Genomic DNA, 576,716 nt, shown 5'->3' on the forward strand with positions numbered 1-576,716 from the left:
TTAGGTTATACTACATTTTTAAAAAGGTGGTTTCTCAGGTCCATTAGTCACAAGAATGGTGATTCTAAGTTTCATGAATATTTAAATCTGATTTGTGCTAAGTCGGTTTATTTAGCTGATGCAAGTTGTATGTTCCATTCAAAGGTAGACAAGAAAGGCCCAGAACAAGGAGTCAGAAAATTGGGTGTACCTGTTAGTGCCCATTGCTGCCTGACTATGTTCTGTCCTTGTATAAGCCTCTTAGGTTTTGTGACATTAGTTTCTTCATCTCTGTAATAGAGAATTTGTAACATAATCTCTATGGTCTTCCATTGCTAAAAATCTGTGATTCCATATTACGTCATTTGGCTAGAATGCATATTCTCTTTCAATGTCTACTGCTTGTCTGCCTCACAATCAACTCGATAGAATAGAAACAGGTTTTAGTTAAGTAACATAGGACAGTCCATGAGGATTGACCCCTAGTAGGCATAAGAATTGGCTTTTAAAAGGTGGCTCCAGAGGTTACTTGTCCCAGGGCATCCCTTCAGGAATGGTAGGTGTCCCTGCCTCATGGCCCTTAAAACTCCATCAGAAATAGATTATGTAAGTTCTGATTTTCTGAGTAATTACTATAATGAAAGTTGGTTTTAGCTATCTATTTCAAAGTAACAAGAGTATTTGGCTGAAAACTCTCTTCAATGCTGACAAATTACATTCAAATCAAACATTAGCTAAAATGATTTTTTCTATGCTATGCTACCCTGAGCAGTGGCCATTTCTAGTAGCAATTTCATTCCCTTTCAAAATATTGATGTCAAGTAAATATGTAGGTTTTAAAGTAACTGTGATAAAACTGTTTAAATATCTTACTGTTTTCTAATATATATATATATATATATATATATATATATATATATATATATATACTATTTACACACATACATATACACTGAGTGGCCAGATTATTATGATCTCTAAATGTATAATAATTTGGCCACTCAGTGTGTGTGTGTGTGTGTGTGTGTGTGTGTGTGTGTGTGTGTGTATAGCTTATGTATTGTTCAATTTCAAAATCTATTTTGATTTATTTACTTAAGTAGAAATGGGGAGTCTCATGCAAATAGGGATTTGTATTGTTCTCAGACAAACTAAAAAGATGTATTTACATTTCAGACAATAGTAACCACCCTACAATCTCAGTAGGTGTAACACAAAGTTTTGTATCTCACTCATGTCCTATTCTGATGTGGGTCAGGCAGCTGTCTCCCAGGTATAAACTGGGGACCCGGGTTCTGCTCTATGAAACAAGTGGGAAGGAGAAAACAGAGAAATGTAGACAGATTGTTATAGTCAGGCTAGGAAGTGGCTAGGAAGTAGCTTCTGCCCACATCCCGTTGGTCAGGATCTGGTCACATGGCATCACAATATAAGAGGTTGGATAATGTAGCATTTTGTGTGCTAGAGAGGAGAAAATGATATGGGATTTGGTAAAAACACAGAATTAAGTCTGCTACAATTCTTAACTCAAATTTAGCATTATATTCCTTGACAATAACTTTCAAAATGAAAAAGAAATATATATTTTTCATGAGCCACAAAGGCAAACAAAAGAATTAAAACTGTCTAAAAATGTGGCAAGAATGCTGTAAGAATATTTGTTCAGTGACAATGAAAATTTCTGTAAGTGAACTTGAAGTAAACAGAACTGGCTCCTGAAATTCATCAGATGGCACTGACATTGATTCTTCTTTGGGTGTACTGCTTTTTAAAAAGGACAGGCTTCAGACTAGGGAATAGTTCAGAGTTGGTTCCTTTTAAATATATTTTCAAGGAAAAACAGATGGAGAAGGAACGGATCTATAATAATAAAAGCATAATATGCAAATCAACTGAACTACAGAACAGCAGAACAACCGTCAGGATGACCTTCCAGATGACCACGCTATGATACCCACTGGCGCCAGCCCAGTCAAGGTGGGTGTGATGCGATTGGTTGGGGGCCTGGCCATTGCCCCATGATCGCCCTGCAGAGGGAGGCCCAGGGCGCCGGCCAGCGGGTGGGCAGGGCGATCCATAGAGGAGCCCCAGCCGGGTGGGTGGGGCTTACCTCTTTGGGGCTATTGATCATGGGGCTCCTGAACTGTGAGAGGGCACAGGCCAGGCTGAAGAACACCCCCCACCCCCAAGTGCATGAATTTCGTGCACTGGGCCTCTAGTATATTATAAATACTTAACTTACCAACCAATTACAATTGTAAATCTTATTTGGGTTTTGATTCAAACACACTATAAAAAATGTGACATTTATGATAAAATTAGAAGTTCTATACTAAATGGATATTTGATGACATTAAATAATTATTATTAATTTTAGATGTAATAATGATATTATGATTATTTCTTTTTAATAATCTTTCTTATATTTTAGAGACACATACTGAAATATTTAAAAACAAAATTATGTGATGACTAGGATTTTCTTCAAAATAAGAAGGGATGGCTAGAATTTTCTTCAAAATAAGCAAGTGGCTGGTGTAGGAATGAAACCAGACTAACCATGAATTGGTAATATTTGAAGCTGAGATATGGGTATAAGTACATGAATATTTAAAAGTGGTCAAAATGTACAAACTCCAAGTACAGGATAAATAATCACTAGAGGTGTAATGTACAACACAATGACTATGGCTAACACTGCTGTAGGATATGAAAGTTGTTAAGGGAGTAAATCCTAAGAGTCAGAAAGTATCACAAGGAAAACACATCTTTTTTATTTTATTTTTTTTTGCTTTTTATTATATCTATATGAGATGATGGATGCTAACTAAACTTAGTGTGGTAATCATTGCACAATACATGTAAATTGAACCATTATGCTGTACACATTAGATTTACATAGTGATGTCTGCCAATTATATCTCAAAACTAAAGAAATATATATTTGTTTTAGTCTACTTTGTTTATGTTTTCTATTTCCCACAAAAGAAAACTAAAACAAGTCCAACACACATAACATTTCATTATCAGAGGATTATTATTTTTTTACTATTGATTCATTGCCTGCTTATTTTTACATCTATATTTCTCTTTCTGATTACTTTGATTTTTTTAAAAAGTGTTTCAATCTTTCATGTCAACTGTAGTGCTTATCTTTAATAATTTTGGTAGAGAACAAAGATGTTGTTTCAAAATGAATGCATGTAGCAGATCAACACAGAAGTTGTACCACATTGAAGTTACCCAATGTAAAGAATCAGTGACGTCCCAAGAATCCTAGAGTGTGAAAGGAATATGTTCATTGATTGCCAGGATAGAATCAGTAGAAGTGGCCAATTAAAGAATCATTCCTTCTCTCCCCACTTCCTGAACGACTCCTTTGAATTTTCATGATTGCTTAAAAAAAAAGTTAAGTTCCCTAATTACTAAGGGTTATTTTCTCGAAAGAGGACTGAACTATTTTGCTTAGCAAAGTTAAGAGGACCTCTGTACCAAAAACAAAAACAAACAAACAGAAAACCCCAAACAAAAACCTTTTATTCCTGACCTGGCAAATTGTGTCAATTCAATTATAATCAGAAATATTTTTCTTGAGAATTTCTTGCTCCTGGTCCTGAAGCTCTTGATATTTAGCCATTGACGTTTACTAAGGACATTTTCAGTGCAGGATTCAGTGACATATTCCAGAGTAAGCTCTGAGATCCCAGTTAGGACCAACTATTGATTTCCTAAAAAAGTCAGTCTTTGCTTTTTTGTTGTTGATGTTGTGTGATTTCATTCTTTAGCACTCCTTATCAAAGGAATAAAGCTTTATTTATTTTTTGACACTTTGGGTGGAGAAAGAAGATTTATAAAGTTACAGTTCATAGTTTAAATCAGACCAAATGCTACCTATTTTCCTTTCCAAGCTGAATTTCTCTTTCTCTCTCTTAAGTTTGATCTGGTTCCTAAAGGGTGGCACCTAATCATTGTAATGTATTTCAGGCCCTTTAATTGAACCTCAAACTATACTGTGAATGTGAGGAAAACTATTTTGAAGACATATTAGTATAGAGACATACTAGTCTTAGTATGTCTTGTCAATATTATGTGATCATTTCCAATTGGATTTCTCTTGTGTCTTCAATATGTTTTTTGTTTGTTTCTCAAAGAAGAAAAATCTCCATGACCTGGTCATTCTGTCTAGTTCAGGCGTTTCTTAAATGACCTCTAATGTGTTATACTTATTCTATGTCTTGTAAATTTGGAAGATGCCCTTGTGAACTGATAACTATGGAGTTTCACTTAGAAAATAATGCCAGTATTAATTCAAGGAACTTGGAAGAAACCAATTGGCTTCCTCAAATCAACAATTCAGATTTGCAGGTGGTGTTCAGAGAATTCTTAATAATGAACACTTAGCAATATCAATTTAGAAAACTCCTAATATCAGTGTGAACAAATCTTATTGGCTCCCTAGATAGGTAAGTCAAACTAAATTTGGCAACTGCTCAAACAACAGTAGGAATAGGGGTTATTCCAGATACCTGCTAGACTTTTCAGAGCCTTTGGCCAATAAATCAGATAAAAAAGTATCTATTGAGTTTTCACTTTTCAAATAAATACATAAAACAAAAAGACATAGTTCTGGCCCTGAAGAACTATTACTATATAGCATATAAAAATTGCAAAATCATATGATATCGTGCCTGGATTCTTATGTGTTAAAAGAGTATTTAGAGATATACTTTGGAAGAGTTAACAATAATGGGTGATGAGGAAAGTAGTGGAGTAAATATTGTGATGGATGAGAGCATCTTTAAAAACTTTGCAAGCAAAACCTAGATGGCTATGTGATTAAGACCATAAGACCATAGTCATCACTTTTTTTCTGTATGACAAAGGGGTCAGTTTCTCCTGAAGGACATCTCCATCTTGAAGGTGGATGATCTGAGCCAGTGAGAAACGGAAAGATTCCTGTCTGTCCTTATGGGGCTCACTCTCCCTGCTGGTTCCAGTTGGTCCCATTCCTTTCCATTTTCCTTTCTGACTGCCTGCTCTGCTGACTTCAAGCTGCAGCATCAGAACTTTGGGAAATGGTCTCCCATTGAATGTTTCACCAGCACCCATAGTTGCCCCAGGTTAATTATTTAAAACAAATTCTTTGTTATGCATATTGGCTTATTATATCCTAGTAACTGACTTCTTTGCTTAAACTCTGACTCATTCAATCTTCAGCTCTCTCTTCTAAAACTCTGCATTCACTTTTCACCTGGCATTGTCTCAAGACTTTGGACACCGGGAGGCTAAGCATTGATTTCCTTGCTCAGTCCCTCAGTTAAAAGAATTAACTGAGCAGTTGTCATGTGACAGTCACTCTGCCAGACACAGGGATACAACGATGAATCTTTAAGGAGTTCTAGTGAGGAAGACAGAATCATAAAGAGAAATACTTACCATGAAACTGCTAACACTTGAGTTTTATACCTCTTCACCTGAAAGAGCCTATTCCAAAGCTGTAGTAATTGCTATATCTCCTTTTGATCCCTCCTTCTTATGATTTGTTAGACAGGATGGTAAAAATCTTCACTTTAGCCTGATTATTTCCCTCTACTCAGGTAAAACCCTATTATGCACCCAACCCGATGTCCTCAGATTCTGGAGATTTCAGGTCTAGCTGATACAAATAGATATTACTCCTGGTCCATTGTGAGTACCAGAGACTATAATCTCTCATTTGGGGGTAATTTTTCCTAGCATTGGGTAGTTGTGTTTTTTGTTTTTTTTTTTACATGCATGTGCATATCAGCTGGATCATTAATGTGGGTCCTCTACGGGTCCCAGATTTCTCTCTCTTTGCAGACCTTTCCTGTCACTCTCTTCTGTAAACTGTGGTGTCTTTGGCCTCCCAGCTCCTTCTTTTCAATTCAAAGAGTCCACCTGGCTCCACTTCAGCTCCCCATTTCTGACCTGCGGCTTGGAAAGTCTCACAGGGCAGTAAGCTAGGGCAACTTTAGAGCTTATGTCAGAGATAACCATCCTTCGTTGCCTGTTAGCCTGTGTCTTGAAAACCATTGTTTTATTTATATTGCCCTTTTTAAAATTGTTTTAGGTAAATCCTGACCTTGCCACTCGATCTTCGAAAGAAGAAGAAGTTCCGCCAAGTATCAAATGTTGGATTAATAAATTTGTATTCCATTTTTTAAAAGTCCCCCTCCATCCTAATATAGCAGCATCTATTCCCACAACCCCCCAAAGAAAACCCCCTGAATGTTACTAAGCCAGTAGACTATAATCTACATTCTAAGTGCAATAATGGGTGCATATTTTGTTGGCACCTCACAGGGTTGTTGTTGAAAAGCTTCCTAGAGAAGGTGATGCTCAAGTTGTTTCTAAAGAGTAAATAAGAGCAAAATGGATGAAGGAAAGAGAGGAGGAGGCAGATGGGAAAGCTAAAGAGAACCTAATACTGCCTTCCATTGGCTTACTTTCTAAGAGGCAAACAGACTTCCTTAAGAACCAACTTTGCCATCGACTCTTCTTCAAGTCACAAAAAGACATTGATTTTGCCTCCATTAGCCTTGCCTGTCTACAGGCTTGAACCCAAAGTACCACCTGGGCCCATTATTGTCAGGTAGCACTACCTGTTGGCTCCATCAGGCTGCTGCTTCGCAAGGACTTTGCACATTTTCCCTTGGCTCAGAGTTGGAAGCTCTGAAACAAAATGAGTTCCCTTTTACTACTCCTTACTCAGTCTGTTATAACTGTACTATAGCTGTAACAGATTTTATCCTTCCTCTTAACAGATGAATTTTCTTTTTTTTTTCTTTTTTTTTTTTTTTTTGCTTTTCTGATGTTGGATTATGTGATGGTTGCTGTGTGCTTACTCCTTTTATAGAAGCAGGAACAGAAGGGAGTAGGGTGCCGAGTTGTAGGAAAGAAGCCCCTGTGAGTGTATCATCACCTGTCCTCCCCCCATGCTGCCCATTTGTTAATGCTCTGGGCCTCCTGGTATGTAAGGCTCTGGGGGAAATGTAGCCACATGATGCTCAGCCTTACAACTTCAGGAAAAAAAATCCCAGGGAATCACAGGGTAATAATAGATCTTGTTATTCTTTAACATTTAATAAAGCCTGTAGTGATAGATGCTGAACATGAGCTGGTGTAGTATCTGCTTTTTTGAAAAGCTGAAACTCAAAAGATAGACGAGGGAAGGCAAATCCTATAGATGGACAAAGGGCTGAAGAAAGTAGGGAGGAAGCAGAATAGAGACAGATGGCCAACTCCACGGATCTTTTCCTTTTTTCCTCCAAGATTACCCTTCTGGGTAAGGATCCCAGGACATTCTGAAAGAGATTTTTTTTCTTTTCTTTATTCTATTTGCTTGTTTGTATTTAATCAAGATTTGCTGTAAACAGTAAAGCCAAGTTTCTCTTAATCACGCTTGCCATTAGCGGGGTTAAATACAAAACTCCTACTCACAATTACAACTATATTTTGATGAAAAACCTTCTCAGCCCACTTCATTTTCCATTTTCCCCCATTGGTTTTCTAATATAGGACTGGAGAGTGCTAATAGAGTGTTTTTGAACTTAGAGTTCCTTGTGGCTTTCTAAGTAAAAAAAAAAAAAAAACAACAACACACACACACAAAAAAAATGGTCCTACTTACTGCCATATCACCACTAATCAGGGCTTATGTGTGACTGGAAAATTAGAACCTTCACACGTGGCAGGCAGGAGACCTAGAGGCATAGTCTCAGAAAGAAAACATCTAAACACTGATGTGATTACCAAGGACAGAATATTCCCCTGTACCCATGTAGCTCTGGAAGTCATCCAAGTTATTAATAGCTATGGTGACAGGACTGTACATTATATTGTTTCCTCATCGACGAGAACGGAATGTTAGGCTGTGAGGATTGTGACATGGAAACTATGTGGGTTGGCTCTGGTGTGTTTTATTTTCTCCTTTTGAGGGCTTTCTGTCCTTTGTGCTTTTTAACCACTGCTTGTGGGCAAACATCTTCATGGATGATGAACAAGAAATGACCTCATGGAAATAGTCTGGTGGTGACCCACAATGGATTTAAAATAAATAAATACATTGATCACCCTCCAAGGTATACAGAGGGCTGTGAAGTGACTTAGTTCCCCTCATGCTGGTTCGATTCACTTAAGAGAATGAATCTGTACTTCTTTACTATGAATCAGTGGGCTAAATGCCTGTGCCATCCTAGGCTGGCCTCAGATTTCCCTCAGATCTAAAAAGGGCGTTTTTGTTGCTACTGAGACTGGGATTAACTAAAGAAAAAAAAGAGGGGGGGGCACAGATCTGGACAGTCCCAGACCCCACTCTGCTCCTCAGGCAAAAGCCAGATTCTGGCACGGAAGCACAGTTAGCACCCTGGGCAGGGTAAAATGAAGAGAATAATATAAACCACCAAAGGTGACGTTAAAAATATTCTGTGATGGTATAAAATCATTCATTTCTTCATAAGGTGTGAATGCATTTATTCAATTGTTTACTCAAAGGGACTTTTCCTATTGCATTTAGCATACAAAATTTAAGTATTTTTGCAGACATTTTACAAGGCTCTTTACATTAAGCTGTCTCATCAGTCTTCATTTGTCTCTGATTCTTCCAAGTTTTGACTAGTGTATGGCAAAGTAGGAAGGCACCCATCTTATTCCTCCATGTTTTAGAATTAGTTCATTATGATCTCCAAACAACTTGTTTTTATAATGGTGAGAGTTGATGCTTTAAGCGTTATTGCTGCCTTCTTTTACTCAACAGTCCAGATTGTTATATTATTATACTAGTAGCCCGTTTGCATGAAGATTCGTGCAATAGACCTTCATTCACCTGGCTTCCTGCACCAGTTTTCTGCCAGCACCAGGGACCCAGGCCTTGGCTGTGGCCACCGCCTTCTCCCTTCTTTCAGGGTCAGGGCTTGGCCCTGGTCGGTGGCCTTGGGCTCAGCGGCACCCAACATCCCTGCTAAGGATTGAAGGAGCCAATCCCCAGTGGTTTCCTGCGATCCGTGCAGGCTCCCCGCTGGTGCCCAATGTCCCTGCAACGGTTTCCTGGTGGGCGTGGTCGGTGGGCGTGGCTTGGTTGGTGGGTGTGGCTTGGGCGTAGCGAAGGTGCGGTCAATTTGCATATTTGTCTATTATAAGGTAAGATACTCAATACCAGGAGCTCTGGATTTTTGTTTGTTTGTTTGTTTGTTTGTTTGTAATCCCTGGATCACAGTAGGCTTGCCATTTAGTAAGTACTCCAAGAATATCAAAGAGCTAAGGTATTCCCTTTAGAATTACTACTTAGTAATTTATTTGCTTTTGTTTGTTTTGTGTTTTCCCCCCCCCCCTCTCAGAAAAACCTGGGAAATGATTATTACAGACAAAAACAAAACAAAACAACTCCCCTACACACCCACATACACATATAAACCCCACACAATAAATTAATTTGAATTCTGTCTAATTTAATTTCTCTTTTAAGCCCTGGCCAGTTCAGCTCACTTGGTTGAACATTTGTCCTGAGCACCAAAAGGTCACTGGTTCAATTCCTAGTCAGGGCACATACCCAGGTTGAGGGTTAGATCACTGGTCTCAGTGGGAGAGGCAGCCAACTGATTTTTATTTTTTCTCTTTTCCTCTCCCTTCCTCTCTCTCTAAAATCAATAAAAACATTAAAAAATAATTTCTGTTTTAATAATAATCCATAGATTTTAAAATATTCAATAAGATAGCAGTTTGGGGGCTTTTCAATTGTTTTGATTTTAGGATCCTCCTAGATTTTATGAAGACTCAAACACTAATTCTTTAAATATTCACTTTGTAGTTTGACACAATTTTTAGATTTTAACGTATCCTTTAGCACTATCAGAATTGTGGCCCCATCATGAAAGAGGTGTGCATTTCAGAACCTTTGTATTTCCTTCTGAGTTCCCCACTTGGTCATATTAGATGCTCTTTTCAATTTAATCATCTTTTAAAGCTTACGGGAAGTTTTTAAATGATACCATTTTGACTTTGATAAGCTCTGGCAGTCTGAATTCCTTGTGTTTCTTAGTCTTTTTCCTTGAGCTTGCCCAAGGCAAGGTCTAACAATGTAAAATCATTAGGGGAAGGCTTTATTTCCAATTTTCAATCATTTTTATTTTCACCATTCAAAAAGGAAGGCCATGTCTTGGGGATAAGTGTCAGTGCACACTTTGAAGATGATGGGATCATGTTTCTAACACAGTTAATTCTTGAAGTCACTTTTCTGTTTTGTTTTGTTTTTTCAATTTATGTATATGTTCTTAAAAATTAACTATGTTACCTTGAATGAGTTTCGTTCTTCTCTCTGATTAGACATGCCTTCTCTTTTGACTTCTACCATCACTGTTATATTTTCTGATTGGGACAAAATAACCTTTTGGCTATTCTAATTCAATTTTTCAAAACTGTCAATTTTCTTGTTAGGATAAAATAATTACATTTTAGAACTATTGTTTAGGAATTTACTGTACATCTTCTTACCTCCCTGTCCGCAGCTCCTGCAAAAGAAACAGTGCAGCTCATAACATGAAAACACACACACACACACACACACACACACACACACACACATACGCACACACACACACGGCATGTGAGCTTGAGCTTGCACAGGCATGTAACTACCAAGCCAGGACTAGAGCCTAGATTTCTATAGTTCCAGTCCAGTGCTCCTTATGAATGAAGGCGTATCAGACTCCTCCACTCTGCACATTATAGTGACTGGCCTATTACTTTTATTTTTCCTCTGAGAAAATAGAATAACAAATAGGACACATTTATTCTTTCTCTTTCTTTACCTCAGGCTGTCTGAAATCATCTTAAAAAAGCAAAAGTTATGTATTCTTTTGCCATTTAAAGATCCACAGATAAGTAACAAAGCAGTAACCCTAGAAAAAAATAGTGATAAGAGATGTTCACACAATTCACAAACTACTGTCACATGTAGCATCTCATTTAATACTCACTTTATGTACAGTACATGTGAATATCATTCAGCATATTAAGGATGATGACAGTTGAATTTTTCATGTTCAAACACACATGAGAAGGCAATATATTCTGACACCAACTTCTATATCAGCTAACTGGACTTCTTTCTTATTTTCCCTTTTCTTCTTTACTTTCATTCCTCATCTTTAATGCATTTTGAATTTCACCATCTTTTCATATATGAATACAATCTATTCACTTTTAGTGTGATTTCGTATGTGTCTGGAAACATTCTGGTGTTTTTAATTTGTGCTGGTAATCTATCATGCTTCTTAGTTGTTTGTTGATGTTTTATTTCCTGCCTCTGTTATTAGTTGGGTTCGTTTTCTTTTTTAGGTTTAAATTTTCCCTCTATTTGTTAGAAATGTAAGCAGTCTATATTTTTTCTAGTATTTCTCTTATAATTTTAATATGAAGAGCCCCGCAGGTGGTCCATGGGAGCCCTTTCTAGTCAGCTTCTGTTTTGTGTTTACATGTAACTTCCTTGCATCCTGATCCCTCAAGTCTCCAGACTCACCTCATAGTTTCTCCGCCATATAGGTGAAATCTGCCATTTAGAAACGTAAATCTGTGTGCTAGATGTACTCACTGCTAGTAAGGTTTATTATTTCTAGGCCTTTTCAGTGGATAGGGCTGGGATTTTTAAAAATGTTTTAGTCTCTAACTTCCAAATCAAACCAGAAACTACAGAACTTTTTCTCACCTTTCCTTACTCTATATTTGGATCTCTCTTCTCCTATAGTTTTTCAATATTAGCATGTTAACTCATTTGATCAATCTTACCATAAAAATAAAATATTTCAGAATTATTTTAAAAATACTATGTTATAAATGGTTACTAGCTAAAGACCAATATTTTTGAAGTTCCTTTTGCTTTTGGACTCTAGTACAGATGTACAGTTAAAATCTCGTTCAAAAGTTACCTGAATTAATTCCTTTATTGTACACTAGAGGCCTGGTGCATGAAATTCATGCACAGGGGCAGGGCGGGGGGTTGTCCCCTCAGCCCAGCCTGCACATTCTCCAATCCAGGAACCCACAGGGGATATCCGACTCCCCAGGGATCGGGCCTAAACCAGCATTTGGACATCCCTCTCACAATCTGGGACTGCTGGCTCCTAACTGCTTACCTGCCTACTTGCCTGATCGCTTCTAACTGCCCCCCTGCCAGCCTGGTCACCCCCAACAGCCCCCCTGCTGGCCTGGTTGCCCCCAACTTCCCCCCCTGCGGGCCTGGTCACCCCACGCAGCCTGCTGTTCAGTTGTTTGGTGGTCCCTCACTAACCCCCCTGCCATCCTGGTCACCCCATGCAGCCTGTTGTTTAGTTGTTTGGTCATCCCTCACTAACCCCCCTGCTGGCCTGGTCACCCCAGACAGCCTGCTGTTTGATTGCCCGTCTGATTGTTTTGGTCATGATGGCCCCTGACTTTTTATATATTAGGATGTTTGATTAGTGTTTAAATATGCATCTTGGTTCAATTGAATCTGTTTACATTTAATTTTAGAGTTTAATTTTTATTATTTGGATTAAATTTTACATTTTTAATATGTAAAGAATTTAGATGTGTCAAAATTATATAAAAACGATACTCAGAGATTATTCCCAGTTTTACCTAGTCAAGCCCATTTCCACCAATCCCCTATAATATTTTATTAGGTTTGAATTTAACATATTCATGTTTCTTTTTTTCTGGCATAAAATATAGCATACCACATGTGTTTTGCAGTTTGCTTTTTTCCATTAAACAGTAAATCGTTGTAATCACTTCATATCAGTTTGTAGAGCACTTTCTCATTCCTTTTAAAAACAAATGCATTTTATTAACTTTTTAATAAGTTTTGAATGTTTACAAATTGGATAGGTGAGAAATTGTACTCTTTTCCATTCTTAAACAGTAGTAAGAACAGCATGCTACTTCTTGGAGTGACCAGTTTTCTCTCTTCTCAGTGGATTTAACATTTCATGAGTCTTAGGTATACCTCTGGATAATTTTTGTTCTTTATCTAATTCAGTCACAATATGACTACATCTGCTTCCCAGCTAAAATAGATAAGGTATTCTTGAAGACAAAAGCTTCCTGATCTCCTGACTATGAGATAAAAATGACAAGCCCCAATCTTTTGTTTTCTAATTCTGTGATCTCTAACTTAGATGAAAACAACCAAGCATAATCCATAGCCATTGTATCATTCATTCCATGCTTATCTATGACAGCAACTGTGTAGCCCACCACAGCCTTTTCTTCATTTGGGAACTTTATTTTCCATAATTTCAGAAATAATTCCAGTATCTCCTTCATCAATGGATGCCATACACTACCAGTGTCCTATCCTTTAATGTTAGGAGAATCTATGCTGCCTTCAAATCTAACCAGGTCAGATAACACATTTCAGATTCTTGTTTCCCTGAGAGTGTTGTCTGTAGCTAGCTCTGGTACCAATTACTGTGCTGAAGAAAGCTCAGGTGAAGAAAAATCCAACTCTAGCTAGTTTCCCCCAGATTTTTCACAGCATAGTAAGTGGATTACAGAATCTTTGGGGCAGCTAAAGAATAGTCTCTAGATTGAGCATTGAAGCTTTCTGTACTCCAAAGCTGGGCTGCCAAGGAAGATGCTGAATTTGAGAAAATCAGGAAGGTGTTTACCAAATCAGACACTTGCCAAGTTGGCAAGCTGTTCCTCAAATTTTACTGACTACATACGTAGGTCAACGTAGTTCAGATTGCTCCAATGACTGTTTCTTTGGGCATAATTTCTTTCTCTTGTTGAAGTTACTTATCTTTTTCTCCAAAATTTTGTGACTCATGATTTTGCCTTGATCCTTTACCCTGAGGCAGTTAGGTGTTCTGCTTTATTTGTTTGTGTTACCACCTTAGAGAAGGGTGAAATAAGCAGATGTGGTTTCCATTTGAGACAATTTTCATAGGGAGCTGGGAGGGCTGAATGTACTATGTGGCAATGTTCCTTCTTGACTAGTCTGAGTGGCCCCAGAATTCCTGATATGTGGGCACCATCATTCACTCTAAACGAGCCTTCACATGCATTGATCCAATCCATTCTGCTTGGCTGAATTCATCCATTACCAAGTAGTAGGGAGTTGCATTCTATGGGCCAAAGGTGATTCTAGAGTCTGAGGAATACCAAGATCTCTTAAACTCTCACAGTTAGTAAGAATGGTAGAAATTATAATACCTTGACAGGTGCTATGCTTGAAGTATATGCAGAGGGCTTTGAGCACTAGAAAGGCAGAAGCATTGAGAAGAGTACAGTACATCTAAATTTCTTTCCCACTTCCTGAGATTGTGTCATTCTAAATGGCAATGTACTCTTCTAACTTTATACCTGGCAATCTATATTTCAAAATAAATAGTATTTTAAAAAGAGTTTCATCGCTTTTTTAATTAAGTTTTTCTTCAGATTTTCCTAATACCCTGCACTTCGCCTTCATAGCACTTGACAACATTGCTTTTTAAATAGTTATATGTGGAGTTAGTTGTCTAACTTCTTTTCTCTCCACTAAATTATAACTTCCTAGAAACAGGAATTGTGTCTGTTGGAACAAAACCACATATTCAATGCCAAATATGCAGAGGAAGAGCTTTGGAAATATGGGCCAAGTAGACTATGGTCATTTGTATGAAGAATAATACAATAATTAAAAGTAATAATACAAGAATCAACTCTGTGCTTCACACACTTACAACAGCCTAGCTTTGCCCCACCCTGAGTGTGCTTATTTTGAGTGAGTGAACTTGTTTTAGGTGTTTCACACATAAAACCAAAGCATCTTCACAGAGAAAATTTCACTGGGCTTCTCTGTGAATTTGGCACCAAAATATAAGTTATATTTCCCAGTTGAAAAGTGAAAGAGGAAGGCATCAATTAACTCAATCTTATTCTCATGCTCATGACTCATCCAAAATGAGAGGACAATTATACCTCTTTTCCACTGCTCCCTCTTCGCCCTACTCACCTGGCTGAAGTGGGAAACAGGAATCTGAGCCCTTTGTTAGCTCTACCAACTCCAAGCAGGTGTATGGACCACCACACAGAAGAGGGGAGGGGACCACTACTTAACACACATGGCTGTCAGTGCCCAGTACTTCTCATCAAATGAGTTATGCACTTCAGAGTTTTGAGGGAGCAAAATTTTTTGGGCCTGTGCTCTTGTAAGGCTGTTAAGAAGATAGGAAGTAAAGAGGTCATAGGTAAAGGTAAAATTAAAATAATAATAATAATAATGGAAATAAGAAAGTATTCAAGAAGTAAACATTGGTCTGATATTTTGAAGGGTGGTTTTAAATGTTGAAATACTTGTCACAGTGATTTATTTCCTAGTGGTATCCTTCTCAAGGTAAAAGATTCAAATCAATTCAGTGTTAGTTATAACTTAAAAACTCATAAACAAATTTTAGACAGAACCTTTGAAGCAGGAATAGTTACAAATGAAAATATCAGTATGACTTGAAACTAGCATAAAGCAATTTAAATTGAAATACTGAGGTTTTGCTAATAACCAGAAACTAGTGACATATAAGTTATATCTGTAAAAATTATAAACTATAGGAGTGTCACAACCCCAACACTCAAACCAAAAGTACAAGCACAGGGAGACAGAAAACAATATAGAAATTCTCCTGAGAAAAACAAGCAACTTTGAATGTGTTTTTTTCCATTATTGACCCTCTTTGAAGCCAGACTTAAAGTGTATATAGAGAGAAATGAAAAGGTTGGGTGGATATTTTTCCCTAAAAAGACATTTGGAATTTAGAATTGGGTGATTCGCCCTGGTCAGTTGGTTGGAGCGTCATCCCTTATACCAAAAGGTTGCAGGTTTGATTCCCAGTCAGGGCACATACCCAGGTTGCAGGTTCGATCCCTGGTCAGGATGTTTGCAGGAGGCAGCCTATGAATGTCTCTCTTCCTCCCTCACCCTTTCTCCCTCTCTATAAAAGTCAATGGAAACATGTCCTTGGATGAGGAATTAAGAAAAAATAAAAAAGAAAGAGTTGGGTGCCTCCTGTGAGAGTAGAGAAAGTGAGAGTTAAGGGTTTCCTGGTCTAATGTAGATTATAACTCTGAGCACTCAGTTTTTACCCCTGGGAAACCTGTTGGTGACAGCATTGTCAAGTGAGTATAGAAGATGGTTTGAAACATGTGAGTCATGGTTTCTTTAGTTTCAGAATGATAAAAATGCAGAAACCCTTTGAGGGGAGTGGGGAGATATATACTGCAATTAAGAGCAGACTCCTATAGGTGATATAATTAGAATAAGGCTTGGCTGAGTTACTGGGGACTTGTGGAACATTTAAGGATATATGTTGTAATTTTACATGTATTTGTTACAGGATTTTATATTGCAACTCTTTCTGCCTCAGTTTCTACTAACACCCCAGAATGACAGTGACTGGGACAGTACAGTGAATGTTAGACCCTCTTTGTAACATATACAGACTTTTCAAAGGGAAGGAAGGAAAACTTGTTTCCTGTCTCTTGGGTCCCTCAGCAAGATTAAAGATAGGAAAACGGGTCAGAGAGAGAATCAGGAAAGATTCATGAAAGATTTCTTTGGCCACACATGAAATCCCATCTTTAGGGAGGGTTGTGGGATGTGTGCTAGTTTTCAGTGTTGAGTTTAGTGGGAGGGGCTTCTTGAAGACTCCCAAGAGCATGGGGAAATGATTTTATGCAGCGGAGAGACTCAGAGAGCCAGTACCTTGCGCAGACCTAATGGGACTCAGAATCTTGGTGTGATAACCCTGGAGAAACCTTCAAAACTGGAGTTTGCTGCCTTTAGAGGTGGGGCCAAAGAGTGTTCCTGCATTGAGTTCAGCAGCCCCTGCTGGAGCCAGTGCTATATGGAGGTGCTCCCAACACCCGACGTGGGCCACATGGAAGGAGCCAGCATGGGCATGTCCAGAGCAGTGCTGCTCAAATTCTCACATTAGCTGCTAGTCTTGGTAAAATGCAGACTCTGATTCAGCAGGTCTGGGAATGGGGCTCCCAGGTGATGTCACTGATGCTGGTCACTAGACCATACTTTAAGGGGCCAAGAGCACTGTCTTATGGGGTATCCTACAGAGATTAGGGAGATGTTGGGTGAAGAGAGGCATTCCTCCTGTTCATGTCCATGGGCTCCAGTGAGATCACCAGCAGCAGTGGGAGTAGAGATGCATCCATCTGCCCAGGCCTTGGTGAGAGAAAAGACCTGCAGGGAATCCCCAAAGAATTCTACATCTCCCATGAGAGAAAGGCAGATTTGCTCCATTCCCAGGCCCAGAGGGGGAGCCACCAGGCAAGTGAGAACTCTCCCATCTCTCCTCTCTTCCCCAGTCCATCCTCCTTCCATGAACTTCTGGGGCTAGCAAGGAAGACTTATCTTTGGACATTGGGAGAAAGGTGGACAGGTGGTTTATGGACATAGGGAGGGTCCACATATATGGTTGGTGGAAGGTGAGTGGCCTAGGCAACTTCTATTGCAGAAAAAATATATAAAGTAGATTATAGATATTTATACTATGAGTTCCTCACCTCACATAGTGTAACAGACACTAGTTAGTTGTTTGCCAAATTCCCTTCTCTCCTGATCATAGAGTAGGGCCATTTTCCAGGCTTGTCTTCCAGTTGAGTCAATTTCACATCTGCGTTCTGGCCAATAGGATGTGAGCAGAAGTGACATGAGCCACTTGCAGGCAGGTCATGACTCCCCCATGTTCCACTCTCTTTGTTCCAATCCCTTTCTACTGGCTAAATGAGAAGTCCGTTGGAGACCAAGAGGAGGTTGGAGACATGAGATGGAAGAACCCTTGGTGTCTGGATAACTGTTTGGGGTCAACATGTGTAGGACTATAACTTAAGGGAGCAAATGCAAATACAGATCCATTGTGTTAAGCCATAGATTCTGTAGTTTGTAAAGCAGCCTACCTGAGTAATAAACATAGGTAGAGGTGGACACTTAAGAGAAATCATTTGTCAGAGTAAAACTGGGAAATACAGCAACTTGTAACTTTTTTTAAAATATATTTTATTGATTTTTTACAGAGAGGAAGGGAGAGGGATAGAGAGTTAGAAACATCGATGGGAGAGAAACATCGATCAGCTGCCTCCTGCACACCTCCTACTGGGGATGTGCCCACAACCAAGGTACATGCCCTTCACTGGAATCGAACCTGGGACCTTTCAGTCTGCAGGCCGACGCTCTATCCACTGAGCCAAACCAGTTAAGGCACACTTGTAACTTTCATCAGTTGTTTTTTCTTCGAGTCAGTGTGGGCAAACTTTGACTTCTGAATGCTCTGGGAACCAAGTATTCCACCTTTGTAGGTTTTGCCTTTTCATCTGGGGCTAGTAATCATAATGAGATAATGTCATCTCAAATTATCTACTTCCCTACCCTAGACAACCTTTCCTGGTGGAGACCATTGCTATGTGAATTTCTCTTCTTTTAGGGAACTTTCCTTGCTTTTTTAAAAATATGGAATGTTATCCTTTTATAACAGCTTTTAAGCCCAGGGGAATAACAACAGTCTTCTAATTGCAAAATTTAATGAAGAACTATTTCCCCTATAATGTACATGTATGCACAATCTATCTAAATAGAAAAGCATCCAAAAAGTTACTGTTGTAATTTTAAAAATATTTTATTTAACAATGTCGATGAACAATAATAGGGACTCTGTTAGGTGGACCTACTCTTTCTGTTGTAACACAAGGACCAGTTTCATTGAATTATGTTTAATAGATCCCCAAAAATAAGCTCAGTAAGAAAACCTCTCTTCAGAATGTGACAGAATTTATACACTTTTCAACCAATTGTTTTAGATCACGGACCTCTAGCTCCTTTGTTTGCTGAAATATTAAGAGATCAAAACCTCAGATTGAATTTGGTTTTATTCCACTTTTCTTTAAAGCTTTGATCTCCCCCTTGGAATTTATCAATAGTTTCATTCTCTTTCATTTTCTTTAGACTTTAGAAACTAAGTGGTGACATCAGGAAAATGTCATCTGGGTAAGCTCACAGCCTTCCTTTGAAGCAGCACATGTTCCCTGGGGCTATAGGAAAAGGCAAGCTAGCAGATATACCAGAATGTCTGTGGATAACTCTATTCAAAGGATAAAAGAGACACACATTCGATGCATTCCTCTTATAAAACAACAATTGAAATGAATGCATAGATTTTTTTTCACCTTTAATATTTTCTCATGAGAAGACATCAAGATTTTCTTCTGCCATTGTAACATGTTAAACTAAATAAAGCCTGTATTATAGTGTGTTGATGTCAAAGGAAACACAAATGATATTTTAGGTATAGACTTTTTTTAATCTGAAAAGTGATCTGAGAAATTAGAACAAGTGATAGAGATATATTATAGGCATTTAATAAGACTGACCCTTTGAAAAAGTCATCTTTAAAGTTTTACAAAGCACCCTGGATTTTAGAGAAACTTACTGAAACCATCATAATGGAACATCCCAGGGGTCTGCAGTACTTAGGTAAAGTAAAAAACTACAAAGGTAATTCTTTCCCCTTTGTAACTCAGCATGCTACAACCCTTTGCTATATGGGTATCTTTGTAACTCACATGAGTAGAACATTATAGTAGAACTTCTTTGTTAAAGTCATTGTTTATGAAAAAGATGTAAAGGAAGTAGTATGGAGGTAGAGAATATAGTTTCAATTTTTTGAAAATAGTGCTGTTTGGGGGGAAATATGAGCATTATAGAGAATTTACCATTGCACAATAAATAGAAATATAATTGCTTTCCTCTTCATTACATGAATTTTTATGTTCAGCTAAAAACAATTTGAAAAATGTAATAAAATTACACGAAACTTTTACTTGGAACACAGTTGGTTTTCCCCCCATCCCAGTTAATTTAGGAATGTTTTTGTGGAAAATTTTCTGATGAAAATTAAAATAAATCCTATTAATTTCTAACTAAAGATACACATATAAAAGTTAGAAAATAAATTAGCCATGCAGAGTAATAACCAGTAGATGAAATGTATCCAATTTTCAAATGTTATTATATAATAACCTCATGACCTTTATTGTGGTATGAGTTGAGTTTGATGTCTGGCTGGAAATTGGCAGCACTAGAATTTTGACAGAAATGTATCCATCCTTTTAAACTATGGAATTCAAAATACATTTTTTGTCTAAGTTGTTTAATGCTCATATGTGAAGTTCACTTGCAAATCTAAGATTTTAATTGGTTGTTGCTTTTATCAGGTAGATTTATGTAAGCATAATTCTACTAAAGTAGATACCACTATTAAGAAAAGTAATGATATATTTTTCCACCCTAGAAAATACATTTTAAATCATTTTAATCCACTACAAACATTTTGATAGTTTTTAGAGTCCCCTCATAAAGCATGTTTTTAAAAAAAGCAATTGGGCAGTGTTTGAACATAGGGTAATAATTCATACTAATTATGTTGCTAAACATAAGGTCTTAGGCCTAATAATATATCATAATTCATACCATATGGTCTAATAGTAATTAAAATACATTAAATATATAGCAAATATACATAATTGTCAAAATCTTGCTTATGTGGAATAACATCCAGTGCTTTATTATTCATAATAGTACCTTTGTTTGTTTTCTTGACAATGTTTTAATCATTAAAGAACGATTCTGAGTGTACCTTTAATACACACACAGACTTGGATTTTATGTCATACTATCAAGGCTATTAATGCTTTTGAGTCTTTGCTGATTTTTCTGTCATGTATGTAGAATGGGTACAATCAGATAGTTATAAAGTATTGATTACCACATACTGAAGTCTTACTCCACTGTGGAGAAAACAAACACCTAAACACAAAGACATTACTGACTTAGGAGATCGTGATTTAGAAAATTTTCAAGGGGTTTGCCCTTTAGCTCTATAAGGTCAACAAATGTTAGAGGAGGCAAGTGATTACAGGACAGATTAAATACTTACTATTTCATGATGCTCATGGTACCTCTAGTAAGCGTTTGTCAGGTTCAGCTTATGATGATACAAGCCCCAAACTGTGATCATGTCAATATGAATAGCAAGTGTCCTTTGGATCCTCAGTGCTTGGGACTCCTTACTTCATGTAAGCTTTACCTACAATAGTCTGCCATCAGTTTCACACAATGTTGTAGCCCCCCAAAGTCATTTAAATTTGAAGTTTTTAAAGATATCCTATATAATAGAGAGGTGATATGCAAATTGACCATCACTCCAACACATAAGATAACTGCCCCCATGTAGTCAAAGGTGGCTGCCACATGTGGACACAAGATGGCGACCACAAGATGGCCGGCAGGGGAGGGCAGTTGTGGGCGATCAGGCGAGCAGGGGAAGGCAGTTGGGTACAACCAGGCCTGCAAGGGAAGGCAGTTGGGGGGACCAGGCCTGCAGGGGAGGGCAATTGGGGGGAACCAGGTCTGTAGGGGAGGGCAGTTAGGGGTGACTGAGCCTGCAGAGGAGGGCAGTTGGGGGCGATCAGGCCTGCAGGGAAGGACAGTTGTGCGGGGAACCCAGGCCTGCAGGGGAGGGCAGTTGGGGGGGACCAGGCCAGCAGAGGAGAGAAGTTAGGGGCAACCAGGCCAGGAGAGGAGGGCAGTTAAGGGTGACTGGGCCAGCAGGGGAGGGTAGTTGGGGGGGGGGGGACCAGGCCTGCAGGAGAAGGCAGTTGGGAGCAACTAGGTCTCTAGGGGAGGGCAGTTAGGGGGGACCAGGCCTGCAGGGGAGGGCACTTGGGGGGGACCAGGCCTTCAGGGAAGGGCAGTTAGGGGTGACCAGGCCAGCAGGGGAGGACAGTTAGGGTGACCAGGCTGGCAGGGGAGGGCAGTTAGGGGTGACCAGGCCTGCAGGGGAGGGTAGTTAAGGGTGACTGGGCCAGTAGGGGAGGGCAGTTGGGGGTGACCAAGCCTGCAGGGGAGGACAGTTAGGGGCGATCAGGCTGGCAGGGGAGGGCAGTTAAGGGTGCCTGGGCCAGCAGAGGAGGGCAATTGGGGGCGACCAGGCTGGCAAGGGAGGGAAGTTAGGGGTGACTGGGCCAGCAGGGGATGGCAGTTGGGTGGGACCAGGCCTGCAGTGGAGGACAGTTGGGTGGGACCAGGCCTACAGGGGAGGGCAGTTAGGGGTTACCAGGCTGGCAGGGGAAGGTAGTTAAGGGTGACTGGGCCAACAGGGGAGGGCAGTTGGGGGAGACCAGGCCTGCAGGGGAGGGCAGTTGGGTGGGACCAGGCCTTCAGGGGAGGGCAGTTACGGTGACCAGGCTGGCAGGGGAGGGTAGTTAGGGGCAATCAGGCTGGCAGGGGAGGGGAGTTAGGGGCGACCAGGCTGGCAGGGGAGGGCAGTTAAGGGTGACTGGGCCAGGAGGGGAGGGCAGTTTGGGGGGGGACCAGGCCTGCAGGGAAGGGCAGTTGGGCGGGACCAGGCCTTCAGGGGAGGGCAGTTACGGTGACCAGGCTGGCAGGGGAGGGTAGTTAGGGGCAACTAGGCTGGCAAGGAAGTTAGGTGTGACCAGGCCTGCAGGGGAGGGCAGTTGTGGGCAACTAGGCCAGCAGGAGAGGGCAGTTAGGGGTGACCAGGCTGGCAAGGGAGGGCAGTTAAGGGTGACTGGGCCAGCAGGGGAGGGCAGTTGGGGGCGACCAGGCCTGCAGGCGAGGACAGTTAGGGGCAACCAGGCCGGTAGGGGAGCAGTCAGGCATCGATCAAGCTGGCAGGGGAGTGGTTAGGGTATGATCAGGCTGGGAGGCAGAAGCAGTTAGGGGCAATCAGGCAGGCAGCGAGCAGTTTGGAGCCAGCAGTCCTGGATTGTAAGAGGGATGCCCGACTGCCTGTTTAGGACATCGGACAGTCGGACATCCCTCGAGGGGTCCCAGATTTTGTGCACCGGGCCTCTAGTATTTCAATATAATCAGTAGAAAACTCAAAATGTCATGGACTTTGGAACCAGAATGATGAGGGTTTACATTCTGACAGCCTACTCCGAGCTCTGAGCTTCAATTTCAGGATGATGATTCACTGGTGATAATAATGACCATAGAGTCATATGTCAGTATTAGAAATAATATGTGCAAAGCACTCAGAACAGTCACGGCAAGTGCTCAGTGCACATTTGAAACAAGTTTTCACAAGGTGTAATGCCCGAGTTCACTGTTCATTCTGTTCTAATATACTGTGAGTATTGGGAGGGGCATCCAATTCAAATTTGAATTCAACCAAGTCTATTAGGTGCCTACCATGTGCAGTGCATGGCCAAGAAAGCTGTGTATATTAAGAAAAGCTGGCTTCTTCTGTTGCTTAGTGGCCGAGGTTAGGAAGTCAGATGTCAGGGAAATAGAGGAGGAAGAGGCAGGGTGTGGGGCTTGGTTGTTGGCTGGAGGTTGGGAGAATGCCTCCCTGTGATTGTTGAATGGTACAGTAGTTTGCCAGTTAGCCATGTATTAACTATGTCTTTTATTTTACTGTATTCTGATCCTTTGACATCTGGGCCTTGCTCATCATGGAGGTATTGTCCCTCCCGGGGCTAACCAAATCCTGGAGGGAGTCAACAACTCCAACCAACCCAGAGCCCACACCTCTTATTGACCTGTCCCACTCCAGGCCGCACCCCTGCCTAGGACCAGGTACCAAATAGCCAGATTCAGTCTCTGCACCCCAGGGTTTGCTGAAATTATTCAAAGTCCTCCACTTCATGTTTGCATACTCTGCCTCCCACATTCCTCCCCATGAAACCACAAAAAAAGCTTCAAGAGTGAGAGTTCCCTCACTCCCTCTGCCTCCTGACCAATCCCTGTGGGATTGGTATTAACAAACTGTCATCTCCTGACCTGTTTGTCTATTATTACTCCTAAACAATGAACATGTTATTTCTAAAACAGACATATGCCTGCATAATAATTCTATCTATATACTCATAAAGCTTTATGTGGAAAAAAAAACAACTCCTAGAGCCTGAAGCTTGCAAAAATGTTGTGAGAAAAACATCAGAAGGGAGCTAGATTAATGAGATTACTTAATTGCCCCTACGGCTCTGATCAGGAATCAGAAGCATTCCTTGTGAAAGATAACAAGAAGATAACAACAACAGCAAATAAATAAAACCACAGAAGAACAAAGTTGTACCGTTTTATTGGCACAGTAACTTTTCAAAGGCTGGTATGAAGAGAGAGTCCGAGTAGCCAGACATGATGGTCTGATGCCACCTCTCGGAACTCCTCGACAGCCCCCAGAAGCACATCAACAAACAGGCAGTTGCAGTACAGGAGGGCTGAGGATATACAGCAGGTGAGCCATGCAGAGGCGCTCGGAGAGGACAATTGACTTGTGATGCAGCATTGCTGCTGGAACCAGTAAATCTCAGCGTGCTGACTTGCACTGTGCAGACCTTTAAATGGGTATGACCCTTTCATCCCAACAGCTATGAATGTGAAGCCATATCTGCAGACTGACAAAAAAATTTCCTGTAACCTACGCTGAAGTCAGGAGATGAGATTTAACTGAAGAGCTCACAATCCACATATCCAGAAATACAGGGCACAGGAAGGAACTGCCTCCTAATCAATGAATGAAATATAAAACATGGGACTTGGTCCATATAGATATGCAGGGCAAAGCTAACACAACAGCAGAGTTCCCAGATTCTTAGATACTTTAGGTAAAAAAATGGTATGCAAAAGAAAAAAAAATCTAGAAATAATCTTAAAAAATCTGTATTTTGAAGAAAGGGAGCACCACCAATTACATTAAGATATAAAACACAGTAAGAAACATGTAAATAATTTTCAGGTTTGTAATTCTGATAAAACAAACACCTACAAAGAAATAAAAACACATGTCTGGTAGAGTATTTTGTATTAAAACGACTGGAGTACAAGAAACATGTGGTCAGACTATATAGGAACAAGTGTATAGTGTGCATGGATCCCTCCTCTCCTCCACCCCTCTTTCCTCTCTCACCTCATCCATACCTTTTTATGGCCTTTCACTTGCTACATGGAGGTAGCATGGCCCTATCACCATGGAGCCTGGAAATCAGAGTGTATCCCCATGGAATGGGTAAGAAAACACACACACACATACACACACACACACACACACACACACACACACACACACACGGAATCTCAGGTATTTAACTTCTGTGTCCTGTGCTTTTCTGTGTAAATGCGTGGAGAGAGCACCCAGCATGTATCAGAGGCAGCCTTCTGTGTATGCCGCCTGGAATCACTGGGCAGTTTTATGCTGTGGGTTGGATCACATCACATGGTAGTGTCCCAGAACTGGGAAGGCAGCTTGCTACAGGGGGCCCCTGCAGGCTTCTTCAGGAGCGTGGGCTTCTTGCATGGAGGTGGGGGCGGTGCTCTGGGCTCAGAGTGTTGCAGAATCTGCTGCCAGTCTTCTCCTTCCTCGCAGAGCTTTCGCCTCCAGTCCAGGAGTTCCTGCAGGGCCACACTTTCATTCTCTGAGAGCCTCAGCTGATGGATTACCTGTGGGGAAAATAGGGGGGAAGAGTAACACCAAATATATATTGAGAATGAGCGAGATGTATAATAGCAACACCTGGTTGCCACGGGACTGGACCAGGGTCTAAAGAGGCATCATTCATTCCCTATAAAACCCCCAGCACTCAGCAAATGACATCCAACTGGGTTGGCTGTGAGCTGCTTAATTAAGAAGAGTGGGGGGAAAAAATCAGTGGAACACTTAGGATAGGTGCACTGGTTAACATGTGATATCCTTCCGGTGGTAGAAGAAAAACTTAACTGTCTGTTTGCCCTCTATTATTACATACACTAGAGGCTCGGGGCACGACATTTGTGCACTGGGGGGTGGGGGGGGTGTCCCTCAGCCCTGTCTGCACCCTCTCACAGTCCAGAACACCTCAGGGGATGTCCGCCTGCTGGCTTAGACCTGCTCCCCACCGTCAGGTGGACATCCCCCATTAGATGGACACCTCCCAAAGGGTTCTTAGCACTGCCGTGGAGGTGGGAGAGGCTTCTGCCACCGTTGCGCTCGCCAGCCATTAGCCTTGCTTCTGGCTGAGTGGTGCTCCCCCCGTAGGAGAGCAGTGACCACCAGCATCCTGCATTGAGCATCTGCCCTGTGGTGGTCAGTGTGCGTCGTAGTGACCAGTTGTACCGCCTTTCGGTTGATTTGCATATTAGCCTTTTATTATATAGGACTAGAGGCCCAGTGCACAAAATTCGTGCACTGGGAGGGTGTCCCTCAACCCAGACTGTACCCACCCACTCCATTCTGGGACCCCTGTGGGATTGGGCCTAAACTGGCAGTCAGACATCCCTCTCACAATCCGGGACTGCTGGCTCCTAACCACTCGCCTGCCTGATTGCCCCTAACTGCTTCTGCCTGCCAGCCTGATCACCCCCTAACCACTCCACTGCCGGGTCTGATTAATACCTAACTGCTCCCCTGAAAGCCCCATCACCCCCAACTGCCCTCCCCTGCTAGCCTGGTCGCCCCCAACTGCCCTCCCCTGCCGGCCTGATGGCCCTCAACTGCCCTCCCCTGCAGGCCTGGTTCCCCCTGCAACTGCCCTCTCCTGCCAGCCTGATCTCACCCCCAACTGTCCTTCCCTGCCAGCTTGATCGCCCCTAACTGCCTCTGCCTGCCTGATCACCCTCAACTGCCCTCCTCTACCGGCCAATTGGTTCTGATTGGTCGATTTCTACTCCAGTCAGCATCAAAAGCTCCGCCTCCTAGGCAGCCATTGGATCCTCACAGTTGACCCAATTTGGTTCTGATTGGTCAGTTTCTATGCCTGTCAACATCAAAAGCTCCACCTCCTAGGCAGCCATTGGATCATCACAGTTGACCTAATTTGGTTCTGATTGGTCAGTTTCTATGCCAGTCAGCATCAAAAGCTCCACCTCCTAGGCAGCCATTGGTTCCTCACACTTCACCCAGATTTGGTTCTGATTGGTCAATTTCTATGCCAGTCAGCATCTCTGGGCCTATCAACAGGGCCTGATCAGAAGGGCAGTGCTGATCAGCAGCCCCAGTGGAGGCCTGGAAAGAAATGGAGGTGCGGCTGCTGGCCAGGCCCAGAGAGAAAGCGAGAGGGAAGTGCTGATCAACAGCTGCTACAGAGGCTATAGATCAGACCCTGCTTCTCTCTTCAGGCCTCTCTGGGCTTGATTCACAGCCCCTTCAGCAGTCAGTGCTGGGTTACCATGCCATGCTGGGTCACCACGGCAACCCAGGGCTGACTGCAGAACTGACTTCTGATTGGTCAAAGCCTCCGGTCGTGACAGACCCAGGGTTTTTATATATTAGGATTCTTATAACACCTTGTACTTTCTCTTCATTTAACATATTACAATTATAACTGTCTGATGTTCTTGGATTTCTCCAGGTTCACCTCATTCTAGAATCCACTCAGTCTATGCACAGTTATTAGTATCTTTTAAGGTAATGTGACACCTCATACTCAAGAGGGCCCATTCATGGTCTATGTTAAGAGAGGATGACACTAATGTAGAAACTGGTTCCAAGAGTTAGGTGTGGCGAGGGACAGCCACTAAAATATCAAACGAGCTCAGTGGAGGCATGTAGTTGTGCTTGAGAACATCTGCAACCCCACTGGTGCGTCATGCAGGTGCTATTTTGTGGCAGTGAATCCAAGCTGTGATTTAAACTACCTGCTGTGTGCTCTCTCAGACCTTGAGATCACAGAGATGGAAATTTTAGGGGCCTTTGCAGAAGAGCATCAAAATGTGCAATTGTGTCAGCTATTTCCTCTCGTTTTATTCGGGCATCTGAAGAGAGACACCCTGGAGGCGGAGCTTGCCCCTGAGCTGGGTCACTTCAGGACAACCGCACTACATGGATTGCCACGGGCTCCCCCTTCTGCCAGCAGCCAGTAATCCGTAACAGCTAGATATTGCAGAAACTGTTTTTTGGTTTTTGTTTTTTATGTTTGTTTTGTTTTTCCTATCAATTCTAAAGTGAGTATGCTGGTTTAAAAGAATGAGATTCTAGTCATAAACAATACATGTGAATGGGAACATTGGGAGCATTAAGAGGAAATGAGATGGCTCATCCCACCTCCAACTGGCTACTTTGTGCCAGTGCCACTTCCATCCTCTTCATCAAGACAAAAGAGAATACAACAAAGCAGGACACAGGTGGTTTTCTCCCCTGTGACAGCAGGCACTTAAAAGAAGCACAGGCAGTCCTTGTTCCAGCACAATTCTAAAACCAACTCCTCTGCCTGGCCACCCGAGCCTATTGTTTGCCCAGGAAGAAGATTTTAAAGCCCAGAATCAAGTTGATGGGCAGAACATTGAGACACGGTGTTAAAACACAGAAACCAAGAGGTCAAACCCATATCTAGTGTGCATAACTAGATTTCAGGAGCTGGTTTTTAGCAAAAGGAGTTCCCCCAAATTGACTTTAAAAACAACCAGAAAACTAAAAACAACAACAACAAAAAACCTCCTAAGTGTGGAAGACAAGACTGTGATTGTCCAGGTCCTGAAGCACCCTCCAGGCATCAATTGAAAGTGAGCTGCTGAAGCAGCATGCCCCACTTTAAAGGGTACTTTTCTCTAGCGTCCAAGACTGCACCAGAATGACGGGGAAAGAAGACATTCTCCTGCTGGGAAGACTCTCATGAAAGCCAGATTGCCTCTGCTGTCAGGGAAGTGATCCAAGGAAGGGGGGCAGAGGGTGTGCATAAAAACCATTTACTTAATAACACCTTAAAGTGCTAAATATGTGCCAGGTAGTCTTCTAAGCACCTTATAAGTGGTAACTCATGCAGTCCTCCTAAAGACTCTACAAAGCATTTTGTGATGAAGAAATTGAGGCACAGAGTGGTTAAGTAATTTTTCCAAAGTCACTTGGAAAATTATGGGACCAGGCAGGCTGGCTCCAGAATCTGCCTTCTTAATTATTACTCTACAGTGATTGTCACTTACTTAACAACTGTTATCCAGCATGCTAAAGACCAGAGTCTCTATATCACCTTCCTCTTCTTGTCTTTTTCTAAATGGCATTTGAGTAAAATCTGTATGTTTCCTCCATTAATGTATTCTAGTGCCTCTCTTTTTCCATTAGTGTATTCTGTGCTGATTACATTTAGCTTCAGTCTCATTCACTGTATGAATAATGAATATACTGTATATATATATATATACTAGAGGCCCGGTGCATGAAATTCGTGCACGGAGGGGGGTTGTCCCTCAGCCCAGCCTGTACCCTCTCCAATATGGGACCCCTCAAGGGATGTCTGACTGCCCGGTGGGATCGGGCCTAAACGGGCAGTCGGACATCCCTCTCACAATCCAGGACTGCTGGCTCCCAACTGCTTGCCTGCCTGCCTTCCTGATTGCCCCTAACCGCTTCTGCCTGCCAGCCTGATCACCCCCTAACCACTCTGCTGCCAGCCTGTTTGCCCCCAACTTCCCTCCTCTGCTGGCCTGGTCACCCCTAACTGCCCTCTCCTGCAGGGTTGATCACCTCCACTGCCCTCCCTTGCAGGCTTGGTCCCTCTCAACTGCCCTCCCTTGCAGGCCGGGTGCCTCCCAACTGCCCTCTCCTGCTGGCCATCTTGTGGTGGCCATCTTGTGTCCACATGGGGGCAGGATCTTTGACCACATGGGGGCAGCTATATTGTGTGTTGCAGTGATGATCAATCTGCATAGTACTCTTTTATTAGATAGTATAGAGGCCTGGTACAGGGGTGGGGGCCAGCTGGTTTGCCCTGAAGGGTGTCCCGGATCAGGTGGGGGTTCCCTTGGGGTGTGGGGCAGCCTGAGTGAGGGGCCTGTGGTGGTTTGCAGGCCAGCCACGCCCCCTGGCAACCCAAGCGGAGGCCCTGGTATCTGGAATTTATTTTCCTTCTACAATTGAAACTTTGTAGCCTGGAGCAGAGCCAAGCCTGGGGCTCCCTCCGAGGCCGGCAGCCATTTGTGTTGGGGTTATAATTGAAACTTTGTTGCCTTAAGCGGGTGGGCCCGGCCAGGGTGTGCTGAAAGCGTTGCTTCCCCTGTTGCCGCCGGCAACCCTGGCCTGCTCTCTCAAGCTCCATTCTGCCCCCATTTTTTTGAATTTGTTTACCTTCTATAATTAAAACTTTGTAACTTGAGTGGAGGCTTAGGCCTGGCAAGGGCAGGTGGAAAGCTTGGCTTCCTCTGTTACCTAGGAAACCTTGCTCTCTGTGGCTGTAGCCATCTTGGTTTGGGTTAATTTGCATACTCGCTCTGATTGGATGGTGGGTGTGGCTTGTGGGCGTGGCTTGTGGTGTGCCGGAGGTATGGTCAATTTGCATATTTGTCTATTATTAGATAGGATTTGTTTATTCAGACTTGATCACTTTAATATATATATACTGAGTGGCCAGATTATTATGACCTCTGAACGCATAATAATCTGGCCACTCAGTGAGTGTATGTGTGTGTATGTGTGTGTATTTGTGTGTGTGTGTGTGTGTGTGTGTGTGTGTGTGTGTGTGTGTATATCCCGGTGCATGAATTTGTGGGTCCAGCCAGCCTGGCCAGGGGGAGGGGACATGGGCGGTTGGCCGGCCTGCCTGCTGGTTGAACTCCTGGTGGAGGGGATAATTTGCATATTAGCCTTTTATTATATAGGATATACACTGAGTGGCAAGATTATTATGTGTTCAGAGATCATAATAATCTGGCCACTCAGTGTATATATATATATATATATATATATATATATATATATATATTCCTTGGCACACTTTCCTTATATAACAGCCATATCTGAAAAATGTTATTACTGGATTAATTTTATGAGAGAATATTTAATTGATGGAAGGGTACCTATACCATCTCAGTTTATTATTTTCCCCAAATTTCCTTGAAAACCATTTTTTTTTAAGTAATAGAACTTCATATTGATCTATAGTATTAAGAAAAAAACAAGGAACTTCTTCTTCTGCATAGAATATTGTATGTCATGGTAGGTTTTCACCCCCATTGTAAAATGATAAAAAAGAAATGAATTACAAAAATTATGTTTTTAAAATATCACAAAGCTCTCACAAAAGTGAGAACTAGAGAAACCACAGTTCTTGATAGAGAGAATCTTTCTGAGTAAACAATTACTAGCTTCTTTTTTGTTTCTTTCAGGGACATTTGCCAATTATGTTCTTCTGAGGTCTAGAGAGTCCATTATAAAAGAAAGAGAATATATATAATATTTTGCAGGTGCATGGAACTAGAGAGACAAATTAAAACTTGAGAATCCTCAAATGCATGGGCATTTTCTCAAAGGGTCATTTGTTAAGTTCTTCAAATGTATGAGAAAGTGGTGCCTTGGGCCAAAAGCTTATAAGAAGTAGAGTTGCCTAAATTGGTTTGGCTCAGTGGATAGAGCATTGGCCTGCGGACTGGAAGGTCCCAGGTTCGATTCCGGTCAAGGGCATGTACCTTGGTTGCGGGCACATCCCCAGGAGGGGTTGTGCAAGAGGCAGCTGATAGATGTTTCTCTATCATCGATGTTTCTAACTCTCTATCCCTCTCTCTTCCTCTCTGTAAAAAATCAATTAAAATATATATTTAAAAAAAAAGAAGTAGAGTGAAATGTCTTACAATGATAGAAATGCTTTCAGAAGCAGAAATTTAACAGGGAGATGATAGCCTCAAGCGCCTGACTAGTCGCATCTTAATGACTTTCGGGCTTTAAGACTGAGTAAGGCACATGGTTGGAGACTTGGGCTCTCAAATACAGAGCTAGAGCTACTGTAATGTTTCAGTGCTAAGGAACCTGTTAAGTTCTCTGTTTAAGCACAGGAAGGTGCAAGCTGAGGATCAGAGAAGAACCAGAGGTAGAATGGTTCTCCAACATAACTAAATTTGTGATTGGATTGATGTGATCACCGTTGCCTTTTCTTCCTAACAAAGGATGGTGATAAACTTTTGTGTAGAAAACATCTATGGAATCTATAATTTATTTACACACAATGCTTACCATGCAATCAGAAATTACTATACATGTGAAGAGATAAGGAAATTTACCAAAATTCAAAAGATAAAACAGATTCACAAATGATCCAGATTTAGAGTTAGCAGGTAAAGACTAAAATGCCTATGATTAAATATTTAAGAGAACTGAGGGAAAAAGGCAAATGTAAGGAATAGCAGAATGAACATAAGCATAAAAGCGTATCTGAAGTAGATGAGATACAAAGAATGTGGCCAAGCTATTGTCAGAGATATTTCTAAAGCTTGTTAATAGCATCAATGCACATTTTTAATCAGCTCAGTAAACCAAACAAAAGATGAACACACACAGCATCACCAACAATAAGAAAATACAAAGCATATTATATTAAAAATGCCTAAGACCAAAGACAAAAGAAGGAGTAAACTTTAAAAATCCAGATTAAAAGACACATTATTTTCAAAGAAATGACAATGAGAGTGAAAGCTGATTGCTAAATACTAGTAGTAACATTGGACAACAGAAAACAACAAATCAGAGGTTAAAGTACTAAAAGGAAGTAATTCAACCTAAAATTCTGCTCTCAAAAACGAAAATGAAATAAAAAATGTTTTGGAGAAACAAAGATGAGGTAACTTGGCAACAACAGTCTTATGCATGTGTGTGTTGTTTTGAAGGTAAGAAAAATGATACCACATGGGAAAAAATGGAAATTTTAGAGAGAAGGAAGAACAGTGGGATTAAATGCATGGGTGAATATAAATTATAAGTTTTCAAGGTCTTATGGACTTAAAATTATATGTAAAACAAGAATGGATGCCACCAATAACTACAAAAGCCAGGAGGGGTTACATGGAGTAGAGGCTCTAAAGTTCTAGCAGTATTAGGAAAATGGTACAAGTAATAAAATCTGTTAAAATGCAATAAGTAAGGTGCATGTTTTATTCTCTGGTGAAACTACAACAAGAATAGTAAGAACATATAATAAATAAATATTCAATTAATCTAAAAGAAAGCAAGGAAGGTACAAAAAGAATAAAAAATGGAATCAACTCCTAACAAAACAGAAAAGCATAAAAACTAGACAAACAGAATCTAGATCTCCACCCAGTAGTTGGCATTGCTCTTCTGTGGCCTGATGGCATGTGCTGGCTTTATCTTCATACTACTGTGAACATACAACTGTCCTCATACCAAGCAAGCACAAAATATACCCATTTTATATTACTACTCAATCCTAGACTCTTGCCAGTAGGTTTGCATAGTGACCAAAAACATGTACTAGGTGTGACCCTCTATGAACAACTTCACGATAGGAACAGATTTGCAGATTGAGTCACTCCATAGAGGCTACCCCAATCTGCTGAGCGTGACTGCTGATCTGAACTAGGCTTGGTGGGAGAGATTGTGACATACAATGTTCCAAGTCCCCTGAGTCATTGCTTCACTAAAATAAAAGAAATGCTCTCTAACCTTTCAAAGCTTCTCAGTATTTATTTTAAAAATCTGAATTCCCAAGTATATTATAAAAGGTGAAACTTGTACACACACACCATGAGAAAGCACTTTCTTAACGAAGATATTGATGTCTTGAATAATGTAGTGAGCACAGAAGAATGCCATCTTTGAGTCAATGACAGAGAGCTCTCTAGGCTTCCCTGAGAAACACAAATTTGACTGATGTTTGCAATAATCAAGTAGTGCTCAGAATAAACCCTTTTATTGAGAGAGCCCATGGAACTTTATTTTCTATTATGGAGATTAATAGGTATTGAGTAAAATTTAATAGGTATATAAAGATAGTTGCCAGAATGGCATAAAAGAGATGCTAAAATATTAACATTATTGATCTTCAATTACAAAAACAAAATAGAATCTTCATAGATTATTTTTAAATGAAAGTTAAAATTCTATGTAAGAACATCTGATAGGTCATTACTATCAACACTGAAGTTCAGAGGGCATTTTGAAATCATGATCTATGAGACAACAGACAGAAGATCAGAAGATGAGGACAGTGTCCTTTGACTAAAGGTGTTTAATCTTCCTTGGTTAGATTCACTAAATTTATTAGATTGTGAGGTATAAGAATGATAGTTGTCACAGTTAAGAGCTTTCATATTTTAAAATATCAAATATAGCTATGAATATTACCTAAGTGGTGGTCAAGTAATATATAAGCAACAAAAAGTATTTATAATATTATTCAGCACTGTAAAACATCTAAATCGTGTTTCTCCATTCTTTAAATTTCACAACCTGTTGCTAATAACAAACACCCTCACAGCCTCCCTTACTATTATTTGATATTTCATAAAAATGTTATCATTGAAAAGGCAATAATGATTTTTAACAATAATTTTAGTATTGATATTGAAAAGGAAGCACTTACTTTCTGAAAGAGAAGAAATAACTCTGGGGTTAGGGATGCTGCCGGCAATGTGGGCTCAGAATCAGCTGGCTTCCCTCAGGTCTCATTTATGTGGATTTGTTTGTAGGATAAGGATACCGTATTGGTGTATTTTAACTTAAATCTTGTTTTCCACTGTTTTAAAAGATACATTTCCACCACATTTATTTATTTTCTGGCATGTTTTATATAATAGTGTTTGTACACAAAACCACCTTTCAGAACCAGAAGGCAAGTGTTATAACTAAGAAATAAAGTGTTCCACACATCTGAACCTTTGGGTATGAGATGCCCTGCTATTAAAGGAACTTTTTCTTTTTATTGATTAAGGTATTACATATGTGTCCTTATCTCCCTATTGCCCCCCAACCCTCCCACTCATGCCCTCACCCCCCTGGTGTCTGTGTCCATTGGTTAGGCTTATATGCATGCATACAAGTCCTTTGGTTGATCTCTCCCCCTTACCCTCCCCTCCCCTACCTTCCCTCTGAGGTTTGACGGTCTGAAAGATGCTTCTCTAAAGGCAACTCACACAAGTGTCTTAATGTGCTGCCCATGGCATAGAGATGGAGAAAAAAAAAGGGAGTGTTTTGTTTTTTGTTTTTAACTTTTCTTATTTTTCTTTATATCATTTACCTGGGAAAGCAAACACTATGGTCGAAGGTCTGTAGAGACTTCATAGAGGTGGCAACTTTTTTTTTTTTAATTTCAGAGAGAGAGAGAGAGAGAGAGAGAGAGAGAGAGAGAGAGAGAGAGATGCTCTGACTGGAAATCGAACCCACCACCTTTGGTGCATGGGACGACGTACCAACCAACAGAGCCACACCAACGAGGGCAGATAGGTGATAACTTTTGAACTAAATTTTGAAAAATGAGATGGTCAATCAGATGGAAATGGGCGGAAACAGGCAGGGAGAGGTATTTCTACAAGACTTGATATAGACATTGGACTTCATTCTTTAACAGGAAATTACAATCCTATGAAGATGTTGAGGCTGGTTGAACAGAGACAGTATATTTGACAACCTGGACTTCTGAGTCAGAGGACCTGGACTGGAATCCTAAATTTGCCACCTAATAGTTGTGTAACCTTGCAGAAGTCTATCAGCTTCCACATCTGTAAATTGGGATCACAATAATAATAATCTACCTCAAAAGGACAAAAGGAAGAGTAATTGTTACATGAGCTACTTAAAAGTGACAGCTCTATAAAATGTGGGCTATTATGACTTTGTCATTGTTAGCTATTTGACTTGAAAAAATCTCTAAACATTCTGAATTACAGTTATCCTAATGACTCAATCAGACACTATTAAATGTAACCACCTCTCACAATTTAGGTTTCTATGTAAATATAACATAGTCTCGCCCAGCTGGTGCGGTTCAGTGGTTGAGTGTTGACTCCATCAACCAGGAGATTGTGGTTTGATTCCCAGTCAGGGTACATGCCTGGGTTGTGGGCTCGATCCCTAGTAGGGGGCTAGCAGGAGGCAGCATATCAATGATTCTCTCTCATCATTGATATTTCTATCCCTCTCCCTTCCTCTCTCTGAAATCAATAAAACATATTTAATAAATAAATATAACATATTTATATTGACATGTTATTAACATGAAGCTCTCAAAACACTGAGCAATACATTGGATTTATAACATAACTATGATTTATATTTGATTTTAAACTAAAGAAAGTTATTCAGGAAAAAAATAATGAAAGGTCTAGAGGTTTTTGAATTTTAGGAGAAAAGTTAAAAGGGTATACACAGATTTTAGTGAATAATTTAAGTAACTTAATTTTTTTTGAAATTTGGGTTTGATATATATTTTTAGGGGTCCTTAAGTTCTTGGAACAATCTAAGATTTTTGCATTTTGATTTTAATAATATTTTTTAAAAATTATGTAATTGTACTTTAAATCATTTGAATTCCTATTTTTTAAGCTGGCAGTCAGTGAGATTTAATTTTCTGAATTGCTATTTTATTTACAAGCAGATTGACACAAGTAATATTATTTGCATTCTTGCAGGTTAAGAAGAAAAAGTGATATATTTAATATGCAAGTAAGCATTCTTTTCCAAGAAAAAGCTAAATGATCTGACAGTGTAGGTTGCACATCAATTCAAATAGAAAAAAAAGGTGACAGAGACTTGGGTAAAACCAACTGCACAAGATGGTAAAAGTGTCCCGAAGTTCATGGAAACCGTGTCAGTATCATTTTCATATTTCAACAGTAATTTCACATCAGCTAAACAGAATCATACGTAACATAAAATGTAGAAAATTTTATTTTTTTTGCTTTTGTAGGTTTCTGTTCTACTGAATTTTTAAATTTGCCTTGGTTTTTACAGCTCTAATGAGAGCTAAAAGAATAAAGAGATTTTATGTAACATCTTAATTAACATTACAATAAAGTAATTTAAGAAATGTTAAGAATCAAGGACAATCTTTTTTAATTAAAAAGGATCATATATATTATCAAAGTGAGAAAAATGCTAATCAATGTGAGCAGAATTCCCTGTGAGTAGAATTAGTTACTATTTGATAAGACTATGGGTGTCCTAGAGTCCAAAATGAGTAAATCAATCTCTACCCAGCACAATGCATCCAGTTCACTTACATGGAGGGTTTAAAAGGAATTAACGTGTGAATGCCTGAATACTAGTACATGTGTGAGAGAAGGAACAGATGTTACCACAATACAGGCATACCTCATTTTATTGCCCACCCCTGATACTGTGTCTTTTACAAATTGAATGTTTGTAGCAATCCTTCATCAAGAGGACAATTTTTCTATAGCCTCAAATTATGGTAAGTACTTTTCAGCAATAAAGTATTTTTGAACTAAGGTATGTACATTGTTTTTTAGACATAAAGTAATCATACTCTTAATAGACTACAGAATACTATAAACATAACTTATAAGCATTGGGAAACCAAAAAATTTGTATAACTTGCTTTATTGCCATATTTTAATGATTACTGTACTTGCTTTGTTGTGATAATCTAAAAACAAACCCACAATATCTCTGAGGTATGCCTCTATATTAGACTTGTGGTTTCATTTTTTTAAACTTAGGAGCAATGGGACACCTCACCTCCATCAAGACCAAGGAAGGGGAAGGAAGAGAGTGCCTTGACGTAACACCAGACTGACCTTGGACAAATCTCATATTTGAGGTAAAGTTTATATCTCGCCTTTCAAACAATATAAAGCCCTAGGAACTTACTAAAAAGGCTCTGCAGCTCTGAAATCCCATAGGGTGTGTGTATGTGGGTGTGATCCAGACTTGCCTTAGATGGGTTTGAATGACTAATAAGTGGGATCACTGAAGGGAGTGGAGCAGCTACCATGGACTTCATGGTGGCCAAAGAATGCCATGCCTTAAGCAATCAAATAAGCTTATTGTATGCTATGGTGTGAATGTTTAAATCCCCCAAATTCACATGTTGGAATCCTAAAGTCTAATGTGATGATATTTGGAACTGAGGCTTCTTAGAGGTGATTAGGTCATGAGGGTGTAGCACTCATGAGTAGGATTAGTGCCCTTATAAAAGAGATTGCACAGAGCCCCCTTGTCCCTTCTGCCACCTGAGGACAGAGTAATAACTCTGCTACCTGTAAGATAGCCTTTCCCTGGCCATGCTGGCTCTCTGATCTCAGACTTCCAGCCTCCAGAACTGTGAGGAATACATTTCTATGGCCTACAAGCCACCCAGTCTGAGGTGTTTTGTTATAGCAACCCAAAAGGACTAAGGCATCTTATGCCCCAAAATTATTATTTTTGGATAGCATGGGTAAAAAATGGTACTATTCTATAACAGGCACAAAACCCAGGCTTCTAGAAAATGGCACAGGCTGTCAACTTAAAAGTCTTTGAAAATAAAATATTTTGATAGAGAATTTAATAATATATTATACATTGCTCTGTGATTTTTATTTTTAATTTGACATTTGAAAGAGATCTGAAAGCTGCAGGGTTTGTTATTCAGTATGAGAAAGCACCGAGTCACAGTTTACAGGGAGCTGGGACATCCTGACATCTCAAAGAAATTGACAAAGGGACCCACTCCACAGAGGCCAGAGAGTATTATTCATGCCACCCCCATGTGGGCTGCATGTAAGGGGGGGTCATATAATGAATATTAGTGTTTAATTTACACCCCATTAGTTTACACCACCTGAAATGGGGCTTTTGTTGTAGCTGTAACTGCACATTTTCCTTTCTATTCTTTTTTTTAAAAATATATTTTATTGATTTTTTTTACAGAGAGGAAGAGAGAGGGATAGAGAGTTAGAAACATCGATCAACTGCCTCTTGCACACCCCCTACTGGGGATGTGCCCGCAACCAAGCTACATGCCCTTGACCGGAATCGAACCTGGGACCCTTGAGTCCGCAGGCCGACGCTCTATCCACTGAGCCAAACCGGTTTCGGCATTCCTTTCTATTCTTAAGGATGGATTACAAAAGGGAGCTAAACCATCGAACTTCAATAAATAGGTATGCCTCTTAACACCCCATTACAAGCTCCCAGCACATGTGAACAGATACAGAAATGATCTGGGTCCAAAGTCACTTCGCTATGGGCTAGAATACTCATCCTCAAATAAAATCCCTGACTTTCAGCAGGTTTTTAACAAGAATATTCTTTCATTGAAACAGTAATCCTTAGAAATAGTGCTACTTAATGCACTGATGATTACTACCTCAACAACTCAGTAAGGGGGTTAAAACAATGCTTTTATTTTGTTATTGAGAAAATCTTGTTGATTTAATATTTAGCAGTTCAAGATGTGAACGTAGTTTCCATTTTTCCACCTAGATTTGTGAAGTATTTGTGTCTTCTAATGTCCAGGAGATATCAATTAGATATGAAGAGTTTGGTAAAGAGTTTGGTAAAAACTGAGTTCATGCAAATTTTATATCTAAGGTGGGACATTTATAATGACTTCACTTACTTCCAGAGGTTAAAAATCACTAAATCTCTCACAACCTAGAAGAACACACAATATAATTTGAAGGCGTAATGAAGTTTATTACTTATACATGTATTTACTAAAGGTATTCTATTGTCATTAATAGAGTTTTATGAGATGAACTAATTAAAAAGGAGATATAAATTTTCTTCACTTCCTGTGGATATGCATTTCTATGAATAATATTAATAAATGAAAATTAATAACTTGCTGCTGATTTTACCTTAAGTCTTTCCCTTCTAGGACAAAAATAGCCTTTGTTAAATAATTCATATGTAAAATCATGTTGCTGTTCATTTGTCACAGAATTGATTTTTCTATTGACTATTCACCCAGAGGTGAAAAGAGGCATTTACTGACATTTATGGAAATTAAAAGAAGGAAGCGTCTTGACTGAATTGTGAATATTAGTGTTTCAAATGCAAATCCCATTTCCACTTCATGCTAACAAGATGTTGGAAGAAAAATGTTAAAAAACGAAACTCGAAAATCACAGTTTGTAAAACTAAAGTTTATCCAAGTACATCCTAAAATGTGGCATAAAATAAAATGTGATTCAAAAAAGTCTTTGATTAAATGGTTGTATATTTCTTTACTTCTAAAAAAAAAAAAAAAAAACAAGAAAAAAATTGAAAGTGAAAATGATACCGTTATAATTAATTAGTTATTAATAACAGGAAACGAGCAAAGGGAAGGCCAACACCAGCAGAGGGAACCACATAGGTAAGATAGACGCATGCCCAGTTGGGGTGACATAAGGAAGATACTTGCCTATCAATCAAACCTAGGGACAGAAATGGTTGGCCAGATGGGCGTGAAGATTTGAGATACAGAATCCCCTGGACAAAGGAGCTCGCTCTCTTGTGCTTTGGGTACTCTTGGGACTCTTATTTCATGGGGCACACTCTCCTGATTCTCTTGCATTTACCCAAATGGCCCACAGCCATGTGGACCTTACAAGCAATGGACTAACAGACTGCAGCAGGGAAATACAAGCTAAACTAGCTTAATGCTGAACTGGACCCAGCTCCAACATGGAAAGGAAACTCTGGACACTGGCTCTGGTTTGAGCTCTACTGAAACCCCAGCTACCCTTCTATGACTGGACTAAGGGAAATGGGACTTTGGAAAACCAGGATTGTAATTCCACAGAATTAAAGCTTTTTACCATATTTCATCCTCCCATGGGGGCTTCCAGAAATGCTTATTCCGGTGCCCTAAGAAACTCACTCCCACTAGCTACAAGGGGAGATGAAGCATGTTTCCCTCCGGTAACAAAAACAGCATCTCTGGTTTAGGTGAAAAATAGTTGACCCTTCCAAATTTAGAAATAGGCATTTATACAGCAGCCCAATTAAGTTCATTCTCGCTCTTTTGTTTCCTAAGGGTTGAACAAAGGGGGAAAATATCCCGTAAAAGGAGTGTCATAAATTCCACTGGGAACAAGAGTAGCTATATCTGAACAACCAGCAGTGAGGGTGGGAAGACAATATTTTAATTTTTTACCTTATCTGTACACTTTGATTTATTTTAAAAATTAACTGCTGTTCTTTACTATTTTAAGACATAATATTACATTGGAACAGATTTAGTATAATTTAAATGGACATTTATTTGCATTTTGCAGCTGATTTTAAGTTCATAGCTGTGAATAAAAATGGACTCTGATGAGTGAATGCATGTTTCTATTAATGGAAAGTTATAAAATAGAAATTTAAAATTGTACTGCACATCATGTGATACAATTAATTTGTGACATTTTAGGATATGGATTTTGTATGAGCTCTGGTTGTCTACCTCAGTTCATTTAAAAAACATGGCAGTATAAGTGACTAGTAGATTATAGAAAATATTTATAACATATATTTAGAGTATGCTTATAGTAATGACATATTATAGTAATGGGGTTCAAATCGAGGAACTATATGGAAAAATATAAATCTATTATATTGGAAACAGAAAGTATGAGTATTGTAATTCCTTTGAAAATATTTTTCTTGGGATGTAGGACTCACTTAAAATACCAGAATGTATTATTGAGGAAAATTAATCTACTAAATTATATCTCTCCAAAGAATAAATCTGTTGATATAATTTGCTTATTCAAAAATCTTCAATACTGTTGCCTTACACTAGTCTAAACAATCAAATCCACACACCTTAGCATGTTACATAAAGTCCTATATTTCTGCCCACAATAATTATCCTAGCTTCATCATCATCCATTCTCACATAAACTCTATGTGTCAGTCTAATCCGTTGTACCCAGAACATATCTATAATTATATTTATCTTCTCTACCATGGTTTCAGTCCAGATGCCTAAACATAGAATTCTCTGAAGTTTCCAAGGCCCAGCTCTAAAAGTCATTTCATGATATTGTTTTGTATTTTGAATCATTTTCACATGTTATTATTCTAATAGATTTTTATAACCATGTGAAATAAGCAGGTTAATTTTTATTAAACATTTCATAGACACTTAAATTCATCTTTTTAAAAAAATGTTTTTTTATTTTTTGTAGATATTTCTGATGCTTTTTGTTCATATTTGTTGTATACATAGCCTTTTTCGGCAGTAAATCATGTTTTATTATTTGAATCATATATATATATATATATATATATATATATATATATATATATATATATACACATATATTTTATTTATTGTTTAAAGTATTACAAATAGTAGTAAATATGTCTCCTTTTTTTCGCCATTTACCTTCCCTCAGCCTCCCTTACTGATTTCAGAGAGAGGATGGTAGAGGGAGAGAGAGACAGAAACATCAATGATGAGAGAGAATCATCAATCGGCAGTCTCCTACATGTCCCCTACTAGGAATTGAGCCCGCAACCTGGGCATGTGTCCTGACCTGGAATCAAACTGTGACCTCTGGTTCATAGGTACTCATTTCAAGACAATATGGTCAATAAATTGTTATTGGGAATTTTTTCTGGATTAAAAGGATGAGTAGGACACAAAAAGAAGAAAGGACATTTGGGTTGAATGGTACAAGGAATGGTGCTCATACTTTTGTTGATGTCTGCATTTACAATTACAAAATACACTAGACAGAGAAAAGCACCCTGAAGTGTGGGTGGGACTTGAGAGTTGGCTTTGAACTAGCAATGGAGCTCTGAGTAAGTCTTTCCCCTACTTGTTTGATTAGCCAATATCTTAATTTGTATTGTTTTGTAGCAGTTTACCTGTTAAGTTATTAATTTCTTAAGGTATTTTTCTGGAAACAACCACAATCTGTATGTTATGCTAGTAATTATAATTAAATAAAAATGAAGACAACCATTTTATGAAATTGGGTATTAAAAAAACTATTAACCCATTCCAAGTAGATTAAAAAATAGCTATTATTAAGAAAGGGGCATAGTTTAGCAACTTCACTGGCCATGGAATTTATTGCATGGTGGAAAGCATCTTCTCTGTCATCAGCCTTTAATCTTTCTCCAAAATTTAGTTACCAGTTAGTCACCCACTCAAGAACTGGAGGTAAGAGAGGCAATTCTTTATAATTATTAAATGCACCAAAAAGTTACTAAAATATTAAAATATTTCTTGGGGCACCCAACTTGTTATAGGGGACTAACTTTGTCCCTGAGGAAAACTATGTCCATTGATTCTGAGAAATGTCTGAGAGACCTGTTATTAAGAGTTATAAGCTTTGCTCTGGTCAGTGTGCTCAGTGGTAGAGTGTCAGCCTGTGCACCAAAGGGTCATGGATTCGATTCCCAGTCAAGAAACATACTTGGGTTGTGGGTTCATTCCCTGTCCCAAGTCAGGGGGTCCTGTGAGAGGCAACCAGTTGATTGGTCCTGTGAGAGGCAACCAGTTGATTGTGTCTTTCTCATAGATGTTTCTCCCTGTCTCTCTCTTTCCCTCCCTCCCTTCCACACTCTCTGAAAAAGCAATGGGGAAAAATAATCCTCAGGTGAGGATTAACAAAAGAAAAAAAAAAGAGTTAACTTGGTGGGAACACCATTGATCATTGTATTTTGTGTAAAATTGTGTGATAAGCAATATTACAATAATTCTATCATCAGAAGATATAAACATGTATTGTTATTGAAGGAATAAAGTTTGCTAGTAATGGAGGCTAGGCTTAGTTGAGTAAATAATAATGCTCAGCAGCAACATGTAAAATATTAAGCCAAATAAATGATGAAGGGTGATGGTTACTCAAGATGGTATAATAGGCAGACCACAAATCCCAGTGGCTGACACAAAAGAAATATATTACTTGCAGTAAGGCCAAAATGATTATTTCTGGTTATTAGTGTACTTTGCATCTTCTTGGGCCTTGGAGTATTCTGTACCCAGATTTTGGATGGGAAGGGACATGGAAAAGTCATAGCAAAGGGAGGTTTGTATGGGTCAAGCTACAAAGTGGCTAACATCACTATGGCTTCCATTCCATTGGCTAGATCTCAGTCACCTGACTATTCTTAACCACAAGGGAGGCTGGGAAATATAGTCTAACTATAAGACAGTCATGGTTACAGATACATATGCTAGACAAAATAGGAAAGAAAAACAGAATTCAGGAAGGATTAGGAAGGAAAAGAGAATATTTTGCCAAAGTAAGCAACATATGAAAGCAAATATATTAACTCAAAACTTTGTTCTAAAAATAGATAATAAAAAATCACCTGCAAACATATAAAATTAATTTAAATCCACTTGGGCTTCAAATTCTATACTTTAAATGTCATTGACTTTTATCACACTGGTTTGCAATGTCACAGTTTATCTTTTTCAGAATCTATTCTGAAACACAAAATGACAGTTTCAAATAATATCATAATCATAGAAATCAGGGAAGAATCAGGTCTACAAGGTCTACTAAAGTAAAAAGTAAATTCTTTAACCAACATTAGCTGATTTTGTTTCAGCACAATGGAACAAGATACTATATTTAAGAAGTCAGGAAATTGGGATCCAGTTGTCTGTCTTCCATTTTTGTTATCTTGAGCAATAATACAGCTAATTGTCTCATGTTTTCCACTTACAGAAAAGGCAAATACTTACCCCTTACTTATACTCTAAGCAGACTAAAGTTTCCAAAAATGGTAAATGATTTTGAAGAAAGATAATACAATCTATAATAATAAAAGCATAATATGCTAATTAGACTGGACATCCTTCTGTCCTTCCGTCCTTCCGGATGAAGCTGGGGCTGCAAGGGAAGCCTGGGTCCCATATACAGTCGGAAGGAAGCTTGGGTCCCAGGTGCCAGAGGGAAGCTGGTGCTAGCAGCAGGGGTGGGGCGGGGGGAGAAAGCCTACTCTTGCACGAATTTCATGCATTGGGCCACTAGTATATTCATAATTGATATTTTATATTTAGCCTGTTGCTGATTTTATATTTAGCCTATTGCTGTAGTTTATAACTTAAAAGTACCCCTTTTCTAGAATTAACATTTTAAATTAATGGTAATTTCAACTTCCCTTCATTTAAACATTTAAATTAATGGTAATTTCAACTTCCCTTCACTGGCCATCTTGCAATTCAGATATGCTTCTGTCTCGGGCCTTTGCTGTTTTTCTACTTGAAATGATCTTCCCACATATTAACTCCTTCCTTGAATTCCTTACTTAATTTTTGCTCAATGAGGCTTTTGTTCACAACCTGACTTAAAATTACAACCCAACCCAATCTTCCTCCATACCACCCTTGTCACACCTACTTTTGCTTATCCTGTTTTGCTTTTTAAAAAATAATTTAACAGTAGTCACTTCATTATCCATGGTGGATACATTCCAAGATCTCTAGTGGGTGCCTAAAACTGCAGGTAGTACTGAACCATACACATATATACTTTTCCGTGTTTTTTTTTTGTTTTTTTTTGTTAATCCTCACCCGAGGCTATTTTTTCCATTGATTTTTCAGAGGGAGTGAAAGGTAGGGGGAGAGACAGAAAGAAAGGAACATGGATATGAGAAAAACACATCAACTGGTTGTCTCCCGCACTCGCCCTGACCAGGGCCAGAGATTGAGCCGAGGTACATGCCCTTGACCAGAACCGAGCCCATAACCCTTCAGTCTGAATTTTGATGCTCTAACCATTTAGCCAAACTGACTCAGCCCATACATACGTTTAATAACATTTGATTTATAAACTATGTACAGTAAAATATTAATAATTAACAGTGCGAATAAAATAGAATTATTATAACAATATCTATAATAATCTATAATAATAAAAGGGTAATATCCTTATTAGACCGGATGTCTTCTAGATGTCCTTCCTGATGGAGCCAGGGCTGGAGGGAAACCAGCCAAGTCCTGGGTGCCTGCGGGCAGCCCGAGGGAAGCCAGCTTGGGTCCCGGGTGCCTGAGGGCAGCGAGAGAAGGGAAGCAGCCCGGGTCCCAGGTGCCAGAGGGAAGCTGGTGCTGGTAGCCGGGGGAAGGAAGGCCTATTCTTGCACAAATTGCATTGGGCTTCTAGTACTATAATAAAAGTAATGTGAATGTGGTCTCTCTCTCCTCTCTCTCAAAGTACCTTATTGCACTGTACTCATCCACCTTCTTGTGATGATATGAAATGCCTACATGATGAGATGTTTTGAGGTGAATAATATAGGCATTGTGATGTAGTGTTAGGCTACTATTGACCTTTTGATAATATACACTGAGTGGCCAGATTATTATGATCTCTGAACGCAGTGCATGAATTCGTGCATGGGTGGGGTCTGGCCAGCCTGGCCAGGGGGAGGGGACATGGGCGGTTGGCCGGCCTGCCTGCTGGTGGAGGGGACAATTTGCATATTAGCCTTTTACTATATAGGATATACACTGAGTGGCCAGATTATTATGCATTCAGAGATCATAATAATCTGGCAACTCATTGTATAACTCTATGGTTTCTTCTTGCCTGGCACAAGTAGATCCTCAATAAGTATTGGTTAAATGACTGAATAAATGAACCTCCAAAAATCAATTTTATGTAATCCACTTTCTTAGAATTCAAAATATGTATATTATATACTTTATATTGTTTTATGCACTATGCATAAATCCATATATATCCTATATAATAAAAGGCTAATATGCAAATTGACTGAATGGCAAAAATGACCCATTGCTATAATGCGTACTGACCACCAGGGTGCAGGTGCTCAATGCAGGAGCTGCCCCCCTGGTGATCAGGGCACTCCCACAGGGGCGCCGCTGCTCAGCCAGAAGACAGGCTCATGGCTGGTGAGTGCAGTGGTGGTGGCAGTAGCCTCTCCCGCCTCTGTGGCAATGCTAAGGATGTCTGAACCAATGTACAGGGGCAGCTACCTATGTTGTTGGAAGGGGTGCTCAAGAAAGGCCAGGAGCTGCCCTAAGCTGGCAGTCAGACATCCCCTGAGGGCTCCCAGACTGCGAGAGGGTGCAGGCCGGGCCGAAGGATTCCTCCCCTCCCCACCCCCGAGTGCACAAATTTCATGCAGCGGGCCTCTAGTATGTATATAAACAGAGTTATATGTATTAAAACCGTGTATGTCATTCTTTATGAGCAATATAAGAGATCTTTCAAAGTCAGTCATTTTTATTGTGACTCTCACATTACATGCCAACTTTAGAACCTAATTACCATATAAAATGTGACATTAATATCCTCTAATCAATGAGGCAACTGCCTGTGATCCTATTAACCAAGTCTACTGGTACATTTTTAACATGGGCGTGAATTATAGTATTTGATGAATTCAAGAATATTCTATCAGTCTGCTTTCTGTTAATCCTCCTGAGGCTGCTACTGGTTGATAATTACATAGAGCTGGCAATTTATGAAGGACACTGGGACATTGTGTTTGGAATAAAGAAATGATTAAGATGCATTCAATGTGTACTCTCTATGTTCAGAAGTCTATCAGGGCCTACATACATGGTTATAATACAACAAAATAAGTTGTATAAAAGAGATTTGTATTATAGAGTCACAGGAACCAATTTACAGAGGCAGCTATCTATGTTGTTGGAAGGGGTGCTCAAGAAAGGGCATCAAGAGGAAAGTAATGTTAAAGAAGCATCTGGAAGGCCAATGATAAATGTGGAGAACAGTCCATTTCTGACAATGTACTCAGAAGTAGGAGGAAGTCAGCAGCATGGTCCTATGTTGTATAAAGTGTGGAAAATTGTTATCAGCATAGAAAAATGTGAAATTAAATTATTAATTTTTGCTATTATCAAAAATGAATGCCAAGTAGCTTAAAGTTCTAACTATTAAAAAAACCTAATCTTTAAAAATATATATAGAAATACATATTTATAGCAGCAGGGTAAGAGAGTTTTTTTCCTTTTTCATAAGAAAGATATTCTTGAATAGAACAAGAAAAGCACAACCCATAAAGATAAAGACCAATTGATTTGACATAGTAACATTATAAATTTATGTGTGGTAAATATATAAGCGTGGCCAAGATGAAGCAATCTCACTACAGCCTATTTCCCTCACTGATTATAACTAAAAGTTTAGAAAAATCAATGTGAGGATTCAGAAAAGTAAACAAGAACAAGTGAATTGTGGAGGTAATAAAAACTTAGAGACTTAAAGCAGAATAAAGACATATTCTAATGAAGATAATTTCTTGACCTGCTACAAATAAATGCTAAAGGAGGTTCTTCAGGATGAAGTGAATGATAGTCAAAGGGGACTTAAAACTCCAGGAATGAAGAAGAGCCATAGAAATGGTAAGCCATGGGTAACAAAAAGATTATTTTTCTCCACTAAAGTTGTCTAAAATATGCATGACTGTTGAGAGCAAAGTTTTAACATTGCCTGGGAGAATATATTCAATGTATGTAGATGTAATATATGTGACAACTATAAAGTATAGAGATATACTATATGTGACAACTATAGAGTAAAAGTCAATAATACAGGTTAAATGGAACAAAATACATTTAATAAGAGTTTAGTGATTGCAGCACCACAGACTCAAGCACATGTGGTTTGGATGTACATACTTTAGCAGAAGTCAATGGTAAACCATTGCTTCATTTTCTTCTCTTATTCTGTTTATTTTCTGCTTTACTTCGAATACCCTATAATGAGGGAGTCCAAAATGAAATATGAGATCATGATGAAAGATGAGACTCCCAGGTCAGACAGCACTCAAACAGTTACCAGGGAAGAGCAGAGAACAAGTATGAATAGCATGTTTACCAATGATGCAACTAGACCTAAGCCAGAAGGACATTTAGCGCCTGATGTGCATGAAGGCAAAAGGAAAGGGTGATGCTGCACAACACATACAATCAGAACGTGGAACACAAGAAGCATGAACCAAGTACACTGAAAATGCAAGGCAAGAAATGGGGCATCTAACAATTGCAATGCTTGGTGGTAGCAATGGACTGAAGTACGACATTTCCCAGTCAGGCAACTATAAAGTCTTCTATTCTGGAATGACAAACTCAGATGAAACAGAATCATTTTAATGCTGAGGAAAGATGTAGCACAGGCAGTTAGGGGGTATAGCATAAGGTCTGACTGAATAATATCAAGCAGACTTCTAGAAAAACCTGTTAACATACCTATCATTCAAGTCTGCTCCAAGTACAGAGGCCGAAGAAGACAAAATTGAAAGCTTTCACACAAGTATCCAAGAAGAAATTGATTGTACACCTAAACAAGATATGCTGATAATTATAGGTGACTGGAATGCAAAAGTAAGAAGTAAAGCAGAATCAAATGTCAATGGAAAATTTGGACTATGAATCAGGGATGAAGCAGGGGATTGTCCATCTTCAAACAACCAGATGACTATATACATGGGCATCTCCAAAAAGCCACTACAGAAATCAAATAGACTATATGATTGGAAGCAGGAGATGGAGAAGCTGTATTCTCTCTGCCAAAACAAGACCAGGAGCAGATGGTGGTATTGACCATGAATTGTTAATATCAAACATGAGAGTGAAGCTGAAGAAGAGCATCACCAAAATAATTATAGTGCCAAAATATAATGTAGATAACATACCTAATGGATTTAAAGTCCACATAAAAACAGATTTGCACTGTTAAACTTAAGTGACCAAAACTAGAAGAACTGTGGACTGAAACTAGAAAGGGAAGAATGCAAAAAGACAACATCAAAAGTAAAAAGGAAAGAACAAATCAATATGGATGACAGAAGAAACACTGAATATTGTCAATGGCAGGTGAGAGGCAAAAGTAAATGGTAGTTCAAGTAGGGTTTTGCTCCTGAATACAATTTTTCAATGACTGTCATGGATAGATAAAAAAGAACAATACAACAAAAACAACCAAGAGATCCCTACCAGAAGATTCAGGAAAATAATAGGGAAATTCAACCTGGAATAGGAATGCTAAATGAAGGAAGCACATTATTTAGTGAGGAGAAAATAAAGGAAAAGTGGAAAGAGAATACTGAAGGTTTATACAGAAGAGACAAAAGGATGACAGACACCTTTGATAATCACTAGAGGAAGAACCTGCAATTCTAGAAAGTGAAGGGAAAGTGGTCCCGAAAGTGTTGGAAAGAAATAAATCACCAGTGGCCAATGGGATACCAATATATTTATTTCATGCCACAGAGACTGAGTCTTTCAAAATTCTAACAAGATTATGTCAACAAATATGGAAACAAAACAATGGGCTACAGGCTGGATGCATTTCATTTACATCTCAGTTTTTAAGAAAGGAGATGTCAAGGAGTGCAGTAACTATAACACCAGTTCTAATATCCCACACAAATAAAGAGGATGTTTAAGCTGGATTCTAATTGTGAATATTCACTGGATACTAGCGTGCTCCAAAGAATTTCAGAAGGTTGGTCTACTTTTCATAGACTACAGTAAAGCCTTTGACTTCATGAATCATGAAAAGCTTGGGTTGCTCTGAAAGAAATGGGCGTGCCTCAGTACTGCACTGTCCTGATGCATGGGCAGGAAGCCACTGTTAGGACAGGATACGAAAAGACTGAATGGTTTCCCATAGGCAAAGGTATCAGACAAAGATGCATTTTATCTCCCTATTTTTTCAATCTGTATGCAGAGTATAGCATTTCAAAAAATACTAGACTCAAGGGAAAAAGTGAGAATTGGTAGAAGAAATATCAATAACTTAAGATATGCAGATGACACCATCTTATTAGCAGAAAGTAGCAATGATTTGAAATGACTTCTGATGAATGTAAAAAAAAAAGTGTGAAAGCAGGACTCTATTTGAACATCACAAAGATAAAAAATATCATGACTATAAAAGAAATACACATCTTTAACATAGACAATGATACTGAAATTGTTAAAGATTTTGCTTACCTTGGTTCAGTCATCAATTCAAATGGTGACTGCAGCCAAAAAAATCAAGAAAAGACTGAGACTTGGAAGAATGGCAATGGAAGAATTGGGAAAGATCTCCAAGAGTAAAGATGTGTCATTGGAGACCAAGGCTAAGGTCATTCACACTCTCATGTTGCCAATTGCTATGTATGGATGTGAAAGTTGGACAGTGGAGAAAGCTGATAGGGAAAAAAAAAAAAGATTCATTTGAATATGGTGTTGGAGGAGAGCTCTAGTGAAACCCTGGACCACCAGAAAGATAAGCAAGTGGGTCCTAGAGAAAATTAAGCCTGAGACATCACTGGAGGCAAAAATGACAAGCTTTAAAAGTGTAATGGAGAGTTATACACTACGTTCAGGATGTGATTCAACTCTGTGTGGCAGGCAGGGATGAGATCAGGACCTGGATATATATTTCTCTAAAATATGGTGCCAAAACAAATATGGTAAAATGATAAGATGTATTCAAGTTGGGTGTTTTACTAGTCACTGTTATTTTTTCCTAAGTTTATAATCTGTATAATAAAAGCCCAGCAACCGTTATCGTGGAATGACCAGAATGACCAGTTGCTATGACATGCACTGACCATCAGGGGACAGACGCTCAACACAGGAGCTCCCCCGCGGTGGTCAGTGTGCTCCCACAGCAGGAGCGCCTCTTAACCAGAAGCCAGGCTCACGGCTGGCAAGTGCAGGGGTGGTGGTGGGAGCCTCTCCTGCCTTAGCGGCAGTGCTAAGGAGTGACTAGCCAAGAGGTAAGGAGCAAGCAGGAGGGCAGTAAGGAGTGAGCAGGCGGGCGTTTAGGAGCGAGGGGTCCCGGATTGTGAGAGGGCGCAGGCCAGGCTGAGCCCCCCCCCAAAACCCCAGCACGAATTTTGTGCACCGGGCCTCTAGTATTCCATAACAAAGTATTTTTGAAAATTGCATATATGACATATATACTTTAGCAAAATCCCAGATAAATGTTGGGTCCTGCTGATTCAATATAATCTCCTACACATTTAGGAAGTATCTTTCTATTAGAGTCAGAATTGATGTTCAGAATATTGACCTTGAAAAAAAAAGGAATCCTACCTAATAATAGACAAATATGCAAATTGACCGTACATTCGCTATGCCCGCGATTGGCCAGGAGGCACGGGGGGGCGGGACTCAGGGTGGCTGGGGTGGCCAATTGGGCCGGCAGGACGCTGAGCTCGCGTCGCCAGCGGCGGCTTGAGCTCAGCATCTGTGCCATGGCTGTGCTGCGGCACAGAAGGGGCCTCTGGGGCAGCGAGCTCATGTCCCACTGAGGACCATCAAAAGCGGGGGAGCTGGGTGCCTGTCCACTCAGGCACCAGGCCTTTCAGAAGCCTCCGCCGCACTGGAGGCTTCTGAAAGGCCTGGTGCATCAGCGATCAAAAGCAAAAGCATGGGAGCTGGGTGCCTGTCCGCTCAGGCACCAGGCCTTTCAGAAGCCTTCGCCGTGCCGGAGGCTTCTGAAAGGCCTTGTGCACCAGCGGACAGATACCCAGCTCCCCCATGATCGAAAGCGAAAGCGTGTAGGGGACCCTACACTTGCATGATTCAATCATGCACTGGGCCTCTAGTATTATAATAGTGGCAAACCCTTTTTCAGCATTTATTATATTGCATGCAGCATGCTTGACATGTTACATATATTCTCTCTAATAAATCTGAAAAATAATTACTACTTTCTATACTCACATGTTAAATAACAGAATGGGATTCATACCTAGGTCTTTTGTTCCTTTTATTTAAAAAATTTAACTGAATTAATATTGAAATTCTTAAGTTAACCAGAATTTATGCTTAATCACATTTTCTCAGTTGCATTGTTACTTGCTCCCTTATGCAATAGTGTTGGCTAATTGCAGATTTCTCATCTGGAAGGTAAGCATGCAGAGATTTCAAAGATCTTTCCTCTTCTTAAAACATATCACAATTCTCATTTTTCATTTTTTTAATATTTCTTAAAATTGAGTTATCTTCATTGATAATAGTCAGTGTCTTCACTAAGAAAACTATGCACTTGAATACATTTAAGACATATGTATGGTGTGACTTTTATGAAGGAAAAATGCAAAATATAGGATTTGGTTTTGTTGTCCTTTTTTCTTCTAACTTTTATATGTCTATACAGGATATGTCCTTTTTCTGTTGAAAAGCTGCCATTTATCTCATACCATCAAATTAATTTCACTGCTTTCATCTCTTGCACATAATATGGAAGTCATGAGTGGTGCATACTGATTCCTAGGATCTTCAGCTGTGTGAAAGAGCATCTATGCTAGATCTTCATGTGTTTGTAGCTTCTGAATGAAATACATGTATATTTCCTTTGAAATGGTTATCTATTTTTTTCCTACCATAGCTTTAGAGCTATCCCTTAAGGATTAAACTAAATGTCTAGATTTAGTTATTTTATGTAACACATTTTCTTTTCCATGCCACAGTATATTTCAAAGCAGGTCTATGTCACAAATAAAATGAACATAGAAAAAAGACACTGGGTTTATTTAGTACCCTGCATCTGTTCATTTTGTTAATATGTGACATTACAAAAAGGTTTCTTTGATCGTTCAGTAAAACAAACCACATAATTTGTTTCTTGATGTGGATCAATGGCATATTGATTATGTTATGGCATTCATTGGCAGCTGTTTCTGGAGTGGGTGAGATATATACTAAGCTCTCAGGTGCTGCATTGCCACTATTTTAACAGACACCATCAATGCTTTCTTACAATGAACATTTGAATCTGACAGATATTAATAAAAATGTTTATGCTCTTTAAAAAAACAAAAATATATAAAAAAGGCTTGGCAAGAAATATGATAAATACCCATAGTGAAAATCAAAGATCATAAACCACACAATATTACTGTGGAGAGCAGACAGCTGAGAGGAATAAAATGGCATGCAGTGAAAGTTGGTAAAGTTAAAATGAGAATGTAAATACAAATAAACTGTGCTCAAACAGAAAAAGAAAACATCTCATTTTTCAATGTCAAGTGTGGACCCCTAACCAGATGTGCAACCAGCAATTTTACGCCAAGGGCAAGCACTAAACATTTATTTTATCCAACCCTGTCTGGCACCCTCCTGTCTTCAGGACACCCCTCCTGTGCTGCTCATGCTTTTGCGCTATTTATAATCCATGGGCTTCCTGTGTCAAGTTACCTGGCCTTTTGCGTCAGCAGAGGATTGCAATCACAGCAAAAAATGCTAAGAAGTCATTCGGGGTTGGAGGATGTTCTCAGTATTTCACTCACTGCTGAGTCTCCGGCCACTGAGTTATTTCTAAGGGCTTGCATCATGCCAAATGGCACCAAACTTTTTTAAAAGTGATTTTACATCTCATAAAATGTCAGGTAGGTAAATATCATATTATTTTTACGAACATTGGTTGCTTCATTCTAAAACCAATGTGAAGTGGCTTCTATAACCTATGAAATTCTAAATTTGATACTGGATGTGCCACAAAGCCCACCTCCAGGGCTAGTATGTGGAATTCCATGACATCACACATGCATTGCTGGTTTTATTCATGCTGAGTGCTTTGGAAGGTCATGAGTGTTTTATCTCAGTTCACAGCATGGACCTACCAACCTATATAAGGAGCATAAATGAACTCAGCCACATTCACGAGACAGCTAATGTCTCAGTTTGCACTATTTTCAAATATTTTAAGTAAAATTAATTTTTACTACTTTTATGTAAATCCATGATATTTTGCTAAATAATAAAATTAATAAAAATCATGATGAAAATGAATATCAACTATATTTTTAATATTTAGTACCATGAGGAAAGAGTATCAAATTAGTGTCCGTTAACATTCTTATTTGCAAGCAATGAAAACTAACTCTAAACATCTTAACAGTTAAAAGTTATATTGGAAGGGAAAAGAATGACATGAAGTTAGAAAGATCTCACAAATTGGACAAAGCTGGATGCAGTGGCTGGCAGTAGACATACATTGACCAACATCTGCTGCCACTGGAGGGAGCCGCCACTGCCAGATGTGACCCCCATGGCGACATCTATTCTGTCCTTTCCATTTTATGTCTCTCACTCCATAATCCATGGTTAATAGAGGGACTGAGCCCTTCTCACATGTATTTGTCTAGCTGTCAAAGGAGAGAGAAAAAGGGAGTCTCCCCCTTAACATTTCACTGTGGTACGTGAGAAACTTATGACTGGCAGCTAAAAATAACAAATCATCAATGTCTACTACAGCTGCTTAGATTTTGTCTTGAGCCAAACATTCTTCAAATTTTATGAAAAAGTTGAATTACTCCTGCATTCCTTTAGTAGGTTATAGTAAGTTCATTTTCAGAAACAGGACTTATGATGCTGACATCCATTCAAACTGTAGACTCTGAATCTTCCCTATAATCTTGGGCAAATTACTAACTCTATTTCCTGCTTTCTTTATCTACAATAACGCCCATATGTTTTATCTTCCTTAAAAATATTTTGTTAAAATCACTGATGATGCTAATTAAAATATAGACATCCTTAAAGAGGAAAGGATCAATATTTTAGTCAACATTTAATTTTGCTGCTATATGTCTAATCAGTCCAGCTGACTTTATAGAATTTCTATATAATTGCATTCGGAGAAAATCTAAAATGTAATATGCCTGTATGTGTCCATATTTCCTCTATAAATGTGACACAAGAGGCATTGATGCTGAAAGACGTGTGGCCATTAAATGCATAGTTTCATATAACTTGTGTAGCTTTTCAACAGTGAGGAATGTGTCCTACCATGAAAATACCCATACTTTTACATGGAATAAAATGACCCTGGTTTTCCATTTCCTTGAGGAAAAAAAAAAAGCGTTATGAGATAACTGGAGGCTGACATATTTGCATTTGAAAACAAGCCTCCATTGAAAACTAGGAATGGGAAATTATTCCTGGTGACCTTTCCCATCTCTCTTTGCTTCTTGGCCAAGTCCATAAAGATCAGAGGAAAAGTTACAGAGATGCCTATGTTAAGAACCTTCTTTTAATATTAACCTTTCCTCTATGCACCACATTGTAGTGGGAGTCCTGGGAAGGGTGACATTGTGCTCTCATGAACAGGAGTCGACCCTGTAATAAAAATCAAACCAGTGTTCACAACAAGCAGGGCCCTCTGTGAATTACCTTAGATAAAGCATCTGTAACGCTTACAAGGTAAAGCAAGTGCTTTCTAAGGAACAGAGGGGAGATTAGAACAATCTAGTATTGCAACCAATTAGCATTTTCTTTCAATTTCAGTGTAAATGATTTGAGCAGATTACCTCCTGTGAGATTTATTTTTAAGATTAAAAATATTGATTTTTCACACTACCTCATCAGTGTTATTTAGAAAAGTCTCATCTGATAATAAGGCCATGCCTACATTATGCCAAATATTCAGATGCAAGTTGATCATTAGCTGGATAGTTGATTTCATGAAAACATCTGAATACTTGACTGAGATTTTCAAAGAATTTTACACAGATATTTGCAATAATAAAAGGTGTAACAGTAACTTCATCTGAAATAAGAATTCTGTTGTTACACATTGAATATGTTGATAAAAAAAGGTCTGATATATTGTTGTTTGTATATCTCTTTGAATGCCAAGTGGTATCTTTTTGAAGATAATTACTGAAAACAGTATTTTAAAATTCAACATAGCAAAACACCAAACTATATGATATAAATCCTTCTTCTTTCTGAAAACACTAGTGGTTATTTTTTTTCTTGAAGTGATAATCTTGATTTTGGTAAACTTTCTAAGGCCAAGCACATTAAGCATATATGGGAAATCACTGAAACACAGTGTTGTACACTGCCACCTCATTTTGATTTTACTGAGCTCTGATCACACATCATATTTTCATTTAATTTGGATTACATGGAATCTGGAAGAAGTAACTGAGATATTATGGCATGTCACAAATCACAGGTGCTTCATGTATTTTATTTCCATGTGTTGTCACTTAAAGTACCCTTTTTTCAGCTGAGGTCAAATGTGGAAAACTTATTCACATAATTCAGTACATTTAATATCATCTTCCCCTGACAGTCATTTTAAAATACCATAACATAAAATATATCTACAGTATTCCATTTTAAATCCATTTATTAATTCTTATTTATATGGGACACATTATTATTTTTCAAACCCGCAGAAAATTGAAGTCAACTGAGATAGAGGAGACAGAAGAATGTTGAGCTGGAGAAACTTAGGATGGAGATGGGAGTAGCTCCCCTCTATAGTCCAGTAAAAATATGTTCCTGGTCATACTTAATTAATTTCTTGTCATAACTTAATTGTTATCATGGCATCTATGAATAGCTGGGGTCATTACCTGAGTGGTGTGACTCTCTCTATGTCTCTGAAACGTTGAGGTCGCTGTCCCACTCACAGACAACCTGGAGAATCCCTCTTCTTCAGGTAAACCTATGGAAGTCAACACAAAGTAGTTAAGTTGTGTGTCCTTTCTCTGAATAAAATGAGTTGTGTACTTACTGTAGTAAACTAAAATTGTTATATTTTATAGATTGAAATAATCATCAGTTAAATACTAATTGAATAATAAAATTGTTATAAGAAAATATGGAAAAGCAAAGTGTTGCTGCATTTCCATTTAATACAAGAAAACATACACCAGCAAAAGAGATAAAATGATAATGAAGAAATATGTTATCATAACACAAAAGTGAGCAAAATTCAGCAAAGAAGTATTGGAGGGGAGAAGGGAAACCTTTCTATAAACTGAAAAGTGTTTGATGGGGGAAAGAGGAATATATGGACAATGGAAAGTAGGTGAGTTCCTTGAGTTGATACAGGAAACATAGTTTGTATTTCATTTGTGGGGTAGCAGGGATGCAAAGAAGGGATTAGAAGACATATAAGACACAACCAAGTATCAGATGAATTCTATAGATGGTAGTTTATTTTACATACAAATGGAGGGAAGAGATTGAGTGAAATTCTATAAGAAAAAGGTCAGGGTAGCTGCCCATCCATAACAGACCAAATTGTAACCACCTATATAGAATGAAGGGTGGATTTGAGAAAATTAACACCCTCCCTCCAAGTACTATAGAAGTACCTATGCGGCACTAAAGAATTTTATTAATTATACCTTATTACAGAAGCATAACTGCTGACATTTTGGGCGATATAATTCTCTGCTGTGGTGTTGTCCTGTGCATCATGGGATTTTAGCAGCATCCCTGTTTCTACCTAAATGCCAGTAGTACCTCCCAGTATGACAACCAAAAATGTCCCCAGAAATTGCCAAACATCCCCTGGGAAGCAAACTCATCCCTGGCTGAGAACCATCCTGAAAGGGGGATCAATATAATCACAAGTGACTTATTAATGAAAATGAATAGATTAAAAAAATAACTACCCAATGGAATGAGTTCAACCCAAAGAACTTCAAATTCTGAAGTGATTGCTGAAAATCATGATTCATCAGTATGGTGTAATGGATTAAACATATACATGATTCCTACACTGAAATCATGATTCATCAGTATGGTGTAATGGATTAAACATATACATGATTCCTACATTAAAATCATTAGAAAATCAAGGCATACTTTTTCCAATTTCAGCAGAGAGTTAGTTGCTCAGGAAAGTCCACAAAATCCTATCATCACATAGCAAAGCTTCCCAATTGATCTTTCTGTTATGTATACAAATACTCTGAATGCACAGGTTAGCTTTGTTGAGACTCAGCAGACTAGGGCCAACACCTGAAAACTGACACACCTATGGATGGGGGGTCATGTGCTGGAGACTGGGTCCCACCATATGTAATAGCAATGTCTTCAGTTGACTAGGGAAATACTAGAGACCATGGTAGCAGGTGTGGGAAAACAGTGTTAGAGTGATCTGAAATCTAAATAGGGGGAAGGGAGCATGGAAATCTAAGTTAGGGCATGAGTCGAAATTTCAGGCAACTAGATCAGCAGACAATTGGAAATATGCCCAGGGAGCAGGGCACATCAAAGGATTTGGGACTCATATGAAGGAGGGTGTCAAAGGTGAGGGCACAAAGGGCAGATTGACAAGCAAGACAGATGTCTACTGAGAGAACATGGTTCACTCGATGTCTTACTGAAACCAGGAATCTAAGTCAGAAAATTTTAACCCGTTTTTCAAAACTAAATTATAAGTTAGAAGTTTACTCTATGAATCGAAGCAGAAACTGTTTATTGAGGATATACACTCAGAGCCAAACCCATAGCATAATGTTTTATATAGTATCAATTAAATCAAGCTAAGAAATATTTATGACTAGAGGCCCAGTGCACGAAATTCATGCAGGGGGGTGGGGGTCCCTCAGCCTAGCCTGCACCCTCTCCAATCTGGGACCCCTCAAGATTCGACTGCCCATTTACAGGGATGGGGCCATAAGGGTGTGGGTCCCCACTGGGGTAACTGGCCAGCCGGGGTGAGGGCTGATGGCTGTTTGCAGGTTGGCCAAGCCCCCCAGCAGGGACCCTCACCCCATGGGGGTGTGGCCAACCTGAGTAAGGGATTTTTTTTCTTTTTTTCAGTGCCTCCTTGAGCAGAGGCCAGGGCCCGCTGAGGCAGGTATCTGGGATTTATTTATCTTCTATAATTGAAACTTTGTAGCCTTGAACAGAGGCCAGGGCCCACCAGGGCGGGTGGGAAGCTTGACTTCCTCCATCACTGGGGGCAACCCAAGTCTCCTGCTCACTCCAGCTCCATGGCGGCCACCATCTTAGTTGGGTTAATTTGCATACTCGCTCCTGATTGGCTGGTGGGTGTAGCGGAGCGATGGTTAATTTGAATGTTTCTCTTTTATTAGTGTAGATAAGCCTCTGAATAAGGCACTGGAAAATACAATGAAGAATAAAGAAACACCTCTACTCTTGAAGAGCTCAAATTTAACAGGAAAGACCCTAAGCCAGGCTACATAACAGAATGACTTAAGAGTTAAGTAAGAGTACAGGTAACTCTGAGCAGAATCTTGGGGAAAGCAGGGATTAATTCTAACTAAAGGGATTAGAGGAAACATGGTGGTGGAGATACCAAAAGATCTGGCCTTCTAGGATGAGAAGGATTTTGAATGGTGGATAGGGTTGAGCAAAACAAGTGAGATAAAGCAATAAAATATGAGAAGACTGATCCACATCTGGGGGAGTGGTCTGTAAGAACTGCATATAATATTGAATGTCAACTGTAATAAAAAAAATAAGAAAGCATGCATGAGAGTATGGCCAGAAGAGGAACCTGGAGGATGTGTTGGAAGGAAGAGCAGGTCAGATATTAAAGTTACATAACATTTCACAGAAATTTGATAGTATTTTATCAGTAAAGGGTAGAACTGCAGATTTATCAGAGGGGATGTGACACCATTTTACCTAGGTGTTAAGTTAAAAGGCATTTCTTACCTGTTGACTAAAGAAATCCTTGACCTCAGAACCTGTGGCAGTTAACAGGACAGGGACAATGGTTTCAGTTTGAGCAAGGTGCATATGTGGGAACAAAGAGCCAGGTGATGACACAGGGTGAGTGAGGGAGAAGGGAGGATGAATGGTCTCCTCCTGATAAAGGAGGAGTGAGGAGGGTATAAGGAATGAGTAGTGTGGAGTAGAGGAAATCCTTGACACTTGTAACACATAGAAACTCATGGCTAATATACTAAGCGAGTGTGAACTATAAAAAGTAAAGTAATAGTTGGGAAGTATTGAGGTGTAAAGGAGGTCAGAGGGCAGGACTTTTTCTTTTAAACCAACATAATATTTTATGTTGCTGCAATATTGAAAGTAGTACTTCTTTAAGGCAAATTATCCAAAAGATGATACCAAAGGCACAAACAATGAAGGAAAAAAAAAAGGATGAATGCTTTCATTTAAACATTAACAATAAATGTGTTAAAATATAAAATAAATGCAAATTAAAAAGAACAATACAATATAGAACATTCAAATACACTAAATAAAAGGCTTGATTTTTCTTAAAGCATCCTACAAGTCAAAATAAATGTCCTATCCTCAGATTTTAAAATAAAGAATTTTAAAATTTGATGTAAAGCATCTGTATAGAAAATTTAAGTGAATATACATGACCACTAAATAATAAACATGTTCATTTTCATTAAGTATGCAAAGAAATGCATATAAGACTACAGTAACTTTACCCATTTTACATATCAAGATAGCAAATATTTCAAACCTTTTTATTACATAATATTCACAAACCTGTAAAAGGGAGGAGAATATGTAGTGAAATTCCATTTATTCATCACCATGCTTTGGAATTTTCATTATTTTAATCTTGTTTCATCTACTCATTATCTTTTTAGAAAATATTTCCAGAAATTTAAAAATTTTCCAAAATCATTTCATATGTAAATTCTTGAGCATGTGTCCCTAACTGATAAGGATAGTTAGTTGTTTTTTTTTTGTGTGTGTGTGTTTTATTCTGACATTGCGAGGATTCCTCATGCAGCTAAGAACACAGTATGCATAGGCTCCAGAAAAGCCCCAAAGTCTTGGGGGTAGCAAATTCAACTGTGTGTTCCCACAGGGCTGCGATGTCAGTGTTGGGTGGGCGGGGGTGGGCATTTAAGGTTAACCTGGAGCCACCTATTTGTTGACTTCCATTGCTAGGTAGGTTTCCACCCCAGAAAGATTGCTCGCACACATTTAAGAACTTGCTCTAGTTGTCTCACAGCCACAACCTTTTCCCCAGCCCAGGCTCTCAGATGATAATTTTTCAGTTTAAACAGTGCTATGCCCCTTCTTCAACATATTTTTTCTATAGCAGCAACAGTGTGCCTCAAAGTGCTAAGCATGTCTGTTCAATATGAAACCTTCACTTTAAAAAGCCACACATGCCTGGCCGGCATGGCTCAGTGGTTGAGCATTGACCTATGAACCAGGTCACGGCTCAATTTTTGGTCAGGGCACATGCCTAGGTTGTGGCTTGACTCCAGTGTGGGGGCATGCAGGTGGCAGGCAATCAGCGATTCTCTCTCACATTTGATGTTTCTATCTCTCCCTCTCCCTTCCTCTCTGAAATCAATCAATAATGAAAAATCAATAAAAAGCCACACTTGTCCAAAATATAGAAGAGCTAAGGTCTTCTGAAACTCTACTCATCCTATTTACCTGCCCTCGAAATATCCAGCTCTTCTGTTCCAAAAAAGCATGCTCAGGCTTGGGGGAAGGCATTCCCCACACACTGATGTGAACCTTATAATAGATACCAACACTCCACAAAATGCACTGCCCTTCACTGGAGCTTGGCAGAGGGGCAGTTAGGAAGTCATCAGCCTCGTTCCAGGGTCCAGGCAGGGGATGGGGATCGGTTCTCTCTCACCTCCTGTAGTGAGTGCTGCTCAGAGCTTTGTAGGATGCTCAGGGGGAATGTCTTTTAGGACGTTTTTATCAGTTATGATGTGGATTCAGACTGGGACAGACTGTAAAGGGTGGTTGTGACACTGCATTTTATATGCTCTACCAGTTAGAATCTTCTAGTCAAATTCCCTGTCATTCCACAGGGAATTTGACTAGATTGTTTAGTCAACAGGAATAGGATTTAGATTCTCTGTTTATGTCTTTCCTGATCTATGACTTCATTCCTTCCTTGATTTCTATGAAATTAGACATCTGTGCTCTCCTATCTCTTCAACCACCTATTCTGTACCTTCATGTTTGCCCTTCTCAAGGTATATTTCTCAAAGTTTGGCACTCTGCGTGGCTTTGTGGTTAGATACTCTTTTTTTTTTCTCATTTCTCTTTATACTTTTTCCTCAGAGGCTATCAACCATCCCCATTTCTCAAGCTTCCTTCAAAATTTGCCTTTCCTATCTTTCCATCCTCACCTAAACTCTAAAACTATAATCATTGTTTCCATAAGAATTATCTATAGCCAGAAGTCCTTCTTATCTTTTGAACTCCAAATCCTACCCACAGAATTAGTGTCCTCTTAGAATTTCCTTTTTTTTCTGTTAAAGAGTCCACTATTCTCTATCTTTAGTCAAGTTCTTGTAGTGATCCTTCACTCCTTTTTATTTTATCTTATACCAATACCTTCTCTAAAACTCTTGCTGGGTGTACACAGCCTGCAAAGGCTCAAGTGGAAGAACACAAAATTGGTACTCTCCGCTTAAAGTTCTTGTTCCATTGTTTACTCTGAATAATACAATCAGGTAAATTTCTCCAAAATAGCAGACAGTGCCCCCGCCAAACAAGAACAACCCTTTCAGAGTCACTCTTCAATGCCCTATACATTCTTAACACCTTTCCCCCCTGTCTTATTGTCTTACCTATTATACATTCTTAACACCGTTTTCCCCTGTCTTATTGACTTACCTATTCTATCAAAACAACCCATTCTCATCCCGGCCAAAAGACATGGTGTGGTAAATGTTCTTCAATGAAAAGTGTTCCCTTCTTTCTAGTTTGAATACTATTTATTTTGAAAATCCCAGCCTTTACCATGAAATGCCCTTAATTATCCCAGCCCATAACAATCTCCTCTTCTATGTGGAGGCGATAGAAAACCATTATTTACATATTCATTTGACACTTGTCACTGGCTGCCCTATTTTGTGATCTCTCTTGATATGTAATGTCAACCTTTTATGTATTTTCTTCATTTTACATATGTGCTCACAAAGAGCACATCTCGAGTTGCTTAGAATTCCTATCACTCCCCATGCATAGCAAAATGCTTGCATGCAATGGGTGGTTATAAATGCTTTGATTGACTGATGTGCGTCTGTCTTTCACTAGGCTTCCTCCTGACATTCTGCCCTTTATATTAGTTTGAATCCTCCAACCTAGGGATCAAACAACCTTCCCTTGAACTCCATCTACATATCCTGACTCCCATTCATCCCAGAGGCTCCAAACAGCGATATCTGTCATTGCCCTACATACCAGTATAAGCCATGAAAATGATATGCCTTTGTACACATGAGTGTATGTGGGTCTATGTGTAAATAAATCATAAGTCAAAGATTCTAGCAGTATAGCCTTTATGTTCTTGAAAAAATTAATTCCTGCTTTGCACTGACTTTATTTCATACATACATTTTTTACCTTTCTTGGGTAAATTCTCAGGGGTCTTCTAGCTCTAAAATATCTAAGTTTTTATGATAGCCATGTATAGGTAATATTTACTGGGCACTAACTTTGTGCTAGTCTCATCATACTAAGTACTCATAACAATCATATGAGGCAATCCTTTGGTTATGCCCAGTTTTCAAATGAGAAAAGTACGAACTGGAGAGGTTAAATAATTTTCTCATGGTCACAGGGTTAGTAAGCATCAGAACCGGGGTCCAGGCAAAGAGGAAGAATGCAACACTGCTAAGAAACTAAAGTTGGCCATACCAATTTCGTGTTCTTCCACTTGACCCTTTGCAGACTTTGTACACACACCCAGCAAGGTAGTGAGAGTGTATTGGCAGGAGGCAAGAAATAGGGAGTGAAGGTTGACCCAAGAACATAAAACCAATGATGGGCAAAGAGTATACTCCTTAACAGGAAAAAGGAAACTAAGCTTCAGCATTTCAATCCAGCCTTTTTCAACTCTGACTTCCCAACCACAGTGGAGGAAATTTAATTAAATAAAATCCAAATTAGAAATTATTTTATATGACTTCAAAAGATTTTTAACTAAATGCCCGAGGAGCTTGCTTTCTTCGCAAAGCTACCTTCTGTTGCCCAAAATAGATAACTGCACAATATTCCAGATTGTCAAGTGAAGGCTTGCTTCCGCTGGCAGTTAGCCTTTGAGTCAGACAACAGTAAGAGTTCCAAAGAATCTATAAATTCCCATAAACAAAATGATGTTGTAAAAAATGTATATATGAACATATTTCAGAGGCTCCAACCAGAGGCTCTTTTGTCTTTGGTCTGGATCTATCTTGAGGCATAGCTAATGAAAGCCACACTTGATGTTCCTAGTCAGTGTGATTTACTGCTACAGAGGCGCTAAATTCAATATGGTGCTGGAATCTATGCAAAGAATGTAGAGCCCCCGGTCCTGCAAATAGTCTAGTCCAGGCCTTCGCTATGGAAAGCCCTTTATCACCACAGATAATTTTTGTTGTGCACTGAGGATGAGCATAGTACAAATGAAAAGCTGTAATCTTCACAGAATGATAAATGTAAAAATCAAAGATGCTAACTGTATTCTTTAATTGCCATTTTTCCTGATGTCCAGCCATAAAATGTATATTCATTGAGCAGCAAGAAAGAAAATCATACTGAGCATAAAATGTCTTAGATGGGATTTTTTTTATTTCTGTGTTTCCCCACAAAAAACAGACATCTTTATATTCATAATATTTTGTTTGATATAACTAAAATGTTCTAACACTAAAAACTGCTCTCTAATATAATGATAAATAACCACAAGTCCAGGGAATAATTAAGTATACAAAAAAGATCTAAGTCTGTGTTCACATCAGTAAAAGGATGGCAATTAAAGTAAGTGATAGCTATAATTACCCACACATAACTATATTTCAGCAAATGAACAAACAGATAATTATTTCTGGGAAGCAGAGGTAGCATGCAGATACTGGCATTCAAGAGAGAAATCGTTTCCTAGAAAAAATAACACCACTTCTGATTCAATTAGGACTTCAAGTTATTTTAAACATTTATTTCCATCTTGTGCCTTTATTTAGAAAGCACATTGACTGTACGTTGTGAATTATGAATCAGTACTAATAGCCACTTTAAGGACTATAATGATCTTGAATATATCATGTGTTGCACATGTGTAATATCTGTTTAATTTTTATCCTACCAACGAGGAGACATTTTCTGAATCTGCCCCCTGCAAGGTACTTACTGGTTCATATGTAATATGCAACATTGTTTTAGTTGATAACTGCTTACTGAGTGGCTAAATATCCAGGGCCACTCAGTGCCAGGGATTTTAATAATCATAGGAAGGCTTTAGGAACCCAGAAGTTCATGGTATTCACAAAGAAGATCAAGTTAAACATATCAAGTGGCCTTGAAAAATTAAAATTCCATTTGAAATAATTTTTCTTTTTCTATGTATAACTGTATAGTCAAGTGGTTTTCTGGCTTTATTTTAAAATCTTAACCCTATAAGCATTAAGGAACAACATATGGGTCTGGGTTCCGGGGTTTGAAAGAATACTATGTTGAGGTTAAGAAGCCTGATATTCCTGGAGACATAATTTTATATTATTAATTTCAAGGAATGTATTCTACAAAAATTTCCATTTTGGTATAGAGCAGTTTTTGTTTATTCCATTGGCCTTTGGTTTTATTTTGATTTTTAGAGTAAGAATCACAGGGTTGGTTTTGTTGTTGCTGTTTTTGTATTTAAGTTTTCTAGTACCATTTCTGAAACCATAGCTTTTACATTTCAATCAAAACACGAACAAATTAAATATTTTGGTGAAATAAAGTTTTCATTTTTTTTCTTTCTTTATGGTAGGATACTCATCATCTAAGGTGAGTTAGGGAGAATGTTATGAAGTGAAACTTTGGCAAAAGTAATGAGTATACGATCATCTTTCTAAAATACTAGAGGCCCGGTGCACGAAATTCAATTGGGATTGTCCCTCAGCCCAGCCTGTACCCTCTCCAATATGGGACCCCTTGAGGGATGTCCAACTGCCCGTTTACGGCAGTCGGACATCCCTCTCACAATCCAGGACTGCTGGCTCCCAACTACTTGCCTGCCTGCCTTCCTGATTGCCCCTAACCGCTTCTGCCTTCCAGCCTATCACCCCCTAACCACTCTGCTGCCAGCCTGTTTGCCCCCAACTTCCCTCCTCTGCCGGCCTGGTCACCCCTAACTGCCCTCTCCTGCAGGGTTGATCACCTCCAACTGCCCTCCCTTGCAGGCTTGGTCCCTCTCAACTGCCCTCCCTTGCAGGCCTGGTCCTTCTCAACAGCCCTCCCTTGCAGGCCGGGTGCCTCCCAACTGCCCTCTCCTGCTGGCCATCTTGTGGTGGCCATCTTGTGTCCACATGGGGGCAGGATCTTTGACCACATGGGGGCAGCTATATTGTGTGTTGCAGTGATGATCAATCTGCATATTACTCTTTTATTAGATAGGATAGAGGCCTGGTACAGGGGTGGGGGCCAGCTGGTTTGCCCTGAAGGGCGTCCCGGATCAGGTGGGGGTTCCCTTGGGGTGTGAGGCGGCCTGAGCGAGGGGCCTGTGGTGGTTTGCAGGCCGGCCATGCCCCCTGGCAACCCAAGCGGAGGCCCTGGTATCTGGAATTTATTTTCCTTCTACAATTGAAACTTTGTAGCCTGGAGCAGAGCCAAGCCTGGGGCTCCCTCCGAGGCCGGCAGCCATTTGTGTTGGGGTTATAATTGAAACTTTGTTGCCTTAAGTGGGTGGGCACGGCCAGGGTGTGCGGAAAGCTTTGCTTCCCCTGTTGCTGGCGGCAACCCTGGCCTGCTCTCTCAAGCTCCATTTTGCCGCCATTTGTTTGAATTTGTTTACCTTCTATAATTGAAACTTTGTAGCTTGAGTGGAGGCTTAGGCCTGGCAAGAGCAGGCAGAAAGCTTGGCTTCCTCTGTTACCTAGGAAACCTTGCTCTCTGTGGCTGTAGCCATCTTGGTTTGGGTTAATTTGCATACTCGCTCTGATTGGATGGTGGGTGTGGCTTGTGGGCGTGGCTTGCGGGTGTGTCAGAGGTATGGTCAATTTGCATATTTGTCTATTATTAGATAGGATTTGTTTATTCAGACTTGATCACTCTAATATATTTTAAATTTCTCTTTTTTGTTTAATGGCTAGTCTTAAAATACCATAAGATTGCAAGTAAACTGATATTACTTGCCTTCTTACTAGATATATACAACTTTTGTGAAATATTCTATCACATACTTGATGTCTACTGCTGTTACTCATATTCCATTTTTATTATTTTAAGAAATTTAATTTGAATATAAGTGCATACCATGTATTTGTTATACTTACTGCCTCACAAAAGGTTATCATCAGATATTTCAGAAAGTAATTTATTAAAGGATTATATCTCAATATTTCTATCTAGACACACACATAAATCTGAGCATTATACATTAACATAAAATGTTTTACCAAATGTCTATTTTAATCAAGCTGGAGTAATACATCATAAACACTCAGTGTTATTTTAAGGAAAGAAAATTGGGGGATAATTTTAATATATAACAAAAAAGGCTTGGTTATTGTAAATCATAATAATCCCATATGATGGAATGCTATGCATCCAGTACCATTAATGGGTAGCTGTAAACAATTCAGATCTATATTTGTTGACATGGAGATAAATTACATGATATTCTTAAGGGGAAAGCAGATTATTAAAATTATATGTACAGTATAACTCAAACTTTATAAAAACAAAATAAAATATATTATATAGAAATGCATATATGTTCATTTGAAAAAATAAAATTTGACACAGTGAAATACTAGACATATTCCCAAATGTTACTCAAATATTTAAAGTATTTTTGGTAATAGAACTGATGGTAGTTTTTTTTGTTTACTAGAGGCCCGGGGCACGAAATTCGTGCACGGGGTGGGGGGGAGGTGTCCCTCAGCCCAGCCTGCACCCTCTCCAATCTGTGACCCCTTGAGGGATGTCCGACTGCCCAGTGGGATTGGTCCTAAACGGGCAGTTGGACATCCCTTTCACAATCCAGGACTGCTGGCTCCCAACTGCTCACCTGCCTCTGCCTGATTGCTCCTAACCACTTCTGCCTGCCAGCCTGATCACCCCTTAACCACTCCACTGCCAGCCTGATCGACGCCTACCTGCACCTAACCCCTGGCCGGCCCGATGGCCCCTAACTGCCCTCTCCTGCCGGCCTGGTCACCCCTAACTGCCTTCCCTGTTGGCCTGATCATCCACAACTGCCCTCCCCTGCAGGCCTGGTCCCCCCCCAACTGCTCTCCCTTGCAGGCCTGTCCCCCTATCCCCCCAACTGCCCTTCCCTGCAGTCCTGTTCCCCCCCAACTGCCCTCCCCTGCTGACCTGGTCTCCCTCAACTGCCCTCCCTTGCAGGCCTAATCCCCTTCAACTGGCCTCCCCTGCAGACGTGGTCCCCCCCCAACTGCCTTCCCCTACAGTCCTGGGTCCCCCCCAACTTTCCTCCACTGCAGGCCTGGTCCCCCCTCCAACTGCCCTCCACTGTAGGCCTGGTCCCCCCCCCCCAACTGTCCTTCCCTGCAGGCCTGGTTCCCCCAACTGCTCTCCCCTACAGGCCTGGTACCCCCCAACTGCCCTCATCTGGAGGGCCTGGTCCTCTCCTATTCTCTCTCTCCCCCAATACTTTGAAATTGTGGAACTTTAACTACCACATAAGTCAAGAAATAGATGCATTGTCAGCTATCTGGAATCCCCCATCATTCTCTCGCCAAATCACTGTAGGCTCTTTTCTTCTGCATATGAAATGAATCACTGTCCTGACTTTGTGGTTACCTCTTAGCTCCTCATCCTTGCCTGTTGGTTCTCTAATTCTACAGGGTGCCTAGTGGGTACCACATTGTGGTTTTAATTTACATTTCTCTAATTACTAGTGATGCTTGACTCTATTAAAATGTTTATTTAAGTGCTTATTCATATATCCAATTCAATTTTCTATTCAGTTATCTTTTTTTTAATTTAAGTAAACTCTGAATATATAATTATTTTTCCATTAAAGTTAGCATTCTTTTGTGTTCTGTTTAAGGAATCCTTCTTTCTTTTCCCACCTCTGAGGTAAAAACAATATTTTTCTGTATTTTTTCTATACATTTTATTTTATATTTGACATTTAGCTCTATACACCACCAGGAATTGCTTTGTGTGAACAGCGTAGATTAGGAGTCCTTTCATTTATTCCTCATGTGGAGAGTAGTTGATTATGCTCCCCTCTATGTCCTTCAATGCCATGTTTGTCATAAACTAAGTGGCTATTTGCAAAAGCTAGAAGAGTTTTTGGTCCTCCCCCCGCCCCCCCCCCCCCCCCCCCCCCCCCGTCCCTCCGCTTTAACCTTTCTTAATCCTAGTCTCAGAAAGAGTTTGTGTAACACCGGCATTATTTCATCTTTAGAATTTGGGGAGAATTTACCAGAAAAGCTATTTGGTCCCAGAGGTTTTTTTTGTGTAAAAAACTATTCAGAAAAGTATTCAATTACAAATTAATGTAATATTTACATTATTATTCAGCTTTCCTATTTCTTTCATTTTTTTACCACCTTACAAGTTATATCTGAAAATATTCTGAAATAAGGCAATAAGCAGAAAATGTCTGAAATCATCTGATACACTTATTTTCAATTTAGAAGCACAGTGAGAGCATCAGGGATGCACCAACCAACTTTCCTGTGACATTCAAGCAAGACCACAGTTAGGAGACCAGGCATATTCCAAGTCTCCTCTGCAACCTGGCTTATCCTCAGCTGAAGGCCAACAAGTGCCAAGTAGCTTTCCTATTACTTTTCTCCATATTTGTTAGTTGTATTTTTCTTTTTTGAGAGTATATATCTGTTCATCTAAATTTACAAATTGTTTTGGCATACATATGTTTACCATTTACTCTTCTTATTTTTTTAATTTTTGCAAGATCTGTGATAGATCCCCATTGTAATCCCTAGCATTGGCTATTGAGTCCACTTTATTTCCTCTATTGCCCTTGTAAGAGAATTATCATTTTATTCATTTTTCAAATAAAATTTTTTCAAAGAACCAACTTTCAGCTTTATTGCTTGTTTTATATTTCAATAATTTATCTCCTTATCTTTATTACATCTTTCCTTTCTTTTCTTTTTTTAAAGAGAGTAAAAGGGAGGGAGGAGGAAAGGAGAGAGGGGGGAGGGAGGGAAGGAGGGAGGAAGAGAGAGAGGGGGAGGGAGGGAGGGAGAGGGGGAGAGAGAGAGAGAGAGAGAGAGAGAAACATTGATGTGAGAGGGACAAATCGATTGGTTGCCTCCCACAAGGCCCAGACTGTTGCCAGGGATCAAGCCTGCAACTCTAGTATGTGCCCTAGACCAGAATCAAACCTGAGACCCTTCAGTCCACAGGCTGATGCTCTATCGACTGAGCCAAATGAGTTAGGGCTCCTTCCATTTTCTTGATGTTTAATTTTTGTTTCTAACTTGTTGACACTTTTAACACTGATTTTCAGTCTTTGTTCTTTTGCTATAATATACATAAAGCTATAAATTTCCTTTGATTAAGAGGTTAGCAGCACCCCACAAATTCTGTTATATTTTTATTGTCATTAGTTAAAACTGTGTGTGTGTAACAGAGATGTAATTTTTATTTTTAAAATAGATGACAATTGTTTTAAAATATGTACATGGTGAATCTTTTCATTTTCTATTTATTTACATTAAATTGTTCATTATACTTATGTTTTACATATTCTTTAGAAATCTTAGGCTATAAAATATCTTAATCAATTTATTTTTAATGTGAACTTATACAAGATGAGAGTCTTTTAAAGTTGCATGTGATTCAATTATGTCTAACTGTTTTTATATATGCTTTCTTATCTACCATCTAAGACCTTTCTATTTGTATAACCTTTCAGATATTTCTATTTTACTCCACCCTCCCCTCCCTTCTTTGGCCATCCTTTTGTTAATTGACTTTTTATTATTATATTTTACTCTTTCTATTAGTTTGGGAATTATGTACCCCACTATTATTCTTTCAGTGGTTACCTTTGAAATTATAACCTGTTAGCTGGATTTAGAATATTAAATATTGTATTTTACCCTCTCCTGACCTCACTGACTTTTAAAAATTGTTCTGTATTCCTCTTTGAATCTCTGAACATTTTTAGTCTGACCATGTTTAATTCTTCAGTTTTTATTTATTTTTTTACAAATATTCTAACTCCCCTTCATTCTTAGGAGTTTTTTTATTGCTTAAAAATTCTGGATTGGCAGTTATTTTATTTGACATGTTAAATATGTTCTTTCATTGTCTTTGGACTTTAATTGTTACTTCTTTGAGTATTTTGTCTTTTCGACTGCTGGCTGCTTTTAAGACTCAGGCTTGGTCTTTATTTTACCACCAATATACCTAGGAGCATTTTTCTTTTTATTTATTCTATTCAGGTTTTGCATATTTTCTTTTCTATTTGTACCAAAATCACATTTCCAAAGAGAAAGAGTCACCCTTATTAGATGCACACATCTATGGATTTATGGGAACATATGCATTCCTGTTTGTCAATAGCACCATATACTCCTCTATCATTCACTGTGGTCTGAATGTCTGTATCCCCCCATGTTGAAATCCTACTCCCCAAGGTGATGGTAGGTGGAGGTGGGGCCTCTGGAAGGACACTAGGTCATGAGGGCAGAGCGCTCATGAATGGGATTAGCACCCTAATGAAAGGGTCCCCAGAGAGCTCCCAGGCCCCTCTGCCATGGGAGGACATAGAAGTGGGCAGTTAGCAGTCTGCAACCTGGAAGAGAGCCCTCCCCAGAACCCGACTACACTGGCACCCTGATCTGGGACTTGTAGCCTCCAGAAATGTGAGCAATGCATTTCTGCTGTTTACTAGCCACCCAGTCTTTGGCATTTTGTCACAGCAGCCAGAACTGACTAAGACAGCAGTCCGTCCTCTGCTCCCTGTGCTATATCCAGCCTCTAGCAACCACTCATATGTTTTCTGTCTGATAGTGTTGCCTTTTCCAAAATGTCATATAAATGGAATTAGAGTTATAGTCTTCAGATTCTAACATTTTTTCACTTAGTGCCATGTGTTTGAGATTCATGCATTTGGTGACGTATAATATAGTTCATGGTTTTTTATTGCAGAGTTTTTCCTTGTGCTGCCGGTCAGCCTGAAAAATGGCCCCACATGGGTCTGCCTCTAGGCACTCACACCTCATATAGTCGCCTCCCATCTAGTGGACTGAATATATAACTTCCTTCTAACAAACAGAACATGGCAGAAGTGCTCATAGTCCCACCCAAGAATAGGCTGTGTAAAGATGGTGGCTTCCCTCACGAGTATTCTTTCTAGCCATTGTGGATTGCTTGCTCTGGGGGAAGCCAGTTGCCCTGCTGTGAGGCCACCCTTTGGAGAAGCCCTTGTAAGTAAGGATCTTCTGAGGCCTTCCAGGGCCCATGTGAGTAACCTTGAAAATGGACCATCTATCAACCAAGCATCAAGATGGCTACTAGTATAGTTCTGGCTGAGAGCTGATAGCTATCTCACAAGGGACTTTGTACCAAAGGCAATCAGCTCAGCCACATCCAGATTCCTGACCCCAAAAAACTGGACAATAATAGCTGTTTGTTTTAGTATTTAGCCTCCAAGTTTGGGGAAGGGGGTGGATTTTTACACAGCATTAGGTAGCTAATATATCTAGTTACCAGTTGAAGAAAACTTTATTTCCAGGGTTAGAGATTATGAATTCAGGCACCACAAGCATTTGCATACAGGTGTTTGTGTGGACACTGTTTTCATTCCTGTTGGGTAAATTCCCAGGAGTGGGATTGGTGGGTCATACAGAAAGTGTATGATATACTTCCTAGGGAATTGCCAACTCAAGTCTGTGTCTTGATGCTTTCAGCAGGATTGGAAATTCTCTAACATTTCTCACCAAATCTTTTCTCTTGCCCATGTACCTTCTCTTCTTTCCCTGGGATTCCAAAAGTCCTCCTCTCTGACTGTATCCTTTAGGCCTCTAAACCATTTTCTGGAATTTCCATTCTCCTCCTTTGCTTCTTTGTGTCTCATTCTGGATATTTTCTGAGTTATCTTTCACTGCCCCAGGTTTTTATTTTTAAATGACTGTGTCTAATTAACTTTAAACTCATCCTCCATTATACTTAATTTTATGACTGTATTTTTTAATTTCAGAATTTGCATTTGACATGTTTTTATCGTTTCCCATTTCTGCTGAAATTCTCAATCTTTTATTTCCTCAGGCATAGTAAACATACTTATTTTAAAGAATGTGCATTTGAAGTCTTATCTTTTGAGCAGCCATGGATATACTGCGGTTGACTGCTATTTTTGCTTAGTATATTTTTCAGCTTATTTTGTGCCTGGTACTTTTTGACTATGTATTGTATTGAAGTATAGGATGCTATAATGGGGATATATATATATATATATATATATATATATATATATATAATATTTTTCTCTCAGGTACTTGTGGGTCATATCAGTCCTTGAGGTTGGATTGAGATGATTCATAGGTGATGTGGTTCCTGATTCTGATTCAAATGATCCTTAGGATGGACACTTCAAGGCCCCACCCCATGGCCTTGGCAAACCCCAGACTCAGTCTGGCCCCTCGATCCCAGGAGGCAGTCAGAAGCACAGCCCAGTCTTCTCTGCACGAGGTGAGTGCCCCGAACATCCCTTGGAGAAAAGTCTAGACAATATGGGGTTCTTTGCTTGACTTTCATTGCATTTCATACTCATTTTTCATTCCTTTCCAGTGTTTCACTGCCTTAGTTTTCTAGTGCAATGGATCAAATTAAACAAATTTAAGAAGTTCTGTCACACTTTTTGGATATTCTCAGAAATGAGTTGTTCTAAATCTTTCCATAAGCCATTATTAGAAGCCCTGGGGCTCTTTTATGTGTGAGATAAATAAGTTTTGTTTAAGCTACTATTAGGAAACCTTTGGATACATACAGTCAAGCCAATTTCCAAATGATACATTAAGATAATCCATTTAAACACTTAAAGCCAGTTTCGTGTTTACCATGCCTTCAATATTATTTTCCCTTCACGCTTTTTAGGTATGAGAAGAAAAAGAGTGTTTTAACTCCTTCTGCTCAGCATAAGTCTCATTTTATACTGGTTCTCATAGATCAGATACTCCAAAAATATTTCTGAAAAGTCATCTAATACTGAAAACAATTTTAGTTCTTTGATTTAACCTAAAATGTGTTGTCAATAGCCCCACAGAGACGTTTTATGGTTTATATTCTATTTTCCTTTTTTTTATTGTTGTTAATCTTCACCCGAGGGTATTTTTTCCATTGATTTTTAGAGAGTGGGGGGTGGAGGGGGAGAGAGAGAAACATCAATGTAAGAGAGACACATGGATTAGTTGCCTCTGACACTCACCCCTATGGGGGCCAGGGATCCAACCTGCAACCTAGGTACATGCCCTTGACGGGGAATCAAACCCTTAACTATTTGGTCCATGGACAAATGCTCTAACCACTGAGCATGCTATTTTCCAGTTTTTAAGCCTACTTCATTTTTATGTTTTAAATCCGTTCTTCAATTTAAAATTTGTAGCTGATACAATTTAAAATTTATCTATTTAGTACTGAGTTTGAGACGTGCTTACCATTTGAGACGGAATTGCCATTTTCAGTAGTGATAGCACTAGAGAGTGAATTAGATAACTGAATCCCATGGTTATTTGCATTTCTATCTTGAGTCTCTGATGCAATCTCTGATGTACCAGGATCATCTTTGCTGGTCAGGTTCATGTTAGTTTCAAAACCTAAAATAAATTTTAGAAATGATTATTCTTTTCTGTTAAAGTAGACTAAATTTGTTGAATAAAATATTGAAATGGAATAACGAACTTATCAAATCATTAATTACATTTAAAATGATAACTCAGTAACAATATTTATTCAAATTTATGGCCTACAAAATATTTTTCAAATTTTGCCAAAGCATTGTTAAACATAATGGCCTATACTATATTTAACAAGCATTGTTAAACTAAGTGGTGAAAATAAATTTGATAATTTGTTATTTTCAAACATATCTATAAGGAATTTTTGATGTCATACGTCACTTACTGTTATAGTGCTGACCATTTGAGAAGTCTATTTTCTAAAAGCATGGCAATAATTATGTCTCTGAATTCAGTTTCTGAATTATTAAACTGAGCAGAGCTGAAGCAATCTTACAGCTTTGGAGTAAAATAAGAAATATATTTTCAATATAACTGTGAAAAGTGTTATTATCCATAGGAATATCAAACTTCAAAACCTTACCTCTTTATTCTATACCGTAACAAAATTACATACATGTTATTGTATGTCCCAAATGGAATGCTCTCAGATATGCAAACATAGAAATCATTGTCCAATTTAGGCTAAAGAGCCCAATAAAGATTTTTTTAAAAACTATGTATTAATAATAAAGTAAAATATAACAAACACTAAGGTTTGGAACAATGTCTAACTGAGGTGGATGTTTACATAAGGATAGTATCATCCTTAGGCAGGGTCCCCGAGCGAGAATGTACAAATCAAGCACATTTGTCATCGTGGTGTCAGACTGGCTCCCCCCCAACCCATCCCCAAAGTCAGGCTCCCCTCCCAGATTGGCCAGGTGCATGAGGGATTGGCTCTTGCTTCCCCAGGGACCTCAAAATAGCTCCAACTTACTTGGAGATTTTTGCTTGACATCAAGGCTATCCATGCTCTTTCTGTTCTTGTCTGTTGGTACACAGTAGTTTCTGGCTGTCTATAGTTAGGCCAGTCTGAAGTTTTAGGCTAACAAATTACTCAAAGGCATAATTTGCTTTTTATACTTTACATGGGGAAAAGAGTTTATCAGCCATGATTCCCATAAACAGGACCTCAACAGGCAGAGAGGCTATCCCTGTATTGCTGAAAGGCGAATTAAGGTCACCCACAGTCATGCAGGTGGAAAGAGGGAGAATAGAACTTTAATCTATGTATTATAACAATTGTTCAGTTTTGTTTTTCACTAGAAGACAAATTAGGCTATGTCTTTCTATGTCATTTCATTGAATTGCTGTTTAAATACCAAGGAAGGAAATAGGGAAAGTAAGGAGGGATATAAGAGGGAGGGAGAAAGGAAGGGAAAGAAGAAGGAAGGAAGCAAGCCAGGCAGCCCTCTACAGCTTAGCTCAATCCTTTCTTACTCTTCCTCCTGGATATTCTCTCCCCTTGCCTCTGAGGCTCACACTCAATAGCACTACAGATGGCCATGTTCCCAGCTGCTCTATATTGACTCACATTTCAGTGCTTTGGTCTATGCAACCCCTCTGCCTGGAATGTGCTCTCCATTCAACAACCCTGCCTCTTCCTTACTCTCCAGTGAGGATCTTGTTCAGATCACCCCCAGTGCAGTGGCCACTCATTTACCAGTAAATAATGTGCAGCACAAGAAGGAATCGGGCTGCCTAACCAGAAAGATGTGCTAAGGTTTAGAGTAGAAAATGCTAGACAGTTAGAATGAAGGCAAAATGAACAGGTTTTTGAAAATCAAGCAGAAGCATTTATATTTCAGTGATCCAGGGAACCATTGCAACTCCTGACTCATACTTAAAGAGGCCTTGGTCAAGCCAATGTGCATAAGAACAATGATGCCTTTGAGGTTGGGTGATCTTAGCTCTTGACAATGAGCAATCACCAAGAAAGCTGTAACTGAAAGAATATCTATTCAATTTGGTCAACTCTATTTTGTCATTGTTCCTTTTTAGTTTTTGGAAAGTTAGTAAGTCAAGTTTTATTTTAAAGTCGTTTCAAGATATAGACATTCACCAACTTTCATTTCTCTTTAAGACTAATTTTTTTTTTCATTCCTTAATTCTGTTGTTTATTGAGTGTCTACTATGTGCCCAACACCCTCCCTCCAAGTGCTGGAGATACAATAATGAATATCATAGGCAGCTTGGAGCTTACTGGCCAGTTTGGCAACAGACAAACAAGCAAAGAAACAGCAGATAATTAAAAGTGGTGAAATCCCAGCTGGATAGAAAACTTAATGGGAAGTGGGGGTAGGCAGCCAACATTTTCAGAAAGCATGGATCAAGAAAACATACCTAGGAAGTGGCAGTGAGGATCAGAGAAAAAGGAGGGAAACAAGCAACTGTGTTGATAGACAACCTTCCCCATGTCTGAAGGTCTCAAACACGAGAGCTCACCTTTTCCAAGGAACCAGGTCCTAATGAGTTGGGCACGTGGAAGCAAAGGGTAGATAAGAAAGGAGGACAGGCATATCACTCAGCGCTGGGGAGGCCACGGCAGGCAGGCAGAGTTTAGCTTTTGTTCTCAGTGCAGTGGGAGGTTACAACAAAAAGGTATGAAGTAGGGAGAACCACCCTGGGTAAATGGGGACAGTCTTCTTATGTCTGGTGCTACAAGACTCAATCCTCTGAGACACTGTGTCTCGGCATGAATATTTGATGCAAGCTTTCCTCATAACTGATTTCTATCTCATTAACAACCGATATATTTAAATTATAGTCAAAACCTCCACTTTTGCTAGTAAAACTTAAAAAAACCTTTTCACATTTCAGATCAGCATGTGAAATTGTAGCCAATAAAAGTCCTTATTTTTACTTTTTTTTATATTTTGTTACTCCTCACCCGAAGGTATTTTTCCATTGACTTTTTTAGAGAGAGTGGAAGGGAGGGGGAGAGACAGAGAGAGAAACATCGATGTGAGAGAGACACATCGATTGATTGCCTCATGCCCTCAAGGTATGTGCCCTTAACAGGAATCGAACCCTGGACCCTTCAGTTCTTAGGCTAAGCTGCATCCATTGAGCCAAACCAGCTAAGGTGCCAATAAATGTTTTTAAATTGGTCACAATAAACTGTGACCCTTACATTATCTACTAAGGTTTTCTTTCTATGTTTATATTAAAAGCATATGTCTACTCAAGGGTAGCTCTGGATTGGAATAAGGGGATGTCTTTCTTAATGTAAGCTAAGAATTAATGGCCAGCCTAATGATTATTATTCACATTGCTTTTACAATAATTACCATCTCCTGAGTGTTTATTATGCTCTAATCCCTGCTAGATGTGATACTTGACTTAGCTCTTGTTTTCCTAACAGTTCTGAAGAGCTGCCACTATCATGCCTATTTTCAAGATGAGGTCATTGAGGCTTATGGAGGTTAATCTACATGCAAACATTTCACAATTAGTTAGGGTTGCAGATGAATTCAGACTAAGGCATGAAGGGCTCCACCATCCACCCACACTCATTCCTGTGCCTGACCCCTTGTGTAAAGTCTTCCCTCCTTATTTCATTTGCTGGTGTAAAAGGATAAGGTAGCTTCCTTTCTGTGGCTTTATCACCCATCCTCAGTGGTAAGGAACTCAGATCTGAAAAGTTGTACTTTAACCACTGAACTAGAGTTGCCACATCAATATATGTATCCCCACTCTGGGGTTATTCTTACTTATTAATTTTAACTGGAGGATTCTTAGCATAGTAAATTCTTAGCATAGTAAATTCTGCGTCAGCCTTAGCTCACAAACACCCTACTCCACGTTAGATTCAAATACATAAAAGCATCTGTGCCCAAACTTGTTAATATCTCGATTCAGTCACAATGTGGATCAAATGCAGAAATTCTCAATAATTTGATTTTGTTGTAAAGTGTCAGTTTAGAGCATGAATGGTTGCGATGTTCCTTGTCAAAAGCACGCCCATTACCCTGTACTTAAGCACTGAAGAAATTATAACAATAACAAATCAAGAGGACATGGGCATTAAATCTGAAAAAGCCTTAGTTATAAAAGTGCATACACAAGATGCATATTTTATGGAGACTTTCCAAAGGAATAATACAGAGCAAACAAAGTCATCAAGTTTGTTCATGCCTCCAAGCAGTGGCCTTCAGGGTTTTGAGGGAGAAGAAAAGTCGGTCACACCAAAAGGAAATATTTGAGATTCTCAAGGAATCTAAGCAAACAAGTAGAGAAGTGAGAACTGTAAGATCCTGTATAACGATTTAAGGTATGTCTGAGTCATTTCTCCATCTCTACATCTTGTGAAATCAGTGGTTTGTGTCACTCAGGGCATCCTTCGGTCAGGTACGTTGTAACATTGGTTGATTCAAATACCCACGCTGGTTTCTTTTAGCCTATAAACAGGATTTCTCGGTGGCCCCTGCCTGATGTTGAAATTACTTTGGGATTGACTCAAAGATAAAGTCTTGGCCTTACATTAGGATATGGCTATTAAATACAAGCAAGCAAAGAAGGCACATTTTAAGTTGAATTTTAATCTAGTGAGAGAGTTGGAGCAAATCTCTAAATGCGAATACAAAAAAAAAAATCAGTTGTCCTGTTTTAGTTTTTATAGAACTAAAATATCCTGCTTGGGTGGGTGTGATCCTTTGAAACTGTGGTTTTCTATAGGAGGTGATATTGCCACCCCACCCTTCCCTACCCTCCCACCTCTGAGCAACATTTGGAAATGTCCGGTTATCACCCTGGGGTAGAGGGATGCTACTGGCATCTAGTGGGTAGACAACAGAGATGCTACAAAACACCCTACAATGTACAGAACAGCCCCCTCCCCCACGATGAAGAATTATCTGGCCCAGAATGTCAACAGTGCTGAGGCTGAGAAAGCCTATTATAAAACCTAAGTTAGATCATGTCATTTCCCCACTCCAGTCTCTCCACTGGTTGCTCATTTTCTGTGGATTAAGATCCAAAGGCTTCCTGAGGCTGAGAGACCCTCCATACCTTGATTCCCTGCTCCCAACTACATGTCATCCCTGTATCACTCACTCAGCTTTGTCTTCTCCCAGACGGTGCATGGTGCATGGGGACTCTGCTCACACCTCCCCTAGCAGAAAGGCCTTCCAGACCCCCTTCTAGAAAACAGCACCCCACTCCCTGCCCCAGGTCAATTTCTGTTCCTACTCCCTGCTTTTGTTTTTCTAGAGAGTCCTCACTGTGGGACACATTAAATTTCAATTGTTTATTTGTTTTCTGTCTCCTCCCGGTGGAATGTTGGCACCATGAGCTCAAATGCAATGTCACTGCCTAGAACAGTGCCTGCCCACAGCCTGTGTGCAACAAATATTTTTGAAAGAAAGAGGGAACGAAAAGAATGAATAAATTATTACAACAACACTGCTATAGAAATTTCCTTTTCTGAAAGGAATTACACTTTTTGTAACTAAAATAATTGACAAGTTTACTACCCGAAAAATTCATGTGAACAACTGTGGAGAAATCATGTATCACAGTAATAATTTTGCCTCATTCACATGAGATTATTGGGAACATATGAAAGGATTTCCATTGTTAATAATATGCTTTTGATTCCTAATCTCTACTTATTTAAAATTACATGGTAAGGGAAATATTCCATTGTGTGAGGTGAGATTTCTCTACTTATTCAAAGGGCGAGAGCTGCTTTCTTTCTACCTCAGAGTGTTAACATGTGGAAGAAAAGACATACAGATAGAAATACTCTGGTCCATAATGTGAGGATTCACGTCTTCAGTATTCCCAATTCCCACTGATAAACATTTCATTACTGTCCTACCAATATGCAAGATCCATACATATGGAGGTTTGTAAAATCTTACTTTACATGACTTTACAATCTTTAATGTTAGAAAATTACAATCAATACAGTAAATGTTGCCTCTGGAATCTTGCTGCATGGCGATAGGCAGTGGCGGGTTGACCAGGAGTCTAGTGAGTGGAAGTTCCAGACCTCACCCCGACTAGCAAAAGCCACTTCCAAAGCCCAAGAGGGAGTGGGTAATGCGTGCACATTTAACATTTGTACATGTGACAGCTTTTTTTCTGACAAAATTTCTATAGTAATGTAATTGCAATAATTTGTTTATGATTCACAGTTTTTCTCTCTCTTTCAACAAATACAGGGTGTCCCCAAAATGTATAATACACACTCTGAATAATTAATTCCAATATTTCTTTCTTTTCAGATTTAACCCATTGGAATCATTATTCAAAGTGTGTATATATATTTTTTGTGGGCACCCTACATTTATTGAGCATCTGCTATGTATAGTCACTGTTCTAGGCACTGACTGAACAATGAGTAATTTTGCTTTGATTTATTTTCTCATTTGATTTATTTATATTTTTATTTTCTCATTTTAAATAAATGTCCACTTTAATTCCTAAGTTTTTGTCATTTTTTATTATTTTTCTTAAAGAAGTCCCTCCTCCTTTCAATTGCATAACCTTAAATATCTGGAAAAATAAACAGAACCTGTCCCAGGTATAAGGTCTAAGCACTCATTGGGAGAAGAATGAATGAAATCACTGAATAAGGCTACAAGGCAACATAGCCTCTGGCTCTCATTGATACCATGATCCATTGCTTTATGCATTTCCTCAGGGCAATGTCCAAATGGGAAAGGCCCAACTCCTCACCAGTCACAGAACTATTTTTTTAAGTTTACCCTGATATGAAAGGTGTGCAAAAGTTCATGTAAGGGCATGTGTGTAGGAGAGGAAACAGCGGTAGGATTTTCTTGGGGGAGAAGAGAGGTAAGATGAAGGCTAAGGAGAGGAACTTCTGCAGAATGACTGCAAAGATTCTCCAGGGGAGGGGAGACCCTCCATACTAGGGAGAGAAGTTTCCTTGCACAAGTTGGGGCCAGCGAGTGATACATGAGGACAGTGAGCGACTGAGTGAAGTACTCACTCCACATCAATAGCAAGTACTCACTCCACATCAAAGGGCTTAGTGGCTAGTCCATCTCTAGGAAACAGATGTCCTTGAGCCGGTGGCCGCTCTGGGCGACATGTGAGAGCGGAACACAGAAAAGAGGAGTGATGAGCCATGAGCCAACCACATTCTTTCTCCAAACTGGGAGATTTCTCCATGAATTCCACAAGTACTTATTAAGTCCTATACAGTCCAAGTTTTAAGCTAAGATTGAACTGCATGCTTCTAGAAATGTATATCTGCAAAACAAAACAAAAACGATCCTTCAAATGCATACATCTAGAGGGGCGATAAGACACAATAATGACAGGAATTTATGGTCCAAACTAATGAGTGCAAGAAGAGGCACCAGTGACGACTGTACATCTCTCTTGAGGATTTAGGGAAGAATTATTCAGAATAATCATCGCAGGATTGTGTCCTACTCAGCTGAGTTAACAGTTGTTGTTGTTGTTGTTGTTGTTGTTGTTGTTGTGTGTGTGTGTTAAAGCCTTTGGCACATAATATGCCAACATGTGTGGGAGGGACATCCGGGGTGCATTCTAATGGGTGGCCTTTTCTCAGGTTTCTGGGTGGTGACTCAACTTAAAGCTGATTGCCTTCATGCCGCCTGCTATGCAAACGCTAAGGCAGCAGAAGACCAGGGGCTGAACCAAAAACTATGCAAAATGTCCCAGGAATCCATGGTGGGAGGGGATGCAATAGGCAGGTGAGCCTTTGGGGCCTGGGCAGGAGGAGAAACCACTGGGTTTTGAAGCAGGGACAGCATGTAGAGAGGAGCAGGAAGGGGAGTAAAAAGTGTAAAGCTAGCCAGGACGGAGCATGCCCAGAAGAGAGAGGCCGGCTCTGCCACAGCTCTGCCCTGAGAAGGGGTTGTTTATGTGGTATCCCAGGAGTGACCTCCAGGCAGTATTTAGAGTAAGGGTGTGGCATGAAAAAGACTATTTAAAAATGTTACTAATCTAGCAAAATAGCTGGATTAGCCTCCAGGAGAGATTAGAAACTGAAAAGCAGCGAGAATTTAGACTAGGGCATAGGACAGGGGAGGCAGGGAGGGGCCAAGTTAAAGACCCTTTTGAGTTGAGGGACGGGGAGTAAGTCAGGACCAGTCAGGTGCCAGGAGATGAGGATGAGTTTGGAGCTGCTGACTTTGAAATCACAGGGGTTAGACTTTGTGGCAGTTATTTGAACAAGAGCAGATATTAGGACAGAAAAGAAAATGTCTCGGACAGACTTAGCAATCTCCCAGCAGGGAGGCTTTCTTCCAGGAAAAGTGACGTTCCTATGAGTAAGGAGGCAGAAGGTGACACATAAGTGATAGTGGATACAAACAGGCAGGTGCAGGCATGAGGCGGGGGTGTGTGGGGCGGCTGGGGGAGGGGCAGAAGCGAAGGGCTTTGCACGGCAGGCAGAGGGAGGCTGACAGTACCAAATGCCACAGAAAGGTCAAGGAGAAGGAGGAAGGGATGAGCAATTGAGTGCTTCTTTAAGAAGAATGCTTAAAAACATTTCTCTTAGTTACCTTAACTCGAGATAACTTTAGAGTGTATTTTGGAAACATATAAGCTAGGATCCAGGTTTCAGTCGTGCAGGAGAAAAACAAACTATAGCTGTTTGACTGATTTCAAGTACTGAGAGGGCCACGCAAGGCATAAAAAATGTGAAAATACATTTTAAACTCATTACTCATGCTGGCTATAATTCACCCTGCAAGTCTATAGGAAAATTCCTCTTCAGAAAGGCTATTGCACGGGGGGAATGTGCTTGTTTTTTCCTATTTGGCAATAAGGAAAAGTACAAGCGCTGAGAGAGGTGGCTGGCATGGCCCTGCTACTTCTCAAGTTCTCATTTCTAAAATGTGGGCGTCACAGCTAGACTGTGCTTACCGGTAGACATAAATGGTGTGCAATTAAATTTGGGTAAGATCCCTTAGACCCCAAATCGGCATCTAATTTATGTTAGGCCAAATCTAGTTTGTGATACAATGAACAAACAATGCACTTTAAATCTCTGATTTTTTCTAGATCCCGATATTATTGTTGGGGAAGAAATACAGATAAGGAATATCAATATCACTCCTAAGCCCTACCCCGTACCCTAGCATTCTGCTATAGCAAAATGAATTAAACCTTTTCTTATACAGGAAGGTATAACCCAAACATCTGGCATATTGCCCTAGAGAAAGACAAAGGTCAAGTGTAAGGATCCACATAGGCACAGGGCTGATCCTAACGTCAAATAAGAAGCGATTTCACGTGCCGGGTTGTGTAACGAGATACACGATGCGAGGAAGGGCTGCATCGTTAAAGGGGAGATGCCTACGCTTCTGAAAGGTGCACCCTGATTTGTGCACAGCACAAATGTAATTGACCGGGTGAATCCACCGCTATCATCCCTTTGCCAAGAGTTGCAGAAATGTATCCACGGAGGGCCTCGGTGTCTGAGAGCAATGCAGAGCTGGCAACGGAACGCGAGGTTCCCATGCATTTACTCCTGTGACACAGCAGCTTTCCACAGTGGTTATATTTCAATGTTGTATTTTTTTCTGTTTCTTAACTAATCAGTTCCTGTGACACTGCGGCCGGCCGTTGGAAAGGGCAGAGGAAAGAGAATTGCTCTACGTGCTGCTAACCTTAAAAGGCTAGAGCTGGTCCCCAGCATTCCTCCCTACACTTTTAGTAAGTCCTCATGAAATCTCCACTCTTTAGCTGATCAAACCCCCGCCGCCCGCCCTGAACTTGTGTCTTAAACATTCTTCCGTGACAGAGAGTGCCACAAACACTTGCTCTGGCTTAAGTAGGGTAGGATGGAAATGCTTCCCTGTCCCCCTCCTCTTAGCTCCTGCCACCCACGTCCCTGCCAAGTCTCAGGAGAGGCAAGAAAACACCAACTGAAGCAGGAAATAGAGTGATATCTTCAACAACATATGCGCTGAGCAGGGGAAGAAGGTATTGATAGTAAAGCTAAAAAATGACTGTCAGTATAAATAAGGGTTTCAGGACCCAAAAATGCATAGAAAATTATGCTGTGCCAATATTCTTTTAAATTCAACTAACCAGATCCTTTTGTGCCTGTCTATCCTGTTCCTGCCATAATGGAAAAACACCACAGCATATCAATTCTTTTCTTTTCCCTGTACTTGGGTAGCTTGCCTTTCCTATAATTAGCTGAATATGTAACACCTAAACAACAAGCTGGCCTGGCCTGGGGATCCATTCCTCACGTATAATTTCATAGGTCATGCGGTTATTTATATTCCTGTTATTTTTACGTTTCCTAAATGCCAGGGTAACGTAAATCTAGGAGTCCTGGGACGCAACTCCTGCAGGGCAGCGCTGTTGGTCTCAGCAGCATTTGCTTTAGGTAGACGGTTCCCCTCTACTTTCTCCAGAAAGCAAAGGTGAAGAAAAGAATATACCTGCTCTTTTATTGGGAGCAGTCAGTATGTGAGACACCTGCATGGTGTCACACGGATGGTAAGCTAGTGACACCTGTCATCTGAAAATACCAACACGGGGCAGCCCCATAACACTTCTGACCAGTTCACACATCCTTTCTTAGGTATGCCAAAGGTGCTCCCTTTAGAAGAAAAAGTATGTATTTCTTTTCATGAGAATTGCATTGACTCTATTTTGTCTCTTGGTATTTCACCACTTCTATGAATGGAGCCCCTCTTGGGTTTTTAACAGATTAATTGCTTTAAGAATAACGACTGGAATCCTTTTAAAAATATATCATCTACAGTTGCTCCACATCAGGGACATTAGCTGCTACTCCAGTTGTAGCATGCCGTTCTAGTGCCTTCTGGCCATCCTCTATCTCCACCACATAAACCTCAGCACAGCTAGAGTTTGGGCTGAATCACTTCTGTGTCATACAAGACTGTAAAGCTCCAATTGTTAGCATGACTTTCACAGATACAGTTGCAGCAGGTCAGAGAGAACCAGTAAAATCAGCAAAAGTTAAAAAACAAAAAGCAGTGGTGTACGTTGAGTCTTTCCAAAATCCTTGCTCAGAACGAATTACAAAATGTACCCACCCAAAAGATTTAATAACCAAAGGGCACAGGCCAGGACCCAGCAGAACAGGTGGAAGCCATATACCCTACACCTCTCGCCTTGTCAACATTTAACTGAGAAGACACTGGGCAGGCCTGGGGCCAGGACACCCAAGGTGATGGAGTGGGTGATGGGAACCTTCTTGCAGGGCTCAGGAGAGCAGGCAATTCTAACTGGCATCAAGATATTTCAATATTTTAACAACAGTGTAGTGGCAACCCTGCACCTCTGTAGAACAACCCTGCCTGCCCGCATTGGCTGACTACCAGCCAGCAGCTCTGAGGCCTTACATAACGAATTAAAAATATCTATGAAGGCTTAAATTCTTGTCAAAATTCTCCTCAAGCCACCTGCACTGTTTCTTTGATAGCTCCTGTGAGAGTGCCCTTTACTAGAGGTAGACTGGTTGGCGTGACTAAATCTTTGTGCCTCCAGATCACACGCACATGTGACTGAATGGCCCTTGAGCTATTGCAGTGACATATCACAGAGCCGATGTCAGTTACTCAGAAAGGCTGAACAGCTGGGACACTGTAGGAAGGGCTAACCCTGTGTCTCAAATGGATTCTCATTTCACCGCAGGAAGCAACCACCAAATGGCCAGGCAAGCGTTGGGGCTCCCCTTCTCATGGGTCCCACGGCTAATCATTTCTCATTCATCAGTGCTAAAGTAAATCCTTCCCACAGACCCTGGTGTAGTTATTCCAAAACAGACCTTGATTATGTCATCATGCCCTTGAGTGAATCATCGTGCAGGCTGGACCACACACTGGCCTACAGCATGAGGGAGGGGGCCTCCTGTCCTGGTGTTTTCTCTCCTGTTGCTTTAGTCTCATTTCCCTCCATCCCTCCATATAAATCCTACCTTCCAGACCAGTGTTTCAAAGAACATATTTATGGGGTGGAAAATCAATTCAGATGGTCACCATAAGCATTTGAAAATGAAAGAGAGTAGAAAGAATTGAATAACAGTGCAGCCTTTCCCAAGCATTAAGGGTAAGTAGCCTTTTGTGAATCCCAAATAATATCTTCACGTAAGAACTATTTCTCGCTGCCTGGATACATTGGGTTTCTCTTGCCTCCCTGCTGTGAGCTGCTTATGAGCAGACCCCACACTTTATTTTTAAAATCCAACAGCTTAGTATCACGCCAGGCACAAAATAGATCCTCAGTGCATTTTTTTAAAATAAATGAGTAAATAAATAAAGCTTGTTCTTCTTATTTAATGATTTTTCCAAAACTCTGAAAATGTGAGGAAAATACAACCAGTAATACAAAATATTCTTGCCGGTTTAACCATTTTGCCTGAAGTTAATCTCTGAGTTTTTAAGCCCTGAAAAAAAACACACACAAAAAAAAACCCTGCATGTCTTAGGGCTGTGTCATAGATTGATTTTATTATCTTAAAAGTGGAACATTTTTTCTAAAATCATTACAGTGGGTTCTTAGGATGTTTTCAATCCCCACAGCAATGGAAGTGCTCTCTGATGAGCAACTGGACCATATCACTGGGTTTCCTAATGATCCTCAGATTAAAAAGACATTTTTATGATCCCTCATCACCATACATAAAGCACAGCGCCTCTGTCCCGTGTCACTATCCCAGCCTCTGTAAACTACACTCGATTTCAAGTCTGAGTAAGTGAATGAAAGAGACCCCCCCCCACCCACCCACCACATAGCTGCAACTACTTTAGTGAATTTAATGCTAACAATTACAGCTTTAGTGTCTCCTACGACACGTAAGTGATTCAGTTAAAATCTCTAGTTGTGCTGTTTATGTGGTGGAGATGGGGGATGACCAGAAAGCATGAGAACAGCATGTTACAACTACAGCACAAGCGGATGTCCCTGAAATGGAGCAACGTACATTACAGCTTTCTTAAGGACTGCAGTAGTTATTCTTAAAGCAAGTGATCTATTAAAAATCCAAGAGGGACTCTATTATTAGCTATATATGAAAATGGTTAAATACCAAGAGACAAAATAGGACAAACAAAATCCTCATGAAAATAAAAAAACAATAAATATTATTTTCTCTATGGGATCTGCTGCTGGGTATTAGTTCTTTAACTAAGAAAGAATGAGTGAATGGGTGGGAGTGGTATGGGGGCTACCCTCCTTTAAATTAGTCATTTGTTCTCCTCTATGTCCCCTCCATCTTTCTATTAAAGCCAGTCTTGACCCAGCCAGTTGGTAGTCTCAGTTGAGAACTAGAATTAAGCAAATATAACTCCAACCAATGAGTGTGACTTTAGGAATAATTTAACAGGTGAGAGCTTTGGGTTTTTGTTGTTGTTGTTGTTGTTTTGATGATAGGAGATACCTGCACAGTGATAGTTTTCACCCATTTTTTTGCTCCAGTCTTCTCTCTTTCACTTACTTCTTCGTGGATCATCCATCTCTCCACATCAAAGCATAATAGTAAAACAAAAAATCCAAATCAGGGCAATTTGCCTGGGAAATACCCTGATGTACCCATTGGGTATATGCCACTTCTTTCTTTCTTTACAATGGACATTTCTTTTGGAAGAGTATGTTTGACCCTGAACCAGAGTTTTGGGTGTGAAGAAACTCTTTTATTGTTTGTTTTTTTCAGGGACTTTAGGTAATGCATAACTTGTCAGGTGTCCTGGTACAGTGACTGTTCCACTGTACATCTGTGTGCTCTCGGATCCAGCTTCTGCCTGCCATTGCTGGAGCTCTGCCTATTATAGAATCTAGTCATCTTTGTGGGAAGCAAAGTGAATGAGATTGTTGTTTATTATCTTATTACAATTAACATGCACTCTTAAGCTGCAACTCCCAGTAATTGAAAAGGTACAGTGCCTAAGTACAAATATTGAAGATTTCCAGGAGAAACCAGAAAAAGAAAGAAGTGAAAACCAGAGTAGAAAAAGACGCGAGAAGCTTCACATACAGCGATGCTAGGTGACTGTTGTTGACTCATGGAATGGGTAAAGTAATAATGAATATAGCTAGCTCTCCAGTGGTGCGAAATTTTTCTAGGCTAATCTGAGGATTAATCATCAAAATGATTCAAGGCGCCATAAAGCACCTAAACACCAGTAGGTAATTAAGAAATAGGTTTTTCTTTTTCAGTCCCCTTAAGGAGAGAGAGAACATGGCACCAATCCAGTGGATCTTTAGGAAAACATTCCACACACCATGTCGCTTCTAAGCATTTCTGTACAAAAGGAAGAAAACCCCAGGATATTGTATTATGTGGCAATAATGAGATGCAGATAGTCAGGAAGGTCTTTATTAACTTGCTTAAGGAGAGCTGCTGAGTGGCTGAGAGGATAAAGCATTGGGCTTCTCTTTGGAGCCCCAGTGGGAGTTTAATTCACAATCCGGGATAGAGACCCACACTACACAATAGCTGCTTGCTTTAATGGGTTGGTAGTATGAAAAATATTTACTGGTTATGAAAGATAATCCATTTTTGAAAAGACTGTCTCTTTATTTCAGAATGCCAGGTATAATAGATTCTTCTCCCGCTGACAATGCAGTGTAGAACATCCCAGTTGAGATGGCTTCTTTGCCGCATTTGGCTCATCTCAAAAATGATGAACTATTTATGCAAGATACATATCTCTGGTATGACTGGCATGCTAGAGACTGCAGTTTCACAGCCAATAATGCTAAGGTAATTTCCCAAGATAATTCATACTCTTCGAAGGGTAACTTTTTGATTAGGCTGATCTAAATATTTAATTGTCACATCTCTGCTTGGTTTTGCTCCTGGGTTTCAAAGGATAATAAAGCAGCATGGCCTAGTGGAAGTGCCATGGTCATGAGAAGGGCCTGACACTATTTTTTTATTCAGCCATGTTTCTCCCTTATGCCATTATCTATATCTCTGTGTCCATATTCACATACTTTAAAAAATAACAAATTTCTGCCTTAATTTTCTGAAAGTTGCTGTAGAGACAGGAGACCAGGGTTTTTTGGAATGTATGCCTTTCTCCTGTTGAAAATCACTGCTGACCATAGGTGTGGTTCTTAGCATGGTCCCTGGTACAAGGTGAGGGATCACCACACCTTTCCTTTCTGGCTGGTCCTGAATGTGATGCCCTGCAAATATGATGGAGGCTTACATCATGCAGTTAAATGCTTCCTTAAGGAAAGATGAGTACTTTGCAAGTGAATACAACTACAGTGTGTGCTTATCAGTAATTAGCCACTCAGTTTCCTGGCAAAACTTTATAAAGGCCAAAAAAAAACAATGGTTTTGAATGGGAGGAATTATGCTGGCCCAAACTGTGTGCTGTGGGTCCCTGGCATTAGAAAGGACACTTTGTGAGATGGGTGAGTAGAAAGAGTTTTGTAAAGAACTGAGGACAGAGAAGGAAAAGGTGGAGAAGCACAAAAGAAATATCCTCTTAGCTAAAAACTATGCATGCATGTCCCTCAGGAACATTTACAACAGAGGAAAAAATAGTTTTATCCCATATCTTTTCATGGTAATGACTTTATGTTTGACTTCAGAAGGGAATTACTTTCTGAGACTTGATATCATTTGAAAAAAAAATTAATCGTGCTTGAAGAATGAGAATGACATAACACAAAGAATCCAGGGTTTGGGAGAAAGGAGACATGGTTGATTCCTGACTCTGAGACTCATTAATTTCTGTGATTATGGGAAAATCACTTAATCCCTTAAAGTCTCAGATTGCTCATTAGTAAAAAGGGTTCACCTGCTTCACTTGCCTGACAGAGAGGGGAGGATTGGGGGAGGAAAGAGATGTCAATATGATTCACCAACAGAAAAGAGTCACTTACAAATACTAGCTATTAATATTATGAACACACTACCATTAATAAATGTTCCATAGCATTTCTGAGTATATATGAGGTCACACGCTCATACCTAGAATTACCACTATCATTTTGGTTCATTTTCCTCCTCTGGCCTTTTGCACTCTTTATAGCAGAGATCCTATAAGTTAATACTGAATTCCCATGTGAGGAAGAGAAACAAACGGAGATAATCCAGGGTTTCGTCATGGAGCTCCCAGGCAGAAAGCTTATCTTGCTCTGATTCCATGCAAGGCAAGTAATGCCTTCTCTTCTCTCTCTTTTTCCCTCAACATTCACAGCTGTATCCTAAAAGGACCATGTACACTGAATCTGCATGTCTTATTGGTTCTTCTGGCTGCCATGTCTATTCTACTTCTGCACTTGGAAAACTCCATCCACTTGTTATTATTCATTGCTCTTCCTGATTACCTGTCTGCTCAGCCAGACTTTCCTAGACTCTCACGGGCCAGTAAGGATACCATGTGTACACATTTGATGGGGTTCAGGGGCCACTTGGGGCTCAAATCTGGACCCACTAACAGTTTATGACCTCTGAACTAAAGCCTCTCTCCTCCATTAGAATTTCACTCATTGACAAGCATGTCTGTCTCCTATACTGTCTGTGACAGCCAGATTTCTTTCTTGGTTTTTTGGATTCCCAGGAACAGGCCCTGTGTTTACATTAAACGAAGGCTTATTGGATGACTATAGGGAATTAGCTCTACAAGTTAATGCAAGTCCCATTTACAGGCCCCTGGTTGCACAATTTCTCTGTGTGAATTCCTGGGTATTTATAGGGAGAAGGTGCTGTAAATTATGAGAAAATTGTTACAAACGTTCAAAACATTCACAAACATTCAAAATCAAAAACTCATTTTAGAAACATCCAATTAATATGCTCTGAACATAAGTAAATTTGGCTAATGATCACTTTATTAAAATTGAAAGCTTACTTCTAAGTGGAGATGAATGAAACATTTGGGGAGTTAGAACCACTGTATAGCTGCAAGTTCCAAATGTAGATACTCTCTGTTACTGCACAGGGATCAAGAACTTGGTGAAAATACTCTTTTCTCACACACAGATATATTCTCCTTACGTCAAAGGCCAGGTTCATTAACATGGCAGGAAAAGAAACTTTAGCAGGCTAATCGTTGCCCAATTCACTTAGTGATAAATGGGGAACTTGCTTCTCTGGGGATATTAAGCTTGTCTTCCCAAAGGACTTACTCATTTGGAAAATGAGGGGAATTTAGCGTTGATTCAAAATGGTTCCAGAATGCAGAGGAATGCCTTACTTTCACAGGAAGGAGACTTTATGTGAGGCAGGAATGCAGACAGCAACACATCAGTAAACTATGTGCTTGTTCTGTCCACGCCCTTTATAATTTTCATGAAGCCTCGGGCCACCACCCCTTACAAATAAATCACCATGGAGAGAAAGCTTGCAGGGAGTGAGAAAGATTAACAGCTCTGCACAGCATATAGTGCTAAGAGAGCCTCTGTATAAGCAAGAAGCCTACGGGATGTCAAGCTCTGCATCCCATTAAGGAATGGCCAGATTTGCATAAAGGCAGACGAGTTTCTTATTCTGCAATCTCATTAGAATGTGTCAGCGATTCAATGAAGACAGTGCAGAAAGTTCTGTCTCAAGCACAGGAGCAGAGAATGGCAATTTACAAACACTTTCCACGAACAAGTCATAGATTACGGCCAGTAATTCCTTGATATTTCAGTGAGTTTTAAGCATTTTTCTTCTTGTTCCTTAACAATGAATAAGTAACGGTACTTAATTTTTCAGAGAAGCATCTAAACCTCAGAGAATGCTAATTTAAGATGCAATTGTGTGTCTTTGGGAACGTTGATCTTCCATACATAAGTCTGTTTAGATGCAATACTTAGAACTCTACACTTTTTGGATGGTGAGAGAAGGGGTAGTCTGCACCAGCTGCCCATGTCTGGGTTTGTGTCTCAAAGCCTATGTGGAACATTTGGCAGGGCAGTGTTGTTTTTGGGGAAAGCTAACCCCCGAGAATTATTTTGTTTCTGTCATGAAAAAGTGATGGCATGGCTTCTAGGGGCAGGCTTCTGTCGTGAGCAGCAGCATCATGTGCTTTTTTGTTATTGTTTGTTTGTTTGATTTTGTTTTGTTTTTTTACTAGAACGAAGCACAGGTTCTGTGGAAGGGGTGCCAGTTTATAGACTGGGAAGGAGTGAGAGAAAGGGTAACGAATTAACTTAGCCCTGGTTGAGTATGAGATGTGTGTGGGCCATTAAAGTGAAGATGAACAGAGGAAGGTAAACAGGTGATCCAGAGTTTGGGGCAGGGCTAGAGATGTGGGTTTGGGCATCGTTAGGGTAACTATGAAGTTAGGGGAATGGCTGAGATATGAAATGCTCACCAAAGATCTCTCTGTACTAAAGTAACTTAATAATAAATCTTTGTTTTTTTTTTAAAGAACTTATATAATAAAATATTTATAAGTATTTATTAATAAATTGATTTGACATTGGGATGTACTTCAAAAGAATCCAATAGTGGAGGAGGGAACTGGGAAGAGAAGAGATAAAATAGGGTTGGCCATGGACAAAATTCATTAATCTATTCTCTCTACTTTCGTAAATGTTGAAATTTTCCACTGAGCCAACTTTAAAAAGAATTCCTTGTTAAACAAATGACCCTGCAGAATGAAAATAACATATTGTAAAAAAAAAAAACAAAAAAAAAAAACTGCTTATATAATACTCTGACTTAAAACCTCCATTCTTATTCAAAATGTTTATGCAATAAAATATTTGGAAATTAACAGTAATTTCCACTTATCTTAAGTAATTCCTAAGTAAAAATGCCAAAAGGGCTAAATCTATCAAATATATTTATATGTCAAATTGCTGTTTTTTAACCAAGTTTTTTACTAAGTGTTTAATAACCAGCTACTATATGCAAAGAAACATTACACGTTATTTTTGTTGACATCACTTTAACTACCTATCTATATCTTACAAACTAAGGATGCACAGTATCAGAAAGCAATGAGACAATTAAAAAATACATATATTCTGTGATTCAGATTTTTCCTTAATTCAGCCTGGCTCTCCTCCACTTCTCCAGATTCCTGAGGTGTGCTGCATTTTTGTCAATGTTCTATCATCTTGATCGTTTTCAATGAGTGGAGAATAACATGTTTCTTTTATTTCATGTTCTAGATACATGCAACTAGACGATGTAATGCCATTTGGAGCAATAGAGCACCCTAGTGGCCTAAGCAAGACAATGAATCTTCCCTTGCACTTGAATCAGCTCTCACAATATTTGAAACTAGGCAACTAGAAATAATTAGCATGATAATATTAGCCATATTACATATGGAAAACATTTTGTGAATATATGGAATAATTGTATCTAGAAAGACATAGATAATTAAACATTTAGTCATTCTTAATTTTAAGGGCCAAGTGGCTCCCATATGGTATTCCAAAATTGTATATGTACACCCATGAGCCGTAAAGTACATGTTTGGCATATTTGAGTTTGTGGAACAGTTGTCTTCATCTAAATTGGATGACTCTTAACTTACTGCACCTTAGGTGAGCAAATATGAATTTTAAAACCTTATTCTTGGTGTGTTTTTTTTCCCCTCTACAGTCCAGTCCTAGGCACCCTTGTGTATGTAGCTAAGAGAATTCTGTCCACCGGGGACAGAATTATTGTGTCCAAGTCATTCTGTGTCTTTTATGAGCAGGGTGACTTTGAGGAAGTAAATTAATCTCTCTGTGACTTAATTTTTCCATCTGTACAATGGAGATAATAGCAGCAGGTATCTTTAGTCTTGTGAGAATGAAACAGGTTATTAAAACAATGCCTGGGGCATAGTGAGCACTGCAGCTCCTTGCTGCTCACATATTTCCTCTCAGGCTGCAGTCACATCTATCATCTGCACAGCCACATTTTGTCTATAGGTGCATTCTGGACTCTTAGATGTAGTGTGATTCTCTATGGCTCAAATGGAATATTTAAGTGTCTATAGAAAATGAACTGTTTTAAGGAACATAATATTTATGAATCATTACATTCAAGTTTATGGCGTACTGATGAAGCAGAATTACACACCAAAGGACCTCATCTCTTATACACAACTCATTGTATTTTATGTTTTAACTGGAAATACCTATAGCAGGATAATAATGAGCAGTTCAATTTCCTCAAGGTCACTTTCCAAAGACGTGAGGAGATTTTGAACCATTCTTCAAAATTTGCACACACAAAAAAAGGTGTCCCCATATCACAGCTGTATAAGAAATGAGCTGTAATTAATTTAGGTGCCTTGAGGGTGAATTAGCCACCCACTGGGTGATTTGGTAAGAAAGCTATTTCAGATGAAAATAAGAACATCTTTAAATATAAAGCAGGTAAAGTAGAAGATTTAAAACCTTAAAGGGAAGAAGTCCCAAGACTACAGTAAGTCATTAATAACAGCCATTCAATTCATTCAGAAGAGAATGGATTACTGACTTAAGGATCCAATTATGTAAACCTTAATAATCATATATGCAGCTCCAGTGATTAGCTCCAGCATTAAGACTTTTTTTTTCATCTACATCTTATCTTTACCCCCCTTTACATTCTTAAAAACAACAACAACAACAACAACACACACACACACACACACAAAAAAAAAAAAAGCAAACACAAAAAACTTGTAAACTTATTTCTCACATCAGAGCCCATCAAGAATCACACAGTTCTCAACTGTATAGTTGTAACTCCCGTGATCTGATGTGTGAGGATGACCCAGTCTCACATTGCTAAGTTTTCTGTTATTATAGCTACTATGCTGGGACAGGAGTTGCTAATTTATATATTTATGAGAATGTCCTAAGTGGCTCAAAGGAATCTTTTCAAATTAAAAAGTGTTTTGTAAAAGCCCACAGTAGAAAAATAGATGTTTTATAATTTTAGAGTTGAACTAACAATGTTGTACCTGAGGTTTTAATGTGTGTTCTCAAATACTGGTTAGTGGCCACCATAGGAAAGTACAATCAGCAAATTCATGCACCATGCCCAGAGGCCTCACTGTAATTCTCACAAGGCTCTAAATCCTATACATAGGGTTTTCCAAGTGATGAGGCCTATCTAGAAATGCATTAACTTCACTTCCTTAAATAGAGCCAAGAAGAATTCACCCAAGCCCCATCTATAGTAAAATGAGGTTTATGAGGTTTTAATAAACTTTTAGTTCTAAAAGCAAATGCTAATTTTTTCATTTAATGCTTTACTCATAGATTCCATTTTGTCCCTGGAATGAAACATATGACTTGTGAAATTCAAACATTCTCCTATTTACAAGGACAATTTCATTTATTAATGGCCTATAATTAAGAACAAATTGTTAGCTAAACAAACAATTAGCTTGTCTGAAGAATAAATAGGAAGTAGGTTATTCATTCATTTGCTAAGTGTTCTTAGCCTTGACCTACTTTTCACTTATTCAGACTGCTTTCTCAATTTTCTAGAGCTTTTGTAACTAATGTAATTTTCCTAATTAAATAATGTAAGCTAACATTTATGTATTTTCTCTAGGGGAAAGAGCAGGCTAATGTATACATAAAATGTTATAACGTAAGTCAAAATTTTACTTCCAATTCTACCACATGATCCTAAGGAAGGTATTTAGCCTCTTCACCTAGAAGTTTTCCATTTCTATAAAGTGAGGATGTTAATAGTTGCCATCTACCTCAGGTTAACAGCATCATAACTCAAGGGACCTGCTACAATTTCTTTAAAGAAAAGATGCTGTAGCCCAGCTGGCATGGCTCAGTGGTTGAGCATGTACCTATGAACCAAGAGGTCATGGTTCATTCCTGGTCAGGGCACAGCCGAGGTTGTAGGCTGAATCCCCATTGTGGGGCGTGCAGGAGGAGGCCAATCAACAATTCTCTCTCATCATTGATGTTTCTATCTCTCACCCTCTCTTTTCCTCTCTGAAATCAATAAAAATATATTTTGAAAAAAAGAAAAGATGCTGTATATTTATGCAATTTTCCCCCAAAATATGGAACATTGGGAAATATTTTGGATTTCTATTAAAGTCTTACAATTATTTTTTTTGAAAGATGACTAGATTCTTCCCCTGGCCCCTAACAAGAGCTTAGTTTTATTTTGAATCTTAAAAAAGTATAGGATAGAGAAGTTTAAATATTTCCACATTTTATATCTGGGATTTAAAAAAATTATCTTTATTGTTGAAAGAATTATAGATGTCCCCTTTTTTTCCCCCCATTGACCTTCTCTACCTTACTCCCACCCCACCCCCAGACCTTCACCACACTATTGTCTGTATCCATGGGTTTACGCATATATGTATGTAAGTTCCTTGGTTAATGCCACCCCCCCTCCCCGCTCCCCTTATATAATCTGCCAAAATGAAACCTTTGGCACATAAAGGCAACTTCATCTGAATGAAGTAGCATGTCATTACTTACAATTGGCTTTTTCTGTTGTTGTTAGTTACATTTTGCTTTTATGAACACTATATATATATATATATATATATATATATATATATATATATCTCCTATATAATAAAAGCCTAATATGCAAATCAACCGAATGGTGAAATGACCAGTCGCTATGACACGCACTGACCACCAGGGGCAGACGCTCAACGCCAGTCAGTGTGTTCCCACAGGGGTAGCACCGCTCATCCAGAAGCCAGGTTCACGGCTGGTGAGCACAGCAGCTGTGGCAAGAGCCTCTCCTACCTCTGCTGCAGGTGGGTGGTAAGGAGCGAGGGGTCCCAGACTGTGAGAGCCCTAGACTGTGAGAGGGTGTAGGCCGGGCTGAGGGACCCCCCCACCAGTGCACGAATCTCGTGCACCGGGCCTCTAGTATGTATATATATATATATATATATATATATATATATATATATATATACACACACACATATATACCATCCTACCTAATAAAAGAGTAATATGCAAATTAACCATCACTCCACTACACCCACAAGCCACGCCCACCAGCCACGCCCACCAGGAAACCATCCGCTGGAGGCTTTTCCGGCCTTGGGCACCAGCGGGGAGCCTGCGATGGATCGCAGGCAACTGGGGGTCCGCTCCTGTGAGGGGGTCTGCTCCTGTGGTGGATTGCAGGGAGCTGGGGTCCCCTGCCCAGGCCTAAAGCTTTGGCCAGAGGCTTTAGGCTTGGGTAGGGCACAGCCGGTGATTGGTGTGAACTATAGAGGAAACACCTTTTCTGACTGCACATTGGCTAAGCTTCCTGTATGCCACTGGTAATATTCTTAGTAACTTGGGTAATCCAAAAAGCTGATCTAGGGTTTTTCCACCACACTTTTGGAGAAAAAAATTAAGGTCCGCTGCTGGAGAGCTAAGAAATGTCATATCCTGCCCTAGCCAGTTTGACTCAGTGGATAGAGCCTCGGCCTGCCCACAGCAGGGTCTGGGTTGATTCTGATCAAGGGCATGTACCTAGGTTGCAGGCTCCTCCCTGGCCGGGGCCCAGATCAGGGCTCATGCAGGAGGCAACCAATCAAAGTGTTCCTCTCACTTTGATGTTTCTCTCAGTCTTTCCCTTTCTCTTTCACATTCTCTAAAAGTCAATAGAAATATATCCTTAGGTGAGGATAAAAGAAAGAAAGAAAGAAAGAAAGAAAGAAAGAAAGAAAGAAATGCATATCCTATGAAAGACACATCTTGAAAATGCCTAAAGAAAGTTGTCATTTTTTCTTGGTGAAGGGACTGGAGTCATGTTGATGAAAACACCTTGGTGGCTGTGGTGACTGGCAGTGGCTGCAGCAGCAGGGTGATGGGGCTGGTGCCTTCCCCTGACCAGCCTAGTTGCCTCCCACAAAGGGAGGCCAGACTTGGGCCTAAGCCATCAGTAGGACATCCCCTGAGGGCTCCCAGTATGTGAGAGGGGGCAGGTTGGGCTGAGGGACCCCCCACCCTCAGTGCACGAATTTCATGCACCGGGCCCCTAGTGTATATATATACACCATTCAGGCTGCCACATCATGGCACTGAGCACACTTGAGTGGACTGTCAGTGCAAACCAAGCCTTAGGCTGAGAAGACACAGATTTAGTAGGACTGAGTTAAATGTTACTCAGGTGGAATATGAGCAGAAGAAAGTCATTCATATGAAACAATATAAATGTGAGCAATATCACATGTAAGATAGTAACTGAATAGGTAATCATCCCAGAAACCAGGAGTGGAAGTGAGACAGACAGCAAGACAGAAGGCCAGACAGGAGTCAATACTGAAATGTAAATCAAATGGGAATAGACAATGTAGAATGCTACAAAAATACCAATTCCATGGTCTAAAGAAGTATTGTTAGAGGGGGAAAATAATCAGTAGCTAAAATTGAACCTTGCTCTAACACATATCAACTCATAAGAATTTACTGAATCCAGTTTTAATGCTATGTATTTTTATATCATGAGCCTTCATCTGAAAAATGGAAATATTCATACTTGCCTATTTGGCCATATTGGTTGCATAAAATTTCTCTCTGAATGACTTCCACAATCACCTCAAGCATTATTTAAATTAGGTATATATGTATATGTGTATACCTGTACATCTACATCCCCCAACACCCATCTGTCCGTCCATCCATCCATCCATCCATCCATCCATATCCATCATCCATCTCAATGAGCATACCTTCAGGCTCCCTGATTTTTCTTCCCGCTGCAGACTTCCGCAGTACGCTCCTTCCAGAGTTAAAGAGGCTGGTTAGCTCGTCCAGGGGGCTGCTGAGAGGCCTGGAGTTCGGCGGGCTGTAGGGGACTGGAGAGGAGGCGTTGGAGTTGGCCTTCTTATGGTCCACTCTAGCTGCTGCCTTCCCGGGGGAATGAGGAGCCTTGGAGAAGGAGCTGCACGGGCCCGCTGCGGGAGCAGAGTTTGGCTTTTGCTGCCCTTTGGGCAGATCTGGGTTTGCGGCTGCCTTTGCGGTGTGCACCGGGCCCGCCTCGGGTGGGAAGGTGAAGTGGCGGTGGGCAGCAGCAGGCGGTGCAGGAGGCGGCGGTGGCGTGGGGGGCGGAGAGACTTTGTGAGACCCGTTAAACACAGGGAGGCCAGGGGACGAGGGCCTGTCACCATCCCCCTTTTGGCTTTTGGAATACTGTGGCGACAGAGGACTGGAGCCTTCCGACTGCACAGGGTACTTGAGGTTGGTTTCCAGGACTGGCAGCTTTTTCACCTCTAGGGGCGTCAAAGGCGATTCATCCGAGGCTGGGGAGCAGGTGACAGGGGTTGGGGGGAACACCAGGAGTGGGGGCCGGTGAGGGAGCAGGTTGGGGAAGGGGGCTGGGATGTCGCAAGTGTCTTTGCAGGGCCCTGGTGTCTGGCAGCTGGCGGCTCTGTCCTCCAAGGTGATGGGGCTCGGACGCTCACACAGTAACGGGAGGGACACTGGCGCCCAGGCGCCCGCCACCTGGCTGCCCCCGTCCTCTGGGGGCGCGAAGTACTTCATCTCTTCATACACCGCTTCCCCCTGGTCGGGGCTGCCCGCATGGCCCACCATCTCGATGTAGACGGGCTCCAGCTCGGGCTCTGTCTCGGTCTCAGAGTGCGCGGGGGGCGCAGGAGGCGCGGGGACCCCCAGGATGGCCCCCAGGGCGCACTGTGGGCCCCCGGCTCTGTTCCGCGTGCCTGGGACCCCCACCGCCCCGGGCCTGGCGCCCGAGATCTCCTCCGAGGAGCCGCTGAGCTTGGTGTGGGGACTCCGCTTTGGCTTCCGAGGAGGAATCTTCTTCATGGTGCTGTAGTCATCGCTGTGCGGTCTGGGCCGGGTGAGAACTGAAGGCGGATAAACAGACACGGGAGGTGTTAGCAAGACTTCAGGGCCAAACCGGCACAGGACTGGGGCTGGCGGGGCCTGTCCTTGCCCACGGGGCTCCTGCAAGTCCCCAAGGATCAAGACAAAGGCCTGCATCTCCCCTTCCGCCAACCCTCTCCCCCCCCACCCCCACCCCCATGATCCTAGCTCAGCCAACACTTCTCAAGACTGCCACTAGAAAGGGAGTTTTGATCTCAGAGCTGCAGGATAACTTCCATCACGAAGGAAGACCTTAGGTGCACCATAAGGGGTCCAGGGATTATCAGCCACGTGCAAACCGTAAGTGCCCAGGGATATGGCCAGCAGCAGGGGAACACACTTCAGAGCAGCTGCTGGAACCTACCCACACCTGTATTTTTAGGGTCTGATAAAGGTGTGACATGAGAACAGGCTGAACTGGTCCCCGAGACTTTAGAGATGAGAAAATGGAAAGCTAGGGAGAACAAGCAAATGAGCTAGTCCGTGGCAAATGGATGCTTTTTGTAGGAAATGAGTAAGCTTGATTATTTCAAGGGTATGAAATGAACAAAACAAAACGCCTACATGCATGAAGAGATTATTATTTCGTTAAAGAACTTTGTTATTAAAATGATGCCAAGGGTGAATTGTATAAATAATCAGCATATTTGAATCCTTAACAGAAACACATATTTAACAGGAAAAGTAAGACTAAGATCTTCTAGCCGTGGCTAGGAAGCTCAGTTGGTTAGAGCAGTCATCACCGATACACCAAGGTTTCGGGCTGATCCTTGGTCAGGGCACATACAGGAATCAATCAATGAAAGGAAAAACAAATGGATGTTTCTTCCTCTCTCTCTCCTTTCCCCTCTTTTTCTCTCATATCAATTATATGTAATTAATTATATATAAAACTATGAACTTCTAAAGTGGAAATTTCTGAAGTTGAAAAAAAGGGAAATATTTAAAAAAACAAATCAGCATAATATTAGTAACAACTAATTTTAAAAGAGGCAGAAAAACTATTTAGAAATTATTTTAAAACATTTATTGAAATTTAAGTTTTAAAAATCCCAAGATTTATTTTATAATATAGTTTATTATAAATTATAATAGATATTTATTAAATAAACAAAATTTCTCTGAAACTGAGATGTTAATTTTAGGAAATTACATTAAGTCTTACTGAAATATCAAAACTCAAAAATCTTAAACTATGTCACTAATTTGGCACTTTACTGTGAGAATTATTGATAAAAACATATCTAACTTTTCTGAGTTCTTGAGTTATTTAAGACAGATTTTCTCTTACTATGACAACACATATGACATCAGTAAATGTCCCCAGGTTGGAGGATATAATAAAGTTAAATGGATTATATTAAAGGCTTTTTTATGGCTGAGTAGTATTCCATTGTATAAATGTACCAGAGCTTTTTATCCACTCATCTACTGATGGACATTTGGGCTGCTTTAAAATCTTGGCTATTGTAAATAACACTGCAATGAACATAAGGTACATATATTCTTTCAAATTAGTGTTTCAGGTTTCTTTGGATATATTTCCAGAAGTGGAATCGCTGGGTCATAAGGCAGTTCCAATTTTAATTTCTTGAGTTAACTCCATACTACTTTCCACAGTGGCTGAACCAATCTGCATTCCCACCAACAGTTCACCAGAGTTCTCTTTTCTCCAAATCCTCACCAATGCTTCCTGTTTGTTGATTTACTGACAATAGCCATTCTGACAGATATGAGGTGATATCTCATTGTGGTTTTAATTTTTATTTATTTGATGAACATCTTTTTATGTCTATTGGCCATCTGTATGTCCTCTTTGGAGAAGTGTCTATTCAGGTTCTTTGCCCATTTTTAAATTAGATTTTTTTTTTCGTGTTGACTTTTATAAGGTTTTAGTAAATTTTGGGTATTAACCCCTAGGGAAAGCAGTATGGAGTTACTTCAAAAAGTTAAAAATGAAACTGCCTTATGATCCAGCGCTTCCACTTCTGGGAATTTATCCAAAGAAACCCGAAACACTAATTCAAAAGAACATATGTACCTCTAAGTTCATTGAAGTGTTATTTACAATAGCCAAGATTTGGAAGCAGCCCAAGTGCCCATCAGTAGATGAGTGGATAAAAAAAGCTGTGATACATTTTTAAAAAAATACTACTTGGCCATAAAAATGAGGGAAATCTTCTTTCTGCAACAGCATGGATGGACCTGAAAGGTATTATGCTAAGTGACATAAGACAGCTAGAGAAAGACAAGTACAGTATGATTTCACCTATATGTGGAATCTAATAAACTAACAAACAAAATAGAAACAGACTCATAGAATCAGATAATAGACTGCTAGCTGTCAGAGGGGAGGGAAGTTTGGGGCCTGGGTGGAAAAGCTGAAGGGATTAAGCAAAAACCAACAATAACAACCCAAAACAATAACCTAATAGACACAGAAAACAGTATGGTGATTACCAGCAGGAAAGGGAGTTGTGGGGAGGTAGAATGCGTAAAGGAGGATAAGTAATGATGAAAGAAGACTTGACTTGGGGTGGTGAACACTAAATACGATGTACAGATGATGTTATAGAATTGTACACCCAAAACCTATATAATTTTATTATCCAATGTCACCCTAATAAATTCAACAAAAAAGGTTAAAAAAGGCAAAATCCCATAATTAAAAAATATATATATTTAAAGGTTTCCAGTCAAATCTGGATTCAAATCTCAGCAGGACCATTCATTCATGCAGTTGTTCGTTGAGTCATACATTTGACTAGTATTTACTGAAACACATTAGTGATTACAGAGGAAATTTTCCCTACCTTCCTCTGTCCTAGTGGAAGGTGTCAGACAATAAAAAATAAGTTAAACAAATGAATAAATTCTTTAGCATGTTAGAACATGACATATGCTATGAAAATGAAAAACAACAGGCCATGAAAGGGGTCACAGAATTGTGTGTGTTGGGGGGAGGATACCAATGGTGCAAATGATAATATTAAAAGAGGTTTCAGGCAAAGCTCTCTAAGCTTCAGTATAGTCATGCATAAAATGATCAGTAATTATCTCAGAGGCATAAAATAGATATTGTATGTAAAGTGTTTGCTCATATTTTGGCACACTGGAAACATGAAACAAACGGGAGACATCCAAATGAGAATGGAAAAGAACAAAGCTAATTTTCTAACTCAATGGACATCTTTGTGAGCCAGTATTATACACAGTTCCCAAAAGCAGCCAACTTTTAAGAGCAGAGAAGGCCCAAAATGCACAATTCTGTAATGAATAAGCATTATTCTGAAGGCTTCCACCCTACTTAAACATAAGCTTCTCCTAGAAAGTTAAGGAACCAAACAAAATGTTAGCATTGCTATTAGAGAGTTGTTCTGAAGATTTAAATAAGTTAAAGGATTTGTGGCAGGTTGTATTTTCCAAAGCTGGCTTCAACAATATTTTCAGTCCCACATGCTCTTCAGAACCCTGAAACTGGGAGGGCCTCTGTGATTGCCCTTGACAAATAAAATATGGGGAACGGGCTGCTGCCTGCTTTCTGGCTGGATCACAGGTAGTATGGTTCTGCTTGGCTCTTGCTGTCTGGAACACGTTATCTTGATGGCCCCGATCTCTATGTGAGGAGACTGTTGACCCATGCTCTACAGAACAGGTAGAGAGACCACATGGAGGTGAGAGTGATGAGGAAGGCTCCATTTGCTTCAGCTCTCAGCTATCTGTGTTTCCTCAGCCCAGACACCAAAAATCTAATAATTGAGGCTTTGGAGGATTCCAGCCCCCAAACTCTCACTACTGCTGTGAGAGATCCTGTGTAATCACTGGTTGGCTGAGCCCAGACAACTACTAGAACTGTAAGAGAGAAAAAAGGCTACAAATGTTAAAGTCACTAAATTTTGGAGTGCTTTGTTACACAGCAGTAGGCAACTAACACAGATATTGGTACCTGAAAGTGGAGTGCTACTATAAAGTTTTAAAAGGGTGGCAGTAGCTTTGGGAAGTTCTTGAAGACAATGTGAGCAGAAGCGTGTTGATCCTAAGAAAGATCTTAAAAGGAGGTGAGGAAGATGCTGGAAGCTGGAGGAAACATGAGCCTTCTTGTGCCATTGTGGAAAGTTTAGCAACACTGTCGCCTGCAGTAATATGGAAAGTGAAAAACGCCCTTAGGGAACTGAATGATGTAGCTAAGGAGGTTTTCAGGTAGGGTGTAAAATCTGCCTCCTGGATTCTTCTAGCTGCCTATAGTAAAATGTGAGAGTAAAGAGATAAGCTAAGAAAGACCTATTAACTAACTGTAAAGGATCCTGGACTTCCTATGTTTGAAAATTAATGTATCTCACTGCCAGGCTGTCCTGATGGCAAATAATTCTCAAGTTAAGAAATGACTTTCAAGCAGAGATGAAATCTGGGGCATTTTCAGGAAAACGTGATCTAAAGATGGAGCCAAGACCATGGCTATGAAACCCTTTATTAAGACGTCAGGAAGATTTAAGGTGATGCTTCATGGATCTGTTCAAAGGAGCAAAACCACAGGACTTCTAAGAATCGTAAGTGTATTGCAGCACAGAAGTCTTGCAGAGAGCCCAAAAGTAAAGAAGATAATTATCTGAGAGACTTGTGGATGTGGCTTTTGAATAATGCAGTAGATTATAAATTCACAGGAAACTCACCAAGCTTTTAAAGGAATTGGATCATCTTGCATTGAAAGGAGAAGACTTAATACAGAATGAGGAGGCTCTGGTGCCTCAACATTTTATAAGCAGAAAGCAGGCTGAGAAAACTACCAGCCCTAAACATGTCACATCTTGTGGATTAGGAATTACAATTTATAGGTGAGCCAGGAGTCCAAAGCATAGACCTATGACCCATGGAAAATCATTTCTAGGCACGAGGACAAAACCCTAATCAGGGCACAGGCATTGTTCAGAACTGTTCACTCATGGTATTGTTCAGAACTGTTCGGTGAAAAAGCCTGCTGTGTGCCTCCCATCTTTCCCCTTACTAAACAGGAACATCCTGGACCTGTCCCTCCAGTGCATGTTAGCTGTGTGGAGAATAGGTCACCGGTCTTCAGATACATAGGTTCAATACTGGAGGAGGTATCCACCTAAAGAGCCTTACTGGAGCAGCCAGGATACTTGAATCTGATTTAGATGATGAGATCTGGGCATTGCACCTGAGCTTGGTGTGCTGATGGGATGAGGCTTTGGGACAATTTGCGGGGGGGAAGGAAAGTGCATCTTATATGTGAAAAGGATGTGAACTGTTTTTTGTCCCGAGGGTGGATAAGGCAATTTGTGTTTTCCAAAAAATTGGCCACAATACATAGTGTTTCCAGTCCTATGAAGAGCTGGAATCTCTTTCTCCTCCCTAAGCCTGCATGTGCCTGCGGGACTGCCTGACGCATGACTGTGGTGGAGGTGATGCTGCATGACTCCCAAGGCTGGCTCACAGCAGGTGCTCTCTTTCCTGGAGCATGTGCCTTTGAATAATTGATTCTCCAGGAAGTCCAGCTACCCTGAGCTGCCATGCTGCACAAACCACGTGGAGAGACCACCTAGAGATACAGGGCCCTAGCAGCCCTAGGCCCCCAGACAGCTGAGGTACCAGACGTGTGAGGTCCCAGCTTTCAGAGGATTCCAGCCAGCATGTGCAGCTTTATGAAGGACCTCAAGTAAGAGCCACCCAGATGAGCCTAGTTTACACACCCAGAACCTGAGAGATAGTACTAAAATAACCCTGCTTGATTTAAATCACCATGTTTTGGATGAGTAGTTAAGCAATAATAGATAACTGATATGATATTCTCTCAAGGTTTTCTCGAGATGCAGAGAAAAGCTTTCTTTTTAAAATTAAAGTATTAGAAATAAAGTCATGGCCTCTAGGCTATGACTGCCTTGGGTAAGTGACGTGTGACAGGCTACACCACTGCACCCTGACTCAGTGTCCTCATCTATAGATGGGTCACAATGATATCCCATTCCAATGAGTAGTTTTAAAGATTGAAGATACTTAGCATAATGCCCAGCACATTATAAATACTAAGTAAGTGCTGGCTGTTGTCATCATTATCTTATTACTACAGAACCAGAAATTAATCATGAATGATAGAACAGGGTTTCTTTGAGTATGATCAGGGGTTCAGCGATATCAAGTCACCTGAGGTGCTTTATTGAGGATGTAGATAGCACAATTCCTGTCATATTCCATAATCACTAAGTTATAATCCGTGGGGGTGGGGACTTGAAAGCTTAGTACTTCACAAATTAAAATTAGAACACCAAGGTTACAGAATTAAAGAATAATTTGGTTTATGGCCATTTCTTTGTGTGTGTGTTTGTGTGTGTGTGTGTGTGTGTGTGTGTGTGTGTGTGTGTGTGTGTCCACCCAAGAGCGTACTAATAGCTCATTTGCAAATACGAATTTGAGGGCCATTAAAAATGGGTTTACATTAAGAGTTTTCTTAACAGTATGTTTTAGCCCTAAGATTTGTGAGTAAAATGTCAATATCAGGTAGACATTTCATAGTCATAGATCATCTTTAGGGCAAGTCTTACTGTTCAAACAGTAACTTAATGGTTAAGCCCCACATTCTCAAGCTGTCTCACCATTTCATACACTTGACTCTTATCTGAGTGACTGGGCAATGATCTTGGGACTTGTGTCATTTTAAGTTTTGTTAAGAGATAAAAATGTTCTTGTACAAAATACTTTCCCTTTGGCTCTGTTGTTAAGGCATGTTGGGTGACTTAAAACACCATTTGCTCCAGGACACAGGCTATTTGGCCCCATTCTCATTGAGAACAAGATACCTACATAATTAATCTATGAGAAAAAAGGAATGAGGGGCTTGAAAAAAGGAATGAGAAAACATGTGTATCTCATGTGTATGTATCAATTGTATTCCAATTATTCCAGTGTGATTTTGCCTAGTTTCAGAGAAAACTTAGTGCCTAGCACAGGACACCAAGGATGCCTAAATAAATGCCTGGTGGCCCTCTGCATACATGAGTGAAAGTGATATCAACTTACAACCAGCTACCCATTGGACAAAAAGAGCTCCTACTGAGCTGATATACTCCAACCTTGTTACATCACTTTGTGTGTGTGTGTGTGTGTGTGTGTGTGTGTGTGTGTGTGTAGTCCTTGTTCTCATCCCATCTTTACCCATTCTACAGGCATAATGCCACTTAAATGTCCTTCCAGATCCTTCCTCATTTCCCAGCCAGGATTAGCCCCATTTGCTCTGTCCCATACCATCCTGTTCTCTTTGCTATTACTCTGCTTATCTCATAATTTGTTTACCCATTTATCATCCCCACTGGCCTCTTCAGGGAAGAGCCAAACTCATGAAATGCACTTAGTTAATACGTGTTGAATGTGAAAATGCATCATAAATTGTAAAACATGCAGTCATGTTCTCATGTTATGTCCAGTAATGCATTCTCGGGACAGTGTTCACAGAAGACCTAATTTCTGTCAAATTTTGGGTAATAGAAAAAAAAATTATAAAGGGGCATCTGCTAAAAAATATGTTGACAAACCAAATCCAACAAATCTCCAGGGGACATTTTGAACCTTGCCAAATTGTGCTCATTTTGATTTATTGATAGAAAGCTAATTCTGCTTTAATGAAAGCAGCACAAAGAAATATATTTCTATAACATTCAATAAATGTATTCGTTCAGTTAAGTATTTATTGAGTGCCTACCATGTGGCAAGTGCTGTCTAGAATAAAGATATAAATAAGACAGTCAAAAAGAAAAGAAACAGAACATTATTTCCAAATGAAGCCCCACAGCTGAACCACTCTTGTATCTATCTATATATTATAAATAGCATTTTGTTGAGAATGGAGCTGTATGGCCATGAAAAAAAAATGATTCCTCAATGTATAATTTATAAGGAATGGACTGCTGGAATCTGCAGGGAAGGTGGCTGTGGAGGTCAGGCCACAGAGAGTAAGACGATGGAGGCTACAGTTGCCCAAGAAAAATCCTTTCTTTTACCATTTCATCATCTAGTCATCACTGTGTTTGGGAGAAAGCATGGACTTTGGATTTAGAGAATCAACTCTTCTCTCCAGAAAGTAATGGAACTGGGAGCCCCCTAGCAAAGAGAAAGTGAAGCCAGGCCCTAGTCTCCTTTTCTTAGTCACTGTTTGCAAAGCCCAACCCCAGACTTTTTAAAAACAGTACTTTCAAATAGTTGGCTCTAGCTTGTTAATAGTTTGCAAACAAGCATTAAAATTTACTGGCCCATAAAAGGGTTTCAAGATTCTCAGGTACAAAGGTAGTAAGAAAAGGAAAAAAAGCAATGAGCCCTCTCGCCTGCCCCTCTTTATGGCCACTTGTTATTGCATAAAATCCTATAGGAAAGTCATGTGTTAATAAGATCAAGACTGGTCACAAAGATTAAGACTTTAATGTAACTAATTATTGGTTTCTCTAAGACTTTTCATTCTCCAATCAGATCTCCATTCATTCTAGAACATTCTGAATTGATTAGCAGCTTTATTTTTAAAAGAAAAGAACTTGAACTTATTTTTAAGAGGCCCTCAGAAATGGCTCAGATAATGAACTGACTGACCTCAATCCTGGTCCCTGTTCCTATGAAACCAGGGTTCATAGAGAATTTTAAGTAGTGATCAGATTTTCTTCTTAACTTTTGCAGAAGAAGGATAAATTTGTGATATCTTACTAGGTGCAAAAAACTCAGTACAGCAGGTACTCAAAGAAAGGCATTCCATACAGCATGGTTTTGATAGTTGATGAGATGCCACAGAAACCTAATTCTTGTTTTATATCCATTAGCCTATTGTAAAACTGGTTTCATTATACCTCCTTTTGCTTAACGTCACAGAACTATGGGCGGCATTAAGTGAGGCCTGACTGTACTGCCCCTGTGGTAAAGACATGTAACTCTTAGAATCAGTGCTCTCTGAGAACTTTGTGTGATGATGGGAAATTCCATACCAGTGGAGACTATGAGGAATGACTGAATAACTGAATTTTAAATTGTATTAACTTTCATTACTTTAAATGTAAATAGCCACAGTTATTAGTGGCTACTGTATAGGGTACTTTGAGCTACTGTCACAATGGCATAAATGGGACCAGAGCCACTGCTGATGGCCGGTTTGTTACTAAGAGTGTCACCACCTTTGTGATTATGGATTAGAAGTCCATGAGTCCATGGCCTGAGGGACGAAGCCCCTCTAATGGCCCCTGACTCCTAATGCTACAAAACTAGCACACCAGCTTGACCCCAACATGCAGGTTAATTGTAACAAAACAAAACAAAACAAAACATTTTTATTGATTTCAGAGAGGAAGGGAGAGGCAGAGAGAGATAGGACATCAATGATGGAAGAGAATCATTGATCAGCTACCTCCTGCATGTCCCACACTGGGGATTGAGCCCACAACCAGGGCATGTGCCCTGACCAAAATCAAACCATGACCTCCTGGTTCATAGGCAGAAGCTCAATCGCTGGCCGGGTGCAGGTTATTTTTTTTTCTAATATATATTTAGAGCATATTCTAAAATGTGGGAATTCATCTGCAGCCATAGGAGATATGGGGATGATGGTAAAGTCAGCAGGACTAGGAATCATAAATTGTGAAAATGAATAAGTATCATAGATAGGAAAAAAGGAACTTATTTATGGAGTAGCCCTTTTACACGCCTCCAGTATGTGAGTTTACTGCGGTGTGACCTATGGGGAGACACCTACCAGCACCTTACTCATATGTCAGCTGAAATGAATTTATAATTAAATTTTACATAAAAATCTTGTGAGTCTAATGAATCACATCATGTATTTCATACTGCAAATCCCGAGAGACTTGTGATTCCCTACAGTAGTAAGGAGTTTCAGAATTTTACAATTGTGGATTTTCTTCATTCATCTTTTATATATATATATATATATATATATATATATATATATATATCCCATGATTTTTGAATAATTGTTCTTAATTGACAATTTTTTTTTTGCTGATCATATGAGGGACCTCAACTTTATCCCCTCTCTCTCTCTCTCCATATGGAGAGAGAGAGGATAAAGTTGAGGTCCCTCATATGAGCAGCAAAAAAAAAAATTGTCAATTTTTTTTCACAACTTTCACAACTGTGTGACTACTTGGCCCTTGGTTACTCTAAAATCTCACCTTCAGGGCAATCGGTCTCCTAATATGCACACAAAGAGAAAGCATTTTTAGACTTTACCTGCTATTCTGAGACCTAATTATTCAAATTTATAGAGCTTGTTTGCAGTATTCAAGTTTGTAGGGGGCTTTATATTATACTAGAGACCTGGTGCATGATATTCATGCATGGTGTGTGTGTGTGTGTGTGTGTGTGTGTGTGTTCCTCAGCCCAGCCTGTACCCTCTCCAACCTGGGACATCCCTCTCACAATCCAGGACTGCTGGCTCCCAACTGCTCGCCTGCCTGCCTGCCTGATTGCCCCGAACAGCTTCTGCCTGCCAGCCTGATCATCTCCTAACCACTCCCCTGCCAGCCTGATTGACACCTAACTGCTCCCCTGCTGGCCCGATTGCCCCTACCTGCCCTCCTCTGCCGGCCTGGTCACCCCTAACTGCCCTCCCCTGCAGGCCTGGTCCCCCGCAACTGCCCTCCCTTACAGGACTGATCACTCCCAACTGCTCTCCCCTGCCGGCCCGATTGCCCTTAACTGCCCTCCCCTGCCAGCCTGGTCACCCCTAACTGCCCTCCCCTGCAGGCCTGGTCACCCCTAACTGCCCTCCCCTGCTGGCCTGGTACCCCCAACGGCCCTCCCCTGCAGGCCTGGTTCCCCCCAGCTGCCCTTCCCTGTAGGCCTGGTCACTCCTAACTGCTCTCCTCTGCAGGCCTGGGTGCCCCCAACTGCCCTTCCCTGCAAGCCCAAGTCCCCCCCAACTGCCCTCCCCTGCAGGTCCAGGTCCCCCCCCCAACTGTCCTTCCCCGCAGGCCTGGTCCCCCCCAACTGTCCTCCCCTGCAGGCCTGGTCTTTCCCAAATGCCCTCCCTTGCAGGCCAGGTCCCTCCCAACTGACCTCCCCTGCTGGCCTGATTGCCCACAACTGCTGTCCCCTGATGGCCATCTGTGGCAGCCATCTTGTGTCTACATGGGGCAGCCATCTTTGACCACATGGGGGTGGCCATCTTGTGTGTTGGAGTGATGGTCAATTTGCATATTACTTCTTTATTATATAGATACACTGTAACTTTCAACCTTGTTTGTATTTTTTTTTTCAATTTCTGATGCTATTTTGAGTCTTTGCATCTCCATCTCATTAGTCTTAGACTGTTAAATACTATTCTTCCTATTTCAATATGCCAAAAAAATTTTCTTCATATTTCAATCACACCTTTTTGAAATCTTTACCATGAGTCCAATACAGAGGCCTCAAAGTAATAATGGTGGAAATGTGAGTTAGTCTACTTTCTCAGAGAGTGGCTTCATGATTTCTTGAGAGGGTAAGCCTCCTCTAGCTTGTGTGCATTGGGAGCATACCTTATTTTCAGGGAGGTCCTGTGTTCACATCTAAACCTGCTTGAAGACTCTCTTCCAGGGGATTTCCCTAAGGTCATTTTCACTTTCTGTTGTCCTTATTGCCATGACACTAAAGATACATACTTGGCTTCTTCTCCCAAAAGTTATAAATTTCACCTAAATCTCCATCTAAGTATTATTGCAGCATGACTCATACATATGACAGCAACATTTTTTAAACAAAAAATTCTTCTATAAATCTATTCTTTCTTAAAGCAACCAACACAAGGCATGTTGGAAGATAACTAGTGTGTACTCATTGCTCCAGGCTCCTGGCCCATGGATTTTCCATTGGCTCCTTGGAGTCAGCCTTCTTTTTCCAAAGATGAGCTTATGGTTTCCCTGTGCTTTTTTTAGTTCATTTATTTATGGAAGGTATTGTGTTCCATCTTATGTTCAGATAATATTTTTCTAATGAAACCTGCACAGCCATTTTATGTAGAATTTTGACTACCCTCAAACATATCTATCACCTCTTACCATATTTATTTTTCTCTGCAGCAACATCTTCTAAGATACTCAATGGATTTGCTAGTTTATTATGTTTACCATTTGTCTTCCTCTACTAGAATGAAAAATCCATGGGGAAAAGTGGTTTTGTTTCATTGACAGTCTAGAATAGGATCTAACTTTTAGTAGGTGATAAATAAAATCTGTGAAATTAACAAATTCTTCAAAGAAGCGCTTTCTCTAATTTTCCCAATTCTAAAAATTAATAATTAAGCAATAAGTGACATGAACTCATCTATGAGATACCTGACTGTGAATGAAGTGTGACTTTTCCCATTTTGTATAAATATATAAATAATTCTAGAACACTAATGCAGAGACTTTTATTATCTAGTTCCAAAAGTTTCACTAACTGAATCCTGCCATATCGTGACTCTCCTCTGTGTGAATTATTTCACTTACTGCATAATAAAGCAAGCTCAATTTTTAGTTGGACTGTGATAATAGGGAATCCTGATACATTTTTTTAGGCTAAAATTAGTAAAAATGCACATGGACTGGCGACCAATGTTCTAAATAGCTCTAATTTGAGGCTCAGCTCCTCATTTATGTGGAAGTGGGAATGGGAGTTAAGGAAATGATATATAAGTAGCTTTTTCCTAAGAGGCTTAGAGATTTGAATACAGACTATTTATATTTAATGATTAAAGAGCCGCTGGCAAGCAAACAATTGGATTTATTCCTATTAAAAATATATTAGGGTAACAATACTGCCATGGGGCTCTCAAAAACCGGAAGTCAGTGCATCAATAACCCAACAAGCCGGTTTCCTCCTTCCCTGTGGCTAACCTTCAGTCGATGATTCCTTGGCTGTGGCCCACAGGCAGGCACTCACAGCCTCATAGGAGGCGCTCAGCCGCGTGGCAGGGTCCCTCTTTGGCTTGGGCGGAGGCTGTTTCCGTGGTGATGGGAGGCCACTGCTGTCATCCAGGCTGAACACCGAGTGCAGAGAAGGAGACCGGGTGGAGGAGCCAGCCAGGGACTGCATCAGGCTGTCCACAGCCATGGGGACTGGGACGGAGCTGCAGTGGAAATGCCTGGGTCCACTCCTGTCTTCAGTTCTTGAGGGGAACAAAACACAAACAGCACCCGGAGAGGCCCAGATGCATTATATTCAGTGGTTAACAATGAACCTGCTCAACCAGACATAATCAAGGCTTTTTGGTGAACAGCCTTCCCTGCCGAGGCTGAAGGATGCCTGTGCAGCACTCTGGTAACCCACACACCCAGAGAAAGCTGCCCCATCCTTCCAGCCCCTGCTTGATGATAAATGAGCACCTTGGAGATTCATCATTATCACTGAAAAAACAAAAGCAAAAAACAAAACAAAATAAACTCACACAAATGCAACACTTCTTAAGGAGTGCTACATTTTCTACCAGGCATTCACTGAATGAATTTTTCACACTCGGATTATTAAGCAAATAAAAAAAAAAAAACCAGAATTTTAATCTGAATGATCATTTCTGGAGAACCCATCTTAATAGAGAGTTACTGATGCATCAAATGCTGGGAATTCATCACCACTTCCCCTTGCAAAACAACATATACTTAAAACTATCAACGATTTACATTTTTTTCTCGCTTTTCTCCTAACCAATTAAACCTCGTTGGCAATTATTTAATTATATGCAGAATTATTATTTTCTTCTGTTACCCCCCTGGTTGTCCAATGCCAAGTAAACTGCAGGTATTCAACAACAACAACAACAACAAAATAGACAAATACTTCTTCACTTAATTTTATATCAAGCAAATGAACACATAATCAAATTGAGAAATTGGGGTGGCTGTTTAGCTCCAGCAGAGAAAATAACAAACATTATTCTGGAAGTCATATAAAATTAATAGTTATCTGGTTTTAAAAAAATTCCTTCTGGCTTCATATGTCAATATAATCATGTAGCACCAAGATGCCAATGCATCCATTTTACAAGGAGTCTCTGAGCATTTGTTTTAATAATTATATATTTGCATGGCAGCACACCAACAGGGCTGGGATCCACCGCAAAGCAGAGCCAGAGGCCCGTGTAGAAAACGAACTAGCTGAAGATAAAAGCATGGTGCTCAGTGGGTGATTTGTTTTCCTTGTAATGTTTAATTATAGTTTTCCATACAAAGGGATTTTTTTTTCAGTTTTTAATCACTGAGATATTTTAAGCTAACTAATGAGAGGCACATCACCATTTCCACCTTAGTAAAAAAATCATTTGACATAGGTAGTCAAGGCAAAGGGGAGTCATTTCTTAGTGAGGAAAAGAACTAGGTATTACCAAGTTCCTATGAAAAAACAAGCATCTCCTTGACAGTGAATTAGGATCCAAGGGACCCACGCGCCTGCCCTCCCAGGGTGGGGTTCTATGAACCACAGGGTCCTGATCTTTCATGGAGAGGCACGAGTGATAAAGTGGAGAAGGATCAGGTGGTCCCCACATTTCTATTTCAGCCTCCAAAGTGAACTTTAAAATAAGAGTCTCTCCCCAAAGCGTTCCTTATTGGCAAAGAAAATGAGACAGTTTACTAAGGAAAATATCTATACAACCATTTATTGGTTTCACTACTTTTGTTTTGAGAGCGGCTTCTCCATTTTTTTGTTTGTTGTTAGATTTCCAGAAGTTTCTCTGAGTGAAACTTTGATATAAATGGCATTTGTATAAAGATGTGGAGAAGCCAGCTAAGACAGAAATATCAGATGCCTTAAAACTTTGTGCTTGTAAGGGAAGAGACTGATGCAAGCATTGTAAGTGAAGCAATAATTACTCCGTTGGACTAAACTCACACATGTAGCGTTTATTTCATTAAAAGGAGGCAGAGGAAAAGCATCCTATTGGTTTTTATGAGGTTTCAAATAAAGGATGGGGGCATATTTGCCAGTTCCCGTAATTACTGTCATATTTGATTGAACTTTGCATTAAGGGCTATCAGAACTTTCTTGATTCCACTGAATCAATTACATAGATAATTAAAGTTGCACATTGTCTGCCTTTACCTTTTGGTTCCTTCCTCTTGCTTGCCTCTGGCCTCCAACTTCTCTTTGTGGTAAGTAGCACTCATTTCATTCCTGAGCCGGTCATTCTCACGGGCAATGTCCGAAGCATTCTGAATGACCAGGGCATCATAGGTCTTCAGCCCCATGTCCTCTGTAATCTGCAGGAAGCTGTTGATGGATGTGACCTCTTGCTGTCTGATGCTTCTTTTCTGAAGCAAGTGCTGGCGTGCCAGAAATCCTCTTATAACTTCCCCATAAAAGAACGCAATCAGGGGTCAGGGAGAGAAGCAACAGCGGAAAAACCCAGACCCACACAAACAAAAGTCACAGTACATTTATGTCTGAGCAAGTACAAAATAAGATATTTAATTCAAAATAAAATGTACTAAAACATTCTAATCTTGCATTAAAAAATATCTAAATTCAGTCATGATAATGCTAGAGACACAAATCCTTAAACTGAATGAGGTCATGCAAGTAATATTATAATAAGGCTCCCACACTTTTTCTTTTGTTTGTTTGAGAGGCTAGACATTGATAGACTGGACTAAAGTCAATGAAAAAGAACAAGGTCCAAACCCCAGAGAATTTTGAGGTTTGACTCTAACTGGACCATTTTGAGACATACTGATTATCTTCATTACATCAGATTATAACAGAAATGATGAGGCTCCTGGAATCAATCTTTGAAAACATCATGCACATATCGTTAATAGGACTGTGATTTAACTCCCAGAAAAACGAACACTGCACTTAAGACTCTAAGAAGATATCGCATAGAAATATAGGACACCCTTCCTGCTCTCTGGGGAAGCAAAAGAGGTAGAAAAATGTGTAAGAATTGGGGGAAACAAGTGAGTGAATACATTTTGAAATGGCTAATTTCAGCACACATGTAAGACTTGAAATAAAAACAATGAGCACAATTTAAAGGTACTTCCATGTGTTTGGAACACCATTTGATCACTCACTTCCCCAATTCAATGATAATTAATACTCCATTATCTCCATTCTGTAGACAAAGAAAGAGAAGGTTAGTGAGGCCTTATTACAGTGAGTAAACCTTATTATAAGCAACTAGAGGCCTGGTGCACGGATCCATGCACTGGTGAGGGGTGTTGTCTGGGGGGATTGGCCTGCTGTGGGAGCGTAGCTCATCCAGGTCAGCCCAGCAATGCTCTCACTGTGGGAGCATGCTGACCACCCGGGGGCAGCTCCTGTGTTAAGCGTCTGCCCCCTCGTGGTCAGTGTGCATCATAGCAAATGGTTGACAGGTCTTTCTAGTCATTCCACCATTTGGTTGCTGGGCTTTTATATATACATAGATGGTTGCTGAGCTTTTATATATATAGATATGTTCATAGCCTCCTTCAGCTTAAGGATTTTTGCCTTTAGTATTTCCTGAATTTAGATTTCCCTTTTTAATACGAGATTAGAATATGTCAGTAAATGTTTATTCTGGGATAAATGTATCTTCCTCCAAGCAAACACAACCAATGAATAGAAGAGCCAGGATTCTAGTCTCTGGTTATGAGGCCACGCTCATTCCCTTAGCATCCAACCACTCAGACATCACGTGATCTGTCACACTGCAGAGAGCAGGTCACCAACAGGGAAGCCAAGGTAGCATGCTTGCAATCAGTGTGAAGAAGAACTTTGTATAACACCGAGCACAGGGTATAAATGGATCAGGTTGCATCCTGAGAAAGGGACTCTGCTTCCAGTCTCTGAGCAAGTTCATGAGAGCAAGATGGCCCTCCCTGCCTGTGGATGCTGTGGACAGATGCAGGGGGGGTGATTACTATTGGGTCCTTTTGACTCTGGGATGCCATCCCTTCCAATTCTAAGTTTCTAAGATTAGAAGGAAATGTTCAGATTTTAAGAAGGTCTATACTTTCAGGGAAAACCAATGAGTGTAGCAACATCACTTTATTCTCGTCTGTAGGGGAGGAAAAAAAAAAAGCTGTGAAACACTGAGTGCTTTAAAATAGTCCGTGGCTACCGAAGAACAGTGTGTGGGTTATCTCTGACATCCACTTGATGCCTTTCCTTGATTACAAGGTGGAAAGCTGCACACAACTTTCCACAATTATGACTTCAGAGGCAAGCACTCTGCAGGCAGCTAAAATGCTTAAGGCTTTTATTCCGATGGCAATACTAAATGTTTAGTTACTTTGGAATGCAGTGGTATTGAATTAACTGTAAACAGTCATGCTGCACTAATCTAAAGGGGGGGAAAATTAAACAGTAAAAGGTACAACCAGATTTGTAGAAAGAGAAAATGCAGAATAAGTATTAACCATGTGAAGGGCACACTGGGAGAGAGAAGCAGAATTCAAATTGTCCCATTCACTTGCTAATTCTATTACATTAAACCCACACACACACACACACACACACACACACACACACACACACCAATAAAAACAAAAAAAACGGAGACATTGACTTTTGGAAGGATCAAGCTGTTTAATCTCTTGTAGTAAAGGGAATATTAATGTGGATATGCCAGACTTCTTGTGACCGCTGAAGTCAGCAGAGCTATTCCCTGGATTCATCTTGACCCTGGTATCGATGGTCCCATATTTGGAGAACTCCATTTTCTCACATTTCGTACTAGCACGTTTTCAAATTCTTTAAAAATGTTATACCAGTTGCTAAAAATTGGTATATTTAACCAGGGACAACTAATAAAAATGAATTTGCTCCAATATATATGGATACTTATGCTCTTCCTGACAATTTTAAAAGACTGCTTTTATGACATTTATAGTATTCGGATTTTAAGTTTCATCCAGGACAAAGTAAACGTATATAGTCAGAGAGAAACTTCTGTTAGGAATAATTTGAGATTAAAATAATTTAATTTAAGATTAAGAGTAACAGCTTTCTTTCCCCCTAACATTTACAAAGAAAAAAATGAGAACTCTTAAAAAACTGGAAATGACACCATATCATATAAATTTTGAGTAAATTTCATAGTAGCAAAAAGTACTGAAGGAACTATTCCAAGAGATATAAAAAGAAAAATCAATAACTAATGCTTTGCATTTAAGAGCCTATAATTTAAAAAATGCTTTTATATCCTTTATTTCATTTATGCCATAGGAAGTTATGGTTTTCATCTTGATGCCATTTTGTAGGCCATTCTCAATTTTTTATCTTTAGAGGTGTAGAGATAACTAGAGTTCTGCTCATTTCTTTTATTTCAGGTCAGCAGGGCACAGCAACTTATCTTTGTAACAGAATAGAAGGGAAATTTCTAGTGGGCACCCCTGATGGAAGACAGAGGACACATTCTTCTAATTATATTTAAGGAACATTTCCAGGAGAATTTGATACTTCGTTCTATGTACATATAACATGAGATTAAATGGGGCTCTCAGTTAACTCCATAGCGCGGTGATTACAACACTGGTCTTGTAAATTGGATTCTTCCCATTCTAATCACAGCTGAGGCTGGAACTGTAGCTTCTGATTCAGGGGGTCTGGGGTGGGGCCTGAGACACTACATTTCTAAGCATCCCAGGTGGTGGCGAGGCTGCAGATGCTCAGGTCACAGGGTGGTTTGTGAGGGCTGGCCACACAAACAGGGACTGCCAAGGTGGGTCCAAAACAGACCTGTGACCCCAGCCTCTCTCTACACTGATGAAGGATAAAATTAAGGAGGCCAGGTGATCATCACCCACAGAGAAGCCACAGTTGCCGAGAGTTGAGGGTGGGTCCTTCCCCTAACCCGAGGCTTCCCCCACTGCCTCCGACCAGGTAAAGAGCAAGCTGCTGAAAGTGGCTTCTGAGGACCACCCAGAGAACTTGCTATGTGACTGGAGTTTGGAGGACATGGTGGAGCGTGAGTCCTGAGAAGACGGATGCTGCATCAGTGGCTGCTGCCAGGCCCTGAATGCAGGGTGGCTCTGCGGGGAGAAGCTACACCTGTCAGGGTCCCAGGGTGTGGTTCTCCAACACCAGACATGGTTTCCAAGACAGAGATGTCTGCTTGCAGTCATTTAAAGAGACTTCTTAGACAGCATAGAGGCCTGGGCAGAGAATGCCCATGGGGTACCCAGGGGCTGAGGGGGGGGGGGATTATAAGTGACTGTCCAAAGGAGAGGTCTTGTCAGTTCCCAGGTGGGTAGTACAGATAAGTGCTGAAATGTGGCCACATATCCAAATCGCCGTTGAACACCTGATCACCCACCAGAGGAACCCCAGGCCAGGTCACACTGCAGATGTCAGACAGAAGAGCTACTCTGTCCCCTCACTCTCCCTCCCCTTCATCAGCTCTGGAGGGTCACAGGTGCGCATGAGCCTAAGTAGGCAGGAGTGAGAAGCATGCCCACTGCCCACCTGTGGGGCCTGAGAGGTCCAAGATGAACATTTTTACTTAGAATGATGTGCTGAATTTTAAGCGTTATTTGGATTGAACTTGTTCATTCTGAATGAGACGGTTTGAGGAACCAGAATGTAGCAGTACTTTTTATCATCAGAAAATGATAAGACATTGGAGATTTCATGAGGGGCGTGCCTGGATGAAACCAGGGGTTTCAAACAACAGAGCCCTGAACAGAATGAAACTGATTTCTGCATCCTATGAATTGTCTTTGCTAGTTTTGAACAGCTTCAAATATACCAGAGAGCTCATTACAACCAGTTCCACCAAAAACTAGCATCTGGATTAATTTTTTCCCTTTTCCCTTTCTTTGAAAATTATATTTATAATGCATAATTAAATTATTGAGAAAATTAAAAATCTATTAAGTATGTATGTTTTATGTGAGGCATAGTTATTATTTTTAATATGTAGCCATTTTGATGGTTGCTTGGGTTTTGATAGGAAAAGAAATTCTAAAGGAACTCTCTCAAAGTTAAAATGAAAAAAAAAATGCTATCTGCTATCAAAGATAATGCTCCAGTTATCATCACTGCTTCACAAAGGAAAAATAAAGTCAAGGATTTTCCCATGCATATGCAGAATCACATAAAATATGATCTAGCCAATCAACTGACTGAACTGGCTGGGAATCTGGCTCCTTGGCTGTATCTAAGTACCACCGTGGGTTCAAAGGTACACGCTTCTTGTCAAGATCAATAAGCATGAATAACGCTTCTTCCAAACCATGGTTTAGATAAAAATCTGCTACAAAATATCAGATGAAATGACTACCAAATAAAGCATGAGCAGTGTAGTGTCTGTGTACACTGATTCAGAGACAGGTAAAGAGCAAACTAAGCCACAGTGCTGCCTTAACCCCCGAAAAGTGTCCATAAGTAGCATCTTAGTGTGGAAGGAGCAGTTCACCCTAATGTAGATCCCACTGATATTTAAACTTCTGTTCCACAACTCACAAAAGTTCATATATGTTAGTGTGTACTGTTACCTTTTTGACAGATGATAATTTTTCTCTGCAGCTGTAGGCACAAATCGTTGAGCTGGTTGGCATGGCAGTATTTTAGAAACACTTTTCGGATTCCCATCTAAAATGTAAATAGCAGGGAAACATTTAATAGCATGGAGATGCCAAAATGATGATGAGAAAACCATCAGGCAAGAGATTTTTCTAGAAAACAATTAGAATAAACAAAGCTAACAAATTTAATGCCGGTACATCTTCCTCATTATTTTTTAACACTATTAAAACCTAATCCCAATCCGCCAAATTTTGTTCTAATAAGTAACTTTATTGTGTGTACACATTGTCACCAATGTTTGCAAATGCCTACACACTACAGTTGTGGTAGTTGCGCCAGGTAGTGCAAAATACTAACGGGCGTTGACTCTTTTTTTTTATTGTTGACACTATTACAGTTGTCCCTCATCTCTCCCACCTTTGCCTACCTCCACCCAGCCCGCCGCCACCACTCCCCTGGCTTCACCACTCTGTTGTCTGTTCATGGGCTATGCATATGTGTTCTCTGGCTACTCTCTGCACCCTTTATCCAGTCCTCTTTATCAGAAGATAAAGCCATCCCCATGCATGAATTTTCACACTCCAGAGCCAGACCCCTAACTTTCCTTTGTGATCCTTTTCTTTTCTCAACCCAGGGCAGGGTGGTTACGTTTACAAAAAAGGAAAACAAACAAATAAAAAGACCCAAACAAAACATACAAAGTCACACAAAATTGTATCATGTCAATTAATTTTTCTACTAAACTGTATATTATTATATACTAGAGGCCCGATGCCTGAAATTTGTGCAAGAGTAGGCCTTCCTTCCCCTGGCTGCCGGCACCGGTTTCCCTCTGGCACCCAGCACCCAACTTCCCTCTGGCACCCGGGACCGGGCTTCCCTCGCAGCCCCGGCTTCATCTGGAAGGTCTTCCAGAAGGACATCTGGCCTAATTAGCATATTATGCTTTTATTATTACAGATTCAATGTATATAGCCGCAATTATAGAACTGCAACATCAAAGTAAAAAGACTCAACAAAGTCAAGTGTGAGCAATAATATTCTAGTCATCTGCATAAGCAGAAGTTTACATTGAGCTTTCTTCTCTAGAATTTTAAAATTTCATCACGTCCCCAAATTTGTTTCCATAAAAAAGGTTAGTGGTATGCGAGCTAGTCCAATCATGCTGCTATTGATGAAAGCAGCTACCAAAGAGAATTCTTAAAAACACACAACAATAAGCCATGCTGAGCATTTAAAAAATAATTTTCCTGTGTGTTGTGCTCATTTTCTAAGAATTCATGGAACTGAATGCCCTTTACAATGTGAGTGTTCACAGTTTCTCAGGGGAAGCAGGCTTAAATAATTGCAGAAAAGCCTGGTAAATACAGACACGAAGTGCTGTGGAAGCTCGGAGGTGATATTCTGTTAGATAAAGAAGAAATACTGCATAGGCAAACCTTGTAATATGTTCATAATCATATTCTCAGCACTTGAGACAAACACTGTTAAAATAAGAGGAAGACTAACATGGGTGCTCCCAAGCATGACCTGGGGACATTAAATGATAACACCGCACAGCCTGTGTCATACATCACAATGACACCCGGGGCTTGCATGTATATACACACCATTAGGTACTGGAAAGGTTTATAGGTCAGACTTGTCTTCAGAGTACGTGGCCAGAGGCAGTTTATGAACCTTTTCATATGGAAACGGAGTTTACTTCAAACATATTTTGTCACTTCTCATCTTTCCTTCTAACTCTCCTCTTAGACATGTTGTCTTAATGAAACACACATTTACACGGAATTGGACCAGAATCTTACACTATGGTAGTCAGGCTAGTTAGTTAGATCAACAGAGAATGTTCTCAGCTACTGTTCTGTTTCAGAGGCCTCTGGCTGACTAGATGTTCTTCTTCATTTAGTTTTTTTTTTTTTTTTTTTTTTTTTTAGTTGGTTGATATTTGAGACATAGGTGGGTGGCTACAGAGAATTGTTACTTCTTTCCCCCATTGTATTGCCATTCTCTCTCCCTGGTTATTTTCCATAATTCAGTCTTTTTCCCCCTTCCCGACTATTGACTTCTTTTGGCAGTGAACAGGAAGAACAGTTGGTACTGTCTGTGAGCACTGTGGAACAAATCTGTGAGACAGGCATTGGGAAGGAGGGAGCATGTCATCTTTCTGTTCATCCCTGATGTGGCATGTTACTCACTGTGGGGAAACTACATCCCAAAGGCAACATTCATGCAAACCTGAGTTCCAAAATGAAACTCTAAGAGAGTGATAGCCAGCAAGACCCCACAATTGGTGGAATCAATAATAATTAGGGGAACTAACAAATGGAAATAACACAAGGGGAAGAGACATATAGGATGCAACCAGGAAAAGTAGATTCTAGTCCCATCTCCATACTTAAAAGGAGACCCTGGGCAGGAAGAGAGTTAGACGACTAAGATCTCTTACAGTGACATTTCTAACAGCCATTCAAAAAACCAACTTCGTTTATCTTGAGAATTCTGCTAGATTTTAGAGTTACAAAGGAGGTCCCTCTCCTCAAGGAGTTCAAATGGAAAATCTGCAGTAAGCAAATCTAGCAAGAATACATGCTCAGTGTGATAAGAGTTATTTTCAAAGACCCTCAGAGAGAAAGAGGTGATCAAGGTGGAATCAAGTAGGATTCACTGAGAAGCATGTTATCTAAGCCATTTAGCATTGAAGGATATGTAGGAATTTTCCAGGGTGGCTAGGCATGGTGGGAAAAGATGAATGTGGGGCAGAAAAACTAGCATATGAAAGGCAAGAAGCAGAAAATGACAAACCAGCTTGGGGGTACAGATGTGTGAAGAGTGATGAGAGAAGAGATTACAGATGTAGCTAGTGGCCAAATCGTGAAGAGTATTACAGGAAAACAGGGACATTCTCCTATGAGCAATGTGGCTAAAGTGAACAAATTAAAGGGGATCAGACCTAACTTTTATAAAAATAATTTTTGAATCTCTATTTGAAATCTATAAAGTTCTTACCTTTTCAGGAGAATGGATTGTTGGGCTTGGCTTTGGGAAATAGTTTGCTGGCAAAGTGAGATAATATAATGCAATCACAACAGTTTGGGTTTGGAAGATTATACAACTGTTGCTTATCTGGTGGCCAGTCCCTCTTTATCCTTTATAACTGAAGCCAAACCCCACCTTCATTAGTAGATTTCTTATACTCATTTATTTGCTTCCAGTAGGGCTTTTATGACTTTCATTTGTGTTCCCAGAGCACCATCTGAATGATCCTTTTTCTCTTATTGTATGCATTGCATATTTATCATTATCTATATAATCACATCTCTCAAAAATATGAAGATATATTCTTGATATTACAAGTGGTAGGGATGTGAGGAGGGTGGGTTTGAATTAGACAGAGAAGATGAGGAACTGTGAAGTCCTGGTGTAAGATGAGTCTATAGATGGATGATAATGTCTTCAAGGATGAAAATAAGGTATGATGGGCGATGGGAATAGAAGCCAGACCCAGAAGTCATTCAGCAATCTGGGAATACGTCATGGACATCAGTCAGCAATAGAATCAATTGTGGTGGAAATAAAAGAAAAAAGAAATGGAGTGAAAATGGTTCATAAGTGGTGTCAACATAAGAAAGTTTGGACAGCAATGATTCAGCTGATCCTTCTCTACTGAAACAAAGGAAGTGAGAAAAAGTGAAATCATAAGATATTGTCAGAAAATATCCAGTTTTCAGGATAAAGTAGATTTTTTTTTCCAGTATATATTAGCGATTCCATGGAATCTGATAGTGGATACTTCAGAAGTAGTCTGAGTGTTTCATAGGGCTGATCTGTTAGGCCAGACTTGGAGTTCTTGATGGGAGCCATGGATGGGGATAATAGCAAGGGAGGAGGGGAGTGGGTGTGTGAGAGCACAGGGCATGTGCGAGGGAAAGTGGTATGTTAGACAGACAGGCACATGTAATGTTGGGAATCAAAGGCCAGCTCTCAAAGCTCCTGGTGGATTTTGGTGAAGCTATGCCCATAAAAATTCTCCCTGCCAAGGTAAAACCAAGGGCTTTGAAAGTAAGGAGAGCTTCTAGGCATCTGGGAAAGAAATAAATCTGAATCCACATTTAAAGTATCCTGTTTGACACAGCTAAAGACTTCATGGAAATGGCTAGGTATTGTGCTGCCATCACATTCAGGAAATTTTAGAAAGTTCTTCATTCACCTACTTGAATGAAGTAGGTGAATGAAGATGGACTGATCCACTATTTCATATCCATTCATTCATTCACATTTTTATCATATATAATTTATTTGTGGATTGGCAAGATACGAAGATGCTCATTAAAAATGTTACCATTTGTTTGACAGTTTCTGGTCTTTTGGGGTTGTCATATTTGCAGCAAATGTTTCATCTCTTCTAAAAGATTAAAATTAGCCCTTCATCAGTATTTTGGATTTCTTCATCAGAAGCTATTCTGAATAATGCATTTTAGTCCTTCAGTCTTCTGGTATCACTGATAGTAAGGATTCGTGAGGCATAAATCTAGAAACTTTATCAGAAAAACTCATAGAAGATCACATTCATTTTAGGAGAAATGTGTTGGTCATTTTAATTTTTCTATGGAATAAATTCACATAGAGTTACTTTGTAATCAGTGCCTTAGTGTGCTGTCTCACATCCAACAAATTAGGATTCATCCGAATGAGAACAAATGTTCAGATCACCTACATTCTTGATTCAGTTGCATTCTCTTATAAAAACATATTTCTCCCTCACACCATAGAAAAGGAGGGAATGAAACGTTCTCCTACTGAGCCCTCTCCCTGTGCACTCCCTAGATGCAGAGTGTTCTGATCTGAGATTAAAATGTTCATGTCATTCTCACTCCTATAAAAGTAAGCCATCTGTGAATTATAGTCATTGCTATTTTTATTAGAAAACCATTAGGATTTTTTTTGAAGTGACAGATTTTAAAAGATTATACAAAATTATCATTGATGACTCCGAAAGCTTCAATTACTGCTACAGTCTTCGGGGATTTTTTTTAGAGGTGCAGGCTGTGGGAGCACAGACACCTGCTGGAATGGCGGTTGCGATGGCATGTGGGTGGTCTGGAGGTTGTACTAGAGAGAGATATTAAAGAAACCTGTAAAGGCCCTCTCCTCCCTCTTCCTCTGCCCTCCTCCTCCTCCTCCTCCTCCTCCTCCTCCTCCTCCTCCTCCTCCTCCTCCTCCTCCTCCTCTTCCTCCTCCTGATTGCTGCTTCCAATCACAGTTACAAGGAGTAGTGCTTGCCCTCCCATGGAGGGTTGGAGGGACCCACACTTCTTGTTTCCATGGAAACCTCAGGACACCCCCACTACACAGGAGATGCACATTACTGGCTTCCCTTTTTAGGGGTGTCCCCATTTGACCACTCCTCACTGTATGGGAGATGACGAACAAAACTAACTTCAGAGTGGTCCTCCTAAACATCATTATATTACTTTTGTGCTTAAAATTACTTAATTGCAAGTCATAGTTTTCAAGATAATGTTCAAAATCTTTAGAAATGTTTATTAGACTTTCTATAGTATAGTTCTTTTTCAGGGCATTCTTGATTATCTATTCTTAAACTATATCATATTGCTTGCTGTTCCAAAATGGGAACTTATTTTTCTCCCCTGGCTTAACATATTCTGTTGTTTTTTTTTCCACATAATATCTTTATCTAAATCATCTACTTTTAAAAAAATATTTTAAATTTATTTTTAGAGAGAGAGAGAGAAAGGGAGAAGAAGAGCAAGAGAGAAACATCAATGTGAGATTGAAACATCCATCAACAATCCCCCTGACAGAGGATTGAGCCCACAACTAGGGCATGAGCCCTGACCAGGAATTGAACCTGCAACCACTGACCCACACCAGCCAGGGCTAAATCATCTACTGAATAAGCTCCAATTCATCATTTAAATCACAGATGGTTTGGTGAACCCTCAGTTTAGCATTTACCATATAATAATGAATTCATTAAAATAGCATATCTATATCATTAATGTATCTTGTATATGTATCTATAATATCACTGATTTCCTGATTTTGTCATTATTTGTATACCTACCTGATTATTCAACTTGACTATGAAATACTTTGGTGGGCTAGGATAATGTTGAAGAAATATAAAGATCATAAGTTATATGTATTAAGGTGAAGGAAATGAAAGTAAATGGAATAAAATGGAGAAAGAACTTCAAAGACCGATTTTAATAGATACTAGGTATACTATGAACTCAGTTATTTACAAAAATTCATTTAAAATGATGAAATCTTAAAATTAAACCTGTTTGAACTACTTTAATTCATTCATTTTCTAAAAATTCATCTAATGTTGTTCAAGAAATAAAGACTTTTGGTATAAAACTATTGCAAACCAAAATCTAGAATGCACCCCATCCTGTAATTCTTTACCTGCTCTTCAATTCCCCTTGCACACTGCCTCCAATTTATTAATCTTCCAGAAATAGTCAATGATTCCATATTGCCTGTAAACTAAAATGCATACTTCTGGAATTAGCATTCAAAGCTCTCCATAATATGGCCTTTATTAATCTCGGAAGGACTAACACTTTTTATTCCTCTAAAAAGAGATGCTACTTACTGTTATTTTAACTTCCCACATATTACTGAGGGCAGAAAATCAATGTGAAACTTCTGTAGACACTATCAAGGGGCTATAGCATTCATATGCACAAAGTTCTTATTGAATGATGTTACTATTGTTCTCAGTGTTATCCTAGGAATATCACTTCATATCTATGTCTATAATATTGGGATGTTTTTATTAATAATTACCATAGATTTTATTTTAATGAGATATCATCTATTGTCAATGCTTATTTTTTTTTGCTGTAAAAATGCTTAATTTCCATTGTTCCTGATAAAAGATTAATCTTTAAAAATTTCAATCTTTATTGCTCTAAAAACATTAGCATTATCCTAATAAATACTTCCCATTTAAAAATAAGATATATAATATATTTGCATTAAAAGTAGTCATCTTCTTTCAATATGATATTAGCATTAAAAAAAAAAAAGCCCTGGTAACTCCTAAAGTGCCTTACCATGTAAATCTGTTCCCAGTTTTTAAATAGCTTTATTGATGAGATGTGAACAATATACTGTTTCTTTTATGTGGTTTGCTGTCTCCATCACTCTCCCATCAGACTTGTTTTTTGTTTTGTTTTTTCTGCTGATCTGAGAATGTCACTGTGCTCCTTTAAAATACTGTTGTTTCTACTTTTACCATGGAAAGCTCTTTCTGTACTTATTATGTAATATCTTCCAAATAGAACCAGCCCCCCAAACCCCAATATTTCCACATACAAGCTATGAAAATTCTTTCATTCATTCCTGCTTATAATTTTTTAAAATTTTTCATTCACTGATTTTTAGAGACAGCTAGCCAGACAGAGACAAACATCCATTGGTTGTTCCAGCTATCCGTGCATTCACTGCTTGCTTCCTGTATGTCCTCTGACCAAGGATCGAACCCACAATCCTGTCACCTTGTTGCATTGGGAAAATGCTCCAACCAACTGAGCCAGCAGGTCAGGGCTCATTCCTGGTTCATATCATTTTCGCATAGCTCTCAGCTACACTGCATCTTTTATCTTTCCTGAGTTTCCTTGTCTCACATTTATCCATCCATTCAACCTATCATGTGTCTGTCTTATCCATCTATTCATTCTTCATTCATCCATCATCCATACATAAATCACACATTTGCCATGGGCATTCCTGATGCCAGGCCCTGGGCCAGGCTCTGGGACCACAAGGACACGCAGAATACCTCCTACGCTCTTAAGAAGTTCAGTAAAGCAACCATTTAACTAAAATTCACCTTCTCCAGGCTGAATTCACATAGTTCCCCCATTTGCTTCTTTCCTTCATTAAGTTTCTAAGGATAACAATTATTTTGTATGTGTATAATTTATAATTAATATTTTCATATTTTGTATTTTCATGGTAACTTTGAAAAATTATGAAATAAAAATATTCTAATTTTCAGCCAGGCTCTGAATATACTTTTAAATATCCTCAAAGGATACATTTATACTAAAATACAAGTTCTCTTCTATATAAATAGACTATTCTTGAAGTTTAACTTCAACATAGAAAAGATAATTATAGCCATGCACATCTAATAGAGTACTGTATCTTCTATTTGAAGAAGGTGGTTTGGCTCGAATTACATATAATTACAGGTTAAGAAAAATTAATTACTCTCACCCAGAATAGTATGACCCATACAGCAAGCAGTGATGAATAAAAACTACTATTTTAAGCTTACTAGTGAATTGCTCACTATATGATCCTATATATTATTTCATTATGAAAATCACATCGATAAGGTCAAGAGCGCTTTAAAAAAATCTTTTCCCCCACATAACACATTGTAAAAAGTAATCCCAAGCCATACCCAAACAAGAGTGATTAGCTTCAAAATCAAGAGGAAAGTGTATTGGATAAGTTAACGTATTCACTTAAGGAGCTCCTTTAGTTTGTCTTAACAAAATGGCCTCCATAATTACCTGCCCCATGGAATGTGTATGTGATAAATGATTAATAGCAACATAAGCATAATCACAGCCCACTGTACTCACTGGGGCATGTGTAGGCACCTAGGTCGGGAGCCCTTCCACCACCAGCAACTGCCAAGTCACTGCCACCCATGTATTTTGATGTTTGCTTTACTTCTAAAAACATGAATATTCACAGCATTTGATCCTAGGCATCTGATCTTATGTTGTTCATCCTTAAGAGTATTTTCAGATATTAAAATATACTTGCATAACTTTCCTAATTTTCCACATACCCATTCTGTGGTATGTTCCTGTTTGCTTTGAGACTCATCTACATCTATTTTTGTGAATTATCTTCTGCTTTCAACTCCTAAAAGGCCAGGTCTCTTCCATTATTTAGAGCTCCACATATTGTGTGCAGCAAATTCACACTTGTTAATAAGATCTTGAGCATATTCCTGACATGTATCAATATTTTAGTTTTAAAGAAGATTCCACTCTTCGAGTCAACACAATTTAATAGGCCTACTTATTGAAGGCCCCTGGGAAGATATCTCTTGACCTTTCTTTGACTCACCTACGCTGTTTGTCCTGTTGACCATCACTCTATCTTGACTGGGCCACTATATTAGCTTAACTGGTTTTCCAGCTCTATTCCTGCTCTCCAACAATACATTTTTTTCATATTTAAAACATAAGTCAGATCATGTTACCACCCTCTTTAAAGCTTATTAATGGCTTCACATTGAACTTGAAATAGAATCTTGTAGTTTGACTACATAAGCTCTGGCCCTTGCTTGCCTCTAAACATCCATTCTTAACACGGTAATTCTGCCCTCAGAAGGTGAAACTGCTTCCTGCTGGGGAAAATATATCTTTACCTATTATAAGGTTTGTGGCATACAATAGGTGCCTAATAAAGGCTTGTTGGAGGACTAAATAAACCTGGAATTGAGGAAAATGAGATAGATATATAAGAAATAAAATTGGATTAGGTATAGCCAAAACCATTTTTTTTTAGTAGTTAAGAGACTCATATTGATGAGGAGGATTGATTATTGAGGGGACACAAACCTTTGTAATAGCTAAGTTTTCCCCCACCCAGTATTAAATTCCTTAGTAATTCTCTCAATTTTTCTCCATAGTGGGGCAATAATGAATAAAATACAGATGGAGACCACTGCTATACAGCACGGTATCTCTTCTTATTACCCAGTTCTCAGTGCTCCAGCCATTCTGCTCCCATCAGTTCTCTCAGGCTGCCTTCATCTTGGGGTCTTGGCACACTCTGGTCCTGCCCCCAGACTCACTTTCTGCCCTGTCCTGTGGCTGAATCCTTATCCTTCAGATATCAGCCTACCTACGTTCCTCTTGGAGATGCCATTTCAGCCATACATAAGCTTTGGCAACTTTAATTTGCTGTCAGTGTCCTTATTGGTTCCCTTACAGCATGGATCCTAACCTGTAATTATTTATTAGTTTACTATTCATGGTCCCACCCCCACCCCACTAGACTGTAAGCCCTGTGGAAAAGGGATACACGATTCCTTCTTAATATTGCCTGTGGAACTTCAGGGACATAAATGGTACTCAATAAATGCTGTTGTCTCAAGCAACCATTCAACCTGGAGTTAGAGAAAATCAGATTGATTTGTTGGATTAAGAACAGGCTTGGCCAATTTTTACTTAGAGATTGTTAAGTGCCTCTGTGTAATGAAGCTGAGAGAAAAAATATAAAATTACTTCAAAGTAGAAACTATGATACATGGCAACAAGGCTTGATTATGGATACTTGTATTTCCAAGAGAAAATGTGATAATAAGTAGGCGGTTTGTTCGTTCATTCATTCAATATTGGTTGAGTGCCTACTCTGTGCCAGACCCTGAAAGGGATGTACTAGTCTCACACACACACACACACACACACACATGATGTAACAATATATAAGAAAAAAGAGACATAATATTTGTCCACAAAAAGTTCATAGTGAAAATGGAGACACTAACCAAGAATCAAACAACTATAATATTACTTTAAAAAACTGAGTCAATACACAAAAAACATTAGGAGTAGTTATCTCTAGATAGATCAATTCAATTACGAATGGTCTGTATTTTCTTCTTTAATTTTCCCTATTTTCCAAGTTGCTTATCAAGAATGAATGCTGCTTTTATAATGAAGTGTGTTCATATGTGTGTGTGAGTAATTGTTTAGTACAAGAGAAAAAATAAATAAATATATGTGCATTTATATAGTGATTCCCAGTTACAATGCACATGGTACCAAGAGATACTTTTAGATCCTTAGTCTATTATTTGCAACATTAATAATTCCAGAGAAAGAGAAGGAATATGAGAAAGAATCATTTTATAGGCTATTTTCTAGCTTGTACTTATAGTTGATTTATGAAGTGCTCTTTGAGTAATAAAACAAAGCTTATAAACCATTAATTTATTGTACTAATAAGAGTCAAGGGCCCTAACACAATTGTCTTATCTTAGAATATGTAAAATAAAAGTGGAGAGTGCTTAAAACTTTAACAGTTTCTTGCTCTTACTTTTATTAGCTTTTCTCTACTGTACTATTTTAGATTAATGAAATAATAAATCTTTCATCCAACTGATTTTATTTAATGGTATGGGAAAATGTTAATCTTGCAATTCTCAGTACTATAAGAATGAATCCTTCAAAGACCATATATTTTTACAGAGACACAATGAAATTTAGGCTATTCCTTGAAAATTACATTAGAAGATGATGATAAATTAATTATTATAATTTTTGTTAGTGGATAAATACAAATAGAAAAAAAATAGATTTCACAAAAATTGGGGGTTTTCCTTTTGTGAGCACCCTTTGTTATTTCTTTCAGTCTCAGCATTCTCTCTCTCTCTCTCTCTCTCTCTCTCTCTCTCTCTCTCTTTTTCTCTCTCTCTCTCTCTCCCACTTTCTCTCTCTCTCTGACTCAGACACACACACATATACACATAGAAACATGAACATGAGGCCCAACTGGCATGGCTCAGTGGTTGAGCATTGACCTATGAACCAGGAGGCCACGGTTTGATTCCTGGTCAGGGCACATGCCCAGGTTGTAGGCTCGATCCCAGTAGAGGGCACGCAAGAGGCAGCCAATCAATCATTCTATCTTATCATTGATGCTTCTATCTCTTCCTCTCCCTTCCTCTCTGAAATCAATAAAAATATATTTGGGGGGAAAAAAGAAGCATACACATGAAAATATATTACATGGATAGTTGAGGTGAAGTTGAAGTTTTAATTTAATTTCTTACTTCCTGTGTGTATAATCTTGAACGAGTTACCGAAAGTCTTTCTTTATCTGACTCCTCACTGTTAAAATGCTAGAGGACATGTAAAATCTCTCTAAGGTTATAACCTAAATTTCTCCTTCCATAATTTCCTGTAGCATCTAGTTCAAAGGTACCACACAGAACACTCTTCTTTGTCCACAAGGTTTCCCCCCACTCCAGAGTTTTAGAATCTGGGTTAAAAGACAGTGAAACGGATGGCTGCGAGGGCTCTCCTAAACAGGGGCCAGCCTGCTCCCCAATCCTGACTTCCCCTGAGCTCTGTGAGTGACTGTGCTCGGAAGCGGCACCCCTGGCATCGCGTGAACTGCCTCTGACAGATTTGTTTCTCCATTCGTCATGCCTCCAGATGGCTCTAAAATGAATATAGCATTCAAATAACAACACAGAAGAAATCATCCTATAACCAGTTGATTCATATAAAACGTGTGAAAATCCGATTATACCATTTATTTTTCCACTTAGAATTAGTTTCAAAAGTTTTCACTTTACATAAATGACATAACATGGCAAAACAAGCATGTTCCACATGGCCCTGCGTGCCTGCCAGTCACTTTTCTAGGGCTTGAAGAAATCAGGGCGGGGAGTGTTTGATCAAATGTACATAGATCTGGAGGCATTATTTTCAAAGTTACCTTAAAGTAGGACTGAACTAAAAATGTATACATTGCGATAAATAAAATACCTGAATAACTTAAACAAATAGTAGAAGGTTAATAACTAATGGTTTAATTTAACTCGTTTTCAAACTGTGACTTAATTCAAACTATTTCAATTTGCACCCCACAAATGAAGAAATCCACAGGTTCTTTGTTTCATAGAGAAAAATATATCTGGTGAGACATAAAACAATACTGGAAATTAGTCCTGTAGAGTCTACTCAAATCATTACAAGAATCTTCCATTCCTTTTTGAACAAATGAAATTCTGCCTTGGGATAAGGATAAAGCTCTGACTTGTCCACCATATTTTAAAAATATGTCATTTCATCATAAATGTGAATAAGAAACCACCACCAAAGAGGACTCTTTCCAGCCACCCCACACTCTGATTTTCCTTCAACTTTTCTTCAAAAGAAAACAACCTCATGTTAAAGCAGTGATGTCAAGTATATTAAGGGAATAGTGACATCAGTGACTTTGCCAAAAGGTTACCAGTTCAAATCATATAAAAGAATGCTGAGGATTCCTTTGAGAAGTAAGAGCTAGTGGTGCAAAATATATAAATGGTTAATTATTACTAGTATTTGAAAGCAAAAGTGTTTTAAAGCAAAACACAATCAGTGTGATCTATAGATTTTTTTCAGAAATGCTTAAAAGAATTAATTTGACCCTATACAATATCCTTCTTAAATTTTTATTTATGTAGCAGTTACAAGATTTTAAAATCCGTTTTGGTTGCAGAAGTAATGCATGAATACATGTATTTACTAAACACGAATATAAGCCCAACTTCCATTTAACTATCATCTCAACATGATTCCTTAGATATTGCCTTTGTTTGGTTTTTGTTATGAATTATTCTGGGTTTTAAAAAGTCCTATATGTCTCTGTATCCATATGAAATCTATTATATTATTTAGTAGGCTTTTGTTGCCAAAGACTCATTTACTGGCCCAGAATACATGCACACATATCTACTGAGCACCTTTCTCTGTGCCCTGTGCTGGAGATATAGAAGTAAATCGACATACTAAAAATCCTTTCTGGTGGAGCTTACATACTAGTGCAGGAGAGACAATCAACAATTTTGTAGAACACGTGCCTACAGCATAAGAATAAAGCAGAGAAGAAGGAGCTAAAAGGAGGTGGAGAGACATGATGATTTATAAGATGGTATTGAAAGATGGCTCAGTGGATAGAGCGCTGTTCTGCAGACTGAAGGGTCCCGGGATTTGATTGTTTCTCTCTCTCTCTCTCTCTCTCTCTCTCTCTCTCTCTCTCTGAAATCAATAAATACATATTTTTAAAAAGGTGGTAGTGAGCAAAGCCTGGCATATTGCAAACTGGGTGGATTTACCAAAATTGTTTAATAAGACCGTTCTTAAACTATCTGTGCTCAAGTAGTGATTTAGAACCAAAATTACCCTGACTCGCCTGTCAACCAGCACCACCCATGAATCCTCTCTCAACCCTAGAATTTCCTGGGGGTGGCAGGGTAGCATCGGTAGCATCTAGGTCTCAGCTCTCAGGAATAGACTTGATAGTAAACACTGTATAAAGTCAATCACTTCTTCCCTCAATTCCAGTTCTTCTCCATCTTCTTTTTCTTTTTCTTTTTCTTTTTCTTTTTCTTTTTCTTTTCCTTTTCTTTCTTTCTTTCTTTCTTTCTTTCTTTCTTTCTTTCTTTCTTTCTTTCTTTCTTTCTTTCTTTCTCTTTCTTTCTTTCTTTCTTTCTTTCTTTCTTTCTTTCTTTCTTTCTTTCTTTCTTTCTCTCTCTCTCTCTCTCTCTCTCTCTTTCTTTCTTTCTTTCTTTCTTTCTTTCTTTCTTTCTTTCTTTCTTTCTTTCTTTCTTTCTTTCTTTCTTTCTTTCTTTCTTTCCCCTTTCTCCTTTTCTTTCCAAGATGCAGTTAGAAACTAAAGTCCAAAAGCGCCATGCTAGGGAAGGGTCATTTGGCTGACAGTTTGGGTAAAAAAGATTCTGATCAGAATTGGCCAGCAATGGGAAGCAGCCAACTTTTTTTCCCTTCATCTACTGGATAAATTATAAACATTAAACACACACACACACACACACACACACACACACACACACACACACACAACTACAAGAAGCAATCTGCTCCAGCTGATAAAGGAATATGTAAGTGCCTTTGATCAAAGCTTCAGCTGGGATGCCTGGGCTATGTCTTTCAAGTTCTGTAACCTGAATAAAAGGACGTTGGACGGCTACATTAAAAGATATAGATCGAGTTAAATGCAGTGGAAAGAACAGAGCATGGCAAGACCTGGATACCGGTGTCAGCAAAGGGGCCTTTCCGCTGAAACTAAATATTAACTGCACCTAATATTTTGATCAGTACACTGATTTCCAAGACTCTATTTCCTCATATTTAAAATGAGGTCATTACTGTTCACCCGACCTACTTTCTTTTTTCTACATAGAGATGCTCTTCGGCTTAAGTCAAATAAAGCAAAAAACCCTGAATAGTTGGTTTTTGGAGAAAACACACACACATTCTGTAGAAGAGAGAAATCATTTTTTATAAAATATTAAAAAGCCCCACTACCTCCCTCGCATATTGACTCCCAAGCCACAACTATGTAAAGAATAAATAGCACACACGAAGAAGTAAACAAACCCAACAACACTGAAGGGAAGGATGGAGACATGTCCTCATCTGAAGCAAGGGCATGCTGGGGTTCTGTTACAACAGTGTGAGAACTATGGACTTAGAATCCTATATTGATGACTCAGAGGCTTTACTGAACAAGGTCTGATTAATGTCAAGGAGAAATGGAGAAATCTCATAAGATCTTCAAGACCCAATAGAGCAACAATACAAGAATCATACTTTTAGTAAAGATAATTTAATTTCTAGCTAATACTCTATACAGGTTCACACAGCAAAAGGTCACTCTGATCTCCTCTATCTTCTGGCATTGTTTTTAAAATTACGGAAAAGAATAATTTAAGTTATGCTAACCATTCAGAGCCAATGATTAACACTGCCTGTTTCACAGAAACACACACTGTAACTCTCAGCAATTTGGGAATCATGCTACACATACAGTTAACCATCCGTTAGGATCTCACTGTTGGTCCTGTTTATCCTTGTCCATTAACCACTCAGAAGAGAGTCATAGTAAGAAATGCAACTACTGATACATTTCAAACAAATGTTTTGGTTTTCAAACTGAGGAATCTGACTTACCAGGTCAAAAATGAATGATTTTTTAAAAAATCCTTTTGCTCTCTGACTAGCAGAAAAGTGACATATGAGTAAGCTTTATTTCTGTGAAGTCAATGATTTGTCCTCTATGATAAAGCAACCGAAAGGTTACATTTTGCAGAAGCTGAAGAAAGCAGTCTCATCAACTATTTAATATGTAACACAGAAGCAAACATGATCAATGAATGAATAAATTTCTTTTTTTTATGTTTGTTCTGTATTTTTAGGCTCCCTTGAGGAGGTAAGGAGTGAGGGGAAATGGAATAGTGCAATGAAATGTGAGCTTTTTCCAATTTTTTGTTTTGATGAACTTTTCCTAAGTTCAGGTATGTGTTTCAATTTATTATTGCCCTCAGCAGCAATTGTAAGTATCCTAGCACATGAAGACATGGCTGCCAGTTTGTCCCCCAGTCCCCTTGCACACTCTGACCCCATACACTACACAGGTGTATCAGAGAACTGATGGCTAGTCAGGTATTGTGGTCACTGCCAGTCACTTTCTTAGTGGAAGAATTATTTCAGACTCCCTCACCTTTTTCCTACAACTCAACCTTCTTTCTCAACATTATTACTTTTTAATTATTCTTATCCATGAGTATTATTTAAAGGAAAAGACCCACAAGAATATCTTAGAGTTACTTATTCATGAACCACTACTATCTAAAACTTACTTAAAAATTCCAGCGATGATTCAGTTGAAAAGACTTAAGTTAACCTACAAGCTTGATATGCAGTTCTATCTGTGGCCCCCACATCTTATGACTCTGTTGTGACTAGCTCACATCATTCTGTGTTAGTAATGCCTCCTTCCTTTTTTATGCAATCTTTAGGCACGATGTGCATCCATGATTACTACAGACTGTGTAAGCCTCCTCCTTCAGACTGTTATTTAAAGTTCAACTCCATCATTAGTAGAAAAAAAAGAGGAAAAAGATGGTAAAGAAAAAGACTGGGTGGCACAGATAATTAAATCGTTACTCATCAGTGCTAAAATTCCATGTTCTTAGTTCTTCATCATAGAAGAATGGGTGTGTTGATGTCAAGCCAGTAGTCTCTACCCGTTGGCCTAGACTGAACCACTCTCAGACACACTCAGCAATTCTGAACCCTCTGTTCATGTCATTTCTGAAGTGAAGATCTTGTTTGGGGCCTCAGCGATTATCATGTATTTTCACTGATGAAAGCTCTCTCTATCATTTTTTAAATGAGATTTATATCTGCTTTCCACTAATGGTTATGTTTTGCCAAAACTATTAGCCACCATGCCCTTTGCTGCCTAAGCACTTAGAGTTGTTTTATAGCTAGAAATGCCCAATAATTCCTGGTGCCTTGGCCTTGATTCTGTTTCCCATTATTGCTCCAATATTACCTTCTTGTCTTGACTCCTAAGTTTCAAACAACCTCTTCCTTATCCTAGTAAGGTAGCATATTGACCTTGTTTAAGGTATTAAAAAAAACCCACACTGTGCCTCGTTGTTTCTGGGGAGTATTTCTGTGTTTTTCTGTTTCATGCTAATTCCTCCCTCTGCAAGTCCAGCTATTCCTCCCATGGGCCCCTGGCCTCTGCCAACGAAAAGGATCACAGGACATAATTAAATGTTTCCAATTATGAAGATTTTGCCATGAAATGAGGTTGAAGGAACAGTGGCATTTTCAGTGTGTGGTAGGTGAGAAACAGAGCAAAGGAGCCTAAACAAGACTCGAGCTGGGGAAGTCTGGGTCTGAAGAACACTTGTGAGATACCAGCCAGGAGCCAACGAAATCACTGCTCTGTCCTCACAGTTTGCTTTTTCTGGCTTCTGCTTCCTTTCAGATGCTTCAAAAAAGCCTTCCTGACGATATTTAAATCGGCAATGTGGACAAACCGAGCGGGCCGACAGGAACGTCTTGTCAGTCCCGCACAGGAGCCTGTGGCTTCCCTCGTGTGTGTGCTGCACGCTGCTGAAACCAGGAAGTCAGAAAGACCGATGCGTTTCCAGGGAATACACGCGGCGTCTCGCCTTGCCAAACACATCAAAGCGATTTGTTTTTGCCAGAGAGACTCCGGTGGCTCCCCGCAATGACTCAGCTCACTTATTTAAAATCCTAAACTGGTATGTTAGGAGCTTGTAGGTCACTAACCTGCCAGCCTTGTAATTTACACTGCTGGAGAACAAGTCGACATTTCTCCTCAGCAGACAGCTTCTTCTTCTCGCCGGGGAGTGTCTCCACCAAGGCCTTATACCTGGGAAAAGCAGCAGGGACATGAAAGTGGTGACTGGATTCATCAAGCCAGTGATTATGAGCAACAGAACTGTCTTTGTTACCCTGTTTCTTAACCTCCCCGTCCCGGGTTTTACTTTATTCCATGTGTCCCCATAGACTCCATTCATTGTGCCTTTAAGGCAACGGTGAAATAACACATCTTTTACATGGAAAATGATGTTTTAAATGAATCAAATATATTGTTCAATCCTTTAATATATGTTTAACACGGAGTGATACAAACCATGTAACAAAGAAAAAGAAGAGAATCTGTTAGTTTTTGCTTAAATATTTAGAATGATCTTAAAAAATAAAGCTTTTAAGAAACACCAGCATACTTTATTCCCATTTGAGAGTGCATCTTGACATACTTAGAATCTATAATAAAGGAATATCAAAGCATCCAGAATTATTATTGAGAAGCAGAGCAGCTTTCTTCCCACGTATTACATATTGGAGTATTTGAAATCTTCCAGCAAGACATTGTATTATGTCCTGGAAGTTTCTTTACATTATTATCTTTCATTCCCTAGCTGAAATGCATGTCAATATAATAGTTTTCTATGGATTTATATAAAAAAGATATTACTTTCAAAATTACATCATCAATATAAAATTTTTTTGCACTTAAGGTATGGAACCCGACATATAAGTAAAACTGCATTAGAAGGAGGAGGAGGAGGAAGAGGACGAGGAGGAGGAGGAGGAGGAGGAGGAGGAGGAGGAGGAGGAGGAGGAGGAGGAAGAGGAGAAGAAGAAGGAGGAGGAGGAGGACCAGTAAGAAGGGGAAGAGGAAAGAAAAGGAGGGGGGAGAGTAGGAGGGAGAGGAGGAGAAAGAGGAGGAAGGGGAAGAGGAGGAAGAGGGAGAGGGAAGAAGGAAGAAGGGGAGGAGGAGGATGGACAGAAGAAACAAGGAAAGATCTGTATAATTGCATCAACTTCTACTTTGTGTTTATGGTTCTCATAAACACACAGGGACTGTGTGTGGGACTGCTAAAGGAACTCAGTGCTAAAAGGTAAATCACCTACTTTTCTGTTATTTTGTTTAGAATATCTTAGCATTTCATCTAAAGCTTGCTGCAGCAAATTTGGATTATTTTAAAATGAGTGTTTTAGTTTCCTCAAGGCAACTAAGGAAGGAAGTACATTGCCTACACATCTCTACTTACCCCCTTCCCCCGAGCCAGCACTGAGACCAGTGGCCATGTACCACTGACAGCCACAGCGGATTTACTTGCATTTCTTTATTTCTGCAAGTGCTGTAGAGAAATGAGGTCCCAGCATGCGAGCCAGTGCTGTAATAACTAGGGATCTGGCCTATAACACAGGCTGCGAAAATATACCTATTTGACTTTTTCAGTAGCAGACGTTTATTTCCTTTCTTACATCCTAAGCATCGTCACCGAAAACTCAGTACAGATGCTCCTCTACTTATGATGAGGTTATGTTCCAATAAACCGATTGTAAATTAAAAATATCTGAAGTTGAAATTCATTTAATACAAGTAACCTAGGGAACATCATGGCTTAGCCTAGCCTGCCTTAAACGTGCTCAGAAAGCTTACATTAGCCTACAGTTGGGCAAAATCATCTCACACAATGAATACATTGTAGAGCGTTAATGGTTTGTACTCGCAATCACGTGGCTGACTGGGAGCTGAGGCTCACTGCCACATTCCTGCATCAGGAGAGAGTCTAGGGCATACTGATAGCCTGGAAAAAGATCAAAACTCAACATCTGAAGTGTGATTTCTATTGAATGGAAATAGTGTGGCTCCATCATAAAATCAATACATTTTAGGTCAAAGCATCGTAAGTCAGTGACTGTCTCTCTATTATTTTTCCTGGATTGAGAATTGTCATAGTCTTCCTAATCTTGACTCAGATAAAATTAATACATCAACATTAGCAATACCCTTCCTTTTCGTGTATAGATTTTTGCTCATGTGTCAAATTCGGGGTACCGAAGGGAGTAAAAATAGCAAGTAACAGAGACTGAACATGAAATTACAGTGCCAGAGGCAAGGGTATAAAAATCCTGCTCATCCTTTTGATCACACTGAGTGGACTGAGATGATCTATGGATGACAGAAGCATTCCGTGGATTTTTTTTTTTAAATAATAGGCAAGAATGTGATTTCCTACTCAGCAGGTGCTGAAGTTGGTAGCTATATTTTTTTACTGGCCATATTATGATTGCTGCAGAAGAGAATAGTATGCGTGTGTGTGTGTGTGTGTGTATGTGTGTGTGTGTGTGTGTGTGTGTGTAGGGTTGGGATGTGAGAGTAAAGTGTGCAGAGGGCAGTGGGATGGATGATTTTGGCAAACATGGATTTTATTTCACAATGTTTGGTTCAAGGATGACAAACAATATAATTGTACCATGTGTTAGAATAGGAAAGAAACTGGGTTGGGGAATCTAAACACAGCTTCCACTTCCAACTCTGAAGCAAATTTGCTATGAGGCCCTTGTCAAGCCACTTAGCAAGTACTTCTCTCCTTTCTTACTGCATGTGTGTTTCTCGGGATACAACACAGATACTTGACTGTACCATTTAATTCCTATCGGTCTCCAATGTGTGTGGGCTTCGCTAGGGCAGGGGTCATCTTTGTACCTTCCATGGGGTCTGCTCCATTGCTTTTGTATGAAGGAGGCACACATAAATGATGCTAGGAAATTGGGCTGGGAATTTGGGGGATGAGAAGTAACATTTCTTGGGCACTGAAGGAGTACAAGGGGCTTTTCATATGTTACTCCACACGCTCCTCATCACTATAGGAGGTCTGCATGATAATCTTCTTCTGATAGTGAGGAAGCTGATGATCACTTACATTAAGTCAGTTGCTCTAGTTCACACAGATAGGTATGGGTTGAATTGTTCCCCCCACCACCACCCCAAGACAGGGGAATGTGACCTAATTTAAAATTTGATTTTTTGCAGATGTAATCAAGGTAAGATGCGGTCATTAAGGGGTGGGCCCTTATCCAATATGACTATCCTATCTAATAAAGAGATAATATGCAAATTGATGGTCATTTCAACACACAAGATGGACACCCCCATGTGATCAAAGATGGTTGCCCCCATGTGGACACAAGATGGTCGCCACAAGATGGCCAGCAGGGGAGGGCAGTTGTGGGCGATCAGGCCAGCAGGGGAGGGCAGTTGGGAGGGACCAGGCCAGAAAAGGAGGGCAGTTGGGGGTGACCAGGCCTGCAGGAGAGGGCAGTTAGGGGCAATCAGGCCAGCAGGGGAGGGCAGTTAGGGGCAATCAGGCTGGCAGGGGAGAGGTTAGGCATCGATCAGGTTGGCAGGGGAGTGGTTAGGGGTGATCAGGCTGGCAGGCAGAAGCAGGTAGGGCAATCAGGCAGGCAGGCAGGCAGGCAGGCAAGCGGTTGGGAGCCAGCAGTCCTGGATTGTGAGAGGGATGTCTGACTGCCCATTTAGGCCCGATCCGGATCAGGCCTAAACAGGCGGTCGGACATCCCTCCAGGGGTCCCAGATTGGAGAGGGTACAGGCTGGGCTGAGGGACACATACCGTCCCCCCCCCCCTTCGTTCATGAATTTCGTGCACCGGGACTCTAGTGTACTTATAAAAAGAGGAAAATGACAAGTGATGACAGAGGCAGAGGTTGGATATGAGCTGCAAGGCAAGAACACCAAGGATTTTAGGCCACCACCAGAAGCTAAAAGAGGAAAGGGGGGATTCTACACAGAGCCTCAGAGGGGCATGTGGCCTGCTGACACATTTGTTTTGGACTTCCAGCCTTTAGAACTATGAGAGAATACATTTCTATTCTTTTAAGTTACCTAGTTTGTGGCACTTTGTTAAGGCAGCCTGAGGACATTTATACAGATGATAAAAATAACTGATCTTGGATTTGAACCCAGGGCAATCTAATGCCAGAGGCAATCTCTCCATCACCATTGCTACAGTCTAGGCAGAAACGAACAAGCCCCCAGTGCTAAATGGTTCTAGTATAGAAAAGGAGCATGAAAAACAACAAATATAAAACCCAATAGTAATCATCAGGACATGGGACATGCAGAAACAATTTGTTGCTCTTTGACCTTTGGGTGACTGGACCTCTTCAATAAGAGTCAACCAGAACTTATAATGAAATACAGACCAATTCAAGCTCAGGAAAATCATTGCATCTCTACCATTTAGCCAGAGCTACATAATGAAATGAAATCAGTCAAATTATCTTTTTATTCTCCTATAATTGTTTCATTCTGGAACTTTGTTAATTATCACCAAGAATTGAATTGACACAATTCAAGTATCTGAATACAATATTAACAAGTCAGAAAAAAATTCTTATCCTTGGTGCCTTTTTTCTCATTTTATATTGTTCTTTTGACACCTAAAATGGTATAATTCTGACATTTCAACTGAAAAGACAAAAACGTCATCTTAGACAGGGTAAGGCACTCTATTTTACTGTAATTAAAATCACCTCGTCTTTTGGAATGTGAGTGTCATCTGTAGGTGGTGTCCCTGGTCTAATGCTGTGCTAAACATAACCTCACAGAAATTCCATCTGAGGCCAAATGGTAATAATGAGCCTGGAGCACTATATGGTTCTGAGCACAGGTGTGGTCACAGGTAGGACTTCTCAGCTCTCACTCCCCATGCGCTCCAAGCCTCTTTTGTTCAAGATAAAAACACCACAATCCACTGAAGAACTCTGTGTTCAGGCTGACATCTGCCCTGTGTCCAAGATAAATCAACCGACGGTAAGAAATAAATGCTACCTCTTCCAGCAAACCCATTCTTGTTTCATCCTCTCTTGGGATGAGGGAAATGATTGGGATCTAGTTCTATGTCCAGAATCGGGGTCCTGTGGCTCATTGGGGCTCATTTAATCAATCAACTAATATCGACTGAGCACAAAATATGTACTGGGAATGCATCTGGTAACAGAACAGATGACAATCCTTACATTCCCTGGTAGAGATAGAGCAGATAGAAATGTAAAGGGAAAGAGTGTCAGACACAGTGAGAGAGAAGAAGACTAAAGCAGGAAAAGTTTCATTGAGAGCAAATATTTGAGGGATGAGAAGCAAGCGGTGGCGCTCTCTGGGGAATAGCCAGGTCCAGAAGTCCTGAGTGGGGTAGTGCCTGCCTGTTTGGGGAAGGAGGAATACCAAGGAGGTGGCGGGAACAGAGCAGGTGAGAAGGGGGAGGAGAAGGATTCACAAAGGTAACCACATGGGGAAAGATTCGGATCATGCCCCTGATTCTAAGGACTTTGGCTTTGACTCTGAGCTGGGATTTGAGCAGACAAGTCATATCACTTGACATTAAAAGAATCACTGAAGCTGCTCGGCTGAGAGCGGGTGGCAGTGGAGCAAGTGGAGAGCCAGGGAGACCATGTGGAGGCTTTCCCGCAGCCTAGGATGGGAGCAATGGAAGTAGTGGAAACTGGTTGGACTTGAACTCTATCCATATTTGGAGGCAGACCCAATAGGATTTCCTGATGGAAAGAGTATCAGGAGTATGATGACATTAAAATAATAACAGGCATCACATCGGATACCTTATGAAATTATAAGAAAGGACCACATCATAGGACATACTTATTTTGAGGTCGCTAAGAGGGATAGATTGCAGTTGAAGCAGAGAAAAGCTAACAACAATGGAGAACTATAAAGCAGAACCTAAGAAAAGGAACTAATATTTCTCATTTCAGAAGTCATCTTTCTTTTTTAGTTTTAAGAAGACATCCTATCCATCGCAGGCCTAGAGACAAAAAAAAAAAAGTTTATGCAGTAACCATAGAAGTCAGGTAAAATCTGGTAGTGACTCAACTCACTACTTTAAAAATCTACAATAGTAGAAGTATCTCCTTAGAAAAATACCAAGCATTTATATCAAGCTAATACTTCAAAAACAAAACTGGGATGCAGTTTCTTAGAAAGAGTTTCTGTTTCCTGAGTATTAGCTCATCTCTTCATTCACAAAGAAAATTCTACTGTGAAGATTTAAGTCCTGGAACCTCTTACATTTTAATTCTATTCAAGAATATTTATTGAGCACCTATTATTACAAGCAAGAATCTCTGCCACTGCCCTAACCAGTTCGGCTCAGTGGATAGAGTGTCGGCCTGTGGACTGAAAAGTCCTAGGTTTGATTTCAGTCAAGGGCATGTGCCTTGGTTGCGGGCACATCCCCAGTAGGGAGTGTGAGGCAGCTGATCAATGTTTCTCTCTCATCGATGTTTCTAACTCTCTATCCCTCTCCCTTCCTCTCTGTAAAAAGTCAATAAACTATATTTTTTTAAAAAGAATCTCCGCCATGAAATGTGGAGGTTACCAAGATGTGTTATAATTTCACTGCGTATACTCAAATATACAGCATGACATTTTAATCAAAATTATATCTCAGAAAAGATGTGGTTTTCTTACGTCAAGACCTTTTTTATTATGGAAATATTTTAGTTCCTTCAAATAATGTTTGGGGCGGACCATTAACCTCCTCCTCCCTCAGGATGGACTGGATAATCCACAGAAAGAGGACAGGACATCGCAGGAGCTCTATATTGGAGGGCTGATAGGGAAAATCAGCCCATCAGGGAAGAGCAAGGAGGAACGGGACTGGACAGGAAAGCAAGACTGGGACTGGTAGCGAAAGGAAAGCAGAGTTTGGAACGCAGTCATCAGTGCTAAGTGTTGCAGAGAGCTTAAAGTGTGTCCATGCTGAGAAGGGGCTGCTGGATTTGGACTGGGGAATCCATATAATGCCAGAGACACAGAAGAAAGCAGGTTCCTACAGCATAAAGACACTAACAGATGGTGGAGACGCACACGTGGTGGGCAGCTCCGGTGGGTCACCACACAAATAAAAGTAAAGGTCAACAGCTTAAGGGTGAAGTAGAATTAATTAGTGTGTGCGTGTGTGTGTGTGTGTGTGTGTGTGTGTGTGTGTGTGTGTGTGTGTTGATATGTTGTTTTTCAGGGGCTAGGAAGAACTGACAATGCTTATAGGCAACATTTGTAGAAACTTACAAGTTCTACCTTTGCTTCATGATTATTTTTGTATATTTTCATTTTACTCCAGATTATTTTTCATTAATTTTAGCTCTTATGGGATAAGGATGCAGTTTCTTCCATAACCATTGCATTGATTATTTCACACAGGGCTCTGTGGGGTTTCTCTACCCGACATGCTCATCACAGATGTAACAATCTGACTATGTTGAAATAGAGACGCATTTCCCTGGCTCTACGAACTTGCCTGCGTTGTCCATTTCACTCCTCCTATTCCTACGCTCATAGTAAACACAGTGCAGGTGCGCACGGGTGATTTCCTAGCTATTTGGGGCTAATTTGCAGCATTCAGAGTGCTGAGTGGTGGATTGAGCATGGCAGCTGCCTAGCAACGTACTGACATCCATCATGAAAATAGAGGTATGAAGAGAAAGGAGCACAAGTGGGCTTGAGAGAGAAATAAGACCTATTTCAACATGCAAGGGAGGCAGCATAAGAAGAAGAAATGAGACACAAAGAGAGAGGACTTGCAGAAGTGCTTGTCAAGGAAAGAGGAGCAATTTTTCCTTCTTTTAAAGAAAAGAATTGAAAACACATAAATAAAGTTGTCAAAAATTATCTAATTTACACAAAAATCTGTGTTCTCAGAGTGTGCACAGTCTTTCTCTTCTTCCCACGACTCTTAGGGTTTTAAAACCCCCTATATGATTTCAGGTTTTGTCCAGGCTTGGGTCCCTGGACTTCCTGTCTTGTAGTGGGGGTCAGCTCACTATTATAAAATCTAGCACGGCTCAGCATACCATATGAAGCCTTTATCCTGTGTACCTGCCCATCCTTCCACCCCATCTTCTACCACTTTCCCAGTGGTCCTCTGCACCAAGTGAATCAAACCATTTCAGAACTTGCCACATTTCTTTGCATCTGTTGTGCCCTCTGCCTGCAGCTCATCAGCCTGATTCACTTCCCAGTGTAGCTAACTAGCTCCATTCTTTAGTACCCATGACCTCTTGGTTTCTATTTACAGGACTGTCAGACAGGGGACAGTAGCTGTGTTTTGCAATAGCTTTTGCACCTCCTGAATTGTTCAGGCCTGAAATGTGCTCTAGAGTTTATTTTTATATCCATTGGGACCAACATTAAGCTTATCAGTGCTCATTAGGATCTATATATAACTCTTCTAAGGGAAAAAGAAGTCTACATTATGACTATGACAATCTCGGACCTATTGCTTATGGCACTGATTAAGACTGATTTCATGCCCCACTTGTGTGGTTCAGTTGGTTGATCGTTGACCTATGAACCAAGAGGCCACAGTTCGATTTCTGGTCAGGGCACATGCCCGGGATTCAGGCTCCATCCTAAGTAAGGGCATGCAAGAGACAGCTGATCAATGATTCTCACCATTGATGCTTTCCTTTTTCCCTCTCCTTTCCTTTCTGAAATCAATAAAATATATTTAGAAAAACTAAATAAAAACAGAAAAGAAAAGATGGATTTCCCCTCTCTTTCCATATTATTGTGAATAGGCTGCTGTTATCTTTAGAAACATGGATATGCCATTCAAAGACAGTGGCACTTCACATTCCCATGTTCTTCCTGGCTCAAGAGCTCCCAGTAATGGAATCCTTGGGAAGAGTAGGGAGAGCACTGCAGAGAAGCTTTCCCACTGACATTACCCTGCAGTCCATGCTGGTTCTGTTGGGGGCTGGGCAACTGACAAGTTAGGACACCCCTATCCTTTATCTGAAAATCCCAGGAGGACCTCTCAGCTCTCACTCTGTGTGGGTTCTACTAGTAACTAGCCAAGATGTATGCATGAAGGTGGTGGGTGTGAATAACCACAACCCAAGTTCGTCCACTTCCATCAAAGCCACTTCCTTGAAAACATCTCCTTTCAAAGCCCATGGCAGCGCATAAACCCAGAGATGCAGCCTTAAGCCTATGGTATTCATTCATTCATTCATTCATTCATTCATATACTTCATGTAATTAAGCCAGGGGGTTCTCCTCCCAGGCAATATGGGAGTTAAATAATGAAAAAGAATGCCACATTTTACCTCAGCTCCTGGGATTAGCCAGTACCACTCTCCAGACAAGACCAACAACAACAAAAAATATATTCAGAGCATCTGCTAAGAATTTACATAACAATGCTCTCAAGTTCTCTTATTTAAAGCATGTTCCACCATTTCATTTTAATTGTGCAATGTAACAATGTTCTATTTATTCAATAAATGGATGAAAGTGAGCACTACATTCGTAACGTCCCAGTGTGAAATATGTGCTAGGCTTCATTTCCTGAGCAGCCTTTGCAGCATGAAATGTTTATTTCAGCCAGGTTTGTTCTTGTTTTTAATACAGCCCTAGGATGTTTTTCTAAACAGGAACCCCATCCGTGCATGCAAAACACTCCAGAGCCATCTACCATCAGGGACATTTAAAACTGTGCCCTCTTGGGCAACCAAATATGTGATAGAGCTGAAATAATGGTTGCAAACGAAGGAACCAACCCTGGTGCTTTCTGATCTCTTTATACACGCCCAGGAGGATGCTGAGTACAATCGGTGCTTTTGTCCTGCACATTTTGCAGAATTTACTGGTAGAGCCATAGCCGGTATTTATCAGGTACAAGAACAGCTTGTTTAGTTACACTGAAAAGAACAGATGTTCATTTGTTGTTGAAATCTAAATAAGAGATCTCCAGAAGCTATATGGTTTAAGAAAAATTATCCTATTCCTAAAGCTATTTGCTCCTTAACCAAAGATTCACCAGGGTCAGTCTGACCTCCTGTCTTTCTGAATATGGGCAGGAAACCAAGGCAGGGCAATCTGTTTGTTAGAGATATTTGTTATTCAAGTATTTTCTCTTCCTCCTAAACAGAGAAGGCAACTCTTCTCTTTGGAAATGGCTAAAAAGTTTTATGACGATTGGTGGATAATGCAGTCATTTTATTAATACAACCAGTTTATGCCTATTTCAGATATAGAAATGAGTTACTTAGTACCACATGAATCTGTTGTTCAGAATATCACCGTCATTACAGTTGGTTATCCAATCATGAAGAAGAATGAGGTATGATCTCCAAAGAAACAGTCTGGCACTGAAACGAGGTCAGACTATTTCAACAGAAATGAACGTTTCTTTTGTTTTTTGGTGTTTTTTGTTGGTGGTGGTGGTTTTTTTTTTTTAATATATTTTATTGATTTTTACAGAGAGGAAGGGAAAGGGATAGAGAGCTAGAAACATCGATGAGAGAGAAACGTTGATCAGCTGCCTCCTGCACACCCCCACTGGGGATGTGCCCACAAACAAGGTATATGCCCTTAACCGGAATCAAACCCGGGACCCCTCAGTCCACAGACCGACGCTCTATCCACTGAGCCAAACCAGTTAGGGCTGAACATTTCTTTTATGCAATTACTTTTGAAGGTGTGTGACAATGGTTGAATCAAGACTTAGGGTTTGCTATCTGAACCTAATCATGATTATTCATTTTGGAAATTATTCACTTTTTAAAAACCACTTTATTGAGGTATGGTTGACAAACAGAAAGCTATACCTGTTTAATGTATTCCACTGGATGACGTTGGACATAAATACACATCTGTAAATGCATCACCACAATCAATGCCATAAACATAGCTATCACCTCAAAAAGTTTCCTCTCGTGCTCTTTAGTTTATTTAGCACAATTTTAAGATTACAATATGGTATTATTAACTCTAGGCACTGTATTGTAGGCTAGATCTCTAGGACTTAGCATGAACTAGAACACTAGAGGATTTGATAATATGAAAAATGCTCTGTCTATTAACATACCACACACCTTCAACACAGCACACACTTAAATGTTCTGGTTCCTATCATTTCTCTATATATAAAAGCTAAATAACTGGAACACTGGAATGAACAAAATGACTGGAACGACTGGTTGCTTTGAGGCACATTGCAGCCCCAATCAGCTCCCCCTAACCCCAATCGGGGGTGGGGCCAGCCAACCAACCTCCCATGTCTCTTCCCTCTCCACCCCCTGCCAGCCCAGCCCCAATCAAGCCCAAACAGGGTGGGCCAGCTGGACTCCACTCATGCATGAATTCGAGCACCAGGCCTCTAGTTTTTTTTATAATTATCCATTAAGATTAACACATGTATAACACTTTGTTTGATACAGGAAGTAGTGGACACCCAAATTGTCTTATATTTGGGTGACCTCTGTATAGAATGCTGGACATTTTCCAAAGGACCCTTAGGAATCACTAACTCTATGGTCATGGATTGCTTTTGACTAAGCTATTTGCAGCTCTATAGGGATAAAACTTAAGCTGTAGAAAACTGGTAACAATGGAAATGATTCCTGTCCACAGCAACACAAATTACCTTTGTCTGGGCAGCATAAAATAAATTTTGTCAGTAGAGAATACAAATCTCTGTAAATCAAATTTTCATTTGAACTGTTTTACTACTCATTTCCTCTTTACATACTAGAAAAGAGCTGAATAAAATCTTTGTTATATAGTCAACACATACTTGTATGACCATCATGCTTTGATCTTTTTTTAAAAATTATACTTAATCACAATATAGTATGATAACTGAGAATGAGCCAGGATGGGTTAGCATTCTAGTAACAACCAAATCCAAGTTGCTTCTTTATTCCAATATACTCTCCAAACTCTGCAATCCAGTTTCTACTTTTGTGCACACCATCGTAACATCATATGTCACGATAGTTAATGATTTATATGTCAAACCCAACAACTTTATTGCAGGGATTTTTCCTCCTTTTCTGTTTCGCATAATTTGATCTTCTCCATAGCACATGAAACCACTGAGCATTCCTCCTTGAATTAGCCATCGCCCTGGCTTCCCTCCTATTCTTTATGTTACCCTGTCACCTGTCTCACAATGTCTTTATAAACATAATTTCCTCCATCCTTCTACTGAATGTGTGTGCTTTTCCAGCCTTTACTTCTTGGCTCTCTCGGAATGTTTCCTTTGAGCAACCTTAAACACACTTAAAGCTATAACTATCATTTATAAGTTAATGATTTAAAAATTTTTTGTATGTAAAACACAATAATCACTTTCCTGAACTTCATGCCAATTTGCTGAATTGCCTCCTGGAGAGCACAATTTGGATCTCCCAAGCACACCTCAAGGTCAACACATTCTATTCCCCACCTCACACACACTCTCCCATTTTGTCCTACTCCCTGGGATCTACCATTTACCAACTGCCTACCTGGAAACTGTGGAGTCTGTCAAAAATTGGTTCATCAACATGTTTTGTTCATTTTACATCATAACATCTTTAAAGTTTATGTCCTTTTCTTCATCTTAATCCAGTTATCTCCATGAAGCCTCAACCACATCAATTAGTGTAATCAATAGTCTTCTAAATACACCTGTGTAGTCAATTTTTCACACTGTTTTGCTCAAAACGGACTCATCATCTCCAGTACACATTTCTAGCTTTTCATGGTCTAGCAGATTTTTCATGCTACTTTGTCTTTTCTCGGTTAAACACCTCCCACCCATTAAGATCACGCACTCCTGCCATGTTGAAATTTACTGAACTCACCACTCTCCCTCATAGTTGTGCTTCGGTGGACAACCATTCTTTGACTTCCTTTTGGCTAACTCTAAATGTCTTCAAGCCTCAGTTCAATGTCATCTACTCCAGGAAACCTTACGAGCTCCTTCCCTGGAAACATACACTGTTCTAGACATTGCCTGCATCCACTTCTCATCACTCCATGTTATCATTTTCTGCTGCTCTTAGTTTCTGAGGCAGAGAATATTCTATGCATTCCATATTTTTAACCCTAAAGTACCCTGAAGTATCTGGAGTTTTGAAAAGAAAACATTCAACAGCTCTTGTTGGGTGAATAGATAAAGAAAGGAAGGGAAGAAAGGAGAAATGAGAGGACGTGGGAAAAAAACACACAAAAATTTAAGGTTTATTTAAATATTATTTTATATAATAATATAATTCAGTCTAATATTTACATATAAGTATATTTATTTAGAAAGCAAAAGTAATGGAATAATATTATTTAGTATTGTTTTAATAACTCAGCAATATGGTTTTGCTGGTGATATCTATCACTTTATACAACATATAAAAACTAATGATCATATCATCACATAGCATAGTAGCTGTCAAGAAAAAGCATACAATTTCATAGCCATTAATTTCTTATTTTTATTTCTAAGTTATATTTTTGTCTCACTGGCACTGTCTCTGACGCCAAAGTCATTGTTGGGTTTCTCACAGATCCTTTCCATAGCAGGGAAGAGGTATTGGCTGTGCTAGAAGCATCAGTCCCAAGTGAAGGGAGCAGAGGTGGTCACCAGGAGGAACTGGCAGTGCTGTCTTTTCTTCCCCAGGGCACTCTGCCCTGCCAATTGTTACCTAATAGCACTTCTCATTCATTTGGGTTGTTTAAAAATGGTTAAAGTACCCATTTTTATTCATCTGTGTCTTTTACCCTTTCAGATTGGATGATATTAAAAGAAGGCTGTGGTCGATTTATTTAAAACCATTTTAAACCATCTAAAAACAGGCCAGCTGAGTGGATCAGCTTCAGTGAAAGTAACAAAATGAATAAACTTTAAACCTACATGTATATGTAATGCATAATATATGTGTTGCTATAGAAAGATGTATCCTGCATAGGACCACAGATCTGTGTTATGAAGGGAGAAAGAGATGCAGCCTATGACTTCCCAACAGTTTCATCCCCAGGCATTCTGCCTCTTTTACAGACTGTTGCAAATATTTGGTCTAATGATGGTGCCCTTAAAATCCCTCTCCTACTGTCATAATTGCCACCCACTAAATGTGATATCTGTACAACACTCTGGAGGTTTACAAGGAACCTTATATAACATCTATGCGGGGAGTGTCTTGCTCACACTATTCTTGAAAATGTTTCTGGCCAGCATTACGTGGTGACTTTCCATATAGTATTCTTTGGAGGCCATGGCATTCGTGACCCTTGATTTTTTTCTCTTCTTGTTTGTCTTCTTCTCATATCTCTCAAAGGTTCTTGACCATCCTTCATGCTTCCTTCTACAAATTTTCCTTTTACCCACCACCCTCAGTGGATCATTCCCTAACTCAGAAATATGGTAGACACTTTGTATCCTCATTTCTGGTTCCCTCTACTATAAAAACTCCTTTTTTTTGCCAGTTTCCACAGGATTTATATTTTCTTGGCTTTTCTGACACTATACTCAGTGGTTTTCATCTACAACTCTGGTTTTAAATACTAGCCACCATCTAGCAACATTTCAATATATATTTTCTGCCAGACTTTTCTCACACTCAGTAGCTTATCAGCCTTCTTACCTCAGTATATCATAGATACATGAATCCATCACATCCAAAACTGAACTCATTCTCTTCTCTTTGACACCTGCTTCTCCTCCACTAGGATTTCTCAGTTAAGGGCACGTAACACTGACCTAAGACACCATGCTGAAACCCAAGCTAGATTTCTAAAAGTCATCTCTAATTTTCACTGAAGTCCTTGTTTATAAATACTAAATGATGCAATTTTCATATCCAAATTATATATTTTTTAACATCTGTTCTTTCACTCCATTCAATTTTCCAGTTTTCACTTTAGCTGCTACAAGTAGTGCTTCACCAGGGGTGATTTTGCCCACTTAGGGGGCATTTGGCAATGTCTGGGGACATTTGGCAATGTCTGGAGACATTTTTGGTTATCAAGATGAGAGAGGTGGAGTGCTCCTGGAATCTTGTGGGTAGAATCAGGGTATGCTGCTACAATGCACTGGTCAGCCAAGCATGACAAAGAATTATTTGGCCCCAAATGTGAAGTGTCGAGGTTGAGAAACTCTGTGCTAGATCCATCTCAGGGGTCAGCAAGCTTTTTTTTTTTTTTTTTAATTATAAAGAGCCAGATAGTGTTTTAGGCTTCGTGGGCCATATGGTCTAGGTCACAACTACTCCACTTATCCTTTATAACACAAAATGGGGCATAGACAATATGCAAACAAATGGGTGTGCTGTGTGTCAATGAAACGTTATCCTATATAATAAAAGGCTAATATGCAAATAGACTGACCAATGGAATGATGGGTCTCTATGACGCGCACCGACCACCAGGGGGCAGGTGCTCAACACAGGAGCTGTTCCCTGGTGGTCAGTGCGCTCCCACAGAGGGAGCACTGCTCAGCCAGAAGCTGGGCTCTTGGCTGGTGAGCCCAGAAGCAGTGGCAGGAGCCCCTCCCACCTCCACGGTAGGGCTAAGGATATCCAACTGACAGCTTAGGCCCAGCCAAAGCCGTCAGTTGGACATCCCCTGTGGACTCCCAGATCTTGAGAGGGCGCAGGCCAGGCTGAAGGATTCCCCCGAGTGCACAAATTTTGTGTACCAGGCCTCTAGTTTAATATACTAAGCCTGCTGCTGATTGGACTGGGCCCAGGGGTCATAGTTTGCTGATTGCTGATCTAGCATAAAGGAAAATAAGGCCATATTATTACACTGTTTTATATGTTTAATGCCTATTAGCTATAGGATACATTCCAAGTTTTGTACCCCAAAATACACAGGTCTTGTCTTTCTCTCTGCTCCATTCTCCTTGCTTGTTCTTACATTACTGCAGTGAGAATGTCTTTCCCTGCACACCGTTTCATGCTTCTCACCACCTTCCCTTTATGTATATTACCTTTAACTAACCTCACCCTTACTCCCATTTTAAGACTGGGATATCTTCCATCACCTCCTTCAATGATCTTAATTCTCATCATCTTTCAAGACCCCTTTAAGGATTCCTTCTGAGCACTTCCATCTAGCAGATAACTAGCTACTTCTAGGATCTGCTGACACCGTGCAGAACTATCTTATGTATCTATTCCTCCCACTTAACTGGAAGATACTTCAGACTTGGGCAAGACTTATTCATCTTTGTATCTTCAGCACTTTGAATGGCACTTTGAATGGCCTTGGGTGGTTAGTAGGAACTGAATATTAATTCCAATGAATAACTTTTATAGAGCTATCTTTGAGCTTTCAAGCTTTTAGGTCTCTAGAAAAATGGGTAAGATTTAGCACAAGAAATAATGTTTAAAGGAAAGAGAAGTCCAGGCATAATATAACATTTTACTTTGTTAGATTTTATTTACGATTGCTAGTTTTTTTTAATTTTAAACATTTCAATGAATGTTGCTAAGAAAGTATATTTTCAGCTTCATTTAAAGATTTTATATATCTAATCAAAGGAATAAATATCTTATGAGAATCCTGAGGAGAGAATGTACAAGACTCATATACAGAGCTTCTACCTTTCAAGGCCTGTCTTATCCAGGTTTTCTGTTTCTTTGTAAAAGATAATTGCTGGTAATATATATATATATATATATATATATATATATATATATATATATATGTATATAAAATCAATGAAATGGAATGGCAATAGTACATAGTAAAGGACAAATATATTTGCTTAAATTTTAATGTTTGAGCCTTATTTCTGACCTGATAAATCTCTAATAAGAGGTTACAACAATATTTGCAGATAATGATTTTTGTAAAGATTTCTGAGATAATATTTGATAAATGTAAGTAAAAGGTACTTTTTAAAAAACATATCCTTGTATCCTTATCACTCATTAAATTTCAAATACCTTAAGAAAATTTTTATGTCTCAGGGTTCCCCCGATTTAAAACACTGGCAGAGCATCAATAAAAGAATGGATGAGATCCTGCTAACTCTTAAAATTCTGTGAGCAAAGCAGGTTGTACTTTTTTCTTGAGCCAAAGCGTGTGTGTGTGTGTGTGTGTGTGTGTGTGTGTGTGTGTGTGTGTGTATGTGTGAAGAGGGGGCTGGGGTGGGGTGGGTGGGGGGCAAAAAGTTTATAAGTCTGTTCAGAACTCTGGACATAAATATGCATTTCTGACCATTTTGGTCATAGAATTTTTCAACCCATAAATTCTACAAAAACAGATCCAGAGACAGAGAAGCATCGATCAGACCATCAAACCTCAGAGGGAAGGTAGGGGAGGGTGGGAGTAAGGGGGAGAGATCAACCAAAGGACTTGTATGCATGCATATAAGCCTAACCAATGGACACAGACAACAGGGGGGTGAGTGGGGGGGTGGTTGGGGGGCAATGGGGCAATAAGGACACATATGTAATACCTTAATCAATAAAGAAAAAGAAAAAAAAGAATACGAATGAAAGGTATCATCTTCCTGAACAATTTCTAACATGCCTAATTTTAGCTTAATTAAAATCCCATGCACACTCAAATATAGTATTCGCCTCCACTTCCTATCCCAAACTCTTGTCTGGCATCATCATTTTATAAAATACCAGCTGCTCTATGTTACTTTTTATACAGAGATACTAGTCTGTTTAGGAAAAGTTGGTGTACATAATGTGCATAATCAAACAAAGAAGTGTACCATTTCAAAACTATCAAAATTATCTTTAAAAATGCAGGATTTCAACCCATACCATCATTTTAGGAAGTTCTCTGTTGTGATAATAAATTATAGGTACTCACGGAAACAATTTAACAGATAAAGTACCCATCTTGTAGGAAACCAATATAACAAGTAAGTTCACAGATTTCTGCTTCCAGTCAAAATGGGGATAACATTTACTAGTTTTATCCTCCGTCCACAAATAACTTAATACTGGACAACATATGAGAAGAAATGGACACCAGCCAATGAAGATCAGTGATCCCTGAGGGAGAGGAAATAAATGAGTCAAGACCTAAGCCTGGTCAGCTTACTTCAAAGGGGGAGGATGTAGGCTATGGCCCAAAGAGGGGGTCCTGAGTGAAGCCTGGGGATCTCCTGAGTAAATGGCACTGGGAGTTCACAGAGCAGACTCAGAGGAGAGTTACACTGAGAGAATACTGCAGAGGTCTTCAGAGCTTCCCCCTCAAGTCTCCAGCAGAATACTGATCAGCACATGCATGCGAATAAACTACCTGTGTCCCAGAAAAGTACCACTCAAATGGATGAGAGTGAACCAATCCCATCACAAAGACAGGAAGGAAGTTTGGCTGTTCTCATCAGCCAGAGTGAAAAATTCCATGGGACACAGGATAGAGAGAACCCAATTATTTTGCATCAGGAGTATGAAATGAAAATGATTATATATATATATATATCACATAGACCCAGACAACAGTGTAGTGATAGCCAGAGAGAAAGGGGGGAGGAGGGTAAGTGGAGGTGAACAAAGTGGGGGAAATGGCGTTGGACAGAGACTTTGCTTGGGATGATGGACACACGACTCAGTAGGCAGATGATGTTTTATTGACTTGTACACTTGAAACCTGTATGGTTTTGCAAACAAATGTCACTCCAGTAAATTAAATAAAGAAGAAAAATATGACAGCTTAAAATACCTTACTTCATAAAATATCTTTAAAACATTAACAAAATAAAAATAAAAGTGACACTATAGAACACCAAGAATCTTAATGTAAACTCTGTACTTTGGGTGTTGATGTGTAAATGCAGGTTCATCAGTGGTGACAAATGTACCACCCTATGGGAGATGTTGTTCACGGAGGAGGCTGTGTATATGTGAGGGCAGGGTGTATGTGGGAACTCTCTTTAACTTCAGATCAATTTTGCTGTGAACTTAAAAGTGCTCTGAAAATAGTCCCATTAAAATAGATTAATGAAACAGAAAAAAATAAAGGTAAATATAAGTGTAAAATCCACACCTGCAGAGCTTGGAGGTGAGCCCTGGTTCCATAGCTCCTCCGAATTCTCTGTCCCACTAGAAGTCCCTCATTCCCTGGGTCTCCCTTTCCTGTGTTCCAGCCTGAAGTCTGGAGCTTCATTAGCCCTGTTGACTGTGGACCTCTGTGACTACATCTGCACCTGGGCAAGCTGCCTTCTGACAGGAAAGTGAAAAGTTCAATACGGTTTACCCCATCCTCTGGGGCAGTGGTCGGCAAACTCATTAGTCAACAGAGCCAAATATCAACAGTACAACGATTGAAATTTCTTTTGAGAGCCAAATTTTTTAAACTTAAACTTCTTCTAACACCACTTCTTCAAAATAGACTCGCCCAGGCCGTGGTATTTTGTGGAAGAGCCACACTCAATGGGCCAAAGAGCCGCATGTGGCTCGCGAGCCGCAGTTTGCCGACCACGGCTCTGGGGGACCACTATTGTTCTTAATGGAGAGGAAGAGTCCCCTCTATCAGATTACCAGGTGCCTATGAGCCTTCTGCCACAGGACTGCTTGGGATGAGACAGGAGATAACGAAGGAAATAAAATACAGTGCATTTCTGCAGGCTTGAGATTTATGAGTTTCATGCCCTGCCCCTTGAGCATGCAATAGAAGACTTCTAGAACTATTTGTTTGCACCAATACCCACCTCTGGGTTTAGAACTGTTTGGCTTCCAGGCCAGGGTGCACTGAAAAAAAATGGTAAACTCACCACAGCCTGATGGTGCTATTTTAACAAAGAAAATTTACATTAAATGCTTATATTAGGGGAAAATAGGTTTCATATCTCTAACCTAAAGTTCCATGTTAATACTGGAAAAGGGATAGCTAAATAAACCTAAAGCATGCAGAAGGAAAGAAGTAATAAAGATAGGAGTGGTTTCAATCAAATTGATTTGAACAATCCGTTACTCCATTACTCCAGGCTCCATTTATAACAGAAAAAACTTAAAATATTTATATGTAAACTTAACAGGATATGTTCAAAATCTGTAAGAGGGACATTTTTTAAGTTCCTGAAATGCAAATATGTATACTTGAGCAAACTGCTGAATACAATATGTTCTTGGGCAGAATAATTCAACATTGTAAAAATGTCAATCTCCATAAGTTAAAGCAATAAAACAATAGAGATAATAAAAATCAAAAGCTGGTTCTTTCTCTGAAAAAATAAAATTGACAAAATTTTGGCAAGACTGGTAAGGAAAAAAATAAATAAGACGCAATTATCATTATCAGGAACAAAAGAGAAAAATAGAGGATATTATCACAGACCCTACAGATATTAAAAGGTTAATAATGGAATGCTACAAACAACTCTACATTGATAACTTTGTCACCTTAGATGAAACAGCAATTTCTCAAAAAACACAAATTACTAAAATCCAACCAAGATGAAATAGACAACATGAATATCCCAAGAACTATTAAAGAAATTGGATTTATACTTAAAATCTCTTCAAGTAAGAAATCTGCATATCCAAATGGTGTCACGAGCAAATTCTACCAAACAATTAAAGAAGAATTAATACTAATTCCACACAGTTTTTTCTACAAACTAGAAGGCAGGACACAGTTTTGGGGAAAATATTTGCCAATTAAATATCTAATACACATGTGTCTTCAAAATCTATAAAGAACTCTAAAAACAACAACTCAGTGAAAACATAGGCAATATATTAGAACAGAAAATTCACCAAAGCAGACATATGAATAGCAAATAAGCTCACAGAAAGATACTCAATATCATTAGGCATTAGAATGATGCAAAGTAAAATCACAGTGAGATATTAGTGCACATCCATTGGAATGTCAAAAATGAAAAAAGTCTGATTAAACCAAGTGTTGGAGATGGTGTAACTAGAACTCTCATACCTTCTTGGTGGAAATGCAAATTAATACAATCATTTTGGGAAACAGTTGGGCAATTTTTTAGAAAGTTAAACATACCTTAACCATATGCCTCAGTCACTTCACTCTTATATTTATATCCCCACTCAGAAAATAAACCACGTCCACAAAAAGACCTGTACAAAATGTTCATAATGATTCTACTTATAATAACCAAAAACTGAGAACAACCAACATCAAGAGGTGAGTAAACCTACAACAGCAATAATACTCAATAAACTATTGATACAATTTACTAGTATATGGGTCATGTCAAAATTACTACATTGAGTGAACGAAGCCAGACAGAAATGAGTCTACTTTATGATTCCATTTGTAGAATATTTTAGAAAATGAAAGTAACATATAGCAAACAAAAGTGTGTCAATGCTTGTTTGGGGATAAGAAGTAGAGATGGGTAAGAGGATAGATATTACAAAAGGGCACAAGGAATCTTTTGAGGGTAATTGTTATGGACACCATCTTTATTTGTGGAATGGTTTTTAGGATGCAGGTTTATGTTACAACTTGCCATCTCCCAAAACCAAAAACAGGTGCAGTTTATGCATGCCAATTATATTTTATTAAAACTGTTAAAATTTTAGAAATAAATTTACATTAATAAAAAATCCAGAGGTACTTAAGAAAAAAAAATATGTCCTGTATGATTGTAATAGAAATCAAAATTCTTGCTCCTTCTGATGTTTAGTTTGCCTGTTAAGTTAACACCAGAGCAGTAACTCCTCTTGGTGGAAAATAAGCTAGGAAGATGGAATCAGATGAATTAAATTTGAGACTTTGATAGGAATCATATGTAGTTCACATAACTATGAGAAAGTAAGAGCATATAGTGCATGTTTTAACAGCATCTGGCCAACAGCAAAAACTAATAAATATTGGTATTTGATGTATTGTATTTTTAAAATAAATTTATTAAGGTAACTATGATTAATAAGATTACATAGATTTCAAGTGTACATTTCTATAATACATCATCTGTATATTACATCGTGTGCCCATCATCTAAAGTCAAATCTTCTGACACCATGTATTTGACCTTCTTTACCCTTTACAACCTCCGGCCCCTTTCCCTCAGGTGACCACCATACTTTTTAATGTTACAGTTATGAATATTTACTAGATAAGAATTATTCTCAACAGGTTATACTGAAGGGTAGAAAAAAACAACATCTGTTATTTAGTCAATGTGTTTGTAGCCTTTTCAGTGAAATTTGATTAGACTACAAAATTAGGTCAGTTAGTGTCCTAAGGTTTGATTCACATCTGAAGTGGCCACATTCCTATATATGCCTGCAGTTATATTGGTTAGAAGTATTATAGAAATATGTATCTGTATCTGAAAATATGTAATTCTATATTTTTCCAGGCAGAAGTAGATACCCTTTGTCTCTCAATAATAGAACAGAGATTAAAATGCACATGAAATAAAATAATTTTGTTCTTAGTATTTTTGAGTAATTTGAGTGCAGATTACCAAATTCTGAATCCATATTGTTATATAAAAATAATTCATTCTTTTATCCAATACTCAACATTTAGCAATCATAATATAAAAAAGAAAATGAAAACATATCTTATAAAAATAATAAGTTTGAATATCATAGTCTTAAACGAATTACAAAAGTATTCAATTAGATAATGTAGCTAACAATTGTAGTAGATAATCCATAAATTTTTGTAGAAGAAAGAAAGGAAAGAAAATGAGAGTAAAAGAAGGAAGGAAAGGGAAGAGAAGAGAAGGGGGATCCATGAAATTGTGATCCAGGAAATGTCATGGCATCCTTGACTAGTAATCATATCTGTCAATCTCAACATTTGTTGTTTATCTAAAATTTAAATTTAACTGGGTATCTTATTTTTTATCTGGCATCTTATGTCTTATCTGGCAACCTTACCTACTACCCAGGCCCCAACCCATCCACCCATATTTAATTTTTGCCTTGTTTTTCCTTTTTAAATCTTTACTGTTGAAAGTATTACATAGATCCTCCTCTTTTCCCCAAAAACCTCTTCCAGCCCACTCCCTTCCTCCATGCCCCCCATCCGCAGGCCCTCACTAGCCACCCATATTAAAAACAAAACAAACAAACAAACAAAAAACACAAAACTTATTGAGTCTTCTGAGCTGCCATATTTGAGATGTACTGATTATTCTGAAGAATGCTTTTGTGTGTGCGTGTGTGTGTGTGTGTGTGTGTGTGTGTGTGTGTGTGTGTGTGTTTTAAAGAACACAGATTTTATGAACGTTAGCAGAGACATGGAGAAAGTTAATTCTCTGGAAAATGCCCAGTGATAATATAAATTCTTATTCATTCTTTTAAGGACAACAATATAATTATTGTGTACCAATCTTTCCCCAGCCCCTCTGTTAGGTGCTGGAAGCATAATCTAAAATAGGAGACTGGTATATATTACTAAGGTTACATCTAGATAAGATTGTGAGAAGATATTAGGGCAAGGTTTTCAACCTTTTTCATCTCATGGCACATATAAACTAATTACTAAAATTCTGTGGCATACCAAAAATATTTTTGGCCAATCTGACCAAAAAATGGGTATAATTTTGATTCATTCACACTGGATGGCTATTGTGTTGACAGCTGTCATTTTTTTTTTTTTCATTTAACAATCTAAGGGAAAAGAGGTCAATGCCCTGACTAAATAGTAAGGTATTGCATGTTTTAAAAATTCTTTCAGCACACCTGTTGAAAATTGCTATATTAAGGTATAGTGGGAAGAGCAAATTCTTCACCCTGATAAAGGTATTTTCTATACCAATAATAAAAAGCTGGAATGAGAAAAAGATGCCTTTATCATTGCATTTTTAAGATACATTATGGCATGGCATGTAGTAATTAACTATTCTCAGTGAACATGCACCATGGGTGTAGTTACAAAGAGGATACAAGCTGTATTGTGAAGCTACTGAACATGTGAAATATGAAACATGACTAGAACACAGAACCTTCTGTGAAATGAGATTTTCCATCAATTTTCCATAAATAAGGGCACTGGGCTAGGTAAGTGTTGGGGAAATACAGTATATGTTCTATTATCCGAATACATAGACTTATTTGTAGCAATGACCAAAGCACAATACCAAGAATTTAAGACAACATATAAAATATCTAACCAAAAAAAAAAAAAATCTAACCAAACGGTACTCAGCTATATAACTAAATTGTGGGAAGATGATTATGGCATTGATGTTGGTCTTGACAATGGGGCGTACTTGGCACAGAAAATGGATTAGCCTGTATCTATTCCTTCTCCAAATATACCTTTCACTGGGAATGAACCAGTAGATTTTTAAAATATCCCATGTAATGACTCCTTTTAAAAATTGCTTCCTGATCCTCTCTAATAAAATGGTAATATGCAAATTAACCATCACTCCGCTACATAAGCCACGGCCACCAGCCAAGCCATGCCCACCAGCCAATCAGGGCAAGTATGCAAATTAACCCCATCCAAGATGGCTACAGCCGCAGAGCAAGGTTTCTCAGGTAACAGAGCAAGCCAAGCTTTCCATAGCCGTTGCAGGCCTAAGCCTCCACTCAAGCTACAAAGTTTCAATTATATAAGGGAAACAAATTCAAACAAATGGCAGCAGAATGGAGTTTGACAGAGCAGGCCAGGGTTGCCGGCGGCAACAGGGGAAGCAAAGCTTTCCGCACACCCTGGCAAGGCTCACCCGCTAAGGCAACAAAGTTTCAATTTTAGAAGGTGAATTAACTGTCACAGAAATGGCTGCCGCCCCGGAGGGAGCAGCAGGCTTGGCTCCGCTCCAGGCTACAAAGTTTCAATTGTAGAAGGAAAATAAATTCCAGATACCAGGGCCTCCTCTTGGGTCGCCAGGGGGCGTGGCCGGCCTGCAAACCACCACAGGCCCCTCGCTCAGGCCGCCCCACGCCCCAAGGGAACCCCACCCTGATCCGGGACACCCTTCAGGGCAAACCAGCTGATCCCCACCCCTGTACAAGGCCTCTATCCTATCTAATAAAAGAGTAATATACAGATTGACCATCACTCCAACACACAAGATGGCTGCCCCCATGTGGTCAAAGATGGCTGCCCCCATGTGGACACAAGATGGCCACCACAAGATGGCCAGCAGGAGAGGGCAGTTGGGAGGCACCCGGCCTGCAAGGGAGGGCAGTTGAGAGGGATCAGGCTTGCAAGGGAGGACAGTTGGAGGTGATCAACCCTGCAGGAGAGGGCAGTTAGGGGTGACCAGGCTGGCAGAGGAGGGAAGTTGGGGGCAAACAGGCTGGCAGGGAAGCAGTTAAGCATCAACCAGGCTGGCAGCGGAGTGGTTAGGGGGTGATCAGGCTGGCAGGCAGAAGCGGTTAGGGGCAATCAGGAAGGCAGGCAGGCAAGCAGTTGGGAGCCAGCAGTCCTGGATTGTGAGAGGGATGTCCGACTGCCCGTTTAATGGGCAGTCGGACATCCCTCCAGGAGTCCCAGATTGAAGAGGGTACAGGCTGAGGGACAACCCCCCGCCGTGCACGAATTTTGTGCACCGGGCTTCTAGTAATTCTATAAAAGTCAACCTTGAATTGGTGTAGGTCATCTCTAATGGAAAAGATGTAGCTACAACTTTCTTGTTGTACCATCTTGTTAAATAATCATTGCTTTACTAAATGCAATTATAAATAATTACTTCCATTTCTTAGCTTTGTAGAGGCCTAATAGACACTCCTTCAAAAAATGAAGGGCTTGCTTTTGATAAATGCCATATTTGGTATTCTAGTTCTTGCATGGGACTATGATTTTTAGGGTTATGATGATCAGAGCTAGAAAAATGTCACATTGCCCCTATCTCTAACCATCTGGTTAGTTGTTGAGATTGCTCACGTCATTCCTATTAAAGTATTTTTCTCTTGAGTTCCTCACTAAGTGCACTGATAATTTTCAGGTCACTCTGCATGATTCATCCTTCTGCAAATTTCAATGTTCTGAATACATTAGAAGTTCCTTTCTAATATGCTATTCCATTTTTGATAGCTGTGGAAAAATTAGTGGATATCCTTTGCAGAAGTTTGTTGGAATGTTTTTGTCATAAATTGAGAGATATTTGTCAGAATATTAATTTAAATTTTAACAATATGTTGTCATAATATTTCTAAAACTATGAATTTTAAAACTTTATTTATTTTTAGAGAGAGAGAAAGAGAGGGGGAGAGAGAGAAAGAGAAATATCGATGTGAAAAAGAAAAAGAAACACTGGTTGCCTCTTGCATGCCCCCTAATGGGGATGAGTCCACAACCTGGGCAGATGCCCTGATTGGGAATGGAACTGATAACCTTTTGGTGCATGTGATGACACTCAACCAACTGAGCCACACTGGCCAGGCAAAAACTATAGATTAAATATATATATATATATATATATTAGGGGCCCAGTGCACCAATCTGTGCACCTAGAAAGGAACTGTAAGCCGTGAGGCTGCAGTGGGCACAGAGGCAGGTCTTGGCCCATGCCCCGCACATGCGCCTGGCAACTCCTGCCACGGCCTCTGGTCCCCTGTCTGCCTGCAGCCCAACTCCCACCACCACCGCTCCCATGTGCTGACGGTGCCGGCCCCACTCACACCCACACGCAGCAGGAAGCGATTGGGGCTGGCACCAGCAGCAGGTATGAGCAGGGCCCACACCGTCAGAGAGTGTGAGCAGCAGTTGTTGCCCCAATCGCCCCTCAGGAGCAGGGGGATGTGGAGAAGCCCTGAGGGGCAATCAGGGCCAGTACCTGACCAAGGCTCCGGCGTTGGCTGCAGGTGCGACTGGATCCAGCGCTGGCAGTGGGTGTGAGCAGCAACTACAGTGCTGGCAGCGGGTTCAAGCGGGGCCATCACAGGCAGCAGGTGTGAGAGGTGGCTGCTGGCCCCAATCACCCCTCAGGAGCAGGGGGAGGTGGAGAAGCCCCAAGGGGAGATCAGGACGGGCAGTCGCCACTCACACCCACTGACAGTGCCGAGCGATCGGGGCCAGCGCAGGACACCAGCAGCGGGTGTGAGCAGCGGCTCTGGTGCAGGCAGCGGGTGTGAGCGGCGGCTCTGGTGCAGGCAGTGGGTGCGAGCGGGGCTGGCGCCAGCAGTAGATATAGAAGCCAGCAGCAGGTGCGAGCACCCAGCAGGACCGCAGCATGCAGGAGCAAAGAATTTTCAGTAACGACCAGAGGATTGCCCTGATGACAGTGACTGGTGTCCCACCTTGGTCTGGTGCCCCCAATCAACTGCTCTGCTGATGCCCGCCATGTTCCGCGCTCACCCCCTAGTGTTCAGTGCACACCATAGCGACCGGTTGTTCAGTTGTCCCCCATTCAGTCTATTTGCATATTAGGGTTATATACTATAATATATATATATATATATATATATATATATATATATATATACACACACACACACACACACACACATACACACACACACATATATATATACATCTATATACTTATATATGTATACATATAGAATATAACATATATATATATATATGTATGTATGTGTATATATATATATATATACTAGAGGCCCAGTGCATGAAATTCATGCACGGAGGGGAGGTGACCCTCAGCCCAGCCTGCACCCTCTCCAATCTGGGACTCCTCGAGGGATGTCCGACTGCCCGTTTAGGCCTGGGATCGGGCCTAAACGGGCATTCAGACATCCCTCTCACAATCCAGGACTGCTGGCTCCCAACCGCTCACCTGCCTGCCTTCCTGATTGCCCCTAACCGCTTCTGCCTGCCAGCCTGATCACCCCGTAACCAATCTGCTGCCAGCCTGATTGATGCCTAACTGCTCCCCTGCCAGCCTGTTTGCCCCCAACTTCCCTCCTCTGCTGGCCTGGTCACCCCTAACTGCCCTCCCCTGCAGAGTTGATTGCCTCCAACTGCTCTCCCTTCCCTGCCTGGTCCCTCTCAACTGCCCTCCCTTGCAGGCCTGGTCCCTCTCAACTGCCCTCCCTTGCAGGCCTGGTGCCTCCCAACTGCCCTCCCCTACTGGCCATCTTGTGGTGGCCATCTTGTATCCACATGGGGGCAGGATCTTTGACCACATGGGGGCAGCCATATTGTGTGTTAGAGTGATGGTCAATCTGCATATTACTCTTTTATTAGCTAGGATTAGATAGGATAGAGGCCTGGTGCACGGGTGGGGGCCAGCTGGTTTGCCCTGAAGGGTGTCCCGGATCAGGGTGGGGGTTCCCTTGGGGCGTGGGGCGGCCTGATCGAGGGGCCTGTGGTGGTTTGCATGCCAGCCACACCCCCTGGCGACCCAAGAGGAGGCCCTGGTATCTGAAATTTTTTTACCTTCTACGATTGAAACTTTGTAGCCTGGAGCGGAACCAAGCCTCCTGCTCGCTCCGTGGCCAGCAGCCCTTTCTTTTGGGGTTTGTGCACCTTCTATAATTGAAACTTTGTAGCCTTAAGCAGAGGCCTGGGCTGGCCAGGGTGTGCGGAAAGCTTTGCTTCTTCCATTGCTGAGGGAAACCCTTGCCTCCTGCTCTTTCCAGCTCTGTAGCTGCTGCCATTTTTGTTTAGATTTGTTTACCTTCTATAATTGAAACTTTGTAGCCTTGAGTGGAGGCTTAGGCTGGCAAGGGCAGGCGGAAAGCTTGGCTTCATCTGTTGCCAGGGAAAACCAAGCCTCCCTCCAGCTCTCTGTGGCTGTAGCCATCTTGGTTGGGTTTACTTGCATATTTGCTCCTGATTGGCTGGTGGGCATGGCTTGTGGTTGTAGCGGAGTTGGGGTCAATTTACATATTACTCTTTTATTAGGTAGGGTGTGTGTATATATATTAAAACAAATTACTTTTATCCCAAAATTGAATTCTGTTCAACATAGGCATCTTTATTTTATATAATAGGAATATTTACTTATTTAATTGCTGCAAAAGTTTTTTAAGTTTAAGTAACAAGGTCTTATGATGATACAGTTGTCATAGAGTAATGAAGTACATTGTGACAATACTAGTTAAAAATAGTTTCTACCCTAAACATAGATCATTAATACAGTGTCTATTGTGATTTGATGTTCTTATTGCTAAAAATATTTCTACTGCATAAACTGATCCTACACTTTTGCAATATCAAAGAGGGTGCTTTTAGTTGAAGCATTTCAAATAACAAATAAATAAATATCAAGTAATGCCACTTTTTAATCAATATAGGAGTACTAATATATGCATTGTTGTACAATTCTTATATGGCTAGAAATTTCAGAGAATGACTCACAGTGTTTTTGGGGAAGTGAGATAATATTTTAATCTGTGACAAAGCCAAGACTGGGATCTTTATCTCACACTAAAGTTTAAATGGCCAAAAATAAGTAAAATCTAAATGGTTACCCTAAAATGGAAATATTTAGGTATAATAAAACCAGAAATGTTAAGTTGGTTAGATACTGAAAATTATTTTGACCAGCTAATGAGTTTTGCATAGGATATCAATGAATGCTATATCCTGGACACATAATTTAGAGCTCAACTATAAAACTATACAGAAAACTAAGACATTATTCTTTCATGTCTTAGTTTATTCACCAAATACTTGTAGGTCATCTATTATGGGCATACAGAAGTTATTCCTTAACAGAGTTTAGAGTCTACCAGGAATGACAAATATTAAAAATCCTGGTAATGAAATGTGATGAGATTCACAAAAAAAGATATGCAGGGTAAAGATCGTTGGGGTAACCAATGTCCTGGTTTGCCAGAGATGGTCCCAGTTTATACCAGTATTCCTGTCTAAATTATTAATAATGCCCCATGTCACTATAAAACATGCCCTGGTTTGGTCAATATACTCTATGATCACCCTTGTCTTTAACAACATAAACTATTAGATTAAAGACTAATCATGCTCATAATGTGCTGCTCTAGAGACTAGGAATATAGTCTTAAATTTAGTGTGTATGAAGTTAATGCCTGAATAACTTTAGGTCTCCTATTAACTCATTGGACTCTCAATGTGAAGATGATGGGACCCTTTGCACTGAGTTAATACAGCATGTGAGGCCTGAATTAGCCATATCCATTAAGATGACTATGATGGACTCAATGCCCACCCCCCCATTTGTATGTTAAAACCTTAATCCCCAATGTGACTGCATTTGGAAATAGAGCCCTTATAAGGAGGTACTTAAGGTTAAATTAGATCTGGTGGGGGGACCTAATTCAATAAGACTACTATACTTTTATTTATTTTTTCTTTATTGTTTTCATCATCATTCATTCCCCCTATACCCTCTTTCACCTTCCGCTTCTCCTTCCCCCTGCACTTAACACACTGCTGTCTGTGTTCATGAGTTCTTCCTCTCTTGAGCTATCTACCTGCTCTCTATCTATGAGTCTCTCTCTATTTTAGTTATTAGTTCAGTTTGTTCATTAGATTCCACATATGAGCAAAATCATATGGTACGTGTCTTTCTCTGACTGGCTTATTTCACTTAGCATAATGTTTTTCAGGTTCATCCATGCTTTCGCAAAGGGTAAGATTTTCTTCCTGTCTATGGCCAAGTAGTATTCCATTGTGTAAATGTACCATAGCTGTTCTATCCAAGGACTAATGTACTTTTAGAAGAGACACCAGAGAGTCCTTTCTCTTTCTCTTTCTCTCTGATTCTTGCTCTCCCTCTCTCTGAATACATGCACCAAGAAAAGGTTATGGGAGCACGTACTAAGAACATGGCCACCTGCAACTCAAGGGAAGAGTTCTCAGCAGACATCCTAATGGCATCCTAATCTTGGACTTCAAGTATCCAGAGCTGTGAGAAAAGAAATGTCTGCTGTTTAAGCCCCCCAAGTGTATGGCATTTTATTATTGTGGGCAAAACAGACAGAGATGATAGCTCAAACTGTTATACCGAAGGGTTCAGCTCAACCAAGATGTCGGGAACCTCTTTAGCTAAGACAGAACCAAGTAAGAAAATGAAAAGGATGATTCAGGGGTAATAATTTAACTTATGCATAAGGAATTTTGTACATTTAACTCAAAAAGATAAGATAATCAGATCTGGGATTTGAATTCTTTTGAAATCAAATATCTCTGGACTTTAATTTACAATACACATTAATCTTTGAACTTTCATTTCTCACTGGGAACTTAATAATGGAAGATTTATAGTCAAATTTGGGGAATATCTAGGCAACAGCAATTTTTATTTGCATTGCTTATTTGCTTTATTTTAGTATTTTCATTTATTATGGTTGTGAATACCTAGTAGAATACCTAGTAGATTCTGTTAGACAGTAATTCAGAACAGGAAACGGGAAATAGAATGCATTCACAACTTTAAATACAGAGTGGATTTGAGATCAATTAAAGTAATTCATTGTTGCCACACTTCAGAATCTTTGGGCGCAACATCTGTATTGTTTATCAATAGTCAGAGGAATATATACAAACAGTGAGGAGCTCATGCGGGTGAGAGGAAGAATGATTTGAAAGACTAGACACACCCCTCAGGGATATAACCACATCCCTAGTTATGTATAGACTTATCAAATGAGTCCAATGGTTCCAGAACAACACAGAGCCAAGGAAACTCCCTCTTCTTTTCTGACGTTTCGTTAGAGATGAAGGTAGAGAGACACTCTGGGCAACTCTTACACTTTATAAGGGAAAGTGAAGTGACAGACTTGTCTCATTGGTAATTTTGGTGAAAAGAACTCCAGAGCATTCTCATCTGCTTGGGAACAACCTGCTTGCAAAGAAACTGTTTCCCTCAGGTTCTCAAAGCTTCAATCAAGCTTTACCTGAACAGCATCCATCATGGGAAGGTCTGCAACTGTGGAGATTGTCCCCTAATTCTGGGGTTCTAGTATCAGGCACTTCTGACTCTTATATCAAGCCATATCCTTCAACCCACACTTTATGAGCAAGAAAGGTGGTGTTTTGATCTGTCCTCTGCCTTATTTTTTGTCTTCTCATTTTGGTCAAAATTGGATGAGTAATAGGTGATATTGATTAGGTCTCTTCAAAGATCCCCATGATGCCCTAAGGTTCTTTGTATTCTCCTAAATTATTAAGATCATTCAGATATAATGAAAGAAAACTACCACATACTAATAGTCACATTAAACAACATAATTGTTTTATGAAAAGAAGTGAATGATTTACAAGCAACTTAAATGTAATTATTTAAAACTAGTTTGATCCTGAAAGCAAGGTCATTTTGTGGTATGTTTTGTATGATGAAACTTATAATTAAAAAACATTGAGATACATCACTGGAGAAAAGTGAAGAAGCCCAGGTAAATCAAATGATAAATAAGATTCAGGATTCTGGGATTGAATTTTTTAATTTACTCTTAAAATTGTATTAAAATGAAATGCAACTGATACAATATTGAATTCATGCTGAAAATAGCTTCTTGTCTATTTTCCTGGGATAGTAATAATCACCCTGATTTCATTTCTTTAGCAATGAATGTTTACCCACATGGAATTATATATTAATTTTAAGCCATTTAAACTGATCACTTTGGGATATTGTTTCTAAGGTTGTCAGAAAGTTACTAAAAGCTTTTTTGTTTTCATTTGTTACATTATTTTAAATAAAAATGTGCAGTACTCCAATTTTAAGGATCACCTTTCTTACTATTCTTTGAACTAATTTTTCAGATGTCATGACTAATTCATCCACATTCCATCATCCAGCTGCATGTCACCATTGAATTTACAAGATGGCTGAGAGTATGGGAATAACTTGTGGCCCATGAAACTCCCACAATTAACTGGATTTTTTTTATAGCAAACAGCAAAGATAATCAAGAGTAAAGGACCCACCACTAAATTTTCTAAATCTCTAGGGATTTCTTTTCCCATTGATGTCATACTGCTGCTTTGGCATTCCTGTCCTATTGGCTTTGGATGATACTGATAATCAAGAACAAAGAGATAATGTTGGGCCAGTATGGCTCAATGGTTGAGCATCTCCCATGAACCAAGAGGTCACGAGTTCAATGCCCGGTCAGGACACATGCCCAGGTTTCTGGTTCAGTCCCCAGTAGGGAATGTGCATGAGGCAGCTGATCGATATTTCTCTCTCTAATTCAGCAAAATTACCCTGAAGAAAATGGACCCTTTGCCAATTAAAGCCTTTAGAATACTTAGTAGCTCCTAAACTTATTAATTCACATTTCTATTAAAGCTATAATGGTAGTAACTGGCATCACTTCCATGTAACAAGACTGAAGGGTCCCGGGTTCGATTCCAGTCAAGGGCAGGAACCTGGGTTGCAGGATCCTGGGCATGTGGGAGGCAACCAATCTATGTGTCTCTCTCACATCCGTGTTTCTCTCTGCCTAACCCACTCTGTTCCACTCTCTCTAAAAATCAATATCCTTGAGTGATGATTTTAAAAAAAAAAAAGGACTAAATGAGATAACATTTATGAAGAGTTCAGAGAAGTACCCAGTGCCTAGTTGGTACTGATACATGTTATTTAAGGCAAATTCAAATAAAAGCTCTAGCATTTATTAATTACATAATAACTAATATCTTTATGATGAGAGCAGTTCCTTCCAAAGGTTATTATGAGGAATAGAATAATAAGTATAAGGTTTAGTTTTAGAGTTTGACCCACAGTGGGTACATAATGATGCTCAATGATGATGCCCGTATTGCTATTTCTGGTTTTAGTGCTTTTCCAAGTTATAATGACATTTTTACTCAGAAAAATCCTATATAATAAAGAGGTAATATGAAAATTGACCATCACTCCAACACACAAGATGGCTGCTCCCATGTGGACTAAAGATGGCCACCACAAGATGGCCAGCAGGGGAGGGCAGTTGGGGGCAACCAGCAAGCAGGCCTGTAGGGGAGGGCAGTTGGGGGCAACCAGCAAGCAGGTCTGTAGGGGAGGGCAGCTGGGGAGAACCAGGCCTGCAGGGGAGGGCAGTTGAGGGCGACCAGGCCTGTAGGGGAGGACAGTTAGGGATGATCAGGCCAGCAGAGGAAGGCAGTTAGGGGCAATCGGGCTGGCAGGGGAGCAGTTAGGTGTCAATCAGGCTAGCAGGGAGTGGTTAGGGGGTGATCAGGTTGGCAGACAGAAGCGGTTAGGGGCAATCAGGCAGGCAGGCAGGCGAGCAGTTGGGAGCCAGCAGACCTGGATTGTGAAAGGGATGTCCGACTGCCTATATAGGCCTGATCTCGGGCAGTCAGACATCTCTCGAGGGGTCCCAGATTGGAGAGGGTGGAGACTAGGCTGAGGGACACCCCCCCCACACACACCGGCCTCTAGTGCTTGTATAAAATAAGAGTGAACAAATAAATAATGCAGAAGTAAATGATGAATGAATAAATGCTGTTATGAGAGATCATATAGCTCATTAGATTAGAAATAAGGACCTAATTTCATTATGAAACTACAAAGGAAGCATAAAATCACCTCTCATTATTTGTCCTTTTTCTATGGAATTTGTTTTCCTGACTCTATCAGAAAGGGGGTGAAAGAGACTAGATAAGGGGTTAGCTGCTCTGGGATTAAGACTGCCCACCTTCTGATTACGTCAATGTTTACTGGAACACTAGCTTACCCATTAATTTATACACTGTATATGGCTGCTTTCTGCCACAAGGCAGAGTTGAGTAGTTGCTTCAAAATCTTACAGCTTAAAAGCCTAGGATAATTACTATGTGGCCCTTTGTGGAAAATAGTTTGCAGTTCCCAGAGTAGATGATGAGGGGATTTATGATTCATAATCTACTGATCAGTGTGACAAATTCTCTATAAAGGTATACTTCATTATGTTTAAGTTGAAATGGCTTCTGGAATCTATTACTTATACCTCTCACCTATTTTATATTCCATTAAAAAGTAGTAAGTCTTTTTTTCCTAAATGTCATTAAAACCTTAGACAATCATCCAATCCTGCAGAAGGGTTTTAACAGAAAGTTAGATTTGGCAAAATTATCCTGAAGAAAATGTATCCTTTGCCAATTAAAGCCTTTAGAATATTTTAATAGTTCCTGATCTTATTAATTCACATTTCCATTAAAGCTGTAGTGGTAGTAACTGGCATCACTTCCATGGAACCAGAAAAACTTGTGGAAGATTCCAACCCCTATCTGTGACTGATGATTCTGCTTCACTGGGCAGCCGCTGCCCATTAGTTTAATCCAATAAGCTGAAGTGTGCCCTCTTTCATCCGTCTCCCCACACCCAATTTAATCACAGCTGTGTTCTTTCACAGCTTGACCTTTCAGCAACAACTGTGTCATTTAAACAAGCTACATGATTCAGACTATTTCTTACAGGGATCTTATCCAGTAACAATCTCAAAACACAGATCATGCACCCTCACCGTGCCAAGCATAATAGCAACCTTGTGTTGCTTTCACTGGGCAAGTCCTTCTGTCTTTTCCAAATAAGTTCACCTCATTAAAGGGTCAACTTCTCCCTGTAATGATGTTGTCCTACTCCCTGCTGCCAACCATAAACAAGCCCGTAGATGAATGATGGACATGACCCCTAGAAGCTTGCCACCCAGTAGAGGATGACCATTTGGAGTGTTAGCACCCTGAGAAGAGTAGAGATACATATGACTCATTGAAAAGCTATGTTAATTTTAATGTCACAAGAATATGGACTACTAAAGAGAGCTTTGGAAAAGAATGGCATGGCACCACATAAGGGACAAGGTGCCATACCTTTAAGAACTTCTCAAAACCATTTCTTCAGCATTCACCCATGATTCTTTCCCACGATTCTATAATTTGGAAAAAATGATGGTATTATATTATACAATACATCAAATTCACATACTAGTACACTTTCTGGTGAGATGCGAAAATAATATCATTTATATGTATAGGCATGGCTGTGGAGGACTTTTTATTGTTCCCTATTACTTGCATGCTCTTCCTTTAAGAAGATGTGGCAGCTTGTCTCAAAGTTGGACACTGTCAATTGCTTCCTTACCACTGGAAGGATTTGGGCTCGTCTGCAACTGCTTTGACCAATAGAGCACAGAGCCAGTGATGTTGTACTAGTCCCATGCCCAGGTTTTAAGAGGGCTGCAAGTTTCTATTCTTGCCCTTTAGAACTGATAGCCACAAGGTAAGAAGTCCAGGACATTCTGGTGGAGAGAGAGGCCACACAGAGGAACACTAAGACACCAGACACATTAGGGTAGAAGCCACCTTGTACATCCAGCCCCACTGAGCCCTTCAGCTAACATCAAACTCTTCTGCTATATACCTGCAACTGTCAGGAAGACCACAGACAAGAACTGCCCACTAAGTCCAGTTAACCCATAGAACTTGGAGAAACAGTAGATTGCTATTGCATGCCACTAAATTTTGGGATAGTCTGCCATACAGCAACAGACAAGTGAGCCAGGAATTACACTTTCCCACTCTTTGTTATAAGTTTCATGGTACCTCCTGATACTTTTCCTCCCTAATGATGCTACTAACCTTGGCCAAGTGACTGCCATTAACCAATGGGAAATAGGGAGTATCATATGCCATATCAGAACTTGGATCACTTTTATTATCTCATTACTATTAACTAGAGGCCCGGTGCATGAAAATTCATGCACTGGAGAGAGGGGGGTCCCTCAGCCCGGCCTGCCCCCTCTCACAGTCTGGGAACCCTCAGGAGTGGGAGGCGGGATGCAACCCGGCAATCAGGGGAAGGCGACACCCCCATCACACCTCTGCTGCTGCCACTGCCGGCAGTGCAATCCTCGGCCAGCCCTGGTTACTTGAGCCTTGGGAGGCCTTGGGAAGCTGGGCAGCCACCATCTTAGGCTTGCCTGCACCTCGGGCTGGCCCTGGGCGGCTGGGGGGCTGAGGGGACTGGGGGACTCCGGAACGGGCCCAGCCTTGCCACGCGCCTGCCACCTCAGCGGGGCTGAGGAGACTGGGTGCCGCCATCTTGTGGCTATGGGCGCTGCCATCTTTGAGGGTGTGACATCAATTAGCATATTCCCTCCTTATTGGCTGTGGGCGCCACCATCTTTGCAATGGTGTGAGGGTCAATTAGCATATCCCCTCTTTATCAGATAGGATTACCTCCTTATGGCCCCATCTCCTAATATAGTCACTTTGGGGATTAGAGCTTCAACATATGAATGGGGAGAGGGAGAACACAATTCAGTGCAAGCAATATGTAATTTTACGTATCATGATTAATATATAATAATTCAGTTCTGTTGCTCCTTTTCTTCTTCCTCATATATCCAAACTTTTGAAGTTTACTGCCACAAGAGACAGGATCTTATATCTTTATCATTCCCCTAGGAAGCTTCTGACACTATCAGGAAAAAATTCAACAAGCATACTTCTATACTTAATCAAAACAGGATCCTCTCAACTAAAACAATTCTCCACTTTCAATTAGGAAGACTCAGAATGATGAACAGTAATTAAAGCCCAGATACCAGGGAGCACATTTGTAATACAATCATGTGCATTTACAGATTCTACTGGAATGTCCATTGTCCACATTTATTATCATGTTGGATATCAGAAACAATAAATGCTGTGCACATAAGTAGGTGTTTCTTCAAAACTGGACATCTTTTTTATATTTTTCCATTTTTTGTAACCACATTCCTTTTTGTATACTAAACAAAGTCATTTGTTTTGACAGGATTTTATTCTCTAGCAGTTAAGACAAGATGCTATGAATAGAAAATAAATATTTTACATAAAAAAAATACATTCTGTTGTCTGATAGTTTGGCAACCAAAATTTTCTATTAAATTGCACCTCTGGGCTTTTTATATATAATGATGCTTGATCGCCTGGGGGGATTTCAAAGTTCTGATGCGTTTTCTGAATAATAAATCATGTTATTTCCTGATGTGACAGGATGTGGATTGTGTTTTATTCAAGTTCTATGGAAACATATTTTCTTTATTTATTGGCATTTTTGTGATAATATTCCAGAGTGGCATCCTTCATTTAAGATAAATGATGACAACTTTCAATTGAAATAAATTAATAATGCAATTTCTATTGATATGTCATTGCAAATAAAGATAATAATTAGATATCACATTGCCTTTTAAATAAGGGGCTGTCTAAAGAAATACAAAGATTTCCAAAAAATATCATTTCCCATCCCCACTACTCTTTTAAACAAATAAGTACAGCTATGGTCTCTGTTATGCAGAAACAGTACTTCAAATTGAACAACCATTAATCTTCAAGGTCAGGTTCATTCTGAAAACATTGATTAAACACCAAAAATGCACAGGAATTGTGATTGAATAAGAGATGGTCCCTGCTTAGAATCATAGTATAGCAAGAAAAGCATGTATATAAAATATTGAACTTAATTTTAAAAGACACTCATTGAAAATGCTATTTAATAAAATAAATTTTCATAGAGTGTATATGTAAAAATAGATTAAAAAAATAAAATAAAGATAAAACTAATTTTCTAATCATTATGATATATAATATTGTACTCCCCCCCGCACCCCTCCCCACAACACACAGCCATTTTCTCTACCCTTTTCTCAGAGAATAAGGCAATTCAAATAACTGCTTGCTGGAATAGTAGTCAAGAGAAATAAGCCATTCAGAGAAAGACAAATACCACATAATCTCACTGATCTGTGGAATCTAATGAACAAAAGAAACTGAGGAACAAAATAGAATCAGAGGCATGAATACATGGAACAGACTGACAGGTGTCAGAGGGGAGGAGGGACTGGATGAAAGAATGTGAAGAGATTAGCCAAAGAATATATATGTATAGCCCTTGGATACAGACAATAGTGTGGTCATGGCCATGGGTGTGTGTGTGGGGGGGGGGGGGTAAAGGGGCTGGATGGAGGTGGGCAAACGTGGGGGGAAGTAGGGGACATCTATAATAGTGTCAATAGTAAAAACAAAATAAAAAAGGTTTGTACAGCTAACAAAGGTTATACTAGAGAAACACTAAGGGGGCCTTTAATGCAAACCTTTGATTCCATGATTCTAGGACACTTTAACAAAGTAAAGAAACAGAAAAAATGCATTAAATATACTTTTAAAAAATTTCACAGAGTTAGATTAATCCTATTTTATATCCAATATAGAAATCCATCAACAGTGTTTCTCAAACTCCAAGTGGATACAGATCACTAGGGAATCTTGAAAAATTTGCAGATATCAATTAATAATTTAATAAATTATTGAGATTTTGCAGTCTCAAAAAGTTCACTTTGATTATCAAGGCATTCACATACTTTCAGCTCTCAGCTGGGAAAAAAAACAACACACACACACACACACACACACACACAGAAACAGAACAAAGACATAGCCCCAGATGACTAGGTAGTCTAGGCCAGTGGTTCTCAAAGGTTGTTCACATATCAGCAATGTCAGTATCACCATTAGAAATAAGAATTTCACAGCCTCACCTAGGCCTACTGCGTGGGAAACTTGGGGGTGCTGCCCTGGAATCTGTTTTAACAAGCCTAGAGTGATTCTCATGGACAATAATGTTGGGGAACAGCTGTTCTCAGCAATGTTTGGGAAAGGAGTTACTATTTCTGCCCAAACTCCAATTTACCAAGACCTGTGACCCTCTGATATCATATGCTACTAGCAGGTCATACACCTTATCCCTCACCACAAGACAAACCAGGGGGTCCTTGGTTTTACTCTGTATTGATTGCCATGTGGAAGGACTGGGGTGAATTTGGAAATCTATTACTTTAAACTTGTTTGGGGGGAGATTTTTAAACTCATTAATCCAAAGACTACTTGTACTTAAACAAGTGGGAAGGATTACTTTGAATGCCCAAACTATTATGTGTGGGAAATACATTGCAGTTCTTCCCTATAAATAGGAGACAGTGTGTCTATTTACTTGTTGATAAGCATCTTTAAAGTTTTAACCCACAGATATTTTGTCAATCTGAAATATAAGTCTGCAGGTTAAACATATTCATTCCCCAAATAATTTATCATGACATGTGGCCAATTTTATCTTTTCTTCTGCAGATATTCTATCAGTTTTTTTAAAAAGGATAGCTGAAGAAAACTCCTATGATTTTTATCTGCTTCTCTGTGTCTTTGTGAAATTTACCAAAACACACAATGAAGAAATGCTATTCTTTCTTCTGAAAAAACAAGTGTTAAAGAAATTGAACATAGGGTTTTAGTCAAAAATATTATGCCCTTTGTTCTGAGCTAAATATTTCCAACTTATTGATTTAAGTTTAGCAGCTTCTCCAGACTAGTGACTCAAATTGAACTTCTGGTCAACAAAATTCTCAAAATATCTTTTCTTAAATGAATGGCTTATCAAAAATATTTTTCCATACTCTATTGTACAGTTAGTTTACAACCTTAAATGCTAGATTTTATTCTTATATCATTATTACTATTTTATATCAAAACTATTTTAAAATTTTTATATCGGATTAACAAATACTTTCTGGTTTTCATTTTGTCTGCCCCCCTTTTATTGATTCCTTAAAGGCAGACATTTTCATCTGTTTTAATAAAGCTTTATCTTCAAAAATAGGTGACGATCTGAATTTAGCCCATGAATGTTTTATCGGCCCCCAATCTAAAAAATGTTTTGTTCATAGATATATAAAAAAGAAAATAATCACATATATATGTTCTTCCTTCAAATAATAACCTTTATGTAAACATTACAGGCGACAATTTTGTAAATCTTTAAATCCAAGGAACTCCACAATCTTAAGAGAACATAAAATGATTTCCAAGGTATCAAAGTTTAGCAACTTTTTACATTAGCTTTATTGGTGTGTTTCCTTGTTTCCCAGAGCATTTTGTTTCTTCTGGATAGGAGAAAATGAATAATAAAAGAAACACCATAATAAAGAAAAAGATCAGAAGACCTCATTGCAATATAGTCAGTATGCTCCACTGAACAGCGAGCACAATGTTTCAAGAACAAAATTTACCTTGACAGGCAATCTGAGAAGGACAGGCGAACAGGGTATCCGTATCGGATGATCTTCACCATCGCCAGGACCCCAATATATTGTAGCTGAGCAGACACGTAAAAATTATCAAAGGTATCTGGCAGCTTTGAGTTATTGGGCTTGATGCAATGAATAAAGTGTGGAGTGCACTTCTGAAGTTTTCCAATAATATCCGTTAGAGATTTCTAAGGAGAGAAGTAAAACCAAACTGATTCTTCAAAGATGACAAAATATAAAGCAGTTTTTAAATAAAAATCTTTATCTTCAATCAGGACTTTAAAAGTTATGCCTTCACTCATTGTGTTTGTTTGTGTGTGTGTGTGTATGTGTGTGTGTGTATGTGTGTGTGTGGGAAGGTACTCAAGTGGTCAAAAATGGGGGAGGGGAATTCTATGTAAACCCTCCACAGTTGATATGATCAAAATTTAGGTTTTAGAATCAGAAAATGTCACTAACCCTGAGTTGTGATGCAATGGTGACTGGACCTCCTCGTTCCAGTCTTTGAAGAAATGTAGAAGTTCCTTTCTTTTTCAATAACTATAAAGAAAACAAAAAGAAAGGGTGAGCAAATTTAGTTTACCATTTAGAAGAAAAAAATTAACTCTCATCCATGTAAATTCTCTTACAGGCAGAAATAGATTTAAAACAGACTATAAAAATCAGTATCAAATGATTTTCTATAATGCTACCATATGTTGGGGAAATGGGAAACTACATGTAAAATAACCACCATTACTACCAACCCTTCAAGTATAGTGGCTGTACGTAGCCTGCACCCACTTTAATTTGAAATTAAATATAGATCCAGACTCACTTGTTAGTAGAGCAGTGATGGGCAACCTTTTGAGCTTGGTGTGTCAAACTTCGCCAAAAAACAGCATAACTAGGGTAGTGTGTCACTTTGAGGAAAAAACATTATTTCGCAAATGTTTCATCCTCAGGAGCAGCAAATGTTTCATCCTCGGCAAGCGGCCGCCTCAGCGGCCACGTGTCATCAGAAATGGCTTCACGTGTCAGTGCTGACACGCATGCCATAGGTTCGCCATCACTGTAGTAGAGTAAACTCACCCTGGTATTTTTACTAGTTGTATTACTAACTGTCCACATTTATCATGAAATGTCGCTGACTCTAGGGCAAAATAATACTATTTATGTTACAAAGATTTGATGTTTTAACAACCATTGGTTTGTTTCCTTAAGATTGACTATGATTTGTTTTTCACCCTTTTTTTTTTTCCTTACCCTTCCTTTTCTTCTTTTTAAACTACAAAACATTTGCCTGGCTGTGAAAAAGAACAATAGACTATTTTCTTTGATATGTAATTATATACACCTCTTAAAAGAAAAAAAATCATGTGTAGCAAAGATTAAATCATAATGGAGATTTTAAAAAAGTCAGTTAAAATGAAGCCAGGGGGAATGAAGAAATAAAGGGCACAAGGAAATTAATTAAATTCTACCATGGTCTAAAAGGAATCTCAACCACTCATGTACCTTTACAATTCACAAAATCATACAGACTCAAGCCAACATATCTAGTGATCCAAAATCATTTATCTTTAAATAGAAAGATCTTTATACAAGAAAAAAAAATCTAATAAACGTCTTGTCAATTTGGTGCCATTGCTACCATGGCAATAGCTCTTTTCCTTCCATTAAGATGAACTGTCAAACAGAAATGATTAATTATCACTGATGAGGGACTGTCAAATGAAGCAACTGGTCCAGGATCAACCTTTCCCTACAAACAGTAAGCCCAGTGTGAGCGCTCAGTTAAGGAGTAGGCTGACTCCTACCTACCCTGCCAGTCACAGGGGAGGACGTGCAGGGATGAGGGCAGTTTGGACAGAAGTGAGGAATGGAACACTTAAGGAACAACCATAATAAATAAATCTCCACCCCTTGAAATTGAACATTCAATTTCCCTTTCTGGGTGGAGGAACTACGATGAATTATCTCTCCTCTGCAGTCCTTTAGGGAAAAGACTAATGGCATCTATGCCTGGTAATGTTTAATAATTAAGGTTAAAAATTACAATTTAGAGGTGTGTGGTGATTTCTTGTTCTTCATTTCCAGGATGACTGAGAAAGGAAGGGCCAGCAGGTTCAATGAAACCCTTGGGATAAAGATCTTTCTTATAAAGGGTAAATCTTTGTCTTTTTTATGTAAAAGATGCCATTTTTGTATTCAGTGAGATTGAATTCCTATGATCATATAGCTATGTTAGAGAATCCCTAAGTCTCAGGCCTAGGAACCTCACACACACACACACACACACACACACACACACACACACACACACAAATTTCTAATATGTTATACACATTTCTGCCACTCTTCTAAAATAGAGCTGATTTTAATTATGCTTTCATTTTAATTGGTAAGCTAAAATGCATTCCAGCAAGCTACAACTGAGTATCTAAAAATGATTATCCTGGACACCTTCCCAATCATATTTCTCATCTTTTATGGTTTTGGTAGAGGCAAGCAAAACAAACTGGGCCACACTGAATTTTAAACTGAAGACATTTCAGTTCAAAAAAACTCTTTACTGAATTTGTAGTTCTATTTCACAAATAGTTTGAACCATTATGTTGTAAGTACAGCCACACTTGTGTGAGACAAATACACACTAAAAAAAATAGTATAATAAAAAAATAAGTTAAATGTCTACAAAATATGCAGTGAAAACATTCTAGCACCTGAAAAAGACACTGTGTCTGTGATAAACTGCAATTTATGTTTAGAGACTTAAAACCTCTGAAGTAATTAATGTCAACAGAGTAAGGTAGCTAAGTTAATTCTTTCTTAGCCTACTATCCCTGAAGCTACTTCCCATTCATCACAGAGACGGTCATAGAGATGAAACATAAATAGGATGTTGCACAGACAACCAACAACAATTACAAATACTGCATTTGCTACTGAATTTTCACTGGAAAGTACTTTCCTATACTGGTCCCTCTTTCTGATGTTTATACTTCAAGTAGGCATCCTTTCATTTAATTTTTAAAAATTAAAATATCAAGTTCTTTCCCTTACTATTTAAAATTGTGCTTTCTTAAAAAAAGCAAATGTTCTAAGTAAACTTAAAAACAACCAAACAACAATGACAAAATTCCTACCTTACTAAGTTCTAGATAATTCCTGTTTTCTCCGATAGTTGAAGAAGCTGTCATTTTCTTATTGAGCAGGGCAGATTTATGTCCTCTGAATTTAAAAGGATAGGAAGATAGAAGGGATCCTGTTTGTGACAGTTTCGACTGGAACAAGTGATTGATCACGACATTTTCACTAGCTAGGAAATAAATAAATGAATATTGTAAGGTGGCATTAAAATTCTGATTTACATTATACTTACTCCTCATCCAAGTCCTTCGCCTAGTAACACATTCAGAGTGGAAGATGTAATTGAAGAGTCCATCTTTCCCTTTGCCTCTGTTTTCTTTTCCACACTATGTATTATACTATTTGATGAAGTTTGAACTCCCGTGCCCTTGGCCAGGAGTCCTGATCCATGTTTCCCAATTCTCCACCTGAGTGCTTGACCCCTCACTCTCTAATTGTCACTTACAACTCTCCTAGCTGTCTGAGCAGAATCTTACCTGATCAATCCTAAGGGGCTTTGATGCACTTGCCAAAGTCATGAAGACATGGATTATCTCAGGAACTTCCATTGCAGGAGAGTAACTACCCAGGAACAAGCTTCCCAAGAATCTAAGTTGTCTCAGAGCTGGATGTAGTACATATGGGACTATTTGGTAACTGCCAATCCGTACTCCTTAATCCCTTCACCTTTTTTACTCAGTGCCCCACAGCTCTCCCCTCTGGCAACCAACAGTCTGTTCTCTGTGTCTATGAGACTGTTTCAGTTTGGTTTGTTCATTTAGTTTGTTCTTTAGATTCACATATAAATAGGGAATATAGTCAATACAATTGTAATAACTATGTAAATTACCAGGTGGTACTGGGACTATTGGGGAGAACACTTTGTAAAGTATATGATTATCTAACCACTGTACTGTACATCTGAACCTAATACAAAATAATATTGAAAGTAAACAGTAATTGAAAAATAAGCTAAAAATAAAAAGGCCATGCTGATATGTATTAGATGTTATGTTATACAAATTCTAATATTTCCGGGCCCACATTCTTTTCTTCACATCTCAGAAAGAAATTGGAGCAATGATGAATGGATTTTTGGATATAAATTCAAACAGTGTAGTCAAAACTTTATATGGTGTTTAAGGATCTAGAAGGTATTTTTCTTGTGTTACCTCTATTTATATATAGGCAGGTTTTTAAGCTTTAGTTTCCTTTTCTTTAAAATGGCCATGACAATACCTACTTTGAGGATTGCTATAAGATTAAAATGTGAAATAATGTGCATAAATAATTTAGGATAATGCTCAGCCCATTAGATAGTTAGCAATGTTTTGTACCATTGCCATTTTACCTTTTCTACAACTAAATTATTTTGCTTGTCCAGGCTAACGTATTTATTAGCAATGCACTCAGTGCAAAGTCACTCAATGAATAAACAAATAGGCAACTAGGGAGAATTGTCCAGAGAGGGAAGACATGATCATGGAATGCAAGAAGGCAAAAAGAAGCCCTATAGTGTTAGGTTAAAATTAGAGGTAATAGCATAAATTCATGACTTTAATATATAGCTATATAGCTATCTATATATATAAAAGCCTAAGTGACCATTTGACTGGTAGCTATGATGCACACTGACCACCAGGGGGCAGATGCTCAACGCACAGGCATGGAAACATGGAACAGACTAATGAATCTCAGAGGGAAGGGGGGAGGGTGAAAAGAGACTAACCAAAGATCTTATATGCATACTGGAGGCCTGGTACACGGATTCGTGCACCAGTGGGATGCCTTGGCCTGACCTGCGGGGATTCGGCAGAAACTAACAGTTTGACATCCCCTGAGGGGTCCCAGTTTGCGAGAGGGCGCAGGCCAGGATGAGGGATCTCACCAGTGCTCTAATCGTGCACCAGGCCTTTAGTATTTTTATAAATTGATATATTTTCTATATCTATATCTTAAATTCCGTAGTTCTCAAAGGGCATAAAAGCCATTACACCACAATAGAAATGAGTTCACGAGGCCCCCAGACCTTCATGTTTAAGAATAAATACTATTCTACTCTAAAATAAAACAAGGCTTCTTGGACACATGGCTGATTCTATATCTGAGGCAAGGGAGAAAAGCCTGGAACATCTTGGAAGAAAAAAATGCAAGGAAGTGCTAAAAAATATTATGACAACCTTTCAAAAGGACATAGGAGGCTCTCACTGGCTATTTCAGCATCAAAATAATAATAGTAATGGATTATGATTAAATGTTGGCAATTTCAGCATCAAAATAATAATAGTAATGGATTATGATTCATTGAGTAAAATAAGGAAGTCAAGAAGAAACTAGATTTTTGGTGGTGAGCACATAACAGAGTATACAAATACCAAAGTACAATGTTGTACACCTGAAATTTATAGAATGCTATCAACCAATATTACATCAATAACAGTTTTAAAAGAGACAAGAATTTATGAGTTCATATTGATAATTAATTAACCAGAAAGATGAGTTCTTAGAGTAGAATTTATTGTTGATGGGGAAAAAATGGATTAGAAAACCATAATCTTGCAACCATAGAGAAATCATTAATTTAAGTAAGAAGCATTCATTTGTGCAAAACTAATGGGTGGAAGTTTGATGAGGACAAGAATATTTAGTGTCTCAAAGTGCTTCCTTACAAATTACTTATCAAAGAAAAAACAATGACTTTTGATTAAAAAAAAACCTGAAGTATGCCACCTTCAAAAGTGATCAAGGTTAACTGGTAAAGTTTTATAGGGGCTCATAATTAGACATTACTATTATTGTATCGATGTTACATATTCTGAGAATTTACTGAAGTTATATAAGATAAAACTCTTGATCTTAAGGTATATACCAGAGTTTTAGGCATAAAGATGCATGTGACTTAATCTCAAATGAATAAAAAATAAATGTACATAACACACACAAAGGGAAGGAAGGAAAGAAGAAATAAAAGAAAGGAAGGAAGGAAGGAAGGAAGGAAGGAAGGAAGGAAGGAAGGAAGGAAGGAAGGAAAGGAGAGAAGAAGAGAAGAAGAATGGTAGAGAGAGAAAAAGAGTAAAAGAAAGGGAATGAAAAAAAATATGGAATACGGACATATGGGAGATCTTTGAACTAATTTTGTAACTTTCTTTAAGTTTAAATTATTTCAGAAAAAAGATAAATAATAAATATATAATACCACTGTCCATTTAAATAAATAAAAGAATTTATATTTATTGCAAGTCTATGTATGGATGTAACCACAGATAAATAGTGCAAGATATTAAAACATTTCACAGTTTGATAAAATACTCTAACAACCATGCATCTTTTATTCATGTGATAGAATGGATGTGCAACTATGACTCATTGGCCACATCTGGCCTACTTCTTGTTTTGGTCAATAAAGTTTCACGGAACATGCCATGTCCATCTGTATTGTCTAGGGCTGCTTTCTCCTTATAACAGCAGAGTTTAACAGAGACCTTATGAATTGCAAAACCTAAGGTATTTATTTTCTGGCCCTTTAAGAAAAATGTTTCCATGTCTTGCATAAATATCTAAGAGCACTCTGTGAATTCTGTCTTCTTCCTCAATGTGCCTAAATCCTAAAGTGTTTAGAATAAAACAAGAATCACTAGTTTTTCTCTTGGAAATTTTAGCAAGTTTACACAAAAGAATGGCTTTAAAATGTTGGTACTCTATTAAAATAAGGAGAATTGCAATATCACTAGCCATCATATCCTCATTTTAAATATATATTCTATGACCATAAAATACAAAAATAAAGAAAACATCATTGCACCAACTGGAAAACATGCTGTATATAAGATCTTTATAGAATGTGTGGGTTAAATGAAAGTATGTTATAAATGAAAGTTCAAATATTGAAAAACAATAAGACATTTCCAATGATAATCAATAGGACTGTTTTTTTTACAATTTCTTCCTTCTATGTAATATTATTCCAAGTCCATATTTTATCATTAGTCTCAGTCTTTCAGTGAACTCACAAAAACCCTAAGTTCTAAGAGGCAAGCAGAGTAATTCCCTGTGTAAAACAATATATTGTAACTGTGCTGTTTGGCTTAAGGCAAATATGTTCCTCAAACCAGAAGTGATAGGGATGTCTTACTTCCAGCTCAAAGGCATCCCCTTATTTCATGAAAGACTATCATGTGCTTCTTTCCCTAGGAAAGATAAATGGCTCTATCTCATTCAGAGCAACTTAAAGCACAAAAGATGATATGCTTTAATTAATTGAAAAGGTTATTAGGAAAATGTGAATCACTGCAGAACTGCTATTCAGAAAATAATTACTAGAGGACTTAGAAATATAAATTGACATATATATAATTACACTATATATACATATAGTATATAGCTTTATGTATAGTATAGAATTATAGATATACATATACAAAGTACTAAGGTTCGGAAGGTAGATGGAAACTATAAATCTATATTGCTATATGCGTATATGTATGTGCATGTGCACATATAAATTTGTATGCTTATTCTACATTGTGAGCATTAGTTCTTTATATAAATTACATAAGAATAAACTACCCCTTATGTTTGTTTCAGAATCGTCTTAAGTAATGGAATTCACCCCGCTGTGGCCTAAATAACTTTGGAAGCCATATTCATCTTCATTAGTCTTCACAGAAGAGCTTTTTTATATTCATAACACTAGAGTGTTAAAGGTGCTTTATATTTCTATCTGCTAAAAGCTTAGTTAAATTATGGTTTTTACTAGGCTCCAAATTAAATTGTAACCAAGTATAGTGTGGAAAGATCCATTCTTTATGATTCTGGGCATTAGAATGTAAAAGAATTTAAATTATCCTTTAGCTGGCGGCATGTTTTATAGGACAATGTTCAGAGAACTAAGAAATGTGGGGTATTTTAACCATAGGAAGGGAAAAACTTACTTTTCATTACAAATGAAAGATTCTGTGAAAGGGAGTCTTTATTTTTTTCAATTGCTCCAACAATGTCATACATTACCTAGGATAAAAGAAAATGGCATAATTATTAATGATGAAACATGACCATAAGAATAATTCCCTTTAAAGAATAACTTGATTCAGGGGAGGTTTAAAGTTATTCATAAAAGAAGCGCCTTCAGTCTTAGAGTTCACATTACATGCAGGTTCAAAGTGCTCACCTGTGTGCTGTCATTCTGCACATTACACAAGGGACACCTCTCTGTTCTAATATGCAAGGCCCTCCTCTCATCATTAGTTTAAGAGAAAATGGTGGTGACTCACATTCATAGAGTCCCCTTTATTCTTACTAGTCAGGCCTCTAACCTGCGCAGAAAACTCACTAACCAAGTGGAAAGACTCCGTGACACCTTGAAAAGGAAGTGTGATTTCAGTTTGATAAATTCAAAGTCTCTTTATTAAAAGGGTGCTTTCAGATCATTTAAACCATTAATCTGAAGTCTTTAAAATGAAGAAAACATATGAAACAATAATGTCTGGATTATTCAAGGACAGTTTACTTCTAAATATACTTAAATGACTTGATTGTCTGCTTTCATTGGTATTCCAGTCTGGCCTGGGAGACTTGGTCTCTTAAGAGAGACATGGTTTTATTGCCTCTCCCAATCTCAGCTAAGCGTGAACTCCAATGTGGTCTTGAGAAATCAGCTCAGCCAGAAAGCTTATCAGTTTCAACAGCTGCTTCTGCTTCTTGTGGAAAAATGTTGAGGCATGTCACTATGCTCAGGTGTCATAGGCTGCCCTTTGCCCTGATGGGTCAGGACTGAACTAAGGGAGGCAGCTGCCCAATGAATGCCACCTCTTTTTTCAAAAATATATTTTTATCGATTTCAGAGAGGAAGAGAGAGAGAGAGAGGTAGAAACATCAGTGATGAGAGAGAATCTGATAGGCTTCCTCCTGCATGCCCCACACTGGAGATCAAGCCTGAAACGCAGGCATGTGCCCGGACTGGGAATCAAACTGAGACCTCCTGGTTCATAGGTCGACGCTCAACCACTGAGCCATGCTGGCCAGGCTGAATGGCACATCGCCCATAAGAGAGTATGGGTGGTTAGGTCAATAAAGACAATAATCACCAGACTGCTTGGGAGATTTTAACTAGACAGCCCTGAGAGGACTGTCTTATTGGCAGCAAGAGGGCACTAAACTGAAAAAGAATCCATGAGAAAGAGGCTATGTATCTAGTGAGAGGAATATAGAAAAAAGCCAAATAACCCCGAATGAGCCTTGCAGATGCATATTCAGTTGTAAGAAATAATTCAGTTGTGGCCCCTTTACCCAATACCTCCAATGATAACATCCTAGAAAACCATCACAACCATAATAATGACAATAATGAGCTAAACATTCAGGACATTCACATCATCACCTGGATCACCCATGTTGACAATTTATGGGTACACTCACCTGCCTAAAATCAGTTGAACACATCTGTATGAATCTATTTCTCCATTCTTTAATCTGTTCCATTGACCTATGTGCCTATTTCTTCACCTCCATCTTGATTAATTTATAATACGACTTTAAATTAAGTAGCCTAATTCCTCCCACATTATTCTCCTTTTTAAGAGTTGTTTTAACTATTCTTTCTTCATGTTTCCATATAAATAATATTCACTATATCACTTTATCTAAACAAAATTTCACATGATTTTGATAGGAATTACATTAAACACTTGTAGCAATTAGGGAAGAAATATTACTATATTATTAGTAAACTGACTATTTATTGTGTTGTCTTTAAATCCACAAATATGATATGTATCTCCTTTTATTTATATCTTTGATTTTTTTGCATCCGCATTTTGTGGTTTTTAGCATATAGATCTTCATGGTTTGTTAGATTTACACCTATTTGCATTTTTATGAGTGATTATCAATATTATATTTTTAATTTACTGTCCATTACTAGTATCTATATATATAAAAGCCTATGTGACTGTTATGACTGGTTGACTGGTCGCTATGATGCACACTGACCACCAGGGAGCAGACACTCAATGCAGGAACTTCCCCCTGGTGGTCGGTGTGCTCCCACAGTCAACCTCCCATGGATGGCCAACCTCCCATGGTTCCCCCCCCCCTACCTGCTAACACCACACCCCCTTCCCTGCCAGCCAGCCCTGATCAACCCCAAACGGGACTGGGTGAGATGGCCCCGATCAGCCTGATCACCAGCCAGGCCAAGGGACCCCACCCGTTCATGAAGTCATGCACCGGGCCTCTATTATAGAAATAAAATTGATTGCTTTATGTTTATATTGTATCTTGTGACTTTGAGGAGCTCATTTATTAGTTCCAGAATACACACACACACATATATATATATATATATATATATATATATATATATATATATATATATATATACTAGAGGCCTGGTGCACGAAATTCATGCACGGGGGTGTGTGTGTCTCTCAGCCCAGCCTGCACCCTCTCCAATCTGGGACCCCTCAAGGGATGTCCGACTGCCTGTTTAGGCCCGATCCCGGTAGGATCAGGCCTAAACGAGCAGTCAGACATCCCTCTCTCAATCCAGGACTGCTGGCTCCCAACTGCTCGCCTGCCTGCCTTCCTGATTGCCCCTAACCACTTCTGCCTGCCAGCCTGATCACCCCCTAACCACTCGCCTGCCAGCCTGATTGATGCCTAACTGCTCCCCTGCCAGCGTGTTTGCCCCTAACTGCCCTCCCCTGCAGGCCTGGTCACCCCTAACTGCCCTCCCCTACAGGCCTGGCCCCCCCCCCAACTGCTCTCCCCTGCAGGCCTGGGTCTCCCCCAACTGCCCTTCCCTGCAGGCCCATTCGCCTCCAACTTCCCTCCTCTGCCAGCCTGGTCACCCCTAACTGCCCTCTCCTGCAGGCTTGATTGCCCCCAACTGCCCTCACTTTCAGGCCTGGTCCCTCCCAACTGCCTTCCCCTGCTGGCCTGATCGCCCACAACTGCCCTCCCTTGCAAGCCTGGTCCCTCCCAACTGCCCTCCCCTGCTGGCAATCTTGTGGTGGCCATCTTGTGTCCACATGGGGGCAGCCATCTTTGACCACATGGGGGCAGGCATCCTGTGTGTTGGAGTGATGGTCAATTTGCATATTACTCTTTTATTAGATAGGATATATATATATTTCTTGAGATTTTTCACATAGATAATCATGTTATCTACAAATACAATTTCTTTCTTCCTTTTCAATATGTCTTTTATTTCATTTCTTGCCTTATAGCACTATGCCTTTCAGCACTATGTTTAATAACAATAGTGAGAGCAGACATCCTTGCCTTGTTTCTGATCTTATGAGTAAAACACTGTCTTTTACCATTGAATATAAGGTTAACTGTAAGATGTTGGTAGATGCTCTTTATCAAATTTAGGTTGTCCCCTCTATTCCTATATTTTTCTGAGTGTTTTTTTTTTTTTTATCATGAGTGGATGTTAAATTTATCAAATGCTTTTTCCACATCTATTTATATAATTATGTCTTTTTTTTTCTTCTTTAGCCTGTTAATATGGTAGATTATCTTGATTGATTTTCAAATATAGAACCAGCTTTGCATCCCCAGGAAAAAATTAATTATTAATGGTGAATAATTTTTAACATATTATTGAATTATATTTGCTAGTATTTAAAAATATTTTACATTTGTATCATGATGGACAGTGATCTTCAGTTTGTTTATTTTTTCTTTTGTGGGTGTATATGCTGTCTTTGTCTTAGATACCTTTTATATCAGGGTAATAGTAGCTTCAAAAAATTAATTGAGGAGAGTTCTTTCTTCTATTTTTCTAGAATAGATTATGTAAGGTTAGTGTTCATTTTCCTTTAAGTATTTGAGGGAAAGCTCCAATGTAACCATCAGGGACTGGAGCCTTCCGGTTCAGGTGAGTTAAATTACAAATTCATTTCTTTGATGGGTATTGAGCTATTAAAATTATGTAGTTAATATTGGGTAAACTGAGGTAGTTTGTGTTTTTTGAGGAATAGGTCCTTTTCATCTAAATTGTTAAATTTACATATAACAGCTGATTGTAATTCCCTTTTGATCTTTTTAATGTCTGCAGTGGCTGCAGTTTGTAGTGATACTTCTTACTTTATTCCTGATATTAGCAACTTGTATCTTTTCTCTTTGTCATTCTTACTAGCTGTCTGTCATTTTTTGTGGTTATTTTAAAAGAACCAGATCTCTGTTTTATTGATTTTTCTCTGTCTTTTTAAAATTCTATTGATTTCCACTCTTTGTGACTGCCTTCTGTTTTTTTTGTTTTCAGTGTATTTGTTTCTCCTTTTCCTAGGTTGTTAAGGTAGGAGTTGATTATGATTTGAGGCTATCCTCTTTTCTAATATATGCATTTAGTGCTATAAATTTTCTTCTCGACCTGTTTTAGCCACGTTTCACAAATTTGATTCTTGCATTTTCATTCAGTTCTACTTTTTTTTTTTCATTCCCTTGCAAATTCTTTTTTTCTTTTTCTTATCTATGTATTATACAGAAGAGTAATGCTTAGTTTCCAAGTGTTTGGTGATTTTCTTGTTATCTTTCTGTTATTGATTTCTAGTTTGATTGCACTGTGGCAGGCAAATGCATTCTGTATAATTTTGATCCTTCTGAGTTTATTTAGTTTTGATTTATGGTCCAGCATATAGTCTTTTCTGATATATGTTCCATGGGTACTTGAAAATAATTCATATTCTGCTTTTGTTGTTTTAAGTGACCTATAGCAAAGCAGATCCTCTTGGCTGATGGTGTTGTTGAGTTCTTCCACGTTCCTGATGCTTTCCTAGGAAGATGTGGATCACTTGTCTGGAGGAGGGTGTTGTAGTTTCCAAGTTAACCTTTGTTTCGGCTGGCTCCCCCTGTCCCCACTCAGCAGGAGAAGGGAGGCAGAGCCTGGGACTGCTGGGTGGGAGAATTATAGCTTCCCCACTCAACCTCCTCTGAAATAAAAGAAGAGGGGACTCTCACTACTGTTGGGCAGGCATGCGAGCTCTGGGTCTCCACTGGGACTCTAGCCACACTTCCAGCTGCAGGGTGAGCAGGCGGCAAGAGTAGATGTGCTTCTTTGTTTACTACGTGGACTCCACCAACTGTGTGTGGAGAGAGAGGAGCTGTGGCCGTGTTACCTCTGGGCCGTGGCGAAAGTCCCGATCCCCCACTAAACCTCCAACGACATCCCCTAACCATGGGGGTGAGGTGGGAGCACAGTATAGATTCAAAAACTTAGCACCATACTGAAATCTACCTAAGTATTTCAAAATCATACACACTAAAAGGAAAGCTGCGATTTGAATAAATGTCACTGGAAGGTGTTTTTTAATTGTTTTCACTTTTAAAAAATGTATAGCAAATGAGGTGGCCATGGCTAAAAAACAAAATGTAATCTGATCTCTGGTAACTCACATGCTTTCTTTTTGTCTTAAATGAACACAAGAACTTGAAGTAAATTTTGATAAAAAGATGGGAATAGAAAACCAGAAATCTAACTCAGTGGTCACTCATGTCAAATTTCTGATAAATCCTCACCATCTAGGGGGAGATATCCACTTTACCTAATGAAATCCTTTGATTTATGGCATAGTTCCAGGTGCTTCCCATTGTACTTTCTCCTCACTTCCTGCCACTCTGCTCCAAAATTTCTCTCTTAACATTACTCCTGCCTTTCCATTTAGGAATTTCCTTTCCAGCTTTTCCAGCTGCCAACGCCAAGTCCTTTTTCCAAGGCTCCACTCCCTGGGAAGAGGTTGGCAGCCCTCCTCCTCAGCACGTCCAGCCTAGTACCCAGCCTGGTCAAGATACCAGGACTTCCTGGCTTCTCATCTACGGAACATGGAAGGTAATGCCAACCCACACCGCTCCCCGACCTCTCAAGCTGACCTTGAAGATAAATGAAAAAGCTTGTCAGTACTTAGCTTTGCATAATACCTATCATTTTCTCCTAATATCCCTCAGACCTGCTTCTACTGCTCACCTGTACTTTTCTCCCAGACCTTCTCAGAATTTTTTTTTATATATGATGGACTTGAGAAAGACTCATGGAGCATCTATGTCCCCTATTTTTGAGGCTGCTAAATGGGCTGCTTATCCAAAAAGGAGACTCTTATCCTGTGCCTGTAATTGTATCAGTCAAAATCCATTCATTGCACTACAGAGAAATTGATTCCAAATAAAGCAAGTCTTCCCGAGAATCTAAGTACATCACTGTCAGCCTCTGGATCCCACTGAGACCAGTGGATTCTAGAAGGCAGAAGAGGCAATAAGTACACGGAAAGGCTGCAAAGGGAAGTTGGGCAATGCACAGGGAAGTGAAATCCAAAGCCTAGCTGCATGGGCCGAGAGGTTTCTATGAAAGGGAAACCACCGAGGAGGAACTCAATGTATCCTAGAAATCCCTTTTATCTTGGTGAGTCTGCCATGTCATGAGAATAGTTAAAGGTCTATCCGCTCAGCTGAGCCACTTCGGGTGGGGAGAGGGGGGTTGAGGAACATTTAGGTGCTGCGGGAGCAGCAGGAAGCAGGTTTGAAGCAGAGACCTTTCTAGGTCATTCCAGACAGCTGAGTGCTCACAGCCCTATTCTTGCTGTATTGTTATGTGAGGGAGGAAAGAAGAAAAACATGAAAGTCGCCAACGATAGAGACCTGGTTAAATTCTTTCCTTTTCCGCTCTGTCTTTATGTTTTCTTCGTCTGAAGGGTTGGATGATAGGATTCCTGCTGGAAGTGACAGCGTCCCTCATGCATGTAATGGCGGAATTTATATGCATGCAGCCGAATACAAATCTAAGGAAATTGTCATGTATTCAAAGATTTCCTTTGGAATGATTCTGTTCAATAAAATGAGTCCAAAGGAAATTTAGCAATTTGCTTATGTTTCAGCCGTGAGCAATACGTGTCTAAATGCTTGAGCGTGCATGCCAGATGAAGAGTGCAGTATAAACGAGGGAGCAGGGAAGCATGCTGCTTTTTTGGAAGGACTCGCTGTAACACTCTGGGACTGCAATAAATATAATTAAAAGATAAATTGTGTTAGCTCTGTATGAAAAGGGAGTATAAAACTTGCACCGTGGCTGCGAATTACAATTCCGTAAGGTACCTCGTTTCCTGGGTCCACAAAGGAAAGAAAAGTTATGAAATGCCAAACCATGCGCGTTTTCTTTCTGCATGAAGGCTGTCTGGCTCAGGCTTGGCTAATCACCAAGGAAACGGAAATACCCGAAGGTGAGAGCGCTCTGCTGCAAAGGCTCTATGCACCATCACTGGTTTTAATTCCCCGAGTTGAAAGCAAGAGCAGTTGGCTTCTTTGACCTTGATGAAGAGCTGGGGCTTGGTGTGCTCCCATGTCTGAGGTCTCAACCCCTGGCCGGGAGCCTGGTCCACGGCAGGAGAGCAATGGGAGACAGCGGAGCCTGTGCTAAACTGAGCACCTTCTCTGTGGCTAATACCTTCAGTGTTTCTGAAAATGTGCTTCATAGATGCCCTATCTGGAAACATTCACTGGTGCTTAATAAACATGCACACAGTTTAGACCTCACCCGGACCTCTAACAGTCATGTATGGGGCTGGAGCCAAGGAACCTGCATTTTTAACTTGTCCCCCTATTGATTCTGTGCCCCTTCAAGCTTGAGAATCGTGGCTCCAGGTACCAGTGGCTTACGCTCTGTGAACTCTGTCCTCCTAGGTGATGCTGGCAGAGGATAAGGGAGCCCAGGGACAGGGTTTGCAGAGGATCGATGTTTTCTGTGCATTTGAGAAATGGAACAACGAATAGAGCAGATAATGGCATATTTTTAAATTGCTGGTAAGTTTAAAATGAGACTACAGTATAAATATACTCAGGCTAAACTCCCACCACCCTTAGGATAGTTAACATTTTGTAAATGGGTATAGAGAAAGATGTTCAAATACTTTTATCTAAGACTGCAGCAATAGAAGCCAGTATTTTTTTTAAAACCTTGTTACTGTGGTGCCCTGCATAAGTCATATAAAGTGTTGTAAGTCTGGGGAAAATAAGGCGAATGAGAGTGTACTAAAGTAGAAGGGACAATGGACTAAGGGTTATGAAGAAGGGTTCATATTCTGGTTTCCACCTATCGGCCTAAAAACACACAGGACATAGGCTGCACTAATGAACTATGGAAGCATGAGTAGTCACTCAGCTTCCCTGAGCCTCACTTTCTTATTTATTCAATATAAAGTTGAACTGGGGCCAGTTCACACTAAAGTTCAATTATTTCATTATCATAGACCATCAATAAAATAAATTACTTTTAGGGGATTAGAACAGGTTATATATGCACATACTAAATGGGCATAAGTGGCTGCATCTATGTAGATTTTCAAATTGCCTTTGATGTGGTTAATAGCAAAAGTTAATAAATATAATCTTCATTGAATCAGGGTTAAAAGACTACATTTGGAAAAAATCAAGAAAAATAGCTAGGACTGATCTTTTAAATATATTTCATACAATGTAATGCGTGTTCACTTACAAAATTTTGAAAATACTGAAAATTGTAAAATAAAATTTACCTCTAATTCCTTTTTCCAGAGATAGCCTATTTCTTTTCTCCTTTCTCTCTCTCTCTCTCTTTTTCTCTAGCTATTTACCTACCTATCTAATCTATTTGTCTAAGAATGCACTTTCAAAAGAATTGGACTCCATCGCACATTGTGCTTGGTAATGCCTTTCCCTGTTACATACACCATTTACTCTCTGGCAAATCCCTGTCCTGGTCTGCTCTGTGGTATGTCACCTTAGCCTTCCATGTAGGGCTGCCACGGGGCCCTGGCAGAAGACTGGAGAGCAGGACTAGGGTAAAAACCTTGAGAATTCCCTTCCCGCCCAACAAACACTGGCTCCATCCTCATCCTACAGCCCACTGTTCATGGCCCCAGTGTTTCTGGGACAGGCTACCAAGGTTCTGGCTCCCACTGTCTTTGGCTCCCAGGCGAGTAATACTATCTCCTCCCTTTTTCTCTCCAGCCAGAGAGGAGGTGGCTGTTTCCACTGAGGACACACCTCTGGGTCGCCTCACTGTCCCCTGTCTTTCTCCTCAACTTTTCCTGTGTAACTATTCTCTGTAATCTTTTTCTTATTGAAAATTTGGCACAGTTTCTTTTTCAGGCTCGTTCCTGACCAACCTCTACCATTCCCAATTTCTTCTTTCTTTCTTTTTTAAATATATACTTTTTTATTGTTTTCAGAGAGAGAGGGAGAGAGAGAGAGAGAGAGAGAGAGAGAGAGAGAGAGAGAGAGAGAAATACCAATGATGAGAGAGAGCCATTGATTGGCTGCCTCTTGCACACCCCCTACTGAGTGGGGATTGAGCCTGCAACCCAGGCATGTGCTCTGACCTGGAATCAAACCATGACCCCCTGGCTCATGGGTCCATGTTCAACCACTGAGCCACCATGGCCGGGCCCCAATTTCTTCTTTTGTCTAATCCTGCCTTGGTGCTGACAGCTCAGAAGCTTCTGCCTGCTCCACCGCTCCTATTTATCATTGTTCTCAAAACACCTGAAGAAAGATAACAAAGGTCTTGAAGGTATCAAAGAAAGCAAAGAGAATGATGCAGGGACTAGAAGGGCTGATGGATAGAGACAAGGTGATAAGAACTATTCATTCTAAAAAGACTGAGTGTGGAAGGAGATATCATCTAAGCCTATAAATGAATCTTGCAGAGAGAGCAGAATGGATCTCAGCATGCTTGCTGGGATGCATGGCCTTACAAGTCAGAGAAAGGAGAAATGGAAACAATAGAGCATTGCACACCAGGCTAGAAGCATAAATATTACAACTCTTAAATTCTTCATTCAGGGCAGAATCCAGAAGCAAACAGAAAAGTGCCTGAGTGGCAAAACTATGGTGGTATAGTCTCAGGAGAGCTTTTTGTGACATCATTTAGATTCACTATTTAGACTTCGTATGCCTTAATTTTCCTTCTCTCTTGCTGTTACCTGCTAAGAGATTAGCCACTGTTTCCAGATAAAACACTACATTCGAATGAGATACTTTTCCACAGCATGCACACTCTACCCTGTAAGTCAATATATTATAAGGACAAACCAATTTGCTAATTCTATTATCACATAATGTATTTCTGATATGCAAATCAATATTTGCATGTGATTGAAGTGCTGAAAGTTAATTTCCCTAACAAAACCACGTTTAATGATGATTTAGGTATTTCAGGATATCTCAGATTATAGCCTGGGTTCTAACAGGTGTTTTTGGTAGTACTGGTATTTGATTTATATGTATGTGTATCCATACATCTCTACCTATCTATCAGCTATCTATCTATCTATCTATCTATCTATCTATCTATCTATCTGTCATCTTTCTATTTGCCTAACATATTTGATTTCTCTATCTATGTCTCAATATGTTCGTCTGTTATCTATTGCTCTCACACCAAGTTGAGTACACAACAGTGACTGCTTTATGTAGCATGCAAATATGGCCATAAGTACTTTTATTCCATTTCTTCCCTCGTCTCCTAAGCCAAGAGGAAGGCAGCTTCATGGGATACTTTTTATATTTGACATTGTCCCACCAGGTAGAAAGATGTTGCAAACTGGTGCTTGATCCCCACTAAGAAGCACAAAGGGCAAGGATGGGCAGGACAGTGGGGGGAAAGAAACAGCCCCCTTATTCCCATACCTGCACCTCCACTCCCCTTTGACATTTGTCAGTCTGTTCTCTAGCTATAAGTCTGTTTTAATTTTGTTTGCTAGTTTATTTTGTTCATTAGATTCCACATATGAGTGAAATTATACGGTACCTGTCTTCCTCTGACTGGTTTATTCCTTAATATGGCTTATTAGCATAATATTTTCCAAAACTGAAAAAAAAAGGTGAAGGGAGTAAGCAAAAACAAAGTAAAACAAAAGAAACCTCATAGACAAACACAACAGTATGGTGATTACCAGAGAGAAAGCGGGGGCGGGGGGGGGGGGGGCGGCTAGGGGAGGTAGAAGAAGGTAAAGGGGGAATAATTAAAGGCGACATGAGTGGTGAACACACAAGAGAATATACATATGTTGTATTATAGAATTGTACACCTGAAATCTATATAACTTTATTAACCAATGTCACCCCAATAAAAATGTTAAAAAAATACATACATCAGAAATAAAAATGTATAACACTGGTGGGGGGGTAGGGAAGAAACAGCCCCTGCTGCAGTGGGATGAGCTGTGTCCCACTTAGAAGAGGAGAGCACAGAACATATGATGTTTCTGATGAACTACGAAGAACACTGTTACGTTTTTGGTCCATGCTACACATGCTCAAGAGGACACATGGGGCTTGGGAATAATGGAGTCTAGAGAAGAGAGTGTGGAATGAACAGCAGAAACCAAGTCTGTGGGGGAGCTGCCACCCAGGAGAATTGGCATCCCCAAGGTCCTGGGCACTGCGTCAAAAGTTCCCAGGGGAGGAGGGTCTCAGTACCCATGAAAGCAACCCAGTGAGAGTCAGCCCTAAACACCAAAAGGCATACGCAGTGTGTGTAAAGCAATGTTGTGACAATACAAGTCAGCACGAGAAAATAAAGAAATCAGAATGCCTGAGGCCACTGCACAGTGCCTCCTCTCTGGTTGATGCATGAGGGAACTTAACTTCAGTTATTCTGCAGTTCTGATTATTATATAGGACTATAATTACTGGATTGACTTCATGAGAGCCTATGAAAGCAAATAAAGAACTCTCTATGACTAGAAAAATATCACTGGAGCTGCCTGCGTTTTTATCTAGTTATAAGAAGAGAGAAGAGGACGGTCCCTGCTGAATATATTTTAAAAAGTAGTGTGAGCCAAAAATGAAATTGAATCTTGATTGCATCCCCCGAGTTGTGCTTGTTCAACTACCAGGTACATGAAGAACAAGAGTGTTAAAATGATCTGCAAGATCTGATTTTTTTTTAAGGAGAAGGCACAGTTTATTCTTCTAGCAAGGAGAGCTAAGCTAAAAGGTAAAAATGCTTAAAACAATGGTTTGTGAGCAGTTGGTAAAGAAAGCAGCCATCACTGCCACTGCTTCAGGTCTATTACTAACAAGGTGGATCAGAATAATCACATTTAATTTCGATCATTGTTATCAGAGAAACAAGAAGACAAATGAAACAGAGGCAGTTAGTACGTCTTTAAATAAAAATATCCATTCATCCCTTTACTGATAATTACTACTTATGTTATACTAACACAGTTAATGTTAGGGGACTATTAAAGTAAGCCGAGGAGAGAGTGAGGGAGGTGATGTGAAATAGAGTACTGGCCTAAGAAGGAGTGTTTTTAGATTCGAGAGATAAACAGGGGAGAGAGTAGCTTGTATTTGGTAATTAGCTGGATTTCTGATTTTACCATGAGTTGTAAAGTGGGACATATATGGAAAAATCAGTTTTATTCATTTGTTTACTTTTTGAAGTGCTTTGAGAGGGAGAAACTTTGGGAGGTGGCTAGGGAGTTTAGTTTAGTCAGCTTCTGGATCTGTTGCATTTCAGATGCTACCCAAGTAGAGAAATTAAAAAGCAGATAGGCAGATATGAAGCCTACAGGGGAAACAGTTACACTGAAGATTTGGGAATCATCTCATAGACAAAACTGAATCATGACAGTAAATAAACTCCCAGGAGAAGATATCACATACTACCATGAGAAACATCAATATTCATGAAAGAAAAAGTTCATTTATATTTTATAATTTTATAATTCCTCTCTCCACCATGTTATTTATATGATGCAAAATATAAAGCCAAGAAGAAAAGTAGTTGGAATTAATAGGTGATAAAAAATGCAAAACTTTGAGATTTACTCTAGAATACAATATATCACATCAAAATATAATAAAGATTAGAAGCCCAGTGCATGAATTTGTGCATGGGTGGGGTCCCTCGGCCTGGCCAGTGATCAAGGCCTATTGGGGGGCTGGCTGGGTGGGCAGAGGGACCCTGGGAGGTTGGCTAGCCAGTGCCCCAATTGAAGCCGATGGGGAGGGGAGTGGCAAGGCAGGGGGGTGGGGGCTGGGGGAGGTTGACTGGCTGGGAGGAGGGGTCATGGGAGGTTGGCTGTGGGAGCACACTGACTACCAGGGGGAAGCTCCTGCATTGAGTGTCTGCCCCCTGGTGGTCAGTGCGCATCATAGAGACTGGTCAACTGGTCATTCTGGTTGTTTGGTCATAACGGTTGCTTAGGTTTTTATAGATATAGATTGGATTTTAACAAAATGAATAAAAGATCATTTTCAACAAATACAAATGGGTCTGATAATTTTTCATGCTGATTTCACCTCTCTATCTGAGGTTTGCTGAAAAGAGTCTCAATTTCAAGTGCAATAGTAAATTTATCTCTTTATAGCATCAATATTTATAAGCAGAGGCTTCTATTTTTTACTTTTCCATTAAGTGATTCTATCTAATAGTTTTGCTTGCTTGCATTCTGATTTAAGTTGATACTTTTTAAAAGTTATTAGGAACACATGGTATTATTGTTAAGATTTTTTATCTAGATATCAAGAACATTGATATCTTGAATGTTCATTGAACATTGCCTTGAAATTGACACATCTGAAATTTACAAATATACCTCATTGGTTCCTTCTAAAGATTAAAAACAATCCACTAATAATAAGCTATCAATATTCTAGGAAATATAGAGTTTCTTATTTATAACTTTGTCAGCCCATGAAGGTAACAAAAGCTATTAAATCTTTGAAGAAACAGTAAGAGTTCCTAAATGGGACCCTGCATTTTCTCTTCCTTACCAAAACCTGGGTAAGGAAGCATTTATCAAGTCTCTGACAAAAATTTATGGCAACGGTGAAATTGATAGAAACAACAGAGCGCCAGGCACCTGGTGGAGTTAATTTTTATTTGTCTAAAGTCTGTGCAGGAGGTGAAAACATACAGATGTAAATTCAGCTCTTTCTGTGTGAGTCAAAATATCTTTGTCAAATAACCTTTAATCGTATCAGTTTGGCTTAGACTAGATAGATTCATTGTTATGTCTGGGGATTCTGCCTGGAGAAAAGAAAGAGAAATAAACGGAAGCCTCCCTATTGATTAGTCCAGCTCCTTTTCCTCTTGATTTAAAGGTTCACTTTCAGAGTCCTCCTGGATGCATTGTGTCTCCTACGAACGTCTGGGGGATGAAGGCCAGTGGACAAGCTACAGAAGTTGTTCCTGACGCAGGTAAAATTGGAAAGTTAAACAGGCCAAGGTTTCCTTTGCATACATGTTAAGTAAATATGTCTAAGGACAAAGGGGCTGGCTTTCACCAGTATGTCACCTAGAACTTATTGCAGTATCAATGAGATAAAGATCTCTACTTCTCAGAGATCTGGGTAACAGCATAAATCTAAACCAATACATTTCAAACTTAATTGATTCAACAATAGGGGCAGATCCTTTTCAGGGAGAAGGAAAAAAAAATTCAGATATTTTATAGACTTGCCACAAATCAGTAACAACATTCTTTTCTCCACATTACTTCTATGAGCAACATTTTGGTGATATGTTTTCCATAAAAGCCTGTGGATATCAGTGAGATGAATAATAATCATAGGGCTCACAACTGTATTGCTGAGATGTGGTTTAGGGAGATGGAAAAGGAATCTTGATGAATACAATCAAAATCCACCCACAGAAAAACACATCTATAAGCACATTATATAAAGAGGCTACTAGTATTCTATCATAAAGTTGCTTCTCTGAACATGTATATAAATTGCAGACAATGGTTTAATTTTCTTAAGGCAAATCATATTGAAAGGATCTTTTAAAAATTTGCACTAAAGTTTCACATATCTATAAGCTCAAGTAAAATATTAGTCATAAAGACAAAAGGTAAGAAACATAATTTTTTACAAAAATCTCTTTAATTGAGGTAGAACTTATCACAAAAATACCTTGTATATTCAGTGAAAAACAGAATGTCATATTACCAAAGTTAAATAATTTATCTAAATGTTTTCACCTTTAAAATTATAGTTTCCATAGATAGAGGAATGGCTTGATTTTTTTTTGTGTGTGTGTGTGTATGCATATCTTCCACTGAAGTTTTTTAAGTGTAATAGGAAGAGCAAGAAAATATAATAACTGTAGTGGTTACGTCTTCCCTATCATCTGCTGAAGTGATCTTAATAACATTGTGATAAATAAAAATAACTACTATAATATGACTTATAAAACACTGCTTTATGCAATGTGAGCACATTCATAAGATATAAAAATTAACAAATACACTTTTGTTACCTAATCAAGGACATTTACCACTAAATTGATTTAAGTCAATTGAGTCCCTAATATTATGGTGTGAGAATATAGCCAGTTGATTAGACCCTTAAAACATTTTCAGGTCTTCAATATCTATGATAGATAAGTTCAAATTTTTCCTAAATATGGTGGTATTACTACATCTAAAGCCATTGTTAGGGAAGTATGACTCACAGATTTGATGCAATATCTCAAAATAATCATATTTGCATTTATTGCTTGTTCATTGTTTAACCTTCAGAACAAGTTTATGAGGTTCATATCTATATTCTCCTTAATTACAAACTTCATGGGTGTGTCAGCTGAAAGCCAGTGTCCTACTCAAAGTCCTAGCAATGGAGTCCCAGTGTCCCAGTACATAACCTACCATTAGTCTTTCCACCACACCACATCAACTCTATGACTATAGACAATAAACACTTTAAAAATTTCCCCAAACACCATGGTAGAAAGAGAAAAACATATGGGACTTGAGGAAATGAGACACTGTATTGTGATCCTCTAGGCTATGGTGTGTTGAATAGTGTACCCCCAAAATTCATGTCCATCCAGAACCACAGAATGTAACTTTATTTATCAATACGATATTTTCAGACACAATTAGTTAAGATGAAATTATACTGAATAGCGTGGGCCCTAAATCCAATGACCAGAGTCCTTCAAAAAGAGGAGAGGACCCACAAAGACATTTATATGGAGAAGACCATGAGAAGATGGAGGGTGTGTGTCTAAGGGGGAAAAAAAATCTATTGCTGCAACCACCAGAAGCTAGGAGATGGCTTGGAACAGATTTCTTTCAGTATATGCAATATATATATATATAAAATGACACTTGATTTTAAACTCTGGCTTCTAGAACTGTACTGTGAAAGAATAAATTCCTGCTGTTTTAAGCCACCCTCAGGAGACACACATAGCTGTTCAATCTTTGGTGAATCACTGACCTTCCCCAAGGCTTAGTTAACTGGAAAACTGACATAATAACATTCATACACATGGTGAAAATGCCTCAGAAGCACGTTGTAAATTGGAAAATGCTATGAAAGCATCAGGCATCATTATTGATTGGGGAAGGCAGAGATCAATGCAATTTGGATTAGGCCAAGAACTTGATACTTGGAAGGATGGATGGAATTTGGAAAGAAAGAGGGCATTCCAGGTGAGAAAAAACTTATGAGCAAAAATAAAGGTGGAAAAATGCAGGGGTCACCTTCAAGTGTGACAAAGAAATTCTACAATGCTATGAGTTAAAACTACTCACTTCTCTTTTAGTTTGTAAATGCTGAAACAATGGACATGATATTAGTTTTCTAGGGCTGCTGTAACAAATAGCCAAGAACTGGGTTGGCTCAAAACAAGACAAATTTATTATCTCACAGATGTGGAGGCCAGAACTATGAAATCTGCCATCCCTGCTCTCCAAGAGGCTGTAGGGGACACTACTTCCTTGCTTCTTCAAACTTCTGTGGCTCCAGGCATTCTTGGCTGGTGGCTGCGTCATTTCAATCTCTGCCTCTGTGGTCACAGGGCCTCCTTTTCTCTCTCAAAGCTCTCTTTTCCTTACTTTCATAAGGATACTTGTCATTGGATTTAGAGCTCACCCAGTTAAACCAGCATGATCCCCCCATCTCAGGATCCTTAATTTCATATGCAAAGACCCTTTTTCCCAAAGTGATCCCACTCACAGGTTTTAGGGATGTACCCGTGGACATATTTTTTAGATGGCCACCACTCTACCCACTACAACAATTAAGTTTGGGGAAAGAAGGAGGCTAAAACACGGACACTTCATCTTAGGTAAGTGCAATATCACCAACTTGATTTATGTAAAAAATCAAGACCATAGAATGGAATATTTATATGAGATTCAAAGGTAATCACTTCATGCTAAAAAAATAAAATAAAATCACAATAAACAACTTTCAGACAAAGACATTATGAGCAGAAAACAGAGAGGACCAGGTATGTAAGTGTCATATATTTTACAACTTTTAATTTTGACCTACATTTTCATTAATTTAATTCTTTTATTTCAGTTTGCCTTACTATCTCCTAATCTATTCCCTTTTCTCACATTAAAATTTAGAAACTTCAAAATACTATTTCCCATTAAAGTTAGTTCAGAATCACCCTAATGGAAATTAAATTTTCCTAAGAGCCCAATATATTTTGCCAAATAATAATTCTTTCCTTAGAGATTCTTCATTTTAAAAGCCAATAAAATTAGACATACTTCTGAATTTAGTGCTTATCCATCACCAGAAATTTAAGAGCAATTCCTAAAACAGGTAATCCCCTAAATGACTTAAAATTTGCTAAAACAAATAACAACCCAACACAACTCACAGCTTTTTTAAATTCACATTCATGATCATTAATGAGATCCTGTTAATATTTCATGCACAGCCTCTTTCCATTATTTCAACTATTTCTGTAATTGAGATTAGAAAATATTCCATGCTGCTATGATAATGAAAAATTGAAATGTGTTTAGGAAAGATCTTTAGCTATAATGCAAATAATGTTGCTTAAACATTTCCAAAAGGACCTCTGAGCCTTACAATATTCTGAAGCATGGGAGGGTCCCCTAGTCGGAACAGGATGGGAGAGTCAATCCTGGTGAGCCTGGATGTCAACATCATCACCAGTATTAATGATTATCCTTCCTATGAGATGAGTGCGTTTTCACTAACCAAACCAGGTAAATCAATCAAGCGGGAGCAAGTGGTTATGAGAAAGACTCTTTAGTTCATCCATCAGGCCAAAGAAGAGGCTACAAACCAACCCAAGGACCCCAGACCCATGGAGCTCTACTTTGGGATCAACTTTATCATCAAAGAGCTATTGAGGAATGCTCATCCTTCCAGTTACCTCTTTGCTACATCTCTTGATTTACAAAATGCAGAATTTGCTGCTTTCCCTAAAAGTGTAATAGCTCAAAATTTAAGTACATGTAGCTACATCTGAATATTAGAATGGCATATGGCTTGACATACTGTCACAAATTACATATAATCTATATTTTAACATGTGAATTAGTCCTTAGGGAGTCCTTGGGCTACAACTCATTAGTACACTTCAGTGAAATAATTTTTTTTTTAATAAAAAACACAAAACTGATTCCAATTATGGAAAATCCTGCTTAAAAGATAAAGGTGCTTTTACAGGCAAATCCATGATTCCATGGGGTTTTGGCTCTGTGGCAACTAACCAAATGGCTTGCTCTGCTATGCTTTATTGCTATTAAAATTCAGTAATATGTTCATTATAACTATTCAGTTTTCCTCCAATTTGCTTAAAATGTCCATACTACCAAGGCAATCTGTAGATTCAATGCATTCCCCATTAAAATACCAACAGTATATTTCACAGACCTAGAACCAACTCTCCAAAAATTCATCTGGAATAAAAAAAAAGACCCTGAATAGCTGCAGCAATCCTGAGAAAGAAGAAAAAGTAGGAGGGATCACAATACCATATATCAAGTTGTATTACAAAGCCACTGTTCTCAAAACTGCCTGATACTGGCACAAGAACAGACATATAGACCAATGAAATAGAATAGATAACCCAGAAATCGACCCAAGCCACTATGCTTAATTAATATTTGACAAAGGAGGCAAGAATATACAATGAAGCCAAGACAGTCTCTTCAATAAATCGTGTTGGGAAAATTGGACAGATACATGCAAAAAAATGAAACTAGACTACCAACTTACACCATACACAAAAATAAATTCAAAATGGATATAGGACTTAAACATAAGACGGGAAACCATAAAAATCTTAGAGGAATCCACAGGCAGCAAAATCTCAGACATATGCTGAAGCAATATCTTTATCGATAACAGCTCCTAGGGCAATGGAAAATAAAGAAAAAATAAACAAATGGGACTACATCAAAATAAAAAGCTTCTGTACAGCAAAAGAAACCATCAACAAAACAAGAAAGCCCACTGCATGAGAGAACATATTTGCCAATGTTATCACCGATAAGGGTTTAATCTCCAACATTTACAGGGAACTCATAAAACTTAACAAAAACTAAATAAACAATCCAATAAAAAAATGGGCAACAGACCTAAATAGATACTTTTCAAAAGAGGACATACAGAAGGCCAAGAGACATATGAAAACATGCTCAATGTCACTAATCATCTGAGAGATGCAAATCAAAATGACAATGCAGTACCATCTCATAGCTGTCAGAATGGCTATCATCAACAAGTCAACAAAGGACAAGTGCTGGTGAGGATGCAGAGAAAAAGGAACTCTCTTGCACTGCTGGTGGGAATGCAGACTGGTGCAGCCATTGTGAAGAACAGTATGGAGTTTCCTCAAAAAACTAAAAATGGAACTCCCATTTGACCCAGTGATCCCACTTCTAGGAATATATCCCAAGAAACTGGAAACACCAATCAGAAAGGATATATGAACCCCTATGTTCATAGCAGCACAATTCACCATAGCTAAGATTTAGAAACAGCCTAAGTGCCTATCAGCAGATGAGTGGATTAAAAAACTGTGGTACATCTATACAATAGAATACTACACTGCGGTAAAAAAGATGGAATTCTTACCATTTGCAACAGCATAGATGGAACTGGAGAGAATTACACTAAGCAAAATAAGTCAGTCAGAGAAAGATAAATATTACATGATCTCACTCATTTGTGGAATATAATGAACATAAACTGATGAACAAAAACAGATCCAGAGACAGAGAAGCATTGATCAGACCATCAAACCTCAGAGGGAAGGTAGGGGAGTGTGGGGGTAAGGGGGAGAGATCAACCAAAGGACCTTTATACATGCATATAAGCCTAACCAATGGACAGGAACACCAGGGGGGTGAGGGCATGAGTGGGCGGGGGGAGGCAATGGGGGGATAAGGACACATATGTAATACCTTAATCAATAAAGAAAAATAATGTTATTTGGATACAAAAGTCAAGTCCTTAAAAAATAAAAGCAAGATCTGTCTTGAGGATTGGAAAAAAATAGAAATTTCATTAAGTACTTCTAGAATAAATTTTAAAAGCAAACAAAATAATTAAATAAAACATTATTCCAAAGCTGGATTCCATTCAAGGTAACAAAAGTAACATTTATTAAACAACTCTTCAAGATATAAACACAAATTTACAAAGCAGGGCAGGTATATACTCACTTAAGATGGATCCCATGAAACTTAGGGAAAAATAACTTTCCAAAATCATTAGTTATACCTTATTGTAATTTTTCAACTAAATCTTATAAATTCAATAAATGTATAATATAAAGAAAATATAGATTTAACAATCTGAATACTGGACTAAAAGATTGCTACTGTCATAAAGAATTTTTAAACGCTAAGTGGGAGAATTAAGAAAGATCACCAATAGCAAAGATGTGTGCTTAGAGACCAACACTAAAATCATCTGCACCCTTGTATTTCCAATTACTACGTGCAAATGCGAAAGTTGGACAGTGAATAAGGCTGATAGGTTTAAAAATGATTCACAGTGTTGGGGTACAGCTCTGCAGATCCTGGAAAGGAAGATGAATAAGTGGGTCCTAGAGCAAATTAACCCTAAAACATTGCTGGAAGCACAAATGACAAAATTGAAGTTGTCCTACTTCAGGCACATCATGAGAAGGCAGAGTTCTTTGGAAAAAACTACAATGCTGAGAAAAATATAAGGCAGAAGGAAAAGAGAATGGCCAAATATAAAATGGATTGGTTCCATAAAAGAAACCACAGGCATGAGTCGACAGGAGCTTGGCAGGGCTGTTGAGGGCAGGACATTGTGGACATCACTCATCATAGAGTTGCCAGAAGATGGAAACAACTCAACATGTAACACACACACACACACACACACACACATACACACACACACACACTCCTCTCAAATATAAAAAGGAATGTTATAGTTATATATAAAATCTTCCACTGACTTTCTCTCCACATCCATTAACTACTCAAGCCTTCCTTTGTCATCATTCTACTGTAACTTCTCACAAAGATGCTCTTGGCCTCACTGTCACATCCAGTAGCATTTCCTGTTGCCTCCTCCCCCTCCTCCCTTTCTTTGACTCTTCTCTTTTCTCCATGTTCTTTCTGGGCAAAATGATCAAGATACACATTTCCAAAAATATGACTGCATTTCTAAAAACCAGTCTTTCATCCCAGTGTCAAGTATTTTCAGCATCCTATTGGGACTTCCATTAAAACCTCAAATTCAAAACATCTAAAACAGAATATCTTTCCTTCAAGCTGCCTCATTCTCCAGGATTTCTTCTCTTGGTTGGCATAATATAACCATACAGGGGGTGAGAAACCTCAGTGTTATTTAAAGCTATGTGTCCTCCATTGCTCTTCACACCCAGTCAGTCTCTGTCCCCAGTTCCTTCCTTATGAATGCTTCCTCTGCATTCCCCAGCCACTGCTCACACACAGTCCTTGCCTGAGTGTTTCCATAGTCCCCTGCCCCGCGTCCTTTCCTCAATCCATCTTATATCATGTTTTTCTTACTTCACCCCACCCAGTCTGAAAACATGTGATGAATGAACACTGAGAGGACAAAGTTCTGAGCAGTACATACATATTTATTCCTGAGTTGGCCAAAGCAGTCTTTTTAGACTTTCCTACGGACACATTCAATAGACTTAGCTGAAATTCTTGTACTGTTTCCCAACTATGATGTGGGTGGACATGGCAGAATGATACACCACCTTCATCCTAGTTGCTTTCCTGTACTGCAGATGTCAAAAAGCAGGCAAGTCCCCCTTCTCAGGCTCCCTTGCAGCTAGAATCTGATTGTTCTGTAGCATCCACCAGTCCAGCACTATGGCACACGATTTAGAAGGTAGAAGTGATGGAGGCCACACATCTCCTGCCTCAGCTGTTTTACCTGGTAAGCATGTCATGCAGAGGTTTTGTTTTTCTCTGGCAGTGGAAATCTCCAATCCCAGTCACTGACCTCTTTCATTTTGAGTACCAGGGTATGGGTATTTTACTGGTATAGTTGGTAACATTAAATAGCAGCCAGTACTTCTAGCAGCAGCTTCTCCATATGGGTGGGGGCTTCCCGATCAAAGACGAGGTATGTCTATATAGTCTTATTGTGTGGTGTGATTTTAATTAAGGTCATTTCCAAAAGTTCAACTTAGAGTCTCCCAGTAATTATTTTCCTGAACTGAAGTTACTTCCTGCTTGAACAGCTAGAATTGATTCTGTCATATGCAGCTGAATTCTGAGTGTTACACATGCCATTCACTTGCAAAAGTCCATGTCTTTACTGGAATGTCCCTCCATTTTATTCTTAGTAAGCTCTAACTTAGCCTTAAGGCTTACGTCACATTTGACTTCCCTAGAAAACATTTCTATATCTTTTTTTAAGTTAAATAATTGCTTCTTTCTCTTTGGTACTATAGAATTTTGTTAATATTACTAATGTTATTATAAATAAACTAGAGGCTGGTGCACGAAGTTTGTGCACAAGGGGAGGGGCCCCCTCAACCCAGCCTGCATCCTCTTCAATCTGGGACCCCTTGGGGGATGTCCGACTGACAGTTTAGGCCCGATCCCTGTGGACCACTGGCTCCTAACCACTCACCTGCTTGCCTGCCTGATCACCCCTAACCACCTCTGCCTGCTGGCTTGATCGCCCCCTAACTGCTTCCCTGCCAACCTGATCACCCCCTAACTGCTCCCCTGCTGGCCTGATCACCTCTAACCACTCCACTGCTGGCCTGATTGCCCCTAACAACTTCTGCCTCACCCCCGCCACTGCAGCTTTGTCTGGAAGGACGTCCAGAATGACGTCCAGAAGGTCGTTTGGCTGTCCGGTCTAATTAGCATATTATACTTTTATTAGTATAGATTGTATCATAATTATTGGGAGATTGTATTATAATTATTGGGTAACTTACCTTTTCCTTATTTGACCATAAGATATTTCAGGGCAAGGAATATGCTTTACTCCCCTTTGATTCTCTAATGCTCTGAGTTTGTCGTGTAGAGACAGTAAACACTGCTTGAAATGAATTGCAATGTACTGAGTGTGAGAGAGTGAGTAGAGATTTCACCTTCTAATATGGAATTTGTACTAAGTGCCAAATAAGGGGGAATACATGAGGGCCACAAATATAAGAATAGAAGACATTAACTATAAATGGAAGCTGGACCAAAGATAAGTGGGATGTACTTCTAAGTATTAAAAGATGGATACAATTTCATCCTGTGAAGAAGACAAAGGAGCTATTTTAAGTTTGAGTGTGAGGGACTTTAAGGGGGTCGGGGTGGGAATGTAGGGAAACAGTGGATGGATTAGAAAAAATAACCTGAACAGAGGTTTTGTACAGGGCAGTTGTGACAGGTGAGTCATGAAAAAAATAGAGGTATCAGCCTGGAGTAGTGTCCTAGAAGCCTAGCCTGGAGAGTGTGACAGTTTTTCAGACAGGTAGGAGTGATTCCTTGAAGGTTTTAAAGAAAGAAACACATTTTCCAAAGCTGGCTAGGGAATTAAGAGATCTGGGAGTTGCTTTCTTAGGTTGACATGCTTTAAGAAAAATAATAGTAAAAACTATTTTAAGGGTAAGTAAACTCAGAGGTCCAATGTTTGTTTGGATTATGAAAATATCCCAAAGTTCACATCAGAGCTCTTTGTATTAAATACAGGTGTCTTTTGCTCATATTAAGTTATAATTCTCAAAACATTATGAGAAGGAGAAGGGTCATACTGAATGCTTCATCACCCACATTCTACTAGTACTAAGTCCTTATCAGGCTAAAAGAAAAGAGCTTACAAATGGAAAAGTTTGTGCATTGTTCACCCAACTTCCATTTATTAAAATAAACTCTAAAGTATCATAAACTTTAAAGCTTGTCCTTAAGACCTTCGGTCCATTAGTGCATATGATAAATTACGTACTTAACTTTGAACTTACCCGTCCTGCGTAGTGCATAATAGTGAATGCTGTGCCTTGATCTTTGAGGGCAACATTCCCATTCCCATCCTTTATGGGGGAATATACTGCATTTGTGTTTGAGGATTCAAGGAGACTTTGTAGTTTTTTGGGAAGATTTGGTTCCATTGACCAAATCATTTGACTTTCTTCATCCAATAAAGAGAGAAATCCAGATGGCTTCTGAAAATTAAAAAGAGAGAATTTGTTTCTTCTGTTACTCAATTTGGTATTTTTGTTATTCATGAATGATCCTTTATATTTTCATCATTTTATATAAAGCACTCAGAAAATAATGTCTTTATTTTTATCACACATCTATTTTTGTTCACTGTTAGAATCAAAACTCTGATGTAATGTAGGCCCTCAATAGTATTTATTAGTTAGAGGAATGAATAAAAAATTAAAGAGTATATTTTAATAACATTAAAACACTGGAGTTATTAAAAAGTATAATCTCATCTCAAAAATAAAATTAAATTTCCAACTACAGGAAGTTGCAATTCTTCTTGACCTATAACCATGTCAAATACTTCATACTTATGGTGACAAGTTACTTATCAAAAACCAAGACCTGCCAAAACCAGTTTGGCTCAGTGGATAGAGCATCGGTCTGTGGACTGAACGGTCCCAGGCTCGATTCCGGTCAAGGGCATGTACCTTGGTTGCAGGCACATCCCCGGTAGGGGGTGTGCAGGAGGCAGCTGGTCGATGTTTCTCTCTCATCGATGTTTCTAGCTCTCTATCCCTCTCCCTTCCTCTCTGTAAAAAAATCAATAAAATATATTTTTTTAAAAAAACAACAAAAAACCAAGACCTACAGTGATGTTGCCATTAAAATTATGACAAAATCTCATTCAACGGGAAGTAGAAGTGACTCTATGATATTCCAATATTTAGACTTAGGAGAAAAGAAAGCTTAAAACTGTGACTTGTAAAATTGAAATTAAATGTCTGATAGTTTATTGTTGCCAAGTAAGGAAAATAAAGTCATACAGTAGGCAACAATATAAAATTAATCTTATATGAAGAAAAATACTGCTTAAAGAACTTCCCCACCTCTGATACTGCAATCTCCTACACACAGAACACCATTCTGTCCACATGGTTTACCCATAAGTTGAATAACTTTTACTCAATTCTGTGTTGCTTATCTTATATTTCCTAGGAAAAATTTTCTGTTGCTATGTTTTAAAATAAGGTACTTTATATTATTTATTTATTTTTTAATCCTCATCCAAGGAGTGAGGATATTTTTTCCATTGCTTTTTAGCAAGAGTATAAGGGAAGAGAGAGAAACATTGATTGGTTGCCTCCCACTCACCACAAACCCTGACCGGCCTGGGGGTGGGGATCAAACCAGCAACAAAGATATTTGCTTTTGAGCAGGAATCAAACCTTCAACCCTCCTGTGTGTAGGCCAACATCCTAACCACTGAGCCATGTGGGCGAGGGCTATTATTTCTTTACGTTATTCTGTCTATAGTCTGTCTTAATTCCTCACATCAAATCAGTGTGCTTTTTGAAGTATGAATACCATAAAAAAAAAGAATCCTTCTCAGAAAGTGAGGCGATCTATATTGACCCTCATAGCAATTTTAGTTTTATTTTGACTTGGGGTAACTAAACCATACTGCCACTGGCCTTTCCTGATGTCATTTACTTGGACAATAGAAAGTCATTTTTTGTGTCATGAATATTTTAGTTGTTTTATGCCTTTCAGAGTCTCCTGCTCATGCGAAAGAAAACCCAAAGACTGTATACAGCTGTCTGAGGGCTGCAAAAGTTGAGATCATTCTGGTGCCACCCTCAGGGAACAAAGGGTGAAAGTGGCAGACACAGGAAGGATCTCCACCTGGTGGAGGCACACACGCCAGGAGTGCCCTTATGGAGACATCTGGCAACTAGAGGACCCTCTCTAGAATGAGCAGCCAATGGCCTTCGAAAGGAAAAGGAAGAAGAACTGATGCGGTGGAAATGCACTATGAAGGAACTGGAAATGCCCGCAAAAAGCAAGTTCACCACCTTAGCAAATTACCGAGAACACCTGGAGAGACATTTCTTATCAACACAAAAATGCTTTTCAATAAGGAAATTTGGAGAAAAAAGTCCATTACAAGGTGTGTTATCCTAGCATGATACATCACAAGAATCTCAGTGTGGCCAGGGACCCCATAAAGAGTCTCCATGAATAGCACAAAGGTGAAAAAATGTTAAAAATATATAGGTATACAGATGGATGAGGAGAGACCTTAAAAAACACTCAATGTAAGAAGTTTGTTAAGCATGAGTACTATCTGGATATTAAAAAAAATAATAAAATAAAGTCTTTATTTTGATTTAAAGCAACCTCTTTGCTGATGAGTAAGTAAAGCAGTGATATTAGCTCTAGTTTGTTTGGTTCAATGGAGAGAACATCATTCTGCAGACCAAAGGGTCCCAGGTTTAATTCTGGTCAAGGGCACATACCTTGGTTGCAGGCTCCTCCCTGGCCCAGGCCCTGGTGGGGGCTCATGCAGGAGGCAACCAATCAATGTGTTTCTCTCACATCAATGTTTCTTTCTGTCTTTCCCTCTCTCTTCTACTCTCCCTAAAAGTCAATGAAAAAATACCCTGTCCAATGTGAAGATTAACAAAAAACAACAAACAAAATAAAACAAACAAACAACAAAGAAAGTGTTAAAAATAAAGCAGTGATATTATACTCTCAGAAGCTGCTCCTTCATCTATTAACTTGAAGGCCCTTCTCTATCTGCTGTTACACACACCCACAGACAAACACTCACAAGTACATACAAACACGCAGTGGAGGGATAAATGGGCTATTTAAAGATTGTGTGAAAGTGTGTCCATATTTCAGGGGCAGTGACAGACCTCCTTTGGAGGTGAGAATTTTTGTTCCTTTGATAAAGCCTTTAATGGATGGGTAAGTAAATCAAAGACAAGGCCCAATTAGTTTAAGGGAAGCTATTAATTCTAAAGGAGCTAATCTACTCTGCTCCAAAAGCAAGATGATATTTTATATTTTGTAAGGATGATGTGGTTGGTTACCAACAAGATATATTTTTAAAGCATTATAATTTGTATTGTCTCCAAAAACTTTCAAGTTCATATGTGCTGCATTTTTCTGAACATTTGCTAGAAAGCCATGAAAAAATGGCGATAATCAAACTTACTGACTTGGAAAACTTGCTGCATTAGGAAAATGCATAAAAGAAGAACACAGAACATGGAGAAATAAGTCACAAAGAGGGATTAACCACCTTTTAATTCCTTCAGAAGTGAAGGCTTAAAAGAGATTGAATTGTTCCTCTGTATATGGCAGGTTATATCATATGCATTTTCACAATAATAACAAAAAGCAGCAACACTGCGTGCAACGAACTGTACTAGACAGTTGGAGAATTTGGGAAAAATCTGATTGACTCCTCCCCTCAGGGACATAAGATAAATATATGTTCACTGAAATATAAATACAGCCTATGCAAAACTTGGAATGTTTGTGATTAGTGGAAGATTGGGGGTTGTGAGAAAGGAAACAATAAGCTTGTTTTGTATTGTAGGGTATATGCTTGCCTGGCATACAGACCTATGTATTTCACCCTACACTTGGCATGCTTTTTCACTCCATTTGTATGGGTATCAAATAAAAGCAGCAGCCAGAAATGTCCACTCTCATTTCTAACTCATACTGATAAGGTTCCTACTGTTGAAATTATATTTCCAAAGATGAAGCCTTAGGGATGACAGCCAAAGAGATAGAAGAAACATCATTTGGCTGACCACTGTACAGCAGTCAATGATATAGTAGCAAATGACAATGAGGGTGGGGCTGAAACTTTCCATATACAGTTAAGTATACATTGCTGTCAGTTTGAAGTTATTTTTAAAATCTCAAATAAGTTATGTACTTATATATATCATGATGAGGGAGGGCTTTCTAGCGAAATAAGGTTTCTAATGTTTAAAATAGGTTGACAAGTTGGTAGCAGAACAAGAGTATTTTATCTTATTAAAAACACATAAAATAATTTACAAGTAAGAGTAGAAAATTAAATACTATTCTTTTCAGTAGCTGAATGTTATCAATTTTAAACAATGTTCACATGTTTTAGAGATATTATGGGTAAATCTACATAATCTTATATTAGTAGATAGGGACTGCTATTTATATGACAGATTTTTGTTTATATAATAGAAATATTGATGCAAAGATTCTTGCATTGCAAGGTAGAAACAAAGATAATTATAAACACTTGCAGATATTCTAAGAGGTATGCATATATATTTTCTGCCAGTTTTTTTCATACTTAAATTTAGAACTTTGAAGATAAATAAAAAAGATTCTGAATTTATGTTATGATCTTATTAGTCTTGCATGTTATTTTATAAAATATAAATTTTGCTCATTGCGCATTTGCCAAAAGGAGAGTTTAGTAATATAATAAATGTGAATATTTTTATAACACAATGATTTAACATATCCTTTTCTTTCAATGAATTAGTAAACCTTCAAATACCCCTTCAGAAAAAGGTAACATGCTCCTCAGTTGACTTTGAAAGATTATAAATACATAGAGTCTCACATAGAAAGATATCTCAAAAATAAGGTCTTTTAAAAAAATTGTCTCCAACATATCTCAATGCATGTATTCTGTAAAGTCACTAATTATATTACATGAATACCTGGAAAAAAAAATCCAAAACTCCGGTCTGGTTACCAGGAGAATAAGCTGTTTCCATGGTAACTCCCTCTTGTACACATTCTGTTTGCTCGTGGAGAAAAAGCACTTCATTGATATAGTGGTGTATCTTCTCATTGGTCATGTTGACACAAAGCTATTGTGGGAAAAAGAAAACAATTTACAAGACAATATGGCTATGCAGATCCACCTTTTCTACAACACAGATTCAGATTGGTGAAATATTGACTCAAGAATATTCAACACCAATTAGTCTATCAAGATAAAGCATTGCAGTGTTGTTGAGAAGCCAAAGTAAGGAGTTCCACTGGATACACTGTCTGATTATTTAATTTAAAGTATGTTAAAAAACAACAAGCATAATTACAGCATTAACTTAAAAATCTGTAGACTAAAATATATTTGAGGATTTAAAAAACATTTCCAATAAATATTTGGTCTCTAGTCAACAAGTGAAGATAAAAGCTGGATTGACTGTGACATCCCAGGGAAAGGAGAAGCATTTCTTGCCTCCTCATTTCTGTTGTAAGAGAACATGGGTTTCTTTCAGAAAGAATAACCGGCCTAAGCATTCTATTGCAGAAACCATGTCCTTTATCTGAAAATTTTTTGTCATTTTTCCAAATGTTTGTTTTCTTTATTCCTATTAGGAAACAAAGATCTTATTTTTTAACCTTAGTTTTAATTTCTTAATCTTAAAAATGATCTTAGAATGTTTTTAAAATTAAAATAAACCAAATCAGAATGAAGTCTTACTTCCCTTTAGGGCTACTCTCCTACTTTTCTGCTTTCTTTTTATAACAACAACTCAAAAGAGTGTCTCATTATCTCAAATTCCTCTAAATTTTGGTACCACTAAAATTGCTTTTGTGGAAGTCACTAGTGATGTGTGCAATTCTAAATCCAATGTTCAATTCTCAGTGTTCACTTTCCTGGACATGCCTGCCATATTTGACAGTGATTCCTCTGCTTCTGTGGAGCGCTGTCTCACCTGTCTTCCAGGACATCACTCTCGGCCCCCTACCTCACTGGCCACTCCTATGTCCTCCATCCTGGTGTTCCAGGGCTCAGTGCTTGAGCCTTGTTTCTTCTCTACCTACACCCATTTCTGTAATGAATTCACTCAATCTCACAGACCATCATGTTCCCCCACCTGCAACCTAACCACTGTTACACTAGGAAAAATCTAAAAGCCACTTAGAAATATTTAGAATTCCGTAACTCCCTGAAAATAACTAAAGGTGAATAATTTATATAAATCAAAATAACCAATAAAACATTTAAAAAAGGAAATCAGATATTTGCAAAAGGAACAATATCTAGGATTACATTTCATGTGAAATGTGCTGTACTTATAAAGAACATGCCATAGCTTTTGTAAATCCCGTAAGACCCAAGGGGCACCAGGAAAATGAAAGACCACCCTGGGTTCCTTTTTACCATGGACCCAAAGTCTTCTCCAAGCCTGGTGTCTTCATAACACCTGTTAAGTAGAAGCTCCTCCTAGACATTCCTGTCCATCAACTGGGAGTTCATGGCTTCTCTCGAGGACATATAAGAGCATCCGTTATGCTCTAGCTTCTAATCAGTGAGCCAAGTCACCTTCTCAAATGACCATCATCAGAAATGCTTTAATTCCCCATATGGCATCTGTGCCTGCGCATAAGGGTGTGGCTATTAATAAATTAAAAATGACATATACATAGGGAAAAAAGAGCCATTTTTCTCAAAGAGCCATTTTTCTCCCAGCTATTTGTGAGGGTGGGAGTTGATGGATCTCTAGGGATAAGAAGAAGTCACAGCTGGAATTTTTTTCAGGGAAAAAACAAACAAGCATGCAGGGCATTAGTCAGAAAACAGGACTGTGTCCTGAAACAGGGATGGTGTGCTGTGAAGTTCTATTCTTTATGTCTTGCCAGAGCCAAAATTTTATGAGAAGCTATAGAAAGCTCAAATGTCTTCAGAAATGGGGTGATTGAAGAATAGCAGGACTGCAGGTACAGGCCTACCTTGGCAAGATCTGAGGAGCTGAAAATGAGAGGCTCTTAGGACCAAATCTAGTCAAGATATCTAATCTAGTTCAATGATGAACTTTTTTTTTTATTGTCTAAAGTTTTACATGTCTTCTTTTACCCCAATTGAACCCCTCCCCCAGCCATTCCCACCCGGGGAAGCCCCCACCGCCCCAGTGTCTGTGTCCATTGGTCACGCTAATATGCATGCATACAAGTCCTTTGGAACTTACATCAATATTTTATTATTAACTAGTGGCCTGGTGCATGAATTCGTGCTGGGGGGGGGGGTGCTCCCTCAGCCCAGCCTGCACCCTCTCCAATCAGGGACCCCTTGGGGGATGTCTGATTGCCAGTTAAGGCCCGATCCCACAGGGAGGCCCTGCCCACCCTTCTGGGGCTCTAGGATCAATGGCAGAGCAGAAGGAGGTCCTTCCCACCCTGCCTGGGCTCTGCCATTAATCCCTGCTCACAGGGAGGCCCTGTCCACCAGCCTGGGCTCTGCCATTAATTCCCTTTTGGGGCTCTGGGATCAATGGTAGAGCAGAGAGAGGCCCTGCCCGCCCAGCCAGGGCTCTGGATGGGCCCCATCGCCGCCCACAGGGAGGCCCTGTCTGCCCTGCCCACCCTGCCACGGCTTTGTGATCAATGCTGCGCAGAGGAAGGCCCTACCAACCTGCCCGGGACTCTGCGATGGGCCCTCCCAGCCTTGGCGGCTTGCCTAGGCTCTCGCAGCCATGGCTTTGTCCAGAAGGTTGTCCAGAGGGTAGTCCAGAATATGTCTGGTCTAATTAACATATTACCCTTTTATTAGTATAAATCAGTGATGGCGAACCTATGACACGCGTGTCAGCACTGACACGCGTAGCCATTTCTGATGACATGCGGCCGCATGCCGAGGATGAAACATTTGCTGCTCCTGAGGATGAAACATTTGTGACTAGAGTCTTGGAGTTAGTTTTTTCCTCAAAGTGACACACTACTCGAGTTATGCTCAGTTTTTTGGCGAAGTTTGACACACCAAGCTCAAAAGGTTGCCCATCACTGGTATAGATACTAGAGGCCCAGTGCACGAGATTCACAGTTCAGGAGCCCTCGGGGGATGTCCAACTGCCAGCATGGGGAGCGGACCTAAGGCGGCAATTAGACATCCTTAGCGCTGCTGCGGAGGGAGGAGAGGCTCCCACTACCACCAATGCGCTCGCCAGCCGTGAGCCCGGCTTCTGGGCTTCTGGCTGAGCGGTGCTCCCCCTGTGGGAGCACACTGACCACCAGGGGGCAGCTCCTGCATTGAGCATCTGCCTCCTGGTGGTCAGTGGGTGTCATAGCGACCGTCCTTCCACTGTTCAGTCGATTTGCATATTACCCTTTTAGTATATAGGATAATAGATGGAGAATAATCAATAAAATAGAAATACACTAAATAAAAAATTTAAATAACTTCATTAAAAATAAGACTTATATGTACAGTATATCTTTTTTTTTAAATATATTTTATTGATTTTTTACAGAGAGGAAGAGAGAGGGATAGAGAGTCAGAAACATCGATGAGAGAGAAACATTGATCAGCTGCCTCTTGCACACCCCCTGCTGGGGATGTGCCCACAACCAAGGTACATGCCCTTGACCGGAATCGAACCTGGGACCCTTGAGTCCACAGGCCGACGCTCTATCCACTGAGCCAAACCGGTTTCGGCTGTACAGTATATCTTGATACCCAAAGAGTAACAAATATAATTCTTAGCTCCAGGTCAGAAATGATGACCCAGGACTATTGCCCTTGTCTCCAATACTTTTTTTGCACTTCTGCTTCACAGTGAAAAAATGGTTTCTGTGATTTGATGATAAATAAATGTCTATAGTTTTAATTAGCTTCTCTATTTCTTTTGATTACAAAATAAAATCTAAGTGAAAAATAGAATATGAACCACACCACATTGGTTCTGTCTTGGAAGTTATTGTAAAACCTAAAAAATAAAATAAAATAAATAAATAAAATAAAATAAAATTGAGAGAATTTTCTTAAACTTAGAAACACTATTTGCATCATCTTCTTCTTCCTAACCTTCCATCCATGATATCTGGAATTAATTGAATTTTCTTATTTCTAACTGACATGGCCAGTAGTTATAGAACTTTTCCTCCCTGCCTCTTGACAACTAGATTTCATGAGTTATACACAAACCTAAAAGTTTTGTATATTTAAAACTAAATGTTTCTTAAATTTGCACTTTTACTGGTTAATTCTCTGAATATAAAAAATGCTAGAACTACAGTCACTTTAGGTGAGAACATAGCATATAGAAAATTTAACTTGACATGCTTGGTTGTCGAGGCAAAAACAATTAACTATGAATACAGACCAACAAATTCTGTATATTATGGGCCCTCTGTATATTAAAGGAGGGATGGAATACAGAAACATATGCACTTCTTTATAATTCATACAGTCTAGCACATTCATCCTCTTGTATTTTTTTCATCAAAACTAAGTGGTATCAGTAAATTAATAGTTGTGTTTATGTCTAGGAATGATTCTGGAAAGACAAATCATTTTCCATAAAACTGTGTAGCATCTGTCCACAGTAGTATCCCCACTGTGAAAGAAAAACATTTAATTGTCACTCTAATTTTAATAATAATTAAAAACAGAAAGTTCTGAAAATTGTTGTTAGAGAAAAAAAATGAAAATTTTAAAAATTAGTTCACTTTGCTTAAAAAATATTTTGATGTTTTCCATTAATCTAATAATGTGTTCAACCCTCTAATGCTAAAGTAATTTTGTTACTAAAAATTAATAAAGATTGTTAAATGTGGGGTGAAATACTTACAGAAAATGAATGACTCCATTATGGAATAGAACCATTAAAAATATTCTCTTTGATTATAAGATATACACCACTGTAATTATTTTAACTTTTGATTTTAAAAAGTATATTAAATCATTTAAGATAACATAAATAGATCCTCTATCTCAGGGGCTTGATTTAAAAGTAGTTATGTAAGGTATACCTAAATATAGTATATTTTAGGAAATAGATTGCTCCAGGAGTAAATGCTGAAGCCATGAAATATAAGGCGATCTATGTTACTGCATGAAACAATAAAAAGTAATCTAATAAAGAATTCCAAAATAGGAACATTAGTGGCTGATTCTCTATTGTACAAGAAATGTCCAAATTATATAACACTTATCTTTCTCCTCATTTTGAGATGCTCTAATTGAAAATACTTAGATGGATGTGAATGCCTCAAATATTTAATAGACTTCTCTAATCATTTTGCATTCAAAATAGACTGCAGCTCTGTAGCTACAAAATAAATTATTTTTGATGACATCCTGAATAAATCCTCTTGCTCTTTTTTATTGAATTTATTGAGGTGACTTTTGTTAATAAAATTATATAGTTTTCATGTGTACAATTCTATAATACATAATCTGTATATTGTATTTTTTGTTCAACACCCCAAATCAAGTTTCCTTCCATCATCATCTATCCCCTCTTTGTCCTCTTCTACTTCCCCTCACCCCATCTTTCCCACTGGTAATCACCATACTGTTGTTTGTGTCTTTGAGGTTTTTTGTTGTTTGTTTTTTGCTTAATCCCTTCACCTTTTTCACCCAGCCTCCCAACCAATCTTCCCTCTGAAAGCTGTCAGTGTGTTCTCTGTATGTATGAGTCTGTTCTATTTTGTTTGTTAGCTTATTTTGTTCACTAGATTCCACATGTGAGTGAAATCATATGATACTTGTCTTTCTCTGACTGGCTTTTTTCATTTAACATAATACACTCCAGGTTAATCCTTGCTATAACAAAAAAAGTATGATTTCCTTCTTTTTATGGTCAAGTAATATTCCGTTGTATAAATATACCACAGTTTTTTATCCACTCATCTACTGATGAACACTTGGGCTGCTTCCAAATCTTGGTTATTATAAATAATGCTGCAATAAACATAGGGCTGCATACATTTTTTTCAACTAGTGTTTCCTGTTTCTGCAGATATATTCCCAGAAGTGGAAATGCTGGGTCATAAGGCAGTTTCATTTTTAATTTTTTGAGGTAACTCTATACTACTATCCACAGAGATTAATATCCAAAATTTATAAAGATCTTATAAAAGCCAACACCAAAAAAATAAACACAAAAATTCAATTAAAAAATAAGCAAAGGACTTAAATAGACACTTCTCCAAAGAGGACATACAGATGGCCAAGAGTCATATGAAAAAATGCTCAATGTCACTAATCATCAGAGAAATGCAAGTGAAATCAGGCAGTCAGAGAAAAACAAGTACAAAGTGATTTCACTCATATGTGGAATTTAAGGAACAAACTGAACTACTAAGCAAAATAGAGACAGACTCATAGACAGTGGGCAAACAGCTCTGGCGTGTGTGTGGTGGAGTGCTGAGGGATAGAGGAGGGAATGAGTAAAAAAGAAAAAAAAAGGAAGAACTCATGGACCTGGTCAATAGTGTGGTGATTTGGGGGATGGTAGTGGATGGAGGTGGAAGAGGGCATAGAGGGGATAAATGGTGATAGAAAGAATAAAAAATAAAAGCCACAATATCACCTCACACCTGTCAGAATGGCTATCATCCATAAATCAACAAACACATGACAGGTACTTCACTAGCAAAGAAATACAAATGGCCATTACACACAAAAGATTAAGCTCACTAGTAATCAAGAAACTACAACACCAAGTACACCTCCACGGCAGTGATAAGAACTACATTTATTCTTATTGAAATTACTATCAACTTGGGGTGGTGAACACACAATACAATAACCAGATGATTTACTTAATTGTATACTTGAAACCTGTATAATTTTACTAACCAATGTCACCCCAATAAATTCAATCAAAATTTTTTAAAGGACATGTATCAATAAATAAATCAACAAACAACAAGTGCTGGCGAGGATGTGGAGAAAAGGGAACCCTCATGCACTATTGGTGGGAATACCCTTGCTCTTGACTGTCTAACAGCTGACCATCTCTGTATGTATGCCTAGAGTAGTATTTTGACTAAGTTGAGCATTTTTATAATAAAAAGAAGGCATTTAATTATTTTTACTTGCTAATATTTTATTAAACTGAATTGTGGCTTTACTGAATTGATCTGCTGTTTTAATCAAAATGATGATACCAAGTATGAAATATGAACAAAGCCAGGCAAAATTAGGAAGAACTGGAAGAAGTCAAAATTCCACTCCTCTTTTTTTCCTTTCAACTCGTGCCCCCCGTGCCCCCCATGTAAGGTATAAAGCAATCTGCCCACTTTTTCTGCCTATGGGAAAGGGCTTTGGACTGTGCTTTTGAATAGAGCAATTGGAGTTGTTACTCTCCTGGTCAAAATGATTCTTAAAACATAACAGCTTTCTCTACTGAGCTTCTAATAATTTTGAAGCTGCAGCATCGGGTGTTACTTTGTGTCATAGGATGATGCTTACAATATATCTGAACCGTTTATTGTACATCATGTTCTTTTTATTCTGGGAGAAGGAAAAAAAAGTAATTTATTAAAATCCCCCAGGGAAAAGTCCAGCTCGCTGTGTAAAACTGAGTGGCCTGTGGAGTGATTTTTGACTCGTAGTTTTAATTACAGCGGTGCTTTCCGGAAGGGAACACGTATTTGTGTTTCTAACAGAGGAGAGCAATGCTGGGCGGTAAAGGGAATCACTGGGAGCACATGCAGTTCAGAATAGAATGTTTTCAAACTCACTGTGAAGTAATGTGTAGATTAATATTTCTTTTACCCAAACAGTTTGCCTTTCCCTATTCTAAACTGTTGACAGCACTCACTGTTTGAACCAAAGTTAAAATATAAAACAAGTACTGTAACATGAACTTTAAAACTGCCAGGAAGTATAGCTAGGAGACCAATACAAACAGAGCATCCTATGTCAGACACCAAGTAGAAAATTGGAAGAATGTATCCCACCAAACAAATGGCAGCCAAAATCACGGCAAGAACCTCTTTAATCCTGATTTATCTTCACTGAACTGTGTTCTATGTATGCATGTGGGTGTATGTTAAACAGAACCATAGAAAGATTTTTATAGGAAAATTAGTTTATGTATTAGAAGCATAAATATGCATCAATAATTGAGAATATTATGGATTTCAATGCAAAAACAGTCATTATTTTTACTTTTTAACTCTATCCAACAGAATTGTGTTTGTGTTTCTTTAGATTTCCAGGTATCACAGTGCACTTGAATGTGGGTGAAAGGTGAAGATTCATAGATGAGAATGAACAGTTATTACGTACTGCTTAATTAGCATGCTCTTTGTACATAAAGTGCTGTTGCTAACGGGTTTAATAATAAAAATTACGAACCCTTTGAAAACACGTTTTGGTAACAGAACATTATTGCTTATCCAGATGGCCTATCATTTGTATTAATGACAAACTTAATTTCTTGAGTAAATTTTTACCAACTGTTCTCCCTTTATTACTCAGTGAAATATATCGGAAGCAAAAATATAATGGAGCATGACATATACATCATGGAATTAAAGTAGGAGATTAATTAAAGCTGACTCCAGTCAAAGGCAGAGCCCCAGGCGTTAGACAGTGATTTGCAATCTTAGTGCACACTGGAATTAACTGGTGGCTTTTTTAAAAAGGCTGATGTCCCCAACTGACCCCAAACCAATTAAATCAGAGTGGGGTCCAGGCATTGATATATGTTAAAAGCTTTCCAGGTGATTTTAATATGTACATATGGCTGAACACATTGAGATAGATGAAGGAATAGAGCATACACAATCCATTAACTGATTTGCTCATCAATTACTATACATATATACATATATATATGAGTATATATGTATAGTAATTGTATATATGTATATATATATATATATATATATATATATATTTATGTGTGTGTACATGAGAGTTGAGAAGGATATTAGTTTGCAGATATTCAGTATTTTTCAAATATATTCAGCAAAACACTAATTGTGTAAGATGTAAATTACTAATGTCTAAAAAACAATAAAATAGAAGCCCATTGGAGAGACACTGGGCTAAGTTATTGAGCTTCTCTTCTGATCAGTTTCATTTGTAAGATTCTATAGTTTATTTTGCCTTCTTTGAATTTCCTATGATTGTAGAACCTGTCTATTCTCCATCCTTGTTTGGGGAAAGTCATTTATATTTATTTAAAATAGTATGTTATGGAGAATATTAAACAGTGAAGAGAATAATGTAATGGACTTCCTTCTACTGTCAATCATCTTCAACAATCATCAACAGTTACCAACTCAATGCTAATTTTGCTTTATCCATTTCCCTAATACCCACAATACTAGTCTCATTTAAAGTAATTCTCAGACATTGTGTCATTTAACTGGAAAATGTTTTGGTATGATTCTCTAAGGTATAAGAACTTAAAAATACATCCATATTTCCTTTATCACACACTATTTCTATCAACATTAACTTCTTAATTTCTCAGATATCTAGATTTCACATTACATCCATAACTCACATTTTTTATATTTAAACAAATCAAGATCTACATAATGTCCAAATATTTAACTGACTTGTGTATCTCTTATATCTCATCCAATCTTCTGCTTTTACATTTTTACTCTTGTATTTTATATGTTGAAGAAATTACGCCATTTGTCCTGCACAGTTTCCCACATTCTGGATTTTGCAGAGTGCACTCCCTGGTTTTAACATGTTATGTTGTCCTCTGTTTCTGTTAATTAGGAGTTAGCTCACAAAACTTCATTATATTCAGGATTTCTTCTTTCTTCTTCTCTCCCTCCCTCTTTCCTTCCTTCCTTCCTTCCTTCTTTCCTCCCTCCCTTCCTTCCTTCCTTCTTCCCTTCCTTCCTCCCTTTGCTTTTCTTTTTGGCAAGAACACTTGACATACATCTTGTGTTTATTGTCACTCTTGTGGTAATGTTAGTAATGACTGATACTCATTGCCTAGCTTCATTACTTAGTAGGAGCTGCAAAATTGAATTGCTCTGATTCTGTCATACGTTCTTCATTTATTTGTAGTGGGACTGCATCAAGTTATATTTTTAAATTAATCTAGAGAGAATCAGCAACTTTATAATATTAAGACTTTCTCTCTAAAAATGCAGTGTGTCTTTGTTTAAGTGTAATTATGTGACTTTCCGGAGCATTTTACAGATTCCCTCACTTAGGGCTATTTACTCATTTTTAACAATGCTTTCTTCAATTCTGTCTTCTGAAAAGTTATTTTAAAAATATATAAAAGTCATTGGTTTTACATGCAGATTTTACAACTTGCTACTTTAACAAGTTCTCTCATTGTTTTCATTCATTTGTTTTCTTAATATATAATTAGCTCTGGAAATAGAAATATTCTTACCATACCTATCTACTTTTTGCCTTGAATTGCTTTCTCTTTTCTAACAACACTGGCATTGCAATGTGTATAGATATCAAATAACACAAAAGATAAAAAAATAAAGCAAAAACTAGTAGTGACAGGAGAATATATGATGGTGCATATTTCAATTTATATTTTTTCAGAATTGGCCTGGTCTTGTATATACAATATTAACAAGGACATAGAAAAAAAAAAGAAGGTACCCTTTTCTTTTTATCATCTTTGTACTTATTAAGCATTATAAACTTGGAATTCACTGCATAATGCTGAAGAGTCAACTGGAGAGGCTTTCCTTTGAATGACTTAGGAGATATCCTTACAGTGCTAGAGATCAACTTCACATAATAAAAGAGAGTTTATAAAGTTTAGGTATTATCTAACACAAAGTAAGCTGATAATAATGTAATTACTTAATCAAGGTAATACATGCAGAGCTTCTCTATAGCTACTTAGGTACTTCAGGACTCAATTTTTAGCATGCCCTTCTCCACTGAATCATCAGACTAATGCTGATAGATATGGTGTCTGTTACTGTAAATATGGTGTTTATTATAATACTAGAGGTTTGCCTGCGCCTCGGGCCAGCCCTGAGCAGCTGGGGGGTTGGAGGACTGGGGGACTCCGGAGGCAGGCATGCAGAGTGGCTGCCACCCCAGTGGGGCTGAGGGGACTGAGTGCTGCCATCTTGTGGCTGTGGGCACCACCATCTTTGAGGGTGTGACAGTCAATTAGCATATTCCCTCCTTATTGGCTGTGGGTGCCACCATCTTTGTTGAGGGTGTGATGGTCAATTAGAATATTCCCTCTTTATTAGATAGGATATGAAATAGCTTGAAGTAAAAGTTCTTATTAAGAGTCAAAGAAAATGGGATTAATACTTCCTATGAGCTGAAAAAAATTATTATCTAAAGGATCACAACCATCCAACTAATCTTTTAGAGCTGTGGTTCCCAACAAGGGGGGGGCTATTTGATTTTTAAGGGGGGCAAATCAAGAATGAGTTATTAACGGTGAATTTTTTGCATTCCTTCTGGTTCTAGGGGCCTCATATACAGTATGTAAATATATATTGTGACATATTTATGGATTTCAGTTCTCTATTATATGTTTTAAAATTTTATTTGCTATTTTGTGATATTACTTCATATTATTATTTTTTAACAATTCCTTAGTGATTTCTTCCTCAGTATTTCAACTCTCCTTTGGTTCTTTTATTTTTCTCTTTCATGGATGTCATGTTCTTTGAAAGCTTGTTTAGACCAAGTTAGTGGCCTTTTAGGCTTCCTCCACATGAATAGGAGTTCACTTTTTGAATAGTAAGAATTATATGTCACAGGGTGGGGCATCAGGATTTTAGAGATGCTTAGGTGGGGCATGGCCAAAAAAGGTTGGGAATCACTGTTTTAGAGCTACTTGAGGATACCAAGATTGGAGATGCTGATGTTTTAATGTGCTTCTTATATCTCCTCTAATTTGTCCCTTTTCTAAACATCTGTTAAGTTTCTTATGGAGGAACAATTGTCAAGAACTACATACATTTATTCTTCAGCCAGGTAAACAACTAGGAAATACACTGTGAAGGTATTTTTCATGAGTTTATACGTAAAATTTCAATTCAGAACACAGTTGTTAAACTTCTAGTATATACAACATGCTACATCAAATACAACTTCAACCCTGTAGAAGGTGACATTCCAATGAATATCTAAGAGATGGGTCAAAAGCTCAAAACTGAATAAAACTAAACATTTATAAAGGCAATAATATTTGTATGGGTTAGAGTTTGAATATAATATTGGTTTATTAAGCATTTCTATGAAAGTTTCCAATGGAATAAAAAAATAAGAAAGCTCACAATCTATTAGTAACTCAAGAATCTAGAATGTAGCATTCCAATCAATGCCCTTTAAAAAGTTCCCAGGCAAATTTAGGAATTTGCTAAGTCCACTGTAAATGACTTGGGATTCATCACTAAGAAAATGATTTTATTCTTCTAAGTGGCTTCTAGTTACTATTGTGTACAATAGCAAAGCACACCTGCTAAGAAAAAGCTATCTATATTTTTAAAATATTAATTTGTCTAAGAATTGGTCTTCAATTTTATCCATAAATGTCTAAAACTACCTTTTGATTTTTAATTCATCCTTAGGATTTGGGAAAAAATGTCATTCCTTGTTATATAAAAATCTCAGGCTGTGAATCTGTTCTAAAACATATTACTCAAATATTTACCAGAATGAAAGAATAATACTGGATATACATAATTGTAGTGAAATAAAATGTGTTCGTAAGAAAATAACATACATGTTTTGTACATATCCGTTACCAGCACAGTCTTGATAGATTACTGTGTTGGGGTGTGAAGCAGGGTGCTGAGAGCATGGCCCCTAGTAGAGGGCTTGAGATCATTTCAACTGTGACTTCTACATGTTAGCACGTGATGGAGAATCCAGTGAATCTCATCACAGACATGAAAGTGTGTAAGTTTTCTAAGGTTTAAATGTGAGGAATCCATATGGCTGCCAGTTACCATTCAAACACTTCACTGAGAAGTACTTCACATATTGGCATACTACTGATCATGCTTTTAGCTATTTTCTTCCTTATTACTCACTGTTTTTCTTATAAAAAGCAATAAATAAGCACAACCATGAAGTCCCCCTTTTCCTATGAATCCATGGATACAAAAGTAGGAAAAGAGAAAAATATCTATGGTCTAGAGCTTATTTCATTCTAGTTTTTTTTGGAATGTTTTCTAAAATACATGATTCAAGATTATTCACCCTGGATTAAGTAACTAAGTATGATTTAGGATGTACTCACAGGATGCTGTATCATCTTTTTAGAAATAAAAAAAAGAGCTGAATTTTAAAAGTTTTTCGGGTGTTCCCCTTTACAACAGTAAGAGTGGCTATCCACCATTTCTTGAACAGGTACAGTGAGCCAGAAAACGTCAGAACCTCTATAACAGTAATCTTGTTTAATCTCACAACTGTGTAAATCTAGTATAATCCTAATTTTACAGAATAGGAAACCCAAGCTCATTATAGACCCTTCATCTTGGCCCAGAAGCTTTGCTAGTAGAAGTCGCAGAACTAGGTTTCAAACTCATTCTATTTAATTCCTTGTTCAGTGTCCTTTACCACCGCATCATCTAGTTTAAAGGACAGCTGGACAAGTTATGCAATTATTAAAAGTTCTCCCTAAACACTGGGGAGTTGTAATTCTTCGTGTGTAGCTTGGTTTTCTGCCTTTCCACTTGTATCTTTTTACAGGTTTATTTTTCTTACTCTGCCTGGTAAGGCAGATTCTATTTCTACTCTCTTCTTTAACACTTAATGTTTAGATATACTTAACTTGATCAAACTATTCATCCAGTACTATTAAGATACATAAACAAATTAGTGCCTTTCAAGGTGCCCTAAATTGTAAATCAATGCCTCTTTAATCTATTTCTATGAGTTTGCCATAGTCATATGTATGCCTGTCACGTAAAGATGAATCTACAAATAACAGCATTTAGCATAAGAGAGTATTTCCATTCTGAATTTTGGCCAAGCTTTCTGAAGATCTTTGCCCTGATTTCAAACACAGATGCCCTCCGTCTGTCTCTCTGACCTACTTGAAACAGCACAGGCACAACTCAGCGCTTCATCAAGCATTGTCTTTCAAAACAAGTGCCTCTGTTTCAAAAATCAGATTATGCCAGTTGCTTACAAGATCACATTAAAAACGATAAACTGACAACAAAGCAGGGACATTAATTTTAAAATAAAATGGCGAAGTGCTTCTTTTAATTATGTATTTGAAAGCAATTATGCAAACAGTCACTAATGAATTAAAAACAGCTAACTGATTAGAGGGGGAAAACATTATAAAGTTTATCAAATTTCAAAAACAAACACTTACTTGTTCAAATTCATTCTTTTGAAATTCTTCAAAACCAAAGATGTCCAATATTCCGATATCAAAAGTCTGCATGCTGAAATGAACAATGAAACAGTGAGTAAGGCATACTTACAAGCTCGTCCACGACCCCCAGCCTGTTGTGACTTCAGAACAGAGAAATCTGGACACTTAGCATACCCCTGCTAATTTGAAATACCAGCATGCAAATAATTACCTAAGAGTTTGATGAAAAACTCTGCAAATTAGACGGGAAAGTGCTATTTTAATGCCTTGATTCAAACAGAGAACATTTTAAAAAAATTGATTTCTAAGTTTAAAATATAAAAATACATGGGGTGGCTTAATATTTGCTTTTCTGAAGCAGTCCTGTGTCATCTCTAGACTTCCTTTCTCTAAAGGAATTTGTGCCCACCTGCTACGTGGCTCTCATCTGCTAATACTTTATCTTGTTAGATTACACAAGCAGGAATCAAGCAATTTCTTCATCACACATAGGTACAATATGAGGTAAATGATAAGCCACATGCTTATTCTTTGATAGAATAAATTCAGCCTCTTCAAAATTTATATTATGATCTTCCTAAAGGAATCCTTATGAATAAAGTAGAAAAAGAAAGAACATGCAACTTGGTCGTAAAATTGAAAGAAATCAATTAAGTACCTTGTAGTACTTTTTCTCGCCAGTGTAAACTACACTGGAATTTGCAAGAGTCTTGGACGGTTCAAATCACAGATGTTGGAACCCTCATAGAGAATGAAGAAAGAAGGAAGAAAACCTGGCTGGTGACAGCAGCCCTGACAACCTGGCTTCTGTGAGGAGTGTGGTGGCAACATGAAGGAGTGTGCATGAGGATTCTCCTTGCAAAGAAAGCCCCCAATGATGGATGATGATTCTGGAATGCTGGTGGCCAGGAGGGCACACCTCCCACCCATTCCACATCGCTGGTCCAGAGCATTAGGACCACTGCTCTCCTCCTTTTCTGCCAGTGGGTGTGATATCCCGTCATCATTATGGTGCCTATCATTCAATACCACCACTCTTGCCCATACAGACTTTAGTGGTTGTATTCTCTCCACTTGATTTGTCCAAACTACAGAACCACATTGGCAACAGACTCTATTTGTGTCTGGATTTTGTTTTCACAATCAGAACATAATCATAATCCGTTAGGGTCTATGTCACTTAAATGACTTTTTTTTAAAAAAAGAAAAGGTAGAGTATTGATTGTGTGATATCCTGCCTCTAAGATGTTTTGTTGTCAATGGTACAAAGATGAGCTTCAAATGCAGGAGAGAAAGCATTTTAAAAGCCCTTAATATGGACTTCACATGACAAAGAATATACAGCAATGGGGGGAAGGAAGAGTCATTCAATGGATGCCTGTAGGTAATGGATTTAGATTTAGTTTTTTAGAAGAAAAAATAAAGTTAGCTTTGTACCTCACCCTGTGTGCCCAAATAAATTAAATTGTACATGGTTAGAGAATTAAATGTTAGAACAAGAAACTATAAATGTACAAAGAAAAAAAAAAGAAATTTGATTTTGTTTTGCTTTCCATTCTGAGAAAAACCAAAGGAAAATGTTTAAAAGTATGATTATACAAATACAAAAAAAATTGCAGCATAAATAGTATAAAATGAAATTCTGTTAGAGGTATTATTTTAAAATGCATTGTGTCATTCATTCTCATAGATACTTTTCTCAATCTATTGACAGATGTGTCCAGTCAGACATAGTCTCCATTCATGCTTCTTTCCATCCTACCCTCTTTAGAATGTACACGGAGCTGGGCTGGGAGTGATGTTCATTCAGTGGTAACAATGATGCGGAGGTTTGGGCTGATGTGTTGCTTTGTTTTGGGTCGTGTGTGTGTGTGTGTGTGTGTGTGTGTGTGTGTGTGTGGTGTGTTTTCCATGTTATGAGCTTCACTGTCTCTCTTGCAGGAGCTTAGTAATGAAGCTTGTCAGGCTTGGGTGTTGTTTTGTTTTGGGTAGGAATCCTAGTTCAAACACATTTTAGTTAGATAACTTTGGCAAGTTACTTAAATTTTCTGAGCTGCAGTTTTATCATCTATAAAACTAAGATAACCAGTAATATGTGTCTAGCTAGATTGTTGTTACAATTAGAGGAGATGCAAATAAAGTTCTAAGAAAATCGCTAACATACATTGTACCTCCAATAACTGGAAATTGCTTTTTGAAAATCAGTTGTTTAAACTTGCTATAAAAATGAAGAAAGTGGCTAATAGAAGAATTATAAATGGCTAACAGGCATATCAAAAATGTCAATCTCATTAAAATTGCAAAATAATTAATATTTTAAAACTTAGGATGATAAAGTCTCATACACTTTTGTTAGGAGTTTAAATTGGTAGAGACTTCTTAAAAAACAATTAAGTTATATGGTACAGAGCTTTGAAATGTTCATTTCATTTGAACCAATACTTTCATATATAGGAACCTATACTAACACAATTACCAGAAATGTAATTAAATACTATGGACAAGAATGTTCATTGTTATTTTAATTACAGCAACAAAAACAAAAAGGAATAATAAATACCCCATACTAAAGACACAATTAATTAGATGGCATGCATCCTATGACAAATTAATTTAGTAAAACTCTCAACTTAATAGAAAGCTCTGTATAAAGAATAACCCAATCATATCTTCAGAAGATCTAGAAAAACATACAGTCAGGCTTAGACAAAGAAAGAGATGGTTTTATTTATTTCTTTTTACCGTTCTGAATTTTCTAAGGTTTCTACAGTGAAACAATATTATTTTTATAAGCAGTAAATATTCAATTGATGTTTATAAAGACACTGTAAATGCATGGTAAATGTTCTTGAACAATAAACTAAAAGCTAACACTGGAACAAAATTTATACCTTTTGTATATTTACAGTAACTTATATTATAATTTCAACCATGTTAAAAAAGTAAATTAATTAATAACACAGAAAAAGTTAATAGTAAATGGCTTAAACAGTATACCTAGAGCTGATTTATTAAAATTGTAAATGCTCTATATTGGGTATTATAATGTTTTTTATCATTAACTTTACTTAAGAAAATATATGATACAATGCATGTCGGGTATTCTGTGAAATGTGGAGGAAAGGACAGCAATGCCTTGAAGGACAGAGAGAAAAGAGTGTAGCACAGAAGTTGCCTGCTTGTCCGGTGATGGCAGGTGCAACAGGGACCCTAGGATCCGGAGAAAGAGCAGGGGTGCCTCCTCATGCTAGTCGCTAGTACGGATGCTGCCAGCCGACTTCTATCACGATCTCATATGTGACTTCCCTGTCTGGTTCCCAGCTGTCCTTGGCTGCAGTGGCCCTACAGTTACAGCACATAATGTTGATAGGAGTTAAAGAAAAGGGCAAAGCTACTGGTGACACAATGTCACTACATATGTCCTTCTCCTTCTCGTAAGGACGAAGACTTCCTGCTGGCAAGCAGAGGAAGGATGCTGAAGACATGCAGGTATGTGAGGGAGAAAAATATGTTAAAAGGTTCTGGTTCAGATTGGGGGAAGTAAGTTATTAGTACTTGAGACTAGCATAAACTTGGTTTAAAGAGCACTCCTTTTTAATGATTTTTTTTCAGATTTCATAGATACTGCATTCTAAATTACATTTAGTTACAAAATTAAAATGCTATTATTTAAAAATGAAGGTAAGGAAGGAAAGATCATTTTCAGGAGAAAAATTAAATGCAGGTTTAATGCATTTGAAGGGTTACTTTTGCAACTACTGACAGACATAATGTGTTCATTTTTTTTCTCAAAAATCTATTTCATCATTTATGATTGAATGAAATATGTGTCTGTTTTTGTAATAGCAACCTTGGCAGGAGGGTGACAAGAATTTGCAGCCAGCAAAGTGCCCATACTATGTAGCAGTCAGCATTACTGTCATCTCTCTTATTGATATCTTGACTCATGTTACACAGGCATTTAACTCAACATCCAATTTCTAGCAAGGAGGAGCAGACAGAGGTCATCTGATCAACCAGGATTCAATCCTATAGGCAAAATTAACATATTAATGAGATGGTCTGTTTTAGTTCAAATTCTCCCTTATAATTCTCCTGAGGGCATTCCTGATGGTTAACAGAATTGTCTCACTTGCATTAACTTATTAATAAAGTACAACACCTTTTATATCAAACAAAAAATATTAAGTGCCAAGGCATCTTTCTGGTTTTATTGTTGTTTTCCGTGAGTGAATATGGGAAGGGGTGAGGTCTGAATTAAAGAGAATTAAAAGGGTGAGGTCTGAATTAAAACATGGGTGAGCTCGTTTTATTTGGGCAGAGAGATCTGGTGGTATGGCCAAGTCAGATTTTGACCGCAATCATCCTAGGCAAGGAAATTAACTAGAGAGTTACCTAAGTTTGTAGTCATTTTAGGAAATAGCTGAATCCTGCTTTGCATAAAGCCCTGAGACTGAGCTAGAGTTGATTCAGCCTCTTCAACTGATCAGTGACCTGTCGGATCCCAGACAGGGTCAGAATGAAATATGAAAGCCTCCCAGGCTTGAGCAACCTGGCTGTCCAGACACACTACCCTGGGGATCAGAGAACTTACACAGAGGTTAGCAGTGCAAAGCCCTTGGGGATGTTGGGCTATGCTATGGCATTCACTAACTGCTACAAATATGCTGAAGAATTTAGTTAATATATTATATTTTTAATTAATAAGGTACATTCATTGTGGAGGCTAATTCTGCCCATTCTACAGCAGCTCTCCCAGGGATTTCTCTAGCCTCTGGGAGGAACTCAGGGTGGAGAGGTGTGGCTACAGAATTGCATCCTTTTGGGAGTTACTCTCTTTTATTCTTTGACTGAAGAAAGTACCAGAAGCTTATAATTTTCTGCACACATGTATGAAAGTAAGAAAAGAGACTGCACTTGCTGACAAGCTGATCGAGAAGCTGGGTGATGGGGTAGAAGTGTTGACCAAAGCAGCCGTCGGCCTCTTTCTATCCTTTGTGGTACTGTACATTCCAACATCATTCCTAGACACAGCCTTTCCTTGTACTTATTCTGCACTGAAAAAAGAAGTTAGTAAGTAAAATTTGGAAAGCCCTTGAGATGAAATGTGCAGGTAATTAGCCTGAAAATATGAGAAAATCCTGGGATGGGGATGGACACTAGAGCTAATGTGTACCAAGCACTGTAGGAGTATTAAAAACATTGTACTTCATTTAGCCTTAAAAACTGCCCTGGGAGATAAGTACAGTGACACCCCATTTTACAGAGGAGAATACTGAGATAGAGAAGAGTGGAGTTTTAAGTTATCCAAGGGCACATTAGCATTAGAGGAAGCCAGGATGTGAACTCAGGCTGTCTAACATGAGCTCCTTTGTATGTAAGCCCTATGAAGAACCACATATAGCTGCTTCCAATTGCTGGTCCTATGACCAAGTCTAATTCTGATAAAACAGGAAGGGAACTCTCCCCAAGGGTAAGAGTACAAAGATCACTTAAGCCGTTCTTATCAGTGTAAGTTAGTGACAGTCACAGCTGAAAAGCATCAATATTTAATACTTTTAATAAACATATGTCCTTATTTATTATAAGCTGCACTGAACATATATATATATATATATATATATATATATATATATATATATACACACACACACACACACACACATATATCTATACACACATATATATATTCAGAAACAGGGATCAAGCTACCATACAATTTACTCTTTTAAAGCCATAAATAATATTTAGTGTATATGCACTCTTGCATCCCTAGTCTAAAACAACCCTCATTTCAGAACAATAGCAGATTACTTAAGTAAATTATTACATCACTGTTCCACTAAATATTCTGCCATTATAAAAAGGGATGACAGTTATGAAGAATAGAGAGAAATGTGGATGGTTATCACAATAAAAAAGATCCAGATACAAAGTGTATGTATTGGGTGTGGAGTAATTGGAACCCCTCATACATGGCTGGTGGCAGCTGAAATTTGTAATTTGGAACATGGTGTGAATTCATCTACGAAAGCTAAATCACATGCCTGCTGAATGACCCAGAAATCCCACTCCTGGGCATGGATCCAGCGGAATGAGTGCGTGTGTCCACTAACAACACATGCCCAAGAATATTCATGGCTACTTTATTTATATATTCAAAACCTGGAGACAACCCAAGTGTCCATCAACAGTAGGATAAATAATAGTGGTATATCCATACATGTTTTTACAAAGGGACACGGCTCAGGAATAGAATAAGAATGAACTACCACTGAACTCAGCATTGTAGATGCATCTCACATACATATAACATAGAGCAAAAGAAGGCAGGCATAAAAACAGTGCACAAAGCCTTCTGGAGTGCTAGGTAGATTCTACATCTCAGTCTGTGTGGAGGTTACATGGTCACGTTGCATATGTAAAATCCATTGAAATGTGTGCAGAATATGTGCACCTCACCTATGTTATACCTCAATAAAACAATAAAAAAAGATATGCTCACTAGGATCATGACTATGCATTGGGATAGAGAGATTAGTAGTTGAGTATTTGTTAAATAAGAAGCACTGAAATGCATGTTCATGTTGGTACTATGGAATCTAACATGATGTTAGAATAGTGACCCTTCTTACAGTTGACCTTGACTAATATGAGAGGTTCAAGCCCCATTTATTAATATAAAGACATCAGCAGGGAAGACAATTACACACAAGATGTTAGACTGGCCCAGAGGTCAAGGAAGATATAGGAATACATTCTTCAAGCAGTTGAATATAATTATAGCAGTATTTATCCCATTACCATTTTCATTTGTATTGGAGATTTATATCTATCCTCCTCCTATGTCTGCTGACTCTTTTGGCAATTACCTACTGCTCTCTGAAAGCAGAGTTGCATTTCTTGGGAATGCTTTCAGACCAGTGATTTTAGTCCCTCCAACAAAAATAAAGAGAAGTTAATGTGTTCGATCAATTATCCAGCTAACTGAGCCAGAGAAAAACTAGAGGGAGGTTCCCCATTGTTGATGCATGCTGGTATAAGGAGAGGTGATGGATTTCCTTCAGAGCACACACGATACCTGAGAGCTTTTGGGAAAAGCAAAACAAAATGACAATCACAGCATGATATCAACACAGCTGTAGGTTTTTGTGGTTTATCCTTGCAGTAACAAAGTCAGTGACCAACTATATCATTCCATATGCCATACAATGACAAGTAGTGTTATATCTATACTAGAAGCCCAGTGCATGAAATTCGTGCACTTGGTGGGGGGAGTCCCTCAGCCTGGCCTGCACCCTCTCGCAGTCCGGGAGCCCTCGGGAGATGTCCTACTGATGGCTTAGGCCCACTCCCCTGGTGGTCAGTGCACGTCATAGCGACTGGTTGACCAGTTGACTGTCTGCCCCCTGGTGGTCAGTGCACGTCATAGCAACTGGTTGACCGGTTGACTGTCTGCCCCCTGGTGGTCAGAGCATGTCACAGCGAGCAGTTGAGCGGCCTTAGCATATCATTAGCATATTATGCTTTGATTGGTTGAATGGCCAACTGGACGACCAGACACTTAGCATATTAGGCTTTTATTATATAGAATGCCTCTAAATTAGGAGCTTGTATCATTGCATTTGGACTACCTTTAGTAAATCGACAACTATCAAAATAAAAACCTATATGAAGACACAGGAATTGTGTAGCTTATGTCTTTTCAAGGAAATGGTTAGTTCAGACTTATGTCCAGAAGATGCCCCCTCCTCTCCTGTTGGTCTGTGTCCATGGTAGATGACCTCAGACAAAGCTAGCCACAAGATTCAGGACTTGGACCAGGTTGACCTGGTGTGTTTGAGAGATCCCTGATAGGATCCACACACATCAAGGAGAGGATAGAACTTAAAGGAGAGTGAACTCTGAATGTGTATTTGTAGTTCATGTTTTATTTTTTTGAGTAGGGGTATACGACCAAGGTCAGTCAGGGAATGTTCAGGATAAAATGTAGGAAGACTCAAAAGGTGTGGGTCTGGCAGATCTGGTTTGGAAAGCAGAGTAAAACCAGGATACCAATAGGGGTGGGTAATCCAAGCAGGTTTGGTGGGAGTAGTTCTCAGGAGGCCAAAAAAACACTTCATTTGCAATGTTTTCTGATGTTCAGCTGTGATTACTAATTCCTGGAGAGGGAGTTCCCCTATGAGTGAATGCTTACTAGGCACTACTAGGCAGAGAAAGCCGGCAATGGCAAATGCTTAAGTTTAGTGGGTGCATCCCAGGCAGAAGTCTAGACTTTCAATGGAGTCTAGCATTTTGCTGGGGCTTGGATTTGTTAGGGTAGCACCACTAAGAATGGTGAGCTAACCTAGGTCATGATCACGAGGATTTACAGGTGTGATCTGATCTGCAACCTTTAAAATTCACCCACTAATAGTGGTAGTAACAGTTCTAAGACTTAAGGATCCATTGAATTTGACAAATTCTAGCATAATTCAGGTCATGGAGGACCACTTCAGGTTTCACCCAATATTGTATAAGTTCATGAGGCTGATTTGCAGAGGGAGCATTTCTGTGATAAAGCATGGTGAAAATGTTGTGGGGCTGCTGGCTGAGCCTTAAGAATGGGTCATTTAACTCAGTGGACATTTAGGAGAATTCCTAGAACAACTAGCTCTTCCTGGTGATGAAGACTTGCCTGGACTGATTAATCTTATTTTGCTTCTTTTTTAAAAAAAAAAGAAAATATTTTTTTTTATTGATTTCAGAGAGGAAGTAGAGTGAGAGGGAGATAGGTACATTAATGATGACTGAAAATCATTGATTGGTTGCCTCCTGCATGCCCCACACTAGGGATCAAGCCCACAACCCAGGCATGTGCCCTGACCCAGAATCGAACCATGAACTCCTGGTTCATAGGTCGACATGCAACCACTGAGCCATGCTGGCTGGGCTATTTTGCCTCTTTTTCATGTCAGATTGGTGCAGTAAGACTGTTATAGGCAGTTGGGTCAACTTTTGGCAACGGGAGGAGGGGTGTTGAGGAAGAACTCAAAATAACTGCTTTAGAAATGGAAAGGCAAGCCTATAAATAGTTGTTCACTATTTCAATCTGTCAATTACAATATATAGTGAAACCTCACCACTACACTTCCTCACCCAAAGGCTGGGGAGTTTGCTGCCCAGAAGACAATGGAACAGCATTTGAAAACACTAAGAAGGGGGTTCATCTCAGCATCTCTCAAATCACCTGTAAAATGAAGAGCTCACCTTCTAGCAATCACCTTCAAATGCACATACTCACAATTTACGGTTCAAAGTAGGAGCCATGAAATTTAAAGTAATCAGGGACTTGCAGCAAGTATATGTTGCTGGATAACCAACCACCCCAGAACACAGTGGCTAAAAACAAGTATTTATTATGGTCTGTAGGTCTTTTTGTCAATTTGGGTGGCCTGGCTGGGGGGTGGCAGGCCTAGAATGACCTCACCCAAATGCCCTCGGGTTGGCTGGCTAACAAAGTTTCTCTCATCTTCTGAAAGCAAGCCTGGGCTTATGCACATGGCAATGGCAGGGAGCTGAGAAAACATTACCGCAAGGGCTCGGGATTGGCATCTTCTCAGGTTTGCTGTATTCTCTGGGCTAGAACAAGTCACAAGGGCAGCTCAAATGGAGATAAATTAGAGTTGACCTCTTGATAAGAGAAGTGTCAAAGTTATATCGCATAGAACCTGGATCTAGAGAAGAATAAACAATTGGGATTTGCAATCCACCAATGTCTCTTCTAAAAATGGCTTTTAACTAATCATTTGTTGGTTCATTAGCCTTTTCAATGAACATGCACTTACAACTAGTTTTGCAAAGTACTTTGCAGGATGCTAGGAGCCCAGGTACCAGGAAGATAGAACAGTTTTGCCCTTTGGGACATGTCTATAGATAGATATTTTAAATTTTAAATAGTAATTTCACTGGGAATAAAGAAATCTATAGTTCAAAAGGTTAAATTTTAAAAATTTAGTTTTAAAACCATGATTTTTGTATCACTCTTCTGACAACCTTCAAGATTGGAAGGTTTTTGGGAAAAACTCAGGTATTATGTCTGACATTCTGGGGTTCATACATCAAGTCCATCACTTTGTGGCTGTGTGACTTGGACCTCTTACTTAGACTCTCTGAAATCCAGTTTCTTTATCTGAAAAAGGGAGGCAATAAGACCTACCACATAGCTAATGTCAATATTAAATGTGATGATCCCCAGCTCAAAGCATAACTCATATCTAGGTTATATCCAATAAATGATAAACACAATAATTACACCTCTACCATTTATCACACCAGCACACATAAAGAAGCCAGGCTTGGAAAATGTACTTTCAATAAGACAGTATGTAAAAATAGGAAAGTTGAAAGCATAGAGTCGACAAAAACTAAAAAATGTCCTTCAGTTGAAAAGCTCATCCTTCTCATTTAGAAAATTATATTGAAAAAAGGTGAACAGTATTTAAATTGTGGTACTGACATTTCCTTCCTCCTGGTGTTGTCTTCAGGGAGAGGCAGGGTCACCAAGAGCCAGAATGGGACATTCTGCTCTCATTTCTGAATGGCACTGCAGCATTATTTTTTCTGGCAGAACTGCCACTATGCCCAAATGACAGGCACTGAGTAGCATAATAAATACAGATTTGGTTAACTCTATTGAGCAGGATAGGTTATCACGGGGTTGAAAAGAGGCCAAATGAATTTCCCCAGTTAGAAATGAAACAAGAAAGCAGGCATGGCTAGCAATGCAATGAATTATTTGCTTTGTATAAAATATACAAGCTTTAGCCTCTGCACTCCTGACCCAAAAAAGAACTAGAAAAGTAGAATTCTAGAAGGTTTTAATTAGCCTTATAAATAACCGAATTTCTTACATGTTTTGTTGAATTTATTTGGCTCTCAAATAATATTTGGAAATCACATAACAGTCATTATCAAAAAGGAAAAACCAACTACTGTTATACTAAAGGTGCCATATTCTCATAGATATGACAAATATTCTTTTTATCCCATTACCTGAAAACATATACTTTAGGGAAAAGTATCCTTTCTAATAAAAGAGTAATATGCAAATTAACCATCACTCCACTGCACCCACAAGCCACACCCACCAGCCAATCAGGAGCGAGTATGCAAATTAACCCAACCAAGATGGCTGCGGCCACAGAGCAAGCAGGAGGCTTGGGTTTCCCCAGCAATGGAGGAAGCCAAGCTTTCCCCACACCCTGGCTGGCCCTGGACTCCACTCAAGGCTACAAAGTTTCAATTATAGAAGATAAATAAATCCCAACAAAAATGGCTGTGGCCACGGAGCAAGCAGGAGGCTTGGCTCCGCTCAAGGCTACAAAGTTTCAATTATAGAAGATAAATAAATCCCAGATACCAAGGCCTCCGCTTGGGTTGCCGGGGGGCATGGCCAGCCTGCCAACCACCACAGGCCCCTTGCCCAGGCCACCCCGTGCCGCAATGGAAACCCCACCCTCATCCGGGACACCCTTCAGAGAAAACTAGCTGGCCCCCACCCATGCACCAGGCCTCTATCCTATCTAATAAAAGAGTAATATGCAAATTGACCATCAATCCAACACACAAGATGGCTGCCCCAATGTGGTCAAAGATGGCTGCTCCCATGTGGACACAAGATGGCCGCCACAAGATGGCCAGCAGGGGAGAGCAGTTGTTAGGGACCAGGCCTGCAAGGGAGGGCAGTTGTGGGCAATCAGGCCAGCAGGGGAGGGCAGTTAGGGGTGACCAGGCCAGCAGAGGAGGGAAGTTGGGGGCGACCAGGCCTGCAGGGAAAGGCAGTTGGGAGGGACCCAGCCCTGCAGGGGAGAGCAGTAGGGGGGGACCAGGCCTACAAGAGAGGGCAGTAAGGGGTGACCAGGCCTCCAGGGGAGGGAAGTTAGGAGTGACTAGGCCTGCAGGAGGAGGGCAGTTAGGGGCAATCAGGCTGGCAGAGGAGCAGTTAGGCATCAATCAGGCTGGCAGGGGAGTGGTTAGGGGGTGATCAGGCTGGCAGGCAGAAGCAGATAGGGGCTATCAGGAAGGCAGGCAGGCAAGCACTTGGGGCCAGCAGTCCTGGATTGTGAGAGGGATGTCCGACTACAGTCCTGGATTGTGAGAGGGATGTCACTGGTAGGATCGGGCCTAAAGGGGCAGTCCGACATCCCTCAAGGGGTCCCAGATTGGAAAGGGTGCAGGCTGGGCTGAAGGACACACCCCCTGTGCACAAATTTCGTGCATTGGGCCTCTAGTATATATATAATTATTGCTTCAATAAGCTATATTATTCTTGAAGCAATTTGTCACATTATCATGATCAATGATTAAATTTAATCATTATTGTGTCCAAAGTATATGGTAATTTTTATAATAAGGGTGATACATTTTTAACCATTATTTTATATTTATTATTTGGTCATTAAAATTACATTTGGGTGTTATAATATATGTAACACTTTGGTCAATCTGTAATCTTGTTTATCATTCTGAATCCTTCTGATTGAAAAAAAATGAATCTCACAAAATAATGAAAAACAAATATATGATTTCAGAGAAAAGGTTCTTAGCTCTTTAGGAAATCATGCATATGGGTGTTTTGGTAAGGAAATGAAGCAGAAGGAGAATTATTTAGAAAGAAGGTTTGTCTCAGTTATTTTGCTAACTTGTATAGTATGGTTGTCATGGCAATGTTCACCATGATTTAAATAAGTCTATGCAGAAATAGAAGTCACTTATACTATATTCATAAGAGTCAAAGAAATCTCATTATTTAATGGGCGGGGGGGGGAACTCCCAACTTTGGATTAGGAGAGAAAAATATGGTCTGTCAAATTTATTTTTCTAACAAGCTGCTTGTTATTTTATCTCTGAAACAACATAAAAACAAAATATTTAGAGCTAAACAACAAAGGAAGCACTGCATAGAAAATGTCTGGAATGCACTAAGTAAGTACTTAGGAGATTCTTTATAGACTCAGGATCAACCAAATCATCAGAAAATCTGAAGCAAACACTACACTCAGGAAGTCAGAAGAAAACAGAGGAATAAAATTCAAAGAAAGTCAAAACAGGGATATAATAAAACTGCAGAAATTAATAAAAACATAAAAATGAGAAATGACAACAAAACAAAATGTGTTTTTTTTTAAATAATCCTTATAGGCAAGTTTCAAGTAAGACTTATCAATGACAATGGAGCAAAGGCATAAGTAAACAATATCAGGAATGCAAAAGGGGCCAAATGACAGCTAGAAGAGAGATTAAAGGATTAGAAAATGATGCTGATTTATTTGATGAATAAACTTAAAATCTTCAAGTGGACAATTTTCTAGAAAATATAAATGACAAAAAGTAATCTGACTGACTTATAAATAATTAGTATTCAAAATCAATCCACTCCTTACCCCCCAAAAGATTGTAAGGAGAGTTTCACTGGACATTCAAGGAGCATATCATCTTCATTTAGTGCAAAACATTTTATAAAAATCTATCCAATTTACTTTTTAATATAAACCTGACAGCAAAGGATTATATAAGAAGAAAAAATATAGAACTCATTTCACTAATGAAAATAATGCAAACTTCCTTAATAAAAACTAGAAAATTAAATCTACTACATTATGACCAAATAGGGCTGACACTATAAATGAAGACTTACTCAACATCAAATAATATACATCAATACAATTTGCCACCTGAGCAAAGAAAAGGAAGGAATCATTATAACAACCTTAGTGGGTAAAGGGAAAACATTAGATAAAAATTTACATCCATGATTGAAGATACTCAACAAAGATTATCTATTGAAACAGATAAGTAAATTATCTAAGTAAACAGATAACATAATGGCAAATGTTTAGAAGCATTACATCAATTTGGAAACAAGACAAGAATATCCACTCTCACCACAAATTTTCAACATTGTACTGGCAGTGCTGGCCAATGCAATAAAATAAGAAGAAAAAATAAGAGACAAAAGAGAAAATGAAGAGAAAAAATAATTATGATCATAAAATAGTAAGATATTACACAGGAAAATTTTTAGAACTAATAAGAAAAGTCAGCAGGGTTTCTGTATATAACATCAACATATGAAACTCAAGATTGAGTATCCTAATAAATAAATTAAAATGTTATAGAAAAATAGCACTCATCATAGCAAGAAAAAGCACAAGCACACAGAAAATCTTTAAATAAAAATGTGTAAAAAATTGATTAAAATACAAACATTACTTAATGAATAAAAGAACACAAGAATAAGTAGAAATGCAGATATTTGTGGGGAGAAAAATCAACAGCCTAAAATGGCCAACTCTCCCCATATTAATCTGCTAGTGTATTTTTAGTCAAAATCCCAAAAGGATTTTTTATGGACTCAGTCAAAGTGATAATAAAATTCATAATATATATATATATTCAAAACAAATAAAAATAAGAACTTATAAAAATTTACTTATTAAAACAATATATTATTGATACAGTTTCAGCCAAATAGATTAAAAATCAGGAGGGGGTGAAAAAGCATTTCTAATAAATGAGGTAGGGATAATTGAATATCTGACTAAAATATAAAATTATCTCAATTCTTCATATAAATACAAATAAATATCTGCTATACTGAAAATCTAAAGTTTTTTAGGAAAAAAAAGTAAGATGATCTTGGAGCAGAAAAATAATGTCTATGATAAATAATGTCACAGGGTGGTGCATGACCTGCATTGCCATGTTCAACTTCACGCATAATTAGGAAACTGAAAATTAATGCTCTCCCTGAAATTCTGCCACTTAATAAATACCCCAGAGAAATTTTAAACACGTATCTCAAGAGCCATGTATGATGATACAACACTCCTCATAATTGAGAAAAAAAAATGGCAAGAGGCTTCAGTGCCCATCACTAGGGAAACATGAGAATATTCTGGTTTCTTCATCCAGGGGAATTAGTGCAGCAGTTAGAAAGGATGCATTAGCTCTGGAGGTATCGATGTAATTAAATATCCAAAAACATGTGAAATTAAAAAAAGGAAGTACAGCATAAAATGTACTGTGTGATAGCATGTTTTTAAAATTCTTAATGATTCACAATGTTATATAGCTGTTAAGGAAAATGAATATCTAGACAAAAAAAAAGGGGGCAACTAAACTGTGGAAAGTTTACACAGAATTGATGAAATTGCTGACTCTGGGGTGAAAAGGAGAGGGATGAAACTATGTCGACAAACAAAAAGAAATTCAGCTTTTAGCTGCAAGGCTATTTCTCTTATATTAATAAATATCCAAAGCAAAAGTTGCAAATGTTAATAGTGCAAATTCTAGTTAGTGGTAAGTGGCTTGCCTATACCCCTTTGTATTCTTTTTTATATTAAATCTATCCCCCAAATTTAAGAGTTAATGGAAAATGTGTTAAATGGAAAAAAAACACAAACCAACAGACAAGTCTGCTTTCATTTTCTCACCAGGGCACAGCAGGTGATTTAGTATTTCTATATGGTATTTGGGAAATATTAATATAAATGTATTTATTAAAAATTAAGTACTTTACATGTAATTAATAAGGTAATATATGAAATATATTTTACCGACTCTTAATAACTTATGAACTGATTGTCTAGATTTTTACATTGTGATCTTTCTTGCAGAAATATTTACTTATTTATAATTTCTATCAAAGAGCTTAAATCTTTATAATCATCTCATTAAAGTTCTGAGGGAGAAAGTTAAAACTAATAAGCAGATTAAATATTTGATTTTTAATCTGATTTACAAATTCAATCCCTGCTTCAGAAGCAAGCTTCACATTGTTCCCAGTTTTGTGTCTGTTAAATGAGGACAGATGATCTCTATGACCTTTCTTGAACTTTAACAGCAATTTATAAAATATATATATTGAGAAAGAGAGAGAGAGAGAGAGAGAGAGAGAGAGAGAGAGAGAGAGAGAGAGAGATATTTTACTTAGGATCCCCAAGTGATGTTAAAGATATCATATGGTCAGATGTTTTCTTGGGGAAATTAATCTCTAATTTTATTATCAAAATAACAGTGAAAAAACACTTAATTTCTAGATGTTTTATTCTTACTCCATTCTCCTCTAGTTTATCATTTAGTTTAAGATTATTTAACTTATTTCAGCTTGAAAAACCTGAGGGGCATTGCAAACTCTTTCACACTGTGATTCCTTGAGTGTTACGGGAAAGATGCATATGGTTGGGCAATAATATTTAAATTAATTTTAATATTCCTCTGCTTTATAATGGTCACTGAGCCCTGTTCCACCCCAAAACTCTTTAAAATCACTTCAGATCATCTAGTCAAATAATGTGGATAGTGTCAAAGAGCAGTAACTCTTAAATCTAGAATTAGGTGATAATTATACAAGTTCCATTCTACTTGTATAGTGATGGGGAAAGGGAGACACAAGCATTCTAAAAAATCATGTTGCTATTAAAAAAAAAAAAAATCTTTCCTAAAGATCTGACTCGGGAAGGAGAGGACCATGGCCCACTTTAAGCTTTCCTGTTTGAGGAAATGATGACAAACACATATGAAAAGGAAAAGTGAGCTGTCTGTAAGGAAGCATGGCAGGGAGTAATTAAATCTTCTGAGATGATCCAATCCCAGTAATGGACAATTCTCATCACCTGGGATGCTCCCAGAGACTACCATACTTGGAGGAGATAAATCTTCAAACTTCTAACTCAAAGCATTAACCTGCCCAGACTGACCTTACTTATTTGCAAAAGATAAAACAAATGATACTTTTATAAGAACCATTTATATAAGTATTGATGGCTACATTCAAGTCCTTTTAAAAGTCATTGGTTGCCCTAACCGGTTTGGCTCAGTGGATAGAGGATCAGCCTGCAGACTGAAGGGTCCCAGGTTCGATTCCTGTTAAGGGCATGTACCTTGGTTGTGGGCACATCCCCAGTAGGGAGTGTGCAGGAGGCAGCTGATCGATGTTTCTCTCTCATCGATGTTTCTAACTCTCTATTCCTCTCCCTTCCTCTCTGTAAAAAATTAATAAAATATATCTTTAAAAAAGTCATTGGTGTCATCTGACATTAAAATATATATATATATATCTTGGTTAAATAATTTAAGAAGAAAATAATTACATGCCCACTCACATTCACACCCCTACATACACATATGCACACACCCCTAATTTGAATTTTAGGCTTATGCATCTTATAAAACATCAGGAGATGGTGCAGAAGTAATGACAAATTCCCCTGCACAGAAAGCAAAAAACTACCCATAGATGGAATTTGAAAACTGTCATAAGATGAGGTAAAGTTTTTATAGGTGATCTGTGGGAATAGTGTAGTATAAATGGTAATCCAAGAGATATTTCTAATGGCTTGCCTGCATGCACCAAAAGATGCTCCTTCCTTAGCGCCATCTTCAGGCCCCTAAACTAAGTCACTCTTGCTAATGGACAGGATCCTTGAGCAACACTTAGTTATAGCTGAAAAATCTAATCTACTAAAAATAACCTTACAAAATAGATTAACATGCCTACTGTCATAGTAGTGTTTTAAAAATCATGTTACTTGTCTCGTAAGAGATATCTCAGTGGAGTTTTTTATTTAAATTTTTATTGTTGACACTATTGTAGATGTCCCCCATCAGTGTACGTTTTTGTTTTTTTTAAATATAAATTTTATCTAAAACTTAAAAAGATATCTGGAAACTATGAACCATGTTGGAGTTATTAAATCAGTACTTATTAAATTTTTAAGTCAAGAACTTGAAAAAATTGTTACAGTTCATATACATGGATTTTTTTTTTAAATTGGGGAGGGAGCCTATTAATCCTGAGAAATTACATAAAAAACTGTGTGTGTGTGTGTGTGTGTTTATGCCATTCACTGGATTCTCAAATTGGACTTTGAACTAAAAAAGGTTGATATACACTATAATGTTTTGGAAGTACATTTAATGCTATCTCATTGCATCAATGAACACAGAAATATAGAAATCATAAGCAATGTGGCTATTACTTCAATATAAATATACTCTTTACTTTAAAAGTCCTTGGAAAGTCAACAAACATGTGCATACACACCACTAAATAGCCAAAACTAATTTTACATATCCTGAACTCAGTAGAACGAAACTATGAACAATTCCCACATGGAAACTTAAGCCACATATAGACTTAACCCAGTTAATTCACTTTCCTTTCATTTCAGAGCATCAAGGTGAAGATCAGCCCTCTCTGCCATTCAGTGAGACTTCAGACCAATACAGATTATCCAAAATGCTGACATGGGGTTGCTTTCTTAAACCAGCCTGCAGAATTCTTCAAGGCTACAATGATTTTTCCCTACATGAAGTATTTGTTCCCTCTAATCGAGAAAAAACAGCAAGTCTCACCTACTGAAAAAGTACAAGTTTTCTGAAGATGAGTATTATATGGCTTGTTACGATCTGATTTGTGCAGATTTAATGTTGTCAGAGTGGAGTGGAATGTGTTCACCTGGTAGACAGGACCTTAAGTTTACTTTCTACTGGACCTGTTCTTTTTTCTCATTTCAGAGTGTGAGTCATTAGTTGTGAGACTCTGGGGAGCTGAATCCCACTGTTACCATTGCCATCCTTTGTAATGACCTCAGTCAGACTGTTGGGGAACACAGAAATCATTTTTTCAACGTGCTGATGGAAATCTTTCTGGACACCTAGGATATTCATTATGCACTAACGAAATGATTTTCCTTAGAATCAAAATGTGTGAATTTAGAAACAAGTTGCAAAAATATTCTACTGATAATTTCAGGATGTAAATCATTGAATTGATATGCAAGTTTTTTTTAAAAAAACAAAACACTTTTAAAGAATATAATTTCAACCTCTCCCTAAAACAGCCTATCTTTCTCATTGGTATATGTTTAATACTTTCTTCTGTTATTTAATTTTACATTATATTGGGTTGGAGAGGAAAGGTAATAGTTTGAGGAATTCCACAAGTGATATTTTTTAATAGCCTTCTTTTCTCTCTCCATAATCAATCTCAATCTAAGGATCAAAGGATCCTGAGAGGATGGCCCCTGGTTCCCAGTGAAAGAAATTATTACTTTCATATTTAAATCCAGGAGACCTCATTCCAATTTAACCTCTTTCTCCCACCTGTTCCCAGATACCCAGAGGGCCCCCATCTCTACAGATCACCAGGTCCCCGTGCATCTATTGTGTCCTCCACCTTGTAGCCACTCCCTTAGTCCAGGCACCACTTACTCACCTGGCCCTGGTTAGTGACTGGTGTCTCTTCATGTGACTTTTACCTAAAAGAACCCCTACTGATCAGGCAACAGCATGATTCCTAATGCATGTGGACCTGATTTTTTACAATAATCAAAAACCACATGCCGAAACCGGTTTGGCTAAGTGGATAGAGCATCGGCCTGTGGACTGAAAGGTCCCAGGTTCGATTGCGGTCAAGGGCATGTACATTGGTTGTGGGCACATCCCCGGTAGGGGGTGTGCAGGAGGCAGCTGGTCGATGTTTCTCTCTCATCGATGTTTCTAGCTCTCTATCCTTCTCCCTTCCTCTCTGTAAAAAATCAATAAAAATATATTTTTAAAAAACCCACAAACTGTGCTCTGGACCCGAGTCAGGCATTCTGCCAATGTGTCATAGGTGTGCCATAAGAGAAAGAGGGAGTGTGGAAACTGATTCATGCAAGTTCATTATCATTGCTGACTACAAAGCAAAATTGAGCAAACATAGAAATCACTCCTGACGTCCTAGCCGTGTATGTAAACAGCATTATTTCTGTTTCTAGAGAACAACATATTTCCTCTAGTTGCTAGTCTTCAAAACAAACAAGATCACTGCTTCAAAGTAAATGGAAGAGACTAGACTCAACATGTCGTCCATCTGCATTTCTTCACAACCCTCCTTTCTCTACTGATACACCAGGAAGCCTTCTTTCCAGCCACAACCACCATGCTTTCACTGTAGCAACCATTCCCGCTGCGTCAGGCCCTGTGCTGAAACTGTGTGCGTCACTGCATTATCCTCAGCTAACCCTGGAACCAAGTTCTTGCAACCAGGTGTCAAATGAACAGGCTTGGATATATGAGAACTCATGACGAAAATGAGTTGCCATAAAATAGAGGTTTTGGTATGTGAGGGCATTTAGAGAACTCTCCCGAAGTCTCTATAGCTCATCAAAGCTGAATGTAAATCATCATAAAGTTTTTAAATGTTTATGTTTAGCTCAAGTAAAATATTATAAGGATGTAATATACTATAAGCATATTAAGAAACTGAGGGCTCAGTGACAAAAAAAATGATATGTATGCTTAAAACTCTATTTACTGTATTATACTTGCATGTCAAATTATGTTATCCAAAAATGTGGATATCAGGACATGTAGACATAAACAAATGAATGGATCAATACATACAAATAAAGTAAATAAGTAATCGTCAATCCCCTTCCACTGGATTATCTCTTAAACTTCATCTATGACTTTCAATCTATTAATTCTTAAGGTGTTTCTAATGGTAAAAAGGAAAATGTTCCACAGGTTATATTTCTCAGGTGTCCCCATAGATATAAACCATTGTATTCAGAACTCATGACAAAAATAAGCTGATTAAACTGTAGTTTTTGGTGTCTGAAGACATTTACAGAACTCCCTAACTTTCTACAAGCCTCTGCCTACCCATGACTCTAGTGAAGTTTGTACCAAAACTCTGATGAAGATGTCAATTCAGGAAAAATAAAATTTAATTTAACTTTGCAAATTCAGTATCGGGGATGTGTGTTATATTATGAAACTGGTCCCATTTTAGAACTCACAAAAACTATTTACCACTTTTTAAAAAATGTAAGGTATTCATTACACTTTAATAAGACTCTCCAACCACTCATCTCATTTCGGAATCGCAGGGATGATATCCTTTATAAAACCTAAATGCTGTGTAGTGCACATCTTTGGTTTGGCCATTATAAAAAGTGAGCCACTGAGCTATCCACAACTCCTCAAGGCACTCTCTCATTCCCAATCCCCTGGCAATCCGGAGAAATCCTGCCCACGATGCACGCCTGGGAAGGTGTAGGAAAGCAACCCCTCTGTGGTGTGCACTGATGTCTAGTGGACTGCCCTGAAGAACGGGTGACAGGGGGAGTCGGTAGGGTAGGAATGAATGCACTTCTCGTTTCTTGAGGCCTTTAGGAGGAGAGGTCCGGCACTGGGGATCGATGAAGAAGCCGAGAGAAGGGGTCAGGGATGGCTATCTTTCTCACCAGAAAGCATCAAAATACCTGGAAGCCAAGACACCCCTCACTCCTTGTTCCTGTCCCCCGTTTCCTGGGAGAGCCGGAGGCACAGCCGGCGAGCTGAGGTGCAGAAGCCTCCCTCCCTCCCTGCCGGGAGGCGGTCAGCTGCCACCACAGGCCTTCACCGGAGGGGGAGAGGGGAGAACTCTGCCCTTTGGACACTATTAATCTCTGTTCAAATACTGGAGATGAGGGGACGTGAAGGATTCGTGGAACTGTGGTTTATTTAAAAGTGAGCAGAAAAGTATTGGGACCTACCCATGTTTTCTCCCAGGGTCAGGAAAATATTATCCTCGTTGAGTTTATTTTGAAAGAAGGTAAGGTATAAGAAGAACGTGTTTTCATTAAACTGAAAATTACACTTGTTTAGTACAGTGGTTATGTTAAAATAAGTAATAATGCAATGACATGCTTAAAAATTCTAAACAATTCTGCTTATAATGTTGACACAATAAAACACTCTTCTTGTGGCCAAAACAATATTGTCCATGTTTCCCTACCTTTTACAAAAGGTTTATAATTTTATTAAGAAAAGGATAACATATGCTTAAGAGCAAGCCTTTCCATTTTAAATGTTATATTAAAAACAAGCAACCAAAATTACCAAATGAAAGATCTTTTATCATAATAGGCAAAAGAAACCATGGAAGAATAGAAGTATTAAGGACATTTATTCAGAGTCTTATCTATGCCACAAAGTTCAGTTTTTAAATATATATTTTATTGATTTCAGAGAGGCAGGGAGATGGAGAAAGACATAGAAATATCAATGATGATAGAGAATTATTGATCAGCTGCCTTTTGCATGCCCCACACTGGAGATCGAGCTCACAACCCAACTGGGGCATGTGCCCTGACAGGGAATTGAACCATGACCTCCTGGTTCATAGGTCGACCCTCAACCACTGAGCAACACCAGCCAGGCACTTCCTATTTAAAGTGCTACTATTCTAAGACACTGAGGTTAGACCCTGAAAGGACCCTACTTAGAAAGATGCTTTGGCAGAAATAAAGGAGTTGACAATCCTGCCGTTTTTACATTATATCTGCTTGTGTCAGGACAGACCAGAGATGAGGTCACCTGAGAAGCAGGGGAATTGTAAAGCCGCAGGATACTATTTCCTGATCAATAAGCTAACCCCGTGGTCAGCAAACTGCGGCTCGCGAGCCACATGCGGCTCTTTGGCCCCTTGAGTGTGGCTCTTCCACAAAATACCACGGCCTGGGCAAGTCTATTTTGAAGAAGTGGCGTTAGAAGAAGATTAAGTTTAAAAAATTTAGCTCTCAAAATAAATTTCAATCGTTGTACTGTTGATATTTGGCTCTGTTGACTAATGAGTTTGCTGACCACTGAGCTAACCTAAGGAAGAAAAGAGACCCTGGCTGTCAAATTCAAGATTCCTGAGAATGAGGTGACCACAGCATTGGTCTGACTGCAATGCGGGAAGCCTGGGAGGGAAGGCGTCTCCTTGGGGAGAAGGGCCCCATCCCTGGGCAGGGACAAGACAACACACACATCTTTTTATTCACAGAGGAAAAACTGGCCAGTGAAGAATGGGATAGAAGGTCAGTGCCTCCGGTGTCCTTAGAGGTTGCCAATTTTCCACATGTGAAGATGTAGGAATCTATGTGGATCTCCATGTGGTTTGAACATGTGACTGTTTACTACTATACTTACACTGTGTGTCAATGTGTGTCATTGGCCATTCACAGAGGAGTGGAGGCCAAATAACTCTAGAAAAGTCAGATCAAAGCGAACCACTCATTCGTTTTCTCTAGAAATTATTTGATATTTAAAATCACCTTTTAATTATTAAGTAGTTTTAAACAAATAGAAGGCATTTCATTATTGTTGTTGTTATTAGCTTTACTCCCTTTTATCTGCTTAGATAATAAGTTGTTAAATCAAGTGTCAGTGTGCTTCTATTTTGAAATGCCCTGACCACTAGGTGTGGGCCTTGAATAAAAGCTGCCAGCTGGTTGGTCTCCAGCTGCAGCGTTTGGTGCAGGCAGCCTGCACTGAACTCAGGACCCAGGACCGTGGCAGCAACGGGCTGGTGAATGTCCTCACATTAATCTCACTGACTCGACTTTGGCCAGGCAAACATGGCAAACACTTCTGCTCATCCTAATTAACTAGTTGCCAGTGTCCACATTATAACCCATGATTTTCATTGAGAAGCAACCCATTTGAAATCTAGTTAAGAGAAAGTAGAATCTTTTAACATATATATATATATATATATATATATATATATATATATATATATGGTAGCTATTTTGCTGGAATTCAGGAAATGAGTCCAGCATTCTAAGACCATACATTTCATCTGCTATAATTCCATTTGTCTTCCCTTTATTACTTTATTACCTTTATATCTTATTTCTATTTATTTTTGCTTGCAAAATTTACAAAAATAGAATGAAAAAAATACTTCCCTTCAACATCAAGGGAGCTTGCCAACTTTAACCATAGGCATATATATTTATTTATGTTATATAATCTTTTTTGACATTATAAAATTTCCACAAAATTGGAGATTCATAAACTATAAAAACCTATTCTAATTTTATCCATATTTTGAGACCTTTCTATGACTTTGGAAATGGGTCTGCAAAAACTTAAAGTTTCCATGAATTTCAATGAATTAGAAATACTGCAAACATAACCTTCCTTTGCATTTTTTCAGGATTTAAATTTGGGTGACCCATGGGAGAAATAGGGAAGAAAGAATGGGAGGTATGACTCAAATGAGAACACTGTGTCTTAGAAGTTAAATTTATACTACATTAATTCATTGATAATTTCCCACTAATCCCTGTCCTTGCTCATTTGCTTAGTAAACTAATATCATAAATTTGTTACATATTGATACAATGATAATATTGCCACTCAAAGGGAAATAATGTGTTTTCCAAAGCTTATGTTTATATATTTTTTCTCTGTGTGTGTATAGTCAAAAATCTAGACTACTAGTACACATGTTTCCAATTATATAAATTTAAGACTCTGTAACATTTAAATGTCAAGTGGAAATTTTCTAAAAGTTTCTACGTGCAGCTGGATTTATATATTAATTTTTCAATGTCAACTTCAGCAGAGCTGCCAGTAATGTTATGCAAGATTCATTTGGTACTTAGCATATTAATATCATTCTGTAAGTAATCTTGATATTTAAAGGAAAATCAAAATTCTCTGACAATAAGCAATAATAACAAAATAAAAAATCCTCACTATACCAAATACTAAGGTATGTCTGCTAAAATATAAATAATATTACATTTACCCTTAAATCACAGACTGCATATTGAATCTGCTATCATTGCAGTGGGAATGATCATTATACATTACTAGAGGCCCGGTGCACAAAATGCGTGCACTCGTGGGCGGGGCCGTGGTCTCTCGGCCCAGCCTGTGCACTTTTGCAGTCCGGGAGCCCTTGAGGGATATCCGACTGATGGCTGTCTCGCTCCTGCCACCGCCACTGCACTTGTCAGCCATGAGCCTGGCTTCTGGCTGAGCGGCGCCCTCCCTGTGAGAGCACACTGACCACCAGGAGTCAGCTTCCGCATTGAGCATCTGCCCCCTGGTGGTCAGTGCACATCATAGTGACCGGTCATTCTGCCATTCTGTTGATTTGCATATTAGCCTTATTATATAGGATAATGAGAATTTTAGCATCCCTTTGTCCTTGAAATCTTCTGAGATGACTATATTTATTTAGAATCTTTCCCATCAATACATGTTAGTTATAATTTTCAAGAAACCTTTAAAGGCAGCAATTTTCAGGAATTTGGTAAAGGAGTGTATATATGGACAACTAAGACATTTTCAAAAGGTTTTATTCAAAGACTAGAGGCCCGATACATGAAATTCCTGTAAGGGGCTCAGCCCTCACAGCCCTCGCAGCCCTGGCTTTGTCTGGAAGGTCGTCCGGACAGTCATTCTGCTGTTTGGCCTAATTAGCATATTAGCTCTTTATTATAAAGGATAAGAATGTGTAAAGTATTCTGGATGCAATTTTGCTTTCCATGATCTGCTCGAGGTCATTATTAGTGACAAGAATATTAACAAAGTTTTCCATTGACAAGATGCCACGGTGATCTATAATTTTTAGATAATCAAATAGTCCTGAATAGCTTCTACTTAAAGATGATTAAGGCTATGCATGAAATGATTACCATGGAGACCTTTCATCAAGTAATCCACAAAATATGTGAAGAAAACAGGAAGAATTGCTAATCTGAAATGCACCACTAAATTGGTTCCGAGACAGACATGGGCTCCTCAACAAACTTAATGGCTTTAGATATTCTTGAACTGTCTTCTTCCTAGATTTAAACACCTTTATACTTATTGGTTCTCCAAAGACCCTATATGCCTTCAGTCCAGAGAGAATGTATGTGTATCTCTATACATGAGAGATGATTTGATTAATTCACCAATGTGCCTAGGGTGGGGGTAGGGGTTAAATCTTTATAAAATAGTCAATAAAATCCTTCAACTTGTTAAAATAAAATGTTTTAATATAATTTAATTTATGGGCCACACTAGACTGTAAAGCATCTTTAAGAGGTGGGACTTTATAAGTTACCTATGACACCAGCAACCAGCATCCATCAATCTTACCTGCTAGGCTCATCTTGACTGTGGAGGTAATAATTCATGTTATTCACCAAAAAGCTAAACAAACGACTGTACAAGGACTTGGCCAGGAGATCCCGGTAAAATTCAGCCATCTCTATAGTATGCCGCCGTGTGATCATATCTCCTGGAATAGTGGAGAGAAGAGGCCTAAGAACAAGGGTTCCTCTCATTTTAAAAGCAAGCAAAACTGCATATCCTGTTCATCCCTCACACCCCTTCTAAACCCCAGAGGATGTTGAAAAATATACTAAGATTCTAATAAACGCGGTCTCTGTCAATTATTACATAAAATGTTTCCCTTACATGTGTCATATCCATTGCATCTTATTTGTTACAATTGTTGACCACAGCTTTTGACCTTTGGCAGACTGTTAATTTCCTTTCTCTTAGGGAACCAACTCTTTGAAGGGCCCCTCTTAACAAGTTTCCTGCTAACAGCTCACTGGTTTGGATACTGAATCATCCCCAAGGCATTTGGAAACCTGGCCATCTGGAAAATTAGTCATATTTTAAATATTTTCAAAGAAATGATCCAACTAACCAAAATGCGGGTCTGGAATGTGGGAACTAGATTGGGCCTTGAGGGAGAAATTTCTGTGTCATTCTAAAAAAGATGGCAATTGAAACCTTGAATAATAAGATTTTTAGAACAGACTAGAGAAGAAAGCAAAGAAAAAAAAAATAAATGAGGATGTTTTGGAATTGAGCCTAAGACAGCATTTATGCTAGAGAGTGGGGAGGAAATGGGAATGTCATGTTCATACTTTGTAGTCTTGACCAACCTGGCTAACCATTGCAACTCAGGCTGAGCAGGGAGATATATGATGGGATGAAGACCATGTGAAATGAAGGTTAAGCTGTTAATCACAGAAATGCACATAAGGGAGCAGAACTGCTTCAGAGACGGGTTGAAATTAGCAAACAAACAAACGAAACAATAGCAGGTAATTGAGAGTCAGGGAGCTATGAGTTCAAGGCCATGGGGATGGAACAACACACAATGGCAGTGAAAGCAGTGTGCCATCTATAATATTATAGAATTGGGGTCTCTGGAGTCAGCATGATTGCGGGCTCTAATGCGACACCCACCTGGCAGGTGTGTAAGGAGATGAGGGCAAGTGTAAGCAGAGGAACCTGCATATATTAAATTATAGATATTAATGGAGGATTCAATCTCTCGTTGAGAAGTCGTGAGAAAAAACTATGCATTTGGATAACTTCAAGAAACTTAGTGTGGATGGATGCAAGAACACCAGTGGGAAAACGACTAAAAATGAAGCATAAAAGTTAGGTACGGCCCAAGTAATAAAAAGGACCTCTTGTGCTGTCCTAAAGTGACAAGGTTAACTCTAAAGATGTTGGAAAACCTTTCAAAGACTGTTCCTGTGGACAAAATCATGTTTGCAGAAAGATTATACCCGAAAGCAGTGTGAAAAGAAGGCAACATGAGATGAGGAAAAGATAAAAGGTGAAGGAGACTGTTCCTGCCATATTCTGGGGAAGGAATGATAAATTAAGGAAATGGTGATAGAAATGAAGGGAAGGCAATAAGAATGACAGCTGTTTATGGAGTAGAGCTGGAGTGTGTCTGATCTACTCAGTGGAGAAGGAGGAGGAAGAGTTATCAAGAATGACTTTTGGACAACTGAGTGGATAAGGGGCAGATTCACAGAGTTCAGAAACATGGAATGGAACTCTAGATATGAGGCAGAAATTTATAAGTCACATACCTAAACACCTGCAAGTAGGTCCAATAGGAACAGAGGTAAGAAGAATGGTGATTTAGAGTAAAAAGATCAGGTGGATGGTGAGTCTTCAAAATTACAGTACAGAGCAAGGTTGGAAAGGCAATGATTTATAGTGAATAACTGAAGAGGATGGAGGAAAACCACTCCCCTTGCCCCTTGACTAGAGATGCATAAAGCATAGAGTCTTATTCTGGGAATTAGATAACATTAGATTCTAATTCCAAAAATGCCATTTCTTAATGTTTACAAAGTTCTTTAACATCTTTGAATCTTAGTTATGGAAATGAAAATGCCCACCTCTTAGAAACCTGTCAGAATTTTTAAGTATCCCCACATTTATAGTGGTTGTTACAATTCTTGTTGTAAGTGCCCAATAAGGCAGCTATTTATTATAACTATTGACATGGAGGGAAAAAGATGCTCTTCATTGAAGAGGACAGTATGGCACCACATGCACACAGGGATCCAATGTTTTCATTAAATCAATGCTCTTGGGTTGATGACTTTGTCTAAAATGACTGATTAGCTAGAAAGGGTGACCAATTAATCAAAATGGTTTCTCAAAAGCTCTAAGAGTTTACAATATATAGTCAGATCAAGTGACCAAACAGGTTTTCAATGCTTTTCTCATTTGGCATTCAATTGACAGAAATCGTTTCACTGAGTGGGGAAAGGTAAGTTTGTATTTATTTTTTGTATTTCAAAGAAGACCAGGGTTGCACAAAGGTAAAAGTCAGAGTATAGGAAAAACGTACCTTTAAAATATTGAATATCAGTTGTTAGAGCAGATACCAGTTCATCTGCTGAGACTTGTAACATCCCAGCCACTACAATTAAAGCAGCGTGGAAAACTAAAGTTAGTTTGTGTGTTTTTTTGATAGAGAGAACATTGTATTTGATGGTTATGATTTGTAAGCTTTACACAGACCCATTAGAAAATGTGTGTATTAAAGAAAACTAAACAACCAACTTGTCAAATTCAACTAAACAAACAGCCTGTAAGTAATCAAAGTGTTAATGAGTGTTAATGGGCTCCTGCATTAAGTCACAACAGGTTTTTTTCTCTCCTTTCCCTCACAAATAGATATGGAGGTTTTCTCCCAATTCCTGATTAAAGGACTTTGATATGAGGTGAAGATGTGCTGGTCATTGACAATCTGTGGTTTTAAGGTATTTTAGAGAAAAAACAAACAAACTGGGAGTGACTAATAGGCAACTTCAAAGGAGAGAGATTTTTGGCAAGATCTTTGCAGGAAAGTAATTATATTCGGTTTAAAAGTGTTTAGCTAATAACATGCCCCCAAAATATACCGGGTGGCGGGGGTGGGGGTGGAGAATAGTTAGAATATAAATATACCCAAGTATGTGCCAAAGAATCAACCTGTTAACGTGGTGGGCAGCAGGAGAACATAAATGTACATCTTGTTATTCATTTCTGTAACCATTTATAAAAAAGAACAAAGTTACAGGGTTGTTTATTCCCCGCACCATTCTCACTGAATTCTCTGGAGTTTATTCCACCTGGCTTTTCTGTACTGTGTCTCCATCTACTGGCAGGTCTGCAAAACTGCACATGCATTAGGTCTGTTCCACTGACCTTGTTCTAGGAGCTGGAGGTCGGAAACAAATGCAGAGTCCGCCTCGGTCAGAGCCGTGAACCGAATGTCTCCAACGTGTAATATTGCTGCTAGAATCACAAGCAGATTCTCCACTTCCTGTGCATTTTACAAATAGAGAAAAGGAACAGGGTTGCTTAGAAGAAAATAGACTTAAAGAGTGAAACCCTTTAAAACCCTAAAAGTAGGTTTTAAAAATGATGTGAATGTGGTCAGCTGCTCCTATTCTAGATAAGGAATGAAATTATTGCATAATGCATTTCAGTATTTTCACTATGACTTACAGAGAAAAATGAAGATCTAATGATAAAGAATACTTCTCCACAAAAATACCTAAATGATGTCTGACTGTCTTAAAGTTAAAAATAAATTTCAAAAAAAAAATTTAATGACATTAGTAGGCTTGTGATTTTTCAGATCTCGAATGTTCGAATCTCTAGTTCAAAATTAAAATCTCATAGTTCAGTGCACATTTCCTGCAAATCAATGTTTCTGTTCCTTAAACAAAAGAGAGTGAGGAAGTGATGTCCTGACGTGCATTAGGTTTCCACAAAAGTATCAGAATGAAAACTGAATCGTTGTGTAGTGGTGGTCTGACGGGCTGGACGTCCCTGGGAAGGTCAGGTGCACATGTCCTCCCAGGACTGGCATGGAACTGTACAGGGAGGCTAATCAGACCTCCCAGCCACTGTGGCTGCTTCGCCAGGGAACGTGGGCCATGATGTCCATCTTCTAGTTCTCTCTCTCTCTCATGAGAGAAATTGTTACTGTGATTACAGAATTTTTTTACTTCTAGAAAATTAAGGGAGGCATGATGAAAACAACATCCTAGACAAATAAAATGCTAATTGCTTTTTAAAGGTATTTTAAGGAAAACTCAGAACAAATAAATTTGGCAAGAGCTATCTCTGAGCAGAAGGTAGCAGGAAGAAAAGGATGTTTGCTGGGAGAAAATATCTGACAATCTGAAACTCTGCATAAAGAAAAAAAATACCTTAAATTTGGTCCTGGACAGTTATTTTGTGGTAAGAATGAAAAGTCAATAAAATGCTGTAAGCTAGAACATGCTTTTCTAGAATAATATGTACTTAGTGTGATGGTATCAATAGTAAAATTGGTCAAGTTCCATAAAGGGCAAGTGTCATAACCTTTTAAAGTTTTATTTATTTTCCTAACCTGCAATTTGGAAATCAAAAGCTCCTGCCTATGGAAGTTTTACTAAGAACTACTTTTATTTTCTTTATAAATATATAGTTGAAACAATATACTCCATGATACTTCATGAATTTCTCCAGAACCTCTACTTTCATCATAAGACATCATTTGATCATCTTTAAAATGAGGGCATTGACAATGATCGCTGAGTCATTTTCAGGTTAGCACTCTATGATTTCAGCACAACCTAAAAATGGCTTTTGGTAGCTCCCAAATCATAAATGAGTGTTTCAAATTTAATTCATTTATGCTTTTTTAAATAACATTTTACCTCTTACACTACCTAACAACTCCCCCTCCCCCCGCCTTTTTTTTAAAACTATTTTTTATTGATTTGAGAGAGAGAGGAAGGGAGAGTAATGGACAGAAACATTGATCAGCTGCCTCCTGCACGCCCCTTACTGGGGACCGAGCCTGAAACATAGGCATGTGCCCCGACCAGGAATTGGACCCATGACCTCTTAGTTCATGGGTTGTTGCTCAACCATTGAACCATACTGGCTGGACTCCCTTGACCTTTTAATAAATCTAGTAACTCGTTAAATGTTCTAGCCCCCCGTGAGATAGGCACTTCTGGACACACCCACAGGAAGGCTTTGCTCTGCCCGCAAGGATCTTACAGTTTAGTGGTAGAGAGCAGAGGTGTGAAGGCTATACTTAACATGAATTAAAGTGCAGTAAATACTTTATAAACTACTCTGGGAGTAGGGGGCACCTTAAGCAACACTCACCCGCCTCCTTGCTGGCGGGCTAGGCTGGCGGTGATGGAGGGAAGAGGTGGAGGTGCCTTCGTGAACAGACCTCCCAAGACCACAATCACTTACAAGGTCTTGATTCAAGGCCCTTGCCCTCCTAGAAATACCTTCCTTCCAATCGTATTGGACATGATGTAGCCCTATGAAGTAGACTCAATTGTCATTATCCCAGTCTCCCCAAAGGGTCAAGATGAAGGAGTCGTCTTTTATTAAAATGCCCATATTTCTTCTACCAAAAGGCTGTTGGGATTCTCTATTTGCTATCTTAGGTGGTAGGTATATTTTGCTTGCCCTGCCTTTAAGGATCAATTGTGGATGTTTAAAGCCCTGTATCCAAGCACCTGGTACCTTGGCAGAATGGTTCCTTACCCACCTCTACATCACAGTTTCCTATAAGACAGCAGACATTTCAGGCCATGATCAGAGAACAACAAAAAAAATGCCATGTGATTGCCCTTCGCAGAATTCCAATCACTAATGGGGTAAGGGTGGAGTGAAACAAAGGGCCCAGAGCTAATTCATTTAGGGTGAGTCCCCATCTCCTTCCCCTCCCTTTTCGGCACCTTCCCACCGCTTCCTACCCATTCACCACCTCATTAGCCTTATCTATGTGGGCAAGAGAAAAACAGACAAATACCCAAAGCAATTAAGTTAGTGGTTTAAGAAAAAAAAATAACATTTAAAAATCTATGACTAAATTTGGGCTCCTGGGCTACTGGCATACCAAAGTACCCATACAATCTCATATCAATTGTTAATGAGGAACTGGCCATAATTCAAGAAAACACCATATTCAATAAGGGGAAACAGATAATGTGTAAGGCAAAGAGATTTAGAGGAATTCTGAGAAGTCACAAGGCTTAGATCATTTCATATTTCTTATTCTCTAGACCTGTGCCATACAATTCAGTAAACATTCACCACATAATTCAATTTCAATTTAAATTAATTAAAACAATGAAAAATTAAAAACCCATTCCCTCACTCTCATTTTTTTTAATTGATTTTTTTACAGAGAGGAAGGGAGAGGGATAGAGAGCTAGAAACATCGATGAGAGAGAAACATCGACCAGCTGCCTCATGCACACCCCCTACCGGGGATGTGCCCACAACCAAGGTACATGCCCTTGACCGGAATCGAACCTGGGACCTTTCAGTCCGCAGACTGACGCTCTATCCCCTGAGCCAAACCGGTTTCGGCCCCTCACTCTCATTAGCCACATTCCGAGTGTCCAGTACCCACAGGTGACAATGGCTACCATACTGTACAACACAGATCCAGGACATGTATATGATCCTAGAAATTTATACATGTTAGATTATATTCCTCAGCTTCAAAATTCTTGCATGTGTTCGGTAAGTCTTTTAAAATAAAATAAAAAGGACAACAATGTGGTGACTGCTCAGGGGATGGGGTAGGAGGAGGTGGTGGAGGGTTTAGGGGGCATAAATAGTGATGAATGAAAATTTGACTTGGGGTGGTGAACACACAATACAGTATACAGATGATGTGTTGTTGAATTGTGCACCTGAAACATATATAATTTTGTTAACCAGAGTCACCACAATACATTCAATTAAAAGGGGTGAAAAAGCTTTATATTTAGTTCAGGAAGATATTGTAATACAGTGATTCTCACCAATAACCAGTTCCTTCAGATCTTCCAATTTTCTCTTACGTGTGTCAATGTAAACTTCTTTTCATCTGTGTAACTCACATGGTTCATTTGGGAGAAGGTCTCCTTGGCCACCCCCTGGGAAGTAGCAGCCCCTCCTCTTGTCAGTCCCGATGGGTCGTCACAGTACCTATGACCTGACCACCTTGTGTATGTCTATTTCCCCACTAGAATGTAAACTCCAGGGGCAGAGATCAGATTGGGGTTTATTCTCTGCTGACTCATGAATGTTTGCAACCACATCCGGAATGTGATAGGGACTCGGTACAAGTTTCTGAAAGATTAACTTTAATAAATTAGTGCAAGGTTGTTTTCTCAGTGAAATATTTATAACTCACCACGTTACTGAAGCCAACTACATTCAGGGCTTGTTTCAAAACAGCAAACCTCTCCCTGTTCAGAGAATGCTCTGCTGTTGATATATCATCTCGTAGGGTCTGGTTCAAATACCTGTTAAGATAAAGAGCACATAGCATTATAGCTTGGCTCCTGGTCAAGCTGCAGTGGTTAAAAGTCACTTCGGCCATAGCTGGCCTCCAGAATAATGGAAGTCACCTGGGCACGGCGCACCCCTGTGTTTATAAGGCTCGGATACATAATAGCACATGATGTTTCAGGAAGGAAACAAAAACGGTTCTTGTTGTACCAGAACATATTTACACTGTTTTACTTGGTTCTCACCTTAGCTTCACCCTTCCTTCTGAAAAGAGAAGGTCACGGTGTTTTATGTATTTCACACAGAAATTTAGTGGGTCCTATCATACGCGGTGTAGTTAGTATGTCTATTAAAGGGTGTTAATTTAAAGTAATTTGTTATTTCTTCTTGGTATCTTTTAATTAGGAAGTGGTTAAGTCATTGATTTATGCCTTTCATTCAACAAACGCATAAGAATCACCTGCCAAATATACAATGCTAGCCAGCTGAGGATATGAAGATAAAGAGCTCATGCCTGGAAGCTCAACAGCCAAATCAAAAATATGTATCCAGGGCATGGACAAGAGAAGAGGTAGCTACAACACCATATGGAAGTAGAACAATAGAGATGAATGGGAGGGGTCAGTAAGTGGCCCAGGAGGGGACCAAACTTAGAAGAACATGATGAGGAATGGTTGTAGGAGAGAAAGAAGCTTTGGTTTCAAGAATTGACACTTCAATAAGAATCTGCCAAACAAATTTTTAAGGACGTTCATTAAAAATTAGCAACACATACAAAGGAACGCATGATTGAGTGTGCATGATGTATATGGGAAACTTGGGAAGAACAGCAAAATTGGAGTCTATGGTGACAGAAGCAGAGATGGATGAGGTCGGACACGTAGCCAGAGTTTTGTGTGCCTTGCAGAAGAGTTTCACCTATGTCTTGGAGGTAATAGGTAGTAGTGCTAATGGTCATGAAACAAAGAAATGACATGAGCAGATTGTTGTTTCAGATAGAACATTCTGGTATCCCAGTGAAAGATTACCTGGAAAGAGATAAGGCAACTAAGAGTGCTAGGTGATCTCTCACTAGATCAGTGGTAAAGAAAAGAAGAAGATATAGAGAGGCATCAAGGAGGCTGAATTTTCAGGATGAGGGGGCAGATTGGATACAGGGGGAAGAGAAAGGAGATGTGTCAATGATGCCTTTCAAGTTTCTATCTGGGGAAAAGAATGGACTGTGGACTCATTCAACCAAAGAGTGTTCTCAAGAGGAAGAGGAAGTTTCTTGACAGAGAAAGTCTTATATTTTATGTTAGTCCTGTTGACTTTGAACGTCTTATTAAAGTTCAAGTGAAGTTCAAAGAAACAATTGGCCTTAGGGACCTGAAACTCAGAAAAGATTAGAGAATAAAATCTGGAAATCATCAACATGCAAAAAACCATGGAGGGAATCAACTGGAGATGCTAAAATTTTAGGGGTGAAGAAAGACTTGAGTGTTCAGGACGGGAGTAGGGAAATTGAATGTAATCAGTCATCAAAATAAAGAGAGTACCTATTTTGAAGATTGACTGATATTGACAGAAAATAAACCATAGTCAACGGAAACAGTTGGGGAGGACACGGACTGCAGACTGTGGTATGGAAGTGGGCTCTGTGCGAACTTCTTTTCCTCAATGGTGGCTGGGAAGGATAGAGATAAAACAGTCCAGTCTCTGGGGTGTGGAGTGGGAGAGACCAGAATAATTATATGCTGAGATAGAAACACATAAAAACGGGATAAAAAAAAAACTAAGAGAAAGGGAGTTGTTGGGGGAGGTGTGGTGAAGAGAAGGAAGTTGCTGAGAAAGGGAGAGGGGTCTGAATCAGGACTACGGTGGACGGTGAGTTTCCCACTGAGAAAGGTGAGGAAACGGGTCCAAAGGCGGTGGCATCTGAGGGGAATAGAGAAACCACTGTTTTGTGGCTTCAGTTTTTCTAATGAAAGTCTTAATGGTAAGGAATTATAACCACTCTCAATTCTCCTTATTCTCATTAACAGTTTTCACTTCAGTTAAATTCTGGGTAAAAGAGGCAATGTGAAATTAATCTTGGTAGTTGTAGACATGGCTGTTAATTATGTAATAGTCCAGGAGAAATTCAATCAAAATAGAGAATTTTAGAGGGCAGTTTGCCTGGTGGCAGGAATGATGCTTTGAAATTGCTCTTTCTCCTCTGTAGCCAGAACATTTGTTGGCATGAACATTATAAAAAATATAGGACTCAGTCTCTTCTACAAAACTTTTAAATTTCTCCCACTCTTCAACGGTATCTGGGATAATTTCACTAGAAATATCATTTTTAGTTACCAGCAAAGCTATCTTAAAATGAGAAGGTTAGTATAAAACATTAAAAGCTTATTTTTTGGAAATTAAAAGTACTCATTTCCCTTTGACATCATTTAATAGCAAAATCACATACAAGGACAGAAAAATACTTGAAGAATATGCCTATTAAAATATTACAACTAAGAATCTGAAAACTCAGAGTTGAGTCCCTTTTGCCCCTTTCTGATGACATTTAAGCCTTTTATTATTTATAAAATGGAGAAAATAGATTTAAAAAAATTAAAAATTCTTCATTTTTAGTTCATGATGCTTTTATGAGGATGAAATAAGATATGCTTTCTGTACTCAGCATGCAATATACATACAGAATATGAGTATTTCTTGGAAAGAAAATATTTTGCATATGTGGGGAGCTCTTAGTCAAAGTGCTCTGTGCAATGAAGCTCTTAATCACACAAATAACTAAGCCGAATGAAGTGGGAGACATTTTGAGAAATTTTAACAAATGCTTTCAACACTGGAAAATGTTTTCATCTATAAAATATGCTTTTTCTGTTTTCTTAGATAAAAGTAATAGATATAAGGAAAAGATCGTAGTTCTCACTTCTTGACTAATTTTTCCTGATATGAATCACTTGAAAGTTGACAATCACATGTGCAGTATTTATCCTGGCATTTCCAGGCATTTTTAACACTTAAAAAATAGGAATGGTTGTGGTTGTGGGTTACAGACTAACTATAACTCCTTGATGTTTTCCCACTAATCTCAACACAGTGGTTAAAAACAACCCTAAATAAATCTGTGCAAGTTTTTTATCTGAGTTTCCAACTTTATCACCTATTAATTAATGGTCCCACAATTCCCAGTATTCAAACCTTAGTACTCAGTATTCAATATATTTTCAATTAACTTTTTATGACTCAAAATCATACACTTATAGCTCAATCTGCTTTTTTAATTTCCTCATTTTAACTCATAACTTGGCACAGTAATGTTTGGCAACATACAAATATCTCAATGTCCAGAGTCAGGAACATCAGAGACTGTATCACTGGTTGAATCAAGAATCATTGTCATTTTTTTTTCTAACATTGACAGATCAAGAAAATGCTCTAGATCAGTGGTTCTCAAACTTTCTAATGCCGCGACCCTTTAATACAGTTCCTCATGTTGTGGTGACCCCCAACCATAAAATTATTCTCATTGCTACTTCATAACTGTAATTTTGCTACTGTTAATGAATCGTAATGTAAATATCTGTGTTTTCCGATAATGTAAATATCTGTGTTTTCCGATGGTCTTAGGCTCTACAGCAGCGGTTCTCAACCTGTGGGTCACGACTCACAGGTTGAGAACCGCTAGCAGGGTCACCTAAGACCATTGGAAAACACAGATATTTACATTATGATTCATAACAGTAGCAAAATGACAGTTATGAAGTAGCAACAAAAATAACTTTATGGTTGGGGGTCACCACAACATGAGGAACTGTACTAAAGGGTCACAGCATTAGAAAGGTTGAGAACCACTAGATGTTGTTTCTACCTTGGAGTACAAGACTGTGACATGTGGGCTGTATAATATTAAAAGTTATAGGTGGATGTATACTGTTTGATTAATCCCATTCAAAGGGAAAAGCAATGGGAACTAAAGCCATGTGTCAAATCATTGACTGGATGTTTTAAAAGCACTTCTTCAGTTAATCTCCACATTGATCATGACAGAGTTTGTATGGTGCCCATTTGAGGTCTAAGGAAATCAAAACTTGTTTAACGTAACCAGTCCAGTTATTAGCCAACCAACACACATTCTGTCCTAACTCCTCATTTCTTCTCAAGCTCAATTATATGTTTCCTACAGGGGAGATGGGAGGGAAAGAGAGATTGTACAGCCTCACTAGGCATCTTCCTAATTTATATATTTGCTTGAAAATGTGGGAGGACAAAAACTAAGCAGTGAAATTATTATGAAATATAGATATACTAGAGGCCCATTGCACGAAGATTCGTGCAATAGGCCTTCCTTATCCTGGCTGCTGGCATCGATTTTCCTCTAGCGCCCGGGACCCAGGCCATCACTGCAGCTGCAGCAGAGAAGCCAATCCTCGAGGCTTCTTCGCACCAATGACAGTGGAGAAGCCAAGCCTCTTTAGTCTTCAGTCTTCAGTCATCTTCAGTCTTCAGTCATCTTCAGTCTTCACTGGGGCCGGAGCCTTCAGTCTTTGCACTGCACCTGCATATGCAAATTAACCCACCAACTTTGTTGGGTTAATTTGCATACTCACTCCTGATTTGGCTGGTGGTTGTTGTGGAGGTACGGTCAATTTGAATATTTCTCTTTTATTAGTGTAGCTTTTAATTGAATGAAAAATCTCATGAAGTTTGAAGATTTCACAAGATATTTCACTATTAATGTACTATTTTCTGACCCAACTCTCTACTTGCTTTACTAGTGTGAATCAGGATAGCTCACAGCTCAGAGGAAGCCTGGGACATGCTGCAGAGCCCAGATTCCTCTCTAGCTGGGCCTCTCTGTCCCTGGGGAGGCCCCCAGTAGGATGTCCAGACATGAGCCAAGCATCTTTGACATAAGAATGGAATTCAGTGATAGCTGGTTCAGTCCTGCTCCAATGACTGCCTACCTCATTTATTAGTTCTAGAAAAGTTTTTTGTAGTTTCTTTGGGGTTTCATACTCTCTTTGTTTACCACATTTGATAGTGGTTTGGGCTTTGTTTTGTTTTTTTTAGCAAGTTTATAAATCTCATTTTTATAGATCAGCATGAAAAAAAAGCACACCTGCATCAAATATACAAATGTCTTTGTTTTCATTTATAGAAAACAAAATAGCAAACCAATGCAAAATTCTGTTTGGGCTTTGGATAAGGAAACATTTTCATAGCAAGTTAAATGTATTTAAAATAAGTCAGTAACCACCAATGTTGACTATGTGCTATTTCTAATCAACTATTCCATTGTTCCAATTTGTTGACTGTCATGGCAAGTAACATTCCAGTGATATATCTTCCAAAGTAAGTCAAATTTATAGACAAAATCATGTGTGTACTGTGTGTGTGTGATTGTATTGTGTATGTGTGAATGTGTGTGAGTGTGTGCTGATACTTATGCTTTGTGGTAAAGAAAAGAAGATCCTGAACTACGTTTTTTAGGCTCTTTGAGAACATATGGATAAACTTAAGTCGTGCACTAAATCACAGGAGAATTTTCCTTTGTTAACAAGAGTCCACAATGAAAACTCCTTGAGAATGTACTGCATAAAGGGACAAATTAAAACCACTACCCCCTTGCCTACGGTGCCCCTCCTACATGAAGACTTGGAATTCAAGGTAGCATGATCTGAATATCAAATACAAACAATGGCCATTTGCAAAAACTCTACCTTGGCATTTCAAGGCCCGAGACCCCCCCCCCCCCTTGTGCCCCTGCCTGCTGTCTCACAGTGTTGCATTCACACTGCAAACTGGCAACCAGCAGATGAGTAAGTCCTGGAGATGTAGCACATAGCATAGTGATTTCAGTCAACAATGCTGGACCATTAATTTCAAAGTTGTTAGGTGACTAGATTGCAATCATTCTCACCACAACAAAGAAATAATAATTAGGTGACAATTATTGCAGTATATAAATGTATCAAACCATTATGTTGTACACCTTAAACTTGCACAATGTTATACATCAACTATAAATAAAGAAGAAATGAAGGAAGAAAGAAAGGAAGGGAGAAAGAGAGAGAGAAAAAAAAGAAAAGAAAAGAAAAAGAAAAGAAAAGAAAAGAAAAGAAAAGAAAAGAAAAGAAAAGAAAAGAAAAGAAAAGAAAAGAAGAGAAAAGAAAATAAAGATGGAAGGAGGGAGGGAGGGAGGAAATAACCAACTAAAAGAACAAATAAAAAAACAGCTGCCCTGCCCACATTCACCAGGCACCACCACTCAGAGGCACGAAAGCACTGCTTGTGCGCCTGCATGTGCCCGAGGCACACGGGGAATAAATACTCACATGTAAAGAAAAGATATACAATGTCCTAAAAAGCACGTGTGTGACCCGTTTACCAAGTCAGAGGCTCACAGACTATAAACAGGATGTTTTGCTCAGTGTTTATCAGAAGCATAAATACAAAAGAACAAGGTCTTCTCTCCTGTGGGCAAAGCTGCCTTGACTTGGGGACATTTAATATGTAAACAGAAACCAGGTAAGGCAAAAATCAAACAGTTGGCAACAATAAAGAGAACACTGTTTGCGGTTTACTAATGAAGATGGTAAATTGCTGCTTCTTGCCCGCCCATCCCCACCTTACTCCTCAAAAGGAAATTCTGTTCTTTATTGTCTTGAAACTATCTGGAAAGTATTAACAAAACTTTAAATCCTCCCCGCTCTCAACAAAACATGATTAAGATTGTTATTAACATAGTTTCAGATGCACAAATCTCCACCAATGAGAATGTTAATATGTTAGCTGCAAACTGTTTTGTTTGGAAAGAGGAAACCCTGCCAGTGGTCTTCAGGAAAAGCACAGAATCGTTTAATAAATTCAGGAAAAGAACAGAATCCATTTAATAAATTACGCATTCGGAGAGACTCTGGGTCTGGTGACATTCCCAGAATAGTTTGTCCATATTTTTCTAATCAGTCAGTATATTTCGTCAAAACATCTGGTGGAACAAATTAAACTCTTACCATCCTTCAAATAGTGAGTGGTTGTGGTTAACTAACTTCTTTCCTGACCATGTGTAATTCAGGGAGCGAGGGGTGGAGACACAGGAACCGAGTGGCTGTGTCCTGCACCGAGGGCCTCGGACAAGTGTGGAGGGGCCCACAGCCCTGTCTGTATCCAGTCCTCAAGCCTGTGTCGGGCTTGGGCCCCTGCTCCACAGGAAGAAGCGCCTTTTCCTTCTCACAGAGAACTGACGGTGCAAAGGGGAAAAGGTTTTGCTCAGGACGTGATGTGTGGCTTGGTCTGGCTTTCATGAGCCTGTTTCTAACAAGCCAAGGCCCAGGGCTGCATCGGTGACGGGTGGTGGTGGAGGAGCTTTCTGTAACTCACCCCAAGTCAGTCCCAGGCTTGCTCCTGCTCTGTACATGGGGATGGGCAGCATATATGCACATATAAATACCGGTACGGGTCAGCCAAGCTTGAACAGGTGCTCACATCCCCCCTCAGGGGAAATGGTTATGAAAAAGCATAGTGTAACGTGTTGTGAAAGGTCACGTCTGTAACACTATCATGAAGGATAAACATAACCCTGTGTCTTAAGTACTGACTGAGGTAGGCAGGGGCATGGAAGCTGCTGTAGTATGTAAATATTACAGAATAGGCCATTGAAACATAGGAGAATTTACTGAGTTAATCCTGATAGATGCGCTGTTTCCTGAGTTCTTCTGGGACCCCCCCCCCCCAAATGAACTTGCATCAAATGATTATGTACTGCCGGGCTGGTATGGCTCAGGGGTTGAGCATCGACCTATGAACCAGGAGATCACAGTTAGATACCCAGTCAGGGCACATGCCCAGGTTGCAGGCTCAGTCCCCAGTAGCGGGTTTGCAGGAGGCAGCCAATCAATGATTTTCTCTGGTCATTGATGTTTCTATCTCTCTCCCTCTCCCTTCTTCTCTGAAATCAATAAACATATTTTTAAAAAATGATTATGTACTGCTATCTCTGTGAAAAATACTGTGTTGACTGCAACCCACAAATACGTCAAGCACGTTCTTTCAATTTGGTAGGCACAAAAGGGAATTGTAATATCCTCTCAAATGATTTAATGCTAGTATCTACCCTGTTTCTCTCTCCTTTCAGTTTCACTATTAGGATACTCATAATGTCCAAACTTATTTCTCCTCCAATACCCTGTGGAAATTTGCCTAAGGGGGTTGATTCTACATTCACTGGGAATTTAAGAGGTGTGCCTTCCTCTCAATATTCCAACACCTCCAGCATCTAGAGATAAGCTTAGCTCACCTTATGCCCTGGGGCTGCACCAGTCTCCAGTTCCCTCCTTTCAAATCCTCCAAACACTGTAGGAGCCTATGTCTCCAGGTACCCAGTCCTGCTTACCTCCGATCCATTTTCCGCATTGCAGTCAAAGTCTCTTTTCAGAATGGAAATTTAGTGAGCTCACTTCCCCAGTCAAAGCCTTGCTCCTTTTGTGAACTCCACAGCACAGTTTGCCAGGGCCCACATCATCACATCCTGGGATTCCATAATTTCTTCAGCTTCTGGTCTTGACTAAGCCACTCCTCTCCTGTCCTCTGAGCTCTTGCCACACGGAACTTCCTTCCATCCCTCAGAGAGGCCCCATTCTCATCCACCTCTGGGCCCTCACTCCTTATTCCCTCCACTGCCAACAGGATCCTCATGCAAGACCCACTGAGCATTCTGGTAAATCCCATTGTTCTTCACAACCACGTCCTCTGGGAAGTCTTAGGCTGAATGCTCTTCCTATAAGCTCTCCCAAACTCTGCCGTCCCTCTACTACAGCACTTTACCAGACCCTATTAACATCTCCTGGACATGGATGCCCACCAGAAAGGCAAGACCAGCCTTTAAATCCCACCCATATGGAGCGTACCAAGTAGTTGTCAATATAGACTGAAGACAATGAGTGTACACAATGAGCCCTCTGTCAGATTAATCTTCCCAAATTTGCTTGTCATCACGTCAACTCTCTCCTCTACTCATAAACATTCCACCTAAATAATAAAACCTCCTACATGTTTTCCAGGACTCCCCATAACACAGATCCACCTCATCAAACCATTGGGATTTAGTGGTATTTTCCATATTGCATCTTCCTCACCACTGTAGCTGCCACCATAGGACTTAATATTAATCTGCTCTTTGCCACCACCTCCCCCCCAGGTTTCTTTTCCTGCTCATCCAGACCCATGCACCAAGGCCACACCAAGCACACATCCAAAACAAAACCTTGTAGCCCTAGCCAGTTTGGCTCAGTGGATAAGCACCAGCCCTTGGGCTGAAAGGTCCTGGATTCAATTCTGGTCAAGGGCACGTACCTCAGTTGTAGGCTTGATCCCTGGCCCTGATTTGGGCTTGTGTAGGAGGCAACCAATCGATCTCTCTCTCACATCCATGTTTCTCTTTCTCTCTCTCTCCCCTTTCCTTGCATTTTCTCTAAAAATCAATGGAAAAATATTCTTGGGTGAGGATTAAGAATAAAAACAAAACAAAAAAACACCTTTTAGCCATATTCTTTGAGCATGTGAATTTTATGTATCAACTTGGCAGAGCCACAGGGTGCCTAGATACTTCTCAAACATTATTCAGAATATGACTGTGAGAAGGTTTCTGGATGAATAGGTGAAATAAGTAAAGCAGATTGTCCTCCTTAATTTGATGGGCCTCATCCAGTTGAAAAACTGAAGAGAACAAAAAGGCTGACCTTCCCTCTTGTAAGAGGGAACTCCTCCTGTCTGACTGCATTGAGCCAGGACATCATCTTCTGCCTTCAGACTCAGACTGAAGCATCAGCTCTTCTTGGATGTGGAACTGCTGGCTCTTGGACTGTAACTTACACCATTGGCTGCCCTGAGTGTCCAGTTTGCTGACTGCAGCTCTTGGGACTTCTCAGCCTCCACAATTATGTAATAAATAAATATCATATGTAATATATATCATATGTACATATATACATACACATATACACATGTGTATATATAAAAAATACATAATCTTCTATTAGTTCTTTATCTCTAAGGAATCCTAAAGAATACACTTTCCTTTCTGAACTTCACTTATTCACACATTTAAATATTTAACAGTTTTCATTTAACATATAAAAATTAAATGTCACTAATTTGATTCTTTGTGGATACAGATCATGTCTTAAAGTTCTCAGTTGGTTCTTTTAACATCTAAGTTAGTGTTGGATGTATGGTAGGTTTCAGGTAATTCTGAAAGTTTCCATATCCATCACAAAGTTTCCATATACACCTGGTCAGTTCTGTTTAGACCTGGTAGATTCCCACTATACCTAAGAGGAGCCATATAAAGGTAGTTGATAAATAAATATTGAATGCAAGCTCTACTCTTTTCCTTTGGCAAAAGGTTGGCTAAATAAGTGAAAAACAGTACCATAAAAGCCAATCATTCTTTTTCCAAATTAAAATCAAAAGAAACAAAACCCCTAAATAATATAATGAGAATTTATTTGGAAAATCATCTAGTGAAGAAATTTTAAAATAAGAAACAAACATGGAAGTAGATGACCAGAGGTGATGAATCTGTTTCATTCCTTTCAGAATTAACAGAAGGGAAGCAGGACAAAAGAAAAGGAAGGGGAGTGAGAGTATAATAAAATAGTTTTGAACATAAATATAAATATTTCACTCTATTAGTTTGATGGCTTTTCCTAGTAAGATAAGTAGACAAACAGCAAACTTAACATGTACCAAAAAAAAAAAAAAAAGGCATGTCCACACACATGCATGATGATACATACCCCACATACAAAAGTTCAAGGCCCTGGCATACTTATAGCTCTCCCAAATTATGCTAAAATATCTCTGAGATGTTAATAAAAAAAAATAGCACCTCCATTTTAACAAATTTGCATTTTTATATGGAACTTAAAATGAGTAAAATAAGATACTGTATCTATAATTTAAAAATCCTATCTAATAAAAGAGTAATATGCAAATTAACCATCACCCTGCTACCTCCACAGGCCATGCCCACCAGCCACGCCCACCAGCCAATCAGGAGCAAATATTCAAATAAACCCAACCAAGATGGCTACGGCCACAGAGAGCAGGAGGGAGGCTTGGGTTTCCCCTGCAATGGAGGAAGCCAAGCTTTCTGCCTGCCCTTGCCGGCCTAGGCCTCCACTCAAGGCTACAAAGTTTCAATGATAGAAGATACATAAATTCAAACAGAAATGACAGCAGCCACGAAGCTAAAAAGAGCAGGAGGCTAGGGTTGCCCCCGGCGATGGAGGAAGCCAAGCTTTCCTCGCACCCTGGCTGGCAAAGGCCTCCGCTTAAGGCTACAAAGTTTCAATTTATAGAAGATACATAAATCCCAACAGAAATGGCTGCTGCCACAGAGCAAGCAGAAGGCTTGGCTCCGCTCCAGGCTACAAAGTTTCAATTGTAGAAGATAAATAAACCCCAGATACCAGGGCCTCTGCTTGGTTAACCAGGGGGCGTGGCCAGCCTGCAAACCACCACAGACCCCTCGCCCAGGCTGCCCCACACTCCAAGGGAACCTCCACCCTGATCCAGGACACCCTTCAGAGCAAACCAGCTGGCCCCTACCCGTGCACCAGGCCTCTATCATATCTAATAAAAAAGTAATATGCAGATTGACCATCACTCCAACACACAAGATGGCTGCCCCATGAAGTCAAAGATGGTTGCCCCCATGTGGACACAAGATGGCCACCACAAGATGGCCAGCAGGGGAGGGCAGTTGGGAGGGACCAGGCCTGCAAGGGAGGGCAGTTGGGAGGGACTAGGCCTGAAATGGAGGGCAGTTGGGGGCGATCAAGCCTGCAGGGGAGGGCAGTTAGGGGTGACCAAGCTGGCAGAGGAGGGAAATTGGGGGCGACCAGGCCTGCAGGGGAGGGCAGTTAGGGGTGACCAGGCCTGCAGGGGAGGGCAGTTAGGGGCAAACAGGCTCGCAGGGGAACAGTTAGGCATCAATCAGGCTGGCAGGGGAGTGGTTAGGGGGTGATCAGGCTGGCAGGCAGAAGCGGTTAGGGGCAATCAGGAAGGCAGGCAGGCAAGCACTTGGAGCCAGCAGTCCTGGATTGTGAGAGGGATGTCCGACTGCCGAGAGGGATGTCCTACTGCCCGTTTAGGCCCGATCCTGGTAGGATCGGGCCTAAACGGGCAGTAGGACATCCCTCAATGGGTCTCAGATTGGAGAGGGTGCAGGTTGGGCTGAGGGACACCCCCATCATGCATGAATTTCGTGCACTGGGCCTCTAGTAATTAAATAAATAAAATTCAGGAAAATACTGTGAACCATCTATTTATATAAAAGGCTTATATGCAAAGTGTCCCCTCAGGAGATTGACTGGGAGACCGGGAGTTCGATCACTCGCTATGACTTGCACTGACAACGAGGGGGCGGCACAGAACAAAGGAAGGCCCTGGCTGGCAGCCGGAAGGCCTCGATCAGCCCTGATCGCCGGCCAGGCCTTGGGACCCTACCCGTGCATGAATCTCATGCACCGGGGCTCTAGTAATAGCATAAAATGTAAATTGTACTTTAAAGTAATGTTGCCCACACTAAGCTTGCAACTAGATAATGTCAGAAATGGGATATTAGACTGTATATTTCAGGATAGCTTCATAAATTAAATTAAATACCCTAAAAGCTGAATAAAAGTGAGTATGTTAGCATAACATATTCCTTTGCTCATAATTAACCTAAAAAGACAGGAAAATAGGGATGGAAAATGTGGGTTTTACACCAGACCTACTCTTCTATTGTACCTCTTTTTGCTTCTATTTTTGAACATTTTCTAGAAAAGTATGTCTGTGGGACCTATCGCTGTAATTTTAAGTATGTTACATATTTTCAACAACATTGTATATCAAATAAAAATGTAACTCACTTACAATATTACAACATATATAATTTTTTGAAACAGAGCCAAGATAATGTAAAAGAAAAATGATTGGAAAGAAGTCATTAGCACTTAGAGTAAGCTCTTTATTTATTCTCAGGTTAGTTATAAACTTCTTTTAACTACTCTAATATTTCTACCCGCATGCTAAACACTATTCAATATTTCTACCTTTTAATAACAAAACCCTATTCATAAAATCATAAATGGAGCTTAAATGATAGGTTAATACTCTAAGTAAGTGGCCCCTGACCATGTAGTATTGAGTGTTTAGATTAAAATCCTTCTACATAAAAGAGAATTATCAGAAAAGACCCAAGCCAGTTGCTTAAATATCATTATATCTTTACATTTAGAAATTAACTGAAAGTCAAAAATTCTGAAAAGATTATTTTTAAAGGTCAGCTGATGTGATTTAGTTCTAGATGTGATATTTTCACTTTGAGACATTAATATGAGATACCCAAGTAATTTATACAAGAATACAAAAAAGCAATCAGTTACATAGAAGGTACTGAATCCATAATAAATGTTTAAGATTAATTTTCCCAAAGATGTACTCTGGAACCTTCAAAAAAGTAGGCATGACTATCCCGAGCTTAATATGTTTGTCAACTCAAAGGAATAATTAACATTCTGTTTTAACTTTTTCCTCAATATTTTTTATTTTTATTGTTGAAAGTATTACAGATGTCCCTTTTCCTCCCATTGACCCTACTCCACCCCACTCCTCCCTCCCCAGGACTTCCCCCTCACTATTGTTTGTCTATGGGTTATGTATATGTGCCTAGAAGTTCTTTGGTTAATTTCTTTCCACCCTTGTCTGTCCCCGCCTCCTGCCCCTTCCCTTTGAAATAGGTCAGTCTGTTGCATGTTTCACTGTCTCTGGATCTGTTTTGTTCATCATTTTATTTTGTTCATTAGATTCCACATATGGGTGAGACCATGTGATATTTATCATACACTAAAGGAATGAAAAGATATCCTGATCTAGCAGAAATTGGGTGAACCTTTTATTATTACTACTACTATTAGGCCAATATTATTCTTTATAGAAGTAACTTTACAGTTTTCTAAACCATTCCACTTATTAGAGATGTTAATAAAAATATAAGGAGGTATGTAATGAAACTCAGATGCATCTTCATTGTCAAATTTATCTTCAATTTTCAAATGTACAAAACTGTATATTTATTTAGAAATAAATATAAATAAAATTTTTGTACTGTGGATTTTTTAGACATTACACAAATCCTTCTAGTAGCTTTTTTTTTTTTTAGCCCAATCTGTTGTTTCTAATAATTTTAGTATTTAAGTCATCAAACACTTTAGAGTTAATTTTGATTCTCAACTTCCATGAAAATAAAAGCTTCTAAAATGAGGAAGAATTGATTTGTTAGGGAATCTAAAACTTAACGTTAAGAAAGAAATAATTAATTTACATAATTAGTTAATTAAATGAACTAATGAAGTTAAAAACCACAATCACTATTTAAAAAAGAGAGTCCTCATGCCCTATTTCCTTTTTTCTTTCTGGATAAAAAGATAATTTTCTTAGGAAAGTTTTATTTAAGGATAAAGTGGGCTGGCCTCTTTCTTCTCTCCTTCTCCTTTTTAAATTCCCTCTTACAGAATGATGTGTCTGTCACCAGCATTACTGAAAGCAGGAAGTCTCTATGTGGTAATAGGCTAGAAAGAAGAAATCCAGAGGAGGTGGAGTGAGAAGAAGAAAAACACCTCATATTAAATTCCATCATGTGTTGAGCTTTGTTTTTACTACTCTGGCTTAGAACCTTAATCAGCTAACGCCAACTATTCTAAATGTCCTCACTGCCCACTAATCTCTGTTTTCAGATAGGAAATTTCTTCCTCCTGAAATTGAAAGTCATGGCATCAATCACACATTTTAGGCAAAGAAAAAAACAAAATCCATTTTAAAATGTCAGAGAATATAGGACACTTAAAATGTTGATGATATTACATTCAAACAACTATACTACATCTCTATAATGATCTAGAGCAGGAAATTGCTGTAGGGTTTAATGATATGCTACTAAGTTATTTTGCATTTTAGCAACCACTATATATTTTGATATGATCCTAGTAAATAATAGTCTTGTAGTTAAAGCAGAAATTTAAAGACAACATTCTATCAACCATGATTTAATTTGTCTAGCGTAGGATGCTAAAATCACAGTGTTTATGCTCATAAAAATATTTTCATACTTTTCTGCCAGAACATTCATTTTCTTTTCATTGGATGGACATTCTTATCACAGGAAATAAGACAGTTTCTTTCATTAGTTAATTTATTCATTCTATCTCTAAATGTTTTATTTAATACCAATCACAAGGTCATAGGTCTGAATAAAGCAGGGTATCTATGCTCATTAGACACTTACTAAGAGGTAAGATTTTTAAATAAAAATTTAGACCGCGAAAATTGCTTGAACACAGCTAACCGTGCTGCAGTAGATCTATGCTGCTTTGATGAAGCAAAGAAGCTTCATAAAGACCGACTTGAACAGATTGTATACTGGGGAGAGTTCCATGTTTTTGTTACTATAAATTGCTAATTTAAGATAATAAAGTTTCAGTCCAGTAAACAAAACTACTGAGTTTCTATATGTGCCAAGAATTGTGATTATTGGGGATTCAAAGACAAATGAGACACAGTATTTGTCCAGAGACAGTGGGGAAGACAGAAGTGTCAAGACAAAGTGATAGCCATATAGTTCCAAAAAATGTACACACACACTTTGAATAATTATAAAGGCAGTTTTTATTAAAATATTTTTCACTTTCAAAATTGAGCTATCAACTGTTACAATATATATACATTTTTGGGGGGATACCCTACATATATACACTGAGTGGCCATATTATTATGATCTCTGAATGCATAATAATCTGGCCACTCAGTGTATATCCTATATAATAAAAGGCTAATATGCAAATTGCCCCCTCGACCAGGAGTTCAGCCAGCAGGCAGGCCGGCCAAGCGCCCATGTCCCCTCCCCCTGGCCAGGCTGGCTGGATCCCAGCCATGCACGAATTCATGCACCGGGCCCCTAATAAATATATATATATATATATATATATATATATATATATATATATATACACACACACACACACACACACACACACACACACACACACTGAGTGGCCAGATTATTATGCATTCAGAGATCATAATAATATGGCCACTCAGTGTATATTATATTACATATTATGTATAAAGCTAATATATAATATCAATGATTATTTAATTACTAAATCCAAGAAAGTAAACAAATATTTAAAAAGGTAAATATTTTGTTTGTTTTTTAAATACTGAAATGCTGGTGCATCTTTCAATCAATAAATTGGCTTGATCTGTTTAATTTGAACTTTCATTGCTGTAGTGAGCTTTTCATGTCAATACCAAAAAGAGAAAGCATTTCCTTCAATTAAATCAATGTTTGGCAAACATTCTTTACAAAGGGGCAAATAGACATACAAGTCCATTTTCTGATTCCTTCATCCAATTTTGTAGCTCACTCTTTTCATATTGTTTTTCTCAGGATCCTTCCCCGCATCAAGCTTTCTGAAGAGGGAGGGGGCAGAGAGCAGGGACGCAAGTGAAGGGTAGAATTTCCCTGTCAGTCCATCCCCAGGACCCTCCTCCTGCATTGACTCCCAGTGGTCTCTTCTTTCTGGCTTCTTCCACTTAAAATGAGTTCACTCCTTTAGATTTCACCAGAACCATTCATCAGGCACCAACAGTGGGCCTTGCCCAGAGCCTGTTCTTCCTGTGAATCTACGCACACTGAGCGCTTCTAGCCCACGGCTCCTACTGAGGACTCAGGGCAGTTCTCCATCACAGAAACACAACAGGGAGTTCAGCAGAACATACCAAAGTGATCCTTTTTTGAAAAATAAGTGGGAGTGGTCTACTGTGTAACAGAGGCTCAAGTAGCAGTTTTATTTTCTCCTGAAGGGACCTACTGGGATCTACTCATGGTGATATCAGAATCTTCTTACTTTAATCCTCACTTGGAAGTATCCTCTGATGCTTTGGGTGTTTAGGGTTTCTTTTTATTATTAATTTATTTTGCAAAGGTTATCAGCGGGCAGGAGTTTTATGGTGAGGGTTTACAGGTACAACATGTGGATTATTTTACCAAGCTAATGCGTTTGATGTAAGAGACAATTGAGAAATAAAATCAGTCATCGTTGCAGGATGTTCTGTTTACCATGAAATATTTAAACAGGTGAGATATTGCAGCATGCCTGGGACAAACTGTTCTGTACCTGGATATCACAAAGACGTTATATTATACATGATCCAGTAGGACATCAACAAGAACATGGCATCATTCTGAGCAATGCCACCCAGTGCCTTCTATTGATACTGTTTTGAGGACTTTATTTCAGAAAAAAAAAAGTGTTAGATTAATCAATCTAAAAGCTAAAGCTCTGAATTAGCTATCTCTAACAATAATCCCCAAATAAACACATAAGTGTTTAGAATTTGTCAGAATATCTAGCTGTAATCAAATTTAGTAACATCCATTTCCTGGGTAGATGTAAAGAGGCTTTAAAATCACACATGCGCACACACATCAGTATGATGATCTATTTTACATATATCATAAGGAACCTAAAATCACCACTTACTCTGCATTTATAGTGAAGAAAAACAAAATCCCTTCATTTCTCCAAACAGGAAGTACATCATTAGCAGAGAACACCTTGCTTAGTACACTTCTGAGATCTTGTGGATGAGAATGACTGAAAACATGCTTTCAAAGGGAGAGCCAACATCTCACTGAGAAAGGGAACTGCATCCTGACTCTCAGGGTTTATGGGAACTTCAACTTATTCTGTTAACCAAGGGGCTACGATTTACATGGGGAAGGAGAACATGTTGTTGGTCCTGGAAATTATGTACAGCCAGACGATCAAAGGCTACTGCCTCAGTGGGAGGGATACCAGAGCAACCTCACAGATACAGACAAGCAACAGGACACTTTTCCAGACAGATTCTGGTTGAGCAAATGTCTGCCCTAGATAAATCATAAGCATAGCCAGTCCTCTCTTAGTTTTAGGGGCTTAAACATAAAATATACACTGCACATGTCTTTAGGCCACACAAATTAGCATAATAATAGTCCCAGGCTCCCAAAACTCCCGGAGCATTTGACCAGAGCCAAAGGACACCTTCTCTAAAAAGCTAACCTTCCACTGTGGCCACACAGGATTCTCACGGACACCAAGTCACTCACTGAATGATAGACACTGGGAGAAAGAATCCTCTCTGTCAGCAGACATAATAAACAGCAACAGTAGACACTCGATAACTTTGGATAATATTGGTTACAAACTGGTTATAGATGGTGTAACAAAGGTCTTTAAAACAACTAAAAGAACTGGATATATAAGAAAATAAAAGGAATATTTAAGAAAAAGCAGATTTGAAAAAGAACAAAGATGAACACTTAGAAACTTTAAAGGTCATTGAAATTAAATTTTAATGTATATGTTAAACATCACATTAATCACTGCTCAGAAATGGATTGGTAGACAACAATTAGCAGAAGACATTACCCAGAACGAAGCAGAGAGAGATACAGGGATGAAAAATATAAAAGAGAAGTTAGGGGAGGAAAATAGAATGAGAGAGAACAGCATGCATCTAAAAAACGTTTCAGAAAAAGAGAAGAGGGAAAAGAAAGAAGAGGGAACATTCACCAAGATAATGGCCAATAATTTTTCAAATTGGGTAAAATAAATGCATCTGATGATTTGCAAATGCAAGTCTCCACCTGAATAAATAAAATTCATATCTAGAATCATTGTGATAAAACTAGAAATCTATACACACGAGAGCACACCCATATAATAATACTTATTTGTTCATCCATTTGATTGCACACCCCTTATGTGCCAATGCTGGTGACAGGACCTAAGTTGATTCAGTCATGGCCTCGAGTCTTAAGATACTTGCATTTGGGAGAAAAATAGCAATGCAATAAAAATATATAACTCATGAGGAATTCCACAGTAGAGATATGCACAGAATCTACTGGAGTTCAGAAGATGGAGGGGGGATTACCTCTGACTACAAAGGAAAGAGGAAGGAGTCATGGAAAGCCTCAAAGGACAGAGGTACTCAAGATGAATTTTTAGAATAAAAATGTTTCCTAGGTAGAGAGGAGAATCCATGCAAAAGAGTGTGAAGGCATGCATGCATTCATTCACTCATTCATTCCCTGGAGATGTTTGAGCACGTTCATGAGGTGCGCTGTTCCAGGAGGGCAGAAGATTTGGTGGGAATTGGTAGGAAATTAGCTTGGAAAGAAAAGTCAGAGAGATGGATAAATATTTTTTTAGGCAGACTAGAATGCCTCAGAGCAGTTTTTCCATCATGAAAACTCTGAATTTGAATCTTAAGGAATTCCAACAGATAAAACAGCCACTCAGATAGAAGAGGTCATGTTTATGTAATTATGTGTATGTGTTTTCACGGTTGGAGCCTAATGAGTCAAAAACCCTTGCTCTCGGAGCTGCATCTTATTTGTGAATGTTTTTATTGGGTCATCCTCATTTACAGATATTTCATCTTTTAGCAGCATCGTTAAAAGAACTACTTCCATTTTCTTTCTATGTAAGTGGTTACGGCTGGTATATATGTGTTCTTTTTACGTGTACATATGTTTGTTTTGAACCCAAAAGTTCACTAAATTACACTATTAGAGAGAATACTTTGCATTAATTTATTGGATTTTCTATGTGGACAATCATATTATCTATAAAGGATGGTAACTTTGTCTTACCCTTCTTTTACTAATTTGCTTGTACTAATTTGAATTGCTTTTTATATTCTTCTCTTATCATAATGATTCCAACTTTAGAATCAACACTAAAAAGAGCCTGGAACTATTTCACAACTAAATATGATGTCTTCTGAAAGACTCCTTTTACTTCTAATTTAAAAAAAAGATTTGGAAGTTGGCTGTTTTGTGTTTTGGCACCTTTTAAAATGATCGATTGATTTTTCTCTTTTTACTTATTGATGTGATGTATACTAATATTTAAATTTCCTAATATTGATCATCTTTTAATGGACTGCTAGATTCAATTTGCTAATATTTTATTTATGCCTCTATATCTACAAGTCAGATAATTGCCTATTCTTTATTTTATTACTATATCTTTTGATGTGTTGCTAGCACAGACATACTGAAATTTTAATTAAATTTTTTTAATATCAGAAATGTTTCAAGTTTTAAAAGAGGAACATAGAGACAGCCAATGCATCATTTTCCAGAAATATGAAAATAGCAATATTGTGATACATTTACTTTAGACCTTTATTGTTTACAAATAAATTTCACAGATAAAATTAACATTTCCATCTACACATTCTTTTCTTTTCTTATCGGATTAAATTAGTATGATCAAATTTGTATATATCAGTTTAGTTTATATTTAAATGAAATTAAGTTACATATAAGTACCTATAAAGTACATAATTAATGTTGTGTGTACTTAAAATTATATAAATAGTAGTTAGATTGCATGTATAATTCAGAAAAAGTGTTTTGTTAACTCAACTTTAGCTTTTAAAATCTATTCTTAACAGATACACTTTAGGTTCACTTATTTAAATTGTTTTAAAATACCACCACTCCAGTCTGAGTAACGTATTCATTTCCTTAAATATAGTCATTTATTGTCTTTTCCACTTAATTGTATGTTTAAAGAATATGTCAGTGAAAACCATGTACATATTTATTTATGCACATTGGGGATTTTTCTAAGTCAGAGTTTCTTGACCTCAGGACCGTGACTATTTGGAGTCAGATAATTCTTTGCTGTGAGGCCATCCTATGGAATGTGGGGTATTGGGCAGCACCCTCTGCCCCTGCTCACTAGATGTCAGTAACACCCCCTTCCCCGAGTTGTGAGGACCACAAATGTGTACAGATATTACAAAAAGCCCCCTGTGGAGTAATAATGACCTATGATGATAGGTTATGCATATGCCCACCTTTTAAAATATTTTTTATTATTTACTGATTTTAGAAAGAGAGGGGGAGAGAGAGAGAGAGAGAGAGAGAGAGAGAGAGAGAGAGAGAGAGAATGAGATTTGTTGTTCTACTTATTTATGCATTCATTAGTTGCTTCCTCTTGTGCCCTGACTGGAGATTGAACCTGCAACCTTGGCATATCAGGATGATGCTCTAACCAACTGAGCTTCCTGACCAGGGCCACATGTCTATCTTCACTAAATATTACCAAATTGTTCGTCAAATTGTTTGTACTAATTTGAATGCTCAGCAGTGTGTAGGTGCCCAGCTCTTCCTATTTTCTGATTTCTGTTATTGTTGCAAATGTCATTGCGAAATGTTATCTAATTATTTTTTCAATTTGCATTTCCTTGATTACTTGTGAGAACATGCTTCTTTTCATATATTTTTTGGAACTCTGGGGTTTATCCTCTGTATATGGCTGCCTTCTTAACAAAAGGAACAAAGGATTTTCTTCATGCTTTAATTTTTGCAATGGCTTAAACAATTCTCTGTTGTTTGAAGGTTTCAAAGTATATTCTTTGGAATTTCCTGGGCATGGCTCATTTTGTGGGTGGAAACAGCCTGGGTTCCCTCTAGACATTCATCTAATTTGATCTCTTATTTCTTTTAGAGTCAATTTCAGATTTGCACAAAAGATTTTTATTTATGTAGCAACACTACCTATTAGGTTATACTCTTTGTCCATATTGCCAATGATAACTATTTAGTTTTTTAGTGATTTTTGTGTGTTTGTCTTTGATTCTTTATTAAGTTTGTAATTTTATTGCATTGTGAAAAGAATATATGCTGTGCAATTTCTGATTTTTGCAATGTATAAGACTTTACTCTCTGGTTAAAACATAAGGCTCAATTTTTAAGTAAGTATATCATAAGCATCAAAAAATATGGTATTGATATAAAAAACTGTCATTTGATAATATACTTTGTTCACTATTTTACTTTAGGCAATTTAGGTTAAAAAATAAGTACATCTTTGGTCCACTTCTTTTCTATGAATTTTTATTTTACATTACTGCTGTTTGTGTATTCCCTCACATAAATTTTAAATCTACACAATTTGTCCACATCCACTCCTTTTGCCTAACAAACTTCTCCATTCTTCCTTTCAATTATTCATGTTTAGTTGTTTATATACATCATGTCATTCTTATATGTTAACATCCACTCAACTTACCCAAATGCAAAAATTTCCATATTTCTAGGTAAGTGACACACTGCTGATCAGATATAAAACACTTGGGACTACATATATTAATAACATATTATGATCGATAAGAATATTTTATATGTAATAATATGTTTTATATCACATCTATGTAGAAAATTATATGTAGCATACCTGATATATTTATGTCATGATATATGTACATTATTAATAATTATTTATATTAATGCATTTATTGACATAATATATGATGAAATGTCTGGCACTTGCATAGGCCTTTCTACCCTTCATCCTCAGAGCCTTCCTCACCTCCGGCTGGCCCCACGCTCTCTCCACTTCCTTCCTGAAGGCCTCAGGAATTTATCCCAGTTTCCTCTCTTTTTCAAGCTTCTCCCATCTCTCTAACCTTCACATTCCTCCCCTCTAAGGCTGGGGAGAGAGGAAAGCCTGGAAGGCAAGCACACAGATGCCTCTTTAAAAGAGGTGTTGCTGACAACTGAACTGAGCAACATAGACTGGGGATTGGAGTAGGGACTTCAAAATGAGAGATTCAGGAAGAGAGAAAGTTCTAGAACTCACACAGAGACGTTTCCATCAGAGCCCTGCCTAAGCAGTTCCTGGCAACTTTACTGAAAATGTGTCTGGCAACACGGGGGCAAGATGGTGCAGCAGGGAGAGTGTGCGAGCTCGGGCTCTGGGTGTGACTGACGTCCTGGCTTAGGACATCCCAGAGCTTCCATTTCTCTATCTTTTGTCCATTCTCGGTAGAGATGGCAGGAAAGGCCTGCCTTGTGAGGTTGTTGTTGTGAGAATGGAATTTGGTTTGCATTTCCGTAAAGTGACCAACACTTCCCTGCCATGACAATGTCATGTCCGCCCTTTACGTTTGTTTTCACACAGCGGGATATCTGACTTTACCTTTCTCAAAGCACGATCTGCAAAATTTTGGAAATCTGGTAAAATATAAACACATTTCCAGGTCAGGTGGTCTTATTTGATCATAAATTCAACAAAATAAATTTGATGTGGATTTCACAGGTAACCTCTGGAAGGTGGGCACCTGCGGAACCACAGCTCCTGATTTACCTGAGATAGTGGTTCTCATTTGAGCGCACTGGCGTCCCGTGGTGGCGAGGCTAATGCCCAGGCTGCGCCCTACACCGCTTATAGCAGCATCTCCGGGAAGTGGCAGGCATCAGTTGGTTTCACCCTCCCCAAGGGATGTTAGAAATCACTCTTGCTCTTGTGTGGGGGAAGACATAAGGGAGAAGAGATGCTAAAGTGAAAATATAATTCATTATTTACTACTCCTCACTTAGGACAACCATTGGCGTTTGGACACAACACACTCATTTTCCCTGGGTGTCCTTTAGTTGGGTTATATCTCCATCTGGGGCATTCTCTTTATTTGGTGAATGCTTGCTCCTCCGATCACTAGGGCATCACGCTGTCTGAGATGTGTTTCTTGGCTGAGGTCCACAGGTGGCTCTCACTCATCTATTTACAGGTCTCTTTCACACTAGGACTCTGGAAAGTCAGCCACAGGTTATTTTACATCTTAGTAGTCTTAGCCCCCAACAAAGCACCTGTAACCTAAAAAGAACTACAATCTGAAATAAGTTATTTCTGTAGTATGTTATATTTTTATATTATTTAGCACCAGCAATTCAAAAGGTGAACTGATTATGAATTGGATGCAATTAATTAGCATTTGTCAGTGTGAAGGACGTAGTCTTCAGGTAAGGAAAGAGCCGATCTGGAGTGAGCCCACGACTGGCGAGTATTCATTTGTGGCATTGCTCATATTTCTCTCTAAAAATTGCATTAGAAAACACCACTCCTGTTTCTCTTCTATGGACCGTTAGATTCAGCAGTTTTTGCTTCTCTCCGTGACCCGTGACTTCACCCACTATAGCCACACTGTGTCCATCTCTCTGCTCAAGGCCTCTACTTCATATTCCTCCCACAGCCTGGGCACAAAGCATCCTGTAGTGCTCCCTGGAACCCCTTTGTGGGATGTTCGGGACATTTCTCACACTGTGGCATTGATGGCTACATGCAGATTGCTTAGATTTTGAACACTTTGAGCCACCTCACCGAAGTGACCGTCTCTTATTTTTGCATCCCCAGAAAAGACCACTGTTTCTAGGATGCAGTAGATAATAGCAACTTTTGAAGTGGTGAGAGAAACATTAGTGAAGATATGTGTCCCCTTGAATTGGTTTCCTGCAGCCTCTTTGATGGCTGGTCTTCTAGATTGCTTTCTTCTCTGCTTAGCATGCTGTCAGAACCCCTCCATCCATTTCATGTTGCAAGAGCTATGTGAGCATGTGATGCTTGAGTGGAGGCCAGGGTGGTAAGAAGGAGGACTGGAGGATGAGCCCTCTGAGCAGGTGTCTTGCTTGAGTGGTGGGTGTCAGAGCAAGGGCGTGAACCAGAAGCCCATGAACAAAGCCAGAGATGGAAGTCTGTTCTGTGCTCCAGGTGAAAATGCTGGAGGCTTTAAGGGGGATGAGCAGTGATTAAAACTGACTTCTACGTTAGAAAGAGCACCTTTACTACAGAGTGGGTTGTGGCTATTGGGGGGGGGCCGTCAGTGTTAGGAAGCCCAAAAGAAAGGCTTGAATAATAGAGGTAAGCGATGATGGTAGACAATCATGGGGCTGTGCAGGGACGTGGGGAGAGATAACCAGGTGTGCTGTATATGTAGGAGGCCTAGCCAACAGGACTTGCCAATGGTCTGGGAAAGAGAGTTAAGGATAACATGTTAGGTTTTGGTCTGAGTCCAGACGCATTTATTGAAGCAGGGAAGACTTGGTGAGTCAAACATCTTAAAAGATGCTACAGGAAAGCTAGTACTAACCACAGTGATGCCATTTCAGGATAATTCATCAATAGTCTTTTAAACTCTGGGATGCCTGTAGCTGATGCTCAGATCACTGTGCAAAATGATACTGTTTACTTAATTCTGAACAACACAATGGCTGGAGAACACAGGAACCAATGAACACAAGCCACTTGGATGGAAAGACAAGTGCAAGCCTTTGTAGGCTCAAAATAAGTTTCCTTGGACCCCATGAAATAGTTGAGAAAAGAGATGTCACATTCAGAGCAACAAAATTCATAAATCACTTATTGGTTGATATGAATTAATATGAAAAAATAAGCTAAATAACTAAGGGAATGACAAACATCTTAAAATAGACTTGAGGAGCTGAACAAAGTCCTCTGGCCTTCATCTACAGCAGAAGGTGTGAAAACATAAGCGTGTTGGCATGCTACGCCATGTTCTTGAAGAGAGCCTACCGACACACAACAATACAATTCCCACTGACTGCATTTGTGTGACATGGCAATGACCGAGCTCTGTGATACAGAGCTCTAAAGCAATGGGAAAATGCAGCACTTAAAACTCCGTACGTGAAGTAAGTTTGAGAATAATACACTACTAACTCTGATTCCAGGTGATTCCGATAAGATTACAACTGACTTGAATAAAGACAATTTCTTTCTATTGAAGTTCAAGCATCATCGACCCTTCAGACCACAGGGGGTGAGAGTGACTCTTTGAAGCACTTTATTAGTAATGATCATTCAGCAGTTTGCACTTGCCAAGAGGAAGGTATTTGTGGAGCAGAGGGTGGAAGCACAATTAATGACTTTTCCCATGACTCAGAAACGTGTGGGCTGGGCTCTGCGGTGTTTTTGGAGCTCTGTTTAGATTCATGTGACTGGAAGGAGTCACATAATGAAGGAGACAAACTCCACTAGCTTATAGCATCTTAGACTCGACTTGCATGGCTATGAAATCTCATGACACATCTTATCTGTGGTGTCCGGCTGGACAGGTTGATGGAGCCAAGCATCCTATCTGAATGAATTTTTAATATATATATAAACAGAGATTAGTTGGTATATTTTAACATACAGTTTTGACTCTATGACCCTACACTGATGGTAAAAGGAACCTTTCTTCCTTCAAGGTTCCGTAGGAAGTTTCATAGAGCTGAAAGAGCTCACTAGCAAAAGAGATGTCAGTGTCAAACAGACAAAACTAACAAATATGAAAACAAAACCCCTCAGTAGTGCTGGAAAGCCCCAGGTTAGAGTGAATAATAACCTAAACATGAAAAGTCATTTCCATTATTTTTTAAAAATCATTTATCTTAAGCAAAAGCAATACTTGGGGGGATAAGAATAAGACATTCTCAATGACATTAGGTAAACCGATACTTTCATATATTCCACAATCAACATGTATTTACTCAGAACCTATTCTGTGCCAAGAATTATTCCAGCCACTTTCAACTAATCAATGATTCAGACAAACATCCACACCCTAGTGGAGCTTACAGTCATGTAGGGGCAGAGACAAGGCACAGAAAGTATCATAAAAGAGTAAATTATAGAGCATGTCTAGGTGCTGAGTGCTATGAAGAAAAGCAGGCAGGGCATGTAAAAGAGCTTAGGAGGACAGGGTTCGATTCAGGTGGCAGTTCTATCAGGGGCTCACTGAGAAGAGGAGAAGTCAGAAAAATCTTGAAGAAATAAGGAAAGCAGCCAATGTGGCATCTGGAGGAAGGACATTCCAGGAAGAGGGACCAGTTAGAGAAAATCTAGGGTGAGAATATGCCCGGGGAGCTCAAGGCATGATGAGGAGGCCAGGGTTTCTAGTGGGGGCCACAGGGAGACTGGGAAGAAGGTTTACACTGAGAGGGACACGATCATACAGAGCCTTGGAAGCCACTGGTGGGTCTCAGAGAAATAAGGAAAGAAGGTGGCATCAGCAGAAGAGTACTTCAAAGAATAGTTCTGTTGACTATTAGCTTGAGGGTTGGTTCCTTATGGAGGACAAGGGTGACCTGTGAAGATAAATGCCATCATCCCAGAAAGGCACATGGGTGAGTCACCCTGGGTGGCGGCAGCAGAGAGTGAGAAGTAGAACCAACTTCATGAGTTGACTGTGGTTGTGAAAAGAAAGGTGTCCATGACATTCCATGGGATTTTAGTCTGGGGTTCTGGAAGCCTGGAGTGGCCAGCCGAGGATAGAGCAGGTTTGGGTAGGGTTGGGAGTTCATCAGACTGGGACATGTTCAGTTAGAGATTTCTGTTAGATGGCCAAGTGCTTATAAGGCCATAAATATATCTTCATATAAGAATCGGATTCATGTATTAGCTCCAGCACTCAAATGTTCTACTGAGTTAATTCCTCTTGAGGCAACCAAGGCCGTAAATGATGGTGGGAGACGTGAGATGCTGTGAGGAAGCTTCATAGAGCCCAGAGTTCAATAACAAAAGACATGCGGGTGTCAGAACAGACAAAGCTAACAAATGAAATGTAACCCCTTGTGTACCAATGCCCAGACCTAGGCTCTGAGATCAGAGCATGCACATACGGGCTGGCTAAGGAAGATCTGGTGTAGGAGGAATCCAGGTGAAATATAAAGTGTCTGCGTGTGCATCGATGATGAGGTGAGTGGGAAGTCTGGTGTGGCAGAATCCCACAAGCAACCAAAACATAAAGGAGGCTAAAGTGCTGGGCCTGATTTCTGAGAACTCTGAATCTGCAAGAAAGAGTGAGAATTCAGAAGACAGAGGGGAAGGGACACTTGTGGGGAGAAGACTCATTTATTTGGGGAAGTTAAAGTGATGAGGCTGAGGACCCAGGTGAGGTCTACTGAGTAGGGCCAGAGGTCAAGTTTCTCTTTCCTGGGCCACCCTCCATGTCCAAGCAGCATCACTTTGGAAATGAGACCCCATAACCCTCAGGAATCCCCCTAATGAAGATCCCTCTCTGCCTCAATCCTCCGCATTAGCTGCAACAGACCCATTCCTCTGAAATAGTTCTCCTAGAGTCAGAGACTGTGAGCCCCGGGAACCCAGTAGCCACGCTGTCCTCACTGTGTTCCTGTAACTCTTCACTCTTTCCGCCTCTGACTCTCCCAGTATTCTGTGGCCAACAAGCATCCTCGCAGCTGAGGACCCAGTACCAGGACAGGAGACCAGCCACTGTGGTCTGTGCCCTCGGGGGCTCCAGCCTGTCCAAGTATGGCAGTCCTTTTGTGGCTCCTTTTCAAATATGTCCACACAATGTTTCACCTGCTACTGAGAAATCAGAGTTTGAGAGGCAGAACCGCGATGTGTTTCAGAAAGCTCTGGAGGAGGCTGTGGCTCATCTGCTCTTGGCAAGTGACTGTGGATGATTCCCTTTCCTGTGTCAGGCTGGGCTGTGGACACAGTGAGATGATGTCTGTCAAGTTCTTAGCTCAGCTCCCTTCATTAACCCAGGGCTGAACAAATGTCAGTTATTATGATTTTAATTATACTGCCCGCGTGTGTTCAGATTGGGCTGTGGATTTACAAGAACAGAAATAGCTTCAAAGTGCTCATTCTTATCACTGTATAAACTGTAATTGTAGAGTTGTGTGCACACACATAAACACACACATTTTATCATAGGATCCTACATAAATATCCACGTCACGTTATCAGTTTCCAAACTCACCCTGAAAAATCCACATGTGTGTCTGCTTTGAACCTGACTGAATCCATTTGAAGAGATAGATGATCAGTGACCAATCATGCATTTCAAAATCCTATGGAGATCATCATGTCTTGTGATTAAATAGGTGCAGGTTTTCTAGACTTACAGGAAATCTGTATTTTTTTTTTACTCTAGCTGGTGCAGATAAACAAAGCATTTGAAGCATCTGAATTGATTTTCTTTCCCCCCGGGAAAAATGTGAGACAGGAAGTTTTCCAGAAGTGCTCATCCTCTGCCTAAGGTTGTACTTTTCTTTGAATCTCAGTAACAACACTCGATTCTTGTTCTGTAAGAAGAAGCGCAGAGAAGCTGAGCCAGGGGGCCAATGAGAGACCAGTCCGAGACTTCTCAGGACATCTGCACCACCTGCTGCCTATCACCCGGGCCATTGTCCTTTCCATATCTACTCTCAATCGCTCTTACTTCATCAAAAAGGCTATGTTGATTTTAGCCAAAAAAATCCAACTAAATTTAAATAACTGAAATAAGTAATTCATCACAATAACATGAGAATCAAAGTTCAGACTAGATATACAACAGAAGTTCAGCAATGTCCCTGGGCAGAGCTGTGCTGAGGTGGCAGCATAAACTGGGAGAAAGACTGCCCCAGATTCCAATTCTTCTACGTCAAGCCTGTCAAACTTGCAGCCCTCAGGCCGCAAGCCTCATTTATTTAGCCTGAGTTAGCCTTTGAGTTTGACATGCTTGTTCTGCGTGAACTAAAATTGTGATGTGAACCCATAATCTTTTGCATTAGCAGCTATTACTTCAGTATTTTCACACGGTTTCATTGGGAAAGGGCCTGCTATAACAATGGTCGACAACACTAACTGGTCCTTCTGTAGCACTCGCTGGGGCCCATGCTTCTCTAAGGGTTCACATGGCAGCTCACGTGGTCCTCACTCATCACTGTGCTGTGAGGTTGGCCCTGCTTCACCAAGGAGCAAAGGGAGGCACAGAGAGGTTGCACAATTTTCCCAAATTACCCAGACAGCGTGAGGAGTGTCCTGATCTAAACTGTGCACCTTTAGATAATGAGTACACTGTGTTTAGCTGTTCACATGTATTTATCATTGAATTTTCATGAAATTCAAAAGTCACCCCATACTGAGGATATAATCCTCCCAGATGCCCTCAAGTGCAGGACTTGACTTTATAGGCTACGCAGGCCCCGTTTTGCGAACAGCAATTCATATATGTGGATTTTGGCAATGTGGTTATGGCCATTGGAGAACAGCATCTTATGTTCCCCTGTGCCATGTCTATCCTATACTTCCTGTGAAGTGCAAAGGAAACGTGGGGGCCCGCTAAGGAAAGTGCATATGGAAAGCACCGATAATAGATATGTTTGTGTTACATTCAAGAAAAAAGAGGAATGGCCACTGAGTCAGTAAGAGGACAGTCAGGCTGGAGCAGATGTGAGCTGGGACAATGGGTCATGGCTCACCCAGGCTCCGAGGGTGACACCAATGACAGGACTGTCACAGGGAGATGGTCACTCCACTCTTGACCCAGAGGAAGGCTCGGTGAACACAGTAGTGTGGGGCTACCAAGTGCAAGGGGAGGAAGAGGCTGGCAAGTGGGGCTGGGAGAGAAAAGGAAATGTTAGCAAGAGCCTTGGCAAGACACACAAGAGTGGACATGACTGGTAGAAGGTTGCACCCAAGTGTGGGATATTGTTTGCTCTATAGCCACAGGAGACAAATTCTCAAACACACACACACACACACACACACACACACACACACACACACTCAGACACTCATGCACACACACACACACACTCACACTCATGCACACACACACACACACATACTCATGGAGCTGGGATCAAGTACCTCTAAAATGGAAGTGAAGTCACCAAACACTTGAGAAGACTGTGGCCTTTCTCCAAGAGCCACACCTCCATTTACAAAAGACAGCACCACCACTGGCAAAGGATTGCTCTCTAAATCCATGCCTGTGTAGTGTCTCGATGCAGTTATTCATAATGTACAATACAATGAAATATTTCTTATTTATAAAGAAGAAGCAATTTCAAAGGTAGAGAGACAGAGGGACAACAGCGACCAAGGAAGACACGGAGAGATTAAGAGGAAGGACGGGAGAGAGTGTGTTGAAGTGGACGGGTCCTGCTGAGACAGGGAAGCACATGTGGAGATCACTGTCAGTGAGCATTTGCCTTGTGGTCCTGGGCAGGATGTGTCTTCACTTTGAAACATAACTACTTCCATGCTTTCAGACCCACATAAACTAGATTATGCAAGCCACAGCCCTTATCCTAGACTTTTGGAGACAAATACGCTCTGTTATTCAGAAATTTGGAGGGTTTTGAAAATTAGGGTAATGTTTATATCCCGTGGGGCTGGGCAGTATCCCCTAATGAAGCTTTTTTATTCTGGGAAAAACATATGGATATTCTCAATAACTGAGATATATAAATATTATAAAATACTCATATCAATTCAGGTCTATATTTGCCCCAAATGAATTTAGGTTGTGTTACTTTTTTAAAAAAATCATATATGAGTTAAAAATTGGTTTTCAGAACATTTTGAATTTGGGATGTTCAATTGGTGCTTTAAATTCATAAAGATTCACTCATATAAACCTAAAAATGTGTTATTATATCTACTTGACTGACTGAGAAAGCAATACTCAGCATTTCACTCTCCCTTGAGTGACTTTCTATTTTCCTAACTGAAGGCAGACATGCTGCTTGACCATCTAGTGCATGTAATTCAAGAATGGAAGGAAGTACAAAAGCCACCGACCCTGACTCCTTCCTGTTGACTTTTCACACGTGAAATTTACCTATCCATTGACCGAGATGATCCCACCCTTTCCATATTTTCAGTATTATAACCTCCAGCTCTTGTGGTTTCAAATAAAGAAACGACCCGAAATGGATTATGGTAGAGATGACAACTCCAGAATGTGCTAAGTCACTTTTGCTTAACCAATTTTAAATTTCATTAAGCACAGTTGTTGACCTTGTGTTGTCCCTTCCATTTTCTTTAAAAAAAATAGCATTGACACAGAATGCAAAGGCAGTGGCTGCTGTTTTCTGGGTAACAACACTGCTGCAGAGCAATGCAGGGTTGAGGTTAAGAGTCAGCAGGACCTGGATTCAAACCTGGCTCCCGGGTGACCTCTCCATCCTCGCGTCCTGGTCTATCTGATGCAGACTTGGGGCTGCAGCCTCTGCTTAGCTACAAGCGAGGATTCAACCAGACACAAGCGATGAGCACTAGGACAGCATCTGGCTTATGCTAAGTGCTCCCTAAGTTATATATCTTAAATTGTGATCATCATTTAAATAACTAATAGAGTCAGTTAGACATAGATGATAATACCTCCTGTCTCAAACCTTTGTCTTCAAGCTGTGCTTGTCTAAAATGTGTGGCCAGTCAACTCTGTTATTATATCACAAAATCATGAAGAAGCATCCTCAAATAATATTTAAGTTTACCCGTATCTTTTTTTAAAAAAAAATTATGTGACACTTCCTCAGGTTAAGTTCCATGTGAATAAGAAACCCTCAGCCAAAAATGAACTTTCGCTGAGAGTTCATGGCTGCAGCACACTGTGACAGGTGTACTCCCGGGCAGCAGTCACATGTTCAAGTGCTTAGTGAGTCAGAGTTTCCTTTCACGAGCACACAAGGTTAGAAACAGGTCACACGCTCTGAGTCAAACGATTGCTCGCTCTGAGTGTATAATTCAAAATCTGACCTTTGCTGAAATGTTATTATGTCATTCCCATCATTTCAATATGAAGGGAGATTAGGAATAACTTCTTCAGATTCTGGAGCCCAACTGTTCTGGGACTAAACCCATAAAAGCTGTTTAAAGGAGGCTGAAGATAAGCAATTCATTACTATTTATAACTTTCTTTAAAGCTCAATTCCCACAAACATAAACTACATTTATTCCTCAGATGTAATGTTATTATTTCATACAAAAATTGAAATAGAATGTGAAATACATGTAAAAAGCCATGTAAAACAGAAGTAAATCACAGGAAGAATCATAAATAAAACAGAAACCATTAGAAATGAGCTTTCATTTTTCCTCCCTTTGCTTCTGTCTGACTTTGTGGGGAGTTCACCATCTAGTGGAAATTCTCAATAAGTGCAATCTTATTGCCACGGCTCAATGTTAGACACCTAGAGACTTTCCCCTCTGGTTTTAACAATCTGTATAGAAAGATTCCATGCATAGTATTTAGATTTTGTGTGCAAGCAGTTAAGCTATAGGAGCTGATGCCTATACCTGTACCATCTATATTCTAGAATTGAACAGTGTTTTCTGCTTTTTCCAGATATTGTCCCAATTTTTACAAGCAGAATAGTATTTTTAGGTGCAATAGCACAGAAGTAAACTCCATAAATTTTCATGTCATACTTTGAAAAGTTTTACTTTCAAACACAGACTCAAAGTTACAAAACCTCCAGCTTTAATTAGAAAGCATCAATTAAAACAATGTTGATTTTTTTCTCCTCTGGAGTTCTAATCACATAAAAACATGGGATAAATGAGTAGTATCTTCAGATCACAGTTACTGTTACATGTTTCTTTCATGGAGGTAATGAGTTTATTTTAATAAATAAGAGAAAAGATGCATTTGAAGAAAGCGAACTTTCAATTTTTGTACTGTTTAAGACTCAAGATAGAGTAACAAAATTTCATGACAAGATGCACTGTGGAATGAGTACTGAGTAAGCAAAGGACTTGCAGATGGTAATGTAGGGGCTGGTTGGTTCTATTTAATATATATGTCGACACCTTTTTAAAGAAAATAGGATAAGTAGATGTGATATGGATAGCACTCAATAATAGTGTTTATATATACACACATGTGTAGGTATTTAGACGTATATGTGTGGATATATATATATATATATATATATATATATATATCATGATATACTTACCTTTGTGTACTGTTTTAAGACTCAGGAGGATCATCAATTTGTGAAAGGTTAGAAAGGTAGCAAGTTTACATTTATACTGTGAACAAGCCAAACAATTTCCCAAATTATGGTACTTCATATACATAATTACTAAATAAAAGATGAGACCTCAGGTCAAACTCCTCAAATGAACGTTAGTAGCACTGAATGGTGAGAAGATACACCAATAGTGTAACTGTGAGAAGACCCACTTGACATAAAACACACAAATACTGTAATAGGCAGAGTATTATAATTTGCAAAATAACTTGCTTTCTTATTAAATAATAATTTGTCTCTGGAATTCTCATTGTTCAAATGTTCCAACTGATACTTTTATGAATCTGGAGTGGCAGTGCATACTTGTATTGAGGAATGTTGTTTTGTGCCCATTAGACATGTATAATACATTTTAATAAAATAACCTCTTTGTTCAAGGGAATTGAATTATTCATTATTTTGCCAAGTTCTTTCCTGTTGGAGCTTCTCACAAAGCAACCCCTGACTGTTTGACTTTCTAAATAGCCTAAGTGATTCCAAACTCTCTTTTTGCAAAGAGAAATGGATGTTAGAACTGGCGCTCAATAAAGAGATGCTTGTTTTCTCCCACACATTCACATCCTTCAAAAGACTGGTCCAAACCACAGGCCAAGAAGTTAAATGGTTTCTTTGAATGGCAGATTAGATTGCTGCCTTTTTTTCTTCAGCGCTGTATGTCCATACCGCCAAGCACACACCCGTGCACGCGCACACACATAAACACACCAGTCACACACTCTAAACTGGTGATCTGCTCTAAGCTTTGAGTTTTGCTTTTAAGAAAGATCGGGAACGCAGGAACCCCTGACTTTTCTTCCTCACAGCCTACCCCTGGGCAGCTAAACAGTGGTTCCCCATCTGAGGATTTTCCTCCCGGGGACATGTCCCATTAGAGACAGAGTAGAAATAACAAAAGTTGATTCCAGGTAAGAGGCTTTTTCCATACTGCTGCTGTAGAATATATTCATTTCAGCACAAGCCTACTTGAGACCTGGATGTGATTTCCTCTTTTATGAAGAGAGGGAATTAGATAAAGACATTTCTAATGCCCTAGGGCCTTAGAATCTCTTTTTTTTTTTTTTTACAAGTCATTAAACTTTGGGATATTATGCTTCATTATTAGCATTTTCTTTTTCTTCTAAATCTCTGTTGTTTGGGGAGACAGTATACCCCCAAAGAGTCTATTGCTTTAAATAGAATACAATTTTGACAAGGACTTACCTTCTGGACTTCTTTTCTTCTACTCGCAGTGACAAACTATATCTACACTGCTGGATGTAATATGTGTGATTACATCTGTGTAATATGTGTGAAGCTGAATGAGTGTGATTAACAGTGTCATGGTGAATTAGGATACAGCACATTCATTCTCTCCCCCTGGCTTGATGTCTCACCATCATTCAACCCACAGCAATGACCGAGGTAGACTTTGTACCATAGCTCTTCCATCCAGTTCTAGGAGCTCAGCCCCATCACCCTGAAAAATCCCTCTCACTCCAGCTTGCACTTGGCATCTCCATTTTACTGACTACTCAACGTCTTCACCTTCAAATCTCAAAAACAGCACAACTAGTCCTCAGGCCCTGCTTCTCCTCCTTGGGCATTCTTTAAGTTTTCTCATAGGACTTCTCACAAAATTATGAAAACTCACACTTTTCGTCTCAAACCCACAAACAAATTTCCTACTAATTATGAATCGGGTGTTAACAGATATGGGAAATTACTCCTTATCTCAATCAGAATCTAGTTCTTCCGTGCCATGCGCCAATTCACTAGTGAGCTTGGATCAGCACATTGGCTCCCTCTTTCTCCCTTCTCCCACCCACTTCGGAATGGCATTTACTCTCCTGATTGTTTCATTCTCGTCCTGATTAAAACCTGAACCAACCCTTCTGGGGAGACCAGTTGGATCATGCAGTAGTGGCAATGCACACATTGCAAAGACATTGGTCTGCTTCCTATATCTTTATGACCACTCACTTCCATCACCATCCTATGACCAATACATCCTCATTGTAACAAATGCTTTCTGCCTCCAGTGCAGAAAATCAGCCTCCGGGTTTATGTGTCGTTCGTCTTAAACCATTATGTAACCTCATCTGTTATTAATGAATAATAATTGCCCCCAAAATGTTTCCCATTCTTTCAAAAGACTACCAAAATTAAAGAATGCATAACTAATGTTATATCCAAAATACCCAAAAGAACATAAAAGTTCCATATCTACACATTTTTTTCATTCTTCTCTGAAAACTAGGACAATAGAAACATTAGTTAATACACATACCCAAAACTTCACCTAAACAAACAATAAAGGATTATACTTTGTTACACAGATGGCCCTAACATAACAGTATCCAATTAATCGCTTTTAGTCACATTTAGTCTCTGAAAAAATACAAATAAAATTTCAGATTGCTAAAATGCAATCAAAATTTGAAAGCAGAAATACTAGCTAGAAAAGACAGTCACTCACCGATGTGCACATAAATTACTAAGGTGAAGTCCATATTTCTCCTCAGCAGATAACCCATCCATCAACAAGTAGAAAATGAGAAAGTTGCTCTGGCCAAGGGGTTGTGAAATGAGTCTGGATTTCTCTAGCATATATGTATAAATTCTGGCTGGTTAAGAAAACAGAAGTGATTCTGTTAAATGGCATTATTAGTTTCATTTCCATAAATTTACACATACGAGCTAACTGCAAAGATAATAATACAGTGTCTTTTCAAACACAGACCTTTTCTAAACAATGTTAATAGACTTTATTCTCAGAGAAAATTTTTAGGGTCAGAAAAATTAAGCAGAAAATTATGAGAGTTCCATTATGCCCTCTCTCTTCCCTCTCCAACATACTGTTTCCCCTATTATTAATATCTTGCATTAGTGTGGAACTTTGGTTGTATACAACAAGTTTACTTGAACAAATGGAACCACTATTATAGTGCTGTGCCTGTTATAAACATTGTAAGGGGTCAATTTAGCCAGACAGAATGATTATCAGTATTTAAAAAACATCTCAACATTAATAAACAGTATTAAGAAAATTAATATTAGACAAGTTGCCAAAAGTGCATAAAGAAAGATGCTTTAAAATACCCCTATAATCCACGAGTTTAAAATTGGGATGAGGTGGTATAGTTTCTTTTCCATTTCCATGTGTATTTAGTCAGGTGACTGGCAATTTCAAATTGAGGTCTAAATTATTAAATTTTCTTCTCTTTGTTGCCTTCCTAACTATATTATTTGCTGGAAACATTTTTCCATTTAATGTTAATAATATGAACCACAAAGTAATTAACGAATCAAGAGAATATTTTTTAAAAATCTATACACACAGGAAATAAGCTGCCTTAGTTGTTCCCTTCGGTTATTGTCTATTCATCAACTAAAGAAATATCGCGTGAGAATGGGGGACTAAGTGGTGACTTTCTGACCATCATGCTTTTAAACTCCGAGAAAGGGTTGACCTTATACCCATTTGAGACCAACATACAGGCTTAATTTGAAGCAGCATTCAAATCTAATCAAATTCCATATCAAAGAGTGGCTTCAATACCTTTCATCTAAATTCAAAACCAGTATAATTACTAATCATCCTAGTTAGCACATCTCCAGCAGTGAATAAAATTGCTGTGGATTAGCAGGAGTCTGATCAGTAGCATTTTTTAAAATATGTATCTTGAAGGAGATTTTAGATGGAAGAAAACATAAAACAACCCAAAATTCAAATTTCCATTTGAGACCTTTTATGTCAGAAATATTCTGGACTAGATATATACTTGTCACTCTGCATCTTTTCAGTAATCTACATGAGAATATATGTTTCTCAAAAGGTTTTGGTACCATAAAATATATATGTTTGCAGACTTTATATGTAGGAAAGTATTTTATAGAGCTCCAATTTGTGTTCAATATGATACAAAATAGTGGATATAAATTTCCCTCTCCTTCAAGAAAAACATATGCCTGCCTTCATTGCCTTTTTGACTTCCAGCACCAACTCTTACCCTGCCCATTCACCTAGTTATAAACCATTACCTGTTCCCCAAAAGTCCCACCATGCCTTCAATTAGCAATCACCAGAAGCATACTATTGATTAATATAACCAAATATCCTCTTTCACACTTACCCATTTCTGTTGACTTCATTATTAATGATCATTAACTCTAAGTTCTCAACTAGGAGTCAAAGTATAGGAACTAGTCCTGAATCTGACATTGCCAATCTCCATGCCCCTCTAAACTTCTCTTTCCCATCAGTAAACGAGGATTCAAAGATACAAAGGTCCCAGGCTCCCTGTAGACTCCAAAAGGGAGGAACCCCCAGTTAGAGTCCCTACTCTATACCGGGCACTATGCTGGGTGCTTTTCAAACAATGCCTCATTTAAATTCTGTTGTGAACCTTTTTTTTTCTTTTTTTTTTAATTTAAACCCAGAAGACTTATCTCCAAAGCCCAGGCTGTCTGCACTAAAAGATGCTGTTCTTCAAAGGAGATAAGATCAATTAAAGCTCTCTGAAGCTTTTTTAAAAAAGTCCAATTGAGAGTATAATACTAAGGATAACTGATGGTAATAATGAAGATAAAGACTATCTTGTGGTTTGTTTTTAAAATCAAGATTTGACAAAAGACAAGGCAAACGCCTTAATATATTTTCCATCTCATTTGTGTTAGCTTTAAGTTTCCCAAAAAGATAGCATAGCCTTGGCATATTTATTGGGAGACATTTCCAATTGTTAGTAAATTTCAATATCTACTTAAATATATGTAGGTGTCTTTGGGGCACAGAAAAGATAAGAAGCCAACTATTCTTCACGTTTTACACGTGGACTCTGGGTCGTCTTCCTTTGTAGACCCTTCAGCGTATTTCTGCTTTGCCCATTCCAACGTGATAAACTGCTCTATGAAAAGAGAATATGGTTCTATTCTTAGCATACACAAACTCTAATTATGAAAAAAAAAGTTGGCTCTGATTTAAAAACTAATCCAGAGTTAATTATTGATAACCTTCCTTATCTATTTCAGTAACGCGTCCTTCGTTGGCAGGAATGAGTCCAGGATTGTGATTATGCACAATGCTCAAACAAAATGATGGCTTTTCGCAATTTCCTCCCTGAACTGAATAATGACTGTTTCAGTTTATTGTTCCTTTACAATGCCCATTCCTTAGATTCATTAACCCAACGAATAGTTAATGCATGTCTACTATAAACCAGGGCAGACAAGATCTCTGCCATCAATGGACTTCATCCCTATAGCTCTGGGACAGGAACACACTATATCGCATCCACATATTGACTCTGTTTGTTCTGTGCTGATAGGCACTGGACACAATAAATGCTGTCCAGTCCCTCCACTGGATATTAGAACATCCGGTCATCAGGTAACAGAGTCTTTCATATTTGAACTCAGAGAATGGAAAGCAGTGGGCAGCATCTTTAGAATAAGCTGGTCCTGGTGTCCTACCTCAGGTCAGGCTATTTTAACATGGTTGGTGTCACCTCTCCCATGCTCGAAGGCACCCAGTGTCAGGGTGAGAAAGCACTTGGCAATCATGAGGAAGTAAGGTGGAAAGTTCTTGTGATTAAGTGAAAATACCCCTTCTCTGGAACATTCACCAACTTTTTAAGGGATGCATAATACATCTGTGTACGCATGACCCTTTCCACGGTAGCAGATTTTTGAAAACAGTTGTCGTATTTCCCTGAGTCTTTTTCTTGTCAATGCAAATGTGTTTACTTTCTTCAAAGCTCGCTCCAAACACATGGCACTTCAATTTTCACTTTCCTGATAAACATTTTCTGAATGCATGCTTTACTTTTCCTCTTAAATACAGGAAACAAAGAACTGAACTCCCAGTCTGACCTCTTCCCCTACCACTTATGTTCTAGGCATTCTGCTTCTATTAATGAAGTCTCAATTAGCACTGGCCTTATTTATTTGTTTGCTGTTTACTTGTTAGTAGTTGTTTCATTCATAACATTTTAAAAAACCATGAAAACCACCACCAAATCATTTGGCCAAAATTAAAAAAAAAAATTAGGAAGGAACTACCCAACAAAGATAGGCAATAAGAATTGAATTAAGGGTTCTAATTAAGAGAACAGAATGAGTAGAAAAACAATATGGGAAGTGGAGAAAGGTGGAGACTGCCTACCTACCTACATGGGAGCCTGCATTGCTGTTTTCCTAAGAGGAGAATAAATGTGATTATGCACAATGCTCAAAGTATACAGAAATGATGCTCATCACTCCTTAATGATTCTAAGGGCACTTTGGAATCTTGAAGTGCCTCAGGTTCATCTTTATGAATATTTATTATCGCTGAGTCACAGTGTGCTGCCTGCAAAAGCCGCGTGAGAGGTATTTGTGGATGTGATTCTGCTGAAGCTGTGTGGGACTGCGTGCTAATAGGGGCCGCTGATTCAAGAAGCCTCCATATGTGAGTGCTCACTGCAGCGTTTTCTAGTGCTTTTTTATATGAGTGTAACAGTCACTTTATAAATTAACATTCCTGGAGAAGAGGACATGTCAAATTCTATCCAGAAAAATTATTAAACAAAATCAGTAATGGGCAAGACTTTCATAGCCATTTAATATATTCTGACCTTGGTGAAGGGAGTATCCAATGGAAAGGGTGGAAAAAGTCATGCGACTGATACCCAGACAAGCGATTTCTCCTTTTTGTCAGTTATGCGTCAACATGAGTGTCCAGCTTTACTTGGGTTGGGTTAGAAAAGTGCCTCTCAAACTTTAGAGTCCAAATCAGCAGGTCTGCAGTTGGGCCCGAGAGTCTACATTTCGACAAGCTCCAAATTATGCCCATCGTACTTATCTTTGGGTCACACATTGAAGTGACAAGGGGTTGAAACACAGCTTTTGGAATGTCCTACCCACTTCCCTTCTATGGCTCCAACCACTGGCCACTGAAAGCTCGGGGAAATTACGGTCACAGAGTGTTCAAGCTGTGCCTTTCACGTGGAGGAACAGTCTCATTGGGGTGTCCTAAAACCACACATAAAGACATTTGTGCCTCAAGACCTTTCTCCTCTGAGGTTCCCCCTAAAGCAGATCTTCAAATAGAGCTCTTAGCCATGGGTTAAAAACAACAACAAAAAACTTGCCTATTGCAGAATTTAAGCCTCTGATCTTGACATCTAAAATTATCTCTTTTTGCCCCTTTTATGCATTTTTTAAACCAAATTTCACTTAGTAAGCATTTGATTTTGACATAAACTCAGGCAAAATACAAATTTTTGTTTGTAAATTGTGGTCAAAACTAACTTTTAGTTTCTGAAAGGAAGATAGAGTAACTTGAAAATGCCAAATAAAATTGATATCTTTCAAAAATCATTAAATTAGCCAATATCTGTATGCTAACAGCTATTATAAAACTTTTGTAAAATAGTTGATTCCTCTAAGTAGACTAGGCATTCCATCTGCAATTATACTTATATTGTTCATTTGCATGGATAATTTGTTTTGATTAGAAAGATGTAAAATTCTAAGTGAATTCTAAATGAGTTGAATTTAAAATAGAGGGTTTTCATAAAGTACACAGTAAATATTTAAACCAAATAAGAAACAGTCTCTTTGGGTTTAGTTGGGTGATTACTGTAATGTTTCGCTTTTGTTTTAATTCAATCATTTAAAAATATAGATTCCATTCTGTTTCAAGTAGATTGTAGTGTATGTTGTATGAAGAAATTATATACTCACGTTATAATATATTTTGAGGACATATTTGAGTTCATTTCTATACTCAGCAAATATGATTCATTTCAGCTACTTTTGGTTTGGTTCCATATTATATAGTTTATACAATAATCATCTTAAAAACTCACCTCTCATTTCAAAATATTTTTTTTAACTCAAAACAATTTAGAACTCATAACCTGATGGCTCAGATATGCCCGCGCATGTGCACACACACACAGGCATGCACAGCATTCTCTGTTACTGCCCTGTGTTCCTCTGCCCTCTTCTGGTAGCAAGTGAGACCTCCCTTTGCGCATTTTAAACTTACCTCCAGTTAACTGTTTTTTCCTCTCGCAGAATTGTAGTTCAAAATACTTTATGAAGCAACTGGACAGGTCATTGAGAGTTGTCTTAGCATGTCCAAAGGCTTCTAAAATGCACATGACCTATAGGAAAAGAGGACCATTTATTGAACTCAGTTTTGTTTTTTGTTTTTACATAAAACTAGAGAATAATAGCAAGGATATGGAAAATATTCCATTATCTAAGACGTTCCCTATTGTTCATATAACCCCTTGTTGGATGTTTGAAGTCCCTCTTCTACAGCAAACTACAGTAGTGTCCTTATGCGTGGTTTCACTTGTCCAGTTTCAGTTACCTGGTGTCAACCATGGTTCAAAAATATTAAATGGAGCCCAGCCAGTGTGGCTAAGTGGTTGAGCATCAACCAATGCACCAAGAGGTCGCTGGTTGAATTCCTGCTCAGGGCACATGCCTGGGTTGCGGGCTCGATCCTGAGTAGGGGGCAGCAGGAGGCAGCCCTCTCACATTGATGTTCCTTTCTCTCTCCTTCTTCCTTCCCCTCTCTCTAAAATCAATAAAAAAATATTTAAAATATATATTCAATAGAAAATTCCAGCAATAAATAATTCATGTTTTAAATTGCACACTGTCCATGATGTGTAACATGATGAAATTTTGCATCAGTCACCTCACTCCATTCCACCCAGAAAGTGAATCATCCCTTTTCTAGTGTATCCACGCTACATATACTACATGCCTGTTAGTCACTTGTAGCCATCTTGGTTATCATATCAACTGTGGGAGCATTAAAGTGCTTGTGTCCAGTAACCCTTATTTTACTTAATAATGCCGCATTCACATAACTTCTATTAAGATGTAATGTTATAATTGTTTATTTTGTCATTGTTGTTAATCTTTTATTGTGCCTAATTTATAAATTAAACTTTAACACAAGTATGTACCAGGTATGTATAGAAAATGTACACATTGATAAGATGTGTGAATCAAAAATCATATATATGCACGCTGTTGTGGCTTTGGAGGGAAGAAATTAAAGTTACAAGAAGTGATAGAACATATTTAAAAATCAATAAACGCACTTAAATACTGGATTATAACCTTCTTTTAACTTTTACTTAATTTATACTCTTTTCAACACCAAACCCCTATATTATGCTCCCTTCACCCTGTTATTGCTTCAAACCAACCACTCTCTCCCACATAAACAAGAATAAGAATTCTAGATGAAGCTATGTGCCCAGCATTTCTTATTCCCATGTGTTCTCTTTTAGAAATGAGGAATTTGAGGCTTTAAAATTCTGTTAATAAAGCTCCTCAGATCAACCTGGCATCTGAAATTCATTCTTGATCTGTTTATTTAAACACTGACTATAGGACAAACACAATTTATTCTTATAATTTATTGTGCTTGTGATAATGATTATGGCCAAGAAATTCTCCAAACAGCATGAAAATATGAAGTTGTTTTTCAAGATAAAAATAATATTAAATACAGTTCCTGCATCAGCCACAAGAGGGAGCACAATAACACCTCATCATAATTTCAGTTAACAATATTTTTGAGAATTTTAATCTAAATTTTTTAAAAAAGAAACTTTGCTTCTATTTTTTAATTTTCTGGATACTGCTAGACCAAGGCATTCAATTCGCCTGGAAGTACTTTATGTTTTGAAAGATTATGAAAAACACTTTGATGTTAATCAAGTGTTGAGTTGTGGTAATAATGAAATATATAAAATATCTGTTTTGAAGTTAGATTTTTTGAATATAAACATATACTAAATCTTTACCAAAACTCTATTATTTAAGTCTCTTTATAATAAACTAATTTTGAAAATCAAATGAATTATAGTAGTTTTGGCAGAAATGTTTTCTGAAAAATAATTATAGTTTTTATGAAGTTCCTCTTTTTGCTTCTTTTACAATAGTTTAACATTACAAAAATACATAGAGAAATTCATAATGCAATTATATCACTTTTTTACCTTTTTAAAATCTTTATTGTTGAAATTATTACATAGGTCCTCCTTTCCCCCTATTAACCTCTCCCAGCCCACTATATCACAGATTAAACATTTATATTATTACATTAAACAACTGTTTAAACTTCACTAAAAGGATTAGAATGTTTTAGAATATTTAATAATTTTTGATGTTGTATCAGATAACAAACTGAATATTTATTAGTATATAAAAAGTACATAAAAGATAAATAATGACATGTGCCCAAATAGGAAGTATAGGGTAATTGTTAAATGTATGTGCTTTGTAATGAGAAGTAGCTGCCCTCATGTTCCTGTTCTGCTAATGACAAATTATATCCCATTGAGCAAATTTCCTAAATTTCTCGAACTTCATTTTCTTTTATTCTAACACAGGGATAACTCCTTCAGTGGTTATAAGTGTATAAAGCCCTCAGATTGGTGCTTGGCACACATTTAGCATTCAGCAAATAACAAAGATTAATTTTATTTTTTGTTAATAATAATAGAAATGTAGATATATAACTTCATATATAAATATATGTGTGCATTTATGTATATAAAGTTATATATGGATATATGTAAAGTTTTATATATACATACAGGAGTATACATGTATGTGTGAATATATGAATATGTGTATACATATATTTCCCTTAAATCCTCACAACTAGTGTGTCTATTTTACAGAAAAGAAAATTGGGAAATTACGTAAGTGTCCCAAAGTTCAGAACTTTTAAATAGTGGAGCTGAGATTTCAATACAATCTCTGTGGAATTAATGTGTTCAATCACTGCATCATAGGACTATTACTGCTAGAATAACAGTAAACAGTACATACAAAGCTTAAAACTAAAACCACTAAACAAAATATACTATAAATACTCACATGGCATTCTTTCATTATGTATTCTAAATTCGAAATAAACAGTGGTTTTAATATAAAATTAGCCATTTGGCCAATAGGTGGCACTAGACAAATGTGTTAAGAGAAATACTGGGGGGGGGGGGGGGGGGGGGGAATTCCACCATTCAACTTGCCTTTGAGACAAAATAATGAGTGTTGCACAGTAATAAAACTTTAAATTAAAAAATGTAGACAAAGGGAAGTAAGTATATATTTCTTCAGTACTTACTGACTCATTTTATTAGCATGATTTTTTCCTATTTACATTGTGTACTATTATTTTCCCATAAAATTTTAATAATTATGCCATTAAAAGTTATGCACTATTATCATGGTACTAGTTAACCTACTGTGTTTTCTACAAGTAAAAAATCTGTGCCCCCCTCAGTACAAAATAATGGCTTAATCAATTTGACTCTATAATTCTGCTCTGTAAAAGCAGTCACTCAATAAATGTTTCAATCACTTGACCGAAATTTAATGCTCCTTCAAGTTGAAACTCTGTTGTTCCAGAATTACTGAGAAGTTTCAGGCAGTTTTCATTCCCTCTTTCCCCAAAAAAGCATGACTTTTAGGTTCCAACAAGCCATGGAAAATCCCCTGCTTCCATAGTATAAAACTGAAACACAGGGATTATAAGCAACAGCCTTCTAGAGTGAGCTTATCTGTTTTGAAATTTTACAGGGAAACACAAGCAACAACAATGGTGACAGGATTCAAACCCGCCTGCCCACTGTCCACAGCACAGTCAGAAGCCCGTTGGAGAGGCAGAACAGAAACCTAAGCAGACTTTCAAGACGGGCCACTGAGTGTTAGGCTAAAATCCAGAAATACCACGGCTGTGTATCCCTAAACAGGACATGTGGTGCCTCCCTAAAGTGACTAAAATCACCTCTGGAGCTCCATGCTTGCCCCTCCCTCACCTTCCAGAGAGCAAGTAAATCTATCTTCCTCTCTGCACCCCCTTCATGGAGAGTACTATACTATTTACCATGACAGCATGAAACTTACAAATGGCCAGCACCTTGTTCTCCCCCCACCCCGACACACACACACACATTCCATAACATAATCTTTAATTTGCAAAACCTTAATTAAGCCTTTGATGTAAACCACAAGGAAAAGGTTCTCCATTCCTCAGCCTCCACACAATTCTCTGCGGAAGACCGTCCTAATGTGTCTTTCCTTAAACATCCCCACCACTCTTTCACTATGTATCTGGTAACTGCTGATAAGAATAACCTTCAAAGACTGGTTTTGTTTCACATTATGCTAAGAAGCAGGGCTAAAGCGTTCAGGCTAGACTCGCCCAGTGTTTGCTAATGGAAGAAGACACCATGTGTATGTCAGTTGCACACATCCCTCGTGGCAGCCTCATGCCCCATGTCTGCTGGCGTGGTACCTCAGAGGGATGCCTCACCATCTAATCTGGCTGGACTGGCTCCCTAATTCAGCCCACTTGCTTCTCTCTTTTCAGAGCCATCCAACGCATCTCATTCTGTACTGAGCATCAAGCTTTCTACTAAATTGCTCCATATTTCAAGGATGTTCTTTTCTACTCATCTCCTTAATCAGATTTTCCTTTCATGCAGCTCATCACTTAAATGTATGTAATTTCACTGAACTCCTGTGATGTTATAAAGATTTACAGTTGATTCATAAATGTAGCCAATGCCTGCATGCGATTTCCAGATATACACTTGGACATTGTGCAAAAAAATATGCTAATGTTTTGTATACTGAATAATATTCATGCAGATAATAATTTAAAGGAAGAGCAAAAAGAAGCATAATGGACATGAACTTTAAGCCATACTCAAACCTGGGAAATATTATTTAATGAGACTAGAAATCACTTATCTATGACATCTTCAATTTTCCATGATAAATGAATAAAACAAAACAAAAATGAATTAGAAATCGTCTTAGTTAAAATTTGCATTGATAGTATAATATTGATTCCAAGATTCTAATTAATTTTGGAAGAGTTAGATCTATCTTGTTCAAAGATATCCAAACTTGGAATGTATTCACTTAAGCTAAAAAGCAAAGCCAATTTGCATAAAGTAATCTAGAATGCATTTTAGAAATTACATAGCCTGCTCTTTCTCAAAGGATCATTTTAATAAATGATTGCTTAAGTCTATAATTTACAGTGGAGACTATTGTTTCTTGTCATGATAATTAAGCCAATGGATCCTGCTATTCTATTAGTTAACCCAAGTCTATTTTATAACTGTGTTGTTTTATAAATTCTCTAATCCTTAACTGTCAGTAGTCAGCATATTGCAATATCTGAATAAAAAAGATAATTTATGCTCTTCCCTGAAATGTTAAATTATTTTGAGCTGTGCTGTAGAATCATGCAGGTGCTCAATTTATAGGCCGAGTTTAATAAATGGCTATGAAGTAAAGTTTTTAATGAACACTTGATACTATGGATACACTGCAGTATTAATTTATTATATATTCTTCATAATGAGAAAAATCTCCAGGATCAGGCATATGCTTGGGAATCCATAAAAGCATATTTAACTTTTGAAGGACTTCTTATTCAAAAGTAGAAAATATAAGAAAATAACATTAATTTACCAATTAAATGTAAGTTCCTCTCAATTCTAAATGAGGAATCCAATACTAAATCTCCAGAATATTCCCAGGTAAACACTACATGGCAGAAAGAACTCTGCCCTCAGCACGAGGTAAAGGGACGAGTGAAAGTAAACCAAACACAAACAGCACAATACTCATTGTGAAACACATTTCCAGATTTCCAACGCGTGAACCTTCACATGGCACTGCTTCAGGGAATGGCCGAAGATGATAGCGACTGCTTTTATTCCATTGTAATCGGACACTTTCAAATATACAATCGCTGAATGAAATTCACGTCTCATTCTGCAAAGATGCTCGAGGTGAAGCCTGTGCGGGGGAGATTCTGGAGGAACAAGCTGTGTAAACTTGAGACTGAATTATTATACTTGCATCACCTCACTCAGAAATACGCTCCAAGAATGTGTGTACTGCTACAGCATGGCCTATGATGTGTATCGAGTGTTTTTGTTTTTTTCTTCAAATGCAAGCAAATGTTTATTTAGAAAGTTGCAGAGGTAGAAGTGGGCCAGCTGGGCTCTATGAGCTCAGAGAGCAAGTTATAGAGGCAAAAGAATGGCCCTTGGAGTTTAGGAGAAAGCAAGCAAAGAGACCCCCCTAAAGGAAGAAAGGGTGTGTGTGTGTGTGTGTGTGTGTGTGTGTGTGTGTGTGTAGAGGGAGAGAGAGCTAAAGTGTTGTTTTTTGATCAAGGAAATGACATAGCATATAGGGACATTATTTTCTTGCAAGTCACATAGAGCCTGTTGATTTATTTTTAACAAAACTTATATTCCTCTTTCATATGTGAGGAATTGAACATAATCTTTGGCATATAAAATTAATGTGTTTTTGGCCTGGGGTTGAAGATTTACTTTCTACTTATCAATGCCCATAAGGTTTCTTGTTGTCAATTCTCTTACACACATTGAAACTTTATTATTAGTTTTCATTAATTGCCCCCAAGTTTGCTTATCGGGTCAACCCTGCCAAAGGCATCTACACACTGAAGGGGCACTTTCTATGTGAACATCAACCTCTAACTAAATTACATGTTTTCAGTCCAACTGTTCTGAGCAAATATGAAGAGAGTATGTTTGAAACATTTTAAAATAAATTAAAAAATAAAAGTTCACTTGAACAATATTTATCTATATCAAGCCTCAAACTTTTCTTTTTATTTCCACAAATTTTGTCCCAATTATGGTCAAACACATAGTGTATTATGGTGTCACTCTGTATTTTTAAATGACATTTTTCTTGGCACAACATATTTTCCAAGCCAAATAAGAAACTCACGTGTTTGAATTTGGAATCAAAGATAGGCCTGCTGGTGCCCGACCTACAGGTTAGGTGTCTCATTATTTGTTTGCTGGCTTCGGTCTTTCCAGACCCTCTTTCCCCACTAAAAGAAAACAGAGACAAAACACAAGTTTACTGTTTTTGGAAACTGTAGTAAAAAATTAATAACCACAGATAATTCTCAGGCATGATGACAGTAGGGAACAACATAACTTTTAATGAGTTGATGGTATCCTTTTAGTGTTTAATTCGATTCATTCATTCAAATCATAGTGAAGTCAGGTACCCTATGGGGTCCAGATGCAGGACTACAAATGAATAGGGTGCAACCTCTGCCATCCCATACCTTACAGTACACGAACATGTAACACAGGTGAGTTACAGGAGGAAGGTGGAGGTGGAAAGAGACACCATCAACTGGTCCTCACTTTGTAAATGACAGTAGTGAGGTGAAGCCAGGTGACAGCCCTCTGCCCTGGAGGTGCAGGCATCCTAGTCCTAGAGTCACACGGCCTGGCCTTGTGAAATCCTCCTGCACCTTCCAGACAAGACATTACATCCTCCATCTTTCTCAGCTCCCCTTCTCTTTTCTTACGAATGCAGCTGCTAAAATCAAGTTGCTAAGATAACAGAGGTGAGCAAAGCGCTGGCCCTCAGCAGACCCTAACATGGCCCGTTTTCTCTTGAGGTTGCTGTCAGTTTGGACAGCCCATGTTTCCCACTGTCCTTCAACCTAGGAACAAGCACTGACCAACTTGTTATTTTTAATGAAATTTCCCAGGCATACCTCATACCTTACCTAATGCCCATAAATAATTACTGTATTATACTCTTGAAATTAGACAATTTAGTATTAAAATTCTAATATAATAATTACCATACCAAAGGGGTCTGATGTAAAATGTTTTTAGTACATCCAGATAGAATACTTTTATCTCTTAGTCTTTTATCTCTGAGTCAAAAAATTATATATATATATATATATATATATATATATATATATATATATATAGCTCTTTACTAGTGTTTTATCAGATTTTTCCCTTGAACTTTTGTTCTAATGAATTTGATTAAAGGGGGTTTGCCAGAAAAGAAGATGAACTTTAATTAAACTTTAATTATTTTATTCGGGTCTCAGGTTGTTAACAAATGCTTCTCCCCTTATCCATGCTGCCTGCGAACATTTTCACCACTTTTAGAACAACCACCCCCACATCCTCAGCAGAGCAGGGGGGACAGTGACCTGCACAGGACAAGCAGCTCCTTTTCTGGTTCAAAGACATTTTCCTTTAACCTTCTAATTTCAGAAAAGAAATAATCTAGACCTTTCACGGTGGAAATTTAATTTCTACAATTATATTTATCATTACTATAATTCTGTTTCCCAGAAAAATGATTAGATGTTTCAAGAATCTTTTTTTTTTTTAAATAGACATTTTGCTCGCATTCACTCAGGAATCAATCTTGAAAATGCCATTTTCCTTTTTTAAATATTGTTCACTCTTTCAAATGAAAGTCACTAAGGACCTACTATGTGCCAGAGGCTTCAGAGGTAAAGAGGTGAAAACACTGCTCCCTGTGCTAGCTACCCAGGATACTCTAATGACACATAATTAAATGACACATAATTAAAACACAGTGGGCAAAGCACCCAAGGGTGAAGGAGCAGGTACATCTAAGGGAAGACGTCTGGATGAGGCAGAAGTTGAGCTGATCCTTGGAGAAGGAGGAGCATAGAAGGTAGCATTTATTTGGCATTAATATTCAATAAATATTGCCCGAGTTTCTGTTAAGCAAACTGAAATAGATGGCGAGTGCAGAGTGGTGAATGGGGCAGAAACAGCCTGTGAATATGGACACACGGAGGCCTGTGAGGGTATGGGGCTGACCTAGTGGTCATTGAGTCCCCTCTCTGCTCCCACAGTTGCACTCCCTGCATTGCCAGATGAGGAGCAGGGAAGGTGAGAGCTAAAATCACACATATTTTAACTCTCTCATAAAATCTAAGCATAGACACATTTCATTTAAACTGAGTAAAATTCAAAGAAATTTTTTAAAAAGAGAGAGAAATGGGTTAGGATAGGCTTGGCTCCATAGGCGATCACGTTACAACTAAAATTTCTAGTCCAACGTCTTCCAGAAATATTTTTTATCTCAAAATATAAGTCTATGATTAAACTGGATATTGACCAGATATTTGGGGTTGTGCTAATCAGGGGCCCACAATAATGCTTAAGCTTATCTGAACAGCCTTGTCTGCTAAATCTGTACATGACAGAGACAGACCCTGTACTGCTTATGCCACAAGCTTCTTGTGTGTACAGCAAACAGCATTAATTTAGATTTGCTCAGCATATGGCTAGGATAGCAGCTATTTGTCACAGATGTTCAAACAATTAATTAAAATCATCTCACAAGGCCTTTAGGAAGTCAAAGGGAAGGCAGATCATGGTGGACTCCAGACCCTCAATTATAGCCTAGGAAAAATATCTGAGAATTACTAAAAACCTTTCCTCAAGATAAAACCTAGTGTGTCAACAAAATGAGAAATAAGATTAAAATTTGGAAATAACATTTCCCTGGCCTAGCACTAAGTTACAGAATTCCTATTCTAGGAATACTTAGGTTTGATCCCAAATCTTAAAAATTGTCTGTTGCATATGCTAATTATGGGACATAATAGACACCAAATAAGGGAACTTTATAAGCAGTGTGTTTAGTTGAATTCTAAATGTGTTAATTTTAACGTATTACTATAAATGTAGAAAGTTTTTATATTAGTCAAGACGATCAAGGAGGTAGAGAAGCTATATAAAACACTACTCTTGAAAGAACACAGAATGACTATAGAAATAATTCCTTGTGATCGCAGATTTGTTCTTCAATTCTGGATACCAGGACTAGGTGATACTCTTGAAACTTAATAAAGAAATCTTTTTTTCAGAGTAGGTGGTTCATACATCACCATTTATTAATTCACATTATTGGGCTCATATCCCCAATTCACTATTTACCTATTTTAATATGTTAGGCTAATTAGTTAACCCTTCTAATACTTAGTTACCTGATATAAAAAATGGTGATAATAATAATACCTATCAATAAGGTTGCTAAAGTGATGAATATGATAATACATAGAAAGCATCTAGCATTTAGTAATTTCCCAATACCTATTACTTGTTATTATTGTTAACACTGCTAAACATTCCTCGCAATCTCATAATTTTTTAAAGTGTTCCCTTTTTGTCACAGTAAGACCAGAAAACACAATAGATAAGGCAAATAAACATAGAGTTGCTTGATTCAAGAATGGATGGGGCCACCCTCCAGTGCCTCCCTTACCCAGGGACATTTTGGAACAAGTGTGAAAACAACTACTTACTTATATACTGTTTTGCAAATGAGAACACTAATGTTTGCAACCCATCAATCTGAACCTCCATGACACTTTTTTTTTTTATCAAATTGATCATGTGAAAGTATATAAATGATGTTTATTTAAAGATTTAAATTGTCTCTGGGTCCTCTCCATCTTTCCTTCTTCACATGCCTTCATTTCACTTTGGCTGCAGTTGTGCAATGGTTTATTTACACGGTCAGTTTTCAACCAACACTATGGGTCAGAACTCAGGCAAAGCTATGAGTATTTATAGAAACCCCTCCTTTAGAAGTTTCTGCTTATGTAAAACATGTTTCTCAATGCAGATCTTACTGTGAAGCCTAAATATTTCTTTAATCTCATATCAATACATAATCACATTTCACCTCTAACTCTGTGGATTGTTGTTTTTTTTGTGTGTGGTTTTTTTTTGGTGTGAAGAATTTTTGCTCCAATATAAATCCTCCTCCTGAGCAGTGATCTTCACATTTATGGGCTAATGTTACCATTACATTTCAATAAAAAATACTTTGCAGTGTATAATTTTGGTGAAATATGAGCAAAAGTAGGGAAAACCCACATTTGCAAGCTAATAATATTTATTTTGTTTTTTGGGCAGCACTACATTTTGGAGAACTGTGGTACAGGTTCACTGATATCAGATGCTTTTCTTCCTCCATGTGTTCTAAGGTTTGAAAGCAAAAGCACTCTGGTTTGAGGTTGTAAATGTTCAAAATGAACTGAGTTGCAGGTTAAGTTTGCTGATATTGATTCAGCCACACGTGGGGCTATTTCCAATAAGAAAGACATTTCTCCTTTGTAAGGAATCAACGATATTCTGGACTGCAACCTGCCCAGGAAGTAAACAGATGTAAACCATAATAAATGAAGACGTTTTTACAGCCGAGGCCCCAGGACGGGGTGCAGCATGGGTTTACCTGAGAATGAAGCACTGGGGCCGCTGCTCCTGGAACAGCTGGTGCAAGGCCCGCTCCGCACAGGAGAAAATGTGGGGTGGCAGCGAGGAGCAGGGCTGCCCCGTGCTGCTCCGGTACAGCTGGGAGACCTGGAACACAGTGCAGCACAGACAGCCATCTCTGTAAAAGGGCTTCAGGACACTGTACCGCATGACTCAGCTGACTTCGTTCCAAAACATGAAAGTGAATTCATCCCAGATTTTGAATCCCATTTGTAACTACAAAGCATTTGTCAAATTATGCCCTTCTCAGCACATTGGAAGCATTCATCATGATAAAATGGAGACATATTTGATCCTTCATAACTAGGTTCACAGGCTTTAAATTATTCGGCTGTCTTTCAAAAGAGCAACTCACAAAAATCCCGTTTAATAGGTAAACAAGAAGTGAACGGAAACTGTGATAATTTCCATCAAATACAATTTCTCTGCATCATCTAATTTCAGTTGCATAAGATAGAAAGGATTTTCAATTTGAATAGAAGGCAGTTGCCACTGAAACACATATGAATTTATAAATTTCTCAGAAAAACAAATTTTTAATTAACTTAATTTCAGTGACAGTGATTTATGATGATTGCCATGGTGATTCAGTGCCAGTATTTTTATGATTTTTGAGGTGCTAATGAGTCCACTTACATGTGAATAAAAATGAAATGATAGAATGACTTATGAAGCATGAAAAAATATCAGGCAAAAAAAATTATTTTATAAAATAAGTGGCCTCTTCAAAGATGTCAAGATTGTAAAATTCAACAGAAAACTGAAGAACTGCTCCAGACTGAAGATTCGGGAGCCTGGTGGATCCATCCTTGCGCCCTGTATGGTGGCCTGGACTGTGGACTATCTGCGCATTACTGGACACTGGACAATGGCAAAGACTCCCTGGAGGCCTCTTGATCAGGCGAAGACAGTACCTCTGTAGAAACTCCCTATTTTTGATGGATGTATGCAAAGAAAATGCCTTTGTTTGCAGAAAACGTACAGTACATACCTTCAACCTTGATACAACCACGTGCCAGCAAATTATTTGAAAATGGTTGAGGAAAAACGTTGTTAGTACTATTTGTCTGCAAGTTTTCCATTAGTGTAACATCATTTAAAATTACAGGGGAAAAGAGTGTTTGACAGTAGAATAAATAATCTATAGTTATAAGACAATTAGAATCTCACAAATGTCATATTGTGTGGAATCTATCAGGTACATAAGAGAATATACTGTAATATCCATTTACATCAAGTACAAAAACAGGTAAAAGTAATCTAGGCTGCTAGTCGTCAGGTCAGGGGGACCTTGGGCAATGTGTTAGCAGTGATGAGAAAGGAGCAAGAGTGAGGCTTCTGGAGTGCCGGTCACGTGTGCATCTGAGAGCTCAGGAACATTGATTAGTCTGCACACTTACAAATGAGCACTTTCCCATATGCATTATATCTCAACAAAAATTTCAAAAAGCTAAAATCATTAAATACTGTGGCTCTGGCCCAGATACTAGAGGAAGAGATCCCTAGAACACACACTACAGAACTAACTCAAGGCGCACATGCATGGGGAATTGGTACAAGACAGGTTTCTGCATCGCTTATCACTATAGTAAAGAGTAGCGCTGAGAAAACTGACCATGTATTTGTAAAGGAAACAAATGTTGAATTCTATATCATGCCATGTGTAAAAATAAATTCCAGATGAATCTAAGTCACAAATATGAACAGCAGAGCTGAAATAATTTACTTTTAAAATTTTTTACTTATTGATTGATTTTAAAGAGAGATAGAGGAAGAAAGGGAGAGAAAGAGGAACATTGATTTGTTGTTCCACTTATTTATGTCTTCATTGGTTGATTCCTGTATGTGCCCTGACTGGGGATCAAATCACAACCTTGGTGTATTGGAATGATGCTTTAACCAACTGAGCAACGTAACCAGAGCAAAACTTAAATAATTTAGGCAAGTATATAGAATAGTGCTATCATGATTTGGGTAAGAAAATGAGGGTCACAAACAAATTATAATGGTAATGATGGGTCAATCTCACAACATTGCATTTAACAACTCCTGTGAAACCACAAACACTATAATAATAAAATAAAAAGTCTAGGCAAAGCCAGAGAAGAGAATGACCTGTGTGAATAATCAATTATCAGTACTTTCTAAATGATTCTTAGAAATCAATTAGAAACCTGGAAATGAGGGGGAAACCAAGATGGTGGCATAGGTAAGCACCTAAATTGCTGCCTCACACAACAATTTCAAAACTACAACTAAAAGACAGAACAGACATCATCCAGAACCACAGGAAAGCTGGCTGAGTGGAAATTCTACAACTAGAAGGAAAGAGAAAAGCTCACAAAGAATCAAAGGAGCTACAAAGGGCTGAGGTACCAAGACACGCACAGAGAGGAAGGGCAGCTGAGTGCCTGGCTGGCTTTCTCTGGCAGGAGGGAGAAAGAAGCCCCCGACTGCACTGAACCCCAGTTCCGGGCGAGGCCCTGTGGAACCAGGCTCATATGGGGAGAGTCTGGACTATCAGGTAGAGAGAAAGGCACACAGAGACTCGGGGGAGCCGTGGAGGGCAGGGGTCTGGAGGCGCGCATGCGAGTGCGTGCAGAGAGGACTGACTGCTGAGGTTGCCGCTGGCTTTCCCTAGTGGGAGGGAGTCGAAAGCTCCCGACTGCACTGAACCTCAGTTCCGATTGCACTGAACCCCGGTTCCGGGCGAGTCCCTGGGGACCCAGGCTCTTACGGAGGGAATCTGGACTGTCAGGTGGAAACTCAGGGGAGCTGTGAAAGCCAGAGGTCTGGAGACATGCGCACAAGTGCTCGCAGAGAGGACTGACTGCTGAGTGTGCCGCTGGCTTTCTCTAGCTGGAGGGAACCGGAAGCTCCCGACTGCACTGAACTCCAGTTCCGGGCGAGAATCTGGGAATCCAGATTCATTGGGGGAGAAACTGGACTGTCTGGCAGTGGGTGAAACTTGAGGGCAGCTTTCTCTCAGAGGTGATTATAGCGATTACCGAGGGACACTGAGACCCAGGGGCCTCAGAGGGCAGGGCTGACAGAAAGCCAAAACCCTGAGACTCCGCCCCATCCAAGCTGAGCACAGAAGCTTTTGCAATTTTGCAAGTCTTGTCTCATAAGGCTGTCTCCAGCACAGAAGTTCTCCCGGCGTAGACACATCTAATCCTCACAGCCAACTAGCCTGGAGGTCAATTCCTCCCAGTGATACCAACAACAATCAAGACTTAACTACAACAAGGCTGTACACACAGTCCACAAAGGGGTGAACCAAGAGTGTCCACCTCAGGTAACTGGGGAGGCCGACCCACTGGGCCATATAGGACACCTAGCACACAAAGCTACCCTACCAACTCAGGAAAGCAGCGAAAATGTGGAGACAAAGAAACAGATCACAAATGAAAGAAATGGAGGAAAATAAATGACTGGATATAGAGTTCAAAACCACGGTTATAAGGTTTTTCAAGAATTTCCTAGAAAAGGCCAATAAATTTAGCAAGACCCTCAAGGATATGAAAAAGGACCAACTAGAAATTAAACATACACTGACTGAAATAAAAAATATTATACAGAGACCCAACAGCAGACTAGAGGAACGCAAGAATCAAGTCAAAGATTTTAAATACAAAGAAGCAAAAAACACTCAACCAGAAAAGCAAAAAGAAAAAGGAATTCAAAAATTTGAAGATAGTGTAAGAAGCCTCTGGGTAAACTTCAAGTGTACCAACATCAGAATTATGGGGGTGCCAGAAGAAGAGAGAGAGCAAGATACTGAAAACCTATTTGAAGAAATAATGACTGAAAACTTCCCCCACCTGTGAAATAAATAGACTTACAAGTCCAGGAAGCACACAGAACCCCAAACAAAAGGAATCCAAAGAGGACCACACCAAGACACATCATAATTAAAATGCCAAGAGCAAAAGACAAAGAGAAAATATTAAAAGCAGCAAGAGCAAAAGAGTTAGTTACCTACAAGGGAGCATCCATACGATTGTCAGCTGATTTCTCAACAGAAACTATGCAGGCCAGACGGGAGTGGCAAGAAATATTCAAAGTGATGAATAGCAAGAACCTACAACCAAGATTACTCTACCCAGCAAAGTTATCATTCAGAATTGAAGGTCAGATAAAGAGCTTCACAGATAAGAAAAAGCTAAAGGAGTTCATCACCACCAAACCAGTATTATATGAAATGCTGAAAGTTATTCTTTAAGAAGAGGAAGAAGAAGAAAAAAGTAAAGATAAAAATTATGAACAACAAATACATATCTATCAACAAGTGAATCTAAAAATCAAGTGAATTAAAAATCTGAGGGACAGAATAAACTGGTGAATATAATAGAATTGGGGGCATAGAAAGGGAGTGGACTAATAATTCTCAGGGGCAAAAAGGTATGGGGGAGTGCGGGAAGAGACTGGACAAAAATCGTACACCTATGGATGAGGACAGTGGGGGGAGGTAAGGGCAGAGGGTGGGGTGGGAACCGGGTGGAGGGGAGCTATGGGGGGAAAAAGGAGAAACAATTGTAATAATCTGAACAATAAAGATTTATTAAATTAAAAAAAAGGAAGAGGACATTAGGTAAAAACTAAGAAAATGTGAATAAACTGTGAACTTTAGTAAATTTAAAAAAAAAGAAAGAAAAGAAACCTAGAAATGAAAGAAAAAAAAAATGGGCAAAGAATATAAATGGGAAAAAAAAGGCCAATAAATATGAGAAAAGATGCAGAAACTCTGGTAAGCAGACAGTGCCATTTCAAATAATAAGGCAATATATTACACATAAAATATGGGCAAGTTTATTACAGATAGTTAATAATAGTAATAATGGCTTACACTTGCTATGGGCTTGCTGCTGTTCTCAACGCTTTCTACTCACTCTCTTATCCATTCCTCCCAGAAACCTAGGACTTGGGTATGAGAATCACCTTCTTTTTATAGATGTAGAAACTAAAGCAAAGTTTTAGTGATCCTAGGTCACCTGGCTAGTTAGTGGTGAAGGATGATTTCCTGTCAACCATGTAATTTCCCGTCCTTTAGGGAAGTTGAATATATTTTATCTTTGTAATCTCAACTCGGCTGTTTTCTCAGCTTGGCATTATAATATATTGCGTGTTTTCTGAACACAGTATTCACTCTGTCAAATCAGTTGTAGCAGTGGAAGCAGCTAATGTTGGTGATATCCATCATTTACAGTTCTTTCAACTGCAGGATGACCTTATTAGCTGCTTCCAATGATTTATTAGAGTACGCAGCTCTTCTTTATTTATTTCAACAGACTACAGTTTGACTTCATTTTCTTTTATGTCTAAGTGAAGGTCTAAAAGTTGAGTTTGTAATGTAGCAATCTTGTCACAAGAAAGTGTAAGCTTTAAGTGCCAATCAAAATCCTGCAACTATGCAGAGGACATATCAACTATTTCTTCTAACAGAGCCTGATTAATTTCATCTTTTCTACTTTTCAAGCATTTCATGATAGCATCTTGATTAAATATATTAGACTGATTCAATTGCTGAGATAACTCCTCATCAGATAAATTTTTACCAAGTACAGCTTTGAAAAATTTGGTAATATATTCCAGAATATATATAATATATTCCATTATGTGGAATCCCAAACACTCTGATAATCCTGGTAGACAGGATAAATTCAGCCACAAATGCCATTAATTATTTTGTGCAGAAGCTGTGGGCCCAGCCCGGCTGGAAGCTTCTGTAGCCACCACCAATATGATTGTGTTTGATACAACAAAATACTATAGGACATTTAGGATAAACTAACTAGACCTATAACTTTTCTAATACATATTTTTTAATTGATTTCAGAGAGGAAAGGAGAGAGATAGGTAGAAACATCAATGATGAAAATCATTGATTGGCTGTCTCCTGCATGCCCCCTACTGGGAGGGATTGAGCCCGAAACCTGGGCATGTGCCCTCAGCCAGAATTGAACCCAGGACCCTTCAGTACACAGGCCAATGTTCTATCCACTGAGCCAAACCAGCTAGGGATAGACCTACACCTTTTAATGTGAAAAAAAATATTTAAAAGTGGAAGGATTGATAAATATTTTAAAAGGATATAGCTAATATGTCTTCTGAGTGAATGTAAATAGAAAATAATGGAATATGCATTTTATTGCATATGTATAGTGCATATGTATAGTGAATATACAAAAGATTAATTGAGAGTATAGTAATTACAGGGCAGTGGTTATGATTGCTTATAAAAGGAATAAGCTGAGGTAGAACTTAGTTCATAGTACACTATGTCATCTAAACTAAGACACTAAGTCTTCAAAGCATATCTATTTTCTGTACTACCAAGAAAATAAATGAAAATAATGTCTTCTTGTCACATCTTTAAAGTTGCATCCTTCTCCAGGAGTGTATGTAAAACAATGCATTTTTATTTAAAATATTTTTAAAGAAATGAGGTCCACATGGTGGTGTTCATACAATTGTCTATTGTATTATACTTGAACTTTTTGTATTCTGATACATTCCCAAGTTTAAAATGAACATTACAATTATTTGAATGATAATATAATCCCTAAACCCACTAGGAAGTTGTGGCTTCCTTTTCTTTTAGGACAAATTTCTGTTCTATTTGAAAAGTTGCAACAGCACTCTTTCTCTTCTCCCCAAATCCAACACGGACCTTAATCCAATTTTGACAAAATTCTTTCAAACTAACCTGTTTTGGAAATCCTGCTGAGGATTTCATTAGATGCTATAAACAATAGCGAGACATGGAGACCAGGAGCATATATGAAAGTACTAGTACGAAGAATGCATTCACATTCCTACTCTGCTTCTTCACATTGTTTGGGATTCCCTCTTCTCCTTAGGTTACGTGTTACTAGAAATTAGATGTGGTAAAGGATCCCGAGTGCCTAAATAATTTTTTTCCACGACAACCAAACTAGTAACCTTTCTCAGTCCCCTTTTCTTGAAAATCTCCTTTTAATGCAATTTTAGAGTTTTTATTGTAGAATAGTCCATTGCTCCCACCTGATAATACTTTGCTTGATGCTAATTTTATGCTTTATAAGTAATATATATATATATATATATATATATATATATATATATGACACCCCTTTTTATTTAGTTATTTCAATCAAACCTGGAGGATTTTCACTTAAATAAGTTCTAGTTTTTCTGAGTGGCAACAAGCCATCTAACTTTATTTGGCTATCATTATCAGTAACAATATTATCACTCATTCTCATTCGGTCAAGCAGATATCAGCAGGGTAAGACACTGCCGTTCCCACAGGCTGCCTCTCTCCACTGCACCTTACTATCTCCCCGTCTGTACCATTTTGGAACAAGAGGATTCTGGTCAGTGGACATTTTATGTGCTCTTTTTTATCTTATGGATGAGATGTCATTACATCATCTTCATTTGTGATTATCTCTAGTCCTTGCTGGACTCTCTTTCCAATGAACAAGGCCCTTCTTTATGGATCAATTTCCCTCCTGTTTTTCCACTGTGCATAATGCCTCTGAATAAACTGCCAGGAGATGGCAGATTCTGCCACATTCTGACTTCTGAAGCCAATCATGTTGTTCCATAACTTCTGAGTGGGCCATTCACAGGTCCCCAGTGTCAGGATCCTGGTAACCAGTGGAAGCCCCCCATGCCAATAGCTTGAGTTGGCATAGACTATTATGCTAGTTTCACACTATAGCATGATTATGTCACTCTAGTTGCCTGATTGGATTTTCTGTCTGTTATTTATATACCTAATAGAGGCCCGATGCATGAAGATTCATGCAAGAATGGGCCTTCCTTCTCCTGGCTGCCAGCACCGCCTTTGTTCTGGCTGGAGCCACCTTTTTGCTCCTGCCCGGAGCCACCTTTCCGCCTTCCCACGCTGCCCAGAGGCCTGGAGCAGCTGGGTTGGTGCGGAATACCTGCATCTCGCCCCGCCCCGCCCCCGGCCGCTCAGTGCCTGTGTATGCAAATTAGCCCACCATCTTTGTTGGGTTAATTTGCATACTCACTCCTGATTGGCTGGTGGGAGTCACGAAGGTACAGTCAATTTGCATCTTACTCTTTTATTAGTGTAGATATACAGATGACACCCTTAGGAAAAATGTTTTGTTCAAAGGACCACATATCATTATATCTATATGGCTCTCGACTCAGCACCTTGTCTCAGAGTAGTCTTGCATGCATTTGCAATGGGGTCACATGACCTGGATGTAAATTCTGTCTCTACCACTCATGAGAAAACTTTAGAAAGCATATTTAATCTGTTTATTAGTTTATTCATCTGCAAAGTGGAAAGGATTATTCTTACACTGATTGGGTTGCCTTTTGATGAAATGTGATAATGTATGTAAAGCCCTTTGTAGCAGGCCTACCATGTAATAACAAACCCTAAACAATGCCAGCTACTGGTATTCTTTTCCCAGCCCTGCTAGTCCATAGCTACAAAACCCTGCTCAGCCACTCTAGCTACTTGCCAAACCCAACATGTCTGGCAATGGGAATATCAGGAGGCCAGCAGCAAACAGAATCTAAAATTAAGTGAAGTCCTAACCTGGCATCCCATATAAGATGCCATATTACATATGGGGAAAGCTTAATCTCACTGACACTTAGAGGATGACGAAAGACTGCATAGTCAAAAATATAATCTTGAAAAATTATCCCCAGGTCGTTTATCCTGAATGGTGTCACCATTTTGCATGTTGAGATTTCAAGGTGATGCATCCTTGGTTTGTGGACTCTATAGGAAAAGTAATAATGAGAAATATCCAAGAAAGGTCTAAAATCGATGTGTGGGAGACCAATGAATATTCACTGCTCAAGCATTTGTCCCCATGACATTCACATGTTCATTGGTTCTCTGATTACTAACTTTGCCAATGCATTTGACCTAGTTCTTTAGTTGCCACTAAAGATTGTTGCCTGCCCCTCTCTCTACCCGCCCCATCCTCCTTCATTTCCTACTATTTTTCTACTTTAATCTTAAACATGGTATGAATCCTAGAAATCTCACAAAATGAAATATTTATAGAAAGTATTCCTAATCTTGCATGCAAAATAGAATCTCAACACTACTTCAATTTAACCTCCAAAAACTAATATATTTCCCTGAACCTGGTTTTTCTTCATGAATTCCTTTTTTTTTAATTTTCTTCATTAGCAATACCCTTACGCTCCCAGACTCACAAATTCAAAACCTGTGTCCATTGATCTTCTCTGCTTCTATTCATTCCATGTAAAATTACTCTCTGAATATTATTTACTGTCTTTGCAGATTCACTCAATTCCTGCTCTTTTTTTCCCATTACTAGAGCCCCCATATTAGGCCCTGATAAACTTACTATTAGATTATTTCAATATCTACTAACTAGTCTTCTTGCCTATATATCTCCTCTCCTTAAACTGATGGAAACAAACACATTTAAAATACATTTTTTCCCAATAGTTCTTTATTTTCTGAAAAATAAAACCCCAAATCTTTAATTTAGCTTTATAATCTTGGCCTAAATTTTTAATTGTTCAGCTTTTTTTACCTTCTTAATTTATGAAATTGGTATCTGCATTTCTCTAAATGGCCTTTATTTTTTCAACTCCATTTGCTCTAAACAATTCTCTAAAATAAAACTCCATTTCCCCTCATCCGAATCTTAATCATTCTTTAAGATTTGCTCCAGTTCATTTCTTTCCCATGTAATGTCCTTCTGAACCTAAGATTTCATCCATTCTAACCTTTCAACATGTCATTGAACAGTGTGCATCTCCAATGCAGGTATTTTTTCATCCTCAGCTACAAGTGGAATCTGTGATTATTTTTATTTATTTATTTTTTTGTATCTTGCTTCTAGAATGTCTATGTAGCTAATTACAGAGACTCTTCCTCAGCATCTGTAAATATCTAACACAACATGTTATATTTAATAGACTAAAGAAATATTTGTTGTTTTTATAAGGCATTCTTGTCTCTGATTATAAGCTTGCCTTTTTTGTAAGCCTATTCAGAAACATCTGCCTACTTTTCTATTTTCTCCTTCTCCCCTAACTCTTACGTGCTTAAAATGAGCGATGATACTTGTCTTCCGCATAAATAGGCAGCATAATAATTAACCTTTCCCTGTTGATTACGCTTCATTTAGAACTGTCTGCCTACTGGCCCCCTCGGCACCACTTCTCCCCAGTGGTTGTTAGCATCAGATCAACATTGCTTAGGGCAGCAAGCCATCTAATGGGCAGGGCTGTTTGCTGTCATGTGTTCACATCGGTCTCAAAATGAAGTTTGCCACAAAGGGTGTTCTACATCCATGATTAATGACCTACTAGATAAGAAATGAATATTATGCAAAGGCTTAATATAACACAGTTAATAGTACTGGTAACAAAATAAAAGTAAGACACAGATGATATAGATCTGGTCTTTTATTTTTCAACGTGAAACACCGAAGTCATTCTCTTGGTTTGTATAATCTTTATAGATGTGATCAAAGTCAACGTTTTCTTTTTACTTTTATTAAACTAATCAACACTGAAAGAAACAAAACTAAACAAAATTTATGATTTAAAAGAATAAATATACACATAAATATAACCAATAGATACACACACAAAAATGAAATTTTCTATTGTGAGTCCATAGAACAATGAGATAATTTAAGCATGGTTCAGAACACGAGTAGCTGATTTTAAATTACAAGGTACTAATGTTGCTACACAGGATGCCCACTAATTCAACCTAAAGATTAAATCCTGGTTTCTACCTAATATCTGTAATTTCATGGGTTATTACTTGTACACAAGGGGAGTGCAAGCTATTTTATTCTAATGTACATGAATTCCAAAGCATCAAGAACTGTAAAGTTTCATTACGACCTGTTAAAATTTTACTGTAAACTTTATATCAGTGTATATTTTACCAAAATATACTTATTTTCCTCTTACAGTCTATGTCAGAATCAGCTGGAAATGTATGGATATAAAGTATGATATCCATAATTTATAAACAGTATTTGCCATTTAAAATTTTAACGAAGTGTTCTGGCAAAAATCTCAATGCATTATATTCGTTCATATATTGATAAAGAAATATGTCTCTTCATGTTTCTCTTCTTCTATCTGCTAGCATGTATTTCTGAAAGAACTGCAAATGCCACATATTATTTAAAGCTATAAAACTGCCATACTGTTGAGACCCAAAAAACAAACCACAAAATAATAGGTTTATTCCATTACAAAATACAATATAATATGACAGATAATGTCATATTACAAAATTTATGTAAATTTTCCCTGAGACTTAGAATTTCACCTCTAGAAGCATATAAATTATATATAATTGAATTATTTAAAACTCATTTTTGTCTCACCATAAGATTCTTGTTCGCTCTACAATTAAATGTGACACTATAACATGAACCAGGAACAACACATCGATAGTTAACTTTAAATAGTTTGTGTTTATATAAATATATCTGAAAGACACAACAGAATTAAAAAATAATGCAATTTTAACCAAGCTTACATATTTGAAGGCAAATGATCTTCTGACACCAATAAAATAGAAATGGCCTATTTTATTGTAGCTATAATAAAGTAGCTGGAAACAGACTAATGATCTTGCCATGAACAACTATAAAAGCTGGATAAAAATACAAATTAAACTCTTAATTGGAGGCCTCTGAAAATCACCAAAGCAGCAAAGACTTAAGGGATAAAGATCTTAGAGAATATCAAAATGCACTGACCCAAACAGGATCTTCTGCCTAACTTTTTCTCATAGCACATTGCCACCTTGCAGAATAAAGCTCAGAGGCCTCATAGAAACTAAATGTAAGTGTCTAAAGACATTTCAGCAATTTACCACTGCTGGGAAGACACAATTTCAAGTTCAGGTCTTAGTTACAAAGGAAAGCCTAGGTGGACATCATCCTGATTTCTCAATTGAGATCTTGAAGGGGGCCCGCTTTATGCACAAGAGCAAACACAAAGTGAAAGAACCATACCAGAGTCAAGAACATCTGCTATAATTTATCTCCACTAGGACAAAAAAGATCAAAATTTCTTTGGAAGAAGATAATACCATCCCAGCCTCTATAAATAAAAGGTTCAGTATTCAAACAACATTTTACAGGATTGTCAGTAAATAACACCCATGTAATGCAAACCAATTGACAAACACAAACACACACACACACACACACACACACACACACACACACACACACAGGTATCATTAGATATTATAATTAGACTAGAGGCCCAGTGCACAAAATCCGTGCACGGGAGCAGGGGGGTCCAGCCTGCACCGTCTTGCAATCCGGAACCACTGGCTCCTAACCACTCACTTGCCTGCCTGCCTAATTGCCCCTAACTGCTCCCTACTGCCTACTGTCCTGATGCCCCTAACTGCTCCCCTGCCTACCTGATTTCCCCTAGCCGCCTCTGCCTTCCAACCTGATCACTCCTAACCACCTCTGCCTGCCAGCCTGACCACCCCTTAACTGCTCCCCTGCCAACCTGATCACCCCCTAACCGTCCTTCCCTGCCGACCTGATCACCCCCTAACTGCCCTCCCCTGCTGGCTTGATCGCCCCCTAACCGCCCTCCCCTGCCAGCCTGATCAACCCCTAACTGCTCCCCCCTCCTGGCCAGATTGCCCCTAACTGCCTCTGCCTCAGCCCCTGCCACTGTGGCTTTGTCCGGAAGATGTCTGGTCTAATTTATTTGTATAGATTAGGTTAGAGATACTATTATCTAGTATTAAGAGCTACTACATTAATAATGCTATTATTATTAAGAGTTATCAGGGACATATTTTAAAATAAATTTTAACATGTTCAAGAAAATAGGTGGCAAAACAAAATTTTCACCAGAGAAATGGAAACTCAATGTATAAAATAAAAATTTTAATATTGATAAAATACAACTGATGCAATAATTTAATAGATGGTTTTAACTGTAGTTTCAAAACAACAGAAGAGAGAATTAACCTAGTAATTCTAGTAACCAGTATAGATTAAAATGAAGCAATGTAGAAAATAGAAAATAAGTTTATATTTTTATAAAATTCAAACAACAAAGAAAAAATCATAATAAGAAACAGATATCTTTAACTGAATAATAACATTGTGAAATATCAAATATGTAGAATTTAGTAAAGTTATGCTTAAAGCATATTAAAAGCCTCAAATACGGATTCAGAAAAGCAAAAAATCAATGGCAGAACTTTACAACTTAAACAACTATCAAATAAACTAAAAGGAAGAAGAAAATAAATAATAAAAATAAAAAGGAGAAATCAATTGAACAGACAATAAATATACATTAGAAAAAAATTTTAAAGTCGAGATTTCTTTGAAAATATTAATACAGATAATAAATTCCTAGCAAATTGATTACAAAAAGTCAGAGATGACTTAAATTGCCAACAGATGGAATAGAAAATATCACTCAAAATGTTAAAAACATTAAAAAGTAGTATTATGGCCAAAACCGGTTTGGCTCAGTGGATAGAGTGTCGGTCTGCGGACTGAAAGGTCCCAGGTTCGATTCCGGTCAAGGGCATGTACATTGGTTGCGGGCACATCCCCAGTAGGGGATGTGCAGGAGGCAGCTGGTCGATGTTTCTCTCTCATTGATGTTTCTAGCTCTCTATCCCTCTCCCTTCCTCTCTGTAAAAAATCAATAAAATATATATTTTTTTAAAAAGTAGTATTATGAATAATTGAATGCCAAAATAGTTAAAGATTAAATATGAAGAAGAGAATCATTACACAACAACTTAATTTAGAACTTTTTGAAAATTTTGACTTTACCTATTGTTATTTTTCTTCTCAATAGGTCATTTGATACAAACAGGATTGTCTGGTGAGTATTATTCTATACTGTTAAATGGTATTTTAAGTTTTATGCTCACCATGGTGGAATAAATTGGAAGCTCCTTGAATGGGTTAACAAGTAAGAGGATGTCCCCAATGAAAGTCTGTTAAAAGAAAAAGATATAGTGTTTGAACCACATAAATAGCACATTTAAAGTTAAAAATCACTACAATATTAAGAATAAGTAAAAAATACGCTCTTAACATTTTGTCAATTGTTTTATGTTTATAAATAAATAAATAGACAAGTGAAATTCAAATAAAATCAAGTCAATATGTTTGTTCCACTGAACACACAAAAGAAGGTGAAATCATTACATTCTGAGGACTAATCTTAAAGTGGTTTTATGAGAACCAGAATGGATAAAAAAAATAAAATTAAAACACATAGCAAAATATAATGGAGGAAGTAAACGGAGTAGTAATGAGTTCTATGTTGCTATAGAATAATGATTAAATGCATAACTGAGAAGTTGATAAAACACAGAAAGCCAATGAAGATACCTTGAACTAAAAGGACAAGTTACGAGATACAAAGGCACATAAAACAGATGGAACAAATAGAACCAAATAATAAATGATAGATTTAAACCAAAATACATCAGTACTTGCATCAAATGTAAAGCTACTAAATACTCTCAATTTTTTTAAAAAATGGTTACAAACCGGATTAAAATACTATGTGCTACTCTAAAGAGAAACACTTTACATATAAAGGATAATAAAATTTAAAAGTTAAAGGATGAAGCAAAATATTCATTCAAGCAATAACAGCAAAAAAGGTGGTTTAGCAACATTCAATTAATAGAAAAAAACCCAGTAAGGTAAGAACCAGTCAGTACCAGTGATAAAAAGGGACATTTCACAATGATAAAATAAAGCAATCAGGAAGATGCGCAAGTCTACATTTCTATGAGATTGAAATGTAGGATAAAATATCTGAAGCAGCAACAGCTGTTAGAAGAAAAACATGAATTCACAATGATAGTGGGACATTTTAACCTTTTTTTTCTTAGTAACTCATGAGTAAGCAGACAAATTTTTAAAATAAATAATCAGTAAGTTGACCAATTGAACAATGTTACCAGAATTTGCACAGGCTAGTTTCATTACATTTAAAGGATTTGAGTCACACAGAATATATTCTCTGATCATGGTAAAATTAAGACAGAAATTAATAACAGATACCTAGAAAATCAGCAAACATCTGTAAGAGAAATACATAAAAACCTTTCCACAGAGAACACTTTGACTTCTCTCTCTGGTGAATTCTTCCCATCAGTGAAGTACAAAATAAACAAATCTTACACAAATGATTCCAGAAAATAACAGAAGAAAAACATTTCACTTTAAGAGGCCTGCATAAGCTTGATATTAAAAACATAACTAGTAAATTGAAAGAAAAAAATACAGGCTATTCTCTCTCATTAAAATACATGCAAGAATTCTTAGCAAAATATTGACAAACTGAATTGCAATAATGCATTCAAAAGATAATAGATTTCAACCAAATAAACTTTATTCTAGTAATGTAATGTTGGCTTCACATTAGAAGATCAACTCATAATACTAAGAAGTAAAGAACAAAAGTCACATGATGGTGTCACTAAATGCTGAAAAAACACACATTTAAATACATTTAATGCCCACTTTTGATTTAAAACAATAACTATTAAAACTATTAATTCAATAGAACTTCCTTAATCAAATAAAAAGTAACTACACATGGCATCATTACCACAGACAACATGCTGAATGATAAAATATTGAAACCTTTTTCTCCTGGATACAAAAATGAGACGGTTCTAGGTAAATGCCCCATAGAAATACTTATCTTTGTGTACCTCCAAAAAGACAATAAGATAGTTTATAACAGTATTATTTACTAGAGCCCCGGTGCATGAATTCATGCATAGGTGGGTTCCCTCGGCCTGGCCGGTGATTGAGGCCTATCTGGGGGGACAGGCTGGCAAGGGAGAGGGGCTGTGGGAGGTTGGCAAACCAGCCCCCCATCAGGACCAATGTGGGGGGGGCGGCTGGGTGAAGTGGGGGAGGGGCCACAGGAGGTTGGCTGTGGGAGTGCACTGACCATCAGGGGGCAGCTCCTGCATTGAGCATCTGCCCCCTGGTAGTCAGTGTGCATCATAGCAACTAGTTAACCAGTCATAATGGTCACTTAGGATTTTACATCTATATATATAAAACCCTAATATGCAAATAGACAGAACGGCAGAACAACTGAACAACCGGTCGCTATGATGTATGCTGGCCACCAGGGGGCATGTGCAGAACATGGTGGGCGTAGGCAGCAAGCAGCAGAGCACAGAATATGGCAGACATCAGCCATGGCGGGATGGTGGAGCAGGTGAGCGGAGGTGTCAGATCAATCAAGGCGGGGCGCCAGTCACTGTCATCAGGGCAAGCCTCTGGTGGTTACTCAAAATTCTTTGCTCCCGTGCACCACAGTCCCGCTCAGTGCTCGCACCTGCTGACAGCACCAGCCCCGGTTGCACCCGCTGCCAGCGCCCGATGCCAACCCCAATTGGTCTGCACCATCAGCAGGTGTGAGCGAGGCCAGCGCCGTCAGCATGTGGGAGCGGCAGCGGCAGGAGCGGGGCTGCCAGCAGACAGGGGACCGGGGGTGTGGAGGATGGGCTGAGACCCTCCCCTGTGCCCACCACAACCTCACAGCTCACAGTTCCTTTCAAGGTGCACGAATTCATGCACTGGGCCCCTAGTATATAGATAATAACCAAAAAGTGAAAATGACTCAAAGGTTCCTCAACTGTAGAGTCAATTAATAAATTAGAATATAACCACATAATAGTTTATTGTATAGGAATAAAAGTGGATAAGTAGTGTTACAAGTAACAGTATAGATGAATACCAGAAACAAAATGATGATTTCTTTTATAATTAAGAAAACAGACAAAACTATTTGATAGCCCAATATGTCAGAAATTTTTGTAATGATTAGGGTGACTTGGGGAAGGGGCTTCTTCTATTCCATTTCTTTTATGAAGCTGCTGATCATATATGTGTATTCACCAAACAAAAATTCATGTAGCCATACACTAATAAGTTGTGCATTATTCCCTTTATATGTTGTAATTCAATACAACATTTACTTAAAAGAAGGATTGGCCAGAATTTTATAGTCTAGTAAAGAAGAAAAGAAATAAAAGTGAAATAATTGAGCTGAAAGGAGACCTTATTCATTTAGTATCTCAAAAGTACTCTTATTCCATAGACTAAAAATAAAACTAAAAAGTAGACTGAGGGATAATTGAGAAATCTGTTAATTAAGGAATATAAAAAATTTTTAAGATGAAACGAAAATAGAATAACTCCAAATTGCACTTTCCTATTTAAGATAAAACTTGTTTATATTGGTCTAATTACTAAAGAAAATTGAGATTGTCTCTGGTAATATATTTTTGATGAATAAAAAATAATTTATGAAAATGTGATCTAAATGTTAACGGTAGTCATAAAAATGACTTCATATAGGTTTATACCGTAATCAGAAGAGGCCATTTTGATAAAATGGAAATTTTTAAATTTACTGCAGAGAAATAATTTTTAAAATTATAGAAATGTAAAGATTTCCTTTACCTTGTTTTTCTAATACATTACTTTTTTAGTAACTTACACATGTCAAGTGTTCAAAAGTATCTTTTAGACTGAATGGAATTACATGCAACTATATGGCAGACACTGCACAGCATAGCATATTGTAGTGAGACTTTAAATAACTAGGCTAGCTTGGAAAAAATGTGTCCATCCACATAATTTCAAATAACCTGGAAGTGAGGGAGACTTCAACTTCTGACAGCAGCTGGTAAACTTCCACCTCTTGAGATGCTCATAAAAAGAAGACCTGCTGCATCTAAGTAGGTCACCTTGAAGGGAACAGTAAGTTTTTAAGTGGCTGAGATGAGCCAGGCTCTATACTTGGCTAATGAGATGTTACAGAATTTATTTTTATTTTTTAAGGTTTATTTTCTTTATGAGTCTCAAGTTCCACTAGTGTGTTTGTGAAGAGAGGATCGCTTGCATACTTATCAGCCATCCATGAAGAGATTTAGATTGCATCTTCTATTCTCACTGTGACTGTTAAAAATAATTGTTTGGAAAATTCAATGCCTTTACTCTATGTATTTCCCAGCAAGCAGATGTCTCATCCTCTGCAATTCATTTTCTGTTTGATGATGTGGGAACTTCCTACTGCTATAACCTGTATGGAAACTTCCCAATTTGATAGCTAAATGAAATGCTATACACTTAGTTAAAAAGATCAATTTACAGATTATTTAGAAAGATCATCCTATATAATAAAGAGGTGATATGCAAATTGACCCTCACACCCTCACACAAGATGGCTGCCCCATGTGGTCAAAGATGGCTGTCACAAGATGGCCACCACAAGATGGCCACCACAAGATGGCCAGCAGGGGAGGGCAGTTAGGGGCAACCAGGCCAGCAGGAGAGGGCAGTTGGGGGGGACCAGGCCTGGAGGAGAAGGCAGTAGGGGGTGACCAGGACTACAGGGGAGGGCAGTTGGGGACAACCGGGCCAGCAGGGGAGGGCAGTTGGAGGCGACCAGGACGGCAGGGGAGGGCAGTTGGGGGCAACCGGGCCAGCAGGGGAGGGCAGTTGGGGGTTACCAGGTCAGCAGGGGAGCAGTTAGGCATTGATCAGGCTGGCAGGAGATTGGTTAGGGGTTGATCAGGTTGGCAGGCAGGCGAGTGGTTGGGAGCCAGCAGTCCCGGATTGTGAGAGGGATGTCCCAGATTGGAGAGGGTGCAGGCTGGGCTGAGGGACACCCCCCCAGTGCATGAACTTCATGCACTGGGCCTCAAGTCTTATATAACAAATCAGACTATAGCCCCCACCCTAAAAAAAAAAAAAGGATGAAAATCCTTGTCAAGCAATTAATTCAGATGAAATATTTTATCTTGGCTCTGATGGGCCGGTGGCAGAAGTGGAAGTCATGCTCTGTGCATATTTTGATGGTAGGGCTGATGATATTTGCAGTAAAATCAGATATGGGATATGGAAGAAAAACACACATTAATACTCTTACCAGCACTTTGGCCTGAAAGCTGGAAGAAAGGAGATGCCATTAATTGTACTATGAGAGGCTAGAGAAGGGACATGTTGGGAGGGTGCATCAAGATCAGACTCTGGAATTTGAATATTTAAATTTTGAGACATCTATTAAACTAGTGCCTATATATTTGTGGGGAAGAAACACTTGTTTTTATTTCCAATTTATCATGGACTGACACTTTAGTAAAACATAGTAAATATGAATTCCTGGACAAATGAAATGGAAAAAGACAAAGACATAGAAAATATAAACCTTGATTCTTATTAGATTCAACAGATGGAAATTAAACCATCAAATTGCTATGAGCTTCTAAATGCTTACTCTCATGAAGATTGCTAGTAAAGGTCCATGTATACAATGGTGTATAAGATACACTTTGAGAATCACTTATTACCATCTATCTAATAATAGAGTAGTATGCAAATCATCACTCCGCTACACTCACAAGCCACGCCCACCAGCCACGCCCCAGCCACGCCCACCATCCAATCTGAGTGAGTATGCAATTAAACTGAAAACATGGCGGCAGCCCCGCCCCCCAGCCTCTCCAGGTCTCTGGGAGTTGGAGAAGTCAGGCGCCAGCGCCTGAGGCTGGCTGCAGCCACAGAGACCAAGAAGCCGCCTGCCCCAAGATCCCAAGCTGCAGCCAGCCTCAGAAGCCTCAGGTTCGCCTGCCCAACGTCCTGGGGAGACGGAGAAACTGGGCCCTGCGCCTGAGGCTGGCTGCAGCCACGGAGACCAAGAAGCTGCCTGTCCCGTGATCTCAGGCCTCAGCCAGCTGGAGAAGCGGTTCACCCCACGTGCTGGGGGAGACAAGAAACCAGGTGCCAGTGCCTGAGGCTGGCTGCAGCCCGGGAGATGAAGAAGCCGCCTGCCCTGTGATCCCAGGCTGCAGCCAGCAGCAGAAACCTCAGGTCCGCCTGCCCCACCTCCTGGGGGATACTGAGAAACCCGGCCTCAGCGCCTGAGGCTGGCTGCGACCTGGGAGATGAAGAAGCCGCCTGCCCCGTGATCCCAAGCCGCAGCCAGCTGGAGAAGCCGCCCTCCCCATGTCCTGGGGGAGACAAGAAACCGGGTGCCAGTACCTGAGGGTGGATGTGATCTGGGAGATGAAGAAGCCACTTGCCCTATGATCCCAGGCTACAGCCAGCTGGAGAAGCTGCCCACCCCATGTCCACCCGCCCCATGTCCTGGGAGAGATGGAAAAACTGGCACCAGTACCTGAGGCTGGCTGCAGCCCGGGAGATGGAGAAGCCGCCCACCCTGTGGTCCTGGGCACCAGTACCTGTGGCTGGCTGCAGCCCGGGAGATGGAGAAGCCGCCCACCCTGCAGTCCTGGGCACCAGTACCTGTGGCTGGCTGTGGCCTGGGAGACAGAGAAGCCGCCCACCCTGCAGTCCTGGGCACCAGCACCTGCGGCTGGCTGTGGCCTGGGAGACAGAGAAGCCACCCACCCTGCAGTCCTGGGCACCAGCACCTGCGGCTGGCTGTGGCCTGGGAGACAGAGAAGCCGCTCACCCTGTGGTCCAGGTGCCAGCACCTGCAGCTGGCTACAGCATGGTAGATGGAGAATCCGCCCACCCTGCAGTCCCGAGCACCAGCACCTGTGGCTGGCTGTGGCCTGGGAGACAGAGAAGCCGCCCACCCTGCAGTCCTGGGCGCCAGCACTTGCAGCTGCAGCACAGGCGAAGCCCCCTGTCCACCATCCCCTAAGGCTGCAGCCAGCCTGGGCGCCTATGGCTGACCAGAGGGAGAGAAGCCCGGATCCTGGGTGCCTGTGGTCAGCTGGAGGAGGGAATCCTGGGTACCAGGTGTGGGCCGAGGCAGAGGTAGTTAGGGGCAATCAAGCCAGCAGGGGAGCAGTTAGGGACAATCAGGCTGGTAGGCAGAAGCAGTTAGGGGCAATCAGGCAGGCAGGTGAGCGGTTAGGAGCCAGCAGTTCTGAATTGTGAGAGGGATGTCCAACTGCTGGTTATCCCATGAGGGGTCCCAGATTGGAGAGGGTGCAGGCCAGGCTGAGGGACACACTCCCCGCTGCCCCCCCCCCCGTGCACGAATTTCATGCACCGGGCCTCTAGTTCTATCAATAATGTTTAAATTGCCTGTCTATCCATGAGGGTGAATTCAAGCCATAACAAAGAACACTCATCACACAATTGTTCCTAGACAATTTAGCTCTTCAATATTTCAAGTACAGAGAATAAGAAACCCATGGCTCACACAGTGGCAAATTTATATTTTATATGAACTTTAGCAAATCAGGGAATATTAATTCTGATTATCCAGACAGCGAGTATCCATGAAGATGACCTACTGCATGGAGGAATTAGAGCTATGACTCAGATAAACAGGTAGGAAGTATTTGTTATTTAAGATTAGAATGTGCTTGGCCAAGCCTCTTTTTTTAAAATATATTTTTATTGATTTCAGAAAGGAAGGGAGAGGGAGAGATAGAAACATCAATAATGAGAGAGAATAATTGATCGGCTGCTTCCTGCACTTCTCACACTGGGGATGGATCCCTCAACCCGGGCATGTGCCCTTGACTAGAATCAAACCCGGGACCCTTCAGTCCACAGGCTGACACTCTATCCACTGAGCCAAACCAGCAAGGGCAATAATGACATTTTTTAAAAGAAATTCAGCCATTGAGGTTTCAATGCATTCCTGAAGGTTTATAGAGAAAGAAAGAAAGAAAGAAAGAAAGAAAGAAAGAAAGAAAGAAAGAAAGGAAGGAAGGAAGGAAGGAAGGAAGGAAGGAAGGAAGGAAGGAAGGAAGGAAGGAAGGAAGGAAGGAAGGAAGGAAGGAAATAGAAAGAAAGAAAGAATTTGAGCAGTGGTCATCTGATATTACTAAGAAGCTAAAAACAAGAATCAACACAATGATGGGTAAGGAGAATAAAATGGAATAAAAATATTACACAAGTAACAGGGTAATAACAGACCAATGTAATCAGTTTTCTCCACTTTATGCCAATGACTCAATTCCATTAATTTTAAAAGAGGTATTTAATTCTAAGTATATTTACAGTGGCAGGCACTTTATCCAAGCATTCAAATGATGCATTGAATTTTCATAGGCTAATCAGCACCTGACAATTTATGACTAATAAGGGAATCACAGACTTCATATTTCCATGAAAATTACTTAATCAATTTCTCAGCAGACTAGAAAAAAAGGACGTTGTCAAAAAGAGATAGCAGACCTGTGTATAATCAGATTTCCCTATAGATATTATGATTGAATTGCTCTGAGTTGAATATAACAAAATCAAGGAGAGAGAGAAAGACATTAAGATATGAGATCACATGGTGTCTAAATTATTACTAGTATTGGTAGAATTCACACATAGAAAGCAAGGAAGAACCACAGCAAATAAATTATCCATGCTGTTTGTCATCTGAGCCATATATTTGTATCCTATTATCAAAGATCCCTGTATACATTATTTACTTTACAAAGGTATTTCCTGATAATTTAGAGGAATAATAGCTTATCATTTCATGCAAATAGGGAGGCAGTTTTCCTTGCATAATCAACTTTTCGTCTTTAGTTTCCCTTTTCCAGATATAGAAGGCTAAATTAAATAGATGAAACAAACAGCATTTTCAAAAGTGATTAGCAGATCTGATGGTTCTAGCAAGATCTTCCACAGCAAGCATTACAAGAAAGTTGTCTACCCTCAGTATATTAACTTTCAGTTAACAACTCTGAAATTTGGAATTTGCTGAACTTGCCTTAGAATTGCATCAGAAGAATCCACTGTAAGCCATCAGCATGACCAGAAGCAACAATAAATCCATTACCTATAATATTTGCAGCACTGAAGAGTAAAAATATGCAGCAAGACAAATGCAGTGCAAAAGGCAATTTCAAGGGCACTTACATATATCTGATTGTTCCCAAAGCGCTTTTGAATTTCATAAAGCAGGCTGCCATCGTTGAGCTCACTGAGTGTTGCTAGGTCATCATTTGGAGCAGGAGGCATTAGCTTGACCTGGGAGAAAAAATAAGAAAGATCAATTCTAATTGCTTTGCAATCAACTTTCTTCACAGTTGGCTGTTCTAGTTCAATTACATGTCAAAAGTTTAAAAACCACATGAGTTTGAAACTGTTATTACAAGATGAAATGGCTCACTTATAAGAAACAAAAAAATTCAACAGTCATAGAAAAATACATTCAGATGAGAATTTCTGTTGTGTACCCACGAGTACATTCTCTCTCTCTCTCTCTCTCTCTCTCTCTCTCTCTCTCTCTCTCTCTCACACACACACACACACACACACATACACACACACACACACACACACACATCAAATGTCAGCTTACATCCTTCAAAGACATTAAGTCTATCAAAATCCTTTCAGCAGGTTGATCCTTCCTAGTCCCTACTTACAATTTAGACAGCTCTAAACTGTGCTGAGTCCTTTGTGAGACAAGCAGCTGAAAAAAGCTCACGTATTTGCAGTGTTTCCAAAGCTAAAGCAAACCTTCTCTCTCAAATTACTGTTGTTGGCATGGAAGCGATCTGCCTGGAATTTAGTTTCTGCATACATCTATGAGAAGGCCAGATTTTTACAGTAAACTTGAGAATTTTGGCTTGTGATTTTTATTCTGCTTTACAATACTTTTAAGATTAAAGTAGCTTCGAGATTAAGATAATTCTGTCAAAAAAATGCTTTCCTATTCCTATTCAATGTAAAATAGAATAACAGTTTAAAAACTAGACAAGATTAAAAATGAAAAAGATAAATTTGTATTATTTAATTAGATTAAAATCTAGCCTTTATAAGTTAAAATTGGCCAATGTTTAACTTTATATACACAGGGTATGCTCTGAAAAGCAAACATTAGACATATGTGACAACTTTGGTCTTCTCATGTGAAACACTGAGGAACAAAAGAACAAGAATAATCTTATTAACATTCCTATGACTTTGTTGGTTCCCAGCTAATATTTTTAAAATATGGTTTTAGTAATTTGAGAGAGAGAAACATTCATCAGCTGCCTCCTGCACGCCCCCTACTGAGTATTGAGCCTGAAACCAGGGCATGTGTTCCCACTGTAAATCGATCTGGTGATCTCTTGGTGCATGGGATGATGCTCAACCAATTGAGCCACACCAGCAGAAAGGCATAGTTAATTTGTAATAACAGTAAGTTTGTTTTTATAATTAGCACTCATATTTGTATTTGCATATTATATTTGTATTACACATTTAATTATTGGATGTACCATCACTAAATAAGTTGATCCTAAATATTACTGTTCAGCTAAATGTTTTTAGGGTAAAAAATATTACACATTTTTTAAAAATATATTTTATTGATTTTTTACAGAGAGGAAGGGAGAGGGATAGAGAGTTAGAAACATCAATGAGAGAGAAACATCAATCAGCTGCCTTCTGCACACACCCTACTGGGTATGTACCCGCAACCAAGGTACATGCCTTTGACTGGAATTGAACCTGGGACCCTTCAGTCTGCAGGCCAATGTTCTATCCACTGAGCCAAACCAGTCAGGGCAAATATTACACATTTTTAAAAGCTAAATTTAGGGCTCTTTCTCTGACATGAGTGGCTATTTTCAAAAATGTAATCTTTCCCATGAGTTCCTAAATTCAGATCATGGTTATCCAAGACTGCTAATCCTAATGCATTAATAATAGAAACTCAAATTCTTTACTGAGAATTTCACATACTCAGAAGAGTGGATTGTTATATCTTCCCGTTGGAAGGGTGTCATAGCAGCGGGCTCTCTTGCATTGGAAAGACAACCATTTGTATAAGTGGCAAACACAATATTCCAATAAGAACATGTTTATTTATTTAAAATTAACTTGTAAAATATTCCAGACCTCAGAATGTCAGGAACAAGCCTCCTCCTCTCCCACAACATGCACATACTCAGCCAACACCTTGAGTTTATTTCATGGTTTTTGTAGAATTTAAATAATAAGATGAAATGGCTCACTTATAAGAAACAAAAATATTCAACAGTCATAGAAAAATACATTCAGAATTAACCTACAAGGGACATATAACACAGTTTTACTAAAATTAGACATTTAACTTTAGGTTAGAAGCACAGCTTTGAGTCTTTGATAATGTCAGAAATATGGACTTACATAGTTCAAGAACAGTATAAAAACTGGTACTCGTTGCTGAATAGAAGTCATCATGTCTCAGCTCTCCTAATACTTTCTGGATTGTCAACATCAATTCGGGGATTGTGTAATACGTTTCTTTAACTTTATATATTTAGTTCCACTTTGAAGAGTCACAGGCTCAAAGTGCTGCCCAGACTAATGGTTCTCAGAGAAGCATGAAAATCAAGCAGTGATAACTGCCTCTGCCTATCCCCTTTCTGCTTTTCCATTAGTCATGCTAATTCAGGTCAAAATCTTACACACTGATCTGAGTACTAGAATACTGAAAAATTCAAGTTCATCTAAGCCTAAGACATCAATTATTTGTATTCATCTGGGTGAATGATGTTTAAATCCCAGGGGTATAGCTTCCTGTGAGATCTTTTTTTTTAACTTTCTAAAAAAAAATTTAATTACATTTTACACTCAATATTATTTTGTATGAGTTTCAGGTGTACAGCATAGTGGTTAGACAATCATATATTCTACAAAGTGTTCCCCCTGATATTTCCAGTACCCAATGGGCACCATACATAGTTGTTACAATATTATTGACTATATTTCCTATGTTGTACATTACATTCCCATGCCTATTTTGTAACTACCAATCTATACTTCTTAATCCCTTCACCTCTTTCACCCAGTGCATATATATACATACACAAAAAAGTTAATGCACAAATATATACATATTCATGCATAATATGAGATAAGCCAAAAATATGGCTGCAACAACTTTGAACAATCCTACCTAATAATAGACAAATATGCAAATTGACCGTACCTTCGCTATGCCCACGATTGGCCAGGAGGGGCGGGGGGGCGGGACTCAGGGTGGCTGGGGTAGCTGATTGGGCCGGCGGGACGCTGAGCTGCGTCACCAGCGGTGGCGCAAGCTCAGCGTCTGCGCCATGGCTGTACTGCGGCACAGAAGGGGCCTCTGGGGCAGCGAGCTAACGACCCGCCGCTCGGACCATTAAAAGCGTGGGAGCTGGGTGCCTGTCCACTCAGGCAGCAGGCCTTTCAGAAGCCTCCACCGCGCCGGAGGCTTCTGAAAGGCCTGGTGCACCAGCGGACAGGCACCCAGCTCCCCCGCAATCGAAAGCAAAAGTGTGGGAGCTGGGTACCTGTCCGCTCAGGCAGCAGGCCTTTCAGAAGCCTCCGCCACGCCGGAGGCTTCTGAAAGGCCTGGTGCACCAGCGATCCAAAGGAAAGCGTGGGAGCTGGGTGCCTGTCCATTCAGGCACCAGGCCTTTTAGAAGCCTCCGCCACACCGGAGGCTTCTGAAAGGCCTGGTGCACCAGTGATCGAAATGAAAGCATGGGAGCTGAGTGCCTGTCCACTCAGGCACCAGGCCGTGCCGGAGGCTTCTGAAAGGACTGGTGCACCAGCAGACAGGCACCCAGCTCCCCGCGATCAAAAGCGAAAGCGTGGGAGCTGGGTGCCTGTCCACTCAGGCACCAGGCCTTTCAGAAGCCTCCGCTGCGCCAGAGGCTTCTGAAAGGCCTGGTGCACCAGCGGACAGGCACCCAGCTACCCGCGGTCAAAAGCAAAAGCGTGGGAGCTGGATGCCTTTCTGCTCAGGCACCAGGCCTTTCAGAAGCCTCCGGCACCTGGTTCACCAGCGTTCAGGCACCCAGCTCCCCCATGATCGAAAGCGAAAGCGTGTAGGGGACCCTACACGTGCATGATTCAATCATGCACTGGGCCTCTAGTGCAATGATAAAAGTCTCCCACAAGTTAACATACATATTTAACTTCCAAAGAAATCATAAAAGAAGAAAAATCAAGAGCAAGATTTGTTTTTCTTTGGAAGTAATAATTTACACTGAGATAATACTCCTGTGATAACCACAACTTTAATGAGCTCAATGCAAATTTCTGCATGCATATTTAGGAATAGCATGACTAGCACTAACAGAAGTTCCCCATTTGTTCTGACCAGCCTAGAGGAGCTATTGCAGACATCTCCCTGGTATTCTTGAGGGTTTTCATCTTCAGTGGCACAGCTGTTGTATGGGTTAGAGAATATACGAGGCTGACAATAAAAATGTGAAGACTCCCTTGTCTGTTTATAGTAATGAACTGTGACAAATACAGTATTACATTAGATCAAGGGAAGAATTCCTTCAATTTATCATACCAAGATACCAAAATGATTAGGAAGGAAGCTTTGATAATCAATCTTAAGCAAGGTTATCAAAGAGACATTTTTTATAAAGATTTCAAAAGTGTTGTGGCAGCTGATAACAAGTAGAAAGAAAAACATGTCTGTGAATATTTTTATATTATAGTTGTAAACTCAATAGTGTACACTACCAATATCTGCGAAATATGTATTACCATAGTCAAAAAATAGATGGGATAAATATGTAAAAAAGTTAACATCCTCTCTAGAATACACCATCTTGGTTCTTCTGAAGACATATAAACTAACCATTATATATCTCCCCACATATATTTCCAAAAGCAGAGATCTAGAACACAAAGTGGACAAAATTCAGGGTACACTTTCAGAAATGTTTCCAGATCCAAAGGAAATGTAAATTGGAGAGTATTTTAATTCCCTGATACCCTGTCTCCACTTGTCAACACTGCCCTGAGTGCTGTCAACTTTGCTGTGGTGTTCGGTTGCTGGCAATTAGTAGAACATACACAGGAACTAGAAGGCCAATGGACAGAAGAGATGGTCTGACAAATGGGATAAGGGCAACAAGATCGTTGGGAAGGCAGATTAGGAGGAAAGAACCGAGTGTACATGAATGAGGAGAAAAAAGAAAATAATGATAATAAAAAAGAAAAAAAAATACCTAACTGACTAGGATGGTCATGACTGGGAAAAGGGCATTAATCTGACAAAACACTTTGTACTGAATCTCCCAAGGCTGAAGCCCATTACGATGCATGGAAATCATTTAAACTGCTTTTTCCTTGCCTTTGTTTTTCAGTTAGATGTTTCACAGTGAAATGTAGTAGGTCCTTACACTCACTGTGCCTTGTTTGGCTAAGGATTTATATTTTGTGTCTGTCGATGTTGGTGTATCTGTGGACTCTAGAAAGAGAATTCTCTCCAGTCTTTGAAACCCCCATCCTGCCCATGCAGCACGGAATGCAAACTTTCTCTCCTGCTCATAGAAGTAAGAAGCAGGCCAGAGGAGAGGAGCCAGGAGCTGGGTGTCCTCAGAAGAGCACTGGCCGCAGAGTAAAAGAAACAGGTGATTCTAGGTCATTTGCTTCAAGTTCTTGAGTTTAAGTTTGGTCACTTTAAATTCAGTTTGAAATTTGAGTATAAGTATTGAAAGTGTATAATAACTTGCTCACAGTGGTATTTTGAAGATTAAAATAATGTAAGTGAAAGCATTTTTCAGCTTTGAAATGTTAACCAATATACAGTATTATTTTGTATTATTATATTCTAAAATAACCTATATTTACATTGAAAATAAAACCTGGTTGATATGTTGACTTGATTTACATGAATCAAGAGCAGATAAGTTAGTGAACAGAGGACTCAACCACTCTAGCAAAACCTAATAGATAGTCTATACAAATAATAACAATAAAATAATGAATACATCTTGCTGAGTTTTTATTTTACTCTTGGCAAAATGCTGTCACCTTACAGCCTTAATCTTTTGTCATCTTTCTAACAGCCATATAAGGTCAGTATTATGTACCCATTTCACAGTCGGGGCTTAGTGAGGTTAAAGAATTTCCATAGTCAAGAGTTCCAGTAGCAGCCTTAAACCAGAACAAATCTGTATGACTCCATCATCCTCTCTCTTTTCTTCCAGGATAACATGCCTTCACTAAATGGATTAAAAATTTGACCTAATTTTAAGCTTTAACTATTCTCAAAGGAAAGATGAGAGAAAAGACAATAGGAAGGTAGGAAACTAGAAAGAGTATAGAAGAGGGCAGGGCATGAGAGAGGAGGGGATAACAAAACAAAATTGGAAAAGAAGGAAAAATGTCTTACAAATTTTTCAGCAACTTCAGAAAAATTCTACATTCTCACAGATATTATAATAGCAATTGTTAATGTTGGTGATTATCAGAACCACAAAAAGTTCAAATCAGCCCAGCCGGCATGGCTCAGTGGTTGTGTGTTGACCTATGAACCGGATCACAGTTTGATTCCCAGTCAGGGCACATGCCCGGCTGCAGGCTCAATTCCCAGTGCTGGGCGTGCAGGAGGCAGCCTATCGATGATTGTCTCTGATCATTGATGTTTCTATCTCTCTCTCTCCCTTTCCTTCCTCTCTGAAGTCAATAAAAATATATATTTTTAAAAATTTAAATCAAGCCTTGACTATTCATTTAATCAGTTACCATTTGACATGACCTACATTTTATAAAATCTTGGAAGGAGAGATGCTGTGGCCTTTGTTTCAATTCAAAATTTTTTTCTACATTATATATTTCTCTTTAAAATGTTAATCAGAATGTTACTGCTTTAACAAGTCTTTTCTAAAGCCCTCGTATGGGATATAAATGTATGATCCAGGCAGGATTCTTCCTCTGTTTTTCCTCTGGAGAGAATCACCGATGCACCTCATGGCAAGAACGTATGACAGCGTAATGCCCACAATGGAAGACATGGGTGAATAATAAATAGATAATATACAAACCTAAAACCTGAATAAGCTATTCCATCTTTAGTACCAAATAAACAGAATATGGTTACAACCGCTTTTCAGGTCTAGGATACAATTACAAAGAGCTTATATTAAAAAAAGAAAACTCATTCTACTTATTAAATATAAAAGGATTATATGTGATATTATGTTGTGAATTTCTTCTCATTTTTTTTAAAGACCTTAGTTTTTCAGAGAAGTTTTAGATCCACCACAAAATTGAGAAGAAAGTATAGAGATTTCCCATATACCTCTGGCCTGACATACATAGTCTGCCTAGTTATCAACATCCCCACTGAGTGGTACATTTGTTACTATAGATGAAGCAAATGACACATCATAATCACCCAATATCCATAGTTTACATCAGGGTTCACTCTGGGTGTTGCATATTCTGTGGGTTTTCAAAAATGTGTAATGACATGTATCTGCCACTATAGTATCATAGGCAGTAGTTTCTCTGCCCTAAAAATCCTCTGTGCTCCTCCTAGTCATTCCTCCTCCACACAACTGCTGGCAACCACTGAGCATTTTACTGTCTCCATAGTTTTGTCTTTTCTAGAATGTCAAGTAGTGGAATCAGAATATATGTAGCCTTTTCAAAGTAAATGTGTACTTTTATTATATGTACCTAAAGTTACAGGAAGCTCGTAAGACCCTTAAGAAGGTTAAGAAACAACTTGGCCTTAAATTTTCCTAACGTTCAATTTGCCTACTGCCATGGACTGAATTGTGTTCCCCACAATTCATATGTTGAGGCTCTTGCTGCCAATGTGACTGTATGTGGAGACAGGGTTTTAGGAGATAATAAAAGTTAAATGAGGGTATGGGTTAGGTGGGACCCTGATCCCACAGGGTTGGTATCATTATAAGAGATGCCAGCGAGTTTGTTCTCTCTCTCCGCCATCTCCGCCATCTGAGGACACAGTGACAAAGCAGCCATCTGCAAGCCAGGAAGAGGGCTTTCACCAAAAACAGGCTCAGCCAGCACCTGGATTTTGAATTTCCAGTCTCCGGAACGTTGAAAAATACATTTCTGCTGTTTAAGCCACCCAGTTTGTGGTTTTATGTTATCGTAACTTGAGCAGATGAATATGGCTAATAAAATTCAAAAGTATTTCAAATGTTTTGTGGTTTTAGTTATTTTAAAATAGAAATTAATGAGATGAAGAAAATTTGAAAAGCCTTTAGAAAACATAGTTAAAATACCTTTAAAATATTCATAGATACATTGAAACATGACATTTCAAGGATTATTCTACCATTTATAAAATACTCTGCCATTTATAAAACACAACACATATACAAATCATTTATTTCTATGAAAATGATAACATAAAATACATTAAATTCTGTAACTCCAAGCTTATTAAAATGATCCCACATAACTTGGGCACTGGAATATGCACATGTGCACATAGATACATACACAATACAACATCACAGTTACTTTTAAGAATAAATGATTCTGATTGGTTTGTCTTCCTTCTTGTGGAAAATATTTGGCTATTTGAAGGAAATAATTATTAAAATGATGACCAATGAAAGAACTAGAAATATTCAGGAATTAATATATTGGCTGAGCTTACAATCCTGATAAATAAGTTCAAACTGTAAATTCAAGTCCTAGCTGGTTTTTCTCAGTGGTTAGAGCGTTGGCCCAAAGACTAAAGGGTGACGTGTTTGATGCCAGTCAAGGGCACATACCTCGATTTCAGGCTCAATCCCCAGCCCCAAAGCGTGTGTGGGAGGCAACCAATCGATGTGTGTCTCTCACATCCATGCTTCTGTCTCTCTCCCTCCCTTCCACTCTCTCTAAAAAAATCAATGAAAAGGAAAAAATATCCTCTGGTGAGAATTGATTTTTTAAAAAGACAGTATATTCAAATCTTTCTAAAACACAATAGCAGTATGTTTGTTAATGGACAGTAAAACACAATAACATTTCATAAATAAAATTTTAAAATACTAACCTATGCTTTCATTAAAGTTTCTCTGAATGGACATCAGTGGGTATTTGTTGTGGGACATAACAGGACACAATACTAGCAGACGCACATGGGGTGTAATTACCTGCTCAGGCTTGGTGGGGCCGTTCACAGTGGCGCTTTCAGGAGAGCTGTCCTGAGACTGTTTCTTGCATAGGCCTTTTGTTGCATCTTTGAACATAATGTCTTTTTCCAACAAACTGTCTTGCTTGGCAATTGGCCACACCAGGGGACTGCTACAGGAAATAATCAATACTAGAATTAGTCTTCTTCCAACATGGCTATATAAATCAGAAATTACCACGACAGGACATCTCAATTATAGATAGTTGTTTTATTCAAGAAGGAAACAGTTTCTCAATACTGTAGGAAAAAAACACAGTGGGAAATCTGTAAGCCTTTCTGTTAGCTCTGAAGTTCATTCAATTTCACATTGAAAAGAAAAACATATTCAACTTGAGAAGACTATATTTACAAATGTATGTATGACTAATAGATAAATCAATAAGCAATTTAAAAGCTAAAGTTGACACACCTGACTAAACTAGGAAAGATATTTAAATGTGAAACTGAATAATAAACAAGTAAAGGCAAAACTAAACAATTAATTAAAATGCTGTACATATAGGATTTAAAATATGTTATAGCATCGTTGGCAATAGAGTTTGTAACTAAATAACAATAGGGTACTAAGAGAGAAGTGACGTGCATAAGATTGCAATATTAACAAAATAATGTTTTATTATTTCTATACAGCTCAATCTAGCCAAAAAATAAAGTAAAAGCTGCTTCATGGTTTTGTTATGCTATAGACTACATTGCCCAAAGAAATGCTGTAATGTTCATAGAAAATAAACACATCTAAAAGTTGAATTTTCATTATAACATTTTAATATTTAGATTTTAAAATATATTTTCCTGTTATCAAACAAGCAGAAATACATACATAGTTAATCAGGTGCAGTATATGCAAACCTAATTATTTCATGTAGTCTACAATAGTAGTTGCGGTTCTAATTGAAGTGCAATGCACTTATTTTGGCTTTTTAAAAATTCAAGTTTCTTGAGTTATATTTACATATAGTAAAACTCACACATTGTAAGGTTACAATTCAGTACGTTTTGAATTGTATATATACATTTAATGGTGTGACCAACATAATCAGCAATACATAGAATTTGTGTCTGTGATCACCCTTCAGAGTCAATTATCCTCCTTTGCCTCCTGGCCCTTGCAACCACTGATACTTATTTTTGTCTTTTCCAAAATGTCATATGAAAGGGGTCAGAGTATGTAGACTTTTGTGTATGGCTACATTTAACTAACAATGTTTTTGAGACTCATGTTGCTGCAGATAGCAATAGTTTTGTTTTTCATTGCTGAGTAGTGTTCTACTGCAGGATATACTACACTTTGGCTAACCATTCACCAAAGATTTGGGTTGTGTCCAGTTTTTGTCAATTGTGAGTGGAGCTTCTATACACATCCGTATACAGGTGTGTGCACAGACATATGCTTTCATTTACCTTGGTTAAATATCTAGGAAAAACCACACAGTTTCCAAAGTGGCTGTACCATTTGGCGCTTCCCAGCAATACGTTGGAGTTTCACTTGCTTCACATCGGTGCCAATACTTTTTTTTTTCTTATTGAATTTATTGAAATGACAATGGCTAATAAAATTACATAGGTTTCAGGTATACAATTACCAATACTTTTAAAAAATCCATTCTAGTAAGTGTGTTAGTGGCTTCTCACTGTGGTTTTACTTTGCATTTCAATGTGCTTATTTGAGATAAGTTTGTCTTCTTTGGAAAAGTGAATGTTCAAGTCTTTTGACTATTTTTCACTGGTTCTTTGTTGTCAGGTTCTTGAGTTTATATATTTGGATTCAAGTCCCTTATCATATACATACTTGGCAAATATTTTCTCCCAGGCTGTGTCTTGTCTTCATTTTTTTAAAAAAATATTTTGTTATTGATTTCAGAGAGGAAAGGAGAAAGATAGAAACATCAATGATGAGAGAGAATCAGTGATTGCCTGCCTCCTGCATACCACCCACTGGGGACCGAGCCTACAACCCAGGCATGTGCCCTAACCAGGAATCAAACCGTGACCTCCTGGTTTGCAGGTAGAAGCTCAACCATTGAGTACACTCGCTGGGCTATCTTCATTTTTTAACAGTATGTTTCAAATAATTTTTTCCCTTATGGTTTGTACTTCTTATATCTTATTTAAGAATTCTATTCTGAACCCAAGATGAACATGGTTTTCTTCCAGAAATTTTAGATTTTTATGTTTTACATTTAGGTCTATTATTCATTGCAAGTGACTTTTTGCATATGGTGCTATATATGAGTTGTGGTTCATTTTTTTTTTTCATGTAGCTATCCAAATGTTCCAGCATCATTTCCGAAAAGAACATCTTTCCCCAACCAATTACCTGAATATGTTTGTTAGAAATCAATTGACCAATTAATGTATTTTAGGACACTCCATTGCATTCCATTGATATGACAGTCTATTCTTACACCAATATTATACTGTTTTGATTAATGAACCTTCAGAGTAATGCTTAAAACCAGGTAATGTGAGTCTCCAACTTTTCCTTTATAAAAATTATTTTGAATATTTGTGGTTATTAGCATTCTTACATAAATTTAGAATCTATATGTCAGTTTTTATAAACATGCTTGTTGGGATTTTTATTAGCATTGCATTCATTTGGTAAATCAATTTGGGGGAAATTTACATGTTAACAATGTTAAATTTTGTCATTCCTAAGCACGTGTATATTTCTCCATTTATGTTGATCTTCATTAATTTCTATCACCAATATTTTATGGTTTTATGGCATCAAAATCTTACAAGTAATTTGTCACATTTATCCTGATGTATTCCATGTTTTGATGCCATTGTAAATGTATTTTTAAATTTCAGTTTCCAGTTGCTGATTGTTAGTATATAGAAATATAAACAATTTTGTATCTTAACCTTGATAGGGAGGAAGAGAGGAATTTGAAGGGCTTCTTTCAGTAATCACAATGTCTCACTGTTTTGCAGCCCATCTCTATGCTCTGTCGTCCAACTCTACTGTAATCTATGAACGCATGAGTAAAGACAGACTCATAAATGGCCACATTAGAGCCAGACCTAGAGGAAAAGCAGAGATAGCTAAAGAACATGTTTACAGAAATGTGAAGTCAGTTTTATTTCCTTTAATCTCTGCATGCTGATGCTTTAAAGTATTTCAGTCAATGAAGATATTTTTATGTAGGTGTGGGGGACATATATTAAAAAGAGGCAGCATGATGGTCTAGTATGGCTACAACAAGCATACGTTTTTGAGTCAGAAATTCTACACAGTATGATGTCTGGCTCTGCCACCTTGGGAAGTTATAGAAGCATTCCATAAAACCAATCCATAAAAAAGGCTTGTAGTGAGGGATTGCTAACATAAAACACATAAAGGGCTAAGCACAATGACTATGGTAATAGCAGGCAATAAAGCTAACTGCTATTTGTAAGTGTCCAGAACTGTGACATTTCTGGGATTTTACTCTACTTACAAGCTCTGACAGGTTAGCTTGCTACTCTCTCATGGGTGGGTGCAGAAAACAAGAGAGCCCTGGGTCAGAGACAGAAAACTTTATTACTCACAGCAAACACAGTATCCAGAGCTTCATGTTGGCCCAAATTCTCCTTGCCCCTATCCCATAAAGTGTGGGTGTGGTCATCACCAGTGCACTTAAATGGATGCCTATGCAAGCAGGGTGTTGTGTTGTAGGAGAGAAACCTAGCAAAGAGTCAAGTACTTTTTTAAAAAATATACTTTTATTGATTTCAGAGAGGAAGGGAAAGGGAGAGAGTGATAGAAATATCAATGATGAGAGAGAATCATCAAACAGTTGCCCCCTGCATGCCCTACACTTGGATCAAGCCTGCAACCCAGGCATGTGGCCTGACCAGGAATCAAACCTTAACCTCCTAGTTCATAGGTGGATGCTCAACCACTGAGCCACACGGGCCAAGCTCAAGTAGTTTTTGAGCAAACAGCAAACATTGTACCAAGCAGCAGATGAGCCAGTGCCCTCCTCTGGGGGTGAGTGCTCTGGTAGTCTGTGAACTACTTAGGCACCTGTATGACTATGTACCTTGCAGTCTAACAAACTGAGCAAGAATGTGGAGAGTGCCCAGGGCACATATCCCTCCCAGTAGTAAGCTTGTTAATTTTAAAAATTCACTATAAAAAGAGAATGTTATAATGCTTAAAAAATCTTAATATCCAGATCTTTTTGAATCTAATGATAAAATATCCATAACTCCCAAAGAAGCCTTATTTCTTCCATGAGCAACTTTGGAACAATGCCTGTCTCCTCAAACTTGTATTCTTCATTTTTAGGGCTCCCAAGAGTGTGCCCTATGCTTCTTTGGCATGAGAGCCTTTCAGATATTTGAAGACAGTTGTGGGTTTCCCTAAATTTTCAATAGTTTAAGTGAGCCACTACAAAATATTTAAATAATTATGTGGTATTTAATGTGCGATAGTCTAAGTAATCTACACATATTCACTCATTATTTGAAAAACAACATTATAAAGTGGGCACTATTTTTATAACTATTCATAGATGAGTAAACGGAGGGCCACCTAGAAGAACTTGGTCTGGACACAGCATGCAACAGTTGAGCTGAGATTTGAGCTCCAGAGCTTGTGTTCTTAACCACCATGTCACACTGCCGTCACCTAAAAATCCACCCTCACATCTGTCAAAATATGTCCTTACATATCTTTCCTTATCTAAATAATCTCATTTTTTTCTGGAGATTTAAAGTGGTTTTGCATATTAATAAAGCAGCAGTTTGATAGTTCGGTTAGAAACTAGAAAGACAGTTCATTAAATACATAAAATCACCAATTATAAAGGATTTGTAAAAGGAAGAAACAGTGAGTTTACTACAATAACAGGCTCCTTGAGAGCTACAGTAGGAAAGAAGACTGGTCCAGGAATACAGCCACCTCCTTCTCAGTCAGTTTTTACCTCAAGTTGGCCTGACCAGGTAAGGCCTTCACAGTCTCTGGGCCACAGTTTCCTCTTTGTCAAATGCAGAAATTAGACTGGGTGATAACTAAGTGTATAGCAAGCTCTATGATGCCAATATATAATCTTTCTTCATATCTTTTCACCTGCATTTTTTTAAGATGATTTACACATTCAACAATACTATAGGTTATATACTCTAGGATCTATTACTAACAATAATTGCAAGTAGCAGGTTACAAATATTCTCTTATTTATATAAGAAAAAAATGACTCTAAATAAAATTTAATTAAATGGCAATATATTAATTAGTAATGCACACATTTTCTATAAGAAAATGCAAGTAATGTACTAGGCTGATGGTGTGTGATAATGTTTTAAACAAATATGGAACAATTTTTCTTTATGTCTCTATTCCACTTTTTAACTGAAACACATTTTATGTATAATCCTTGTGCTTAACAATAGCATTCAAATGTTAACTGTTATATATTTAAATTTTCACTGATCATCAATTTTTGGAATATAGGCATGTATTAAAATGCTATTTTTCTTTAAAAAGGAATAATTTTAAATTACCATTGGTATTTACTTTAATACTCATTAAATATTTATCAATTATGCAATATATTTGTAAGATTATTTTTTTTAAATGAGAAGCATTTGTATATATAGAGCAAACACTGAACTTAAAAATGAAAAAGAACATATAAAGGATAGGAGAAATACAATAATTACTAAAAGGTTCATAAAAAAGTGGACTAATAATAAAGGACTTAACATTCCATTCATTTCAACTAAATTATGGAGTCTTCTTCCCAACTCTTGATCACTGACCTGGTTCTTCTAGCAATTATTTTCATTGTAAATTCTTTGTCTGCCACTTTGAGATGTAAATCTTCTGCAACCCAGCAATGCCTTTCTCAAGGACTTGAGAGTCATCCCTTTGACATGCAATCATAGGAAAGATAAAGCCCTTCTCCCAGTCTCTGTGGAGGTAGGATCCCAACTTCCATAAATGTGAACTGGCAAACAAGAATGACCTAATCACACGGACCAAGGTTCCTCAGAACATCCTCCATCCAGCACTTTCCCACTAGCTCACCCCAAGCTACAAAGCTATCTGGCCTTTTGTTTCACAGAGTTGAGCTCCTCTCTCTCTCTTATTGCAATTCTATTGGATAAAGTCTTTCTTGCATTTTTAATTTCTCTGGTTCATTTTTTCTCATATGATAATGAGTGGGGGGGTTTTCTTGCTTCAGGATGAACTTTCCAAATTGTCTTCAATGAGGAAATATTATTTTGATTATAAAAAGAATTATTAGGGACAGAAATTTATTCGTGAGAAACAGAAAAAAATAGGATTGAAATAGTATATTTTCTAAAACAAGGCTTTTGGTATGACAGGCTCAATAAACATAAAGAAAATGGAATAGGTATCATCTAAGCGTACTTTAGGTTAATGCAGAAGAGACTGTGGGGCGAGTTAGATGGGACTATAACAGCAGACAACCAATTTCTAAACTCTACTGGATTTAGTCAAGACTTACTTATTTCTATGAACATAAAAGGCATGCCATGCAGAACAAGTGTGCCTATAGGAACTGAGATTTTATTTCTGAAAATGGAAACAGGAGCATAATAAAATGAAACTAACAAAGGCAACAATTATTGGCCATTATATCTAAAGCAATTTTAGAAAACCATAAAGAACAAATAAAATTGACTCTACTGAGATATATTAGGCCAATGAAGACAAAAATCTATTAGAAACAAATGTGAAGAAATGGCATATGTGGCTCAGTTATTTTGTTGGTTAAAGTAATGGACTGAATAAATACTTCTCAATTTTAACACTTGGAACATAGCTACATAAGTTATTTATTATAGGGAATTTGGGATTTTCTGCATCTATAAAATAAGAGAATGATCCAAAAATTAACATTAAATGAAATACTTCCTGGAGAGTTTTAAATTAATTGATTTCTTTCTTTAGTACCCCCCCCCCCACACACACACACAAATGACTTTAGTTTTTATAAGAAAAAATATTTATAATTTAAAAAGCCACTTTGGTAAAATATGACATGTCTAAAACCCAAAAAATAATTTCAATGTGTGATTGTGGTAGGATTAAAATTTATATTGCTTTTACAACATCTCATATTCATCTCAGTAGTTCTCAATAGATACCTGCAAAAAAATTTAATCCAAATGCGACAAGTATTACATTTGCTTGAAGAGCTGAATAGGTATTTAATATATGATATTTATAGGAAACAATATTATTATTCATTAAGTATGATGTTTAAAGCCAATCACCAAAGTCTGAGGTGTAACTGAAATTGCTTTCTTTACATGAAGCTTGAATAAGAAGATTTCACTCTAAATATTATTGCTTCTCAAAAGGGAAGTCTCTAAATAAGACACAGTTTCCTTTTTTAATAAGTGCCAATATTTTGAAATGGACTTACATATTATTTCTTTCATACATGAAGCTAGTAGAAATGAAGAATGTTTCGGATCCCTGGAAACTTTTATTAAACAGTAGTAATAAACTTTGATATACAAACACGAAGGTTCTGATGGAAGTGCCTTGTATGTCATGAATCCCTCTGGACCACAAGCTAATAAAGTCCAGATTGCTCACAGCCAGCCACAGCTCCCCTGATATCTATAACAACCTTACAAGGACCTCCAAATGAAATGAAGACTCTGAAGAATCTAGAACTAGGTGTCTGGTCAAACTTTATCTCAGGTGATGCTATTTTACTGCGCAATGGTCACTGAGACTGCTGATTTTGAAGATGCTTGGGTCATCAGGGTCAGTAGTAAATTTTCAACAACTGTCTTAGAGGTGTAACCAGAGATATGATGCTCAACCAGCAGAAGTGAGGGAATTAATGTCTGTAGTGCAGTTCTACCTAAGGGTCTTAGAATAAAGTGCACTTTGCAGTGCTTATCTGGGCATCTAAATTACAAGGAGCCATTTGCACAATGACTGTCCTCATGTGCAGTGATTAGGCATGGGCCAAATGCTAGCTCCCTCTTATGCATAATTTTTTTTAGATCTGCATGGCAAGATTGTGCATACCATGAGGCTATGAAGATGCTGCGACCATCTTCCTGAGCTGGTTCCTGCAGTAGGCTGGAGAACAGGAACAAAGAATTCAAAGAACTTGGATTCTAATTGCAGTTGCCACTGATTAGCTATATCCTCAAGTCTGTCACACCTCAGGGCTTCTGTTTCTCTGTAAATAAAATGTGGATAATTATGCCTATCCATCCTAAGTCCTGGAGTTGAAATGAAGACCAATGGAAATGATTATTAAAATTGCTTTGATATGTAAACCATATTTATTTTCCATTGAGGAACAAAGGCAATAGAAAAAAAAATCACTGTGTAGCCACAAGTTGGCTTGCTTTTTAAAGAATACAATAAGTTGAGCCTGTTTCATAAAATGTGGTACCTTCAAGGCTTTCCACAAAATCTACTTAAGCCTATTGTTAGTCTCAGGCTTTACTGTGGTCAAGAAGGAAACAAAAGTCATACTGTGCCACTCAAAAATCCCCACAGGGTATTTCTCTTTGGAAATGGCTACTTGGCTGAAACCACCCTAGGATTTCTTCCTGTCCTCAATTCCCTTTTCCTATAGCCCTCAGCCCTGCTCAGTTCTGCCCCCTCTTAGACTTTTCTTAGTGCCACACAGAGCAATACCTTCTCTCCATCCCAAGTTCCAGATGACTCAGAAGCACTGGAGACCCACACCTTAAGCAACCTAATCAAAGGATGCAAGCTGGTCTTCTCTGAAATTGGATTTTCTTTCCAGCTGACTAGAAAATAAGGTTTTCGGCATATGGTTATAATCAGTTGCAAAGCACCAAGCTGAGAGCCTAATTCTATTGTCTTCTAGTCAGTAGCCAGAGGCCTTTATTCTTTAGATGATTTGCTGACAGTTCACAGATGAATAAAGAACATTATTTTTTTCTTTTTGTCATTTCTCTGGCACTTATGTAGTATTACAATGAGCCAGTTACTGCTCTAAGCACTTTTATAAATATTAACTACTCAGCTATTCATCAAGAACAAGCCCAGGAGACAAGCATCATCAATCACCACCATCATCGCTCGGTGGTGTACTGCAGAACCATTTTGAGGCTGACCACCTAGAGTTAGCATAGAAGCCACAAGTTAAGGTCATCATCTCCAACAAGGCTGCCACCACTTCAGATGCCAGCCACACATTTGGGAATCTCTATGCCATCTACCCTTGGACCAAGTAGCTATAACTTTTGGGGTTCCCATAACCCCCCTCAGGTTAGATAATTCACTAGAACTCACAGTACTCAGGAAAACAGTATACCTGCTATTATTACAGCTGTGTTATAGAGGATACAAATCAGGACCAGCCAAACAAATAGAGGCACAGGGTGCAGCTGGGAGGGTCCTGAATGCAGAGCTTTCATGTCCTCTCCCAATACCCGGAATATTGATCTGTTCACCAACCAATAAATCCATCAAGCTTGTTGTCAGAGTTTTTATTGGGGTTTCATTATGTAGGCATGATGGACTCTATCATTGGCCATGTGTTTGAACTCAGTCTCCAGTCTTTCTACCCTTCTGGTGGTCAGACTGGCTCAATGCCCCCGTCTTTTAATCACATCATTAGATTTTCTGGTGTGACCAGCCCCCTCCTTGAATCATAAATGTAAGTTTTATCTAAGAGAATCTATATTAGCAGGCATTTAAGTATGATCCAAGGGGCTTTTGAATAACAAAGACACTTGAGAATTCTAAGGGGAGACTCCCCTCTCAGGAGATAGCAATAAAGGCCTGGCTAAATAGCCATATTTTACACTTGAGGAAAAATGTGGCAAAGAGTTCCATTACGTTACCCAAGCCCCAGAACCAGTAAGTGCAAAGCCCAGTAAGGGAAACCTCTCCCAGATTACAGACTGTCGTCTGAAGTTGGCATACTAAACAGTCAACCTAAATTGACGATGTGTCGCAGCTAAAGCTGACTGACCGCAACAGTGAAATTCAGTTAACAATTTCCTCTTTAAAGCCAAATCAGAACTTTTAAAATCACAAATAAAAAGGCCCTTATCACAGCAAAAGAAAGCATCAACAAAACAACAAGAAAGCCCACTGCATGGGCGAACATACTTGCCGATGTTATATCTGATAAGGGTTTAATCTCCAACATTTACAGGGAATTCATACAACTTAACAAAAGGAAGATAAAAACCCAATCAAAAAATGGGCCATGGACCTAAATAGATACTTTTCTAAAGAGGACATAAGAAAGGCTGAGAGAAATGAAAACATCTTCAAAGTCACTAATCATCTGAGAGATGCAAATCAAAACAACAATGAGGTATCATCTCACACCTGTCAGAATGGCTATCATCAACAAATCAACAAAGGACAAGTGCTGGCGAGGATGCGGAGAAAAAGGAACCCTCCTGCACTGCTGGTGGGAATGCAGACTGGTGCAGCCACTGTGGAGAACAGTAAGGAGTTTCCTTAAAAAGTTAAAAATGGAACTCCCATTTGACCAGTGACCCCACTTCTAGGAATATATCCCAAGAAGCTAGAAACATCAATCAAAAAGGATATATGCACCCCTATGTTCATAGCAGCACAATTTACAATAGCTAAGATTTGGAAACAGCCTAAGTGCCCATCAGCAGATGAGTGGATTAGAAAACTGTGGATATCTACACAATGGAATACTATGCTGCTGTAAAAAGGAAGGATCTCCTACCATTTGCAACACCATGGATGGAGCTGGAGAGCATTATGTTAAGCAAAATAAGTCAGTCAGAGAAAGGTAAATATCACATGATCTTACTCATTTGTGGATTATAATGAACAACATAAACTGATGAACAAAAACAAATCCAGAGACAGAGAAGCATGAAACAGACTGTCAAACCTCAGAGGGAAGTCAGGGGAGGGGGGGTTAGGGGAGAGATCAACCAAAGTACTTGTATGCATGCATATAAGCATAACCATAGGATATAGACACCAGGGGGGTTAGAGCATGAGCTGGGGTGGGGGGAGCAATAGGGGGATAAGGGCACATATGTAATACCTTAACCAATAAAGAAAGGGGAAAAAAAGGTCCTTCTCACAGAAACAATGTAAGATTGGGTATATTTATGTGTGTTGACTAAGGTCACTAAAGTCTGAGCACCAGACAGTGATGTAAAAAGGACAGTGATAGCAAGTACTTTTAGGTATTGTGTTGAGCGTTAAATAGCATTATCCATGTAAACCACTTTGCACAAGTCCTGACACCTTCTAATTGCACAACAAAAAGCTTTTATTGTTCTTATTATAAATTATCATTACTGTTAATATTAATAAGTGAAAACCCACAATTGTTTAGTAAATTACTCTATTTAGGCATTGTGCAGAATTTTTGTGACTTCCAACTCAAGAACTCCATGAAATAGAAAATTAGAAACAAAAGTTAGCATATATCAGAACTTCTCCATGATTGAAAACCCTAGGAGAGCATTTCCATGTTCAAATACCAAAGGGCATATTCAGCAGCAGCTGGTTCCGTAGCAGCAATAACAGTATTTAGGCACTAAGATAAATATATATCTAAGGACAGAAAAGACAGCACAGAGAGGAGGCACCCAGTCAGCAGGAAAGAAAGAATGCAGTAGGGAACAGCAGTCAAATATGAGAAGAGTTGTTGTAAATTTAAAGCAGAGAGAGGAAACCTACAAGCTTTACAAATAGAGACCAGATAGGGAATATTATACTTGGAAGGATCTTGGAGTTAAACCTAACCTGCTCATTTGAGACATGAACTTGAAAATCAGGCAACAAATAAAGACCATAATAATGTTCACTGGATCGAAGAGAGATTAGAAACATGAAATATGGGATAATCCAATAATGTAGGAATATCCTATTGATTATATATTAAAACAAAGAAAGACATTTACTAATAATGGTGGGACACAGTAAAAGTGATGTTCTTATTCTAGCTAATTCATGATTTATCACACAAAATAAGGCTTAGAACATGGAATAAGATAACCCATGAATGTTCTTAGCATAGTGTCTGACATAAAAATTTACAACAAAGTTAAAAAAATACAATCCAGCCCTGGTAGGGTGGCTCAGCTGGTTGAAGCATCAGTTGGTTGTGGGTTCCATTTCCAATCAGAGCACATACCTAGGTTGTGGTTTGAACCCTGGTTGGTGCACGTACTGGAGGCAACTGATTGATGTTTCTCCCTCACATAGATGTTTTTCCCTATCTCTCAAGTCAATAAAACATATCTTCAGGTGAGGATCAAAACAACAATCCAATCCAATAATGAATATATCTTAGTATTAAGTAGAGGTCAGTGTATTTACATATGGCTTTAGCCTCTGATTTATCTAGATTAATTTTAAACTAAAAGTGTTTTTGAATGCCAGCGAGATGGAACAGGCTCTGAAATAAGATTTTTTCCTCTTTGAGCTCACATATTCATTATAACAGCCTTGGGGCATGTCTGTAGGCAGCATCTTTTCAAATTCCCAGGAAGAGAAATGGAGTCATGCTAATTCTGGGCCTCCTACATTTATGAAGCGGAATGAATTGTCTGAATCTGGGAAGGATTCAGGCCCTGTCCCATTCTTCTTGCAACAAGCCTTCCTGCAGAGAGCACAGCTCTTCCTCTTCCTCCGCACTGTTACCTGGTCTGGGAGCCCCTCCCTTGGGAGGCCTGATCTGGCTTCTAAGTGCCTTGTTGGTAGAGCTGCCTAACAATGGAATATACTCACAAACCCTTTCAGCTGCCACATTTAGCTATATCCTCCCATGTACCCTCTATCATTGAGTAGGTGTGATTTGGAATCCATTTTTCTCTTTGATTATTTCTCCAATTGTCCAGAAACTAGATAGTGCTATTTTTTCAAGGTCCCCTCAAATATCCCAAATACGTATTAGACATAATCGCCACTGTCAGAAAAGAAATGTGTTTGTACAAGGAGGTAACTGCCTCAAGGTCTCACTGGTTGTGCACAGCAGATTTTGCTTTCAACCTGAATTATATTTTATCTTTTTGCTTTATGTGTTTATTTCTTTTGTTGAGATATAATTCACAGAGCACAAAATACATGCTTTTAAAGTGTACACTTCTCTGCTTTTTATATTCACAGGTTTGTGTAACCACCTACTCCAGAACATTTCCATCATTTCCAAAGACTCACATCCATTCTGAGACACTCCTCTTTACCCCTTCAGCCCACTCCTGGAAAATACTAATATGCTTACTGTTTTCATGGATTTGACAATTCTGGATATTTCATATCAATGGGATCATATCATATATGGACTTTTGTTTCTCACTTTGTCCGTTTAGAATGATGTTTTTAAGGTATATCCCTCTTTCAGCACGTGTTAGTATTTAGGAGATATTTTAGACAACAAAAAAATAATCATTGGTTTTACACTTTAGAGAAAAAAATGAATATTTATATTTCCTACCTTGGGAAATTTAGCCATTATGGGTCATTGGAAACCTATGTATCCGTTTGGCTAAAAAACATGGAGTGTGTTTAAAATATTATCTCTGATCCCATTGTGACAAATATATCTAATTACTGAAATAGTAATGTTTTACAAAATCAGAGCATATTCATAAGAGTAGGCTAAACTCGTAATTGTCAACATGTATCTTTTGATAAATATATTAACATGTAGCTTCAATTTTATAGCTTTCAGTTGAGAGATAGGTTTAATATTGACTCCAAAATGAATGACTGGTGATTAGAGGGAAAGACAAGTGAGAATAATTAATTTCTCCTTGTATGAAGAAGGCACTTACAGCTTACTGGAAAGAGCTGGCAGGTCACGAAGGATCTCTTCGTAGGGTTCCTCTTGTGCTAAGGTAGGCACAGATAAAGGCTCTTCCATTTTTTCTTCCCAGGCAATTTCAGCTTTCAGCAGCATTTCCTCAATAAACTCAGATGCAGCGATATCTACACAAACCAATAAGAAAATCAGAAAAAAAGTGGACAGTGAGACCACAGAAAACTATTTACTTTCAATAGTTCTGAAAACGCTAAAATTTATCAGCACATGTAGCAAAAATAAAAACATTAAAAGTTTATGCCAGGAACAAAATCACAGTGCTGCCATTTAAAAATACTGCCTTTTTCACATTAGTGACATATTTAATTATAACTGAAATGAAAACATATAAAAATCATTTCACTATGAGGTGATGTGTAAAATGTAAATCATTGAGAGGCTAAGCTTGAGAGAACTTAATGTCATTTTATTGTCAGGAAACTCTTCCTTCATCTTGATGAATATGAAGCAAAATGATAAAAAATATATCTTCAGAATGACACGGCTATTATAAAACGTGTAGTAAGCATTCTAAAACATTTTACTAAATGGGTATATGTACAAATAAATAGCTGTGTATTAAAACAGTGTGTCTAGCCTCTCTATCTGAAGTATGAATTATTATAGTTTCTTATAAATTACACATTAATGGTGACATCTGAACATATCTGGATAGCAATAAAGATGGGAATTAATCAACTTATATTATTATTAACAAATGATACTGGAAATCAATAAATCCTGAGAAAATTTCACATTAATAACAATTAGGAAGCTAATGGAGTCACCTGTTCCTTTCAACCCTCGTAACTAAATTGCATGACCATCTTTGTCTATAAACTTGACTTATGTGGTTTTATGGGCTGGAAGCAGTAATTCACCTACCATAGGAAGGTATTTATACCAGGATTTTATCATCATTTACTTTAGGTTAAATCATAATCACATAATGAATAGGAGGCTGCTCAGTTTCTTTACCTAGGAAGATTATTTCTGCCTCACCTAACAGCTATGCCACAAATTGCTTTTATTTCCCCAAATAATTTTTATGTGTCCATTCCAAGTTTAAGAAACATAAAGCAGCAAGAACCTAATATGGTACTGTGATAATTTTCATTTGCTCAGTAAAAATATATGTCAAGTTCACTTTTCTCTGCACTATTGTTTTATTTGATTCATTCTTCTTGCTCTTGGATAAGATGCTGGGATATCCTGCATTTACTTTTAACCTCTCACTGCATTATTGGTCTTTGTCCCTTGTGTGTGAGAGAAATATTTTCATTCAATTAATAAATGTTTATTAGAGGGTCTACTATGATCACATCATTGTGTCTCTCATGACCAACATGGAATAGAAAAGGGGTTACGTTGATGGTAGACATGGCATGACCAACAGGGACAAAATTGTCTGAGTCACCATACACTATGCTGGAGGTGATCAGGCTGTGTCTAGACCAGGAATTTATTCATCCCCTAGGGCTCCAGAACTGTCCATGACCTTGGATGTCCGTTTGGCACAGTTGACACTAGACCTAAAAGTTGAAAGTGTGACAGATGGGAGCCTATGCAGTCAAGGGTCAATCATATTTAGTCCCTTCTCTGGGCAAGAAGCTAAGGATATGAAGTTGAAATTGTGATCTGTTAGAACTAGACTAGAGTTAACAGAAGGTGTGATATATTTCAAAATAAATATATTTATTAAAAAATAGAAGAAAACTATTAATTCATATTTATTAGACATACTTTTTTGTTCATGTTAAAATTACTACACTATCATTAATATTAGCCTGTTTTAATATTTGAGACTGTTAAGCTATTAGTTCTGTTTGTTAAATCATCAGTTTATTTTAGCAAAGATGAAAAAATCACTCAACAATAATACTTAATTCCAATAATGTGAGAAATAGAGCAAATCCCTCATCCTGCCTTAAACTAGAGGTTTATCAATTAATCATACTCCCTCCCATAAGTATATCAAATAAGAAATTTGAGGCTGGTAGCTGTAGCAACAAGAAGAATAAGTAAATATAAATTATTCAGATCAATTACTACCGTCAAATTTCTTATATTATTTTGTTCCTTATACTAGACTTTTCTCTTTGTTGTTTAGAATTATTTTTTAAAATATGTTTTTATTGATTTCAGAGAGAAGGAGGGAGAGGGACAGAGATAAAAAAAAATGATGAGACAGAATCATCAGCTGCCTGCCTCCTGCATACCCCCTACTGGGGATCGAGCCCAAAACCTGGGCATGTGCCCTAACTGGGAATTTAACTGTGACTTCCTGGTTCATGGGTGGACACTCAACCAAGGAGCCACACTGGTCGGGATAGAATTCTTCTTTTAATATACCAAAGTAATTTATGAGTAGTAGCATTGTCGTCAATTTGTCTAAAAGCTAAAAAATGAATGTTGCATCCATTTTTAAACTACATATATGAATATATAAAAGAACACTAGTAAAAAGAACTGTAGCCCTGGTTGGGTAGCTCAGTCGGTTATAGTGTCATCCCGATATGCCAAGGTTGCAGGGTCAATTCCTGGTCAGGGCACATACAAGAATCAACCAATGAATGCATAAATAAGTGGGAAAACATATCAATGTTTCTCTCTCCTTCTCTTTCTCTCCCTCCCTTCCTCTTTCTCTTCTTTTTTCTCTCTCTCTCAAAAATATATATTTTACAACTTTAGAAATTTTCAAAAATATATATTTTTAAAAAAATAAGTAACATTAAACTAAGTTTTTTAAACTTTTAAATTATCTTTAGCCCATTAATTAGTCTCTATTTCTAGCAGTATAAATATCTGCAGAAAAAAAATACTGTTATGTTACTATTTAAAAATACCCTAATGAACAAGCATGCATTAGGTCTGATGAGAAACTAGTTAACACAAAAGCAAAAAGATCTTTTGAAGTAATGACACTGCAGGAATCACTGCCCTGGAAGTTTAAGCCTGAAAAGCAAATTGTAAGAAAGAACACAGTAACCCATTAACGCAACTGCTCTCTAATGTCCCGTTGTCCTGGATCAGGGCATCTGAATTGTGAATCATATTAAACTGGGCTGGTTTCCACAGAGCTTCTCAGAGAGGCTGACTCTCATTTCCTAGCTACGCTCATGATGAACAACTTACATATGACAGGAAGGAAACAGTGACTGCTCAGTGGTCCCAGAACGCTCATAACCTACCTGAGGCCTTCTCTTCATTGCAGTTCAGAAGGTTTGGATTTGCCTGATGCATCAAAAGAAGTTTCACCAGGTTTGTCTGAAACATTAGAGATAATTGAAATAGGAAACATCATGCTGGATACTGAAGATTCATCAGTAAATAATACACATTCATGGCCTCAAGAGGCACACAGGTTGGAGAAATGAGAATGCATTAGCATAACTTCACAGTGTAGTCCTGCAAAGTTAGGTCAGATTTGACCACTTAACATTTTCAAGAACAGCAAAGAACATGTAAAGGATGTGCATGATGGCATATTACAGAATCTGAAAGAAGTTCACTCTGGCTTTATCCTCTAACCTGGTGGGAGGAAGCAGGAGAACTAGAGCTGGAGAGTTAAGCAGAAGCCCAGGTACATTGGGCTCATAAACTATTTTATGGCGTGGGCATTTCATGTCAATGGCAATGGAGAGGATGCTGAGTTGAAATAGTTTGATTATTTTTGTACTTAGAATAGTGTGGGGGAGGGGCAGGGAGCTCTGTTAGGAGGCTGGCAGGATAATCCTGATGTAGAGATGCTGAAGCACTGGATGAGGGTGAAGGCTGCGAGGACACACATAATTATAGCTCAAATTCATTTAGTAGGTAAGAGTTTTGGGGCTCAGTGGTTTAACAGATATGGGCGAGGAGAGGAAAAATAAGAAAAGAATAATGCCCAGTAAATGATGAAATAGAGAAGAGGGCAACAAATTGGAAATGGGAAAAAGAAGATGATCATTCTCTTTGTACACAAGTTGAGTTTGAAGGCAGGCTGACAGGGATTACCCTCTGGACAGTGGTCGTCTTGGGTCTGGAATTTGGGAGAGAAACGAGAGGAGAGGATGCTTTGGGAGACATGAACATGCAGAGTATTCTGTAGGAGGAAGACTCTTAAAGACATAAATATTGAGAAAAGAGAGAGCCTAGGACAGAGCACTGAGCTTGTCAATACTGTGTGCTCAGAGGGTCAGGAGGAAAACCAGACAGTGTTGTTTTTTCCAAAGCAAAGAAGAAATATCTGAAGAAAATACTCTAAATGTATCTCAATTCTTATATACTTAGGTAAAAATGTATTTGAAAATACAAATGACTCCTTTGAACATTAAGATATAGGAGTTGTGTGATATCAAGTACTTTTGAAGAGAAGTATATTTAGATTTCATCATTTCACAATTATTTTCTTATCTTTTACTGTAGTATTTCCAATGCTATTAACAACACTAAAATATGTACAAGGCTAGAATAAAATTTTATCTTATGTACAACTCTTCAAAGAATTGTTGCTCACATAACTTATTCAGGTCTCAGTTTTAGAGAACAGATATTTCTTTATACTCAATGAAAAAGTTAATGTACGTATAAAGGGAAGTTTTAAAATATATATGCCATCTAAGTATAACTGACAGTAATAAATACTGTAAATACTGTTATAAATTATAAACTACCTTCTCCATAAAGGTATTCATATTCATAAGATATTTATAAAAAACTGAAATTGCTGTGAATGTCTCTAAAAATGCCATGAGTCTTTCTAAAATGTTAGCATTTATCAAGTTTTTTTTTCTCAACTGAGATGCATTTATTTACAATAAATGTCTTTAGAGAGTTACAAATCTCCCATGCATACAAATTGATAATTCAAATAAAAACTGTTCCTAAAATATCATTTTCAAAATGAATATTAAGTGATATTTTATGGGTAAAGAATTTTTAAAATAATTCTAGATATTATATGGTATATTCTTGACAAAAAAATCAAGATATAATTTACTCAAAATCTTCTATTAACATAAATCTCTTAGTTACGTCCTTAGTTTGAATTGAGGAAGAATATTCTTGTTCTGGTGTCATATATCCTAACATTAAATCCTCACTCTAACGCTCAGCAGTAGAACTTTGCTTTCAGTTCCTGGTTGATTGATTTGTCCATTTAATTCCTTCAGTTACTCTGCTGACACAGGGATGGCTCAGTGGGCCATGCAAATCACATCTCTGCTGTTCTGGAGCTTATATTCTGGTGAAGAACCCATTCTAGTAAGTTAAATGGAGCAAAACTGAAAAGACATATATAATCTTCAGCTCCTATCCTTTGTACTAAAATATATAAGGACTTATAAAATACAGAAGCAATGGCTACTTGTTTCCTACAGAAGCAGAGGATAAAGGTGAAATTGTTTTAAAAATCTGACTCATTTGCACACTATAAATGGCCGTTGCTAGAAAACATTATGTTCAACATCTCTCTGTACAAATCCAGCAGCTGGATCAATTGACTAGGACATATGCTCTTTGACACTTCAGTGATGCATTTGCCTTCTTTATTCTCAAGCATCTTCTGAGCTATGTAACAATTCCCCTGTAAACAGATGTGTTGATGGTTCTCACTAATTGAAGACCCTGGGGCTCTGTGGAAGAAGGACTATTAAGGCTTATTAGGTTCACACAGCCAGCGAGTGGTAGCTGGTACTCAGAGCCAGTGAGGGGGCTATGGAAGTTCTCCAAACAAAGCTGGCTTAATCATTTCATTGGGCAGATTAAAATATAGGTGTGTTTGTGTGGTGGGGAAGAGTCTGGAGCATAGAAGAAAGTATAAGAAACTTTAAAAAAAAGTGAGGAATAATGGTTTCAAAAAGTTGGGGACAAATATTTTTCAGCTGGGTTAAAAAAAAATAAAGCCATTGGAAAGTTTCTTAAGTCACTTAATGTTAATAAATGACGAGTGTTGGAAATGTAGCTGGCACCCTAGAGAAGTAGTAATAAAAACATCAATCTTAATTACTCTGCATCTCCCAAAGCAAATGCACCTTTTGAATCATATTTTCCATGTAATTTCAATACCATGTTTCTCTAGGCTGAAAACATAGATTTAGAAACCCCAAACTTCAGAGAAAATCTTAACTATTTGTGACAGCATAGGTGGACCTAGAGGGTATTATGCTACATAAAATAAATCAGTCAGAGAAAGATAAATACCATATGATTTCACTTATATGTAAAATCTAAAGAACAATATAAATGAACAAACAAAACAGAAACAGATTCATAGACACAGACAACAGACATTTGATTCCCAGATGAGAAGGGAGTTGGGAGCTGGGTGAAAGGTGAAGGGATTGGGAGGATAAAATAGTCACAGGGATGTAAAGTACAACATGGGAAATATAGGCAATAGTACTGTAATAACTATGTGTGGTGCCTGATGGTTACTGGAAGTATCAGGGGAAACATTTTGTAAAGGATATAACTGTATAACCACTGTGCTGTACACTGAAACTAATACAAAATAATATTGAATGTAAACTGTAATCTATAATAATAAAAGCTTAATATGCTAATAAGACCGGACAACCTTCTGGACGAAGCCAGGGCTGCTAGGGAAGCCCGGGTCCCAGGTGCCCGCTGGCAGCCAGAGGGAAGCCCGGGTCCTGGGTTCCAGAGGGAAGCCAGTGCCAACAGCCGGGGGAAGGAAGGACTGCTCTTGCACAAATTTCGTGCATCGGGCCTCTAGTGGAAAAATAAAAGAAAACCCAAAGTTTGGAAGTTTTTCTAATGTGATTGGTAAATGGGGTGAGACTACTGATATCCACTAATTCTCTCTGCCTGTTTAATCACTGATTCTTCTATCTTATGACTTTTGTGTGACAGGAAACTTCAGGAGGCTTTAAGAAGGAAGTAGCAATTGAACTGGGCTTAAGTTCCTTATATCACTGAGGCATGGCAGGTATCACATCTGGCATATATGTTAATCAGAGAATGATGTTTTTATTGTTAAACATAACAGACTAAAATAACATTTTTAAAAATCTACTTTCATCACTAAAACAAGTTAAAAGTATGTGTACTATATAGCTAACCTGTCTTATTAGTTTAATATACTCCTTTATCTTTTGTCATGGATACATAAAACATGTCTCTCTCTCTCTCCAAGACACCATTTATCTGACCGTGATTTTGCTCCTTCTTCAGGATATAAGGGTGCCTAGTAAAAATTAATTTGTGCAATAGTATCTTCAGATGTATTAGCTACAGCAAAAAGTCAATTGAGAGAAAGAACTCTGCTACCCATCCTTCATTCGTTAAAATGAAATATAATTTATGGAGAAAAATAAAATATAAAATGTAATTTTACTTTACATCTGCTAGCTGTAGAAAACAAACAGAATTATGACAGACTCATGAAACAGTAAACTTATAAAAACTATATAATATTAAGAACACTGTGTTAAGTCCATATTATAAAGGATATTTGTGTTTTTGATCATTTCTCGAATGATTTTGAGTAGAATATGCAGTATGCCAGTATGCCGTGTCCTAAGGAATATATGTTATTATTTGTCCTTTTAAAAGTACATATTTTCTTTCATTCATAAAACTATTTGTTTAGCAAGACCATACCATTAAAAGCCAGATTACATAATGATTAGTACATAATTTGAAATAAAATTAATATAGAAGGATTCACTGATTATAAAATAATTTATAAAAAGAGCTCAGGAACTCACTTACCTGGCCATACTTTGCTGCCAAGTGAAGTGGGGTCCAGTACTGATTATCCACTGCGTTGAGGTCTCCCCCATGTTCCAGGAGGAGAGACACCACCTCCTTGTAGCCACTGGCACATGCCATATGTAACTGCAACAAAGAGATATTTTGTTATTTATCTTTAAAAAGCAGCAACATCAATAGTTTATTCAGTGGGTTAAAGAGAGCAATTTAATAAAGTATTGAACCTAAAATACACAGACCTTAATAAAAGAAATATATATACTTTGATTTATTTGGTACAAGTGAATGTCATCATTGTTTGAAAAAGGCTTATGGGTTAATTATGTATTGTTTTCCTTCTGACTCTGACAAGGTACTTTTTCATGTAATTCCTATTTTCCTCTCTAATGTACCTCTCTACTATAATATGAATACTTTTAAATACAAAATATAATAATTCAATACTTTATCACTACTTGTCCAGAAGTCAAACATGTACTGACTAGCTCTAAAATTCTAGCACTGCATTTGGTGTTACAGGAAAGAGATTCAAAGATACAAATGACAACAGAAGATGTGATCCTGTGATGCTTTTATACACATAAAAGGGACAGGAACTGGAGAGGATGAATGGATCCTGACAAGCTTTAAAATGATAGTGCAGCTATCATTTCGACATTCTCCCAGCTTGGTTTCTCAATGCAACCTGAAGTTCAGAAATGAGGCCTCAGGAACTACAGCGATGAGCTCAGGGTTTGGAGCACCTTTCAAATTTTTCAGATGTGGTGATTCCTGTTTCTAAGGCAGTAGCCTTTCTTTCTAAGTAAACTGTCATCCAACCCAATTTAAATTAGGTTATTAAGTAACTACATGATTTATTTTACAGTTAAAATAATTAAGGAGAGAAAATTATCAGAAGAAATATTTTCATAAAACATTAATATTATAGGAAATATCACCCATGTCCAACTCTACTGTAAAATCATGGTAATCATTAGATCTGTTACTTAGTATATTAATTAATAAAGAAGCACAAACATTACATATAACAAATTTAATTTCAATATTATGATTACCATATTTCAACATAACTGGCTTTCTATGTAATTCTATGCACCATTTTGTATTACATAAAAATATTACATTGGCAAGGGACTCATGAGCTACACCATATGATAAAAGGGGAGTATGGCACTAAAAAGATCAATGAGCCTGGACTTTATTCAAGTCGGGAGTTTTAAATATTACATTGGTCTGGACATTCTGATCTCTAAAATGAGGCTATGTTTTGTGGCATAAAGTAATCATAAAAGCTGTCTTCCCTAAAAATGACCTGAAAACTCATGCACTGGCTATTGTCTTTGTCGAGAAGTAAGCGATGAATCAACACTCCCGATATCACAAAGAGAAACAAAAATAAGATTGCTTGATAGTTACATCTCATGAATAATGGTTTTCCAACAACCCATATGTATCAAGGCCAGATGTGATACATCAAATTCTATAATAAAACAGTGAAGAACCAGCCAACAACTTTGTGGTATATATGCTAATTATTACAGTAGTATTTTCCAAGAGCATATATACATTCAAACTCAAGAACTAATTTTTATGTGCTCTATAACATGGCTTTTTTGGGCTGTATCCTTTTCTAAGGCTTCTGTTTTCTTTTCAGAAGAATATTAATGCAAACTAAGAGATCTTATTAAAAGAGCTGTAATATATTTGGTTATTTTAGTGTTGATTCTAAAAAAGGAAGAAAAGACAACATAAAAACCATCTTACTAGAAGTTTATTCCATTGAGCCTTTTGTTGATAACTGCACCTCTTTTTGCACAGCAATTTAACAGTGTGGAAAATTATACCTCATTTTGAACCACAATTGACACTCCAACTCAGGATATAGAAATCAGTCTAAGGACAAAGTGTCTTATGTATCACCAACAATAGACAGGAAAACACAAAATACATGTGTCTTACAGAAAGGCAACTCCAGGGATAGCAGTCATTAACATAACAGACTAAACAATTTAGACCTGAGAATCAAATGTAACTGTCACTTGCTAAATACTCTGATCTCCAATGGACAACTTTCTAGCTTTCCATTCATTGCTATTCTCATTGTAAAAAGCTCAAAGATGATCACCCAAAGATTGTTATTACAGAAAAATTATTAGCAACACTTATGGGAATGTCAAAATTGAAGATGGTTTAAAATGAGAGTGGTCTATTACTCTATATTGATTATTTCAATAGCTTTCCTACTGAACAATGGCAGGTCCTTTTATTCAACAGTGTTTGAAGCATAATACATTAGTGTCATTTAAGGATGATTTTTTAAAATGTATGTAAAGTTGTAATATCTTCTGCCAAACAAAGAAACAAAGTCTCTATTGGGTTTCTACAATGTGTTAAGGCAGTGGTTAGCAAACTGCGGCTCGCGAGCCACATGTGGCTCTTTGGCCCCTTGAGTGTGGCTCTTCCACAAAATACCACGTGCGGGCGAGCACGTACAGTGCGATTGAAACTTTGTGGCCCATGCACAGAAGTCGGTTTTCGGCCATGCGAGTTTATTTTGAAGAAGTGGTGTTAGAACATTCAAGGGGCCAAAGAGCCGCGTGTGGCTCGCGAGCCGCGGTTTGCCGACCACTGTGTTAAGGCATTAGTGTATTGCATGTGTTAAATGAACTATTAATTAAATAGCCCACTGTAAACTGGATTTTGACCCAACCACTGCACTGAAACTACCCTAGATGAGAAGACCAATGACCTCCATGTTACCAAGTTCAATAGCGAATTTGTCATCTCTATTTACTTGACCCTTTCAGCAGTATTTAATAATCTATCTTATCCTCATCTTCATCATTCTTTTTTCACTTGGCTCCTAGAACATCTCATTCTCTTGGTTTCCCGCCTACTTTGGGAGGTGTTCCTTCTCATCTCATTTCTGGATCTTCCTCTTTTGCCTAAGCTCCAAGGCATAGTCCCAAATCCTCTTTCCTGCTATATCAACTCATGATTTCATCCGGGTCAGGAGTTTTAAAGAGCACCTATATGCTAATGTTCCCCAAATTGTTTCTTCAGTCCAGACATTTCATGAATCTCAGGCTGCAATATCCAACCACAAACTCAACATCTCCATGAAGATGGCTAAGAGGCACTTCTAACTTTATATTTCCAGAACTGATTCAATCTTTCCTGCTCTAAGCTCCATCTTCAGCCTTCTCTATCTCATTCGATCCAACTTCATCACTCCAGTTGTTCAAGCAAAAAAATACTTGGAGTCATTTTGAAGTATTTTCTTTCTCTTACATCACATTTCCATCAGGAAATTCCAATGGAACTTCCTTTAATGTTGACTGAAATTAGCCACTTCTCATCACCTCAACTTCTACCACCTTTAGCTGAGCCACACCATTGCTTTCTGAAATCACTGGAAAAGCCTCCTAATTGAACTCTCAGCTTCACCCTTGCCCTTATACAGTCCATCCTTAACACAGCACTCAGTGAGTGATCTTTCCAGAACTGAAGTAAAATCGCCTCTCTTCAGAACTCTCCAATGTGTCCCCATCTCACTCAGAGTAACTGCCACTGTCCTTATATAGGCCCACAATATGTGTGATCTGACCCCAGTTGCTTCTCTTCTCTGCTTTACTCTGCTAAGCCAAACTTACCACCTTGTTGTGTTTCAATCACACCACACCTGGTCCTGCCTCAGGGTCATTGCACTTACCAGTGTACAGCCTGAAATCCCCCGTGTTCAACCTCACACCATACTTTTTTCCATGGTAGAAAATCATTGGCTCCAACCCCGTCTGTATGTCCCACGTTTCAGAGCTTCATACTCTTTTCTGCTGTCTAGTTTACTTTCTTATTTTTTCTGAGCTTCAATGCATGTATTTCCGTCATAATTAATTTTAACCCTTGCATGCCCACTCCAGGTAAATTTTATGGGTCAATAGGGCCAAATGTTCATATTTTGATCATTGAACTTATGCTTATATGAACATTAACCCAAATTTAATTGTTCTGTTTTTAACTTACTGCAGCTATGCCTTATATCAATAAAAAAAAATGTTTCCTTGAATTTAGAAATTTATTCACCAGACTAAGCCATCGTTTGTTTGGCTTAAAATTAAAATAAAAACATTATCCTGTAAGTTCCATCTCTAAAATCACATTGACAAATAAATACCAAAAAAATCTTCTAAATTTGTAGAGAAAACATGCATAAGAAGGAAGCTCGGAAGAAACTATATCAATATATATATATATATATATTTTTCCCCCTCTGGATGGTGGCATAAGTGATTTGCATTTTCTTTTTTAATATATTTTATTAATTTTTTACAGAGAAGAAGGGAGAGGGAGAAGAAGAGGGATAGAGAGTTAGAAACATCAATGAAAGAGAAACATCGATCAGCTGCCTCCTGCACACTCTCTACTGGGGATGTGCCCACAGCCAAGGTACGTGCCCTTGACCGAAATTGAACTTTGGACCATTCAGTCCGCAGCCCAACGCTCTATGCACTGAGCCAAATCGGTTAGGGCATGCATTTTCCTCTGAATATCTATATGCTTTCTAAAATGTCTACAATGAATATATATTACTTTTGTAATCAAAAATACATTATTTAATTATAGTAATTTCTATGTCTTAAAAATAAACTTACATTCTCCATTTAAGCAATATTTCTGAGTCAAGTATATTAACTTACCAGTGTTACTCCTTCATCATTTTTCTCGTTAACATTCCCTCCACAGGATAAGAAGTGTTTGACGTCGGTTAACATACTCATGGGTCTCTGAAGCTTCATCTGGCGCAGGGAGGTCAGATCCACTCCTAGGGGGAAAAGAGCCTTTCAAACAGAACGTAGAGTTGCTTCTCAGATGCTGGAGTGAAAATTGTTTCATCTTATATTTGTCCAACGTGTTCGTCTTTGAAGCCCCTCTTCACTTTGAATTCTCACTCAAAGTGCTATAATTATTTCTCTAGCAAGCATTCTATTTCCAGCTAGAGTGTGGTGTTGAATAATTTCCCTTATTATATCCCAAAATCAAGATAAGATACCATACATATGGCAGGTTCACAATGGATATTGGCTTTAGTATAAATCAACACACACTGCCCAAAGTATTTTAAAGTACCTAAATTAAATTACAAGAAAGTATAAAGATACAGTTTTCACTCTTTATGATTTTTCTGGCCAAAATAGTTGCTGCTAAAAGCAATCTATCTTGGAATAGATTTTAAAAAATACGTTTTTGGAAAAATGGAATTTGAATAAAGTCTGTAGTTTAATTAATAGTATGTACATGTGACACTGATTACTACCACTTGAATACATTTGATAATATCTATGTAATGTTAGGTCTCAGAAGCTTCATCCCATGCAGTGAGGTCAGAGGCCTGTCTGCAAAACTGAAACTACATCCACACATTAAGTCAATCTGAACCCTACCTTTACTTTCATTAACTGTCCCCTATCAGGTAATATTGTCTTTTTGACAATTCAACTTTTTATTTACTCTATTATCCATTATGTATTGTGGGTATTCTATGGTGCTATTACAGATAATTTTACCATTATGCTGACTCTGAAACGATTCACCTCATGATTTTAGCACCATATTCTCCAATAAGCTCCTAGAAGTACATCGAACACCAATTTTTGTCTCCATAGTAAGCTTCCTAAGAGAGCCAAGACTTGTAGGAAGCAAAAGGGTTGAGCAGGCAAAGAAAGTTGGTTCTAGCAAAGATAAATAAACATGTTCAAGCCAAAAGGGCCCTGTAACCTGCTACCAACCCCTTCCCTCCACCCTGACTACAGGCACAATGTAGGACTGTCCTAGGCAAAAGGGATGCACTGTCACCCTGACTCTGGGTGATTCTGAAGAGGTTGGTTTAAGGACAGCATTTTGAATGAACTTTATTAAGCAGAATAAATAGATGAGTTTATTTGTGGACTGATTAATCTGAGAGTCCTCTGAAGAATAAACAGGAATGGCTAGAGGTGAGAAGACCAGTTTCCAAGACTGTTCCAAAATAGAAAGACTGACCTGGCTGGTTTTTCTCAGTGGTTAGAGCATAGGCCCTCACTCCAAATGTTCTCAAGTTCAATTCCTGGTCAAGGGCATGTACTTGGTTTTCAGGTTCGATCCCTAGCCCTGCTCAGGGTGTGTGTGGGAGGCAACCAATCCATGTGAATCTCTCACATCAATGTTTCTCTCTCTCACCCTCCCCCCCTTCCACTCCCTCTAAAACTCAACAGGAAAAATATATCCTGAGGTAAAGATTAACAAAAATAATAATAAAATAAAAACAAAAAAGAAATCCCAGAGTTTTCACTAAGATACTAATAGCAAAATTAGTGAGAGATATGGGCATATTAGAGGTCAGATGTCAAGGAAACAGACTCTGTCAGATTTGGTGACAATTAGATGTGAGGGATTTAGAAGACGAAAAGTGATGTTCAGATACTTGGGTTCCTGGCTGTTATGATAAAATATAACATATATAGAATGTATGAAAGGGTAAGTTCCATGTACGGCAGACAAGTTACTTCTAATTTTCTGATATCCAAGTCAAGAGAATGAAATCTGTGCATACAAGCCTGCAGGTCTTGAAAGATATCTAAGCTCTAGGAACATTCTTGGGAACAGGCAGGTGGGCACAACACAAGGAAGAGGGCAAGACAGGCCAGGGTAGTTTGGAGAGATAAAAGAAGATACTTAAAGACAAAGCTCTGGGAACTACCCACATTTTGGTGTCTGGAGGTACAAGTGGCATATCGGCAGAAAACTAAGTAGAAGCTGGAAGAAAAGGGAAAACTATGGAAAGGTCATTGCAGGTGAGAGAGTTTTCATAACACAGTGTGATCAAGGTCATCAACTGTCACAGAGAGACGAGGTACTAGAGAACAGAAAAGTGACCACTGGATAGAGAACCAAAAAGGGCGACACATGGTGGCAGGGACCTTCCCAGTGGATTGGTAGGGACTGTGGGCTGAGTAGAGATTGGGAACTTGGGAGAATAAAGGTGAGCTACTTTTTTAAAAGGATCGATTTGAAATGAAGGAGAAAGGACAGAGTGCAATGATATACTGAACGTTGAGCAAAGTGTGATTTTTTTTTCTGTTTCAGGGACTTGAATATATATCTATGTATACATACACACATAGATAAATGTGCCCCTCCCCCCATGGTGAGCATCTATCTGTCCTGGACCACCTTGAGCTCTTCCTGTACTGCTTTCTCTCTGTGCTGGTTCATTTTATAATCGATTGATTTCCTTGAACACCAGCTGGTCTGCCTTGCACTGGAGATCTAATATGCATCACATGCTCAATCAGCCCTCCGTGGCTGCCTCACTTTCCAGCCTGGATAGCTCAGGCGGTGAGCAGAGGTTAATTGCTGTCCCCAGGTATAGTGTATGTCAGTGGTGACAGTACAATTAGAACTTGTGACCAGTGATTTTCCATGTAATCAACTTGCTCACAACCTGGACTGCCTCCTGCCACATGTGACCTGGTGTGACAGCATGATAAGTACTCTGGTTTGAAACTGTTTGACGCAGGTTGAACATTCAAGGATTGCAGGTGCCTGGTAATAAGAATGCAGTGCTGAAACACTGGGCGCTAAATAACAATAAAAATCTCATCCCATAATATCAGAAATTTCTAGGGACATCGGCCCATGCTGTCACAGCAGATATTTCTAAAAGGGCGCCAACAAGGGGAGACCACATCAAATTAGGTGGTATTTATAGGAACTGTGGCAGCCGATATGATAAGTAGGAGGGACACTGTCAGAAATGGAACCAGACTGTGAATGAGGTGAGAGGGGGCAGATGGATGGGAAGGCAGAGGCCAGTGCCACAGCGATGACAAATGGAAAACAGAGTTTAAAATTTAAGAGATACTACATTGAATTTGTTCCAGCAAACATGTATTTACAAACTAACTGTGACAGCCATCACCGTGACAGATTTTCTCTGGACCATTCAGAGTCAGGACCTTCCTTTCATTTTTTTTTTTCTTAATCACTTTTTAAAGTAACCTCTCAAAGGAATACGCTTCTTTTTATTTCTATAGAATAGATAATACTGCTTTTGCAAATACTAAAACTTTTTATGAAACAAAATCCTTTAATGAGTTGAAGAGATTTATAAGTAACTAGAGGCCCAGTGCATGAAAATTATGCAAAGGGCTTGGCCCTTGCAGCCCCAGTTGCTACCTTTGCCCTCACAGACCTGGCTTCATCTGGAAGGTTATCCAGACTGTCGTCCAGAAGGTCGTTTGGCTGTTCAGTCTAATTAGGATATTAGCTCTTTATTATACAGGATGTTAATTCTTTTGTAAATAAAGATAGTTAACTTTAGTTTCCAGAGAGAAACATTTATCATGATGGCTGTTAAAAATTCAGAACAGTAAGAAGAGCAGGAAAATACCATTTAGAACTGGCACAGCTAAATAAAAGACAGTCAGGTTCATGTCAATTCGGAATCATGTGACCACAGGTCAAACTCTGCAGATGTGCAAATAATAAAGCTTCCCAACATGGAATGCCCATAACTTTCAGCTCATTCCATTTAGAAGTAATTAGTCTCAAAGTCATAGTTAGCAAGATGGGAAGAACGCAGGGATTTCCTCAGGTAGGAGCAGGTAGGTACAAAGACTGAGGGAGACGTAGTATGAAGGACTGACTATACCACAGCGCCTGCATATGCTGCTCTGTCACCCAGGCCATGACTCAGTGACCTTCAGCAGCACAGCTAGGTTCACATTCACTCTAATGAAAATAACTGTTCTTACCTTGCTCTCAGAATTAATGAGACTATTTTTTTTAAGAACTCATGGCTGCTAAGTCCTAATTATTATTATTATTCTAAGCCATCCTCAGAATAAACCCTTTGATACAAGCGATCTGGAGGAGGCAAAGAGCACAGGAAACAAAGAGGCAGATGTGCGGGTTTTCTTAGAGGTGAGAATAGAGTTGCAAGCACGATGAGGCTCTTAAAATTTTTAAGCCTTTTCTCTGACAAAATACATAATGGAAGGGATTATAACTTAATTGTTTTTATTTATTCCTAAATATCAGAGGGGAAAAAAATAAAAGAGGGGACATACTTCTCTATGTTAATACCGTATCAAGCTCAAGATTTCAAACACCTCTCACTTTGCCGATGTTGAACTTACTCATGAAATTATACCCTGGGTCTGTGCAATTAACTGTTCTGTGCCATTGAATACATCTGGGCCCTCAGCTGCATCTTTCCAGGCCAGCACCATGATCATGGGTATTCTTCTGACAACGTTTCTGTTTCCACCTGTCACCAAGAGTGGATGCTGAGATGCCCATGCAAACTGCCCTTGACTTATGCCCTCACTTACCCACAGTAATAATTCTTAAGAGGACCATGGCTCCTAAGAGAATACACTTCACATGACCTCACTCTCATTAACTCAAAATTCAGTTGTGCTGGTTCACTTCCTTTCTCCTCCCAATGGAGAATAGATTATAATGACAAGCCCAGTCCCTCTAATTATGGATTTTAAATGCTTGTTAAAATGTTCCTTCATTGTTGGCCTCTAGAATTTTGCTGGCTTGCAAAACTGCATTGACTAAGCCAACAATGTATTACAGTAGGAAAGTGAAGGTTTAAAATTTTTAAACCTTTTCTCTGACAAAATACATATTGGAAGGGATTATAATTTAATTGTTTTTATTTATTCCTAAACATCAGAGGGGGGAAAATAAAAGAGGGGACATACTTCTCTAGGTTAATACCATATCAAGCTCAATACAGCAATGTATTACAGTATTACAGTGTAGAAACATAATTCATTTTACGCAATCTAGGGAAATCACATCAATAGGAAATCATGTAGGAAGACCCCCAAAATAAGTACACTTATAATGCCACCAACCTATCTCTTTGTCTATCTCTCTACAGTTTTTCAAAGCTCAGCCTACCCTTTTCATCCAGATAGGTCAATAGAACAGAGCTTGATTCTGTCCCTTCTACAGCATAATCCAATGGTATATTTCCATTAACATCCTGGAGAAGGACATTGGCTCCAGCCTGTAAGTGAAAAGAACAAATATAACATATGTATACTGTTTACATAGAAGGCAGTCAATCCTTTCATCTCTATCTTAGTCAGAAAATTGATACACAATAGTTTACATCAGATACAATCCTATATAACACTGAAATTATTTTTATGACAAACACATTAAATATTTTTGAGAAACTTTGACAGTCTAAAAATGTTCAACTGACCGTTGAGAGACTGAGTCCCAACTACTTTTCCCCATCCCTCTTGCTAAACTCAAAAAATCCAATCCATGGCTACTGAACCACTCAGGCCAGTATGCTGGCTACCCCTACACAGCCTGTCTTGTTTCTCAAAATCCTATGTCTTCAGAGTCCAAATGAAAAACTCTTGTATGACCTTTGATCTTCCCCAAACTATTCTATAAAATCTTTATGCATCTTGCTATCCACAGAAATTCATCTAAGAGCTGTTCTCACACCATGATGTTTTCATAAGGTTTTTGTTTTTCCAGAAACTTTTCTAAGAAAAAGCATAATCTATAGACATTAATAAATGGAATATATTATATAAGGTTCTTACAAATCCTTTAGCTTCAAAGGGCCCTCCATCAAACATCTCTGAGCACACCTGTCCACCCTTTGCCATCTCAGCTTAAATACAATGATCAATGTGCTTTTTCTCTAAAAAACCTGGTCACATAAATTGTCACCATTGCTTTACATTGTTTAATGAGCTCCATACAATTGATCAGGCATGGTTTACATATTTTCTCCAAGGGCATGACATGAACATGTTCCCAGTGTCTAAGATTTCCCATACACCTACCCATAACATGCTGTTAAACTGAGGCCAAACAAATGCAAGTGTCCCCTTATTCTTTTTAGTGAATAGGCATCTGTATTGCAATATAAATATAGTTCATATAATATCCAAATTCATAACTTTACGTAAAATGTCACAGTCATAATTTAATATATTAAAATGTGGAGGTTTGCCTTTTGTGTGTATGCATGCGTGCATATGTGTATGTATAAATATCCTACACCTTAGGTTTTAGAAAAGACTGCTCTAAATATATTATAAACAAAAAAGTAGGCAAAAGTGGTATAATGTCCCATATCTTAATATTTTCCAACTAGATAAGCTAAGCTGTTTACCTCACCATGTAGAGTTTAGTACATTACACATTCTATACCCATAGAAAGATACCCCTTTATGTGAACGGATCAAGTTATTTATTTCAGATTTTCATTTACATAAGGAAAGCAAGCAATTTTAAGATCCCAAAGACTTCAGGTTATTTTCTTAGTGCATTTGATTTCAATTTTGTTATTCAGAGTTTGAAAAAGAATTACTTGAGGCACTGTTCTGAAGTAGACTTTGCTATTAATTCCATTCCTTTAGTCCCCAACCACGACAATAAGATTTTACATACGTACCCAAGTATCAATTATTAAAGAATCAATTAAGGCACAAACCAGTAGGGTGTTGTTACCAATTTCAATACTAGTAGGTGGGACATAATCAAGTTATTCTTTTCCCAATGCTTTCACATTGCAGATAGACTCTTATCTATGCCAAACATCTGGGCACAAAGCAATGGTGAATCTAATTAAGAGCCATTTATTATCAATCACAACAAAAATAACTAGGAGAGCTACTCGAGAGAGGTGGGACGCTTGGAGGAACATGTGTATTCTTTCAGAAGTAATGAGGCTCTTCAGAGAAAGTCTGAAAGTGAAACATGGTTCTGAATATTTTTTCTGGACTCATTCATTGAAATTTCACCCCATTAATCATTCACTAAGCTGTGCTGCTAAATTACCAGGTATAATGCCCTGCACAGAAGTTGGACTTTTCTAATCCCAGATCACGTCTTATTCCTTTCTATGTTCCCAACACTTATTACACTGCCTGGCACACACGAGGTACTAACAAAGATTTATTGAAATAAATGGAAAATAAGGAGCCAAACACTGAATTAAACTAATTATTAAAAATTGAAGCAAAGAAATATAAATTTCATAATAATTTTTAAACTAAGTTTTCTGACCTTTCCTTTCGAGGGTGTATAAATAATATTACAGTCACTATATGCATATGTATGTTTCCTGCCTTCAATCTTTCCATCTGGATGAAGAAGGGAAGCAGAGATTGCCACCCCAAAGTTTGCCTTTGGGTATGTTGTTTTTAAGATGGTTATAAAGGAACAAAGGACTCAGGAAAAAACTTTCACATCCCCTGCAACTGATGCAACAAATGTAGATAGAGGACCTGCTCCAGGAAGGAAGACAGCCTCACAAATAACTACAGTTTCATATAAACTCATGTGTGACAGGCAGAGAAGAACCTATCAAAACCCATTTTTCCAACTTCTCTCTGCATCCCATTGATAAAGATGGCCCAGCAAACATTTATTTATCAAACATTTGCCTTCTGTCTCCCTATGAATTGCCTTCCTGCCCTTTGAAGTCCCAAACAACAACCACCCTTTCCTTTGGCTTTAGAATGACAAATAAACCTCAGCTGCCCAATACGTCTTTGGGTCTCTATTCTTATGGCACCCCCGAATGTGCATAATAAACTTTGGATGTTTTCTCCTGTGAATATATCTCTGTTAATTTGATTATTAGCCCAGCAAGAAGAACTTAGAAAGCAAAGGAAAATTGTTTTTTAGCTCCACAATGACATTTATGGAAGTTAGCCTCCCTCCTTCTCTCCCTCCTTCTCTCCCTCCCTCCCTCTCTCCTTCCTTCCTACCCTCTCTTCTTTCTTGTTTGCTTTGTGGGCTAGAGTGCCCAACAGGCCCTGGTCCTAGTGCTCTGCCCCCACCACCCAGACCATCTGGTATTGATAGATGTCCATAGACAGGCTGGCCATGTGCAATAACAACACAGATCCGAAAGGATCCCTGGAGAAGCTGTATTTCTTCAATTAGAATCCTGAAATTGTTTATCTATTTTACAAAAACAACACCATTGATAAGACCCATAGCTGATTATTATTCTTAGACTGACTAACTTAGAAGTTAATGTGCAATTATAGTTGTTAATGGATCCCATTGGAAATAAGATGCTGATGACTTTCAAAGCAGGATGTTTCCTAGAAATGTCAGACTTTTCTTAATATCATCAGAATGGTCTCATTTCTAAATGCAGAAAGGGAAATGGCTCCAGGGGTGGGAATTAGTAGCATTTATAAGGTATTGTGTTAGTACTTAAAAACACACACACACTTTGAACCAATCAGAAACATAAAATGGATTTTCTCAACTTTGTGAAGTGAAAGCTAACAAATACTTCAATTCAATAAAAAGATCACTCTTGACAATGTCCATTTTTAGTTTGAGAATTTGAAACATGTCCTAAAATACTATTTTTCTCTTCCAAGACATGACATTCTTAAATATCTTTTTTAAATGTTCTTTTTAAAATTTCAAATTTTATTCCATACGTAAGTGTCCACTATATGATTTTTCATCTATAATTATAAAAGCCTGAGAAAGTGCTCCAGAATCGGTGTGTATGTTAATTATATTGTCTCCTTGGATACACGCTCAGAATGAGGATGCCCACAGTAAACAGTAACTTTAATTTCCTCATGTGCTGGCTTGCACATTTGATTGTGTACACAGTTGTCTTATTTCAGGGCATGAGAAACAGGGCGAGTTGAGGATTTTAGACTAGATTTTCAAATATAGGACAAAGAATATCCAAACCTGTACTTATTTTATGGAACAACAACTTTAGCAATCACTATATTCAATTACTAAATCTTAAGTAATATTTTAAAGTTACTGAATGCTATCCTTTATAAAAACATATGATTAGGAATTGGGTATGTAAAAAAGGATACTGAGAGAATAGATGGAAGACATAAGGGTGTGTGTGTGTGTGTGTGTGTGTGTGTGTGTGTGTGTGTGTGAAATACCTTCTTGGTTTTACTTTCTTAATCACCAGAGGTCAAATTCCTTACACTGACAGTAGTGATTATCCTTTGTCTAAATAAAACAAGAAATTCCAAATTAAGTTAAAGTAGCGTTAGTAAGAACAGCTCAACAAAAAAATATTATCTTTGTACAATACAGACGCTGAGGCAAGTTATTCAATATGGCTTCAGGAAAATCAATCAATTACACAGTGATTGGTTTTCATCAAGGAAATGAAAGTAATCAATGTTATATATGCAAAATCAACAGAAACTTCTCAAATGTTTTCTGTAACTGGGGACTATTTAGTTCCTACTGGGAGCCCTAAACATATTTCCTCTTTAATTATTCAAACTGGAAGGCCGCCTAACTTCCAATTCGTCCTAACTATGTCCTAGAGTACTGAAAATTGAATTCAAATATATCATTCCTCCCAAATATGAATCTTATTTACTGCCTATTAGGTGACATAAGAACAAATAAATACTCTTTTACTTTATGTAACAATTCAGTGTCAGTGAATATACTTATTAATTGCTTGATTTAGTAATAATTCTCTAACACTAATAATTAAATTTTCATTAAAGGTACCTAATGCATTTTAATAAGCAAATTATTTTTATATGCTAATACTGTTTGGTAACTTTTTAAATTTGATGCAATTTCAGGTTTACTCAAAGTTGTAAGAGTAGTACAAAAATTCCTGTGTACCTGTGATGGGCTGAACTACATCCCCCAAAAGAAATGTTGAAGCCCTAACCTCTAGTACCTATGAATGTGACCTTATTTGGAAACAGGATCATCCTATCTAATAATGAGGGAATATGCTAATTGGCCATCATGCCCTCACAAAATATGGCGGCACTCACAGCCACAATATGGTGACACCCAGTCCCCAAAGCCCCACTGGGGCGGCAGGTGCACAGCACGCTGGGCCCACCCCAGGCAGGTCCAGCTGCTCCATACACCTGCCTCCTGATTCCCCCAATCCCCTCAGTGCCCCAGACCCCCAGGGCCAGTCCGAGGGGCAGGCAAGCCTTGGATGGCAGCTGCCCGGCGCAGGCAAGCCTCAGATGGAAGCTGCTAGCTGATGCCCAAGGCACAGGCAAGCCTCAGATGGCAGCTGCCCAGCCGCCCAGGGCCGCCCAGGGCTCAGGTAACCAGGGCTGGCCAAGGCTTGCACTGCTGGCAGTGGCAGCAGCAGAGGTGTGATGGGGGCGTCGCCTTCCCCTGATCGCCGGGTTGCCTCCCGCCCCTGAGGGCTCCCAGACTGTGAGAGGGGGCAGGCCAGGCTGAGGGACCCCCCTTCCAGTGTATGAATTTTCATGCACCGGGCCTCTAGTTGTATATATAATTAGCTAAGTTAACATGATGTCATTTTGAAATAACCAATATAACTGGTGTCTTGTATTCTAAAATATTATTTCTTCTTTTCTAAGACATGATATTCATAAATATCTTTTTTAAAAGTGTTATTTGTACATTTCAGTCTTTTTTTAGAAGTTTTCAAAAAATGTTACTTATTTTTTATTGTTACACTATTACAGCTGTCCCCACTCCTCCCCCTTGTCCACCTCAACCCAGCCTCACTCCCGTCCCTCTGGCCATCACCACACTGTTGACTGTGTCTATGGGTTATGCATACATGTTCTTTGGCTTCATTCCACTGATACAAGCATCCATTATATAATTTTTCAGACACAGAGGAAAGATGGGCAAATTGGAGTGATGCTGCCACAAACTAAGAAATGCCTGGGGCCTCCAGGAGATGGAAGAGACAACGAAGGGCCCTCCATAGAGGTTTCAGAGGGAGCGAGGCCCTGCTGGCACCTTGATTTCGGATTCGGAATTCCAGAATTGTGAGACAACAAATTTCTGTTGTTTTAAGCCATTCCTTTTGTAGTACTTTATTATAGCAACCCTAGGAAATTAATATTCTTAATACTCTATCTTTTATCCAAATTTACCAATTATTTATACTCCCGCCTTCTATCCCCTTCCCTCTCCCCTTCTCTCTCTCTTTCCTATATTTCTTATGCATCACTTAAAGATGAGTCAGAGATAGCCTGTCCCTTTACCCCTAAATATTTTAGTATTTAGAACAAGGATATTCTCTGGCACAAAAGTTATGAAAATCAGAAAAGTTTAATGTTAATAAATGCTGTCATCTAAATCATAGTCCATACACGAATGTCATTAATATTTCTAAATATATCCTTGATAGCTATTTTCCCCTGACTAAGGGGACTTTCCAGGGTCACCCAGTGCATTTAGTTGTCCTATTTCTTTAGTGTCCTACAATTTAGAATAGTTCCTTTGCCTTTTTTTAAAGATCTTCTATGATGTGCCCTTACAATAAGACTTTTGGCAGGAAAAACACAGAGGGGATGGCATGTTCTTCCCGCTGTGTCATATCAGAAGACACATGCTGTCCCTTGGTCCCATAACTTTTGTCACCTGGTTAAGGTGAATGTTTTTTGTTTTGCAATGTAAATTTGCAGCAAAGAATCCATGAGTTCATGCTGATATTAATAAACAAATGAATGCCTGAATCTAGGGGAGAAGAAAAAGCTTTTCCTTACAATATAATAGCAGCTGATAAATGTGGTAAAATGATAAAGTTAGAATTGACCATTCAATATAGTAATAACTGATTCAGATGAGAGTTATCAAGAAATACTAACACTAAAGCAAATGTCTGATGAGGAAAAAAATATTTATATAGTCTTCAAATACGTTGCCTCAAATATACATTTATGGCTATTTGTATTCCTTTTCTACATTATCTTGTCAAGAACTTTGTCTATTTAAAAACCAGGGTTGTGCTTTAGCCAGTTTTGCTCAATGGATTGAGCATCAACCTGTGGACCAAAAGGCCGATTCTGGTCAAGGGCATATACCTACGTTGCAGGCTCCTCCCTAGCCTGGGGCCTGGTGGGGGCACTTGCAGGAGGCAACCAATCGATGTGTTTCTCTCACATGGATATTTCTCTCTGTCTTTCTCTCTCTCTTCCACTTTCTCTAAAAATCAATGGAAAAATATCTTCAGTGAGAATGAAAAAAGTAATAATAATAAATAAATAAAAATTGGGGTTGTGTTTTTTGTTAATATGAAAAACTACTTATAATTTCTTAGCATAAACTCTTTAGAGCTCAGCGCAAAACTTCTAAAAACTAATCTATTTGAAATGCTGTGTTCAGATATGATAAATCATAAATGGATAATATAACTTAATTTGATTTTCATTATGTTTCCCTCAAATATATATATGTGTGTGTGTATATATATATATATATATATATATATCCAATACATTACATAAATTATTTATTTATATTTGTTTGAGAAACTATATTGAAAAATATTTTATATTACATCTATATCCTATAACATTTGGAGGCACATTAGCATATTAATGTCTCTTCAAAGGCCTGCACTAAATGCCAGTGAAGATTGTCCCCAAATTTTTCAAATTCATTTGGCCAAAAATACCCTATATTGGGGATATGTAATAATAGTCATTGCTGAACTATTCATGAAGTCTCATATTAAACAGTAAAAGCTGCTATCCTACAAAAAATGCACATTCAAAAAAAAAGAGTTTTAGATAAAGAAGAGATCAAAATAGAGCTTCTTATATGAAAGTCCACAAAATTTTAATTATGTATTTTCCACTATCTTGCATTCATTAAGGTAGTGAGTTTGGTGAAACTATTGGAAAACGGAAAATAGAATATTAGAGAGCTGCAAAATAGAGATTCAAAAAGATAAGGGAGTGTTTGAGTTAGAGGCAGTAGGAAGCAGAGGAGAAAGAGGAAGGAACTTCCCTTGGCATACTGACAAGAAACGAGGCTTCAGGTGAGAAAAGCCTGGCTCTGTGTGCAGAGTTACTGTTCACTGGTTTTTATGTCCAAGGTCAAACCACCTAATTCTGGCCTTCAGTTTGCTAAGTGTAGCCAACTGTTAGTATTTAACTATCTTACAATTATCTTCAGCATAAGCCTATTCAGTAGCCAGCCCAGTGCTTGACATCCAGTAGGCACTCAATAACTTGTATCTATACTAACAAAAATATCAGGAAGAGAAAGAGTACCATATGAAATGAATTATTTGCAAACACAACCATAAACTATATAGTATAATAAATCACCCACCCTTCTCTGCCAGCACAATTTTTAGCTAAGTTTAGAAATTAAAAGAATGATACAAAATGAAATAGTAGTTGAAAGAGAGAAGGGAAATTCAGGCCCGAGCTCCTTGAAATATTAAAGACTAGAGGCCTAGTGCACGAATTCATGCACGTGTGGGGTCTGGGCATCCCAGCCCCAGTTGGGGCAGATCAGGGCTGGGCCTGTTGGGAGGAGGAGATGGCGGGAGGTTGGCCAGCCAGCCAGCCCACCCCAATCGGGTCCCAATCAGGGCCGGGCCAGCTGGGGGGAGGGGCCTCACGTGATTAGCCCATGGGCCCCACCCCCGATTGGGGTTGAGGGCCAATTGGGGGCCATTGGCCTCAGGGAGGGGCCATGGGTGGTTGGCTGGCTGGCCCCGCCCCTTACTGAGGCTGAGGGGAGATCAGTGGTGGGGTCAGCCAGGGGAAGGGGCTGTGGGCCAATCAGGGTGGTAGGAGCACATAAGGGGTGGGGTCAGCCGGGGGGAGGGGCTGCGGGTTGGCTGGCCAGCCCCGTGCCCTATTGGGGTGGGGGATGCCATTGGGGGCGGGGCTCCCAGGGGGGTAAGAGAGGGCATTTGGCCACCGGCCCCACCCTTGATTGGGGTGGGAGAGTCCGATCAGGGGTGGGCCAGCGGGGGGAGGGGACACGGGAGGTTGGCCAGTGGCCCAACCCCTGATCGGGCCAGTTCACTGGCCACACTGGGTGTCATAGCAACTCGTCATTCGGCATTATGGTTGCTGGCTTTTTGTATATAGAGATGGTAGATGAGATTTGTTTACACCCCTTCACTCTTACCATCCTATATGTTTGACAAAACCAACAATGAGAAAATAAAATAATTTTAATAATACTTATAAATAATACTTATAAAATGTCATCCCCAAAATACACAGGCCAACATTAACATTTTTCCATGCAATCTTTGTAGCAGACCAGAAAAAATAACAGAATGCCTTCTATTATTACTGGTATTGAAAAAAAAAATGCAACATGCCCTGAGATGTATAAGGGAACACTTTATAAATCTGCGCCTTAAAATCAAACCAAATGTGCCCCACTGGTGTGGCTCAGTTGGTTGAGCATTATCCCATGCACCAAGAGGTCACAGGTTCATATCCCTTTCAGGACACCTGCCCAGGTTGTGGATTCCATCCCCAGTAGGGGGCACCAGAAGGCAGCAGATTGGTGTTTCTATCTCTCCCTCTCTCTAAAATCAATAAAAATGTAACAAAATACATTTATAAAATATTAAGTGGAAACTTACAGGTACCTCTGAAAGAGATCTCAAAAAAAATGTGTGCAATTCATTTATTTCCAAGTAATTACTACTTAGGTTTTTAAAAGTCTGTCTTCCACCCACTGACTTAGGAAAGCATTGTGGAGCTTTCTCTATTGCTCACACCCAATTATATGAGATTAAAAAAAAAAAATTTCTCACAATCCTGACCTTGTCTTCAAGGACAAATTCCAAAGAACTCCTAGACCTTCAAAATCAGAACAAAGACAGCAAACTGTTTTCATAAAAAGACAAGCAAATCAATGAGTCCCCCCAAATGAAATGAAATCACTGTAGAAAAAAAAATAGTAGATACTGACTCAAAAGGGCAACCAAATGCAGTCAGAGTAACAGAAACACGTGGTCTTGTATAGTACCTACTCTCTCTATCTTGCATCATTCTATATTCGTTTTTATTATTGAATTGGGCAATTAGCAGGAATGTTGTTTTATAAGAATTATTCAGGGAGTAACCCCTCTCATGCCACCAAAGGGAATGGGTGAACAAACTCAAATCTCTCTAACCCTAGCCATTGAATCATGACCCCTTTCCCCAAACTCAGTTGAGACATCAGTGAGGGAGAGAAGCTGTCAGGTAGGGTGTGCACCAGCAGAAATCTGAATCAGTGAACTACCCCTGAAAACCACTGGTGAACGGGCTGAGAAGGAAGGACCCAAAGCCTTGGCATAGGCTGTCCTTATTGTACTTCAGTCTGACCAACCAAAGGACAGTTGAGCTTCTGCCTGCCCACAATCATGAAAACAGAGACCTGGAGGGGAAGTTATAGGTCTCTGGTCTTAAGCAGAGACTTTCCCACAGATCTCCACTATTTAAGCAGAGAATGAAAACTAGAAGCATGTAGCTTTCTTTCAGGTTCTAGATTTGGGGCAGATAACAGAGGAGGCCATATCGTTGGAGAGTCCACTTATTCATTAAGGAACTATGTATCAAGCCCTCATTATGATTAAAGTATACTTTGAGATTTTAATGATTGCAAACGTTTAGAACAATAAACAATTTTAAACTTACTGTATTACAAAATTTACAGTATAACTGTTATAACAGTCGCGATTATATTAGAAAACATTTTCACTGCTCCAACTGTAAACATCCCGAAGTGAGTAATTGCTACTTTGGAGCACGTAGGTATTTATGTGTAGCCTTGCTAATGTGCTAAATGACAAACCATGTCAAGTAAACAAAATATGTAAGAAAGAAAGGGTAATCACAGAATTCCAAGTGGCTAGAGTATGAATAGCATTTACAGTCATACTAAAGAAATCTCTACATGTTGGCATGACAAAGGTCTGGCATGATGATAAGGGGAGGTGGGCACATGGGCAGAGTGTATGTATCTAATGGGGTTGGGAGTATGTGTTTATACATTATAATTATGCAATGTTTATTAACCCAGCATTTTCTTTCACTTGCCTTATTTTATTGATTATTTGAGCATCTCACATATATACATTTTTAATTTTACATTCTACATTATGCAGTTTTAAAAGTATTTTTAATTTGTGCAATATTCAAACACCAGAGCTCCATAACTCTAATAATTTTCTAGTTTTAAAAAGTAATCTCACCATAATTTTCTATTTCCAAGATTTTAAAAAGCTTTGTTATTCAAGAATCCTATCTAATAAAAGAGTAATATGCAAATTAACCGCCACTCCGCAACAAAAATGGTGGTGCCCATAGCCACAAGATGGCGGTGCCCAGTCCTCTCAGCCCTGCCAGAGTCCCCCAGTTTCAGGGAGGGCTGCCCCTGAAAGCCTGCAGAGTAAGCAGCCTGGTGGAATGCTGCCCAGAGGCCCTCCTGACCCTTTATAAAAAACAAAAACAAATTCACTCCCCACGACCTGATCCCCTCCCATTAGCGGCAGCCTGGGGTCTCAGCCTGGGAGAGGCGCGAACCCCCACGGCGCGATGATCCCCTGCCAGTGGTGGCAGCCTGGGCTGGGATCTCAGCCTGGCTGGGGCGTGCACCCCCACCACACAGTCCCCTGCCAGAGGCGACAGCCTGGGCTGGGGTCTCAGCCTGGGAGGGGCACACACCCCACGCGATCCCCTCTCCACTGTGGCACTGGGGTCTCAACCACTGAGTCACACCAGCCAGGCAGATATGGAGGAATCTTAGATGTTTCTTTTTTTTAAAAAATATATTTTATTGATTTTTTTACAGAGAGGAAGGGAAAGGGATAGAGAGCTATAGAAACATCTATGAGAGAGAAAAATCGATCAGCTGCCTCCTGCACACTCCCCACTGGGTATGTGCCCCCAACCAAGGTACATGCCCTTGACCGGAATCGAACCTGGGACCTTTGAGTCTGCAGGCTGATGTTCCATCCACTGAGCCAAACCAGTTAGGGCTGTCCAATATGTTAAAGAAAAAACCTTATCTAATAAAGAGAGAATATGCAGGGGAGGGCATTTGGGGGTGGGATCGGGCCTAAACAGGCAGTCAGACATCCCCTGAGGGGTTCCAGATTGAAGAGGGTGTAGGTTGGGCTGAGGGACACCCCCCCCAGTGCACAAATTTCGTGCACCAGGCCTCTAGTAAATCATAAAGACTGAAAAGTGATTCACTCAAAGTATGTCAGATTTTATTCCCTAAAAACCTTGATATCATATTTATTTTAATAAGTTCATATCCTAATATATATAAAGAGCTAGGTGGCGTCACGACCAAATGGGCGACTGGTCACCATGAAGTGCATGGAGCACCTCTTGGTCCCCCCTCTCCCCAGCCCCCGAGCTGCTCACCATTAGGCGGGGCTGGCGGCGGGGCGGGACTGGGGACTGTTGAGCGGCAGTGGCGAGCTGCTTCACGGGGTGGCCATGAGCTTAGAGGAGCAGTCACTCAGGTGGCAGCAAGTTTCACAAAGCAGTGATGGGGCGGGGGAGTTTTGCGGAGCAGTTGCAGGGTCAGGGGAGCCTCATGCAGCAGTGGCGGGGCAAGGGGGAGTTTCATGGAGCGTCCAGCGGCAAACTTCACAGGGCGGCAGCAAGCTTCACGGAGTAGTCGAGGGGCAGGGGGAGCCTTGCAGAGCAGTCGAGGGGCCGCGAGCATCACGGAGCATCCCAGGGCGGTGAGCTTCACGTAGCAAAGCAGGGCAGCAGAGGCCATGCGACGGAGGCCAGGGTAGGCCTAGAGGCCCTAACCACACACAATTTCATGCATGCTGGGCCTCTAGTATATAAATATATATACACTAGTAGCCCTGCACATGAATCTGTGCACCAGTAGCTTGCCAGTAGCTCACTGCGCCCTCCAGTAGCTCTCCGCCTGCTGCCCCACCCTCCTGTAGTTCCCCCCACCCGCTTGTAGCTCGCTGCTCCACCCTCCTGCTGATCCTTGAACCGGGTCATTACGCGGTCGGTCGTTACGCTTCACGGTGTAACGATCATTTGCATATTACATCTTTATTATATAGCATTTGTATATGTGTGTGTGTGTGTGTGTGTGTGTGTGTGTGTGTGTGTGCGTCCAGCGGCAAACTTCACAGGGCGGCAGCAAGCTTCCCGGAGCAGTCAAGGGGCAGGGGAGAGGGGGGACATTATTATATATATTTTATATATATATTTCATTATTATTTCAAACATGTAGTATAAATACATCTGTGCCCTGAATAAATGCTTTTAAAATATCTTCAGAATCTACTCCATGGCTAGCCTGCTAGAGAGGAACAATAGACTTTTCTTTGCTATTTTGCACAATGTGATTTCATAGGGAATGGTCTCTGAATAACCTTGCTCAGTCCTCACTTCTTTTCTGATGACTGGATTAAAAATTTTCATATATCTGCAGCATGCTAGATCTGAAATTTCACATTTAATTTTTCAATGTGCCCACAGTTGTTGCTAAGTTACTCTGCTCTGTTAGCAGTTCTAAAGCTGACACGAATCTTCACGTTTGAACAGTTCATTGCACTTAAGCCACAAGAAACTTTATTTTGGCATTAATTATTTCAAAAGAAAAATAATTTGAGTAAAATATTGTATGATAGTTGTATTGGGAAAAATGATTACCTGTGTTCCTGACTAATCATCTCAGCCTGTCTCTCTCCTATTAAAAATTTGGGGTGGATATGATTTGATACATATCCCAGAGCCATTTAATAAATGTTACTATTATACATAATTTCAAGAAATGAGTAATGATAAGTGAAGAATAAAGTGTCACTTGTATTAGTTTTATTTTTAAAGGGGTGACAGGCAATAGTGAATTGCTGAATTATTACTATTACATAATACTGAGAGACCTTTGAAATATTCTCACTCCTCATAATCAGAAGGCTGACAGGGAAGTATTAGAAAATGAATAGCCATTTACTAAGTGATGCTCAGTAATGTCTTTATCATTGTTTCACTTCAGTAACAATGGGATAGGCTGGAAATTGCAGTGAATATTTTTTCCATCCTTGGCCTTTTTGTGTTTGAACATCTGATGTTAGTAATTTTATTGCCTGTTGGATGAAGTGTGTCATGGACTGTGTCTAATGGGCACTGTGAAACTAGATCATTTTTATCGGTTCTGCAGGCAACTGCTGCAACCCAAAAATTTTGTCATAACTGAAATAGGAAGTTGTTTGTGTTGGGTGGCTTAAATTGATAGATCAAAATTAAACCATTCCAAAACTTCACTCAATAGTTGCTCTGACTATTCCTGTTTTAAATACTACTATAATAATTATGTTGTTTAGTTATAAATAACTCTTTTCACCCCTTTGATTTGTTAAATATTAGGAGATATGTAGAGAGCAACTGGGAAGGCACATGAGCATTTCCTTAATTATTATCAGCTGAATCCAGTGGCATTGGCAGAGCCATGTCCTGGAGATGCACTGTGCCAGAGGCAGGTACGTTGTCAGCCTGACCCTTAGCTCAGATGTCAGGGCATGGGTTTCATTATCTAAGTTCAGCCAGGCACAATGAACGGACGCAATTATCTGGGCTTAGCCAGGAGTGACGATTACAAAGAAGCCACAAAGAATGAAAAATTACAGCTTGATTTTTAACCATGATTTCACATAATTTCCTTTGTTTTTAAACTCTAGTAAAACTTCCTGGAATTATACTGTATATAACAAACATGCTGCACCGGCTCTGGGTCACTGTCTCTCCATCAGAGGACAGCTGTCCCACCTGGTCCCAGCTTTCCCTACTGTCTCTGTGTCTGTCTCTTTTTTTTATTTTCTCAATCCCCAGCCACCCCTACTCAGGATTTGTGGACTACTCTCTAGCTGCGCTGGTTGCAGTCCAAGAGAGAAGTACTTAATAGAGATAAGGGTACCCTGCTGTATTTCAGGAGCTTACAGTTCTCCCTAGAAAATGAGCTATAAATCCAAATGGTTCAAAGTAAATTTGATTTTCCAGTAAGGACTGTGGCATAAGAACTGAGCTAAGAGCCTTGTTATCAACTCTTTATGTACATGACCACACATAATATTTACTCTCTTTCTCATCAGCTGATCTTGACTTTAACTTTACTGAGAAAATTGAAGTATTCAGGCTATTGCCTTCAACTTCCTACTAACAAACTATTGATTTTTTGTATTTATTGTTTTATTCTTAAAGAGGTGTTTATTCACCTTTATAAGCTAAATTCTCCCACATCCTCTCTCAGATTGTACTACTTACCAACTCTCTATTTCTCTTTCATCATTTAGTCATTTCTTGTGTTCATAGTAATTTTGTTAGCCTTTTCTTATATTTGTCATTCATTTTTAAAACCAACACCATGCCCCTCCTTCTAATATCCTTCTTCATTTCAGCAAATTGCAACCCTCCAGTTCTCAGGCCAAAAAAGAGTGGAAATCATCCTTGACTCCTATTATTTCTCTCAAGCCCTAAATCCAGTCCCACACCAAATGTTAAAACTTGATCTTCAAAACGTGTAGATGTCAGCCACTTCTCACCACCTCCACCATATATAGTATGGATAGTGGCAACAGCTTCCTATTAGTATTCCATATAATTCCCTTCCCCTTCTCATGGTCTGTATTCAACAGAGCAGCCAGAGTGATCTTTCAAATGTAGGTCAGATCATGTCACTTCACTTCTCAAAACCCTCCAATGGTTCCCTTAATCTCCTGCAATAAAAGTAGATCCAACGTCCTTGCAAGGTTCAATTAGCTCCATTTCCTCTCTGACTTCATGTCCTGCCCTGACCTCGTCTACTCCACTGGAGCTGCACTTTTCTCCTGTTCCTCAAGCACAAGATGTTGCCATACAGCTCTGCCCTTGCCATTCCCTCTGCCCAATACACTTTGCATCCACATTTCCGCATTTTCGCAGGCGCACAGCTCAAATATCACCTTCTGCATCAGGCTATTCTTTACTACCCTCTACTTTATTCTTCTTGTCTCCTCCAACAATTCTCCTTAATTGGCATACTATATATTTTATTCATTTATGTATTTTTTCCTGTTTCTCCCCAGGAGAATGTTAAGTTCCAAAAGGCAGGGACTTTTGCTTTCTTTGTTTACTGCTGAACCCCTTAGTATAGAAAAGAAAGCATTCAGATATGAATTGAATAAGTGAATGTGCACAGTCTCCCTTAGTCATCAATAAGCTTTGGAAAATGAAAAGAATATTGAACATGAAAGGCTAAATGTACAATGGCATCTCAATTTTGAGGCTGTTAGCAGGAACATATTTCTACATTAATTACAATTTTATGAGAATGTATTTCATTGAAATTTATTTGAAAGTGAATTATTTCTGTAGATGACTGGTGGGCTAGCTATAACATAGTGGCAATGAGGCTACTCAGAATTGCTTAATCCATTAATCAGATTTCTTGGTGGTGTACTTACTTTACTTGCTTTTGTTTGGTTTTACCAATACTCTATAAGATAAAATGTCTTTTTTTGTCCATTTTGTCGGCCTTAGGACATAGTAGTCATTCAATAAATATTTGCAATTTATTTAAGAGAAGAAATTATGTCAAAAATTAGTAATCAATAAATATTAGTTAAATGAATGATGATAGTGATCAACATATGAAGTTTACTGAAAAACAGTAACTAGCAAATGTATAACTTTGCATATTAGGTTGGATTATTCTATGTTGTGAGCATGACAGAACCATAAAAATGTGAATAGCTTGACAATTAAAAATTTAAATCTATGTTTATATATGAAATAAAACCAGTTTCCATTTCTTAATTCTGTCTGGTAATGAAGAGCAACATCATCTAACACGGAGACGATTTGTGTGCTGAAGCAAGCACTTCCGAATATAAGTGCAAAATGAGTTAGAATGAGGAATTTTAGAAGAGGTAAAAAGATGAATGTGGCTACAAGGCAGTTTTTATTAGATAACATTAATAATGGCAATGTTAAATTCAGGCTGCCTTACAAAAAATGGCCTGCCATTTATTCACTATTTGTTTATTTATTTATTCAACAAGTACACACTGAATGTCTATAAAGTGTTGGCACTCTTTTTTAACAGAAGTATTGTGCATGAGGATTAATATAAGGGTCTAAGTCATAATTGAAAACAACAAATAACTCCAATGATTTTTATACTTAAAATTTTCATTCAAAGAAATGTTATAGACACTTCTTTACTAGATGTGAACAAAAGAACAAGATTCAATACAAGCCATATTTCATGTATGCCTAGCTGACTAAAAATTAAAAGAACAAATTGAAAAATTATAATAATTATCAAGCCATTTTAGTTAGGACTGACTTGTGAAGTATTAAGTTATATAATAACCAAGAAAAAAGCAAGAAGAGTAGAGCCTGATATGACATCTACACAATTGGTTTTACAAATTATGTAACCCACAACCTTAGTCTCTATCTTGTAATTACAGGCAAATAAATCATGACATATACACACATTTTTCTCTCTGCTGAAGTATAGATATTGTGAAATAGAACTAGAGAAATATGCAGCTTTTCATATGCCATTAAATCTTCATATGGTTATAAATGTAATTGCTTTACTTACCAATACAAGGAGCAGGACTATATCAGGATTATCACATGCACAGGCAATGTGCATTGGGGTCCAAAAGTCTTCATCCTGATGGTTGACATTGACCCCTTTGTCAATCAGGATCTCTGCAATGAAGGCGTTATCATACCGAGCACACTAAAGAAAAGAAAAAAAAAAGTATAATATTTTAACAAGCTATGATAAAGTTTATTCCAAATTTCAATGCGTAGAAAATTCCAATGCCAATTTTGGAAGTTTAGAGGTGGATCTAACCTGGGAAAGAATATATTCATGTTTCTCAACTAACCTACAAGAGAAGAGCATTTGTAAGACGTCGAGGGAAATTGAGTCTGTGAGCAGCGGGAAGAAAAATAAGAAAGAAAGGGCAGATAATATAAAGAGAAAAAATATTTCACTGCTTTGGTCCTCTTCATTTATAAATAGTATTATTAGAAAATCTTGGACCATTTATTAGAATTATCTTTCTAAAATACAGATTTAATCACATGATGCTTCTGCTTTAAAAATGTATAGTTTCTCACTGCCAAAAGAATAAAGTTTTACCATTTTATTTCATCCAAGACAGACAAGACTGTTCACAGTCTTTCCATCTTCATCTGTCAACATTCTCGCTATATATGTGAATATATGAATATATTCTTTCCCAGGCTTAGTTACATTAAGACAACTAGGCATTACACAACTTGCCACCTTATCAAATTAATTGTTGTGATGATACATTTCTTTAAACTTCTAACATATTTTAACAAATGCATAATATTGTATTTTATAAATATTCTACTATATACTAGATCAAAACCTTCAGGAACATATTTTGTTCTTATTTTTACTTACTATTTATTGTTAAAATACATATTAATATTACATATATATGTATATAATATTAGTCACAGTTTGTTTCATTAGTGTATGATCTGTGGAGTTGTGCTTAGATGCATCCTGCCCTTAGCTTAGTGACCTGCTGTCATCATCTTGAATATTTAATAACTTTTGTAGAATCCCATATATTCATTTTGTGCCTGGCCCTGAAAATTATTCATCCTTTGTATAAGACTTTCCATATTTGCATCATATGACATCAATGCAAAAGCATATTAGTAAAAGAAAAAATGACCTATTAATAGGTCAAATGCCTATCAGTGAAATTTCGGGGTTGTATGATGCACACTTTTTATAGAACTTGGACACATAAAACAGATTCCCTTCCCAAAATATGTACAAAGCAATGCTACCACCAGAATTACTGTCATACCAATATGTCTACCTTTTCACTGAATAGTAAAAGTAAGACCAATTCATTGGAAGACTACTACATTTGAGTAACAGGGACTTTATTTACCTTCCCACCTCAACTTACTGAATAAAAACAAACTATGGCCTCTGAAAGCTGTTGCCCCAGGTTACTGCCTTGAGAGACTTCCCAAGCTACAGAACAAAGAGAAGAATCCTGGCTGACCAGGATCAGTCATGAGGAAACTGAACTGAAGGTCCAGAGAGACAGAGATGGGTTCAGGGCACAGGGCAGGGGGAGCAGAAAGGGAAGATCTGCACATAGAGAGAATGTCAAAGATTTGCTGGAGCCCCCCTCAACTATTCAGCTGAGTCATGATCAGTATATATTTTCCTGGAAATTTCCCAAGGTCAGAGAAGGAACCACCTGAACAGAGGAAGGACACAGAGCTCATAAATTGCCAGGAATAGTGCCTGTTTCCACTAGCCAGACTGTAAACCTCATAATTTACTGGTATTTGCATTGGGTAGAGACCAGATGTGTTTTGTATCCAGGGTAGGAAAATATTATCCCTAAATTAACCACTGTTGTGTTCCCACCTAAAAATTATTCAATTCAATGTCTGAAATGATCAAGTTGTTTCCAAATAACTTACCTGCCTCCAAAACAAAGCTTGAGATTATTAACAGAAATACAAAGGTATTCAGTACCCAACAAGGCAGAATTGACTATGTCTAGAATCCAGAAAAAAATTAACATATATAACAAAAAGCAAGGAAAAAGGAAACACAATGAGAAGAAAAAGTCATTAAAGGAAATCAACTCATAAGTGACATGCCTGTTAGAATTAACAAATCTGAGTGTTAAAACTATTATTAAAACTGTATTCCATATGTTTAAAAAGCTAAGGGAACTACTGAACATGGAAGATATTAAAAAGGCTCAAATTTTACTTCTAGAGATGATAAATACAATGGCTGAAATGAAAAATATACTACTTGATGAGATTAACAACTGATTAGGTGTTGCAGAAGACAAGATTAATGAACTTGAACACAGTAATATCAATTATACATAATGGAACACGCAGAGAAAAATGACTTTAAATAAATGAACAGATAGATCACCAGTGAGCTGCAAGAAAACTTCTGATACCAAATAGATTGATAGCATGGAAATGGGAAGTATGTGGATACATTTACGTTTTATTATTACTTGATTGTCTTAAAAAGTGGTAATTAAAAGACAACCCAATTTAAAAAAAATAGGCACAATATTTGAACTGATATTTCACCAAGCAAAATAAGATGTAGGAATTGTGGTTCACAATCATAATATATAGCCATGGAAGAACAGTTATATCTTTCTTCATTATCTATTAGTCTCAAGATGATACACTAAGTACAATGCAAAATTATGGTACAAATTCCATATGGAGGAAGATGTGAGCATGTATCAGTACTGGGATGCATGGAAGCACCTGGGACCACATCAAACATAGGAAGATTGAGAGATTAGTTTCAGTTTTGAACTAGGATCTTTGGCTGCCAGATGTTCCACATCCTGTGTAACAATAGCAAGGATCACCACTATCAGGCCCTGATGGTAGGAAATGCATATGACCCCATCCACAGGAGCTGCAGGTTTGGTCACAATGACTGAGAAGGTGAGAACCAGAGTCAGAAAGCTCAATACATTGTTTTGGAATTTGGGGCCTGGATCCAATTTATTTCAGGAAATTCACATGGAAGTAATTTATATTCTACTCTCATCTTTTTGATAGCTCCCTGCCTAATCCATAAAGATGTGACCTCCTCCTCCTGTGCCTGCCAAGGTATCCTCAACCTGCACCTCAGGAGTCCACATTTACAATTCAGATACCCAGGGCTTGGCTTTCCAGTGTCTTTTACCAAAAAAGAGTTAATTAGATCCAGTGTTGAAAGTAATATCAGCCCCTCGCAAGTAATGTCATTTTTAGATTCACATTTCAGAAGATTATGAATAATAATTTGATAGCAATAAATACCCTCTAATCACACTTGTCTGGAAAGATTACGAAGGTTGAACATTCCTGTTATAATATTCTTACAATATTATTGTTAGGTAGTAAACTTAATTCTCCCTAAAAAGATTTTTTTCTCAAGCAGGCAAATCTCCGTCCCAGTTCAAGCTGTTCTTTATCACTTTGTCCAATTTCTAGTGGCACTTTATATACCAAGTAAATGGCTGCAGAGCCACTCTGTCACCCTCAACAGCACTCTGACACCTCCAGCTATCTCTACCTGTCGCCTGGACCTGTAGTGCCCAGCTCCTCCTGTCACTATCCTCTACCTCTCAAAGTGCCAAGCAAAGCAGAATGTGTGGGACCCAGAACAAATTGAAAATGTGGGGCCCCTGATTCAAAACGCATTAGGCATTTCAAAACAATGACAGCAGAAGATGAAACGAAGCATATGCCCTTCTAAGAACAAAGCCCTCTGTGACTACATGGACCACCTGCCCAGGAAGCCAGCCCTGAATTGACAAGCCTCTTAATCATCCTGCCTCCCAGTTTCTCTCAAACCCACTTTCCCCTTTCTCTCTCATTAGCATCTTCCCTTTGCTTCCATTTTGCTCCTTTATTTATCTCTCTGCTTCCTGTTGCACTGTCCTGTATGGATGTTACCCATACTATATCCCCCAAGAAATTCCCCAGAAACAGCCCCTGTGGAGGGCATATTTTCCTCAACTCTGAGTAATTTCCTCGCCAGTCTTTACCCTTGCAGCTTTTGCCCTATCTCTTTTGGGAAAACAAAGGAGGGTGGAGTTACATGGTCCCTGACTAGATGTTCTGGTTTGGGTGAGCAGGGCAGAGTGAGGACACCTTCCACATAGTGACTATTTTTGTTAACATCTAGACCATTTTAATAATGATCATTTTTTAGCCATTTTCTCTAGAGTCCTAGTATTCTGCCTCTTTTCAAAATATAGTATCTACTCCTTGGTTTCAAAGATGTTAAGTTGTTGAACTGCCTCTACTGTAGTAAGTTGCTAACTATCTCTGCTTCTTAGAACTTCAGATACTTTAGAGAAACACACAACAAAGCATATATATATATATATATATATATATATATATATATATATATATATATATATATATATATGGTGGAGGCCAGGCTGAGGGACACCCCCCACCTCCGTGCAGGAATTTCATGCACCAGGCCACTAGTATGTATATATGTATATATATACACACACACACACACACACACACACACACACACACACACATTCTAGTGGCCCGGTGCATGAAATATATATATGTGTATGGTGGAGGCCAGGCTGAGGGACACCCCCCACCCCCGTGCATGAATTTCATATATATACTAGTGGCCCGGTGCATGAAATTCGTGCACGGGGGTGGGGGGTGTCCCTCAGCCTGGCCTCCACCCTCTCCAATCTAGGACCCCTCGGGGGATGCCTGACTGTCGGTCTAGGCCCTGGGCCTAAACCGGCAGTCGGACATCCCTCTCACAATCCGGGACCGCTGGCTCCTAACCGCTCACCTGTCTGCCTGCCTGATTGCCCCTAACCGCTTCTGCTTGCCAGCCTGATTGCCCCCTAACCACTCCCCTGCTGGCTTGATTGACACCTAACTGCTCCACTGCCAGCCTGATTGCCCCCAACTGCCCTCCCCTGCTGGCCCAATTGCCCCCAATTACCCTTGCCTGCCAGCCCAATCGCCCACAATTGCCCTCCCCTGCCGAGACACACCTCCTTTGCCAGGACCTGCCTCCTCTGCATCAGGTGGCGGAGTGGCCGGGACCAGCCTCCACTGTGCATATGGCCATCTTGTGGTGGCCATCTTGTGGAAACGTCACGTGCAAGGGCCACCTAGGCTTTTATTAGTATAAATATATCCCTCTTTCCTCCCTCATCTATTGATCTCATTGTATTATATGTACTAATCCCTGACCTGCTTTTGATATTTACCAATGTTTTGGATATATTTGCATATCTGTCATAGCTCCGTATTTAAAAAAATTACTTAATAAATTTAGTTTGCATACAATATTGATTAGTTTTCATTTTACAACACAGTGATTCAACATTTACATACCTTACAATGTGATCACCACAATAAGTCTAGTACCCATCTGCCACTGTGCAAAGTTCTGGTATAACAATATTATTGTCTTACTAGAGGCCCGGTGCACGAAATTCGTGCATGGGGGGGAGGGGTGTTCCTCAGCCCGGCCTGCACCCTCTCCAATCTGGGAGCCCTCAAAGGATGTCCTACTGCTGGTTTATAGGAATTGGGCCTAACCAGCAGTCAGACATCCCTCTCACAATCCGGGACTGCTGGCTCCAGCCGCTTACCTGCCTGCCTGCCTGCCTGATTGCCTCTATCCACTCTGCCTGCCTGACTACTTGCCCGCAACTGCCCCCCCACCAGCCTGCTCACCCCCAAATGCCTCCCGCCAGCCAGATCACCCCGAACTGTACCCCGTGCCAGCTTGTTTACCCCCAACTGCCACCCCTGCTGGCCTGCTTGCCCCTACCTTCCCTCCCCACTGGCCTGCTCACCCCCAACTGCCCCCCTGCTGTCCTGTTCACTTCAAACATCCCCCCCCCGCTGTCTTGATCACCTCCAACTGACCCCCACTGATGGCCTGCTCACCCCCAACTGGCCCCGCTGCTGGTCTGCTTACCCCCAATGGCCCCTGCTGTCCTGATGACCTCCTGGCCTGATGACCTCCTGGCGACACAAGATCCCAGCCTCTCCTTTTATTCTTTTTTTTTTTCAGCGCCTCCTTGAGCGGAGACCAGGGCCAGCTGGAAACAAGTATCTAGGATTTATTTATCTTCTATAATTGAAACTTTGTAGCCTTGAGTTGAGGCCAGGGCCGGCCAGGGCGAGAAGCTAGGCTTCCTCCATTACCAGGGGCAACCCAAGCTTCTGGCTGGCTCAAGCTCCATGGCTGCCGCCATTTTTGTTGGGATTTATTTATCTTCTATAATTGAAATTTTGTAGCTTTGAGGAGAGGCCAGGGCCGGCCAGGCCAGGGCGGCAGGGAAGCTTGGCTTCCTCTATTGCCGGGGCAACCCAAGCCTCCTGCTTGCTGCAGCTCCATGGCCGGCCGCCTTCTTGGTTGGGTTAATTTGCATACTCTCTTCTGATTGGCTGGTGGGCGTGGCTTGTGGGTATAGCAGAGTGATGGTTAGTTTGCATGTTTCTCTTTTATTGGTATAAATTCCCTATGTTGTACGCTATATCCCCATGACTTATTATTTTATAACTGGAGTGTGCTCCAGTTTTCACCCATCCACCAACTCCCTCCATTCTCACAACTCTTGGTTTATTCTCTGTATTTACAGTGTCTGTTTCTGTTTTGTTGTTTATTTTGTTTAGGTTCCAAATACAGGAAAAATTATATGGCACTTGTCTTTCTCTAACATATTTCACCTAGCATAATACCCTCTGGAGTCCATAGATATTGTCGCAAATTGCAAAATTCATCCTTTTTTATAGCTGAGTAATGTCTCATTGTATATATGACACATCTTATTTATCCATTCATCTATTGATGAACACCTAGGTTGCTTCCATATTTTGGCTATTGTAAATAATGCTGTAAGGAACATAGGGTTGCATATATCTTTTCAAATCAGTGATTTGCTTTCAAATTAGTGTTTTTGCTTTTGCATATATCTTTTCAAATTCTGAAGTGGAATTGCTGAGTACTATGGGAGTTCTAATTTTAATTTTTGGAGGAATCTCCATGCTGTTTTCCGTAGTGGCTGCTTCACTTTACAATCTAACCAACAACGCCTCAGGGCTCCCTTTTCTCCACATCCTCGGCGACACTTGTTATTTTGTGGACTCTGATGACAACTTTCTGACAGGTGTGAGGTTGTATATCATTGTAGTGTCACTTTGCATTTCCCTGATGATTAGTGACATTGAGCATATTTTCATATCTACTGTCCATCTGTATGTCTTCTTTGGAGAAATGTCTATTCAGATCTTCTGCACATTTTTAATCAGATTTTTTTATATTGAGTTCTATGAGTTCCTTATATACTTTTTATATTAAGTCTTTATCAGATAGATCATGTGTGAATAACTTCTCCCATTCAGTAGGGTGTCTTTTCATTTTGTTGATGGTTTCCTTCACTGTGAAGAAACTGTTTAGACTGATGTAGTCCCAGTTATTTATTTTTGCTTTTGTTGCCCTTGACCGTGTGGTTCAATATTTTAATAGCTGCATGAAATTCCACTGCTTAAATCATAGTCTTTATGATAAAACTAGAATTTCCTGGGTAAAAGAAATAATACTGCTTATTTCTAATGTATTCCACTTAAGCTTCACTAAGGCCTGCTGCTGTCAAAAGGCGGAATAAAAAAAATTTGCTTTCACACTCCATTCAAGAAGATTTTGTTACCATCAGGAGCTCCTCAATAGCTCATTTATTAAAGGCCATAACATGAAACCCTGGATAGCACTTTAGAAAAGCTTCTTGGATTCAGTTTTTAGCTCCATAAATATCATACCATTTTAAAAAGTTAAATCTGAGTTTCCATCTACCGGTTTATTGCCCTCACAAGACTAAATTCCTGATTTCTGATTTTGTTACTTGTTAACATTATTTCCCTTCTGTCTATAGCAGTACCTGATACCTGCCTTAGGTTTGATACATAAATTATTAAGCGAAGGGTAGGTAAACAGACAAATTCAGATGTATTTATTAAAAATGTAGATGGTAAATTTAAATTTTATATGCAAAAAATCACACACAAAACAAAACATTAAAACCTGTTTCTCAAATACCCATCTGCAATACAGTGGAAATGGTTAATCTTTAACATAAAAGTTCTTGTGGCACTTCCAAGAGAAATGTCCTACAAAAAATATACCCTTAGAGTCAAGTACTCACTGAATAATAATTGAGTTAAATGAACAAAACTGGAAAAATCACAAAGATTTCCACAGCTTATCCTGTTACCTCGCACAAACATAGGCTGCCTTTTTCTCAAAGACCTTGACCCTAGAATACATAATTAGAGCTTAGGGGCTGTAATGAGGAATGCCTAAAACACAGTGCACACTGCAGAGCAACCTACTCACACTTGACATTTCAGATGGCTAAATTGCCTTTTTCAGTATTTAAGTCATTTTGAAACCCTGCAATTTTGTCTTTCTGGCAACCTTCAATTTTTCATTTGTTTTTGTTTACTCAGTACCCAGGAAAAGGAGGCTCAGCCCTGAGAACCATGTTCCTTTGGGCATCACCAGGTTTTCTTACATGTATTTCAGGTCCAGCTTCCCCCTTCATCTTAGACTCACAACCTATGTGTAACAGTATACAAAGGCAATATATTCACCTTGACTCAAGAATTAATAAAGCGTTTCCCATCTAGCTTATCACTTTAATCTCCTCGTTTTGTTTCCAAAAGACCGTAAGGTAGTTTTATTTACATGTATATGAGCTGGGCCACAAGCAGAGTACTGTTATTTGGAGGAACAAAAACAACTAATAGATATAAAAGGATGATTGCCTAATACTCTGTAATTGATACAATATTCTCTTGCTTATTTGTTGAATGCTATTCATTTACAAAGGCATCTTCTTTAGGGCAAAGACTCTCACTCCATTTGCTACGTATTATTTACAAACTATAATGCAAGTAATTAATAAATATAAATTTACTATCAAAGACTTTTAATTTGAAACATCCTTTTTCTGATCATCTGTCTACTGATTGTACATCTTGCTACTGAGTTTTGACCCCATAATTGAGTCTCCTTGTCTTTGGTGTCACCCACACTTATATTGGTCATCACAGTTCTTACCAGATGGAGCAAGGACCCTCCTGAGGAAACGGGAGTGTGGGGGTCCACCCCCTCCTTCAACAGTCGAAGCGCTGAAAGAATGAAAGAGGAGAAGAGAATTACAATACATCTTTCTTCCACACTCTGACCTAAAAGTTACAGGATCAACTGTAACCAGACATCACATGGTACATCTCCTTGCTGACTTGGGTATCTTCCTTCTCTGCCATTAGGAAAGTCCAGGAAGGCAAGGTCCTTGGAAGGCAAAGCCTTGGAAGAAATCGTAATAACTTAAGATATGCTGGTGCCACCTTCTTACTGGAAGAAAGTAGCAATGACTTGAACAACTTCTGATTAAAGTGAAAGAAGAAAGTGCTAAGCAGGACTGCATCTGAACAACATGAAGACAAAAACCATGACTACAAAACTGTGTCACAGACACTGAAGACATTGAAAGGGTTAAAGATTTTGGTCATCTTGTTTCAGTCATCAGTTCAAATGGAGATGAGAGCCAAGAAAACAACAGAAGGCTGAGACTTGGAAGGCAGCAATGGAAGAAGTGGGGAAGATCACCAAGAGCAAAGAAGTGTCATTAGAGATCAAGGCTAAGATCAACCACACCCCCTTGTTGCCAATAACTACCTATGGAGAGTGGCGTCACCATGATGGGATTAGTGCCCTCGCAAGGAGATGAAGAGTCCAGAGCTCCCTCTCTGGTCACGTGAGGACAGAGGAGAGGGCACCCATCTGCAAACCAGGAAGACTGGTCTCACCAGGGGCCATATCTATTGGAGCCTTGATCTTGGATTTCCCAGCCTCCAAAATTATGAGAAATAACTGTTTGTTGTGTAATCCCCCAGTCCACAGCAGCATGAGCTAAGACAATAAGAGAGGGTCCAACAAAGGCTAGAGAGGGTCTCTTGCTCTCACTTTCTGTTTAAATGTAGATTGAGGATCATCCCAGAGGGGTGGCTGCAGTGAGGGTGCATGGCTTTGCTGTTGGGTTTAAAGAATGGACTACCCAGCCTGTGGCTTAATGGGAATGCAGAGAGAAGGACCTAAGGCAGCACTAACTGCCAAGGTGGGGCTGAGCTACCATGTCCAGGGAATCCAGTTTATAAAGAGCAGAACATTGAAGGTAATCTCCACAGATGCAGGGTGGACAATAGCAATGTGCTGGGAATGCCCAAGGACAGTTGGAGATGAAGATATAGATGTCTAGATGTGGAGATAAATGGATAGATGGAGGGAAAGATAGATGGATAGACAAATATGTGTTTATGAATGTATTACACATGTTACTGATATAAAGGCTGTGCAGTTCACAATTAAAAACATTAAATATATAATACTAATTATTATAAATTCCACATAGCCAACTGATTCTCACAAAATGTGGTGTTTTTTTTAAATTTTACTGAACTCTTGGATCAACAGGCAATCTATGGGTACAATTAATGAATGTGACGTTGATGTCTGGTTAGTATTTTCATTGACATTAATGTGTAAGAACCAGGGGTCCCAAACTATGGGCATAGGCAGCAGGCTAGATCCAGCCCTGGCCTGATTTTGTATAGCATTTGAGAAAAGAATGACTTTTACATTTTTAAAGGATACATAAGAAATAAAACAGCAATAAAAAAAATTCAAGAATACTGTGCACCATAGATTCTGCATAGCTAAAGTTTAAAATATTTACTATCTAGCCCTTTACATAAAAAATTTGCTGAGCCCTGAGTAAGATTAAAGTGAACCAATGAAGTATGTCAGAACATTATTTATTTATCAATGATCTGGGCAACATGTTTGCTGAATCAGACAACAGATTTTGAATAACATGATCATATTTCATCGCATTTTTGTGCTATTCACAACATCATGGCTACTGACACATTTTTAAATACAGCCTGCATCATTAATATTTACTCCATCATTTCATCAATTCTAAACAATCAATAAAAAAATAAATCAAGCCCTGATTTGTAGTTTTCAATTTCTGTGGTGCAATCCTTCCCACCATGTTTGATTTTAAGCTACTCATGTGATATTGTTAAACCCATAGTTGGGAAAAGACGTGACATACCTCACAATTATGTGGCATTTCCACCATACAGACACAGAAAAAGTAAATAATTTCACGAGCATAAATGAGAGAAAAATGTGATGAACTAATTAGGAAGTGTTAAGATTTAAGTATGTATTATTTTGTTTTAAATAAAATCTACTTAGTTGTAAGTTTATATGCTAACTTTTTAATATAAGTTTATTTCACAACGGACCCACAAATTCCTGAAACTTTAACAACTGGCTACCAGGGGATGCAGGGTAAGCTCCAGGACACTCCAGGCAGCAGCTGAGGTGGATGAGGAACATTTTCCAAGAATGTCCAGGAATGAGGACACTACAGGCAAGAACTCCAGAATTTCCTTCTTGCCACAGTGATAGAGATGGCTAAGCCCCAGCCCTTCCTTCATCCAGCCAGATATCAGCCTACCGTGAAAACTCTGAGCATTTATTTTCGTAGATTCGTAGAAAGAAGGCCTATTTTCTGAAACAGCTGTTTACACTGCCAGGTGGAACTCATTCAGAACCTGGACATTGACTGGTTTGCCCCTGGATATCTCAGGAGGAAACTCAACAATAAGATAAAATCAACTATTAACAACATAAAGAAACAATGGAGAGTGAGCTAAATTCCATGCCTTTGCTAAGGGTTAAAAACGGGACATCCTAAGGTACCTAGATATCTATAATAATAAAAGTGTAATATGTTAATTAGACTGGACGTCCTTCCAGACGACCTTCCGGACAAAGCCGGGGCTGTGAGGGAAGCCCAGGTCCCAGGTGCCTGCCAGTAGCCGGAGGGAAGCCTGGGTCCTGGGTGTCAGAGGGAAGCCAGTGCCGGCAGCCGGGGCAGGGGGGGGGGGGGGGCGCGGAAAAAGGACCTACTCTTACATGAATTCCGTGCATCGGGCCTCTAGTAAAGATATAATGAAGAAAATGCAAACTGTGTAATAATTCATTTATAACAGAATTTTTAAAAAGAAAGTGGCACATCTTTATAAAACTAACACACACTGAGCATTTTTACACCTACTTAGGGTCTGACACTGCTCTAAGTACTTTAAATATAATAATTACTTCAATTTTTCAACTCACATTGTAGTTACCATAATTGTCACTGCTTTACTAGTAAGGAAACTAATGCTCTGATGACTATGTGCTGTCCCAAGCCACGGGACAGCATGGTGGATCTAGAACTTGAGTGTGGGCCGTATAACTCCAAAGATTGTATTCTTCACCAAGAAAGGTAGTTTCCCTCTCAAATCACATGATTGTTGAAGGTGAACCTTCAACTCTGAAACGAAACAGAAATCAAGATCCATTGTAATGCCCTCATAATTAACTAAATTTGTGGGATTAGGTTAAAATATTTTCTCCAAAAAGGTATGGATTCATAGCAAACTTGTAATCATATGATTCAAATCACCAGTTGAGTGAAATGGCCCCACTACTCTGAGTCTTCTGTTACAATAAAATCTGCAAGAAAACAGCCTAAGGAAAACCAGCCATCTGGGAACCAAACAGAATCATGAAGCTTAGGATTCCTTTTATAGTATAACTGTTTGGAACTGATTCAGCATTTATTGTATATTTGTGGCTTCATCATCAAGCTGCCACAAAACTTCAAGATGATTTGAAATTTAAAAAGAAACATTCAGTATCCAATTTTCAGATATTTGGGTAAAAAAAATGGACTAAAGTACACCATAAAATTTTGCTAAGGAGCTTTAATAAAAGAGGCAGCTGTCCCCACTGAATGTCGCCACTATAACCACAATAACCAAACCTCGTAGTCCACCTGATAACCAGCATTTATTTTCAGTCTCTAGATATTACCATGAGTTATCTGTGCTGATGGTATATAGCACATTGATGATAGTAACTTGATAAAAGTAAGTGCTTTGGCAATCCTGTGAGCTGATATGGACCTTCTATTGCATAGCAACTAAGACTGCTCTCGCATAATTCTCATGATGACGGTGGGTCTGTATACACAAAGATTTTACATTTAAAATCAAGAGAGAAAAGGAAGAGTTAAACAAAACACAACTGTGGGTGCTAAATTTTGTCCTAGTTATAAGCTCTTCAAAAGGAATTTTCTAGAAAGAGGAAAAGACAATAATATATAATAAGATGTTAGCAATTGGTAAATCTGGTTGAAAGGTATATGGGAGTTCTTTGTATTGTTTTCCCAACTTTTCTGTAAGTTTTGTTTTATTTCTAAATAAAAAGTTACAATGAATAACAACTAAAAAATAAAGCCAGTGTCATTTTTTTTCCTTAAATAACAAAAACATCTATGTGAAGACTTCTAAAAATACAGATGTGAAAATTTCCATAAAAATTGATAGTCCTCTAAGAAATGCTTTAGAGGTGTATCTTACCTCATCAATATGTCAGTAAAGAAGGGAAGCTGAAAGCAGTGATATAGAAATTATGTTAACACCACAAAATTTCCATTTGCTCCTTAACATACACATTTCCTGCCCTAGTTAGAACTTGAATTTCAGGATGTCTAAGAATGACTTGAGGATTTTTAAAAATAGATTTTACTAGTTCTTTCCTTCTCGATCTAGTTTTCATTATTCTCTATGCCTTCACCCACAACCTCCATCATGGAATTGTAATTCCATAGATATTCTGTATGTCTCCTTATGTACAGTGGCCCTATGAAGGGCAACAAATGAATGTTAAAGCTAAAATATTTCTCCCCCAAGAGCCAACTTTTCCATATTTGGGGGCTATTCCTTTTTTTTTTTTTTTTTTTTAGTACATTTTATTGATTTCAGAAAGGGAGAGGGAAAGAGAGATAAAAACATCAATGATGAGAGAGAATCATTGATTGGCTGCCTCCTGCATGGCCCACACTGGTGGTCTAGCCTGCAACCGGGCATCTGCCCTGACTATGGACATGACCTCCTGGTTCACAGGTCAATGCTCAACCACTGAGCCATGCCAGCCAGGCAGGGTTTCTTGCCTTTTTAAGAATTACACCCTATTCCCACTTTCAGTTACTCAGATCCGTTAGTATGGGGATAGGATCTAAAACTATGCATGTTAACAAAGCACTGCAGGAGATTCTGGTGCAAATGCCACTGAAGACACTGCTAGGATTTAACAATTTCACAAAATTACCCATGAATGTCTCTCTTGGAGCAATAGAACCAGCAGTGGCAGTTAACAACTCGTGGTAGACTGGTTCCCATTTATTTACCCTGGAGCACAATACCCTCTAGGTCCAGCCATGCTTTACCACTGAGATTCTGGCCCCTCCTGCTGCATGTACCACTGTACCCCTCACAACACACAATTTATTCTCAATAAATACATCAATAAATATACATTTAGTGAAACTTATCGGACCTGAATCTTGGTTTAGTGAAGCGATCTGAGAGGAGAGGGTCAAGGTCTTCGTAGATGGGAAGGCCTCAGGTCAGAACACACCCTGACCTGGGAAATGATTCTCAACCCTCCCTATGATGTAGAACAGCTAGTAGAACTTTAAAAAAAATACAAATGCTCAGGTTCTGTCATCAAATTCTTAAATTCAGTCAGCCCCAGATGTGCCCATCTATCAGTGTTTAAGGCCAAGGCATCTCAGTGATTATAATACTGGGAAGGGTGGGCAGCAGTGCCAATCAGTATCCAAAGGGCTGTTTAGCTTGTTTCAATCCCACCCATCATATCTGAGGGGGTCTAATAGGCTTTTAAACTCACAGTGAGCATCTGCCTGAAATCTATATTCAGGTGAGTTGCTCAGTCATACCTTGAGTGGTCCCTTCTGATTTGGTCAGGTCCACATGCATCAGCGGGACACTCAAGGTTGCTACAAGCTACTCTCCTAAAAAGGAGACCTGTGAGGATTGGGTACGGGGTCAGAGCTGTATTAGGGTTCCAGACTTAGCAAAAGAACTACAGACTAATCAGCTAGGTGCACTGAAGAATCAAATGGGCAGAAGCCCACCTCAGCTGCACTGGCCTACCAGGCTTTGGGCAGTTAAGACTAATTTCATATTACTTTGCAATGGGTTTAAGATTTCTGCTTTGCTACCCAACTTGGTAAAAACTGGATCTAACTTAAGCCTGGAGGTTGTAAGCCCAAAGGCCAAGATCCCCATTGCCAAGCTGACTCAAAATCCCAACCCAATGAGCAGGTATGACTAATGCAACAACAATCCAATGAGTGTCTTGTATGTGCTAAACACTATCTTAGAAGTTGGAGTTGTGAGAGAATATATGTATTTTTTAAATCCTGTCTTCATAGAGTTTATAATGTAGTGGATTGTGGGTATAGAAGACAAAAGACAAAGAAGAAATACAATAGTTATACAATAGAGGGCTTTGCAATTCTCAAATCAGTGACTGAATATCCTGAATATATTTTCGAAAATTATTTGCCATTTTTATCTTCAAACGTTGCTTGTAACCCATTCTCTCTGCCCCTTCAAGGAACTCACTGACTTGCAGCTGAAAAGATATTCCAAAAAAAGGCTATTATCAAACTCACCTATTCTACAGAATTTCTAACACATATAACTAAGGTATATATGCCTGTTGGGAGTCAGGAATGGCCTCTGTACCTAAACCAATTCTAAATCATTAACTCTAAATATCCCCAAACAGAATTCAAGTGACAGTTTTATGACAACATAAATTTAACTGCATCGTATTTCTTCAGACCTTGATGCAGGAACAGTAAATCCAGAATGCACACAGTATAAATACATGATTCATTTTTTATTTTCTCTCTATATATGATCCACTGTCAATTTATGTTACATAACTTTAAAATGCTCTTTTTTACATGCCACTGCACTGCACTAACATCTTTGTAGGAGATCAGATAAATATACCTGTGTAGACTTCATTCTGAACTCTTTAGTGTATTCTTTCATCTAATTGTTCATCTTTTGATAAATCAGAATTGCACATTTTTTGTAATTATTATTGTTTTACTTCATCCTGAAAGATTATATTAAAAGTTTGCCATAACTGTTAAAAAATGAGTATTAACATTTAAAAATTCTGGTTACTAAGTAATAACTATTCTTTGGTAAATCAAACTGCTACAACTAATACCATTGAGAACAAAAATAACTATCCAAGGGAGAAAAGGGACATGAGATATCCTAATGCCATATCCCTATCAAAATTCTAAGGGCCTTAAAAATAATGAAATGCTGACTAAAATTACAGGGGTTGCTGAATAGCCAAAACAATCTTGAAAAAGCAAGAAAAATAAGATGGGATAATTCATACTTTCTGATTTCAAAACTAACTGCAAAGCAATAGTAATCAAAACAGTATGGCAGTGACATAATGTAGACATATGGATCAAGGAAATGGAATTGAGAATTCAGAATCCATAAACCTATAGATCTCTTTCAACAACAGTTCCATCTTTCAATGGAAGAAGGGATAGTCCCTTCAACAAATGTGGTTTCTGGAAACAACTGGATGCTTCAATCTTACCTTATAATAGAGAAACATGCAAATTGACCGCACCTCCGCTATGCCCACGATTGGGCCAGCAGGAGGCTGGGGGCGGGACTCCGGGTGGCATATCCCCCGTTGAGAAGTTCAAGATGGTGGTGCCAAGTGGCCGGGCCCATGCCGCCGCTCCCGGGGGTGCCTGGGCCCATCGGCACCCCGGGGGGGCGTGGCCGGACCCATGCAGCCGCTCCCGGGGGTGCCTGGGGCGATCGGCACCCCGGGGGGTGTGGCCGGGCCAATCGGCACCCCGGGGGGCGTGGCCGGGCCCATCGGCACCCCGGGGGGGGCGTGGCCGGGCCCATGCTGCCGCTCCCCAGGGTGCCTGGGGCGATCTACACCCCGGAGGGCGTGGCCGGGCCCATGCCGCCGCTCCCGGGGGGTGCCTGGGGCGATCGGCCACCTAGGGGGGCATGTCCGGGCCCCTCCCACCCCTTCCACCCCTCCCGGGGGTCCCGGGGGGCGATTGGCCACCCTGGGGGGCGTGTCCAGGTCCGTCCCGCCCCTGCCGGGGGTTCCGGGGGTCGATCGGCCACCTGGGGGGGCGTGGCCCGGCCCCTCCCGCCGCTCCCGGGGATCCCAGGGGCCGAGACTTTCCGGGCCTTGGCACCAGCGGGGAGCCTGCACCGATCGCAGGAAACTACTGGGGGTCGGCTCCTGCGATCGGTAGCAGGGCCGCTGGGTGCGGCGAGCCCAAGGCCAGGAAAGCCTGGGGCGGAGGCTTTCCCGGCCTTGGGCACCAGTGGGCAGCCTGCACGGATCGCAGGAAACCACTGGGGGTCGGCTCCTGCGATCCTTAGCAAGGATGTTGGGTGCCCCCGAGCCCAAGGCCACCGCCCGGGGCTAAGCCCCGACCCTGAAAAAGGCAGAAGGCGGTGGCCACAGCCAAGGCCTGGGTCCCTGGTGCTGGCAGAAAACTGGTGCAGGCAGCCAGGTGAATGAAGGTCTATTGCACGAATCTTCGTGCAAACGGGCTACTAGTAATAAAAATAAAGAAAAATAACAAGCATTGGTGAGAATGGAGAAACTGAAACCCTCAGATTATAGGTGGAAATGTAAAATGGTTCAGTGATTGGAAAGTAGTCTAAAGATGCTTCAATCCCACCCCTAGGTATAAACCCAAAACTATTTATAACAAGTACTCCAACAAATACCTGTTCATGAATGCTCATAGCAGCACTATTCACAATAGACAACATAACCCAAATGTCTGATGGATAAACAATGAGCAATATATCTGTATAATGGAATATCATCTGGCCATAACAAAGGAAAGCATGCTACATGCTACATATGAACAAACATTAACATTATGCTAAGTGAAAAATGTCAGAAACACTAAACTGTTGAATCTCAGAGGGAAGGTAGGAGGGATAGATTGGTAGGTAGGAAGAGATCAACCAAAGAACTTATATGCATATACTAGAGGCCCGGTGCACGAAATTCGTGCACGGAGGGGGGGTTGTCCCTCAGCCCAGCCTGTACCCTCTCCAATATGGGACCCCTTGAGGGATGTCCGACTGCCCGTTTAGACCCAATCCCGGTGGGCAGTCGGATCCCTAAATGGGCAGTCGGACATCCCTCTCACAATCCAGGACTGCTGGCTCCCAACTGCTTGCCTGCCTGCCTTCCTGATTGCCCCTAACCGCTTCTGCCTGCCAGCCTGATCACCCCCTAACCACTCTGCTGCCAGCCTGTTTGCCCCCAACTTCCCTCCTCTGCCAACCTGGTCACCCCTAACTGCCCTCTCCTGCAGGGTTGATCACCTCCAACTGCCCTCCCTTGCAGGCTTGGTCCCTCTCAACTGCCCTCCTTTGCAGGCCGGGTGCCTCCCAACTGCCCTCTCCTGCTAGCCATCTTGTGGTGGCCATCTTGTGTCCACATGGGGGCAGGATCTTTGACCACATGGGGGCAGCTATATTGTGTGTTGCAGTGATGATCAATCTGCATATTACTCTTTTATTAGATAGGATAGAGGCCTGGTACAGGGGTGGGGACCAGTTGGTTTGCCCTGAAGGGTGTCCCGGATCAGGTGGGGGGTCCCTTGGGGTGTGGGGCGGCCTGAGTGAGGGGCCTGTGGTGGTTTGCAGGCCGGCCACGCCCCCTGGCAACCCAAGCAGAGGCCCTAGTATCTGGAATTTATTTTCCTTCTCCAATTGAAACTTTGTAGCCTGGAGCGGAGCCAAGCCTGGGGTTCCCTCAAAGGCCGACAGCCATTTGTGTTGGGATTATAATTGAAACTTTGTTGCCTTAAGCAGGTGGGCCCAGCCAGGGTGTGCGGAAAGCTTTGCTTCCCCTGTTGTCGGCGGAAACCCTGGCCTGCTCTCTCAACCTCCATTCTGCCGCCATTTGTTTGAATTTGTTTACCTTCTATAATTGAAACTTTGTAGCTTGAGTGGAGGCTTAGGCCTGGCAAGGGCAGGAGGAAAGCTTGGCTTCCTCTGTTGCCTAGGAAACCTTGCTCTCTGTGGCTGTAGCCATCTTGGTTTGGGTTATTTTGCATACTTACTCTGATTGGATGGTGGGCGTGGCTTGTGGGCATGGCTTGTGGGTGTGTCGGAGGTATGGTCAATTTGCATATTTGTCTATTATTAGATAGGATACGAAACTCATGGACACAGACAATAGTGTGGTGAAGCCTGGAGTGGAGGGATGTGGGGGCGGTGGCTAGAAGAGGTCAGTGGGGGGGTGGGGAGTAAAGAGGAGACATCTGTAATACTTTCAACAATAAAGATAAATTAAAAATACAGTAAAATCAATAAAAGCATATTTTAGAAACACACAGACATGCTTAGTTTTACTTGACCCTACTATTTCCAAGTTTCTATTTCAACCATTCCCTTTCCTTTTGAGTCTTATTAAATCAGTACATTTTTCTCTTTTATACTCAGACATATGCCCCATTAAGCATTTATAACTGTTGTCCCAGAGAAACCCACGTAGAAAAATATGTACCTTGTGACATATTAAGGCAGACAGATAAATGCTGCCTTTCAGAAAATTATCCATTCCAATTTTAATACTTGCCAGTGGCCTCGGCATTCAACAAAATCTGGTAAGCCCACCCTGTCCCAGACTGTTCATGATCATAGAAGCTGCCAAAAATTCTATTAGTTAGGTCTTCATATGAAAAAAAAAAAAAACCAACACCCTGCAAATTCAAAATCAACATTATTTAATATTCTTGCATGTTGAATACTTTAAATAAGAAATTTCAATTTATTTCTTAAACATTTTTTTAAAATCCAGTATTATGCACACCAACTAAGTTTTGCTAATGAATATCAAATACTTCAGTCACAGAGGTGCTGCGGACATTTCTATTTCATGGAAAATAAAGGAAAGATAAGGCATGCATGATGGATATCATTCTTTATAGAGTATAAAGAAATCTCTTCCTAGTGCCCAAGTCTGGTTTAGCTTCAATCTATATTGAGCTTTTAAATTTGATTCCTCATGTTCTTTGTTAAAAAATTCATGATTAAAATTTGAAGAGAAGGTCAAAAAAAGTCAGAGGCAAGGGTAAAATGAGTCAGGCTTCAGGGATATGTCAATATATTGTAACTGGAAGGGGTACCTTTCAATGAAGTTAGAAACACTAAAAATAAATCTGCATGTGTCCTAAAAGGGGTACTTCTTGTGTTGTCACCTTATCTACCTGTCAAGCAAGACCCTGTCCCATGTGGAGCGTGCTTCCCTAAAAGTTCAGAAATGTGACAGTGGTAATAGTCTCAAAAGGTCAGAAATGTGACAGTGGTAATAGTCTCTCTCTATTTCTGTTTATTAAATAGGAAACCAGATACTAGTGTGGACTGCAAAAGTCACCTTGCTTCAAGAAAGCAAACAAACATACAAAAGAGAGGTTTGACTAGAAACTGTAATAATTAAGCAAGTGACAAGGATTACTGAATAAGTACATCCTCCATGTCTTTGGACTCAATGAAATACATCCTTATTTTAAAAGAAACAATAACCACAATGACCAAATGATCTGCGCTCCGTGTCTCTCCTCCCCTCCTCCCCTTCTCCCTCTCTGTTTTTCTATACTACTTAAATCATACCACACTGGTTTTCTGGTTTTCCTTGTTACTTAAAATAATATAATCTAATAGGCAAAAGATTGGCAGACAATACGAAGTAGAACTTTTCTGCAAGGAATAAATGAAGTAGAGTCAAAACACTATCCTGTGTCTCACACTTTCTTAGATTACTGCTCAACAGTTATCTAAAAACTAGTGTCCCAGTGCACTGATTTGTGCACATTGAAAGGAAATTAATTAGGAAAAATATTTTCATATCACTATTCACCCTTGCTCTATAAGTGTCGACCAACTTCACTATGGACAATGACAGATCAAAACATACATGTGTGATTGGCACCAGCAAGAGCTCTATATGTATCACGCATGTGCAAGTCAACTTAGCCTTTTATAGATACAGAATAAACTTGCTTAATTAGACCTGCTTTCTGATTTAGCTAAACTTTTTCCAGCCCAGTGAAGCACCCCAACTTCTCTTTCAGGTAATTGTCAGCAACACAGCAATAAATATCAACATGAAGCAGATTATTATTGTAGATCACACAGGGAGAACATTTCTTATTTCTTTTCAGTCAGGTCAAGTTGCTAAGCTTTCTAAATCTCCATTTTCTCTCTAATGAAAAGAAAATAGGATTCCGCGAGTCTCCTATCTACCTACTCCAGGACTTCTGTGAGGATCAAATGGGATGAGGCACGAGAAAATGCCTCACAGACATTTAGTTAAAGTATAAAATATTTGCACCTGGCTATAAAGCAAGTCGTGTTCCTGGACTGAAGAAACTGCAAGGAGGCTAGTTGCTAGGGAGAGGAAGCCGGGTGTTGCTATGTGACATCATTACCTGGCGCCCACAGCGACCATTTCCAGGCTAGGCTGGGCTGTGGGCCACATTTTGTGCCATGGGGTCTTAGCAGCATAGGCTGCAATTTGGTGGGCTATAGCTCTGGGGTGGTAGCGGGGCCTGTGTCCCACTTATGGGAAGCCGAGTGTTGCTTTGTCGGTGCCAGGTCCGTGGTGCTGTTTCTTTGTAAATGGCCAGTGTGCATCACGGCAACTCCTGCATTGAGTGTCTACCCCCTGATGGTCCATGCACGTCATAGTGACCGGTCAGACAGAGGGACACTTAGCATATTAGCCTTTTATATAGATAGATAGATAGATAAATAGATAGATAGATAGATAGATAGATATAGATATAGATATAGATAGATAGATAGATAGATAGATAGATAGATAGATAGATATAGATATGTAGAAAACAGAACTATGTTAATATTTTGCCCTTCTAGATGTTGTAAACATTAAAAATTGATTCTAATTTAGACATTATAAAAGCAAATTTAAAATCCTGTATGAATAATACATTACTTACTATATTGCCATGTTAAACTAATCAGAATCTACAATTACAAAAAAATTGTAATTTTACAAACAAATGAGAATGATGAGTCAAGACATATAAAATGCTTGGTTGCATTATAGTGTAGCAGTGATTGGAGCATTGGTCCTTAGCAATGTGAAGAACTAATATACCTGAACTGAGACAACCCTTGCCCAACATTCTTATCTTTTCAGGAATGTATTCTTAGGAGCTATGATTTACCTGTTAAATGTTGTTTTGTTTCTTTAAAAAAGAAAAAATGTCAAGAAAATGTTTCTATCTTTTCAGGAGCATGGCATATTACAAATATTAATATGGTAAATACAGAAGTGGAATGACTTGACATTTGGTCACAGTGATGTTGTGTTACCAAAAATAGTACTGGAGGCAAAGTGTTAGGTAAATCTGTAAATCTGAGATTCACTGCCAACTTTAAGATAGGAATTTAGTTATTAAATATCATTTATCCTATTTTAGGAAAACTTTGACCTTATGAAATTGGTTAAACACTTAACTATATTTAAATGCATTTTTTACATTAAATTTATTGATCCAGCTGCCACCTGATTAATGGCATGAAATAAAACTCCCTGTGATTTCAATGCCCTTCCTGCCCTGTAGCACTCTCATCACTTCCATGGCTATGCAGCAGCATATTGTGGTCACACCACCCAGAGGAACTCACAGAAGTCCAGGTGGAGGGAATGTGTACTTTAAAAAATACCTGTAAAAAAATCTTATACAACCCTTTGCCCTTTCCCTACATTAAGTCAATAAAAAATCATTACTACAAATTGATTTATTTTTCCCCAAAATTAGCCTATTATTCAGTCTCATTTGTTAAGTACTCTTATCTCATTTTTCTTAGATTCTCTATCATATATTCACTTCTAACAAACACCATTTTATAATCATTTCTAAAAAATACTTCAAGATTTCTGCCTGACACATATAGTGCTCATCATTGTTTCAAATTTTTGTCTGATGTATTTAGCTCCTAAGGTTATGGAAAGTTTCATTTTTGTGCTAAAGTAGAACCTTGTGTTTTCAAGTCATCAAAGATTTTTAGATTATCACATACCTAAGGTTATAAAAAAGAGGTTTGTAATAAAATTTCTCTAGGGATTCTATATGTGTAATAAAAAACATTTAAGCCCCAAACTAAGAAGAAGATAATATTTTTATTTGTATCGGATCAAAAAGACTTAGCAACTTTGAAATATTTAATACATTGGAAGCTGTAGTCTAGAGTACAGCTGACAGTGAAGATAGGCAACTATAGAAGATTAAGGGATTAAAGAGTTAAAAGGAAACACACAAGTGACATCCCTACAGGATTAAGAGACTGAGATGACAACAGGGAAGCAACAAGATGTAGCAATAGAGGAAATATAAATAGTACAGCAGTTGAACCAAGTGATAGAACTGCTAGATTATACCAGAGAGAAGATGAAGAAATGGATGTTCCATCAGCAAGTCCAACCAGAAATTACAACAGACAAAAATGGAAGACGGCTTTAAGATAAAGCCTCTCACAAATAAAAGCTAAAATGCATATGGAATTTTATAGAATGACTAGAGGCCCAGTGCACAAAATGTGTGCACTGGTGGGGGGCGGGGGGTGTCTCTCAGCTGTCAGTCGAATATCCTTAGTGCTGCCACAGAGACAAGAGTGGCTCCTGCCACTGCCGCTGTGCTCACTAGCCATGAGCCCAGCTTCTGGTGCACTGACCACCAGGAGGCAACTCCTACATTGAGTGTCTGCCCCCTGGTGGTCAGTGCACGTCATAGCAACCAATTATTCTGACATTCGGTTGATTTGCATATTAGCCTTTTATTATATAGGATTATGGGAGTATATGTGTGTGTATGAGAGAGAGCTAGTATTTTGTACTAATACCATTATCTGAATTTCACTGATCATAATTCACCTTATTACCAGAGCCATCAGATCAGGAAGTTTAATTTAAAAATTGCTGTTGTTATATACAACAAATTCTACATGTTGTATACATGTGTAATATTCTAGTATAATATAACTTGTCTATTCTTTAGAAAAAAATTATTTTTTTTTCCTCCCACAGAGGTTTTTGTTTACTCTCCCGACAATGAAACAAAGAGTATCTTCTAGTTGCTATTTCTCCAGGTAGGGTCTTTAAACAAATAATTAAGGTAAAATGAGGACATTAGGCTGGGCCCAATCCAATCAGACCGATGTCCTTCTAAGAGGAAGGGATTAGAACACAGTTCACATGGAAGGAAGGGTGGCTGTGTGAAAACACAGAAAGGTGAGCATTTGCAAGCCAAAGAGACAGGCCTCTGAAGAAAGCAAACCTGCTGACATCTTGATCTTGAATTTCTAGCCTCCAGAATTGTGAGAAAATAAATCTCTGCTGAGCCACCAAGCCTGTGGTAGTTTGTTATGGCAGTCTTAGCAAACTAAGACAACTGCGGTCACACCAGCCTTTAGTACTGAAGGCTCTCCCAGGCTTCTCTGGGTCTTTCCCCCTTTTCCCTGGCAGGCATTTTCCCAAAAATCTCTGGCACATCTCATCTTATTTTGGTATCTGTTTTGTTGTGAACCAAAGCTAACATAGGCTCCTTGAAATGAGAAATCAACCAAAATACACCTATTATGGATTGGATTGTATAATCCTAAAATTCACCTGTAAAAGTCCTAATGCTCAATGTGACTATATTTGGAGATAATACCTTTTTAGGAGGTGATAAAGGTTAAGGAAGGTCATAAGAGTGGGAGCCCAATCCAATAGGGCTGGTGTCCTTATAAGAAGAGACTTCAGAGAGCTCTGGTGTAGAGGACATGAGAGATGGTGGCTGTCTGCAAGCCAGAAACAGGCCTCACCAGAAACCTATTTTGCTGGAACCTTGATGTGGAGCTTCTGGTTTCCAGAACCATGAGAAAATTAATTTCTGTTAAAGCATTTTGTTATGGCAGCCCAAGCAGAAGAATATAGCACCTTTCCTGCTTAAGACAATCCCACAAAATGAAAAAAAAAAAATCCTCCACAAATTGTACCTGGTTGTCATCCAGTTCACACCCTTCCTGTGTTTTGGAAGAAGGCAATCCATCTTAACTTCTCTAGAGTTTCCAAATGCATAAAGCATGTTACTCCCTGTCATTTTTCCAACTTGAAAAGAAAATTCAGAGCATAAACACAAAGGCCCTAAATTCTCAGGCTTAACTTTAAGCCTTGTCTTTCTAAAATTCAAATTAAACATAAAATTGTGTTTGTGATCTTCATTTTATTAAATCAAGAAGGTAATCTTGTTTTCCTATAGAACTAGTTTAAAATGAGAAGGGAATCAAGGCAATTATAAAATCTATGTTGTCCCAGGGTATTTGAAAATGGCTTCTAGAACCACTCAGCTGGAGTGAGCTGGAATTATGGTTTCTAAATCATGCACCAATTCTGCATGAAGCAGCTCATTTATCAGACACATTTCTTGCTTGTAGATGCTTCCTGTGAGAGTTTGGTCATGGATTATGATGTACGGGTATTTCCTTTTTTCATATGTGCAAACATTGTTAAATTTATCAGAATGATCTGTATTTCTTATATTCAGGAGCTACTACAGTGCAAAGAGGAAGAAAAGGAAAGGAAGTTTCTACTATGAGCTTACCACAAACCAGCAACTCTGCTTAGGACAGAAAGTAACTGAAGACATAATCCTTTCCTGAGTTGTACAATGTAGGAAAGATAAAGACATTTGTATTAGGAATTATTTTAGAAGGCAGATATGAATAAAGGATAGATCCTTGAGTAAAATGCTTCTGAGCATACAAAGGAGAAGTATTCTTCTTTCAGTTTAGGAAATCAGGGAAGATTCCTGAAGGACAAACTATTTAATTCAGGCCTTGAAAGATGAATAGTCTATAGACATTTTGAGATGAAGATAAGGATAAGAAATGGAGTGAGGAAACACAGAGGAACAGGAAACCAGCTTTTATAGTCAAGGCATGGCATCATTTCTATTAGACCAAATTCATCATGTTCATAGGGACGATTGTGACATTTGAGACAGGGCAACGTGTTCAGCAGTTCTGTTTTCTGGACAGAGAATTTCAGTGGAACTAAAGAATGTAACAAACACGCCCAGGTGAGAACCAGAGAACCATTAGAATTGAACTAAATCCCCAGCATGCATCATAATCACCCAGAGAGATTGTTCGAGCCCAGATTCCCAGGTTCACTCCCAGAGTTTCTGATTCAGCAGGTATGGGGTATGGCCCAGGAATCTGCATTTCCAATCAGCAACCAAGTGATGGCAATACTGCTCTCCTGGTGTCATTGTCTATGATGCACAAAATAGAGAAAAAATAATTTTGGAATATTGAAATTATGAAGGACCATGAATGACAACTAAGTTGTAGAAAGAACAAGTCTCTGAAGACAAATGCCTAACTACATTCCTACTATTCCATTCAAAACTCAGAGAGAGAGAAACAAAAGCAGCTGCATGGCTTTAGGAATCTCTTACGAGCCTCATGCAGGAGGATCAGAGAAAGCCCCTCTAGTTATGTGACATTGGAACGGAAAGAGGTAAATGAATGACCCCTGCAGAATACAGATAAAATGTCAAAAGACTGTGCGACAAGAGAAGGGGAAGCATTTTTGAGAAAAGGTAAGAAAGCCGGAGGGGCTCAGGAAGAACATCTGAGAAAGAGCATGAGAGAAAATAAAATCAGATAATTGGCTGGAGTAGGGCAGGAGAGGGAGATGTCGTAGGGTCTCAGTGTCCATGACTAGGGCTTCAGATACCATTCCCAGTGAGCTAAAATGATGTATGGGGTAAGGCTAGGAGTGGGGTGATGTGGCAGGGGACTACTTCAACTAAACAGGCAGAGATAGTGATGGCTTAGACAAGAGTGCCATAGCACTGGTGAGAGATGGTCAGATTATGAAGACTAGGAGGTAGAGCCAAGAGAATGTATTCAAGGATCAGACGAGAGTGTGAGAGAGACATAAAGGAGTCAAGAAAGTCTCCAAAATGTTTGACATGAACAATTGGCAGAATGGAGTCATTCACTGAGTTGGAAAGATGGAAGAGAAGATGGTCTTGCCTGGGACAATCAAGAGTATGACAGTGAGCAGGTCTGTATATGATGTCACAAGGAAATGCTGTAGAGAACTCTTACAGGCAGGGAAGAGGTCTTAGCTAGGCAAAAACATAGGGTTTGTAGTATACACATGTCATGGGAGGTAATTTCTAGAGAGCGAAGATAGATAGAGAAGAGCTCTAAATTCTTGGGATATTATGGTGTTCAAAGTTTGAAAAGTTGAGGAGTATCCTGCAAAGAAGACTGAGAAGGAGGAGCCTTTGAGGTAGGTATAAAACCAAGGAGAGAGAACAGGTCCAGAAGTCAAGTGACGAAAGTCAACTGAGGAGGAAGACATGATCAAGGGTGTCACGTGCTGTTTTGCTGCGTGTGATGGGGACAAAGAAATATCTGAACACTTGGCAACAAGGAGATCCTTGATGAGAGTAAGAGAAGGCAGCAGGTTTGGTGGTATCGATGGGGAAAAAACCTAATAGGAGTGTTTTCAGAGACAATGGAGGTGGGAATTAGGACACAGTGAATATAAACAACTTGTTCTTAGGAGTTGTTTTATGAAATGAAAGGTAGTTTACTCTTCCTTTTACTTTTAAAGATATCGCAGCATTTCCCATCCATGGAAATGACCCTGTGCTGTGGATAATGAAGGGGGCAACTGGAAGAATGATGATCTCGAGAAGGCCAGAGGGAGTGGATTTACTGGGAAAATTGGAACCTCATTGCCAATATGCTACCTTATAAAGCAGTATTTGTAAAATTCTCTTTCCTGGACATTTTCTGTGTATTGAAAAACCTCAGAAAAAACTCTGAACTCTGTTCTATCCATGCACGCAGTAAGTGACTTCTCTGATCTTACAAATGACAAATCCACATTTCCCTGTAAAACATTTTACTTTGGCGTGTATTACAGTCATACTGTCAAAGGCATATATGATCTACAGATTGTTGTGCGACTGCCCTGGTGCACTAAGCAGCAATCTGGGCCTCTGACAGATTGTGCCTTTTTCCCATAAAAATTACAAGTTGCTTTTTTCTCTTTTTTTCCTAGACTGTTCTGAGCACAATGAATCAGAAAACTCTTGGTTTACACCAGCAGCAATACTGTCTAAAATTTGATGGAGCAGAGCCCTTAGCTGCAGCATTAATTCCGTGAACTCAAATGTTTGTTTTTTTTCAGTTTCAATTTAATCAAACTGAAATGGTGTACAGAGTAGAAATGACAGATTTCATGTTGTGCTATTAATGCTTATAGACATTCACCTCAGTCAAAAGAAAACACGTCTAAGAAGTAACATCATAGGGAGCAAGAAATTGACATGGAGAAGTGAAACTGTACAATCGTGAGACAGCATTTCATTGAACATACCAGGAACCCCTATCTGCCTTCCTCTTCCCTAAAATATGAAAACTACTGGGTTAAATTTTTTAAAAAGAGAGAAAAAATGTGCTTTTTAATTCAATGTTTCTCCTCCATACATTCTCTGATATTCATGTAATAAAAGTTATAAAAACATAAGGAATGACACCTAAAAGATTAGTTTATACCTTTATGCTCTTGCCCCTCTGTTGCCATTCCTTTGGACAACCAGAAAAAGGCCTAGATGATTATCTGTGGGGAGGAAAGAGGTAGCAGCATCCACACTGGGAATCTGGAGATTCACAAAACCTACAATGCTCATAGACAATTGAACACATTTGGGTAAAAACATATCCTCCCCATCTTACACTCAAACTCCAAAGCTCTCTATATAGCACTCAAGGTCTCTGCAGAATGATGTTGACCTCCTCACCCCCAATCAGATCCAATTACTTGCAGTTCTGAAATATTACACTCTTGCAGGAATTCAGGCCTTTGACAAACTGTAGCTTTAGTTTCCTGACATATAAGAGCCAAGAGATTCATTTCCTTTGTCCCCTTCACTTCCCACTCCACTCCAACTGCACTGCCCTGGCCACCCATCTACTACCTTCTACTACAGACATTAAATACTGATGGCCTTTCTTCGCTGGGCGGCCTCTCCTTCTACCAGGTAGCAGATATCAGGCTCTATTTCTCATGATATCCCCAATACCTAGCCCACTGCTTGGCATGCTTAAAAGAGTGAGCCCTTAATTTTGAGTGAACGAATGAATGAAATGTGCTAAACGTTGATGTGTTCATGTCACCACTCACTAGGTGCTATTACAGCTATTTGTAAAAACTAAAAGAAGTAGAATGGCATGCTAAAGATGAGGAGGCTGAAGTAAATAAATACTGGTTTCAACCATTTTAAAAAATGTCCTGACTTTTCATGTACAAGAGCATCAGGAAAAATAATTTACCCTTCAGTCAATTATTAATTCCAAACACTTATACTAACTTCCAGGGTAGTTTAAAGAGCACACTGCTCATGAGTGTTCACATTTGCCCAATACGTACTCACTGACTTGGCTTGACCAAATTCTTCTCAGCCTTCTCTCGTCCCTGCAGGCTGCAGGCTCATCCTCATGTTTAAGCATGATGGTGATGGAAATCTCTTAACAGCTCACTCCAAAAATAATCCAGCCACAGACAGAAAGATGTCCCATTAACCCACCCAATCATGCTGTCTGCTCACCCCAGCTCCTGGCCCTCCTCCCTAAAAGTTCCTGCTGGCCCTCATTACCTCTTTCTGTAAAAGAAAAGCCTCTTTCTCTTTGATTTTGAGATGCTCACCAGTCCTGAGGTCAGAGTGTTTTCCCTATTGCAATAGTCTTTTTTTAATAAAGTCTTCTTTTTTTTAATATATATTTTATTGATTTTTTACAGAGAGGAAGAGAGAGGGATAGAGAGTTAGAAACATCGATGAGAGAGAAACATCGATCAGCTGCCTCTTGCACACCCCCTACTGGGGATGTGCCCGCAACCAGGGTACATGCCCTTGACCAGAATTGAACCTGGGACCCTTGAGTCCGCAGGCCGACGCTCTATCCACTGAGCCAAACCGGTTTCGGCAAGTCTTCTTTCTTAAATCTAGATTTGTTATCTATTTGTCAGAAGGCTCTGAAGCTAAAGTATCTGTGTTTTAATCCCAGACTGCCATAACAAATGTTAACTGTTAACTATCAAGTTGCTTAAAGAATCTGTGGACAAAAAAGGGGCCACATACTAAACCTGAAAAGTTCAGGGAAGGCCTGTATGGTGGGCCTTACAAATTCAGAGACCTAAAGTAGCCACATAAGATGGCCTGAAATTAAAACTTCCTAACTAACCCTGGTCGGTGTTGCTCAATGGGTAGAGTATCAGCCTGCACAGCCAAGGGTCACAGGTTCAATTCTTGGTCAAGGGGATGTACCTGGATTACAGGTTCCATCCCTGACCTGGGTTGGGCAGCATCTGAGAGGCAACCAATTGATGTGTCTCTCTCACATCAATTTTTTCTCTCTCTCTTTCTGTCTGTCTCCCCTCCCTCTCTCCCTCCCTTCCATTCTCTCTGGAAAAAATGTAAAAAATGTCCTCACTACTTGGGTGAGGATTTAAAAAACATCAAAAATAAACAAACAAAAACAACTTCCTAACTATAAGCAAGTCATGGTGGATAGTCATGTCCTAGGCCAGTATCTTCCTTGACAAAGATCAATATTTACCTTAACTGATCCTGTCTGCTGTCTTTTTGCATCTAGGATAACATACCTTTACAATGACAGTTATTCCCTTTTTTCAGACCCCTGAGGACACAATCTCCAAGCAGAACCCTTCATTGTTATCTTGGTCTCTTGCATATCATCTCTATGTGCTGTAAATGTTAATTGTTAACTATTTTGTACTCACCAATGTAAAAGAAGTATGTGTCACCCTGGCTGAGGTTTCTCAGTGGTTAAAGCATTGTCCACTCAGAGTCACCCAAAGGGTCTTGGGTTTGATTCCCAATCAAGGGCATGTGCCTGGGTTGTAGGTTCGATCACCGACCCCAGGCAAGGCATGTGCAGGAGGCAACCAATGATGTGTTTCTCTCACATCCAGGTTTCTCTTTCTCTCTCTCTCTCTCTCTCTCTCTCTCTCTCTCGCTCTCGCTCTCGCTCTCGCTCTCGCTCTCGCTCTCTCCTCCTTCCCTTCCTTCCATTCTCCCTAAAAATCAATAGGAAAAATATCCTCGGTTGAGAATTAAAAACAAAAAAAAGTATGTGTCTATCCCTTTTTATCCAATCTCAGCATTCCCTGCTTTGCTTTCTCTCCTGTCTCCCTAATCTGCCACCAACGAATTTCATGTAACCTTCCTTATACCTCCCGCTTTGATTCTCATGTATAAAATAAGGTGCACAACTGCCATTCTCCAGAGCACTTTCTCAATCCATCGAGATTTTACTTCCTGGCAATTGTTGTCAGTTTGGCTCAAATACACTCTTAAATATTCTTACAGTTTAGACATTGCTTACACTGACAAATCAATCTAGCCTGCTCTTGGGCCTGTTCTGAGATCATAGGGCCAAAATGAGAATGATAAAAGTTAGTACATTCAAAGTGCTTATAACTGTACCTGAACAATAGCAAACAAAAAATGTAACTCTTATTAGTACCCTGTGAAAGTCTATGATGGCTAATTTTATGTGTTGGCACGACTAGGCTATGGTATCCAATTGTTTGGTCAAACACCAGTGTATATGTTGCTGCAAGAGTATTTTTAGATGTATTTACTGTTCAATCAGTTGACTTGAGTAAAGCAGATTACTTTCCACAATGTGGGTGGGTCTCATCCATAGTTGAAGACCTTAAGAGAGCAAAGACTGAGATTTCCAGAAGAAGGAATTCGGCCCCAAGACTGCAACGTAGAAGCCCTCCTTGAGTTGCCTGCCTACCTGCCTGCCGATTCTGGACTCATGACTGAAACATCAACCCTTACCTGAATCTCCAGTCCGCCCACAGGTGTCAGACTTGCCAGCCGCCACAATCAATGTATCAACGTGGGACAACTTCCTTCTCTCTCTCTCTCTCTCTCTCTCTCTCTCTTTCTCTCTCTCTCTCCAAACACACGTATACGTGTGTGTGTGTGTGTGTGTGTGTGTTTGTGTGTGTCGTGTGTGTGTGTGTGTGTGTGTGTGTGTGTGTGTGTGTGTCCTGCTGGTTCTATTTCTCTTGAGAACCTTAACTACACAAATTCCGTGCTAGGACAGAGATAGAAATATTTCACTGGGGCAGAAAAAGAAAACAAACTTTCTTTTGTGCCTTTGCTCCAGCTTTTCTTTTTACCCAGAATACCTTCTCCCCTTTCTGTAATTTCCAACACTTAGCATCGTGTATTGAAAATGACAAGGGTGCAATAAATATTTGCTAAATAAATAGATGAATGATGAACAAGTAATGATCCTTTTCTTGCATAGCACACATTCTAACAGAAGATAACATGTAAACAAGTGAATATATAACCACCAGGAAATAGCTCTGGCAAGGAAGTGAAGGAAGGGATTCGTTTTGCATGAGAATGTCAGAGAAGGTGCTCCTGGGCAGAGGAGGTGCATTTAGAAGAGAATGGCAGGAAGTGCTCTGAGCAGAGGGAAAGACCCTGAAGACACAGCAGTAAAAATGTGTGGCTCCGCCCTAACCCATTTGGCTCAGTGGATAGAGCGTCAGCCTGTGGACTGAAAGGTCCCAGGTTCGATTCTGGTCAAGGGCATGTACCTTGGTTGCATGGGAACATCCCCAGTGGGAGGTGTGCAGGAAGCAGCTGATCGATATTTCTAACTCTCTATCCCGCTCCCTTCCTCTCTGTAAAAAATCAATAAAATATATTTAAAAAAAAAAAAAAGAATGTGTGGCTCCATCACTGAAACTGCAGACTATGGACCAGCCAGAGTCCAGATACATTCCATCAATTCACTCTGTCTCCCATGCACCACCAGGGATCAATGGAACATGGTTGGCCTGAGGTGGGAAGTGAGCTGCAACCACTGAGTTAATGAGGAAAATGACCATTTCCCTTCCCCAGCCCATTCACCAGAGAGGAAAAGTGGCTTGGGCATAAGTAAAGGAGAAACTGATTCTCCTACAACCACTTCAGAAAAGGTTCTGGAAAAAAGATCCCAATCTCAGAAATTTAGACTAGATGCTTTCCCAGTGTCTTAACAACATGATTCCATCCTCTGCTTCATTAAAGCCATTGTTCAAAGAATACATGTCTTTTCTCAGGAAGCCTAGATATAACCACAGGGCTGCAGAAGAGATCAAGGGAGGAAATTACTGGGAGGGCTTGTAGGAAAGGGAGCTATGGTGAGAGGTGGAGGTGGCTGGAGGGAAAGAGGAGCCAGGACAAAGTGGGAGGAGGAGGGGGCAGAGACGTATCCACTTCATACGCAGTAGGCATGGAGGATGCTGAAAGCAGACAGGACTTCATTTGAAGGCAGCACTGAGCCCCAAAAAGATGGGGTCCTGGCCCAGGGCCCCTCTGCACCACCACAAGCCAACACTTTGGGCTGGAGTACCATTTGCATCGTGGATAGTGGTGACAGAAGCATCAGATGTGCTGATGTCCTCAGAAACATTTACTTATGGAAATCAGTGTCAAAAGTCCCATCCACAAGAATGGGGCAATCAGATGGAGGGAAGAGATGTTTGGTTATCTGTGATTTTTTCCCCCATTGCTCATAGCCTGAACTCTGCGAGTTCCAACCTTGTTCTCATGATGCTCTTGGAAAGGCCTCCTTTCTCTGACAGTTACAGTCGGGATAGAGCAATTGGCTCTAACATTTCAGAGTCACAGAACATTAGAGGTGGAAGAGGAGATAAAGTTCTCATTTACACACAGGAACATATGACCAGCTCGGAGTCACCCTGAGAGTTAATGGGGCCTGAAAATCAAGTGAAAGAATACAGCAGTTAACACCTTGAACTCCAACTTCAGACATGTGGGTTTGAATCCTTGTTAGCACTCTGATCTTATTTGACTTCCTTAAACACTAGTACCCTTAATCTTAATCTATAAAACTGGGGCAGTAGCTGTATGTACCTTTATTAGCTGTAACAAAGTTCTGCCGGAAACCGAACATTGAGACATTGGAAGTTAAATGTGAAAAGGGAATCCGGAATGCTTTGGTCAACCTTAATCGCTCTGAATGGTCAGAGCTAGTCACTCATTGTTTAGTTGAGACATTGGTAGTTAAAGTAACTCTCACCTGTTAATCATATGCAAATTTTTGCTGATTGTCTATTATTGGAATTTCCTGCATAAAGGATATGGGTGTATCTCAGGACCCCAATAAAAGGGATGGCAAAGGCCAGAGCAGTGAGTAGTCCTCCCACTAGAGGTGGGCTCCCGCCTGGCCCCCCATTTACCCAAATTGATTCTTTTCTAGCTTATCTTCATTTTGATTGCGGCCTTCTCCAGAAACAGGACCTGAACGGGAACCCTGAAACACGCGGGACGTGACAAGGGATTCCACAAAGTTCCATAAACCGGGAGGCTGAAAACAACAGCAATTTACTCTTTCACAGTTTTGGAAGAGAGTAGTGTCAGCAGCGCCACCCTCTCTTTGCAGGCTCTGGGGAGAATCCATTCCACACCCCACTCCCAGCTTCTCAGGGCTACGGGCAATCCCTGACCTCGTTGGTTACAGCTGCTTCATTCCAATCTCTGTCTTCATATTCACAAGGCTATCCTTCCTCTGTGTGTTTCTGTGTCCAAATTCCCTCATTTTTAGAAGGGCACTGGTCCCTGGATTATGACCCACCCTAACCTACTATGACATCATGTTAACTTGATTACATTTACAAAGACTATTTCCAAATAAGGTCATATGCATAGGTTCTAGTGGACAGTAATATCTAATTCAGTAAGTACCTCATAGGATTATTTTGGAGACTAAATTTTAAAACGCATATAAAATGTTTAGAGAAATGACTGGCACATCTATATATGTAAAAGCCTAAGCAACAGAACTACCGGTCGACCGGTCTCTATGATGCACACTGACCACCAGGGGGCAGACGCTCAATGCAGGAGCTGCTCCCTGGTGGTCAGTGCACTCCATGGGAGCGCCACTCAGCTGACCGACCTGTCCCAGCAGCCCAGCAGACCACCAGCCCGGCGGCAGCCACTCACTCCCTCAGTAGTCCTGCAGATCCAATCTCCAGAGAACAGGCCAGGCACCAATGGACCAATAGACCTATGCCATTGGCACGATCCTGACAGCGCTGCAGGCCTCCTGGAAGTTGGCCTCAGGCGCTGCCGCCAATTCCCCTCTCTAGATGCTCCACAAGGAAGAAAGGATATAAAAGTGGCCGCCAGGTGGATCCCGACCACCTGCGCAAACGTCCGTGGGACAGATCTGGATCCCAGGCTGGCAAGGGATCCCACCGCCTGCCCAGGGGGCCAATCGCATTCCGGCCTCCCCACCACCCTCAGGACGGATGGGCGCCAGATGCAGGGCTTGCACTAGCCTCTCCCAATCGGGACTGACTGAGCATAAGCCAGCGGCAGGTGCAGCGGGGCCGGGATGAGCGGGAGTGGCAGGCAGGAGGAGTGGCAGGCAGTGTTGGATTGCTGGTTTCGGCCCAATCCCCACAGGCCACCCCAAGGGACCCCACCCATGCACAAATTTGTGCACTGGGCCTCTAGTATTTATATATACTAGTACATATACATGTGGCACATATTTATATATGTGAGGGGGCACATATATGTGTATGTGCATACAGCAGTCCCCCCTTATGTGTAGGAGATACATTCCAAGATCCTCAGTGGATGCCTCAAACCACAAACAATACTAGACCCCATATATACTATGTTTTTTCCTATACATAAATGCCTATGATAAAGTCTAATTTATAAATTGGGCACAGTAAGAGGTCAACAACAACTGATAATAACATAGGACAGTTATAACAATGTACTGTAATAAACGTTCTGTGAGTGGGGTCACTTGTTTCAGGGGCTCTCTTCCTGAATGAAGTCTTCACATAGGCTCAGTGCTCTCGGGGTCAACACACTGTCAACCGGAACATGTTTTCTGTTCTTGTCTTCCACGCACAAATTTAATGCCTTTTTCATCTTAACTAAGACTTGTTATGCACTGCGGCCGCAACTTGCAGTTTGAGGTGTGACAGCAAAAGTAGCATGGATTTGTTTCCTTCTTCACAATTTCACAGGTAGCAGATTTGTTCTTACCATAGAGCCTAGCAACTCCAGAATAACATGTTTTTTCTTTCCTTATTAGGTTGAAACCACACCTTTTCACTTCCAGGAAGCACTTTACAGTTTCCCTTTGGCATATTTGACTTGCCAGCATCCCTACTCTTAGTTTGGGGCCATTATTAAGTGAAATAAGGGTTACCTGAACACAAGCGCTGCGATATTGCGAACGGCTGATCTGATAACTGAGACAGCTACTAAGTGTCTAATGTGCTGTGTGGATATGTTGGACAGAGGGATGACTCACATCCCAGCTGGGAGGAAAAGGGACTGTGTAAGATTTGATCACGATACTCGGGATGGCATACAATGTAAAAGTTATGAATTGTTTATTTCTAGAATTTTCCATTTAATATTTTCAGACTGTGGTTGACCTCCATAATTGTACCATGGAAAGTAAAACCATGAATAAGTGGGGGCCACATTGCATGTGTGTGTGTGTGTGTGTGTGTGTGTGTGTGTGTGTGTGTGTGTATTCACACATTGATTGTTCTAGCACCGTGGTCGGCAAACTGCGGCTTGCGAGCCACATGCAGCTCTTTGGCCCCTTGAGTGTGGCTCTTTCACAAAATACCACGGCCTGGGCAAGTCTATTTTGAAGAAGTGGCGTTAGAAGAAGTTTAAGTTTAAAAAATTTGGCTCTCAAAAGAAATTTCAATCGTTGTACTGTTGATATTTGGCTCTGTTGACTAATGAGTTTGCCGACCACTGTCCTAGCAGAAGAGAACAGATTTTTAAAATGCTGTGAATATTTTATATTAATAATGCAAATTTTTCCTTTTCAATCCATTTCCAAAGGAACCATCCAATTTCTGTTTCTCCTTATCCCATGGTTATAGTAATGCCCTGAGCTTACTAGTACATGCCTATCTTCAGTCTTTTCCTCCTCAGTTTCATTATAATTTATATGATTGCCCCAACAGTCCAATAGCTATGCTTGTATAACATATAAAACCCCATTGTGATCATCTTTGAACCACATGCCAGTCACAGTTATTAGTTAGCCACTCTTTACTGCTTCAATACTATCCCTTAATTCCATTTCAAATCATAAGAGTAGCTAACATTTATTATGCATGTAGCAATACGTGACAGATGTCATTTGAAGTTCCTTGCATGTATTATCTAACTAATCCTCACAGCTGCTATGCGAGAGGTTCACCTCTACCTCAACCTTATTTGCAGCATAAGAAGGCACAGCAAAGCCTGGTGGGCATGCCTCAATGGTTGAGCATCAACCTATGAACCAGGAGTCAGGGTTCGATTCCCGGTCAGAGCACATGCCTGGGTTGCGGCTCAATCCCCAGTAAGGGGCATGTGGGTGGTGGCCAATCAATGATTCTCTCTCATCACTGATGTTTCTATTTCTCTGTCTCCCTTCCTCTCAGAAATCAATAAAAAATATATTTTTTAAAAAAGAAGGTACAATAGAGAAAACACCCTGTCCAGGCACACAGCGTAGGGATGGAACTCATACCCCAGCTGAGAGTTAGAACCCTGACAGTTGACTCCCAGTGATGCTTCTATCCTGATGCTCTCCTATCAGAAACCTGCTTTTCTAGCCTCAGTTCCAGGGCTCTAGCTGCTTTTCACATCCAAAAAATCCCTTTCTCTTTTCCTACCAAACTCTAACACATTCCCACAGAGCAGTTTCTGATTCATATTATCCCCACTCCACCCCCAATGAATGAATGACATGCTACAATTCCTTTTAAATGTATCAATTCTACTTTGTTTTTTTTTAAACTTTTTAAAATTGATTTATAGAGAGAAGGAAAGAGAGTTAGAAACATCTATGAGAGAGAAACATCATAGATCGACTGCCTCCTGCACGCCCCCTACTGGTGATCGAGCCTGTAACCTGGGCATGTGCCCTGACTGGGAATGAAACCATGACCTCCTGGTTCTTAGGTCTATGCTTAACCACTGAGCAACACCAGCCAGGCTGTTTGTTTTTTAAAAGATGGTGTGTCATTCCACTGAGATTAGAAAGGCTCTTGAAGCAGCACATATTTTCTCTCTCTCTCTCTCTCTCTCTCTCTCTCTCTCTCTCTCTCTCTCTCTCTCTTTTTCAATTACTCTCACAGACCCTGGTAAAGTTGTGATTAAATAGCAGGCAGTTAAAATAATTAATACTTCTCAGGAATATGAATTTGGTATTGGTGAACTATTAAGCCACTCATTAAATTCATACAGAATCCCTCAGAATGTAAATGCACTTAATTTCCAACTCTTTATGATTCTATGACTGGTTTTGAAATGGAAACATTTAATTACCTAGCAGCTGTTACCTATTAATCGACAGCATCATGGTCCAGTGAACCTAGCTCTGTGACATTCAGAACCACCCAGGGTTGCTGGATTTATCATGTACATGAGCTATACACACCTCGCCTTCCAGATAGATCTCTGATGTGGACATTGTCTGTAGATGAAAAGCTCATGCATTTCTCTAAAAATCTATAAGTGGTCCTTTTGTTCCTGTGTCTACCCCATTAAACATCTCCTCTGAAATACATCTTCCCACGGCCTCTCCCTCTTCTGCCAAGTTAAAGGACCAGATTAATTTACAGCTTACCTTCAAGGATTTCTGTTGCTGTATAACTGAGAAGTTAATAAGATAGGGGTGGTTCTGATTAACTGCCATTCCCCTCCCTCTGCTCAGGCTTGGTGCTGCTCTAGAACATGGGCGATGCAAGACAACAGTGTACTACTGTCTTTTCACTGGGAATGTTCCTTCCCCCTATTTCTTCTTTAAACACAGGATACTGCTTTGTATTTCCTTCACAACCCCAGGTATCTAATACACAAGACATTGATATTTGTTAAATCCAACTCGTTTGGAGACAGTTCACATATATCCAATGTCAAGTATATTATGCTCCTAGTTTTGTAGTCTAGAAATATTTTTCCTGGTAGGAAATTTAACACACACCACACTCTATTATGTTCACAGTAAATGCATGTAGGGAACCAGGGTTGGGTAGTTGGTTGTTTTGACCACTGTTCCAAGAATGGCAGAGCCTGGATTTCAATCTCTATGGGGCATCAGCTTAAATCCCCTTATTGATTGTCACATTCTCTAAATGCCACTTTGTGCAGCTGGTTATGGGGAAGTGAGGGAGAGAGAATGAGGCTGCCTGCAGTAAAAATCTATACCCGCCACTAGGAAAATGGTGCCGGAGCAGATGGGCCATCCTCATAAAGGCAGCATTAAGTAAATAGTAGCAGTGGAAAAATATAATTGGCTCCATTTTCATTTATAGTCTAGATAATAAAATATAAATAAATAAAGAGATAGATAAGCAAATAAATTTATGTGGTAACCAACGACTTCGGAATTTTAACTTCTGTGCCAAGCTAGTGAATGCAATGAATGCAATGAATGGGCTGGGCTAAGTATTCACAAGCTCTGAGTTTCACAGGGAGTGTCTCGTGCTTCATGTATAAAATACTTAAGGAATATGTGAAATTTATTTTTTTACCTGAGGCTACATGTTCAAGGGTGGGAGTGGGTAAGGGAGAGAAAACTTGGTCCTAAAGATTTACTTACAAAATTCTAAGTGAGGAGATGTTCATTCAGCCTAACAATAGATCATCCTATATATATTTAGCATATTGCATTCTAGGCATATTCTTAGTGGACTCTGGGTAATATACAAACAGCTGACAATTCCTGAAAAGTATTCCAGGAGGTACAATCATCAACACTTTACAAATGTGCACTTAAATCAACATGACATCAAGATTTCTGGGCTATAAGACTGGGGAAGTGATTGTGATATTAACTGAAAGAGAATAGAAGAGAATTTTGATGTGGAAGGAAATGATGGTAGATATTCAATTTTGAACATGATAAGTTAGCAATGTAAGGCCATCACAAAAGTGGGGTCTAGAACTCAGGAGAAAGGTCTGAATACAATTTGGGAATCATGGGCATGGGAGGAGGGGAATGCAAGGTGAAAAGGTGAAGCTTTCCAGAGAGGATAGGCAGACAAAGAAGAGTTAAGGTCAGAGCCTTAAACCATGGGCCTGGGACCCTATTCCTCCAAGGAAACTAGGACCAGAGTTCTGAGAGGTAGGAGAAGGAGACTATCTAACATTGCTGTAATTTGATATTTTCCCTTTTTCTAAGAGACTACTTAGAATATTAGGTTACAATGGAGATATACATGAAGTTTGACAGGTCTATAACCCACAGGTTATAGCCACACTTACAAGTTCTTTGTGTGGTTGAAACAGTCCCTCAGAAAATATTTGGCATGGAAATTAACCAATTAACTGCCAATATATTTTGAATTTAATTAAAAAAGGTCCGCTGCTTGCATCTATAGATGCTTATGACGTACAAGTGGTTAACAAGTAAATTCCCTTAACTTGCAAAAAAGGGGGCGGGGGAAGAGGTGGAGGTGCTAATCAGGGAAAGAGGAGGGAAAACAGGAGAGCATACAGAATATCAGCCCCTGCCTTTGGCAACTCCCTTGACAGTGGGCAATGCGCTCAACCAGGTAAGAGGAATAAATAAAGCCAAAATAGCCGTGGAAGCAAATCAACTTGTGGAGTCAATGGTTTAGTTCATTTACCATCAGAAATCAGCTTGAAAAGTGACACGTTAAATGCTGTTTCCACAAATAAAAAAATAATTTAATTTAAAAAAATTAAGAGGGCAGAAAGAACCTTTCGGAAGTGATGGGTAGTTATGGCCTTGATTCTAGCTATGGCTTCACAAGTGCATGCTTATTTCCAAACTCATCAATTTGTGCACAGTGAATATGTACAGCTGTTTACATGTCAATCATGACTCAATAAAGAGGATTTTTTTAAAGACATAAACTTGAGGGACAGTACAGTGCTGTGGACAAAATCATGGTTTCCAAACGCAGGTGGACTAAAGAGATTATCCGTAATGAGTTCTGAAGTTCAATACTCTCACTCTTATGATGGGGAGAATATCCTATCACATGGAGTAGCATATGATTATCAGAGGAATTTAGTGACTACTAGCAGCGGTCGCCAACCTTTCAGACCTCACGGACCACCAGTGGTCTGCAGATCACCGGGGTTGACGACCACTGGAAGTACATACAGAGCTAAGTATGTCTGCAAAGTGTTAGATAATAAAAGAATAATGAAGTCACTCCATTGTCATTTGTAATATTTTTAATAAACACATATGGTCTAACTAGTGAAAATGACCGAAATTTGGGAATAGCACTTCTAACAGAGGAAACTGCATTCCCATTTAAATTTCCTCTACATATAGACATTTTCTTTCTGTCTCTAACTCTCCCAGTCAGTCAGTGTCTCCATCTCTTTCTTTCTCTCTCTTTCTCTCTCTTTCTCTCTCTCTTTTCTCCCCTCTATTTTTCTTTTACATGATATGACTCACAGAGAGTTGAATTAAAAGCTCTAAAATAAAATATGGAACAAATTTCCCTATAAGATGGAAAATAACTGAACACATTTTACATTAATGCAGTATATTAAAATGACACATTATACACTAAAATGTCATCTCCCAGAAAAAAATAACAATAAAGCATCAAAGATACTAAATTTGCACTTACAAATATGCAACTTTTATAAAGTTAAACAAAATCCTGAATTGCTTCTAAATGACATGCTATAAACCTTATCATGTCATCCTCTGAAATAGTGTATTTGACTATTTATATTCAGTAAGCCAATAAAAGTACTTGGAAGTAAGTTGTTGTTTTTAATTTACAAAAATACACAATCTGAAAAAACTTTTAAATAATTACTTAAATGAAAAGTATTTGTGGCAAAATTATTTTACTCTCTCAATTATATAAATGTGTACATATAACCATTTGCGTAGCTTAAAGATAAATGAAAATATGACTATCATGACTAAATGTAAACGTTTTTCTAAATACAGTTCTAGAGAAGAGAAGTAAACATATGCAAGACAGATTATAATGCCTCCAAAGAGATTGCTTACATTTTCAATGAAAATTAATCTCTTAAATTTATAAGAAATTAATACATTCCCTCTGATACAGAAAATAACTCAGCATTAATGTGAGAGTTTCCAAGGTTGATAAAAGACTCAAAAGAAGAAATAGAAGTGACTATTATTTAATATGTACAGCATAAATATACCATCTGTTATGAATTTGTCCTTCACAAATTGGTATATTGAAGGCATAACCCAATGTGATGATATTAGAAGTTGGGATCTTGGGAGGTAATTGGGGTCAGATGAAATCATGAGGATGAACCTCCATGATAGCGTTAGTACCCTTACAAGAAGAGAAAGAGAAACCAGAGCTTGCTCTCTTCACCCTGTGGGATACAGTGAGAAGGTGGTCATCTTTAAGGTCAAAAAGTGCTGGTAAGAACCAATCCTTGCGCTCACTTCAGCGGCACATACAGTAAAATTGGAAGGAAACAGAGAAGATTAGCATGGCCCCTGAACAAAGATGACACCCAAATTCGTGAAGCATTCCAAAATAAAAAATAAAAAAGAACCAAATCTGGTGGCATGTTGATCTTGGGCTATCCAACCTCCAGAACTGTGAGAAATAAATGTCTGTTGTTTAAGCCACCCAGTCTATAGTATTTTTTATGGCAGCCAGAGCTAAGACTTCTCTTTGGACAAACGTTTTAATTTACATTGCAATAATGTACTTAAAACTTTAATAATTGATTAGAAATTCAAACAATTTTGCTGAATTCAAAAAGTCATTCAACTATTTCATCATTGATGCTAATGTTGACCTTAGTTATTGAACACAATTTTGCTTCCATTAGTTTATAAAACTACTAGAGGCCCAGTGCACGAAATTCATGCATGGGGGGGTGTATCCCTCAGCCCAGCCTGCACTCTCTTCAATCTGGGACCCCTTGAGGGATGTCCGACTGCCCGTTTAGGCCCAATACCAGTAGGATCAGGCCTAAATGGGCAGTTGGACATCCCTCTCACAATCCAGGACTGCTGGCTCCCAACTGCTCACCTGCCTGCCTTCCTGATTGCCCCTAACCGCTTCTACCTGCAAGCCTGATCACCTCCATCTTGTGTCCACATGGGGGCAGCTATCTTTGATGACATGCGGGCAGCCATCTTGTGTGTTGGAGTGATGGTCAATTTACATATTACTCTTTTATTAGATAGGATAGAGGCCTGAGGCATGGGTGGGGGCCAGCTGGTTTGCCCTGAAGGGTGTCCCAGATCAGGATGGGGGTTCCCTTGGGGTTTGGGGCGGCCTGGGTGAGAGACCTGTGGTGGTTTGCAGGCTGGCCACGCCCCCCCAGTGACCCAAGTAGAGACCCTGGTATCTGGGATTTATTTATCTTCTATAATTGAAACTTTGTAGCCTTGATTGGAGGCCAGAGCCAGTCAGGGTGGGCAGGAAGCTTGGCTTCCTCCATCACCAGGGACAACCCAAGCCTCCTGTTCTCTCCAGCTCTATGGCTGCCACCATTTTTGTTGGGATTTATTTATCTTCTATAATTGAAACTTTGTATCCTGGATTGGAGGCCAGGGCTGGCCAGGGCAGGCGGGAAGCTTGGCTTCCTCCATCGCTGGGGGCAACCCAAGTTTCTGGCTGGTTCCAGCTTCGTGGCCGCCGCCATCTTTGTTGGGTTAATTTGCATACTCGCTCCTGATTGGCTGGTGGGTGTAGCTTGTGGGTGTAGCGGAGGTGTGGTCAATTTGCATGTTTCTCTTTTATTAGATAAGATATCCTGGGAGTAATAAAAGTATATAAATTGTCTTTCTAAGGCATTCTTTTCTAATAATCTTGAGAATATTTTGTGTTACTTCTGTCATAAAGAATAAACAATGTAGTGTATAAGAAGAATTTAGTAAAGTAATTAGCAAGAGTACAAAGTATATTGTATGTGTGTGTGTGTGTGTGGGGGGGGTGTTTCTTCTGCTTCCTATCGTCCCTATTATTTTGAATTACTTTTTATGTTGGTGGTTACAACAAACAAAATGTGGACCCTTTCTGTCCCATTCTTTCTCTTCATTGCAATTCAAAAAACAAAGACACATACATAAAGCAATCCTATATAATAAAAGGCTAATATGAAAATTGTCCCCTCCACTGGGAATTTGACCGGGAGTTCAACCAGGAGTTTGACCAGGGGATGGGGCCGGCTGGCCAACCACTCGTGACCCCTCCCCCTGGCCGGCCCTGCCCCCAATCAGACCCCCCCACCCCAATCAGGGGCAGGGCCAGCTGGCAGGCCAACCATCCATGGCTCCTCCTCCCAGCTGGCCTGGCCCAATCAACCCTGATCAGAGCGGGCCCGCTGGACCCCACCCATGCATGAATTTGTGCACCGGGCCTCTAGTTTCTTCAATAAAACCCAAATCAAAGTTAATCATGACTTCACTGTGTTCCAAATATTATAATACTTTGGGAAACATTACAGCATTATGTATACACTGAGTGGCCAGATTATTATGATCTCTGAATGCATAATAATCTGGCCACTCAGTGTGTGTGTGTGTGTGTGTGTGTGTGTGTGTGTATTAGAGGCCCGGTGCATGAATTCATGCATGGGTGGGGTCCGGCCAGCCTGCTGGTCAAACTCCTGGTCAAGGGGACAATTTGCATATTAGCCTTTTATTATATAGGATATACACTGAGCAGCCAGATTATTATGTGTTCAGAGATCATAATAATCTGGCCACTCAGTGTATATAATAGTTTCTTCTTGGTCTCTAGATTTATTATTCTATTATTTTAATTTCTTTTTAGCCTTAACTTTTACCCTGTAAATATTTTACACAAGAGATGTTATAAATTTGCAAGTAATGTTTTTGTTGTTTCATTACTTTTAAATCAATATAGGGCTTCAATCTGCCCACATTCTAATTTAGATTTGCTCCCACAACTACTGACTCATGGACTTGAACAAACATCTTCCTTTCTAATACCACTGGAAGGTACTGGAATGAGCAGTAGGATGTGTTGAAGCTGACTGACAGTGTCCCTGTCCCTCCATGTGCTTATAGCTTCACAGAGCAGATGGCCATTCAATGAAAAGCTTCAAGTGAGAAGAGAATGATAAAATGTGAGGTTAGAGGGCTCTGGGACAATTCCTTCATGTGTAAAATAAGAGCATTGGACTATCAGGGGTGAGGAACCTTTTCTCTGCCAAGGATATTTATAATATCATTCGAGGGTCATACAATATTATCAATTTAAAAATTAGCCTTCTATATTTGGCCTAATATATAATTAACTCACCCCTAATGCCTTGGCAGGGCCAGACCGAATGATTACACAGGCCCTATACACCCAAGGGCCAGTCGTTCCCCACCCCTGGAATAGATGATCTGTAGGTACTTTCCCACTCAGAGATTCTCCGCCACTGTCACTGTATTTTTTTTCAGAACTTCCCAGAGTATTCTAGTTTGAATAACCAGCCCACAAAAAACCTTAAAAGGACTTCAGTCTTCTTACTATAGCTATTATCTTCTATATATATAAAAGCTTAAGCGACCGAACAACCAAACGACCGGTCACTATGACGCGCACTGAGCACAAGGGATGGACGCTCAATGCAGGAGCTGCTCCCTCGTGGTCAGTGCACTCCCACAGTGGGAGCGCTGCTCAGCTGACCAATGGCTGCCAGACACAGGGCTCACGGCTGGCTGCCACAGCCCAGAGACCACAGCAGAGCAGCAGCAAGCCTATCAAGCAGTGGTGGTGGCAGGTGTAGCGGGGCCAAGATGAGCAGGAGCAGCAGACAGGAGTGGCAGATGGCATTGGACTGCTGGTTTTGGCCCGATCCCCCACAAGCTATGCCGAGGGACCCCACCGGTGCATGAATCCGTGCACTGGGCCTCTATTTGTATATAATGTGCTCAGTTTTCTTAGTTACAGAACCATGATCCCTATTTGAAAGTTTCAGAACCATGTATGTTATTAAATTTATTATTTTCCAGATTGAACAGGTTAAAAATATATAAGTAGCTCAGCAAGAGTTTTGCCACTAAGTGTATTACCAAAACAAAACCCCAAAACATCTGTTTTCAGAGAGTTGACTTTGAAATGTGATTAATGGATTGTGGAGCATGCCTGTTTGGGATTAATTCAACCACTGGTTTTTGGGCTAACCAAGATAAATTAATTTCTATTTGCTTCCTAAAAGCCTTATATATTTACTAGTAGCCCTGCACATGAATCCATGCATGAGTAGCTTGCTGCTGCTTGCCTCAGCTGGCCACCCACCCACTGCCTCTGGTAGCTCTCTGCTACTTGTAGCTTGCTGCTGCACCCTCCTGTAGCTCTCCACCCACTGCCCTGCCCTCTGTAGCTCTCTGCCTGCTGCCCTGCCCTCCTGTAGCTCTCCACCACTTGATTTTGATGTTATGGCATAATGGATAATTAGCATATTCCTCTCTTATTATAGGATACCTACAGCTAGAAAGTTTCTCACACATTAGAACTTTGGAAATTAGTTCCAGCATTAGAGATTGAGAAGTATAGAGGATCTACCTAAACATAGTCACAAACCCAAACAGACAAACAAAATAAGAAGACAAAAAACAATCCTCAAATGAAAGAACTAAAGAATTCTCCAGAAGAAGAGATAAATGAAGCAGAGATAACTAATTTTTCTGAAACAGAGTTCAGGGTTATGATGGTAAAAATGCTCAACAGTATGAAAAAAGATATAGTAACTCTGAAAAAAGAACAGTATGAGATAAAGAATGACATAACACAAATAAAATACATTGGAAGGAACACACAGCAGATTAGGGGAAGCTGAGGATTAAATCAGTGAATCAGAAGACAGAGTTGAAAATATCACTCAATCAGGGAACCAAAAAGAAAAAACAATTAAAAAAAACAGAAGGACAGCTTAAGGGAGCTGTGGGACAACATGAAACATAACAATATTAGAATAGCAGGTATGCCAGAAGAGGTAGAGAGGGAGAAAGGAATAGAGAAGGTGTTTGAAGAAATAATGGCAGAAAACTTCCCTAACCTGGTAAAGGAAAAAGTCACACAAGTTCAGGAGGCACAGAGAACCCCAAACAAGAAGAACTCAAACAGACCCACGCCCACACACATCATAATTAACCTTTTGCACTCGGATGTCCGAGTGTGACCCGACACGGTTAGCATTAGAATAAAGGAATCGAGAAAAAAGCAAGCGGAGTGCAAAGGGTTAAAATGACAAAAATTAACCTTTTGCACTCGGATGTCGAGATTAAAATTACTCTTTGAAAAATTAAAAATAGCACTGCCATATGGTCCAGCAATCCCACTTTGGGGTATTTATACAGAGAAAATAAAAACACTAATTAAAAAAAAATAACTTTGGAAATTATATTCTAAAAACAAAAAAATTAATTAAAAAAAACACATGAAAGATAAGAAGTTTAATAGTTTTGTAAAAACAACTGAAAATTGGATTAAGTATTCTAAATAACATTTGATACTACAAGCCAGATACTACAAGAGAGTTTGAGAGGAACTGACTGTATGACTGTGTCTATTCATGAATGACATAATAATACATTTTACTGAACAATCTCATCTTCAAAGGAAACAATTTCATTTTTAAAAGTTCCATTAACAATTGGAATGAACAATTTGCAAGGAAATCATTGCTTTTTAGGTAGGTAATTCTTTAAAAAGATATACCACAATTTTACCAAAATTTTTGAAATGTTTACTAAGAGACTTGGGACTTTTAACTATGTTCATAGACGAGATCATTTTTTTCTTGAAAGAAAGCCCCTATTATTTAAAAGAAATTCTACCCTTCATCTTCCCACAAAAAACAACCACAAACTAATAAACCACAGAAAAACCATATCAAAAAACATTTTTATGTCATGTACCTTCTTTGTCATCATGGTGGATAATTGCATCCTGAATCATGTCAGCAAGGTTAAAATGCACTTTCTGATTCTTGCCATGCTTCAGTTTTTTCAGGACTCCTTCCTGCTTCTGAAAAGCCTTCTCTCTTTCATAGTAGGCTTTGATTTGTTCACAGCGCATGCGTTTCACCAGCCGCTGCCTTTGGCCAAGGGGAAGGGTCTCCAGCAAGCACTGGTCAATTTCCATTTCATGGGATCGGAAAACATTACATAGCTGAAAGCAACCTGAAAGAAACAAAATGGGAAAGTCACTAGACCCATTATTACAACAAATACAGTAGCATTACAGAACATATTTGATTTCCTGTTACCATCACACAAGTCAGAAAATCACTCATTCCTCTGGAAGAAAAACAAAGAGTTAATATCTTTTCTCCCCTCTTTTTTGAAAGTTAATATCTTACTTAAGATGGGACAGTGATTGCCTGGCAGAGAGGGTGTGGGGGAGGTGGAGGAGGATGTAGGAGGGATAAAGGATGATAGATGCATACTTGGCTTAGGGTGGTGAACACACAATACAGTGTACACATGATGTGTTGTGGGATTGTGCACCTGAAACCTATGTAATTTTGTTAACCAGTGTCATCCCAATAAATTCAATAAAAAGAAACAAAGATTGCATGATAATAAAATAAAAATTTTAAAAGAATTAGATATAGAGGTGTGGTTTTGTTTAACACTTAACAATCAGTGTTTTCTTATTTCTTTAAAGCTACACCCAAGCCCTAAAAGTATTACCACTGCATTATGATTCTTCATCTAACTGAATATGCTGACTAAACTTTATGTGATACATTTTGGCAGAAAGCCACTCTAAGTCTTTCAGCACAACCTAATAAAATTGGTTTTGCATATCCTGATGACTCTGCTACTCTAATGTAATAGACTATATGTAAGCTATAAATTGTTTATATAGAACATAGGTATGCTATCATTGTTTATATGACACAATGATCATTTTTCACCAATTTATTGATAAACACATTTCCCAGTGATTGGTAAACATTCATTTCTAAGAAACCTAACAATGGTTAAATTAGGTATAAAGATTGAGCAATGGAATGGAGATTTTGCTCTTAGCAACTCAAAATCATGAATATAATTGGTGCTGTTGTATACTTTCTCTTATTCATATTTTGATTAACAAACTGAGTTCTCTGTCCTGTTATTGAAAATATTCACTTTCTTTCCATATACTATTTCCTATAAACTCCACCCAAAACACCTGTAATGGAATTGTACTAACTCATATATTTACCACTTGTTTAAAATTTTACTATAGGCAAGAAAATTAATGTTAAAGCACTGTAAGTTCTAGAATCTGGTTCACAAATACAGGTTCAGATATGTGTTTATATGTTCTTCTCTTGACATATCTATGATGTAAGTCTCAAGCAAGTAAAAGTAACTATGCAAGCATAAAAATGTGGTTCATCATATGCCATATATGGAAATATGCAGTTAGGATAGTGTTACTTCATCTTTGGAAAGGTGCTCTATTGCTTTGAAAGGACAGCAAGTTGTGATGCTATTTCCATTTCTGTTTCACTTGATGCTTTTCAAAGTGTTATTCTCACAGCCACCAGGTAAGACCATCCCTATGTTGCAAGTAAACTAAGTTGAGAGAGGCTGTGGCTTGTCTAAGACCAAAGAGAAGATTTTATGACAGTCGTAAATGGTCCAAAAAGGCTCAAAAAAATAAAAGACAGAGGTTCTCTAGAGTCATGTATTTAATATATACACTGAGTGGCCAGATTATTATGATCTCTGAGTGCATAATAATCTGGCCACTCAGTGTATATCCTATATAATAAAAGGCTAATATGCAAATTGTCCCCTCCACCAGGAGTTTGACCAGCAGGCAGGCCAGTCAACCGCCCATGTCCCCTCCCCCTGGCCAGGCTGGCCGGACCCCATCCATGCATGAATTCATGCACCAGGCCTCTAATATATATATACTGAGTGGCCAGATTATTATGTGTTCAGAGATCATAAATAATCTGGCCACTCAGTGTATACAGAGGAGGGGAGAGAATAAACATTGGAGAATTTCATTTTGGTTGTTTCTTAGCATTTGACATTTTACCATCATATGTTTTCCTAAAACTCTTAATAAGTATTTGTAAGAGTCATGTTAGGAGGACCAGATAACCACACATAAACTATCCCTTTTCAATGACCTAAACATAGAGACAACAGCGATTCTGAAATGATAACAAATTTCTCTATGTATGTTTCTTTGATAAAAACCATGATCACTGTCACAAGCAGATTGTGAGAGTTCATTAATAATGGATGGGAAACATCTCCTAATTTCAAATCTGTTTAGAAAACTGCACCAAGTTTGATTCACTGACTTGGATTCTCAAGATACTTGGACTTCCATGACTTCCCTGGGTTGACAGCAGGTGCCCAGGGAATCTTTGGAGCCACTGAAAATCCTAAAGAGGTCAAACCAATGACATTACTGGGTCATATACTGAGTAGCACACAGTCAAACGTGGAGGATGATTTTACAATAGACAATTTTAAAGTTGATTGTAGCCAAATTTATCTTTTCTCTTTGAGTTTTTGTCTTAGACATCATTACTGAAAACCCATCTGTATTCTAAGTCACTGAAATTGAGTGTTGGTAGTCCTATTCTTTCAGCTTTTCCAATCAAATCTCCCATGCACCTGGAATTATAAACACAACAGTCCTCTAGTTTTTAACTGTGAAGTAATGTTTATGGAGTGTGCAGTGATAACTCATGAGTCATTGAGCAACCCACTCAGGCTGTCAAAAAGGAGCGCTGAGAGAAGTTCATAAATTAATCCCCTTATGGTTTGGATAATCAGAAGCTAAGGCAGTTACATTTCAAATCCATACACGATAAAAGATTGATCTTTAGTGGATTTCCATTTTAAATAATTCCCTTTCTTTGATTTTTAAATGGTCTAAACTTTGATGTATTGGGCACTGAAACGTGTTTTGTCTAATTATTAGTGGATCAGCTATCTTTGTATACGTGCTACTATCAATCTGTAAGACAGTCACTAAATATAACAAAGTTATAGGACACATACTTTTGAAGCAGTCTAGTCAAAACTTATTGAACTTCATCACTGGAGCACTAAGATGAAAATGATCTCAACTCATTTTTGAGATTAGCATAAACTTGCTATCAAAACCAAGTGAGGACATCACACAAAAAAGGAGTTACAGATCAATCTCATTTATAATTACACATGCAAGTAGTCTACAGGAATATTAGCTAAATGAACCCAGGAGTGTGTAATTCGTTCATGGAGGGAAAGAATGGCTTATTTTAGAACACCTATGAATGTATGACACTTCTTTAAATTCTGCTTCAAATTTGGAAAGGAAGGCTTCTATCTTACCTCAGTATGAAGGTTTTAGTCAACATAGGGGAAAAAGTAAAAGAAGTAAGGGCCAGAAGGGTAGAAGGAGGAAAATAATTAGTTAACTTTGTAAATACTGTGTTACACATATGTAAAAAACAACACCCTCTATGACTCAGCTATTAGAACTGATAGTCCAGAATCTTGCTCAATACAAATCAATACACACAGAGAAGAAAGCCACATTTTCAAACCTAACAATAGATGCAGAGTCTCACTAATGTATAGCAAAAATTAAAGATATGATCTCATATTCACTTGACTGACAAAGATAATAAGTGTTATAATATTGGAAAAACATAGTTAAATTTAAGATGTATCTCTCCTACATCTAACTATGAACTCTACAAAACTTTTGAAATATATTGCAAATAAAATAAATACAAAATAATCTAGCATGTAATGAAAAAGATTAGGAGTAATAAAAACCAACTTTGTAAATGATCCATTCACTTATTTTTGAAGGAAATGAATATGTTTTGTCAATTATCTTTTCAATACTTTCTGTTCCTGGCATTGGTAGAAGAATAGACATTCATTAAGATCAATGGAACAGAATAGAGAACCTAGAATTAGCTCCACATCAATACAGCCAACTCATTTGTGACACAAGGGTAAAAGCAAATCAATGAGGAAAGTCTTTTCAACAAATGATGCTGTAGTAGTGTCACATCCATGTTTCTCTCCCAATCCCCGTCCTTCCATATTCTCTAAAATCAATTAAAAAATATTATCAGGTGAGTATTAAAAAATAAATAAATTACATTAGTGATATTTTCAAATATTGGTGACGATGTGGAGAAGCTGTGTCCCTGACCCTCATAGTGGGTTTGTAAACTAGCACAGTCATTCAAGGAAACAGTTTGCCAGTGTCTTTCAATAGCCGCATTATGTACTTATCCTTTGAGGTGAGATTATGTGCCATAAGACTATAAAACTCATAGATGAAAAAATAAATATTTCATGACATTGGACTTAGTAATGATTTCTTGGATAAGACACCAAAAGCACAGGCAATAAGCATAAATAGACAAACTGGACTAACTAAAAAACTTTTGTACATTAAAGAACACAGTCAACAGAGTAAAAAGGCAACCCACAGAATGGGAGAATATATTTGTAAACCATATACCTGATAAGGGGTTAATATCCAAATATATAAAAAAACTCTCACAACTCAACAATAAAAATAGCAATAACCAAATTTTAAAATGGGCAAAGGAGTGGAATAGTTGTTTCTCTAAAGATGATATACAAATGCACAAGTACATAAAAAGATGCTCAAAATCACTAGTCATCAGTGAAATGCAAATAAAAACTGCAGTAAGCCATCACCTCACACCCATTAGAATGACTACTACAGCGGGGGAAAAACACTCAGAAAATAAGAAGTATTGGGAACCCTTTTGCACTGTTGGTGGGATTGTAAAATGTTTCAACCACTACAGAAAACAGTTCTTCCAAAAAATAAAAATAGAATTACTATAGGGTCGAGAAATCCCACTTCTAGGTCCATACCCAAAATAATTGAAAAGAGGATCTCAAAGAATCATTTACCCACCTATGTTCATTGCAGCATAGTTCACAGTGGCCAAGAGTTGGAGGAAGCTAAATGTCATCACTGGATGACTGGTTAAACAAAATGGTGTATATACATACCTTTACAATGGAATATTATTCTATCTTAAAAAGGAAGGAAATCCTATCACATGATATAACACAGATGAACACTGAGGACATGCTAAAGGAAATAAATCATTAACAAAGAGACAAATACTGTATGATTCCACTTATATGAGGTATCTACTTAGTCAAATTCATAGAAACAATTTAGAATTGTGGTTGCTAGGAGGTTGGAGAGAAAAAGTGAGAGTTGTTGTTTAATGAGTATAGAGTATCAGATTTTAAAGGTAAAAAAGATCTGGAGATCTGTGTCAAAATAATGTGATAAGCTTTAATACTATGAACTGTACATTTAAAGATGGATAACTAATAAATGTTATGTGTTTTGCCACAATAAAAAAGTGTGGGGAGACAGGGGGCTGCATCACAGGGGCTTTAAAAAGATACATACAGAAATTTATTTAATGAAAAATGTATCTGCAAACATATTGTTTATCCGACTTTATAAAAATGTTTGCTATGATCTCTTAAGAGGCCAGAGGTGGCTGTTCAGGAAGGAAATTAGCATGCTGCACACACACTCACACACATACACTCTCTCTCTTATAGCTACACACCCAACAACTCTCCTAGCAGAAGTTTTATTCTCAGAATCAATTGTTATACATGCTTCCAGAGTTATTTTTTACTGTATATACAATGACAATGAAACAAAGGAAGCGTGAGGATTTTCAAAGACAAGAGTATAATCACTTTCAACATACTCCCCCAGAGCCTTAAAAAAAAAAAAAATCTTTCTAAGCATTGAAGTCTTTAAAAATGGCTAGATTTTAACATCCTTGCAATCAAGCTGCAGGTCCATATCCTTTTTTATAGAGCAAAAAATAGTACAAAGAAATTGCATTTGCAAAAGATATAGATGTTATGCCCTAAAATATCTCAGATTTAAGTCCAAAATGCCTCTGTTTCATATAATCCTGCATTGAAATGCTTCTCTGAAAGAAAGAAAAATAAATTTAAATTTTCTTTAAAAAATCAACAATATTTTTATCTCGCTACTGTACTCTCTTTAATTTTTTAATTTAATTAGTATGTGACCATTTCTTGGGTTTCCATCCAATTATTAGGGCATGCTTTTCTAATGAGAAAATATGAAATTGTTTTCTTTTTTTCATTAAAATGGAAATGAAACAAACATAAATGACAAAAATTATTGTATACTCTAAAGAACATTTATTTTGTCCATATCGATCTATACTTTTCCACATTTAATATTTCCCTTTCAATATTTATTTAATAACAAGTGATATGATTATGATAAATAGCTTTTCAGTGAACATAGATTTACAGTCATAATTCTTTTTAGGATTTGTTTTAGAGTAAGAATAAAACTGAAGATTGTTACCCTGAGGTCATGTTCCTGATTCATTATCCCTGTGGACCCAGATGTCTAATCAAATCTATATAGTTCATGGAGGGTACCATGTCATGGATGCTCTGTCCTGTGTCACAGATGATTCCCAAATCATGCCCATGTGCTAATGCCTAACACAGTAATTTACCTTCAGACTATGAGGACTGAATGACCACGTTCCTTTTCAGAGACAACCCAGCTACATTCAGGGTGCACAGCCTGGTGATTTGGAGTGCCATCTCTGGGTATCAACTAGCTATTATCTTATCATTTACACACTCCATGAGAACTTCTCTGGGGAAGTCCAGCCCCTCAAAGATTAGAACTGCCTCCTGATTGCTGTTCTCAGATACTTCTGAATTACATGCCATATTGCTGAAATCAAACCCTGTCATTTCATGCCTTTCTAAATACCATGATCCCACTACTGAGTGTTTGCAAGTTTTGGAACCCCAATTGCTACCCTGTCGCTTCCAAGAGAGGGCAAAACTATGAAATTAAAACAGTATCAGACAAGCTTGAATTCCTGGGTAGCTCAGGAGAGAAGCTCTCTTGGGTTCAGACTCAACAAAACAGAGTTAGATCCTTACCCCAAATATACATTTTGGGGTCCACAGACTTTAAATAATCTTCTGCTTTGAATCCATATCTATACATCATCCTCATCAACAGCTTCAATCCTGGTTGAAAGAGACTGCTCACTCAATTCCCTCCTGACAATTTCTTTAAATAGACAAATTCCCTGGTGTTCAGATTGTCTGAGAATGGGATACCTGCCAGTTTCAATACACTGGTTCCCTCCTAAGGAAACAGAAGCCCTGACTGGCTTCATGACCCCACTGGTCAGTCAACCAGCTTCCTCGATGACTTTAGTCTGAGTCCTGCAGCAACACTGAAAAACAAACATTGCACAAATGGTTCAAATACAAAACCAATGAGCATGTTCTATACCTTAACAGTTAGTTCCTCCTTAAATTTTTTTAATGCAAAAGCTTGTGTGTATGTGTCCATGCAACTCTAATTTCATGACTGTAAATAATTTTTTTTTAAATATCATCATTGTTGCCCTAGCCCGTTTGGCTCAGTGGATAGAGCGTTGGCCTGCGGACTGAAAGGTCCCAGGTTTGATTCCAGTCAAGGGCATGCACCTTGGTTGCGGGCACATCCTCAGTGGGAGGTGTGCAGGAGGCAGCTGATCGATGTTTCTCTCTCATCGATGTTTCTCTCTATCCCTCTCCCTTCCTCTCTGTAAAAAATCAATAAAATATATTTTTAAAAAATAAATAAATAAAATAAAATATCATCGTCTTGGGCAAATTGTATTATATAAAATGTTACTTTGGTATAAAATATTTGATGCATGCCATTATTTTGATATAAAATATTTTCAGTCCTGAAATGTATTGAGACGAAATTGAATTTTATATTTAGTACTTAATTTTGGCCTTATTAAGTCTGTGTGTGTTTTTTCACTTTTTTCTGTAAAGAAAATAATTGAGGAAAGAATGATAATATTTCTATCATCCTTTCTAGGCTAAAAAAACAGTCTAGGTTATAGTGTGTGGTTTTAAATTATTTCCATTGCTCTTTACATCAATTTTTAAGATACAATTTCAGATAAAAGAAACTAGGTTTCTTTTCAAGGACAATTTAAAACCCAGTATCAAAACAAAGAGTATACTTCTCAGAGAAACATCCCTATGTCCAACATAAGGACCCTCCTTATCTCAAGACTTAGTTATTGCAGCAAATACACTTGGCTTTAATCTCAAACCACTCCACTCTGCTGGGCAGAATTTTCAAAAATACATTTGTCTTAATACTAACCCAGTATAATGGTATAGCAAATAAAACTAGTCATAATCTCTGAGGTCATCATCAATGGGCTCTACGTTGCCCATTGGAGATATTACTAATTAGTGCCACAAACAAACCAGCCTTTTACATACCTTCCATTTTCATTACTGTCTTCCTGCTACTCCATTATATGGAATCTGAAACTATCATTAACTACCTATAGTGGCCCATTATTTCTTCTAGGAGCACCCTCCTTCTGGGAATTACCTCTCCTCTCTTACTTCAAGTGGTTCTAGTGGGGTTATTAAAATTGTTGCCCAACTCAACTGCCAACAGGATTGAAAATGTGACTTAGGTTGAACCTGTCATAATGGTCATAGACTGATGGGAAGTGTTGGGTTCTACTGTCATTATTGGCCATATCTACTCCTTCAGATACTCCGAGATTCCTAATCTATTACTGTCCTTGTGATCCCATTGTGTTGGCCTGTCTTGTCTGTTGTGACTCGCTGTGTTTGTTCTGCAGAGTCACAGCTGGTAAGAACCACTGCTAGAGGTCTTTTCCTCAAAATTTTTGCATGTAGACAGTGCTCCATACAAGGGAGGTGGAAGGAGGGTTGATAGTTGGTATAAGGAGATCTGAGGCAGAGATAGACAAGATTGAGATCTTTGAAAGTCAAGAAATACATTGGGGCCTTTTAAAGATACAAGGAAACAATGTACGTACTAAACCTTACAAAGTTAGTAGCTTATTTTTAATACAGAAAATTACTGTAAATACGGGGAAAATAAAGCGAAAAACTGTTAAAACATGTCTTCATTAAATATTAATGACAGTCATTTATGTAAACTGATTACTCTTAATGACTCATATTCATTTATCAAATATTATTATATCATTAATGGGTCCGATGTTATTAATGTAAGTTAAGTTTTAACAACAAATAAGGTGTTTTGTATGATCAGTATTTCTTTGCATGCGAGACTCCAGACTCAGCCTAGATCTGGCAAAAGTAAGCCCTCACCACAAGTGAAGGAAGGATACATGAAAGACCCAGATGGCCACCACCTCTGCTCATGCCTCCCCTTGGATGTCTCTACCATTGATTATCTGGGGAAACAAGGATAAGGCGCAAGAATAGCTGAAACTATAGCCACAACAACACTTAGGAACTTCTAAATTTTTAGGGGGAAAAATATTTTTTAAAAGCCACTAGTATTACTCTCTGTATAGTCTTGAAATAAAATTGCTACTGCTGATGCCATTAAAAATTAATAATCAAACATTCTTTTTTTTAAATATATTTTATTGATTTTTTACAGAGAGGAAGAGAGAGGGATAGAGAGTCAGAAACATCGATGAGAGAGAAACATCAGTCAGCCGCCTCCTGCACACCCCCCACCGGGGATGTGCCCTCAACCAAGGCACACGCCCCTGACCGGAATCGAACCCGGGACCCCTGAGTCCGCAGGCCGACGCTCTATCCTCTGAGCCAAACCGGTTTCGGTGATAATCAAACATTCTAAAAGTATTTTTACAGCACTGGACTCCAAACTAGATTTTTAAACTAGCATTTCTGTAATTCTCATGTGAGTGACTTTCTCATGCAGATTTCTCTTTCTATGATATAATGGATGCTACAGAAAACCAATTATTAAGATATACTTTTAAAATTTCATTTATACTTAAATCAACAGATGAAGACAGAATTAAAACAAGATAAAAATAGAAAATAAAGATGTTAAATGTGATATACTTTAGAGCAGGGGTCCTCAAACTTTTTAAACAGGGGGCCAGTTCACTGTCCCTCAGACCATTGGAGGGTCGGACTATAGTTTAAAAAAAACTATGAACAAATTCCTATGCACACTGCACATATCTTATTTTGAAGTAAAAAAACAAAAGGGCAAAAACACCTGCATGTGGCCCGCGGTTCGTAGTTTGAGGATGCCTGCTTTAGAGAGTGTCTATAAATAGGAACTTGAGTTTAAGAATTCCTTTTTTAAAAAGCCATTTGAATTGTAAAGAAACTATAAGCCTTTCATTAAAATCATCATCTCTACTAATTAAAGAGAAAGCCTTCTCAGTGTGCTAATATAATAAAACAAGAATAAATTTTATTTTTTCAGCACATAGTTTACAATTGAAAGAAAAAAAGGAAGAAAGAGGGAGGGAGGGAGGGAAAAAGGAAGGGAGGGAGAGAGGGAGGGAGGGAGGGAGGGAGCGAGCTGGCTGGCTGTATGTATATATGTATGGATGGATATAATAAATGCCCCAATCCTTTGAGACCAGATATCTGAAAATGAATGAGCAGATACAGCACAGAAACTCTGTAGATGAGAAACAGGAGACAGACGTGTGCACTGTGGAAGCAGTCCTGAGCTATCACTGCTGAACCACACAGACATGGAGACCAGGAGCCTGTTCTGTTAGAATGCGCTCAGGATCTGCTCTCAGGCTAAAGCTGAGGACACAAAAGTCAAGACTGGACCCTGGTTAATGGACCTGGGATATACAAGTCTCAGAGAAAGTGGGAATACAGCAATAATCCTCTGATTAAAACTGTCTAATTGAGATTTTAAAAAATAAAACCATCTATTGAGTGTTTCCCAAACCTGTGGCTTAATAACTAAAGCACAGTGGTTTGACAACCATATTTCTATTTATTTTACTTACTAGTCAAATTCTCCATGCAGGTCAGGAATTTCAGTGAGTTAAGATACAAAAAAAAAAAAAAAAAAAAAAAAACAAAAAAAAAAAAAACAACTGTCTATGAATATTTATAGCGATTTTACTCATCATCATAAAAGATTGGAGACAACCAAAATACCTACAAACTAGAAAATGGAAACACACTGTTGTATGTCCATACAACAGGATACTACTCAACAGCAAAAGAGAACAAATCAGTTGCATGCATCAACATGAATAAATCTCAGGTGGATTACATTAAAGACAGAAGCCATTTTCTTCAAATTACTAAGCACACACTATACACTGAGCAATTGCATCCCTGTTATTTATCTCAGAGAAATGAAAGTGTATGTCCACACAAAAATCAGTAGAGAATTGTTCGTAGTAGATTTATTTCTAACTAGAGGCCCGATGCATGAAATTCGTTCAAGGGCCTTGGCCCCAGCCCCTGCCCACTGCCACCTCTGCCTCGTGGCCCCCCCTCTACCCCCCCACCCCCACCCCGCCGCAGCTTTGTCCGGAAGGAAGGACATTCAGAAGGATGTCTGGTCTAATTAGCATATTATGCTTTTATTATTATAGACAGACAAAAAGTAGAAACAAAAAATGTCACCCAATAGGTGAATAAACAAACCATGATACATCCATTCCATGGAATACTACTCAGTAATTAACAGGAAAAAATAATTGATATACACAACAACTTGGATGGATCTCAAGAGCATCAGACTGAGTAAAAGAAGCCAATCTCAAAGATCACATACTATATGATTCCATTTATATGACATTTGGAAAAAGCAAAGCTACAGGGACAGAAATTAGATCTCGCATGCCCAAGACTGATAGTTAGGGGAGGGGATTGTGAATTGGAATGAGAAAACTTTTTGGTGTGAGGAAATGTCCCAAATCTGGATTGTGGAGCATTTACATCATGGTCTGCATTTGTCAAAATGTATCAAACTATACACCTAAAAAGAAAGTTCTGGAAGTAAATTATTTCTCAATAAACTTGACTTAACAAAATAAACAAAATGGTAATTAAGTTTAGAACCAATTTTCCAAAATTTTTAATAGAGCATTAAAATAGATGTTTCAAAATACTGAGGCATATTCAGTTATATGCTGCTACAATGAATATTTTTAATAAGAGAAAAATACTTCTTGGTATGATTTTTAAATTAAATTAAATAAATCACTTTTTAAAATATGAAATAAAGAGTCTTATAAACAAATTCCAGCCCCTGTCATTTGTTGTAAATCAGAGAAGTTAGAGAAAAAGAATACCCAGTGCTACCAGGTATCTGGTTAAAGTGAGGAAGAGGGGCCTGGCCAGAGTTGCTCAGTCTGTTGGGTGTCATCCCCGTGCAATGAAAGGTTGCCGGTTCAATTCCCAGTCAGGGCACATGCCAGATTGTGGGTTTAATCCCCAGTCAGGGAGCATAGAGAAGGAAACCAATTGATGTTTCTCTCTCTTATAGATGTTTCTCTCTCCTCCTTCCTCCCTCTAAGCATGTCTGCGGTTGAGGATTAAAAAAACAAAAGTGAGAAAGAGCATAACTCCATTCCGGCCCCAAATTCTCCATCTGCATTGCATGTCACAGATTTCTAAGAGTTTTCACGTATTGTCACTGGACTGTAGATTTCAGGATTCCGGCAACAAATATGCCATTTTCAAAGGTAAGGACAGCACCTGCACCCACTCTGTATCCATCAGTGGCTCAATAAGTTTTGACTACAGAGATGGATGAATGTATTATGGATAAAGGAAGGGAAGGAAGGGAGAATTATTAATAGACTGATTGACTTTCACAGACACCAGGGAAGGGATATTACCAGCTACATTTTTCAAATGAGGAAAAATACCAAGTCCTAGAGAAGTTAAGTGATACACCAAAGATGAAAAACAAAACACAAAAAAACTAGAAAGTAGCTGAGACACCCTAGGACTAGCCTGAAGGGTCCCACAAGTAACAGTTGAGGCTCCCCAAATTGTTGGGGAGGATGTGTGCTGCTTCCAGCACCCTCACTGGCTACATTTGAAATCAGTTCACAAGGGCAGAGAATAGCACGCCAGGCTTTGCTGGTATATCTTAAACGGATTTTGCTGGTACGTCAGAGGTGATGTTCTTTATGGATCAGTGGTGAGATGAAAGAGAAAGCTTAAGGCTTGTCTAGGATCTCATGAGAGTAGAAAGGTGAAGCAACCTGTGGCCCTGCACTGATCTGTTCCTGAGTGCCCTGAGGAAAGGGTGTGAACCAAAGCTAACTTAATAGGGGAAGTTGTTCAGAGTACAGAATAATGAACTAGAAATTTAGGAAACAATTCAACCTTTGCATGGTTTTCTCCTCTCAATAATACTCCACAGAATTGACTTTTATGTACTTAAAATATGAGGCACCAGGAGGCATATCCTTCATTAATCTCCTATTTATTGTCATCCCACTCAGAGGAGTAACTTAGTCCTTTTCTACTAACAGCCAGAATGAAGAGAAACAGTCCATTGATTTCCACAAAACCATTCATTAATTTAAATGTCTCTCCTGCCACTCCTCATTTGCAGATAATAAATAATTCAAGACTCTTTCACCTTTTCATATTCAGAAGACCATGAAGTTCTGCCTTTAGTTATCCTTCCCTCAACCGCTTCCTATGAGCCAAGCTGAACTAAGCAAAACTGGGGGCAGTACTTAGAACAGTGATGGCGAACCTATGACACATGTGTCAGCACTGACACGCGTAGCCATTTCTGATGACACGCGGCCGCTGAGGCGGCCTCATGCCGAGGATGAAACATTTGCGAAATAATGTTTTTTTTCTCAAAGTGACATACTACCCGAGTTATGCTCAGTTTTTTGGCGAAGTTTGACACACCAAGCTCAAAAGGTTGCCCATCACTGACTTAGAATGTACCAATAATTCATTCAGTGTCATAATTTCCATTTTGTGTACCATCATCTTGCTTTACAATATAGAGGAACTTCCAATTAGTTTTTTGACCACAACTATCTATGGAGATGACATATTTAGTGAACTGCCCACAGTGACTTCCATATAGTTTTCTGAAGCTATAACTCAATTTAAAACCCAACAGTTTACGAGTCATTTTAATGGACTTTGCAGCTCTCTGATGCATTCTCCTTAGAAAGGAAAACATAATTCAACTGTGGTTTGGAACAGAAGTTTTCAAAGCCTGGTACAAAAGGGTGATTTTCATATAACAATCATTCTTAAAACACGATTTTATAGGTACTATTCTAGCATGAATTTACTTATGAAAATTGTTAAAAATCAATATTTCTTTTATGTTAAGGTTTTCTAAAACTGCACTGTCATCATTAGCATTGTTGTTGTCATTTTAATTCCTCAAAAAATTGTGGAAATGTCAAAGATTAAAAGAAAACAGTTCCAATACATAGCTTTTAATGATGGTGAGTGTGAAGGAATAAATAGGATTGAGTTTTCAAAGATGAGGAAGTAGATACAGTAAATTAAAAACTATGCAAGTATTTATACTCAAACTTTTTTTCAGAAACACATCTCTGTCCACCAATTGATCTTTATCTCTTTTTCCTTTTATTTTTCTTTCAGCTTACTCACCACTACCTTTATTTGCTGCCACAGTCACATTTTTTAATGAATGTATTGGGGTGAGCATAGCTGCCTTCCTTTACCTTTTAGAAGCCAAAGTTTGTGAGTACTCTGTACTCACAATGATGGGCTCCAGTCCCTGCAGTTTGAATTCCACTCCCACCTATCCATTGACTCAGCTTGGTGTCCACATCAATAAAGGATTCCTTGTCCATTGTCCCAGTGGATCTTGTCAAACATGTACCCTAATCTTGTCACATCATGCCAGCTGTTTAGCAGACCCTTCCTCTTGACACTGTTATGCTAGTGTTCTTAACTAAAGATCCCTGAATTCCTTTGTGAACTCCTCTTCCTCTATCTATTTTTCATAAGTTTCTGATCTGAGTAATCTAATTTTTGCCAGCTACTTCTTCCTGTACCATGGCTTAAATAAAACCAATGTGCCATTGTCCCCATTTCTATCCCATCTAATAAAAGAGTAATATGCAAATTGACCATACCTCTGCTACACCCACAAGCCATGCCCACCAGCCAATCAGGAGCAAGTATGAAAATTAACCCAACCAAGATGGCTGCAGACAGGGAGAGAGCAGGAGGCTTGGGTTTCCCTGGCAATGGAGGAAGCCAAGCTTTCTGCCTGCCCTGGTCTACCTTGGCCTCCACTCAAGACTACAAAGTTTCAATTATAGAAGATAAATAAATCCCAACAAAAATGGCGGCAGCCACGGAGCTGGAGAGAGCAGGAGGCTTGAGTTGCCTCCAGCGATGGAGGAAGCCTAGCTTCAGCAGCCCTGGCCTGCTTTGGCCTCTGCTAAAGGCTACAAAGTTTCAATTATAGAAGATAAATAAATCCCAGATACCAGGGCCTCCACCTGGGTCACTGGGGTGTGTGGCCAGCCTGCAAACCACAACAGGCCCCTTACCCAGGCCACCCCATGCCCCAAGGGAACCCCCACCCTGATCCTGGACACCCTTCAGGGCAAACAAATCGGCCCCCACCCATGCACCAGGCCTTTATCCTATCTAATAAAAGAATAATATGCAAATTGACTGTCACTCTAACACACAAGATGGCTGCCCCCATGTGGTCAAAGATGACTGCCCCCATGTGGACACAAGATGGCCACCACAAGATTGCCAGCAGGGAAGGGCAGTTAGGGGTGACCAGGCCAGCAGAGGAGGGAAGTTGGGGGCGACTAGGCCTGCAGGGAAGGACAGTTGCGGGGGACCAAGGCCTGCAGGGGAGAGCAGTTGGTGGGGGACCAGGCCTGCAGGGGAGGGCAGTTAGGGGTGACCAGGCCTGCAGGGAAGGGCAGTTAGGGGCAATCAGGCTGGCAGGGGAGCAGTTAGGCATCAATCAGGCTGGCAGGGGAGTGATCAGGCTGGCAGGCAGAAGCGATTAGGGGCAATCAGGAAGGAACGCAGGCAAGCAGTTGGGAGCCAGCAGTCCTGGATTGTGAGAAGGGTCCCAGATTGGAGAGGGTGCAGGCTGGGCTGAGGGATACACCGCCCCCCCCCACACCCCCGTGCACGGGGTCTCTAGTGTTAAATAAACATCTCTCACCTGAGCTTCAGACCTGTTTATACAACTACCTACTGGGCAGCTCTCCTTGGATATCACGGAACTCAGTATAGCCAAGCCTGCCCTTCCTCCTCTGGGTCACATCTGAAGCTTAATGGTAATGCCATACACATAGTTGCTCAAGCAAAAATCTAATTGCCAGTCTTGAATAATCCTTTCTTTCATCCTTCACAACTCCTAAATTTGGCCTAAAGTCTAAGGTTCCTGGTACTCACATCTCTTTCATATTGGTCCATTTTTATCTACTCTCAGGTAACTCACCAGTATGCACTTCCCTTCATCTAGGTGTGGATTGTCACATGAGACACCCAGCTGGCCTCCTGCACTTCACTGTTGCTCCTCTCCACTTGTTCTCCATACTTGATCTTACTAATTAATGCAACTCTTTATTGTCCATTCTTTATTTTAGTGGGGTTTTTTTTCTTATTTTTTTAGAGAGGGGGAGAGATACATCAATTTGTTGTTTGTTGTTCCACTTATTTGTGCATCCAGTGGTTGCTTCTTCTATGTGCCCTGACTGGGGGATTGAACCCACAACCTTGGCTTATCTGGGAGGATACTCTAATCAATTGAGCTACTCAACCAGGGCTTTGCTGTCAGCTGAAAGATTTTAATGGATTCCAATTGCTCTCAGGAAAATTCTATACATGGTGGCATGGCCTATAGGTCCTGCAGAATCTGGACATTCATGTTTAGGAAGAAAGAGCATAGACTCAGTTTGGACACTCCACGTTTGCAGGGCTGATAGGATAGTGGTCTGCTTGGGCTTGACAGTATGCACCTAGAGATTTTCCAAGAATCTATGTACAGTGATGTTGACAAATGTACAGTGATGTTGACAATGGAATAATTAACCTAAACAGAACATATATAAAGAAAAAGGCAAAGCAAAGCACAACTTTTTCACTGATCAGACAATAAGTTCTGTTAATTCTATCTTAAAAATATCTCTCAAATCAGATCATTGCTACCACCCTGATTTGAACTGTCACCTGGCCTACTGCCTTGACTATACCCTTTTCAATCTCTCCTGTCATCCATCTTTTGCAATGCTACCAAAATGACAGTTCTAAAACAGAAATCTGATCACTTTCCTCATTCTTTAAGATCATTCAGGTAGCTCCCTCACATGATAAATAACATTAAAAAAATCATCATACTTGTCCAAATATTGCACATTGTTCTTTCCCCCACCACATGGGGCGCCTTTTGTTTGTTCTTTGAATGCACCATCCACTCACAACAAGGTTTTATGCACATCTCTTCTCCCAGGTTCCTCACCTATGTTGATCATGAGTAAATAGCTCCTCATCCTTAAATGGCTTCTCACTCACTTTGAAAAGGTTGTCCCAGCTCCTTGTACACCTTCCCCACTGTAGCACTGGGTGCCCTTCTTCTGCCTTCTCTGAGAAAAGGGACTTACAGAAATGCATCTAAAGTGTTTTTTCACATTCCAATCTCCCCTCTAGATTGTGAATTTCTTGCAGAAAAGAAATCTATTTGTACATATAAACTGAGTGCATAGCACAATGCCTGGCATGAGGGAATGATTCAAATATCTGAAAACAATGATTGTAAAAAAGACTAAGCCATGAACCTGGAAGGGCAGAATAAGTCAAAGAGTTAATCACAAGAACACTTTTTCAGGAAAGTTAAATGGAGGTGTAGGTGGGGGGCTGACTTAACAAATTAGAGAGTCACTACCTCAAACTATGCAAATATAGGGGTGGGGCAAAAGTATGTCTACAGTTGTTCATATGGAAAACAATACAATCATTAATCCTATATAATAAAAGGCTAATATGCAAATTGTCCCCTCGACTGAGAGTTCGACCAGGGGGTGGGGCCAGCCGACTGGCCACACCTGTGGCCCCTCTCCCCAGCCGACCTGGCCTGATAGGCCCCAACTGTGGCAGGCTGGCCACACCCACCCGTGCATGAATTCATGCACTGGGCCTCTAGTAAATAATAATACAAAAATAAACTATGTTTCCTCATTCTTTAAGATCATTCAGGTAGCTCCCTCACATGATAAATAACATTTAAAAAATCATCATACTTGTCCAAATATTGCACATTGCACTTATAACCATAATTAATGGTTGCACTTATAACCAAAAACCAACTTTTGCCAATCCGTGTATTTTGAGATAATTGTGGCACAAATAAAAACAGTTCAATACAATAATAGAGCAGGAGCTAAAATGTAGTCATTGGATAGTAGTTGGCATTTGAAGGGCATATATAGATAACATTTGTAAGAAGTTTGGAAGTAAAAGAAGATGGAGCTATAGAATATAAGTTTGAGTAGAGAAGCACATTAAAATAAAAAGTAGTTTTAGTATGAATTTGGAAAGAAATATTATTTAAAAAGTTAATTTCTAAGAACATAGGTTCTTTAAATTAACAATATGAAACATACTCACCCCTGCCCCAGGGCCTTTGGACTTGCTGTTCCCTCTGCTTGGCTCCCTCACTTCAATTACTCAGAGGTTACTTCTCAAGAGAGGTTATCCCTTAACAACCTATTTAAAATTGTTTCTTACCAAGTTTTGTTCTCAGATCACTCATTAGATTGTTAAACTCCTTTATTTTCTTCACATCAGTTGCTACTATCAAAAATTTTTATCTACGTCTGCTTGTTTACTTGCTTACTCTGTCTCCATACTAGCATGGGAATTTCAAGATGGAAGGGGGCCTGGCCCGTGTGGCTCAGTTGGTTGAGCATTATCCCATGGACCAAAAGGTCACTGGTTTAATTTCCCCTCAGGGCATATGCCCATTTGCGGCTCAATCCCAGTAGGGTGTATGCAGGAGGCCGCTGATCATTGTTTCTCTCTCACTGAAGTTTCTATCTCTTTACTCCTCTACCTTCCCCTCTCTCTAGAATTAATAAAAACATATTTTTTAAAATGGGAGGCGTGCCCAGCTGGTGTGGCTCAGTGGTTGAGCATCAACCCATGAACCAGGAGGTCACGGTTTAATTCCCAGTCAGGGCACCTGGAGGGGTTACAGGCTCGATCCCTAGTAGGGGGCGTGCAGGAGGCAGTTGATTGATGATTCTCATCATTAATGTTTCTATTTCTCACGCCCTCTCCCTTCCTACCTCTGAAAATCAATAAAAACATATTTAAAAAATAAATTAAAAATGGGAGGGGTGTTAGCTTGCTTGATTATGCTCTTATCCTTAGCCCTTACACCAGTGCTTAGAAAAGAATAGGAGCTCAATAATATTTCTTAGATTAATCAATAAAGATATGAATTAATGACACAAAAGGAAAATGAAATCAACTAAATCTATCTAGCTGATCTAAGTTACCATGTCATGTTTATGTCCCGAAAGTGACACTAAGTGTAAGCCAATCATTGAAAGCATAAAGAGCCCACCTTCATTCACCAAACAACCTACAGAAAGAGAAGGTATCACATTAGCATAACAGATGTTGGGTAAGAACACAGGTTTGGATCCCTCCAGATATAATGACAAGCCTTTAATAATGCAATGTCAACACTGTAGCAATATACAAAGATCTATCATTGGATGGATCATCAGAACAAAAGTATTTATGACATTCATGAGAGTTGGTTAAAAAAAATGAACTATATGAATAACAGTCAAATGTTGAATCATATACATAGACTACAAGAATTTTATCATTTTATACATATCCTTTAATTCTGTTTCTTCACAACTGTGAAGGGAGGAAGAAGAGACATAGATGTAATAGACAGAAAGAGAGTGGCCTATACACCTCATTAGCACGTTAATGATTTGTAACTTTTTCTTAATTGTATTAGGTTTACAAGTCCTAGATTTATCACTAGTATGTGATCTTTACTTATTTTCTTCTTTATTCTAATAATATTCAATAAAACAGTTTTAATAAAATATTAAAATATTCATATACTTCTTATAAATATATAAAATATTCATATAATTATCAATACTGTTGTAAAGATAAGTATCAGTTTGGGGCAGTTGTACTATGTATTAAAACCAATTTATTTAGTAGAATTATAGATACTCTTGATCCACAGATCTTATTCCAATATATTACTAAATTTAAATTGCTGGATAAGTTTTTTAAGTCCTAATTAGAATTTTCTTTCAAGACTAGTTAATTTTAGTTTTTCAATGGAAACATAAATATTTGAGAATATCTAGGAAAAATAATAATCAGAAGGGATTAAAGTTACTATACAGCCATAGTCACCAAAATAGTATGGCCATAAACTAGACAAACAGATCAGTGTAATTAACAGAAACCAGAAATAGATGCAAATACACTTTGGAATTTAAAATTTGGGGTGGATATGATTGGTTCATATAGCCATAAAAAGGAGGAAAAAAGTGCCCTCATTTCATATTGTACCTTAATTTTTCAAGGATTAGAATTGTAAATATAAAAATAAAAGTTTAGAATAAGATGTTGAAGACTAATCATTTAGGAATAATAGCCAACCCAAAGCAATAACAAAACTAAAATTCATAAAGAAAAAAGAGACATAATTTCTATGTGCCAAAAGTACCCAAAATTCAGACAAAAGAAAAAAACAGAAATGTGATATTCAGCACATATCCAGAAAAATATTAATGTTTCCTAATATAAAAGGATACATAAAATTATTTTTAAAAGGTTAAACAATTCATTATAAAAATGAAGTCAGACATAAAGAAATAGGAATAACAAAAATGAGGGAAACCCTTAAGTATCTATAATAATAAAAACGCAATATGCTAATTAGACCAGACGTCCTTCCTGACGAAGCCAGGGCCGGAGAGAAGCCGGGGTCCTGGGTGCCAGAGGGAATCCGGTGCCAGCAGCTGGGGGAAGGAAGGCCTACTTTTGCACAAATTTCGTGCATCAGACCTCTAGTTAGTAAAATAAAATCAGAGGCTTGTGAGAAACTATATTTCAACCATGGAGTTGACAACATTTGGAGATAGCATCCCAGGCTGGCAGATACAGGGATGGATGAACATTCTCTGCTGGTGGTGGGAATCTCAAGTGCTATAGCTTCTTAGAAAAAAATTGGCAGTTACTACATAGTTAAAACTACACATGCCATCTGATTCAGCAATACTGCTTTTATGAATCAATACTCTAGTAATATAAGCCAAATATAATGTTTTAATGCCTATCAAAAAGAGATGAGTTTATAAATTGCTTAATAAAGCTCTGAAATATTGCCTAACTATCAAAACAAGAATAATTTGATATATCTTTATTGGTCAGAAAAGCTGTCCTTGTTGTTACAGGAAGGAGGGCGATATCAGAATTAAAGGTACATATTAGGGAAAATACAGATAGCATTCAAAGCCCCAGGATGAATGAGGCCAACCAGGAATTTTGCAGTTTCAGAGCCATGCTCTAAGAAGGACAGAAAGCTGACAATGAGGCATAGAAAAAGTTGCCAGCAAAATAGAGAGAAAAATCCTAAAAGAGAAGGGAGTAGTCAAGTGAGAAATTAACATGAGGAAGGACTCATGTCCATAGGATTTTGCCACATAAAGGTGGTTTTTACTTAAGTGGATTCGTTGCAGTGGTGAATGGGGCAACATTTGGAAGAATGAAAAAGGAAATGAGGGTCAGAAATCATGTGTACTTACAGGCAATTTTTCCAAGTTGAGATCATGAACACAAGGAAATGCAGTGGTGGCCAGAAAGAAATATGAGGTCAAGAGAGACTGTGTGAAGATGGGCGTATTAGGCCATGTACTAATGCTGATGGAAATGGTGCAGTAGAGATTGGTGGTGCAGGATAAAAATTGAGAACTGAAGGAATGAGGAAACAGGGGGTAGAGTCAAGAACACATTGGCTTTGGATACAAAGAGGAACAATTCATGGTTACACAATGGAAGTGGTCTCAGGAGCTCATATGTAGGCAGCTTTGTAGATTTAATAATGGGAAGATACAGGAGTTATTATCAGATGAATTCTATTTTCCCAGGGTAGGAGATTTAAGGGATCTCTAGGCATGAACAATCACACCTTCTAGGCAAACATGATAAAAGTGAAATTAGTTTTTGTTCTGAAATTCTTCAATGATCATCCTACTGCTTTGGTATAAGGACAAATAAGTTGGAAAGTTGGGTTCAACCTAAGTTAGGAATCTGTCTCTTGAGCGCAACAAAGGGAGATGAGGCCAAGGGGGTGGAATGGGTGCAATGGTTGACCATGGATCTGGTTTGGGTAAAGAGTGGGCCTAAGGGAGAGTGAAGCAATCGTGGGACCATGTGTTGGTGTTTTTATGGAGTTTGCAGACTTGCTGTAGTGGAGTTTTTAAACAAATGAACAGCATGTACAATCTGGGAAAGATCAATGAAGGCATTTTAGTGGGAGTAGCATTTATGAGCATGAGTGATGAGAAAAAAATAAGGTGACCTTGGTATTGTAAAATTTGTTTAATATGAAAAATAGCAGCCTTTCTGGTATAATCCATCCTTAGTTAGCTATGAATGAATTAACAGTTCTAGAATATATTCATTTAAAATAACTTCAACCTTCTTCCTATTGTAAACTGTGCTGCCCCAACCTCAAATAATTAGAGAAAAACTAAACAAGGGGCAATATAGGCAGGCATAGTTGTGGCAACACGGATTCCCAACACATATAAGGGAATTTAACAGGGAAGCCCTCAAGTTTCTGCTCCAGTTTGTTAAGAGTAAAGCAGAAATATAGTTCCAAGTTTCCGCATGGCACTAAAACTCTGTGAGCCCTCATCTTCCATTTCTCATTTCTGCTTGCACCTCGGCTGAGGCACCTGGCCAAATCCACAGGTCACTCTCCCCAGGCACAATGCAGAGACAGAGTCTCACTACAGATCCATCTGAAGATACTTCTTGGCCAGGGGGTTACATGAAACATCAGCACTTTCTGTAGCAGTGTTCCTGAACTTTCCTGCTGCATCTTGCTTCTGCGATAAATTGTTCAACTCCAGTTTTTAACATGTCTATACAAGATATATGAAACATGCAGAAATAGGCCAGTTTCCAAGGAGTCAGAAAGGAATGTGGGTGGTGATACAAATCTAAGCCATTTCTTTCTGAGTATTCTCTTTTACACATTCTTAAAAGTTGTGTTTTTCTGAGAGTAAAAGTAAAACGTGCCCATTGTAGACAATTTTGAAAAAATAGGACAGTTTATAAAAGTAACTGATAATTCCATGATTATAATTATTATACACATAATTATATTAAATATTCACCTATAATTAATTAATATACGAATATGTATATTTTCTATTTGCATATAATTCATTATAATTAATATAATTGTATTATATATTTCATAAGCCAGAGTTAACTAATGTTGGAATTTGAGTTCAGATCTTCCAGCATATGCATACTTCAACAGTAAATAATGAGTACTTCCCTAGATAACTAAAAGTTATTGCAAACATTCTTTATTGGTCTCCCAACCTTCTGCCATAGGCTCCCTTACCAGGATTCCATTGTTGCACATTTTCACCTTTTGCTCCTGCTCTGGAATCTGACTACTTCCTCCCTGCATTGCTGCCCAGCTTGGAAGTGAAAATGGTGCAGTGATAAGCCAAGGTCATAATGTGGAAGAAAGAAAGCACATGTAAGGACTAGATGCGAAGAATGTGGGCCATTAACCTTGCCAGTAGAACAGTGCACTATAAGCGGCAAGGACACACATTACGGGAACATCTTATGCATCAGGAATAACGATTAAATTGTGGATTAGGATCCTTAACAATATATAACTCTGATTCTATAAATGCCCTCAATTTTCCTTCTATATTCTATTCATCCTTCAGTATCCAGCTCAAGACTATAAAATATCCCTTAACGAGTGGCACACAATGAAACATAATTTCTGAACTTCTTTAGCACGCTATACCATTCCGCCAGAGAAGTTAGCATTCAACAATATTCATGGGGCTTTTTTCATTTTAAACATATTGCCAAACCCAGAGCTTAGAACATAGATCTTCAGCAAGTCGTTGATAGTTACTTTGATAAATCCATGAGGAACATTTTTCCCACGTATTTGGAACATCTCACTATTCACTCATTTTAGATTTCATCTGGATTGCAAGAATTATCTCAAACACTTCTACTGACCAGACATCATCACTTCCATTAATTTTCTGAAATTCTGAACTCCAATAATTCAGCTGAAACAAAAATAATATAAGGCAGAAAAGGGCAGCCTCCTGCTATATTTGATGACCAAATGTACCCTGACTCTCCCAAGTTCATGTCACTGTGTCCCCTTGTGCTTTTGCCCATGTTCCATGGCTGCCTCTCACCAGATGTGTTCTGTCTGATGGGAGCCCAGGCGCCTATAGAAATGGTGCAGAGGTTTCGGGATTTCCTCTGCAGAGGCACAGGGAGGAGAAATAATGACATTCTGCTGGTGCAGTAAAACAAGAGGAGCAATGCAAAACCAGCCAGGGGCACTGTCTTATATATATATATTTCAGCAAGATAATAACCCCAATATTTCAGGGGTTAAAACAAAAGACTATTCTCATAATTCCTAAATATGATGCATGGGACCAATTTTTATTCATTAAAGAGCTAATTTTCAAACTTATGAGCTGATCAGTGAATTATTTTTTAGTTCAAATTGTTCTGCAACACAAAAACATGCCTCTTTGGATTGTGCTGAAGAGTAAGCCATTTTTATTTTTATTAATCAGAGTTTTAATAGCTATATACATCCCCCACAAAAGACTAGTGGAAGGTAAGTATTTTATCCTTCTCAGTTATCATTATTTTTCAGTATCCTTTGGTGTAAAACTCAAGATCCTTTCAATACATGTGTTCCTTTAATGGTGTTACTTAAGTGTAACATTGTAATGTCCTTTGCCAACAAAACCCTCATCCTAAGAGGAAATCATTTTATATAAATGTCATGTGTAACTTTAAGAAGATGACATAAATGTACAGAAGTTTTCAGAAGTGCTACTGGAGAAAAATGTATATCTAGCAAGGCATTCTTGCTATAATTTGTCTCCCTCTTCATTATTAGCATCCAGAGAAGGCTTACATGCTGCTTTTATCTAGCTCAGAAAATCCTGTTAAAATTCAGGCACTGAAAAAGCCCTTGATGGACCCACCGGAAAAGCCAGTAACAAACCCTCCTAGCGTCCGTGTAGAGCATTTGGTACAGTACAGATGTCATTCGAGTCCCTGAGCACTGCAAGGTGAATGGTGCAAGGACAAAACTTTACAGTCAAGGATAATCCTAACAATCAAGCTTACAAGTTGAGCACTGGCTTTAGGCATTAAGCAGTGAAACTTGAGAGTAAAATGATAACTGAATGTCCTCACCATACATGAATAAACTAAGTTTTGATGCAAACACTTTATTAATATATGCTGATCCCCAGAAATATTCTTGTAAGATTCCTTTTTATGGATTGCTTTAAAAAAAAGTAACGTATGTATCTTTTTCTTTAAAAAGCTAAAGTTTTAAATATTTTTATACTGTCAGCATTTGGCTCACACTGGAATTATTTCAGAACCTGAAATTAAGAGGAAACGCATTTAGCATGTAAAACATCTTTCAAAGTCACTGTTCTATGTCATTCACCCAGATGGGGCATACTAGAAGACCTGCCTTAATTTTAGCACCTGCATAAAATGATATTTCAAGAAAACAACCACATGAGCAAAATATCAAGCTTACTTACAGCACTTGATAAAATGATAGTGAGACATCGTTCCATCTCAGAGAAAAATCTTGTTATGGGTTCCAGCATTCTCTTCTGCTACAACTGTTGATCCCAGGAGATGCATTATTTAGAGCCCTGACTCAGGTAACAGTTTACCTCAGGATGCATTATTGAACAGGAGCTGTGTTCCATGATCATGCAAAAAGCTTCAAACTCATTCTCATTCCGCAGCCAGAGTTAAGATAACGCCTCTCTGTGGGTCTGGAGCCACCACTGCTGCACGTGCTATTGTAGTGTCCTTGATTGACAGGGCTCCTAGTGCCACAATCCCGGGAATAGTCCATTCTAATTGGTGCTCACATGCAGCCACATGCTGCCAGCACGGAGGTGTGCTGCAGTGCGGCTCTCCCGTTCCTGCCTGTTAATGGCTTTTCAATAGCTTTCAAATGGCAGCAAACTAGATGATGAGTGGGCTGGAGGGAAGCAACGAAGAAAGGATCCTAAATCTCATTTGTGCACGTTGTCCAGGAGCCAAATGTGACCAGATTCTTAGCTGCTGGCAGAGCCAATTATTTTTAGTTGCCACCAGTTGCTGTGTATGAATAGGAGATGGATATCAGGATCTCAAAATAACCACCTCTTAGAGTCAGGGGTCCTTTGATCTGTCTCTAATAATGAAGCAATCACACTGTATTTCACAACACATATTTTTTGTTTTCTATGCAGAATGTAAAACTGAAATTATGCACAAAAAAGCTTTTAGTTTGCATAGCTTTACAAATTTAGGATTCCGCTACCTCTGCAGACTGCAATGAATGTCACTATACAACCATGTAAGTTTGACCAAATTGCAATCAGAAATAAATATATGGTCTTCAAAGGTTATTGCAATAAAAATAAATAGCATACTCATAATGCAATAACCATGCTAGCCAAAGAAAATGGTCACATTTAAGTCACTTGCAAATGCAAATTCATCCCCCGCCCCCCCCCCCCCCCCCCCCACAAATGGATAGGTCTTGATTATCTCTGAAAATGAGTTGACAGAGTCTAACATTTGCGTTTCGGATTTTGAGGGCATTGCAAAGGCAGACATGAACTGCATGGTAAGCATGCACATTGTACTATGGAAGAAGCCTAGGTTTTGGATTACCTTACTCAGAAAAACTAAGAATAGTGCCCTTATTGAGCATAAAGATTATCAATTTCAATCTATGCAACAAAGGGTCATGACTTAAATTATCACTAAGAAATCTGTGTTAGTAGTATGATGAATACAAGATCAAGATTTGGATCAGAATGGCTTGAGTTCAAATCCAGATTCTACCACTTAGCCACGTGCCAACTCGGAAAGTTATTTAACCTCTTAGTCTCAGTTTCCTCAACTGCACATGGGAAGTACAATTCCTAACCCTTATCCTAAACATTAGAAAGCTGCATATAAAAATTCTAACTTATATTTTTGGTATTCAATAAAAGTTGCCATTAACATTAATAAGGAAAAAATATTTAGCTATACATTGAATGACTGCAATGAACACTTTAACTTGTTTTGCCAAGAAATAGAATAAGGATTTTCAGGCTTCATCAGAAATGGATATTCCTCATTTATTCATTCTTTCCACAATTAATTATTGAGAGTAACTATTTTAAATGCTTCCCAGGTATAAAAGTATATCAAAACCATAGCCTTTATATACAGGCATGTACATTCTATTATTTAAGATTTTTGCGTGCTTTGAAATGTTATCTAATAAACTGTAAGATACAACTATTTATGTCTGTCATCCAGAAAACAAGATTCTCTCCTTTTACCTCAATACAAGTCCTTCATATATGCATATAGTAATTATGAGTTTATGTGAATCTTGTCCCGTGTCTCTTTAAAGAAGGCACTATCCATCTAGATATCCCTCCTCTTAACACATAGGTATGTTGTCTACATACCTTTGTTAAATGTATGAATTTCTCTTTTCTGCAAATTGCATGCTGCTACATACTCAATAAACATCTTTAAGACAACTGAGTTCTATGAAACCATATACTCTTTGAAATTAAAAAAGAAAATATATGAGACACAGGGAAGCATGGTGTCTACTTAGCCAAAAAAAAAAAAGTTATTGAAAATATGATTGATTTGCATCCTAAAAATGTTATTAAAGAGTTAAACCCTGCACTTGTAAGAACTTTGACCAAAGTCCCCTGGGATTAGTAACCACTCCCCAAATTCCAGAGGCTCATTACCAAATGTGTTTATTATTCACTTAATCATTTATTCTGTAAATAGTTGACAAGTCATTGTTTTTGCTACTTAACATACATTGAGAAGGATGCTTTCATTCCTGCCCTCAAACTGCTTACAGTCTGGTAAAATATATATAATCAACCAAGCCAGCACAGTGAAATGTGCTAGAAATTACAAGATGGGAAACAAAGACCTCTAAAACAACTGATAGGAACTAAAAGAAGCTCTCCAAAAAATGTATTCTTAGCTTTATGAAAGTACTTAGAATCTGCTTCTATACGGTACAAAACTGTATATACATATAATTCCCCAGATTAAGAAGTTCTCTTATCTTTTTGCTCTAAAAACCACGTATTCATGCTGAAAACATTAGTAAAACTATGTTTAACCACATAGAAATAATCTTTATATTTTTCATCCTTATCAAACAGAAATTAGTTTAAAATGCAGGCATTAATATAGGTGGAAACCAATTTTGGCTCTATTAACTTCATTCCCTTTATAAAGTTTTAAAAAATGGTAACTTAAAGTAGATTAAAATTTATTGATCTATACATATCTCTACAAAACTCATCTCAATGTTAGAACATAACCCCGATAATTCCAAGGGTCTTTAAATCTGACATGTTCAATATAAAATCAGAGACACTAATGACGGTAACAATGAAAAACCCAGATTGCATTATATATGTTGTGAGTAATTTATGTATTTTACAGAACATGATCAAGTAGAAAATGAAATCGTGCATTTGGAAAAAGGGGTTGGTTTCATTTGTTTGTTTTATGTTTTGTTTGTTTGTATCCTCATCCGAGGACATACTTAGCAAGAAGAAGAAAGAGAGAGAGAGAGAGAGAGAGAGAGAGAGAGAGACACCTATTGGTTGCATTCCATACATACTCCAACTAGGGATGGAACCTGCAATCCAGGTATGTGCCCTGACTAGGAATCAAACCAGCAACTTTTGGTGCACAGGACAATGCTCAACCAACTGAGCCACCCTGGCTTGGTGAAGATTTTTGTTTCTTTTAACTTCTAACAAAACTCACACACTGCGCAAGTATTTTATTATCTTTCAAGATTATTACAATGAAAAAAATTTTTTTATTGAATATCATACAGAATATTTCAAAAGCAATTTGTAATAATAAAGAAATTCCTTTTTCTCTTTTATAAACCAAACAGCTGTTCACTATTCACAGTATTTCTGATAAAAAACATGATTTTTTTTCTTTTAAAGGTTAGCATTATGAAATACCAGATTTCTTCAAATAAAGCTAAATTATTTCCCAGTCAAAAAAATATGAAACTAAAATTAATCTTGTGACAGACAAGCATTTAAGAATTACATGCTTGTCTATTATTGAATATATTTTAAAATGGGATATGTGTAATGTATAGCTTCAAAATAGTTTTTCTAATGAAATCTCACAGAGATACTACTCCATTTTGACCCCTATTGGATAAATCTATTATTTATGTCAGTTTTTCATAAATAATTCCTAAACCTAATAGTTCTGCATTTTTCGCACTTTATTAAATGATGGAATTAAAACTCAAGTTTACAAATACCTCTAGTTTAGGTGGAGTGCCAATACACAGGTTACATATATAAAAATTCCAAAAGAGGCTGTAAATCACATACACCAATTGTTCATAAAACAAAATCAAGCTCTATGACACAAGCTTCTTTGCCTCTGCTCTGGGAATAGGTTAGGGTTTATGAATATTAGACTTATTGAAGCAATCATACACAGGTGACCCACACAAAATGGATGGGAACTAAATCCATTGTGTCACCTGTCACAGATACTGTTTTTGGGTGGATGGAGTCAAGACCTTCTCCTTGGAGCAATACTCTGGTTTAATCATTTAAGGCCCTATAAGGCTTAAGGGGTCTTTTTCTGAAGGCTGAGAAAAGGAAAGATTTGAGTTGTCAAGAAGAAAAAGGAATAAATAAACTCAATTCTTCTTAGAAAGTCAGTCTCACTGGTCATCCCTCAGGAGCCTCAGGACCAGGATCAAGCCTGCCTTGCCTGACTGATCAGGTCCCTGCCTTTCAGGTCCACTGTCTGCCAACTGTTGGGGCTGATCTTGAGTTCAGCTAGTATATTAAACCACTGGCTATCAGATTCAGGACTCCTCACCTTCAAACAGCCTCACAAGTCTCCTACCAAAACAAGTAGTCATTTAACTTAGTTGTCGGCAATTGTGGGGTGAACAGAGAAGAAAACTATAATATAGATCAGCATTGCTAAAAAAAAAATAAAAAATGGACTGACCTCTGTGTCAGCAGAGCAGTGAGGATGCTAACCAGGCTAAAAGAACATATGTACTATAAGGGCTGGAAATTACTCATCAGCATGTTTACTCAGATTTTCATAGAACAGTAATGTAAAGTTTAAAAAGAATATAATTTTAAAGTTGCTCCAAAAAAGATGGGAAATTGCTCTTTTTATAATGCAGTATAGCATAATATGACATGGATACTACATGTACATATCTACACACACACACACAATATGGAATGCTCTAATTGTCATCTGGTTACCCACATTCCCTTTATGATTTTCTTCTTCCTAATGGTTTGAATTCTAAGTATCAATTAAATTAAGTATCTTGGAAAGGAAATTTGTAAAACATTTGTAAATTTATTCAATTGAAAGTTAACACTTTGAAATATCTCCAGCATATGTGTTAGAACCCTCTAGGATGACTTGCCCACTTGCAGTATTGTTTTACCTCCCCAAAGTTGGACCTTGAACAAGAGTTTGCATATTTTTACTATAAATAAAAAAATGAACAGTATTGGTTTATGTTTGTATGACTATACCTTGGTTTGTGTGCATGTGTGCAATATGATGCATGTATGCAAACCATAAATTAAGTATGGTCTGCCTTGTCCTTAAATCCATTTGAGGTAGTTAACAGCTTTATACAAGTAGCGGTATAATCAAATAATGAAGATTACTATAGAGATCAGTGACGGCCTAACTAAGAGAGAGAGTAAAGGCCAAATTCTTGTGCAGATCTATACACAGCTGCCACCTAGAAGACAGTATCTGAAGCACTTTGATGACCTAAAAGATAATCTCTATTTTCCTAAAAAGAATAAAAGGAATTTTGAGGTAGTTACATTTGGAGCCTCTCCTTTATCCTTTCCTTTCCTTTCCCAATTGATACGGTGCTTTAAAATATGCCCTTTTAGTTGAATCATGTCCTTATCTATAACTTAACAATCCATGCACTTAACTACAAATATACTAGTTATTTATTCAATTTCTATGTATTATTTTATATTCATTTGGAGCCCATTTAACCTACAAACTCTTCTTAACTTAGAAATAGTGATACAGCTCTGGAGAGATTTAGAGAATTCCCACCCCAGACTCATTTATTTATATTTCAGAGTGATGGAGCTGCAACTTTCTCCTCTCTTCTATGATGATGATTTGTTCACATTATATTCTCTCTCTCTTTCTCTCTCTCTCTCTCTCTCTCTCTCTCTCTCTCTCTCTCTTTCTTTCTCTCTCTCTCTCTCTCTCAGAGATGGGATATTTGAATGGCAGGGAGGATTGGTGATTTTATACTTATGAATATCTCTCTGATTGCAGGATGCGATTGGAACAGGAAACAGTAAAAATGATAGTGTAGTTGGGAAGCTGCGGGGGAATCCAGGGTGAGAGCAAAGGCTCTGATAAATAAGGAGAGCAGAGAACATGTCCTTTGCCAACTAAAATATAGGTTCCTCCAAAGCCTATGTGAAAACCCCTCTCTCCACTTCTGTTTCCTTCCTTACAAGCTCCTTTCTTCAGACCTCTCACTCAGCCCTTTCCTCAGTGTCCTCTGATGTGCTATTTCTTTCACGTATCTCATGTCATCAAGCCCAGAAAGTATCTCTTCTCTAGAAGCCCAAGTTCCAAAAGTTCCAGACATGGGATTGGCGCCAGAAGAATGAATTCGGGATGCCAGAAGTCACTTGAAGTAATCCTGCCTAGTATTTGTCAGCACTTCTTCCTCTCTTCTTCAGTGTGGCTTCAATCTCAACATCAGAACAGTCCCAAAATACAGGGAGTCAAAAATACATATATGTGCCCTTATTCCCTTTAGCACTTCCAGAATCAATATTCACATTACTTGAAAAAAAATTTAAAAACTGCAAATAAACTTATAAGTGAACAGTTCTAGGAAGTGACTTCAAATTTTTCTTAAGGCTTGATTTTATATAGCAAACAATAAAAAAGTACTTGTGTGACAAGCGTAATTCTAATCACTTTAGAGGTATCAAGTCATTTATTCCTCGTGATAGACCTATAGAGTAGGTAGTATTCTTTTTTAACAAAGGGAGAAACTGGGGCACAGAGACTAAGCAAGGTGTCCGAGATTTCCCAGCCACGAAAGCACGTGACTCACCAGGACTCTCAGGCCACAGTGTGTACCATCCCCTTAATCACTGGCACATCACCTCCTGCTCAGTGGTCATGCCTTTTTTAAAATGTTTTGACTCTTGAGCATTCCAGGGACCCTGAACCTTTAGCACATACTTCTGTCTGGCACATTCTTTCCTGCCTTTCTTATCCCCCAAACTCCTTTGTCTGAATAACTCCACCCTATATATTACATACATATGGAGGGAGAGGAGAGAGAAAAGGAAGATGCACATAGAAAAGACCTAGAGGGAAAAAGAGGGGAAGGTAAGAAGGTGGGTACAATGAGGTGGGAAATAAGCACTCAAGAATCAAAGGTGGGTAAGCTGCCTCCCTTCCTGGGTCCCCCACCCCTTTGTTCTTTGCTTAGGTGAGCTGCACTGATTTATTGCTTCGATGCCTCCTGCATTCCATTATGGTTTATTTATGTCCTTTGTGGGCTTCCTCTCAAAATGCTAATAGGATGCTAATACAATGAAGTTTTACTCTCTCGCCTAGATTATCCATCACTACAGAGCTTGTAAAGTGCAGATTAGTCGACCATAAAATGGAAAGAGAAGGGAAGTGTTAACAAAATATTTACAAATAGGAAGTAGAGCTTCATGGAGGGAAGACAAATATATTTTTATATATGGGATTTAAGGAGGATAGAGAGGAATGGAATTTTAGATTCCAGTGAAATAAATTGCTAAGCTATAGCAATTGTAACAGATTTTTATGTATTTTTATTGATTTAAGAGAGGAAGTGAGAGAAAGAAAGAAACATTGACGATGAGAGAGAATCATTGATTGGCTGCCTCCTGACTCATTAGTATCTGCCACCCAAATATGCCACCTCATGGAGAATCTTATGTTTTACCATAATAATCAGTTTCAGTACAACCTTGTTTAAAGCATAGTGATACTTGTTTTTCTGGAATCAGCACCTTATTCATGTTTTCTTTCCTACTTGAGTATTCCTTCTTTGGCGTTCACTCACTCACTGAATAGGCAACGTGCAAAAGACATGGGACCACATGATAAATAAGTTACAGTCTGGGGGGAGCTTCAGAAGAATCAACAAAATAGGCCATTGAAACATTATAATATTCATATATTATCCACAAACTAAAGCTTACAATTGATTAAAATCTCTATAGAGGTGCACACACATATGTGTATGTGTAAAAAGTAAAGCATATGTTTGTCAGCACAGGTCACCTGCCTGCTAGATAGTTCACCTTAATATATAACTAGAACATGAACATTTAGCAGACAATTTCTGTTTCATACCTCTTGCCGATTTTGTTTCGTAAGTGTTATGCCCTAAAACCAGCAGTTTATAGAATTGTGGGTTTCAGTTCCACTCTGAGCAATTTATAGGTGAGATGAGTATGATCCCCTTGCTTGCCTTCTCTGAGCCTCCATTTGCTCATCTGTTACACAGGACAGAAGACTGCTGGACTTCCATGTGGTTTTGCAGAGGGCAGAAGGTCAAATGGAATATTGAGTCCCTAAATCACAGATGTAATTTATCTTTTCAATAATCACTAAGTACTAACTCAATTCCTGGACAAGCACCAACATGTTTTATTCTGGTCTTATGTTCTTTAAATGGCCTTTACAAGAGCTTTCCTCATATAGGAATCTCTAAGGACTGTAGTATTCAAATTTTACAAAGTTCTTGGAGAGGCAGATGGTAAAACATAAAAGTTGTTCTGATTTTAAATTGAACTGAATCCAATACTGGCTACATGTCATTTTTCTAGTAGTTCCAAATTAATTCCTTTCTCATTTGTTTCAGTGTGACTTCCAATTTAGAATTGTTTAAATGACTAATTTGATTCATTGAATAGGTGCTTTTTTAAGGTCCTTTTTTGTCTTTTTACTGTAGTTTAAGGCAAGTGAAAACAATAGACCAGGTCCACCACCCAGGTCTTTGAAACCTGAAGGCTATAAGATGTTATTATACCAGTGTCTCTTTATATTTTATGCTGACTTACTCTTCCATAGGAATACCTAAATTAAATAGAACTTTAGATCATTTAAATGATACCTTTTGCAAATTTAGACAGAAGATATGGCATCATTTTCAAAATGACATATGTGATATTTAATGGATATCTTTAATTTGTAAAGATGATGTATGAATTCATCATTCTAAACATTATGGCTTTTGGGCCACTGAGGTCTACTTGATCATTTTATTATTTTAAAAAGCCAACTTGATTTCTTATTGAAGCATCTGGAAATGAACTTCTAGCAGGCCTTTATTTATCTGGAGGAAAACAAAACAATGCATTGAAGGTGAAAGAAAAGGTGAACACTCCTTTTTTTTTTTTTTTAACCATTCTCCAATTCTATCTACTCGGTCCTCCCAGCTTCTCTCCTTCCTCTGCCTCAAGGTCACCTGTTCCCTGTGAGGTAGCTGTACTCAGCCATTTGCTTATCAAAGCCTCTGCCAGATCCAACAATACAGAAGCCAAGAGTGAAGCAAATAAAATAAAATAAAATAAAATAAGGGGATTTACTATGAACTGCAGTGTGAATGCAGTTGAAACGTAAATGCTAACACAATTTCAACATACAGCACTTCCATCAGCACCTTCCCATTCATATTTGAAATCTTCCTTAGAGCACGACTGCTCTGCAAACTCTTTCATAAACCACTGCTGGGGCCTTATCTGTCCACCAGCTGCACCAGCATGCAGCAGGAGTACAAAAATGACAGAAAAGTACTCTTCCCCACAAAGCACTCCAGGCCCCAAACATTTTGAGAAGCAGTCCAAGAAAAAGAATTCTAGCACAGCATAAGCAGTATAAGGGAAGCTAAAGAGAGTAAATGTCTGAAGCTGGTAAATGTTAGTAAATGTGGTACATTCATATAAAGGCCTCAATCTAATACCACCCAAGAGTTAGCAAGCGCACTAAATTCTTGCTACACAGGTGCCAGTCTCTGTGTTAAGACTTCCCTGTGCATTTGCGCCTCTGATCCTCACCAAATCCCTGTGAACCGCATACTAGTATTACCTCCGTTTTACAGGTGAAGAAACAGCGCTAGAGAGGTCATTATTCACGGTCAAACGGAGAGGAATCTCTGGATGCCTGTCTCAGGCATAGCAGTCTGTCCCAGCGCTTGATGTGAACTCAATTCTGCTTGTACTAAGTCCTTTCCTACTTTTGTGTATTTTATGAATTACATTAATGACTATTTGTGAAAATATAGTAAATTCACTGACTATACACAATGTCCTGGCTTGCTATACAATTTCCTTTCAAGCACCATCTTTTTCAGCCTAGCATTCTTTCACATGCCCATCAATGATCATTTCTGATTACTATTAGTGTATTAATTCTAGCCCATCTGTTTCATAATAGAGTGCAATTTCATGAGACTTCCACTCAAATGAAGATTTATCTTCTCACAATATCAGCATTTTTACTTTTTTTTTTTTCTGCAGATGGTATGGGCCATCATGCCCTGTATTAAAAACAGAGAAAGCATTTGTACCAGACTCAGTTCAGATTTTACACCATTTTTTTTTTAATTTAAGATAAGAGGGGAGGAGTATGATTTCCATCCTAGCAAACACAGCTGAATCTTAACTTGTGTTATAGCATTTGGTCCAAGTCCTCCTCTGATCTCCCTCTAGTGTTTTCAGCTTAGTATTGCATTGACTCATCGGCTTAATGACTCTTGGGAATTGCTCCTTCATTCATTCATTCAACTGATACCACTGAGCACCTACTGTGGGCCACGCACCACACTAGGAGATAAGCCAGTGAACCAAACAGAAGTGGCCACTGCCCTCGTCCTAATGGGGCATGTAATCAAACACCACAACAGGCATTAAGGACCCAGCCCCTCAATGGCCTGAGAGGGTTCCCCACCATCTTTCCTTGCTCTGAGCACTCTGTCTTTGCACCCACTTTTCCCAGGGGAGTGCCTGCCGCCTCTGCTCTTTATGCTGTAGAATCAGAAAACAGCCAGGCCTTGTAGGTGCCAAGCACCTGAACAAGGACAAGTAAGAGAGGGGGTAAGTCCTGAGTGGTTGGCTCCACAGCACTTTGCTGAGGGAAATTCCAGGAGGCAAAGCAAAAAAGAAACAAATAAACAAGAGCCTGAAAAGCAGAGTTCGTCCAGATGGTCAAGACTTGAGAGATCAGATACAGCTCAGGGGCCAGCTCCCGGTGAGGTCTGTGCCATCTGGCAAGTGGGATGTACTGATCCTGATCTCTGGGAAAATCAGGAAGAATAAGGCAGAAGGACAATGGGTTGTAAGGAGCGTGCTCAGGGTCCTAAATTGGATCCCTTTCAATGTCTTTCAATTAATAAAGATAAACAATTCCTTACACTGAATAGATATCTCACATTGACTTGGGGTATGGGAGTATAAATTTTTAAATGACAGTCCCCTCATGGAGTGGGCAAATGGGTTCAAGGTTGATTCAGGTTATAGACAGATAAGTATGTATGTAGATAAAATATGTGGAAAATACTATACAAGTCAGGAATAAGATATCAGGACATTTTTTAAAAAGCAGAAAAGGTATTATTTTATTTGTGGGAGAAGGGGTTTGAGCCAGGTTTGGATGAGAATGGATTTAAGATGAGATGTGCCCAGTGAGTAGGTGTTGGTAAGGCTGGAATCCCTGGGCAGTGTGTCAGGCCTGGGCTGCTCATGTCCATGATGCAGGGAGGATAATGGCAAATTATGAATAGATGAGCTGAAAAAACAGCCATGTGGTGCAGTGGGAGAGGAAGTGGGAGAATGGTAGCTTAGTGGCCAATCACACAGGAACTGCAAATATTTGATAATAAGCATCTAATGTACCACAGTAAATACAAGGTCATATTTAAACACTGCCTTAGGCTGCCTTACATGAGTAAAATGTTCATGTGAATCTTCCAAACCAATGGTGAAAACTAACATCAGAATTTCCAGAAATCTGCAAAATTGAAAGTGATAATTACCAGTCCTTAGAATTACCAAGTGCTGTGGGAAAGATCCTGACTAGTTGAGAAAATCAAGGGAAGCTTAATGATGTTTACACTGCCTATTTCAAAAATGGGCCATTGTCAACATTCTGAGATTGAGATGAGGAAGAGCTCCAAAGCTCATGCAACTGAGAGGAAAGGCACAAGAGAGAAGAAAATGGTGAAATGCACATCAGAACAGCCAGGAGTTGGACGCTCTGAAGGACGGAAGAGGGTAATGATGTGTGATACCATTGCATTACTGACTAGAACTGGACAACACATGAACATGTTCAGTCCCAAAAAAGTTCCACAAGGAACAGTGAAGACATGGAGGTTGCTTTCTTTCCACGCCAACACCACCTGTCTAGGAGTCTGGGGACCATCAGAGATCCTAGAACGTTGTGGGGCGTTAGAACGTTGCAGGGTATCAGCACATTAGAAGGGATTTGTTTTCTTCACAGAGAGTAAGTCAGATGTGGAAAATTCCTTTTAGATAAACAAAGGAAATATTCTTAGATATGTCACGAAGACAGGCTCCTTAGAAACATAGGTAATTATCTTCCTGGCGCTGAAGGCTATAATTATCACAGCAGTCTACGTTAGGTCAATGAGTCAGTCCTTTAGGAAAGGAAATTAACATGTAACTATGATACAGGACTATGATAAGGGGCCCAAGGGCTTTGCTCATAATAAGAACCAGATATAGTTTCTTTCCACAGACAAGTCCACAGATAATGCTGGACAAGTAGAAATGTTCACACATGGATTGCATGTTTCAAAAGTGCACTGTCCTGCTGAACAGTTCCAAAACCCACTCATCCATCTAGACATCAACTGATCCATCTCGAAAAGTTACCTTCAAATTCCTCAACCTCATTACTGCATTCTTCTTCCAAATGTTAGAGTTCTTATACCATTTGGAAGAATATTATACCAGCTAAAATATTCCCAGAAAGGGAGTATCAGAGTTATCGCCTTGGTACAGGGATGTTTTCCACCAAAATATCTCTAATATCCCTTAAAAAACTACACACACTATAGGTAGGTACTCAATGCATTCACTTTGTTCTATCATTCAAAGGTCACTAGTCATTACAGGGGGGAAAAATCTTAGAAAAGAAGAATCCATTAAGGTTTGTCTTAAAGACAAGAAAATAGCATGAGAACATACGCTAAATTTAGTCAATTAACCACTTTTGTCCCTTTAGTATGGTACAATCACAGCCACTAAAATGTTAAATATAGCCAGTGCTGTGAAAAATAAGCCATTCATATGAACTTACAGTGAAAGAAAATTTAAAAATTAATCTGAAAAGGTTAATAGCATGATTTAAAACAAAGAATGATAAGTAGCTTCACCTTAAATAAAACACTGACCAATCCAAACATCAACAGAATGATTCCAATATTTTAAATCCAAGATTCAACATCTAAAATCAGAAGAAAAAAAGTTGTATGTTAAATAAAAGAGTAATATTTTAAGGTAAGCCCACGAATGTTTGCCAACCTTGGCTGAGTTTAGAAATATAACTAATCCTAGAGCAGAAATAGAAGAAAACTAAGTCTAGAGACAATGAACAGTCAGTACACATGCACTGTCTCTATTAGGAAAAGCAGTCCATTTAGTGCTTCACAGATTGATTACAACATTTTCGGATGAGGTCAATATGTCAAGGATTTTCTGTAATTAGCAACACTGGCCATTTGTCCCATGGATCATCATTACATACTCCAAATCTAATTGTCTCAGATAGCTTTTAAGCAAGATGCTTCATGATATTGCACTATGTCCTCTAAGAGTATGTCCTCTAAAACAGAGTAAATCTTTTGTAAGTTATTTTAGATCTGCGTCAAAATTCTCATTTACAAATGCTTTCTGGAGACAACTTTTTTTTTCACTTTCAAACCAGGTTTGAGTTCATCAGGGTTTTCCTTGCTACTTGAAATACATAAGAAAATGAACACTGGGAATGCTTCCAGGTTTTTTCTTTGGCAGGATTCCTTCAATGTATATTTTTTTCTCTTTCCATAACTATGGTACAGTCTCTCTAGGTTTGCCTACAAATTCAGCAGAAAATTTTCAGTCAATCATGGAGAGCTGCAGAATAGAGGGGAAATGGGTTCCATTGATGGTAGTTTAAAAATAAAAGTCCTTCTAAAAATATTTCATTAGTTCCTAGCAAAAAATATTCCTCAGTATTCTCCAGAATGTCATAGGACCAAACCATCCACTTATAGAGTGATCTTCATTCAATATTGCAAAGTCAGGACACATTGATTTCTCAAAAGCAAGACTCTAGGCCTAAATTACAATATGGCATGTATTTTTTCCATATATGGTGACATTTTAGCATTCAGCTTATTAGTGACGTGTTCTATGACAATTTTGGTTTTTGAAAATTACCCTTGGTTGTGCGAAATTACATTTTTGCCAAATTACAACAAAATCCCTAATGTAAACATAGTGACTACCAAAAGTACATCAGAGGTGGGAGCGATAAAGAAAGTATAAATAGGCTGAAATGAAGTAGACATCTTAAAGACACTGATAAAATGTTATATGCCTGTGTGGGTAGTGAGGATCAAGATCACCAATTTAATGAAAAGTCACACTCTCCAAAATGAGAGAGGTCTGAGAAAATGTAGACTACTAAACCTCTTGGTAATGTTCCTCAAAGTGACCTACAGGGCCAGTAACCAAGCACTAATCAGTGTTAACGTGGTTCCTACCAGCATTATTCTAAATGTTGTGGGAAATACAAAGAGAAGACTTAGGGCAAGCAGGAGGAGTGGGATGCAGCAGAATGCGCTCCAGGCCCGTGGGTCCTGCAAGTTGTCTCTTAATTCCTGTGGTACACAATCTCCAAACACACAACACAGAAGAGCCTAGAATCACCACAAAACTTGAAAAAAATATTATACTACCATTATTAACAAATAAATAAGACTAGATCCCTACTCTTATACATTTGACAAAAAATAATGTCTCTTCTCATAAAAAAAAAATCTATTGCAATGGAACCTACTGAAAGTTCAAATAGTTTATTCTTTTTAAAAATATATATATACTGTATATTCTAGGAATATATCCCAAGAAATCAGAAACACCAATCAGAAAGGATATATGCACCCCTATGTTCATAGCAGCACAATTTACAATAGCTAAGATTTGGAAACAACATAAGTGTCCATCAGCAGATGAGTGGATTAGAAAACTGTGGTACATCTACACAATGGAATACTACTCTGCAGTAAAAAAGAAGGAACTCTTACTATTTGCAACAGCATGGATGGACCTGGAGAGCATCATGCTAAGCGAAACAAGCCAGTAAAAGAAAGATAAATATCATATGATATCACTCATTTGTGGAATATAATGAACTGATGAACAAAAATAGAGCCCAGAGAGAGAAAAAATATTCTAGAATATAATAGAAGTAATACTGTTATTTGCAGAATTTTAATATTTCCTACAACTTTTGTGATATCATACTATGTTAGTACAGTTTTGGTAATATTATACTTAAAATCCCTTTTTCTTGAAATATTAATGTTTATTGCATGTAATATTATTATATGTAAGATCTTTTTTCTTGAATAATTGGTGTTTATTGCATGTAACACCATATTTAAAATAGTTTTTCTTGAGATATTAATGTTTATTGCATGTAACATTATTATATTTAAAATCGTTTTCCTTGAAATAAAAAAATGAAATTAAAAAATATATTTTTAATTGATTTCAGAGAGGAAAGAGGAGGGAGAGAGAGATAGAAACATCAATGATGAGAAAGAATCATTGAATTGCCGCCTCCTGGAGGCCCTACACTGGGGATCAAGCCAGCAGCCCAGCCTGGGCATATGCCCTGCCTGGGAATCGAACCATGACCTCCTAGTTGATAGGTCTACCTCAACCACTGAGCCATGCCAGCCAGGCTAATTTATTCTTATGATGGTGTAGCTACAATAAATTACCTAAGTAGGGTTTTTGGAAGCTTTCTAATTTTTCATTTGTTCTCACACATTCCAAAGTCCATGGAACACTAGTTTCAAAACCTCCATGTGATATACATCTCCAAAGGAAAAAGGTGTGCTGAGTGGAAGCACACATTCACCACCATTACCCCTGACCTTCCTCTCAGAAAAAATGTTTTTTTCTTTGTAAGGTTTTTTATATGGGTCAAAACACCCTACACACTGAGCTCAAAGTTGTTTAAGAATCACTCAAGTAAAAAAGACCTTGTATTACATTTTCCCCTCTCCATATTTCTTTCTGTAAAGCAGGAAAAAAATCCTCATGGTGAAAAATGTGTGACAGAATGCCAGTGTTTAAAAAAAGAAAGAAAGAAAGAAAGAAAACCCTATTTTTAATAAGACCTGCTGGAAAATATAAAGTTAAAAAAGCTGATTGGCTTATAAAAACCATAGTAAAATGACAAAATTGATTTTATCATCAGAGATGTCATGGGCTACATGTAATACGTGCTCCAAAGCAACTGTAAAATAAAAGAAAGAAAAACAAACAGTGCTGCAGTTGAAACAGTGGTGGCTAAGTTTCAAAGCATTTTCACTTCAAAGTACTAGAGTTTCTATCAAAAAGTCAAAGGTCCAGTTATAACAGTAAGTCTAATGTACCACTTTTTCTCCACTCTTAACTTTTTTAGGTCAGCTAGATCCCCTGCTAGCGAACTATTTTTAAATGTAGTAAATTTTATAGTAGCAAAAATTTCTACAGATGACTGATGGAACTAACACAAAGTCTTCTGAGGGTAAAAGAATCAACAGTAGTACTATTAATACTACAGTGTTAACAAGAGTGCTATTGCCTGCTTACTCGTTGGTGGGCAGTGTGCTATACACTTAACAGCATTGTGCTCACAACTCAGTGAGGTGGGTAAAAATGTTATAATTACCCACATTTCATAGGAAGAGGCTGAGGCTTGGAGAAGTCCAGCATATATCAAAGATCGGTAAATATCAGAGACAAAATACAGACCCAGTTCTGTCTGGCATCATCACAAACTCTTGAGTAACTTTTGCTCATCAATCCCCCAACCCACTCTCTCAAGGCAGTGCCGCCAAATTTTTTTGCATTAGAATTAGAGTTCCAGAAAAAAAATAGTCCTAAAAAGTCAAGAATCAGGATAAACAGGAGTAATTAGAGAACTGCTGACTTTGTTCACTTGAGCAATTTCGTTTGTAAAACTAGGCTCCTGGGAGTGCGCCTAGACAGAGGAGACTATGCAAATGGATGGCCAAATCACTACACATAGAAACTGAGAAAATGTCCCCAAATTTTGTATAAAGTCTGCTGCAATAACACATGGCTTTTTTCTTCTGTTGACTTTTCTTTTGAGTATGTACAAGGCTATGAAAAGTTAAAAGAAGAACCTCATTTCACTTCTGGACTCTCTCACTGCAAAACTGGGAAAGCATGGATAGTTTTGTGAGACAACTAGAACATTTTCGTAAGTGGTGCAAGAAGTCTTGAGCCAAAAGGAAACATAGGTATTTTAGCACCCCTCTCCCGCCCCGCCCAGGAATTGACAGAAAATTCAAGGCAGGCTTTGATTGTCTCTGTCATTGAGTGGGGTTTCATTTAATTTTATTCATTCACCGGTTCCGGACACATTTATTGAGCACTATGTGTTAGATGCTCCTCTATGTGAGATATCGCTACAATGTAAGTGGGCTCTGAACTAGGACTGACATATGGGTTACAAATTAATAGGCTAAGTGAGCACAACCCTTGTTGTTTTATGAAGATATCTGTGAAGAGGAAATGCCTACATGAGGAAATAATAAACCACGGGTAAGTTTGATTTCCAGTTGTTCATATACTGGTTTTATTTTCATGGCAGTGGACAAGATGGACCAGCATGTTGTTCTAGATTCCAGTGAGTGAAAATAGTGTAAAGGAAGAGCATAAGTGTCTCTTCAGATCACAAAAGAAATCAACACATATGTGTCCATTCCTATATATTTTTCATTAAAGCCATTTTTTCTAAGAAATACCAGGTTCAGCAACAACAAATGGATGCTTTCAACTCATCTATACTAATAATCTATACTAATAAAAGGGTAATAGGCATATTGGTCAGGACAGCCTCACACTAACAACTGAACAGCAGGCTGCGTGGGGCAACCAGGCCAGCAGGGGGGGCAGTTGGCTGCAACCAGGCCAGCAGGGGGGCCAGTGAGGGGCGACCAGGCTGGCAGGGAGGGAAGTGAGGGGTGACCAGGCCAGCAGGAGGGGGGCAGTTGGGGACAACCAGGCTGGCAGGGGGGCTGTGAGGGGCAACCAGGCCAGCAGGGGAGGGTAGTTGGGAGTGACCAGGCCACCGGGGGAGGCAGTTGGAGGCGACCAGGCCGGCAGGGGTGGCAGTAAGGGGCGACCAGGCTGGTGGGGGGGGCAGTTAGGGACGACCAGACCGGCAGAGGTGGCAGTTGTGGGTGACCAGGCCAGTGGGGGGGGGCATTTGGGGGCAACCAGGCCGGCAGGGGGGCAGTTTGGGGCAACCAGGCCAGCAGGGGGGGGGCAGTTGGGGGTGACCAGGCCAGCAGGGGAAGGGCAGCTAGGAGCGACCAGGCCGGTAGGGGGGAAGCAGTTGGGTGCAACCAGGTCAGCAGGCAGAAGCAGTTAGGGGTGATCAGGCTGGCAGCAAGGGCAGTTAGGGATGATCAGGCAGGCAGGCAGGTGAGCAGTTAGGACCAAGCAGTCCTGGATTGTGAAGCGGATGTCCAACTGCTGGTTTAGGCCCGATCTCCTAAACCAGCAGTTGGACATCCCCGAGGGGTCCCGGATTGCCGAGGGTGCAGGCTGGGCTGAGGAGACCCCTCCCCCACCATGCACAAATTTCACGCACCGGGCCCCTAGTCCTATATAATAAAAGCCTAATATGCTAAGTGTCCGGTTGACCAGTCGGCCGTTCAACCAATCAAAGTATAATATGCTAATAATATGCTAAGGCTGCTCAACCACTCACTATGACATGCACTGACCACCAGGGGGCAGACACTTCAACTGGTAGGTTAGCTTGCTGCTGGGGTCTGGCTGATTGGACCTGATTGAGATGGGCCAGACATGCTCTGGAGCCCTCCCACAGTCCCTCCCTGGCTGGCCAATCTCCCGTATCCGTCCCCAGCATCAATCATGCACCAGTAAGGTCACTCAGCCTGGCCTGTGCCCTCTCGCAATCTGGGACCTCTCAGGGGATGTCGGAGAGCCAGTTTCGGCCCGATCCTGCAGGCCAAGCCAAGGGACCCCACTGGTGCACAAGTTCATGCACTGGGCCTCTAGTATAATATAGGAACAGTGAAAAAACAAAATTTTAAAAACCTCAAACTATCACTTTAATAACAGCCTTTAAAAATATTTGCAACCGTGAAAGGACAATTCAAATTTGGTTTATTATCTGAACTTAAAATTTCATTTAAAATTATGTAATCAGAATCTTTCCAGAACAATTAATACCAATGAAAATCATATCTCCAAGTTATAGCTAAGAAAACTAATATTAGAGTAAACAAGTTATTTATACTTTATTAGAATTCAGTAAAAAAAAAAAAAAAAAACAAAAGGAAAAAGGTCACAACTTACAGAAAAATCTAAACATGCTCTAAAATTTCAGTGAATATGAGCAGAATCCTAGCCTAGGTTTACATACACACATGCGCACACACTCACACAGTCAATCAGTTCAATATTTTGTAGAGTATCACAAAATACTAACAGCGCCTTGAAGTTAGGGGTCTGTGTCTGATTTATTCTTTGTCCTATCACACAATATCTGATATAGGTTAGGTTCTCAATAAATATTTGCAGAATAAACAAATAAAAGTGACACTGATATTGATCCCTGCCCACCTTTCTCATTTATCTCACTAACACAGCTATCTCCAAAATGCTAATGACTAGCCTTGCCAGTGCTAAAGCAGCATATATAATTTTTTTTTTCCCCAGAGGTAGAGCACCTGTGTCTCTGGATAAAAGAAATAGTGGACTGCTCGAAAGGAGACTACATTCTAAAGTAAAGAACATAAAGGGCTCATAAAGAAGGAAGAGTTCATCTTTTTCACTGTGTTCCTGTTTCTAAACACATTTATATAGTCATAATGATACCATTGTAATTAGCTAGTTATTAATAACTAGGAGCTCAGCACGCGAAATCACGCGGCACCGCCCACCCACCCGCTGCCCTGCCTTGACACCCGAACCTCTCCACGCAGAGCTCCAGCTCACCTGGTCCAGCCTCCGACCCCTCTGGCCTTCTCTGGTCACTTCAAGCCCCACCCTCAGTCCCTCGAGTCACCTTGGGGCTGGTCCCGCCTTCTCCGGGCACCTCCCTGCTTCTGCCCCATTTCTGGAGCAATGTGGCAACTCCACCCCATCATGGCTCCGGAGGAGAGCATGGAAGCCTTCCGCTTGCTCCACTGTGCTCCTTCCCCTGGCAGGTGGGCGGCGGGGCACTCTGAGTGTGAGCGGTGGGTGGAGAAGGACTGGTGAGGGGGGCACTACGTGCTCTCACCCCCATCCTCCCCAGCACGGGATGGTCCCACCTCCTCCGGGCGCCTCCCCCCGCTTCCGCCCATCTCCAGAGCAATGCCCTGTGGCACGCAAGGCAGCCTCCTGCTGATAGGAGCTAATAAAAAGCTAATATGCTAATGGTCCGGTCGTTACGCGTTACTGTGTCCCAACCATTAGCATATTAGCTCTTTATTAGTATAGATAGGAGAGAAGCAAAGGAGGAAGCCAGACATTTTAAGCGTGTCATTTGGGCAGCTTCACCAGAAAGCTGCAACTTTGCACTCCCTAGGGAACCACCAGCCTATTCCCTTCAAAACCCTGGGGGAAGGGACTCAACAAAGGGAAGATAGATGCATGCCCAGTAAAGTTGGGGTGACATAGGAAAGGTATCTGTCTGTCAGTCACACCTGGGAATGAAGATCATTGGCCAGAATGGGAATGGACACTGCAAGCCTGCAAAAATTGGGGAATACGTAATCTCCTAAACAAAGTTCTTTCTCTTTCATGCTCTTGACATTCTCTTGGCTTCTGTGCATTCACCCATGTTTCCTCCACGGCCATGAGGCCTTGTGTACCCCACATGCAATGGACTGCTGGACTACAGCAGGAAATACAAGCTAAGTTAGGCTGATGCTGGATTGGACACAGCTCCATCATGGAAAGGAAACTCTGGACAGTGGCTCTGGTTTTAACTCTACTGAAGCCCCAGCTATACTTTTTCTATCACTGGGCAAAGGGAAATGGAACTCTGGAAACTCAGGGATATAATTCCACGGAAATAAAAACCACTTATTCTCCTGTGCAAGTCTAAAAAAAAAACTCTTTTTCTTGGGGTATCGCATGAGCATCCATGGGAGATGAGAACCTCTTCCCTCTGTTAACTATAATAATATAAATAATAATAACTATTTTTCCATTTAAAACCATCCCATACATATGGAACGACAAGAATGGTTAAGAAGTGCAATGTAATTGTATCCACCTTGGCCACAACCATATGACACTGCTAATTTTGTAGGTTAAAAGCAATCACATATCAGCAATTCCATATGCTTCAAACTGATCAAAATCAAGGTATGACTGATAGAGATTTGAAAGTGGAGGAGAGACTAACAGTGCAGGAAAGGGTGGGAGAGCTAACAATTGTATTTTATAAAATGGAGAGTTAAAAAAATCTTGTCTATGATAAATTCAACAATAAATACAAGTTTAGTTGTATTTTTGAGGTTTAAAAGGTAAGAGATAGGGAAGAAAGCAAAAATAACTATATATATTCAACTAAGGAGACAAAAGGGAGATAGATGTAGCATGGCATAAAGGAAGATACAGGATCAATTTAATCACTGTCCATCATAGCAGAATATCAATAAACAACATCTAAATAAAATAATTACCATATTGGTATATTGTTAGGAATCCGGAGGTAACTCCCTAAAGAGCTAAAAGCAAAAATAAATGTGTTTACCTCTGGGGTAAAAACTTAGGTGAACATGCTTAGGGCAAGAGATTAATTGTTTCCATTATGAGCCCTTCAGAATCATTTGTTTTATCTTAACAGTGGTTATGTACCTCTTTAATATAAATATATTTTAAGGGAGTAACAAAAATGCCTAACTTGTGAGTTTGTTGTATATAGTGACATGATGCATAGAAAAGACCAATAGCGCCTGGCATATACGAAGCAATAATAAATGATAGCTATTACTTTTTTAAAAGTCATTGTCAAGGTTGAAAAATTCAGCCAAACTAGATATAATGAAAATACACTGTGTTTTGTGAAAACAAATAAAAATGTATGTAGTTTTAAGTTGTATTATATACACTGCAGTGACATGTAAATGTTTCTGTGTACTTGAATAAGGAAAGTGACTATTTTCCAGTACAAGCTTCAATCTTAGGTTGCACATAAGAATTTGCTAAAGCATGTATATCAGGGGGAAAAAAATCACCTTCTTTCCTCCTTTGTCTTTTAGAACTATGCTAGCATTTCCTTTTCTTAAAAAAAAGACTTGTTTATATTTTTAAGTTTGATTCAGAGCTAAAGTTTTTTTAAAATATATTTTTATTGATTTCAGAGAAGAAGGGAGAGAGAGAAACATCCATGATGAGAATCACTGATCGGCAGCCTCCTGCACGCCCCCTACGGGGGATCGAGGCCGAAACTCAGGCATGTACCCTTGACCTGAATCTAACCTGGGACCCTTCAGTCCACAGGCTAATGCTCTATCCACTAAACAGACTAGGGCTAGAGCTAAGATTTTTTTAAAGAGACTGATTGCATTCAACTGCAAATGTAAACGATTACATCAAAAGGCAAAAAGCAAAACAAAAACAAAGGAAGGAAGAAAAAAGTTTGATAGTAAAATATACACATTCTAAAGTTAAAATCAGGGAATTAAAATTCATCTGTGGAAAATGCAGGGTTAAGTCTGCATGGGTTTTCTCTCTTATCCTGAACGGAAGAGTGAACTAGAGCTGACCCACTTACCACAGTGTGGGTGAGAGGCTCAGATCAGAAGGAAAATACAACCTTTGAAATCTCTCCTCTCTCCTCTGTGCTGACTCTAAGTCTCCGCATGCAGATCCCATCCACACTCAGTCTGAGGCAACCTCCCCCTCCCCTGCCTCCTCCCAGGCAGCTGATGGGCTGATTCCTGTAAGTCAAAGCCTAACTTTTTTTTTTTTTTTCAAAAAGTCATTCTAGAAAACAAAGAAGCTCAGGTTGACCTGAAGACAGCCCCAAATTCATCTCCACAGCAGTTGGCCACTACTCATTTGTGACTGTAGTGCAGCTCTTTAATTAACAAGAAGGCAAGTCTCAAGTCTAGTCAAGGTAAAAAAAAAAAAATTAAAAACTTGAGTTTGTAAAGAACTCTGACTTGTACACTATCTTTTTTTTTAATTGCTAGCAATACTCCAAGTAGCCAGCGTGATGCACATCAAAATCAATTCAACAAATAAAGTTAAAGGTTTCCCAGTAAGACTTGTCACACAGAAAGAATTGGAAGGGAGTTCAGGGAGGGAAGAGGAGGGGTGACGATCAGCAGCTTTATTTATTGGAGGGATCAGAGGCTGCTTAGGGCTAAATCCTTGTTTCTTGTCAAAACACTGCCCAGCAGGTGGAGAGGGGCTTTGGCAGCACAGTGATTAGAGAGCCTGGCTGGCAGAGTGTCTGTGGGGGAGCAGCCAGTAGTGGGGTTATTAGAGACTGGATTAGCCTTCCATAACAGAATGTCACCACCTTAACCTGCAGTGGTTGTTTTAATCACTCAAAAATGTAACGTTCCAAAATATTCAAAACTGCTCTTGAGAAAACTAAAAAAAAATTCTCAAGGGCAAGCTCTGAGTCGGGCCCCTTATAATACATATTAGATCCAGACTTTTTGCTCATCATTTGGGGGTGGGGAAATTTGACCCGATTCCATGAATTCATTCAATGTTGTAGAATGAATTAAAGAAGCCCAATACGCCTATGACACGCTGGAGCAAAGCTAGTGAAGGCAATGTGAGTGCTGGTCTGCCCATCTGACAGCCCAGGCTTCAGTGACTGGTCACTGACAAATAAATATCTCCATGTAAAGCAATTGGAGCTCATTAAAAAGGAGAGATGAAATGTAAAGAAAGAACTAATTCTCAAAGGGAACTCAAGATTTTGGTATTTTTATTTCAAAAATTTTCAGGCGGTCAAAATACTCATAAAAGAGTTCAAAGTCTGGAAAGGAATAAATTATATATATATATATATATATATATATATATATATATATATATATATATTCCAAAAGTCACCTTGGCTTCCCTTTCAGCCAAAGCAATCTATAACAGGTCACAAGCAAGAAGATACCGGTCCTCCTCAACTTCTGTGAGTGTAACATCACAGAAATTTTTATTTAGAAGGGAGCTCACTAACTATGGATGCATTATCCTTCCCAAATCAAGGGTCCCATCCAGCATACGACTGAATATTCCTGGAAAGCTCACAACAGTCATGTATCAGACAGGCAATGGTACAGGGCCCAGCATTTGCTCACCAACATAGGGCTGGTGGAGCCTTTAAGAACTAATCCAGCTGCAGGTGTCACACCAGAGTATGCAATGAGGTGTGTGCACACTGAGTTCCAGAGTTGTCTGCAAGGGTTCAGCCTCCAAGTGTCCCATTGTGACTCAGGTAAATGAGGCATTGCAGCATAGGTGAAATGCAGCCAATCCTACCGTGGGCAGATGCCAACCAACGTATTTGTTAAAAACGGTAGGATGTGCCCTAGCCGGTTTGGCTCAGTGGATAGAGCCTGCAGACTGAGAGGTCCTGGGTTTGATTCAGATCAAGGGCATATACCTCAATTGCAGGCTCCCAGTCCTAGTCAGGGGCAGGCGAGAGGCAACCAATCGATGTCTCTCTCTCACATCTTGTTTCTCTCCGTCTCTCCCTTTCCCTTCCACTTTCTCTAAAAATCAATGGGAAAATATCCTCGAGTGATGATTAAAAAAGGGGGGGGCAGGGTGCCAATCACCTGGCTAGCAAGAGTAGAATAAACCAGCATGGATTCCAGGAGTGGCTTAGTCAGAGGGCGCAAGAAACAAACATGTACAAAGGTGGGAGGACCCCAAGGAACACTACTGAGGTTGAACAAGTTTGGGAATCGCTCACTGCAGTAGAAGAGACAGCACACCTGAGGAATTGTGCGCCTCTCAGTCAGAGGGGCTTATAATAGGATGTGGTCTGCCTTAGGTAATTGTGGAGTGGGTTTAAAGAACCAGGGCTTTTCTCTAGATCATATGATGTCAGAATATTGGGTTAATTCTATGATTGGGAATCAATAAATCTCTCTTAGAAGGGAAGGCTAGAGCAAGGCTAAAGCAGCATCACTCAGACTGACCAGCATGAGGATGTTTAGCAATATCTATTGCTTTAATCATGTTTATGTTTTTGTCTGTATTTACACAAGATAATGGAGGGGTCTCATTTTTTTTCTTGACCCACTATAGGCATAGAGTGTCTAATATTGGGGTTTGGCAAAAGTGTTTATGTTCCGCTGACGGAAAGCACAGGCTAGCTGTGCATTCCAGGCAGCTCCTAGACAGCGGGGCCGACTCTCCTCAGAGGATAAGTTGGGGTGAGGTACTTTGACTGGACAGGAGGCTCAACTTGCTTTCCGGTACTTGGGAGCCATGTGGGAGCACAGCAGACATCTCTGTGCAGAAAAATTCGGTCTGTGATTTTATGATATACTAGAGGCCCGGTGCATGAAATTCATGCACGGGGGGGGGGGGTGGCCCTCAGCCCAGCCTGCACCCTCTCCAATCTGGGATCCCTCTCACAATCCAGGACTGCTGGCTCCCAACTGCTCACCTGCCTGCCTTCCTGATTGCCCCTAACTGATTGCAGTTGAATGCAATAAGTCTCTTTAAAAAATATTAGCTTTTGCCTACCAGCCTAATCACCCCCTAACCACTCCCCTGCCAGCCTGATTGATGCCTGACTGCCCCCTGCCAGTCTGATTGCCCCTAACTGTCCTCCTCTGCAGATCTGGTCACCCCTAACTGCCCTCCCCTGAAGGCCTGGTCACCCCTAACTGCCCTCCCCTTCAGGCCTGGTCCCCCCTCAACTGCCCTTCCCTACAGGCCCGGTCACCCCCAACTTCCCTCCTCTGTCAGCCTGGTCACCCCTAACTGCCCTCCCCTGCAGGCTTGATCGCCCCCAACTGCCCACCCTTACAGGCCTGGTCCCTCCCAACTGCCATCCCCTGCTGGCCTGATCCCTCCCAACTGCCTTCCCCTGCTGGCCATCTTGTGGCGGCCATCTTGTGTCCACATGGGGCAGCCATCTTTGACCACATGGGGGCAGCCATCTTGTGTGTTGGAGTGATGGTCAATTTGCATATTACTATTTTATTAGATAGGATGAGGAGGAATGGTGACCCCTAACCTTGATTGGGTCAGTTTATGGAATCCATAGGTAGAATCTGAGGAAGGCAGGGGCTAGGACTGGAGTTATCAAATCCCTCAATAGCTAGTCCCACCCACACTTGTTCACTGTTCTAGGTAACAACCTCCCAGTGTCATAGCTCAAAATATGCCACTATGTCAAGCATAGTCTGTAATCCTCACTGTCATTAATGATTTCTTGAATGTGCCCAGATCAAGGAAACTCTGAATTCTCAATAGTAGCTCAGGCCTGTCCCTACAGCTCTGCCCTCAGGTAATTTATTCCCAGAACCTTTACCAGCACTCCCTGTACTATTGGATTCACACAATCCCAGCATTCCATCTGTACCCGTTATATAGTTTTAAGTATATTCACATTGAATCTCACGTTTTGATCTTAAGTTCCTCTGGAACAGTTCTTAGAGTACTTTAGTTTATTTCCATCTCTCTACATATTGTGCTGATACTAACTGCTAAAAATGTTCCCGCATCAGGAGGAGTTGTCAGTCCAGATCTTGAGCATTATATTCGCCCCTAATTAACCGCTCTTCATTTACTCACAGTCTTCAACATATTACCCTACTAGATCACACTGAAATAACAGTATACATGTGAAATATCCACACTCTACAAGGGGAAAGATGTTGTATCCCATCCATGTTCACGAGTACTAACAAAAGTTTCATCAAACTAGTTCAGTTCAAGCATAACTCTATAGAGGGTTAGGGTGTTTTATTTTGAAAGAATTATAGTTATTTATTGTGGGAAAGAGTACAAAGACTTAAAATTCAAATAAATAATAATTATATCAAAGTCTTCTATTTCAACAGCAGCATATTTTTTTCATGTTTTATTAAGGTATTATATGTGTACATATCTTACCATTGTCCCCCCCACCCCAATCCCATACATGCCCTCACCCCCCCGAGTTTTGCGTCCATTGGTTATGCTTATATGCATGCATACAAGTCCTTCGGTTGATCTCTTATCTCCCCCACCACTCCCTAACCTTCCCGCTGTAATTTGACAGTCTGATGCTTTACTCTCTCTGTATCTATCTTTTTGTTCATCAGTTTATAATGTTCTCTATTATCCATAAATGAGTGAGATCATGTGGTATTTTTCTTTCATTGACTGGCTTATTTCACTTGGCATAATGTTCTCCAATTCCATCCAGGTTGCTAACAGCAGCATAATTTGTTTCTTAATTAAAAAAACAACATCTGTCATCAAATTGTATTGAGAATGACCATGTTACCAATGCTGGTAACAAAGCATTGATGATAGAATAATCCTATGGAGCCTCAATATATGTGACTGTAGGAATTCAGGTCATGCCACCCCCAAAATATGCCACTTTTTTATGTTGATGGTTTTATGTTGATGGTTTTATGTTGATAGGTACTCACAAAAGAGCAGAACTCCCCTAATCTGTTTAAATATAGATCCTCCAAAAAGAACTCGACTGCTATAAATAACCATCTCACCTGCACAACCATAGATGTTTTATCAAGAAGATTGACTCTTGTCATAGGTAAGGAGACCAGAAGTAGACATCACATCCAAACAAACTTTGTCACAAACTACATTTATTTTGGATTTATATTTTCTCCATTAAAACCCCATCATGGTCAGCTCCTTGTTCTGACAGAAGTAGCAATGCTCCTCATGCACATGGACTACAAACGAATCATCAGGTCAAATCAAAGAAATCATCAGGTCATCAGGGACAGACTGTGAATCCAGTTCAGTCATCTTTAACCCTTTGCACTCGCTTGCTTTTTTCTCGATTCCTTTATTCTAATGCTAACCATGTCGAGTCACACTCGACATCCAAGTGCAAAAGGTTAAGACATCTTTTGCTATTCTTCTAAGGGCTCATTCATCTTCCCTATAAACTTACTCTCTCCTAAGAGGCCTATACCTCCTGCCTCTTCCCCTATTAAGATGGTATTTATTTCTGAATTCTAAGTCACCTTTTTGAGTTACTAATTTTTTCCTGGTGTGCACATGAAGTATACATGTTAATAAACTTCTGTTTTTTTCTTGTTATATGACTTTCAGCTAAGAACCGTGGGGGGGAAGGGGGGCCGCAGAGGAAAGATTATGTTTCTTCCCCTACAGTAGCTAGCCAGCAACATACACACACTCTCACAAAGTGCTCCCTTCACGATTTGTTAACCTATGTCTCAAAAAGTAGGTAAACATCTTTTATTTCTTACTTTTTATTTTTTTAATCAAATGCTTCTATTCATAGAGTGCAAATATTGGCAGGTCTGTTGCTTCCCTTCGAGCTAGAAAAGTTCTCGTGAGTGTACCAGACAGGAAAAGTTCTTTCTCTCCTTCTCTACACTCAGCCATGTTATACTCAAAGTCAGGACCTTTTCCAAATTTGCTAGAAAAAGACGAAATCAAGAGCCAAATAAAAGCCCATTTAACTTGTTTTTATTTGAAGCTTCAAAGTAGGTCATTTACACAGTGAAAAGGACAAGGAAGAAGAAAGAGAAAGCAGTTAACATACAAACAAAGGCTCAACCACAGTAAAACCAAAACCCAAATACATTCTTCTCTAAAGCACATTGTCCAGTACTGTCAGGAAAAAATGAGTCATGAAATTGGTTTTGTTATGTTTCTCTCCAATCATTATGAAAGCCCATTGACTGTAAGCTAAAAATGAAAAAAACAAATAGCCTAGCACTCAAAATAAAAGGATGGAGACATTAACCATTTATGAACCTGAATGCCAGATATATTTTTTCTTTTAAAAAGCAAGTGAATAAATATGTTCTGTTGATCTCGATTTGTAACTGTATTTTCAAATATTGAATTTTCTTTCTTTATGTTTAGAAAAAAACTACTGTTCTTATCAACTAACTACATTTCCTGGAAGACTGACACTCTCACTCATCTTAAAAATTGTTTTCTTGGCCACAGCCACCAATCTCATGCTTTGGGGTACCCTGTTATCCCCTCAAGACAAGGCTGGTCAAACTGCAAGGTGCACAGGAATCACTATAGGGGTCTTGTTCAAATGCAGAGTCCATTCAGACCTGGTGAAGGACCTGAGACAGCTTTTCCAACAAGTCCCAGATTATGTCAACACTGCTGGCCCACACACTGTAAGGGAGAAGAACTAAGTAAAAAAATCAGCAACCCATGATCAATACCCAAATAATTCAGTTTAAGTATTTATACAGTAGGACTGACCTTCTTTATTTTTAATAAAGTCAACAAATGACAATGATACTCAGCATTCGTGTCCTAGGCTGCCATAACTAAGTACCACAACTGGGCAGCTTACAAGGACAGATCATTCTCAGGGTGCTGAAGGCTAGGAATCTGAAATCAAGGTGTTGGCAGGGTTATCGGTGAAGGCTCTAGGGCAGTGATGGTGAACCTGTGACACGCGTGTCAGCACTGACACGCGTAGCCATTTCTGATGACACGCGGCCACATGCCGAGGATGAAACATTTGCTGCTCCTGAGGATGAAACATTTGCGACTAGAGCCTTGGAGTTAGTTTTTTCCTCAAAGTGACACACTACCCGAGTTATGCTCAGTTTTTTGGCAAAGTTTGACACACCAAGCTCAAAAGGTTGCCCATCACTGATCTAGGGGAAAGTGCTTCCTTGCTTCTTCTAGTTTCTGGTGCGTGTGGTTGGCCATCTCTAGTGTTCCTTAGGTGGTAGATGCATCACTCCAATCTCCACCTCCATCTCAACTCAGCTTCTCACTTTTGTGTCTCCCCAGTCCCTATGTTGTGACAAGACATTGTCCTCTCTGTCTCCGTGTCCATATTTTCCTCTTCTTACAAAGGCATTGGTTATTGGGTTAGGGCCCACCCTACTCCAGAATGACCTCATCTCAACTAATTATTCCAAATAAGATCCAGGAGTACTAGGGGTTATGACTTCAACATAACTCCTTGGGGGACACACTTGTATGCATGCCAAAAAAATTGGGATCCACTAAAACTGTGTTTCACCATAGTGATGATTCATTAGAATCACCTGGAGAACTTTCAAAATTACACCAATACTGGGCTCCAACCAATTAAATCTGACCCCCTAGGGGTGAAATCAGGCATTAGTAGTCATTAAAAACATCTCAGGTAATATTCTAATGCATACGGTTGAGAGCTACAACATGAAACTCAGATTTTACAACTCTTTGTGAAAATGTGGAATATTTTTTGTGGAGTTAGAGGGGGTAGGGCAACTTACTTTATTTTGAGAAATGGTACAAATTAAAGACATAAGTGGATGATTTGGTACAAGTTATAGAGAAGGTAAAGTCAACTCCAACATGCATGTACTGCTCTAGTGATCAGGGAAGTCACCCCCGTGGCTATGGGAAGCCAGCCCAAGGCTTAGCTCTCCTCATTGTCTCCCACGGTGTGCTTCTCAAAGAGATACTCTGCCGTGCCAGATTCGGGGACCCCCATCTCGCACATGTTGGTTATGTTCTTTGATGGATTTCACCTGCTCATTCAGGTACTAAGTCTCAATGAAGTCACACAAATGGGGGTCATTTTCTCAGTGGCCAGTTCGTGCAATTCCAGTAGTGACTGATTCACACTACTTTCTAAGTGTAACACACACTCCAGAAAATGCGGAATGTTTTTAAATGAGATGTTTACATGTTTTTCTTAGTTTGCATTGAAAAAAATATGCTGGTAATTTAGTCTTTGCTAAAAAAAATGCTGTTTGGAAAACAGAGACATTAATTTTTCAATGACAGCTTACATTCAATATTGTCTTGTATTAGTTTCAGGTGTACAGTACAGGGATTAGACAATCATACACTTTACAGAGTGTTTTCCCAATATTTCCAGGATCCACCTGGTGCCATGCATAGTTATTACAATATTATTGACTATATTTCCTATGTTGTACTTTACATTCCTGTGACTGTTTTGTAACTACCAGTCAAAACAGAAGCATTTTGATAATGGTCTTTAAGAACCCAAAAGTTTCTCATCAATAATATTGCAGATATTTGATCATTTTTCAATGGGCATAATATAGATTATTTAATATTTACTTCTCTACATAGTAATTGGAGACATTTATGAATAAAGGTAAATAATTAAGGAAGAAAGTATATGTGAGAGAATTAAATTGAAGAAATATGAGCTTGGGAAATTAAACTAAGTTCATGATATCTTAACACTGTTGCCAAGTCTTACACATGGTGTTTGCTCTCTCATTTTGCTATAATGGGACTATAATTTAGGACTGTATTTGGACTAGTCTTTCCAAATTTCCCTCAATTTTCCACAGTTGTGATTCCAGAAAATACTTGGTAATGGCTTCTAAATGCTTTTAAAATAGTAGCAACTTCAGCATAAAACATAAAAACAAGAAAGAATGAGGTGTTCAATATACACTGAGTAGCCAGATTATTATGACCACCCCATCAGTACTTCATTGGGCCACCTTTTTCCTTCAATACTGCAGCGATTCTTCTTGGCATTGACTCCACAAGATGTTGAAAGGTGATGCGAGGAATCTGACACCATGCCTGATGAATAGCACTGTCCAGTTCTGTGAGATTTGATGGTTGTGGAACCAGCTGCCTGATGGCTCTTATAACTTTGTCCCACAAATGCTCAATTGGATTGAGATAGGTGATTGTAGGGGCCACCTAAGCAAAGTAAAGTCTCCCTCATGTTCTTGAAACCACTCCTGCACAATACGAGCACCGTGGCATGGCGCATTGTCTTGTTGGAAGAAGCCATGTCCATTGGGATACGCCATCAACATGATAGGATGAACTTGATCAGCAATGATACTTAGGTATGTTGTGCTATTCAGACGTTGTTCCACACAAATTAAAGAGCCCAAATCATGCCAGGAAAACATGCCCCAAACCATAACACTGCCCCCACCAGCTTGGAGGGTTGTACTCATACATGTGGGGTGCATGTTTTCATGCTGTTTCTGGGAAATTCTCACTCTGCCATCTGCAGGATGCAACTGGAAACGTGATTCATCGGACCACATGACTTCTTCCCAATGCTCTACTGTCCAATCCTTGTGTTCCTGTGCAAACTGGAGACGTTTTATCTTGGTAACTGCAGACAGCAAAGATGTTCGAACAGGCCTTCGGCTTCCATATCCCATACGATGCAGTGTACGACTAATTTGCCTACAAATGTCAGGTGGTCATAATAATCTGGCCACTCAGTGTACATAGTCAGATCTGGATCACTACAAAATTCTTTGAAAAGCTTCAATGACCAATATTGGGTGTCTTTTCTTTTGGGGACTGAAGACAATTCTATATTGTTATTTGTTTTGTTGTCACAGTGATTACAGACAGTTCTCGGGTTACGTCGGACCGATGTACATAGTTTCATTGTCGCCATCTCCCATTTATTTACTAAAAAAAATTCCGTCATTTCGACGTATGTACATATATGCTTTATGTTTTTTATTATTTACTGTATTTACCACAAGTAAAGGTCAGGAATTGTTATCTTTCTTTTAAATTTTTTTTACTGTTTCACTTCATTACTGCTGTGTATGTGCTCCATGTGAGTGACGTAGGTGCTTATGTAGGTGGGCTCCGACTTACGGCGAAAATCGCGTTACGTCGGCCAGTAGGAACGGATCTCCGACACAACCTGAGGACCTACTGTACTGGCTAAACTAATAAAAATTTCATGAAATAATAAATTTCACTATTTATTACAGATGGTGTAAAGTAAGGAGCTAAAGAAGTAACAGTATATTATAATCCAGAGGAGAATAAGTAGTGCACTAATGAAAACACTGCTAGCAATTGAGAAATATAGCATAATAATATGTGAGGAGGAAAATACTAATATGGAAGTGAACTCAAACATATCAATCAGGTTAATAAACAAATCAAACAACCTTTCCAATAAGAAAAGGTAAGGATAAAGAAGTCAACACATGGCTTTGTAGAACTACCATAAAAATTCATCATCTAAACCAGAACCCTTGAGAGGGAAAGAAGTTACTATTAATAATTATACACGGACAACACCTACAATCAGGAGCTGTCCAGAAATCTGAGGTGTGTGTTAACTATAGTTTTAATACACTCTACCAGCATTCTTGGCTTCACTTTAACTCTGTCTCTTCTTTAGCCCTTAAAACACCTTTCCTATGTCTTTTCCATGATCAAACATGAAAAGATACAGTTAAGTCAATATATATTCCAAAATGTTGTACACAAATCCATAAACACTAAATAATTATGAGTAAGAATGGGCTAAATTACACCATGGTGAAATCAACCCCAAATCTCAGTGGCTGAAAACAACCCAAGTTTCTTTGTCTTTCATGTTACAAGGCCATCAGAGGTGGGCAGGGGGTCTCTATTCAGTTTAGGCTTGAACATTGCCAGTCACAAAAGTTTCCTTTTTCAGAGGAAAAAGAGTGCCCAAGGCCTCACACCACAAGAGAGTGGCATTTCCTGGAAAAGACACAGAAACACTTTCTCATCACATTTGCCCAAACTCGCCACATGGTGCCACCCAAACATGAAAGGCCTAGAAAGTGCAATCAACCCTACGTTGTGCCTGGGAGAGGTGAAGTGGAACTATTTGCAAATATGATTGGTGACTGCCATAAAAATACCTTTATAACTCAGTATCTTCTTGAAACTTGCTCTTGTTATAAAGACCTACTTTTTTTTGGAGGGGGAGTGTTGTTGTTTTGGAAGGGAGGCTATCTACCCCTCTCTTTTCTCCGGCACACTTTTCTCTCTGATTTCTGTCTTGCTTTGTCTTGTTTTTCTAACTTCTAATGAATGCAGAAAAGTCTGTTCCTGCTGCACACAGGCTGCAGAGCAAACCATATTTCATTATGCCACTTTCTGTACTAACTCTTCTACTTAACACTTAGCAAGCAATGAGGCATGTCTGCACAATCTCTGTTATCAGTACAGCTGGAAAACAGCCACATTTTTCAAAATACAAATTAGGAAAATGCCCCTTTCCCCAACAGGCAAAGTGGTGATTGTAACACAAGACACGGATATCTGAGTAGAGTGCACGTAATACTCTGGATGTAGAGCACATACAAAATTCCATATACAGAATGGCCTACCATGTAAACTTAATATGTGTGTATAATGTATAAGCCCTGCAGAGGGACTTTAAAGATTGTTATTCCTGAGTGATGGCATTACAGCCCATTTTTAAAATTACATTTCCTTCTTTAGATATTTTCTTTGTTTTCTAGATACCCTATAGTATACTTGTATTTGTTTACATTGTTATATAAGAAAAAAAAAAAGTATACTTCTGGTCCTGGCTTTAGTAGGATGTATTTGTCTTTCTCTGAGAAGGCTGACTTATGGACCAGATGCTAATCTCTGTCTATATGTGTGTTATGGCTTTAAGCTGCTTTTGGAACACCATTTGATTATATGGTTATAATAACCTGGTGTCTTAGAAATAAATCTAGGTGCTTTCCCACTTTCAAGGAGAATTTTAATGTGAAAAATTGGTTGTGTATATATGGAGTTGCATCATGGACAAAATTTACACATGAATTGTTATTCTCAGTAGTACCAAAAATTAGCAAACACTAACCTCATTTTATGCTTCTTCACAGACACCTTTAAAATCTTAACTCAAATCCCATTCCTAATCTACGTAATAACTTATCTAAATATGCTGCTTTGCTGTTCAATTCAAAATGTTTATAATTTTGAAGCAATTGTAACCCTTCTAACATAACGCTGTTTGCTAATTTAAAGTGGTGAAATATGATATAGCCTTTATAACTGAGCCTTAAACAGGACCATAATTCATTAGCTATATAATTGCTATTACTTAAAAAAGCGCAGGTGTTCAACTTGGTATTTATTACTAGGGAGGGAGTTGAGACTCAGGCTGCATAGATCCAAATCTCTACTTGCTGTGTTGTTTGGTTTTTATTTGTTTGTTTGCTTGGATAAATCAATTTCTCTGAGCATGTCAAATGGAGTTTTAATAGTACCCAGCTTATTTTCACACATATATGTGTATGTGTGTGTGTGTATATATATATATATATATATATATATATATATATATATATATATGAAAATAAGCATATATATATTTAATTTAGAATGTTATAAAGATCAGAATATCTTCTAAAATGAAAATATTTTTAAAATAGCTAAATAAGATTTTAATTTTTAAAAAGTTTATTTCTTCATTTGCAGTATAAAATTATCATTTATAAAAGTCTTTTTGTCAATTTTAATTTAGTTCAAATCTATATATTGTTCAAGTTAGTATTTTTTTCTAATAATCTGTTACTATATCTGGGATACATGTATGTATGTTTCAAGTATGCATCACATATATATCTATATAACTTATTATATTCCTTAAATGTAAGATTATTTAAATTAGTTAGTGCTAATTGAGTGCTTACTTTGTACCAGTATTAATTCTAAAAACATTTCTATGTAAATTTATCAAATCCAAACATTCATCCATTTCAGTTTACAGGTTGAGTCTTAGGGAATTAAAAACAATTTGCTGAATGTTAAGCATTATTATAAAGAGCAACTGAATTATTGCTCCATCCTTCAACTTACAATAATTTTGCACAAACAATAATTTAGATTTTTATCTAAACTTAAACCTAAGCTCAAATATGTGTGATTAATTATAACCCTTAGGGTATCTTCCTAGTGGTTCACTATTACTCTTAGTTCAAAATGATCTTCAAGAAAAGCATTAATGTATCATAACTAAATAATAAATTTGTTATTCAGCTAGGAGGGGAACCACTGAATCTCAGACTCCATATTAAATATAGGGATAAGTTGTGCCTCTATTGGGCAAACTCTAAGATCAGAATTCAATTTATTACTACTCTGCAAAAAAATATAGCTTTAAAATCATTAACATAAGTTATGAATAATGATAATACTTATAGCTGTAAGTGACAGAATTTTATTTAAATTTGTTCCAATAGCATACACCGGACTTTGAATAATATTTGATCAGAAATCATAGACAATGCAAAAACTTTATCTAATTATGTGCATTAAAATTGATTCAGAAATAATTTCAATAAAATAAATCTCAGAGATATATTTCTTGCTTTGAAATCTTAACTTGTAATCTTTTGGTAAGGTCTTCTCAATAGGATTTTAAAGTACTGTTAAATTATGTCAAACAACAGTACAATAAATACTTGAAAAAGTAACAACTTACCAAAAAGAATGATTCCATTTTTATGTAAAGTAATGTATGTGCATCTTATATGTAAAATATATTTTTTTATAAAGAGTCACTGGATAGGTACCAAAAGGATAGTATTTACTGTTTTCTGCCTGGTAATATTGAGAGTAGTTTTAATTCCTTCATTTTCTTATCTTTGTTTTCCAAATTTTCTACAGTGTGCCAGAATCAGCTTTGTAATTTAGAAAAATTACAGAGCAATACCAAATCCATAAGTGAGTAAATTATTATCATTCATCATTCTAACACTTTGTCAATGGATCTATTTTCATTTTTTAAATCCTTTTCTATATTTATCCATATAAATGCAATAATACCTGCCACCATTTCATTTAAAATTAGTCTCTGTGAAAAAGTAACAAAAAGATATGCCACCTTTCTAACTACTCAAAAATACTGATATATCACTAGATTATACTATTTCAAGTCCGTTATGCTTATATGTGATGTTCAACCTGAAATACAAGGTTCAAATCTGCAATGTACTAACATTCAACATTTTAGCAAGCCAAAAGAATAGTATAATCATGTATCAGCAAAGCTTTTCTAAGTAAAGTCTCTTCTAGAACCCTTTGCATCTGAATACAGGGATTCCCAGTGAATAATGCCTTCAACCCTGTCAACTTGATGTATGGGTCCTTTCTCCATCTCCAGGATGATTTACGAATGTGTTCCCAAAAGTAGCTCTCATATTACATCCTGAGGGCCTTCTCTGATCAAAATAATGAAGACAATAAATGTGTACAAAAGAAAAATACTACATATATTTTTAAAAGCAGAAATAAAAACAATACAATCACTATTGCTCCTTTCATTTTGTTAAAAATATAACAGCCAAAACTCAGACCATACAATTTTATAAATCTTCAATTATTATTTCTCTTTGAAAGTTTTTTTAATATTCTTAATATTTGCTCATAAACATGATCTTTATCATTATCTGAATCTATAATATCAACATTAAAGCTGAATATTTATAGTAATATTGCAATTTAATGCTTTTAAAATGATTTTCAACATATGATCCCATTGGGGTGGATAACCCTATAATCCTAGAGATCAGCAAAACAAGTAATATTTGCATCATTCTTCACCTGCTAACACCACCCACAAACTTTTAGGGAATGACTGCATGCACTGTAATGTTGCTTAATAAAACCTGTCTTTCTTTTGTATGAAAGGGTCCTCATCTCCACCCTATCTCCCCCGCCCCATCCCCACCACCACACACACACTCATATCTTTCACTTGACCAAACCCTTTCATCCCAACTCAGTCTTCACATGACATGGAAGCCATCTCCAAAACAGTACACAAGAATGCTTGGCAATTGTCCTGCTGTCTGTCCCCTTAGCACTGTTTCCTAATATTTATTCTATGAATTAAAATGTTCCAATTAAATATCTTACTTATTCCCTTGCCTGGGTTTGTATGTGAGAAGGGGGTATCACCGGCCTCTCCTAGCTGAAACATCCTTCTTCTCCTTAAAAAATCCTCAAGCTTAGAAATTTTGTCTATTTCACTTTGTGCTTCCAGTATCTATGCAAATGCCTCATGTGGAATAGACTTAACAGAAACAAATTAAGATCAAGGTCAAGAATAAAGACAAACCTGACTGGTGTGGCTCAGTGGGTTAGATTGTCATCTTGTACACTGAAAGGTTTCAGGTTCCATTCCCAGTCAGGGCACATACCTAGGTTTTGGATTGGATCCCTGGTTAGGAGGCAACAGATCTGTTTCTCTCACACATCAATGTTTCTCTCTCTCTCTCTCTCTCTCTCTCTCTCTCTCTCTCTCATCAATAAAAACATATCCTCAGGTGAGAATTTTTAAAAATTTCATACAAAGACAAACAACACAATTTAAAAATGGCAGGACACCTGAATAGACACTTCTCCAAAGAAGACATACAAATGGCCAAGAGACATATGAAAAGATGCTCAACGTCACTAATCATTGGAGAGATGCAAATTAAAATGACAATGAGGTACCTCCTCACACCTGCCAGAATGACTATCATCAATAAATCAATAAACAACAGTGCTGAGGAGGATGTGGAGAAAAAGAACCCCTAGTACACTGTTGGTGAGAATGCAGACTGTTATAACCACTATGGAAAGCCAGTGTGGAGTTTCCTTTAAAAATTAAAAATAGAACTGTCATTTGATCCAGTGATCCCACTTCTAGAAATATATCCTAAGAAGACAGAAACACCAATCAGAAAGAATATCTGCACCCCTATCTTGATAGCAACAGAATTTACAATAGCTAAGATCTAGAAACAGCCCAAGTGCCCATCAGAAGATGAGTGGATTAAAAACTGTGGTACATTTACACAGTCTGATACTACCCTGCTATGCTTCTTACCTTTTGAGACAGCATGGCGGGATCTAGAGATTATTATGCTAAGTGTAATAATCCAATCAGAGAAAGACAAATACTATATGATCTCAATTACATGTGAAATCTAATGAACAAACTAGAAACAGAAGCATGGATACATTGAACAGACTGACAGCTGACAGAGAGACTGGATGAAAGAAGATGAAGGTATTAACCCAGAAACACATATATCCTAGTGACCCGGTGCACAAATTCATGCACATTGAAAGGAAATTAATTAGAAGGTGGCTGGCGGTGTGGAACTGGGCGAGATGGACAAGCCACACCCTGTAACCAACCTCTGATGGTCCCTTTCCGGCATCTGTAGAGTGAGAGGGGTCTCAACGGCAGGTGGGGTCCCTCGGCCTGGCCTGTGGGGATCAGGCCGAAACCGGCTCTCTGACATCCCCTGAGAGGTCCCAGAGTGCAAGAGGGCACTCAGCAAAGTTGCTCTCATACAGGGTGTGGAACGCAAATGCAAGTGTGCAGTAAACCAGACTCAGGGCCAACAGTGCCCAACAACAACATAACCCATGGCCGAAGGTGGAATCGCGCAGTCTCGCAAGGAATTGGGCTCCCTCCTCTCTGGATTCAGGGTGTGTCACCCGAGAACCACCGCTGACAAGCCACTGCAGCTAGGCAGCTCCTGCATTGAGCATCAGCCCCCTGTTAGTGCGCGTCATAGCGACCAGTCTGATGGTCAGACACTCAGCATATTAGCCTTTATATAGATAGATAGATAGATAGATAGATAGATAGATAGATAGATAGATATAGATAACCCATAGATACAGACAACAGTGCAGTGATAGCCAAAGGGGAAAGGAGGAGTGGGGTAGGTGGAGGTGGGCAAGTGGAGTGGGGAGGACCAAAAGAGACTTTGCTTGGAACGACTGGCCCACAATGCCGTGTGCAGGTAATAATTTATTGAGTTGTATACTTGAAACCTTTTTGTGACCACAATATTTATTTATTGACAAAATTTATTGTCACCACAATAAATTTAACTTAAAAAAAAACCCAACATATGACAAAATCTAACAGCATTCTTTGTTAAAAACACTTAACAAACTGAAAAGGGAACTTTCTCAACTTGGTAAAGGGAATCTACAAAGAATCCTCAGCTAACATTATATACTCAATGATGAAAACCTAAAAGTTTTCCTTTTAAGTTCAGAAGACAAGGATGGCTGCTCTCATCACTTCTATTCAATATTGTAATGGAGAGTCTAGCCAGGAAAATTACACAGTAAAACAAAAATAAATAAAGGCATCAAGATTGGAGAGAAAGAAGTAAAACTATTTCTATTAACAAAAGACATTATGTTATACTAGAGGCCCATTGCACGAAAATTCATGCAACAGGCCTTCCTTCCCCTGGTTGCCACCACCAGTTTTCCTCCAGCACCCGGGACCCAGGCCTTTGCTCCGGCCGCAGCAGAGAAGCCAAGCCTCTTCAGTCTTCAGTCTTCAGTCGTCTTCAGTCTTCAGTCTTCAGTCTCGCTCTGTGCCTGCATATGCAAATTAACCCACCATCTTTGTTGAGTTAATTTGCATACTCACTCCTGATTGGCTGGTGGGTGTCGCAGAGGTACAGTCAATTTGCATCTTTCTCTTTTATTAGTGTAGATACAGAAAATCCTAAGGAATCTACATGCAAAGATTCTACTAGAACTAATAACTGAGTTCAGCAAGCTTAGAGGATACAAGTTCAACATTTTAACCTTTTGCACTCAGATGTCGAAATAAAATAATAAAATTAGAAATAAACTTATCAAAAGTTTAATAGTTGTACACTGAAACCTACAAAACACTGTTGAAAGAAATTAAAGACTGGAATAAATTGGAAGACATTTCATGTTCATGGATTGAAAGCCCTAATATGTTAAGATAGCAATATTACCCCAGAAAGATCTACAGATTCAATATAAACCCTATCAAAATTCACCTGACTTTGTGAAGAAATTGGCAAACTGGTCATAAAATGTATATGAAAAGGCAAGGGACCAAGACTAGTCTGAACAACATTAAAAGGAAGAACAATGTTGTAGGGCCAACATTTGCCAATTTTAAAACTTAGTGAACAGCTACAGTCATTAAGACAATGTGATACTAGCATAAGGATTGACATACAGGTCAATGCAATAGACATAAATCCTTACATTTATGGTCAACTGAATGTTAACAATGGTTCAAACAGATGAAGAAGAGTTTTCCAACAAGTGATGCTGGGACAACTGGGTATCACCATGCAAAATAATCAAGTTAGACCTCTTTCTTACACATACACAAACAGAACACAGACTTAAATTTAAGAGATAAAATAATAAAACTCTTAGAAGAAAACATAAGGGTTAACCTTTGTGAAGATTAGGCCATTGATTTTAAGATATGACAGCAAAAGCACAAGTGGAAGGAAGGAAAGAAGGAAGGAAGGAAGGAAGGAAGGAAGGAAGGAAGGAAGGAAGGAAGGAAGGAAGGAAGGAAGGAAGGGCCCTAACCGGTTTGGCTCAGTGGATACAGCATCAGCCTGCAGACTGAAGGGTCCCAGGTTTGATTCCAGTCAAGGGCATGTACCTTGGTTGCGGGCACATCCCCAGAGGGAGGTGTGCAGGAGGCAGCTGATTGATGTTTCTCTCTCATTGATGTTTCTAACTCTCTATCCTTCTCCCTTCCTCTCTGTAAAAAATCAATAAAGTATATTTTTTAAAAAAACACCTTTAAGAAAGGAAGGAAGGAAGGAAGGAAGGAAGGAAGGAAGGAAGGAAGGAAGGAAGGAAGGAAGGAAGGAAGGAAGGAAGGAAGGACTGGACTATAGCAAAACTTCTGTTGTGCAGTTAATACCATCAATAAAGTGAAAAGAGAACCCACACAATGAGAGAAAAGATTTGCAAAACATGTGTTATAAAGGACTTTATATCCAGAATATATAAAGAACCTTTACAAGTCAACTAATAAACAATAAAATGATAACCCAAGTAAACAATGGTCAAAGAATTTGAGTAGACATTTTTCCAAAGATATAAATGGCCAATAAGCACATAAAAATGAAAATGTAAATTATACCCACACAATGAAATACTACTCAGTAGTAAAAAAGAAAGGACATTCTGATAGCATGCTACAACACTGCAAGAATGAATCTTGAAAACATTACGCTAAGTGAATAGAGCTAGTCATAAAAGGTCACCCATGTTTCTATTTATATGAAATGTTTAGTATAGGCAAGAAATCTACTTTAAAAAAGTGTTTTAGTGTTTGCCTAGATATGGGGGGTAGGTAGGTTGGAATTGGGACTAACTAATGGATATGAGGAGGGGAAGGTAATGAAAATCTATAATCTATACTAAAAAAAGGGTAATATGCTAATTAGACCAGGAGACCAGACATTTTCCTACCGTCCAACTTCCTTCTGGACAAAGCCACAGTGGTGGGGCCGAGACAGAGGAGGTTAGGGGTGATCAGGCCAGCAGGGGAGGGCAATTGGGGGCCATGAGGCCAGCTAGAGAGGGCAGTTGGGGACCATGAGGCCAGCCGGGGAGGATAGTTGGGGACCATGAGGCCGGCAGGGGAGGGCAGTTGGGGGCCATGAGGCCGGCTAGGAAGGGCATTTGGGGACCATGAGGCCGGCAGGGAAGCATTTAGGCAGCTATCAAGCCAGTTGGCAGGCAAGTGGTTAGGAGCCAGTGGTCCCAGATTACGAGAGGGATGTCTGACTGCCGGTTTAAGCCCTATCCCGAGGGGTCCCAGATTGGAGAGTGTGCAGGCCGGGCTGAGGGAACCCCCCACCATGCATGAATTTCATGCACCGGGCCTCTAGTCCTATATAATAAAAGCCTAATATGCTAAGTGTCCCATCGACTGGTTGGCCCTTCAACCAATCAAAGCATAATATGCTAATGACTAGAGGCCCGGTAACCGAAATTCTGTGCACTTAGGGTGCGGGGGAGGTCCCTCAGCCTGGCCTGTGACCTCTCACAGTCCAGGAGCCCACAATTAATCACCCCAAAGAGGTAGGCCCTGCCCACCCAGCCGGGGTTTTGTGATGGATAACCCCCACAGAGGGAGGCCCCGCCCACCCACCGCAGCCCCTGGCCAGTGGCCTGGGCCTCCCTTTGCAGGGAAATCCTGGGGCAATGGCCAGGCCCCGACCAATCGCATCGCACCCGCCTTGGCTGGCCTGATGCCAGTGGATGTCATACCATGGTCATTCAGACAGTCATTCTGCTGTTCAGTCAATTTGCATATTACACTTTTATTATTATAGATATGCTAAGGCTGCTCAACCGCTCACTATAACTTGCACTGACCACCAGGGGGCAGACACTCCAACTGATAGGTTAGCTTGCTTCTGGGGTCCAGCCGATTGGGACTGAGCAAGATGGGCTGGACACGCCCTGGAGCCCTCTCATGGTCCCTCCCCAGCTAGCCAACCTCCCGCGTCCCTCCCCAGCCCCGATTGTGCACCAGTGCAGTCCCTCAGCCTGGCCTGTGCCCTCTCGCAATCCAGGAACCCTCGGGGGATGTCAGAGAGCTGGTTTCAGCTGGATCCCGCAGGCCAGGCCAAGGGACCTGACTGGTGCACGACTTCTAGTTAATTATAATGATGGTTACATATCTGTAAAAATACTAAAAATTATTGAACTGTACACTTTAAAGGGATGAATGTTATAGTTTGTGAATTATATTTTAACTAGAGGCCTGGTGCATGAGGTGGGGGAGGGGGATCCCTCAGCCTGACCTGCACCCTCTCGCAATCCGGGACCCCTCAGGTGATGTCTGTCTGCCAATTTAGGCCTGACCCCTGCTGAATCGGGTCTAAACTGGCAGTCAGACATCCCTCTTGCAATCCTGGACTGCTGGTTCCTAACCACTTGCCTGATTGCCTGATTGCCCCTAACCACTCTGCCTGATCACCCCTAACCCCTCTGCCTGCCTGTCTGCCTGATTGGCCCTAACCACTTGCCTGCCTGCCTGATCACCCCTAACCACTCACCAGCTGCCTGCTTGCCCTTAACCACTGACCTGCCTGCCTGATCACCCCCAACTGCTCACCTGCCTGCCTGATTGCCCCTAATCACCTCTACCTCGGACCCTGCAGTTTTGTCCAGAAGGATGTCCAGAATGTCATTTAGCTGTTCAGTCTAATTAGCATATTACACTTTTATTATCTACACTAATAAAAGAGTAGCATGCTAATTGACCATACCTTCACGACACCCACCAGCCAATCAGAAGTGAGTATGCAAATTAACCCAACAAAGATGGCAGGTTAATTTGCATACACAGGCGCTGAGCAGTCGGGGGCAGGGCAATCCACACCACCCCAGCCATTCCACACCACCCCAGCCGCTCTGGGCCTCTGGGCAGCGTGGGAAGACAGAAAGGCGGCTCTAGGCTGGAGGTAAAAGGCAGTTGTGGCCAGAGCAAAGGTGGTGCCGACAGCCAGGGGAAGGAAGGCCCATTCTTGCACGAATCTTCGTGCATCGGGCCTCTAGTTATAGATTAAGATGTTAAAGCAAAAATCAACTTAGCCATGCCTTTTCATGTTTTAATATGCTCCATAACATAATTTCAGAATATTGTTTTATGTACTAAGTTCTCTTCATTTATTACATAAAGCTTATAGATGCAATAAGTATCCTCCTCTGCAATTCTCTTAGTTTTTAAGCATCACAATATTTCTTTTTAATCCTCACCTGAGAATATGTGTTCATTGATTTTTAGAGAGGGAGGATGAGAGAGAGAGAGAGAGAAATATCAACATGAAAGAGAAACATCAATCTACTGCCTCCTGTACACACCCCAACCAGGTATCAAACCCACAACTTAGATATGTGTCCTGACTGTGAACCAAACCTGCAACCTTTTCGGTGCACTGGCCAGTGTTCCAACCAACTGAGCCACATAGTGTTAATGCCTGTACTTATTATCGACTGATAACAACAACAAAAATTCACAGACTAGCACTGGTCCATATTAGTATAGCAAAATATATCACAATTGTCTACAAAGCCAATTATTTATTTATTTACTTATTTATTTATTTTCTTTATTGATTAAAGTATTACATATGTGTCCTTATGGCCCCATTGCTCCACCACCACCCCACACATGCCCTCTCCCCACTGTTGTCTGTGTCCGTTAGGCTTATATGCATGCATACAAGTCCTTTGATCTCTCCCCCTCACTCCCACCCTCCCCTACCTTTTTAAAGGCAAGTACCCTAAGTAGTTTGCATACATTTCCTTGTTATCACTAATAAATTGGCATAACCTTAAAACCTGCCCTAATGATATGCCTGTGTGCATTGCTAAAGTAATTTTACAATGAATAACCCCTTCTTCTACTCTTCTACCTCTTCTTATGTCCTCTAGTAGTTGGATACCTTCTATGAAAAACCTTACTTGGTCAAGTAAACTAGAATACAGTCCAGATTCAGAAATGCTATAAACACATTAATGGAGTGAGGTTTGATTTAGGAATATTGTCCTATCTACTGAGATTCTGTTTTGAAAAGGCTTATTCCCTTCATACCAGAAAATACACCATTATTCTAAAAGTGCTTTGTGCTAGAGAATATATTGCATTTACTTGCTTGAGAAACATGTCTTATTTAGTATTTTAAATACGCATTTTTCCTTAGATATGGGTGTTCCCAGCTCTAAATGGGTTTACACAGAAGAAATAGGTAATAGCATCTACATAGGAATGAATACATGTGTGATTCAATACAAAAAGCAATTTTATCTACAGCAACGTGTAAATGTGCTAGAGTCTCTAAATATCCGTGTATAATCACAGTTTTAGGTCATTAAACAAAACAGAACACATTCTATACTACGTAACCTCAGTTTTAGTTAAAACATCTGCACCTTTCACAATAAAAATCAGTGGAAAGTCATAAAAAAAAATTACTCAGACAGCATTGCTTTAGAGAGTTCCATTTTATCTCCCAAGAAGAAATGCACTGTCAGCAGGGCTCAGCCAGAATCTGGCAAATGTTGCCCTTGGAAGTCTATGCCACCAGAATAAAAGAGAGCAAATATTGGTTTCTGTTATGTAAACAAGTCATGCTCTTCTGTTCTACAAGTCAAACTAATGGGAAAGTGGGCAGCTCTTAGTACATAAGGGTCCCCTGAGATTAGACATTTTCTAATTTCAAATGGATCATGCCTGTTAAATATATTTTGTTAATATAAACTGCATTAAATGTTAGAGGTATTTCAGTAATTACCAGGTCACAGATAGATCCTTCTCTGTCCTATAGTGTTTTCAACAACCTTTTGAAATAGACAAAGCCTAGTATATGTATCATAAGAAAAGAAACAAAGCAAATCACATCAATTTTATCATATTACTCAAAATAAACCATTTATCATAAAAGATGACATTGACCAAGTTCAATACATACTTTGAACCTAGAGTAACACTGTATAATAATTGCATGCTAAAAATGAGTCCTGAACACAAATAATGTCATGTGAATAAATTATTTTTAGGGAGCCTGATCGTAGGCTTCTTAAGTATTAAAATATAAAAACATGTTTAGTTTTGACTGATTTATACTACTTGCAATATTTTACACTATTCAATGCAAAATTAAATTTACAAATGTTTATGTGTCCCTAAAAAGTCACTTCTCTAAACATGTTTATCTAAAATGAGCAAATAAAAGCAATTTAATATCAAGGGTACATAACTAAATATCCATCTCAAATGTAAAATTCTGCTTTAAATATCCAAATTTAAATGGATGGAAACAAAATCAGTGTTACCTAAAATAAGTGCAAAACATACATAAAAAGCATAAAATTTCCATAACTCACTTAATTTTTCAACACCGTTCTACTAGAATATCCAAAGTAGATATTTAGTATCACATTCATCATGTCTATGTAATTAAAAATGCCGTTTCCTGCCAGAAATTTTATCCTGACAGATTTGGCTTGAGCATATTCCTGTGTACAACTGAATCAATTTCACACTTACTCACCTCTCTATCTCTCGGAGGTGGTCCATTCATTGGTTTGATATTGCCATAGCAACTCAGCAACATGGTAACGTACCCGCCCAGCTCTGCTGTTCAAGTTCCAGTATATGGTGCACTGCCTCAGGCAAACTGAAACACTGTTCTTTTATAGATGGATCTTTTCCGTTTATTCTTAGCCTGATATTCTAACACTGATATTTTAATTCCAAGTTATAGTAATTCAAGAAAAGCAAATCTAAGGTTGTTTCTGCTAGAGATTACATTTTGGTGCACATTTAAAAATTTTTTCAAGCCCTAAAGAAAAGAACACGTGCTAACATGTATTACCATTGCTAAGGGTGTTAGAGGGCCTCTAGTTTACTAGTAGCTGAACAATGCTTAAGTAACACATTTTTTAGGCTGAGTATCTAGCCACAATATTATACTTTCAAATAAAAGGCAGTTCTTTAAAATTAAAGCTTTTAATTGACCAAGTATCACAAACGAGTTGGTCTAAATCACCAGAAAACTATCCTCTCACCTCTGGACACCACAAGCACAGAATCAACGTGTCATCGGGGCCACCATCTGGGGAGGAATCTGTCCCTTGCCTTCCTCTTAGCCACTGGCGGCTGCCTGGGATCCTTGGTGTTCCTTGGTCTGCGTTACCCCAATCCCTGCCTCTGTCTTCACAGGGTTGTCTTTCCTCTGTGTGTTCATCTATAAGGACACTGGTCACTTTGAAGGACTTGTCTTAACTAATTACATCTCCAAAGACCCTATTTTTAAACGAGGTCACCTTCAGAGGTGCTAGTGGTTAGGATTTTAACAAGACATTGTGGGCGATACAATTCAACCCACAACAGAGCTATTGAGGAAACGTCTACACAAAGTGAAGAAAAATCAAACATCTCATCAGGCCACTGTCTCCTTCATCGGTGGGGACAGGCAGCCCCCAAGAACTAAACTGCACTCACCAATATACAAACAAGTGAGAAAGGTGGTGGGTTAGTACACTACACAGGACAACATAGGACACCAGCCGTGGAGTTTGCACTGTTCTCTCACAGATCACTTCCTCCAAGGGCATCACGCTGGGTCTCTGTGGCAGGTCCCAACCCAGTGGGAGCCATAGGGGGCAGCAGGCACAGAATGGAGGAAACAGCTCTGCCAGCTAAGCGAGGAAAGCTCCCTGAGGGCACATTCATTTATAACCCATTAGCTGAAGCTGGGCTGAGTGGGTGGCTTTAGCTGCTCACCAATGCATGCCTCTCGCTCCTCTTCACTTCCCTCAGACACAGACTTTATCTGCCAACACCTCCACTGTGCATTTCTCCCCACAACTGCAATTCTTCTGTGAGAAGACCCTGTTAAGGGTCTCTCCCTCAGGATTTGCCCTTTGATTCAGAATGGAGCTGAGGAAGCATGACAAGGGATGCCTGTGCTAATGCCAAGCCCTCTCCCAAATGTGAGAGGGCAGAAGCACTGGGAGACTTTTCCTAGGGCAAAATTCAGTAAGAGTCAGGGAGTCAGCAGGAACCATGAAAGCCAATTTGACTTCAAAGTAAGAAACACAAACTTGGCAGAGTGAACACCTGAATAGGAAAAAAGAACACAGGCGTCCGAAACCCTGGGGTCATTACCTTTGCTAGGAGAATGAATCAAGCCCTCTGTGGAAAACTGCGATCACATTTTTTTTCCCATTTTACTGAAAAGCCCCTAATATTTGGAATGCTCTCTTTAAGAAGATTGAAAATAAGATTCTAATGAAAGATTACCTCAATTATTCTCAGGGGATGCTTGGGGTTGGTGGCTTGGCTCAATCCAATTATCATGTAGCCCCACTATGTGATAATGTATGCATGTATCTGTCATCCAGTTTTATATGTATATATAGTTTAATATATACTTTTTATCACTACATAACAAATTTAAATGAGAGAACATGCATGTGTAGTACTCAAGTTTTTCTTTGCATAACCGCTTTGCCTTTATAAGAAACAGTGCTGTATAAAAATGTCAATTCTTTCTTTTGAATAATTTATTTGCCTATTTTCACCATCCTATTTACATAATTAAAAACTTCTTCTCTTCTAAGATTTTCATGTAAACATACCATGTCCCACTTTGAGGATGGAAATCAATGACTATTGTCCCCAACTTCAAGTAAGCCACAACAATGTGCAAACTACGGTTCTTGAAACCAATTTAATGGGTGGCAACCAGCATTGTTTCTCCACTTCAAATAGAGACCATCTCCTCTGGTAAGTTTTGTGAAGCTTTCGTTTCAGTTATAAGTTATACTTATGTTTCAGTTATAAGTGTGTATATGTGTGTGGTGCATAAATATGTTTGTTGCAGTGTTAAATGTATTACTTAATGTGCATCACAAAAAGAATATCTGCAATCCACTGCCCTTCAGGGACCCTTCCTATCCTGCTTGTACTCTGGCAGACATCATCTGTATTCAACTCACCTGGGTACCGCTAACTCTACATGAATTTTAAATGTGTTTTAGCTCACAATGAGCACTTGATAAGAGCTTGTTCAATGACTGAGGGAAAGAAATGATAAGAATTTGCTTAAGGAATACACACTGGTCCAAACATGTAACGATCCTCTTTTGAGACTAGCCAACCAATTAACAACTACTTATTAAAAGTGACAAACAAGACATCCAAAACATAGGCAGGATATTTGAAGCTAGCAAATAAAAAAGAATAAATACATAAATTAAGATTTCTGCATAGTCTGGAAAGATTGCACTTGTTAGATAATATCCAGATCTCTTCAACATTTATGAGAGACCATCACCAAAAGATGAGTGGAGGCACCTCACTTTCACTAAAAGATGATAAATTGGAGAAGCTAGTGAAAGCTGGAAAATATTAAACCCTTCCCGCCCCCCCCACACACACACAAAAGTAGACAATAATAAGAACATGACTAGTACTCAAATGAGATGGCAAAACTTATAACTTAGAATAGGGAGCCAACATCATAAAGGGGGTAACTCAAGGCAAAAATGAACTATAAGATAGTTGTTTATAGAAAAATTTGGGAGATGAGCTCTGACCTCACAAAGAAAAAGAAGCCCAAAAAAATGACAGGGCAGTATCACAGAGGTCACACTAAAAATTTTTCATGAGGGAAAAGTATTAGCATGGTATACAATTTCTGTATTTTGTTGGCAATTCAAAAGCATTGAATTGTATCCATGAAGAGAGTATCAAATATAGAGAATATGTGCCCCAAGATGCAGGGACTTCTTCCCAAAGAGCTTCATACAGCTCACCAAGGAAAACCAATGTTTCAGCAACTTTGAGAGAGCACAGTGTCTTTGGGACATTGGAGTATATTGGGGATGATGCACCTCGATTTCAGAACTAGCACCTTCAGCACAGGGACGGTTTCAAACTATGTTTCCTCTCACTTCTCAGGCACTAGAGTCCTCAGCAGCAGATGATATGAGGAATTGAAGGAAGAACAGAAGTGTAACAGCACACTCCTGGGGAAGCTAAGAAGACTATTCGATGGATGCATATATGACACCCCTTTGGGAATTTCTTATATGATGGGGGGAGGCACAGTCTTGAAGTGGAATCAGAATGTTTGCACCTGAAGGTAGAAGTAAAACTATAGAAATATTGTTTGTTATCAACACCATAACTTCATATACCCACTGTGGAAATATCTCAACCTGAGATAACTCAGAATACCAATAGACAAAATTTCTGCCCAAAGTTGTTCCCACTATAATGTGAGAGAATGAAACAGTAAGCATAAAGTTGCAGTAAACTATGATTAAACACTATGACAGATGAAGAGAAAGAAGCATTATCTCTTGGCTTCTATTCCAGACTGATTAGATCACAGATGCTTCTAGGGAGGAAAAGCAAGGACTAGGTCTAGAAGGGTGAATGAAAATTAGCCTAGCAAATGGAAAGCAGGCAGATATGACAGGAGGGCGGCACTAGGTCATGAGGGCATAGCATAGTATATGGCTATAATACATGCATGTATTGAAGGACATGGATTTGAGAATGTTTTTGAGAATATTTAATTCTGATATAAAGAAAATATACACAAACATGTTGGATGAACTCATAAAAAGGAATCAATGTTCAATTTAGGTAAGCTGGTAGTTTGTGAGATAAAGGCATATGCATGGGATATGTTAATTACAGGTAATGTGTAAAGAGGAAATTTGTGCAACACAGGCAGAGCTGAGATGAGTGTTAGTGAACTGTAAGACCATGCCAAAAGTAGAGAAAATAAATAAAATATGCTTCAAAAACAAGAGTATTGTGATATAGTAAAGGTGGCAGAACTAAACCATTACTAGTATCTTATCACTTCCAAGCTGACAGCTCTTTCACCTGAACATAACCATCCACTGGTGACACCCAGTTGTCTCCCATTCTGTACCTACATGTATACAACCCAAGAAAAGCACAGAAAACCCCTATCTGTTCACCAAACTAATGATCAACTGATAGTTGTAGGCAGATAAACCCGCTCTCTGATACAGTAAGCACATGGAATTGGCCCAAGGCATCTTCAATCCATGGGCTCTTGCCTCAAACCTTATTTCAGGTCTTCATAACAACAACATCATCATCATCATCATCATCATCATCATCACCAGTGTCCCAGGTCTCAACCAGTATGGCTTCCAAAACCCTGGCGTCATCATCTTTGCTAAGAGAAGAACCAAGATCTCTTTGTGGAAAACTGAAGTCACTTTTTTTCATTTTACTGAAAAGTTCCTAATATTTGGAATGCTTCTTTAAGAAAATTGAAGATAATACTTTAATTAAAGTTACCTCAATTATTCTCAGGGGATGCTTAGTGTTGGTTGCTGGGCTCAATCCAATTATCATGTAGTCCCACTATGGGATAATGTATGCATATATCTGCCATCTATTTTTATATGTATATATAATTTTATAAATGCTTTTATTACTATGTAACAATAAATTTAAACAAGGAAAATGCATGTGTAGTATTCAAGTTTTTCTTTGCATAACCTCTTTGCCTTTATAAGAAACAGTGCTGTATAAAAATGTCAAGTCTTTCTTTTGAATAATTTATTTGCCTATTTTCGCCATCCTATTTACATAATTAAAAACTTCTTCTCTTCTAAGGTTCTCATGTAAAACACACCATGCCCTACTTTGAGGATAGAAATCAATGACAATTGTCCTCAACTTCAAGTAAGCCACAACAATGTGCAAACTGTGGTTCATGAAATCAATTTAGTGGGTGGCAACAGCATTGTTTCTACTCTTCAAATACAAGCCATCTCCTCTAGTAAGTTTTGCAAAACTTTTGTTTCAAGTATAAGTTATACTTACGTTTTGGTTATAAGTGTGTACGTGTGTGGTGTATAAATATGTGTGTTGCAGTATTAAATGTAGGATGGATGAAAACATATTTAAGAGATGGCAAGTGGGCAAGACCACGTGATGAGTAAGTTAAGAGTAAAGCATCAGAGCTATATCCAGGCAGGCAGGTTGTTCATATAAGGAATAAAGCAGGATTGCAATCTCAGATCTCAGCAGCTACCCACAGGAAGAGACTCACTGGACTGACTGCTGGTAGATGAATCTGAAACTTACAAAATGACGTGGGCTGACACGTAAATAAGGGAGTTACCTGGACAATTTCAAGATGAACCCAAAAGAACATATAAAATTCCTCAGCAGGGCTGTATAGTGTGAAAACAGATGAGGATGTTACAGATGGATTCTTTAGAACCCCAATAGCTAAGAAAAGTATGGAAAAAACCAGGCGTGTGAAGGTAAGCTGCTCTATCAAAGGTGACAATGTTCTTCTGGTTACAAAACCAAGACGTTTTTATAAAAAGACAAAAGCACAATGCCAGTGTTACAAAACATGGACTTCCTAACACTGGTATTTATCAAATGCATAAAATATTAGGAGCATTTTTATTTTTTAATGTATTTTTATTGATTGAGAGAGATCGAAACATTGATGAGAGAGAAACATGGATCAGCTGCCTCCTGCTCACCCCCTACTGGGGATAGAGCACACAACCCAGGTCTGTGCCCGGGAATCCAACCTGGAACCTCTTGGTGAATGGTTGGAGCTCTAACACTGAGGTGCATTTTTAATCATGCCTTTGGTTATAGTGTTTCTCCTTAAGATGCATTCTCAAAAGAGCAAGTTAACATTTCTGGCAACGAAGAAAAGAGGAAAAATAATGGGATGCTTTTCTCCCAAGTGCAATAATTCATTTTCAAAGCATTAGCAGGGGACTCAATAAATGTTTTATAATTGAAAAAGCAAATTTAGAAGGGAGGAATAGCTTTAGTAAGTATAATAAAATAAAGACAAATGATAATCATTACTTTCCTCTTTCAATTTAGTTTATTTCAATTACAGATCCACAAACATCATAACTTAAATAAGTGCTATAAATGATTCAATATTATTTTGCCTTAATTAAAAGTCATGACAGAATACAAATGGCAGATCTAACATCGCCAGCTTGCTTTCTATTTTAAATTTTGTTTGTACTCTAGCAGGTGAGAAAAAAAAAAACACTATTTTTATACTTTCTTCAAAGAACAAAAGACTCCATTATCAGGTCCCAGGCGTTAAATCTGAGTAAAGTGTCAACATCACTATGCGGGTAATTTTCTGACATCACCGCAGCATACATGCTCTGTGTCTTTACCCATGAGAGATAGTTGAGTTAAAAGCTCAAGGGTACAGTGGGGCTGGACGACCAGGCACTTGCAAAAACTTTTGTGCTTTCCAAGACCATGTGCACAGCTGCCAAAGGGCTGACGCCACTGGAAATAGCACCCTTAGAGCTCTGTCAAACAGCAGATGGACAGGAATGCTGTCGCCAGTGGCTAAACTGTCCCCGAGGCCTGCTGTCTCTCCTCATCGCTCATATGCCCCACTCCTTGCCCATCCGCAATCGAGGTCATGGATGCACAAAGACAGTGAGATGGCGTGGCAGCCAGCTGGCCCCATCAGCTTCATGGACATGAAACAGAGCTGGATTCAGTTCCAAATGCACGGGGAGCCATCAAAGACAGAAATCCAGAGTATCTTGCCCAGGAAGGGGCCAGAGAAGCTGCACCACAGTTCACTGCAGGAAATTCGGGCTCATGGTTATTCCTTCTACTTTGCATCATTGCCAAAATTAGCTCCTATTTTAAGTCAAATTTGTTAAGATTTCTTTTTATTTCGATTTTATTATTATATTCTAAATACGTTTTTATTGATTTTAGAGAGAGAGGAAAGGAGAAGTATAGAGAGATAGAAACATCAATGTGAGAGAAACAGGGATGGGGCCTCCTCCTGCACACACACCCCAACCTCCCCCCCCTCCCCCACTGGGGATGGAGCTTGCAACCCAGGCATGTGCCCTGACCAGGAATCAAACCAGCGACCTCTTGGTTCATGGGTTGACATTCAACTGCTGAACCACACAGCCGGGCAAGACTTGATTTTTTCAGAGCAATTTTAGGTTCATGATAAAATTTAAGGAAGGGATCATGAATTTCCTATATATCCCTTACTCCCAGTATACTCAGCCTCCCCCATTATGAACATCCCCCACCAGAGTGGTGCATTTGTTACAACTGATGAGCCTACACTGACACAACATCATGACCCAAAGTCCATAGTTTACATAAGGGTTCACTCTTGGTTTTGTAGATTCTGTTGGTTTGGGAAAATGTATAATGACATGTATCCAGCATTATACTAGTAGTATCATAGACAGTATTTTCACTGTCCTGAAAATTCTCTATGACTCTATTTATCCCTCCCCAATTCCAACTCTTAGCAATGACTAATGTTTTTACTGTCTCCATAGTTCTGCCTTTTTCCAGAATAACACATATTTGGAATCATATAGTATGTGACCTTTTCAGATTGGTTTACTTCACTTAATATTATTCATTTAAGGTTCTTTCATATCTTTGCATGAGTTAGTAGCTCTATTTTTAAAAAAGGCTGAATAATAGTCCATTGTCTGTACCACTTTTAATTTATCCATTCATCTACTAAAGGATATTTTGGTTGCTTCCAAGATTTGGCAATTATGAATAAAGCTGCTATAAACATCCAGGTGCAGGTTTTTGTGTAGATAAATGGCAAGGAGCATGATGGCTGGTCATATGGTGAGAGTATGTTTAGTTTTGTAATAAACCATCAAAATGTCTTCCAAAGTAGCTGTAGCATTTTGCATTCCAACCAGCAAATGATCAGAGTGCCTGTTGCTCTGCATCCTAAGATTTTTTTTTAAGCTTTAATCATGTTCTAATGCCTTCTAGTGTAGTGGGAGTTGGGTTGGGATTTTTATTACCATATTTAATATTATTTCCATTACTTCAACACCCTAAAAGTTTTCAGTCTCAGACACCTACAAGCACCAGTCTTATTCCCTCTTTCCTCATCCCCCTAATCCCACCAATATAATTTTCTTTCTATCCCATAGGGACCAACTTCCCCTCATGCCTTCAGCATAAAATCTAATATGCTCCATTAGATTGTATATGCCCCATTTCATCTTTCATTTACTCACACATCAAATATTTACCAACTCTCTCCTCTATATATTTTGTATTAGTTTCCCATTGGTACTATAACAAATTATTACAAGCTTGATGTAAAATGATACAGATTAATTATTTTATATTCCTGGGGTTCAGAAGTCCAAAATGGGTTTTAACGGGGAGTGAGGGGAGAGGAGAAAAACAAAAACAAAAAACAAGTGTCAGTAGTATTATGTTCATTCTGGAGGATCCAGAGGAAAATTTGTTCCCTTGCCTTGCCCAGCTGCCTGCATTTCTTGATTTCTGACCCCGTCCTCCATCTTCACAGCCAGTGATATAGTATCTTCTAATCTCTCTCTCACTCTGACACTCCTGCCTTTCTTTTATAAGGACTGTTAGATTATATTGGGACACCCAGAATCCAAGATAACCTTCCCATCTCAAAATTACTAATTTAATCACATCTCTGAAGTCCCTTTTTCAATGTAAGAAAACATATTCACAGGTTCTGGGGATTAGGACATGGCATCTTTGGGGGATTATTCTGCCTTGCCACATATGGAAATATAGCAATTACTAAAACATTCCTCAAATCCTTGTCCTTAAGAATAGTGCTGTCCAGGTGGAAGATATTGTTGGAATATACATATATTTTTTTCTAATAAAATTGGAATTTTTCAGAATCATGAAAGAGACAACACATAATTCAAGACGGAAAGAGGGTGGCAGGGTAGTCAGATCTTTCTGGATAATGGAATAACAAACTGATTCTCAATGACTGGACAATAATCAATTGTATAAGGAATAGTAATAACAAATGAGCTGAGAATTAACTACTAGTAATTTGTGGGGGGGTAAGTAGAAACAGTCCATATTTGATGATATGGAAAACTTGAGGAAGAGAGAAGCCAGATAGAAGGCTGGGCAGTGGCTAAATGTTGCCTCTCCTCCTTGCGAGTAAAGAAGTTGGGATTTAATTTTGAGGAAATGGAGAGTTGTTGAAGGCTTTAAGCAGGAGGATGACCTGTCTTTAACGTAGATAACAATGGCACCTTAGTGGTGGACAAATTTGAAACTAGAGACAGAAAAACTAGTTGGGGAGCTGTAGCTATGTCTAGGTACAAGATAAAAATTTGACATGAAAGCTAGACAGTGGAAATAAAGTGAAGAAATACATGTAAGCATATTTTTGCTTGAAGTAGCTAGCACAAGCAAGAGTATACAAGAGGAGAAATTGACTTGAGGTGGAAGCCTATGAGTGGAGAGTGAATAACTTGTAGAAGGCTGCATTAATTATGTCAGTCTAAAGTCCAATAGAATGAGGACCGAGCTGGTAATAAAGAACTAAGGACATACATCATTGGTTTAAAATGTTTTCATAAACTTCCTGGCTCACTGCCTCCTGTTCACAAGGGCTAACCTAACCACATGGACCTCATTGGACGCTCTGTTCTCACATCCATGGTTTCATTCTTACAATGTAGAATCCAATGCCCTCCAGGTCCTTTTCTCGGATACCCAGGTAAGACCCTAGTTTCATGAAAACGTTGCCAGGATCATTTGTTTGAGGCTAAATTCAAACTGATCTAATCTCTCCATGCTTTCCCACCTAGGCTACTGCTGCATTTTCTTTATTCCCAGACAACTCTTGTTGAAAGAAAGTTCATATAATGCACATAATAACCAATGATGTGAACCACAATTTTTTCATAATTTATTGCCTTTTCATGTATCTGCATCTTTTATCATGGAATAAGCACCAACAACTCTTTATTGAGTGTGTAAAGTGTAGAGAGAATTACATTGGGTACTGAGAATATAAAATAACATAAGAAATGTTTTCGAATAAATTAATAATATTTGAGAATTAATTTACAATGTTTTCAGAGACTAAAAATCTGCTAATCTTATAAATAATGAATTCAATGCCTTCAGTTAAATTATTAATCTATAGCTATGATTAAGCATGAAGTGTTACAGAAATATGCCCTGAAACAGATCTGGGTTTTGTTTTGTTGTTGTTTTATCTGAAACATAGACAAGAAGGCCTGCCCTATTGAGTTATTGTGAGAAATAAATGAGATAATAGTAAGAGAACTGTCTGACCCCTAGTAGACTCTCAAACTATAGTAGTTTATCTTTGTCTTGTGCAAACAGTGAACTCGCTGGATTCAGACAGAAAATGCAAATGCTTCAAAGGCCAGGAGGGATAAATGATTAGTAAAAGATTCAGGGAAAGGAGCAAAGGAAAGTGAGGACTGTGACTGGGGTGAGCTGGAAGAGGCCTGGGCCTTCAGCAGGGACCTCTAGCTGTACCTGGCTAGAGGTCACGCACATGGAACAGCAGAGGTTTAGGCCCACCTGCTCTGCCAGTCAGTCCAAGGAAGTCAGATAAAATCACAGAGCTCATGTGGATACCACTTAACAAGCACCAAAGTTTATTATACCTTAGTCAGAGAAAAACAGAGATGTCTGCTAAATTCACCATGAATCGCAATTTGCAATTTCTGCTCTAAAACATATTTGTTCAGTGTTACTTATAATACACTTTACTTAAATATAACTAAAGACAAATTACGAAAATATCTAAGACCTTGTCTAAAGGTAGAGATGGGCTTGAGAGTAAAATGGTTAGGGAGAGGGAAGACGCTTACCTATATCTGCTTTTATTTATTCAAAAAGTGTACGTTCAGTATTCATTACATGCCATGTACTATGAATAGCATTGGAGATCCAATCATAAACAGAATAAACAAATTCTCTCCTCAAAATATAAATTTTTATGGATAAAAATACAAAAACGTGTTATGCTTCAGTGTTACAGAAAAAAATTGTTTCACAAGGTATGGATGATGTTTATACATATATATATTCACAACTTTAATATTCATATAACTATATGTTTATAATTTTATATAAATGTAACAATAAATTTCCAAAACCTATATAAGGAAAGTTGTAAAACACTCTTGAGAGACATAAAAGTAAACTTGAACTAATGGAAATGCATGCATGATGTTCTGAGAATTTTAATATTTTAAATTCTGAAAGCATTAAAATAGCATATAAAAAAGCATAAAATTATAGGCTTATTTATATACTATAAATTGTGTAATAAGATAAAATACTATTATATTAAAATCATATTATATAAAATCTAATTCACCATAAGTTGTTTTCTACCTCAAAAAATAAGAACCTTTCAAGCTGAGATCTTTATGTTAAGAGAAATGTGTTGTTTTTTTATATGGTAAATGTTTTTAAGGTAAGTAGATGAGCTAAAATTCACAACTACAATATTCAGTATTTATTTTCTTGTTAATAGCTATAGAACCCCTGGCTGATCTGACCCCAGAAACACACTGAATTTAGAACCATGTACTTTAGGCAATATTCGTTTCTCACAAGAGCTCTGACTTCACCAGCAAGCCTGGCCACCTGCGTGAGGAGAATGTAAAATCTGACCAAACAAAAACCAGTAGACAGCAAATAAATTGGAAGCAATAAGTAATCATCATACCTTATCATTTAATCTTTGTAAAAAGAAAAAAGGACAGATATTCTGGGCCATTCCTAGCCCACAAAAACAACCATTTAAAACCCTGATTTCTATTATAGGGTGTACTTGGCACTGGGATGTATTGTCATGGTGTAATGGTTATTCTGATTTATTACTCTCTTCACTATTTTCTCCTAAACAAAATGAATCATTGTTGATAAAGTGTATCTATATGAAGTTGCACACACACACACACATTCACACATCACTAACCAAACCAGACATCACTTGTGGAAATAAGAATTCAATTTGGGGTTTTTCAAGATTATAGTTACATTTTTAAATGAGCTTGTGATGTGGAATGAAAATAAAGCATAATTATTGCAGTTCTTACTTTGTAAGAAAGGCATGTGTAACACTTTATAGGCATATACTGACTATAGATGCTAAATAACCATTCTTCCTCAATTTAGTCTCTTACCCAGGTTCTGTTTATTTAATATTTTGTGTAATAGGCCTGAATCCATATTAGAAATAGTAGGAACAGGATCTATGTAAATATTAGGTAACTTTTCTTTCCTGCATAACTGTATTTTTCAGCGTAGACCAGAATTTATTTTCAGATAATTTCCTTTCCTTTCTTTTTGACCTTATAAGACTAATTTAACACACCAAGGATAGCCAAGAAAAGAGAGAAGTAGAGTGGTAGTTAAATCTACAATTCCCCATGAAAGAATTCTGCATTGGCCCAGTGCCACCTGAGCTTCCTCCCAGACAAAGGAGAATAGGACCTTGGTAACTGCACAAGGAGGAATCAGTTATGAAATGTGTTGGGATCCCTTGCTCATTTTATTTTACTAATCATACTATGCAACTACTTACAATAATTAATAAATTCCCAAGAAACCATATTTGCTAAATTTGGACCTAAAACACTGTGGTGGGAAGCTGAAGGTAGAGTATTTATGAAGATCCCCATCATCATCATCATCATCACCACTGCTGCCTTCATTATATCAGTAAACACAACCACACCATCACTTATCATCATAATAGCTACCTTTATCATCATCATCCCCATCCGCATCATCATCATCTGTAGCGAGCAGCTCTAGGGTCAAGCCTCGGGCTGACCTGTGGCAGGGCCACAAACAAGTCCCAGCCTGGAGGGGCAGAGCTCTCCTGGCATAATTAAGCCTGACCTTGTAGCCCTCCCTAATTCCTTCCTAAGTAGCTAATGGGCTGTGGGAGGTGCAGCAAGTGTTGCCAAAACAGGAACATTTGTATACATGTTAATCTACCCCTGTTTTAATCAGACTATAAAATAAAGCATCGGCTTGCAGGCTGGGTCTTTTGTGTCCTCATCCAGGCATGGGAGATCCACTGAGCCCCAGCTGTATTCTCTTGTCTGTCTTTTCTTCAATCCTTCACTGTCCCTCCTCAGGTTCACCCTTGGCCATGCTGGCATGGCACAATCACCATCATCACTATCTTTATCACCCACATCATCATCCACATCATCATCCACATCACCATCCACATGGTCATCCCCACCAACATCATCATCATCATCATCTCATCATCATCGCCATAGTCAGAGTTGCTGCAGCATTAGAGCCTGATACACCTGTAAACTGACCTTTATCATTTGAATACATTGTTTTTCCTCTACTTTATCAAAGTAGACCACAGTTTTTGTAAAGGGCTACTCTGTATATTTCATATACAAGGAAAACATGAGCTCAGATAAGTGAGTGTATTTAGGAACCTGCTCAACACCTTCTATTTGAAAGTAACAAATCAGCTTTTTAACCTAGACCTTTTGATGATTCAGCACTCTCTCCTCAAAACTACACTGTCTCTTGGAAAGTTTAAATGACGTGGCCTCTGAACTAGAAGGGAAGATGACAAATTCAAAGCGCTGCTCATTTAGCTTTAAGTGGCCTTCCTCACCTCAGTATTTCTATCATGTCTAATTGTATTATAATGAACTCCTTCTAGCATCCCCTTTACCAAATTAATTTTAAGCTCAGATGATAGACCCTGTATGTCCTACTTCTTTAAAACCCCGTTAGTACATTGTATTGCTCTTGGAAAAGACCTAGTAAAGATCCAGCAAATGACTAACTAGATGTCCAAAGAGGTTTGATTACTAGGTGTGAAGAGTGGTGAGCAACAGCCATCCTTCACAGGCACTCGAGCGTCAATGGTGTGCATTTCTCCCCACCGTGTGCAGTGATATCTCATCAGTAATGTGAAACCTGCCATGGTGGGAATATTATACTTTGGAAATATCAAGAGCCCCTCTGCCCCAGGGAGAGCCAATTGGTAAATAGCAAAGACACAGGTGGGTTTTGTTGGGAGCCCTGATATGGGCTTACTAATTGATTCTGAGCCGGCTCTCATTTCTATTCTACGCCTTTAACCTGGAGTTAGGATAACATTTACCACTTACCAAACTCACTTAATTCTCTCTCAAGTGATTTGAAAATCAGTTATGAAATGTATACTATGAATACAAAATCTTATTATTTTGATTATACTGAAAAACAAAAATGAGATGAGTAGGGAAACACAAGGTCCCCAACTCCCTTGCGGGGTCTGTGTTGTATTAGTATTGCAATGGGAGGACAAGAGATTATAACATTCTTGTACAAATACACTCTCTGGGCCTCAATTATCAGTCAAATGGTATTTCGGAGAGTATTTTCTTTGCTGAACATTCAGAAAGCAATAAAGAAAATAAACATTTAGCACTGGTAAAGTGCCAGCCAAGCTTTATAATAAGCTACTACATGTGGGGCTCAGTGTGTGTGTGTGTGTGTGTGTGAGAGAGAGAGAGAGAGAGAGAGAGAGAGAGAGAGAGAGAGAGAGAGATTTCTCTGAGATAATAGGTATTATTTTGTATTTTACAACCATAATAAATAAATATTATTGTAGTTAAACTTTAAAGTTCTTCTTTAATTTTGCACTCGGATGTCGAGTGTGACTCGACACGGTTAGCATTAGAATAAAGGAATCGAGAAAAAAGCAAGCGAGTGCAAAGGGTTAAACTTTAAAACACCTTCAAGGTTCTCTTGATATAGTTTCAATATCCCAAAACTAATTGCCCTTGAAAAGCCTATTTTCAGAAGAACCTCCCGAGAGAGCAGTTTTCTTATAACAATAAACCAGAATAAAAGGTAGATAACTTCCTGCTGGGAACCATGTGCTCAGGATGCAGCCCCAAGAACTTCTGGCCAGAGCTGCAATAGTCACCTCTAAAACTCTCAGCCATTTAAATGCCACTACTCTAGGCCACATCTTGGCTGCCTGGAACCTCACTTTTCTCTATACCCCCATTTCACACACAGTCAGAACACACTCAGACCTGGGTAGCTTGTGACTATGAGGGTTTGCGCTCATGCATAAAAATGGTAGCCTGGCTCAGTTAGAATGAACTTCTTCCATCATAGCCAACAATCAAAATCCCAACAGCATGGCAGTCTTTACCACCAGTACGAGTATGCATGAGAGGTTGATGTGGCAGACACTATCCACAGATTTTCACATAAGGTCTTCATAGAACCTAGTAGGTAGACATCTCCATTTCACAAAAACTAAGGTTGTTCAGGCACACGGAAAGTGTGAAAACCAAAACCCAAACCCAGTTCTGACTCAACATGTCCAAGGCTTGGTCACTGCCATGTATTACCCCAACATATAAACAAACTCCACCCTTCTTCCACTGATCCTTTTATCTAAAATATGACTCAATAGCCCAGCTGATATGGCTCAGTGCTTGAGCGTCAACCCATGCACCAAGAGGTCCCCTGTTCAATTCCCTGTCAGGGCACATGCCCAGGTTGTGGGCTCGATTCCCAGCAGGGGATGTGCAGGAGGCAACCAATCAATGTTTCTCTTTCATCGAGATTTCTCTATATATATCCCTCTTCTGTCCTCTCTCTCTAAAATCAATAAAAACATTTCTAAAATATGACTCAACAATTCATTTATTCTCATCTAATATCTAAGGTTTTACATGACTGGGAAACCTATGGAGTCTTGTGCCCTATCAAAGGAAGAACAATTGAGGATGGGTACTGATCTCCACATTATTCCAGTAATAAATGAGATCACAAATTGGAATATTAATTTAAATATATTAGTACCCACAAGTGCTTGAAACCATTAAAAAGCTAGCACTGTATAGTATGGGATGTAAAAATTTTAAACTAAGGAATGAATAATATTCTTTTCTTTTTTTTTTAATCCTTACCCAAGGACATGCTTAGAGAGAAGGAGGGGGAAAGAGAGACAGAGAAACATCAATGTGAGAGAGAAACATCTATCAGTTGCCTTCCATACATTTTAATATTTACACAAACCCCTAAAGATGTATAATAAATAAATATATATACCATAGGTCTTTAAAGTCACTTATAGGAAATGTGTAAATTTTTACTTGTTTCCCCATTTTCATTTGAATAACATCGTGGCAAACAGCCAATGGTAAGTAGTCACCCAAGGGTATTGAGGAATTTTGAGTGATAAACATTCAATAATGCTAACTCTCCTTTGGAAATCATGTGGTCTTCTTAGCAAGTCTCAGGCCATGTAAAATGAGAACAACATCCACTCTATCTCGATATTTATCTCACCTAAAATTTCCCCTAACTTTCAAATGTCCACTTATCACATGTATTTTGAGTAATACAATTAACTTTTATAATTGTTAGTATGTGAAAAATTACAATTTTTCTATAATTTATAACACAGAACCTTTCTTTCTTGGCTAATTGTCTTTGAAACTACATTTTTGGAATAGTTTTGCTTTTTGGAAAAACACAGCTTTACACTTCTGATTCAACTAACCCATTTCACTCTACTTTCTAAGAGTGGCTCTTCAGAAATAAACACTCTACAATATTCCTGTTATAATGAATATGGAAACAGGTAAAGAAACAGGAAAAGTATATTCCTCCTAACTAAAGTTACACTACATATATATATATATATATATATATATATATATATATATATTCTTTTCTGTGAATGGAAAAAGAAAAATCTCCAGTTTTCTAGCCTTTAACATAACTGAGCATTTGAAAAAAACTGTTTACAATCACACAAGTTCTAACTAAGTTCTTTCGTGTGGAGAGGAACTGTCAATTAGACCATATACTACAACAGTCCTACAATGAGTTCCTTGGTCATGCCAGGCTCATTTCTTTTCGATGACATCTTTAAGTGCAACTGTTAGCAAAAGGAGGCTTTGTCCAAAAGCCCAAAAGAAAAATTTTCCACTATCTTCATTTTACACAGGAGCTACTGCAATTTAATTGTTCTACAAGATACTGTCTTTGCCACAAAGTAAAATACATAAAAATACAGCATTCAAATTCATACTGTGGACCCCTTCATATTTCTACCATTGTGTTGACCACTGCATGCCTATGCATATTGAATATAATATCAAATATTTCCCACCTTTGTCAGTTCAGTCTAGTTTTTGTAGCTCTAATTCAAGAATTGTATCAAAGAAAGGATATATCTAGTCATATAGCTACAGAAAAAAAGTTGAACTTTATCCCCAAAATTTGGAATCTTTTTCTTAAGAAGGTTCTGCTGCTGATGTTTACTTCCCATTATAATCTATTAATTTTAATTTTAGTGATAAATACTGTTTGCATAATCTTGGCATGTAACTCTCAACTTGCAATAATACTAATGATCTCATACTCTTTTTCCAGCTCTGCACCCCCTTGAAAATTATGCAAGCATAGAGCCAAACAAAAAGCAAGGAGAACATGTGTACACTTCCTCCCACTAGATTACCAGCAACATAAAGCAAAATAAAATATTGACCTACTCTTTTGACTGAGCTTTCTGAGTTTTACAACCATCCTCTCTTTAGCTGTGTACAGAGTAAAATCAAAAATTGATTATCACTCACTTCGAGATCTGAGCTTCATGGATCTTCAAAGGCTGACTAGTTAATTAAATACGGTTACAGAATCCCAGATTAGAACTTTCTTCATAAGCATGCCATTAATAAACTCATTTTTCAATGTGAGAAACATCTGCACATACTCACCATAATATTCCTTCATAACCATAGTATTCCATTCACTATTTGACAGATCATAAGATATTTGAGCCACAGGGAGACAAATCATCAATTTAGAGTTCCTTGTCTGGCTTACTGGACAAGCCATGAAGTTTAATATATGCTTTAGGTCATTCATCATTCATTCGCTCCAAGGATGAAATGCCAGTTCTCTAAGAACTGAAAACCAAAAGAGAAGGGGTCCATGCAGATTGCTATTTGACCAATACCAGTGAAATGTGGGCCTGTCCTGCTTAGCAGTGTGCAATGGTGAGGACTTCTCAGACTCCTGAGACAGTTTGCTCTTCTACAAAACAGATATTAACCATCATTTGTCTGTGCACACATAAATTACTGATGTTAAGAAGGATATTTTCTTAGAAAGGTCGAGTTTTTGGCAAACACTCATCAATCCATTTCTCTTAACTCCAGTACAGAATACGCAACACTGAAATGCAATTTTTCTAATAAATGACAACTCTGCATAGTATATTTTTTTAATCTGGTGGTGTAGCAAGAAAGCTGCGGGTGCTGGCTGCAGGCTGGGAATAAAACCAAGGGGAAGGCAGAGGGGCCTCGGGTGGAGGCAGGAGCAGAGGCAGGAATTGGTGGAATGCCTTTTTCAGTTGAGAGAATTTAAAAAGTGAACATTTAAAACTTACATCCTCCATTCTTTTTGGAATTTTTATCAACAACAGGGGCCAGATCCAAGTTTGTGATTGGTGCCTGGGATAGCACAACAATCAAGTGAATGTGGGATGTTCTGAGCTCTGGGCTTCTTCTGGGGCTGATGAACATTATATTGACCATGTAGATCTCTTTCCCCAGAAGCTATAGGATAGTCAAGATGAAACCATTCACTTTCTATAACAGTATGTAGCAATGATGGCACACAGGAGATAAATGGTTTTTTATTACGACCCTAAAAGGTAACACTAACATCATATTCTTGTCTGAAGGCTTTCTCCTTAACTTCATATTAGTGTAGCTGAAGCAGTAAGTTATTATTAGACACAAACACCGTGTCTGGATACATGAAACATAAAGCCAGAACTGAAATGCAAAAAAAAAAAAAAAACAGAACTTCTTATAATCAGAACAAGCAATATTTCAATCATTGCACGATGATTACAGTAATTACATTGAGTCCTACCACTTTCAGAAATATACAGCCTACCTGAACAAACATAAATAAAATACACTTTCACAACTATCCAAAACTAAGGGAGTGGAGGAAAGCCATGTGAAATACCCAGTAAAGAAAAAAGTCCCTGCCCTGGCCAGTGTGGCTCAGTTTTTTGGACCATTGTCCCCATATACCAAGAGGTGACAGGTTTGAATCAGGGTCAGGGCACATACCCAGGTTGTGGGTTTGATCCTCGGTCAGGGTAAAGGAGAGAGGCAGCCAATCGATGTTTCTCTCTCATGTCGATGTTTCTCCCCCATCCCCGCCCCTCTCCAAAATCAATAAAAACTTATTTTTAAAACAAGTCCTATACTAAAATCAAGGAATCATTTGCAGGGTGCCATGTCCTCAATTGAATACATGCAGTTGAAATCACTACCAAAAAATCTGCATTTTTCAATTCAAGGAAATTTTTCCTTCAAGGAAATATGCCTTCATTTCTATGGAAACTTCCCTATCTCTTTCCGGGCCTAAAATTCCTCAGTCAGTCTGATATCTCAGTGTAGGAGTAATTGCAAGTTAGAACCAGCCTTTCTTCTCACTCTTCTCTGACCCTGTCAGCTCACCCACACCCATATTAATCATCAGTCATTCACTCATTTTTTTTATTCCTATGCCAGGCCTCTTTTATGAGTTTTATGAAGCATAAACAGGTCCCAAACTGAGCAGCTTTTCTGTGTTTTCCATCTCAATAAGCAGTGCCTCCACTCACCAGGTACTCAGATCAGAAATCTAGTCATCTTCCTTAAATCTTATTTCCCTAAACCCTACCTCCTCAAATCTGCCCCCAAGTCCTGTCTGTCCTACCTCTAAAATAAATTTCTGAAATGCATGCACTTCTACCACCTGAGCCTCACTTTTATACTGACTACTAAGAGCACCCCTACTGCACATTCTACTTGCATCTCTGTCTTCTGTGAATGCTGTGCACATTACCACCAGAGCGGTCTTTACACTGGTCATATCACTCTCTTACTTAAAACTCCTCCATGGCTGCACATTTCCCACAGAACAAAGACACCAACCCCTAATATAGCCTCAAGCCCTGTACACTCTGACCTCTGACTATCCTCCTAACTTCATTGTATCCCATCCTGTCTTACTCAGAATTTTGATCTCACTGGGTTTCTTTTATTTCCTTAAAACCTCTTCACCAGGCCTACTCCAGGTCCATATAAATGCTATTCCCACTTCCAACCAAGCTGACTTTTGTATGGGCGAATATTTTCTAAGCCTGAAGCAGTAAAAAGAGATTACTAAAGAAAAGATCAACAACTATGAAGATAATCAACTTAAAATACCTTCATTTCAAAAAGACATAAACAATAGTAAAACAACCTAGAAAATACTGACAATAGTCACAGAAAAACTTAATAGCATCACAAAGATTAATAAAGAAATTAAGCCCTAGTTTGGCTCAGTGGATAGAGCGTCAGTCTGCGGACTCAAGGGTCCCAGGTTCGATTCCGGTCAAGGGCATGTACCTTGGTTGCGGGCACATACCCAGTAGAGAGTGTGCAGGAGGCAGCTGATGGACATTTCTAACTCTCTATCCCTCTCCCTTCCGCTCTGTAAAAAAATCAATAAAATGTATTTTTTTAAAAAAAGAAATTAAGACCCAAATGATAAATCAGTAAATTTTCCAAAATGAAAGTACAATGATTAACAGTCATTAAAAATGTCAAACCTTTTAGTAATTAGAAGTACAGTATAACAAATATGTGATACAATTTTTATTATAACTTGAAGAGGAACACTAAAAGTTATGTTTCTACCACGAGCTAGGCACTTAACTAATTTAAGAATATGGCAATAGTCAAACAGATATATTATCTGCCTCCAGAGAGCCTAGGCTCAGCAAACTGGAGACTTACAGCCAACAAATCATATATAAGTAATGTGTTCATAACATAATTAAACTAAAAGCCTATTTTTGAAAATCAGGGCCCCATTCTTAAATTAAGTATAACATAGATTGACATTTGATCTATTCAAATCTAATTTCTCTAAAAAAAAAACCAGTGTTAGAAATAATCCTATCACACTATACAATTAATCATTTCCCTGTTGTCTACAACTTTCAGAACTATTCACCATCCCTTTTCATCTCTTTCCTTTTTTAGTGCATCTCCTATTTTTTTCTTTCCTGGCCATTTCTCCTCCTAATGACACCCTGTAGGTGGTGTAAGTGTGGGCTCTCATCTTTCAGGCTCATCTCTCTCTACATCAATCCATCCATAGAACTTGGAAGTGACTTGGAAACAGCAGATGGAAGAATTTGCAGCAGTAACTGGGAGTCTTACAGCAGGCGATATAGGGCCACATCAACACAGAGCCCACTTTGGAAGCAACAAGGAAGAGGAAACACAAACCCACAAATTGTTGGGAGAGATTTGGAGTTTCAGAAAATCCATGTGAGAGAGAAAGCAAGGGAATACTCTCTAATAAAGTTACTGCTCTGTCACTGTGTGCCAATTGGGTGGACCTATGGGAATACACGCTACACCATATGTGCTATGAATGAGTATGCTAACTTAGCTAAAATCATCCTAAGACTTGTCCTGTTCAACCAAGGATTATTACAACCAAGGTGTTTGGTATTCCCAATGAGTTATAACCCTGGTGGCTAAGCAAATCATAATTAATTAAAATAACGTTATTCAAAATGAGGCTGTATTTTTTTTTCTTTTTTTGCAAAAATCAATTGTAATTTACTCTGCCAATTCAGTAATGTACAGCACAATTAGGTGTCAGGTTCAAGGGGAAAAAATGCCTTGAAGACAACAAAATTGGGGTCCACACTCTGCTCCTGATAATCCATTTGATTTTTCCCAACATTTTTAGTCCATGTGCCGGGGGAACATTGCTGGCTCTGAAAGAGCAAGGAGCTGACCTGATGGGGTTTTAACAGAGGACATATAAATCCAAAAAATAAGGAGATTATTTTTCTTCCCTACTGGAATATTTTTGAGATTCCAAAAGAGGGCACTTTATTAAGTTATAAAAATAAGCTTAATGTGGACATATATAAGATTTCCAGATTGACAATTCAACAAATGAAGAAGTGCCCGGCTGGTGTGGTTCAATGGTTGAGTGTCAACCTATGAACCAGAGGGTCACAGTTCGATTCCTGATCAGAGCATATGCCTGGGTTGTGGGGTGTGCAGGACGCAGCCAATCAATGATTCTCTCTCATCATCAATGTTGCTCTCTCTACCTCTCCCTTCCTCTCTGAAATCAATAAATATATATATATATATATATATATATATATATATATATATTTTAAAAAGAACAAATGAAGAAGTATTTAATGAAGAATATATTCTCTTTAAGGATCATGGTAGGTGCTGTAGTGATAAAAGAGTATATGAAACTCTCCCTGCCCCAAATACCCTAGTAATCTTAATAATGAAGGTGAAGTAATGAGAATCAAAATATATAAGAACAAAATATATAAGAAAATACTATGCTACCAATAAAACAAACATAATGCAATACATAACTAATTGACAGTTAATTAGCAGTCATCATTAGTGGCTGGTATTAGGATTTGGAAGTAGAGAGATTATTTCAAATTGGGATAAATTAGTAGGAAACCTTTCTGAAGGAAATAGTATTTAAGTTATGTTTTGAAGGATTTGGAAAGGTAGAGGGGAAAAAATATAAGATTTTTTTTAAATATGGAGGCCTTGTTGGTGACAAAGAAACAGTAATTTGGGTGAAGTAAATCCAACCCTTTGTTTTTTAATTAAGGAAACATAGAATGAGACTATTTAAGTGCATTTCTTGCACAGCTAGTAAATACACAACTGGAATTAAATCCTGCCTTCTAGACCAAGGATTTATTCCTTCTACCAGGGTGCTCAAAAGAGGTGGCCCAGCCAAGGTCAAAGAAAATAAAGCAATTCTCTAATTCTGCATTGTTAATCCTCTCTCTGGTCTCAAGACTTTTCTTGGACTTCAGAGATTGCTATTGAACCATCTCTTCTGACCTGGTACCTTAGACTGGTTTAAACCCTTGACTTGTCTTCTTTCCTGTTTACTTTCCCTTCTCTTCCTTTGGTTAAAGTACTATCTTTTATTTTTATCCCATGTCTTCTAAGAAAAAAAGTTAAAAGCTGAGAGGAAGAAAGAATAAAAGAAAAGAAGAGAGTAGAGAGGGGTGGGGGGAGGGAGGAACAGAGAAGAGAAAATGAAATAAAATGTAAAAAAAAGAAAAGCAAAGGAAAAATGAGTCTGTACTGTCTCCTAACTTCTTCCTTGCCCATTTCCCAACTCTGTCCTTACTCCTACCAGCCATGAAACATAATATTCATTTTTCCCAGTTAATATAAGAATCTGCACTTTAAATCTTGCTGTATTTATTCAAGTGGGATAATGCCTTCTCATTATGTTAGTTTCTTGTCTTATTCTTGGCATTGGACTTAATGTTTCTTGTCCCAATTTCTATCCTCAGATCTTGATAAACAGCCTCAAGTTGTGCCATCTGGCCCAAAGGTTAATAACTGTTTGTAGAGTCTGTCTCTTTCTGGGATTTTGCCCTTCACCTCATTTACAATGCTTTCACTTAAAAAAAAAATACCATATTTTAAAAGCTGTCAGATATGGTAAATATATGCTAATTTGGTTCATGGAGCATTAGTAACAATTGCTTAAAGTTTCACATCTGTAAATGTTTATCACTTCTCTACTCCTCTTGTTTACTGTAATCTTACTTCCTCATAATTCAACAGATGCTTGGGTACCCCATGGTTAGCAACTTCCCATGTGTCAAACAATGGAATCAGGTCAGAAGGCGTGGACTGTCACTGCAGTGAAGCATTTACTCCGAAGACACATGAAATATGAAGGAATCATAAAACAAGGAGCATATTTTGGAAGTCTGTGAATAAATAGACTAAAATAGTCTAATAAATAGAATAAAAAGACTAACACCCTCAGTTTCAAAGAATCCTTTCATTGGTATACCTGTTAACACAGACACACTACAAGGGGCGACTGAAAAAATTTAATAGGGTAGACAAAACAAACAGGATTTTGTCTGAATTAAGATTCCTATATTAATAATCCTTACAATTAAAATGAATAAATTGTGCTCTGGCTGGTGTGACTCAGTTGGTTGAGGGGTTTGATTTCTGGTCAGTGCACATGCCCCAGTTACAGGCTCAATTCTCAGTAGGAGGCATACAGGATGTTTGATGTTTCTCTCTCTCCCTTTCCCATCCTCTATCTCTAAAAATCAATAAAAACATATATTTTTTAAAAGAATAAATTGTGACACTTCCCTGTCATGTCCAAAAAAATCTTTTATTGGTATACTAGAGGCCTGGTGCACAAAATTCATACACTCAGCTTGGCCTGTGCCCTTTCACAGAACAAGGGCCCTAGGGGGATGTCTGACTGACGGCTTGGCTTAGGCCCACTGCTTCCTGTGGGGACCAGACCTAAGCCAGCAGTCGGACATCCTTAGCACGGTCGCAGAGGTGGGAGAGGCTCCTGCTACCACCATTGCACTCACCAGCTGAGAGCCTGGCTCCTGGCTGAATGGCACCTCCTGTGGGAGCACACTGACCACCAGAGGGCAGCTTCTGCACTCACCAGCTGTGAGCCCGGCTCCTGGATGAATGGCACTCGCCCTGTGGGAGCACACTGACCACCAGGGGGCAGCTTCTGCATTGAGCCCCTTGGTGGTCAGTGCACATCATAGCGACTGGTCATCCCATCATTGGGCCCAAACTGGTTCTCTGACACCCCCCAGGGGGTCCCGGATTGTAAGAGGGCGCAGGCCAGGCTTAGGGACCCCACTGGTGCACAATCGGGGCCAGGGAGGGACATAGAAGGTTGGCCAGCCAGGGAGGGACCGTGGGAGGGCTCCAGGGCATGTTGAGTCTGTCTCACTCAGTCCCAATGAGCTGGACCAACCTACCAGTTGGAGTGTATGTCCCCTGGTGGTCAGTGCACATCATAGCGACTGGTCAACTGGTTGACTGTCTGACCCCTGGTGGTCAGTGCACATCATAGCGAGCGGTTGAGTTACCTTAGCATATCATTAGCATACTATGCTTTAATTGGTTGAACAGCCAACCAGACACTTAGCATATTAGGCTTTTATTATATAGGATACTATACCATGGTGATGTCAAAACGACCACTCTACACTGGTTGATGACTCATATACACTATGATTCAAATTGCCAAACAATTTTGAGCACCTAATGGAATCTGTGTTAATGATTTCTTTATTGAGGGGGTAGAAAACAAAAATGAATAAGCCCTATATTCTTTGATTCAGTGTTTTTACACAAAACTATAACTGGAGCAAGAGGCTGCAGGCCTTACTGCACAGTTTAATAAGGAAGCATGAAAAGAACTGAGTGTCGATATAAAGAATGTGATGAAACAGAGCATGCACTTAACTATTACATCATATTAAAAAAATAAGAAAAAGGGTGTTGAAATTTACTTACTATTTACCATCAAACTCAAATTGACTTTACTTAATCTGTAACGTGTCCTTGTAAACTTGAATTTCTAGAGAAACTCACTTGGTTTGATGTGGGGAGGAGGAACTGTTTTATTATAAATATTGAAAAGTATGTTTAAATAATTTTAAAGTTTCAAGGACTATATTTATGAATGCTGGTTGTAATATGCTACATTTGTTAGAAATTTGTCTTCAAAAGCTGTGCTTATTCACTTAAAAGTTATGGGCCATTTTGCCAGGTTGATTTTATCTACCAACCTTATCACAATTAACTCACCATCTGTGATCCCAGAGTATTCTGTAACTCCATCCAAATGCAATAACATGACCTTAATTGTCAATAAAAGAACAAAATGGCACGTTTAATGGTTTTTCCCAAGATCAGACTATTGCAGAACAAAGATTCAAACCCAGGCAGTTTGACAACAACTTTGAATTTTTAACCCTTACACTATATTGCTTCTTCATAAAAATAAAAAAGTGATAAATTAGAGAAAGATATTAACAATCAAATCTGCAGCATGATGCCTAGAGGAAAGAAAGGCAAAAATAAAAGAGAATATTTATGGGACTATCCAATGGTCTAGTTAGTAAAACACTTTGGCCTAAATTCAAATTTAGTGGACTGAGGAGAAAATGGGGAGTAAGAAATTAAAAACTGTGTGTAGATTGTATTTTTGAGACTAGTAAGGTCATTCCTTTCAAATCTACAATTTAAATTGAAATGATTCAGCTTAGAAGAATTATTCTTATATCAAATCTTTGACTGTTGGAATCTGATGCTTCTACCAGATGTATGGATGAAAATAACTATGACGGGGAAAGGTAGTCCAATTACTTCTTGAAGTACAAAAACTGCCAGAAATTCTGGAATTCTATCACGGTTCAGAGAAGACAGAATGGAGTGACGCCACCTATGGCAACAGTAGCAGATGGTTTTAACCCACCTGCATTGTTTTAAAGGCTCTATTTCAATGCAATTAAACCATTAACTTATCAGCATTTGGGGAGGGGAAGGAATATCTCCCCAACTGCTGCCCTGAACACAGCGCTTTTTTTTTTTTTTTTACTTTTAAACGTGTGGGTGTTTTTTGAATTCATTTTTAAATATATTTTTTATTGTGAACACAGCAGATTTTAAGAGCCATTTAAATATTGTTGAGATCATTCTTTTTTAAATCCAACATAAACAGAAAGATCACTCTTCACCTATATAAAAGTTTTCTACCTTTAAGACACATACACTTTAATTCTAAGTCAGTATTTTTTGAAATTTATTTATACAATTGCATTTAACCATAATTCAAGTGCTACCTAAAAGTCAGTGAATTAATAAATTTTATACTAGATTTCTGAGTCAAGATCACACACAGCCTAAAATTTTCATCAGCTGCGGTGCCTCTAACAAAGCTTCTAATGTCCAAATCCCAAAAAAAAAATTGCAACATACGCTTCCAAGAAAAAGAATAAAGTATCTGTCCAGTTACTGGTAATCTTAAAAGGACAGGAACAGCTGCCAAAAATCATTAGAGGTTGGTAATCCATGTGTCTTTTTTTGAGGGAAACACTCTGTAATTAATTCTGCATTCACCAGCTGGTGTCACCGCTGCCCTCCTCCCTGTCCCCCAAAAGAAATAAATCAGAAGTAGGAGGATGAAGAGCAGCGTCTGTTGCCAAACTTAATAAAAAAAAAAATTGGCATCATTTGTCCAAGCAATATACACAGAAAATGTGTAAGATGAGTAAAAAGTAATTAATTCTACATCATTTATATTATGTGTACTATATATAGAAGGAACCATAAATGTATGGGTTTTAGTTTCAGGACTCTCGTTAAAGCCCCTTTAATAAGGTAATAAGCCTCCATGGCATGCTAAGTAATCACACACTGACTCATTGAGTAGGTGTTCCCCACAGAGTATTTAGCTCTCAGTATAATGAAAAATAACAAAAAATAAGATAATGAAGTTGGTGCTAATGTCTAGATCAGTGCTTTACAACTGGGCGTATATTTTGCCCCTTTTACCTTTTGGCAATGTCTGGACACATTTTTAGTTGTCAAGATGGGGGAGGGGAGGGATGCTTCCAGCATCTAGGATGGCGGTCAGGGATGCTGCTAAACATTCTACAATGCACAGGACACACCCCTAAACAAAGAATGTCAATACTGCTGAGGTTGAGAAACCCTAATCTAGATATCTAGATGCTCATGAATTTACCACTTCATATTTGGCTATAGATGCTTCTAAAGAGTCAGAAAACATCAGTTGGATCAGGATGTGCCTCAAAGTTACACAGCCGGCCACCTGACGGCCAGGCCAGTATTGTTGGCTGGGAGGCCAGAGCTCATTTCTCATACAGGGCTGCCTCTTCAGATGGAAAATACAAACCATAAAAGGCCACTGTGAAACAGGGACAAAATGCCACTCAAATGTGCATTCAAATAAAATTACAAAACCTGGCAACTTCACCCCATGGTCCAAGGACTGGAGACAGCACAACCTTCCCAACATTTGGTAAATGGTATTCATTACTCCATTAATTTAATTATTTCTGTTAGAAACAAAAAATGCCCACCACCTGATGATTACTTCAAAGTTGGCAGATTCAAATAATTTAGCTATTACTTTGATTGCTTCCTAACATACATATGAAGTAAGGTTGTTTTTGAGGCAATAATTCTCCACTATGGAACATATTCATGAGAAAGCAAATGAAGAGGGGTAGACTAGTTAGCAGCACCAGCTGCACTCATTCATATTTTATCTAACGGCATTGTAAGGTGATTTTGGTTTTTATTCTTCGTGGGACCCAGAGGTAATGTCTGTGCCTATTATGTGTGTACTTTTTGTCCCCATACTTCCTCTCTGTTATCACTCCTGGATATGGACTAATCATATCATAGTAGTTTGATTTTTCAAAAGGGTTTATAAATATAAATTGTAGGATGATCATTTTAACTTGAAATCAGAAATAACATAAAATATTCAAGTTGCTTTTTAAATTTTCATATTTTCAAAAATAAATTTTATGTAAACATAAAATTTCAACAAAAACCTTGCCCAGACAGTGTGGTTCAGTGGACTGAGCATTGTCCCATGCACCAAGAGGTCACCCGGTTCGATTCCCAGTCGGTGCCTGTGCCCAGATTGCAGGTTTGATCCCCAGTAGGAGGATGTGCAGGAGGTAGGTGGTCGATCAACGTTTCTATCTCTCTCTCTCCCTCTCCTTTTCTCTCTCTCTAAAATCAATAGAAACACATTTTTAAAAATCCTTTACATCCAAATAAATTCCACTTACATTTTTTCTCCTATATACTATTATCATCTCCGTCTTTATTTCATCATTTTGCTCACATTTGTCACTTATCCTCTGTCATCACAGCACAATCCTTGGTTCAACTGTTATAATCTAAGTGCCACAGTCATTTTTCATAGCAGTGTTTGCATCTTAGCCAAGTCGTGAATGATGGGATGAACAGGGGCAAAGGTGTAGATATTTCAGAAAAGATGACATAACAGTGCCATAAACAATGCAGAAGTGAGAAAGCACACACACATGCTTGAAACAGTCACGAACGTAAGTCAGCTCTCTAACAGGCGAAGTTCCTGGAACTGGGGACAGAAGACATGACCACCTTGCTGAGATGTTGTGAAGGATTCTTATATGTGATGGAAGGATAAACCAGATGACTTCTAAAGTCCATTGGCAAGCTGAGATTCTTTAATCCTTCTCAAGGTGGACTTGAGAAATGTAGGCTGGGGTCAGGCTATGAAAATATTTGACTTCTAGAATGAAAACCTTGCATGATATTGGTAGAGTAATGGAAAGATATTGAAGGTTTGGGCCTGCAGAGTAATGACCAAACTGGTACTAATGGCATAAATCTGGTAGAGATGTGCAGGATGGATGATGAAGGGAAGATGACAAATTTAGGGATATCGCTGGCATTCTAGAAGGAAGACCTGCCCCTGGGGAACAGCAGTGAAAATGGAAGGGAGGGAAAGAACACAGTTATTTTGAGAGAAAAGAAGAGATAAGATTTGTGGTTTAAATGGAAATGATGGAGGAGAGAGAAGACTAATTCCATTGACTCCATTAATGGAATTAGACGATAAGGAAGAAGTTTAGTTCAAAAACTGAGTTTCCTTCTTGATAAGTTAAATTTGAGATTTGTATTCACTGGACAAATTCCAACGCATTCTTCAACTCTAGAATCTATCTCTGAGGTTAAGACCTCCCTGACTTTCCTCAACCAGACATGATGGCTTTTTCATCATTATAACCATTTTACCCAGGACCTCTCTCCACTCTAATATTCATCTTACTAAATCTCTGCTACATCGCCCAGTCTATATTTAATCTTACCCTCTTTCTAAAGATTGGGGCCTTTCTTTGGCATATTTTTTAATCAACTGATTTTGAGAGAGAGAGAGAGAGAGAGAGAGAGAGAGAGAGAGAGAGAGAGAGAGATTGATTTGTTGTTCCACTTATTTATGCATTCATTCGTTGCTTCTTTTATGTGCCCTTACCGGAGACTGAACCCATAACCTTGGTATATCAGGACGACACCCTAACCAACTGAGCTACCTGGCCATGGTGGACATTCTCTGTTATGGCTTGAATTGTGTCCCTGGCCCCAAAAAAAAAATACATATCTTGAAGTACTAGTGTCCAGTACTTCAGAATTTGACCTTAATTTGGCCCACCCTAATCCAATATGACTGATGTTCTTATAAAAGAAAATATCTGGACAGATATGCACTGGATATGAATAAAGAGATCTACAAGCCAAGGAACACCAAAGTAGCAGCCTACCAACCAGAAGCTAGGGGAGAGGTGTGGAACAGAGTCTCCCTCATTACCCTGCAGAATTTTTCATTTACTCATGAAAAATTGCATACTGGTATATTTTCAGAACTTATGGCATTAAAGAACTGGACTCTCCTGAAACACAATTTTAAATCCATTAGGAAAATAAGTAACAGATAATATGGAATTTTTCAAGTATTCATTTTTTTCATTCATTCAGTAGACAAATAGGAACACATTTGCCAGAGGTCGGCTGACCAGCACATTACTTGGGTCACATAATTCATATATGTCATTGCCTTCTGAATGGGGAAGAATTTGAGCACCTCCAACATTCTGGCCCCATTTTTTTTTTCTAATATATGGATATCTTCAGTAACTGTGCAAAATAGTCCTATACTTAGGTTTGTTTCCTTCTTTCCTTCATGACTTTGATTTTGCTTTCATATTTGGAAAATAAGTAATAACTACTTACTTAGTAACTTTGGTATACAACTCTGTATATATTCTATTGAGAAGAAAGTTTCAGAAAATTGCAAAGAATCATTTCCATGGATCTAAAAAAAATAATATTTATGTTGTTTGAGATGAATAATTATGAAGTTGTGTTTAACATAAATCTAGAAGAAAAAAGAAAATATACACAAAAATAGAAACATTTTCTGAAATAGGTAATGCTCACATTTCTCATCTATTTTTTTCCACATGCAGATCCAGTTGACTACCCACAGGAAGGAAAAACCATTGTATTTATAAAACAGATCATTAAATATAATTACAGTTACAAGCAAAACTACTTCAGGTCCCAACAACCAGGCTCAGAGGCAGATTACCTGACATAAAGAGGACAGTTAGCAGTTTGAAGAGGGCTACTTACCAGGCAGCTGCACTAGGCAAAGGAGTAAGCAGCATGGAGACACCTAAGATGTTTATACTACAGTCAATTATGTTTGAGATAGAAGGAACCAAACACAAAACATTCTTCCTCTAACAGATATCTGTGCTAGAAGTAAATATCATAAATAATTAAAATAAGTTGGAATTCATTTTAAAAGTTTCAATTGTTTGCTCTATTTGCTACCCAACACTGAATTTCAAAAAAAAAAAAAAAAAGTTAACACACAATACAATCTTACCATATAACCTTCCTTTACTTATTATATACCAGAGGCCCGGTGCATGAGATCTGTGCACTCAGTGGGTGGGGAGGTCCCTCAGCCCAGTCTGAGCCCTCTCACAGTCCAGGAGCCCTCAGGGGATAACCAACTGCTGCGGAGTCAGGAGAGGCTCCCGCCACCACTGCTACGCTTGCCAGCATTGAGCATCTGCCCTCTGGTGGTCAGTGTGTGTCACAGTGATGGGTTGTTCTGCCGTTCAGCCGATTTGCATATTAGCCTTTTATTATATAAGACTAGAGGCCCAGTGCATGAAAATTGGATGGGGGGTCCCTCAGCCCGGCCTGTCCCCTCTCACAGTCCGGGAGTCCGCAGGGGCAGGAAGTGACCCAGCGATCAGGGGAAGGCAATGCCCCAGTCACACTTCTGCTGCTGCCACTGCCGGCAGTACAAGCCTCGGCCAGCCCTGGTTACCTGAGCCTCGGGCGGCTCTGGGCGCCTGGGCAGCCAACATCCAAGGCTTGCCTGCGCCTCGGGCCAGCCCTGGGTGGCTGGGGGGGCTGAAGGGACTGGGGGACTCTGGAGGCAGGTGCACAGGGTGGGCACGGCCATGCCGTGTGTCTGCTGCCATGGCTGGGCTGAGGAGACTGGGCGCTGCCATCTTGTGGCTGTGGGTGCTGCCATCTTTGAGGGCATGGCAGTCAATTAGCATATCCCCTCCTTATTGTCTGTGGGTGCCGCCATCTTTGTGAGGTGTGTGATGGTCAATTAGCATATTCCCTCTTTATTAGATAGGATAACTTAACTATATCTGTCCTTCAGGCATCTAAGATTCACAGCAGTTCCATGAAATTTCCCCATCCATCTTAGTGTCATTCTCGGGAATTTCTGCCCTTGTTGGGAATGTCTCTAGCATGCACTGTCTACTCCTGTCTTGCTGGGTCAACAGTCACACATTGGCTTGTGTTCTGCCTTTTTCCCATGCTTATTTCCCTTTTCTTCATTTGATGGTAAGTCCCAGGAAGTCAGAGAACATGTCATGTGCTGTTCCCATCTCATGTGTAGCTCAACAGGCACACAGATACTTTGGATAAAAGGAAGATGGGAAGGAAGAAAATGGAAGAAAGAGTCCTATATAATAAAAGCCTAATATGCTAAGTGTATGACCATTCGTTTGACCATTCGACCAGTGACACGCACTGACTACCAGGGGGCAGACACTCTGACTGGTAGGTTACCTTTCTGCTGGGGTCCAGCTGATCGGGACTGGGCGAGATGGGCCAAACACTCCCTAGAGCCCTCCCGCGGTCCCTCCCCAGTTCTGATCACCCCCGATCAATTGGGACTGGGCAAGACAGGCTGGACACACCCTGGAGCCAACCTCCCGTGGTCCCTCCTCGGCCTCTAAAATATTTCTTCTAATTAATTTTATTTCAATGTGCATGAATCCATGCACTGGACCTCTAGTTGAAGAATAAAAACAGGGGGAGAGAAAGGAAAGAAGGGAGAGGTGGGATGAGGGATGAGGGAGGGGGAGGACATGAGGACATATGCAAGATGGAATTACCCATTACACAGAGTAATTTGAGCCCATTGGCCTAAATCCTAACAAATGCCAGTTCTCTGTCAACTGGAAGAAGAGTGTCAGAGCATCTGCAGCTAGTCAACACTGGAAGAGAGAGCAGAGCTCTAAGTCACTGTGATATCTTTACTTCTGATAATACACACTTTTATTCTGATGCAATCTCATTTGTCTTCTATGTTTTTTACATTGATTGTCCACATCACAGAGTGTGTTATATGTTTATTGACTTCAATGTATCTGAGGCTGAAGAGAATTTCTATGTATAATTTAATAGAATTGTAAAAATATAACAGATTGTCAATAGATTTTTACTAGCCAATTTTCTCCTTGACAAATACCAATTTGTTCAATGGGACTGCCATATTTTATTAAGTCAAGATTTCAAGATTATTAATTCCCCAAATGAATACTTATTGGCAAGGTTCTAAAAAACAGTCTCAAATTCATAATGCAGATATAAAAAAATTATTTCTGACATCCCAATAACAAATATACCTTATGTTCTAGTGTATAAGACGAACTTTTAACCCAGGGAAATCTTCTCAAAAGTCAGGGGTCTTATACGCCGAAAATACGGTATTTACAATTTAGAATTAAAGTGAGTTATTGCCAAATGATGGGTGGGTTACCGTATTTTCTGGCATATAAGACCCCCGACTTTTGAGAAGATTTTCCTGGGTTAAAAGGTCATCTTATATGCCAGAAAATACGGTAGTCTAATTATATATTTAGTCACACATATAAATTGATTTTTTCAAGTAAAATGACATATGATTTCATTACAATTGTAATTGTACATTTTTACTTATTTGTTATATATATTAGTAATATGTAGATTGTGTGTATAGAAAGCATATGTAGTTTTTAAAATGACTTTCACATCCATCATTTTATTTAAATGTTACTAAATCTGAAGCAGACCTGACAGATTTTATGATGCACACTTTATAAATTAGGACACCATCACACTGACATGAATTGACTTGCCCAGGGTCATATAAAAGTAGGGAGATAGGGAAGAAAGAAGAGGGAGCAGGAAGGTCAATGGAAACCCAAAGAAATGTAATATGTTAAAAGTTTTATCCTCAGTAACAATATACTCAAAATTGTAATAAATGGTTACCTTGTAAACTAATGGTCCCAGAGTTATAGTGTCAAGGTATATTTGTATTAAAATGTATAAGTACTTAACTTTTGAAAACTTGTGTTTTCAGTTAATTCATACAATGCCAGTAACTTCCATTTCTTCCCTTAAAACAGTGGTTCTCAACCTTTTTAATGCCACGATTCTTTAATACAGTTCCTCATGTTGAGGTGACCCCCAACCATAAAATTATTTTCGTTGCTACTTCGTAACTGTAATTTTGCTACTGTTAATGAATCGTAATGTAAATATCTGTGTTTTCCGATGGTCTTAGGCTCTACAGCAGCGGTTCTCAACCTGTGGGTCATGACCCACAGGTTGAGAACTGCTAGCAGGGTCACCTAAGACCATTGGAAAACACAGATATTTACATTATGATTCATAACAGTAGCAAAATTACAGTTACGAAGTAGCAACGAAAATAATTTTATGGTTGGGGGTCACCTCAACATGAGGAACTGTATTAAAGAATCGTGGCATTAAAAAGGTTGAGAACCACTGTTTTAAGGGAAGAGGAGACAGGAGAGCCATTACCTAGTACATTTACATTTACTTTGAATCCCATAAATAGTTTTCCTGTTGTTCCTTTTACATACTGTCCATTTAGGAGATAGCTTTTGTAAATTTTTAACAAAGCATTTGGACGTTGGGTTAAAGTTAGATTTTTGCCCTGATATACACTGTGTGAGATATTCTGCATACAGCTTATTTTGTCCAAGTGCATCTTATTTACACTGTTATTTACATTGTTGAAATTTGTGAATCACAGCCAGTTAAGCATAAATGTGTTTATATATGCAGTACTTTTACCCAAGCAAGAAAACAACTAAGTTCAATTAAATCCATAGCTAAGCAGGAAGGGAGGAAAGAAGGGAAACAGGAAGCAAAGAAGAAAAGAAAGAAGGAAGGGAAGAGATAAACAGAGTTCTATCCTACAGAAAAAGTCACCAGCCTGTTTTATTTTTATAAAGCAGGTTGCATCCCAAAAAGAGAGCTGGCTTCCTTACACTGTCATTGGTGTGTTACAAATTGTTCTTGGCCACTGACCTGGAGCCATCTGCTATGCAAGATTAAACTATTCTGTGCTCACCTGTGTGAAATCTGGACTTCTTGCCTCTGGTAAGATGATCACATGTTGCAGACTTAAGAAATGTATTATGCTGCTGATCTCTTGAAAATATCTAAGCAATAGGATTTCTTTTTTTCTATGTTCTTAAACACTTTTAAAGCAACATGTATTCCAAGATATTTAGGGATGGTGTTGCTTTTAAGTGTGTCAATTTCAGGACACATCACTAAATGCATGTCCATCCTTTGGTCTGATATTTTTAATGTTATTAAATTGTCTTAGAAAATTAATCATTGAATTTGTAAAGCATCTTGAATTCTGACATTCTTTTTTCTTAACAAGAACCCTCTCCACTGTAATTCCTGCTTCTGTAAATCAAGACTGTTCTGAGCTAGGTAAGTTAGAACTCTAAAGAAGACCACATAATCACGATGGCTCGTGATTTTGCACAACTTTTTTTTTTTTTACATATCTACCCTTAGAAGTTGCTTTTTCCTTTATTTTGACATTAACCCTTTTCAAGTAGCAATTATTTATATGGAAAACAGGTACAGTTGTCTTAGTCACATTACACATGTGAATGGAAGCTATAATTTAGGATTAAGAAATACCTCTCTGTTCAAGAAATAGAGAAATGCTTGGAGCAGGAGATTTAAGGTTCCCAGGATGTCCCTATTAGGGGCTGTGAATTTTTCCTACATCTCTGGAAAGAGATATACTGAGAAGACTCTAATGAGTGACCATCTAAACCCAGGACATCTAGACATCACCAGTTTCTATTTGAAACTTATTTGATGGTGAGCTCCCTATATGTTAAGATGGTCTGTTCCTTCCCTTGAAATTATTAGAGCCCAAATTTATTTTAAACTATTAAACACATGAATTATGCCTTAATACGGTTTTATCCCACCCCTCCCACTGCTCCAAGGTTGACTACACAGAGATAACACATAGATAACATGAAAAGAACAACATTCTCTCTACCCTTTTCCAGGGTATATCTTTCCCAGGATAAACTTTTCACATTGGTCTTTCTGAGATTTAATCGTTCTGGTTTATTTCCTTTAGTATATATTCCAGTTTGTCAAATCCTTAATTATATATGACTCCCCAAAATGATTACACTATTTTAAATGTAAACTCAACTACTCAGGATATTCGACATTAAGTTTCAATGTCAGTAGTATATCTGCATGTATTATGGTGGCATTGGGCGTACTGCATTGAGCATTACTCAACTACCACCCACACATTTATTCCAAATATTCTATTATCAAGACATATCTTAGCCATTTTGAACCTGTGCTATTGATATTTTGAATCGATCAACAAAGCTTGCAGTTCTCCCTAATAAATTCCACCTTATTCTTGGACCAAAATGTCAACCTATTATAAACTTCAAAATGTTGATCTAAATCATCTAGAGTATTCATATTAATGACCCCACCCTTCCCTCCCAGGTATACACCGTATACATAAATACACATATACATCTAGAAGGCATGCCAGGACTGGACTGAGTAGCATTATTCATATTATACCCAAGTTAAAAACTAAAAACCCAAAGCTCAGTAACAGCAGAATGGATAAATACATTCTGAAGGAAATATGTCCAGCAATGAAAATGAATAAGCTACAACTCATGCAACAATTATTGATAATTCTATTTACATTAAGTTGACCATCAGACTGAACAAAACCACAGCGTTAGCAATGCTTATATGATAAAGCTATACAGAAAAGCAGAATAAACCAATACCTATAAAAGGGCAGTGGGTAGTGGAGTTGCTTATAATAGTTTATTTCCTGATACATGTGTTACCTTATAGTTAAGTGTGCATTTATGTGCATTTTTCCCTATGAGTGTTATAATTCTCACTTTTAAAAGTTTAAAATTCAATTAAAAGAATTCATTATTGTCCTTGTGTAACCCACAAACATTCTAGTTCAGAGGTAATGACAAGAGGGATGTTTCAGGTGCTGATTGATCATGGCATTAGTCCCATTCTCTTCTCATTCAACTTATGCTGTACCTTGTGATAGCTTTATTTATAGGCCAGTTTCTGTCCTGACAGTATCATGGCCACAGTAGGACAGTATGGAAAGACAGAGAGAAAGAGATAGAGAGACTCTCAATAAGGGAAGAAAAGTCCTGAGCCACACTCAGTTGGATCACATGACCAAGTGGGATTTACTCCTGGGATGAAAGGATATTTCAATATATAAAAATCAATTAATTTATATTCCACATTAACAGAAAGACTAATATTACATGATTATCTCAATTGACACAGAAAAAAAATCATATGACAAAAATCAATACCCTTTTGTGATAATATATGTTCAAGAAGCTAGGAATAAAAGAAAATTACCTCAACATAATAAAGATTATATTAAAGGACAGAACTAACATCATACACAGTACTGAAAAACTAGAAGCTTTTCCTGTAAAATCAGGAACAAATCAAGGATGTCAATTCTTACTACTTCTATCGACATAGGACTGAAAGTCTTAGCCAGAGCAATTACGCAAGGAAAAAAAAATCAAAGTCATCCAAATTGGAAAGGAAGAAGTAAAATTATCTATTTTGTTTTATATATAGAAAACCTTATATTACACACACAAAAAAAACTGTTAGAATAGTTGTGTTTAGTATATACGATTAATAAACAATCTTAAAAGGAAATTAATAAAATAATCCAATTTATAATATATATCATTAAAAAATACTTGGGAATACATTTAACCAAGGAAGCAAATTACCTGTATGCTGAAAACTACAAAATATTAATGACAGAAATTAAAGAAGATAAATGAAAACATGGCCTGTGTGGATGAATTAAAAGACTTAACATTATAAAATACACATATTGCCCAAAGTGATCTGCAGATTCAATGCAATCTCTATTAAAATCACAATGGCTTTTTTTCCCCAAAAGTTGAACTTAACCTGATTTCACTTAAAATAACTACATTTTTGTTTTTAATTTCCTCACCTAGGTTAAGGTCTAATCCAAGATTCTAAGCTGTTTTCTTTTTTTAAACTCATTCTCTTTGATGCAGAGGGTGGGGACCAAAATCTTGATGGATACATCCACTTTTATATCATCTTTACTGTTTATATCAATAATCCTAAACAGACTTTGGCCACTGCCTTGCTTTTCTTAATCTAAGCATGACAAAAATAATCCTGTTTGTTCTCTTTAGCACTTTTTAATACCTGCACTCACGGTAAGATTTAGTTCTGACATTCTTCTTATGGGTGGGTTCACATTACTCTTTTTTTCTTACTTTGCTTGGACATTTGTCCAAATCTCCACCTTGTACACATGTCCTGACGAAATGTCATCTCACCGGTGGCCCTGGGGAGTGACATGACATTTCTATGTGACTGTTTCTTAATAACGTGTGACTGCAAAGTCATCATGTTGCTTTTAAAGCCTCCCATTTTCTTTTTGTCATTTCAGGTTTTACAATTTCTGTCCACTGGGATATAATGATCTTTCCTCCTAACATTTCAAAATCCACTCTCCTGTGAGCTACTAAGGTGGGTAACAATAGCGGACGTTTACAGAGCTTCTGCTCAGCGGTAAGCCCTGAGCTAATCACATACAGACAATTGCATCTCATTGAACCCCACATTTAACCTACCAGGCAGGCACTCTGCTCACCCCATGTCACAGATGAGTCCCAGGAAGGTTTCTGTCATATATTCATGGTCCCAGAGGAGCAAGCAGCAGGACTGGAACTCCAAGCAATGCTTGTCCAGCTCACCCTCTCACTGACCATTTACACTGCATTGCAATTTCCCACACCAGTGCTTCTTTTACCTATCTGTATGAAGAAAACAGTTTACCACCCTTATTTGGATTATCTATCGCTTTAGCAAGCCTTTTCCTAAGAAATAACATATCTTAGGTTTACTCCAAGAAACTGTTGTTTCTTTCTTTACACTGAAATAGCAAGCTAAAACCTATACAATTTCTCAGTATTCTGTTCTAATAAAGTTCTTTGTTTCTTGTGCCAAAGTTCTTTTGTCTTGCTCTTGCATTTAGTTTTAAATCACTGAAATAAATGTAAAGTTAATGACTTGCCATTCCAAATCGTAAAGATAAAAGGCATATTAATAGACTTTTTTGAAAGAAGATTTCAGAGCTCATGAAGCGATGTCTACCCAGGGACTCCCAACCACATATTACTGAGCTGCTTATAACCAAGAATCTAAATTAGAAAGAAAATGAGTAAGCCTGAATAAGACTTTATCATTCTTAAAGGAACTATTTAATATTTTAAATGCGTTCATTAAAGGCATACAGTTCCTCATGCTAGAGGCTTTAACGTCCCAAGTTTATTTTTAATACACCAACTAATTCCAGTAATAAAAATGGAAAAGAATGCAACCAATGTTTATTTATAACAATAAAATATTCAAATGCCTATTTTTATGTAAAATTCAGTTCAGCTTGTGAGAACTTGGACATCAAACTCACCCTTACCCCTACCTTCAATCACATTTTATTAAACAAAAATGTCCATAGTGATTTTTATGTGGATTTACCTAATTTATTTTACTTGTATTAGTTACTTCTAATAATGTCTATTATGGTAATTATTCATGGATAAATGATAAGCATCCAAAACTTAAGAAATAAATAAAAGGTATCAACCATTTGAATAAAGTATAGGTTCCACCTTCATTTTTGCTTCTTTAAATTCAGTAAATCTACAACTCATTTTATGTCCAGTTTATTTACCAAAGTCAGTTTCCACATAAATTGCACTGAACTTCACCTTCAGGTCCCATTGTTCCTCCATATCAGGCTCAGCAAATACTCTCTGTAAAGGTCAAGACAGTAAATATTTTGAGCAATCAGGGCCATGGGATCTGGGTAGGTCACACATTCTTTGTTTTGTTTTGAGTTTTGTTTAGTATCCTTTCAAAATGTGAACAGTGCAGTTTCACTTATAGGCAATACACAAATGGGCTACAGGTTGCATTTGGCCCTTGGGCTATGGTTTGTTGCCCCCAGCTGTAATGGTATTCTATATGGTACTTGTTAAAAAAAAAACACATTTTTTTTTTTTATCTCTTAAAAAGAGAGAACCTGGATTTCTGCTCAGTGATAAGAGCACAGAATTAATAATCAGACCTCTATGCAAATCGTGGTCTACCCTAAGCTAGCAGTGTACCTTTGAATAAATTATTCAGTCTCTCTCTGGGTTTTCTTTTCCTTATCTGTAAATTGAGCAGAGGATTTTCATAGGAGGCAGGAGGAGATGGAGAGTCAGAGGAATCAATAGGGTAGGATCTGGGGAAATGGAAGCGAGAGCAGATTCTTAATAAAAAGTGTGGACCCTGAGGAGGAAGGTTCATTTGACATTGTGGACCATGAGAAAGAAGATCCTTACCAAGAAGGGCTCCTTGTGACTAACTGGGTTCAAATTTAAAAACAGCATCTGCACTTTGGGGAGAAGCCGGGCTGAGCTCCCTGCTCGCACTGTGTTCCTGCCATGTGATCCAGCCCTTCAAAAGGAGTTGCTGGAATTGTATTTCAACCAAAAGAATTGAAATCAATTAAAACTTCACAGCTATGTCCCCATTAGCATCTTCATGGACCAGAGTAGCTCTATTCTGACCAATCAGGACAGTGCCTATTGGACCAATCAACCTGGAAGGATTTGGAGTCCTCATTTGCATGAGGACGGACCAATCAGGGATCAGGGTGAGGACTTCTCTCTATATAAGTCAGCTCCCCTCTGGCTTTGGGAGTGCTTCCACTGAAAACAGAGGACTGGGTTTCCCCCCTGGAGCTGAAACACTGAAGACATCTTGGCAGACCAGAGTGGAGAAGAGCAGGGCAGAGCACAGCTGTCTAGACAGAGAGAGGCCTCCCCCCAGGACCACCACAACTGTGCTGCTTCATAATTGAACTGTGATAGATTGAGCTCCTCCAGTGTGCTGTTCTCACAGCCATGCTGTATCACAATTGAGATGTTTGCACTGAGTAGCTTTCTTCTTCACCGCACCCCAAATTGGAGATTCCTATCAGAGTTAAACTGGCACCAACAACCATCAGTGACAATGTGAACCCTGAGAAGGAATTGATTTGCTGGGATGAACTCCCCATGGCAAACAAAGGCCCACATCCTCTATAATAAAACCTTAATATGCAAATTGACTGAACGGCAGAACAACCAGTCGCTATAACGTGCACTGACCACCAGGGGGCAGACGCTCAATGCAGGAGCTGCCCCCTGATGGTCAGTGCACACCCACAAGGGGAGCACAGCTCAGCCAGAAGCCGGGCTCATGCCTGGCGAGCACAGCGGCAGTGGCATGAGCCTCTCCTACCTCTACTGCAGGCTGGCGATAAGAAGTGAGGGGTCCCAGACTGCGAGAGGGATATCTGACTGCCGGCTTAAGCCCGATCCCCCTGGCTTAGGATCGGGCCTAAGCTGGCAAGCGGACATCCCCCGAGGGACCCCTCCCCAACCCAGTGCACAAATGTCGTGCACCAGGCCTCTAGTTTATGAATAATAGTCTAGTGGTCATTTCCTGACAGGGCTTGTCATGTATTCTGTATGCCAGGAAAAACCTCTCCCTCACTGTGCCCCGCTTGTTTATACAGTCTGAGTCAACCACTGCAGGGTAGCCCTGGTTTCATTTCATCTTTCTACCAAGGGACTAAGACCTGCCCTGTCTAACCATAACTATATAAACTGTATCTCCATTTGCATCTACACTGACAAATGAGAACTGCACAATTTGGCAACCTATTCATATAAAATTGGGAACTTAGGCAGGAACTTTCTCTATAAAAGATGGCCTCCCCTTTGTTTCAGTGGAACCCGGTTTAAGTTGCTACCTGAATCTGTGCCTTCTGGGCTGCAGTTCTTTTTGCTCAAGTAAATGCTTTTTATTATTTACTAGAGGCCCGGTGCACAAATTTCGTGCACAGGGGGCAGGGGGGGTGGTGTCCCTCAGCCCAGCCTGCCCCCTCTCACAGACTGGGAGCCCTCAGGAGATGTCTTACTGATGGCCTAAGCCACAGTCTCGCCTCCCTCTACGGGAGGCGACCAGGTTGATCAGGGGAAGGCGCCAGCCCCATCACCCTGCTGCTGCAGCCACTGCCAGCCACCGCAGCTGCCAAGGTGTTTTCATCAACACGGACTCCAGTCCCTTCACCATGGAAAAATGACAACTTTCTTTAGGCATTTTCAAGATGTGTCTTTCATAGCATATGACATTTCTTTTTTCTTTCTTTTTTTTTTTATCCTCACCTGAGAATATGTTTCCATTGATTTTTAGAGAGTGTGGAAGAGAGTGGGAAAGAAGAGAGAAACATCAATGTGAGAGGGACACTTTGATTGGTTGCCTCCTGCATGAGCCCTGACCTGGGCCCCAGGCAGTGATGAGCCTGCAACCTAGGTACATGCCCTTGATCAGAATCGAATCCAGACCCTGGAGTTGGGAGGCCTAAGCATTATCCACTGAGCCAAACCAGCTAGGGCAGGATATGACATTTCTTAGCCCTGCAGCAGCAGACCTTTGTTTTTTCCTCCGTGGTGGAAAAACCTTAGATCACCTTTTTGGATTCTTATTACCCAAGTTACCAAGAACATTACCAGTGGCGTACAGGGAGCTTAGCCAATGAGCGGTCAGAAAAGGTATTTCCTCTGCAGCTCACGTGCAGAGGCAGGACCGCTGGCAAGCTGAGCTGGCACAACCCCTGTCTCCAGGCCTGCTCAAGCCTCTGCTGTGGCTTGGGCAGGGGTCCCCCCGGCTCTGCTCTGGCCCTGCTCAAGCCTCTGTCACCCTGCCCCTGGCCACTCGGCACCAAGGCCCATAGGCCAGGAGTGGCCAGAGGCATTCTGGGACCCCAACCACTCAGGGCTTACGCGCGGGCCTACAGGCTCTGAGCGGCCTGGGTCCCGAGCATGTTCCCGGGACCCACACCACTGGGTGCCTACAGATGCAAATTAACCCGCCATCTTTGTCAGGTTAATTTGCATATTCACTCCTGATTGGCTGGTGGGCATTGTGGAGGTACGATCAATTTGCATCTTTCTCTTTTATTAGTGTAGATTACACTCTAAAATTACTTCTGGTGTATAAAAGTGAGATGAAAGCTCCAAGTGGTCACAGCATAGGGAACTATGGGTCAATAATCTCCAAAGGATATTTTTCGGGCCTCTAAGGCAACTTGCCTTTTGCCTGTGCAATGCTTATATCCATTCATATAACATCTAATCAATCTAGACACACAGAGATGAGTAAGGAAGTAATAATTATAGCACAGGGGAAAGTCAGATATTCAAACACAGTAGGGAACACTAAACATTAAGCACAAGATGTTTGTGGTATAAAAAGAGACCCAAAAAGGGACACCAATGGGACATGGGTGTTTGGGGGAAGATGGTCTGCCTTTGACTCCAGGTGAGCAAAGTGAGAAAAAGCACATCCACAGCCCATAGGAGCACCAGTACAGTCTCCACGTTAAGAAATGCTAAATTCTATTGGAGGACTCCAAGCAACTCCAAGGCAGGGATGTAGGTCAGGATAGCTGAGGGGAGGCTGGAGGGTGAGGACAAGAAGGACAAGGTGGGATCTGCAGAGGAGCATGCACTGTGTGATAAGGGTAACGGGAAATCATTGAAGTCTTTTCCACAAGAAGTCTCGGCCACATTTGCAGTTAAGATAAATCACTCTGGCAACTCTAAGACTGGATGTGAAGGGAAGACTAGAGCAGGAAGATGAATCAGGAACTAAGCCCCTATCCCTGGCAGGGGGTGATGAAGAGTTGACCAAGGTCAGTCATAAAAGGTCAGAAGAGAGAAGACTAATCTCAGCAATATTTATAAGAAAAATTGTAAAGCCTTGATGACTGATGCAAAATGGAAAGTGGGGGAGGGAAAAGGAAGAGCAAATAAATGAAAAGACTGTGGATGGTTCTTCTACTACTTGGGGAGGAAAGAAAAAAAAAAAACAGGAATAACAGAGATAGACTTGAAGACAGTAACAGAGATTGTGAACTCCCGTTTGGATAAATGAAATCAGACTTGGTATAGAACACACAGCTAAAGTGTCCTGCAGACAGATACAGGTCTAAAAATACCCCAAAAAAACTCAGGATTGGAGATGCAAGTCTGGAGCTCAGCCACAGGCATAGAGAGAACAAAGGAGAAACTTAGGGCAATGTGGAAGCAGGAGAAGCGAGGCCAAAGGAGAGAGCATGGGAGAACCAATCTGAGGATCTGGACAAGAGCAGCAAAGCCAGAGAAGGAGACATAAAGGAACCAGAGGTAGCTAAGGGGTGAGACGTCAGATTTCAAACTCAGTGATGGGGCAGAAGAGTGAGAAAACTAGTTCAGCAGCATCCTCTGAATAGAAGCTGGATTACAAAGCCTGAGGAATGAACTCTAATGAAGTAGAGTGAGTGTAAGCCCTCTACTCCCAGCTTCTTTCATCTTCACAGAAATAAACATATTACAGAAAATAAAAAGACTAGGTCATTTAAAATAATTCCTTTAACACAATTATATACAGTACCAAGTATTGTAATCCTGTGTAGTATTTAAGTTAATCAGCTGATATAATTCCACCACTTAAAGTTTACAATCTATCTGAAAATATCATTTTGTCCGTGTATACTTTTAGTTACAGTTAGATAACGTGAATCTAAACTTCCTTAAACCAATGACCTGGTTTATTAGTGTCTCCTTAATTGCTGTAATCAAACATGAGATTAACCAAGTAAGAACATCGTTGCAGATTCCATATAAAGTAGGAGAGGCGTATCTATCTATTCTAGGGGGAGGAGACTGTAACCTCTTGAATGATCATCTCACTGTGGATCTCAAATGCAGTACTTAATCACTTAGGGCTCGATGAGAGAGATCCCTATGTTCCATTTCAGACTCTGAATCTGTAGGCCTGGGGTAGGCTGAGGAAATCCACTCTTAAGGTACCTCTGGGGCATGCAGAATTGGCAGCCCAGGGAGCACCCTGCCCTAGTCCTTAGAGATGTGCATTCTCCTTTTCTAAGTCAAGTTATTGTGAACTTGAATGACTGCTCATTCTCAGGAAATGTCACGACAAAACTGTTAATAAAATTTTCACCATTTTATCATCTAAAAAGTATTGGCACATTCCCTTGAAAAAGGTCCATGACTAAAAGAGGCCAGTTGAATATAAATGCTTGATTTAAATGAACTCATTAGTTCAATATATTCTAAAAGCATTGACTGAATCCTTACTGAGGGCCACATTCTGGGCAAGTGATTGGGATACGAAGGTGAAAACAAACAGAGTTGTAGTGGTAAACATACAATGTGATGATCATCTATGAAGAGCATCTAATTTTGCCGGGGGATAGGGGAGGGAGGAGGGCTTCGATACAAAGGAGAAGAAACCGATTTCCGTGATCTGAAATGGGGGGTGTGGAATGAATGACCATGCCCACCTGCATCCTTCCAAGACCAGTTGTATCAAGGGAGATCTTAGGAGGAAAAGCAACTTATGAAATGGTCAGGTGTGGTTACTATGCGCTTCTCAGTTTCTATGGGTGAAGACACTTTACTTCCTATAACTGCTTCCTCACCTCAATGCACTTCAGGCAAAAATCATCTTTTATATGCCTGAATCATTTTTAAACCCAAAAGGGTAAACTGGATGCATTTTTAATCTTTCCCGTTCACTTGATATGCTCACTTTTTTTGCATACTGGACCGCCTACAGAACAATGTATTATTCTTAATACAGAGAAGAATAGAACAAAGAAGTGGCCAGAAGAAGGAGAATTCCCATGGGAAAGGGGTGAGGTGAGGAGTGAGAAGATCACCGGTGTAAAAACTTACCACCTACCAAAGGATTCACCTATGGGCCTTCCACTCAGGGAAATAACCAAGCCCCCTACCTTCCCACACATCTGACACTCCTGTTCCCAGGGAAGAGCAAGGACCTTGCCAAGATCTAGCTCTGTGATCTTGAAAAAAAATGGCCTAAATCCTCTGGACCTCATTCTCTTCATTTGTAGTAATGGGAGCTGGAAAGATCACTCCACGGGTTCCTTTTCACCCTGACATTTTCTCATTCTAGGAACACGTGCTGTCATTGGCCCAGATTTGCCCTGGCCATCCGGTCCCCAAAAGGCAGATATGTTGAGCTGAACATTTTAAGTGCTCAGCTAACCAACCACAGTCTCAAGTTTAAAGAAGGATCATTTTCAAATATCCCAGTTCCAATACAATGTCTTTTCTCACTTATGCAAGTGTTTGAACACATTTAATGATCTGCAAGTTACAGAGATACACAAAGATACACACACATAGTATGTGCATTATATGTATTATGCTTTTACTCAACAGATTTTTATTTTCTGATTTCTTAAGGAGCAGGACATGTTCCTATTTTTATTTAATCTCCTCAAGAAGATCCATGTTCTGCACGGGGTTCATATTTAGTGTGCATTCTCCTTTATCTGCAGGAATACTGACTTACCCACGGATCACATTAACAGCCTGCCACAGCAGCTACTGGAGCTTGTATCTTCACGCATTCTCACATCAGAGGGGGGAAAAAATCTTTCAAGTATTAATTGCACAAGTAAAGTAAAATACTTCCACTATCTTAGTGTATACTGAATAAATCATTTCACTCCCCCAGTTCTTGTAGGACACAGATAAAATCAAACCTAGCACCATGCCCTCAAGATGAAATTGTATTGATTAATCTTATTTTCCTTGAATAAGCAAATATCACATTCTGGATGATTTTTACAGGGATTAATACATCCATGAGGCATATTAATACTGTTTTCTAAGCAACGCCATATATTCTGGTTTCCAAGAAGTCCATCAAATATAAACCTCATAAGCTCACATAGGTGGATCACATGTGATGAGGAACCACAGCTGCTGTTAATGTTAAGTATATGTCACAGACACTTGTGTAATTTTAATAAAGTAAACAACTTCACACAGACAAAAAGACTTGTTGTTGTTGTTGTTGTTGCAAGACCCTTAATCCAGGGTGACAAATGACCTTCCAAAAGACTTTAACAATATTAAGAGCAAAATTGATTTTGGCAGTTTTCCCACAGAGAGGAGCCTGAGGGTCCAGGTAGGTGCTTGCCCCCTCCTCCCTCCTGTCGCTTTGATTTCAGGAGCTCATGGATGTCTTTAAGGTCTCCTGTTCTTCGTGTTAATTCTAAGTGAAAATCACTAAGTGACGCATGGATAGACTGCAGGGGCTTCATAGATACCCCCAGCCCGTGGCAAACATGTACAGGACGTTTCACCCTTCCCCTGAACCGAGATCCCAGACATGTCCGAGATCCTCAAAGAAAGCCACGGCTCAGAGAGGACGAGCGCTTTCTGGGCTCAGGCACTGGGCAGGACGAGGGAGGACCGCCTCTCGCACCTGCCTTTTGGACTCCTCAGGCCAACTCAGAGCGGCAGAGTTTGACTTGGCCCTGGTTGAAGCAAAACACAGTCCCTCCTCCTCCAATGGCTAAATCATTCTTCTAAATGGCAAACGATTAACACGTAGTTTAAATGTATTTGGCTCCCTCCCCCAAAAAACAGAGATCTAGCCAGGGGCAGTAACTACAGCTTTTCAATAAAGGATAGAAATGCTAAGAGAACTTGATGGAAATCATCTTCATTACGTTCAGGGGCATAAAAGGTACCAATTAAACCCAGCACTTCCACCGACCTACTTGGGTTTACCCAGCCGGGGAGGATGGGGCGCGGGGTGGGGGGAGGCGAGGAGCGGGAGCCGTGCCTGTAGAGCCTCCGGTGGGTACCAAGCCGCCTACTTGGTCCCACACGTAGCGTCCGGGCTCCCAGACAATGGAGCTGACATTGTCCGGCGGGGGTCGCGGTCCGGGGTCCGTAGATCACTAAGAGAGGCAGCAGCCAGGGAGCCCTCCTCCAACCCAACATCTTTGTTCTCTGAAGTAGTCGCTCCTTTCCATGCCCGAAGAAAAAGGAAAAAGGAACGACTCCCCTACCCCGCGCCTCCCCCCAACAGAGGTTGTCTAGGTGGCCACCCCGTTTCCCCATCTCCCTTAGCAACCGGAGGCTTCCCCGTCCCTCCAAACTGCCCGTTTCGCCTTCTCCACGGGGCTAGATCCAGAGTTCAGCGGGTTTCTGCTCTCGGCTCCCATTCACACGCCTCCCCGCGTCCCTTCCCGGGAAAGGGACCTCCCGCCGCCTCCCACGCCCCCTCTCCACGCTGGGACTCTGGATGGGCACCCTGGGCACCAGCGGCACAGGTGCGAGCACCCCGCACCCTCCGGGAGTCGCCTGCGCCTCGGGGTAGGAGAGCTTTGCTCCCCGCCGACCTCCGGACCCGGAGGCGAGGCTGCTCGGCCACCTGCCCGGCGCTGGGAACCGCGCACGGCGCCCTCCTCGCTCCTACCTGCGGCCGAAGGGTCCGCGGGAGCCGGGAGCCGCCGGCCGCGCGTTCGCGGAGGTCCGTTCCGGGTGCGCCCCGAGAGGGGCCGCGGCTGAGCCAGGGCGCGGGGCGCGGGGCGCGGGGCGGCAGGTCCTCTGCGCCCGGAGCGGGGGCTCGCTCGGAGCGGGCGCGGCGAACACTGCCCGGCCCGCGGGGCTGGGGACTGCCGCTCGCCGCCGGGTGGGCTGTGCTCGCTCGCCGGTCGGAGCGCAGCGTTTGCGAACACGCTCGCCCCTCCCCGCGCGCCCCGCCAGCCACGGGGCTGAGCTCCTCCAGCTCCCAGGGGCGCCTGCCGTCCCTCCGCGTCTCACTCGCCAGCCTTGGCCGGGGTGCGGAGCTCGCCTCCCTTCACTCCCTCCAGGGGGGCCGCTCCAGGTCCGCTGCCTCCCTCCTTCCCACGCTCTCACGCGTTGCCTGAAACCGCGCCTCTCTCTCCAATTCCAGCTCCTTCGATCCTCCCCTTCGCGTTCTCCCGCCTCTCGCTTGGCTGCAATCTAAGAATGGGGCTCACTCTTCAAACTTTTCCGTCCCGACTTCGGCAAGAAGCGTGGGAGCAGGAGGGGGAAAGGGGTGGCCCAGACATGGATCCTCTGGCCAGTGGCCGGGGAGCTGTGACCCGGAGTGGGCTTCCCCCTCGGACAGCCGGACCAGAACAAAGGCCATCGCGGGGACTGTGCCAGATGAGTGACCCCTGTTTACAGATTCAGACACCAAACAGTCCTTCCCCTTCTGGTATCTGAAAGCCTCCGAGATTCTCCTGAAATCTGCTCCAAAATATGAACTTCAGCATGAGACAGGACGGACATGGACAAAGACCAGCCTTGCTCTAGTCTAGGAAACTGCTGCTCCCTGTGGCAATTTTCATAACAAAATAGAAGGCTTCCACCCCACATCCCCAACGTGTGTTCTTAGTTGGCTCTGTAAACATGTTTTACTGTCCACATTTTTGCCATGGAGATGTTTTCCATACATAATGTGACAAGAGTGGAGCCCCAAGTCAAATTTAAATCTTAGAAAAATAATTTACAAAATCATTGAATTTGTCGAAGCCCTTCAACCATGGTACTAAGAATAATGTAGGACAGTAAGAATGACTATGAATGAAAAGTAAAATAATCCTTTGTCAACTAATTGTTTTCTTGTTATATACATTGGCACAAAGAAATAGAAATAGACTGTGAGGAATAGTACATGTTTCTGCTTATTGTATTGCATACTGTGTGAAACCATTTCATGCCACTCTATATTGTAAGATGTGTATGGAGGAAGAACCTTGCACAAATTTACCTTACCAAAAGTTAGCTCTGGTAACTGGCACTTAAACTCTGCAGACAGCAAACAAAAGGTGTCTATTAAAATACTAATGTGGATTTATTGAGCGGGAACGTCCAGGCTTTATATTACTAACTTGCTTATATTTCTCAAATATAGGCGGTATATTTGATATATGTTTATTTCTATCATATATCTAAGTTTCTACATCATTAGCTTATAGTTTTTAGAAGACATTAAAGGAAAAAATATATAAAGAAAAAGCCATGAATCACAAACATTATGTATGTATTCTAGCTATTCCCATCACATTCTGCTCATGCAGTCATCACAGTGGCTTCAAATACACACGAGATTCTGATAAGGTTTTTAAAAATGATTATGCTATTCAAGCATATAGGCAATATATTATTAAGGATGTCAATATTAGTTCAGTTCCCAAGGGTAATTTTTCTCTTTAAAGTGAGATATAAATGCTGGTTTGCCATTGGCGAGCACTCTGTTTACATGGAGACATCTGATTCTGAAATAGTGATTCTGTTGCTATCGCAGAAGTATGCCTTTTCTAGATTTCCCAGGCCCATATGGTACATCATAGTTCAAGAAGATTGCCTTAATAGAATGCAGCTACTTTTACATCTTGAATTAAAGTTGTCACTTTTCAGAACATAAATGGTTAGCTTCATCTTCTGGAAAGGTGTGTGAAGTAAATGCTGTATATGTTGTTACCCTCATAGTCTAGTGTACCTCTTACATACCTTTTTCAAATAAACTGGAAATTTAAACATGGGATTAAAGTCATTTGCTAATTCTTAACAGCTATTTGGGAAACAGCAACATTCATTCCTCATGAAACAATACATCTAAAAGTATTGGTTTGTGCCAGAAAACAGAGAATTTCATCGGTATCATTTGTTTAAATCGATACTCGGTTATAACTCCTGCTTTACAATTTGTATGAAAGTCTAGTTTCTCTATTTGCTATGGGCTGAATGTTTGTGTACCTCCAAAATTCATATGTTGAAATCTAACCCCCGCAATATGATGTTATTGGGAGGAAGTGCCTTTGACAGGTGATTAGGTCATGAGGGTGGAGCCCTCATGAGTGGGATTAGTGCCCTTACAAAAAAAGTGCAGCTGCCATGTGAGGATCCAACAAGAAGACCATCTTCCAGAATCCAGAAGAGGTTCTTTCTCAGTAGGAACATGCCAACAACCTAATCTCAGACTTCCAGGTTCCAGAACTCTGAGAAATAAATTCGTGTTATTGATAAGCCCCTCAAGCCTATAGTAATTGTCAGAGCAACCTGAACTAACACATTATTCTACCAATTACAGAGGGAGGGGTGTTGAAATCTCCAACTATAGTTGTGAACTGTTATGTTTCTCTGTAGAGTTCTGTCAGTTTTTACTTCATGTGTTTAGAATTTCTGTTTTGATTGCACAATGTTCAGAATTCCGTACTCCTGATGAATTAATCTCTTTATCATTTTGAAATTAACTTCTTTATCCCTAATAATATTCCTTGAGTTGAAATCTGCTTTTTCTGACACTGATATGGCTGGCCACTCCAGCTATTGTTTTTTAATTAGTGTTAGCATGGTATCTCATTCTATCTTTTTACTTTAAAAATATTTGTCTTTATATTTAAAGTGCAATTCTGTGGAAGGAGGTCACTGAGAGGATGCAACAGCCGTGGACCCTCCAGCTGCAATTCCCTGGGAATACCAGGCCCCTCCCCATGCCCTTTTCTTTGGAATGTCTGTTCAGCCCACCGTTCTCACACTAGCAGCCGTTTTCAAGGCTGTCCTTGAAAGAGCAATGGGTTCTTGAGAGGGCAATGAGTTTGTGAGACCATCTGAACTGAAGAAGTAACTGCACACTGTTCAAGCCTCTCTAAAACTTTTAAGATTCTGGCAGGCGGGTATGGAGATGTACTCATCTTGCAGCGCTCAGGACAAGCTTCCTATGTAAGTTCCCTTGCTTATTAACCTGCCACCTACCCATCTGGAGTGGCCTGCCTATTTCTATGGTTTCTCCCTGCCCTCCATGTACTGGGGTCAGTTTCTAATTTCAGCCTTGAACTACTGAGGTTCTGAACTACTAACATGCATTAGTTACCATGGAGACATGAATGTCACTTGTATGCAAAGCTTATTGATAAAAATAATGAAGTTTAATCATCTTTAGATATTTGTAGTGGTTATCAAGACCACATTTGTGGTGTAAAATCTATAAATTTGAATTGCTCATAAAATGTTTATAATTTTATAGATATAAAAGTGATCTGGGAACATTTCTTATTTTAAAATATTCTTTCTAGAGGATAATTGTTTTTCTTTTTATTTAAATAGACTTCATCACTCATTTATAATTGACCATTATCTGTGTCCCCTCACTCCTTCTATTTTCTAACAATCAGTGTAGAGCAATGATAGAGTCCTGAAAACTCCTGAGGTAAAGAAGAGAACAACACATTTCTGCTAAATTCTGTGATTGGAAGAATGTTTAGCACTGCTACAAAGAATAGGCTACAGTTTACAATAAAATGATTTCACTTCCATCAAAGGGTCTAAGCCGGAGATCTTTTTCACTTTATTAAACAAATGGCAAATTGCTTTCCGAGTGTATCAAGCTCTGCAACTGGGACACCACAGGTGTGTCTATCACCTGAGCTCTCAGCCTGGAGATGTCTCATACAGCCAGGCCAGCTCCTTTTCCTCACAGGGTCCTCGTTCTGTCCTACATACTCATCTCCTGGGTCTTACTATCTTAGATGTAGTCCCATTCAAGCTTTATGCCACACAGACTCTGATTCCAGTTTATTTGCTCCCTAGTTGCCCCTATTTTTTATATAAATAGACTTTTTTACATGCTGACCTAAAATAAAATGCATTTTCCAACCAAGACTTTGAGCCCTGTCTTTATTTGTAATAAAATTTCCTTTTCAGATCAATGCGGTCATGTTGAAACTGATTCTGTCTCCAACTTTATGCAGTCTGCTTAAACTATAACTCTATGGTTCATTTCTGTTCTTACACTGGCATTTTACTTATTAGATTTCCTATCAACACCAGACAATATGACTCTTCTCCATTCCTCATGAGTGCTATCTACATATTTTTAAAGATGTGATTAAATGATTTGGGTAAGTGACCATACAACCTTATTATAATTCCAGCAATTCTTGATGATTGACATATGTATATTGACTTTATGATTATAATCAACACTTTTAACTAGCTGAATCTGACAGAGCTAGTGATTTATGTAATTATTATTGTATTTTATGCTAATTAGATAAGAAAGGCAAGACAGTCCTTTGTAATTAACATTATAGTCCAGTGGCCAAAACAGCTTGTTTCTTTGTTATAGGGTGTGTTTTTTTAAACCTTGCATTTATAACTGAGTTCAATAGGACATCTACAATAATAAAAGAGAAAGATGCAAATTGACCTACCTTTGTGACACCCACCAGCCAATCAGGAGTGAGTATGCAAATTAACCCAACAAATATGGTGGGTTAATTTGCATACACAGGTGCCCAGCGACAATGCAGGTGTTTCACACCACCCCATCTGCTCAGGGTGGAGCAAAGGCAGAAAGGTGGCTCCAGGCGGAGCAAAGGCTATGCCGGCAGCCAGGGTAAGGAAGGCCCATTCTGCATGAATCTTCGTACATTGGGAATCTAGTTTTGCTATAAAAGATATCATTCCATATTTAAAATTTTATCTTCTAGAGTTTAAAAAGCAAACATTTTCTATATTTATTCTTCAATATCTACCTACCTCTTCATGATCTTAGAGTCTTAGATGCTCTTAGAAGCTCATCCACAATAGGTTATCCAATCTTCTCCCAGGTCCCCCAAATACATCCACACAGACACTTCAACTACTGTTCCTGCCCCCTCTGGTCCTGTCAGGTAGCCTAGAAGCTGAAAGCTGAGATGGTAAGAACAGAGATCAGGATATGACAGCATTCTTGCTACGTGGCACCAATGGGAAGCAAAGGCACCAGGTAGAGGAGAGGCCGACCCAAGAGCCGGCTCTGAAGTTAAACATCTCAGGGGCTTGGAGGAGAGGGATAGGAGGGTCATTTGAGGAAAGCAACAGAAGAATGAGAAGTGAAGGGAAGCAACAGGACTGTCTCAGATGTCTGCTCACAGTTTGGATTTTGTTTCCTCCTTTTTATGGAACCATGAAAACAGTCAGCAAGTTCAGTGTCAGGCTGGTCCTAAGTACAATATTTAAGTAAGAATATCATTCACCTCCTATTAAAAAAAACTCTTACTTTTTTATATTAGCTAAAAATTTTTAACAAGAAATTCTTTTCTTCCAAAAGTAAAAAGAAAATATTTAGAAACAAACATGTCTGAGAGTGTCGGAGCTGACATATGACAGGGAGTTCATTTACAATCAGTATAGGTGACAGTAGGATTTCTTTTCCACTTGTTAGAAGGTCCTGAGATACTCTTAAAGAACGGTGGGAAAGAAAAGATACCACCGGAGGATGCAAGGAAACTGAACAAAGGCTAGAGGTTCCCAAAGCCATTTTTTCTGATTCTATAACTTACTTGTTTCTTCTTAGTCGAGAGCTGAGAGCAGATAGAAGTTCCTCTGGAAAGCATTTCACATCTGCACGACTCTTGGAAAACCATCCCCTGCCTGGGGGCTGATGCACAGGAGGCCAGCTTGATTCTCAACCAAGGTCAGGCCTCTCTTAACTGTGCTTAAATCTTAAATGTGAATGCCAGTTTGCAACGGAGACCCTGTTTGTTTCAATGTTGAAATCTGTGTTATCAATCATTTTGCTTTGTTTCAAATCAATTGTGTAAATGCCATCACCTCTGGGCATTTTCAAAATTTCTTTGTAGTGGAATACATTTGCCAGAAAAAAAATGAGGCATCATTTCAAATATATCTCTAGAGACCACAGTGGTTTGTTTTAGCCATTATATTTTCACATGGTTGTTATAAATTCCTGTTTTATTAGAAAATCACTAAGAATAAAAGCAAAAATATCATTGGTCTTTAAAAATGCAAGGTTCAAAACTGGAATTTTTAACAATTACATCTTGTCTCTTTAACAATACCAAGTACAATTATGATGTGTGATTAATATCTAACTCAACATCCTCAGTTTGGTTCCATCATAAAAGGCATTTTAAAATCTACATACTATGCATGTATAATGTATGCATACATACATGTGTAAAGTATATATAGATAATGTATATTTATCTCGAACATAACTTGCTTATGAACAGTACTCTGAGATATCTATTTATTTATTTATACTTATTCTTCTCATCTTTCCAAAAGGATATAAGATAGCTTACAAGGAGATATATTATAAAGTAGAAAAAAATGAATGAGTTTAAAATAAAGGCAAAAGCCAAATAGAAGCAAGACCTTAAGATGAGAGAAGTAATTTGTGCACAATACTGTCTCCAAATGATTTATAAATGATTGTAAAATCATATGGTATGCCATCTATAATAATTGATTAATAATATAGTGAGTATGAGTGGCCGCTAAAATTGGACCTCATAAGTGTTTCAATCTAAGCAGTAAAAGTGAATGTAGTGAATGTAAACTTGATTGTTTTTAACATTTGCATCTTTCACAAGATAACTGTGTATTACTTGCTACAGAGGAGCCACAATTTCCTTCCTTGTTATTTTGGTCTGGGAAAAATATTTTCCTCAGGGCATTTCATTCAGAGATACGCATAACCAGGTTGTCTAAGAGGCAGTATTGCAAGAATGATTGCAGCTAATTTTACCTTTTAGGATTCGCAGGATTAGAAAAATGTCAAGCATTTCAAAATAGAAGCAACAAAAATAACAATTAAAATGTATGTATTACTAGATAGCTTACAAATCACTGTTATATTCAATAGGTCTTCTAATCTCACCATTCTACAAAAACAATTATTATCATCACTCCCATTTTATGTATGAGGCCATTGAGCTTTCAGATTTTGAGCAACTGACCTAATTGGGTGAGGGAGAGATTTAGGGCTCAAATCCAGATCCCATAACTCCAAATTATATAATCCTTTCCTTTACCTCTCCTGAACTTCAGGCATAAAGTTATACTTTTATTTAAACTTATCATTTATATTACTAGTTTGCATTAAAATGGGTGTGTTTTTTTTCTGAATTTTGATCAGAGGTATATAAGCTTTACCCAAGAAATGCTCTTAAGTATGAAAACTAAGTTGATCATCTCCTATTTACCAAGGTGACTTAAAAGACTGTTAATCTTTAACATGTATGTGAGCTGCCTGGGAAACTTGGGAAAATACAGACTCTGCCTCAGTAGATGTGGGACAGGGCCTGCCTCTAACAGCCTCCTGTTTCCCATCATGCCACATGGATCTCTGGAGCTCCCCCACTCTGGGCTGGTGTAATTCTTTCCTATTTACAGATTTTAATATAACGTATCTCCTTTGAGACTATCACAGCAACCTTGTGTAATGTGTAAGCTTTAAATTGCTTGCATTGATCCTATTTTGCCAATAGAACTGAATCTTTCAAGGAGGTCAATGGGTGCTCAAAACCATTCAGCTGGCTAGAGAAGCAATTATAAGTCACATGGAGGTCTGGTTTTCTGATCCCAAAGCTCCTTCCACCGTGTCTCTGCCGGTCCAGAGAAAGTGCTGTGACACTGTCTCCTGCACCTCCATCCCGGGACGCTGTGCATCAGCAAAGGCAGGAGTGGACAGCCTGGTGCAGTCTTTACCCAGATGGCCTGGGAAGACTTGCAGACCCTGGGCTACAGAAGTTCCAGCTCACACCCTTTCAAGACAAACCCGAAGAAGTACCACTTGGTGGGTGCTGCTTTTTTTTACATTTTTTAAAAAATTTCTTTATTGATTAAGGTGTTACATATGTGTCCTTATTCCCCCATTACCCCCTCCATCCCACCCACTCATGCCCTCACCCCCTTGTTGTCTGTGTCCATTGGTTAGGCTTATATGCATGCATACAAGTCCTTTGGTTGATCTCTCCCCCTACCCCCACCCTCCCCTACCTTCCCTCTGAGGTTTGACGGTCTGATCGATGTTTCTCTATCTCTGGATCTGTTTTTGTTCATCAGTTTATGTTGTTCATTATATTCCATAAATGAGTGAGATCATGTGATATTTATCTTTCTCTGACTGACTTATTTGGGTGCTGCTTTTTTATTTTTTATTTTTTTTAAAATATATTTTATTGATTTTTTACAGAGAGGAAGAGAGAGGGATAGAGAGTTAGAAACATCGATGATAGAGAAACATCGATCAGCTGCTTCTTGCACAACCCCCACTGGGAATGTGCCCGCAACCAAGGTACATGCCCTTGACCGGAATCGAACCTGGGACCTTTCAGTCCGCAGGCCGACGCTCTATCCACTGAGCCAAACCGGTTTCGGCTGGGTGCTGCTTTTTTATAGTGCTGTCCCGTAGGCCCCAGAGAGTGGGTTAGAATTGTGCTAAATCCACCCAACTCATTGTTCTGAGCCCACTTCCCAGTTTATGGCCCGAACAGCTGTTCTCACTTCACTGCCCACATTTCTCTCCTGTCACTCTTCATTTACCCTTTATTCAACTCCATCTCATCCCTCAGTGCCATTTAATGACAATCTCAGCCCTCCCTTATCTCTTACCTAAGTTTGATTTCTCCCCCTTTTTCCTCTATTCAAGCTATAGAAGAGGAGGATTTACTGTATGATTAGAAAAGTGGTTGAAATACA

At 39.0% G+C, this 576,716-nt stretch overlaps 1 protein-coding gene and 1 pseudogene across 2 annotated transcripts; both read right to left on the reverse strand.

The window, feature by feature from the left end:
* Positions 1–24,155: 24,155 nt before the first annotated feature.
* Positions 24,156–472,108, reverse strand: MYO16 (myosin XVI; the record flags this gene model as incomplete). Its single annotated transcript, XM_079779480.1, has 35 exons — positions 24,156–25,483; positions 56,982–57,073; positions 74,934–75,092; positions 99,593–100,729; positions 113,609–113,880; positions 115,809–116,055; positions 121,187–121,283; positions 139,109–139,211; positions 179,775–179,980; positions 180,252–180,332; positions 182,921–183,093; positions 187,835–187,910; positions 212,104–212,304; positions 216,808–216,960; positions 231,139–231,211; positions 257,083–257,224; positions 259,604–259,675; positions 260,446–260,563; positions 264,449–264,560; positions 300,723–300,870; positions 306,276–306,393; positions 313,049–313,154; positions 317,369–317,496; positions 331,331–331,396; positions 340,293–340,403; positions 349,268–349,418; positions 363,064–363,217; positions 366,281–366,356; positions 370,806–370,931; positions 375,503–375,627; positions 380,760–380,868; positions 398,193–398,336; positions 407,271–407,341; positions 446,270–446,533; positions 472,081–472,108. 35 exons carry the CDS (start codon positions 472,106–472,108, stop codon positions 25,256–25,258), a joined length of 5,667 nt encoding a protein of 1,888 aa, XP_079635606.1. The 3' UTR covers positions 24,156–25,255.
* LOC307104423 (COMM domain-containing protein 8-like) lies at positions 322,613–323,189 on the reverse strand (annotated as a pseudogene). The gene has a single exon. The product of its transcript is annotated as a COMM domain-containing protein 8-like (transcript).
* Positions 472,109–576,716: the final 104,608 nt, after the last annotated feature.

This window comes from Cnephaeus nilssonii (assembly GCF_951640355.1).
Source record: "Cnephaeus nilssonii genome assembly, chromosome: 8".
Taxonomy (NCBI): domain Eukaryota; kingdom Metazoa; phylum Chordata; class Mammalia; order Chiroptera; family Vespertilionidae; genus Cnephaeus; species Cnephaeus nilssonii.